Raw genomic sequence first — 406,743 nt, forward strand, 5'->3', positions numbered from 1 at the left:
GCGTGGGCAAGGACTTCACGTCTAAAACACCAAAAGCAATGGCAACAAAAGCCAAAATTGACAAATTGGGATCTAATTAAACTAAAGAGCTTCTGCACAGCAAAAGAAACTACCATCAGAGTGAACAGGCAACCTACAAAATGGGAGAAAATTTTTGCAACCTACTTATCTGACAAAGGGCTAATATCCAGAATCTACAATGAACTCAAACAAATCTACAAGAAAGAAACAAACAACCCCATCAAAAAGTGGAAGAAGGACATGAACAGACACTTCTCAAAAGAAGACATTTATGCAGCCAAAAAACACATGAAGAAATGTTCATCATCCCTGGCCATCAGAGAAATGCAAATCAAAACCACAGTGAGGTACCATCTCACACCAGTTAGAATGGCCATTATTAAAAAGTCAGGAAACAACAGGTGCTGGAGAGGATGTGGAGAAATAGGAACACTTTTACACTGTTGGTGGGACTGTAAACTAGTTCAACCATTGTGGAAGTCAGTGTGGCGATTCCTCAGGGATCTAGAACTAGAAATACCATTTGACCCAGCCATCCCATTACTGGGTATATACCCAAAGGACTATAAATCATGCTGCTATAAAGACACATGCACACGTATGTTTATTGCGGCACTATTCACAATAGCAAAGACTTGGAACCAACCCAAATGTCCAACAACAATAGACTGTATTAAGAAAATGTGGCACATATACACCATGGAATACTATGCAACCATAAAAAATGATGAGCACATGTCCTTTGTAGGGTCATGGATGAAACTGGAAACCATCATTCTCAGTAAACTATCGCAAGGACAAAAACCAAACACTGCATGTTCTCACTCATAGGTGGGAATTGAACAATGAGAACACATGGACACAAGAAGGGGAACATCACACTCCAGGGACTGTTGTGGGGTGGGGGTAGGGGGGAGGGACAGCATGAGGAGATATACCTAATGCTAAATGACGAGTTAATGGGTGCAGCACACCAACATGGCACATGGATACATATGTAACAAACCTGCACATTGTGCACATGTAACCTAAAACTTAAAGTATAATAATAATAATTTTTAAAAAACTCCATTATGGCATAGTTAATTGTAAAATAAATGTATATGACCAAAAAAATTAAAAAGACTTCCCTCTTTTAAACCTTTCCAAGCAATTCCCATCTTCAAAGGTAATTTTGAGGAACATGTACATCTCTGACTGGGAAAGGAGTGGTGATCTGGAATTAATCAGTGAGGATTTATTGAGTTTCCTAAGTGTATGACGTACGCATGGGTTTCCCTGCTCGTTGGCAACCCTCAAAGCCTTAACCCTGAGGATGCTCCCTCAAGAAAACATAGCGCCTGTTTTCTGGGCACTGGTTCCAAAACATGGCCTGAAACACTATGCCAAGAGCTCAAATCTCTTGTATTTCCCACTACACACTACACAGAGGGTCTGAGGCCTTCACTCCTCATGCTTCCTGGATGTGGTTGTGCCGGAGGTGAGTAGGAGAAAGAATGCTTTTGAGAAAGGTACCTTGAGAATTTATTTTGACAACTCTTCCTCATCCTAGGCTTTGCACTTTCTCTGTCCCTGAAACTTCAAGGTGTTGTTCCTCTTAATATTTCAAGTCTAAACCCTGAATCCAAGATTTGAAAGGAAACAAAGTTTTGCCCACAAAGCAGCTCCCACAGCAAATGATGAGTGCTCTAAGTGCTTTCTGGGGAAAAAAACAACAACGCTGAAACAGTTTAGTCACTAGAGTAAATCCCCATAGAAAAAGAAATAAATCTCTGTGACATCTGCTAATGTCTGCCATTTCCTTAAACACCTCTACCTGTCCAGTTTCCATACCTCTTTTCCCCTTTCCCCAATGCTTCTTTTGTTCTGTTTTTGGCCTTCAGGGGATGATTTAGTGAGCAGATGGTACCAGGAAAACCAAGGGTATTGCATCCAGCTGTGTGTACACAGATTGGTGAATTCAAGCCTCTGATCTAGGATCTGAAATAAAAATCAGAATAAGCGCAAAAGATGGTTGCTTTTTTTCATGCCTTATTTATTCATTTGCTCAAGAAGCATTTGCTATTTGCCTATGGTGTTAGTATTGTTTAAGACAATAGAGAAATACAGATAAAAAGACACCACCTCTGTTTTTCAGGTGCAAGTTATGTGCTTAAGGACCCCAAAACTATAAAACCAAACCATGAAGAATGAGAGATTTAACACTAATAAAATGGAAAACATTCACATGTTGGAACACATGATACATTTGAGTCAGGGAAAGTGTGCTCTTGTTTTATTTATTTGCCTATTTGTGGGAGGATTTTCCTGGGATGAATTATGAGAAATATGACATTGGCATAAAACAGCTGGCAAAAGATCCTTGGGCTGCAGGTATTTTGAGTCAGACTCTAAGTATAACCCAGGGTTCAGATTTGTTCCTCTCAGTTTAAGAGGTGAATGAGGAATATAGGAGAATGCAGTGGAGATTCACAAAGGTGACCAGGCCTGGAAAAGAAGGCTCTGACGGAGCCGATGGAAGCAATAAGAGGTCCCGTTGTAGCTGAATTTATAATCAGCTCTACCATGGATCAAACCACAAATAGTCCCAAAGGGACTGTGCAGACTAAACTCCACATAGAACTTCCACTCTTTGGTGGCTATTTTGATGTCAGAATGGGCCTATCCAGAGCTGCCACATGAGTCACCTTGAACTCTGCCTGCTTCGCATTATTGCCTCTGGATTCTCTTCCCTGGAGGTTCTTCAGGCAGCTGGACTGCATTGTGCCATGACATGCTCCTCATTTTCCCCACAAACATCCCTGATTGAAGGCAGATGACACACGACCTTTAGCTCACCCTTAGGAATCTGTGCTAAGCCTGGTTTAGCACAGCTAGGTTGTAGCATGGATGTTATTCCTATCTTCCAACCTTATGGGTCATGGGTTATATAGAACTCCATCTGTTGTGCATTGCCAGGAAGACCAGAACCAGACTGAAATGGTGTTTAAGTTAAACATCCAGATAATTAGACCCTGAACCAAACTATTGAGAAAAACTACACCTTTAGAAGTCTTTAAGAACACTATAGACACTCACCTGTCTTAGATGCTCAAATACAATTCCCCATAAAAGAGGATTTCTTGATACTCCCTCCAACACTGTAACTGAATAGCCCAAAAACACAGGTGCTGGCTTTTCTCCTAGTTTTACTTTCTACTTCGTCCATATGTTTGGAGAGTGTAGGAATAGATGGAATGTAATTAATCTGCAAATAAACCGTAGCTATCATATAGCTCTTTCATGGGCCTGGAAAATGTCCCAGTAATTTTTAAATCTGGTTATCTCTTGCTCCATTTAAATTCATTTAATCAGCTTGATTCTTGTGGCATCCTCTTCAGTGTCTTCCATCATCTTCATCACCATTCCCATAATCATCACTAAACTATATTGAGTTCTCACTCTATGACAGATTCCATGCCAAAGGCTTTACATATATCATCTCTTATAAACCTCTCAATAACCCTATTAAGTACATACTACTCTTGTCCCTGTTTCGCATGTGAGGAAATAGACTGGAGGAGGTTATGTGACTTATGCACTGGTAATGCTTACATCTATTTTGGGGACTACCCTAAGGCATCCAATAAGTAACTATTCTTTTGACCTGGGGCCTCATATTTATGGAGTGATTTCTGCATTTCTTAAATTAATTTCAAGTGAATGAAATATGCTGAGCTCTTTACTCTCAAAGTCTCTATGCTACTCATTCCTCTCCGCTGTTGGTCTACTAGTTTAAATATTTCAGTATCTTAACGCAGATATAATTTATGTTATTGCCACCTACTCTTCTCCTCCTTGTCCTTGCTCTCATCAGTCTCACTTCTATTCTCACCACCCTCATGTATGAGACTTCTGGGCACCTCTCCTTCCACCTTTCTGCTCCCTCCTACTTACACAAGGTACAAAGCACATGACAAGGGTGCAGAGGAGCCCTGTCTCATACAGGCCTGTATTACAGGGGCTTTATTTGCAAGAAGTCTCTTTATGACAAAGACAGAAACTTTCCTGCTCTCAAAAACTACTGGGCAAGTTTCCAAACTCCCAATGAAGTAATTTATTCCACCCACACAAAAAAGAAAAGAAACACAACTAACTATCTCAAGCATTTTATGCACCTGACACCATCACATTAGTGGCATCAGATTACATATTCAGTAAGGACTTCTACCACATGCTGTTGTAATTAACCACATGGAAATGTGTAGGCCAGGACCCCTCAGTTACATAGTACAACACACAGAGCAGTGAGAACTAAAAAATGCCCTTGGAGCAGAATGTTATATCTCATTAGGAAATGAAATTGTGACTTTCCTGGGAGTGACAGCTCTGGCAGGAAGGAATGGAGGTCTGGATTTCTAGTTATCACCAGTATCACTACTCTTTAATCCTCCAGATCTCTGTCAGGTCTTTGATAAAGAATCTCTAAGAAAACGTTGAGATGGTTTCACTGAGGCATGGCCTAGGGCAGTACCTATAGATTTTTAATGCCTGTTCAACCATGAGCACCCACTTGGGAGCCCAGTATAGGGAATTCACTAGCTCTTAACCCATACATTGCATTGAGACCAAGGGAGGTCAGTCCAGTTATGCCTGTGGTACTTGACCCAAGGCAGCTAAAATAACACCTAGGAATTCTGCTGAAACTATTCTCCCTGCTTTCAACTTTTCTGAGGACCCTGGCACCCTCAAGCTCTCTGCATGCTGCCAAGGGCTCCCATCCCTGTTTTCCTTCCCTGCCCAGAGTTAGAGATCTGGACCTACTTCCCTCTCTCTGCTCCTACCACCTCCACCTGTTGAGAGCCTCATTCCTAACAAGTGCTTCTGATTTAGCTTTGGAATTGTTAACCTCCTACTTTCCTAGTCAGATAGTAAGAGGCATTATTTTCTGACAAATCTTTGCTGTCTTCAAGTTTAATTACAATGGGATATATTAACCAATAACTCTGCTGATTGATATAATATAAGAAAGTGAAGGAACAAAACAACAATTGAGAAGCCTTGTCATGGAATCTTGTGTTCTGACTCCCAATCAGCTGAAGGCTGCAGAGCCCTCAAAATATGTATAATTTTAGTACTGCAGCAAATACCTGTTCTGTGGGAGCATGTATACAATCAATGCCAATTGTTAAATTATGAGTTGAGGAATAGGCATTGGTCATGAAGGTGGTATAGAGATGAATGGACCACTGTCTACAAGTAACACACCCAGAAGCAGAACCAACACCACTTGGGAAGATTAGCATGGAACATACTCTTTTTCCCACTTGTCAGTAAATATTTAAGTATCTGAATATAGATAGAATTTATGTTATTGCCACCTACTATTATATACTGTGGCAGAGACAGTGCTATGTGCTCATGAATCCTTATTTCTTTTTCTTCTAGGCAAAACTAGACCACATTTTGCAGCTTCCCCTGAAGTTAGTTGAAGCCATATCAATGAGTTCTGGCCAACAGAATGTAGGCAGAAGTGATGCTAAGGCACTTCTTGACCTAGTCCCTAAACCAACCTCCTGTGTGGTCCTCCATGAGCTCTCTCTTTCTCCATTTACCAGCCTAATACAGCAAAGGACAAACACTAAACGATAGCAGTCATGCTATAAATGGCACCCAAGGCCCTGAATAACTGTGTAGAGAAGAACACACACAACTGCCATTCCTTCCCCTCCTTACCCTTATTGGACTGTACTGTGAGCAAGAAAGCAACTCTCCTTGTCTCAAACATACCCCAAATATCAGTGGCTTGTTACAACCATTTTCCTGATTAACAAAATGGACTTTCCTTGTGTTCAGGAAGATTCACTGGGTACCAGTGGGATAATTAGTGCAGTGAGTGCCAGGGCACACATTAAAAAATAAATTACCATAGCGTATGGCTTCTAGGTAGATGCCGATTATATCTTCCTTCTGAAGTAGGAAAATTTGAGCTTATTGTTGTTGAGAAATATTTGTTTTTCTTCCCATCTTCCTGTGTTCCTTCCCAAATAATAACACCAACATTCCTTGTGAGGCAGGGCTCTTTCTACCCACCTTTGTGGCCTGATGAGACCCCCTGGCTGTGTGCAGGGCATTCTACAACCACTCAGTGGTTTTCAGCTGAATGAATTCAAACAAAAGGAATGTGGTGATGCAGGCAGTAATCTCAGCCCCTTGGGTTCCTTGGCCTTTCACAGAGAACTTATGTCCACAGCCAAAGCACTTAGGATTCAAAACCCCTATGAGTGTACAGTGTACGGGAGGGAGGAAATGACTTAAAACAGATGAGGGTTTTAAGTTCAGCGTGTGCTCAACAGTTAAATTCAATTTAAAGACTTCCCAAAACCTTTCTGAAATTACAAAAGGGCCATGAGAAATCAGTTTCTTTCTTTTGTGGTTGCAGATTTAATTCTGCAGTTCATGAAGTTATGTCAAAGTGCTTGCATAACACTGCAAGCTGTCACTGATGGAAATGAGGATGATTTCTTCTTTTTGTTAAATAACTAGAGTTATCCCACATTCAGTCCCCACTATTGTGTTAGATGTATGACCATGATTCCTGCCCTCAGAGAATTCTAAATGTGGTGAAACATTCATTGAAAATGACTTAGAAAGGAAAATGCTAATGGTAGAACTGGTGCCTCAGAGGTTAAACTTGAAAAGCCCATCCCTGGAAGGAAAGGCTTGAAAGTCTGAAGAAAATACTTGGGTAAAGTTACAGAACTGAGAGGGCTGCTGGTGACTGGAGACACCTTCTCCGATCACATTCCCTGCCTCTGCATGGTCAGCACCACAGAAAATCTGCCTGCTCCTAAATTGCTCCTCACAACCCAAATGAAGGTTTAGGATTACAAACTGGGAGACAGCCAGCTCTAGCATCCTGAACCCCTTTATCCCTACTTGGTGTGCTGTACTATTTTTTCTTTAATACCAAAGGGTCTAAGCTTAGATGTTAGAAATATGGTTCCCATCCCATAAGTCATTAGTAATATGACCTTGAGCAAGTCCCTTCTCTAATTTGTCTTCTATGAACTGAAGGGTCTATTACATGAAGGCACATAAATGTGTTAATTTGAAATCCCCTAACTGCTCCATAATTTGTAACATCATTTAAAATGGAAAAGCTCTGTTAGAATACTGCTCCCTAACCTGGAAGTACAAGAAAATCGCTGAAAAAGAGTTTTTCTTAGTTGTGATAGGGACAGGAGGCAGGGGAATTCTGGGAAGAAGAGGGTGGGTCCCCAGTGAGGGCCCCACTCTCAAGCCTGGAACTGCAGCTCAAAGTGAGAACATGCATTCCTGTTTTCCCGCTCAAATGTTGCCTTTTCCAAAACCACCCATGGGCCACCTGGCCCCAGATCCTGTGCCCATAAAAACGCCAGGCTCCACCAACAGAGAGCAGAGAAGAGAAGCAGCAGCTGGACGTCTGTGACTACAGTTGGATGTCAGAGAGAGGCAGCTTAATTTCAGAGGGTTGGCTTGATGGTATTGCTTCAGAGAGGAGTCTGGTGAGGGACAGCCGGACTCTGAGGGAAGATCACTTTCCCACTCCATCCCCTTTTCAGCTCCCGTTCCTGCTGACAGCCACTTTCATTGGCAATAAAATCCTCCCTATTCACCACTCTTCAATTAGTTTGTGCAAGCTGATTCTTCCTGGATGCCAAATAAGAGCTCAGGTGCCACAGGCATGGATGCTAAAGGCTGTCACACAGAACCTCTGCCCATGCTGGTGGAAAGCAACTGCCTCACACAAAAAGGCAGAGGGCCCACTAAGCTGTTTAACATTTAAGCCATTTGTGGACAGCAAAGTTAAAAGAGCACAGTAACATACACCCTCTGGGGCTTCAGGGTTGCAGGCACCCACTAGATGCTGCCATGGGGCCCCACATGGAGTTTGCCCCAGCAGGCACCCAAAACTGCTCACTGCAGCTCCTGCACCCACTCACCTGGGCACTCCCTCCCACAAGGGGTGAAGCACAATGGGTCCAAGTGAGTGGAGTTTGCCCCTGCCAACACCAAAGCAGCCAGTTAGATCCAGCACCAGTCCACTCCAGTTCCCGTGAAGGGGTCAGGGAAATTTCTTGCTTCAGTTGCCTTTTTGTTTGTTTGTTAAGATATAACTAACACATAATAAAATGCACAATTTTTTTTGTTTTTTTTTTTTTTTTTTTTTTTTTTTTTTTTTTTTTTTTTGTTTGCTGGAGAGCAGTGGCATGATCTTGGCTCACTGCAAGCTCTGCCTCCCGAGTTCAAGCCATTCTCCTGCCTCAGCCTCCCGAGTAGCTGGGACTACAGGCACCTGCCACCATGCCCAGCTAATTGTTTGTACTTTTAGTAGAGATGGGGTTTCACCGTGTTAGCCAGAATGGTCTTGATCTCCTGACCTCATGATCCACCCATCTCAGCCTCCCGAAGTGCTGGGATTACAGGCATCAGCCACCATGCCCAGCCTAAAATGCACAATTCTTAAGTGGAGTCAATGTGTTTTGACAAATGTATACACCTGTGGAACTATCACCTCACTCCAAAGCATTGCTAAAGAAGTTTCCCTTGTGCACCTTCCTAGTTAATCCCTTCTGACCCACAGTCAAACACCCTTTGACTTCTGTCACTATTTAAGTGGAATTAAAAGTCTGTATTCCCTAGTATCTTGCTTCTTTCACTCATAGTATCTATGAAATTCAGTCACTCATTTCTTTTTATTGTTTAGTAATATTCCGTTGGATGAATATCTTGCTATAGACAGAATGGTGCCCCCCAAATTTCATATGTTGAAGTCCTATTCCCAATGTGATTGAATTTGGAGATAGGGATTTTAGAAGTTAATTAAGATTTGATGAGGTCACAAAGGTAGGGTCTTAATCCAATAGAATTTGTGGCCTTGTAAGAAAAGGAAGATTTTCTCTCTCTCTCCTCTCCCAACATGTATGCACCAAGGAAAGGCCATGTGAGGACATAACAAGAAAGTGGCCATCTACAAGCCAAGAAGGAAGCCCTCCCCAAGAACTGAATTAACCAACACCTTGATCTTGGACTTCACAGCCTCCAGAATTGTGAGAAATAAATTTTTGTTGTTTAGGCCACTCAGTCTATGGTATTTTATTATGCCCAAGCTGACTAAGACGATACCACGATCTGTTTATCCATTCATTTGTTGATGGACATTTCAATTTTTTCTAGTTTTGCCTATGATTAATACAGCTATTAAGAATATTTGCATATAGGGTATTGCATAATCATGTTTTCATTTCTTAGATAAATACCTAAGAGTAGAATTGTTGTGTCATGTAGTAAGTGTATATGTAACCTTATTTTAAAAGCTGCTAATTCATGAACAGACACTTCTCAAAAGAAGACATTTATGCAGCCAAAAAACACATGAAGAAATGCTCATCATCACTGGCCATCAGAGAAATGCAAATCAAAACCACAATGACATACCATCTCACACCAGTTAGAATGGCCATCATTAAAAAAATCAGGAAACAACAGGTGCTGGAGAGGATGTGGAGAAATAGGAACACTTTTACACTGTTGGTGGGACTGTAAACTAGTTCAACCATTGTGGAAGTCAGTGTGGCGATTCCTCAGGGATCTAGAACTAGAAATACCATTTGACCCAGCCATCCCATTACTGGGTATATACCCAAAGGACTATAAATCATGCTGCTATAAAGACACATGCACACATATGTTTATTGCGGCACTATTCACAATAGCAAAGAGTTGGAACCAACCCAAATGTCCAACAACGATAGACTGGATTAAGAAAATGTGGCACATATACACCGTGGAATACTATGCAGCCATAAAAAATGATGAGCTCGTGTCCTTTGTAGGGACATGGATGAAACTGGAAAACATCATTCTCAGTAAACTATCGCAAGGACAAAAAACCAAACACCGCATGTTCTCACTCATAGGTGGGAATTGAACAATGAGAACTCATGGACACAGGAAGGGGAACATCACATTCCGGGGACTGTTGTGGGGTGGGGGGAGGGGGGAGGGACAACATTGGGAGATATACCTAATGCTAAATGACGAGTTAATGGGTACAGGAAATCAACATGGCACATGGATACATATGTAACAAACCTACACATTGTGCACATGTACCCTAAAACCTAAAGTATAATAAAAAAAAAAAGCTGCTACTTTTTTAAAGTAGCTGTACCATTTTACATTCCAACCAGAAATGTTTGAGAGTCCTAGTTACTCCACATCCTCATCAACATGTAGCATATTACAATATTTTGTTTCAGCTATTCTTATGGGTGTGAAGCATTATTGCATGATGGTTTTAATTTGCATTTTTCTCTGAGGACCTATTGGTGATGAGCAATTTTTCATATGCATATTGGTCATCTGTATATCATTTCTTGTGAATTGTCTGTTCAAGTCTTTTGCCTATTTCTCTATTGGGTTGTCTTTTTACTGTAGAATGACATGCATTCTGTATATATTCTGAATACAAGTGCTTTTTTAGGTATACGTATTACAAATATTTCCTTCCAGCCAATGGCCTGTATATTCATTCCCTTGACTGTGTCTTCTGATAAGCAGTAATTTTGATGAATTTTGATGAAATTTTGATATAAGTCCAATCTATCAGTGTTTTCATTCATGGTTATTCTTTCAGCATACAGTCTAAGAAATCTTTACCAACCTCATAGTCACCAAGATATTCTCTTTTTTTCTAATAACTTCATAGTTTAGCTTCTCTTCTTAAGTCTATGATTCATCTCTAATTTTATGATGATGGGATGCAGAAGATCCATTTTTCCCATGTAATTATCAGAAATTACCATGTAAGGGTCAATTTTTTCATATAATTATCCAGTTGTTCTAGCACCTTTTATTGAAAAGGCTTTGCTTTCCCCCATTAAATTGCCTTACTTTGTTAAAAATCTATTAAATGTGTAAGTGTAGGTTGATTATTGTACTCTCTATTCTGCCCATTCATCTATTTGTTTGTCCTTATACCAATAACACACTATCCTAATAATAGTAGCTTTATATAAATCTTAAAATTTGATTCTGTAAGTCCTCCAACTTTGTTCTTTTATAAAAGTTATTTTGGCTATTGCAAGCCCTTTGAATTATCTCATAAATTTTAAAATTAGCTTGTCAATTTCTACAAAAAAGCCCACTGTGATTTCAAAATGACATCCTAATAATGATGCATCTTTCAACTCAATATATCGTTCTTTTTATTTGGAGAGCCTTGTTAAGTCCTCTCAACACTGTTTATTTTGATTACATATATCTTGTATATAATTTTTATTAAATCAATCCTAAATATTTTCTGCTATGATGTTATTATAATTGGCACAGTTTTTAATTTTATTTTCCAGTTGTTCATTGCCAATTCATAGAAATAAAATTCACTTTTATACATTGACTGCAATCTTGCTAAATCACGTATTAGCTCTAGTAGGTTTTTTGTTTTTTCTTGTTTTTAATAGACTTTATTTTTAGAGCAGTTTTAGGTTCACAGCAAAACTGATGGAAGATACAGAGATGTACCATATACTGCCTGCCCCAAAACATGCATAGTCTCCCCCATTATCAGCATCTCCCTCCAGAGTGGTACATTTGTTACAATATCAATGAACCTACATTCATACATTATCACTCAGAACCCATAGATTATATTAGGGCTCACTCCTGGTGATGTATCCATTCTTGGTAGGTTTGAAACTAATCTATAATGGCATGTATCTACCATTATAGTATCATACAGAGTAGTTTTATGTCCCTAAGATTCCTCTGTGCACCACAACATCCTTCTCTCCCTATGTCCTACCACCTAGCAATCACTGTTATTTTTACGGTCTCTATAGTTTTGCCTTTTCCAGAATGTCATATAGTTAGATTCACACAGCATGTAGCCTTTTCAAATTGGCTTTTTTCATTTGGTAATATGCATTTAAGTTTCTTTCACATCTTTTCATGGTTTTATTGCTTATTTCTTTTTAGCACTGAATAATATTCCATTGTCTGTATTTATCCATTCATCTACTTAAGGATTCAACTCAAAATGAATTAAAGACTTAAATCTAGACCTGAAACCATAAAACTCTTAGAAAAAAATAGGAAAAAGTCTTCTTAACCTTGGCTTTGGCAATAATTTTTTAATATGACATCATAAGCACAGGCATCAAAGGCAAGTTAAACAAGTGGGACTACATCAAGCTAAACAGCTTCTGCACAACAAAGGAAACAATCAGCAAATGAAAAGGCAACCTATGGAATGCTAGAAAATATTTGTAAGCCATATATCTAGTAAAGGTTAATATCCAAAATATATAAGGAATTCACACAACTCAATAGCAAAAATACAAATAACCCAATTTAAAAATGGGCAAAGGACCCGAATAGGCATTTTTCCAAATAAGACATCCAAATGGCCAACAGGTGTATGAAAAGATGTTCAATATCACTAATCATCAGAGAAATGCAAATCAAAAGCACAGTGAGCTATCACCTCATGCCTGTTAGAATGGCTATTATAAAAAAGACAGGCGATAACAAGTGTTAGAGATGATGTGACACAAAGGCAATCCTTGTATAATATTGGCTGGAATGTAAATTGGTACAGGTATTATGTAAGACAGTATGGTCGTTCCTCAAAAAATCCAAAATAAAACTGCCATATGATACAGCAATCCCACTTTTGGGTATATATCCAAAGGAAATTACAAGAGTATCTAAAAGAGATAACTGCATCCCACATTCATTGCAGCACTGTTCACAATATCCAAGGTATGGAAACAACCTAAGTGTTCATCAATAGATAAATGGACAAAAAAATTATGGTATATGTATATATACATATATACACATACACATAATGAAATACCATTCAGCAATAAAAAAGAAGAAAATCTTGCCATTTGTGACAACATGAATGAACCTGGAGGACATTATGCTAAGTGAAATAAGCCAGACATAGAAAGACAAGTACTGCATGATCTCAGTTATATGTGGAATCTAAAAAAGTCAAACTCTGAGAAGCAGAGAGTAGAATGGTGATTACCATGTGCTAGGATGTGGGGGAAATGTTGGTCAAAGGGTACAAAGTTTCAGTTACTCAAGATGAATATTTTCTGGAGATCAAATGTATAGGATAATGACTATGGTTAAGAATACTGTATTGTATCTGCATCTCAATTTTCCAATTGTGAAACAAACATCATATGCCAAAGTTATTTTACACTCATTTTACACGTGGCTATAACAGCCAGAGGAGCAACGTTTATGAAATAGAAAGCATTATTATTGTTTTGGTTAAAAAGGGAATTTCTTCAAGGACTGTAACAAGGGCTCTAAATTGACTTTATTTTTATACTTCACTAGCTTTGTATTCCTAATGGGCAAATATTTCCAAATTACACTTACTATTTTACATTTAAAAAAAAAGAATACTGTATTGTATACTAGACATTTGCTGGAAGAACAGATCTTGATTGTTCTTACCAAAAAAAAAAAAAAAAGGTAACTTTGTAAAGTGATTGATATGTTAATTAGTTTGGTTGTCATCATCATTTCACAATATATATGTATAAAAAAACACCATGTTGTATACCTTAAATATATATAATTTTTATCTGTCAATTATACCTCAATGAAGCAATGGTAGGGGAAAGAATTTACACTTGGTTCTTTTGTAGCAGTTTTCATTTCTTTCCTAAAATACCCCACCTGTCAACTTTGATATCTATACTCTATAAATTCTTTTATACATTTATAATATTTGTTTAAAGTCCTTGTTGATTAATTCTTAAAAACCAGTCATCTGTCTGCTTTCATTTATTATATTCTCTCTTGATTATAGGCCACACTTTCCTGCTTCTTCACATCTTATAACTACTATTATATTCTGAATATTGTGTAAAATAAAACTTTGGAGACCAAGTATATTGTTTTATTTTGTTTATTTTCCTTTCCTCTGTATGGTGGTCATAGTAAGCTATTAATGATTCAAATATCTTCTAGAGTTAACTTTAGATGAGATTGGGTCATAGCTTTAATTAGATTGATTTCATCTTTGATTAGCATAACCCCTCAAATTAATTTAACACTATAAGTTCCATACGACTATTTGTGTATTACAATTTCATTGAGAGACACATGATAACTTGCTCTACAGTCTTGAAAAGCAACTAGTTCCAAGAATTCTTCTGATCACAGCTTTTGGTCAGAACAAGAGCATCAACCACGATGTGAACATGTTGAACATCTACTATGTTATGGCATGAAATTATGTGGTGGGGATATGGACATTCCCTGCCCTCAGGGGCCATTAAAATCTAGCTAGGGAGACAGGGAAGATACCTAAAAATGTAAATAATGTGGTAAAGAAGAATTTTAAAAATATGCCAAATAGGTGGGACCAGCAATAAATGTAGCTCTCTAAAAAAGCAGTCACAGAAGGCTCTGGTGAGTAGAAAAGATTTCATGTGGGAGATGAGACTTAAGAAAATGTGAGGTAAATTAGACAGGTTCAGGGAGGCCTTTTTGAAAAAGGGAATGTCATGAACATAACATGGTGCATGTTTGAGAGGAGAAGGCTAGAAGATTACAAAGATTAGGAGATGTTATATTTTGGAGGGTCTAGGAATTTGGCTTTGCATGGGCATTAATGCAAATCCAAAGTCCTAGTATCAATGTAGTAGTCATGGAATCAGAGTCAGACTATGAAAACCTTGATTTTACAGTAATCTGTGAACAGTGACCATGCTTATTTGCCCTCAGACCCATTTTTTTTTTGCCCTCCCCCTGTTCTGTGTCATAGTGGGGCTAATCCCACTGGATCTACCTTTTTGCCCTCCCCTTGTTCTGTATCATGGTGGGGCTAACTCCACTGGATCTACATAGCTACTGGATTTATTTGATCTGTAAAACTGAGGAGTGGGAATGAAGATTAAGATGGCAGACAGCAGGCAGGACTAGCTTGCAGCTCCCACTTGGATGGACAAAGCAGTGTGTGGAGACTCGCATCGTGAATTTTTGCTCCAAGAACTACCACAGGAACATACCAGGAAACCCAAGAGAACCCAGAGACCTTTTGAAAGAACTGTAATAACCACTGCAGGCTCCCTGAGATGCCGAAAAACTGTGAATCTGCTTGCTTTCTCAATGAAGAGGCTTGTGGTTTGGGGCAAGTTTTCAGCCCTGGTCACCAGCTGCCTGGAAATAGACTCGGTGTTATTGGGGGGGACAGTGGGAGTGAGGCTGGCCTTTAGGACTGTGGGCTACATGGGAGTGGGGTGAGCCTATGACTGCCAGCTTTCCCTCACTTCTTTGGTGACCTGTGTGACTCAGCAGAGACAGCCATAATCTCCCTGGGACTATCACTCCATTGGACTGGGAACCACACCACCATCCCCCACAGCAGCTGCAGCAAGCCCCGCCCAAGAAGAGGCTGAGCTCAGACATGCCTATCCCTGCCCCAACCTGGTGGTCTTTCTCTACCCACCCTGGTAGCCAAAGGAAAAGGTCATAATCTCTTCGGAGCTCTGTGGCCCTGCCCACTGCCTGCGAAACCCGAATACTTAACCAAGTGTCCCTAGGGCAAGTTTGAATCCTCCTTATAGGACTGGAGCTGATGCAGTCTTGAAAGTGCCACCTCCTGGCTGGAGGGCAATCAACCTTAAAAACAGTGCACTAAACAAAAACACAACCAAGGACCCTCAGCAGAGTCCACTTCACTCCCCTGCTATCTCCACTGGAGCAGGTGCTGGTATCCATGGCTGTAAGACCTGAAGACAGATTTACATCACAGAACTCTTTGCGGACACTCCCCAGTACCAGCTCAGAGCCCAGTAGCTCCTCTGGGTAGCTAAACCCAGAAGAAAAAAAACAATCACTACAACATGGCTCACAGGAAGCCCTATTTATAAGTGAAAAGGGAGAACACCACATCAAGGGAGCACCCTGTGTGACAAAAGAATCTGATCAGCAGCCCTTGAATCCCAGATTGCCCCTCTGACATAGTCTACCTAAATGAGAAGGAACCAGGAAAACAATTCTGGTAATATGATAAAACAAGGTTCTTTAACACCCCCAAAAGATCATACCAGCTAACCAGCAATGGATCCAAACCTAGAAGAAATCTCCGAATTGCCAGAAAAAGAATTCAGAAGGATGATTGTTAAGCTAATCAAGGAGGCACCAGAGAAATATGAAGTCCAACTTAAAGAAATCAAAAACATGCTACAGGATATGAAAGGAAAATTCTTCAGTGAAATAGATAGCATAAATAAAAAACAATCACAGCTTCTGGAAATCAAGGACACACTTAGAGAAATGCAAAATGCACTGGAAACCCTCATCAACAGAATTGGACAAGCAGAAGAAATAACTTCAGAGCTCGAATGCAAGGCTTTTGAATTAACCCAGTCTGCCCAAGACAAAGAAAAAAGAATTTTGAAAAATGAACATTGGAGGCCGAGGTGGATGGATCACGAGGTCAGGAGATCAAGACCATCCTGGCTAACATGGTGAAAACCCGTCTCTACTAAAAATACAAAAAATTAGCCGGGCATGGTGGCGGGCACCTGTAGTCCCAGCTACTCGGGAGGCTGAGGCAGGAGAATGGTGTGAACCCAGGAGGCGGAGCTTGCAGTGAGCCGAGATCTTGCCACTGCACTCCAGCCTGGGTGACAGAGAGAGACTCTGTCTCAAAAAAAAAAAAAAAAAAAAAAAAATTAACAAAGCCTCCCAGAAGTTTGGGACTATGTTATACATGCAAACCCGAAGAAGAGAAATCTAAAAGTTTGGAAAACATATTTGAAGAAATGGTCTAGGAAAACTTCCCAGCCTTGCTAGATATCTAGACATCCAAATACAAGAACCTGAAAGAACACCTGGGAAATTCATCACAAAAGGATCATCACCTAGGCAAATAGTAATCACGTTATCTAAAGCCAAGACAAATGGAAGAATCTTAAGAGCTGTGAGGCAAAAGCATCAGGTAACCTATAAAGGAAAACCTATCAGATTAACAGCAGTTTCTAAGCAGAAACCCTACAAGCGAGAAGGGACTGGGGTCCTATTTTTAGCCTCCTTAAACAAAACACTTATCAGCTGAGAATTTTGTATCCAGTGAAACTAAGTCTCATAAATGAGGAAAGATACAGTCTTTTCCAGACAAACAAATGCTGACAGAATTCACCATTACCAAACTAGGAATACAAGAACTGCTAAAAGGAGCTCTAAATCTTGAAACAAATCCTCAAAATACAACAAAATAGAACCTCCTTAAAACACAAATCTTACAGGACCTATATAACAATAACACAATGAAAACAACACACAAGATATTCAGGCAACAAATAGCATGATGGATAGAATAATATCTCACATCTCAATACTAATATTGAATGTAAATGGCCTAAATGCTCCACTTAAAAGATTCAAAATGGCAGAATGGATAAGAATTTACCTACCAGGTTTCTGCTATTTTCAGGAGACTTACCTAGCACATAAGGACTCATATAAATTTAAGGTAAAGTGGTGGAAAAAGATATTCCATGGAAATGGACACCAAAAGTGAGCGGGAGTAGCTATGCTTATATAAGACAAAACAAACTTTAAAGCAACAGCAGTTAAAAAAGACAAAGAGAGACATTATATAATGATAAAAGGACTAGTCCAACAGGAAAACACCACAATTCTAAATATATATGCACCTAACACTGGAGCTTCCAAATTTATAAAACAATTACTACTAGACTTAAGAAATGAGAGAGACAGCAACACAATAATAGTGGGGGACTTCAATACGCCACTGACAGCACTAGATGGGTCATCAAGACAGAAAGTCAACAAAGAAACAATGGATTTAAACTATACCCTACAAAAAATAGGCTTAACAGGTATTTACAGAACATTCTACCCATCATCTGCAGAATATACATTCTATTCATCAGCACATGGAACATTCTCCAAGATAGACCATATGAGAGGCCACAAAATAAGTCTCAGTAAGTTTAAGAAAATCAAAATTATATCAAGTCCTCTCTCAGACCACAGTGGAATAAAATTGGAAATCAACTCCAAAAGGAACCCTCAAAACCATGCAAATACATGGAAATTAAATAACCTGCTCCAGAATGATCATTGGGTCAACAATGAAATCAAGATGGAAATTTAAAAATTCTTTGAACTGAACAATAATAGTGACACAACCTGTCAAGACCTCTGGGATACAGCAAAAGTGGTGCTAAGAGGAAAGTTAAATATAATTAAACACCTACATCAAAAAGTTTGAAAGAGAACAAATAGACAGTCTGAGGTCACACCTCATGGAACTGGTGAAACAAGAACAATCCAAACCCAAACCCAGCAGAAAAAAGAAACAATGAAGATCAAAGCAGAACAAAATGAAATTTAAACAAAAAAATACAAAAGACAAATGAAACAAAAAGTTGGTTCTTTGAAAAGATAAATAAAATTGATAGACCATCAACGAGATTAACCAAGCAAAGAGAGAAGATCCAATAAACTCAATTACAAATGGTACAGGAGATACTACAACAAATCCCACAGAAATGCAAAAGGTCATTCAAAGCTACTATGAACACCTTCATGTGCATAAACTAGAAAACCTAGAGGAGATGGATAAATTCCTGGAAATATACTACTCTCCTAGATTAAACCAAGAAGTTTAGAATCTCCAAACAGACCAATAACAAGCAGCAATATTGAAATGGTAATTTAAAAATTGCCAAGAAAAAAGTCCAGAACCAGACAGATTCAGAGCTGAATTCTTTCAGACATTCAAAGAATTTGTATCAATCTTATTGACACTATTCCAAAAGATAGAGAAAGAGGGAATCCTCCCTAAATCATTCTATGAAGCCAGCATCACCCTAATACCAGCGAAGGACATAACAAGAACAACAATGAAACTACAGACCAATATCCCTGATGAACATACATGCAAAAATCTTCAAAAAAAAATACTAGCAAATAGTGTATCAAAAAGATAATCCACCATGATCAAGTGGGTTTCATACCAGGGATGCAGGGAGGGTTTAGCATCTGCAAATCAATAAATGTGATATACCACATAAACAGAATTAAAAACAAAATCACACAATCATCTCAATAGATGCAGAAAAGACATCTGACAAAATCCAGCATTCCTTTTTTGTTAAAATCCTCAGCTAAACTGGCATAGAAGGGACATATCTTAAGGTAATAAAAGCCATCTATGACAAACACAGAGCCAACATTTTACTGAATGAGAAAAAGTTGAAAGCGTTCCCCCTGAGAACTGGAACAAGACAAGGATGTCCACTTTGACCACTTCTATTTAATATCGTTCCAGAAGTCCTAGCCAGAGTAATCAAGCAAGAGAAAGAAATAAAGGGCATCCAAATCGGTAAAGAGGAAGTCAAACTGTTGCTGTTCGCTGAGGGTTTGATTGTATACCTAGAAAACCCTAAAGACTCATCCAAAAAGCTGCTAGAACTGGTAAATGAATTCAGCAAAGTTTCAAGATACAAAATTGGTGTATACCAAACAGTAGCACTGCTATACACAAACAGTGACCAAGCTGAGAATCAAATCCAGAACTCAACCCATTTCACAGTAGTTCCAAGAAAATAAAATACTTAGAAATATACCTAACCAAGGACGTGAAAGACCTCTCTAAGGAAAACTATAAAACTCTGCTGAAAGAAATCACAGACAACACAAACAAATGGAAAAACATCTCATGCCCATGGATGGGTAGAATCAATATTGTGAAAATGACCATAACTTCAAAAGCAACCTTGCAATTTTCATCAAAGTAGCACCATCATTCTTCGCAGAACTAGAAAGAACAATCCTAAAATTCATATGGAGCCAAAAAAGAACCCACATAGCCACAGCAAGACTAAGTATAAAGAACAAATCTGGAGGCATCACATTATCCAACTTCAAGCTATATTCTAAGGCCCTAGTCACCAAAACAGCATGGCACTGGCATAAAAACAGGCACACAGGCTGGGCGCAGTGGCTCACGCTTGTAATCCCAGCACTTTGGGAGGCCGAGGTGGGCGGATCACGAGATCAGGAGATCGAGACCACGGTGAAACCCCGTCTCTACTAAAAATACAAAAAATTAGCCGGGCGTGGTGGCGGGCGCCTGTAGTCCCAGCTACTTGGAGAGGTTGAGGCAGGAGAATGGCATGAACCCGGGAGGCGGAGCTTGCAGCGAGCCGAGATCGTGCCACTGCACTCCAGCCTGGGTGAGAGCATGAGACTACGTCTCCAAAAAAAAAAAAAAAAAAACAACAACAACAACAAAAAAAAACATGCACACAGACCAATGGAACAAAATAGAGACCCAGAAATAAAGCCAAAGACTTACAGCCAACTGATCTTTGACAAAGCCAACAAAAACATAAAGTGGGGAAAGGACACCCTACTTAACAAACGATGCTGGGGTAATTGACAAACCATATGTAGAAGAATGAAACTGGATCCTCATCTCTTGCCTTATATAAAAATCAACTCAAGATGGATCAAAGACTTAAATCTAAGACCTGAAGCCATAAAGATTCTAGAAGATAACAACGGAGAAACCCTTCTAGACACTGGCTTAGACAAAGACTTCATGACCAAGAACTCAAAAGCAAATGCAACAAAAACAAAGATAAATAAATGGGACTTAATTAAACTAAAAACTTCTGTACAACAAAAGAAATAATCAGCAGAGTACACAGAAAATTCATAGAGTTGGAGAAAATCTTTATAATCTATGCATCTGACAAAAGATTAATATCCAGAATCTACAAAGAACTCAAACAAATCAGAAAGAAAAAAACAATCCTAATCAAAAAGTGGGCTAAGGACATGAATAGACAATTCTCAAAAGAAGATATACAAATGGCCAACAAATATATGGAAAAATGTTCAACATCACTATGATCAGGGAAATGCAAATCAAAACCAAATGCAAAACCACCTTGCTTCTGCGAGAATGGCCATAATTAAAACATCAAAAAATAATAGATACTGGTGGGGAACACCTTTACACTGTTGGTGGGAATGTAATCTAGTACAACACTATGGAAAACAGTGTAGAGATTCCTTAAAGAACTAAAAGTAGATCTACCATTTGATCAAGCAATCCCTCTACCCAGAGGAAAAGAAGTTATTATACGAAAAAGATACTTGCACTCACATGTTTATAGCAGCACAATTCACAATTGCAAAAATATGGAACCAGCCCAAATGCCCATCCATCAATGAGTGGAGAAAGAAAGAAGAAAGAAAAGAAAAGAGAAAAAAAAGGAAAGAAAAGGAAAGGAAAAGAGGGAGGGAGGGAGGAAGGGAGGAAGGAAAGAAGGAAGGAAGGAAGGAAGGAAGGAAGGAAGGAAGGAAGGAAGGAAGGAAGGAAAAGAAAGAAAATGTGGTGCATAAAAAGCCATAAAAAGGAATGAAGTAATGGCATTTGCAGCAACCTGGATGGAATTGGAGACTATTATTCTTTTTCTTTTTTTGAGACAGCATCTCGCTTTGTTACCCAGGCTGGAGTGCAATGGCGTGATTGATCTCATCTCACTGCAACCTCCACCTCCCGCATTCCAGAGATTCTCCTGCCTCAGCCTCCTGAGTAGCTGGGATTACAGGTGTGTGTCATCACGCCCAGCTAATTTTTGTATTTTTAGTAGAGACGGGGTTTCACCATGTTGGTCAGGCTGGTCTCGAATTCTTGATCTTGAGATCTGCCCGCCTCGGCCTCCCAAAGTGCTGGGATTACAGGCATGAGCCACCACGCCCGGCCTGGAGACTATTATTCTAAGTAAAGTAATTCAGGAATGGAAAACCAAACATCGTATGTTCTCACTGGTATGTGGGAGCTAAGCTATGAGGATGCACAGGCATAAGAATGATACATTGGACTTTGGGGACTTGGGGGAAAGGGTGGGGACTGGCAAGGTATAAAAGACTACACATTGGGTACAGTGTACACTGCTTAGGTGATGAGTGCACCAAAATCTTAGAAATCAGCACTAAAGAACTTATTCATGTGACCAAACACCACCTGTTCCTCAAAAACCTGTTAAAATAAACAAATTAAAAAAAAAAAAAAAAAGATTGAGGAGTGAGTGGAAAGAAGCCAGGGTATATCTCCCCCTCCTTGTTTGCCTTGGATTTCTCCAGCAACAGCTAAATCGCTTTCTTGGCATGTCTTCCTGGCTACTCTTTGGTGGCCCTGGCCCCTGAGTTTGGGTAACACTGCCCTTCCCTTCGTCCCTCGGTTAAGGAGCTTAGCAGCTTCTTGGTATTACTAATCACTGGGTTACCTCATCAAGCCCTGGTAAACTCCTCATCCTCTTCCATGGCTGCTGTAATGAAGCACCTGCATTAAGTTCCTTCTGCTTTAAATAGCCACAATGGTTTCTAGCATTCTAATTGGATCAGGTTATATCTGGGGATATAAGTGATTTCCACTTTTATGTATCAACATTTTAGTTTTGTGTTTTGAAAATTTTATGACAGATATTAATTTTGCAATCATAATAAACCAATTTTTAAATAAAAATTAACATGAATGAGGTGTATTGGGTGGATTAAATTTAGGAGATATTTGATACAAATTATGTAAGGCCTGAGTATGGGTAGTTCTGTGAATTGCAGTAATAGAAATCGAAGGGAAAGAAAATACTGACTCAATAAACCAAGAATAGAGGCAGCCTCTAAAGCAGTGATTCCAAATCAAGGGAGAATATCAAAATCACATGGGGAGCTTTATAAAAATATATATGTTTGGGTCTCACCCCAGGCCAACTGAATCAAAATATTAGATGATGGGTTCAGGCATGACTATTTGGAAATGACTTCCTGAGTTGTTTGCATAAACTCCATCCTTATCCCTCACCCTCCCATCACCACTGAGAAACTTTAGCCATGAGGGAGCCACAAGGGAAAAGAACAGGCTCACCAGAAGAGAGGCAGTGGAAGAAACAGAAGTAAAAGGATGAGGAGTGAGAGAAAAAAAAAAAAACTTTACAAAGGAAAATAACATCCTATAAATTTATGTCTAGAAATTAACATTGAATAGAAAGATTTTATTAAAATGTTTCACGTTTGTCTAACATATTAGCTCTAAAAAGCACATTTCTCAAATATATTCAGATAGGGGAGGCTTTGGTGGAAGATAGTTTTAAAGACAAATATTTTGCTGCTTAAAAATACCAAATAAAAGAAAGGGACCCCATTTGGAGCAATGCAATTTTTCTTTCCCTTTTTTTTTGTTTTTTAATTTTACTTTAAGTTCTGGGATACATGCGCTGAACATGCAGGTTTGTCACATAGGTATACATGTGCCATGGGGGTTGGAGCAATGTGATTTTTCTAAAGCCCGAAACTATAAAGAAGATGCAATAAACAACAGCATTTTAAATGCCAAATTTGAATAAATAAATAAATGACCTTCCCACGGGAAAGCAGGCTCCCTTGATATTTTAGCAAATAGAGTTGTAACTAACAGATTCCCTTATTCATGGAAAATGAAGCTTCATTAATACTGAACTTGCCAGTTATCCATGAGTAATGTAGATTTTTGTGAAAGGGGAGATGCACTTATTAGTATTTACCTCTTTGTATGGTACCCGTACCTGATAAATTAGCATAACCATACCCTGAGAATGACCCTGTATGGCAGATACACCTGAATGTGTGTTCGGAGTGCCAAACTAAGGAATCTGGGAGTAGCCAACCTGGAGATTCATTCCTTACCTATGAGAAACACCTGAACACCCAGTTCACCCATGGAATGCGGGCCTACAGGAGATTGAGGCCCTCTTGTTTGGGTTAAATGAAGGTTGCCAGGTGGAGGTTTCTAGGGGGAGGGTGCTAAGTGAAATGCTATATAAACTGCATGCTTTTCACAAGCGGTTGTTGTGCTCCTGCCCAGCCTGCTGCCACTGGTCCATACAGTTCTCCTATCCAGCCCACTGCCACTGGACCATCCCTATATGTAAGTTTCCCTCAATAAACCCCATGTCTTGTTTACTGGCTCTGGGTCTCTTCTTTGGCCTCTTGAACCTGGCACCTTCCCTAGTGAAGTTAATAGGGGTCTGGCATGACGCTCTTCATTAAAACATATGAATAGCAAGAAAAAAATCAACTTAGTCTTGAATTCTACAAACCTAAAAATTATCTTCTGTTATCAGAACACCTGAGAAGTTTAATAAGCATGTTATGAAAAGCATTTAACAAGCATGCCCAAGGTTTAATTGATGGGAAAATGTTATTATATTTAATAATATACTCCCATCTCCATCCACAGACCTAACTTAAAAAACATGAGAATCTCTAAGCCAGACAAAGAACCAATCTAATGATTAGGTATTCTCCACAGGGACTGATGCAAGGTTGAGCAAACTTTTAAGAAATACATACTATGGCTCTCAAGATCTGGCCTTCCACTCCACCAGGGTCATTGAGAGGAATGGCTCCTCTCCCCAGTTAAACATGCATGCAGATTCTGGCCCTCTAGTCTCTATATACAACAGATACCCTATGCACGTACCATGCCAGTGTGGGTTATGAGGACACTCCTATTGTGAAAGGCTAGAAATTGAGCTGGCAGGTGACAAAACAGTAGTGGGAGAGACAGACTGGGGCCCATATGGCTCTGCAGCGCCTGGGAAAGGTAAGAACGAAAAAAAACAAAGGATACTTAAGTTAATCTAAGGCAGTGGCTCCCAAACTTTTTCAGGTGCCAAAAATGCCTATTGGTCTGTTATATTCTATCGCACAATTAGCATCTGTTTTAGTAGCAGAAAATATGACTTACATAGATATATATTTTGTGTACATATAAATATACCCGTGTATAAGTACATATACACAACGCAAAATTACTGCCACATGTCTACCAAAACAAGCTGCAAGCTAAACGCAAGGAGCTGCTCCTCAGTTTTCCTATTAACATTTTTCAGCTTGTTCATTTTGTCATCTGCTAGTATTCACAACCAGGCAAGTGGTTACAATTTCCAATGGCTTGAGAAATAACTTATGGGAGAAAAACATAAAATCAAGGAGATCATTCATTACCTTACATTTTCCTGAAAGTTGGAAAAAGACTATAATTGTATTTTAGAGGAAATTAACTTGGTCCATCCTAAGAAACACTCATAATTGTTAAGACTCTTAGACTGTAAATAACTAAACTGGAGAGATTTTTGCTGTTTAAAAATACCAAATAAAAGAGAGGCTTCATTTGGAGCAATATGATTTTCTAAATCACAAAAACTATGAGGAATTTGCAATAAACAACAGCAAACAGTTTTAGCTAACACATAGCTAAAACAAAAAGGAAGAAATTTTAACATAAGAGTATCTCTTAGCATACGAAGGCAGAGATTAAATAAAGATTCACAAAGTATTTGGAACAAAAAACTGTAAGGCCAGAAGTACTCTTTCTCTTATCTGTTTTCCTCTGCATGTCTGATACCTGCCCCCACTTCTTCCCCCTCTCCCTCCCCTTGGCTAAACTAGTTATTTCTGCTTCTCCATCTATAAAGCAGTTATATGTGGTTAAATTTACATTTCTCAGGGTTACCAGACAGATTCTATTTTTTGCTACAAGGGAAATATATGCCTAGTTCACTACATTCAAACTGTAATCACTTCTGAACTCTTTACTTTGGGACTGCTTTCCACTGTATCCTTAAGAAACAATAGAGAGTGAACATTATCTACTTAATGATGATCAAATCCTTAATCCTTTGTGCAAAGGACTTTTACTTAAAAATGCTTCAGCTATGCGTGTTTTAGCTTATGAAAGTGGCAGCAGGAACAGGCTGAGGTCCTGTTCATATGCATCTGTTAGAAAATTACTCTCAGATGCAGAATTCAGATCTGCAAGCAACTAGAATTACAGATTGCCTTACAGGATACCTGAGGGAAACTGCTGCCTTCGCCACGGTGATGGTAAATACACAGAACAGCAGCTCATAGCCCCCAGCATGCCCTAATACAGGGCTCCACACACTTGGACTTTCCTATCAACAGGCAAAGAGCTATTATGTCCTTAGGACAACACTAAGAAGTGAGGGTGAGTGATGTCTCATGCCTGGAGAAGGAAACCAGGCAGCCTCAGAGCTGGCTCAGCCTGTGCAGCCCAGCACGGAGGATTACACTGCTTCTGGGGCTTCAGAATTGTCCCTATTTACAAAGAATTTGAAGTGAAAGAGTGACCTGATGTTGAACACTATAATCCATGCAGTTGGCACTGTTACATCTAACTTACCTGTGCGTGCTGAGCTGCCTAAGCAGATTAGGCAGCCATCATGTACCGCAGATGAGGAAGTCTAGCCATCTGTGAGACATATGATTTTTAGTGCTTCTAAAGGGGATCACCATGATTTGCTGGAGGTTTATTTTGGCTGGAGGAGAAGGTGGTAAAAAGATGATTGTGGTGTGACAATTAACAAATGGCAATTTTGAGCAGAGGAGAAATAACTCAATTTATACTTAAAACATATGTCAGGTGACTCCTGACTAGATTAGGTGGTCAACAGAGCAGATACCTTCAGGTAGAAGTGAAAAATTCTAGATGTTCTTGCTCCCGTGTCTACATGCCCCATGATACAGATGTGTTAAACACAGATACTTCACTGGTGTCACAAAGCCCCATAGCTCTTGTCATGCACCTTGAATGCCCCATGTTACATGGACCATTTTGAGTTTTCCCTCTTGGATGCCAGTGAGTTAGGATCCAGATTCCATTTCTAACTGAAGAACCTCTGCACATCAGCCTTATGCCCATGCACAGAGAGGTATGATGTAACAGGCAAGAGAATACCACCTGTCTAAGAACATTTTCACATTAGCATGCCGTATGCCTGGAGTTCCTGCATACCTCTCTTCCTTTGCAGTAATGCCTCTTAAACTACCTTTTTCATTCCCACCGCCATCAACCCCATCCCCATTTGCCTTGGCTTTTGCAACCGCTTCTCAACTAAAGTCTCTGCTTCCAGTCTTCCCTGCATAAGGAATCCATCCCATGACATGCTCCCAGAAGTGCCTCTCCAAACACATTTCTGACATGTAACACCCCTACTCAAGAACCACCACCTCCCTGTGGCCTGTGAAGTGCCAGGCTGAGCTCAAAATCCTCTGCCTAGCATTTGAGGCCACTGTCAATGTGAAAATAATTTAAACTTACAATATTTTCTCTCATTGATCCCCTGTGCTTACATGTACATTCCAAACAAAGTGTACTATTCTGTTTCTGGGATACATTCTACACCATTTATTCTGCATATCTTTGTTTCTGTTCTTTCTGAGGCCTGGAATTCTATTCTTCCAAACTTCTCCTCACCCCTTCTTACCCTCAAACTTTTCTGCCTGTTAAACACCCCTTTATTCTTTAAGGCCAATCTCAAATGCCACTTCCCGAGGGCCAGTAATATGATAACATATGTTGTGTCCTTTGTAAACTATTAAAAATGTGACAGATACAAGGATGCAAAAAGTTATTTGCAAACACTTTAGTCTGGGAAGTTGTATTAGTTTGCTCAGGCTGACTTAACAAAGTACTAAAAGTGAGGGGCTAAAGTAACAAATACGTATTGTCTCACAGTTCTGGAGGCTAGAAGTGTGAAATCAAGGTATTGGCAGGGCCTCACTGCTTCTGAAGGAGCTAAGGAAGATCTGTTCTAGGCCTATTGCCTGGCTTCTGGTAAGTCCCTGACTTGTGACAGCATAACTCCAATCTTCACATGGCATTCTCTCTGTGTGTATGTCTGTCTATGTCCAAATTTTCTCATTTTTTAAAAGACACCAGTCATATTGGATTAGGGCCCCCCCTAACTGACCCCATATTTTAAATACTGCAGCTTTTACAATAGGACCTATCTATGGCTATGAGTGAAAAATGGGATTTGTACTCTAAGTCTGTTTGATTACCTCTCTAATGATGCTATCCCCAAATAAGGTCACATTTGGAGTTACTTGGGGCTAGAATTCCAATATATTTTTGTGGGGAGACACAATTAAACACATAAGAAAACTTAATGAATGATGCAACTTTATTATTTTGGCTGAAAGAAAGATCCTTGGTAGTAGAAGACCATCCTTTCACCACCAAAACCAAAGAGCTATAAAATACAGGTAGAAGTCTCTATTGACCCAACAGTCAGAAGTAATAGGAACTTCCTGCTTCATAGCACCTGCAGCTCAATCCATATGCTTGCCATGTCTAGAGATACAAAGGATTACTTTTCTTGTCCACTTGCAGATTCAAGAAGACAAATTCAGTATTCTGTGATAGAAGAGAACACTATAAGAGAATAAACCATTGAAAAGCTATTATAAGGAAGACCAAGAAAGTCTATAGCATTGGGGGGTGGAGCCAAGATGGCCAAATAGGAACAGCTCTGGTCTACAGCTCCCAGCCTGAGCGACACAGAAGACAGGTGATTTCTGCATATCTGTTTGAGATACCAGGTTAAGCTCACTAGGGAGTGCCAAACAGTGGGTGCAGGACAGTCGGTGCAGTGCACTGTGCATGAGCTGAAGCAGGGCGAGGCATTGCCTCACTTGGGAAGCTCAAGGGGTCAGGGAGTTCCCTTTCCAAGTCAAAGAAAGGGGTAACAGACAACACCTGGAAAATCGGGTCAGTACCACCCTAATACTGTGCGTTTCCAACGGGCCTGGAAAATGGCACACCAGGAGATTGTGTCCCGCACCTGGCTCCGAGGGTCCTATGCCCACTGATTGCTAGCACAGCAGTCTGAGGTCAAACTGCAAGGCGGCAGCTAGGCTGGGGGAGGGGCGCCCACCATTGCCCAGGCTTGCTTAGGTAAACAAAGCAGCCAGGAAGCTAGAACTGGGTGGAGCCCACCACAGCTCAAGGAGGCCTGCCTGCCTCTGTAGGCTCCACCTCTGGGGGCAGGACACAGACAAACAAAAATTCAGCAGGAACCTCTGCAGACTTAAATGTCCCTGTCTGACTGACAGCTTTGAAGAGAGTAGTGGTTCTCCCAGCACGCAGCTGGAGATCTGAGAACAGACAGATGGCCTCCTAAAGTAGGTCCCTGACCCCCGAGCAGCCTAACTGGGAGGCACCCCCCAGTAGGCACAGACTGACACCTCACTGAGCCAGGTACTCCTCTGAGACAAAACTTCCAGAGGAACTATCAGACAGCTGAATTTGTGGTCTCATGAAACTCCACTGTTCTGCAGCCACCGCTGCTGACACCCAGCCAAAAAGGGTCTGGAGTGGACCTCTAGCAAACCCCAACAGACCTGCAGCTGAGGGTCCTGTCTGGTAGAAGGAAAACTAACAAACAGAAAGGACATCCACACCAAAAAACCCATCTGTACATCACCATCATCAAAGACCAAAAGTAGATAAAACCACAAAGATGGTGAAAAAGCAGAGCAGAAAAACTGGAAACTCTAAAAAGCAGAGCACCTCTCCTCCTCCAAAGGAACGCAGTTCCTCACCAGCAACAGAACAAAGCTGGACGGAGAATGACTTTGACGAGTTGAAAGAAGAAGGCTTCAGATGATCAAACTACTCCGAGCTACGGGAGGAAATTCAAAACAATAGCAAAGAAGTTAAAAACTTTGAAAAAAAATTAGAAGAATGGATAACTAGAATAACCAATGGAGAGAAGGGCTTAAAGGAGCTGATGGAGCTGAAAGCCAAGTATCGAGAACTAGGCAAAGATTGCAGAAGCCTAGGTAGCCGATGCGATCAACTGGAAGAAAGGGTATCAGTGATGGAAGATGAAATGAATGAAATGAAGTGAGAAGGGAAGTTTACAGAAAAAACAATAAAAAGAAACGAACAAAGCCTCCAAGAAATTTTGGGACTATGTGAAAAGACCAAACCTACGTCTGATTGGTGTACCTGAAAATGACGGGGAGAATGGAACCAAGTTGGAAAACACTCTGCAAGATATTATCCAGGAGAACTTCCCCAATCTAGCAAGGCAGGCCAACATTCAGATTCAGGAAATACAGAGAATGCCACAAAGATATTCCTCCAGAAGAGCAACTCCAAGACACATAATTGTCAGATTCACCAAACTTGAAATGAAGGAAAAAATGTTAAGGGCAGCCAGAGAGAAAGGTCGGGTTACCCACAAAGGGAAGCCCATCAGACTAACAGCTGATCTCTCAGCAGAAACTCTACAAGCCAGAAGAGAGTGGGGGCCGATATTCAACATTCTTAAAGAAAAGAATTTTCAACCCAGAATTTCATATCCAGCCAAACTAAGCTTCATAAGTGAAGGAGAAATAAAATACTTTACAGACAAGCAAATGCTGAATGACTTTGTCACCACCAGGCCTGCCCTAAAAGAGCTCCTGAAGGAAGCACTAAACATGGAAAGGAACAACAGGTACCAGCCACTGCAAAAACATGCCGAATTGTAAAGACCATTGAGGCTAGGAAGAAACTGCATCAACTAACGAGCAAAATAACCAACTAACATCACAATGACAGGAGCAAATTCACACATAACAATATTAACTTTAAATGTAAATGGGCTAAATGCTCCAATTAAAAGACACAGACTGGCAAATTGGAGAAGGAGTTAAGACCCATCAGTGTGCTGTATTCAGGAAACCCATCTCACGTGCAGAGACACACATAGACTCAAAATAAAGGGATGCAGGAAGATCTATCAAGCAAATGGAAAACAAAAAAAGGCAGGGGTTGCAATCCTAGTCTCTGATAAAATAGACTTTAAACCAACAAAGATCAAAAGAGACAAAGAAGGCCAATACATAATGGTAAAGGGATCAATTCGACAAGAAGAGCTAACTATCCTAAATATATATGCACCCAACACAGGAGCACACAGATTCATAAAGCAAGTCCTGAGTGACCTACAAAGGGACTTAAACTCCCACACAATAATAATGGGAGATTTGAACACCCCACTGTCAACACTAGACAGATCAACGAGACAGAAAGTTAACAAGGATACCCAGGAATTCAACTCAGCTCTGCACAAAGTGGACCTAATAGACATCTACAGAACTCTCCACCCCAAATCAACAGAATATACATTTTTTTCAGCACCACACCACACCTATTCAAAAATTGACCACATAGTTGGAAGTAAAGCTCTCCTCAGCAGATGGAAAAGAACAGAAATTATATGAAACTGTCTCTCAGACCAGAGTGCAATCAAACTAGAACTCAGGATTAAGAAACTCACTCAAAACCGCTCAACTACATGGAAACTGAACAACCTGCTCCTGAATGACTATTGGGTACATAACTAAATGAAGGCAGAAATAAAGATGTTCTTTGAAACCAACGAGAACAAAGACACAACATACCAGAATCTCTGGGACACATTCAAAGCAGTGTGTAGAGGGAAATTTATAGCACTGAATGCCCACAAGAGAAAGGAGGAAAGATCCAAAATTGACACCCTAACATCACAATTAAAAGAACTAGAAAAGCAAGAGCAAACACATTCAAAAGCTAGCAGAAGGCTAGAAATAACTAAAATCAGAGCAGAACTGAAGGAAATAGAGACACAAAAAACCCTTCAAAATATTAATGAATCCAGGAGCTGGTTTTTTGAAAAGATCAACAAAATTGATAGACCGCTAGCAAGACTAATAAAGAAGAAAAGAGAGAAGAATCAAATAGAAGCAATAAAAAATGAAAAAGGGGATATCACCACTGATCCCACAGAAATACAATCTACCATCAGAGAATACTACAAATGCCTCTGTGCAAATAAACTAGAAAATCTAGAAGAAATGGATAAATTCTTCGACAGATACACCCTCCCAAGACTAAACCAGAAAGAAGTTGAATCTCTGAATAGACCAATAACAGGCTCTGAAATTGTGGCAATAATCAATAGCTTACCAACCAAAAAGAGTCCAGGTCCTCATGGATTCACAGCCGAATTCTACCAGAGGTACAAGGAGGAACTGGTACCATTCCTTCTGAAACTATTCGAATCAATAGAAAAAGAGGGAATCCTCCCTAACACATTTTATGAGGCCAGCATCATCCTGATACCAAAGCCTGGCACAGACATAACCAAAAAAGAGAATTTCAGACCAATATCCTTGATGAATATTGATGCAAAAATCCTCAATAAAATACTGGCAAACCAAATCCAGCAGCACATCAAAAAGCTTATCCACCATGATCAAGTGGGCTTCATCCCTGGGATGCAAGGCTGGTTCAACATACGCAAATCAATAAATGTAATCCAGCATATAAACAGAACCAAAGACAAAAACCACATGATTATCTCAATAGATGCAGAAAAGGCCTTTGACAAAATTCAACAATGCTTCATGCTAAAAACTCTCAATAAATTAGGTATTGATGGGACGTATCTCAAAATAATAAGAGCTATCTATGACAAACCCACAGCCAATATCATACTGAATGGGCAAAAACTGGAAGGATTCCCTTTGAAAACTGGCACAAGACAGAGATGCCCTCTCTCACCACTCCTATTCAACACAGTGCTGGACGTTCTGGCCAGGGCAATGAGGCAGGAGAAGGAAATAAAGGGTATTCAATTAGGAAAAGAGGAAGTCAAATTGCCCCTGTTTGCAGATGACATGATTGTATATCTAGAAAACCCCATTGTCTCAGCCCAAAATCTCCTTAAGCTGATTAGCAACTTCAGCAAAGTCTCAGGATACAAAATCAGTGTACAAAAATCACACGCATTCTTGTACACCAATCACAGACAAACAGAGAGCCAAATCATGAGTGAACTCCCATTCACAACTGCTTCAAAGAGAATAAAATACCTAGGAATCCAACTTACAAGGGATGTGAAGGACCTCTTCAAGGAGAACTACAAACCACTGCTCAATGAAATAAAAGAGGATACAAACAAATGGAAGAACATTCCATGCTCATGGGTTGGAAGAATCAGTATCATGAAAATGGCCATACTGCCCAAGGTAATTTACAGATTCAATGCCATCCCCATCAAGCTACCAAGGACTTTCTTCACAGAATTGGAAAAAACTACTTTAAGGTTCATATGGAACCAAAAAAGAGCCCACATCGCCAAGTCAATCCTAAGCCAAAAGAACAAAGCTGGAGGCATCACGCTACCTGACTTCAAACTACACTACAAGGCTACAGTAACCAAAACAGCATGGTACTGGTACCACAACAGAGACATAGATCAATGGAACAGAACAGAGCCCTCAGAAATAATGCCGCATATCTACAACTATCTGATCTTTGACAAACCTGACAAAAACAAGCAATGGGGAAAGGATTCCCTATTTAATAAATGGTGCTGGGGAAACTGGCTAGCTATATGTAGAAAGCTGAAACTGGATCCCTTCCTTACACCTTATACAAAAATTAATTCAAGATGGATTAAAGACTTACATGTTAGACCTAAAACCATAAAAACCCTAGAAGAAAGCCTAGGCAATACCATTCACGACATAGGTGTGGGCAAGGACTTCATGTCTAAAACACCAAAAGCAATGGCAACAAAAGCCAAAATTGACAAATGGGATCTAATTAAACTAAAGAGCTTCTGCACAGCAAAAGAAACTACCATCAGAGTGAACAGGCAACATACAGAATGGGAGACAATTTTTGCAACCTACTCATCTGACAAAGGGCTAATATTCAGAATCTACAATGAACTCAAACAAATTTACAAGAAAACATCAAACAACCCCATCAAAGAGTGGGCGAAGGACATGAACAGACACTTCTCAAAAGAAGACATTTATGCAGCCAAAAAACACATGAAAAAATGCTCATCATCACTGGCCATCAGAGAAATGCAAATCAAAACCACAATGAGATACCATCTCACACAAGTTAGAATGGCCAACATTAAAAAGTCAGGAAACAACAGGTGCTGGAGAGGATGTGGAGAAATAGGAACACTTTTACACTGTTGGTGGGACTGTAAACTAGTTCAACCATTGTGGAAGTCAGTGTGGCGATTCCTCAGGGATCTAGAACTAGAAATACCATTTGACCCAGCCATCCCATTACTGGGTATATACCCAAAGGACTATAAATCATGCTGCTATAAAGACACATGCACACGTATGTTTATTGTGGCACTATTCACAATAGCAAAGACTTGGAACCAACCCAAATGTCCAACAACGATAGACTGGATTAAGAAAATGTGGCACATATACACCATGGAATACTATGCAGCCATGAAAAATGATGAGTTCATGTCCTTTGTAAGGACATGGATGAAACTGGAAAACATCATTCTCAGTAAACTATCACAAGGACAAAAAACCAAACACCGCATGTTCTCACTCATAGGTGGGAATTGAACAATGAGAACTCATGGACACAGGAAGGGGAACATCACACTCTGGGGACTGTTGTGGGGTGGGGGTACGGGGGAGGGACAGCATTAGGAGATATACCTAATGCTAAATGACGAGTTAATGGGTGCAGCAAAACAACATGGCACATGGATACATATGTAACAAACCTGCACATTGTGCACAGGTACCCTAAAACCTAAAGTATAATAATAAAAAATAAATAAATAAATAAATAAGAAAAAAAGTCTATAGCATCTTCTAACACCGGACTTTGATTAAACTTAATGAAACTCAAAAAATAGTATCACATTCAGGTGGCCCAGGGTGCTAGGTCTCAACCTGGTTGAACATTAGAATCAAATACAGGTGGTTTTCCCTCTACCTGCCCCAAATGTTGATTTAATTAGCCTGGGATGGAGCCAAATTTTGGATGAAGTCATAGAAGAGAACCACTGATCTAAGCCCAAGATGCTATAGTAAGACAGTTCTGAATACCACAGTATTTACAACAGTACCTATCTATGACTCTGAGTGGAAAATGGAATTTGTACTCTAAGTCTGTGTTATTATACAGAATGCCTGAGACTGGATAATTTACAATAAACATAAATTTATTTCTCAAAGTTCTGGAGGCTGGGTACATCATGATGAAGGTGCCAACAGGTTTATTATATGGTGAGGTTCTAGTCTCTGCTTCCAAGATTGTACCTTGATCATTCATCCTCCAGAGGGGAGGAATGCTGTGTCTTCATGTGGCAGAAAGTAGTAGGGCAAAAAGGGATAAACTCCCTCCATCAAGTCTTTTTATAAGAGCATCTAATCCCATTCATGAAGGCAGAGCCCTCATGAGTCAGTCACCTCGAAAAGGTAATCCCTCCCAACACTGTTGCATTAGGGATTAAGTTTCAACATGAATTTTGGAGAGGATAAGAACATTTAATTCATATCACTGTATCACTCACTGCCTAAAATTTATGTCCTCACATACAAAATACATTCATTCCATCCCACTAGCCTCCAAAAGTCTTATCCCAGCGTCAACTTTAAAGTCTAAATCCAAAGTCTTATTCAAATACATGGGTGAGACTCAAGATACAATTCATCCTGGGGCAAATTCCCCTCCAGCTGTGAGTCTGTGAAATCAAACAAGTTGTGTGCTTCCAAAATACAGTAGTGAGACAGACATTAGATAGACATTCCCATTCCAAAAAGGAGAAAGAAGAAAGAAGTAACGGGTCTCAATTCTAAAACTGAACAGGACAAACAACATTATGTCTTAGGTCTGGAGAACAATCTTCTTTGATTTCATATCCTGCCTTCTGGACACACCAGATTGGGTTGGGCCTCCAAGGCTCCAAGTGACCCTGTGCCCATGGCTTTGTGGAACACAGGCCATGATACAGCTCTCATGAGTTAGAGTCAAGTGTCTATTTCAGTCAAGAGTCAAGCTAGTGTTGACTCTTTCCCAAGCTAGTGTGGCATGCTATGGCTCTACAGGTCTGGAGTCTTGAGCACAGCCCTATCTCCATAGCTCCACTAAGCATTGACCTAATGGGGGCTCTCAGTAGTGGCTCCACCTCTGTGGCAAGTCTCTGCTTGGACCACAAAGCTATCCAATACATCCTTTAAAATATAGGTGGAGGTAGCCATGTTTCCACTACTCTTGCACTCTGCATGTCTGCAGGGTCAGCTCCACGTGGATCCTACCAAGGCTCATCCCTTATGTTCTCTGGAGTGGCGGTCTGAGTTGAACCTGGGCCCACCTGAGCCTGGTTTGTTGAAGAGTGCATTGGCAGAATGTGGGGCACAGAGACTTGAGGCGGCCCTGGGCAGTGAGCCCTGAGCTCCCGAAGGCTCCCTGAGTCCCTCCATTGAAACTGTTCTGCCCTCAATTCCCTGGCACTATGGACCTGTTATGAACATGGCAACCTTGAAGATCTCTGAGGTGCCTTCAGGGTCATTCTCCCATTGTCTTGATGAATAGCATCTGGTTTCTTTCTATCCATACTTTTACCTCATTATCAAATGATTGCTTGGCCACACTCTTGGTTTTCTCTACTAAACACATTTTTTATTCTTTACATAGCCAAGCTGAGAATTTTCTAAATATTTACATTCTGCTTCCCTTTTGATTACAAATTCAGTCTTTAAATTGATTCTATCTTCTCATATTCTACTACAAGCAGTTAAGAGAAGCCACACAGCCCCCTCAATACTTTGTCCTGAGAGATTTATTCTGCCAAATATCCTAGTCCACAGCTCTTAAATTCTGTCTTCTACAAAGTCCTAGGACACAGACACAATTAAGCCAAGTTCTAGCCCCAAGTTCAGCCAGGATCAGCTCTCCCCTCATGACTCAGTCATCTCCCAAAAGCCACACATCCCAATACTGTTGCACTGGGGATTAAGTTTCAACATGAATTTTAGCAGGAACAAAAACATTCAAACCATAGCATACTCATTTTGTGATATTTGGATAATGCAGTCAAGAGGAAGCATCTATATCAATTTTTCTCAGAGCATTTTGTCCAAGTTTTTGAGGCTGTGCTATATTTTTTAGGATTTCTGAGATAATAATGAAGTCCTGTTTCTGAGAAAATAGTGAAGATAGTAGTGAAACACTCACAATCAATTATGAGAATAAACTCCTTACTGGTCAAGCTTTTTGTTCAGCATGCTACAATGTCTCTTTTGCTTCTTGGGAACAAACTGAGTGAAACAAATAGAAATCAGGGCTCCAAGCATTCTTGTCTTAGTAAAATCCCCAGATTGTCCATTGTATACAATGAGGAATTAAATGCTTACAAGTGGGAAATATATCAAATCACTTTAAAACGGAAAGGGTTTATTTTGCACTATGAAAGGGAATGAAAGAATTCTAAAATATCTAACAAAATAAATGATCTCAAAATGAGTAACCTATACCAGAGAAGTTATTGGTAAGATAAAACATTGTAAAGTTTATAAACTCAATCTAAAGTCATGATGATTAACCACATTCAATTGAACCACATTCAATTCTGGAATTCATCTAAAGTACAAATGAACCACATTCAATTCAGGAACTCATCTAAAATACAAATGAGCAGGCCCTATCTTTCTTGTTCCCAACGTTTAGGTATTGATCCCAGTCGATAGACTGCAAGCTCCTTGAGATCAAGGACCATGCTTTATGCTTGTCTTACCCAAAGTAAACAAGAAAATGCTGAGGATATAAAAGGCGCTCAGAAAGTGTTTTATGAATGGAGGCAGTCACTCTAATCCTTTGTGCTCTTGCTAGAATGAGGAAGGGTTGTGGGGAAAGGGAGTGAGTAAGCATTTGACACTCCAGGCCTGTGTCCTCAAAACTGAAAATGTAGAGAATCAAGAGTGGTGTTGCCAGTTCAATCAATCACAGGTATCTGGACAGTGAAAAAACAGAGAAACAATAGTACGACCACTATGGAGAACAGTTTGGAGGTTCCTCAAAAAACTAAAAATAGAACTACTATATGATCCAGCAATCCCATACCTAGGTATATACCCAAAGGAACTGAAATCAAGATATTGAAGAGATGTTTGCACTCCCATATTTATTGAAGCACTATTCACAAAAGCCAAGATTTGGAAGTAATCTAAGTGGCCATCAACAGATGAATGGATAAAGAAAATGTGGTACATATATACAAAAAAGTACTATTCAGCCATAAAAAAGAATGAAATTCTGTCATTTGCAACAACATGGACGGAACTGGAAGTCATTATGTTAAGTGAAATAAGCCAGGCACAAAAAGACAAACTTTGCATGTTCTCACTTACTTATGAGAGCTAAAAATCAAAACAATTGAACTTATGGAGACAGAGAATAGAAGGATTGTTACCAGAGGCTAGGAAGGGTAGTTGGGGGGTAGTGGAGGACTAGGGATGGGTTAATGGGTACATAAAAATAGAAAGAATGAATAAGACATAATATTTGACAGCACAACAGGGTGATTATAGTCAATAATAATTTAATTGTACACTTAAAAATAACTAAAAGAGTATAATTGGATTGTTTGTAACACAAAGGATAAATGCTTAAGGGGGTGGATACGGATACCCCATTCTGATGTGATTATTACACATTGCATGCCTGTATCAAAGTATCTAATATACCCCATAAATATACACACTACTATGTACCCACAAAAACTGAAAGTAAAATAATAAACTTGAAAAAACAGAGAAACACCTCCTCTAGAGAAATCTAGCAAGCTAGCACAATTTTAATTATTTTATGTATGTATATATGTCTTGGTGTTCTTGTTATAAGAAGATTTGGATTACTCACAAGGGACAAAAACTGAAAAAGCCAATACTCTTTTCTGGCCATAGCAACTGATGACCTAGCCTGTTCCCATAAACATAACATTGGAATCTCACAAAGGAATGCTCCTTGCACATTCAAATATTAGGTTACTAAGGGTGTAGACAGCTGAGCAAGTATTTTATATGCCTGGAGTACTATGCAGAAATCCCAGTATTTTGGGTCCTTTCAGTTCCTCTAGAGACATTTTGAAGTGACTATAAGATAGAGATAGGTTTTACAACAATTAAATGCTGTCTTATTGACAACTCAACAACAATCTATGATTTTAAAAAATTATAAATTGAATTCATGAGATAACTGATATTTTTCTAGAATATTATACAAACTATAAAGAATGTCTACATTATATAAACTGTGAAGAAAGCTTTTAAGGATTTTTGAACCTATTAATTGCTTACAAATAGCTGTCACTACTTACAAATTAAAAGTAAGAAATAATTTAAAAAGCAAAACACCAAGATTCCCTTCAATGGTTTCTACCCAGAAACTATTTTGGAGGAGTTAAGATACTGTATATGCTTAAAAATTATTTCAAAAGAATTTAAGGTTCAAATTGTTTACTAAATTTAATTGCCCCTTTCCTTTTCCTACACCCATACCTATTCATCTGAATCTGTAAATTTCTGCTATAATTTAATTTTTCATGGTAATTTTTGAAGTTGTTAGTATGTAACAATCTGCCATTCTGCTTGCATACAGAATAAATGGAATCATTGAGAAATTCTCCACTATTTTCAAGTACTAAATGCATTTTAAAATTGAAAAATATTTTATTGATATCTGAGTTTAAAGATAGTTCACTCAGTAAGAGCCTAAGAGCTCTTCAATAAGTTGTAATCATGTGGTATAAAAGCTTCATTCTGATTACTCAATCATGACTAAAATAACACTTAAGACACCTGATTCCTGCATTTCAGCAGCAACTTGCTGAATTATCTTTTCATAATTAATAATATGCTAAAGAGATATTATTGAGCCAAGAATTGATGCTGTTGCCTGATAAAAACAGTGTAAATAGTTTCAGAAAAAGGTAATACCAAAACATAAATACTGTTTTATATTAAAATTTTTAAAATATAATGTTGCTTTGGTAGCCATGAAACTTGTCAATTTTTTATCACCACAAACATAACCATCACCGAAATTAGATTTGGCTATTTCAGGTTACTTCCTGAAATATATAGATATTTATTTAGGGATTAGCAGAAACCCATACCCAACTTCATTTCTTCATGCTTCTCCTGAGAGAACAGAGTGCTGCAATCCATGGACAAGAGAGACCTCAGGCTTTGTGGGAATCTTGATGGAGAGAATTTTCACTGTGGGTGGCATGAATGACTGAAGATAAGCAGACGCTCTCTTGATTTCCACAAAGTAGTGGATTCTGGGAAGAGCTTGGCTCAGAAACATACCTGCAGCCCAGAGAGGAAGATGAAACATGGTCTCCTGTAAATGTGTGGATCTTCCTCTCTCTAAGACACCAAGAAGAGCTGACTAGGTAGGCTGTGGCTTTTCTAAGCCAAGCTAGGAGTAAAAAGAGACTAGGCTGCCAGGAGGCTTTAACCTAGTTGGGGGAAACGAAGTCATCTTCCCCTGCTTAAGGAACTAATGTGCTTAAGATACTGGATCTGAGTCTGAATTAAAAAAAAAAATTTAAAGAGAAACCTACTTAAGAGAAAGATCAATTGGAACAAAAAGAACATGTTACTAGAAAAGAGAGATGGAAGTAAAGAGATTTAAAAAAGAGCATGTGTGCAGAGAAATAGGGCTGCTGGATGACAGACAACTGAATTTTTAAAAAAGAGGAAAACAAAAAAATGAAGGAAGAAGAAATTTTCAACAAGGGTGTCAAGGCAATTTAATGGTGGAAAGAATGGTCTTTTTAACAAATGGTGCTGAACAAGACAGCCACATGGAAAATAATGAATTTGGACCTCTACTTTACACCACACACCAAAATTACCTCCAAGTAAAGTAGATTATGGACATAAATGTGAAAGCTAAATATATAAAAATCTTAGAAGAAAACATAGAAGCAAATATTTATAACTTTGGGTTAGACAATGGTTTCTTATATACAACACCAAAAGCACAGCAAAAAAAGGAAAAAAGGATAAATTGGACTTCATTAAAATTTAAAACTTTTGTGCTTCAAAGGACACCATAATGAAAGTGAAAAGACAATCAACAGAATGGAAGAAAATATTTGCAAATTATATATCTAACAAGGGACTTGTATCTAGAATATATACAGCACTCTTACAACTCAACAATAAAAACAAAGCCCAATTTAAAAATGAACAAAGTACTTGCATGGACAGAACACCAAAGAAGATATGCAAATGGGTAATAAAGACATGAAAAGATGTTCAATGTCATTAGTCATTAGGGAAATGTAAATTGAAATAATAATTAGATACCACTTCACACTCACTAGGATATTTATAATGAAAAGGACAGAAAATAATGAATATAAATCACACAGGATATAAAATAAAACAAGCAAACGAAAGCTTCTGAATGGAATAAGGTGTCTGAGATTCCAAATGAGGAACAAACCCAGTAAGTTGGGTTTGTTCAAATTGGACAAAATGTTAAGGGAAAGAAGACTATGAGTGTGGCTCTACCTTTGAATCCTGATAAATCCAAGGAACCCACAATCAAGTACGGAAACAATGAGAGGATATGGAGGGGAGAAAACAAAGAAATACAGCACAAGTAGGAACCATTTCTAAAAAAAGTTGTGAATGAGCTCTTGGAATATGAGGCTGACTAGAATCAAATACCTAAGAAGCTGGCCAAGTTTTGGAGAAAGTTGTACTGCCAATAGAACTACCAGCCTAATTAAAACAGGTTGCAATTGTGGTTTAAAAGGACCCTTGTGCTAGTGACATGAGAGGCACGAAGCAGGCTGAGGAAGTTGTTAATGCTCAAATAAGACATAATCTCCAAGGCTCACTTCAGATGTGACCAAGGAGATAATGGAGAAGGGCAAGCCTCTCAGAGGGAGGAGCAAAGGGCAGAATCAGGTCTAATGAAGGAACATTCTTTGCTCCTCAGGGGTGGAGGCTCCTGCCACCTCTGCCCAGAGGGATTTTAGAATTCCTAAGTGTATCCCATTCTTCCTCTTTCTGAATGTTAATATTTATTGAGTTTTTTCTATTCCTGTTCCACCATTATATATCAGGTGTATAGAGGGAACAAAACACATCTTTTAATGCACAGATCTCTGGCTTAAGAAGAACTACATCCAGACCTGATATAGCGACTACTGAAGGTCCCTCAGAGATCCTGAGCTCTGAGCTTGATGCTCTCAATAGGTGGGACTTTTGGGTTGTTCTCCCTTGGGCATAAGGAGTGAACAAAATATATAGTAACCAGAGGGTGCACTGTGGTAGTCATAAGACCTTTCACAAACATTCCCAGCTCTTCTCCTTCCAGGCACATGGTAGACTTGCACTTCCCCCACCTTTTGAAGTTTGATGTGGCCATGCTACTTTCCTTAGACAGTAAAATATGAGAGAAGGTATGTGTGATGCTATGAGCTGGTTCATGCTTTCCACATTCTCTTACCCCTAGTATAATGATCGTGAAAGTGTGTGTCAGGATGGAGCCTCCATCAGCCTCAATCTCCAAGTATCTACAATGAGCAGAAGCCTCTATATTGAACCACAAGAAAAATGTATGAGATAGACTTTTCTTGGGTTAAGATAAAGAGATTTAGGGGTTGTTTGTTACCATGACAAAATGTACTATATACTGACTGATGCACATGTCAAATTAAATTAGAACCAGCCCTTGCTGGTATAGGCATTGAAAACACTTGAAAAATAAGACCCTCATATCAAAAATAACTATACTTCACAATTTTTGAAAATTTTTAAAGTTATATTCATGTTTCTAAATTCTTAATGATACCTTAGAAGAATCAAGAGAAAGTGTGTGTGAGGATCATAGTTTATCCTGCGGTCATAGTGGAAAGTAAATTCTTAAACACTTCTTTGAAGTCCTTATTGAAATGGATGCACTCACTCACACAGCCTCATCTTCCAGTTTGAGGAGTATCACAGATGGTTTTCCACATACCCTCTGAGGTGCACTAAATGCTCTCCCAGTGAGCTGAAGGGGGGCAATCTACCCCGAATTCTTGTTTCTCTTTTGGGACCCTCCTTTGCAGGATGATGTTTTTCTGGTCAAGAGTGAGAATAAAGAATGAGATCTGTAATGCCCAACCCTTTACATATTTCCAAACTAGTGGTGAAAGTGAATCTCTTCCCCTGTGAAATTTAGTAAAAGCTACAAAGACAGAAATAAAGGAATTATTATAAAACATAATGTTGGAGAGATAAGTGCATCACATCATAGCCACTGAAATATTTATTTCATTATTTACTGAAAAAGGGAAAACTCATAATGGACTGATTCTCTTCCCATGCAAAAGGAAGATGTGATGTGCGAATGTCTTATAGAAGAGAGCTGTCTGAAGTCCTAACTCTTCTCTGCATATGTTAAGGATCTTGACCCACCTGAGCTAAATAGTTTATCCCTGTAACAGCATATGTTCCATAAATGTTTGTTTTCTCACTCATCGAATCACAGAACCAGAATTGTAACAACAATATGTGTGGAGTCACCAGGTCAGGCTATTTTCCTCAGCAGTACTTAATTAAAGAGTCCTTTAGCTCAGTACTCTATGAGGGCAAAAACATTTTATTTAAATAAGAACTAAGCCACCTTTTTTGGATAAACTATATACTGTTTTCTAATGGCTAGCATACATATATTTATGGTGCGTGTGCGTGTGTGTGTGTGTGTCTGTGTGTAATACATGACTGTGTATGCATGTGTGTGTGTATATATATATATATACACACCAGGTAATTACAGACAAGATTTAGGCATAACTGCTGATAGCCCTAACATTAATCCTTAACTCCACCATATATGAGGAATTGTGAAGCCCTTAGCTCCAGGAGTTCTTAACAGTCCCCTTAAGAATTGTGTAGGGAGAATTTAGGGGGTCCATATACTTAGATGAGGAAAAAAATTACACCTTTGTTTTCATTAACCTCTAATGAAATTTAGCATTTCCTTCAAGTATTGCAATAGACAACAAGCTACTGTTACCAATAGAAATCACACGTATTTTCTCATCACAGTATAGCTGTTGCAAAATCTCAAAATATAATTTACTCTCATTACCTTAAAATAATGTTAGTTATTAGATCAGTCTAGATCTTGTTATTGTCTACCTTAAGAGGCACATATATTGCTGTATCATAAATTTTTAAATATCTTGATAACTGTGTTTCTATAAATTGATATAAGTTGAAAATTGAATCAAAACCATATTTTCATACATATAAAAATACTATTAGAAGGAGTCCACAGGCTTCACCAGACTGCCAGAGGGTCCGCTGCACATAAAAAATGTTCAGAACCTCTGCCAGAAGTGGCCATGATTTGTTGTTTGTATTTGGCAAAGTGAGCTATTTTATTTCCAACATATTTTGTTCTTTCTGTGTCCCAAACATTTATTCAACAAACATTTATTGACCCTCTATGTGTGCCAGGTACTAGATGCTGGACATTCAGAAGTTAGTAATATAAATAACATCTTTAACCTCAAGGAGTATAATTCTAGTAGTAAGACGTGGGCAACAGACAAGTAAATAAACAGTAGTTTTAAATTTAAAAAAAGGTGTTGCGAAGGAAATAAACAGAATGCTAAGTAAATGGGTAAAGTGAGGGAGTCAGGAAACTCCCTCTGGAGAGTTGAGGTCTGAAGGATGGGCATGTGCCAAGCATGGGAAATGCTGGGAAATACATATTCCAGACAGAGGAAAAAGGAAATGCAAATACAGCAATAATACAAAAATCCTATGTTGGCCCATGGTCGACTGGCTACATTCTGGTTTGAGTGTTGATCAACTAAGTTCAGATGGTTTTCTCCCTTGGTTTACAAGTGCTCAACTTCAGCTTCTGTGCTCAGAGTTCATCAACTACATTTATGTTGCTCTTACTACTTTTCCATTGCGCTTGCACACATCCACATAAGACAGGAAACATGGGATTTGTAGCTCACTTATACAACTCTCAAATGCCTTTTAAAGGCTGACCTCATCATCTTCCAGCCTAAGTCCTACCTGAAGAATCCTGCTATGGTTTGAACGTTTGCCCCCTTAAACATCAGGTTGGAATTTGATCCCCAATGTTGGAGGTATGGCCTCATGGGAAGTGTTGGGTCATGTGGTGGATCCCTCATGAATAGATTAATGCCTCCCTTGGGATGGGAGTAGATGGGGAGTGAGTGAGTTCTCACTCTATTAGGTTCTAAGAGAGCTGACTGGTAAAAGGGGCCTGGCACTACCTCCCCCTAGCCCCTGCTTCTTCCTCTCTCTCACCATGGGATCTCTGCCCAACCTGATTCCCCTTCATCTCCCATTATAAGTAGAAGGAGGCTAAGGCCTCACCCATTCAGATGACCAATTGCTTTTTTTTCTTTATAAATTCTTGCCCAGCCTCAGGTATTCCTTCACAGCAATACAAAATGGACTAAGGCAAATCCCCTAATCTAGCTCTCATTATTTTTCTCAGTACAAATATTTCAGCTCAAGACAGAAAAGGTAAGAGCTGATAAAGAAGCACATTGCTACACTTTCAGTGTAATAGACCTCTGCACCCAGTTGAAAACTTCTCGAAACACTTTAGGTCTTTCATTACAATTAAATGTCATGGTCTTTGGCTAATACTTCTTTGAAGTATGTACAAGTACAAAATGATACATGGATGTCTCTAAAACAGAAGATTAATAATCATCCTTTGGGCTACTGTTTATTATTAATGCTATTTAGAATTTTTGTATTAGCATATTTTTTCCTTTATTGCTCCTATTAATGACTATGCTATGTATAGTAACAACTAGGTTTTGGCCTCTGGCATCCATTCACCCTACTTCCTTTACTAATTCTCCTTTCTATTTTGAGTATCCTCTTTCCCGATGCTCCATTTACAGCAGGAATGGCAAAAAATGACTCCACACTCAACTCCATAGATGTCATGTGACCTAAGCCCAACCGAACAGAACTTCAGGATCTTCTGGCCACAGTGATTTGTTTGGAGAAAGACATCAGAGATGATGTGATGCCATTAAACTCAATGAAACTTTTGGATCTTAATTTAAACATAATGAGAGTAAATAATTGCCTAAGAATTAACCCAACATATAACAGAGAGCAGAGCCAAACCAACAGGGTCCCAGTATCCCTGCTAAGTAAAGCCTTTCCTGAAACCAGATATGCTTGGAATGTTTAGTTCCATTAGTGAATAAATTTCCTTTTGACTTAAACCAACTTGGGCTAGGTTTTCTGTCACAACAGAAATTGTCCTGATACCTGATAATTATTGAAGACAAATTCATTCACCAACTTGTCCAGTGGTTCTGCCACACTATATTGTTATCTGCTGCTCAGCCTTTAGCCATATTGTTTTCATCCTTAAATTGACTTATCATTGCCTTACATTAGAGTAGAATTATTCTCCCTTCCCATTTTTACTCCTCATTCTATTTGTTCACAGTATTCTTCTCAAGATCAAATAACCAAGCTTACTCTACATTAACTTGCTGTTTTGCATGTTTGAAAATAATTCTTAAACACAATCTCTACAACCCCTTACTATGATTCACAGCATTAAACCACTAAACTAAAAGACCAATACAGATTTATAAATGCCAGGCAGGAAATAACTAGTAGCTGACTTCATGAGTCCAGTGCAGAGAAACAAGTTTCAAATAATACCTTGTATTTAAACTGTGTGGTGTTTATATTCCAAAGGGCAATCAGCAAAAGTCTGATATTATTACCTCACACACAAATGTACATGAAACAGTTTATATGAAAGTTTAATGAACTTCACTCCATTCCAAAATCTTGCAGCTCAGCAGCCCACTTTGGGCTACATAATTTATCCATCTAGCTGATAACATCTCTAAATTGAAAATGTGTTTCTCTCTTTTACTAAAAATATTTGGGTTGCCTTTGTGCAAAGTGAATTTGCCATTTTCCACTTAATCAGAGTTAGACTACTGTCAGACTATGAGGAAAACTCCAGATCAGGCAGCTGGGACTGCCTTCAAAATCTGTCTCCATTTGCTCATCAGGAGACCTGTAGAAACCTATTTATCTTGAGATTTGACTTCTCTACTGGGAGCTCAGAGACGATAGGAACCCAAACTACCAACCTCCTAGGGTCAGTGTAAGAATTAAAGGTGACGTTGGTCAACTAATGAAGCAATTTTAAATAATTATGAAAAGAGGAAAAGGTGTACTCTTCAACTTCTGATTTATTTTTATAGATTTTTAAATCCTCCAGTTGTTTCAAATCAGTAATTTGGCTTAAGAAACAGCATTTTGTCATCAGTGAGATAGCTACATGATTGTCTTTTCTTCCTCTCTGCTCCTGACAGAGTTTGGAGACCCCAGAGCTAGAGTTTCTGGCAGAAATGAGACATTCCAAGCCTTCTGGGGACACAGTATACGTACCCTCATCTTGTGCAGAGAGTACATTACTGAAAAGTGCATGCTATGGGTGGGAAACAAAAACAACAGGCCCCAAATAGCCTCAAGCTGAATTCATTACCTGTGGATTCTGTGCTAATGATTTGGGGAATGCACTGATGCTTAATATTTTATCTGTTTAGCACCACTGTAAGAGCTGGGCTCTGAAGTAAGCCCCGCAGAGAATCTAATGTCTGAAATTTGTTCTGGAAGACACTGAACTGGGCAAGAGTGAGGCACATTGGAAAAGAATCATTTTTCTCTTTGGCTCCTGCTGCTTCAAAACAAAGCCCAAGCCTTCAGGAACTGGGGCTGTCTCCCAGGGCATAGCTAGTCTGTGGTCTGGGAGGGGGCCTCCGAGGAGGGAGTTCAGGCTGCCATTCAGAGACAGGTTCCCTGTCTGATGCCCATGTCCTTTGTTCACCTGCTGCTGGGAGAGTGGCAGAATAGCAAGAATTTGAGGTTTAAACTATGGGTGTGACTTTTGTCATGGATCCCACTGACATCTTGAAGTCAGGAGAGGCATTCAGGTAAGCTCTGTACACAATAGGCTGGGATAGGAAGGGCTCCAGGAGTGGCAACTGAGTATTGGGTTATTATTGATATTCCTAATATTCACTTAAGCCCCAGTTGGCTTCAGTGGCCTTACCACTGAGCTTAATGTTTAAGAAAGAAATAGGGAGACTCTCTGCTCACAGGGAGTAAAGCAGAGAAACTGCCGTGATCATCCAAAACAATTCAGGCAAAACAGCATTTTTACATAAAAAATCCAGATAATTAAAGTAAAAAATAACATGTTGGTTGGGCTTAAACACAGATAGTCACCTTGATTCTCCATTTAAATTTTCACATTTTAGAATTGTGTGTTTCCCATCTCTTCCCAAGATAATTTGAGGTAACTGACTAAAACCTGCAGAGTAAAATACGATTTTTAAAGAAACCAATCAGGCTAATAAGAATAGTAGCTAACATTTATATAGAGCTTACTCTGTTTCAGGCATCATCTTAAACACTTTACATTTTTAAACCCCTCACCAGGACTCTAAGAAACAGTTACAATTATTCTCTCTATTTTAGAGATGAGAAAACTGAAGCACAGAGGAGTTAAGAAACTTGCTGAAAGTCATACACCCTAGAGAAAGCGATGGAGCAGAATTCAAACTCAGGCTGTCTGGCTCCAGAGCCTGTGTTCTTAACAGCGATGCTGTACTTCCTGTGAGAAAAGCAAGATGAAACTAGATGGAGGAAACACCAGAGACAGCCACAGGCAGCTACCAGAGATGGGCCACAGGGGTGTCTGTGAGTCTTCAGGACCAAAACCAAAAGGGACCCTGGATAAGCTACAGTACTGATAAAAGGAGAACATATCAGATGCTCAGGAAACACACACACACACACACACACTCACACTCACACACACACACACACACTCACACTCACACTCAGCCCAGCTGGGATGACTGAGTTCTCCTTCTTCTAAAGTAGATGTTTGGGTGGGACAGAGGAGAGGGGTAGGCGACAATGCCTTTCACCACAGCCAGGCTGAGAGCAGCAAATTACATAGGGCTATTTGTTTAACATGCCTTCAAAGCAGACCAAAGGTATAACATCAAAGCACCAAATTTGATTTTACAAATTCAGTAAAACCGATTCTTCAAGAGGAGGGAAAACCAGTAAGATGCAAATAGTCATTTCTCTGATGGTCTGGTTTGATACAGAGATAAAAATCTAGCATATCCAGTGGAATAAAATAACAGCATATCCTCCAGGCAATCCTCCATTAATATTATTTCTCATAAGAAAGCTTTAGGCAAATGTTGAACACAGACAAAAGAGGGAGAAACATATTGCTAATTAAATCTATATGCTTTTGAAAAATCAGCTAAGGAGAAAGTAAAAAGGAAGTTCCCCTTAAGACACTAGGGGGATATGTCCCAGAGACTTACTGGTAAGGTCACTCAACTGCCCTTATGGGTCAGCATATCTGCATCGCATCCTATATTTTATTTTTTTAAATGGAATCAATCTAAAAAAACAAGTTCTTATTTTAGAAGCCAACTAAAGTCATTTTTTAGAGTGTGAGATAGTATATTTGTATTTTTTAAAAACGAAATGTAAAAGCTGGTACTGAGGTTATGCATGAGTGCAAAACATAACAGACAAGGAATATAAAATGTGGGCCACTGCTTTACTGCTGTTTGTTTTTAACTTTAATATTGCCTGTACTGCAACTTCTCCCATGGTGCTAATAACCCAAACTAAGGCCCTGGAGTTGTATAAAATGGGTGATTTCACTTTTTTTAAAACCCAGGATAATCCCATGTCTGGCACCTTATAATTCAGTGTGAGATTTTTCTGAAAAATGAGATTTACAGATTAATAACTTTTCTGTCTCAGTTATCCGCCCCCCCCCACCCCGCCGCCCCCCACCACCACTTCCTCACCCTCCCTCCACATCAATGAAATTGTGACTTACTGGCCAAATATTAGTACAGTATCCCAATCACCTTACATGCTAGGGTGCTCACCAACTCTGTTTTCTTAAGATTCCATAGGCTTTCCCCAGGCAACAGATTGCATGATTTTGCTGAATGCCTCATGCTGTTCTTAAGGAGACCATGTTTTTGCTCTCACTGCAAATGGCTGTAAATCCCGCCCAGCCTCATCCCGTCTTCAGGTGTACCTCATCAGTTGTAGGCATCTTATCAGCACAAAACAGCCTCTCCTAATGGCTTGATAAATATTCCTGCCTCCCCAGAATCAGTTATCGAGAGATTCAAATCATGGTCAGTACTTATAGCAGCTATTACTACAGACTTAATGCCAGTTACCCTTTGTACTTATCTCTGTAACCAGAGAGGCTGAAAAGCCCTTTTTATATCTCCACTCCTAGTCACTAAAAGCAGAGTTCGTTCAAATTTTCCTCCTGCCTAGGAAGCTCGCAGTCCTGTTACAAAAATTGAAGAAGACATTTGTATGAATATAAAACAAAATGTACGTTTCCCTGGCATCCACTTTCTCCCCACAACCCTGCCCTAAATTTGGCACCAGGGCAAAGGAATGTTGAGTCTTAAATGGTGCGGCAGAATGAAGGTAGAAACAAACCTCATTGCCTTTGGGTTAGTTCCACGTAAGAGAAAACGCCTTCAGGTGCATATGGTTTTTTCCCCTTCTGTCTCTTTGTTTCAATTAAATTGACCTACAGAGTCTGAAATCCAAAGAATGTAGGATTCTGGATTTATGAAATTTTACCAGCTGTCTATGGAAAACAAGTACTTTCTCCCAAATGGACCTAACAACATACATTTTACGAAAGTAATTATAAAATCTTAATTGTCAGGAAGATTAAGAAGAGCCATAAGGTAAAACCTTCACTCCTTTTCATGGGAAATGGACACCATGTAATACATAAAGAGGGTCTGGGAACTCTTTTTTTTTTTTTTTTTTTGAGATGGAGTTTTGCTCGTCACCCAGGCTGGAGTGCAATGTCGCGATCTCAGCTCACAGCAACTTCCACCTCCCAGGTACAAGCGATTCTCCTGCCTCAGCCTCCTGAGTAGCTGGTATTACAGGTGCATGCCACCATGCCCGGCTAATTTTTGTACTTTTTTTTTTTTTTTTTTAGTAGAGACAGGGTTTCACCACATTGGCCAGACTGGTCTCGAACTCTGACCTCAGGTCATCTACCCGCCTTGGCCTCCCAAAGTGCTGGGGTTACAGGTGTGAGCCACTGCACCCAGAACTCTTTTATAAGGAAAAATGGCAGTATATAGGCACAAGCGGTACCTCCTCAAGAAAGCTAAAAGGAATCTAAGGCTTATGAGGCCACCCTTCAAAAAAGTAAAACTGCAAACACTTTCAACAGTTCTTTAAAGTGTTATCACTTATCGCTCTACATTTTACAGAGAAACAATGTTCTACAGAACACCAGGCTTACAGCTTGATTTTTCTAGAATTCACACTTGCATACAGCAGTTTTTGTGGTCAAAATTTTTCTTTTTGTGTCCTCTTGTTGACTCTCACAACAGCCCTTGGCACAAGGAAAATAGAAACATCCCCATTTCATTGATAATATCATTGAGGCTCAGGCAAAGTTGAGCAGTTTGTCCAAGGCCACACAATCACGTAGTAATAGAGCATATATTTTGGTTAAATGCACAACTTACAGGGCTCTGCCACGCTGCTACCAAGGGTAACAGAGCTGGGAGCTGATGGATGTGAGAAGAGGACTAGCCACGAACCAGAGTGTAGATTGACCTGCCAGTGGCCATGTCTGAGGCACATACTTCTAATCCAGCCCAAACTTTGATTCATATCCCTAGTTGTCATTTTTGCACAAAAAGAAATGAACCCAAAAAGTATCTCCTTTTATATTGCTTATAAAAATGTCCCTTTTACAGGCCTTCATTTCCTTTCTTCATAGGGTCATGCTCTTTCCATAGTAAGCAGCTGCAGTCCCTTGGTGTCTTGTCAGTATCTGAGGCTGACCTTCCCCAGGAAAGTTTCAGGATCTGTCAGCCTTTGTCTAAACTCCAACAGCGTGTCAAGGTGAGAGGAGGGGGCAAGGACTGAAGTAGAGATCTGTGTTCTGCTCTGGGTTGTGGAACTCCAGGCTCCTTGTCCTCTCCCAGGCCCAGAGACAAGCCCCTCTGACTCAGTTTATCTGCTGTGAAGCAGTGCAAAGAACTACATCCTACCTGAGATTACCTGTGAGAACAGTCGGCAGAGATTGTTCTGCCACCTGTGGACAGCAAGTGAGCTCAAGATTGGAAACTGGCCCCAGAATGCCTAAGGCTATGAAAACGTCTTTGCTTAAGCTCTCGAAGAAAAAAGGTTAAATTCCTCTGACCACTTTTTTTCCTGTAAGTGGAAAAACTTGCTAAATCTGTGAGCCCGTGGTTGACAATTGTATAATTGTGGAACTGAATAGATGGCAGTAGATGTTCCTCTGGTTTTCAACACCTTTCAATGCCATACTCAGGAGAGGAAAATGCCATTCACTATTATCTTTCAACCCCTCCTGCCTCTTGCCCAGAATGGGGGAAGAAAATTCATGCTGGATTCTTCTTTCACACAGAGATGAAATGGTCTGATAGTATCGACAGGGCTGCATTCCAAGTCCTTCTGAGGCCATTTAGGCGCGTTTCATCATTGTGACTGTTGTTTTTGGTCTCATTTGCTCACATCTCAGCCCCACCAACAAGCCTAGGCCTGCCCCATTTCTTTCCCTCTGAAGGTTTTTCCTCACAACAAGCCAGGGAACTCCTCACCTCCCCTTACACACTAGGGAACTAACGAAAGAACATGTCCTAACTCAGTAAGCAGCAGGCTTGGTGTTTCTCTTTTTTCCTTGGCATTCATGCTGTCATCCCCAAATAAGATTTATCCATAAATATTTTATTTCTTCCTAACTCCACTGGAATATTTAGTTCATTTTTATTATTATATCTCATTTCCTATCTGGCACAAATTTTTTCTTATTGGTACATATCCCTTTTATGTGGTCCTTGCATCTATTTTTCAAAGTTGCCCTCCCCCCACCCCCCCCAAAAAGAAACAATGTTTCTGTTAAACATTGTTTAACAGAAATTTCTGGGGCAGTATGTCAACTGGCTTTTAGTTTTTGTTGTTTACTGTCTTCTCTAGATCATCCCAAGTGCACCTTCACAATGACTCTGACTCTCAGAAGGCCTGGTTGAAACGTCAACTTCTAAATGAAATTAGTTCTTCTAAATGGTAATACATTCTCCAGCTCACCCCGTGAGAGGCTTCCTTGGCAGGATCCCACATGGGAGAGAACACCAATGAAGACAAGTCAGCATCATGACCACCTCCACAAAGACAATGGCTCTCTGAATCACGCCTGAAATATTTGTTGTTGATGGTGCAAATAAATGGTAAGGCTTCTGAAAATGACTTTTCAGAAAATTGACTCATAAGTAGCTGAGTCAATCACCTGGGTAACTGGGCAAACAGACAGTCAAGGAAAAAAAGAAATTTAAACGTAAACCAGTGCCGCCCTCATGCCAATGGGTGGCAAAGAGCCTGAAGCAGTCGTAAAACAAAAATGTTGAATGGCTTTAAGAGAAAAAAAACAACATGCAAGGAGGGAACCATAACCTTAGGGCTTGGAGAAGAAGTTCCTTTAGCCTGTCCTGCTCTGATCCCGAATGTCTGGAAGTGATTCCTGAGCTTTTATTCAGATTATTTGTAATGTACCAGTTCAAACAAGGTGGGAACCAACCCAATCCATCTCACAAACCCACATCAGCCTCAGTCTTTCATGAGGTGTGGATTGTGCTAGTTCACTGTCCCAGAGGAAGAGAGCTGGAGGCGAATGAGTCCAGGATACTCTTCTTTTGGTCTTAAAGTCTCTCAAGCTTCAAGACAATTAAAATCCGACCTGGTGAAGCTTATTAAGGAGATGATGTTCTTGTACATTTCTAATCCCTACCACCCTACCATATATTCTGCTTGTGGCTAAATATTTTGTGATATTAATTACTTTTTTTTCCTCCACTTTTTTTCTGACTACCCTCTACCCCATTTAAGTAGACTCTGCGCTGCTTTGCCCCAGGGGAAGTTCATTTTATAATCAGAAAGTAGAAAGTCTCAGGGCTTCCTGGCTTTGCTTTCCAAAGGCCTAAACTTTTAGAACACAGTGAGTTCACTGGAGAGGTAGAAGGAAGAGAAGGAAGTTTATAGGCAGAAGCAGAGTAGCTTTGGAGAAGCCTAGGAAGATACCACAATAAAACTGACTTTTCCATGTCTAGAGGTAAGAAATCAGGGAACAGAGCAGTTGTCTGATTCCAGGGGGACAAAAACTTGGATCAGCTCTCAGGCAGCACCACAGGGACGGGTGCAGAGAGGCATGATCATGAGATCGATCTAAGAGTAGGCACGGTCTCTGATGTTCCCTACCCATCTCTGCTCATGGACTGAATTTCAAATCTTCTCTTCCTGTGGTGACCTCATTAGACTTGCTAAGAATTTTCACACAGCGCAGGTGCTATGTGGATAGATTTCAATGGCAAAATTGAGATCAGCAAAGAAAAAAACCCTTTGAGGTTGACTTTTTGTTTTTTGTTTTTTTTCCTAGGTGGTGGGCTAGTTCTATTGGTTTCAACCTTTTGTTGACCCACACAAATGGCAATTTCATAAGGTTCACAAATTAATGAAAAGGTAGTCTATCCACCTGGCAGGTGCTGACCTTGCTGGATCAGCAGGAGAACTCTGCCCGTTCAAGGGTTTCCCTGAGCAAAGGTCCTCCACATAAACTCTTGCTGTTCTCCTGACATACATGGAACACCCACTGATGAGGCATTGCTGTGAGTCCTGGCAGAGGAAAAGTGAGATCGGGTGTGAAGGAGAGTTAGGTGGCTACCAGCTGGGAGCAAGAAGGATCACAAGTTAAAACACAAATCTACTTGGCAGCCTTTTGTTTTCTCTTGGGGAGGCTTGGCTTTCCTAAATAGGGGCATTTTTCCATCTTTTTGTTTCCCATCTTCAAATGTATGCTTGTGTTTGTAAGTATATCTCTGAGCAACAATGAAGAATAAACTAACAATAGTCCCTTAGCTGCAGTGAAAGCAGTAAAATAAAACCCTTTCATTGATGTCAAGAGAATAAAAGGCTCAGACTTGGGATGTTTTCAGAGTAAACCACTTTTAAAATATTAAGAAGTTAGAGTTGAATATATACCCATGAGATTCCAAGGAATAGTGGAAGAAAAGACATATCTCCAAACCTGATCTCAGCTCTCTGCTGACAAGCAAAGCAGAGTTGCACAGAGCCCATTTTATTTGGGCGTATTTTACTTTGTAACTGTCAGTCCGCTCCAAAGCCACCTCTCCCAGGAAGCCTTCCCTTATTTCTCCAGCTGCAATGGATTTCTGCCTTCTCTGCTTTTCCATGAAACTTTATGTTATATAATGAGATTCTTCCTTGGGTTATTCAAACACCACTCATCTATGAGCACCCATTATATTCAAGGCATGCCATATAAAGATGTAGAAAACACAGCCCTGCCCTTAACATGCATAAAGTCTAGACGGTAGTTGTTCCGTGGGCATTTATTTTGGCCTGTGCCAAAGGTCTTGGCATATCTTAGGTCTTCTGTTAGACTGCAAGTTTCTTAAGGACAGGATTTGTGTCCATTTCTCTCTCTCATGAAGTAGTGCCTAGCACTGTGCTCAGCATATATCAGTACAGGGTTCCATAATGTTTGAATGGAATCCCCAGATTTGGGGGTGAACTTTAAAACTGGATGGATGGATTAAAAAGTACCTGCTCCACACTATGTCTCCCCCCACACCCATTTGCTTCTCTTTTTGGCCAGCCTCCAGCAAGCTTCTGCAGTGAGGTTCAAAGCATTGAGCCCTTGCTCCTTCACTCAGTCCTAACCTCACAACCTAACCTTACACTAAACCTGAAGGCCATTCTCTATTGCATAGATGTTACTAAGCACAGTCATTCCCTTTTCTCCTCTCTCCCCCTACCCTGCCTACTGCCAGGACATATTGTTTGCTTTGCCTTGAAGTGCATTTTCTTTAAGACAGTTGTAGAAAACTTTTCTCATTGTAAATTCTCTGGGTAACCATTTTGCTTCTTCCCTCCTTATGGTGTGATTTTTTTTTTCTTTTTGTTAATGTTACCTGACTAGTGAAATACTACCTTCATTCATGAAGAATTTTATGTGCTGAAAATTCTATTTAATGCTCTAAATCTTAGGGGGGTATATCAAGCCAAGAGTTAGAATCATAGTGAGGAAGCCCAGTGTCTTAATTTGGATTCCTCAAATGCAGACTCTGAGACAAGGAATAGAATGCCAGGATTTGGAAGTTGATCCTAGGAGGCATAATGAAGGAATGGGGAAGTGACTTCATTTGTTCATTCTGCTATAACAAAATACCATAGACTGGGTTGCTTATAAACAACAGAAATTTATTTCTCACAGTTCTGAAGGCTGGAAGTCTTTGATCAGGGTGTCAGCATGGTCATGTGCTGATGCGGGTGCCCCTCCAGGTTGCAGACTTCTCACGTGGTTAAAAAAAAAAGTGCAGGCCGGGCACGGTGGCTCACGCTTGTAATCCCAGCACTTTGGGAGGCCGAGGCGGGCGGATCACGAGGTCAGGAGATCGAGACCACGGTGAAACCCCGTCTCTACTAAAAACACAAAAAATTAGCCGGGCGTGGTGGCGGGTGCCTGTAGTCCCAGCTACTCGGAGAGGCTGAGGCAGGAGAATGGCGTGAACCCGGGAGGCGGAGCTAGCAGTGAGCCGAGATGGCGCCACTGCACTCCAGCCTGGGTGACAGAGCGAGACTCCGTCTCAAAAAAAAAAAAAAAGTGCAAGAGAACCCTCTGTGGTCCCTTTTTATAAGGACACTAATCTCATTCATTAGGGCTCTGTCCTCATGACCTAATTGCCTTCCAAAGGCCCACTTCCTAATACCATCCCACTGGGGGTTAGAATTTCAACATAAATATTTGGGGGGATACAAACATTTGGTTCATAACAGAAAGTGAAACAAGGAAGGTAAGGAAATCAGCAAAGGATGTGTGAATGCTGAGGACCCTATAGGATACTGTGCAGACACACCTCAGAATTGACTCACCTAGGGGCATGGAGGCCAGAGGATTTATCCACCAACTCCACTCCACCACTCTGGTTGAGGACTGCTTATGGGCATTAATACCCCTGCCTTGTCCGGCATGCTCCTGAAGCCAGGAAAAGCCCCAGGCAGAGAGAAACAGGAGCTTGAGGTAAGAAATATTGATATATACAGAAAGCTGAATACTGCAGTTTCAGGTAACCTCTGGAACGGCTGAAGGGATATGGCCAGGCACCAACAGCATCTGCTACCCTCGCTGATATAAAATGGAACTCAGCAGGTCCCACCATCTAGTGATGGAGATAATATTGCACCTGGGACTGCACATCCAGCTGAGGGTGAGAGTGAGACTGAAATCCAGCCCATATTCTGTTTACCAAACTGTTTGCCCTGGCATGGGCCTGTGATCCACCTGGAGAAAGGAAAGCTGTTTTTCAAATTTGCACAAGAATAGCAAATAGGTTAGCAGTGGCCCTGATTACACTACCCCAATATTACAACAGATGCCAAAAAAAATACAAGCGTTATAGGATCTGAGTTTACACACCACAGTTATTTTTTGATGTGGAAAAGAAAGCACACCAGAAAAATAAGGCAATATAGAGCTGCCAGATTTTGCAGTAGGTAATAATCCATTTTGGGAGAGGGAGGTGATTCTTAATGCAAATATAGTTTTGCCAATCTATTCAAAGCAATTTCCCAAGATCTTCTGCAGCAATAATGAGTGTGTGCTTTATGATGAGTTTTTCTTCTATTTTCAGAGGAGAGTTCATCTTTTTGCCTAACAGAGATGTGGCCTTGTCTAATTGTGCCTTTTGCCATCTTTGCTTATTGCTGGTGTTATCACTGGCTAATTGCTTTGCTTATCACTGGCTGTGCCTGACTCAGAGAGCATTTTTACTTGACCAGAATCTTCTGTTTCAAACCCAGCTCTGCGTGAGTGAATCTCATAGACTCCTCAGTGCTCCCCACTGGAAGGATTGACCTGGGTGTGATGTATCCGGTTATTGCAGTTTGGAATTTCAATTGGTGTTGAAGCTCCTGCTTCCCACATTTACAACGGACACGTTGACTTTGCTGAATATGTTTCCTGCGCTTGCTTGTGCTTCTGGGCAAGGGTTTTTATATTCTTTTCTCTTCCACAAACTGTGGTTTGCATGTTTTCCATCTGACTGCTTAATAGCAGGATGCCTTTCTCCACCTCATGAACAAATTGAATTTTCTGATCGTAGGTTATTTACTAAGTCTTTGAAATCCTATAACTTGTCCTATAACTTGCAGCATGAAAGAGCTGTAGTCTTGCATAACTGAACTTCAATCAAGAACTCTTTTAGTTCTAACAGCTACAAGGCATTATGAAAACACCTTTAGAGGTTTTTCTTTCTTAACAATTGTTAACCTCCCAAAAATCACAGAAAGTTAAGGCTGGACAAGGCCTTAAAGGTCATCCTAAAGTAGCACCTCATGTCTGTAGCTTGCAGACTACAATATCTTGCCATGATGTGATGGGGCAAAATTATTTTAAGGAGGACCTCAAACATGTCCACTCTCTCATCACAGCTTTCCTTGAAATGGGAGGAGGCATATGGATGGTGAAGAGCAGTGATGCCTTGATGAATATTCTGGCATGTCTTTGAGATTTTCTTTTGTTACCTTTTTCCTAATTTTTAATAGCTATTTTCCTGGCCTTAACTCTAACCTTGGATGCCCTGCAGATACAGTTGGTAAGAGATGGCAATTCGTGCAAAAACACACTTTGAACTCAACAAAATGTGGTGAGAATCTCATGCACCAGATGGATTCTCCTATTTTCTACAGACAAGGAATGGGGATGACAGTTTCACATTCTGACAGTAGATACAGTACACTACTGTGTGGGCAAATGAGTAGATCATCAAGGAGCCCTTCAGTTCCAGGTGGCTGCTTTTATATTTATTTAAGTTGAGGATTAAAATAGATGGGCAAGCCCATTTGGCTTTCTGCAGGTGAGAAACAATTTTGTTTGCTATTATAAAGTTTCTCTTGACAACATGTAACCTGTTACCACATTGCCATTCATGTCCCTAACTTCAAATTTAATCCTTCAACATATGTAATGACTTCTTGAATTTTAATGATTTAGTCACAGAGATTTTTATAATTGGAACCATTTGAAATAACTGAATAGTGGTTTTGGGGGTCAGACAAACCTAGGTTTAAATCCCACTGACTAGCGCTGTGACCTCAATCAAGTTATTTCATGATCTAAACTTCAATGTGCCCCCATCCGAAAGAGTTGGGCTGATAATACCTCATAGAAGTGTTGAAAGGGATAAATAAGATAGATAAATGTACAAAAAAAACTAATACGGTGTCTGGTACATAATGAATCTAGATCCTTCCAAACATTTCTCTCTTTCTCTCTTTCTCTTGATTTTCTTATATAGCAAGAACTCTAGTATAACATTCAATATTTTTTTCAAGTTAAAAAAATTGTCCATGAAGATTGCTACTATTTTGCATATTTTATCCAGGGCAATACTTTTGTCCCTTGTGAGCCAAATACTGAGGTTCATATTTTGGAGTGTTGTGAGTAGGCCTGTTTCTCTCAGCACCCCTCCCAGTGCTAGATTCTGCACTGGTACAAGGAGAGTTCAGCAGGATTTCAGGTTCTAATCAATCAAAGGAATCATTGCTTCCAAATCTGAACTCCTCCTACTCTCTATCATGAGGACAACTGGAAATACAGGAACTTTCTAACTCACCACTCTGACATTTGTGGGTGTCAGTTCTTTTAGTTGATGCCTTGATTTCAGAGATGTCATCCCATGTTGTCTTGTATTATTTGATTCTCTCCCCACCCCTTTTACAACTGTTCTCTGTCCTTCCACTTGGTGTAGAAACTGGCAAAACAGTTCATCATCAGCCTTTTTCCACCTTACTGATTGTGATTCAATGGCAAACACTCTTGGCCAGTATCTGGAGACATGGGAGGTGTTGGAGGGATTTATTTTATTTTATTTTTAATGTGATCATTTTGGAGCTCTGCTGAAAATTGTTGAAGAGAAAATGCAAATGTTCATCTTGGCAAATGCTAATATTTGTTGAGCATATCTAAGGAGTAGATAAGTAAAATTTCTTCGTTAAATCCTCAGTGTTGTGTCCGGAGACATATGTTTGCCTTTCCCTTCTCTCCCCCATGTGTGGAGACCTCTATGTGGAGGGTCCAGCATGTCACAACTGCTTCTGAGTCTGGATTCTCTTTTCTGTCTGGAGAATGCTGTGTGTGCCATGGACCTTCTGGTAATGTAGCCATGTGCTCTATGGACCCCTTCTCAGAATCATCTTTTTTAACAAGAATAAAATACAGTACATAATATGATGTCAAGGGAAACCAATTACATGAAAATACAGTTATCAAAGTATTTTATTATGATAATTGCCTCTTCATTAATGCACAAAATAATAAGATCTTATAGCAGGTCTAATAATTACTATAATTCCAAAACTCTGAGGAATAGGAATAATAATTTGAAAACATCTGAAACAACAACAAAATAGCATTAAAATATCTGTAATTTTTACTAGTGACAAAGTCATAAGTATTACTAACATGACTATAGTTTGTTTCCTACATTTGTGATAGAAGGAATGCTAAATTTCGGAGATTATCAAAAATAAAGATTAAAGATGTCTCTTTTTTTCATCCACCTTCATGGAGCTCCCTGAATTCTATCTCCATGCTTCCTTAGATGTTCATGGCCGGCAGCTTAAGAATCCTAAGACCTCAACTCTCAGCATGTGAACCAAACTATCCAGTTAGAGATTCCCACCCTCTGACCTCTCTCGTTGCCAAAGATGCAAGGATTCCAGAGTCAACTGCCTGCCAATGGCAAGAGGCAAAATCTGAACACTCAAAACCAAAGCTGTACTTAAGAGAAGGGCCTTTGTCTTTGCTGACAATGGAAGGGATTCATTGAAAAGATCATTATGTACCTTTAATGTTTGGTTAATGTGCCTTTGAAGGTTCTGGAGCACACCGCTAGAGGAATTCATCCCCCACTGCACAGCAAATATTGAAAGAAAAAAGGCAGATCAATGTATTTAGTTCATGGAGATAAACACTTTCCCAGTCTATGTCTCGGCAGCAGTGAAGGCCCTCATGCTAGATCATGCTGTAGGCGGCCTGGAGGGAGAGAGAGAGGACTTGGGATTTTCATGCAGGACACAGGCTGGCTGTTCCCAGCACTACCTTCTGTCTGTTTGTTCTCTGGTGTTTGTTTTTCTATCCCCATCCCTCCTCCTTCTCAGTCTGGCTCCGCTTCAGCTCTGAACTGGAGCACCAAACGGCTGAGACTGACTTCTTCTATGAAACCCTCCTGAAGCCACCCTAGGCTCTGCCAGGAGGAGACAGGAGTCACACCGCTGGGCATAGTCACCGCCACTTTCCTCCTTCCACTTTCCTCATACACGTTCCCACCTCAGCTCCTGCCAAGCCCTGACAGCTCTGGAAAAGCAAAGAGGCTTCCTTTGACTCCCTCGCAGGTCTCCATGCTGTGCACGGCTGCCAAGCCACAGGGCCAGCTCTAGGAATGTTTTTAATATTCATTGTTCACTCTGTCTGTTCCTGATGTGTGCACTGCAATTATTGTAATTCTTTGCACATGTGTTGTTATGAAATGGGTACCTTTTAAGCTATGCCAGGTTTTTTTTTTCTTTTTCTGAAACCCAAATATATTATTTCTACCTATGTTTCAGTTAGTTTGCCACGCTTCTGTATTTTATTTCAAAGATCAGTCTGGGCGGCAAAGAAAGAGTGCAGTGTGCACAAAGCAAGGTCCGCCTGCTTTCCTCATGGTAGAACAGTTGCTTTTGATTTAGGTTTGTGTTGTTTCCACCTCACTCTCTTATTTTCTTCTTTCCATGTGCACAACCGAGCTGACTTTCAGACATACACAGCCCACATATGCTGCTTCCCGGAGTAGCCATCTGCACCCAGGAGAAAGGCACACATGCAGCGTGCAGAACACAGACATGCACACATGCGCATGCAGACAGCACTTGGGTGGAAGATTTCTTAACATTCATCTTGTATCCCTCTTAGTGGTGAGGAGGGAAAAGAAGTCTAGAAAAACTCCTTTCTTTTCTTTCTTCTTTTTTCTTTCTTTCTTGCTTTCTTTCTTCTAATTGAGACTTTTTTGACACAATGTAGAAACTTCAGTCACCAGGGCACAAAAAGCATTATGTTTCTTCATTAATTAAGATTGAGGTGTTTTTTTTGTCTTTTTTTTTTATCAAAGAAAAATAACAGATGTAAATCTGAAAGGCCAGATTTTAACATCCACTAACACATTTTAAGTTTCTTAGGAGAAGACAAAAACTTAGTAAATTAAGAATGACTATTGTATCACCTTTGAGAAGTTAGTCTTGAGATTCACAGAAGCTAAATTAAGAATAAAACGGCAGAGTAGCCCACCTGGCAAACACCACCAACTATCCCCACATACAGATTCCTTTCTTTAGAGATTCTTGGGCCACTGTCTGTTTTTGCCAGCAGAGAAATCTGACACAGTCACACCCCTGCCTGCTAAGCATTTTACTTTCATTGTTAACCATATCCATTTGTCACCATGAAACATTATTATTTTAAGGTAGCAGGGAGGCAGGACTGCTTGTTGCATGATGGTGCTCCAGCTCTCATTGCCAAGAAGGAATCAAAGAAATGGACGGTGGTTAATGTGGGAAATCACACCAGAGAGAAAGAAACATGCAGAGAGAGACAGAGACAGGGTGTTGGAGGGAGGGAGGAAAGGGTAAAGAGAAATAGATAGACACAGACAGGCAGGGAGGAAGATACTGAGAGACAAAAAACAGAGAAGAGACCTGCACAGAAAGGCGAGAATTTCCATGAAAAGATTTATAAAAGGATGATCTAGGGATTTATAAAAGATTTATAAAAGGATGTTGCTAGGGAGCTGGGAGAAGAGCAGACACACCCTCCACCTGATTTTCTGTATCGACCTGCATGTCTCTGTTTGCATCGTCTCTCCAGTGAGGGGGCTGGAGAAAGAGGAAAAGACATTTGACAAAACGGCCTTCTTAGAAACAGACTGCTCTACAGCACACTTTGTGCAGAGTGAATTTGAGCTGCTGTGTTGGGAGCATGTCTGAGGTCAAAGGGCACAGTCCCACACCCCAGTGTTGCAAGGCCAAGGCTGTACTCATCAAGCTATGGGGAACAACCCACTCTCCTATATGACAGCTCTTGGATGTGTGACCCAGACCAGGTGGGTCCTACCTTCCCCTGACTAAAGGACTGTATTGTGGTGACCTATTTGTGTAACCGGGGAGCTTGGTCTTATTGTTGCACAGGACTGGAGTTGGGAAGAGGAATCTACGCTGCCAGAAACGAGCAATGGCTCCGGATGAGATTGGTGGGAAGTGGGATGGAAGTCATTGCCACTCCGGGATCACCTGTGTGGCAGCCTGTATGAGTCAGGGTTCTCTAGAGAAACAAAACAGAGACAGCAAGAGGGAAAGCAAGAGAAAGAGATTTTAAGTAATTGACTAACAATTTAAGGAGCTGGCTAGCAGGGCAGGTTAGCAGCCTGGAAAACTTTAGGAGGGGCTGATGTTGCAGTCTTGAATTCAAGGGCAGCTGAGAGGCAGAATTCCTTCCCCTTCCAGCAAACTGTCTTTTCTCTTAAGGCTTTCAACTGATTGGGTAAGGCCCACCCACACTGCGCAAAGTGATCAGCTTTATCTAAAGTCTACTGACTTTAATTTTAATCACCTCTAAGAAAATACTTTCACAGCAATATCTAGACTGGTGTTAAACCAAACAACAAAATACCATAGTCTACCCAAATTGACACAAAAAATTAACTACCACATAGCTCCATGACTGTGGGTGGATAATGTTCATCTATTTACTGAGTTAACATGTCAAAGTTCCAAAGGTCTGAAGTAGGCAGATCTGTACATTGGAGCCAGTGTGATAGAAGCTGGAACCTTCATCTAGCATAGCTGTTGCTTTGTTCTGTCACAAGAAAATTCCTTCCAGAATTAGGTCTTTGAAAGGCGGCTCCTCTAAGGAATTTATCTCCACCCTGAATTCACTTTTCCTGTTTAGTTCAGACCTCTTTAAAGTCTCAGCTAGATGATCAGACCACCACCATTGGAAACTTCACCCTATCACACCCCTGGGTCCATCCTTTGTCCACACTCCAGAAAAGTGCCTCATACCTAGGCCTGATGTTCACTGAACTATCCTCCACTCAGCTGTGGTCTCAGAAACCCTGGCCGTGTCAACTCTACTCCTACATGGTAAAGCAAATACAGGTGTCCTACTTTGTGCTCAGTCTCCCCAAAAGTGAGAGCTATGGCTGCTTACCCCAGCACAGTAAGGTTGTCAGATTTAGAGAAAAATAAAAAGCCCAACTAAACTTGAACAACAGATAATTTTTATTATAAATATATTCCATACTTGGGAAATACTTGCACTAAAAAATTATTCACTGTTGATCTAAAATTTATTCCATTAAATTTGAATTCCAGATCAACCACAAATAATTTTTAGTATAAATATCTCTCATTCAATATTTGGGACATACTTATAAAAAATTCCTTGTTAATTTGAAATTCAAACTTAACTGGGCATTTTGTATTTCATCTGGCAATCTTCCGAGGTGACCCAAATTACAAGGACACTCCTCCAACTCAGGCAATATTTTTGTCTCAGAGATAACATAGCCTGATTTTCTGTCTAGTAACAGATATTTTTCCTTAGGCAAGGCTTTGGGTCTTGCTCCCTCTATAACAAAAGCTTCTGACCACCTCCCCTCCCAACACTAGCTGCCCTGGAGGGATGGAGCCACTCCAGCTTTATCCCTTCTCCTAATTGGGGTAGGGTGGGAGGAGTACCCAATTCATCCTGTTCAGATGGGTGGATGTTCAGAGAAGGGGTCATTGACATCCCCAGTCATTCGGGCTCAAGACTCCAGAGCCATCCTCAATTCTCTCTTTCCTTTGGTCTTCCCTTACAGTGCTTTATTCACAATGTCTTTTGTGTCTTCTCTCTTTCATCACAGCTATGCTTCTAATCCAGATTCATTATTTTTCACTTAGGTGACAACATGAACTTCTGAATTTTTTCTTCCTGCCTGTAGCATCTCTCTTCCACAGTCCATCTACCACACTCACTGTCCTGAAGTTCAGAACCATCATATCATCCAAACACTCCCAGCACTCAGAGGCACTTTGTCTCCAGAATGCCTGCCAAATGAAGTCATATATTTTGGCCTACATCAAGTCCAAACAGCAAGGCCATATATCATTCCCTTAAGCAACTGACTTTAAACAGGGGTCACAAACTTTTTCTCTAAAGAGCCAGATAGTAAATTTTTTAGACTTTGAGGGCCATACAAGCCTCTGTCACAATTACTCAACTCTGTTGTTGTGTGAAAGCAGTTACAGACAATACATTAATGAATGGGCATGGCTGTGTTCCAAATCAATTTTATTTATCAAAGCAAGTGGAAGGGACAGTTGGCCCACTATAGTTTACAATTCCCTTCTCTAGCTGCCAAATCAAACCTGTTCTCCAAGTGTCAGCTCCAGTACCTCTCTCTCTGTAAAGCTCCCTCTGATTCATCCAGTTCGAAGTGACTCCTTCCTCACTCCATGCACTTTATGCCTCTTTTATGGCAGTGCGCATATTCTGCCTTGCACAGAGTCCTTGCCTCCTCTCTGTGTTGACAAGTTAGGCATTCCTTGCAGAGGCTGCCACAATCCTTTACTCAAGGTAGATATTTAATAATAAAGTATTGGTAGGAAGAATGATTGAAAGTCACTGGAGAGTAGGTCCACAGAAAGGGCAGAGGCTTGATCAACTACAGCTTCCTGCATCTCCTCCGGGAAAAGCGTGAGTTCCCTTGAAAGCCATAGAGCAACACCCAATGCCTTCTAGAGGAGTCCAAATTCCAGGCCAGTCAGCCATCATTTAAAACACACAGAAGCCTGCCCATCAAAAATAAATTAGCTAAACATTCAATTCCCCAACCAGGAAGGTTGGTATTGCAAATGGATTTGTGCTGAAACCATTTTCCTTTTTGAAATGCACCCAAGTTTTAAAATAAATAGCTTCATCTGATCTGAACTGCCAACACATTCCTCCAAATCCATCCCTTGAGAGAACCTTGTTAGCTGCTTCAGCTCAAATCCACATGACTCCAGAACATCTTAGCTTCTCATAGCAAGGCTGGAACAGCCAGGCCCTGTGTGCCTCAGAGAAAGGTTTTCAGAGCTGGGAAGAATGAACTGAGGGACAGAGCAATCACACAAATATTTCTCTAGCAAAATAACTAGGAAAGTCTAAAAAAAGGGGTTTTAGGTTAGTTATTATTGAAAATTGCAAGCAAACGTATTTCTGTAGTTCTTTTGCATTATTTTCTTTCTTTCTTTTTTCTCTCTTTTTTTTTCTTTGTCTTAGGGATGGTTTGATTACATTACCACATGCTTGATTTTGGCTCTCTAATCATTTTAAGTGCACGTCATGTCTCCTGTATTAATCTATAGGCTTCTCAAGAGAAGGATACACATTTTCTGTTTCTTACATACCTCCTGCCATTACAATACCAGGGCCACAGTAAATAGTAAACACACAATAAATATGTGAATAAATGGGGTATATTAACCTGCTAGAGTCCTTGATGGGGAAATTAAGTTACTCAAGTTAATTTTTTAAAAAAGAATTCTCTCTTTAAAATCGTGATTCCACCTCCTCTTCACCACCGACTAGTATCTCTAAATCCTTTGCAATTTCCATAACAATGAAGGGAAAAACCAAAATTTTGCTGCCTGCAGCTAAATTTTATAAGAAAGTTATTTTGATGGTGAGGCACAATGCACCAACACTCTCAAATAGATGAATAACAAAACTTTTTTCTGCTTCCAGCTCCAAATAAAAGAACAGAATGATGCCACCCATGGCCACACAGGGACTGCACCTGAGGCACAAGGCAACAGCAAGCTTGAGCTATAGCAGGGAGTTTGTGCATGACAAGTTGGGTGGGGTTAGCTAGGTTTCCTGAGCTCCCTGTGAACTGGCTTATTTGAATAATTTCTCTGGCTCACAGGGGCTGTTCTTAGTTGTCTGGTACCTGGCCGTGAGGCATTTAGAGATGCTGCATAGAGTTCCAGAATGTGACAGCCTGATAAGGGAAGTCCTTGGGGGTATGGACTTAATCAGCAGCTCAGAGGGGGAAGCTGACCAGCCTCTAGCCAGTGCCTCGAAACTGGGTGAAGACAGCATTCCTTTTTAAAAAACTATATTTTAAACTATAACAGCAGTCACTGACAAAACTCTCAGCTAGTAGAATATTTGTTTCATAAAAACAGGTTCCTGCCTAGATTGTTCTCCTTGTCACTCTATCCCAATGCTAGTATGTTGAAGGCACCCCCCACATTCCCTTGAATAAATTGAATCAATCCATTCTTTCAACCCTACAGCAGGGCAGAAAGGTGGCCCTGTTGGGCCAAACCACTGGCCCTGGCCAGGGCAGAAACCACAGGCCTGAGTTCTACAACACTTTCAGTAGATATTGAGGGCTCCACTGCAGGGGGAAAGACTGTAGTAAATCTATCAAGAAAAAAAAAAAAAAATGCAAGTCAGGTCAATATTGGTCTGTCAAGAGATTATATCCATAATCTGGAATGTTTTCATTTTATTGAAATGACAGATATCATACTGATCGAATCTTGAGAGCAAAGTAACAACTGGGAGTAAAAGAAATGGGAATGAGAAAAACAGAACCTGGCCAAATGCCAGCTACGTTGCAATGGTTCTACTGTAGAGTAGAAGACAATGAAGCTTCAAAAATCAAAAATAAAGGGAAAGAAAAACATGAGACTGGTTAACAGAAGCTCAAGGGCTTTGGGAAGAGTGAGAGTCACTGATTTTAAAAGATCATGTGGCAGTAAGCATTTGGAGGGACTATCATAGCTTGTTAGCAGAAAACAACTGAAAGAAAATATATCTAGATTAAATAAATAGGATAGATAAAAAAAGGAAATAATGTCTTGGACTGTAGGAAGAAAATCATTAGTCTAATTAATGCAAGAAAACAGACTTTAAAAATTATATTCTAACCATTATAGTGTTTCTATGGGAAGTACCACACGATGAGAGTTTCATGATAAATAGCTTTAGAAAATTCCAGGTTAAGCAATTCTAAACGATTTATTCATCACAGGACCAATCAGATTCTTTACCATGTTAACGTGTGTTGGAAACCACCAAGAGGAAGGTGTGATGTGAAGGTCTTGGCCAGAGAACCCTTCTTTCTTGGAGCAGCTTATATAATTCATTTTCCATGGCACACTCTTTAATAAAGCCTATGATAACATAATTTTTTTCTCCACCCCTGTTATTTTTGTAGCAACAAAAGTTATTTTATTCTGTCAGAGAATCTAGACAACTATGTTCCAAAATATATAACACCTATCTCTTAGGAAATACCTAGAAAATTCTTAAGTATACTACAGGCATCTATGTCTTTTGAGAGAATGCATCTATCTGGCCTCTCTATGACATTCTTGGGGCAGACCAAATATATATGATGTTAACAGCTTTCCTCAGTGCTGAAAAAATAAACTCAAAAATAAAAATAAAACAGATTTGAAGCAGGCTGTGGTGAATGATGAGAAAACAATACTCTGAACTTAATGTTGACCCCTGTCCCATCCCACTCTCATCATCTACTTAATTAAAAGCCTAGAAAAGAATTAACTTACAGTCTGGAACCAAAGCAGCAAGTGAAGGATAACATTAACTAGAATTTCAATTTCTGCAAGTCTTTGCAAAATTTGGCAGTGACTTTTATTGAATGAGCATCTGATTATGACATCAAATAAGATCACATATCAGCATTTAGTTACTTAGCTTGGTATGTCAAGCAGAAGCAAAATCTGCAGTCAACATTTCAGGAACAGAAAACTGTGATAGGCAGGTCTTCACCTAGCGATTCACTCAGTGATTCTGTGACAAGTAATCAGGCTCTCTTTTTTTTTTTTTTTTTTGCTGTAAACCTTCTTGCAAGGATCTTGTGACTCTGATGCCCTAATGCAGAAGTTATTCACTGATATTTTGAATGTTGTAAGGTCATTTATAGGACCTTCAAGGAACTACTGACATTACTTTTTGATTATTTAAACTTCCTTTAAATATCTATTGAGTCACAAACACATAGCCATGAAAGCTGCTATGAAATCACTGATGTTACAAGGAAAACAGCCTAGAAGTTGGTGACTTTCAGTAACAGTTCCAACAATGGCTTTTTTTATTGAAGTATTTATTGAGCACATACCATGTGCCAGCTCTTTAGTCCCCTGGCCTACTTAGCTCTACTTTATAACTAAATGACCAAGATGGCCTAGTCAACCAGGTAGTCTTTAAACTACTTTCAATGGCAAAAGGAATAGACTGAAGGTCACACAGTCACAAACATCAAGCAGACATCCTGGGCTCATGTATTGCCATTGGCTAAAATGAACTCAAATCTAGGAAACTGTGCCTTTGGAAAACTCAGGTGCACTTGTATATCAGGTAGCAAAATTATGAATACCATTTCCAAAAGAGCAAAGAAAGTGAAGCTTCTTTATTGTTCTATAACTATGGTGACCAAAAGGGGGGTCATCCTAGCTTATACCTATTGTCCCAGTATCCCAACTGATCTAGCATTTGTCCCAGATTTTAAAATTTTAATGAATAATAATTACTAATAGTTGCATTGGTAGATCTCTACTTTGTGTATTCAGCTTCTGACATGATCTTGTATAACGGGAGATCAATGTGCAATCAACAAATTTTTTACTTTAATGTGTGATTGAAACTAAAAGATCATCAAATAACGCATCTCCCTTTCCACTGTTTTGTCCAGGCTCACCATAACAAGCACTTCCCTTTCTTTTTTTTCCCATAAGTTATTGGGGTATAGGTGGTATGTGGTTACATAAGTAAGTTCTTTAGTGGTGATTTGTGAGATTTTGTTGCACCCATCACCCAAGCAGTGTACGCTGTACCCTATTTGTAGTCTTTTATCCCTCATCCCTCTCCCACCCTTCCCCAAGTCCCCATAGTCCATTGTATCATTCTTATGCCTTTGCTTCCTCATAGCTTAGCTCCCACATATCAGTGAGAACATACGATGTTTGGTTTTCTATTCCTGAGTTGCTTCATTTAGAATGATAGTCTCCAATCTCATCTAGGTCGCTGCAAATGCCATTAATTCATTCCTTTTTATGGCCGAGTAGTATTCTATCATATATTTATATGATATATCATATATTTATATGATTTTTAAGAATATATCTATCTGTATATATATCCCTCTCTCACAGTTTTTTTATCCACTCATTGACTGATGGGCATTTGGTTGGTTCCATGATTTTGCAATTGCGAATTGTGCTGCTATAAATATGCATGTTCAAGTGTCTTTTTCGTGTAATGACTTCTTTTCCTCTGGGTAGATACCCAGTAGTGGGATTGCTGGATCAGATGGTAGTTCTACTTTCAGTTCTTTAAGGAATCGCCACACTGTTTTCCATAGTGTGCTAGTTTACCTTCCCACCAACAGTGTAGAAGTGTTCCCTGATCACCACATCCATGCCAGCATCTACTGTTTTTTTTTAATTTTTTTGATTATGGCCATTCTTGCAGGAACAAGGTGGTATTGCATTGTGGTTTTGATTTGCATTTCTCTGATCATTAGTGATGTTGAGCATTTTTTCATATGTTTGTTTTCCATTTGTACATCTTCTTTTGAGAATTGTCTATTCATGTCCTTAGCCCACTTTTTGATGGGATTGTTTTTTTCTTACCGATTTGTTTGAGTTTGTGGTAGGTTCTGGATAATAATCCTTTGTCAGATGTATAGATTGTGAAGATTTTCTCCCACTCTGTGAGTTGTCTGTTTACTCTGCCGACTGTTCCTTTCACCATGCAAAAGCTCTTTAGTTTAATTGACCCAGTTATTTATCTTTGTTTTTATTGCATTTGCTTTTGGGTTCTTGGTCACGAAATCCTTGCCTAAGCCAATGTCTAGAAGGTTTATTTCCAATGTTACCTTCTAGAACTTTTATAGTTTCAGGTCTTAGATTTAAGTCCTTAATTCATCTTGAGTTGATTTTTGTATAAGAAATGAGGATCCAGTTTGATTCTCCTATATGTGGCTAGCCAATCATCCCAGCACCACTTGTTGAAAAGGGTGTCCTTTCCCCACTTTATGTTTGTGTTTGCTTTATCAAAAATCAGTTGGCTGTAAGTATTTGGGTTCATTTCTGGGTTATCTATTCTGTTCCATTGGTCTATGTGCCTATTTTTATACCAATACCATGCTGTTTTGGTGACTATGGCCTTATGGTATTTTTTGAAATCAGGTAGTATGATGCCTCCAGACATGTTTTTTTTGCTTAGTCTTGCTTTGGCTATGCAGGCTCTTTTTTAGTTCCATATAAATTTTGGAATTGTTTTTTCTAATTCTGTGAAGAATGATGGTGGTATTTTGATGGGGATTGCATTGAATTGGTAGATTGCTTTTGGCAGTATGGTCATTTTCACAATATTGATTCTACCCATCCATGAACATGGGATGCATTTCCATTTGTTTGTGTCATTTATGATTTATTTCAGCAGTGTTTTGTAGTTTTCCTTGTAGAGGTTTTTCACCTCCTTGGTTAGATATATTCCTAATTGTTTTATTTATTTATTTATTTATTTATTTATTTATTTTTGCCCCTATTGTAAAAGGGGTTGAGTTCTTGATTTGATTCTCTGTTTGGTTGCTGTTGGTGTATAGAAGAGCTACTGATTTTTGTGCATGAATCTTGTATCCAGAAATTTTGCTGAATTCGTTCATCAGTTCTAGGAGCTTTCCAGGGGAGTCTTTGGGGCTTTTGAGGCAAACGATCATATCATCAGCAAACAGTGACAATTTGACTTCGTCTTTACTGATGATGCCCTTTATTTCTTTTTCTTGTCTGATTGCTCTGACTAGGACTTCCAGTACTATGTTGAAGAGGAGTGGTGAGAGTGGGCATCCTTGTCTTGTTCCAGTTATCAGAGGGAATGCTTTCAACTTTTCCCCCTTCAGTATTATGTTGGCTGTGGGTTTGTCATAGATGACTTTTATTACATTGAGGTATGTCCCTTGTATGCCAATTTTGCTGAGAGTTTTAATCATAAAAGGATGCTGGATTTTGTCAAATGCTCTTTCTGCATCTGTTGAGATGATCATGTGATTTTTGTTTTAAATTTTGTTTATGTAGTGTATTGCATTTATTGACTTGCATATATTAAACTATCCCTGCATCCCTAAGCACTTCTCTTTCAAAGACAGCATGCATGGCACTTTCTGATAAATGCAGTCAGACAAGAGAGAGCTCATGAAGCTAATTTACCAAAGTTTGAGTGGTCTTGAGAGGACTCAAAACCATTGCCTCTGCTGGCCATTGTTGGGCCAGTCAATTGTGCTGTGGCCTATGCCACACCCTTCAAAATGCATGAAACCACTGAGCCATCAGTTGGCAGAGTCAGAGAAATGTGGGACTTCATCAGTTAGTTGGGAAATATGAATGAGAACTAGAGGCTGAGCTATCTTGCCATAGAACTTAGAGAAAGTAGCCTTAATATCCTCATTACATCTGTAATTTACTGTATGGTTTAATATGCATATCTCTAACTATTAGTATTAAGTTATGCTGTTTTGTTTTGCAAAAAAATCTTTCAGCAGCAATCAAAAAAGCAAAAGTACGTATTTAGTGAAAAATCAAGCTCGAAATTTTGATTTCACAATGAAGTTGATGAATGTGGAACTTATAAAGAATATTTATAAACACAGTTTAACATCAACCATAAAGGTTGAATGACACACCAACCATATGAAAACCAGAAGACACAAATCTTCTGAAAAAGCACCAGCATCTATTGAAAAGTTAGAAGTTACTTTAAGACTGTGTCCAATAACTAGACTGTTGAACATGTGTGTGTACAGAAGGTGTATTTATATCACTCAGTGGAGCACAACTTCCCATTTACCTAAAATGATTGTTCTTCTACATTACTGTCATCCACTTTGAATTCCAAGTTTCCTTTTGGATCTATAAAAAGTAAAGTGATTACTGTTCACATGTTGGCTTCATTAGCAGAAGAAGAACGGCACAAACAGTTAAATAAGGCCAGTTTTTACCAGTGCCCTAGATACTTCAAAGAGAAAATCAGTTGCAATAAAGGTTTGTTTTTATTTATTAAATTCATGAAATCGAAATACATCTTTTGAATATTCATTCTGTTAAAATAAAATATTTGACATTATTGTGAATGTGATTAGAGGCTCATGTAAAAAGTTCAACATTAAAGATAAAATTATTTGTTGTGTGGTATATCAACACAAATTTTGGCAGAGTGGAGTGTTGTGGTAGAAACTGAATATTCTTAGTAAATTAAGAAATTTTTGGAGCAGAAAGGTATTTGAAATTGGCTATAGTACATATATAATTAATAATTACATCTTTAAAAGCTGTTGTTTTCCACTGATCAAAATAGAAATTGTACTTGTCAAAATGTATATAAATATTATACACATACGAGCTCATGTACATGCAAAATCAGAGTAACTGAACTACAAAACTTTCTATGGGGAAGATGGCACACAACATCATGATGAAATATACACTTTCTTTGCTGCCCACCATCCAGGTCAGCCCCTAATGTTTGCAGAACCCATCGCAAGAATATAAAAGAAAGCCCACATATTGTGAGTCAAAGGATTTATAAGTTATAAATCAAGCCAGCAAGCTGTTTAATAAAATATATTTGATTCTACCATAACAAATATACTTTCCTAATGACCTGAAAAGCCAGGTTATAATTTAGACTTTTCAGAGTTCATCGAATCCCTGTGTGGGGAAAACACCCCCTTCCAGCCCCTCCCTAGCTCATCCTCCCTCCAGCTTCATCTGGCACAGCAGGGGGCCTCCTCCAAACACATAAGGATATCCCAGACAAGCCCACATGTCCAAGCTCTGTCATGATGACTGCTCTCTCCACTCCCAAACAGCTGTTTCTTGGCCTACTCTTAGGCCCCAGGGTGGCCATGCTAGCAGTGAGACCTACCCTTGGAAGACAGAATCCAGGAAAGATATCTGCCTATCCCTGGAGCACATCAGGGCAATCTGGGCAAGGAATTCTGGGGTCTAGGCCACCTGAGCATATGTCTGGGTAGGCATGTCTCCTTGCCTGCTCAGATTCAAGTTGAGCTGGAAAGAAGCCAAAGCAAAGCCCTCTAAAGTACAGGGCCTTGGGCAGCGGTCTCTCTTGCTCAGATTTATACCTAAAGGTGACAATGACAGGATCAATTGGATTTTAGAAATGTTTGAGTTTTTAAAGAGCCATTTTGAAAATCAACTTAAGTGCTTAAAAATAGTGCACACACACACAATTACCACATCCCTGAAGCTTTGAAAATGGAAGAAGAAACATTATTAAGCCAGAAAATGAGAATAGTATGAAACTTCAGAGACTCCTAAGCAGGGCCAGCTTCATGGGTGTGTGATCTATGCAGTCACACAGGGTCCCCAGGCTCAGAAGGGCCCTACATTGGGTTTCATGCTTGCCTGTCTCCTTGACCCTTTTAATAATTTGAACAAGAAACTCCATGTTTTCATTTTGCACTGGCCTCTGCAAATCACGTAGCCAACCCTGTTCTTAAGGGCTTTTACTTAGCAAGAGGATTTCCCATGAAATTTGTAACTCGCATCCCTTTGAGAAAAAGTCAATAGAGCCAGCATCTCACCCTCGATTATTTCATTTTCACCTCTAAGCCTGGACAAAAACATAAGGGCAGAGGAGAAAATGACTTTTAAAGGGCACTTGAGTATTTGAAAACCTTGACAAAGGTTCCATTAGATGGTTCGAGTTGGTTCTTGTCATCTGGAATTGCCTCACCCACTTCATGCCTAATCCCCGATTAAATGCCACCATTTCCAGCCTGATGTCTTCTTGCCGTTTCTTCTGCCCCTAACCCTATCTCTTTCGATTGTGGAGGTTTGCTTTTTCCTTTGTGAATTATTTTTAATTCCCCTCTACTTTTTAGATTAAAGGTTAAGGATAATATTATTATGAAAGCATAATTCCAGGCAGAGATAAGAAGCTCTCCAGCACATCGTTATTAATCCAAGGCAAGTCCATTTTTAAAGAAAGAAAGAGAAAGGAGATTTGTAAAGGGCAAGGGCTAGCCTTGCAGATCCTCACAGCAGGGACAGAGCCTGATGCTCTGCAGAGGTGTCTGCAAGGAAACACAGAGCAAAACTGCCCTCAGCATAAAATCCCCCAATGACTAAGTTTCCCTTAGCTGCCTCCTCCCACTAGACCCAGCTCTTTGGCCCATGAACTCAAGTTTTGAGTTTTTTTTGTTTTTTGTTTATTTTTTTTGAGACGGAGTCTCACTCTGTCACCCAGGCTGGAATGCAGTGGTGCGATCTTGGCTCACTCCACCTCCCGGGTTCATGCCATTCTCCTGCCTCAGCCTCCCGAGTAGCTGGGACTACAGGTGCCCACCACCACACCCGGCTATTTTTTTGTATTTTCAGTAGAGACAGGGTTTCACCGTGTTAGCCAGGATGGTCTCGATCTCCTGACCTCATGATCCACCCACCTTGGCCTCCCAAAGTGCTGGGATTACAGGCATAAGCCACCACGCCCGGCGTTTTGAGTTTCTTAATTCACTGTTGTCTTAGTCTGTTCAGGCTGCTAAAACAAAATATCATTGACTGGGTAGCTTATGTTCATAAGCTGCCAGGCTACCTCTTTCAGGTAAACATGAAGGTCCAGGCTGATGGACTTGAAACCTGGAAGCCTAGGAAGAAGTTGGACTTCCGTCTCACCACCTAAAACAGAGTTCATATACATCTTCTCTCTGCTGAGTTGTTTTAAAAGAACCACAGATATTTGGGGTTCAGGTTTGAGGTACAATAAAAGTTGAAATGAAGATGGCTCAGAAACAAGGCTAGGCTTTCTGGACTATGGGGACAGGAAATCCCACCCCTCCATATATTCACTCTAAAGCTCCCTCTGAAGCTCATTCTTCCAAGAAAGTCAGCCACAGGACAGAGACACAGAAATAATGAAAATGTTCTGCAATGCTCAAAATGCCCCAGTCACCCTCCTTCTTGGAGGATGTAAGTTTGCACATAGCTTATTCTGTACTTTTCTGAGACGTAATTCTCCAGTTCCTCTACTGAGCTTGTATGTAGGAGTGATATTGTGAAAATTAATAACTGATAAGTTATGGGCACAGACCCAACAGAACAGGCCCTCTCTTTGGAGCTGGGAGGAAGGGAGTGGGTGGACAAGACATATACAAAAGACATGAGGCAGCAGCCATTTACTAATGGAAAAGACTAATATTTTAACAGTGGGACATATCATCTGAGCTCTATTAATAAACTTCTTTGACTCGATAAATATGGAATCAAACATATCCAGGTTGGAATCTTCAATCTTTCACTACCAGATATGGTAGTCACCTTAGATAAGTTATTTAACTTCTAAACCCTCAGCTTCCTCATCTGTAAAACTGGAATGAGTTACGTTAGTTCTCTTGTAACATTTACATGAAATAGCATATGTAAAGCACCCCTCACCACCCCCCAACTCCTTCTCAATTCAAAATTCTGCTCATAAAGATTTCAAGAGCACATTCCTGGAGAGTGTGGATTTGGAAAAGAACAATAGGCATGATTACAGTTTAATTGAGCAGCCAGTGTGTGGGGAGCCTTGTGCTGGTGCTGTAGGCCTCTTAGCTGAGGAATTCCACAGTAACCCTATAAAGTAGGAATTTCCATCTCATTAATGTCCTTTTTTGTGGCAAATAATAACAAAAGCTAATATTTATTAAGAGCTAACCAAAATCCTATAAGGAGTTGTATTAGTCAGTGATCTTCAGAGTAACAGAACTCATAGGAATATATATAGAAAGAGATCTGTTAGGAGGTATTGGCTCATGTGATTATGGAGGCTGAAAATCTCATGATCTGCATCTGCAAGCTGCAGATCCAGCAAAGCTGGTGGGATCGTTCAAAGGCTTGAGAGCTGGAGAGCAATGGTGTATATCCCTAGCTGAGTTTGAAGGCCTAAGAACCAGGAGCACAGAAAAGGTCTGTGTCCCAGATCAAGCAATCAGGCAGAGAGAAACCAAATCTAATCATCCTCCTTCTTTTTGTTCTTTTCAGGCCCTCGACTGATTGGATGATGCCCACCTTCCCTGAGGTAAGCTATGGGCTTTACTCAGTCCACCAATTCAAATGCTAATAAATACCTCAGAGACACACCCAGAAATAATGTTTAATCAAATAGTTGGGCATTCTATGGCCCAGTTAGATTAACACATGAAATTAACCATCACAGAAATTTTTGTGCTGACTCCATTTACAAATCGGGAAACTAATTCAGAAAGACTAAACAATGATATATAGTGCACAAGCTGTGAATATTGCCATGGGAATCAGAGACCTTGGCTTAAATCCCAGCTGTGGAGAAGTTACCAAACCTCTCTAGGCCTCGGTTTCCTCATGCATAAATGAGAATTAAAAGGGTATTGAACTACAGTAGGCCCTCTGCATCCACAGGTTCTGCATTCATGTATTTGACCAATCACAGATTGAAAATATTCCTAAAAATAATTTCAGAAAGTTGCATCTGTACTGAACATGTACAGACTTTCTCCTTGGCATTATTCCCTAACAATAAAGTATAACAAATATTTACATAGCATTTACATTGTATTAGGTATTATAAGTAATCTAGAGATTATTTAAAGTATATAGAAGGATGATGTGCATGTTATATATAAATACTATACCATTTTATATAAGGAACTTGAGCATCCATGGATTTGGGTATCTGCAGGGCTCCTGGAACCAGTCCCCAATAGAAACTGAGGGTCCTGGCAGGAAACAGATGGCACACTCCAACAGAAAAATCGAAGATGATTTACAGAGCTACGGGCAGGATTAAGAGAAAACTACGTAGAATGGTAAAGTAGAAGGAGGCAGGGATGAGAAGGCAAGGACTAGCAGCAGAGGAGAGCCCCTCCCATCTTAGGCCTGAAGACCAAAGGAGGGGAGTGGCCACAGGAATTCAATGAGTACTGAGACTTTAGCTGCTGCTGTAGGAGAGGCCACTGAGCTGGAGCTCCAGCCTCAGGTAAATGAACACAGCCACTGCCATCCTGCAGCCTGATCAGCAGAGAGCCAAGAGAACCAACATCCTAATCTCACTCTCCTCCTGACTTCTGATCTCCTGCCACTAACTCTCTTTGGCCTAACCCACCCAGAAGCAGAGAGCAATGAAGCAGATGAAGCAAACTGATGCACGTTTTAACAGTCACAGATGGGGCAGAAGGAAGTAGAGGATAGATCTGGAGGGGCAAACAATACTCAGCATCGGTCATGGGTGTTATATTAGTCAGGTTCTTCAGAGAAACAGAATCACTACTGAAATATATATACATGCACAAATAGAGAGACAGAGAGACTTACTTTAAGAAATTGTCATGTGATCTTGAGGCTGTCAAGTCCCAAACTTGCAGGGTAGGCTGAGCTACTGGGCTGGGAATTCAGGAAAGAGTTGATTTTGCAGTCTTGAGTCCAAATTCCAGAGCATCAGGCTGGAAACTCAGGCAGGGTTTTTACATTGCAGTCTTCAGGAGAATTCCTTCTTCTTTAGGAAATTTCAGTTTTGCTTTTAGGGCCTTCAACTGATTGGATGAGGCCCACCCACATTATGGAGGGTAATATGCTTTATTCAAAGTCTACTGATTTAAAAGTTAATTTCATCTTTAAAAAAATACTTTGTAAATGACGAGTTAATGGGTGCAGCAAACCAACATGGCACATGGATACATATGTAACAAACCTGCACATTGTGCACATGTACCCTAAAACCTAAAGTATAATAATAAAAAAAAATCCAAATCAACATTTGGATAAGGTAATTTGAGAAGGAAAAAAAAAAGTTACTTATCACAAGTGGGTTGCATTCTGTTTGGTTATGTAAAGATGAGATTTTTATTTCTGTCTCTGCCTTCTCTTAGTGGATTGCCTATGATGTACATCACATTATAGTTTAATGGATAATTAATATTAAAATTATGTTCTTTCTTTAAAAAAAAAAATACTTTGTTAGCTGGGTGTGGTGATGCACACCTGTAGTCCTAGCTACTTGGGAGTCCCAGGTGGGAGAACAGGTTGTACCCTGGAGGTCAAGGCCACAGTGAGCTGTGATTGCACCACTGCATTCCAGCCTGTGTGACAGAGCAAGACCCTGTCTAGAAATGAGAATACTTTCATAACAACCTCTAGACTGGTGCTTAACCAAATAACTGGGCACCATAACTTAACCAAGTTGTCACACAATATGAGCCACCACAGGTGTTTACTTCATATATCTGCATTGGTATCTACTCTACAGTTTTGTGTGAAGGTAAAATAATATAACACACCCCTGGAAAAGTAAATATTCAGTAAATGTTAACTGTTATCATTATTGCTTGTACTTAACTCTTGACTGGGCTGCTTCAAGCTCCTGTTACTTTGTAACAATGATTTAATCTTAAAGGACCCCTCTTTTCTTGTTTACATCTGAAATAGGCTGTGTGAGCTCTCTTTTAGTTCCTAAATACCATGGCAACCTAATGATTCATTGCCCATCACTTCCAAAAGTAGTGTAGGAAGGATGTCAGTGCCAGGCTGTTAGATCCCTATACACCCAAGAACGGGGAGGTGTGGCCAATTCTCAAGTTTCTGGGGCACCACTTCTCAAATGAGTGTTAAGGGAAATTGTTTCAGGATGTTTACACATGGGTCAGAAAAAAAAAATCTGCACAAATGCAGTTGTTTATTCAAGCAATAAGCACAATTAAATAGGTATCTTATTTACTGAGACTTCCCAGGATATACAGCCTTTAAATCTGCAGACGGGGTTTTAGGATACCGTTTCCTGAGTTTTTGCGTCTGCTTATCCCTTTGCTCTTCAAGAATGCATAAATGTCTTGGGGAGCTAGGATAGTAGGGAATGAGGTTTGGAAATGCAGACCCAGGGCCACCCTGACAGTTGTTCTAAAGATACTGTTGGCCTGCTCTCTTCTTTCCTGCCCTGCTCTTCTAGTGAGGGAGAATCCTAAGGGAATGAGGATAAGCTAGTTTTGGGGAGACCCAGGTCTAGGACCAGCTACCTAATTTGCAGGGCCCTGTGCAAAATGAAAATTAAAATGTAGCCTCTCTCTTTTTTTCCATTAGATGCCTGCTGTCCTGGAAAATCTTCTGGATCTATACAGTTAAACCCTCTGCAGCATCCCCATTAGGACCCCAAGATCATCAAATCCTGACCCCAGCCCTTTAGCCCTTTCGTGTTCTTACAGCCACACAGAAACTGAAAAGCAAAGGGAAGGGTGGCACCTTTTGAGGCCTCAGGAAGACTCTGGGCTATAGGCAGCACTCTATCTGCTCATGGATAGCCGTGGCTATCCTGGCTCTCTCATTCTACCTGTGTGCCAAGATGAGCATAAGCAAGACTGCCTACTCCCGGAGTTATTGGTAGGGCTAACAGGACACAGTGCCTCTTCCTCTTAGAGGAAACATTAATATCATTAGTGCCCTGTCACTGGGCAGGACAAGTTTCTTCTACTTTAGCATCTCCAACTTTCATCATGTCTTTAAACCCTGCCCTCCCAGGCTCACCCTGACCTGCTCTTAAAGAATATCACTTCTCTCTAAACATTTCCCTCTTCTCTCTCTCCAGCTTAAAGTTTCTTTGTCTGTTTGTTCTGGTTTGCGTTTTGTTTGTTTGTTTGTTTTATGTCTTGGGATGGGGTGTGCAGTTAGTTCAGCCTCATTGTATCTGTTGTCAAATCTTTTCTGTCTTGTACCTGGATCAGACTTGCTGAACTTGAAGCTAAGAACTCTAACAATTTGTATCATTGATCCATTGGTGTGGTAGAGCCAGGTCATATTAGCTCACGAGAGACAATTGTTAGCATCTCTTCCTAACTCCAAATTCACTGGTGCCTCATTGATAGCTCGAAGAGGCATTTACCCTGCAGAAACCAGCAAAGACCACAAACCAGGGCTCTTTTTTCTGGAAATTCATTTGTCAAACATTTACCAATGCACCATCACTTTGATTCCAGGATATGAACTGACACATTTCTCCTGGTTTCAATGGCAGACTCACCTCATGGTCATAAGGATATAGTATTGAGAGAAGTGAGGAAGAAGAAAAAAACACAGGACCAGTTCATACTTCAAGTTATTATTATTCAAAGGGCACCCCACACAGGTGCAATTGTCCTGTGTTCCCTGACTCTGCTCCATTCCAGTCCCCTAGCTCCCTGTAATTGCAGTCTAAGGCACATTTTCCTTTTTAAGAGAAAATTTAATACGAAAAATATCATTAACGACTCTAGCACCTGAGAATTCTTGTCTGAGGCAATGTGAATTTTTTTCTTTTTAAAATCAGGAATACTGATGAGTTTCCTTATTGGAGTATCACAGGGGATTCTGATTCTGTTGGAATCCTGGCCAAGAGCTTCATGTGCAGAGGGTGGTTAATTGATGGAGCAGACACTGTAGGAAAGTTAAATAGATAAGTTCCAGGACTACCCAGTGCAATTAGGATATAAATCATTTAGTGGTGTACAAATTAAACGAATAATGTACACAATGTTTTAAAAATCGATCTTGATTATATTCCATTACAACAAATAGCATACAATTAGTTCTTGTCCCTAAAGAAGTTTTGAGCCCCAGATTATAACTCATTTATTTGAACAGTATTCAATACCAAAAAATCCAGTCAAGCAGAATAATTATGACGGTCTTTTTATCACAGCATCAGGCTTGATTCTGAAATTTCCATTTGTTCATTCAATAAGCACTTATTGAGCATCTCTAGGAACCAGGCATGGTTCTCCATGATGGAGATACAGAGGTGAATAACACAGGCACAATATTTGCTGTCATGGGGCTTATATCCTGGCTACGGTGAAATGACACACACATCTAAACATGTGTAATACAGACAATTAAAATGGGCAGATACAGTAGAGCATGACAAGCTGGATCCAAGTTAGAATGTGTAATTTACATTTAGGCTGAGTTCTGAATCACAAGAAACAGGCAGCTGTTATAAGATCCAGGCAAGAGCTTTGTGGCCAGAATAGCCAGCCAGACAGCTGGTGCAGAGGCCCCAAGGCGAGAATGAGTTTGGCATTTTCAAGGACCAAAAAGTTGGCTACCATGGCCAAAACATAGCAGGCAGAATGGAGGTTGTTTGAAATGAGGTCAAAGAAATAATCAGGAGCCAGACCACGGAGACTTCACAGCTAGGATAAGGAATCTGGAATTCATTCCAAGTATGATTGGAAGTCATTGGATGGTTTCAATAAAGGAAGTGATGTAACCTAATTTACATGTTTACATGATGCTTCTGGCTGCTTTTCTGAGAGTGGAGTCAGGTGGGAGGAAGGGATGGTGGAGAAAAAGCCAGAATACCTGTGAGGAGGCTAAGTCAGATATTCAGAAAAAAAGGTAAGAGTGTGGCCACAGGAGCTGGCATAGGCTTCTTGTGCATCACTTCATGTTTTTTTTTTTTAACAGATGTAAATCTGGTGATTTGGACTAAGGTGGTGATAGTGGAGAAAACAAGGAGAAGGCTTTAGGATATGAGTTAGATGCATAATCAAAAGGGCTTTCTACTGGATTGATTACAGAAGGTGAGAATCAAGAAATCAAGGCTGACACCTAGATTTTCAGCTTAGGCACATGCCTGGATGGTGATGTTGATGGCATAATTTAATGGGATGGAAATTCCTGAGGAGAACATCTTTAAGAAGGAAATAGGAGTTCTGTTTCAGCCACACCAAGTAAAGAATGCCTATTCGACATTGTTATAATGTCTGTAACGACATTGTTATAATGTCTGTAACATTGCTATAATGTCTGTAAAATATTTCTGCATTGAGAGTATAAGGGGCATGTGTGTGTGTGTGCATGTGTGTTTTCTGTTAATTTAGGCAATACCCTAGGGACAGCTAATTGTCCTAATTCAGAATTCAACCTTCAAAGGTGGTTGGATAACATTATATCAGAAAATCTACCCTCCACGTGTCACTACTACAGGTGCTTTGGCTATTGTTATTTTTAACCAACCCCAAATCTCTGCTAATTAGCATAATGAATGTTACAAATGGATTTTCATTGGTGAAACTAGTGGAAGTAGATTAAATTGATGAAAATAAAGATATATATATTGGTTCAAATACTTTAGAGACACTACCCTTTCATGAACAGTATATAATAATTTAGCATCTATTGTAGCCTATGCTTTGTGACTAGGGCCTGAGTCTTAATCCCTTAATGGTGCTGTGTCCAACCATTGGTTCTGAGCATTCTGGTCATCAATGCCAGCTATAAGAGTAAGGATCCTTTGTCTAGAATATTGTTGCATCTGACTGAAATGAGCACTTCATCAAGGTGTGGTTGGGTCACCTGAGGGGACACAGAGCTGGGACTTCATCAAGCTTAAAGAATGCCTTAGATCCAGAACAAGATAAGAATGTCTGTTCTCACTTTTTTTCAACATCGTACCAAAGGTTCTAGCTAGGGCATTTGGGCAAGTAAATGAAATAAAGGGCAACCAGATTGAAAAGCAAGAAGTAAAAGTATCTCTATTTGCAGATGACATGATCTTATATAGAGAGAAAATCCTAAGGAATCCACTAAAAATACTATTAGAACTAATAAGTGAGTTCATCAAGGTTTCAGAATACAAGATTAACATATGAAAATCAGGTCCATTTTTGTTTACTTGCAATGAAAAATCTAAAAATAAAATTGAGAAAGTAATTTAATTTATAGTAACATCACAAAGAATAAAATATTTAGGAATAAATTCAACAAAAGAAGTACAAAATTTACACTCTGAGAACTCTAAAACACTGCTAAAAGGAATGAAGGAAACCTAAATAAATGGAAAAACATCACATGTTCACAGAATAGAAGACTTAATATTGTTAAAATGGCAATACTCCCCAAACTAATCTCCAGATTTAATGTAATCTCTATCAAAATTTCATTATTTGACATTTGATCCTAAAATTGTTATTGAAATGTAAAGGTTCCAGAAGAGAATGAATATGACTACAGTAGCTGATTAGCAGATAGGCCACAGGCAAATAGTCATCTTTCCCTTATGTACTAAAATCTACTAAATCTTGTCCCTACTTTTTTTTTTTTTTTTTTTTTGTCTATGTCAGGAAAAAAAACTATCCATGTCACTCACCAGTCGGTCTGTATGCAATGGTGTCACTAAACAGAATTCTTCTCTCTCCCTTACCTTTCATTCTGTACCTTGTTCCACTCTCAGGTAGGATTGCTATGGATGTAATACCTTCTGATCCCCACATACAGCATCTTGCCCAGTGCTGCTATTAGATCTGGTTCTTTTTAACAGAGCATACCCTTTCACTGCCATATGTCAAATATGAGTCTTGTCCAAGCCTTACTGACCCCTCCAAGAAGCCATCTCAATCTCTGTGTTTAAAACATTGCAAACAAATGGACAGGCCCTAAAATTTAGATAATAAAAGAAAACCGAGAATTCCATTAAATCTACAGCTACATTCAAACTCAACCACACCCATGCTTCACTTAGAGTTTGGGAAATTCTCTGGCTTATTTCTTTCAACTTTGCTTTGGCTTCTTTGCCTCCTTCTTTTCTTTCTCTTTTTTCTTTTTTTTTTTTTTTCTTTAGAAGGAGTCTCGCTCTGTCGCCCAGCCTGAAGTGCAGTGGCACAATCTAGGCTCACTGAAACCTCCGCCTCTGGGGTTCAAGTGATTCTCCTGCCTCAGCCTCCTGAGTAACTGAGATTACAGGTGCACTCCACCACCCCCAGCTGCTAGTTTTTGTATTTTTAGTAGAGACAGGGTTTCACCATGTTGGTCAGCCTGGTCTCGAACTCCTGACCAATCTGCCTGCCTCGGCTTTCCAAAGTGCTGGGATTACAGGCATGAGCCACTGCACGCAGCCTTCTTTGTCTTTTTCTAATGTTCAGAAGCTTTTAAAAAATACCAGTTCCTTCACTAAGCACTGAATTTGTGGTGGGTCATCCTGCATTTTAATATCAATTTCCTCATCAGTTTAACTGTGGTGAGCATTACTGCTCTGTTTACTTCATCAGTTTTTGAGGATCAAAAGAAATACTATGTGAATGTGGGGTTTTTTCATTGTAAAACTCTACATAAACATAAAATCTTATTTCATACTCAAATAAGGCATACATTTTCATTCATAAGTTTTTTTAAAAGATGATTTGCAGTACAGCATGTTCACACTTACACATAGGTAGATTAATATTTATTTAGGGACTTTACATCAGACCTGTTCAATAAATAACTATAGAATTGCAGCTATTCTTCAACGACCAACATTTCTTTAAGAGGGTACAGTGTTTAGGGACAAAGCTTAAAATCTAAGTAGCCCCTGAAGATATAAAACATTGAGTTAAATTCATACCAAGGGTTAGTGATCCTTTGCTAAACCAGATATCGTTAGGCAGAACAATTATTAGATTTCAGGCTTGGAGTGATGCAGTGTAGGATGGGAGGGCATCATTCTTACCAAGATGGTAATCTTTCCAAAGCTGACTCTTCTACAGTGACATAATTGAATTATAAATTCTTCTCAAAAATAGTTATCAACTTGTATACATCCCAAAACATCATAAGAAAAAATTTTAAGTAAATAAAGTAGGAAAAAATATATTCTACACTTCTGAAACACAGACAGTTTACACTATAAGGAAAAGACAAATACCCTAACTGAAAAACAAATGTAGAACATGATCAGGCAGTTCTCTCAAGAAATGTAAGTGACCAGTAACAATGAACGAAATATTAAATATCTTTGGAAGTTATTTCAAAGAGATGCAAATTAACTTAAGACATATTGTCACCTATCAGATTAGCAACAATTATAACATATTCAATATTGGTAAGAATTTATGGACTGGAAACTGTGGTCAAAAAAATGTAAAATTGATATATCCTTCCCAAAGGATAGTTGAACAATATGTATGAAATGCCTTGTAAACATTTATTTTTTAATCCAACGACCCCAACTCTAGCACTCCTAAGGAGGTACAGATGGTCCCCACCTTATGGTTCAACTTGTTTCAACTTTATCATGATGTGAAAGCAATATACATTCAGTAGAAACTGTACCTAGAGAGTACCCATATAATCATTCTGTTTTTCACTTTCAGCACAATATTCAATAAAGTTCTTGAGATATCCAACACTTTTTTATAAAATAGGCTTTGCATTAGATGATTTTGCCCAACTGTTAATGTAAGTGTTCTGAGCATGTTTAAGGTGGGCAAGGCTAAGCTAGGATGCTCAGTAGGTTAGGTCTATTAAATGCATTTTTGACTTACAATATTTTCAACCTGCAATGGGTTTATTGGGATGTAAACCCATCGTAAGTCAAAGAGGATCTGTATTCAAAAGATGCATGTGGAGTCTTGGTCAAGGAGGATCACTGAAGGATTATTTTGGTCATAAATTGAAAAGCTAAAATAGAAAAACAATAAAGCTAATTATGGAATGAAATGTTCTGTAGCCCTTGAACATCATTTTATTGAAGAATATTAACGAGGGAAAGTGCTCGTGGTACACTGCTAATTTTAAAAAGCATATTACAAAATCGAATATACAATATATTTCCATTTATATAAAAAGTCTGAAAGGATATAAACAGTGTTGTGGTAATATCTGGCTGATGGAATTACAGGTAATTTTTAAATCTCCCTTGTGCTCTTGTATAGTTTATTTTCAAAATTTCAATAGCAAACATGTATTGCTTTTGTAAGAAGTAGCAAGAAATTTTCCAGAAAACAAAAACACATTTTTTTCACATATACACAAAAAATGACTAGCCTCAACCTTGGAGTTTTTTTGAGCAGTTTGTTCCGAGTGTTATTTGGTTCCAAACCCAATACTATTTTCAGCTGCTTATTAGTTTACAAGTCCTGCAATGGAGGGCTCACCTTTTATTTGCCAAGGACACCAAGTGAGGCCAGATGGCTTGCCTGCTGGGACAACGGTTCTCAACCTGGCTGCCCATCAGAATTGCCTTGGTGCTTTAAAAATACGCATGCTCAGGCTTTACCACCTGGAGATCCTTTTTCTGCAGCTTTAGAGTAAATAGAACTTGATAATCTGGTGTGTGTGGGTGTGTGTGGGTGTGATATTTTTCTAAAATTCATTGTCATTTGAGATTTTCCTAAAATTTGTGTTGAACCATAGGCCTTAGATTTTAATTTTTTTAAGTTTTATTTTGTTTTAATTGAGTTACTCTGTTTGTACAGAATTGGCCCAACCAGATTGTAACTCCAGCTACAAAGACCAGGTAAAACTGCTTTAAAAATGCAAACAACATATTTTACTATCTTAAATTAGGAATGGGTTTAGCAGATTACTGACTTCTGTAGGTAAGTATCACCAGAAAATAGGATTGCAGACATATTCATTATTCTAAAATATAATTATTCTTCTTTGAAGATTTTTTCTTCTGTTTCATAAATAACTATACCATACAACCCATCTATACATTTAGTTATCTAGCCATACAATGTATTTGGGAGGATAAATACAGAATTGGCATTGCTCATTGTGAACCTTTCATTTTATATGTATACTTAACTAAGAGTTTACAGTGGTTTGGCCAAGGTGAGCATGTTTATAACTGCCTTCGAACATTTTAAACCAAAGCTATTTTTATGATGTTACATGATTGAAACAGTAGTACCTTGACTGTAAATTTATTAATACCCTGAATAAGATCCAGAACTCTTTTCTGCAGAAAAGCTCAGCCTTGCTAAGGAGTCCTTATTTAAGAGAGGAGGTAGGATGGCCTTCTACCTAGCCATGTTCTCCTGACAGTAATAGTCCTTAGCTTCAACAAAAGAATATTAATCCTATCCTTAGGATTGATAACTAAGACATAAGGCTTCATAGACAACCAACTATATAAAGCGACTTCAAAGAGTTCATGGAAAAATTGAATTAAAAGACAAAGATAAAAATATAAATTTTATTTCTCAAAATAAGCTCCATGAAGGTCAAGATATTTTTGTAAGCAATGATACCAGCCAGTTAGTCCACACTTAGAGAACTGAGGATCCTTGGAATTTAAACACATCAATGCAGTCTTTTTTATATTATTAGCTGAAACAAGAATGGGTGCCCTTTAAAGATTTTTTAAGATGAGAAAACAAAAAGAAGTAAGAAGGAGCCAAATTAGTACCATAAGGTGGATGCCTATTAATCTCCCACAGAAATGCTCACAGAATTGCCTTTGTTTGATGAGGGGAATGAGTAGGAGCATTTTTGTGGTAGAGAAGCACTCCGGTGAAGCTTTCCTGGGTGTTTTTCTGCTAAAGCTTTGGTTAACTTTCTCCAAACACTCTCATAATAAGCAGATGTTATCATTATTTGACCCTCCAGAAAGTAAACTAGAAAATGCCTTGAGCATCTCAAAAAACTTTACATGACCTTTGTTCTTGACCAGTCTGCTTTTACTTTGGACCATTTCCCTCTCTTGGTAGCCATTGCTTTGACCATACTTTGTCTTCAAGATCATCCTGGTAAAGCCATGCTTCATCTTCTGTTGCAGTCCTTTAAATAAATACTTCAGGATCTTGATTCCACTTGTTTAAAATTTCCATTGAAAGTTCCGCTCTTGTCTTCAGGTTATCTAGGCACAATAGTTTTGACACCTATCAAATTGAAAGTTTGCTCAATTTTAATTTTTAGTCAGAATTGTGGAAACAGAACCAATTGAGATGTCTGTGGTGTTGGCTATTGTTTCTGCCGTTAACCATTGTTTTCAATTAGGGTACGGAAAAGATTAACTTTTTCCTCACAAATTGATATGTTTTGCCACTGCAGACTTCATCTTCAACGTTGTCTCATCCCTTCTTAAAATGAGTTATTCATTTGTAAACTACTGATTTCTCTGGGATATCGTACACATAAACTTTTTGTTAAGCATCAGTGATTTACTATTCTTCCACCCAAGCTTCACCATAAATTTGATGTTTGTTCTTGCTTCAATTTTAGCAGAATTCATGTTGTTCTGATGGGGTTCTTTTCAAACTGATGTCTTATATGTCTTAATCCTCCAAACTAGATCCTGTTCAGACATGTTATAACAAGTTAGGACACATTTATTTTGGTGCAAAAAAGTTTGAAATCCACACATAGTTTTTTTTAATAATATGCATTTTCCATAAACTTTTAAAGATCCCTCCTATATAGACTGAGATGCACTGCAGGGAGCTGTCATGAAATATAATCTCAAGTTCACTGCAATTCGATATTTTATCCAAAAGTTCAGTTAGAGAAACAATATTGGATGAAATGGCTTAAATGTTCACACATCTAGACAGCCAAAAATAGATCCCTGGATCAAGACAGACATCTAGAGACATAAATCTTCTCAGAATTCTTTGTGTTAAATCATGACTTAAGGGAATACCAATAGTTTGTTGAGGATTTCTAGAAGGAACAACCTTGAAAATGTGTTTCTGTGCCTATTATATGGACATTGCTTATCAAATCAGCAAGACAGTTTTCCTCAAAATACTTTTGTTTTAATAGCATAATCTAGTAATAAAGACAACACATGCTCATTGAGTAAAATTCAAACAATATAAACTATAAAAATAAAATAAAAACACATCTAAATCCCCCCTTCAAAAAAAAAAAGACTACTAGTACTGCTGCTACAATTACCACTTAGAGATAATTATTGTTAATATTTGGACAAAAATCCTGAGACGTAAACATGATCTTTATTTCACATGTTATTTTCAGTCTGATTTTTTTCACTTAAAATATCTTAATGAATATTTTGCACATTAACCTTCTCAGTGACTATGCATTACTCTATTGTATGAATGTGCCAACATTTATTTTTAACTTTATTGAGGTATAATTGACAAATAAAAATTGTACATAGGGTACAATATGGTGTTTTGATATATGTATACACTGTCAAATGATTACGACAGTCAAGCTAATGAATATATCCATCACCCCATATAGTCATGAGCTCTACTATGTGCTCTACTATTTGTACCAAAATTTATTAAGCAAATATCCTATCAATGTACTACTAGTTGGTTATAATGTTTCACATTAATATAAATGCTGCTATGTTAAACACATTTGCACAAACATCTTTGTACAATTATATAATTATATCCTTATCACAAATTTCTAAAAGTAGTATTCCTGAACCAAAGAATATATACGTATCGATACATATGGCTAAACTGACTCAAAAACATTATCCCAATGTACCCTTTTCTACTAAAAGTCCTGAGAGTGACCATTCTCTCTACCTACTCCCACCAGTTAGCGAAGTTTTTTTCACCTCTTTCATACTAATGAGTGAATAAATTTTCAAATGCAGACTGGCCTTTCACATTTCTTCTTATATTAATTGCCTTTTCATGTCCTTAGTCCATTTTTCTACAGAGAAATTCATCCTTCTCTTAATTATTTATAAAACTATCTACATAGTAGAGCTCATAACACTCTGAGTGCCACAAAAATTGCAAGGGTTTTTGTTATCCTTGTTGTTGTTGCTGTTGTTTGTTGTATTTAATAGCTTGTTATTTGCTGACTGGAAAAGAAGATGGAAAGCATAATGTGCCACTTACTCTGTAAATTTCCACCTTATCTCTCAAGACCCAACTTCAATCCCACATATTTTCCTAAAGCCTTACCTCCTTTGCCATCCTAATGTGATTTCTCCCTCTACCTACCTTTCAACTCATTGTACAATTTATTTGGCAATTTACCCCATAGTGCCTGATGACATACCTAAGAATTGTCAATTACACGCCAAGTCCCATCTGTCCACACCAGCAACCAACTCCTTAACAGGAGTGTACCTTTAACTTTTGTATTCACTCCATTCCTTCAAATAGGTGTTCAATAAACAATAAATAAAGGCTTATTTTTAAAATGAATAGAAGGGAAGGTAAGTGACAAAGGTCACCTCAGATCTTCCAGGCTGGAAATACGCTTGGCAGAAGCATTCGGCCAGGCAGGTTCTGGAACTCCATTTTACTGCTTGCCTCAGCATTCTGATCCTAGATAAAACTTATTCCAATGATGTCAAGTCTATTTTATTTATCAAAAGGGCATCCACATATTCCAGTTTACTCAAAGCAGGCTCAGTTTAAGCTTGCCATAATAATTACCATAACTGTATAATTATTAAAAGTGCCCCCTTTCACTCCCAAAAGTTTCAGATGATAAATTATATTCTCATCCTATTTATTGCTGGCTCTGGTTCCTTATTTATTTCCTAGACCTAAAATTTACCACAGAATTTAACAGACTTGGTAGATGAAGGTCAAACTTTCTAAGTATGATATGAGTTTGGGGTTGTTAATTATGCTTTGTTAATTAAACCTCTTTTCTTGGTTTAATTAATTAAATTTTTATGATAGCCTAACCTCAAAGAATTAAGGGAAACATTCAATACACAGATAAAGACGTTTGCCATTTACGTTATTTTTTAGAATTAGGTCATGAAGTTTATTGTTATTGTACTCATTTTCTTCAACTAGATGGAGAACTTTTTGCAGTACCATTAGTCTTACTTTTGTATCCCTTCCTCGTCTCACTTAAAACAGTACTCTGTACTCAGTGAGCATGCAACAAATTCTGCTGTGAAACCACTGGGGGCATGGAGATTTTAATTTGCTTTTTGATTAAGGGTGTCCTTCCCCTTGACTCCTACCATGTCGTCACAGACATGTGAGGGGATAATATCAATTAGAGTGCTAAATGGGAAGTGGTATCATGAAAACCCAGTTGAATTTCAAGATTCGCTTTTATGTCTTTGGCTCAATTGTCCATGGATACAGCTCATCTGAATCAGATGTGTCTGAAAATTCAATTACCCCAATGGAAACATCTGGATCCTTTTTTCTTCCTTTAATCCTTTGTCCTAGTGACTCTTCCAGACAGTCCATATCCCTTGTTGGTTTGGCAGAAAACATATAAGGGCATAGTTAGAAGTGGGAGTTGCTGGTGGAAATGTTGCCTTGTCTATTTTTTCAGTAGATTTGGTCACTTTCCTTCTCTATATATTAGAATCACAGATTTTTATCAAAATATAGACCTTAGAAGAAAAGTTACTGTAACTTCATATTTTATAGAGGGAGTAATTTGGAGCCCAGCAAAATGAAATGAGCTGTTCACAGATACATATGTGATGATAGCAGGGCTGCACTACAATCCTTTTCTCCTGATCCCCAATCTGGAGCATTTTTCAGTATAACAGATTCTAGATACCGTTCGAATATTAGCTATTGCCCCATTTCAATTTGTAATACTGGTGCTTAGCTGATTTTATCGATAAAAATCTGTTCATTTAAAATAAATTTCAATGTTATGAGAAACAAGGAAGTTTTTTTTGTAAAGTATGATATTTTTAGTAGATACCAAAGGATAAAATTACCTTCCTTTTTGAGTAAAATATTCCAGCCAAACTCAGACAGACATGTTTATGTGTGTTTATAAACCAGGAGAGGATCAGAGAAAATATCATCTGATAGGGGAGATCAGAGCCTAAATCACAAACCATCATGTGCATCTCATCTCTGCCCCAGAATCCTTTTCACAGAAAAAGAAAAGTTCTGGGAACAAAGAATAAAGGAGAAATAACATATATTTGACCTGTGATTTTAGTTTTAACTTAGGAAAAGCAGAGAATGAAATCTTATTATAATTATATCTGTAGGGGACAGAGACAGTCCATTTAGATAAGGCTGAATACCTAGTTTTCTAAACGGAAAAGAAAGGTTTTGATTCTTTGGGCAAGCTGTGACCTCATGTGGTGGAGAGGCTACAAAATACTACTGACCAAGAGGAGCAATTTTTATATAAGCTACCACATGTCTGCGAATACTGAAGAGATATTTAAAAGTCTGTTTAATCCTATTTTGGACATAATTCTTATCTTTTCTTCTCTCAAAAAATGTTCAAAATGGCCCTTTCTGTTTCTAGAACACTTTAGAAAATTATATGAAAATACATCTGGTTCATGTACAATATTTTTAAGTCTTTATTGATATAACTACTCTTAGGAGTAAGTTGATCTTCTTCCCATCTGCATCTGCCTTAAGGCTCAGATACCATCTTCAGATTGTGAAGGAGGAACATATGATATAAAGAACATAAAACTAGAGTGAAAAGATGCATGAAACAAAAGCCCCATCCATCCAGTCAGAGGGAGAGGGCAGGGAGAGTGATTGGCGGCAGGGGCAGTTAGGAGGAGAAAGTCAGGAGAGGAAAAAGGAGGCGGGACACATGAGTCCTAGTGTCCTTTCTCCAGCATTTGATCTAGAGGATGGTAGAGAGGGAATATTAGATGAGTGGGCGGGAAGGCTGAAGGCAGAGGTGCACCTGCTCTGCTTCCTGCTTGGTTCCCTGGGAGGAATCCACTGAGCAGGGTGCTCTATGACAACATGGGGCAGGCCTAGCCATGTAAAGAGGCCACACAAGTCTGGCCAAAGGAGAGAGCCATCTCTCTAGCTCTCAGGTGGGCAACTCAGAGAAGATTCCACATTCTCCTATGGAGGGAGGGGTGAGGAGGAGGGCAAATGGATGAGCTGAGATCCAGAAAGGCTGCCATAGGGCCTTACCATGGTAAGAGGTGAGGGGACCCTGCAAAGAGCTTGCAGGGCAAACTACCAAGGCCCAGGAACTAGACGGAGGATATGGACACTCAGTAGTCTTCACAAAGAACAAAAGTGAGGACAAGGCAGCAGAGAACAGTCACTTGACCCTGCCCAAGCTGGGAAATAACAAGAAAGGAGCATGTGTGTGTTCATAAGACACAGATTTCCTAGTGGACACATGAAAAACACTCATGATATTTGCATCTGAGAGCACAGTAAGTTTAATTTTATAATCACTCAACATATAGTTATTCAGTATTTGGCAACATAAAATTTACCATCTTAAAAAAATGAAGCTAGTCTAAAAGTCCTACCTGTGGAAAAGTTGAAGGCCATCATCTACTGGTAATTTGCTCAAATTTCAATGAATATGATTCTTAAAGTCTGCTGGCAATTTAAGAAGAAGGCATCAAACACAATTCATACACTGTGACAAATACCATTACAACTTCTCAATGTTTACTTGAAATTCCTGTTGGTGTTCAGCTGTAAATTGAGAGTTTCCTAGGAAGTATACAGAAGTATAAAACAAAGATTTTACTTCTAATTTTTTTTGTGTTGTACAAATTTCTTCATCTTGGAGATCAGTGAGGTCAGTGGTTGTGAAAACACATGTATAGGGAAGGTTATGCAAATATTTTGAGATTAAAAACTGCAAAGACTTTTTAACATCTATGAATTTTAAGGAAAAATATAACTATAGTCCAACCTAACATATCCAATAGAAATATAATACAAGTTACATATGTAATTTAAAATTTTCTAGTGTCTACATGTAAAAAGTAAAACAGGTGAAATTTATTTTAATAATATATTTTATTTAACACCATATATTCAAAATATTTATATTCCAACATGTAATCAGTATAAAAAATATTTTCTCATACCAAGTCTTCAAAATCCACGTGTGTTTTATATTTATAGTATATCTCAATGTGGATGCTAAATTTTCAATGCTCATAGTAAAATGTAGTCCTACCAAAATGATAAATTTGTCTTAATAGAAAAATGTTACACTACTTCTGTTTCTAAATTTAAAACAATTAGAATTTCAGTTCCTTAGTCATATTAGCCACATTTGAAGTCCACAGTTGCCATATGTGGCCAGTGGCTAGACAGCACAGGTCCCACCTGATACGTAGCAAGGTGCCCAATTAATGTTTATTGAAATGAATGATTGCATAATCTGCCCGAATTCCACAGATTACTCGCAGCCACTTTCATACTTTTCCTTAAATAATTACTTGAGAGGAATTGAATATGGGAGAGGAAAATGAAAAGAGGAGCCAAAGGGTTTGGGAGAATTAAGGCACCCTTGATAGAATCAGTGACACTGAAAAAAAAAAAAATACTTGGTTCAGGAGGAAGATAAAGAACATCAGAGCTCTGAAGGTTCCCTCCCTTGAGGAACAAAGCTCCCTGTGATAATTAATAGCACCTACAGAATTTTCCATCAGAACAGCTTGTATCTTTTGGCCCACACCATTCAATGGCTGCCCATAAACCTGTCCTATCTATTCAAAAATCAGAGTCAAACCTCAGCTGTGCTGTGCTGTGCTGTGGTTCTGTTTGCCTGAGCTGTGAATCTTAAGATGTTAGTCTGAACTTTACACACACCTGTTCTCTCATAGCTTTTCTGAACCCTAAGTTTTAACTTGTGTGCACTCTACTTTTACTAGTGCCCTCTTGCCACCCTTGGCCATGAGCTCTGTCTCTGACCCTGCTCCGGTGTATGCCACAGAGCCTTGTAATATCCAGAGCAGTCCATCTACTTGGACTTCAGATCACACCTCTATCACTAGTTCTCCTGGATACCTTAGCATCTGAGGTAGGCAGCCTCTAAGATGGCCCCAATGAACTGGCTCCTAGGATCTATACCCTGTGTAATCCTTCCCCTTGAGTGTCAGCTGGAACCTAGCAGCTCACTTCTAACCAACTGAATACAGCAAACATGATAGGACTTAATTTCTGATGTTAGATTACTAAGTGCTGTGGCTTTTATCTTGGGCACCTTTTCTCACTCTCTCACTCACTCATTCTGAGGGAGGCTAGCTGAAATGTTGCTGTCCACCCTATGGAGATGCTCACATGGCAAAAAACTGAGGGAAGTCTCAGCCCAACAATCCCTGAGGATCTGAGTTCTGCCAACAACCACATGAGTGAATACGGAAGCAATCATGTGCTCTCCTCCAGTCAAGCCTTCAGATGAGACTTCAGCTCTGCTCAACACATTGATTGCAGCCTTGTGAGTGAACTCCCTTGAGGAAGAGGCATCTACATAAGCTGCATCCAGATTCCAAACTGACAGGAGCTGAATGTTTTAAGCTACTAAGTTTAGGGGGTAAATTTTTCAGCTGCAATAAATAAAACTAATACATCATGAGGCATTAATTTTCTTATAGAAAACTCATGTAAATGATCCTATGAATGCTGAATTGAATTTTGGACATTTAAAAATGATTACAAGATATTCACAATGGTATTTGGTAATAACAGACCTGGAACCTAGGGAAGAGAGAGTGCTAAATCCTCAGCATCAAGGTTATAAAGAAAGTCATGACAAGATGTCAACCGTCTTGGAAGATTTTGAATGTAAATAAGAAGCATTTGTCAAGTAGATGAAGGGAATAATTTATTTCTTCCCTCTTAAGTCTCACTTGGTGAAGAGCAGGGAGCTCACATGAAACACTTGACCTGTGGCTTAACCTTCCCCCCTTTACCGCACACTGTGATTTGCCTGTGTAATACTTTGCTCTTTTTTCTATTGGAATCTTTTTTCTTTTTCGTTGTTGTTTTCTGCTTTAATCTCTTTGCTATATTATGTGTATTAACCCCTTTCATAAATACACATAAATATATTTTCTGGCTTATCTCTTGACTTTCATCTTTATTTATGGCCTCTTTTTCCATTCATATGTTTTTAATAAGTCATTCCTTTTATATATTCAGGCCTTGGCAACATGCTAAGGAAAATGATCCTTGCTTCAAGATTGTAAAAATGTTCTCTCTTTTTCCTCCTGTAATTTACATAATATGTATGTCTAAATCCTTAAACTACTTAGAATTTATTTTTTACTACAGTGGTAGTTACCTAACCTATTTTTCCCTAAACTGTTATCCAATTGTAACAGTGATATTTGTTATTTAAATTTCTCGTTAATTCCATATGCCATCTGTTATATTATATGCCCCTATATATGTGTAGTTTCCAGGTCTTTTATTCCACTCATTGATCTATTTGTCTATTTCTAGGCAATACTACAATTTTAATTACAGTATATTTAGGGTATGTGCTTATGATTTGCAATGCAATTCTCTTATTATTCTTTTTTCCTCTATAGTTTTTGGGCATTCTTTTACATTTATTTTTCAAGATAAACAATTTGATCAGATTTTCAAGATAAAAAACAACTGGTTGGGAACATTGTTAAAATGTTATTAAACTTACGGTTTTACTTGGAGAGAATCTTTATAACTCTGCATCTTCCTATTCAGGAACATATCATTAGAAAATAAGATGAGATATTGGTGGAAAAGAATTGAATTCTGCCTTGGCAGAATCAACCCTTTTTTCCCAAAGAAGGCAAAGTAAGGAAAAATAATACTTTATTATAAGCTGACACTTTGGCCCTGCACCATATTCAGACTTCTGGTAAGCTCATCTGGACAAAGTAGGGATATCCTCTTTAAAGCTACATCAGTGTGAATGGCCTAGCATCAAAGAAGAATCTGCTCTGCTCATGCCACATGTCACCAGTCCTCTTGCTCTTTGTTGCACCACCCTTCCCAGATCCTACCACCAACTGATAATAAACCCCAAATATTAATACCAAACCTTGCTATGCCAGTGGGATGATATGTCACTCCCATCAGCACTACAGAAAGAGGATCTGGAGAGATACATGGAAAGAGAAAACACATTTTCCAGTCGTTAAAAGTAATATCTGAAGTAAAACCAGTTAAGATAGAAGAGAGAGACCCAGTGAAAGAAAGAGAAGCGGCTAAGCTTGATGGAAAAAAAAGAGAATTGGGGCCACTTTATGTTCTCAGTGCACGTGCAGACAAATGTAAAATTTCCAGTTCTTTCAAAGCTCCACCCTCAGAAAAAGTGACCTAATCAGTTATGTGAGTCGCACCAACTGGATCAGCATTCCTCTCCATTAGGTTTGAGGCACAGATGTAATGAAGGGGTTCAGAGAGGACTCCTATTAGAAGTTGACAAGTATTTTTTTACGTACATTCAGAACTTTAAACCCTTTAGTGAACCCTTACAGTGTTTTTCATATAAATGTCACACATCCTTTGTCAGGTTTATTCCTTGGAAAATTAATGATTTCATTGTTATCAGGGATTAAATTTTTTAAAGGTATTTTCTAAACAGGCTATTTATTAGTAAATAAAAGTAATTATGTTTTGCGTGTTTATTTTTATCCAACCCCATTGAACTCTCAGTATTTTAATTCTCTGGAATCTTCTAAGAATACAATCACTCTCTAGAAAATAAAATAGTAACTTGATCACTTTCTTTCTTTTCGTTTATACCAAAATACATTATACCCACACAAAAGCACATTATAACACACCTGTACATTTTAAATAATAATAATTTAAAAATAAAATAAATTCCTATGTACTCCCCAAGCAAATAGCACACCACTAATTTGTTTGTAGCTCTTGTGTGTCCCTTCCAGAAGTAACTACTGCCTTGAATTTTGTAGTAATACTAATGCCCTTGCATTTTAATGCATGTGTGTGTGTAATTTTGTTTTGTCTGATTTTCAACCTTATGTAAATTGAATCATACTGTATATATTGTATGTCTTGCTTTTTAAAACATTTTTAAATAAATAATTGTGTATGTTTATAGGGTACAATGTAATGTTTTAATCTATATATTCATTATGGAAAGATTCAATCAGGCTAATTAACATATCTACCACCTCACCAATGTATCATTTTTTGTGATGAGAACATGAAAAATCTATTGTAGCAATTTTGAAATATACATTATTATTAACTGTAGTCACCATGCAGTTCAATAGATCACTAAAACTTATTCCTCCAGTCTAACTGGAACTCTGTACCCTTTAATCAACATCTTCCCATTCCTTATCCTTTCCCCTCCCCCCAGCTTCTGGTAACCACCTTTCTACTCTCTGTTTCTATGAGATTGACTTTAGATTCCACATGTAAGTGAAATAAAGCATTTGTCTTTCTGTGCCTGGCTTATTTCAGTTAACATAATGCCCTCCAGTTCCATCCATGTTGTTGTAAATGACAGATTGTCCTTCTTTTTTAAGGCTGTATCATAATCCATTGTGTGTATATACCACATTTTCTTTATACATTCATGAATTGATAGGCACTTAGGTTGCTTCCATATCTTGGCTACTGTGAATTATGCTGAAATAAACATGGGAATGCAGATACCTGTTTGGCAATGAGCAAAAGATATGAACAGATATTTCTCAAAAGAAAATATATCAATGGCCAACAGATATATGAAAAAAAGGTCAACATCTCTAATCATCAGAGAAATGCAAATTAAAACCACAATGAGATATCACCTTGTGCCTGTTAGAATGGTTATTATCAAAAAGACAAATGACAAATATTAGTGAGGATGTGGAGAAAAGGCAACCCTTGTACACTGTTGGTGGGAATGTAAATTAGTACAACCATTTTGGAAAATAGTATGGAAGTTACTCAAAAAACTAAAAATAGAACTACTATATGTCAGGAATCTTACTTCTGCGTATATATCCAAAGGAATGGAAATCAGTATGTGATGTGCTTATTTATTCCCATCACTATACTTTTGAGATTTACCCATTTTGTAGGAAGTAGTTGTATTTTGGCCATTTTCTCCACTGTACTATATTCTTTTGTAATAATACATTACAATTTATGTATTCAATATACTCTTTGTAGATATCTAGATTTATTTGTTTTTGTTTTTGTTTTCCTGTTACAAATAAGGCTACCTTGAACATTCTTGTGTACATATGCAGATAAACATGTTCAGGAGTTCCTCTGGAATACATACACATGAGAGTGGAATTGCTATAAGTAGGGCATATGCACTTATTCAACTTGTCCAGGTAGAATCAAATGTTTTCCAAAGTGATTTTGCTAAAGTACACAACCACCAGAAATGTGTTTATGTTCCCATTGCTGCACATTCTTGCCAAAATGTAATATTGTCCAATGTTTTCCTTTCTTAAATTTTAAAATATTTAATTAACAAATAAAGATTATATACATTGAAGATCTAGAACATGAAAATTTAAATATGTATACATTGTGTAATAATATCACAATCAGATTAATAATTTTTTAATGTTTGCCATCTGATGCTGTAAAATGATGTCTCTAATTGGCATTTTCCTGATTATTAATGATGTTTAGCATATCTTCACAATTATTGGCCTTGTGTGCTTCCTCTTTTAAAAAATTGCCTCTGTCTTTTGCATTTTTCTTTTTTGTTGTCTTTTATCATTGAAATCTTTGATTTGTAGACATTTTTCATATATTCTGAAGAGTAATGCTTTTTGATTATGTCTTACAAAAAAACTCTCAGTTTATAGCTGTCTTTTCATTTTTTTGGGAGTATTTTTTGAGAAAAAAGAAGTATGTCATTTTAAGGTGGTCAAATTTATATATCTTCTCCAAAAAATGGGTTACATTCTGAGTCTTATTTAGGAAATTCTTCCCTATTCTGAGGTCATGAAATTTTTTCCTTGTATTTTAAGGTTTTCCCTTTTCCATTTAAGACCTTGATTCATTTAAAATTTATTTATGTATAGAAAATGAGGTAGGAGTCCATTTTTACTTTGAACCATGTGAATAACATATTGGCTTGGTACTAGAGTTGCCAGACTTAGCAAATAAAAACACAGGACACCCAGTTTAATTTGAATTTCAGATAAAAATGAATATTTTAGTATAAGTACTTCCTTTGCAATTTTTTTTTCTTTTTTTTTTTTGAGACGGCGTTTTGCTCTGTCGCCCAGGCTGGAGTGCAGTGGCACGATCTCGGCTCACTGCAAGCTCCGCCTTCTGGGTTCACGCCATTCTCCTGCCTCAGCCTCCCGAGTAGCTGGGACTACAGGGCCCGCCACAACGCCCGGCTAATTTTTTTTTATTTTTAGTAGTGACGGGGTTTCACCGTGTTAGCCAGGATGGTCTCCATCTCCTGACCTCGTGATCCGCCCATCTCGGCCTCCCAAAGTGCTGGGATTACAGGTGTGAGCCACCGCACCCAGCCACCTTTGCAATATTTTGAACACACTTATGCCAAAAAATTATTTGTTGTTTATCTGCAAATCAAATTTAACTGACATCCTGCATTTTGTCTGGCAACCAGACCAGGTACCATTTATTAGATAATCCATTCTTTGTTGATCCGTAATGTGACTTTTGTCATTTTTCAGATTTCCATATATCTGTGGATGCTTCTGTATTCTCTATTCTGTTCCAATGTCTATATCTTTCTTAATTATAATAGCTTTATATAGGACTTGCCATCGGGCTTCTCAAGTCCCCCAACCTGATTTTTCATATTTGTTTATTGATACCTCCAGTCCTATGTTAGATACTAATAGTAAAACTGGACATTTTCAACTTGTTCATCACTTTATTGCGACTGCTTCTAGTTCTCCTTCATTAGTCATATGGCAGGTTTGTTGGTTGAGATATATAAATATATATCATAATAGGGAAATACCCATCTATCTAGTCCTATTTAAGAGGTTTTTAAAGTAAAAAAAGGAATATTAAAATTATTGCATTCACTTTCAGCATCTTTGGAGATTATTACAAGAGTACAAAAAATTATACTATATTAATAAATTATAATTAGGTAATTTTTTAATTTTTATATTTAAATTGATCATAGTATATTAGTCTTTAAATATGCTCCTGGGTTTTGTTTGTTAATTTATTTAGGATTTTTTAAAAATGCTATTTATAACAGTTTGGTTTTAATTTTTCCTTTTGAGTGTATATGTATGTGTATGTGAACTCAAGTGAAAGAGTGGAAAGGGGGGAATAATGAATACAAAAGGATAATTTAGCATGTATAACTTTGAAAAAATTAAGTATTGCATACAAATACAGTACAGCAGAAATCAGCCTTCTCTCTCTCTCTCTCTTTGTCTCATACACACACACACACACACACACACACACACACACACACACATATGCCATGCCTCCTCCCAGAAACCCCTAAGAAAGAGCTTCAGAGCAGATGGAAAACATTTGATTTTATTCCAAATCCTCGTTTTGCAAACAAAGAAGCTGAGTCTTAGAAAGATTAAGTGTTTGTCCAAGTTCACTTACCTGGTCTTTCCGAACAGCATCTAAAAATTGAAAGGGAATAGGTCCTTGAGGGAAAGCTAGAGGAACTTTTAAGTTAGAGAAAAGGGGTTGACTGGACATTTCATTACTGTCTTCAAAATGATGAAGGGAGTTTAAACAAGTAATGACAAGCTGTCCTTTTCAATGCTTGTTCTGGACAAGAGAAGTAAAATGGCTTTAATTAATTCAAGAGGGATTTAGGTGAATACTAAGAACTCCCTGAATGAATGAATTCCAAGACAATAGAAGGGGCTGCCAAAGGAAGTTGGGGAAGAGCTTTTCCTGAAGCTGGTAAGAAAAGTATAGACTTTTGCTTTTCTGCAATTATTTCAGTACTGTTAGGTTGAACCAGATGAAATTCTTGTTTTTACCCAGTTCAAATAGGTTATCTCTCTCCCTTATTTTTGGGTCAGACCCCATCAGAAGAGTAGTTATACAGCAACTTTTCCCATGGTCAGTGGCTTTGGGCCAGCATTTATATAAATTATTGCTAAGCTTTGACATCACTATATGAACTTTTCTAGCCCAGGGAACTGCATTGCTCAACTCTATGGGGATTTTTCTATGTAACCATCCTCTTATCACTTTCCATTTCCAAGAAATGTTCGATTCCTGAAAACAATGGAAACCGCTAAAACAATCAGGCTAGCCATACTAAAGAAATGGGATTTTCTTTCTAACGAAATGGCACAATTAAGTATTTGCCAAGAACATGTGCAAGTAAAAAGAACCAAGAATAAATCCTCTGGTTTTGCTTACTCATCTTGACAGGATATAACACATTCTAAAGGGGTTAAACACTATATATCCCTGACACGTAATCCAGAGACTCCATCTTTGCCTTTTGCAATATCCCTGAGGTTCTCAGCATGGTACCATACATCCTATCAGACTTCCCAAATACTGCCATCCACTCTGTTTTTACCCTTCTAGGAGTCTTCACCATCTATTGTTATAACCATATAGCTTAGCATTTAATCCTATTAGGACATATGTTTGTGTGTGCATCTTAACCTCTCCCACACCATAAACTCCTTCTAAGTTCAGTGACCTTCACTTCTACAACTTTACGATTATAGGGATCTTCGTCACAGAGTCTAAGTCTCTGTGCACCTCATTGCTTCATCTGTAAATGAGATTTGAAATTCCTATTCATATTGTTGCTGGGAGAACTAAATAAGTAAGGTGTTTGAAAGAGTATCATGAATAGATTAGATTCTTAATGATTGGTTGCTTTCCTGACCTTTTATATCAAATACGGTTTCTAGCACTGTGCTGGGCACATCAATGCTAAAGTCATCATCCTCCCCCACACCCCCCCACACACTCCTGTCCGGTGTTCTCCATCCGGGCACTCAAGCTAGAAACCTCACTTCAACCTTGGTTTCTTTTTCTTCCTCGCCTGTCACATATGGCAGTCACTGAAGTCTGCCAATTTTACCTTTTACTTTTACATTTCTTGAGTGTATCTGCTCCAGGCCACCTTTAGTATCATTACCCCAGTTAAAGGTGGGTATACTGCAATCTCCTTCAAGATGGCTACAATTTGCTCTGTTAATTACAAATTGGACAAGGTCACTCTCCTGCTTAAAACCATGCAGTGCCTTCCCACAGCATGCAAGCTCCTGATGTGTCCCACCAAGACCCACTGAGACCTGTCTGTGGCCCACCCTCCAACTCATTTCCCACCACTCCCTGTGTCACAGGCTATAATTCAACAAAACCCCTCTCTCTCTCTCTCACACACACACACACACACACAGAGAGAGAGAGAAAGAGAGAGAGAGAGAGAGAGAGAGAGAGAGAGCCCTTCCCAGGTGTCCCCTCTTCCTGGATATTTTCAAAGTCATATTTCTAGATCATGTGAGTCCTCTGTAGAAACTGCTTCAATGACTTCCCCATATGGAAGGTATGTGGTCTCCCAGGCCCTCCATGCTCTGGCCACTCCCACCTCTCCAGCCTCAGCTTCTTATATCTCACCTTCACTCACCAAGCTCCAGCCACACTTACCCTCTTTAGGATTCTCAATCTAGACAAGCTCACTCCTGGCCCAGGGCCTTCAAGACAAACAAGCTACTCCCTCTGCCCAGATTATTGGTTCCTTTACTCTGTCTAACACCCGTTCATCAGACCTCAGCTGAAATATTTTCTCAGAGAAGCTTTTGTTGTCCCTAATCTCACTTACATCCTCCTAAACTCACTCATAGTACCCACCATGTTCATTCATAAAAATGATCAGTTCTTAATTACGTTTATTTACAAATATACACCCTAAACTACATGAGAAGCAGAATCAGGCCAGGGTTTTGTTTGATTTCTAGCCTCTGTATAACTAGCACCTACAATAGGCAACATATAACAAATGAGTGAATAAATTAATTGCATTTACCATATTATTTTTAAATTATCTGTATCAGTGCCTATTTCTTCCACTAGTTGGTATTCCTTAATTACAGCATTGAATGTCACATAAAGATGTTCAATATATTTTGTTGAATAAATGCCCAACAAACAGGTGTTGAATAATTGATTAAGAGCTGATTTTTGCGACTTATATTTATTCAAGATATTTTAATATTTAAAAAATAACATTATTTATAATTTTAAGTAACTTCATATTTTTCAAGTTAGCCTTTAATAATAACTTTATTCAGAGTTATAAGAGGGATGAAGACATACATATTTCCAGGAAAGTCATCCCAATATATTTGGGAAATTTCTAATTTCGTTGCATAAGGATTTGCTATATAGTCAATTCATCGAAGCTATTAGTCCATTCATCTAAAGCTTCTAAAAGGGCTTTATTAATATTAAGTGAATTGCCATTCTGGTATTCTCAAAGCCTTCTGCCAAAAAATTTTAGTATTAAATAAATTTTTCTACCGGTGGTCTCTTCTGAACTACTAGTGTCATAAGTTTACAAAATTGTTTATTGTACATTTTCAACTTTATAGATAAGATTATTTATAATATCTTTTTGAAGTTCCAAAGTGGTATATTTAGATTTAGATACTATTCCAGGGATTAAAGTTCAAATATTGGGGAAAAGTTATTCTCTCTAGAGCTTTTTATTTTGAAAAAGGAAGAAAAATGATATATGCTCTATCAACAAGAGATTCTTGAAGCAATACACGCAATTAAAACCTTTAAATTAAATATGCAAACAAAATAAAAAGTTACCAGGATGAAATGAAGAGTCTTTATCTAGTTAAGTGTCTTCCAGCAACTGGAGTCATAGTTCCCAATGGATACACTTGTCTGGAGCTGTATTGTAACCTGCTTTCCAATGAAGCATCTGATTAATTCCTATTTCCCTTCCAGTTCCACAATTATTCTCCTTGGCCTCCATTTGGGAAAATATCTAACGGTTGTGTGAACCCTTGAACATTTCATTGCCTTTGAAAAATCTGATTCCACCCTAAAAATGCTTCTTTGTTTATTTGCAGTGCACACATCTTTAAAAAAAATTTTTTTCAGTAGAAATTGGCAGTTCCAAAGGCTCAGGAACAAAGGATTTTATGCTTTTTTTCCCTCTTTCTTTAGACCTCTTGCTTCAATTGAAAATACAATCATTTTGAAAACCAATAATATTTAAGATTTCAGAATTACTGCCTGAGTGGGATTTTCTAATTTCTAATTCCAATTTTCCATTTCTAATTTTCCCTAAATATTCACCTTAGCAAAAGAAATTGGTATTAGCTAAGAAGGGTGATTGTAATAGATAATAGGGGCAGATCTAGAGAAAAATTTTCTAAAACAGTGAAGTTGTGATATCCAACATTATCAACTACTTGGTGTTTTAAGTTTAAAAATCAGTGCATTTACTAATAGGGTGTATCCTACACATATAAAGCAGAAATAATTTGTCATTGAGATAACCAAAGGATTGGATTTATTGTAACATAATTGCCATTTTGGTTCAGAATACAAGTATATCTATAATTAAGTAAGCACAAATAATAAAAATCTGTTTTGTTATCTTAAAGTGTTTACATCTTTATTATATAAATTACTAAGGAAAAAACTAGGGCCCTCAAGAGATAAATGGATAAAAGGATAAAGTACATGGAATGAACAATTTACAAATAACCGAGAATGGACCCAATTATCATGTGCAAAGATGCTCTCCAATGTGTTGATTATAAGTTTACATTAACCTACTATATATTTCAACATAGCTAGAAGAGAATAATTTGAATGCTTCTAGCATAAAGAAAAGACAAAGATCCCAATTACACTGATTTGATCTTTGCAAATACATGAATGTATTAAATTATCACATGTACCCCACAAATGTGTAGATCTATTATGTCTCAGAAAATAATAAAAATGATAAATGATATAAATAAAAATTATAAATGTGAGAAATGGCTAAGATATTTCCATATTTTATAGGTATAGAAATATACATGATATTCTATGGAGTATTATATGGACATTTAAAATCACACATAGGATAAATTATTAATAATCTGGGGAAAGGATTTTGTTATGTAAAAAAAGAAGAATAAAATGTATATAATATGTAATTATATACAATGAGATCACAACTCTGTCACAAATAGACATAAAACAAATGCATATTTTAAAAGATTATTAAACCTTTTTGTCTATCGTGTTAGTTTAGTAACAGTACATGTAATTCAGCCAATCCAGTTTACTACATCCAGATTAGTTTATGGACTATAATGTTTTATATAAAATATTATTTCATTAATAAATTCATATTATACGCAAACTGATTCTATGTGAAATAAATGTGAGATGTTATTGTAAATGCAATTTGTAAATCTAAAGAAAGGACTTGAAGGAAATATATCTAAATGTCATCAAAACTGAATGTTGGGATTGTGAGTAAGATTATATTTAATTCTTTATGCTTTTCCATATTTTTCTCTTTGTTTGTTTGTTTGTTTTTTGATACAAGGTCTTGCTCTGTTGCCCAGGCTGGAGTGCAGCAGCAAGATCATGGCTCACTGCTGCCTCTACCCTCCAGGTTCAAGCGATCTTCCCTCAGCCTCCTGGGTAGCTGACACTACGGGCGCATGCCACCACACCTGGCTAATTTTTGCATTTTTTGTAGAGATGGGGTTTTGCCATATCTCCCAGGCTGGTCTCAAACTACTGAGCTCAAGCGATCCGCCCACCTCAGCCTCCCAAAGTGCTGGGATTACAGGCGTGAGCCACCATGCCTAGCCCACTTTTCTGTATTTTCTAATTTTTCTGTAACTAACATGTATTATTATTTTACCAGTCAGGAAAAAAACATTTCTAAGAATATTGTAACAAATGCAGAAATTCTGAGTAGTATAAAATGACGCTAAATGAGACAGATAAAAAAAATTTAGGTCATTTCCATAACTTGTCTATATAAATTATATCTCACCAGCTGAACATTTGGCATCCTGTTAGTAAATCATCAGCTAATTTTTATACGATGTATTAGTTTCCTGCGGCTTCTGTAACAAATCATCGCAAACTTGGCAGCTTTAAACAACAGAAATATATTCCCTCACAGTTCCAAAGGCCAGAAGTCTGAAATCAGTATCTCTGGGCCAAAATCAAGGTGCTACACTCCCTTAGCATGCTCTAAGGGAGAATCCACTCCTTGTCTCTTCCAATCTCTGATGGCTCTGGGCATTCCTTGGTTTCGGTCTGCATCACTGTCACTCTACTCTCTGTCTCCCTGCTCACATTGTCTTCTCCTCTTCTGCTGAAATCTCCCTCTGCCTCCCTCTTCTACGGATTCATGTGAATGCATTTAGGCCCCACCCAGATAATCCAGGAAAATCTCCCCATCTCAAGATCTCCAGAATCCTTCTTTGCCATCGTAAGGTAACATTCATACGTTCTGGGGACTAGGATGTGAATATCTTTTGGAAACTACTATCAATCAAATGTTTTTGTCCCTCAAAATTTGTATCAACAGATGAATGAACAAACAAAATGTAGTATATATATACAACAGTATTATTCAGTCTTGAATAGAAAATTTCAACACAGGCCGGGCTTGGTGGCTCACGCCTGTAATCCCAGCACTTTGGGAGGCCGAGGGGGGCGGATCTCGAGGTCAGGAGATCCAGACCATTCTGGCTAACACGGTGAAACCCCGTCTCTACTAAAAATACAAAAAAATTAGCCGGTCGTGGTAGCAGGCGCCTGTAGTCCCCTACTCGGGAGGCTGAGGCAGGAGAATGGCGTGAACCCGGGAGGCGGAGCTTGTAGTGAGCTGAGATCGCGCCACTGCACTCCAGCCTGGGCGACAGAACAAGACTCCGTCTCAAAAAAAAAAAAAAAAAAGAAAGGAAAATTCCAACACAGGCTACAACATAGATGACTCTTACAGACATTATACTAACTGAAATAAGCTGGTAACAAAAGGACAAATAGTGTATAATTCCACTTCTATGAGGCACCTACAGTACTCAAATTTATAGATACAGAAATTGAGTGGTGGTTGCCAAAGGCTGGGGGAAGGGTTGAAACGGGGATTTAGTGTTTGATGGGCACAGAGTTTCGGTTTAGGAAGATGAAAAAGTTCTGGGAATGGATAGTGGTGATGGTTACAGAACAATATGAATGTACTTAATGCCACTGAAATGTACATTTAAATTTGTTTACATGGTAAATTGTATTATGAATATTTTACCATAATTTTTTAAAAAGTACTGAGTTGAATTTCCACATAACCTGTGACTATTAGGTTTGGAGCAAAATAATTGCGTTTTTTCCCATCACTTTCAAATGGCAAAAACTGCAATTACTTTTGAACCAACCGGATAGTTTATTCTAACATTACCATCTTACATAACCATTGTGCAACTATCAAAACTAGAAAAGAACATTAGTACAACACTGTTAACCAGACTACAGACTTTATTTAGGTCTCATCAATAGTTCCACTAATGTCTTTTTTTTTCCCCCATTCCAGGATTTGGCACTTAAAACATTTTTGTAATAAAAAAATGTAAATCCTTTATAAAAGAATTTGCTATATTGTTTCTTTAAAGTGTAACCCTTATTATTATGTTTGAAATATCTTCAAACTTACCAAAAAATGTTCAGGAACTTCTCTGTTGTATAAAAAAAGATGTTTTATACAACAGAATTGCGGTTGATAACAGAATACAGATTATTGGCTCAGGGGACCATATTAGTTCAAATTAGATTCTAACTAGAATTAAAAGCCAAAAGAAAACTTAATTAAACAATACAGTTGTTTATTCCTCCCTCAGATGGAATTCAAGAGGTGAGCAGTCCAGAGGTTGGTTATATGGAAGCTCCATGGTATCAAAATGTAAAGCTTCTTCTATCTTGTTCTGTATGCACAGCTTTCATTCCCAAGAACATGGTCCTTGATAGACCTGGGAGCTCCGGCCATTACATCCACACTCCAGGCAGCAGGGTGGAAGAAAGCAGAGAAGAACGGCTTTCCCCTTTCCATAAAGGACAGTATCCTATATGCAAAAGTTGCACTTCCACATACACTCCATTGCCCAGAACTGAGTTGTGTAGCTACATCTAACTGTAAGGGAGGCTGGGGAGTATAATACGTATTCTACGTTGGCATGAGCCCTGGGGAAAAAAATCGGGGGGAGCTGAATTACTAAGGAAGGCAGATGTAAAAAATAGATATTGGAGGTCAAGTAGTAGTCTCTGCAACAAGAGGCATCTTTGATTCTGAACTCACACAAAAACTAGAGTCTGGAGAAAACAAGGAACAAAAAAATTTTCTCTGCCTTGATCATCAGCAAATACACATTTTCATTACAGAGAATTAAAGCAAAATATTATACTGTCCTTAATCCAGTGTGTAGGTGCCTCACTGGTGCCCAGAGGAACTGCTGAATTAGAGCCAGTGAGTCTCTATCTTTAGATAATACAGCAGTCAATTTAAAATACATATATTGAGACACCTACAATGTTACTGAGCACATACTCAGAGCTAGGCTGGGTACTCTGAGGAGTAGAACAAGAAGTCATTTTTTAATAAAAGGAAACAGATTCTATGCTCTCTGGAGACTTACAGTTCTATTAAGGAGTTGAGATTTTCAAATGAATGACAAATGATAAATTTACAAAGGTAAACTCAGGGTTGGATTTGCCCAAGTCCCTTCCAATATCCATCACCTTCAAAATCAGGATGCAGTTTTTGTGACTATTTAATAGCAATCCAATAGGTTGAAACCTATTGATAAGTTCAAATGCCTTATCCGATCAATCTTTAATAATTTTCATTCCCCTCTTGGCTTCTCTCATTAGGGAGAAAGTCCAGCTTGCACCCAGCTTTTGGTTCTTTATTTCAGAAATCTTCCCCCACCCACCCATATCCAACCTGACCTCACCATCTTGGCCCCCCTCACCACACAGGTCTTTTGAGAAATGAAAAATAGTCCCTCCTCACACACAAAACAAGCTGGGGCAGGTCTGGTTTCAAGAAATCAGATTTTCTAAAATAATTTGAGCTCTTCAAGAAAACAAAATACAAAAGGACCATAAATGTGTTTTAACTATTAAAAGAGGTAGGCGGATGTTCATTCTCTTTATCTGAATGAAAAACTTCCCTTCCTGACATTGAGTCATGTTCACTTTTCCCAAGAGGGAATAAAATGTTCCCTGTAAAAGCACAATCTTTTCTTTCCCATTGCTCTGGACGCATGCCAACATAACAGAAACAGCCAAATAAAGGGCTGTGATAAGCTCCTCAGGTACCAGGGGAATGTTATCAGAGGAAATCATCTTCCTCCCTGTGACAAGACGCATGGATCCTCAGCATACTCACACAAAAAATGGGGCCCCCAAGGAGTAGAAATTCATCAAATACTCAGTGGGGAATTGTGCACAAAACAGCAATGGAAAACAGTGGGAACACAATTTTATTAACTCCAAAAAGTTGTACCAATTGGGTTCTTAGGAACAGTACCCAGATTGATGTCCTGGAGACAAAGGACTTTTAGTGACAAATACGATAACATGTGTGAGAAAGACTGTTTCTTTGCTTAAGATTCCAGTATTAAATTTGGGGTCTATAAAATACAGTGTTTATATTATCTGCTGGGCCACAGCAGGGAATCACATATAACAAGGATACAAACTTAATACATACTACAACTTAGACATGCAAAATTTTATAAATACAACCTCTTTTATTTTGTTTATAACTAAATGGGTCTTTGCCACATGCTGAATGGCAGAAAAGAAAAATAAATACATATCCAATCTGGTTGATATGGTACGAGTCTCTCCAGGAAGGAACGCTCAGTCTCAGATTTTTCAATCTTTCAGTTCTTTGCTTTCACTCAAGATGGTCAAGGATAGGGAAAAGGGCCTTTGCTGGAGTTGCCAGCTAAAGGCATTCTAGCTAGGTGTAGCATATTTTGGTGCCTCTGGTCTCTGGGGCAATGTCTTTTGTCCTCCAACTAGTATGTATGGATACTGTGATTCCAGGTCTGTTTTTTGACTTAAGAACTGCTCCCAGATTTCCAAATGCAAGTTTTCACACTATGACCTAGAAATGATTAGATAGATATACATTCTATCTTGGGTTTCCTAAGCCAGTCTCCTATAAAACAAAAATTTCATCCCAGGAACTCTTCCATCTAAGGGAACATACATGTTTTGAAAATAATTCATCCATTTCTTTGTTCCCATAAATACCTTTTGCCCAGGATTTATTCAAGAAAAAAAAAGATTGCTACTTAATGTTTCTATTCCAATGGAGTGAGTGATTTATTCATTGGAGGTCTAAGTGATGATCATAGAAAGAAGCCTGGAGTACTAGAACTGGAAGGAACTAATCTCTATTTTATAGGACTGAAGAAACCAAGGCCAGATTACCTTAAATGACTTAACTCAAGGCCACCTAGTTAGTTATTGGCAGAGCTAGAATTTGAATCTGAGACCCCTTACTCTTAATTATACTACAAAAGTTTAAAAGGTAATTTTTAATTTATCTAAATTGTTACTGATTTGCCACAAACTAAATTGAAGTCTTTATTTTACTTAGGAGTAATTAAAATGTTAATGTGCATATTGTTATTCCCCTCTTTAGGTAGCTAAATTGGGATATGACCGGCCTTCATTAATATTAATTAACTAAAAAGTCTTTAGCGTTCATACAAATACCTGGTTTAAAATCCAAACAGTTCTGAATCAATGTGAGAGACAGACACTGGTATTTTCTCCTAGGTCTTGGTATTATGTCTTTGGAATGCTTTATTCCAAGCAAGAGTTTTCAATGATACTAAATAAACTATTTTTACTCTTATAAATTAGAGGAAAGAGAAAAAAATGCCCAAAGAAAGTATTTGGACCAATTGGTAATTGACAAATTCCAAAGAACATTTACACTTTATTTTATGCTTTCATATCGGTCCAAGAACAGAACTACCTGTCTTCAACATTAAAATCCTCTTGAGAAACTCTCCAGCAGAGCTTGTCTCCAAGCCATGCCATACAATTGGCTCTGTGTATAGTACATTTTTACCACTCACAATAGAAGGTATTGTTCTTTATAGCTACTGAAATTAATTATTTGAGCACCCCAGGATGTACAACATGAAAGAACAGCTTTATAGATATTCAGGGTACTATATAATATGCCATGGTGAATTATTGACTCTAATGAGAACATCTTTAAAAGGCTGAACTCTCAAGGGTGCTGGCTGAAGGATTGGGAGGAGGGGCTCATACATCAAATCAATAATTAAGAAGACAGAAGGAAGAGAGACAGATTGGGCAAGAGATTTCTGAAAATTGAACACTTGTCATCTGTGTAGCTCCCTTGCTGATGATTCATTAAATGAAGATTAACTTCAATAACTTATTGACCAACATGCCAATAATTCCTGACCTCTATTGCTTGCAATGCATGAAATAGGCAGGTCTAGATATATTGCCAAAGGAGTTGACTAAGTGTGAGATGATTTAGAGAAATTCATGAGCATATTTACATAGTGTGTTAGTTATGTGGGTTTCTCATTTATATTTACCAGTTGTAACTGAATGTGAACATTTACCACGTTGAATATTGTGTTACATTGATAGGAGATATAAAAGAAGCAAATAGCATTCTTAAAGGAGTTTATAGTTTATCTAGAGATGCTAAATATGCAAATATGTTGTTACACAAGATAATTTACTCAAAATTTCCAAAAAGACCACTGTGATTATTTACAACACGGAGTTATGTCTTTTACTTCATCTCTGGCTCTGACTCATGATCACATCTTACCTAAGTAAACTTTCTTAAAAAACAGATTGTTTCAGCTCTTGCCATACATTCTGGCAAAGATCAAAGAGATAGTATAAGTTTCATGAAACATGACTAAAATAAAGAAAAGTGTAATTATGGACTGCAATGAAATTGTCAGAAGTACTCCTGGTCTCCTGGGATCACTTATGTATATTATATTAAAGGCTCTTCTGACTGCATGAGCCAAATGTGGTAGAATGTTTCAGGACACCTCCCAAAGAGATCCATTCATTTAAGGTCCTGGAACATAGGAACTTATAATATTCAGCTCCTAATACTATGAGAGAAATAAACCTATATATGTTTTGCACTACTCAGAACACTTTTAAGGATAACTAGCATTTTCAAATCTTAGGGAAATAAGAAGATGTTATGAAGTCGTTCATTCTTCAGTTTTTACAACAGTGCTGTGAGGGTTGGGGATGGGTCTCCAAATGTTCAGGACTTGCTGGTTTCCCTCCCACTGCAACCTCCCTTTCATCTGCCCATGAAGGAGCTTGGTTCAGCTCTATCCAGCCTACCCACAGCTCTCACTAAGGACAGGAAGCATATAAAGAATCCACTCCCATTAACACTTCCTCAGAAGAGATTAGCATCAGTATCAAGGTCTGTGTTGCTCCTAGGCCTGTGTTGCTTCTATCCATTGCCAAGCCTTCTAGAACCAGAGTTGTGCTTCCTTTGACCCACTTTCTAGTACCTTCGTGACTGGGTCTTCTAGCCCAATCACTGAATCCCTGTTGCCCAGACTCTTGGTCTCTCACTGCTAATGCCCACCTAGACAACCCATTCACTTATTCTGAGCTTAAGTTGCTATTGCAGATGAAGCCCAAATACACATTCACATACACACACAGATGCGTACATACACACACACACACACACACACACACACACACCCCACGGTTTTCTCGTTCTGGGATTTTATGAGAGAACAATAGTAACTGTGGCAACCCTTGTTATTTCCCTGGGAAGTTTTCTGAGAGATCAATGTTTTGTATTGTTTTTTCATCTAAGAAAACACTGGCCTCAAAAGGCAAAAGTCACCAGCAAGAGAAATGATCCTAGAAGGCCCTAACATACTATCTTTTTTATGACAGTTAGCAAAATATCTTCTGTCACTTCTGGGGCTCTTATTCCCCTTCTGTGCAGCATTCATAGTGTTCAAGTATATTAAGCATTCGCATCATTTGTATGTGGCCCAGCCTCTGTTCTAATCCTATGTATTAGTACAGCTAACTGCAGCTCACTCGGTGCTGCTGTTTGCACAGCTGGACATGTCGGATAGAATGAGTTCATCCCTTCAAAGATGAGCTTAAAGCCGCCATCTAGTAGTGTCTTTCTTTTTAACACCTACCACCAGTCCTCATTGTTCTCACAAGCACAGTGAGTTTTAATGAAGTCATGTCTTTTAGTGTAACGCTGCAGGTGCACAAATGCTGATAAACCTCCTTAACTCACTGTCAGATCAGCATGTTTATCTGCAAGCTGCAGAATGTATTTAATTATAAGATATGAAAAGGTCCTTCAGATTTGTTCTCTAGGCCCAAAAGCTAATGACTCACTGGTGAAGTGCTGTATCTCCCCAAAGGTTATAATGACTAGTTGCTGATGGTCTGAAGAAATTCATGGTAGCATCTGGACTGCAAAGTATAGAAATTTCTTTTAAAAACATAAAAAAAGAAATAGTTTCTAAAGGCCCAGGAAATTTTACCAAATATGGAGTAAACACAAATGTGTGTGTGCACACTTGTGTGTTTGTGTGTGTGTGAGACACAGAGAGAGGGAGAGAGAAATGCCAATATGGTAACACGTAGCCAACTTTCAGAACATTGCTATAAGGAATTCACTCTTAAAATCTTAATATGCAAATACCCTGGGGATGTTATTAGCATCTTAGTGTAAATTAAATTTAATCGCATTGCTTTCTTCACAAGACTAAATGTCTCAGGGAATCAGAGTTTGACCTGGAAATTAGAAGAGAAATGCATGAGGAGAAAATGGGTGCTCAAAGAGGGAAGAGCAGGATTTTCAAGTGCAGAATCCTCCCCAGTAAGACAGGGCTGAGAAGGAAGGTCCTTTTAAAGAGAGAACGCCAAGCACTCAGAGAGCTCCAGGCTCCTAAGGAGGAGGAAAGAGGAAAATTAAAGATGTGGGAGAAAGGCTTAAGCCGTAGGTATCAACCCACAAGGCAAGAACAGGGAGAACTCACGGGAGAGAGATCCAATTCTCAAGATAAGCAGGTTTGGTGGAAAGTGCCTTTAATTGATTGACAAATCACTTAACCTCTAAGTATGTTGTCATCTGATGCTGGTGCCTACCTGCCTATCTCACCTCATAGCTATTAGTGCAATGTAAGATCTTGTCTTATGAGCAACTTACTGGAAAGTGTATTAAAACATAAAGCAAAAACAAAAACAAATATATATAAACCCCCACCGTAATGTGAATTACCATAATGATAACTTCTATTAAGCAGTTAGTAGTTATTGAACACTGACCACTTGCATTGTATACAGTAAACACAGTTAAATCCCTTCACTTAAGTTTCTCTGAGTTCAGTGGAGAAGACAGGTGAGTAAATAAATAACCAAAACACAGGATGCCAAATACATACTTAGCATAAAGTACCACAGGGGTAAGGAAGAGAGACCTCCTCTGTCGGGAGAAATGAAGAAAGGCTTCTCCGAGGTGGAGATGGTTGAGCTGAGTCCTGCTTGCTGAGTTTGCCAGAGAAGGCAATGGCAAGTCAGGGAGAGTAGCAGAGGCAGAGGCAGAGGCAGCCAGCACGTGCTGCCAGTCTATGCTGCTCAGCACTGCTTGGCCCAAAGAATAAAAAGCACGGGAATGCCAAATCTCATCCCTAACTCCCCTGGCCTGATTCCATGCTCACCAAGCCACCTTCTGATGATAATTTGGCTTCTCACTTACATTTGCCTGCAGGGAAAGCACATGCTGGACAAGAAACTGGAGTACTCAGTCCACTCAATGATTACATTTCTCATTGTAAATTAATAAATCAGCATTCTGGCTGATGCCATTTTTAAAGTTCAGACATGAAACTATCACTTATAAGGCAGATGCAAAGGAAATTAGGTGAAAATTCACCAGGAAATCAGCCTTCAGGCTGCCAAGGAGTACAATGACAGAACAGCTGTGCAAACACCACAGGTAACGTCCGGAAATGGGCTCCTGACAAAGCCATATTACACAGCATGGCTCTCCCCACATGAAGTGCTCCCTCTCACATTTTTCTCCATTGTTAAATTCCCCTCAAATAGCCCAGAAAAAAGTCAGCATCAAATGTCAGTCATCCCAGTCTCCTGGAAACCCAGGTCTGGAGAGAAGGAAATATCTATTTTACTGAATCCTTTACCCTTCCTGTTATGGACTGAATTGTGTCCCCCAAAATTTGTGTGTGGAAGCCCTAATCTCCACTACCTCAGAATGTGACTGTATTTGGAGACAGTGTCTTTAAAAATGTAATTAATATATCAAAGAGAGATCTGCACTCCCATGTTTATTGCAGCACTATTCACAATAGCCAAGGTTTGGAAGCAACCTAAGTGTCCATCAACAGATGAATATAAAGAAAATGTGGTACAAAGGAATACTATTCATCCATAAAAACATGAGATCCTGTCATTAGCAACAACGTGGATGGAACTGGAGATGATTATGTTAAGTGAAATAAGCCAGGCACAGAAAGACAAACTTCACATGTTCTCACTTATTTATGGGAGCAAAAATCAAAACAGTTGTACTCATGGGGATAGAGAGTAGAAGGATGGTTACGACAGGCTGGGAAGGGTAGTTGGGGAGGAAAGTGGAGACGGTTAATAGGTACAAAAAAATGGTTAATAGTTAAAATAAATGAGGTCTAGTATTTGATAGCACAACAGAGTGACTACAGTCAACAATAATTTATGGTACATTTAAAAATAACTAAAAGAGTATAATTGTGTCATTTGCAACACAAAGAAAGGATGGATGCTTGAGGTGATGGATACCCCATTTTCCCTGATGTGATTATTACACATTGCATGAGATATCAAAATATCTCACATACCCCCAAAATATGTATACCTACTATGTACCCACAACAATTAAAATTAAAAAAAATTAAAGCCCATAAGGTAAACACAGTACTCAATAAATATTTGTGGAATAGTAAGTATTGAACCTAAAAAAACAACAAAAACAAAGAGAACAACACAATTAAGGTTACAAGAGGTCATTAGTGTGGGCCCTAGTTGAATATAACTGGTGTCCCTGTGAGAACAGGTGATTAGGACACAGACACACACAGAGGAAAGAAATGTGAGGGCACACTGAAAACATGGCCATCTACCAGCCAAAGAGAGAGGCCTCAGACGAAATCAACCCTGCCAACACCTTGATCTCAGACTTCTAGCCTCCAGGTCTGTGAGGAAATAAATTGCTGTTGCTTAAGCGCCCCCAGTCTGTGGTGCTTTGTTATGGTAGCCCTAGCAAATACACTTCCATTGAGATTCTTTCCTACAACCATTCCAAACAGAAGATGTCTACCTGGGACCTTTAACAACTTGGAAAACTGTCTACCACTGTCATCAAGAATGCATTTTAGTCCACCATGCTTATCTCCACTCCAGTTTCTCAGGTAGGTGGCTTTGGAGCCCTATACGTGATAAACGTTGTCTACTCTTGCCAAAGTAACCACAGCCATGGTGTCTGACGCATGAGTGCTTGAAAGTATAATGCTTTTACAACCTGCATAAAGTCTTTGACACAGACAAGATGAGGGACTCATATAATGAAAGCACAAAAATTTATGATTATCCTAATTTTGTCTTGATATTTTACAAAATTTCTGTAAAAATCAATACCCTGTTGGATAGGTGAGCCAAGGAGAGTCAGACTACTGTCCAGCTAATTCCTGAAGATAAAAACCATGGAACAATAACAATTCATTTGAAAAACTCCTAAACCTCTCTTATTTAACAACTATTTCTGAATGGGTGGAGTCTCTCAGTTACAGACTTACAGTTTCAAGATTTGCTTGCACACATGGGTGAGTTTTTCTTGCAAGCTGTCTCAATGAAAACCGGTTTGAGAAACTGGAAGACTTTCAGTTGGCAACCGGAACTGGAGTCAAATAAGTTTTTTATCTTTATTATACTTTAAGGTTTAGGGTACATGTGCACAATGTGCAGGTTTGTTACATATGTATCCATGTGCCACGTTGGTGTGCTGCACCCATTAACTCGTCATTTAGCATTAGGTATATCTCCTCATGCTGTCCCTCCCCCCTCCCTCCACCCCACAACAGCGCCCGGAGTGTGATGTTCCCCTTCCTGTGTCCATGTGTTCTCATTGTTCAATTCCTACCTATGAGTGAGAACATGCGGTGTCTGGCTTTTTGTCCTTGTGATAGTTTGCTGAGAATGATGGTTTCCAGTTTCATCCATGTCCCTACAAAGGACATGAACTCATCATTTTTTATGGCTGCATAGTATTCCATGGTGTATATGTGCCACATTTTCTTAATCCAGTCTATCGTTGTTGGACATTTGGGTTGGTTCCAAGTCTTTGCTATTGTGAATAGTGCCGCAATAAACATACGTGTGCATGTGTCTTTACAGCAGCATGATTTATAGTCCTTTGGGTATATACCCAGTAATGGGATGGCTGGGTCAAATGGTATTTCTAGTTCTAGATCCCTGAGGAATCACCACACTGACTTCCACAATGGTTGAACTAGTTTACAGTGTAAAAAGTGTTCCTATTTCTCCACACACTCTCCAGCACCTGTTGTTTCCTGACTTTTTAATGATTGCCATTCTAACTGGTGTGAGATGGTATCTCATTGTGGTTTTGATTTGCATTTCTCTGATGGCCAGTGATGATGAGCATTTTTTCATGTGTTTTTTGGCTGCATAAATGTCTTCTTTTGAGAAGTGTCTGTTCATGTCCTTTGCCCACTTTTTGATGGGTACAACTATCTGATCTTTGACAAACCTGACAAAAACAAGCAATGGGGAAAGGATTCCCTATTTAATAAATGGTGCTGGGAAAACTGGCTAGCCATATGTAGAAAGCTGAAACTGGATCCCTTCCTTACACCTTATACAAAAATTAATTCAAGATGGATTAAAGACTTACATGTTAGATCTGAAACCATAAAAACCCTAGAAGAAAACCCAGGCAATACCATTCAGGACATAGGCATGGGCAAGGACTTCATGTCTAAAACATCAAAAGCAATGGCAACAAAAGCCAGAATTGACAAATGGGATCTAATTAAACTAAAGAGCTTCTGCACAGCAAAAGAAACTACCATCAGAGTGAACAGGCAACCTACAAAATGGGAGAAAATTTTCGCAACCTACTCATCTGACAAACGGCTAGTATCCAGAATCTACAATGAACTCCAACAAATTTACAAGAAAAAAACAAATAAGTTATACCACTGCTTCACTTGTTTTGTTTTGACCATTTCTTATTTTGTGAGAAGCAACACTAACTGAAATATACCACATTTGAGGAGTAAAATGTTCTGGTTTTTTTTTGTTTTTTTTTTTTGAGATGGAGTCTCGCTCTTTCACCCAGGCAGGAGTGCAGTGGAGCTATCTCAGCTCACTGCAAGCTCCGCCTCCTGGGTTCATGCCATTCTCCTGCCTCAGCCTCCCGAGTAGCTGGGACTACAGGCGCCCGCCACCATGCCCAGCTAATTTGTTGTATTTTTAGTAGAGACAGGGTTTCACCATGTTAGCCAGGATGGTCTCGATCCGTAATGTTCTTAATTCCCAACACTCAACATCTGTTGCAATTCAGTCTCCCATTAAAAATGTTCCTGTTCCATCAATAGTTATAAGTCATGTGGATAATATGGACACTTGAAATGACATGATGGAAATGGCGCTTTACCTATATGGTCTTCCTCAGAAAAACACGTAACTGCAGTCTAATAATTAGAAAAGTGTGAGACAAATCCTGTGTCACCACGTGAGGGAAATTTTAGTAAATGCCTGACCAATACTTCTCAAAGTTGTGAAGGTCATCAAAAACAAGGAGGGTTTGGAAAACTGTCACAGACCGGAGGATACTAAGGAGATAATGGAATATGAATCAAATCCTGGAATGGAAAAAGAACATCAGATAAAAATGAAGGAAATCTGAATAACATATGAACTTTAGTTCATAATAATTTGTCAATACTGATTTACTAATTGTAACAAATATACATGGTCTATTAATTGTAACAAATAATCATTATGATGTTACCAATAAGGGAAACTGGATGTGGGATGTATGGGAAGTCCATGTACTATCTTCACTATTTTTCTGTAAATCTAAAACTGTTCTAAAATAAAAGTTTTATTTTTAAAGCATACCCTGTTTAACTCTCCCCAACGGCCATGGTTGTCTGTAAGCGGCTCTAATACGTAGCCAGACAGTCTTCTCCAAGATTCTAATATGTGACTCCCCTCCTCTTCTGATCCCTCTCCCAGTGCAACTTCTGCACATATTTCATGTAAGTACTTTATTTTTCAGTAATAGGAGCTTCTTTTAACTCTCAACAGTCATTTGAAGGTTGCTGCTCCCTCTTCTCTTTAAAACATCCTTTAGTGGCGGCTTCATATCATCATCTCATCCACTGCACAGCACATGACTCTTGTCTTGATGTTTTCTCCATTGGGATGTCTACAACTTCAATTCCTGGGGCATCTTTCTCACAGTATAAGCCCCAAGTTTTCATTAAATAAAGCCCTTTGGGGCCAAAACTCAGCTGCTAGAAGCAGTAGAGAGACGCCAAGAGGCCCCACACTAAATCAGTGTGAGGGAAATCAATACCAGGAAGAGCTGGGTATAAATGTTTTCAGCCCTTAGCATTCAAGTCCCGTAACACTAAAAGCATCCAGATGCATGCCACCTGGGATCCACAGTCCCTAAAGAGAGTATTCTTTCCCTGTTGAATCACTTGGGGTTCAGGTTATTTTTTGTTGCTTTTATGTGGTTGGTTTTTAATCAAAAAGCAGTGTGTGTTTGCAGAAAAAGCCTCTTGGCCTCGATATTCCACTCACAGTCCAGTTGACTTGCTGTATTCAGAGTCGAACAGACCTTGATCTTCATTTATTATTCAATAAGAAGAATACAATTAGCCTGGAGTTGGTTTTTAGACCCAAACACAAAGAAAGGCCCACATATCTGAGGATGAATAATTCTACTTCCCCTATAACTGATGTGATGATGGAGCAAATAGCAGGCAGCAAATCGATATTCCACCATCCTCCTCAACACCAGGATTAGAGGGAGTCTTTGCCTCTGCTCGGAAAGCAGGGGAAGACAGACCTGCCTTGCAAATATTTACTGAAGGGAGTCCTTTTTACTTTGCAAATAATTGATTTACAAAGTGTATGAGTGCTAAGAGAAAGAAAGCTTATGAAATTCCAATGATTTATGTTTAGCACAGAAGCAAAGCTAATGCTGGGAAGAACTGAGTTTCCAGTCCTGGAAAGAAGAAAGCTTAAGCCTCCAGCAAGCCAGGTAGAATCTACGGAAGCCCCCTAAGAAAAGAAAAAAAGTAAAATAAGCTAGGCAGAGAAAGACAAAATCGCTTTGCTCACTCATATGTGGGAGCTTAAAAAGTACATCTCATGGAGGTTGAGAGTAGAATGATCCATTCCAAAGGCTGGGAAGAGAAGGGGGGAGGAATGATGAAGATAAGTTGATTAATGTTTACAAAATAGTTTGACAGAAGGGGTATGTTCTTGTATTTGACAGTATAGCAGGAAAATTATGGTTAACAATAATTTATTGTGTATTTCAAAATAGCTGGAAGAGAAAAATTTGTAATGTTCTCAACACAAAGAAAAGATCAATGTTTGAGGTGATAGGTATCTCAATTACCCTGATTTGATCGTGGCACATTGTATACATGTATCAAAATATTATATATATATTCCAAAATATCTACAACCATGATATATCTATTAAAAATATGAAAAAAGAAAAGAAAAATGATCCCATAAGAGAATTGTTCAGATTCACATTTGTATGTGTGTGTATGTGTATATATGTATATATATATATATACATATATACACAAACACATATATATTCCAGTGACCTTTATGGAAATAAGATGTTTCAATTTATATCAAATAATCATTATTACCAATAAAATTCATAGATACATAAGTGCATCATATGATTAGATCAGTGCACAATAATTTTATGCCCTGAATAACAGCTTCCATTTGTTGTGCCAGCAGTATGATAAGGACTTTCACTCATGAGCTCAGTCAAACCTCACAAGAACCCCACGAAGTAGATATCACCATTATTATCTCCATTTTATGGCTGAAGATACTGTTCCCAGTGGGATCAGAAAAAAGTAAATAATTTCCTTAAGGTCTCACCACTGGTTAGAAAGAGAACTAGGATTTCTTTGTGTTGGGTGTCTTGGAGCCCAAAGCCACCATGCTAAGGGTTCTCTGTCTCTCTAACCCATACCTGAATTTCCTTTAATATGTAAGCCCTCCCACCATCTCCAAGCAACTATTAGGAACACTTCAACTCAAGTGTCCCATGCAGCAGGTGCTGCAACAAATTTTTTTCCCACTGGAAGAAAACTGGCAAGAGTAGGGAATACCTATGTGGCCCACAAACTGATGCTACTGTCACCTCCAAATATTGTTGGGAATTCTGCAGAAATAATTTGTGATTTTATAAAAGCAAAAACAAACAACAAACTCTCAAACTTTGGCATGCTTCAGAATCATCAGGAGGGTTTGTCAAAGCCACAGGTTATTAGACTCCATCCCCTAGAGATTCTGTTTCCATACTTTGAGATAGAGCCCCCAAATCTGCATTTCTAATAAGTTTTCCAGGGATGCTTATGCTGCTAGTCCAGGCCCAGGGTTGGAGGATCGCTGCATTAGACTATCAGATTAGCATAAACATTATTTAGCTTTTCATATAGACTGAGCAAAAGCAAGAGTGAATAAATTCTGAAAACACAAAGATAGCAGGCAATGTCCAGAGTCAGTGCCCGCTTCATGAGCATGACCACTGCAGTTACACAGGGCCCTGCGCTCAGAAGAGCCCTGCCCTGAGGGTTTAATACTCTGATTTCATCTTTGAATTTGTGTTTTGTAAGTGAAATTCAACAGGACAATGGAGCATGGTTTGTGGGCTTGAAGCCTTGGTGTAGCCCTGCCTCCTGCTACCTCTCCACCCTACAAGGATGGTTCTCAGTCCCCACTGTTCCTTGTCTCCTGGTGCCCCCAGAAAACCTGGCTTTACTCTCCGCAAACTTGCCCCACAGCCACTTCCACTGCATTCCACTCACCCCCAAAGGGGCCTGGGCACTGATGCAGGAAGGGTCAGGGTTGGGTGCAAGTCCCAATGGCTTCTCTGGGTGGGGTAAGGTATCTATGATCATCCCTAGTCTGGGCTGACAGTGCCACAGTCCATTCTGCTGGCAACTCAAACTTAGGACTATGCCATTCAGAGACAGATGTTGGTGGGAAAGACCTGTCCTTCTTCTAAATTTTAAAATATTCAAGTGGTTGAGTTATAGACCCCTAAAGGAGAAACAATTTGAGTTGAATAACACCTCTAAAATGAAAAGATTCTCCAGACTTTTGCAAATAAGCTTTGAATGAGGTATTTCAGGGACTTTTTCAGCTATTCAAGTGATCACAAAGAAAAGAGACATTTGAAAGTCTTGAATAAAACTTTTAATGGGAACTTTATACTCTCTCCATCTTCTCTCCCACCATAGCCAATTCATCTACAAGTGTGTCTAATTGGTTATGTGCATCTTCATGGTTTGAAGACTACTCTAGACTCGTGTTTCTTAAACAATTAAAGTGCATATAAACCACTTGGAAATGTAGATTCTGATTCAATGGGCCTGGAGTAGAACCCAGGAATCTGCATTTCTAATGAGCTTCCAGGTGACTGTGATGATACTGGTCTATTCTAGATCCTTGTCCCCCAAATATGGTCTATGGGCCAGTAGCATCAGCAATCCCTAGAAGTTTGTTAGAAATTTAGAATTTCTGGCCCCAACCCAGACCTACAAAAAAGAATCTGCATTTTAATAAGATATCTGGGAGATTCAAAAGCACACTAAAGTGTGAGAAGCATTACCCTAAGCCTTCTGAATCATCTTTCTCCTCCCATTTCTTCTGCTTTCCAAAGCCACAAGATGGAGATCTGTCACTGAGACTACTGGTGACTGTCCCAAATTTATAATCTGGTAGGTTTTAGGAAAGACACATTCAATGTTGTTTTATTCTTTATCCTGACTCTCCCACCATGTCCCAGGATAGTAGAACTTCTGGCAATGACCTAAGACTCATCTGTAGCTTCAATTTTTATAAAATATTAGCAGGACCAACATTCTCATTATATAGAGGAGGCTCAATCTGGACAGGAGGTATCTATAGGGAATCATAGAGTGCACTTACCCATTGGACTGTGAATAGTTGCAAATTATTCATAGGCTGAGAGAATAAGGAAATTCAACATAAGAGGTCTACAGTTTCTGCAATACAGTATTAAGTGGATATATTTATGCTACTTGCTCTGAGAAGTTGTATGGCAGAGTGGTTAGGAAAACACAGAGGCTCCAGAGACAGACTGCCTGGATTCAAATTGTACTCATGCCCCCTATGAGCTGTGTGACCCTGGACCAACTACTGAAACTCCCTGTGCCTCTGTTTCCTCCTTTAAAACAGATGTGATAACAGTACCTACTTCATAAGGTATTATGAGTATCAAAGCCATAAGATCCTTGGAATCATGGCTTGCATAAAGTAGTAAGCTTTGCAAAGATGTCTTAATGAAAACTTGGAAAGACAGCTAAATCTTAAACTTTCATTTGCAGGGCTTCAACATTTCTATAACTTTGCTTAATTGAATCTGTTGCATTATAATTGGGGACACATTTTACATTCCGTAAGAGAGAAGAGATCCTATCTCAAGTATCAGGAACATCCCTGTAGTTATTATAGCAATTAACACATCTAACAAGACACTTGAAAGAGGATCTGCTGGCCCCAAGGACCCTTGAAAGGGAGACCCTTGGCCCAAAGACCCTGAAGGTGTGGCCCTGAGTCTTTCTCTGTATTTCATTGTCACCCACCTGGCAGATGAGGAAAATTCAAAGTACACCTCCAAATTCCCACATAAGCAGAAAGGCTCACCAGTTTAAAAACCAATTTATTTTACTTTAATATTCAGAGATTGTTATTTTCTGAACAAACATCTATCAAAAGCTGCCAAGGCACTGCAGAAAATGAACTTTAAAATTGGGTGTTTAGCAATTAAATCTCACTCCGTAAATTGGATAGGATCCATGTAATAAATTAGAATGTACAAACACTGCTTTTCAACTTAAATAAAAACCTAAGGGGAAACCCCATGTAACAGAGACCGTCAGATTTCAACACCCCTTCTCCACCCAACGTATTGAAGATAGGATCAAATATATTGCAAGATGTCTGCCACACTCACAGGCTGTTCCGATGCCTGCCCAACACGGCTGCCAGTTTTTCCTGTGCTCCATCAATTATTTCTTTGTTTTGCCTGGATGGTGCTTGTAAACTCCTCAAGGTGTGCTCCTGGGCAGTTATGCGCATTTGAGATTTTTCCCTTCTGATCCCTACTTGGCTGTCTGTGGACCAAACCTGATTTGCAGGCAAGGGAAGACTGCTGAAAATTTCATGACATTTAGATTTTTATAAAGCATATGGTGATGGCTCAGTAGGTTTGCTTACCTTAGATTAAAACCTATTAACTTTCCAGCGTTTTCCTCTCCATGAGATTCATTTCTGACTCGCTTGTGGTGACTTGCAGAGCCCTTCATTACAGCTCAGGGGCACAACTGATGCCGCACAAGCCATTAAAAATGAGTTTGCGAGAGTACAAAGAAGAAACCTTTGTAGACGAGGGCCAATTTGTTTCGAAGGCGATGCACTGTAAGAGCATTCACAAAGTGGCAAGCATTATCTCAGATTCAAGCTATGCCGTTTTCTCTCCTATTTTTAAATACCAAATAGAGAACTGGGAGAGTCCTTTCTTTGTGACAGCAGCTTTGGTTCCTGCCCTTATTTTCTGCCATTATAGCTCCAGTTAAGCTGTGAGAACAGCCCTGTGGGTTTTTTTTTTTCCGTTGGATAAAATCGGTGTTTGTCTGGGGTCCTTATGAGAGTCATCTTATTCTCCATGCCTCAGTTTCTTTATATGCAAGGTATCTCCAATACCAAACTCACAGGTTGTTGGGAAGGGCGGGAGATCTAATGGATATAATTTTTATAAGTGAAAATGAGTATTCAATAAAGCACAAATAATTATTTTTGTTGTTATTAAAGCAGGCACATTTTACTATGTGCCATCTCAAGATTCTCTCATTGTTTTTCCTAAGTGATTGCAATTTAATTTGTTTTTAATTAGCCTTCATTATTTACATATTCACCCTAGTTGCAAGCTCCAAGACAAACACCTTTGGATCAGGGCTTCTCAACCTCAGCAATATTGACATCTTGAGCTGGACAATTCTTTCAGGGTGGGGACTGTCCTGTGCATTATAGGACTTTTCATGAAATCCTTGACCTCTACCTATAGGTGTCAGCATCCCTCCCCACTCCCCACAGATGTAACAACCAAAAGTGTCCAGCCTTTGCCAAATGTCCCCTGGGGGACAAAATAACCCAGTAGAGTACCACTGCTTCAGAGTTTATCTAGCTGGTGTTTTCTTTGGTTGCATTTACTGTACATGTAGAACAGCAAGAGCACTTGAACTGGTGAAAGCTATGGAAACCAGTGACACACCCTAAGAACATATTACAATTTGTATGACAGAGATATTAACCAGGCCTGAAAGCTAATAGTGGCCACTAAAATCAAGAATGAGACAGGCCATCAACAGGAATTTTTTGAGTAAGATTAGGGGAGAAAGGAAAGTAGCTCAGAATGAGTCCGTAGAACTGCACGGGTACATCCACCTAATAGTGAAGAATACTTCCAAACTCCAGAGGCCAGAAGAGAAGAGAGAAAAGTACCCAGGATAGAGCTGGCCAAAGGGAAGAGGTGACAGGGAAGGGAGATGGCTTTCATGTCAAGCAGAGGGCAGGTGAAGAGGAAAGAGCACAGGGAAATATACTGCAAACAAAACAGCAAGAAAAATGGAGAAAAGACAAGAGAAGGAAGGACAGAAAAGAAGCAAAATTCACAGTGAACATAGAGGAAAGAAATGAGGGCAAAGCCTAAAGGTGTAAAGATAGGCCTGACTTCTGAGCTTATCTGGGTCAAGTGTCAGCCCACAGAAAGTTCCATACTGGCCTCCCAACCCCATAACTGCCTTCTTTCTACCACTGGTGTGGCCTCGATGAACTGGATCTGCCTTCTCACAGGCTGCTCTGCCCATCGAGTCGTGCAGCCAGGGGCCAACTGGTCAAGAGAGACAGCATCTATTGCTCTGCCCATGTCTCGACCCAGATTCTATCCTTTCCCCAGTCAAATCTAGTAAACTCAATGGCTCCTGGTTCCCAATGATAGCCATGTAGCAAAACCATATTAGGCTCATTTGAAGCACAGAATGGATGTGCTGATGGTGTCCAGTCCTTAGTCTGACCTTCAAACACCTCCAGACTCTGCCTTTGCCTTGTTCTCCAAACTTGTCCATTCTCATTCTGATGTTTTCCAACCGTACTTTTTAGAAACTTAGAGTGCATATTTCTTTTTTTTTTACAAGCATGAAAAGTTTGATTCTCATAAGTTAATCGGAAAGTGATTTTTTTTTATTATACTTTAAGTTCTGGGATACATGTGCAGAATATGCAGAATGTTACATAGGTATACATGTGCCACGGTGGTTTGCTGCACCCATCAACCCGTCTTCTACATTAGATATTTCTTCTAATGCTATCCCTCCACTAGCCCCCTACCCCCCGACAGGCCCCAGTGTGTGATGTTCCCCTCCCTGGGTCCATGTGTTCTCCTTGTTCAATTCCCACTTATGAGTGAAAACATGGAGTGTTTGGTTTTCTGTTCCTGTGATAGTTTGCTGAGAATGATGGTTTCCAGCTTCACCCATGTCCCTGCAAAAGACATGAACTCATCCTTTTTTATGGCTGCATAGTATTCCATGGTGTATATGTGCCACATTTTCTTTATCCAGTCTATCATTGATGGGCATTTGGGTTGGTTCCAAGTCTTTGCTATTGTGAATAGTGCTGCAATAAACATACACGTGCATCTGTCTTTATAGTAGAATGATTTATAATCCTTTGGGTATATACCCAGTAATGGGATTGCTGGGTCAAACGGTATTTCTGGTTCTAGATCCTTGAGGAATCACCACATTATCTTCCACAATGGTTGAACTAATTTACACTCCCACCAACAGTGTAAAATCATTCCTATTTCTCCACATCCTCTCTAGCATCTGTTGTTTCCTGACTTTTTAATGATTGCCATTTTAACTGGCATGACATGGCATCTCATTGTGGTTTTGATTTGCATTTCTCTAATGACCAGTGATGACGAGCTTTTTTTCATATGTTTGTTGGCCGCATAAATGTCTTCTTTTGAGAAGTGTCTTTTCATATCCTTCGCCCACTTTTTGATGGGGAAAACTGGGTAGCCATATGCAGAAAACTGAAACTGGACCCCTTCCTTACACCTTATACAAAAATTAACTCAAGACGAATTAGAGACCAATGTAAAATTGAAAACCATAAAAACCCTAGAAGAAAACCTAGGCAATACCATTCAGGACATAGGCATGGGCAAGGACTTCATGACTAACACACCAAAAGCAATGGCAACAAAAGCCAAAATTGACAAATGGGATCTAATTAAACTAAAGACCTTCTGCATAGTAAAAGAAACTATCATCAGAATGAACAGGCAACCTACAGAATGGGAGAAAACTTTTGCAATGTATCCATCTGACAAAGGGCTAATATCCAGAATCTACAAAAACTTAAACAAATTTACATAGAGCGCACATTTCTAAAAACTTGTTCTCTGCTAATTAATCACCGTTATGATCACTCAATCAAGAATCATCTCTCCTTAATGAAGAATCTCTCCTAACACATTTTATAACTCTTACAGCATTTAAGCACATGCTCTGTTTTATTATGGAATTTCTGTGCATTGCCTTCCCTTCTAGAGTATAAGTTCCTACCATGAGCACCTAGAATATAGTAAGTGTTAACTAAATACCAGATAAAGAACAGAACGGAAGGAGGTAGCTGAGTCTAATGAGTCCAAGTACTAATAGAGAGGAAATGGAAAGAGAAGGATTAAGAAAAAAGAAAGAGGAAGAGGAGTTTAAACGGCACATTTTACTAAGAAAAATATTATTTATCTACATTCTCTGGTGAGCTACATTTCAGAGCGTTTAATATAACTATTTTAGTGCCACTAATCACTGTTTTTTTAAAAACTCCTACAGAAGTGAAATGGAAAATGAAGTTGCTGATAGTGTTAAATAACATTTATCGTTAGAAAACAAAGAAAATGTCTTTAAAATGAAAGCATAAAAACTTGACATATATTCCTAGAAAAATACTGCCAAAAATCACTTTAATAACAGTTTCAGAGACTGTAATAACTCATTTGATAATATCAACTATCCCCACAAATAGTCAAGAACCTAGCAATACAGAAGGATAAAGAGACACTATAAAGTCAATAGACTAAATTTCATGTAGTTTACAAACAGACAGATATAGTTTGGACATTTATCCCCTCCAAATCTCATGTTGAAATGTAATCCCAAGTATTGGAGTTGGGGCCTAGTGGGGGGTGTTTGGGTCATGGGGGTGGATCCCTCATGGCTTGATGCTGTCCTCGTGATAGTGAGTTCCCACAAGAGCTGGTTATTTAAAGGTATGTGGTAGCTCCCACCTCTCTTTCTTGCTCCTGCTTTCACCATGTGACAGGCAAGCTCCTGCTTTACCCTCTGCCATGAGTGAAAGCTACTTGAGGCCTCCCCAAAGCTGAGTAGATGCCGGCACCATGCTTCCTGTACAGCCTGCAGAATCGTGGACAATTAAGCCTCTTTTCTTTATAAATCATGCAGTCTCAGGTATTTCTTTATAGCAATGCAAGAACGGCCTAATACATAGACCAAAGGTTAGAACCTACCTACCCTCTCTTCACACATATTTCGATCAAGAACAGATAGAAAATATTTTCTAACCTATAGGTAATTATGTCAGCATTAGAAAGTGGAAAGAGGAGTTTCTGGAAGAATGCCAGGAGTATCAGGAAATGATTTCTGACACAGGCCTCTTATCATGGCCTTGGCTCCACCTTCAGAGGCTGATCTCCAGAAAAGCTCCTTTCCATGAAAAAGAAGGTCCCTTAAATCCAGAGGAGCTAGGCACAGCTGGACAGATCATCTGAGTTGCTCAACTTAACAAGCTTTATATACCTTTCTGCTGGTCTCAGTGTGTTCTCATGCTCTTCAAAGACTGTTGCATGTAGACCTCAGCTTCGGTTTCCCCTGATGTTTGGTGGTCTTCCTGAGACCCTTAGAGGGAAAGCTTGTGCCTCCATGCTCGTGTTCATGTGGCCACACAATCAAAGATCTGGATAGAGACTTGAGACCACAATTCTCAGCTGGCACAACTTGGTGGCTGACACAGCACAACAGAAGAGGAGAAGCTGGAAAAATTCCAAAAAAGTGTATCTAAAAATCTAAAAGGGTAGAGCAGTCAAGAGATATTAGTGCAGAGACAAACAGTCCTATATAGCTCAACATCTCCCAGAGTCACTCCCACAATAATAAAAGCACTGCATAGCAGGTGGAACTCAAATCTTTAGGTTTGGGTCCCCAGCATTTAGTATGTGGTACAGTACTAAATAAAAGCTTATTTAATTAAGTTGTACATTAATAAATTATCAATAAAAGGTAATCTTATGTTGGAGATACTATGCTTACGAAAGCAAAAAAAAGGAGTCATTATTTTAAATAATTTCTAATCAATGTAATTAAAATGAAAATCATTTGGGCATCTGAATTATAAACTTTGGTTACCTGGACCTCTTATATGGAACCACCTATAAAAAAGACATGTCCCCGTGTGGGAAGAAGTGAGGAGCACCTCTGCCTGGCCACCCCATCTGGGAAGAAGTGAGGAGCGTCTCTGCCCAGCCGCCCCGTCTGGGAAGTGAGGAGCGTCTCTGCCTGGCCGCCCATCATCTGGGAAGTGAGGAGTGCCTCTGCCCGGCCGCCCCGTCTGGGAAGTGAGGAGCGCCTCTGCCCGGCCGCCCCGTCTGGAAAGAAGTGAGGAGCGTCTCTGCCCGGCCACCCCGTCTGGGAAGAAGTGAGGAGCACCTCTGCCCGGCCGCCCATCGTCTGGGAAGTGACGCGCACCTCTGCCCAGCCGCCCCATCTGGGATGTGAGGAGCGCCTCTGCCCGGCCGCCCCGTCTAGGAAGTGAGGAGCGCCTCTGGCTGGCAGCCCCGTCGGAGAAGTGAGGAGCGCCTCTGCCCGGCTGCCCATCGTCTGAGATGTGAGGAGCGCCTCTGCCTGGCCGCCCGTCGTCTGGGAAGTGAGGAGCGCCTCTGCCCAGCCGCCCGTCTGGGAAGTGAGGAGCGCCTCTGCCCGGCCACCCCGTGTGGGAAGAAGTGAGGAGCGTCTCTGCCCGGCCGCCCCGTCTGGGAAGTGAGGAGCGCCTCTGCCCAGCCGCCCCGTCTGGGAAGTGAGGAGTGCCTCTGCCCGGCCGCCCATTGTCTGGGATGTGAGGAGCGCCTCTGCCCGGCCACCCCTTCTGGGAAGTGAGGAACGCCTCTGCCCGGCCGCCCTGTCTGGGATGTGGGAAGCGCCTCTGCCCGGCCGCCCCGTCTGGGAGATCTACCACGGAGGCCAGATGCAATGCGGGGGCTGGACGTGGTGGCTCAAGCCTGTAGTCCCAGCACTCTGGGAGGCCGAGGCGGGTTGATCACTTGAGGCTAGGAGTTCGAGACCAGCCTGGCCAACATGGCGAAACATATGAAAAATACAACAGACAAACCAACCAACCAACCAACCCCGCAACAACAAAACAGGTCTACCCTGGAGTCATACTCTAATTTTTTCTATTTTCCTCCCTTTCTGATCCTTTATCCCACTTTCTTTTTCTTCCTCTTCCTTCTCCTTTGTCTTTGTCAAATAGAGGATTGAGTTATCATTGATCCATAAAAAAAATAAAATAAAATAAATAAAAAAGACATGCCATGACTAGACTTAGATGACAATGGGTTTTATTTGCTATGGACTAGCCTTACTACAAATAAGACTTTAACTAAGACATGCTTTCATTAAATTGGGAAAATATGGCCTAGAATTATTAGACCATACGATTACTGTGTAGGTGGACAACTGGATAGTAAGTCACTTTCTTAGCTTAGTATCAGTGAAGTAGATAGAAAAACTAGGAAATTATGAATTCTGAGAAAATAGATACAGATATTCTTTGGAAAATCGCAAATAGTCCTCAGTTTTCACCATTCCTGGAAACCAAGTAATAAAGAAGGCCAGGTTTCCCACTTGAAAAATGAAATAATCAGAGGTTACTTTCCTGCCCAAGTATTCAGTATCAAGGAAACCATAAATATGAATGACAACGTATCTGAACCATTAACTATACCTCTTAAATTATTTAAAACACTGGGCTGATTCTTCAAGCCTGAGGGGAAAAAAATAAGTTGAAATGTATTGTTTGCCATAAACAAGAAAACTCTGTAGCCCAAAACAACAGTATAGAAGAGCTCAGTGGATCAATAAATATTTGTGTGTAAGGCATTATGCTTGGTACTGAAAGAAATTCAGAAGATGATTCCTACCCTCAAGGAGTAGACAGTCTGGTCAGGGACACAGACACTCACATAATTAACTACTATAATACAATATAGGAAGGGTTTAGTACCAGAAGGGAGGATGACAATAACAGCCAGCATTACTGCGCTTTCTATGTGCTTGGTACTGTTCGAATTGCCTTACCCAAGTGAATTTATTTAATAAATAAGCTTGCGAGGTGGATACTAATACTAGCCCCTTTTTACAGATGACAAAATGGAAAGAGAGGGTGGTTAGGTCACGCAACTGGTACATGACAGTGAGCCACTGAGCAAATTACTTTTGACTGCTGCAGGATGCGAGAGGGCCTCCTGGGAAAGTTGGCATTTGTGCTGGATCTAGAAGAATAGGTAGCTCTTGAATTTGTAGAAGGTTGAGGGACAGCATTCCAAGTAGAGGAAAAAAACACAAAGTCTGGGAGATGGGGAATTGTGAAGCACATGGCAAGTGTATTACCCAAAATCCTTAAACTGATTTTAATTCAGAGAATGGAGTGTATTTTAAAGAAAGCCCTTCACAAGAGAAAGCAGGAAAGATCTACAATTGACACCCTACCATCACAATTAAAAGAACTAGAAAAGCAAAAGCAAACACAATCAAAAGCTAGCAGAAGGCTAGAAATAACTAAGATCAGAGCAGAACTGAAGGAAATAGAGACACAAAAAACCCTTCAAAAAATCAATGAATCCAGGAGCTGGTTTTTTGAAAAGATCAACAAAATTGATAGACCACTAGCAAGACTAATAAAGAAGAAAAGAGAGAAGAATCAAATAGAAGCAATAAAAAATGATAAAGGGGATATCACCGCTGATCCCACAGAAATACAAACTACCATCAGAGAATACTATAAACACCTCTATGCAAATAAACTAGAAAATCTGGAAGAAATGGATAAATTCCTCGACACATACACTCTCCCAAGAATAAACCAGGAAGAACAGAATCTCTGAACAGACCAATAACAGGCTCTGAAATTGAGGCAACAATTAATAGCCTACCAACCAAAAAAAGTCCAGGACCAGAAGGATTCACAGCCAAATTCTACCAGAGGCACAAGGAGGGGCTGGTACCATTCCTTCTGAAACTATTCCAATCAATAGAAAAAGAGGGAATCCTCCCTAACTCATTTTATGAGGCCAGCATCATCCTGATACCAAAGCCTGGCAGAGACACAACAAAAAAAGAGAATTTTAGACCAATATCCCTGATGAACATCGATGCAAAAATCCTCAATAAAATACTGGCAAACCGAATCCAGCAGCACATCAAAAAGCTTATCCACCATGATCAAGTGGGCTTCATCCCTGGGATGCAAGGCTGGTTCAACATATGCAAATCAATAAATGTAATCCAGCATATAAACAGAACCAAAGACAAAAACCACATGATTATCTCAATAGATGGAGGAAAGGCCTTTGACAAAATTTAACAGCACTTCATGTTAAAAACTCTCGATAAATTAGGTATTGATGAGACATATCTCAAAATCATAAGAGACATTTATGACAAACCCACAGCCAATATCATACTGAATGGGCAAAAACTGGAAGCATTCCCTTTGAAAACTGGGACAAGACAGGGATGCCCTCTCTCACCACTCCTATTCAACATAGTGTTGGAAGTTCTGGCCAGGGCAATCAGGCAGGAGAAGGAGATAAAGGGTATTCAGTTAGGAAAAAAGGAAGTCCAATTGTCCCTGTTTGCAGATGACATGGTTGTATATCTAGAAAACCCCACTGTCTCAGCCCAAAATCTCCTTAAGCTGATTAGCAACTTCGGCAAAGTCTCAGGATACAAAATCAATGTGCAAAAATCACAAGCATTCGTATACACCAATAACAGACAAACAGAGAGCCAAATCATGAGTGAACTCCCATCACAATTGCTTCAAAGAAAATAAAATACCTAGGAATCTAACTTACAAGGGATGTGAAGGACCTCTTCAAGGAGAACTACAAACCACTGCTCAATGAAATAAAAGAGGATACAAACAAATGGAAGAACATTCCATGCTCATGGGTAGGAAGAATCAATATCATGAAAATGGCCATACTGCCCAAGGTCATTTATAGATTCAATGCCATTCCCATCAAGCTACCAATGACTTTCTTCACAGAATTGGAAAAAACTACTTTCAAGTTCATGTGGAACCAAAAAAGAGCCTGCATCGCCAAGTCAATCCTAAGCCAAAAGAACAAAGCTGGAGGCATCACGCTACCTGACTTCAAACTATACTATAAGGCTACAGTAACCAAAACAGCATGGTACTGGTACCAAAACAGAGATATAGATCAATGGAACAGAACAGAGCCCTCAGAAATAATGCTGCATATCTACAACTATCTGATCTTTGACAAACCTGACAAAAACAAGAAATGGGGAAAGGATTCCCTATTTAATAAATGGTGCTGGGAAAACTGGCTAGCCATATGTGGAAGGCTGAAACTGGACCCCTTTCTTATATCTTACACAAAAATTAATTCAAGATGGATTAAAGATTTAAATGTTAGACCTAAAACCACAAAAACCCTAGAAAAAAACCTAGGCAGTATCATTCAGGACACAGACATGGGCAAGGACTTCATGTCTAAAACACCAAAAGCAATGGCAACAAAAGCCAAAATTGACAAATGGGATCTAATTAAACTAAAGAGCTTCTGCACAGCAAAAGAAACTACCATCAGAGTGAACAGGCAACCTACAGAATGGGAGAAAATTTTTGCAACCTACCCATCTGACAAAGGGCTAATATCCAGAATCTACAATGAACTCAAACAAATTTACAAGAAAAAAACAAACAACCCCATCAAAAAGTGGGTGAAGGACATGAACAGACACTTCTCAAAAGAAGACATTTATGCAGCCAAAAGACACATGAAAAAATGCTCGTCATCACTGGCCATCAGAGAAATGCAAATCAAAACCACAATGAGATACCATCTCATGCCAGTTAGAATGGCCATCATTAAAAAGTTGGGAAACAACAGGTGCTAGAGAGGATATGGAGAAATAGGAACACTTTTACACTGTTGGTGGGACCGTAAACTAGTTCAACCATTGTGGAAGTCAGTGTGGCGATTCCTCAGGAATCTAGAACTAGAAATACCATTTGACCTAGCAATCCCATTACTGGGTATATACCCAAAGGATTATAAATCAGGCTGCTATAAAGACACATGCACACGTATGTTTATTGCAGCACTATTCACAATAGCAAAGACTTGGAACCAATCCAAATGTCCAACAATGATAGACTCGATTAAGAAAATGTGGCACATATACACCATGGAATACTATGCAGCCATAAAAAATGATGAGTTCATGTCCTTTGTAGGGACATGGATGAAGCTGGAAACCATTCTCAGCAAACTATCGCAAGGAGAAAAAACCAAATGCCGCATTTTCTCACTTATAGGTGGGAACTGAACAATGAGAACACATGGACACAGGAAGGGGAACATCACACAACAGGGCCTGTTGTGGAGTGGGGGGAGCGGGGAGGGATAGCATTAGGAGATATACCTAATGTTAAATGACGAGTTAATGGGTGCAGCACACCAACATGGCACACGTATCTATATGTAACAAATCTGCACGTTGTGCACATGTACCCTAAAACTTAAAGTATAATAAATAAATAAATAAATAAATAAAAGCCCTTCAAACCTTAACTTGTCTTTTATCCTTTACATTGGTGATTGGCATCTTCATCTACCTAGCTCCTAAGGGAGAATTCAGAATATAATCCAACACCCCATCTTCATTCCTAACCCACACCATCACCACTCCCCACATACCCAGATCATCACCCTCCTCCTCTCCATTCTCACAACCACTGCCTCAGTTTAACCACTGCCCTTGTGATGTCCCACCTATGCCATGTGGTAGTCTCCAGCCTTGAGTCTCTAAACAATTGAATCTAGTCTCCACATCAATGCTGAGTATCTTTCTAAAATGCCATCTGGTCAAAGTGCTCACCCACCTATAGGATTAATTCAAATTTGTCATTGAGGCATAAAAATCCACTTGTGATCTATCCCCTGCCTACCTTTCCAATCACATCTTCTGACATTTTCCCAGAGGTATCCTTTATTCCAGTCACAGTGAAATACTTGTTCTCTGAAAGTAACACGTTCTCTATAGACAGCTTTCTACCCTGAAAACCTGTCCCCACCTTACCCCCTACCCTTTCAGTCCTTAATTCTACTCTGAAAATTCCTGTTCAGTTGATTTAGGCTGCATTATTTTTGTGGAAGTCTTTGATGACAACCCAATGCAAGTTAGGGGATTTTTTTTCCCCTGGGCTCCCATAGCATATTATTTTAGTCCCTATTTTACGATTTCCCACATTACATTGTATTGTTTCTTCATGTCTCATTACTCTCCAGATTGTAAACTCTTTACAGGGAGGTGCCTTGAGACTGTCTTTACCTGTATTTCCCACTGCTCACTCCATGTTTGATAAATGCATTAGTCATTGGATTCTGAATGCTGGGACTATGGACATAGCCAGCTCTAGCCTATCTTACCTACTCTCTCCTTTAAAGGAAACCTTATTACTTTCTCTGCTGGACCTGTTTCTAAATCAAATTAAGATAGCAAGATAATTACATATGATTGTCAATACTACACATAACTTTGTATTATCATTTTTAAAGCTGCAAGACAGAGAAGCTAGCTTAAAATGTTCAAAATCTGGTTATTCCTGACTGAAGAAAGAGATTTATACATTTAATTTAAATCCAAAGTGTGCTGAACCCTCAAGGACTGGCAATGATCCCTTCATTCCAAAGGGAAGGTTATAGTTAGACCATAAAATTGTTTGATATTTGGATTCTGTTCATAATCCTGCCATATAAATTTACAGACTGATTTGTTTTTACATATCTTTGTCATCCTAGTTATTTTTATTTTTCCAATGGCATCTGCTCTTTGTTTGCTTCTCTCCATCCCTTACTTAAATCCAATTTACTGACACCGTTGGCTGAACAGCTGCAGGAATCCTTTGCCCTCTCTGCTTGTGTCCTTAGGATTGCTCTTTCTTCTCTGCTGCAATCCCCAGACCTTACTGGGATGACTCAAACCTTCCAGCACTCAGGTCCTACTTCTTATATTGCCCCAAAGCTGATTAATGGTGGTTTCTGCTTCTGGATTGGCAACGGTGGTTTAGTATGAATGGAACTACTTAATAATAACAGTGGTGGTAGTAGTAATATTTATTGAACACTTGCTATGTGCCAGATACTCTGCTAAACAACTATCATATAGATTGTCATAATTCACTTTCATAGCACTCCTATGAGAGCTAGTGAGTGAAAGATCTCAAATTCAAACCATACCCATCTGTTTACAGGATAAAGCAGCAGCTCCTTAGCAGGGCTTGTGAAGAAAAAAGGTGAGAAATTCTATCTCTGTTCCTCTACCTGATTACAGGTTCCCCTCCCCGTCTTCTCACCTCACCACCTGCCTCCCTGATGGACCACTGATTGAAAGGACTGTTAATAAGATTGTTGCTCTCTCTCCTCTGCATCTCTACCTTTTCACAGCCAAGCAGGCAGTGGTTCTTCCCTGCATTTTTATGGCTGGACTGCCCAGTACACAGTAGTGTCATAAAAACACACGCATACACACATAGAGAGAGAGTGCAAATATGCACCACCAAGATTTTAAAAACAGCTCTGAAGAGATACTTTTCCTGCACAATCAACATCTCACTTCTGCTTAACTCCTGTGGTCTTTTCTGTTGACCCCCCTTGGTTCCTGATCCCGGGTACATCTCTGCCAAATAAATGCATTAAAACAACAATAATCTCTCATTGCTATCATTTTGCAAAAGAAACAATATTTTAAACACCAAACTAGACATAGTCTCAGAGATATTTCTTAAGCAAAATAAATTTACCTTTATGAAAAAATATATGCTAGACTCATCTCCCAATACTAAAGCCATGTAGCCTACCATGATCTCAATCCTTAGGTTGAGAAACAAACCTGGAACAACTCACAGGCTCTCAAGTGCCAACCATTCTGCGAGAGTGATGTCTGCACTTCCATGCTCCAGATTCAGGAGAGATTTGAAGTAGCTCCTCTTTACAAAAAGGTAGGCATCCTTGGCTTGCATCACCTCCCTATTCTTTTTACTCATTCATTGTTCAGAGAGTTAACCGACCCTTTTCTGAGCTACTCCAGGACATTGTACAGACTTCTGTTCTATTGTAGTATTTTTGGGTTATGGTTTGTTCGTCTCCTCCACTGGATTTTGAGCTCCTAAGGGCAAGGGTTTTGTCTATCTCATTTTGGCTTCCTCAGTGCCTAGCACACAGTAGGCACTCAATCTGTTGAACAGAACTGACCCCTCACAGAAAAAAACCAAGCTCGCTAAATTAATGGGAGGAACAGAGCTCAATGAAGTGTTTGGCAGAATAATTTTGTTAATGATTTTTAAATTTTTGTCAGTAATTTAAGATGGCAATCATTTTCAAACAGTTATTTAATTTTTGAGTCTTATTTTCAGTGAACGTAGGTTATATAAATTCCATTTCTAGATCTTTCCTTTTCCCACTGATGTCCCAAAGCAAAGGAATAAAGCTAGAGACCAGAGGATCCTAATACGGTCATTATTCTCATTTGAGAACAATAACCTTGGAATCTCACCAATCACAATACCAGCTAGAGATCTGTTAGTCATTAATGATAAAGTTCATGCAAAGTTAAAACTATGTCTTAGTCTCTTTGGGAGGCCCCATTACTTAGTATGTAATCAAATAATGTATACTAAGTGAGGGAATAGATTAATTATTTTGGCAGAAAACTTAGTGTCCTAGTTTCTAAGAATAGAATAGTAATCCTCAGTATTTTTGTTTAGGGAAGTTGGGGGCAGGAGAGAGGAAGAGATGGGATAAGAATGAGCTGACAGATATATTTGATGCTCAGTGGTCTCACTTGAAATAAAGACATCATTTCCATGTTGTCTTGTTCTTTGATGCAAGTTTCTCAAAGACATCCAGTGACTTATAAGAGATGTTCTATAAGTGGCCATTACCTGATTAATCTTCCTTGCATATTCACTTAGAATCCTATTAACTGGAAAAATCATTGGGTTGCTCCAATGAGCCTCTGACAGTTACACAAGAAACTTACTCCTCATCAAAGATTTACCCAAACTACCAGAGACCACCTGACGATGTGTTTTACTTTCTTTCACCCTAAATGCTCTTCACCCACTGGGATATTATCTGTTGACATGCAACATCTGTTGTTCATTTTCGAACACTAATCCCTGCGGTGTGTCCTTTGGGTGATCAAGCTTGCTCTAAAGCTTGCTATAAAATATTCAAGAAGATTTGGACTCTCCTATTTTTCCATTGACATTTTTACCCCTCCTTTGATTTCAACTTGATTTTATTTTTCCTTTGCTTCCCTTCCCACTATTTTACTTCTTTCTTTAAGTAGGGCTTTTCTGTTCTTCTATGTGTACACACTGCTTTGACCACATGCTCTTAAACTTACAAAGCTCACACAATTCAAGCAAGTTATACTTTTAGAAAAAGATCCCTTACACTAGCATTATTTTATTAGAAAATAAAACTTTTTAAAAGGTCAAACCTATTCTTCTGGGAAAGACATGTTTTTCATATTTAGGGTCAATCAAAATTTATACTTCAGAGACCTGTCATAAACTCCTAGGTGTTAGGAACCCCTCCTTCACCACTGACTTTGAAGTTAGGAGTTTAAACCAAAGATAATAAAAATAATCACATTTATATTTATACTTGTCCAATACCTTCATTCCAAGACATAATAACAACCTTCAAGTAAATTAAACTCTCAATCACTTTTTTTCACAGATAAATATTATGATGAATAAGTAGTAGTATGTTAATCTGCCAGACACACAATAAAAACTGTGCTAAAACTAAAATAACAGGTCTCCATGAATTATTTCTATTATATTTTCTCCTCCTTCTGCTTCCAAGAGTCCTCCCTTGCCCTATCTTTCAATTTGCTCTGAAGTGGCTAATTTTGATATGAAAGCCTTCTCTCTTCCAATCATTTCAATGACAATGCACTGAGACTGTTAAACAGTATGTTACTCGATATTAAAACTGCAACAAAACGGGTTCATTAAGAAGTATAATTTGTTTGACATTTTCATCTTTCCAGATGTTACAGAAGTTTCCTTTATTCACCAAGCCAAAGAACTGGGATACATAAATAGCTTTGAAATTGACAAGTAATTTCAAAGTAGTTTACAAAAATCAAATTTTTTCCCTGATTCCTTCTCCATGCCTTCTCTGAAAATTTCAAGAGCAACATTTCCTATGAGCAAAGTGCTCAAAAGGTAACATGTTCTTCACTTCTGGTACATTTTTAAAATTCCATAAAGTATATCATAAGACTCTTCCTAAATCTTCAAAATTCCTGGTCCTATGACCAATAAATTAATCACAGGCCATATGTTATCTAGTGAGTCTCCCCAGGACATGATAGATGTCCATGTGGCCTACAATCTAAATACTGGGCAGCTCAGGAATTCTGTGGAGGGAGAGAGGATGGAATGAGAAGCAGAGACCTATTCACATCCCAGCTCCATTTATATCCATCCTGGTAACTCTGGGCAAGGCAAGGCTCCTCTACAGGCCTCAGGTTCAGGCAGAGATGGAGTAAAATAAGGACTTTTGACTCTAATTTCCTTCTTGCTTTAAAAGTATAATTTATTCATTTGTTGAAAGTCACCACTGGAAAGCAACAGGCAAAGTAATCGAGAATAAATAAGCCACACTGTGTGCTCTCTAGCCCCATTTTCACTTTAAACTGGCCCACCAGTACTCCTCACACAAAGCAAGACAGCTGGGTTAACTCGAACCTTGCGGGGAAAGCATTTATATCACCACAGGAAGGGGATTCAGAGTACTCAGCCTTTACTAGATTCATTAAAATGGGTACATAGACCAGAGAGCACATCAAGTTAGGATTTTTCTAACACAGAGATCCAGCTCTTTAGATCATTAGGGAATGCTTGCAGTTGGAGGAAGATTTAGGTGGCATTTCTCCCCTAGTAGAGGAGCTGTTCTAGAAGCACTTTGATATGCCAAGAGAATTAATTCAGGTGACCAGAGCAAGGGGTTTCCACATGTGCAGGTGGCGAAGCCCATTCATGAAACACTTCCCAGCAGCCCACCCCATAAGGAAGTGCTGCCTCCAGATCCGTTTGAGCACTGCTGCAGTCTGGTTTCCTCCTTAATGTGGAAAACCTATGTTTCTTATTATTTTCCCAAAATTGGCATGAACTAGCAGTGAGTAACACATTGCAAAAGAGCTCTGTGCTGGGCAGCCACACAAGCTGCGGCCCTCCAGATACAGTGTGGCAACACTAGGAAAGGGTCGGGCCTTCTGGCTCCCACCACAGCCCCTCTGCCAAACAGCACCGTGGGGCCACCTCACACAGGCCTTTCCACCTGCCCACCCGACACTGGCTTTTCTAAGCTTCCTCTTGCTTTGCAGGGTCTCCCAGCTTCATTCACACTGCAAATTTCATTCCATTACCATGTCGAAGCCTCCTCCCAGATTATTAATCAAGATGTGAAATAAGATAAAACCTAATCCGCAGTCCCTCAGCTACGAATGCTCAAAGCCAGGCTCATTAAACATATCTGTCAACGATGGATTACACCAGCCTTAGGCCCCAAATTGATTGGAAGTCAGGAGGAAGCAGTGGGGTGGGGTTGGGGGGAAGCATTTGGTTGCACAATATATTCAAAAGAAGGAATTCCTTTTAAGGTGTGGCCAACTAAATCTGTTCAGAGATAAGTATAGGCTATACAGTTTTATAGATTCTTTTCTCCAGTTGTTAATGGCAGCCGAAGTGATGGGAACACAGAACCGGTAATTCATGTACCATGTGTGTGAAAAGCTGAAAATCATTATGAATGGAAGTAAAGCAGTATGCCATCTTGGAAGCAAACCCAGTGAATTCCTGCATGGATTCAAATGCTATTTCCTTATGTCAAAAAAAAAAAAGGGGGAGAAAAAATATTGAATTCTCTTTCAGTGTTTAAAGTCATATTTCACTAAAGTTCTTATCTATCATCCTGTCATTAGCATCCTCACCACCATCCCCATCCTGAGATACTTTGTATTTATATTGGGCTTTTCAAGTTCAAAGCACAAAGCAGACACACCAGGCAATTAATCACCTTGAGGGATGAGAGTTGGGTGGAATGCCTTCCCAGCAAATGCATTCCTAACATGTCACTGGAGGATCCACTCAATCAGAGTGTTCCTGGCCCACAATTTGATGTCATAAGTTGGCATTTTGTCAGATTTCAAATATACTTTTTCACCTACCAAACTGACAGCCCTATTTACTGAATCAAAGGAAAAGTGATTTTACCAATCTTTTAACGTTAAGAATTACTCTTCTCCATTTGGGTGTTTCTGAGTAGTAGCCACATTTTATACACATCAGAAGGAACAAAAAGCATGGGAGAAGTAAAATTAAATAAATATATTAGTTGTTTTACAATGAGAAAGTGAGCAATAGGGAACAAAATCAAATCTGAAGAGATTTATAATGGGAAACAGATGTGGACGTGAAAGTGATTTGAAGTAACTGACAGGCTCCAGACATCTTCCAAGAATATGTTTCATATACATAAACATTTAACAGCACAATAACTAGGCCAAAATTGCCCAGTTTCAAAACTTCACCTGTGTTCCTAAGTTTGCTTTTTATTCCTTGAGATTAAATAGGACAAGGAGAGTTTCCCATATTTGAGCTGTTTATTAACAATTATTTATGATGGACAATGAAATGAGGCATATCTGTTTTGCTTTTCTGTCCTGGTAGGTTTTATATTCTGCTTCCAATTCCCATGCCCCCGTGCTGTTCTATTTGAATTTCCAATGCGGCAGAGGAAATGGCTTCTAAAATATTAAAATCCTGTTTTCATTGACTTTCTTTACGCTTTGTGACCACATTTCTATTCAGATCAGGTTGCACAGCCTTTAACTTCTCCAAATCTAAACTTAAAGTTAGAGCAACTTCATGGTACCCCTTAAGTGGATATCTCTTATAACAAGGGAGAACGCAGACTGGAAACTTCAGAGCATCCAGGCCGATGGGATGACTCTTAAAAAAAAAAAAAAAAAAAAAAAAGAGATTTTTATTACGGTTTTCTGATTTTTTGAAATGGTCTTGAACTACAACCGCATTTTGAAACAGGGGCTCATTTGGAGCAAGACACCAACCTGGTAAAGTTTCCAAGAGAACAAACTTGCCTGGGTTCACATGGCTGAAAAAGAAAGTCTCAGCCATGTCCCCAGTACTCACCCTATGATTTCTCTCCTGACCTCCAATCTTGCTTTCTCTAAATCTCAATTTTCTACACAGGAATTCTTCTTATTGTTCTCATATTATCCCTTTTGCATATTGCTTGGCCTCCCTGAAGGCCAAGAAATGCGGTCAAGGAAAATGAAGTTGGCCATTCTCTATGAGAGAATCAGGTTCTGAAGCCTCAGCTCAGTCTCCAAAGAAAAATTATCTGTGAAGTTGAACTTGGGGTCTCCAGAGTCTGCCCCCAGGAATCCTGCTTGCCCTGTAATATTACAGTTCTAATAATTAATGCCTCTATGCTGTTTTATACTTCACAAAGCATTTTCATAACTTCACAAGAGTTCTGTGACAGAACGTGGCAGGTTTTGTGTTAGCTGTAGTTTACAGATGAGGAAACTTTCATTCAGAGAGGTTCCATGAATTGTCTAAGATCACAAAGGTAATTAGTAGAGAAGCTAGTGCTCTACCTCAGGACTTCTAATTTCCAATCCTATTTTCCTTCCCACATACTACTTGTGTTCCTATCATTTCATTTCCTGAAAGCAGGGTCATTCTCAGAAGTTTTTGTTTTCCTGGTGCCTCTCTTTCCTCTCAAGTACAAGTAGTTGACAGAAGGTTTGGGAAATCCATTCAGACTATGGTCAAACACCCTGTGGGCAGATGTGGTCTGTCTAAACTCCATCCCAATTCATTTCACTTGGGTCTAAAGTAAGTCTTGGTCATGTTACAGATGGTTTTTAATTTAACAATTACTTATGAAGCACCTCCTTTTCAGGCACTAAGCTCTGAGGAGACAACAATCGATAAGACTGACCCCTCACCAGCCATTGAGGAGCTCACAGTCTAAATTAGACATATAATTACAGTCAAATAGAACAAGTCATACAAAAGAGGGCACTCAGGGCACTGAACAGAAATGATCATGGAAGGCTTCCTGGAAAAGGTGGCATCTAAATTAAGGCCTGAAAGATGAGGTAGCCAAGTGACGAGATGGGGAAAAATATGTCAGTTAAAATATATACATGTATTTCACAGGAGAGTTGTTGTTTTATGGATATAGAGTTGCAGTCTGGCAAGATGAAAAAGTTCTTGAGATCAGTTGCACAACAATGTGAAGACATATAACATTACGGAACTATATGTATTTTAACTCAATTAGAATTAAAATATATCCATTTTTTTGGCATATACAATGAGGCTAAGACCAGTCCCACTTAATGTAAATCCCAGGCCACCATTCCTGAACCTTTTACTGATTTTACATCATTCCCTGGTGAGAAATTTCAGTCTCGTTATTGATTAACTCTGATAAGAGACAATCCTAAGTAAAAGGAGTATTAATTCTGGTTTTTCCGAACTTCAGCCTCCTGGAGAGCTTACCTCCTTTACAGAACTCCAGAGCTCCTCCAGACCTGCCCAGATCAACCATGTTAAAGCACGAGCAAGGGAACTTTTCTTTCAGCTGAGGCCAAGCTAAGGGAAGGGAGAGAGGATCCAGGCATGATGATTTAAAATGGTGCCAATCAAACAAACTCATGTAAATAAATTATCTTGTGATAAGAAATCCATGCCTTGTAGGCTCATCTATTCCTAGGATTTTGTGGGTTTCAAAAAATTGGTTTAAATAATGTTCCTTCTGAGCATCCCCAGTTTGAATTGGCAAGGGGAATAGGATATTCCATTTGTAGTGGTGGCAGCTACTGAATCTCTGGAGGGCTGGGAAACCCTGACAGAGTAGAAGCAGTGAGGAAGGGGGCCCTGGGCCTAGTGTGATTGCTGGTGCTTCCCACACAGGGTCAAATAATACTAGTCCAGCACACCAGGCATATTTCCATTTTCTCAGAACACTGGGAAGAACTGCCAGCAACCATGTTTCCAACACATGAACTTTTGGGGGACACATTCAAACTACAGCAGTAATCATATGGGTTCTGAGGTATACCAAGCCTGAAACTGCAAGGTAAGCAATACTAAAAACCTACCTGAGATTCTTTTGTTTTTTCAACCCATTACTTCAAATACTTATCATGTACTCCTTTTGTCTACCTGAAACACTGTACCCTCTGACCAACATCTCCTCATTCCCTCTACCCAGTCTCTGGTAAGCACCAATCCGCTCTCTGCTTCTGTCAGTTCTATTGTTTTAGATTCAAAATGTAAGTTAGAACATGTGGCATTTGTCTTTCTGTATATGGCTTATTGTACTTAACATAATGTCCTCTAAGTTCATTTATGTTGTTGTGAATGACAGAAGTTCCCACTTTTTTAAAAGGCTAAAGAGCACTCCCTTGTGTTATATGCCACATTTTCTTTATCCATTCATCTGATGATGGACATTTAGGTTGATTTCACAACTTAGCTATCGTGAATAATGTTACAGTGAACACAGGCATATAGATACCTCTTTGACATACTGCTTTCAAATCCTGTGAATATATACAAAGTGAAATTGCTGAATAATATGGTAATTCTATTTTTAGTTTTTTGAGAAACCTCCATACAGTTTTTCCATGTCTAACTTATATTCACACCCACAATGTACAAGGGTTCTCTTTTTTCCATATCCTTGCCAACACTTGTTATATTTCACTTCTTGATAATAGCGACCCTGAAAGGTGTGAGGTGATATCTTATTGTGGTTTTAATTTGTGTTTCTCCAATGATTAATGATGTTGAGAATTTTTTCAAATATCTGTCAGCCATTTGTATGACATCTTTTAAGAAATGCCTATTCAGCACTTTTGTTTTTTTTTAAATCAGGTTATTTGTTTTATTGTTATTGAGTTGTTTGAGCTCCTTATATATTTTGGATATTAACCCCTTATCAGATGTATGGTTTGCAAATATTTTCTCCAAATCCGTAAGTTGCCTTTTCACTCTATTAATTGTTTCCTTTGCTGTGCAGAAGCTTTTTAGTTTGATGTAATTCTATTTGTCTATTTTTGTTTTTCCTTCCTGAGCTTTTGTGGTCAAACCCAAAAAATCATTGCCTAGACCAACGTTGTATATATTTTCCCTTATGCTTTCTTCCAAAACTTTTACAGTTTCAAGTCTGATGTTTAACTCTTTAATATATTTTGAGTTGATTTTTGTATATGGTATGAGATAACGGTCTAATTTCACTTCTCTGCCTGTAGATATCCAGTTTTCCCAGCACCCTTTATTGAAGTGACTGTCCTTTTCTCATAATTTATTCTTGATACCATTGGCAAAAATAAGTTAACCATAAATGCGTGGGTTCATTTTGGGCTCTCTCTTCTGTTACATTGGTCGGTGTGTCTATTTTCATGCCTATATCTTGCCTTTTAAATTACTATACCTTTGTAATACAGTTTGAAGTCAGGTAGTCTCATGCCTCCAGCTTTGTTCTTTTTGGTCAAGATGGCCTTAGCTCTTTGGGGGCTTTTATAGTTCCATATGAATTTTAGGATTGTTCTTTCTATATCTGTGAAAAGTAGCATTGGAATTTTGATAGGGATTTCATTGAATCTGTAGATCACTTTGGCTAGTATGGACATTTTTAAACAATAATTCTTTCAATCCGTGGACACAAAATATCTTTCCATTTGTTTGTGTCATCTTCAATTTTTTAATCAAAGTTTGATATTTTTCAGTTTACAGATCTTTCATCTCCTTGGTTGAATTTATTCCTAAGTATCTTTTGCAGCTATTGCTTTCTTGATTTCTTTTTTGGATCATTTGTTGTTAGTGCATAGAAATGCTACTGATTTTTGCTTTATTTTATATGCTGCAACTTAACTCTATTCATCTATTAGTTCTAACTTTTTTGCGGAGTTGTTAGGATTTCCTATATATAAGATCATGTTATCAGCAAATTGCAATTATTTCAATTATTCCTTTCCAATTTGGATGCCTTTTTTTCCTTGCCTAATTGTTCTGGCAAGGACTTCCAATATTATGTTGAATAGATGTGATGAGAATGGGTATCGTCTTGTTCCTGATCTTAGAAGAAAAACTTTAAACTTTTCACCATTAAGTATGATGTTAGTCGTGTACTTGTCACATGTGACCTTTATTATATTGAGATATATTCCTTCAATACCTAATTGTTGAGAGTTTTTATCATGAAAGAATGTTGAATTTGTCAAATGCGTTTTTTCCACCTAATGAGATGATCATATGACTGGTTTTTGTCCTTCATTCTATTATTGTGGTGTATCACATTTCTAGATGTGTATATGGTGAACCATCCTTGCATCTCTGGGGAAAATCATGGTGAATGATCCTTTTAATATGTGGTCAAATTTGGTTTGCTAGTATTTTGTTGAGGACTATCTGAGATTCTTAAGTTCTATAAAATACTTACCTCGGAAAAAAGTCATAGTCAGCTGTGAACTCCAGCAAACACATCAGAATCTTTCAAAGGGTCCCCAAAGGTTTCAGGATGATGATCCAACCATCCTAGCATGGCACTGTTAAATATGCTGCTATAACAAAAAAGCCAAAATACTGTGATTCATAGCAGACAGATGTTTTTCACCTAACATTCCAGAAGGAAATTGGCAGCCCACATCACTTTTGCTCATATCTCATAAGCCATAACTAATCTTAAAACTAGACTGGAAACTGTAATCTCTAGCTGGATATCCCTACGTTCAGCTAAAACTTGGAGAGTTTAGTTCCAAAATGGAAGAGGGGAAAACAGGTGTTGAAAGACAATTCAGGGTCTATGTTTTCTCCCACCTCTGTCTGCACATGCCATACTCAGAATGCCTCTGGCTTGGATAATTCCCTATATCCTTAGGACATAGTTCCAGCATCACCTTCTCTGGGACATAAGCCCCTACTCTGCACTCTCAGAGGATCTGTGCTTCTTTGTCTACCCCACCACTTATCTCACTCTTATTGTAATTGTCTATCTGTCAGCTTTCCTATCAGACCAGGATTCACAAGAATGGGCACCATATATGTTCTTTATTTTTATATTCACAGAGCCTAGGCTAGCTCATGGTTTCTAATGGGTGTATAATAATGCCCGTAGAATGAAGAAAAAAAATACAAGAGCAGAAATTATCTGAAAATCCTTTTTTTGGAAATATATATCAAACATTTATTTTTTTATTATTATACTTTAGGTTTTAGGGTACATGTGCACAATGTGCAGGTTTGTTACATATGTATCCATGTGCCATGTTGGTTTGCTGCACGCATTAACTCATCATTTAGCATTAGGTATATCTCCTAATGCTGTCCCTCCCCCCTCCCCCCACCCCACAACAGTCCCCGGAGTGTGATGTTCCCCTTCCTGTGTCCATGACTTCTCATTGTTCAATTCCCACCTATGAGTGAGAACATGTGGTGTTTGGTTTTTTGTCCTTGCGATAGTTTACTGAGAATGATGTTTTCCACTTTCATCCATGTCCCTACAAAGGACATGAACTCATCATTTTTTATGGCTGCATAGTATTCCATGGTGTATATGTGCCACATTTTCTTAATCCAGTCTAGCGTTGTTGGACATTTGGGTTGGTTCCAACTCTTTGCTATTGCGAATAGTGCCTCAACAAACATACGTGTGCATGTGTCTTTATAGCAGCATGATTTATAGTCCTTTGGGTATATACCCAGTAATGGGATGGCTGGGTCAAATGGTATTTCTAGTTCTAGATCCCTGAGGAATCGCCACACTGACTTCCACAATGGTTGAACTAGTTTACAGTCCCACCAACAGTGTCAAAGTGTTCCTATTTCTCCACATCCTCTCCAGCACCTGTTGTTTCCTGACTTTTTAATGATGGCCATTCTAACTGGTGTGAGATGGTATCTCACTGTGGTTTTGATTTGCATTTCTCTGATGGCCAGTGATGATGAGCATTTTTTCATGTGTATTTTGGCTGCATAAATGTCTTCTTTTGAGAAGTGTCTGTTTATGTCCTTTGCCCACTTTTTGATGGGGTTGTTTGTTTTTTCTTGTAAATTTGTTTGAGTTCATTGTGGATTCTGGATATTAGCCCTTTGTCAGATGAGTAGGTTGCGAAAATTTTCTCCCATTCTGTAGGTTGCCTGTTCACTCTGATGGTAGTTTCTTTTGCTGTGCAGAAGCTCTTTAGTTTAATTAGATCCCATTTGTCAATTTTGGCTTTTGTTGCCATTGCTTTTGGTGTTTTAGACATGAAGTCTTTGCCCACGCCTACGTCCTGAATGGTATTTATTGCCTAGGCTTTCTTCTAGGGTTTTTATGGTTTTAGGTATAACATGTAAGTCTTTAATCCATCTTGAATTAATTTTTGTATAAGGTGTAAGGAAGGGATCCAGTTTCAGCTTTCTACATATGGCTAGCCAGTTTTCCCAGCACCATTTATTAAATAGGGAATCCTTTCCCCATTTCTTGTTTTTGTCAGGTTTGTCAAAGATCAGATAGTTGTAGATATGTGGCATCATTTCTGAGGGCTCTGTTCTGTTCCATTGATCTATGTCTCTGTTGTGGTACCAGTACCATGCTGTTTTGGTTACTATAGCCTTGTAGTATAGTTTGAAGTCAGGTAGCGTGATGCCTCCAGCTTTGTTCTTTTGGCTTAGGATTGACTTGGCGATGCGGGCTCTTTTTTGGTTCCATATGAACTTGCAAGTAGTTTTTTTCCAATTCTGTGAAGAAAGTCATTGGTAGCTTGATGGGGATGGCATTGAAAATCCTAATTAGGCTTCTGTTTCAGATAATCTGAGAATTGTCTATATTATTTCTTAAAAGTAAGAATTTTAATTTTTTACCAGCCTAAATATGACTGGTTTCTAGTCTTGTCCATATTTCATATTAATTCTAATGCTTCTGGAAAGGCAGAGATTTTTTCTCAAAAACATTATTAAAATAACGCAGGCAGCAAAGTGTGGCCATTAAATTAAGGAGAAAGTGGGTTACTTAGAATTTGGAAAAGCATATTCGCTATAAAAATATCTTATGCATGCGAGTTGACCACCAAAAAAAACCCTATTTTATATATATAATAAAATAAAATCAATCTCTGCTATTCAAATTGGAATCTCCTATTACACTGCAGTGTAGCATTCAATGCAACAGTGGGGAAAACACCAATGTTTGTAGAGCCGATGAAATCCTCTAGTTGGGCATTATAGTAACAGGAAGACATGAGTAGATGGAGAGCTCCACCTTGGGTAACTCAAATCCCCCACAGAGCCATGGAGAAAGAACACCTGGTCTGCTTTTTCTCATCCCATCTGCCCTGCACCTGAGCACTCAGCTATTGTTACTTCTCTGTTTCACCAACAGAAGCAAGGACAACTTGTCCCATCAATAAACAAGCTAACAACTCAATAGGCTTTTTTCTAAACTACTAACTTCACTGTAAATTAAACTAAAGAACTACTGAACACGAAGAGTTGTTAGACTTCAGGAAAACCAATTCCCAGGGGTGAATTTTCATTGAAAGAGTCACGTGGCCTGAAAACTGTTGGTAAATTCAATCCTGATCAAACGAAGCTCCTTCCCCAAATCTAAACCCAGGAATGTCTCAACTAGAAGAGGAAACTTACAACAGGAGTGATATTAAATACTGAAATTTCTGTCACATGGGTAGCAATGCAGGAATTTCACATTAAATGAAACCTAACATCCAAATACACAAAATCTCATTTACAATAGCATCGAAAAGACTAAAATACTTAGGATCACATTTAACCAATAAGATTTGCACACTGAAAGCTATAAAACATTGATGAAAGAAATTGAACACACAAACAAAGGAAAGATATCCTATTTTCATTGATTGGAAAAATTAAAATTGATAAAATGTCCATACTACCCAAAGTGATCTACAGATTCATGCAATCTCTACCAAAATTCCAATGGCATTTTTCATAGATGTAGAAAAAAGTCACAAAATTTTCATGGAACTACAAAAGACCTCAAATAGCCAAAACAATCTTGAATTTAAAAACAAAGCTGGTGGCATCACATTTCCTGATTTCAAATTGTATTACAAAGCTATAGTAATCAAAACAGATAAACAGATCAATGTGTCTCTTTTCAATAGAATAGAGAGCCCAAAAATAAATCCATGCATTTATGGTCAACTAATCTTTGACAAGGGCACTAAGGATATATAATGGAGAAAGGATAGTTTTTTAAATAGATGGTATTGGGGAAACTGTATATCCAAATGCAAAAAAAATGAAACTGGACTCTTATTTTATACCATACACAAAAATTAAATCGAAATGGATTTTGATTAAAAGACTTAAATGTAAGACCTGAAACCATAAAATTCCTAGAAAAAAACATGGAGAAAAGCTCTTTGACGTTGGTCTGGGCAATGATCTTTTGAATATGACCCAAAAAGCACAGGCAACAAAAGCAAAAACAACAAGTGAGACTACACCAAACTAAAAAGCTTCTGCACAGAAAAGGGGAAAAAAATCAACAAAATGAAAAGGCAACCTATAAAATGTGATAAAATATTTGCAAACCATATATCTAATCACGAGTTAATATCCAAAATATATAAGGAACTCATGAAATTCATTAGCAAAAAATATAACCCAATTAAAAAGTGGGAAAATAACCTGAATAAACATTTTTCCAAAGAAGACACAGAAATGGCCAATAAGCATATGAAAAGGTACTCAACATCACTCACTATCAGGGAAATACAAATCAAAACCACAATGAGATAACCACCAATGAGATATCATTTCATACCTAATAGGATAGTTATTATCAAAGAGACAAAATATAACAAGCATTGGTGAGGGTTTGGAGGAAAGGGAACTCTAGTACACTGCTGGTGGGAATATAAATTGGTATAGCCATTATGGGAAATACTATGGAGGTTCCTTAAAAAATTAAAAACTGAGCTACCATATGATCCAGCAATCCCAGTTCTGGGAATATATCCAAAGGAAATGAAATCAGTATCTCAAAGAGATCTCTGCATTCCCATGTTCCCTGCAGCATTATTCACAAAGCTAAGATACTGAAACAATCTAAGTGTCTGTCAACCGATGAATGGATAAAGAAAATGTGTTGTGTGTGTGTGTGTGTGTGTGTGTGTGTGTGTAAATACACAGTAGAATATTATTCAGCCATTAAAAAGGAAATCTTGCCATTTTCAACAACATAGATAAACCTGCAGAACATTATGTTAAGTAAAATAAGCCAGACACAGACAAACACTGTATGATCTGACTTACATGTGGAATCTAAAAAAGTTGAACTCACAGAAGCAGAATAGAATGGTAGTTGCCAGAGAGTAGGGGTTGGGGTAGAATGGAGGGATGTTCATCAAAGGGTACAAATTTTTAGCTGTAAGATGAATAAGTTCTGGGGATCTAATGTACAGTATGTTGGCTATTGTTAATAATATTTACTGTATACTTTAAATTTGTTAAGACAGTAGATCTTAAGTGTTCTCACCACCTACACACACACACACACACACACACACACACACACATACTATGTAAGGTGATAGATATATTAATTAGTTTGATTATGATAACATTTCCATGATTTATATGGATATCAAATCATCATGTACCCCATAAATATGTATAATTCTTATCTGTCAATTATACCTCAGTGAAGCATGAGGGAAAAAAAAGAAATATTGCCAAGTAGCTTCTCAAAAGGTCATGCAAATTTGCATTTCTATTGGCAGTGTGTGACAGTAGCCATCTCATCATTTCTTTGTCAATGCTGCATTTTTAACAAAGCTTCCAGGTACTTCAAAACATTTTTGGAAATGAGCAAGAATATTTCCATATTAATAAAAATCAACTCTCCTATCTCCCACTTTCAAATTTCTAGTCACACAGCAAAGTTGTGTTCATACCCTAAAGCTGATAATGCAGCTATAGAAAATTTTGATAACTAACAAATCTTATATAATAATAGATGTTTTCCCAAACTCCTGTTCTTAATAAAGATCTTTTCCCTTTGGTGATACCACTTATATTTGATACCTCTAGCATGTTAAATAATTTAATAGAATTTTTAAAATGTGCTGGTAGTTGGAATTGGAATATTTGGGGGATGATTTTTCTCTAAGATTGAATTTTGGAGGCAAGCTCTAAACAATTATGTAAGCAACTGGAGAGCATTCTCAATGATTCTATAAGCTATCATATTGGTTCAGATATGATAATTTACAAAGCGGCCTGAGACCATTTTTTTCTTTAGCTACATAGGGGTTTCTCTAATATCCTGATTGAGCTTTCCTTTGATACTTCAGAATTGTCTATAGCTTCACTCCACTGCCCCAACAGACCTCCAGAACTCTTTATCAAAACAATAACCTACCTATGGGGGGCAGAGAGAGAAATTATTAATGATATTTTAAGTTGGACTCACATCAAACAAATTTACCAGCAGAAGAAACAAATACAAGATAATGACTCATCCTACCTCAACCTTTTTATTTTTGAGTTTTTACTTATTTATTTTGTGCAGCCTTCCCATTTTTCCAGTAAGAATGAAATATATATGCAAGTACACACTATGAAATATAGTATACTGCACTCCATTGAATGGTTATAGAATCAAAGATTCAAGTTAAAAGAAGCCTCACAAATTTCTAGCCCAATCTTCTTATTTTGCAAATAAAATCCATAAAAAGGAAATGATATGACCTGTCTGTGGTCCCACAGTAACACATGGAAGAGAAAAAATATCAACCAAGGGCTTTTATTCCACAGTCAGATTTAGTCACCATGCATCAATTTTGACATCTCAGCAAGCTCTTAAAATGATAGTCTACCTATAAAGACAAATAGTAAATAATAGTTGGTATCATTTACTTTATTAAACACTTTCAATGTGCCAGGCTCTTTGCATAGGTTTTCCCACTTTATCTTTACAGCTTCCTCATAGCATGTGGCAACAGAGGAAAGCAATCATTAAATGATTTGCTCAAGGTCACACAGTTAGGAAGCAATATACACAAGGACTGGGACCTAGACTGTGCTACTCAAAGTGTGGTCCATAGACTATCTGATTAGAAATCCCAAATTTCAGGCCCCATCCCAGACCTAATGTTCATAGTCTTCCCTTTAAAAAGATCCCCCAGTGATTTACACACACATTCAAATTTGAGCAGCACTGGAAAATCCAAAGCCTGTTTTTTTTAACCATTTCACAGTACTGCCTCTAACCTCTGGAAAAGTCAAAGATACTATTAAAAACTACCGCGCTGACATCATATAAGTAAGAATTAAATACAGCCCACTGCCTTAAGAACTTTTAAAGACCAACATTCAACTCTAGGAGGAAAACTGCAAACAACCAATATCCCAAAACTGCAGAATAGTCCATGTTTAGTACTACCAAAGGTCATCAATTCCAACAAGAGCAAAATTTTAATCCACAAACACATAAAGATTCTGATATTGTTATTAATGGGAATCTCACAAATATGTGAAAACCAGGAAAACTAGCAAGTTCTTGTGAGATACTTCCATTCTCAATTCTCTATCTCAATTTCGTCTCTCCAGATTGGAGGAAGGCAAGGAGTCACACATATTTGAAAAAGAATTTTAAAACCATAATGTTACTTCCAAGAAAAATTATTACAAATATAATATATTGAGATAGTGTTCTCATTAGGTAATAAAGACTAAAAAAAAAAATAAAACTGACACCAAGTTGGATACAGAAGTCCCAACCACTGCCCATAGGAACACACCCCAGTTAGTCTTCTTGCCATAATTTCTCCAAAAAACAACTTGACATTTTTGAATCCATAAACAACACATGGAATCTGTAAAGTACAACATAAATAATAGGCCAAAATTATTTACCAGAACTTACAGTGAAAACACTACAGAGAGGGAAAGAAAAGGCACTAAACTGCGCAATTAATGTTACAAAGTTACATTAGCACGTAAATAATTTCAGTGGCAAGTCATAGGATTCACATGCATATTTTATTACACTGTAAGAAATAATTTTTCAATCTGACCCTGATCCTTCTGTGTACTTTGAAGTCTGCAAATCAGCAGTATAGCCTATAAGTTTAAAGAAATTTAGAAAGAATTGTGAAGTTAAAAGGTACTTTTGATGTTTGTTCTTTTTCTCCCATCACAAGGGCATTTGATACAACCAAAGAAAAGTGGAAAATGTTAATGCCCAAGAAATTTCCACTGCAGGCATATTCATTTAACCCTTTATGACCATGGCCTGTCATAGGTCAAAGGTTAACACAAGTTCTCAGTGTTCTTAGTTCCCAGGCCCTGTCACCTTCCCCCTCTTTTTAATAACTCTCAATACTATCACTGAACCTCCTTCCTGCATACTGTTGCAATCAGCTCCCAACTTCTCTTCCTGTCTTGTCCCCTCTCATTTTACACAGTGTTTCAGGCTGAATCTTCTGAAGCACAGCTCAGATCACAGTACTCCCCTGCTCAAAAACCTTCAGTGGCTCCCCTTTATCTGCCAAAGGAAATACATGCAACCTAACTCTCAGGGCCTTTTATAATATGGTCCCAACTACCTTTCCAATTTATTTCCCATGGTTCCTACATGCAAACCTTAATTGCAGGTCATACTGAATCTTTGCTATTTGCCACCTCACAACTTTTTCCTTTCTTGACTTTGCTTATAGCAAGGTTGATATCGAGCACAGACCTGAGAGCTAGACTGGCATGTTTGAATCCCAGATTGACCTCTTGGTAGCTGTGTGGCTTTGGGCAAGTCATTTAAACTCTCTGGGCATCAATTTTCTCATATGCAAAATGGAGGAACACTTGAGTTAATAAAGCATAGGCTGAGTATAAACATATGAGGTTTGCTGTCATTGCTACTATTACTATTTTCCTCCTAAATTCTCAAATGCTTACCCTCACTCCCCCTTCACTCTCAAATGTGAATGTTTTTCTCCTCCTATCTCTGTGTTCAAATCCACCCTTCAAAATCCAGCTCAGATGAGACCTTTTCCATGAATTCATCTCAATTGCTCTTAAGGAATGTCTGGCATTTTAATAGGCAATGAAAATGATTTGTTAAAGGATATGGTTTAGCACTGACCATTCTGTATGGTAAATGCCAGTTTACAGGTCTTTCTCCTTGACTGAACTTTAAGCTCTGTGAGGTCAGCCACGGCTGTACCTCCAGCACTGGCCCAATAAGCATCAGTCCCTAGCATCCGTAAACAAACGCCCATTCATGAATACATAAATAAAGGTGAATTCCTCTAGCATCATATTTGCACTTGCTTCACATCCATTTTCTCTTATTATATTAATTAGGGTATATATATATATATATAGAGAGAGAGAGAGAGAGAGAAATTACTAACATATTATATTAATCGGTAAGATCCATATCTGACTTACTTTTATATTTCTGGTGACCAGCACTAACTCATATACAGTAGGTGCTTAATTTAAAAGAAAGGTGGCAAGGCTGGGCACGGTGGCTCACGTCTATAATCCCAGCACTTTGGGAGGCTGAGGCAGGTGGATCACGAGGTCAGGAGATGGAGACCATCCTGGCTAACACAGTGAAACCTCGCCTCTATTAAAAAATACAAAAAATTAGCCAAGTGTGGTGGCAGCCACCTGTAGTCCCAGCTACTAGGGAGGCTGAGGCAGGAGAATGGCGTGAACCCAGGAGTGGAGCTTGCAGTGAGCCGAGATCATGCCACTGCACTCCAGCCTGAGCGACAGAGCAAGACTCTGTCTCAAAAAAAAAAAAAAAAAAAAGAAAAGAAAAAGAAAAGAAAAGAAAAGAAAAGAAAAAACGAAAAAAGAAAGGTGGCAGAGAGAAATGAAGGAGAGAAAGGAAGGGAGGAGGGTCTATGTCAAACAGTATTGCTAATGTATTGCATGAAGAATTTCCCTTTTGCTGATTCCTACTGTCAGAATGCCTCTATCCAGACCAATAGAAAATTCATTATGCCATAAAAATTAACTGTATTATGCAAGATTTCTCCAGATTCCAAAGCATATGCCAGCCACATTGCCAAGCATTTTTTTTTACAAGCCTCTATCCCAACTTAATATCTCCTTATAAAAAGAAACAAGGGGTAGAGAGTATGTCTCCACAAAATGGAAAAACCCTCAAAGGTTTTGTTTTTTTTTTTCTGTCCCTTTACCTTGTGGGCAATTCTTATGGTGTGTAACTGTACCATGGCTCAAGGTTAGAGCAGGGATTTCTCTCTTTCTCCCATCCCTACTATGTAATTCAAACATCCTGCATACTCCTTCATCTGGAATGCTTCTGGGAGCCAGCTAAACAAGATTGTTCCAGGATTTCCAAGGCTCAGAGAAAACTATGCCAGCCAGCAAGGTGAAGAAGGATGTGGGAGAGAAGCCTCTTCAATTCTACTCCGTTCAGAATACCTCTTTCCAGCAGGGATGACCCTGAGATGTTGCTACCCCTTCCAGACACTATTACAAAGTCAGAAGGCAGAGGCTGAGAGTATACCCAAGACCTTTCAACAGAGTTCTCAGATCACAGCCTTCTCAGAGACTCCACGAACAAACAGTTGGTACCGCCAAACACAGAACAACCAAGAGGACTTTCAAGGAAGACAAGAAGAAAACGTGCTGCTTGTTTCAGCATTAGCACCTGACATGTAGCCAAAGCATCATAAAGAAAAGTAGTAGAAGATTTCAAGAATATGTCTACAATGAAAATTGGTAGACAGAGAGTACTATAGTGATAATGAACATAGAATATGCTGCCAGGCCTACCTGGTCCCAATCCAATCTGCCTCTTACTTACAATATAACTGTAGCATTTACCTAAACTCTGTGAGCCTCTGTGAGTTACTATGATTTCATAAAATAATGTGTATAGTATGCTATGCATAGAGCAAACACCAAATAAGTGATAGCTACCAATAAGAAGACCAATATAAAACAATGATTCTTAGAAGACAGCTGTCTTGTTCACAGCCATAAAATGTTATCCTTGCGAAATCAAGATTTGTTATCACTTATTCTGCCCAATCTGCCAAAATAGGATATTTTGATTCACTGATCAAGCATTTATTCAAGCAAATTAGTCAAACATAAAAAAATTTTGAATAATAAAACATAATATGTAGATTCAAAATAAAATCTGATACTTAAATGAGTATTTCTAAAGACTATGCAGGAGAATCTTTTTAAATTTTTCATAAAGTTATCTCTAAAATTATTTTCTTACTAATTTACCATTGCTTTTTATCATAAATGTCAGGGGATAGGAGAAACAATATGCCAGTCTGGGCCAGGCGTGGTAGCTCATGCTTGTAATCCCAGCACTTTGGGAGGCTAAGGCAGGAGAACTGCTTGAGGCCAGGAGTTGAAGACCAGCCTGGGCAAGAGAATAAGACCCATCTCTACAAAAAACTTAAAGATTAGCTGGGTGTGGTGGTGAATGCCTGTAGTCCTAAGCTACTTGGGCAGCTGGGGCTGGAGGATCTAAGAGTTTGAGGCTACAGTGAGTTATGATTGTGCCACTGCACTCCAGCCTGGGTGACAGAGCAAGACCTTGTCTCTAAAGAATGAACAAATGAATGAATATTTTTAAATGCTAGTCTGAACATTTTTTATCTAAGTCAATTAAAATTCCAGTCATTAAAATCAAACAATTGAACACTAACTGATGATATAGCATCTCTTAACAGTTCACATTTTCTGTGTAGCAGCAACCAAGCAACTTTTCTCTGCTATTGGCTACCCTAGTTTTCTTCTACCCTTCTTGAGCCATGGAATTTTTCCCATAGTCCCCAACTTTACCCTCACTGCTTCTATCTTTGTGGCTTTGCTCTCTTTCATTGCCTAATAAGGCTGGATAGCACTTTGATTCCTCACCATCTAACACACGGCACTTTAATTTTGAGGACAGAGAATGGCTAACATAAAGTATTCCTGTAATTTATTAGGCTTACAGTATTGTATGCTGTGGTCACTTAAAAAGAGGACTATATATAACACTCAAAAATGTAGTATAAAGACCCTTTTTGAATTCATAAATCTTTTCTTATACAGCTAGATTATCATAAAATGTATTTGTGGGCCGGGTGCAGTGGCTTACGCCTGTAATCCCAGCACTTTGGGAGGCCAAGGCGGGTCGATCACCAGGTCAGGAGATGGAGACCATCCTCGCTAACACGGTGAAACCCCGTCTCTACTAAAAAATACAAAAAAATTTGCCGGGCGTGGTGGCAGGCGCCTGTAATCCCAGCTACTGAGGAGGCTGAGGCAGGAGAATGGCATGAACCCGGGAGGCGGAGCTTGCATTGAGCCGAGATCGCACCACTGCGCTCCAGCCTGAGGGACAGAGCAAGACTCCATCTCAAAAAAAAAAAAAAAAAAAGTATTTGTGATGTGCAAATGAAAGAGCATTTCCTGTGTCTAGTCAGTGGTATTCCCAATCTCTGCCAGCCCTTAAAAAAAGTCTGCACTGAAAACAATCAACAAAAATAAATGTTCCTCATTAGCAAATAATTCTTTGTTTTTCAGTGAGCAATGCTACCAAAATGACAAGTTAAGATTCGTGAATTTTTCAGTCCTTACATTTTAGTAAATGCATCAAATAGGTGGTTTAACTTAGAGGGCTATTCCAGCAATTAGCCTGAGTTCCTCAAAATAGTAAAAAATTATGAAAATTCAATTATTTTTATATACTTGCTAAAATAGAGGGAAAGGGCCATGCTCACCCTAAAACTAAGTTCTCCCTTTTAAGGGGAGGATGATAACATTAGTCACCAGCTTACAAAACTTATTAGAAGATCTGAAATGATCTAAAGGGGTCCTCCAAGACCATCCAGAAAAGGGACACTATTTATTTGAACAATTACTCAGTCACATTTTACTTTAAAAGTTACATCACAGGCTCTATATATTGGCCTGCACAGGATTCCCTTACATGCTCAATGAAACAAAAACAACCCAGCTTCTGCTGCTGCTATTATAATTGGCTCTTTAGTCTTTCCATCCAGTTAGCATATCTTCCCATGGAAGATATTGAACCTACTTGAAGAATACAGGTTTTGGTGGAAGCAACCTGCCAGTAATATTGAGCAAGCTAAATAAAGAAAAAGAGCTAAGCAAGGTTGGCCCATATCCAAGCACTGAACGCACTGCCAATGTGGCAAGGCATCATGAGTTCAAAAGATCATCTCCTCAGTCGCAGAAAAGCTAGGTTCAAAGTGAATGTTCCAAGGAAGCTAATTTCATGTTTGCGTTTAATCTCCATATTAAAGAAACATCAGACAAGTGGTATTTAGAGGAACTCTACAGCTAAATCCAAGTTCTGGGACTCAAACTATGTTTACCTTTTGGGAGAATAGCCATTTGGGAGAATGAACAATAAATACAGAAATATTTTTAAAAAGGATATTACATTTCTCTACACTTTGCACTCCCAGAAGAAGAAAATAAGAGGATTCTGTTTCCTGACATACCATACTAGCCAAATTCATCAGTCATTGGAGATTATTCTATTCGATACATATTTCTTTAGGGACTGCCTGGCTCTCTTTCCCTTCTGGAATTCCAAATGTGCCAGGCTGCAGCATCTTCTTCTCATCAAAGTATAAAACATTCCCGGACAGGTAAAATAGTCTCTGTCATATGCCTTTTACCTTAGATATTTGTATTTCCTATGTAATTTTAATGTATCTATAAATCAAAAGTACCTACTAGAAGCAAAAAGTGGACCTGGGGTTTGCTGATATTTTGTGGTGCTGGATTTGGGGACTGTTACTGCATGTCTAAAAATTTTACATCTTGATGGTGGCTTGTACATCATCTGAATCTTACTAAGCTGCCAATGGCCACCATAGGACTAGATTTTTATGCAGAAAATTTTGACACTAACAACGAAATGACTTTCATTGAAACAGGCATTCACACTAAAAAATGGGGATTGTACCAGGAAAAATTATTGAGCAAATCTTTCTAATACATACAGTTACTTGAGTCAATTAAGCCTACCCAATATTCTGCTTTCCAGTCTCTAGGTTTATCCACCTACCAGGTCTAGCCAACTTCAAAAGCCTGGTCCGATGGCCTTCCCAGGGTGTAAGCCAAGAGTAGGCCTTGCTGGGTATGACTCAGTAGGAAGCCATTACTATAGCAGCATATAATATTTTTACATACAAGTAGAAGAAAAGAGAACAGATTTTGTTTAATGATTTTCCCCAAGTTTTTAGGAAGAGGGCAAAAAGTAAATATAATTTTTATTCAGCCATACAGGAGAGGGAAAATTTACCCTAAAACCAAAGAAAGAAAAACAAAAGATGGAACCTAGCCTTTATACCTTATCCTTTTCCACAAAGAATTGAGACATTTTACAGATAAGAGTAGAGAAAACTGTAGAGGAAAATTTTAATGAAGTCACAAGTTGTACCAGGAATAAAGAATATAATTCAACCCACATAGACACTGTGGCTAAGCACCATGCTTCTTCCCAACTGAATTAAGAGGTGTAGGATAGTCAAGTAATTCTCAATATCAGTGAATAGGAAATACACTAGTACTTCAGTGGAAGCAAATATTTCCCTGCCACTAATCTTTAAGAAAATTGTATGTGAGACTTCTTGTGAGTACTCTAACTGAGGTGATAGAGAAGGTTTCTGATGACATCCTCAAGGCAAATGTGATGACAGCTAGATTTTATAGGTATATCAATCATGGTTCTCCAAAGAAATAAATCCAATGGGAGATATACTTCAAGGAATTGGTCCATGCCATTGTGGAGTCAAAATTTGCAAGGCAGTACTGCAGACTGGAAACTCGAGTAAGAGTTCATGATGTAGCTGTGAGTCTGAAATTTGTCAGGCAGACCAGAAGTTTGGAAACTCAGGCAGAATTTCTGTGTTATAGTCTTGGGGAAGATTTCGTTTTTCTCCAGGAAACTTCAGTTTTTCGCTTTTAAGGCCTTCAACTGATTGAAAGAGGCCCACCCACGTTATCCAGAGTAATCTCCTTTACTTACATTCAACTGATTGTAAATGTTAATCACATCTACAAAATACCTTCACAGAAACATCTACACTAGTATTTGACCAAACAACTGGGCACCAGAATCTAGCTAGCCAAGCTGACACATAAAATTAACTATCACAATAGGCCTATATAGCTTCTAACAACATCTCATAAAATTTGAGGGCACACCAGCAGAAAGCAGTTGCATGAGAAGTCAAGGTAATTTGAGCTGCCACCATAAAGGATTGCTTAAATAAATTATAATATATCTATGCAATGAAATACTATGTAATCTGTAAATGGCATAATCTCAAGTAATGTTTAATAACAACAGAAAACATTTCTGATTTAGTAATAAGTAAAAGAAACAGAATTTTAAGTATATATAACATGAGCATAATCTCTATCATTATAAAATAAATAAGTTACTAATACATAGAATTAAGAAAGAGAATCTCTGAATCCCAGAACTGAGTGTTTTTTGTGTGTGTTTTAAATAATTGGTGTAAATTACTTTTATAATTTAAAAATTTCTTTTTAAAAAATCACCAGTTTGAGATTATAAAATTTAAGATCCTAATACTGACTCATGCTGAACAGCACATTTAACTCAGCCATTCAGAGCCTAGGTTTTCTACAAGTGTTCTTAGATCTAGATTAGACATGAATAAATAGTAGCCTTAAACAATAGCCTTAATGTTCTTTACCATATATGATCTCCAAAATTATCTATTTTCAATTGTTTTCAAAGCTGGAGTTACCCATCACAGTAAAAGAAATTGCCAATATTGTTCTGAGGAACTGTCTGGTCTTGAGTAGGCCTCCAAGAAGCACTTTGATCCTTCAGCTACTGACTGGGATTCAGCAAGGCCACTTAGCCAAGTTGCAGCATATCCAGGGCTAGGATAAATGAGTACTCTTTCCTATGCTCTGCAGGCTCTTCCTGGGGAGGAGGGTGAGTAGATGGCCTTCTCCCTTTCCACAGATCTGCTATCCTCCCTCCCATGTGGTACTTTATGGTGTGACGGTCTTTTTAGGCCTACGCTCCTCCCTTACAGAAGGCCAGCCTCCCAGGAAGGAATGGCACCCACGGATCAGGGTTTACATTTACTCCCTGTCATCCAGACCCTGGCACAGGTGGAGGTAGGCAACCTCCACTGGAGCTAAGGCCTTTTGCTGATTTTTTCTGATTCACAGGACTCTATGGACTCCACAGCAGAGAGACTCCCAGAAGTAACTTTGGCAAGTGTATAATTTATACACTATAAATTATAATTACCCATCCATTTGGATTGATTTGAGCCTGTCCACAAAGCACATTCACCCTCAAAATGTCTGCCCCTCTGATCTGCCCCATTAGCTGAAATTCTCATCAGGATTCACTTGTTTGGGTGAAGATACTATCTCCAGGATAACCATGTTAAAATGCAAACATATGACTCACAAGAGGCAACATGTTAATTTATCAGAATCTTCTGTAATTTGGAGAGGCAAAAGTAGGAAGTGGAGTGGTCTCCAAAACTGACCAAGACTTTAGAACTCCATTTATGTGCATCCCTAGCAGATCCATTTTAAAAAGCCCCATGCCAATGATAGATTTCCCATTGGTTCTCCTGTGATAGAGAGTGACTTTGAAAGGATAAATATTATTTTCCTCCCCCAAAAGATCCAGCAACTCTGGAAAGATATCACCAGGGTTCACAATTTTATCCTTGCAAGAAGTAAGTTTCACCTAGATTTGACACCTTGGAAATCCTCCACCCCATCTGTTTTTTTAGACAGTCAACTAGTGTTAGGTCCTTTTCAAGGAGTAAGAGGCATGCCTCCTGCCATTTTACAATGTTCCCCTGTACTGGATTCCAGGAATCCCAGAGAGCACAGAAAGGGCACCATTGAGCAGTGCAGCTCCATTGTCTCCAAAGACTCACAAAGAAGCAACTCAGTGAGTTTTCTGGACTCTGTGACTGCTCACTGCATTTCAAAATGTTCTGGGTGAAGGCAGGTTCCACCACATGCCCTTCAAGTTTGATTGTTTTTACATTGTGGAACAGACCTAATTTTGCCATGGATAGAAACAATCTTCAGAAAATACCAAGTGAACTGGGTTTCTTAACATGAGATCATGCCAGGAATGGAAGCAGTTATTTCCTGTCTAAAAGGAGCCCAAGGCCTTCAAGACTTCAAGGGCACCATCTCAATCTTCTTAAAAACTGAGCTGCTCGAGGCCAAAGGAAAACCAAAGTACATTTCCAGTGGTACAAGATGATCATGATACCTACAAGGATAACTATAGGTAAAGAAGGACATCCTAGCCATGCCTTTTATCAAATGAGGTAGTATATGCATAAAAAGTACTTAAGAAATGAGTGCGGTAATTGTCTAAGAGCCTTAGCCTTAGTCAAAAGTCACACTGTCTGAACATTAGATATGGCTAATGTGAGGGAAGAATTTTGCTGCCATTATCTTTAAGAGAATTACTTTGAGACAATCCTTGGGCTTTTCTCCCAGCTCCTTTTTTTGCAGGGGGTGGGTAATGAAGTGTGCTATAGTTTGGGTGCTTGTCTCCTCCAAATCTCATGTTGAAATCTGATCCCCAATGTTGGAGGTGGGGCTTAATGAGAGATGTTTGTGTCAGGGGGCAGATCCCTCATGAATAGCTCAGTGCCATCCTCAAAGTAATGAGTGAGTTCTTGCTTTATTAGTTCCCAAAACAGCCGATTGTTAAAAAGAGCCTGACACCTGCTTCCTTTCTGGCTTCCTCTCTCGCCATGTGATCTCTGCACACACAGGTTCACACTCCCCTTCCACCATTAGTGGAAGCAGCCTGAGGCTGTCACCAGAAGCAGATGTTGCCATGTTTCTTGTGCAGCCTGCAGAACTGTGAGCCAAATAAACCTCTTCTTTAGAAATTATCCAGCCTTAGGTATTCCTTTATAGCAACATGTGTTAGTCTGTTTTGCATGGCTATAAAGCAATACCTGAGACTAGGTAATTTATTTTAAAAAGAGGTTTATTTGGCTTATGGTTCTGCAGGCTGTACAAGCATGGCACTGGCATCTGCTCAGCTTCTGGTGATGCCTCAGGAAGCTTTTATTCATGGCAGAAATTGAAGGGAGAGCCAGTATGCCACATAGTGACAGAGGAAGCAAGCGAGATGCCAGGCTCTTTTAAACAACTAGCTCTTGTGTTAACTACTGTGGGGAGGACACCAAGCCATTCATGAGGGATCTGCCCCATGACCCAAATACCTCCCCCAGGCCCCACCTCCAACATTGAGGATGACACTTCAACATGAGATTCAGAGGGAACAAATATCCAAATCATATCACAACACAAAACAGACTAAGACAAAGCATTACTACTCAATTGTGTCATCATTGGAGATACTCAAAATATGGAAAAGGGTAAATAGGGAGGATTCAATCAAAAGGCTTGTATTAGTCTGTTCTCACACTACTATGACAAAATACCTGAGACTGGCTAATTTATAAAGGAAAGAGGTTTAGGTGACTCACAGTGCTGCATGGCTGGGCAGGCCTCAGGAAACCTACAATCATGGTGGAATGCAAAGGAGAAGTAGGTACCTTCTTCACAGGGTGGAAGGATGGAGTGAGTACAAGCAGGAGAAGTGCCAGACACTTATAAAAGCATCAGATCTCATGAGACTCACTCATTGTCATGAGAACAACATGGGGGAAACTGCCCCCATGATCCAATTCCCTCTACCTGGTCCCACTCTTGACATGTGGGGATTATGGGGATTATAATTCAAGGTTAGATTAGGTGGAGACAGAGTCAAACCATATCATTCTGCCCCTGGTCCCTCCAAGATCTCATGTCCTCACATTTCAAAACATAATCATGCCCTACCCAATAGTCCCCCAAAGTCCTAACTCATTTCAATATTAACTCAGAAGTCTACAGTCCAAAGTCTCATCTGACACAAGGCAAGTCCCTTCCACCTATGTGCCCGTAAAATCAAAAACAAGTTAGTTACTTCCAAGACACAATGAAAATACAGGCATTGGATAAATGTTCCTTTTCCAAATGAGAGAAATTGGCCAAAACAAAGGGGCTACAGGCCCCATGCAAGTCTGAAACCAGGTGGCGCAGTCATTAAATCTTAAAAGCTCCAAAATGATCTCCTTTGACTCTATGCCTTACATCCAGGTAACACTGATGCAAGAGGTGGGTTCCCATGGTCTTGGACATCACTGCCCCTGTTGCTTTGCAGGGTACAGCCCCACTCCAGGCTGTTTTCACAGGGTGGTATTGAGTGTCTGCAGCTTTTCCAGGTGCACGGTGCAAGCTGTTGGTGGATCTACCATTCTGGCATCTGGGGGACGGTAGCCCTCTTCTCACAGCTCTATTAGGCAGTATCCCAGTGGGGACCTCATGTGGAGGCTCCAACCCCACATTTCCCTTCTGTATTGCCCTACCAGAGGTTCTCCATGAGTGCTCCACCCCTGAAGCAAACTTCTACCTGGACATCCAGGCATTTCCATACATCCTCTGAAATCTATGCAGAGGTTCTCAAACCTCAATTCTTGACTTCTATGCACCTGCTTGCACAACACCACGTGTAAGCTGCCAAGGCTTGGGACTTGTACCCTCTGAAGCAACAGCCTGAGTTGTACGTTGGCCACTTGTAGCCATGGCTGGGATGCAGGGCGCCAAGTTCTGAGACTACACAAAGCAGAAAGGCCCTGGGCCTGGGCCTGGCCCACAAAACCATTTTTTCCTTCCTAGGCCTCCAGGCCTGTGATGGGAGGGGCTGCAATGAAGACCTCTGACATGCCCTAGAGACATTTTCTCCATTATCTTGGTGATCAACATTTGACTCCTTATTATGCAAATTTCTGCAGCTGGCTTGAATTTCTTCTCAGAAAATTGATTTTCCTTTTCTATTCCATTGTCAGCCTGCAAATTTTCTAAACTTTTATGTTCTGCATCCCTTTTAAATATAGGTTCCAATTCTAAACCATCTCTTTGTTAATGCATAAAACTGAATGCTTTTAAAGGCACCCATGTCACTTCTTGAATGCTTTGCTGCTTAGATTTCTTCCACCAGATACGCTAAATCATCTCTCTCAAGTTCAAAGTTCCACAGATCTCTAGGACAGAGGCAAAATGCTACCAGTCTCTTTGTTAAAACACAGCAAGAGTCACCTTCACTCCCATTCCCAAAAAGTTCCTCATCTCCATCTGAGACCACCTCAGGTTGGACTTCGTTGTCCATATCACTATCAGCATTTTGGTCAAAGCCATTCAGCAACTCTCTAGGAAGTTCCAAACTTTCCCACATTTTCCTGCCTTCTTTTGAGCCCTCCAAACTGTTTCAACCTCTGCCTGTTACCCAGTTGCAAATTTGCTTCCACATTTTTTGGTATCTATATAGCAGCACGCCACTCCTGGTACAAATTTACTGTATTAGTCCATTCTCACATTGCTATGAAGAAATGCCAGAGACTGGGTAATTTATAAATGAAAGAGGTTTAATTGACTCACAGTTCTGCATGACTAGGGAGGGCTCAGGAAACTTAGAATCATGGTGGAAAGCAAAAGAGAAGCAGGCACCTTCTTCACAGGTGGCAGGATGAAGTGAGTGCAAGCAGGGAAAATGCCAGACACTTATGAAACCATCAGCTCTCATAAGACTCACTCATTATCATGAGTACAGTATGGGGGAAACTGCCCCATGATCCAATTACCCCCACCTGGTCTCTCCCTTGATATATGGGAATTATGGGGATTATAATTCAGGGTGGGATTTGGGTGGGGACACAGAGCCCAACTATATCAAGGCTGAACAAGATATCCTTTCAGAACACAAAGTTTTATGATTCCAGCCAAAGGGAAGTGCACAGCTGGAATGTGGTAAAGATGAGAAACATCACCTTCTTAATCAGTAAGCTGAAGAAGTCCTGGGTTACAGTCTGTGAAACTGTGATATATATATATAATATATATATCTTCTTCCAGTTTCCTGGCACATAGTTCCTAAAACCCTTGGAATCTCTTATGTCAAAAGCATCGTTTGGTATGCTAATGAGAAGACTAGTGAGTGGGGCTCTGGGATAGCCTCAGGATGGAAGCTGGTTACCAGAGGAACCAACCTTGTGATTAGAGAATTGGAATTTTCAGTTCTACCTCAGGGGCTGCAGGATAAATTTATCACTAATGGCCAATGATTTAATCATTGGCCTACATAATGAAGTCTCCATAAAAAAAAAAGAGAGAATTTGCAGTTGACTGAACACATGGAGAGTGGCAAGCCTGGGGAGGGCATGGAAGCTTCATGCCTCTTCCTCCATATGTTGCTCTATGCATCTCTTCCATCAGGCTGTTCCTGAGTTGTAGCCTTTTATAATAAATTAGAGATAGTAAGTAAAACACTTTCCTGAGTTCTGTGAGCCACTCTAGCAAATTATTGAACCCAAGAAGGGAGTTGCGAGACTTTCAATAGAAGCACAGGTTAACAACCTAGCCTTTCAGTTGACGTCTGAAGTAGGAGGCAGTCTTGTGAGACCGAGCCCTTAACCTGTGAGATCTGTGCTAACTTCAGTTAGTGATAGAATTAAATTGAACTGTAGGACAACCAGCTGGTGTTGGAAAATTGCTTGGTGTGGGAAAAAGCCACACATCTGGTATAAAAGTGAAGTATTGAGATTAGTGAGAAAAGAGAAAGTAGGAGTAAACGGTTTCTTTCTTCCTATTTTTAACATAGTCCAATAACGTGATTGTGAGAAAATAATGCAAACACTGCATATCCTAGCTTTCTCACTTCTAAACAGAAGTGTTGCTTTCCTAGCCAATTTGACTTTTGTAAAGACTAATCTTAATTCTTAATAAACTCATAGGGTTGCTTAGAAATAAGCACTATATAAATAAAAGACATTGCACACCTGACATTTTAAAGTATACCTAGGACCTTGAGTATTTCACCACATCGATTAGAGACATTCTATGAATTTGTGCCCATTGTGAACTTGTTATGATCTTGTTACCTCCTCTACACAGACACTTCTATCAACTTTTCTTTTTGTCCTATTAATTGTCCATTGTCTCATTTTTCCTAAAACTGCCTGTGCAGCCTCCTTCCAGAGGCATATTCTATCAAGGTTTTTCTTGTAGCCATGCTGAACACTCAGTTATTTTAAATAATTTAGATACATAATTTTAAATATATTATAGTTTTGCTCGAGAATAAATGAGATTTAAATCTCTTTTTGTTCCCCAAATAAGAGTTCAAAAGCTAGATGGTCTTTTTGAGGCTCACCAACACATAATGGTACTTATTTCTGTCTCACAAAATAAAACTTTGGCATCAGTCTTCTGGACATGCACACAAAGCCACATTTGGTGGATAACCCCTGCATGACAGATAGTGAAAAGGGCATGTTCCTCCCAGCCCAAGGGAGCCCAGGATTATCCTGCCTAATTAGCTACAATGTGTGGATCTCATTAGAAGAACTTGCCAGTGCTATACATAGTAAAGAATGTATTTCTGATAATATTTCAGTTAGGTTTGGACCAAGGCCAGGAGTCTCTCTGGCAGACTAAAACCACTTTACCAACACTTCACTTTTAGCAAGAAGACTCATGATAAGGAAACATAAACAAGACATCTGGGTCACATCCCCCCACTTCCTCTCCCACTCTTCTACTTCTTTTCAAGGGTTTAGAAATGTTCCCCAACAATTAGTCATGCCTTTTCTTCTACCTCAGTCTCTCTCCTGATACTTTTCACTAAGAAAGTTTGCTTCAAGGGCTTTAGAAATTCAGGGTCAATTTTTAGAATTCGTTTTTAAAGATTTGAATACCAGCAAAACTTCATCTGGTTTAACCCTACAAATCCTCCCCTAACATAAAACAGTGTCTTTTTAAAAGAAAATTTTATTTAGAAAATACTTTATTAATGAAATTAAAGCCTGCATAATATAAATAATAGCAATGCTTGATTTTAAAGTTTCCAGAAAAATGAATAAAAATCAAGTTTTCTATGTATTATTTTGTTTTGTTCCTTAATATGCTCAAGATTTGGGATTTACCAAAGCTAACAAGAGACAAAGGCACCAAATTTTGAGCCTGGTTTGCAATTCTACTTCAGCCATTATTAAGTGGAGAGCCATGACTCATATGAATAATAGACTCATAAAGAATTAGAACTAGACATTACATAACAAGACATCCTAACAACGCTCTTGCTTTAGGGATGGAGATGTTAAGCATCTTAGAAGCAATCCCGCAAGGGAGAAGCAGGCTCTGGTGCCAGACGCTGCTCCTTTGGGTGTTCACTAGACTTATATGACCATGAGCAAAATGCAGAACCTCCGTAAGCCTCAGCCTCCTCATCAGCAGGATGGACTGATCGTCATGCACATCTCATGTGGGTCAGAAGGAATGAACAAGTTAACAAACATAGAACACTCAGCCTGGTACAGAATACAAGCCAAATAAATATTAGATACCACTATTACTATAAGAGGCAGTGTTGAAGGAAGACCCAGAATAAGGGGAAAAAGTCAATAGGTTTTTTTCTGATTATCTTCCTCCAAGAATTGGCTATGAGTGGAGTAATGAGAACATTATTCAAAACATACAGTCCAGAAAAATATGTAGTGTAATATTAAAATTTTGATGCAAAACTGAGCTTCACCACATATGAGAGAGATAATAGGCCTAGTGGTTAAAAGCAAGGACTCTTGAGTTAGACAGCCTGGATTCAAATCCCATTTCTCCCAGTTTCTGGCAATGTATCCTTAAGCAAGTTGCCTAACATCTCCATTCTTCATTTATCTCCTCTGTAAAAGGGGATAATCATAGTACCTATTTCATGAGGTGGTTGTGAAAATGAATCAAGTTAATATTTGGAAAGCATCTAGCACAGTGTCTGTACCAGTGTTGTAAATTATTAGCTATTATCATTATATTACAGGGCCATCTTGCACACCATCCAAGATATTTTTGTACTGGAAGCACCCAAAGAAACTTGTGCTACTAATTTTACTTCTAATGCTACCCAGAATCATTGACTCTGATGATGGGATTATACTGAGGCACCAGCATCAGATCCATTGCTCAAATTCTATCCTTAAAAATAATTAGAAGTAGATATTTTTGTACACTGGAATTTTTAAAAAATGCCTAATTCTGACAAGCACTAGATTACTCAAATATAACAGTGTGGAAATAGAATTTGACTCACCCACATCTTTGAAGTCAGTACTAGTCAACTTCTCTCCTGTCTCTGAGACAATCTTGATAGACTGTACAGCAGAGAGGACTTTCTATTTACTGGAACATGATCACCCTTTTTGGTTTTGTTACTGCAAGATCGTATCATTTTTAGAGCTTGAAGGGAGTGATAACCTAACCCAATCATTTTGTAGATGAGGAAACCCAGTTTAGAAAGGTAAAGTAGCTGGTCAACAGGCAGCTGGTGAATAATGAAGACCATGGAGGGTAGTATTTTAAGAACATTTGCCTTCCATCTCTTGTCATCAGAGAGAGTTCCAACTTCACACTATCAATATGATTAACAGGATCCATATTTTATAAATAAGTAGCTTAAATAGTGGCAATATTTCACCCAGTTGAACTTCAAATTACTTCAGATCAAAGTAATGTATCTTTTTGGATATCAGACTCTTGCTTAAAAATTTATATACTTTAAAATTCCTGTTACAGAGAACATAAACAGTACATTGAATTTGATCGGCCAGTGAAAAGTTAATCTCAAGGGGTAAATGTTTTATCTTTCAGGGCATTGGAGAACTAAATAAAGAGCAATTTACTAAATTCCATCCTGGTCCTGAAATCATCTGTCTATGTCATACGGATTAGTAGCTTACTCTTACTCCTGAAGGGTCACCCTTATAAGGCAGAGGATCTCCTGAAGATAGTCATCACAATACAACACCTATGCATTCACCATGATTCGGATATACCAACCATTGCTTTCTTTTTTTTTTTAACCTAAGGTTCAGAGTTGAGTGGATTACATCTCTTAGTTCATGATACATCACCATCCAATTTCATAAGATATATGTCATGTTTTATTAACTTTATTGCTTTCCCCTCTTCTCTTCCTAACTCCCACTTCCCACTCACATCTCCCCTCCCTCTGCTCACATCTCCCCTCCACTTAACCACTGCCAGGCATCCACTCTAATGTTTATAAACATAAGTGTATTTAGGTATAGTGATTGTTCATTTTCGGTATCAGCTTGACTGGATTAAGGGATATTCAGACAGGTAGTAAAGCATTATTTCTAGATATGTCTTTGAGGGTTTTCCATAAGAGATTGATATTTGAATCAGTGGACTAAGGAAGATCTATCCATGTCGCTTTAGGCACATGTAGATAATTAATTCTGAATAGTATAAAGATTTTATATATATTTATATATTATATATATATGCTATGTAGATATATAGAAATCTATGCACCATTCATAGATTTCTTTCATCTCAAGTGCCTGCAAGATGAAACATTTATTATATATATGTATATATACCTATGTACCATTCTGAATTAATTATCCAGATGTACATAAAGCAACATGGCTAGATCTTGGAGAATATATCTATAGATAGATAGATAGATAGATAGATAGATAGATAGATAGACAGACAGACAGACAGACAGAGTATGCATCTGCGTGTGTCACACAATTAACTATTCCTTTCCACCAGTGATGGACAATGTCTTCCAACTTTCTGCCTTCCCAAATAGAGACCCAATAAATATACTAATACATGTTCCTTATAGTCTTGTGTCAGAGTGGCTCTAGGGTGTACACCCAGCAGTGGGAATACTGGGTGTCCATGTATATGACCTGGTTTCTCTAAGGGCTGCCAGATTACTCCCCACAATTGCTGTTCTAGGTCAGACTTCCACTAACAGTACGAGAGAGTTTTCCAACTTCCTCACCAATAGTTGGTATTATCTGACTTTCTGATGTTCATCTAATGGGTGTTAGAGTATTATTGGTCCTATTCTAGTTCACCAGTTCTCTGAAATGTTTGAGCCTCCTCCCTTTTATTCAGGAAGATTTCTAGATTCTATGCATGCTTTGCCCAGGCCCCGGGCAACTAGAAATGTTATCTTAGAACCATCTACGTAGATTCTTCCCTCAAAAACTGCTCTAATGTTTCCATTTAGAGTAGAGTCATGTGGCCTTATAGGCTTTCATTCTCCATTTCAGAAGACAGGGAATTCCAAGTTCTCCTAAAACCTTTCTGGATGTTTCTACTTACCCTATGGGAATTTTCATCACAATGCATGGAGTCAGTACACTAGTCCTGAGTTCTTGCCCTTCTCCCTCCCTCCCTCTCTTCTTTCCTTCCTCTCATTTTCTCCTTCCCCTTTGCCACCTAAAATTTGAAGTTTTTTCAACTTCTCCCTTTTGATTGACAAGACCTATCTCCCGTCTTTATCCTTCCCCTCTGTTAGGTGGCATTCTTCCGTTTTTCCCTAGGGCAACAAAGGAAAAGGTGGGAGGTTAGGGGCAGACTGAATTACAAGGGGAAAATATACTGGAAAATACTGTTTGCATGTACTTAACATTCAATATTGTATTAGTTTGTTCTCACACTGCTATAAAGAAATACCTGCGACTAGGTAATTTATAAAGAAAAGAAGTTTAATTGGCTCACAGTTCTGTAGACTATAAAGGAAGCATAGCACCTTCTGCTTCTGGGGAGACCTCAGGAAACTTACAATCATGGTAGAAAGTGAAGAGGAAGCAGGCACATCTTACACGGCCCAAGCAAGAGCAAGAGAGAGCAAAAGGGGAGGTGCTGCACACTTTTAAACAACCAGATCTCATGAGAACTCACTATCATGAGGACAGCACCAGGAGATGGTGCTAAACCATTCATGAGGGACCACCCCATGATCCAATCACCTTCCACATGCCCCATCTCCAACACTGGGGATTACATGTCAACATGAGATTTGGTGGGGACATAGATTGAAATCATATCATATATGAATAACACTTTAACCTTTCCAAAGCACGTTTACGTACCATTTGACTCTTTCAAAAACCTATATAGAGAAGTTATTACCATTTCTAGACAAAAGAAAAATGAAAGACTTTTGTGCAATATTAAGATAGCCCACAGATAACCTATTTTAGAAGAATTTATATGTCTTTTACAAGTTTCCTCACAAGGATATCAGGAAGCCTTTTTAGAACAGCAAAATCTCCCCATTTTCTCCTTTGTAGATTTGGTCATCTGAGCTTAAAGGAGATTCTGGCAGAAAAATGAAGACTATTTTGTCTCTGCTTTGAAGCAGCAACTTGAGGTTGCTCTTAAGCATTTGCAAAAACCTGAGTTCTTATTCCATCACGGGCAATACTCTTTAAACTATAATTATTACACTAATATTAGCAACCAAACAGTTAGCTATTCATTTTTCAGTCTACATTGTGCTTATTAAATTATACCTTACTTTGATACAGATTGTGGATTTGATTAGTTATGTAGGGCAATCATTTTAAATGTTTAATTCTCTGGATGTAGACATATACACACAGTTTAATCAAGTAACTGTGCCTATTTCTCAGTAATTCAAACTTCACATTTTTGCTTTCTTAAAATCTGAAAAGTAGCATACTTTTTCTACCTATTTCTATAACCAAAAAAAAAAAAAAAAAAAAGTTAAATTCACTTAGAAAACACTTTTCTCTTTCCCAAGTGAGCATTTTCTGCTAGGTGGTCAACAAAGATCATCTCTGATTGAAGGGAGGTGATTTGGGTTAGTGAAAAGAGACAGATCTTGTTATGAACCCTGTCTCTGTACAACCTACCAGCTGTGTGGCCTTTAGGCAAGCTATTTGATATAGTTTGGCTGTGTCCCCACCCAAATCTCATCTTAAATTGTAGCCCCCATAATTCCCACATGTTGTGGGAGGGACCAGGTGGGAGGTAACCTCATGGGGGCAGATCTTTCCTGTGCTGTTCTCATGAGAGTGAATAAGTCTCATGAGATCTGATGGTTTTATAAAGAGAAGTTACCCTACACAAGCTCTCTTGCCTACCATCACATAAGACGTGGCTTTGTTCCTCCTTTACTTTCCACCATGATTGTGAGGCCTCCCCAGCCATGTGAAACTGAGTCCATTAAAACTCTTTTTCTTTATAAATTACTCAGTCTTGGGTATGTCTTTATTAGCAGCATGAGAACGAACTAATACACTATTTTATTCCCAACCTCAGTTTTCACTCTATAATATGGGAATAATACCTATGCTCAAGGCCTAATGTGAGGAATAAATAAAGTTATGTATACATACAATGCCTGGCATCCAGAAAGCACTAAAAATGCTAGTTTTCTTTTTCATTTTTCTCTTAGAAAAATAAACAGATTTATGATAGGCATTACTAGTTGTACACCAGAAAATCTACAGTAAAAACTGCAGAGATAGAAATACTTCACCTTTGGACTGAATGACAGAATCAGGCATTTGCATGCCTTGTTGTCCAAGCATGTGGCTTAGTTTTGCCCTTTGCACACAATGGGAATCTCACATGCTGGATAAAAATACATTACTAAACAAATGTACACTCTACGTAAGCCTAAACATAAGTGATTAATACACAGCAAATGTCGTTCAGATGAATTGTTTCAATCAAATAAAAATATATCTGGAGCAAAGCCCCATTCCTCTTTATGCTCTGGGTGTTTCTTGCCTACACAAAACACCTTTTGAAGTCAAACAGGGTGCCTCATATGGATGTCTTATAGGATGGGATACCTAAGGAGTGAAGAATTATGAGATTAAATACTAGACCTGTGTGTGTTTTGTTTTGTTTTAAGGAATTAGCAGGTATTCCATGCAAACATTGTTTCTTACAGGGCTGAGAACTGGGTTTTATAGTTACCCCAAAGAGCAAAACCCAAAGACTTCACGTAAGTATTATGCAATGCCCCTTTATCTGCAGGTGGTCTTCCTCAATGTGACCTTACTTTATTCAAGCATATTAAACTGTTTTAGAATTGCTTTTGTCCATAATTTATATATCCTCTCAGAAAAAAAAATCCTACATTGAGTAGACAAAAAATAGCATCTCACTTTCATTCCAAGAAAATAGGAGTAGACAAATCCAGGTTAGTAATTAACAAAAATAAAAGCTTCCCTCAATAGCTGTTCACACCCCTGCCCTGTTCTAGAGAGCACAGGCAGAACAGGCCCAAGAGGAAAGATAAAACAGCTTAAGCTGGATTTAAAATAGTGTGCAGCAATGTTTAAGGCTTTTTCTCTCTCCAGCCAGAGAGCAGTTGGCAGGAAAGGGAAACAAACCCAACATACATAGTCAAGCACAAACGTATTTATTGAAGGTCCTCAGAACATTCCACTATGCCCCTGGGAAGCCCTACTAAAGCATGATGAGCCATAAAGCCTATGCTCAGAACACTACTAGTTTTCCCAACTGGGCTCCATCTTTTCAGCTTCTCAGCTCTGGGTAGGTGGGTGAGCAGCTTACTACAAATCTGCCTTGAATTACCTATAGATTTGTAACCAAATCCAGCCTGGGCTATACCATAGCTACATGACAACATATTAGGTTACACCTAATGAACGGGGCTTCCCTTTTATATACGATCCAAGTGTTTGTCAATTTAGGTCCAGGAGATTGCTGAGTGTAAAACAAAATGTAGTGAATGGGCAGAAAACAACGGTCAGAATCCAAAATGAATATTAGGACAGGGTGGCTGAGGTGACTGGAAGATATACACCAGTAGAATAAAGGAGTGATATGGATGAGAAGGAAGAGATGAAAGGATATTGTCCTAGTGATTATATCTGAAAGAAAATCTTTTAAATAAGAGTTTTCAAATGTTACTTTCAAGGCCAAAAAGAATGAAAATTATCCCAATAGCTATCATTTATCAGTGCCATGTGCCAGGTGCTTTTCTAAGATGTATTACATATATTAATGTACTTTGTCCCCACAACAACCCTGTGAAAGGAAAATCATTATTATCATACCACTTCTACAGATGAGGAAACTGAGGCACAGAGAAGTGAAGGTCACACAGCTAGTAAATAGCAGAACCAGCCAAAGACACAGTTAGTTGTGCCCAGAGCCCACTTTCTTGAAGACTTCACACACTGCCTTTCAATAAGCAAAGCTAGGGACCTACAATTCTTGGCTTAGCCCATGTATTAATAACACATGCCTGTGTCTGGGTCTCTTAGTTACACAAGGAAGCAAGGACCCCAAGGTCGCATGGTGGTCCTCCCTAAACTCCCAGCTTCTGAACTTCACCCCGTCACCACACACAGGAGGAAACAAGCTCTCTTTCAGGCCAAGGTGGGTATAAGGTATGGCTGATGAAAAGGTCCTATTTGTTCCTTTCTGTTTGACCTATTATTAACCTTCCATAAAGCTTCCTAGTAAAAGAAAAGCTTCCTTAATGAGAAATTCCCCATGAGGGCAAACCTGTCATTCTCTCAGGCCAGATTGTCATGGAAACTTTTATGAAGAGGAGCCCAACACTCAGGTCTTCAGGCAGCAAAAGAATCCACGCAGTTGTCCCATTGTAAAATTATACCAATTTATTCATTGCAACAAGTGAGGCAATGGCATGAGTTTCTTTTACTGATGAACAGAATTAAAACATAATGAGAGGAACACAGTCAGAGTTTAATTTGTCCAACCTCACACCACTCAGCTAGCCCACATCCTGCAGTCTTCCAACAGCCCAAACAATGCATTTGAAAAATAGGAATCATTGGACCAGAATTATAAAATAATTTTGAGTTGGAAAAAAATGCATCTTTAAAATAATACTCAGGCATCTTAGTAAAAATAATAATAGTCTTATATTCTAAAACAGAGTCAGCAAACTATAGCACTTGCACCAAATCTGGCTCACAACTCAAAGCTAAACATGATTTTTGCATTTTCATATGGTTTTAAAAAACAATCAAAGGAAGAATGGGGTATTAAGACATGTTAAAATTCTACGAAATGTAATACATAATGCATGTAATACATAATGTTTTATTCAAACATAGACACACTCATTCATTTACTTATTGTCTCTGGCTGCTTGCACGCTACAAAGGCCCACGGTCTAAAATATTTGCTATCTGGCTCTTTATAGAAAAAGTTTGTGGACCCCTTTCTAAAGTGATAAATGATAAATATATTGCCCTGACAAATTTCTCACTGACAAATTGTGGAACTGTAGTTTTTAATTATTAGAAAACAGTGAAGCATTTTGCGACATCTCAGTAATTAATTTCTAAAAAACCAATTCTAAATAGACACTGCAGCTTATTACTCATTCTAATGATAAGTTGCAAGTCCTTAATTGTTCCAAGTGGTGTGTTTTCTCTTACACTAAAATGATGTACAACTGATACAAACCAGGAAATTTCTTCAAACACCTGAGTGAAACAAAGCAGAAAACATCCCATGCACATGCATATTCACTTGGCAGGAACATTTTGCTGCTTAGCTTGAAACCAAAACAATGAAAGCCAGTAAAGACAGAGCACGTGGACTTCTGTTCCTGCCTCTTGCTTATTCCAGAATCCTTAATCCACAGAAATTTTTTGTGTAGCTTTTCATTAAGCATTTCAAAAGGAAAACAGGAGAATGGACTTCTTTTGAAAATGTATGGTTTGTTGTTGTTTATGACTACCCTTTGACAGTGGCTAAGTCGTGTATTTATATTTCTCTTTTAAAAAAGGAATATGTCACAGGATTTTACTGTCTTTCTGACCTTTTATATTCTTGTGCTCAATACATACTTGTAATGTCCTGCAGTCTGCAGATCCACTCTGATTCTCATCCATGCTGCTCCCAAAACACATGCCTCTAGAATTCTTCCAAATCTGGCATCATCATTTACTTCGAAAGTTGCTCCCTAAGCAAAGGCTGGAAAAACACAAAATGGACTCACCAATTATTATTATTCAGGCAACTCCTAGGACTTTATAAATGTGCTGTAATAAATTAACTTTGTTATCTCCCTGAGTTACATAGAAGTTTTAGTTGTATTTAAATGCTAAACTAAGCCCCACATTCTTCATGGGAGGTACTGGCAAGAAAGAAGTCCTCCACTGAGGGCCTGGGAATATGTGGTGCAGTCTCAGGTCCTCTGTGTACGCACTCTATAAACTGTGGAAAAATATGGAAACGTTGCCATAGTTTGAACATGTATGAACAAAATATGAATTAGGGACCTTGGATAATATGTTCTACTCTTATGTCAAATTCACATTGTTCAAGTATGCTCTACAGTTTTGCAGAATTCTATGGAGACATCTTTCTTGTGATCTTAATCCGAAAATTATTTATGACTCATAGATCCCAAAGACTCCTTTAGACAAGTTTGGGAAGCTGCTGAATCTCAATCAACAGCTTTAAAAGCTGTTCTAAAACATAGTTATGAGGAAATGCAATATATTTTTCCCAAACAAAATAAAAAATTTTTGTCTCTCCCATTCAACCACTTCAAGAGATATTTACTTTGGTCCAGAAATATATTAGTTAATTTTTATAAGCAGTTTTTAAAAGACATAGGCCTGTAAGAAAATTTATTTAGCCAACAAAAATTTTTCCTGGTTCTACTTGAGGTACTAATGCCACTGTTTGCCTTTGCTAGTCGTTACCAGCTCTATCTGAGTCAAAGAAGAGAAATATCTCTCTACCATAAATCCCAAAAGGAATAAAAAGTGGGGAGAGGCAGAATATATTTAATTAGGCCTAGGCCTGTTGCCTGATTTTCATTAGGCCCCTGCCTGACTCTGATTTGGCCCACTATAAGTCCTTTTAGGCCACTGGGCATGAAGGCCAGTGCTTATTTTCATGGCTGTTTTAATTCATCAAGAAAATCCTTTGAAAGATGAAAGACACTCCACATTTTTTCACCTGTTGTTCTTTCTTATGTGCCTGTCACTTCACTCGCCAAACTCGCTTCAAGCCAAACCAAATGCTTTCCAAACCTCTACAGTATGCCTTTGAAGATCTTAAGTATTTTCTTATGCTGACCAGTATAGCTTCCAAATAAGGAATAAAAAAATAACGTAGTTCTTAAGTTATTTTTTTAAAAAATACCAGAAATGTAAAAACACATTCCAGTATGTGGATAAAAGCAAAATTCCACTTCCCCAAGTTTAGAAGTCTTGAGCCAAATACACCTGATGTTCATTACCACACCCACAGCACATTGCTAATGTATGACAAAGTTCCAGCAAAGACCATATGCTGTTTTTATTATTGCCACTTCACAAGTTTTCCCAGGCTAACTAGAAAAAGTATTCTACAAGACCAGCCCACTGAGTGGGCTCATCTTACTACACTGATGAAATTTAGTCTGTTATTTACCTGATTAGCAATAAATATCTCTATTTCCAACAACACAGCAATTAGGGCCCTAATCTGTCACCACTACCTTCAAGTTTTGGCTTTCATCAAAAGAAAAGGAATTTGCCAAGAAGGAATAACACAGCTCTACCTTCAAGCTAAAAATAGTTCTGTTTCTAGACAATATACACTTTCACACGGCTCCAGCAAACCTTGCTTCAAGCAGCCTACAAAGGATATATCAGGAGAAGTACACAATAGTCCCTAGTTTTAGGTACTGGTTTAGCCAAAAGATGCAAACAGGCAAAAGCTGATACAGAAAAGCCAACCCAGGTGATACAAGAGGAAATGAAATCTCTAATCCATTGATACTTTTTGAGGGGATCAAAAATAGATAAAACAAAACCACTGGACATAGTCAATATATCTAAATTTCCAGAAACTTTTTATAAGCCTCTCTACCAAAGGCTTTATTAAAAAGTTGTTATGAAGGTTACATTACATATTTATTCTTAGGCAGAAAATCAACTAAAAAACAAAGAACAAAGTAGAGGCAATTCCCTAGGTGGATCTTAATTAGCATCGCCATAGACTATCTAAAAGATGACAATGATGATTGTCATTACCATTATAATTACTTATTAAAATTATTTCATGTCCTATATGCTATACCAAGAACTTTATGTACATAATCATTCGGTAGGTAATATTATCTCTAGTTTACAGAAGAATCTGAGGTTCTGAGATGTTAGGTAACTTGTCCAAAGACACACTGTTAGCAAGTGATGCCAAACTGAGGGTAATCAATTAAACTAATTCACCAGTAAATTCATTTTTCTGAAGTTTTCACAATGACGAAGTCATTTATTTATTTATTTATGAGACAGGGTCTCACTCTGTCATCCAGGCTGGAGTGCATTGGCACAATCACGGCTCATTGCAGCCTCGACCTCCCAGGCTCAAGCAATCCTCCCACCTCAGCGTCCTAGTAGCTGGGACAACAGGTGCACACCACCATGCCTGGCAAATTTTTTATTTATTTTTTTGTAGAAATGATGTCTCCCTGTATTGCCCAAGCTGGTCACAAACTCCTGGACTCAAGCAATCCTCTCTCCTCAGCCTCCCAAAGTGCTTGGATTACAGGAGTAAGCCACCATACCTGGCTGACACAGTCATTTAGATATCTGTTAATGTTTTTTTTTTTTAAATCACATGAATTTATTTCTGTAAGGCATAGCAAATAATAAAGAAGTAATGGTTCCCTTACCTCAAGGGGACTAGAAATTTGTCAGGGATCAGTTCAATTCTTGCTCACTCTTGATGTGTATCAAATGTGAGAAAAGTTAATTCATTCAATGGGTATCTAGTATAAGTACCTACTATGGACCAGGCAGTATATGTCTATCCTAAACTTGATTGTGGAAAAGAAATGAAAGGATTTGTCCATATCTACCAGAATGTTCCATCTGCAGCTCGAGTTTACCCAGTTCTCATCAGCCTATGGGAACAAATAAGGTTGCATTAATCAGCTAACCCAGATTTCATGGCTTTCCCTTGGATGCAGCCATCGATCAAGTACTGTCCAAGTAGCTCTGGTAAATCCCTGGGTGCATCTCACCTGTGATAATGAACAAGCCTTGTCAGATACCATGTGGCTTCCAATTCCTCTTGCCCTTTTCCAGCCCTCTCCATGGTCATTGTTGGAACTGGAAGATAAGCCCTTTCTCTTTAGATTGTATTACATTCTGTTAGAGAGATCTCCAAGTAATCTTACTGGTACTTCCAGTGTCCAACAGTTTTAGCAAAACAACTCATTTAGTATTCATTTACAGCTTTACCCTCAACTCTCTGAAAGACTGAGACATGATCTAAACGGAGGCCAGAAATGGAGACAAATCTGAGTCATAGACATCACACCATTCTCAGAATAGCCCCCCTCCTCTGATTAACAAGGCTTGTTACTGGATCAAGCTGTCACCCCTAACTTCCTCACCCCTTATAATAATTATCTCCCAGGATGATCTCAAATCCTTTTACAAACAGACTTCTGACAGGCTCTGCCCACCAGTAATTATAACATGTTCAGAACATGGCTGAACGTCAGTGGGAGCCACTGTGTAGGTTTATTGCCATGTTCAAACACCCACACCCCAACACATACACCCTTTACTAAGAAACAAACACTTTGAGGGTAAAAGGGGGTGCTAAAGATGAAATTAAATTATCCTTGCATTCTGATATGGCTTATTTGGGAGCTTTGATGGGCAGTCAGGATAGAGCATACTTTCTGGGTAGGTAGACCACCAAGAGACAATGATCAGGGTCAATACAAGAACAGCCTGTGTAGAATTACAAGGATAAATTAAGTTCAGGCAGATTGGCTCTAAATGGAGTTTTAGTGGATGAACAGGAATTATCCACAAAAAGCACAAAGCATTACAGATCTATTTTTATGGCCACTAACAGAGTATAACTTTAGGGAGTGCAAGTCCAACTTCCTCATATCTGAAAACAACAGTCTTCTGACACAGACAGTTGGTGCCTCACCCATATTCCCTGACCCACTCCTATAGCTTTGGTTGCCTATTGCTTTGGCAGACAGTTCACTTCACAAACCAATGAGTTCCTACCTCAGATTTGTGTCTCTTTGACTCTGGACTTCCTCTGCCTGAAGAGCATGTGCTGCCCATATCCAGGTAGGCCATAAATAGTGCAGAGTTAATTTCTGCAGACACAAACTTCAACCCATAAAAGATGGAAAATGGCAAATAAATGTCCCAGCTTCCTTACCACTTGTAGCAACTACAGTTTCTTAGAGGGTCTCCAGCAGGATTGAGTCCCAGGTACCCATGGTGGTAACCACTACTGAATGCACTCTCTGTTGACTTTTCACATGTCTCCATCCCATAATCCTACTCCTTCATGGTGCTTCCAGGGACCCCTTCAAAAATAAACTACTTGCACCCAAATCCTTATTTCAGGATCTGATTCAGAGAGAATCCAAACTAAGACATCTTTTTTTCTATAAGAATTCTCTCAAATATGAATTAACCCACTGTGCTTCTCCACAATAAAACAAAGAGTTTTAAAGAAAGGAAAACTAATTTCAGAAGCTTGAGAACCTTACCTGTACCCAACTTCATCATCTAAAAAGTGACTTAAGTTCAACGCTCAAAGAAACACAAAAGCTTCCAGGAAGGGTCCCATTGCAGAGAAGAAAGCTTGAGTTTGTCAGGACAGGTAAAGGGAGAGAAAGAGGAACCTCTTTTTCTCAATTTTATCCTCACTTTCAATGCAATGCAAACAAAAGACACAAAATAAAGGTCACCTCTGAGAAGAGCATTACAAACAAATCTGAGAAAATAATTTGACTTTTCAAAATCAAACTATAGGGCAGGGCCAAGATGGCCAACTAGAAGCTGTGGCGATCCAAGTTTCCCATCAAAAAGAACCAAACAGCATGTGAATCCTGTATAGCAATTGAGGTATCCAGGTTCTGTCATCAGGACTGACTAGGCAGCTGGCATGACCCACGGAGAGGAAGGAAGAGCAGTGTGGTGCAGTAGCCCCCCTTAGAGCCACACGGGGAAGGGGAACCCCCATACCCAGCCAAAGAAGGCGGTGAGTGAGTATGCTACCCAGCCTGGGAAACTATGCTTTTTCCATGGAACCGGGCAACCCACATGTTGGAAGATCCCACTCGTAAGCCCATCATCAGGGCCTTGGATCCCAATCATGGAGTCATGCAGATTCTCAACACCCACTTGGCTGGAATCTGGCTAAGCCTGGCAAGTTCCTGGAGGGAGAGGCAGCCATCACCACAGCTGCAGCTGCCTGTTGTCTAAGCTGCCTGAGCTCCTTGGGGGAAGCATGGCAGCCATCACTGCAGCTGCTAGCCACCTAACACACTAAGCTCCAGAGGGGGTAAGGGCAGCACCCATCACTATAGCTCCAGGCTGTGTTTTCCCCTGCTGGAGCCAGGGAGGCTGGATAGCTTGGTCCCAAGAGGTATTACCCCAAGCCCAGCACACCAGCTGTGGCAGTCCACAGCCAGACTTCCTCTTCAGTATGGACCCTGACCCATCCCTCCTGACTGGGTGGGGCCTCCATGCAGGAACTCCAGCCAGGGGCTCAGGGGTAGAACTCTGATCTCCCTGGGCCTGAGCCCCTATGGGGAGGGTGGCCATAGTCTCCATGGACCAACAGACTTAGTCTTTCCTCCTACTAGCTGTGGAGAATCTGGGCATCCAGATGCATGGGTTTCCCCCCAGAGCAGCACACCCCCTCCACCAAAGGACAGCCAAAGTACTTCATTAAATGGGTCCTGCTTCCCATGCCAACTGGGTGAGACCCCCCCAAAAGAAGTTGTCAGACGCCCTATGCAGAAGCATTTCTACTGGCATCAGGTGGGTGCCACTCAAGGTCAGAGATCCCAGAGGAAACAGCAGACATCCATCTTTGCTGTTCTCCAATCTCCTCCAGTGACATTTCTAGGCATGGGAGCAGATTAATAGGGCCTGAAGTAACCCCCAGCAAACCACAATAGCCCTACAGAAGAGGGACCTAACTATAGAAAGAAAAACAAAAAAGCAGAAAGCAAGAAAATAGCATCAACAAAAAAAGTCCCTATAAAAACCTCATCCAAGGGTCAGCAGCCTCAAAGATTGAAACTAGAAAAACTCATGATGATGAGAAAGAATAAAAAAAAAAAAAACCCCACCACTGAAAAACCCAAAGGCCAGAGTGACTCTTCTCCTCCAAATGATTATGACACCTTTCCAGTAAGGGCAAAAAACTGGACAGAGGATGAGATGGACAAATTGACAGAAGTAGGCTACAGAAGGTGGGAAATAACAAACTTCACTGAGCTAAAGGAGCATGTTCTAAGCCAATGCAAAGAAGCTAAGAACCATGATAAAAGGTTACAGGAGCTACTAACTAGAAAAACCAGTTTAGAAAGGAATATAAATGACTTAATGGAACTAAAAAACACAGCATGAGAACTTCATGAAGCACACACAAGATAGCTGAATCAATCAAGAAGACGACAGAATATCAGACATTGAAGATTATCTTGCTAAAATAAGGCAGGCAGACAAGATTAGATAAAAAAGAATGAAAAGGAATGAACAAAACCTCCGAGAACTATGGGACTATGTAAAAAGACTGAACCTATGACTGATTGGAGTACCTGAAAGAGATGGGGAGAATGGAAGCAAGTTGGAAAACATACTTAAGAATATTATCCAGGAGAACTTCTCCAACATAGCAAGACAGGCCAACATTCAAATTTAGGAAATACAGAGAACCCTACTAAGATACTCTATGAGAAGATCAACCCTAAGACACATAATCATCAGATTCTCCAAGTTGAGGTGAAGGAAAAAATGTTAAGAGCAGCTAGAGAAAAAGGCCAGGTCACCTGCCAAGGGAAGCCCATCAGACTAACAGAAGATCTCTCAGCAGAAACCCTACAAGCTACAAGAGATTTGGGGCCAATATACAAGATTCCTAAAGAAAAGAATTTTCAACCCAGAATATCATATCCAGCCAAACTAAGCTTCATAAGTGAAGGAGAAATAAAATCCTTTTCAGACAAGCAAATGCTGAGGGAATTTGTCACCACCAGGCCTGCCTTGCAAGGGCTCCTGAAGGAAGCGCTAAATATGGAAAGCAAAAACCAGTACCAATCACTGCAAAAACACACCAAAATCTAAAGGCCAATGACACTATGAAGAAACTGCATCAACTAGTGTGCAAAATAACCAGCTAGCATTATGATGACAGGATCAAATTCACAAGTAACAATATTAACTTTAAATCTAAATGGGCTAATTGCCCCAATTAAAAGACACAGAATGGGGGTGGAGCCAAGATGGCCGAATAGGAACAGCTCCGGTCTACAGCTCCCAGCCTGAGTGACACAGAAGACGGGTGATTTCTGCATTTCTGTTTGAGGTACCAGTTTCATCTCACTAGGGAGTGGCAAACAGTGGGTGCAGGACAGTAGGTGAAGCGCACTGTGCGCGAGCCGAAGAAGGGCAAGGCATTGCCTCACTCGGGAAGCGCAAGGGGTCAGGGAGTTCCCTTTCCTAGTCAAAGAAAGGGGTAACAGACGGCACCTGGAAAATCGGGTCAGTCCCACCCTCATACTGCGCTTTTCCAACGGGCCTGGAAAACGGCACACTAGGGGATTGTGTCCTGCACCTGGCTCAGAGGGTCCTATGCCCATGGAGTCTCACTGATTGCTAGCACAGCAGTCTGAGATCAAGCTGCAAGGGGGCAGTGAGGCTGGGGGAGAGGCATCCGCCATTGCCCAGGCTTGCTTAGGTAAACCAGGCAGCCAGGAAGGTCGAACTGGGTGGAGCCCACCACAGCTCAAGGAGGCCTGCCTGCCTCTGTAGGCTCCACCTCTGGGGGCAGGGCACAGACAAACAAAAAGTCAGCAGGAACCTCTGCAGACTTAAATGTCCCTGTCTGACTGACAGCTTTGAAGAGAGTAGTGGTTCTCCCAGCACGCAGCGGAGATCTGAGAGCGGACAGACTGCCTCCTAAACTGGGTCCCTCACCCCTGAGCAGCCTAACTGGGAGGCATCCCCCAGTAGGGACAGACTGACACCTAACTCGGCCAGGTACTCCTCTGAGACAAAACTTCCAGAGGAACTATCAGACAGCTGAATTTGTGGTCTCACGAAAATCCACTGTTCTGCAGCCACCGCTGCTGACACCCAGCCAAACAGGGTCTGGAGTGGACCTCTAGTAAACCCCAACAGACCTGCAGCTGAGGGGCCTGTCTGGTAGAAGGAAAACTAACAAACAGAAAGGACATCCACACCAAAAACCCATCTGTACATCACCATCATCAAAGACCAAAAGTAGATAAAACCACAAAGATGGGGAAAAAACAGAGCAGAAAAACTGGAAACTCTAAAAAGCAGAGCACCTCTCCTCCTCCAAAGGAACGCAGTTCCTCACCAGCAACTGAACAAAGCTGGACGGAGAATGACTTTGACGAGTTGAGAGAAGAAGGCTTCAGACGATCAAACTACTCCGAGCTATGGGAGGAAATTCAAAACAATAGCAAAGAAGTTAAAAACTTTGAAAAAAAATTAGAAGAATGGATAACTAGAATAACCAATGGAGAAAAGGGCTTAAAGGAGCTGATGGAGCTGAAAGCCAAGTTTGAGAACTACGCGAAGACGGCAGAAGCCTCGGTAGCAGATGCGATCAACTGGAAGAAAGGGTATCGCTGATGGAAGATGAAATGAAAGAAATGAAGCGAGAAGGGAAGTTTAGAGAAAAAAGAATAAAAAGAAATGAAAAAAGCCTCCAAGAAATTTGGGACTATGTGAAAAGACCAAACCTACGTCTGATTGGTGTACCTGAAAATGATGGGGAGAATGGAACCAAGTTGGAAAACACTCTGCAAGATATTATCCAGGAAAACTTCCCCAATCTAGCAAGGCAGGCCAACATTCAGATTCAGGAAATACAGAGAACGCCACAAAGATACTCCTCGAGAAGAGCAACTCCAAGACACATAATTGTCAGATTCACCAAACTTGAAATGAAGGAAAAAATGTTAAGGGCAGCCAGAGAGAAAGGTCGGGTTACCCACAAAGAGAAGCCCATCAGACTAACAGCTGATCTCTCGGCAGAAACTCTACAAGCCAGAAGAGAGTGGGGGCCGATACTCAACATTCCTAAAAAAAAAGAATTTTCAACCCAGAATTTCATATCCAGCCAAACAAAGCTTCGTAAGTGAAGGAGAAATAAAATACTTTACAGACAAGCAAACGCTGAGTCATTTTGTCACCACCAGGCCTGCCCTAAAAGAGCTCCTCAAGGAAGCACTAAACATGGAAAGGAACAACTGATACCAGCCCCTGCAAAAACATGCCAAATTGTAAAGACCATCGAGGCTAGGAAGAAACTGCATCAACTAACGAGCAAAATAACCAACTAACATCATAATGACAGGATCAGATTCACACATAACAATATTAACTTTAAATGTAAATGGGCTAAATGCTCCGATGAAAAGACACAGACTGGCAAACTGGATAAGGAGTCAGGACCCATCAGTGTGCTGTATTCAGGAAACACATCTCACGTGCAGAGACACACATAGACTCAAAATAAAGGGATGGAGGAAGATCTATCAAGCAAATGGAAAACAAAAAAAGGCAGGGGTTGCAATCCTAGTCTCTGATAAAATAGACTTTAAACCAACAAAGATCAAAAGAGACAAAGAAGGCCATTACATAATGGTAAAGGGATCAAGTCAACAAGAAGAGCTAACTATCCTAAATATATATGCACCCAATACAGGAGCACCCAGATTCATAAAGCAAGTCTTGAGTGACCTACAAAGGGACTTAAACTCCCACACAATAATAATGGGAGATTTTAACACCCCACTGTCAACATTAGACAGATCAACGAGACAGAAAGTTCACAAGGATATCCAGGAATTGAACTCAGCTCTGCACAAAGTGGACCTAATAGACATCTACAGAACTCTCCACCCCAAATCAACAGAATATACATTTTTTTCAGCACCACACCACACCTATTCCAAAATTGACCACATAGTTGGAACTAAAGCTCTCCTCAGCAAATGGAAAAGAACAGAAATTATAACAAACTGTCTCTCAGACCACAGTGCAATCAAACTAGAACTCAGGATTAAGAAACTCACTCAAAACCACTCAACTACATGGAAACTGAACAACCTGCTCCTGAATGACTATTGGGTACATAATGAAATGAAGGCAGAAATAAAGATGTTCTTTGAAACCAACGAGAACAAAGATACAACATACCAGAATCTCTGGGACACATTCAAACCAGTGTGTAGAGGGAAATTTATAGCACTAAATGCCCACAAGAGAAAGCAGGAAAGATCCAAAATTGACACCCTAACATCACAATTAAAAGAACTAGAAAAGCAAGAGCAAACACATTCAAAAGCTAGCAGAAGGCAAGAAATAACTAAAATCAGAGCAGAACTGAAGAAAATAGAGACACAAAAAACCCTTCAAAAAATTAATGAATCCAGGAGCTGGTTTTTTGAAAAGATCAACAAAATTGATAGACCGCTAGCAAGACTAATAAAGAAGAAAAGAGAGAAGAATCAAATAGATGCAACAAAAAATGAAAAAGGGGCTATCACCACCGATCCCACAGAAATACAATCTACCATCAGAGAAGACTACAAACACCTCTATGCAAATAAACTAGAAAATCTAGAAGAAATGGATAAATTCCTCAACAATTACACTCTTCCAAGACTAAACCAGGAAGAAGTTGAATCTCTGAATAGACCAATAACAGGCTCTGAAATTGTGGCAATTATCAATAGCTTACCAACCAAAAAGAGTCCAGGACCAGATGGATTCACAGCCAAATTATACCAGAGGTACAAGGCTGAACTGGTACCATTCCTTCTGAAACTATTCCAATCGATGGAAAAAAAGGGAATCCTCCCTAACACATTTTATGAAGCCAGTATCGTCCTGATACCAAAGCCTGGCAGAGACATAACCAAAAAAGAGAATTTCAGACCAATATCCTTGATGAATATTGATGCAAAAATCCTCAATAAAATACTGGCAAACCGAATCCAGCAGCACATCAAAAAGCTTATCCACCATGATCAAGTGGGCTTCATCCCTGGGATGCAAGGCTGGCTCAACATATGCAAATCAATAAATGTAATCCAGCATATAAACAGAACCAAAGACAAAAACCACATGATTATCTCCATAGATGCAGAAAAGGCCTTTGACAAAATTCAACAACCTTCATGCTAAAAACTCTCAATAAATTAGGTATTGATGGGACGTATCTCAAAATCATAAGAGCTATCTATGACAAACCCACAGCCAATATCATACTGAATGGGCAAAAACTGGAAGCATTCCCTTTGAAAACTGGCACAAGACAGGGATGCCCTCTCGCACCACTCCTATTCAACATAGTGCTGGAAGTTATGGCCAGAGCAATCAGGCAGGAGAAGGAAATAAAGGGTATTCAATTAGGAAAAGAAGAAGTCAAATTGTCCCTGTTTGCAGATGACATGGTTGTATATCTAGAAAACCCCATTGTCTCAGCCCAAAATCTCCTTAAGCTGATTAGCAACTTCAGCAAAGTCTCAGGATACAAAATCAATGTACAAAAATCACAAGCATTCTTGTACACCAATCACAGACAAACAGAGAGCCAAATCATGAGTGAACTCCCATTCACAATTGCTTCAAAGAGAATAAAATACCTAGGAATCCAACTTACAAGGGATGTGAAGGACCTCTTCAAGGAGAACTACAAACCACTGCTCAATGAAATAAAAGAGGATACAAACAAATGGAAGAAGATTCCATGCTCATGGGTTGGAAGAATCAATATCGTGAAAATGGCCATACTGCCCAAGGTAATTTATAGATTCAATGCCATCCCCATCAAGCTACCAAGGACTTTCTTCACAGAATTGGAGAAAACTACTTTAAAGTTCATATGGAACCAAAAAAGAGCCCGCATCGCCAAGTCAATCCTAAGCTAAAAGAACAAAGCTAGAGGCATCATGCTACCGGACTTCAAACTATACTACAAGGCTACAGTAACCAAAACAGCATGGTACTGGTACCACAACAGAGACATAGATCAATGGAACAGAACAGAGCCCTCAGAAATAATGCCGCATATCTACAACTATCTGATCTTTGACAAACCAGACAAAAACAAGAAATGGGGAAAGGATTCCCTATTTAATAAATGGTGCTGGGAAAACTGGCTAGCCATATGTAGAAAGCTGAAACTGGATCCCTTCCTTACACCTTATACAAAAATTAATTCAACATGGATTAAAGACTTAAATGTTAGACCTAAAACCATTAAAATCCTACAAGAAAACCTAGGCAATATCATTCAGGACATAGGCATGGGCAAGGACTTCATGTCTAAAACACCAAAAGCAATGGCAACAAAAGCCAAAATTGACAAATGGGATCTAATTAAACTAAAGAGCTTCTGCACAGCAAAAGAAACTACCATCAGAGTGAACAGGCAACCTACAGAATGGGAGAAAATTTTTGCAACCTACTCATCTGACAAAGGGCTAATATCCAGAATCTACAATGAACTCAAACAAATTTACAAGAAAAAAAAAAACAACCCCATCAAAAAGTGGGCGAAGGACATGAAAAGACACTTCTCAAAAGAAGACATTTATGCAGCCAACAGACACATGAAAAAATGCTCATCATCACTGGCCATCAGAGAAATGCAAATCAAAACCACAGTGAGATACCATCTCACATCAGTTAGAATGGCCATCATTAAAAAATCAGGAAACAACAGGTGCTGGAGAGGATGTGGAGAAATAGGAACACTTTTACACTGTTGGTGGGACTGTAAACTAGTTCAACCATTGTGGAAGTCGGTGTGGCAATTCCTCAGAGATCTAGAACTAGAAATACCATTTGATCCAGCCATCCCATTACTGGGTATATACCCAAAGGACTATAAATCATGCTGCTATAAAGACACATGCACACGTATGTTTATTGCAGCACTATTCACAATAGCAAAGACTTGGAACCAACCTGAATGTCCAACAGCGATAGACTGGATTAAGAAAATGTGGCACATGTACACCATGGAATACTATGCAGCCATAAAAAATGATGAGTTCATGTCCTTTGTAGGGACATGGATGAAACTGGAAAACATCATTCTCAGTAAACTATCGCAAGGACAAAAAACCAAACACCGCATGTTCTCACTCATAGGTGGGAATTGAACAATGAGAAGTCATGGACACAGGACGGGGAACATCACACTCCGGGGACTGTTGTGGGGTGGGGGGAGAGGGGAGGGAGAGCATTAGGAGATATACCTAATGCTAAATGACGAGTTAATGGGTGCAGGAAATCAACATGGCACACGGATACATATGTAACAAGCCTGCACATTGTGCACATGTACCCTAAAACCTAAAGTATAATTTAAAAAAAAAAGAAAAAAATAAATAAATAAAAGACACAGAATGGCAAATTGCATAAAGAGTCAAGACCCATCGGTGTGCTGTATTCAAGAGACCCATAACCCATACAAAGACAGAAATAGGCTCAAAATAAAGGGATGGAGGAAAATTTACTAAGCAAATGGAAAGCAAAAGAAAGCAGGGGTTGCAATCCTAGTTTCTGACAAAACAGACTTTAAACCAACAAATATCAAAAAAGACAAAAGCATTACGTAATAGTAAAGGGATCAATTCAACAAGAGGAGCTAACTGTCCTAAGTATATATGCACCCAATACAGGAGCACCCAGATTAATAAAACAAGTTCATAGATACCTACAAAGAGACTTAGACTCCCACACAGTAATAGTGGGAGACTTTAACACCCCACTCTCAATATTAGACAAATCAATGAGGCAGAAAATTAACAAGAATATTCAGAAATTGAACTCAATTCTGGATCAAGTGGACCTAATAAATATCTACAGAACTCTCCACCCCAAAACAAAAGACTATACATTCTTCTCAGTGCCACATGGCACTTACTCTAAAATCGACCACATAATTGGAAGTAAAACACTCCTCAGCAAATGAAAAAAGAATGGAAATCATAACAAACAGTCTCTCAGACCACAGTGCAATCCAATTAGAACTCAAGATTAAGAAACTCACTCAAAACCACAAAATTACATGGAAATTGAACAACCTGCTCCTCAATGACTCCTGTGTAAATAATGAAATTAAGGCAGAAATCAAGAATTTCTTTGAAACCAAAAAGAACAAAGAGACAACAAACCAGAATCTCTGGGATACAGCTAAAGCAGTGTTAAGAGGGAAATTTAGGTCAGGCGTGGTGGCTCATGCCTATAATCCCAGCACTTTGGGAGGATGAGGTGGGTGGATCAGGAGGTCAGGAGTTCAAGACTGGCCTGGCCAAGATGGTGAAACCCTGTCTCTACTAAAAATACAAAAATTAGCTGGGCATGGTGGCACATGTCTGTAATCCTAACTACTCAGGAGGCTGAGGCAGGAGAATCCCTTGAACCTGGGTGACAGAGGTTGCAGTGAGCTGAGATTGTGCCACTGCATTCCAGCCTGGGTGACAGAGTGAGACTCTGTCTCAAAAAAAAAAAAAAAAAAAAAAAAGAGGCAAATTTATAGCACTAAATGCCCACATCAGAAAGGTAGAAAGATGACAAATTGACACCCTGACATCACAATTAAAAGAACTAGAGAAGCAAGAGCAAGCAAATCCAAATGGTGGCAGAAGACAAGAGATAACTAAGATCAGAGCAGAACTGAAGGAGATAGAGACACGAAAAATGCTTCGAAAAATCAATAAATCCAGGAGCTGGTTTCTTGAAAAAATTAATAGGCCACTCGCTAGACTAATAGAGAAGAAAAGAGAAGAATCAAATAGACACAATAAAATATGATAAATGGGATATCACCATTGACCCCAGAGAAATACAAACTACCATCAGAGAATACTGTAAACACCTCTATGCAAATAAACTAGAAAACCTAGAAGAAATGGATAAATTCCTGGACACATACACCCTCCCAAGACTAAACCAGGAAGAAGTCAAAGCCCTGAGTAGACCACTAACAAGTTTTGAAATTGAGGCAGTAATAAACAACCTACCAACCAAAAAAAGCCCATGACCAGATGGATTCACAGCTGAATTCTACCAGAGATACAAAGAAGAGCTGGTACCATTTCTTCTGAAACGATTCCAAACAATTGCAAAGGAGCAACTGTTTTATGAGTCGCTCATTTTATGAGGTCAGCATCATCCTGACACCAAAACCTGGCAGAGACACAACAACAAAAAAGAAAACTTCAGGCCAATATCCCTGATAAATATCGATGCTAAAATCCTCAATAAAATACCGGCAAACTGAATCCAGCAGCACATCAAAAAGTTTATCCACCAAGATCAACTCAGCTTCATCCCTGGGATGCAAGGCTGGTTCAACATATGCAAATCAGTAAACGTAATCCATCACATAAACAGAACCAATGACAAAAAACCACATGATTATCTCAATAGAGGCAGAAAAGGCCTTCAATAAAATTTAACATCCCTTCAGGTTAAAAACTCTCAATAAACTAGGTATTAATGGGACATAGCTCAAAATAATAAGACAAACAAAATATTTATGAGAAACCCACAGCCAATGTCATATGGAATGGGAAAAAGCTGGAAGCATTCCCTTTGAAAACCAGCACGAGACAAGGATGCCCTCTCTCACCACTCCTATTCAACATAGTATTGAAAGTTCTGGCCAGGGCAATCAGGCAAGAGAAAGAAATAAAGCATATTCAGATCAGAAGAGAGGAAGTCAAACTGTCTCTGTCTGCAGACAAATGATCCTATGTTTAGAAAACCCCATCAGCTCAACTCTAAAGCTCCTTAAGCTGATAAGCAGCATCGGCAAAGTCTCAGGATACAAAATCAATGTGCAAAAGTCACAATCATTTCTACACCCCAACAATAGACAAGCAGAGAGCCAAATCATGTATGAACTCCCATTCACAATTGCTACAAAGAATAAAATACCTAGGAATTCAGCTAACAAGGAACATGAAGGACCTCTTCAAGAACTACAAACCATTGCTCAAGGAAGTAAGAGAGGACATAAACAAATGGAAAAGCAATCCATGCTCTTGGATAGGAAGAATCAATATCATGAAAATGGCCCTACTGCCCAAGGTAATTTATAGATTCGGTGCTATTCCCATCAAACTACCATTGACATTCTTCAGAATATTAGAAAAAATTACTTAAAATTCATATGAAACCAAAAAACAGCCCATGTAGCCAAGAAAATCCTAAGCAAAAAGAATAAAGCTGGAGGCATCACACTACCTGACTTCAAACTATACTACAAGGCTCCAGTAACCAAAACAGCATGGGACTGATACCAAAACAGACATATAGATCAATGGAACAGAATAGAGTCCTCAGAAATAAGACCACACACCTACAATTATCTGGTCTTTGACAAACCTGACAAAAACAAGCAATGGGGAAAGGATTCCCTATTTAATAAATGGTGCTAGGAAAACTAGCTAGCTATATGCAGAAAACTGAAGCTGGACCCCTTCCTTACACTTTATACAAAAATTAACTCAAGATGAATTAAAGACTTAAATATGAAACCTAAATCCATAAAAACCCTACAAGAAAACCTAGGCAATACCATTCAGGACATAGGTATGGGCAAAGACCTCATGACAAAAACACCAAAAGCAATTGCAACGGAAGCTAAAATTGACAAATGGGATCTAATTAAACTAAAGGGCTTCTGCACAGCAAAATAAACTATCATTAGAATGAACATGCAACCTACAGAATGGGAGAAAATTTTTGCAATCTACCCATCTGACAAAGGGCTAATATCCAGAATTTACAAGGAACTTAAACAAATTTACAAGAAATAAACAAACAACCTCATCAAAAAGTGGGCAAATGACATGAACAGACACTTCTCAGAAAAAGACACTAATGTGGCCAACAAACATGTGAAAAAAAGCTCAACATCACTGATCATTAGAAAAATGCAAATCAAAACTACAATGAGATACCATTTCATGCCAGTCAGAATGGCAATTACTAAAAAGTCAAGAAACAACAGATGCTGTCAAGGCTGTGGAGAAATAGGAATGCTTTTACCTTGTGGGTGGGAATGTAAATTAGTTCAACCATTGTGGAAGACAGTGTGGTGATTCCTCAAGGATCTAGACCCAGAAATACCATTTGACCCAGCAATCCCATTACTAGGTATATGCCCAAAGGAATATAAATCATTATCTTATAAAGATACATGCACACATATGTTTATTGTGGCACTATTCACAATAGCAAAGACATGGAACCAACCCAAATGCCTATCAATGATAGACTAAATAAAGAAAATGTGGTACATATACACAACGGAATACTGTGCAGCCATAAAAGGGAATGCGATCATGTCCTTTGCAGAGACATGCATGAAGCTGAAAGCCATCGTCCTCAGCAAACTAACACAGAAACAGAAAACCAAACACCACATATTCTCACTCATAAGTGGGAGTTGAACAATGAAAACATATGGACACAGGGAGGGTAACAGCACACACCAGGACCTGTCAGCCTGAGGCAAGGGGAGGGAGACCATCAGGACAAATAGCTAATGCATGCAGGGCTCAAAACCTAGGCAACGGGTTGTTAGATGCAGCAAACCACCATGGCACATGTATACCTATGTAACAAACCTGCATGTTCTGTACATGTACTCTGGAACTTAAAAAGTAAAAATTTAAAAAAAAATCAAACTATAGCAATGTTTCATTCATTGAATGTAGTAACTATATCTTTTTAAAAAGTCATTTTTGCAGACCCTGCTACCTGTCAGCCCATCATATGTCCTGTTCCTTACTCCAGCCACTACCAATCTGAGGTTCTCACCATGGACACTCCAATTCCTAGGGAGAGATGCAGATCCCTAGCCAGCTTCTGAAGGAGGCAAGGACCCAGTTGTCCAGCTGATACAAGAAGAGGACAGGAGTGAGCAGGCAGCTTGGGCAGCCCCTTACCTCAGAGGAGTTTGGGGGAATGAGGCACAGGGCTGGGAGTAGGACTCAGGTTTTTGGCCTATCCAGGGAAGACCTAAGTTTTATGGTGCCTGAAGTTTGTACAATTTGGTAGACTTTAAGAAAAATAATAGTTCTGTAAATAGAAGTCCTACATGGATCTCACCGGGCTAAAATCAAGAGGCCACAAGATGGCTAACTAGAGACATCTGACACCTGCCCTCTTCAGAAAGAATAAAAATTGTGAATAGATAATCATACATGAAACAGGACATCTAAGAGAGAACACAAGAATCCAACATAGAGCTCAAAGAAAATACCTGAGTCACAGAAGGGGAAGGAAGCAAGCAGCTGGCTCAACCAAGATCAACCAATAGCAAGGGGATTGGTATTGTGGGGAAAAGATAAGTGAGAAAGCTTCAGTTGTCCACATTCTTGCCACGGACTGTTGTTATCTGAACCACAGGAGAGTTTCTCTACCCACATGAACCCTGACACTAGCATGAGCAGTGATCTGGAGACCCCTGCAAGAGCATTGCACCCGACAGGGAACTCGCACTGTATCATTCAAACCCTGCTGAGACATGATCAGCTGTGGCAGGGACCCATTTGGGGAGCAGCTATCATGGACAGCATCTTGCTCTAGGAAAACAGCCCCTATCTCTCCACATCCTGGGAACTCCCACCAACATTCCCCAGGATCCACTCAGAAGGCTGCAGCAGCACAGCACTGGCTGGACCCAAAGATACTGCAAGGTCTCTAGTACTCTAGCTCACAAGGATTACTGTTCCCCAGGGAAAAAGACAGTGTCATGTAGCAAAAGGCAGCCCCTGAGACAAAGGAAACCAGAGAATACACTTTCCAGAGCCTGAGAACTCCCCACCTTGGGCTGTGTGAACAGACCCTGCCCCTAGCAGTGGCACAAACTCTGTGCTCAGCTTTGCAGGCAAAGAGTGACATCCTCTTTACCAGTGGAGCAGCCTCTGGGCTCAGGCTCTTGCACAGAGAACACGAATGCTCCTCTCCCTCCACACACCCACTTCTACTGCTGCTGGAGGCTTGGCCAAGGGAGAGCTGGAAGGTTACCTGACTAGGATGGTGAGTGGTGACTCTGACCCCAACCTCCCATGGCAGCTTGGCTCACATGCCTGGGCTTGTGCATGAAGGCAGGGTCCCTCCCTCCCTCTGCGTGGCACTACACAACTGCTGCAACAAAGAGAAGAAGAGCTTGAGAGTGGCATGTCTGGGGATGTTGGGAGCAGCCCTGCACTGCAGCCAGCACCAACATCAGCTTGCACTGCTCAGGACACAGAGGGTCAGCCCACCACTACCACCATCATAGCCCATACCACTCTGGTTTCCCAGGGACCCAAGAATCTGTTAACCCACCCAGCCCACCACTGCCACTACTGGCTTCCAACCAAGCCACCTGAAGGCCCACCATAGGCCCACTGGGAACTGCCAACACAGGTGCCAGCATACACCACCCTGGGCAAAAAGACAGGCATGTTCAGCCTACTACTACCATTACTGAAGCCTAAAGCCTGGCCCACATGGCTTACCAGTCTCCAGCACAACTTCATCAAAGCCTCCACTAATAAATGCACCCTAACTCTCCATGTAAATGCAAGAAAGCACTAACATTGTTGATAGTCAAGGAAATCATACAGAGAATACAGTATTACACATACCCAGAATCAAAGCCAATGCGCCTTGCCTAACCAACACCACAGATTCATCTTCAAGGAAAAGTCTTCCGCTATGAAAGCAAATAGAAAAACAGAAAAGTGACTTACAGCAGATGTGCAAATATCAATGTAAGGATACAGGACACATGAAAAAGCAAGGAAATATGATACTTGAAAAGGAACATAACAATTGTCCAGAAATTGATCTTAATTAAAAATAAAACGTCAAAATTCTAGATAAAGAATTCAAAATATTAATTTTCAAGAAGTCAGTAAAATGAAAGAGAATTTTGAAAAGCAATGCAAAGAAATCAGGAAAACAATTCAGGATTAAATGAGAAAATTATCAAAAAGATAGGTATCGACTTTTTTTAAACAGAACTAAATAGAAATTCAAGAAGAGATATAAAATACATTTGAAAGCTTGAACAACAGACTAGATTAGGCAGAAGAAAGAATCTTAGAACTTGAGCAAAGGTTTTTTTTAAATAACCCAGTCGGACAAAAATAAAGAAACAAATATTTAAAAAATGAGCAAGGCCTTTATGACATTTGGTACAACATAAAGTGACGAAATATATGATTAGTATCCCAAGAATAAACAGGAACAATGAAAGGATTAGAAAATATATTTACCAAAAGAATAGATGAAAACTTTCCAAGTCTAGCAAGAAATTTAGACATTCAGATAAAGGAGGCTAAATGATCTCAAGGAAGATATAATGCTAAAAGGCCTTCTCCAAAGCACATTATAATCAGACTGTCAAAATAAAGAGCAAATCTTAAAACAGGAAGAGAAAACACCTAGACAGCTATAAGGGAATCCCTATGAGACTAACAGCAAATTTCTCAGCAGAAACCTTACAGACCAGAAGAGAATGGGATAGTATATTCAAAGTGCTGAAAGAAAAGAAAAACTGGCAGCCAAAAATACTATATCCACCAAGTAATCCTTCATAAGTGAAGGAGAAATACAATTTTTTATTGTTTGATAGAGTTTTATTACATTATCAGTAATACTATAAAATGTACATTTGATACAAATTAATGTTCAGTATCTGTAAGTTTTTGGTGCATTTTATTATACAGAGACACCTATTTACTTTGGGTAACTTAAATTATTCATGCAGGGTTGGGATTCTGGTAATTCTGTTCATGAATAAGGATATAAAATGTGGTATATTCGAAATATTATATTTTCAAGAACTTTTTTTTCTATTTAAAAATATTTCTTTCTTTTTAAATTTTACTTTAAGTTCTAGGGTACATGTGCACAATGTGCAGATTTGTTATATATGTATACATGTGCCTTGTTGGTGTGCTGCACCCGTTAACTCATCATTTACATTAGGTATATCTCCTAATGCTATCCCTCCCCCCTCCCCCAACCCCACGACAGGCCCCGGTGTGTGACGTTCTCCTTCCCGTGTCCATGTGTTCTCATTGTTCAGTTCCCACCTATGAGTGAGAACATGCGGTGTTTGGGTTTTTGTCCTTGCAATAGTTTGCTGAGAATGATGGTTTCCAGCTTCATCCATGTCCCTACAAAGGACATGAACTCATCATTTTTTATGGCTGCATAGTATTCCATGGTGTATATGTGCCACATTTTCTTAATCCAGTCTATCATTGATGGACATTTGGGTTGGTTCCAAGACTTTGCTATTGTGAATAGTGCCGCAATAAACATACATGTGCATGTGTCTTTATAGCAGCATGATTTATAACCCTTTGGGTATATACCCAGTAATGGGATTGCTGGATGAAATGGTATTTCTAGCCCTAGATCCTTTATTTATCAGACAAGCAAATGCTGAGGGAATTCATTATCACTCAGTTGGTTCTATGAGAAATGCTCAAGGGAATACTAAACCTGGAAGTGAAAAGATGACATTTCCCATCATTAAAACACACAAAATTATAAAACTCACTAGTAAAGCAATCACACAAAGAAGGAAAAGAAAAAGGACTCAAATGGTATCACTATAGAAATTCGCCAGACCAGGAGCCAAGATGGCCGAATAGGAACAGCTCTGGTCTACAGCTCCCAGCATGAGCGACACAGAAGACAGGTGATTTCTGCATTTCTGTTTGAGGTACCAGGTTCATCTCACTAGGGAGTGTCAAACAGTGGGTGCAGGACAGTCGGTGCAGCGCACTGTGTGCGAGCCAAAGCAGGGCGAGGCATTGCCTCACTCGGGAACTGCAAGGGGTCAGGGAGTTCCCTTTCCTAGTCAAAGAAAGGGATAACAGATGGCAACTGGAAAATCAGGTCAGCCCCACCCTAATACTGTGCCAGTTAAATGAAACAACCAGTGCAAAGACTCTGTAAGAATAAGTGTTTATAGCAAAGTGAGAAAAGGGAAAGAGGTGAAGTTGAGGAACTGAGCAGAGGTTAGACAATGCATCCCTGTTGACCATGAGAGAAAGTTTGGACTATATATTAAATACAATAGGAAAACTTTAAACAGGGTAATGGCAGGATGTGATTTATACTGAAAAGAGAGCTCCACCATATATCATCCCTTCTGGCATAGGAATGCCCCTATGTAAACTGGCAAGCTAGGTACCAGTTGCTTTAGAACATCCAGACTCCTTCATAGCCCAGGTGATTACCATATTTAAAGTAAGAATATGTGCATATAGTTCATCCTGTAATAGTAGTATTAATAGTAGTAGTGGTGGTGATGATGGTGGTGGTAGTAGTAGCAGCAGCAACAGCAGCTAATAGCTGTTGAGTGCTTACTATATGATTGGTACCATTTTAAATATTTTTATGTATTAGCTCATCTAATCCTCACAAGCATGCAAGGAAGCAGGCTCAGTTATTATCCCTCTTTTACAAATGAGCAAACTGAAACTACATGCCCATTAAGTAAATATTTTCTTTTTCAATGATTTCTGTTCTTATTTTGTTGCTATAATTCAGCTCAACATGTTTTCTAGTATTTGTTGTGATTTCTTCTTTGACCCAAAATTTATTTAGAAGTGTATTGCTTAATGTATAAACTTCTGAGGATTTCTAGTTCTTTTTCTATTATTGAATTCTAGTTGAATTCCACTTCAGTGAAAGAACATTATATAGTATTTCAATTCTTTGAAATTTGTTGAGATTTGTTTTATGTTCCAGTATAGTCTATTTTTATAAATACTCCATGGTTGCCTGAAAAGAATGAGCATGCTGCAGTTGTGTATAGTGTTCTATAAATGTCAATTAGGTCAAGCTGTTTAACGGTTTTGCTCAAATCTTCAATATTCTTTTTAGCTTTTATGGAGTGTGTTTATCAGTTACTGAGAGAGAGTATTAAAATCTATTTGTCTATTTAATCTTGTCAATCTTTATGTATTTTAAAGTTATCTTTGGTATCATTGGTTTTGCCTTCTTACTGAATTGCATCTTTCAACATTAATAAATGTTCCCCTGTATTTTCATTAATATTTTTTGCCTTAAAGTCTACTTGGATATTTTAGACTCACTGACTAGCTTTTGGTGAGTATTTACATAGCATATCTCTTCCATAATTTTACTTTCAGTCTATTTGTGACCTTTTATGTAGCAAATTGCTCCCATAAACAGGACATACTTGGGCCAATCTAACATTTGCCTCTTAGAGTGTTTAGTTTATTTGTATTTCATATAATTGCTGATATACTGGGTTTAAGCTTTCTTTTGATTTTTTTTTCTATTTATCTCATCTGCTTTTTGTCCTTTGATCCTGTCTTTTCTATCTTCCTTTGGATTAACTGAGTATTTTTTATTATTCCATTTTTAGCTCCTCTACTAGCTTTATGTATTTTTTGGTGGTTGTCCTAGAGATTGCAATATGCATTCTTGAATTATTTCTAATCATTTTAAATGTATACTTTTCCTATTTCCTTATTGCATCAATCTTAGAACAGTTTAACTCCTTTCCTCCCTCCTGCCCTTTATGCTACTGTTGTCATATGTTTTACTTCTACATGTTATAAAACCTGAGGCATTTTTATTATTGTTACTTTAAATGGTCAGTATTCTTTTTATTTACTCTTTCTAGCTATGTTCATTCCTTCCTTTAATTTTGTGCTTGTAACATGGTTTGTATTATTTCTTGTATTTCTTTTAATACAGATACAAATTACAAAATCTGAGTTAATTTTTTTCATTTTTTGAAAAATCTTTGCATCACTTTCTTTTTATTTTTTCACTATTATTTCTGAAGAATATTTTTACTGAGTATAGAATTCTAAGGTGGCAGGGTTTTTTTCCCTGTTAGCACTTTAAAGATGTCATTCCACTGTTTTCTGGCATTCAGGGTTTCTGTTGAATGTCAGCCATCAGTGATACTGTTGTTCTTTTGAAGATAATATATCCTTTTTTCTCTGGTTTCTTTTAAGATTTTTTTTCTTTATCTTGATTTTAAGTGGCTTTACTGAGGCTGATGTGCATTGGTGGTTTTCTTTATGCCTTTTCTGTGTGGGGTTCACTGAGCATCTGGATCTGTAAACTTATTTTTCATCAGTTTGGGGAAATTCTTGATCATTATCTTTTTTCAAATATTGCTTCTATCCATTCTCTATTTCCTCCATCAGGAACTCCACTACATACATGTTAATCAACTTGACTGGGTCCTATATAGCCCTTTGCCCCCTGTTCTGTTCTTTCTATTCCATTTTCTCTCTATGCTTCAGTTTGAATGATTTATTTAAATATTTTTAGGGTGCTTGATGTCATTGATTCTATCTTTAGCTGTATAGAATCTGGTGTTAAACTTATCCAATGACTTCTAAATTTCAGATACTGCATTTTTATTTTTCTGCTCTACAATAGCCATTTTATTTTGTATATGTGATAATTCTCTGTTTAAATCTTACTCTGTTAAATCCATTTGGGGCTACAAATCAAAATGGCTGACTAGAGGTGCCCAACACCCACCTTCCCCACAAAGAAGGACCAAAACAATAAATAGATCACTGTACTTTGAGCAGAGAATCTAAAGGAGAACACTGGAATTCAACAAGGAAGTGAAAAAGACCCTCTGAGGCACAGAAACTAAGGATGGCAGCATACAGAAAGAAGCAAAGTCCATGCCTAGGATCAGCTCAGAGCCATGAGAGATTCCTACTGTGAAGAAAGGGTCGTGGGAAGTCTTCGGCAGTGCCCATTATCACCATGGACACCTGCAATCCCAGCTATATAAGAGTCCCAGAGTCCTCACAGACCCTAAGCCCAATATAGCAAGCTGCTTGGAGTCCATATAGCTGCATTGCTCCAGAGAGGAAACTCATGCTGGATCTCCCCAAATCCCCAGGACCCAAGCTGCTGCAGCCTGTCACCACTTTGCAAACAGAGCCACTGCTAAAGCGCATCCTGCCCTGGAACCCAGTAGCCCCTGCATCTTCACATCCCTGGATCCCCGTTTCACCCCACCATGCCCAAACAAAGGGCTGCAGTGTCATGACTCCAGATAGACCCAGTGTTACAGTCATGATCTCAACAACCAAGCCTACTCAGCTCCCCACACCCCATGGAACCAGGCAGTCAGTGCAGTGGGGGACCACACCCAGGACTGGGAAAACCAATGCATGCACTCTCCAGGGCCTGAAAGCCAGCCACGTAGAATCTGCAGCCACCAGCAACCTCACACCTTCAACCAATGGGGCCACCATGTGTGCCATACATGCATGCCCCAGGGCTCAAAGACAGGCCTATCTGGCACCCACTACAATCAGCAACCCCACACCCTTGACTGGTGGAGCTACCATGCACAACACTTGTGCCCCCCAGGGCCAAAGGATGGGCTGACCTGATGCCTGCCACTGCCAGTTGCCCCTCCCCCTCAACCAAAAAAGCTGCAGAATCCCACACACACATAACCCAGGGCCCAAGGATAGGTCTGGCCAGTATCAGCTAGCAATTCAGATCCCTTAATTGGCAGAGCTACCACACACTGTGCACATGCCCCTCAGGGACCAAGGACTGACCTGCCCAAGGCAAACCACCATCAGAAACTCCATCCTCAGCAAAGCTGCTCCAATGCCTCCACAAACCCTGCAATTTAGGCCACTGAGGCATCTGGAGAAATCACTGACATTAATTACAGCCAAAGAAATCACAGAGACTTTACTACTGCATGCATCCAGAACCAATACCAAAGCACCCTACCCAGCCAACACTATAGGTCACAGCTACAGAAAAAATCTTTTTCTAAGAAAGCCACTCCATAAAATTGGAAGAGGTGAGAATTCCACCAGGTGCACAGATATCAATGCAGGAATACAAAAACATGAAAAAGCAAGAAAATATGACATCCGCAAGGGAACACGATAATATTCCTGTACACACTTCAAAGAAAATAAAATATATAAAAAGCTTGAAAAGGAATTTGAAATAGTGATCTTAAGAAAACTTACTGTAATACAAGATGATGATGAATAATACTAATAAATCAGTAAAATAATACATGATGTGAATGAGAAATTCAACAAAGAGATCAATATTATTTAAAAAGAAAGAAACAGAAATCTTGAAGCTGAAGATTTAAATGAATAAAATTAAGAATATAACCAAGACCTTGAACAATAGACTAGATCAAGTAGAAATAATTTCCAAACTTATAGACAGGTCTTTTGAAATAAGTCAGATCAAAGAAAAAAAATAAAAGGTGAAATAAGCCCACAGGATCTATGGGACACCATTAAGAGAACAATTTTTTGTATTATGTGATTTCCAAAAGGATAAGAGATGGGGAAAGGAATAGAAAACCTACTTAATGAAATAAAAGCTGAAAACTTCCCAAGTCTTGGGAAAAATATGGACATCCAGATCCAGGAAGCTCAAAAGTTCCCAAACAGATTCAAGCCAAATTGGTCCTCTCCAAGGGACGTTATAGTAAAACTGCCACAAGAAAAAAGCAGAGAGAGAATTCTTAAAATAGCAAAAGAAAAGCATCGAGTCACATATAAGAAAATCCCAAATAGAAAAAAAACAAACAGATTTCCCCAAGTCACATATAAGGGAATACACATATAAGGTTTCAGCAGAAATCTTAAAGGCCAGAAGAGAATGGGATGATGTATTCGAAGTGCTGAAAGAACAAAACTGCCAGCCAAAAGTACTGTATTCAGTAAAGCTATTCTTCAAAAATGAAGGAGAAATAGCCCTTTCCAGACAAGCAAGAACTGAGGGAATGTGTGATAACTTGATGGGCCTTATGAGAAATCCTTAAAGGAGTTCTATATCCAGAAATAAAAACACACTAACTACAATTATAAAAAACACCAAACCACAATGATAAAAATTGAGAGAGGAAAAAAATAACAAACAATATCAAAACGGCCAGAAAATAATTAACAAAAACATAAGTCTTCACCTATCAATAATGAATTTGAATGTAAATGGATTAAATTCCACAATTTAAATGAATAATAAAACAAGACCCGAGTTTGAGACCAGCCTAGGCAACATGGTGAAGCCTATCTCCACAAAAAATACAAAAACTAGCCAAGTGTGGTGGTACATGCCTGTGGTCCCATCTACTCAGGAGGCTGAGGCTTGAGAATTGCTTGGACCAGGGAGGTGAAGGTTACAATGAGCTGAGATCATGCCGCTGCTCTCCAGCCTGGGCAACAGAGTGAGACCCTGTCTCAAAAAAAACATAATAATAACCTCTTATATAAAGGTACACATATACACATAGACTGCAACGGAAGGATGGAAAAAGATATTCCATACAAACAGAAACCAAAAATGAGTAAAAGTAGCTATACTTATATAAGATGAAATACATTTTAAGTCAAAAACTGTAAAAAGAGACAAGGTTATTATATAATGATAAGGGAATTAATTCACCAAGAAGACATAACAATTCTAAATATATATATATACTCAACACTTTAGCACCCAGATGTATCAAGCAAATATTATTAGATGTAAAAGGAGAGATAGACCCCAATACAATAATAGCTGGGGACTTGAACATCTCACTCTGAGTATTAAATAGATTATCTAGAAAGAAAATCAACAAACAATAGATTTAAACTGCACTACAGACCAAATGGACCTAAAAGACTACAGAACATTTTGTCCAACAGATGCAGAATACATATTCTTCTTGGCAGCACATAAAACATTCTCCAGGATAGACCATATGTTAAGCCACAAAACAAGTCTCAAAGAATTTTTTTTAAATTGAACTCATATCAAGCATCTTTTCAGACCACAACAAAATAAAACTAGAAATCAGTAAAAAGAAGAACTTCGGGAGAAGGGGTGGAGCCAAGATGGTGGAATAGGAACAGCTCCGGTCTACAGCTCCCAGCCTGAGCGACACAGAAGACAGGTGATTTCTGCATATCTGTTTGAGGTACCGGTTTCATCTCACTAGGGAGTGCCAAACAGTGGGTGCAGGACAGTCGGGGAAGGACACTGTGTGCGAGCCGAAGAAGGGCGAGGCATTGCCTCACTCGGGAAGCGCAAGGGGTCAGGGACTTCCCTTTCCTAGTCAAAGAAAGGGGTAACAGACGGCACCTGCAAAATTGGGTCAGTCCCACCCTAATACTGTGCTTTCCAACAGGCCTGGAAAACGGCACACTAGGAGATTGTGTCCCACACCTGGCTCGGAGGGTCTTATGCCCACGGAGTCTCGCTGATTACTAGCACAGCAGTCTGAGATCAAACTGCAAGGCAGCAGCGAGGCTGGGGGAGGGGCGCCCGCCATTGACCAGGCTTGCTTAGGTAAACAAAGCAGCCAGGAAGCTCGAACTGGGTGGAGCCCACCACAGCTCAAGGAGGCCTGCCTGCCTCTGTAGGCTCCACCTCTGGGGGCAGGGCACAGACAAACAAAAATTCAGCAGGAACCTCTGCAGACTTAAATGTCCCTGTCTGACGGACAGTGTTGAAGAGAGCAGTGGTTCTCCCAGCATGCAACTGGAGATCTGAGAGCGGACAGATTGCCTCCTAAAGTGGGTCCCTGACCCCCGAGCAGCCTAACTGGGAGGCACCCCACAGTAGGGACAGACTGACACCTCACTCAGCCGGTTACTCCTCTAAGACAAAACTTCCAGAGGAACTATCAGACAGCTGAATTTGTGGTCTCACGAAAATGGGCTGTTCTGCAGCCACCGCTGCTGACACCCAGCCAAACAGGGTCTGGAGTGGACCTCTAGTAAACTCCAACAGACCTGCAGCTGAGGGTCCTGTCTGGTAGAAGGAAAACTAACAAACAGAAAGGACATCCACACCAAAAAACCCATCTGTACATCACTATCATCAAAGACCAAAAGTAGATAAAACCACAAAGATGGGGAAAAAACAGAGCAGAAAAACTGGAAACTCTAAAAAGCAGAGCACCTCTCCTCCTCCAAAGGAACACAGTTCCTCACCAGCAACTGAACAAAGCTGGATGGAGAATGATTTTGACGAGTTAAGAGAAGAAGGCTTAAGACGATCAAACTACTCCGAGCTACGGGAGGAAATTCAAAACAATAGCAAAAAAGTTAAAAACTTTGAAAAACAAATTAGAAGAATGCATCACTAGAATAACCAATGCAGAGAAGGGCTTAAAGGAGCTGATGGAGCTGAAAGCCAAGTATCAAGAACTACGCGAAGATTGCAGAAGCCTTGGTAGCCAATGCAATCAACTGGAAGAAAGGGTATCGCTGATGGAAGATGAAATGAATGAAATGAAGCGAGAAGGGAAGTTTACAGAAAAAAAGAATAAAAAGAAATGAAAAAAGCCTCCAAGAAATTTGGGACTATGTGAAAAGACCAAACCTACATCTGATTGGTGTACCTGAAAATGATGGGGAAAATGGAACCAAGTTGGAAAACACTCTGCAACATATTATCCAGGAGAACTTCCCCAATCTAGCAAGGCAGGCCAACATTCAGATTCAGGAAATACAGAGAATGCCACAAAGATATTCCTCGAGAAGAGCAACTCCAAGACACATAATTATCAGATTCACCAAAGTTGAAATGAAGGAAAACATGTTAAGGGCAGACAGAGAGAAAGCTTGGGTTACCCACAAAGGGAAGCCAATCAGACTAACAGCTGATCTCTTGGCAGAAACTCTACAAGCCAGAAGAGAGTGGGGGCCGATATTCAACATTCTTAAAGAAAAGAATATTCAACCCAGAATTTCATATCCAGACAAACTAAGCTTCATAAGTGAAGGAGAAATAAAATACTTTACAGACAAGCAAATGCTGAGTGATTTTGTCACCACCAGGCCTGCCCTAAAAGAGCTCCTCAAGGAAGCACTAAACATGGAAAGGAACAACCGGTACCAGCCCCTGCAAAAACATGCCAAATTGTAAAGACCATCGAGGCTAGGAAGAAACTGCATCAACTAACGAGCAAAATAACCAACTAACATCATAATGACAGGATCAGATTCACACATAACAATATTAACTTTAAATGTAAATGGGCCAAATGCTCCGATGAAAAGACACAGACTGGCAAACTGGATAAGGAGTCAGGACCCATCAGTGTGCTGTATTCAGGAAACACATCTCACATGCAGAGACACAAATAGACTCAAAATAAAGGGATGGAGGAAGATCTATCAAGCAAATGGAAAACAAAAAAAGGCAGGGGTTGCAATCCTAGTCTCTGATAAAATAGACTTTAAACCAACAAAGATCAAAAGAGACAAAGAAGGCCATTACATAATGGTAAAGGGATCAAGTCAACAAGAAGAGCTAACTATCCTAAATATATATGCACCCAACACAGGAGCACCCAGATTCATAAAGCAAGTCCTGAGTGACCTACAAAGGGACTTAATCTCCCACACAATAATAATGGGAGATTTTAACACCCCACTGTCAACATTAGACAGATCAACGAGACAGAAAGTTCACAAGGATATCCAGGAATTGAACTCAGCTCTGCACAAAGTGGACCTAATAGACATCTACAGAACTCTCCACCCCAAATCAACAGAATATACATTTTTTTCAGCACCACACCACACCTATTCCAAAATTGACCACATAGTTGGAAGTAAAGCTCTCCTCAGCAAATGTAAAAGAACAGAAATTATAACAAACTGTCTCTCAGACCACAGTGCAATCAAACTAGAACTGAGGATTAAGAAACTCACTCAAAACCGCTCAACTACATGGAAACTGAACAACTTGCTCCTGAATGACTATGGGGTACATAATGAAATGAAGGCAGAAATAAAGATGTTCTTTGAAACCAACAAGAACAAAGACACAACATACCAGAATCTCTGGGACACATTCAAAGCAGTGTGTAGAGGGAAATTTATAGCACTAAATGCCCACAAGAGAAAGCAGAAAAGATCCAAAATTGACACCCTAACATCACAATTAAAAGAACTAGAAAAGCAAGAGCAAACACATGCAAAAGCTAGCAGAAGGCAAGAAATAACTAAAATCAGAGCAGAAGAGAAGGAAATAGAGACACAAAAAACCCTTCAAAAAATTAATGAATCCAGGAGCTGGTTTTCTTTTGAAAAGATCAACAAAATTGATAGACCACTAGCAAGACTAATAAAGAAGAAAAGAGAGAAGAATCAAATAGATGCAATAAAAAATGACAAAGGGGATATCACCACCGATCCCACAGAAATACAATCTACCATCAGAGAAGACTACAAACACCTCTATGCAACTAAACTAGAAAATCTAGAAGAAATGGATAAATTCCTCGACAAATACACCCTCCCAAGACTAAACCAGGAAGAAGTTGAATCGCTGAATAGACCAATAAAGGGTCTGAAATTGTGGCAATAATCAATAGCTTACCAACTAAAAAGAGTCCAGGACCAGATGGATTCACAGCCGAATTCTACCGGAGGTACAAGGAGGAACTGGTACCATTCCTTCTGAAACTATTCCAATCGATAGGAAAAGAAGGAATCCTCCCTAACACATTTTATGAAGCCAGCATTGCCCTGATACCAAAGCCTGGCAGAGACATAACCAAAAAAGAGAATTTCAGACCAATATCCTTGATGAATATTGATGCAAAAATCCTCAACAAAATACTGGCAAACCGAATCCAGCAGCACATCAAAAAGCTTATACACCATGATCAAGTGGGCTTCATCCCTGGGATGCAAGGCTGGTTCAACATATGCAAATCAATAAATGTAATCCAGCATATAAACAGAACCAAAGACAAAAACCACATGATTATCTCAATAGATGCAGAAAAGGCCTTTGACAAAATTCAAGATCCCTTCATGCTAAAAACTCTCAATAAATTAGGTATTGATGGGACGTATCTCAAAATCATAAGAGCTATCTATGACAAACCCACAGCCAATCTCATACTGAATGGGCAAAAATTGGAAGCATTCCCTTTGAAAACTGGCACAAGACAGGGATGCCCTCTCTCACCACTCCTATTCAACATAGAGTTGGAAGTTCTGGCCAGAGCAATCAGGCAGGAGAAGGAAATAAAGGGTATTCAATTCGGAAAAGAGGAAGTCAAATTGTCCCTGTTTGCAGATGACATGATTGTATATCTAGAAAACCCCATCATCTCAGCCCAAAATCTCCTTAAGCTGATTAGCAACTTCAGCAAAGTCTCAGGATACAAAATCAATGTACAAAAATCACAAGCATTCTTGTACACCAATCACAGACAAACAGAGAGCCAAATCATGAGTGAACTCCATTCACAATTGCCTCAAAGAGAATAAAATACCTAGGAATCCAACTTACAAGGGATGTGAAGGACCTCTTCAAGGAGAACTACAAACCACTGCTCAATGAAATAAAAGAGGATACAAACAAATGGAAGAACATTCCATGCTCACGGGTTGGAAGAGTCAATATTGTGAAAATGGCCATACTGCCCAAGGTAATTTATAGATTCAATGCCATCCCCATCAAGCTACCAATGACTTTCTTCACAGAATTGGAAAAAACTACTTTAAAATTCATATGGAACCAAAAAAGAGCCCAAATTGCCAAGTCTATCCCAACCCAAAAGAACAAAGCGGGAGGCATCACGCTACCTGACTTCAAACTATACTACAAGGCTACAGTAACCAAAACAGCATGGTACTGGTACCACAACAGAGACATAGATCAATGGAACAGAACAGAGCCCTCAGAAATGATGCCACATATCTACAACTATCTGATCTTTGACAAACCTGACAAAAACAAGAAATGGGGAAAGGATTCCCTATTTAATAAATGGTGCTGGGAAAACTGGCTAGCCATATGTAGAAAGCTAAAACTGCATCCCTTCCTTACACCTTATACAAAAATTAATTCAAATGGATTAAAGATTTAAATGTTAGACCTAAAACCATTAAAATCCTACAAGAAAACTTAGGCAATACCATTCAGGACATAGGCATGGGCAAGGACTTCATGTCTAAAACACCAAAAGCAATGGCAACAAAAGCCAAAATTGACAAATGGGATCTAATTAAACTAAAGAGCTTCTGCACAAGAAAAGAAACTACCATCAGAGTGAACAGGCAACCTGCAGAATGGGAGAAAATTTTTGCAACCTACTCATCTGACAAAGGGCTAATATCCAGAATCTACAATGAACTCAAACAAATTTACAAGAAAAAAACAAACAACCCCATCAAAAAGTGGAAGAAGGACATGAACAGACACTTCTCAAAAGAAGACATTTATGCAGCCAAAATACACATGAAAAAATGCTCATCATCACTGGCCATCAGAGAAATGCAAATCAAAACCACAGTGAGATACCATCTCACACCAGTTAGAATGGCCATCATTAAAAAGTCAGGAAACAACAGGTGCTAGAGAGGATGTGGAGAAATAGGAACACTTTTACACTGTTGGTGGGACTGTAAAGTAGTTCAACCATTGTGGAAGTCAGTGTGGCGATTCCTCAGGGATCTACAACTAGAAATACCATTTGACCCAGCCATCCCATTACTGGGTATATACCCAAAGGACTATAAATCATGCTGCTATAAAGACACATGCACACGTATATTTATTGCGGCACTATTCACAATAGCAAAGACTTGGAACCAAACCAAATGTCCAACAACAATAGACTGGATTAAGAAAATGTGGCACATATACACCATGGAATACTATGCAGCCATAAAAAGTGATGAGTTCATGTCCTTTGTAGGGACATGGATGAAACTGGAAAACATCATTCTCAGTAAACTATTGCAAGGACAAAAAACCAAACACCGCATGTTCTCACTCATAGGTGGGAATTGAACAATGAGAAGTCATGGACACAGGAAGGGGAACATCACACTCCGGAGACTGTTGTGGGGTGGGGGGAGGGGGGAGGGACAGCATTAGGAGATATACCTAATGCTAAATGACGAGTTAATGGGTGCAGCAAAACAACATGGCACATGGATACATATGTAACAAACCTGCACATTGTGCACATGTACCCTAAAACCTAAAGTATAATAATAAAAAATAAAAATAAGAAAATAAAAAAAGAACTTCGAAAACTGTATAAATATATATAAATTGTACAACTTATTCATGAACAACCAATCGTCCAATGAAGAAATTGAGAAGAAAGTCAAACATTTTTTGAAACAAACGTAAACGAAAACACAACATACCACATCTATGGTATATAACAAAAGCAGTGCTAAGAGGGAATTTTATAACAATAAACACCTACATCAAAAAAAATAAAGATTTCAAGTAAACAACCTAACAATGCAACTCAAGAAAATAGAAAGGCAAGAACAAACTGAACCCAAAATTAGTAAAACAAAAGAAATAATAAAGAATAGAGCAAAACCAAACAAAATAGAGATGAAAAAATACAAAGGCTCAACAAAATAAAAAGTTGTTTTCTTGAAAACTGACAAAACTTTAGCTACACTAAGAAAAAGAGGAAAAAAAACCAAATAAATAAAATCAGAATGGAAAAAAGAAACATTACAACTGACATTGCTGCAATAGAAAGGATAATTAGAAACTATCATGAACAACTGCACATCAACAAATTGAAAAACCTAGAAAAAATGGATAAACTCTTGGAAACATACAACCTTGGTTCAACCAGGATTGAACAAAAAAAAACAGACCAATAGTGAAAACCAAGATAGACTCAGTAATTTAAAAGCCTCCCAACAAAAAGAAAAGCCCAGAACCAGATGGCTTCACTGCTGAATTCTACCAAACTTTTAAAGAATAATAAACACCAATTTATCTAAAACTATTCCAAAAAATTGATTGCAAGAAAAAAATTCCAAATTCATTCTATAACACCAGATATCTAAAACCAAAAACAAATAAGAATACAACAAAAAAAGCAAGCTACAGGCCCATATCCTGATGAACATAGATGCAAAACCCTCAACAAAATACTAGCAAACCAAATCCAATGGCACATCAAAACTATACTCCAAAACCAAGTGAAATTTATCCAGGGATGGATATCCCAGGGATCCCAGGGATGGTTCAACATACACAAATCAATAAACACCATAAATCACATCAACAGAATAGACAAAAACCATATGATCATCTCAATAGATGCAAAAAGCATTTGATAAAGTTCAGCATCCCATCACGGTTAAAAAAAAAACTGTCAACAAATTAGGCATACAAGGAACACACCTCAACACGATAAAGATCATATATGACAAACCCACAGTTCACTTCTATTGGATGGGGGAAAGTTGAAAGCTTTTCCTCTAAGAACTGGAACAAGGTAAGAAGGCCAACTTTCACCACTCTTATTCAACATAGTGCTGGAAGTCCTAGCCAGAGCAATCAGGCATGAGAAAGAAATACAGGGCATTCAAATTTGAAAGGAGGAAGCCAAATTATCTCTATTTGCAAATAACATGATCTTATATAATAGAAAAACTAAAGGATTCACCAAAAAAACTCTAAGAAATGATAAACAAATTCAGTAAAGTTGCAGGATACAAAATCAACAAGCAAAAATCAGTAGTGTTTCCATACATTAATAATGAACTAGCTGATAGAGAAATCAATAAAGCAATCCCATCTACAACACCTACTGAAAGATAAAATACCTAGGAATAAATTGAATCAAGGAGGGGATAGATCTCTACAATGAAAGCTGCAAAACACTGATGAAATTGAAGAGGACACACAAAAAAATGGAAAGACATATATCTCATGTTCGTGGATTGGAATATATTATTTAAAATGATCATAACATCCAAAGCAATTTACAGATTCAATGCAATCTCTATCAAATTACCAATGTCATTCCTCACAGAAATAGAAAAAGCAGGAAGGGAGGATCCAAGATGGCTAAACAAAAACAGCTGCAACTGGAGTCTCCCACTGAGAAGAATCAAAACAGTGAGTGAATCCTGCACCAGCAACTGAGGTATCCAGGTTCTCTCATTGGAATTAGGTGGTTTGTGACTCGTGGAGAGCGAGCAAAATCAGAGTGGTACAACAGCCTACCTAAGACCCACATGGGGCAAGGCGAGCTCCCACCCCTAGCCAAAGGAAGCAGTAGGAAGCCACACTTTTTCCAAGGATCTGTGCAACCCACAGATCAGGGAATCCCACTCATGAGCCCATGCCACCAGGGCCTTGGGTCCCAAGCACAGAGTTGTGCAGATTCTCAGCAGCCACTCAGCTGGAGAGTGCCTAAGACTACTGAGTTCCTTGAGGGAAGGGAAGCCATTATCACTGTGGCTGTCTGGTGCCTAAGATGACTGAATGCCAGGAAGGATGGGCAGCAGCCATCACTGCAGCTCCAGCCTGCCATTTTTCCCCTGCTGGGGCTTGGGAGACAGAATGGTTTGCACCCAGGAGGAATTCCCCACAGCACAGCACAATGGCTGTGGCAGATCATGGCCAGGCTGCCTTTTTAGGCTGGACTCTGACCTATTCCCTCCTCTCTGGGCTGGGCCTCCCTGCAGGAATTTCAGCAACTCCAGTCAGGGGTTTAGGGACAGAACTCTGATCTCCCTGGGACTGAGCCCCTGGGAAGAGGGGGAACCATGGTCTCTGTGGATCAACAGACTTAGTCTTTCCTTCTGCTGGCTCTGAGAAATGCAGGCAGCCCAGACGAGTGGGATTCCCCACAGTTCAGCACAGCCCCTCTGTCAAGGGGCAGCCAGAATGCTTCATGAAGCAGATCCCAGAACCCATGCCCTCTAACTGGGTGAGACACCCCCAACAGAGGTTGCCAGACACCTTATACAAGAGCATTCCTGCTGGCATCAGATCAGTGCCCCTTGGGGACAGAGATCCTGGGGGAAGGAGCAGGAAGCCATCTTTGCTGTTCTGCAGCATCCTCAGGTGACACCTCCAGGTGTGGGAGGGACAGAGGAAAATAGGGTTTGGAGTGAAACCCCAGCAAATGGCAGCAGCCCTACAGAAGAGAGGCCTGACTGTTAAAAGAAAAACAAACAGAAAGCAACAACAACAGCATCAATGAAAAAGTCTCCACAAAAACCCCATCCAAAGGTCAGCAGCCTCCAAGATTGAAGCTAGACAAATTTATGAAGATGAGAAAGAATCAACAAAAAAAGTGATGAAAACTCAGAAAGCCAGAGTGCCTCCTCTTCACAAGACTTCACCTCTCCAACAAGGGCACAGAACTGAGCAGAGGCTGAGATGGACAAATTGACAGAAGTAGGCTTCATAAGGGGCTAATAACAAACCTCACTGAGCTAAAGGAGCATGTTCTAACTCAAGGCAAAGAAGCCAAGAGCCATGATACAATATTACAGGAGATGTTAATGAGAATAACCAGTTCAGAGAGGAACATAAATTACCTGATGAAGCTGAAAAACACAACACAAGAACTTCACAATGCAACCAAAAGTATCAATAACCAAATAGACCAAACAAAAAAGAATTTCAGAGCTTGAAGACTATGTTGCTGAAATAAGACAGGCAGAAAAGATTAAAGAAAAAAGAAGGAAAAGGAACAAACAAAACCTCTGAGAAATAGGACTATGTAAAAAATGGGACCTATGATGGATTGGGGTACCTGAAAGAGGCGGGGAGAACAAAACCAAGATGGAAAACATACTTCAGGATATCATCTGGAAGAACTTTCCCAACCTAATGAGACTGGCCAACATTCAAATTCAGGAAATACAGAGAATCCCAGTAAGATACTCCACAAGAAGATAAACCCCAAGACATATAATCATCAAATTCTCCAAGGTTAAAATGAAGGGAAAAGTGTTAAGGGCAGCAAGAGAGAAAGGCAAGATCACCGACAAAGGGAAGCCTATCAGACTAACCGTGGATTTCTCTGCAGAAACCCTACAAGCCAGAAGAGATTGAGGGCCAATATTCAACATTCTTAAAGAAAAGAATTTTCAGCCCAGAATTTCATACCTGGCCAAACTAAGCTTCATAAGCAAAGGAGAAATAAAATCCTTTTCAGATAAGCAAATGCTGAGGGAATTCATCACCACCAGGCCGGCCCTGCAAGAGCTCCTGAAGGAAGCACTAAATATGGAAAGGAAAAACTGGTACCAGGCACTGCAAAACACACTGAAATACAAAGTCCAATGACACAATGAAGCAGCTACATAAACAAGTCTGCAAAATAAGCAGCAAGCATCATGATGGCAGGATCAAATTCACACATAACAATATTAACCTTAAATGTAAATGGGCTAAATGCCCCAATTAAAAGGCACACAATGGCAAATGGGATAAAGAATGAAGACCCATTAGTGTACTGTATTCAGGAGACCCATCTCACATGCAAAGACACAAATAGGCTCAAAATAAAGGGATGGAGGAAAATTTACCAAGCAAATGGAAAGCAGAAGGAAGCAGAGTTGCAATCCTAGTTTCTGACAAAACAGACTTTAAACCAACAAAAATCAAAAAAGACAAAAAAGGCATTACATAATGGTAAAGGGATGAATTCAACAAGAAGAGATAATTATCCTAAATATATATGCACCCAATACAGGAGCACCCAGATTCATAAAACAAGTTCTTAGAGATCTACAAAGAGACTTAGACTCCCACACAATAATAGTGAGATACTTTAGCATCCCACTGTCAATATTAGACAGATCATTGAAACAGAAAATTAACAAAGATATTCAGGAACTGAACTCAGCCCTGGATCTAGTGAACCTGATAGCTATCTACAGAACTCTCCACCCCAAAACAATAGAATATACATTCTTCTCAGTGCCACATGGCACTTACTCTAGTCAATCACATAATTGGAAGTAAAATACTCCTCAGCAAATGCAGAATAAGTGAAATTATAATAATCTCTGAAACCACAGTGCAATCAAATTGGAACTCAAGATTAAGAAATTCACTCAAAACCACAAAACTACATGGAAATTGAACAACCTGCTCCTGAGTGACTCCTCGGTAAATGATGAAATTCAGGCAGAAATCAAGAAGTTCTTTGAAACTACTGAGAACAAAGAGACAGTATACCAGAGTCTCTGGGATGCAGCTAAAACAGTGTTAACAGGGAAATTTATAGCACTAAATGGCCACATCAAGAAGCTTGAAAGATCTCAAATCAACCCCCTAACATCACAACTAAAAGAGCTAGAGAACCAGGAGCAAACAAACCCCAAAGCTAGCAGAAGACAAGAAATAACCAAGATCAGAGTGGAACTGAAGGAGATAGAGACACAATAAACCCTTCAAAACATCAATGAATCCAGGAGCTGTTTTTTTGAAAAAATTAATAGACTACTACCTAGACTAATAAAGAAGAAAAGAGAGAAGAATCAAATGGACACAATAAAAATTGACAAAGGGGCTATCACCACTGACCCCACAGAAATACAAACAACCATCAGAGAATATTATAAACACTTCTATTCAAATAAACTAGAAAATCTAGAAGAAATGCACCAATTCCTAGACACATACACCCTTTCAAGACTGAATCAAAAAGAAGTGAAGTCCCTGAATAGACCAATAACAAGTTCTGAAATTGAGGCAGTAAATAAATAGCCTACCAACAAACAAAAGCCCAGGACCAGACAAATTTACAGGTGAATTCTACCACAGGTACAAAAAGGAGCTGGTACCATTTCTTCTGAAACTATTCCAAGCAACTGAAAAGGAGGGACTTCTCCCTAATTCATTTTATGAGGCCAGCATCATTCTGATACCAAAACTTGGCAGATACACACACACACACACACACACACACACACGCAAAATCAGGCCAATATCCCTGATGATCATCGACGCAAAAATCCTCAATAAAATACTGGCAAACCGAATCCAGCAGCACATGAACACCATGACAAAGTCAGATTCATCCCTGGGATGCAAGGCTGGTTCAACATACGCAAATCAATAAATGTAATTCATCACATAAACAGACTAAAGAAAAAAACACATGATTATCTCAATAGACACAGAAAAGGTCTTCAATAAAATTCAACATCCCTTTATGTTAAAAACTTTCAATAAACTAGGTGTTGATAGAATATATCTCAAAATAGCTGAGCACAGTGGCTCACACCTGTAATCCCAGCACTTTGGGAGGCCAAGGTGGATGGATCACCTGTGTTCAGGAGTTCAAGACCAGCCTGGCCAACATGGCAAAACCCTGCCTCTACTAAAAATAAAAAAATTAGCCAGACATGGTGGTACATGCCTGTAGTCTCAGCTACTCAGGAAGCTGGGGTGGGAGAATCACTTGACCCCTGGAGGCAGAGGTTGCAGTGAACCAAGATAGCATGACTGGACTCCAGCCTGGGTGACAGAGCAAAACTCTATCTAAAATATATACATATTTATTATATATATATTTATATTATATATTTATTTTATATAATATATATTATATTTATTATATATAATATTATATATTACACATATATTTATTATATATAATATATATTCTATATTACACATTATACATATTATATATGTATAAAATATATACATATATTTGATATGGAGATATATATATACAAAAAATAAGAGCCATTTATGACAAACCCACAGCCAATATCATACTGAATGGGCAAAAGCTGGAAGCATTCCCTTTGACAACCAGGACAAGACAAGGATGCCCTCTCTCACCACCCCTATTCAACACAGTATTGGAAATTCTGGCCAGGGCAATCAGGCAAGAGAAAGAAATTGACAGTATTCAAATAGGAAGTGAGAAAGTCAAATTGTCTCTGTTTGCAAATGATATGATTCTATATCTAGAAAACTCCATCATCTCAGCCCAAAAGCTCCTTAAGCTGATAAGCAACTTTGGCAAAGTTTCAGGATACAAAATCAATGTGCAAAAATCACAAGCATTACTATACACCAACCATACACAAGGAGAGAGCCAAATCATGAATGAAATCCCAGTCACAATTACCACAAAGAGAATAAAATATCTAGGAATACAGCTAACAAGTGACATGAAGGACTTTTTAAGGAGAACTACAAACAACTGCTCAAGGAAATAAGAGAAGACACAAACAAATGGAAAAACATTCCATGCTCATGGATAGGAAGAATCAATATCATGAAAATGGCCATACTGCCCCAAGTAATTTATAGATTCAATGCTATTCCCATTAACTACCATTGATATTCTTCACAGATTTAGAAAAAACTACTTTGAAATTCATATGGAACCAAAAAATAGCCCATACAGCCAAGACAATCCTAAGAAAAAAGAAAAAAGCTGGAGGCATCATGCTACCCAACTTCAAACTATACTACAAGGTTACAGTAACCAAAACAGCATGGTACTGGTACCAAAACAGACACACAGACCAATGGAACAGAATAGAGATATTAGAAATAACATTACACATCTACAACCATCAGATCTTCAACAAACCTGACAAAAGCAAGCAATGGGGAAATGGTTCCCAATATAACAAATGGTGCTGGGAAAACTGGCCAGCCATATGCAGAAAATTGAAACTGGATCCCTTCCTTACACCTTATACAAAAATTAACTCAAGAAGGTTAAAGACTTAAATGTAAACCCCAAAACTATAAAAACCCTAGAAGAAAATGTAGGCAATACCTACATTTAGGACATAGGCACAGGCAAAGGTTTCATGACAGAAACATCAAATTTCAACAAAAACAAAAATTGACAAATTGGATCAATTAAACTAAAGAGCTTCTGCACAGCAAAATAAACTATCATCAGAGTGAACAGACAACCTACAAATGCCCATTAAAAAGTGGGCAAAGAAAATAAACACTTCTCAAAAGAAGACATTTATGTGGCCAAGAAACATATGAAAAAAGCTCAACATCACCGACCATTAGAGAAATACAAATCAAAACCACATTGAGATACCATCTCACACCAGTCAGAATGGTGATTATTAAAAAGTCAAGAAACAACAGATGCTAGCAAGGCTGTGGAGAAATCGGAACACTTTTACACTGTTGGTGGGAATGTAAATATAGTTCAACCATTGTGGAGGAGGGTCTGGTGATTCCTCAAAGACCTAGAACCAGAAATAAAATTTGACCTGGCAATCCCATTACTGGGCGTATACCCAAATGAATATAAATCATTATCTTATAAAGAGAACATACATGCACATATATGTTTACTGCAGCACTGTTTACAATAGCAAAGACTTGGAATCAACCCAAATGCCCATCAGTGATAGACTGGATAAAGAAAATGTGGTGATTGCTAGCAAGAACAGCACCGATCTGCAGCTCCCAGTGAGATCAACACAGAAGGCGGGTGATTTCTGCGTTTCCAACTGAGGTACCCAGTTCATCTCATTGGGACTGGATGGACAGTGGGTGCAGCCCATGGAGGGTGAGCCAAAGCAGGGTGGGGCATTGCCTCACACAGGAAGCACAAGGGGTCAGGAAATTTTCTCCCCTACCCAAAGGAAGCCATGAGGGACTGAGCTGGAGGAACCATGCACACTCTGGCCCAGATACTGTGCTTGAACCACTGTCTTCGCGACCTGCGGACCAGGAGATTCCCTCTGGTGCCTACCCCACCAGGGCCCTGGGTTTCAAGCACAAAACTGGGCAGCCATTTGGGCAGACATCAAACTAGCTGCAGGAGTTGTTTGTTTGTTTGTTTGTTTTCCATACCCCAGTAGCACCTGGAACGCCAGCAAGACAGAACCACTCACTCCCCTGGAAATGCGGCTGAAGCCAGGGAGCCAAGTGGTCTGGCTTGGCAGGTCCCACACCCATGGAACCCAGCAAACTAAGATCAACTGGCTTGAAATTCTTGCTGCCAGCACAGTAGCAGTCAGATTGACCTGGGATGCTCAGGCTTGATGGGGGGAGGGGCTTCCACCATTGCTGAGGCTTGAGTAGGCAGTTTTACAGTCACAGTGTAAACAAAGCAACCAGGAAGTTTGAACTGGGCAGAGCCCACTGCCGCTCAGCAAGGCTACTGTGGCCAGACTGCCAGATTTCCCTTCTCTGGGCAGGGCATCTCTGAAAAAAAGGCAGCAGCCCCAGTCAGGGACTTATAGATGAAACCCCCATCTGCCTGGGACAGAGCACCTGGGGGAAGGAGAGGCTGTGGGCACAGCTTCAGCAGACGTAAACATCCCTGCCTGATGGCTCTGAATACAGCAGCAGACCTTCCAGCACAGTGTTCAAGCTCTGCTAAGGGTCAGACTGCCTCCTCAAGTGGGTCCCTGACCCCTGTGTATCCTGACTGGGAGATACTTCCCAGTAGGGGCCGAGAGACACCTCATACAGGAGAGCTATGGCTGGCATCTGGTGGGTGCCCCTCTGGGATGAAGCTTCCAGAGGAAAGAACAGGCAGCAATCTTTGCTGTTCTGCAGCCTCCGCTGGTGATACCCAGGCAAACAGGGTCAGGAGTGGACCTCCAACAAACTCCAGCAGACCTGCAGCAGAGGGGCCTGACTGTTAGAAGGACAACTAACAAACAGAAAGGAATAGCACGTCCACTCAAAGACCCCATCTGAAGGTCACCAAAATCAAAGACCAAAGGTAGATAAATCCACAAAGATGGGGAGAAACCAGCACAAAAAGGCTGAAAATTCCAAAAACCAGAATGCCTCTTCTCCAAAGGATCACAACTCCTCACCAGTAAGGGAACAAAACTGGAAGGAGGATGAGTTTGACGAATTTGACAGAAGTAGGCTTTAGAAGGTGGGTAATAACAAACTCCTCCGAGCTAAAGGAGCATGTTCTAACCCAATGCAAGGAAGCTAGGAACCTTGAAAAAAGGTTAGAGGAATTGCTAACTAGAATAACCAGTTTAGAGAAGAACATAAATGACCCGATGGAGCTGAAAAACACAGCACGAGAACTTCGTGAGCCATACACAAGTATCAATAGCCAAATCGATCAAGCAGAAGAGAGGATATCAGTGATTGAAGATCAAATTAATGAAATAAAGCATGAAGACAAGATTAGAGAAAAAAGAATAAAAAGGAATGAACAACACTTCCAAGAAATATGGGACTATGAGAAAAGACCAAACCTACGTTTCATTGGTATGCCTGAAAGTGACAGGGAGAATGGAACCAAGTTGGAAAACACTCTTCAGGATATTATCCAGGAGACCTTCCCCAACCTAGCAAGACAGGCCAACATTCAAATTCAGGAAATACAGACAACACCACAAAGATACTCCTTGAGAAGAGCAACCCCAAGAGTCCTAATCATCAGATTCACCAAGGCTGAAATGAAGGAAAAATGTTAAGGGCAGCCAGAGAGAAAGGTCGGGTTACCTGAAAAGGGAAGCCCATCAGACTAACAGCAGATCTCTCTGCAGAAATCCTACAAGCCAGAAGAGAAAAGAATTCTTAAAGAAAAGAATTTCAACCCAGAATTTCATATCCAGCTAAACTAAGCTTTATAAGTGGAGGAGAAATGAAATCCTTTACAGACAAGCAAATGTTGATTTTGTCACCACTAGGCCTGCCTTAGAAGAGCTCCTGAAGAAAGCACTAAACATGGAAAGGAACAACTGGTACCAGCCACTGCAAAATCATATCAAATTGTAAAAAATATCAACATTATGAAGAAACTGCATGAACTAACAGGCAAAACAACCAGCTAGCATCAAAATGACAGGATCAAATTCACACATAACAATATTAACCATAAACATAAATGGGCTAAATGTCCCAATTAAAAGACACAGACTGGCAAATTGGATAAAGAGTCAAGACCCATCAGTGTGCTGTATTCAGGAGACCCATCTCACATGCAGAGACACAAATAGGTTCAAAATAAAGAGATGGAGGAAAGTTTACCAAGCAAATGGAAAGCAAAAAAAGTAGGAATTGCAATCCTAGTTTCTGATAAAACAGACTTTAAACCAACAAAGATCAAAAAGAGACAAAGAAGGCCATTACATAATGGTAAAGGGACCAATGCAGCAAGAAGAGCTAACTATCCTAAATATATATGCACCTAATACAGAAGCACCCAGATACATGAAGCAAGTTCTTGGAGACCTACAAAGAGACTTAGACTCCCACACGATAATAGTGGGAGACTTTAACACTCCACTGTCAGTATTAGACAGATCAACAAGACAGAAAATTAACAAGGATATTCAGGACTTGAACTCAGCTCTAGACCAAGCAGACCTAATAGACATCTACAGAACTTTCCACCCCAAGTCAACAGAATATACATTCTTCTCAGCACCACATCAAACTTATTCTAAAATTGACCACATGATTGGAAGTAAAACACTCCCCAGCAAATGCAACAGAATGGAAATCCTAACAAAGAGTCTCTCAGACCACAGTGCAATCAAACTAGAACTCAGGATTAAGAAACTCATTCAAAACCGCACAACTACATGGAAACTGAACAACCTGCTCCTGAATGACTACTGGGTAAATAACAAAATGAAGGCAGAAATAAAGATGTTCTTTGAAACCAATGAGAACAAAGACCAGAATCTCTGGGACACATTTAAAGCAGTGCATAGAGGGAAATTTATAGCACTAAATGCCCACAAGAGAAAGCAGGAAAGATCTAAAAGTGACACCATAACATCAAAATTAAAAGAACTAGAGAAGCAAAAGCAAACAAATTCAAAATCTAGCAGAAAACAAGAAATAACTAAGATCAGAGCAGAACTGAAGGGGATAGAGACACGAAAAACCTTTCAAAAAGTCAATGAATCCAGGAGCTGGTTTTCTGAAAAGATCAACAAAATAGATAGCCAGACTAATAAAGAAGACAAAAGAGAAGAATCAAATAGATGCAATAAAAAATAATATAGGGGATATCACCACTGATCCCACAGAAATGCAAACTACCATCAGAGAATACTATAAACACCTCTATGCAAATAAACTAGAAATTCTAGAAGAAATTGATAAATTCCTGGACACATACACACTCCTGAGTCTAAACCAGGAAGAAGTCGAGTTCCTGAATAGACAACAAGTTCTGAAATTCAGGCAGTAATTAATAGCCTACCAACCAAAAAAAGTCCAGGACCAGATGGATTCACAGCAGAATTCTACCAGAGTACAAAGAAGAGCTGGTACCACTCCTTCTGAAACTATTTCAATCAATAGAAAAAGAGGGAATCCTCCCTAACTCATTTTATGAGGCCAGCATCATCCTGATACCAAAACATGGCAAAGATACAACAAAAAAGGAAAATTTTAGGCCAATATCTCTGATGAACATCAATGCGAAAATCCTCAATAAAATACTCGTAAACTGAATCCAGCAGCACATCAAAAATCCAGAAGCACAATCAAGTCATCTTCACCCCTAGGATGCAAGACGGGTTCAACATATACAAATCAATAAACATAATCCATCACATGAACAGAACCAATGACAAAAACCACATGATTACCTCAATAGATGCAGAAAAGGCCTTTGATAAAATTCAACACCCCTTCATGCTAAAAACTCTCAACAAACTAGGTATTAATGGAACGTATCTCAAAATAATAAGAGCTATTTATGACAAATCCACAGCCAATATCATACTGAATGGGCAAAAACTGGAAGCATTCCCTTTGAAAACTGGCACAAGACAGGGATGCCCACTCTCACCACTCCTATTCAACACAGTGTTGGAAGTTCTGGCCAGGGAAATCAGGCAAGAGAAAGAAATAAAGGGTACTCAAATAGAAAGAGAGAAAGTCAAATTGTCTCTGTTTGTAGATGACATGATTGTATATTTAGAAAACCCCTTGTCTCAGCCCAAAATCTCCTTAGGCTGATAAGCAACTTCAGCAAAGTCTCGGGATACAAAATCAATGTGCAAAAATCACAAGTATTCCTATACACCAATAACAAACAGAGAGCCAAATGATGAGTGAACTCCCATTCACAATTGCTACTAAGAGAACAAAATACCCAGGAATCCAACTTACAACGGATGTGAAGGACCTCTTCAAGGAGACCTACAAAACACTGCTCAAGGAAATAACAGAGGACACAAACAAATGGAAAAACATTATGCTCATGGATAGGAAGAATCAATGTCATGAAAATGGCCATACTGCCCAAAGTAATTTATAGATTCAATGCTATCCCCATCAAGCTACCAATGACTTTCTTCACAGAATTGAAAAAACTACTTTAAACTTCATATGGAACCCAAACAGAGCCTGCAATGCCAAGACAATCCTAAGCAAAAATAGCAAAGCTGGAGGCATCATGCTACCTGACTTCAAACTATACTACAAGGCTACAGTAACCAAAACAGCATGGTACTGGTACCAAAACAGAGATATAGACCAATGGAACAGAACAGAGCCCTCAGAAATAACACCACACATCTACAACCATCTGGTCTTTGACAAACCTGACACAAACAAGCAATGGGGAAAAGATTCCCTATTTAATAAATACTGTTGGGAAAACTGGCTAGCCACATGCAGAAAACTGAAACTGGAACCCTTCCTTACATCTTATACAAAAATCAACTCGAGATGGATTAAAGACTTAAACGTAAGACCTAAAACCATAAGAATCCTAGAAGAAAACCTGGACAATATCATTCAAGACATAGGCATGGCAAAGACCTCATCACCAAAAGCAATGGCAACAAAAGCAAAAATTGACAAATGGGTTCTAATTAAACTAAAGAGCTTCTGCACAGCAAAAGAAACTATTATCAGAGTGAACAAGCCACCTACAGAATGGGAGAAAATTTTTGCAATCTATCCATCTGACAAAGGCTGATATCCAGAATCTACAAAGAACTTAAACAAATTTACAAGAAGAAAACAAACAACCCCATCAAAAAGTGGGCAAAGTATATGAACAGACACTTCTCAAAAGAAGACATTTATGCAGCCAACAAACATAGGAAAAAAAGCTCATTATCACTGGTCATTAGAGAAATGCAAATCAACACCACAATGAGATACCATCTCACACCAGTTAGAATGGTGATCATTAAAAAGTCAGGAAACAACAGATGCTGAAGAGGATGTGGAGAAATAGGAATGCTTTTACACTGTTGGTGGGAGTGTAAATTAGTTCAACCATTGTGGAAGACAGTGTGGCATTTCCTCAAGAATCTAGAACTAGAAATACCATTTGACCCAGCAATCCCATTACTGGGTATATACCCAAAGGATTATAAATTATTCTACTATGAAGACACATGCACATGTATGTTTATTGTGACATTATTCACAATAGCAAAAACTTGGAACCAACTCAAATGCCCATCAATGACAGACTGGATAAAGAAAATGTGGCACATATACACCATGGAATACTATGCAGCCATAAAAAAGTATGAGTTCATGTCCTTTGCAGGGACATGGCTGAAGCTGGAAACCATCATTCTGAGCAAACCATCACAAGAACAGAAAACCAAACACCACATGTTCTGACTCATAAGTGGGAGTTGAACAAGGAGAACACATGGACCCAGGGAGAGGAACATCACACACTGGGGCCTGTTGGTGGGTGGGGGGGCTAGGGAAAGGACAGCATTAGGAGAAATACCTAATGTAGGTAACGGGTTGATGGGTGCAGCAAACCACCATGGCACATGTATACCTACGTAACAAAACTGCACGTTCTGCACATGTACCCCAGAACTTAAAGTATACTTTAAAAAAAAAAGAAAATGTGGTACATATACAACATGGAATACTATGCAGACATAAAAAGGAATGAGACCATGTCCTTTGCAGGGACATGGATGGAGCTGGAAGCCACTATCCTCAGCAAACTAACACAGGAACAGAAAACCAAAGATCGCATAGTTGTCACTTATAAGTGAGAGCTGAACAATGAGAACACATGGACTCAGGGAGGGGAACAACACATATTGGGGCCTGTCAGGGGGTGAGCAGAGGAAGAGCAACAGGATAAGTAGTTAATGTATGCTGGGATTAATACCTAGGTGATGGGTTGATAGGTGCAGCAAACCACCATGGCACACATTTACCTATGTAACAAACCTGCATCTCCTGCACATGTATCCCAGAACTTAAAATAAAATAAAAATCTTATAATGAATGTAGAGCCACAAAAGACCCTGGATACACAATGAAATCCTGAGCCAAAAGAACAAAGCTGGAGGTTATCACCCTACCTGACTTCAAAATACACTACAAAGCTATAGTAACCAAAGCAGCATGGTATTCGTATTAAAACAGACACATAGACCAATGAAACAGAATAGAGAACCCAGAAATAAATCCACATGTTTACAGCCAATTGATTTTTGACAAAGGCAGCAAGACCATACATTGGGAAAAGGACATTATCTTCAATAAATGGTGCTGAAAAAACTATATATCCATATTAGGAAAATAAACTAGAACCCCCCCCATCTCTCATCAAATACAAAAATTGACTCAAAATGAATTAAAGACTTAAATGTAAGATCACAAACTATGAAATTACTGGAAGAAAACGTAGAGAAAACACTTCAGAAAATTGGTCTGAGCAAAGATTTTATGGAAAAGACCTCAAAATCACAGTCAATGAAAGCAAAAATATACATACAGTATTATATCAAATTAAAAAGCTTCTGCACAGCAAAAGAAATAACTGACAGAGTGAAGCAACAACCTGCAGAATAGAAGAAAATATCTGCAAACTATTCATTCAAGGGAATGATATCCAGCATATGCAAGGAACTCAAACAACTCAACAGAAAAAATAGTAATCCAATTCTAAAATAAGCAATTGATCTGAACAGACAATTCTTAAAAGAAGACATAAAAATGGCAAGAGCTATATAAAAAATGCTCAACATCACTAATCATTAGGTAAATGCAAATCAAAACCACAATGAGGTATCATCTCCCTCAGGTAGAATGGCTATTATCAAAAAGACAAAAAAATAATAAATTCTGGTGAGGATGCAAAGAGAAAGAAACTCATATACACTGTTTGGCGAGTGTAATTAGTAGAGCAATTATGGAAAACAGTATGGAGGTTCCTCAAAAAGCTAAAAACAGAACTCCCATATGATCTTGCAATTCAACTACTGGGCATATATCCAAAGGAAAGGAAATCATTATGTGAGGATATATCTGCACTCCCATGATTACTGCAGCAGTAATCACAATAGCTAAGATGTGTGATTAACCTAAGCGTCCATCAACAGATGAATGAAGAAAACGTGGTATATATACACAATGGAATACAATTCAGCCATAAAAAATGAATACAATCCTGTCATTGGCAGTAATATAGATGAGCCTAGAGGACATTATGTTAATTTAAACAAGCCAGGCACAGAAAGACAAAACAGCATGATCTCACTCATGTGAAGAAGCTAAAAAAGTTGATATCAGAGAAGTAGAAAGTAAAATTGCTGAGAAGGGTGGGGAGGAGGAAGCAGAGGGAAAAGTCAGCAAATAAAAAAATTCAGCTGGGAAGGAGGAATACATTCTAGTGGTCTATAGTACTGTAGGGTTACTACAGTTACAATAATTTATTGTATTTTTCAAACAGCTAGAAGAGAGAATTTTAATGTGCCCAATACAAAGAAATGATAAATGTTTGAGGTGGTAAATATGCTCCTTACCTTGATTTGATCATTCAGATTTTATATATATGTGTGTGTGCATGTGTGTATGTGTGTGTATATATGTATGTGTATATATATGTGTATATATATAAATATCACTCTTTACCCCATAAATATGCACAGTTATGATGTCAATTAAGAATAATTTTAAAAACTCACTTTGTCCTTGTTCATCTTTTCTATAATAGTTATTTTAAAGTCTATGTTTTATACAGACAAACTCCACAGTCCCCAGTGCTCAGTAAATGTCTCATGTGGAAAGCTGTTTTGTGTTTTTGGCTCCTTTGGATTCAAATCCATCGTGTCAGCACTTGTCACCAAAAGCTCCATGGAATTCTCTTTCTTCCACCACAGGCCCTCCACCTAGGCTAAACTGATCCTCAGCCTATAATCTCTAATATAAGACTGAGAAAACACTCTTATGGAAGAAAACTGCCAGTGATCTCAGCTACCCTCAGAAGGACTCTTCCCTGCATGGAGTTTTAGTTTATCTAGTCCTCTTTGCTTTCACAGATCTCTGATGTTTTCAAAAACATGATTGTTTTGTAATTTATCCACTATTTTCTAGTTGTTGCAGCAGGAGGAACCCACCATATTCCATCTAGAAATGAAAGTTTTATACTCAAATCCCCACAAGTTATTATAATAGGGTCAAATAGTGTTGCAGGACTTTTCCTTAGATCAGCTAAAGACTGGGTTCTTATCCGTCCCACGGCCACAAAAATTTAGGCTCGCAGACGATTTAAAGGGTGAGTAGAGCAGCGGTTTTTTGGGTGAAAAGGGGAAAAAAAAGGGAGACAGAGATCCTCCGGAAGGCCAGAATCCCCTGCTAGAGCGCTTCCCGCCAGCAGTTGGAATCCCAGGTTCCACACAGGAAGAGCAGGGACCAGGCTTCTCCCTGCTGCAAACATCGTCAACTTCCGGAGGCTCCACCTCAACACACAGGCTGGTTGGAGTTTTTCCAGGGACCCCCTCCCACCTGGCTGTCTCAATAGCACACGCTAGAAAAGCCTCTTTGGAGGAGGTTCTGAACATATCATAGGGCAAGTCAAGGCCTCAAATTCATCTTACAAAACTCAACATACAGTAAATTGCAAACTGTTGTCTCAAACTATAATATGTACAATAGCTCAATGTTGTAGAAAATTCATTCAGAAGATATTTATTCAAGGCCTATTATGTACAAAGCACCATACTAACAACTAGAAGAAGAGAAGAAACAAAAAATATCATAATATACTTTCTAATCTCTCAAGACTCTCACTAGAAAATATAAAACAAGAATACTAATAACAAATACAATAAGTAATGGATGCTACGCTCACTTGGATGAATTTCATTTAACTTATTTATGTGCTTGGAATGGAGTGCTAAATAGACTTGTGGATGCAGGATTAGGTAGACTTCATGGGAGAGGTGTTATTTGAATTAGAACCAGAAGAAACAGCAGCATTTTGATGGGAAAGACGTTCCAGGTCTCTTGGGAAAAATATTTACAAAGGCTCAAAGACTAAAAAAGAAAAAGCATTTCAAGCAGAGTTAGGATTTCATGATTTATCCTGGTTTCACTTTAAAAACATCAGGACCATCTGGGAAGCTTGAAAATATACCAATACATGCCCCTCCACCCCCTCGTCATGACCAATTAGAATCTCTGGAAATGGGGCCCACATATTTTTATTTTTTTAATCTCCCCCAAAAATTATGATGCACAGTAAGAGTTGAAAACTACTAGTCTCCAGTATAAGAAAAATAGAAAAATTACACTGATATTATAGGGTTTTTGTCAAAAAGTAGACAATCTTGAGTGCTAGGTTGAAGTGTAAGTGCTTTATTGAGTTAGTAAAGGAAAGCCACTAAATTAAGCCATACAATAAACCTAGTGGCAGAGTACCAGACCATTGGTGGGTGGGGGGACTAGAAGTAGGGAGACCAATTAGCTATTAAAAGACATTGTAAGGACTTAAACTTTAGAGGACAGGGTGGTTTACAGTAGGAATAAAAAGAAGGGAACATATTAAATAGATAAGAAATTGATAAGGAAGAAGAGATAGGATTAAGAACTAACTGAATGTAAGCAAAGCAAGAGAAAATAGCCAGTGAACGACAGCCTCCAGATTTCAAGGCCAGTTACTAATTTACCTATGCTACTATTAACACAACTGGGAAGTTGAGAGGAAAACCTACCGTTACCATGCAGAGGAAATATGGCATATTATGTTTTAGGAACTTGGGTATTTGGGTGGAAATGTCCAGAAGACATCTAGAAATTTCAAAGAAATTAAAGATAAAAATACAAGTATGAGAGATATTTACTAGAGGTATTCATTGAAAATATGGTTAAAATTGGATATAGGAATGGAAGGGAATGGAAAAGCAAATCCAGAGAGGTTGTGCTCCTCTCTTCTCATGCTACTTGCTTTTTTACCCCATCAATTCTTCTTCCACACTCTGCTGTAGTGTACTAGCTAATAGTCCCTACCTGCCCTTTCAACCAGGAGCAGGCTTGGGAAGGAGTAAATATAAAGGCAGCAATCAAGTCTGTAACTTCAAGAAAAAAGTGAAGAATGAAGATAAGGGATAGAAGGGCATATCAAGTAACAAAAAATGAAAGAATATGTTTTATGCCCCCAGGGTCACCCAACTGAGGTGGTCATATCTAAGTTAAAATGTATATGTAATGAAACATTCATAATTTGAGCTAGATGAGAGATTGTCCATATATTTCAAATAATTTTGTCTAAGAGAAGTCTAGTATCTTAGAAGTGAGACATGAGTCTTAGAAGTGGGCATTTTTTTATTTATACTTTTTTATCTAAGTTTTATATAATCAATATACTTTTTTGAAACAGGGCCTTGCTCTGTCACATAGGCTGGCATGCAATGGCACAATCATAGCCCACTGCAGCCTCAAACTCTGGGTTCAAGCAATCCTCCCACCCCAGCCTCCCAAGTAGCTAGGACTACAGGTGAGTGCCACCACAACCAAGCTAAATTTTTTTAATTTTATATACAGATGGGGTCTTGCTATGTTGCCTAGGCTGTTCTCAAACTCCTGGTCTCAAGCAATCCTCCCACCTCAACCTCCCAAAGCACTGGGCTTACAGGTGTGAGCCACCACGCCTGACTCATTTTTTTTTTTTCAGCTAGAAATATCTACACCGTTTTGCATTCACTTCCCTTCCCATTCTGAACCACCCTTCCAAAAAACTTTTTTACAATATTAGATAGAATGCTCTGCTGTATGTCATTGCCTAAAATCAGCGTACCAGCAGGGAATTCAGCAATGAGAATAACAATTCTGCTTAACATAATCCAGACGGACACATGATCAGGAAAACAGATAAAACATTTCAGGGCTGGGGAGAACTTAAGTGTTATTGAGTCATAAAATAATATTTCTAGCTAATTATCTTAGCTTTTCTTATCTCTGAAGAATAGCTTCATGTATAATGGTAACATTTAACACAAGAAAGAATCTCCAAACGTCACCTACTTTTAGGCAATTAAACATCTAAGCCATCCAGGACAAAATGTAGTCTGAGCTCTACATCTTCCCTTGACGACCCATCCATTGTTCTGGAGTTATGATAGTGATAAATTTCTTACTATATATTTGATTGCAAAATTGATACTACACGGACAAGGAAAGGAGAGACATTTCAAGCTAAGTCAAATCTATGTCTCAGTCACTATCTTGCTGAGAAGACAAAATCATATCCAAACCATATCATGTACTCCTAAATTCTGAGAAAGCTTGATTTAGAAGCATGGTATGAAAAATTTCTTACTACAGGATCATACCTGGAAGACACCTAGAGGTGTCCAAATTCTCAAAAAGAAGTAAAATGTAAAGTTAAACAGTCCTTTGGGGTATCCAATTATTGCCAGTTATCCAGTATTGCCAATTGGAGAGGCAGCCATTTTCTTTTTACATCTAAACTGAACTTACTCTCCTATGAATAGACCTACCTTCAAAATGCAAACACACATCATCAAATGAAATACACAAGCTACTTATCCATTTCTTTCTCTTGTGGAACAAAATTATAAATTGTAAGGATACCCTTGATTATCAAATTCCCATTCTTGTGGAGTAAAGCCAAATCTTTACTATGAGCATGGGCAGATCAGACATCACTTAAAAACGTAGTCAAATTTTGCAAAAGCCTGCATTCAAAGTGACACTGCATAATGGATATGTTTGTTCTTCTTTGGAAATTCAAAGTTGAGCTCTGTTGCTGGCAAAGAGTAACAGAGACCAAGCATTAAATAATAAAGCCACATATCAACATCATTCATAATTTAAGGCTAGAAAATTTACCTCATTTGTAAGTTGCAATTAACTGGCTATATCTTAATAGTTGAATAAGAGCAAAGCCACATAACTATTACCCTTTCATTACTAATTAGGGATTAAGGTTACTTATGACACATCATTCTGTGTTCCCCAACAGTTCAGATGAAATCACCATTGCTTTAATGCAAGATATTAAATAGATGACTGGTCCTTGGAAAACTTTCTAAGTTTAGTTTGTAACTGACCTGTGGCTCTTTGGGAGATTTGCCCTCTAAAAGTCCAATAATGAATCATGTCCTCACAAGCATTTGCTTTTTTAATAAGCATTAATTAAATGTTTATCAATGCTAATAATTAATCATTTTTTTCTCCTTTCATAATATTGCCATTGATTGCAGACTAGGAATGTCACAGATTCCATAGTGGTTTACAGAGTATACATAAATACATCAAATCAAAGCAGTTATGATTTCATTATTTAGGTATCCATGTGGGAAAAGGCAAAAAGATCTCAGCTATTAAAAGTGCTGATGTAGTTCACATTTGTATTTTCCTAACAAACATCTAGTCCCTTCATATTTCTTGCATTAGCAACTTGGAGGATACAGAGGTGCCCTTCAGAGTGTCTCCACATATCATTATCATTTCTCATGATATTCAAAGGACCAGTTCTAAGGCTTTCTCTCCAAAGTGTTGAGAGATTGGCTTATTTTCAATCCAAGAATGCATAATGATAGGAGTTACATGGAACTGCCTTATCTAACATTCCTAATAATATACCACAAACTATTTAGCTAAGATTTGTTGACTTGTCTTCTTGACAAGTCAACACAGCTCAAAGTTCAAGTCACCAAAACAGTACCAGCCATTCAATTCAGAGCAGTATTCAACACTCCCAGGTGTAATGTATGATCAGATCATTCTACCATATTTAATACAATATGATTAACTTCATTTGTGCCTGCCAATCTAGAAGAGGCAGGCAGGAGCCTGTGAAGGATCTTAAGTGAACTCTCAGCCACACTCCCCATAAGTCTGCTCATATTTAGATAGCTGTGCAGATGGACATATCATAAAATGTGCTCATGATCTGAAAATTTGCCAAAAGGAACAAGCAAGTCCTAACTTCAGTTTCAAGACAAAGGTAGGAATGTGGATATGATCCAGGGCAATGCAGTGCTGAGCAGAGAGAGTGGAGAGACATTTATTGATTCATCTAACCAGTTGGCTTTCAGGAGGGTTGTAAAGGCACCAGCCCCTGGCACACTTGAATAGTTGTTTTCCACCCCGCCAGCACTGCAGGCATTGAGACACGAAAGCATGAAGCACAGAGTGGGCAAGTAAGACAAGAGGATAATTGTGATGTTATTTGGCCTCTACCTTATTCTGTTCCCCTGAGGTTAGAGAAATTGTTTCCTTGAACTACATAAGCTCATCTCCTTAAAGTATATCAAGAATATAATATTGCATTTTTTTGGAGTCAAGTGAAACTCTTTTCAACAAATTTTCATGCCAGAATTTTCTAAAGTTCCATCCCAGTGCTTCATCCTAAAAATTGATAAAAGGCTCTTCGTACGAAAATACTTTTTAATGAATTACCACCCAGTAAAAACATTTGCTGGTTTTTTCTGGGCACTTTATCAGCAGTGTAAGCACCAAGGAGTGACTTGAGAACTTCCCGCATATACACACATTGTCTAGTAGCCCCTTCCAGTCCACCCCAAATAATGCTAAGTAATCACTGAACTGGTTACTGAAATATGGCTACAAGAAATCCCTGGTTCCCTCTTCCTGTCTGACCACCCATCCCAATTATGTCCTATATGGAAATCCTGGAATCCAGAAAAAATAATGCCTTCTTTTTCTTCTTTCTCTCCTCTTACCAACTCCATCTTTCTTAAAAGTTTCTCATTCCAAATAGAAAACCCTGGCCAGGTGCAGTGGCTCATGCCTGTAATCCTAGCACTTTGGGAGGCCGAGGTGGGCGGATCACAAGGTCAGGAGGTCAAGACCAGCCTGACCAATATGGTGAAACCCCATCTCTACTAACAAATTTTTAAAAATTAGCCAGGCATGGTGGTGAACGTCTGTAGTCCCAGCTACTCGGGAGGCTGAGGCAGGAGAATTGCTTGAACCCAGGAGGCAGAGGTTGCAGTGAGCCGAGATCACACCACTGCACTCCAGCCTGGGTGACAGAGTGAGACTCCATCTCAAAAAAAAGAAAGAAAGAAAAAGAAAACCCTAATTAATGTCTCTCTAAGTCTCTGCTATAAAGAGGTAGGCATTAGTATAGAAAGAAAAAATTAGTTTAGTTTTTTTAGTGGCCATATCCCTAAACCTCAATTAACATCTTCTTCCTTTTTCTTAGTATCTGTCCCTGAAGAGCAAGATGCAATACAAAATTTCCATTACTGTTACTAATGCATCACATAGTGACTCTAAGGTTGTAATTAGTTGATAGAAAATAAAAGTATACTTAGCAGGATGGGTCACCATGATCATACTAATGCCCAATATTTCAAAACTGAGACCATAGTTCTAAGTATTTTTCAGATGTTGTCTCCTGTTTGTAGCCTTACCTGGTCCCAGTGCCCTGGCAGAATGAATCACCTCGGTGTCCTGACAGCACTTTATTTGTACCATTAATATATCATTTTATACATTCTATTGGAGTTCATTATCAATATGTTATGGCTTTTCCTAGATCATGACCTACTTGAAAGCAAAATCCATCATATATTTATCTTTTTATGTTCACCTTGTCACACAAAGTTTATCAACACAGAAGTTAGCAAAAATGTGTTGTGTGAATGAATAAAATAAATGAAAACAATCGCTTATAAAAGGACCTCTATACTAAATTTGACAATCTTGGCAACTAGTTGTCTTTTGAAAGGAGGGGTTGGGTGAGATTTAATTTAACAAAAAAAGCTGAGATAATTAAAATCAAAAATGGAGAAAATAAATACAAATTTTTTTCAAAATCACTAAGCAATATCAGCATTATGCATGAATTAAACTCATGTATGGTGACACATTGTCTATTTAAAGGTATTCATCATGACTGTGATAACTCTGAAAGTCTGGGTCTGGGAGCATGTGGCCTAAGCCTTGAGCATGGAAAAGTGAACTAACTTGAGCCAACAGGTACAATGAACTAGAAGAACCCATAATAGTCCATCTGCCATCTGGGTTTCATATGTCAATGAGCCCCTTGGACATGGTGAGGACCCACTGAGAAGAAATGAGAACCTAGTGGACTTCTCAAGTTAAGTCAGTCTCCTAGGTAAGAAGTACCTATTCCCATTTTGGGTTCTTTCTCCAGCCTCCAGCATTTGAATCCAAATGACCATTCACAAAGCCAAGAGTGATTTCCTGGCAGGGAAGAAAGAAGGTGGCCCTACCATGGGAGCCACAAAGCATGAGAATCACCTCAATTGGGTAAGTGTGGGAAACGGACCTGATCTGGACAAAGGGGTATTCTGAAAAGCCACCTGAATCCAAGAAATGGCACTAACTAAAACAACCAGATCTGGATTTCAAAACATGTATTGTGCAGATAACTCATAACCTTCTTTTTATTTATAAACTTTGATTTGCTCTTGCTTTTGTTATTTGAGGATTGATTTGTGTGTGATTAAATTAAAGCATTTTCTATAGTTTATCATCAAAAAAGAACTTTAGGAAAATCTCTATTAGTCAAAATTGGTCCTTCAGGATCTGAAAACCAATTCCTCAGAAGAGAAGACCTAAGGCCTACTCTTGAAGCCAAGGGTGTAGAACTTACCTCTTGGTTTGCTTGGCGCCATCCCAGTTACTTTAATGAGCTGATGCTCTCATGTTGGCCCCTCTTGCCATCCTCCAATATTTGAATTCAAATGAAGGATCAGCTGGGCATGGTAGCTCATGCCTGTAACTTCGGCACTTTGGGAGACCAAGGCAGGAGGGTTGCCTGAGCCCAGGAGTTCAAGACCAGCCTGGGCAACATAGCAAGACTTCATATTCACAGATAATTTTTTTAAAATTAGCCTGGTGTGGTGGCACACACCTGTGGCCTCAGCTAATTGGGAGGTTGAGGTAAGAGAATTGCTTGATCCTGGGAGATCAAGACTGTAGTGAGCTGTGATTGCACCATGCACTCCAGCCTGGGTGACACAGCCTGTCTCAAAAACCAAACGAACCACAACAACAACAAAATACTACAGACTCATAGGCAATTTACCCACTCTGAACACAGTGTCTTATCAAACACAAGTCTCACCTCCCCAGAACATGGCAGGACATATATAGATTTCAAAGGCTTCAATATTTTGCTCCCACACATTCAATGAATTCTCAAGAGGAACTAATCCAATGAGTGTAGTTTCAAGTCACCAGCTAGATATATAACCCTGGTAGAGAAGTCAAGGATAATAGCCATGTTTCAGGCAGAATAAAACTTTAAGCTTCTAAGACAGTATTAACAAATAAGAAATACTTTTCTAAGAAACTCTAGAAGAAAAGATGCAAAGTACATGCAAGCTGGAACATGTTTTCCTTTAGCCCTTTCCAGAAATAAGTTTATTTTAACAATAACTTTCATGTGTTTTTCTAGAGTCACCAATAACTAAACTCTCCTCATGAGAATCATCCTTAGTGGCAATATCACTGTAGGGATTTAGGAATCAAACAAGTTTGTTCTGCATCTTTTAATGCCAGCAAACTAAACACAAATACTAAATGTGAAAGAAAACTCTTAAGCTGATTTCAAATCACAGGCACATGTTTGGCTGGAAAAACATACTGAGGAACAAACACTTCAAAGGAAAATCCTTTAGAAATGGAATCACTGGCACCAAACCCACTGCCTCTTAAATTCTTTGACCAAAAAGACTGCTTCAAGACTCCTCAGCTCTTTATCCCTATAACCAAAGCAGGAATATTTGGAAGCAGTCCTGAAACCATAACTTCATTTGTGACACAATCCCTTTTCTGTAACTCCAGCCAAACAGTCTAACTCTCTAAAGAACCAAGAGCCAAGCAACCTCTTCCTCTTCATGTAAAAATAACTTCCCAAAGGTGATTAATTCTGATACAAACAAAAAACTACATCACAGATGTAACACTGTTTTTGATCATCATAATTCTATCACTTTTTAGTTATTATTTTCTTATAGGCTCATTTCCACTTTATCTTTAGGATTAATGTATATATTTGTGCGTGTGTGTGTGTACATATACTCACATACGTATACCAAAAAAGCTTAAACTGAGGAGTTAAAATCAATGGTAATTTTTAAACCACATGACAACAGGTTTGGGAGAACTTTCGTCTTGGATTCCCTTTCTATAAGTCAAGTATATTTAATTCTGTGTGTTCATGAAATAAGCTTGGATGGAAAAAGACAAACAGTAGAAGATGAAATAAATTCTCTTTCAAAATTTTTAAAGATTTTTCACACATTTAAAATCAAAAATCAACCATTCAGACAAAAACATTCTCAGTTGGAATATAAATTATACACACAAACATGAATTATACATAGAAAAGCTGTTATATACATATATGCACATTTCTGGGTATTTATGTTCCTAATAAGAAGACCATAAGAGGATACAATTCCCATATCTCTAGGTGCCAGCAGCATTGAAATCATTTAGTAACAGATAATTTTCAGAAGTTTTTCAGAACTAATCCTTTTGCATATATTTTATGTGCATTAAGTTCACCTTTTATTCAGTGTTATAAATTAGAAAACTTGTACTCACAGACTAAGAAAAGTTCTCTGTGTGCTAAATGGTATCACTATTATTTTCTGCACAAGAGCACATGGCATTCTGTTTAACTCTTGACCAGTCTGAGAGAGGCACCTTTCTTCTTACATTTTTCTCTCACATGTGTATTCGTTCATTTAGACAGCTTCGTTTTTTGCCCTGGTCTCTGGCAAGTCTCAGGCGTGAAGAATTTCAAAGGCATCAAAAAACTTAGCAACAAACCTCTAGGAGCCAAATAGCCAACTCTAGTGTTCAAGAGCTACAAATGCCTTGGGTACCAAAAGCTGCAAGGAAAAGGGTATCCAAGCAGCAGCTGCATTACATGCTAAAATAGAAGAGTCACTTTGATAAAAGACAAATACTTTCACGAAGCACAGGAAGAGTCCCCTACTACCACCACTACCTTCCAAAACTCTCTTGATATTCACTTATTGCTTAAAAATGCAATCACTGTCCTGGAATTCATCATCCTTTTCCCCGCTTAGATAACTCCTAAAGGGACATCATGACAGGAGTTCTTTGTGAACCCAGTCAGATAATGTGGAGTGTTGGTTCTACTTTTGCCAAGTGAAATGAAAAGCGAAGAAGGAAAGTGTATGATGTAAGACATTCCCAATCCAGGCTTGCTCTGATTCTCCATCTCAAGACTGAACAACAGGACAGTGCGAAGTGATAAAAACTTAACCCATTCTTGTTACACTTGTAGGTTATCACCTCTAGGTCACCATTAGTTTCCATGTCTCAGCAATTCGTTATAAAAATGGAAACCTCTCTGACCTTTGGTTTTCAGAATTTTTGCAACTAAAAAGAAACAGTCTTGAAATAATCAAGACGAAGACCAAATGGCAAAAGAAATGAGTTGTTTGGCAAACATTTTTGTCAAATTAACATTCATATTTTTGTCCTTGTTTGGTAAACCCCAGAGAAAATCTTACGTGCACCTCTCCTCCCTGCCCTGTCCTTTTACATCACCTTAACCTCACCCCTAAGTTAGAATGAAAGTCGTTCTTCCGATGTCCCCACAACATTTTGTTCAAATACTTATCACATCCTGCTATAACTACACTATAATTACATAGATGTCTCATCTGCCCCACTGGACAGCAAATTGGTCAAGATCATAGAATAGATTGCATTCCACATTTTTCTCTCCAATGTAACTGGCAATAAATATTTGTTGAATTAAATCAAATTGAAGTAACTAAAAGTGCTAGAAATAGTTGAATTCCTACTGCATGTATAGGATACTTATCATGAATAGTCTTTGAAGCTGAAAAATACCTGTATGTAAAGTGTAGCAAAAAGTGTGAGAGAGAGGAAAATGAACCTAGGGTATGACAGATTAGGAATTGCTTCTTTTAGAGAAGAACAAAGGATTATATTCAGAAGCCAAGATAAGCCTCTTATTTATCTATGTGACTGAAAGCCTATTAAAAGCAAGATTGTGTTGGGGCCTTTCTGAAGTAAATAGGCACAATTATAGGGGAGGAGTTTAGAGTAGTCTTTAAGAATGTGAGCTCTAAACTAAAAGAGTCTCCTAATGGCCAAATTTGGGTATATGAGTATTTGAGCTACAGAGTAATTATATTAATGGACCATAACCCACAGAATAAAGTAAGAATCCACGCAGTTTCTGCTGATAAAAATAAAATGATGACTCCTCCTTACAGTAAAATTGCAACTAATAAATGTTGAAGGAATGATGGAAATAAAAAATCACAAAATGGCAACCACCACCACTGTAACTGTTCCAGGCAAGTATCATCAATAAATGTTAAAAGCTGGGGCAAATGTATGATGAGAAACAGGAAATTTATTTTGGCTCAAAATGTTATTTGACAGCAAATGAATGTAACTTCTTTAAAAATAAAACTACATCCAGTGAATGCTCCTGAAATAATGAATAAAGAAACTATATATACTTACTCTTGTTCAATACATAAGCTTTAAACTAAATTTTCAAATGACAAAGGTAAAATAGTACATTTGCAGTGGAGAAAGCTGACAGCCTCCAGCTTAACCAAGTGATCAAAGTTACCACCACCAGTGTTGGATACATCAAAATCATGTGCCTCTCACATGATGCACTGAGAAGAATACAACATCACTTCTATAATACTTTTGCCAGAAGTTTCCAAGCTGAATTGAATCATGAGGAAACATCAGACAAATACAAACTAAAGGACATTCAATGAAATAATTGGCCAATATTCTTCAAAAGTGCCATGGTCATAAAAGACCAAAAAAGAATGAGGAACTTCCTAGATTGGATGGAACTAAGGAGACATGATAACTGAATGCAGCATGTGATATCCTAGATTTGATCTTGGTCCAGAAAAATTCCTAGTGGGGTAACTGTCAAAATTTGAATAAGGTCTGTAGTTTACATAACACTATTGCAGCCATGTTAATTTCCTGATTTTGATAATTTATATATTGTATTTATATAAGTTATTAACATTCGGAGTAACTAAGTGAAGAGTTTATGCACATTCTTTGAACTCTTTTTACAAAAAAAAAAAAAAAAGAAAAGGTGTGGACTCTCATGCTATCTAATATGGTGGCCACTAGTCACATGTGGCTGTAAATTGAAATGCAGCTTGTCCAATTTGAGATGTGCTATAAGCATAAAATACACACCAATTTTAAAGAGTTAAGTTTTAAGGAGTTCGGTACATTTTTTTAACTTATTTTTCCGTTTTGCCCTCAGGGCAACCACACAAGTAAATAAGTCCCATTATTTTATAATACGTGAAGTTTTATTGTTGTTTTGGTTTGTTTTTTATTTTTATATTTTTAATTATAAATTCACAAATTATAGTTGTATACATTTATGGGGTACAAAGTGATGTTATGATTTATGAATACAATGTGATTTGTGTCGTGTTTTTTCTAAAAGTCAATAGTACTCACATTGACCATATATCCTACTTTCTAGACTTGGTTCTTAATGGCTTAGGATTTTTCAAAAGCTTCAGCCTCTCCCAACTAAAAGATATTCAAAGGAATGTGCCACAGACTCAGAGGGGAAAAAAATATGTTTTCATGATGGTCTAAAAATACTTTGATTAATAAATGCATTGTTGAAATCAGTAATAGCTTCCCCTAAAAAAAAACATTTTAAGAGACCATATTTTAGATATATAGATTCTGAATTAAGTTTCTTTATAGTCAGATTACATTTTAGACACATTTTTGTCTTTGTTATAACCTGCAAAGCTTACAAACCAGATGAATAGTGGTTTCTGCCTTTTTGTATTTGCAACATATAATTGCTACTCTTTTTTGATTTAAAGACACATGCATAAAACCTACTCCTAAACATTTTTAAAGCAAATATTTCATTTTATGTTTAAATACATTTAAATTGGGTTTTTGGTCTCTAAAGCATAAAGAGTACCTCTTGGGTTCACTGGACGACTCCGGGATTTCACAAAACCTGAGCTGGAAATTACAGTCCTGAACTAAGACTCAAGCAACACAGGATTATGGAAAGTTCTGGTATTATTTCAAGTCAGGATTTTCTTCCATATCCAATTTCACCCAAAGTCGAGCATTAGTCAGCCTGAACCTTTCATATAGCAGAAAGGAGATTTGATTAATGTGATTTCTTTGTAGAAAAATCTAAGAAGATTAAGGCACAATGATATAGGAAAAGCATGCCCTTTATCGACATGACATTCTTCAGCACTATATAGAGGTCTGAAGATCTTTCTCATCATTAGATTGTTCACACTAGCTGCATCTGAAAAAGGGGAAAAATCTATCATCAGGAAAAACTTTTAACTTTTCACATTTTAGTTTCCATCTCACGAACAGGTCAACAAATCTAGAGGTTGGTATCGATTTCACTCTATACACAGGAAAGGGCATTTTTCAAGGAAACATTTGCAGATTACTTCCCCCACCAACCCACCCCACCCCTCTTCTAGGGACTGAGTTTTGTGATGGTCCTTGGCGAAAAAAATTAGAACCTTCTAGATGATTTCTGTACTCAGTGAAGCACAATGCAAAATAAATCCAGTTGGTGTGATTTCCATTAACTATTCTCCATCTGTGCATTCTGAAAATCTAATACTAACCAGGAGGTATGCTTCTCTGATATGAGAAAATGAATTCAAAGCTGAATTAAAACATATATATGTATGTATGTATATATATATATGCACACACACATATATATCAAATGTCATCTGCCTCTTCCACTTTTATATACATTTGTATGAAAAAATATATGTTGAGCAAAAAAGAATAAAATTAAAATACCTGTCCCTAGATCCTCTCAACTTTCAGAATATGGATATTATACTCCCACTGCTTTGCTCAAATGTAGACCATTTGAGAATGCGATAGATGAGGAAGTAAATTACTTTCAATAGACCATTTCCAAGGTTGTTTTCTCCTTGGACTATCACATGTCAATTTGATGGATATGAATCTGAAGATCCTGTTACAATAGAATGGGCTGCAGGGTCAGAATTTACTGAGCAGCCTTCTTTGTACATCTCAGCTGCCCAGCTAAGACACCTCAGTGCTCACAGCTTAAAGAACCCCTACTGTAGCAGTCAGGGGCCTCTTGATCCTGCACTTTTCTTCAGAAATCTGACAACCCACAGAAGCGTACCTAAATGGATGAAAAAAACTACCTTAGCTCTGGGGCAGAGGGGTAAAAACTGATAAACCTGGTATTTAATATCCATATCCTCAAATACAATTTATATTGTTACATGATGGCATAAACACTCAAATCCTGACTTTGAAAACGATAAAAGTTTTTTGTTTTTTGGGTTTTTTTAAGAGTTGGGGTCTTGCTATGTTGCCCAGGCTGGAGTGCAGCAGCTATTCATAAGCACAATCATAGCACACTGTGGCCTCTAACTCCTGGCCTCAACCAATCAATACCCCTGCCTCAGGCTGCTGAGTAACTGGGACTGCAGGCACGTACCACCACACCCAGCTAAAATACAAATTTTTGACAGTCACTGTTACCATAATCTTCACAACCAAGTATAAGAAGACACAGTACTAGTATGTTAATTAGTCAGTTACATTAAAAACTACTCTCATTTTGATAAATTAATCCTAGTATAGGTAAAGTAGAAAAAAACTACAACATAACTCATCATAGAGAAAGTAATACAGTTATGTGAATAGACAGGAATAACTAAAACTCAGTATCTGTTCTCAAGTAAAACCATAAGCTTTTATTCTTAATATCACAAAGAAAAGATATATAAAACCAAAAGTTGTCACACTTAACAGAGAAACAATAACTAGAATGAGTCAAGAATGTCCTTACAATCCATTTCCACTAGGTTGAGCCATATGAAATTGTCATTTTTGAAGGCCAAAAGTGGCTGAACACCAGGTATTTCATATGTTTCCATCTAATAATAAATACTGTACTATAATTCAAATTAGATCTAGAATCCATTCACTTCTCCCCATTTCCACCACCACCATCTTCCACCTGGAAAATTTCAATAGCCTCCTAACTGGTCCTCCTGTTTCCACTCTCCTCTACAATTTATTCTCTCTTCTGTAACAAGAGTAATCCTTTTATAACCTTTTATTTAAGCTTAACACATATTAAAAGTGCACAAATCATGAATGTACAACTTGATGAATTTTCACAGACTCAGCACATCCGCGTGACCAGTGCCCAGATCAAAGAATAGAATATTCACAAAAATGGACTCATGCACTGTGTCCTTTTTTGCATTTGGCTGTTTTCACTCAACATTATATTTAAGTTGACACATTATTTCATGCTATTAGGTACCACAGAGCAACAAATTAGTCATTTTCCTGCTGTATTACATCTTCTTGTAGGAATAGGTCACAATTTATCTATCCATTCCACTGCTGATGAACCAGACTAAGCTTTTTAAAATGTAAATAAGATCAGGTAATTTCCCAACTTCAAACTCTTCACTTGATTCACCTTGCAGTGGCGCTAGCCCACCTGTCCTATTTACCCTGCCACACCCGCAGCCCCTTCTCCCCACCCCCATGCTCCATCCACACTGCTCTCCTTTCTATTCTCCCTCTCTGTTACATGCTAAGCTCTTTTCCGTTCCTGAGATGTTCTCCCTAGCCACTATCAGTCCGTCTCCTACCCACCTAATTCAAAACCAAATGTATAGGGCTGGCTCTGCCTCATCCTTCAACCTCAACAGGGATCGTCTTCTTAGGGATGGCTTCCTTAACCTTCTTCCTTGGAATACTCCCTTATTCTATTTCACACCAATCCGCTTGTTTCACCTTGACTTTTCACTTTATTTCACCTTGACTTTCCTCTGAGAAGGAAACATTAAGGATAAAATGCCTATATTATCAATAGCAGAGAGAAATATAATTCAGTTCTTTTTAAAGCAGAGCTCCACCCAAGCGGAAAAAAGATTTACTATCTAAGGTATAGCCAAGCCTCAATTCATGAAATCAATTCAATTTAATAGAAACATCAGTCTAGCTGGTTTTCCAACATAGTGTCATTAAGGGTTTTTTTAATGATTGACAATTTTTCATTTTTCAATATGTTACTTTGGCATCATAGCCAGTCAGAATGAGAATTAAGTGCTCCAAGAGGTTTGGGATCAGAGAAATGTTGAGACCAAAGTCCTATTATTCCATTTCCAAATTCCAAACTAGATTTCTAAGATGCTCTGCAATATGCCTTGTGGGGCTGTTTCCTGCAGGCAAACTGGCACTGACTTCTCACAAAACTATAGCGTTCCAATAACAAAATCCTTTCATCTGAAAAAAAGGCTGATTTTATAAGGAAAGTGTTTACAATGTTTTCTACAACATACAAATGTTTGTACAAAGAAAAATGAAGCAAAGTTTTAACTCATCTTTTCAAAACTAAACCAGAGTTTAAAATCAAGCTACTAGAAGTAAACTGGTGCATTTATGCAATTCGTGAATCCTAGACATTTCTAATTAAGCAAAGAAAAGCGGTGTGTAAAAAAACAGTAATGTATTTTTAAAGGGTAGTAGGGAAATTAAATGTGTTCAGTTGAGTTTAACTTCTTCATGAAACAAGCTTCTTATGCTGGTAAGAAATGGGTCATAGCAATAAAAGTATGCTGTAAATTCAACTTGACAAATGAGAAAATGAATTCTTGAGGGTAAGGCCTATTAAAAGAATATATTAATTTAATCATGCAATGAATATTTCTGAGCAGCTTGTATATATGCAAGAAACTGCCTTACATATTTTAATGAGGAAAAACATAGTATTAGTTAATATAGCAATAATTTGTTCTATTACTAACTTCTCAGCCATAACATAGAAATATCAAATATAAGGAAAAAAATGTTAAGCCTCTATATAGAGATGCTAGCTTCTAATACTTGCTTATGAACTTCAAAATTCAATAATGTGTCACACCCACAACTTAAAGACATGTGCAGAGCATTAGTCATTTCAGTGAACAGAAAAGCGACCTGCTTCTTCTGCATAAAATGTGATATGATGCCACCTTATGGTTGAAAATTAAACCTTATGTTTTAGGACGATAAACAATCATTTTCAGATGTACTTTCTTAGATGCCTGAAGGAAAAGATGCTGAGTACTATTAAACCTGTAAAATTTACAAATTGAAGTGCACAGAATCAACTTATCCCTGTGAAGAAAACATAAAACAGTTATGATGCAAGTGTGCAATGTCTGGCACATAGGAAGAGTGCCTATTTGGGTTGCATTTAGGTGGCTGCTCATCTGTCTGCTCATTCTAGTTATTTTTATAACAAATCTCAGTTGGATTTTTCTAGCTTAAATCACTGTTCTTTACTTCCAAGTTCATAAAAACAAAAAAAGTATAAAGTGAAACTAAGCAAAAGTTTTTCAAATTCACCACATAGTTTACTATTAGGATGAAACATATAAAAGTTCCATTTTTGTGAATCAAAAATTGTCAAGTATGGGAAATTCCGTAAGATTCCTTCTATAATTACCTTAAGCATAAATGTGAATTTAAAAATCTCAGATAATAAATAACCATGGTACGGTATTAGTCCATTATCAAGTGTCAGTCCCTCTTCACTAAACTACTGGTGAAACTCTTATACAGGAGAAACCTGGCTTGGTCCTTTTCCAAGTACCCTTCATCAATGGCACTCCTCTATGACACACCAATCCTCTGCTTGGGCTCCACTGTACCTTCATATCCTCCACTGATCCACCATTCAATTCTGTTCCAACTTTAATGTGGAGCACTGTTATCAACCAAATTTTTGTAATCTTGGTTAATTCTATTTTTATTTACTATTGAACAAATCCAGAAACTTTGGGAAACACAGATCTTCTTTAATGCATATCCTATAAAATGCTGCTTCCAAAATTATTTGTCATCTCGCATTGCTATAAAGCCTCAACTGTTCCTGAGAGGATAAACTAACTTCCCGCCTGAGAGCAACCTAAAAAGTTCTCTCTTATTCTAAAGTTTTTTCTTTTGTCACAATATTATTCTTCCTTCCCCCTTCTCCAGTAATGATAACTGCAGTTAAAACAGTGACTTTTTAACCAAAATGTTTAGTGCTCAACTGTTGAACCCTTATTATATGTGTAGGTTATTCTATCTTAGCAATAAACTTGAGGGGAACGTTATAGGAACGTTATAGAAACAAATTAACTTGTAAACATGAATATAAAATTATTGCAGAACTCAGGAAATCAAATGTAAAATGCTAATATCAGAAGAAACTGGGTGAGGGGCATATGGGAACTCTGTAGTATCTTGGCAACTTTTCTATATATATAAAATTATTTCAAAGCAAAAGCTTGATTAAAAAAAAAAGTTCAGGGAATCAGAACCAGAGTCACAGGTATTAATTTGTCTTCTCTCCAACAGCTTTGCCAGATTGAGGTTTCTTTTCCTCTTTTGCACATTTATTTATGTATTCTATACACTCGGGCCCCCTTACATCAGTAAAGAATTGGAGCTGTCATCTTACTCCATAGGAGAAAGGCCAGCCTTGTGGCTCCTTGTTTGAAGTTCCCTGCTCAAATGCCAATGTAGATAGGGGCATGACTGCTCTGTGAGCTTAGCCAGGTCACTTCCCTCTCTGCGCTTTGTTTTCATCTTATGCCTAAAGGGACAGATAACACTTACCTCCCACCTCTACTTGAAAAGGAAGGAAGGCTAAAAAGTTGATCTGAACATATTTTTATAAAGGAAAAACATTTTTAAGTTCCAGTTTTGTACATAATACAGAATATTAATATCTACTGTTTTTGTCAGCCTTAGATAGTAGGCTTCTCAGGGCAGATCCTGCTCTTTGATTCACAATAGGTACTCTTGAGTCCCTTCACAAATAATGATGCCAATTCTTAACTCTTAAGTTTTCATCCTGAAATTTCAGATTCATTTAGAGTAGCTTTTGCAGCCACCCATGAGTACATTGGTATTAACGATGCACCCGTTTTCCTTTCCTTGATGTTTGCTTTACTTCTAATAGAGCACAAGAGCCTAAAAATCTACCTTTAGAACATTATTTACATCCTGAGAAAGGACTTGTGCCCAGAATCACATGATAACACATAGACCTTGACTCAAGGGCCAACTTGTACTCTCCCATTTGGCTGCCATTTCACTCCTGCCACTGTCTCTGTTTAACCTTTTGGCCCCTCAAGAGAAGTAGCAGAAGCCACTGAATGAGGAATGGGGGTTTTAGAAGTCACTGAGATCAAAGGGGTCCACCCTGCAGGAACAGCATTTCTCTCTTCCTAGGCAGTTTTTGCTGCTCCTATCTGGTGGTAAGAAGAGGAGAGAGATTTTTATTATTATTATTATTAATCCCAAACTGTCAACTTCAAAGGAGGAATTTAGAAGTTTCACAATTAGAAAAAATACATAATGTAATGGTTGCTGGTGATGTACACAGCCTATGTTAAGGAGAGAGACAGGGCCTAAAGATTCTTACCCCAGTGGAGCGCCACTCGGACTTATGCATGAGGAAATCTATTTAACATATGTTAGCTTCATGCTTTCCTCTTTCTTCTAATGAAAAATTTGCTTTTCTTAGGAAATGATGGACCTTTTCTTTCCTACAGGCCTAGATAATATATTACTTAGCCTTGAGAAACTGAGAAATCCCCCACTGCGTCACCTTCTAGAGCCCCTGTCAACCCTTTGCAACTCCAAGAGACAAGTCACTCCTACTTTCCAGAAAACATTCAGGAACAAGCACCAGCCCTTCCCCAGAGGTCAAGCAGCAGAAAGGGCCTTCCACTGCAGGTGTAAGAGAAAATCTGAGCTCACTCCTTTATCACCTTGCTTAGGGCTGGCTGTACAATCTCCTCATCAAAAAACATAGTGAGAACAATCAGCGTATGGAAGGACCCAAATATAATCAGGACGTGAGGATCTGACAAAGTTCAAATACATTACAATTTAGAGCTGCTATGTCTAATACGTTAACCACCAGCCACATGCAGCTACTTAAATTTAAATTTAAATAAATTAGAAACTTAGTTCCTCAGTCACACTAGCCAATAGTAGCTATTGTATTGCACAGCCCAGATATAGAGCATTTCCACCATTGCAGAAAGCTGTACTGGAAAGACTGATATAGCTAACACAGGAAAACACATTTGAATTCTTCAAATCCTGCTGTCATCTTTCATTCCTTTTAGTAAACATTTGTTGAACATCTACTTCCTGCAAGTCACTGGACAAGGTGCAGTAGAGCATAGAAAGATGAATATGACTATAAGTGGCCCTCAGGACATTTGAGATTTAGAAATCTAAGGTAAGTAACTACCTATAAGATAGAAAAACATACTGTAGAGAAAGAACAACCAAATTGTTGTGCTTAAACAAGTAGAAATGTATGCAACCATTTCACACTGAGCTTCAGCAGTCCCCGAATTCCAAGATAACAAGCACTGTCCTGATTGAGAAGCTGCACATTTCCATGCTGTCGGTTCCATGGAAACAGCATTTGGATGGGTTCCATCAAAATTGCTTTGAAAAATTGTCCAAAGCAGAATTTACTTTTGTCAGAAAAAAATACAAAAAACATAAGAGGCACCACATGCTAATGGAAGTAGCACAAGATTTGGAGTCAGAAGACCTGTTTGAGAGCCAGCCTTATCCTTACTAGCTGTGTGATGCTGGGTAAGCCACTTAACTTCTCTGGGCCTCAGGATTCTCATTTTCAAAGTGGGAAAAATAATCCCTACCCCATATGCCCCATAAGGGAATGCTGTAAAAATAATTAAGATACTGAAAGCACCTCAGAAGCAGTAGGATGCTATATTATTATTACCATAGAAAGTGACATGAAACTTTGGAGGACATATAAATCCATAATTGCAAGCAAGTAAATTTTAAAGGCAATTTTAAAAATCCAATCTGTGGATTTTTCTTAGATTTAAGAGCACAAACATATACTTCCTGAGCACCTTTATCTCTTCTACAGGGACCACAGCCAGCCCAAGTTCACTCCATCTTCATCCCAGAATATAATTTGCCTCATGCCAGCATGAAGGAGGCCCATAGCATGAAGGATGAACTTACTTTGAATGACAAATAATTAAAACTTCCTGGCTAGAACAAGTCAACCACTGAATGGGAAAATTGTATATTTTTGTTGTTGTTTGTTTGTTTTGTTTTGTTTGGATATGGAGAATAGAATGGATCAGTAGGATCATTGCTATCCTGTACAAATGGGAAGAAAGAAGGTCTTGGAACAATTGCTAGATATGTGTTCTGTTGATTTCATGAATAATTATAATAAGAATTTCACACTTTGTAACCACAAGCTTTTGAGTCTGTCCGTGAAAATGCTAAATGCTTCTGTAAACGTAAAATGATACCACTTTTACTTTCCTGCAACTCCCAGCAATAACATGGGATGATTTCTGTTTCAGCAGAGTATGTGACCAGAATTGGGGTTTTTTCCAGATGTGCAGAGAATGGTTTCAATTACCTAGTGCCATGCCTTAATTTTTGAGCATCCCCTTGAACCTATTGGGTTTGGCAGTTCCAGCAAAAGCATGGAGCTGTGGAAGGGGCTGTCTAGCCATTCAAGCTATGGTTTCACCATACTCACCATGTACTGGCAAGAACTAGTGTGTAATAGAATAGAAATGCTTATGTTGGGATGCAAGGCACCGAATAGCATAAATTTTAAACAAGGAGGTCTAAGGTTAAAATAATAAACTTTAAATGATGTAAGCCACATGTGACATTTTGGTTCCAGACGTAACAAACCCAAACCAAAGTCTTTTGCTAGACAATTCTAAAACAATATTACTCTCCTAGGTTTATGATTCTGATTTTGCCCAGTTGCTCACAGATTACACTCTGGCAAACTTGGAGACAACACAATACTGTTTAAAATACACATGCTGGGAAGCCTGCATGATGATCTGCACTAAATCATCCCTGGATTCTTTGTTACTGTGGTCACTTAACCATTTCCACAAGTGTGGCATGGACTTTTTCTTCTGGAGAAAAATTTTAAATAATCACTATAAGTAAGTAGTACAGTGAACTCTCTCCCTCCTTGAATAAAACAATAGTCATTTGTTCTAAAATAATTGCCATTTATCCCAGATCTCAGCAATTTATAGCTCAACTGTCTAAAACTGAAATTGCAACATTTTAATAGCAAATTACAGACTTATCAGTCACAGAAGAGTCCGGAAGTGAGTTCCAAAAAGTCCAAACTTTGTTATACATTTCATAACCCAGTTGAAAGATCCAATAGTCTTTTCTTCACTATTTCAAAATTCTATTTTTAAATTATTTTGAAAACTCTGAAGTACGTATTTTATCTTGAAATACTTCAACATTTATGTCCTTAAGCTCTGGAGTATAAAACAATCATGGGAATAACTATTATTTAGTTTGGTGTTCTATCACCATGTCTTTGCGAGGAAGGTAAGTTATTGATAACCTTACTTCATTGTATTATAATACGGCTAATATGGTAGCCAGGAATGGTGGCATGTACCAGTAGCCCCAGCAACTCAGGAGGCTGAGGTGGGAGGATCACATGACCCCAGGAGTTCCAGATCAGTGTAGGCAACATAGAGAGACCCTGTCTCAAAAAAAAAAAAAGAAAAAGAAAAAGAAAGGCCAGAGGGGTGGAGCCAAGATGGCCGAATAGGAACAGCTCCGGTCTCCAGCTCACAGCCCCAGCGACACAGAAGACGGGTGATTTCTGCATTTCTGCTTGAGGTACTGGTTTCATCTCACTAGGGAGTGCCTAACAGTGGGTGCAGGACAGTCGGTGAAGCGCACTGTGCGCGAGCCGAAGCAGGGCGAGGCATTGACTCACTCGGGAAGCGCAAGGGGTCAGGGAGTTCCCTTTCCTAGTCAAAGAAAGGGGAAGCAGACCGCACCTGGAATATCGGGTCAGTCCCATCCTAACTGCGCTTTTCCAACGGGCCTGGAAAACAGCACACTAGGAGATTGTGTCCCGCACCTGGCTCAGAGGGTCCTATGCCCACGGAGTCTCGCTAATTGCTAGCACAGCAGTCTGAGATCAAGCTGCGAGGCGGCAGCGAGGCTGGGGGAGGGGCGCCCGCCATTGCCCAGGCTTGCTTAGGTAAACAAAGCAGCCAGGAAGCTCGAACTGGGTGGAGCCCACTACAGCTCAAGGAGGCCTGCCTGCCTCTGTAGGCTCCACCTCTGGGGGCAGGGCACAGACAAACAAAAACTCTGCAAGAACTTCCACAGATTTAAATGTCCCTGTCTGACTGACAGCTTTGAAGAGAGTAGTGGTTCTCCCAGCACGCAGCTGGAGATCTGAGAACGGTCAGACTGCCTCCTAAAGTGGGTCCCTCACCCCTGAGCAGCCTAACTGGGAGGCACCACCCCAGTAGGGACAGACTGACACGTCATTCAACCCGGTACTTCTCTGAGACAAAACTTTGAGAGGAACTATCAGACAGCTGAATTTGTGGTCTCACGAAAATCCGCTGTTCTGCAGCCACCGCTGCTGACACCCAGCCAAACAGGGTCTGGAGTGCACCTCTAGTAAACTCCAACAGACCTGCAGCTGAGGGTCCTGTCTGGTAGAAGGAAAACTAACAAACAGAAAGGACATCCACACCAAAAACCCATCTGTACATCACCATCATCAAAGACAAAAAGTAGATAAAACCACAAAGATGGGGAAAAAACAGACCAAAAAAACTGGAAACTCTAAAAAACAGAGCACCTCTCCTCCTCCAAAGGAACGCAGTTCCTCACCAGCAACGGAACAAAGCTGGATGGAGGATGACTTTGATGAGTTGAGAGAAGAAGGCATCAGACGATCAAACTACTCTGAGCTACGAGAGGAAATTCAAAACAACAGCAAAGAAGTTAAAAACTTTGAAAAAAAATTAGAAGAATGGATAACTAGAATAACCAATGGAGAGAAGGGCTTCAAGGAGCCGATGGAGCTGAAAGCCAAGTTTCGAGAACTACGCGAAGATTGCAGAAGCCTCAGTAGCAGATGCGATCAACTGGAAGAAAGGGTATCACTGATGGAAGATGAAATGAAAAGAGAAGGGAAGTTTAGAGAAAAAAGGATAAAAAGAAATGAACAAAGCCTCCAAGAAATTTGGGACTATGTGAAAAGACCAAACCTACGTCTGATTGGTGTACCTGAAAATGATGGGGAGAATGGAACCAAGTTGGAAAACACTCTGCAAGATATTATCCAGGAGAACTTCCCCAATCTAGCAAGGCAGGCCAGCATTCAGATTCAGGAAATACAGAGAACGCCACAAAGATACTCCTCGAGAAGGGCAACTCCAAGACACATTATTGTCAGATTCACCAAAGTTGAAATGAAAGAAAAAATGTTAAGGGCAGCCAGAGAGAAAGGTCGGGTTACCCACAAAGGGAAGCCCATCAGACTAACAGCTGATCTCTCAGCAGAAACTCTACAAGCCAGAAGAGAGTGGGGGCCGATATTCAACATTCTTAAAGAAAAGAATTTTCAACCCAGAATCTCCTATGCCGCCAAACTAAGCTTCATAAGTGAAGGAGAAATAAAACACTTTACAGACAAGCAAACGCTGAGTGATTTTGTCACCACCAGGCCTGCCCTAAAAGAGCTCCTGAAGGAAGCACTAAACATGGAAAGGAACAACCGGTACCAGCCACTGCAAAAACATGCCAAATTGTAAAGACCATCGAGACTAGGAAGAAACTATAGCAACTAACGAGCAAAATAACCAACTAACATCATAATGACAGGATCAGATTCACACATAACAATATTAACGTTAAATGTAAATGGGCTAAATGCTCCAATCAAAAGACACAGACTGGCAAACTGGATAAGGAGTCAGGACCCATCAGTGTGCTGTATTCAGGAAACCCATCTCACGTGCAGAGACACACATAGACTCAAAATAAAGGGATGGAGGAAGATCTATCAAGCAACTGGAAAACAAAAAAAGGCAGAGGTTGCAATCCTAGTCTCTGATAAAATAGACTTTAAACCAACAAAGATCAAAAGAGACAAAGAAGGCCATTACATAATGGTAAAGGGATCAATTCATCAAGAAGAGCTAACTATCCTAAATATATATGCACCCAACACAGGAGCACCCAGATTCATAAAGCAAGTCCTGAGTGACCTACAAAGGGACTTAAACTCCCATACAATAATAATGGGAGATTTTAACACCCCAATGTCAGCATTAGACAGATCAACGAGACAGAAAGTTAACAAGGATATCCAGGAATTGAACTCAGCTCTACATAAAGTGGACCTAATAGACATCTACAGAACTCTCCACCCCAAGTCAACAGAATATACATTTTTTTCAGCACCACACCACACCTATTCCAAAATTGACCACATAGTTGGAAGTAAAGCTCTCCTCAGCAAATGTAAAAGAACAGAAATTATAACAAACTGTCTCTCAGACCACAGTGCAATCAAACTAGAACTCAGGATTAAGAAACTCACTCAAAACCGCTCTACTACATGGAAACTGAACAACCTGCTCCTGAATGACTATTGGGTACATAATGAAATGAAGGCAGAAATAAAGATGTTCTTTGAAACCAACGAGAACAAAGACACAACATACCAGAATCTCTGGGACACATTCAAAGCAGTGTGTAGAGGGAAATTTATAGCACTAAATGCCCACAAGAGAAAGCAGGAAAGATCCAAAATTGACTCCCTAACATCACAATTAAAAGAACTAGAAAAGCAAGAGCAAACACATTCAAAAGCTAGCAGAAGGCTAGAAATAACTAAAATCAGAGCAGAACTGAAGGAAATAGAGACACAAAAAACCCTTCAAAAAATTAATGAATCCAGGAGCTGGTTTTTTGAAAAGATCAACAAAATTGATGGACCGCTAGCAAGACTAATAAAGAAGAAAAGAGAGAAGAATCAAATAGATGCAATAAAAAACGAAAAAGGGGATATCACCACCGATCCCACAGAAATACAATCTACCATCAGAGAATACTACAAACACCTCTATGCAAATAAACTAGAAAATCTAGAAGAAATGGATAAATTCCTCAACAAATACACCCTCCCAAGACTAAACCAGGAAGAAGTTGAATCTCTGAATAGACCAATAACAGGTTCTGAAATTGTGGCAATAATCAATAGCTTACCAACCAAAAAGAGTCCAGGCCTGATGGATTCACAGCCGAATTCTACCAGAGGTACAAGGAGGAACTGGTACCATTCCTTCTGAAACTATTCCAATCGATAGAAAAAGAGGGAATCCTCCCTAACACATTTTATGAAGCCAGCATCGTCCTGATACCAAAACCTGGCAGAGACATAACCAAAAAAGAGAATTTCAGACCAATATCCTTGATGAACATTGATGCAAAAATCCTCAATAAAATACTGGCAAACCGAATCCAGCAGCACATCAAAAAGCTTATCCACCATGATCAAGTGGGCTTCATCCCTGGGATGCAAGGCTGGTTCAACATACGCAAATCAATAAATGTAATCCAACATATAAACAGAACCAAAGACAAAAACCACATGATTATCTCAATAGATGCAGAAAAGGCCTTTGACAAAATTCAACAACCCTTCATGCTAAAACTCTCAATAAATTAGGTATTGATGGGACGTATCTCAAAATAATAAGAGCTATCTATGACAAACCCACAGCCAATATCATACTGAATGGGCAAAAACTGGAAGCATTCCCTCTGAAAACTGGCACAAGACAGGGATGCCCTCTCTCACCGCTCCTGTTCAACATAGTGCTGGAAGTTCTGGCCAGAGCAATCAGGCAGGAGAAGGAAATAAAAGGTATTCAATTAGGAAAAGAGGAAGTCAAATTGTCCCTGTTTGCAGATGACATGATTGTATATCTAGAAAACCCCATTGTCTCAGCCCAAAATCTCCTTAAGCTGATTAGCAACTTCAGCGAAGTCTCAGGATACAAAATTAATGTACAAAAATCACAAGCATTCTTGTACACCAATAACAGACAAACAGAGAGCCAAATCATGAGTGAACTCCCATTCACAATTGCTTCAAAGAGAATAAAATACCTAGGAATCCAACTTACAAGGGATGTGAAGGACCTCTTCAAGGAGAACTACAAACCACTGCTCAATGAAATAAAAGAGGATACAAACAAATGGAAGAACATTCCATGCTCATGGGTTGGAAGAATCAATATCGTGAAAATGGCCATACTGCCCAAGGTAATTTATAGATTCAATGCCATCCCCATCAAGCTACCAATGACTTTCTTCACAGAATTGGAAAAAACTACTTTAAAGTTCATATGGAACCAAAAAAGAGCCCGCATCGCCAAGTCAATCCTAAGCCAAAAGAACAAAGCTGGAGGCATCACGCTACCTGACTTTAAACTATACTACAAGGCTACAGTAACCAAAACAGCATGGTACTGGTACCACAACAGAGACATAGATCAATGGAACAGAACAGAGCCCTCAGAAATGATGCCGCATAGCTACAACTATCTGATCTTTGACAAACCTGACAAAAACAAGAAATGGGGAAAGGATTCCCTATTTAATAAATGGTGCTGGGAAAACTGGCTAGCCATATGTAGAAAGCTGCAACTGGATCCCTTCCTTACACCTTATACAAAAATTAATTCAAGATGGATTAAAGACTTATATGTTAGACCTAAAACCATTAAAATCCTACAAGAAAACCTAGGCAATACCATTCAGGACATAGGCGTGGGCAAGGACTTCATGTCTAAAACACCAAAAGCAATGGCAACAAAAGCCAAAATCGACAAATGGGATCTCATTAAACTAAAGAGCTTCTGCACAGCAAAAGAAACTATCATCAGAATGAACAGGCAACCTACAGAATGGGAGAAAATTTTTGCAACCTACTCATCTGACAAAGGGCTAATATCCAGAATCTATAATGAACTCAAACAAATTTACAAGAAAAAAACAAACAACCCCATCAAAAAGTGGGCAGAGGACATGAACAGACACTTCTCAAAAGAAGACATTTATGCAGCCAGAAAACACATGAAGAAATGCTCATCATCACTGGCCATCAGAGAAATGCAAATCAAAACCACAGTGAGATACCATCTCACACCAGTTAGAATGGCCATCATTAAAAAATCAGGAAACAACAGGTGCTGGAGAGGATGTGGAGAAATAGGAACACTTTTACACTGTTGGTGGGACTGTAAACTAGTTCAACCATTGTGGAAGTCAGTGTGGCGATTCCTCAGGGATCTAGAACTAGAAATACCATTTGACCCAGCCATCCCGTTACTGGGTATATACCCAAAGGACTATAAATCATGCTGCTATAAAGACACATGCACACGTATGTTTATTGCGGCACTATTCACAATAGCAAAGAGTTGGAACCAACCCAAATGTCCAACAACGATAGACTGGATTAAGAAAATGTGGCACATATACACCATGGAATACTATGCAGCCATAAAAAATGATGAGTTCGTGTCCTTTGTAGGGACATGGATGAAACTGGAAAACATCATTCTCAGTAAACTATCGCAAGGACAAAAAACCAAACATCGCATGTTCTCACTCATAGGTGGGAATTGAACAATGAGAACTCATGGACACAGGAAGGGGAACATCACACTCCGGGGACTGTTGTGGGGTGGGGGGAGGGGGGAGGGACAGCATTAGGAGATACACCTAATGCTAAATGACGAGTTAATGGGTGCAGGAAATCAACATGGCACATGGATACATATGTAACAAACCTGCACATTGTGCACATGTACCCTAAAACCCTAAAGTATAATTAAAAAAAAAAAAAAAAAAAAAAAAAAAAAAAAAAAAAAGAAAGGCCAGTATGAGACCCAAGACCACACATGGGATTATCAATGAAATCAAACAATGGTGAGTATCTTGGGACCCAAAGTCCACCTTATTTAAAAATATAGTGATGGCTAATTACTTTAGTTAAACTACATAATAGGTAAATTTGTTATGAAAGTACTATATGAGATTGCCGTTCCAAGGTGGCTGAATAGGAACAGCTCCGGTCTGCAGATCCCAGCATGATAGATGCAGAAGATGGGTGATATCTGCATTTCCAACTGAGGTACCTGGTTCATCTCATTGGGACTGGTTGGACAGTGGGTGCAGCCCATGAAGGGCCAGCCAAAGCAGGGTGGGGCATCATCTAACCCGGGAAGAGCAAGGGATTGGGGGATTTCCCTTTCCTAGCCAAGGGAAGCCATGACAGACTGTACCTGAAAAAATGAGAAACTCCCACCTAAATACTGCACTTTTCCAATGGTCTTAGCAAACGGCACACCAGGAGATTATATCCCGTGCCTGGCTCGACAGGTCCCACGCCCATGGCGCCTTGCTCACTGCTAGTGCAGCAGTCTGAGATTGACCTGTGAAGCAGCACCCTGGCAGGGAGAGGGATGTCTGCCATTGCTGAGGCTTGAGTAGGTAAACAAAGCAGCCGGGGAAGCTCAAACTGGGCAGAGCCCACCGCAGCTCAGCAAGGCCTGCTGCCCATGTTGACTCCACTTCTGGGGGCAATGCATAGCTGAACAAAAGGTAGCAGAAACTTCTGCAGACTTAAATGTCCCTGTCTGACAGCTCTGAAGAGAGCAGGGGTTCTCCCAGCACCTCGTTTGAGCTCTGAGAACAGACAGACTGCCTCCTCAAGTGGGTCCCTGACCCCCCTGTAGCCTAACTGGGAGACACCTCCCAGTAGGGGCCGACTGACAACTCATACAGGTGGATGCCCCTCTGGGACAAAGCTTCCAGAGAAAGGATCAGGCAGCAATGTTTGCTGTTCTGCAGCCTCCGCTGGTGATACCCAGGCAAACAGAGTTTGAAGGAGACCTCCAGCAAACTCCAACAGACCTGCAGCTGAGAGACATGACTCTTAGAAGGAAAACTAACAAACAGAAAGGAATAGCATCAACATCAACAAAAAGGGCATCCACATCAAAACCTCATCTGTAGGTCACCAATAACAGGCTCTGAAATTGAGGCAATAATCAGTAGCCTACCAACCAAAAAAAGGCCAGGACCAGATGGATTCACAGCCAAATTCTACCAGAGGTACAAAGAAGACTTGGTACCTTTCCTTCTGAAACTATTCCAATCAATAGAAAAAGAAGGAATCCTCCCTAACTCATTTTATGAGGCCAGCATCATCCTGATAACAATGCCTGTCAGAGACACAACAAAAAAAGGGAATTTCAGACCAATATCCCTGATGAACATAGATGCAAACATCCTCAATAAAATACTGACAAACTGAATCCAGCAGCACATTAAAAAGCTTATCCACCACAATCAAGTTGGCTTCATCCCTGGGATGCAAGGCTGGTTCAACATATGCAAATCAACAAACGTAATCCATCACATAGCAGAACCAACGGCAAAAACCACATGATTCTCTCAATAGATGCAGAAAAGGCCTCTGACAAAATTCAACAGCCTTTCATGCTAAAAACTCAATAAACTGGGTATTGATGGAACGTATCTCAAAATAATAAGAGCTATTTCTGACAAACCCACAGCCAATATCATACTGAATGGGAAAAAACTGGAAGCATTCCCTTTGAAACTGGCACAAGACAGGGATGGCCTCTCTCACTACTCCTATTCAACATAGTGTTGGAAGTTCTGGCCAGGGCAATCAGGCAGGAGAAGGTAATAAAGGGTATTCAATTCGGAAAAGAGGAAGTCAAATTGTCCCTGCTTGCAGATGACATGATTGTATATTTAGAAAACCCCATCATCTCAGCCCAACTGAGCTAATAAGCAACTTCAGCAAAGTCTCAGGATACAAAATCAATGTGCAAAAATCACAAGCATCCTTATACACCAATAACAGATAAACAGAGAGCCAAATCATGAGTGAATTCCCATTCACAATTGCTTCAAAGAGAATAAAATACCTAGGAATCCAACTTACAAGGGATGTGAAGGACCTCTTCAAGGAGAACTACAAACCACTGCTCAATGAAATAAAAGAGGATACAAACAAATGGAAGAACATTCCATGCTCATGGGTTGGAAGAATCAATATCGTGAAAATGGCCATACTGCCCAAGGTAATTTATAGATTCAATGCCATCCCCATCAAGCTACCAATGACTTTCTTCACAGAATTGGAAAAAACTACTTTAAAGTTCATATGGAACCAAAAAAGAGCCCGCATCGCCAAGTCAATCCTAAGCCAAAAGAACAAAGCTGGAGGCATCACGCTACCTGACTTTAAACTATACTACAAGGCTACAGTAACCAAAACAGCATGGTACTGGTACCACAACAGAGACATAGATCAATGGAACAGAACAGAGCCCTCAGAAATGATGCCGCATAGCTACAACTATCTGATCTTTGACAAACCTGACAAAAACAAGAAATGGGGAAAGGATTCCCTATTTAATAAATGGTGCTGGGAAAACTGGCTAGCCATATGTAGAAAGCTGCAACTGGATCCCTTCCTTACACCTTATACAAAATTAATTCAAGATGGATTAAAGACTTATATGTTAGACCTAAAACCATTAAAATCCTACAAGAAAACCTAGGCAATACCATTCAGGACATAGGCGTGGGCAAGGACTTCATGTCTAAAACACCAAAAGCAATGGCAACAAAAGCCAAAATCGACAAATGGGATCTCATTAAACTAAAGAGCTTCTGCACAGCAAAAGAAACTATCATCAGAATGAACAGGCAACCTACAGAATGGGAGAAAATTTTTGCAACCTACTCATCTGACAAAGGGCTAATATCCAGAATCTATAATGAACTCAAACAAATTTACAAGAAAAAAACAAACAACCCCATCAAAAAGTGGGCAGAGGACATGAACAGACACTTCTCAAAAGAAGACATTTATGCAGCCAGAAAACACATGAAGAAATGCTCATCATCACTGGCCATCAGAGAAATGCAAATCAAAACCACAGTGAGATACCATCTCACACCAGTTAGAATGGCCATCATTAAAAATCAGGAAACAACAGGTGCTGGAGAGGATGTGGAGAAATAGGAACACTTTTACACTGTTGGTGGGACTGTAAACTAGTTCAACCATTGTGGAAGTCAGTGTGGCGATTCCTCAGGGATCTAGAACTAGAAATACCATTTGACCCAGCCATCCCGTTACTGGGTATATACCCAAAGGACTATAAATCATGCTGCTATAAAGACACATGCACACGTATGTTTATTGCGGCACTATTCACAATAGCAAAGAGTTGGAACCAACCCAAATGTCCAACAACGATAGACTGGATTAAGAAAATGTGGCACATATACACCATGGAATACTATGCAGCCATAAAAAATGATGAGTTCGTGTCCTTTGTAGGGACATGGATGAAACTGGAAAACATCATTCTCAGTAAACTATCGCAAGGACAAAAAACCAAACATCGCATGTTCTCACTCATAGGTGGGAATTGAACAATGAGAACTCATGGACACAGGAAGGGGAACATCACACTCCGGGGACTGTTGTGGGGTGGGGGGAGGGGGAGGGACAGCATTAGGAGATACACCTAATGCTAAATGACGAGTTAATGGGTGCAGGAAATCAACATGGCACATGGATACATATGTAACAAACCTGCACATTGTGCACATGTACCCTAAAACCCTAAAGTATAATTAAAAAAAAAAAAAAAAAAAAAAAAAAAAAAAAAAAAAAAAAAAGAAAGGCCAGTATGAGACCCAAGACCACACATGGGATTATCAATGAAATCAAACAATGGTGAGTATCTTGGGACCCAAAGTCCACCTTATTTAAAAATATAGTGATGGCTAATTACTTTAGTTAAACTACATAATAGGTAAATTTGTTATGAAAGTACTATATGAGATTGCCGTTCCAAGGTGGCTGAATAGGAACAGCTCCGGTCTGCAGATCCCAGCATGATAGATGCAGAAGATGGGTGATATCTGCATTTCCAACTGAGGTACCTGGTTCATCTCATTGGGACTGGTTGGACAGTGGGTGCAGCCCATGAAGGGCCAGCCAAAGCAGGGTGGGGCATCATCTAACCCGGGAAGAGCAAGGGATTGGGGGATTTCCCTTTCCTAGCCAAGGGAAGCCATGACAGACTGTACCTGAAAAAATGAGAAACTCCCACCTAAATACTGCACTTTTCCAATGGTCTTAGCAAACGGCACACCAGGAGATTATATCCCGTGCCTGGCTCGACAGGTCCCACGCCCATGGCGCCTTGCTCACTGCTAGTGCAGCAGTCTGAGATTGACCTGTGAAGCAGCACCCTGGCAGGGAGAGGGATGTCTGCCATTGCTGAGGCTTGAGTAGGTAAACAAAGCAGCCGGGGAAGCTCAAACTGGGCAGAGCCCACCGCAGCTCAGCAAGGCCTGCTGCCCATGTTGACTCCACTTCTGGGGGCAATGCATAGCTGAACAAAAGGTAGCAGAAACTTCTGCAGACTTAAATGTCCCTGTCTGACAGCTCTGAAGAGAGCAGGGGTTCTCCCAGCACCTCGTTTGAGCTCTGAGAACAGACAGACTGCCTCCTCAAGTGGGTCCCTGACCCCCTGTAGCCTAACTGGGAGACACCTCCCAGTAGGGGCCGACTGACAACTCATACAGGTGGATGCCCCTCTGGGACAAAGCTTCCAGAGAAAGGATCAGGCAGCAATGTTTGCTGTTCTGCAGCCTCCGCTGGTGATACCCAGGCAAACAGAGTTTGAAGGAGACCTCCAGCAAACTCCAACAGACCTGCAGCTGAGAGACATGACTCTTAGAAGGAAAACTAACAAACAGAAAGGAATAGCATCAACATCAACAAAAAGGGCATCCACATCAAAACCTCATCTGTAGGTCACCAATAACAGGCTCTGAAATTGAGGCAATAATCAGTAGCCTACCAACCAAAAAAAGGCCAGGACCAGATGGATTCACAGCCAAATTCTACCAGAGGTACAAAGAAGACTTGGTACCTTTCCTTCTGAAACTATTCCAATCAATAGAAAAAGAAGGAATCCTCCCTAACTCATTTTATGAGGCCAGCATCATCCTGATAACAATGCCTGTCAGAGACACAACAAAAAAAGGGAATTTCAGACCAATATCCCTGATGAACATAGATGCAAACATCCTCAATAAAATACTGACAAACTGAATCCAGCAGCACATTAAAAAGCTTATCCACCACAATCAAGTTGGCTTCATCCCTGGGATGCAAGGCTGGTTCAACATATGCAAATCAACAAACGTAATCCATCACATAGCAGAACCAACGGCAAAAACCACATGATTCTCTCAATAGATGCAGAAAAGGCCTCTGACAAAATTCAACAGCCTTTCATGCTAAAAACTCAATAAACTGGGTATTGATGGAACGTATCTCAAAATAATAAGAGCTATTTCTGACAAACCCACAGCCAATATCATACTGAATGGGAAAAAACTGGAAGCATTCCCTTTGAAAACTGGCACAAGACAGGGATGGCCTCTCTCACTACTCCTATTCAACATAGTGTTGGAAGTTCTGGCCAGGGCAATCAGGCAGGAGAAGGTAATAAAGGGTATTCAATTCGGAAAAGAGGAAGTCAAATTGTCCCTGCTTGCAGATGACATGATTGTATATTTAGAAAACCCCATCATCTCAGCCCAACTGAGCTAATAAGCAACTTCAGCAAAGTCTCAGGATACAAAATCAATGTGCAAAAATCACAAGCATCCTTATACACCAATAACAGATAAACAGAGAGCCAAATCATGAGTGAATTCCCATTCACAATTGCTTCAAAGAGAATAAAATACCTAGGAATCCAACTTACAAGGGATGTGAAGGACCTCTTCAAGGAGAACTACAAACCACTGCTCAATGAAATAAAAGAGGATACAAACAAATGGAAGAACATTCCATGCTCATGGGTTGGAAGAATCAATATCGTGAAAATGGCCATACTGCCCAAGGTAATTTATAGATTCAATGCCATCCCCATCAAGCTACCAATGACTTTCTTCACAGAATTGGAAAAAACTACTTTAAAGTTCATATGGAACCAAAAAAGAGCCCGCATCGCCAAGTCAATCCTAAGCCAAAAGAACAAAGCTGGAGGCATCACGCTACCTGACTTTAAACTATACTACAAGGCTACAGTAACCAAAACAGCATGGTACTGGTACCACAACAGAGACATAGATCAATGGAACAGAACAGAGCCCTCAGAAATGATGCCGCATAGCTACAACTATCTGATCTTTGACAAACCTGACAAAAACAAGAAATGGGGAAAGGATTCCCTATTTAATAAATGGTGCTGGGAAAACTGGCTAGCCATATGTAGAAAGCTGCAACTGGATCCCTTCCTTACACCTTATACAAAAATTAATTCAAGATGGATTAAAGACTTATATGTTAGACCTAAAACCATTAAAATCCTACAAGAAAACCTAGGCAATACCATTCAGGACATAGGCGTGGGCAAGGACTTCATGTCTAAAACACCAAAAGCAATGGCAACAAAAGCCAAAATCGACAAATGGGATCTCATTAAACTAAAGAGCTTCTGCACAGCAAAAGAAACTATCATCAGAATGAACAGGCAACCTACAGAATGGGAGAAAATTTTTGCAACCTACTCATCTGACAAAGGGCTAATATCCAGAATCTATAATGAACTCAAACAAATTTACAAGAAAAAAACAAACAACCCCATCAAAAAGTGGGCAGAGGACATGAACAGACACTTCTCAAAAGAAGACATTTATGCAGCCAGAAAACACATGAAGAAATGCTCATCATCACTGGCCATCAGAGAAATGCAAATCAAAACCACAGTGAGATACCATCTCACACCAGTTAGAATGGCCATCATTAAAAAATCAGGAAACAACAGGTGCTGGAGAGGATGTGGAGAAATAGGAACACTTTTACACTGTTGGTGGGACTGTAAACTAGTTCAACCATTGTGGAAGTCAGTGTGGCGATTCCTCAGGGATCTAGAACTAGAAATACCATTTGACCCAGCCATCCCGTTACTGGGTATATACCCAAAGGACTATAAATCATGCTGCTATAAAGACACATGCACACGTATGTTTATTGCGGCACTATTCACAATAGCAAAGAGTTGGAACCAACCCAAATGTCCAACAACGATAGACTGGATTAAGAAAATGTGGCACATATACACCATGGAATACTATGCAGCCATAAAAAATGATGAGTTCGTGTCCTTTGTAGGGACATGGATGAAACTGGAAAACATCATTCTCAGTAAACTATCGCAAGGACAAAAAACCAAACATCGCATGTTCTCACTCATAGGTGGGAATTGAACAATGAGAACTCATGGACACAGGAAGGGGAACATCACACTCCGGGGACTGTTGTGGGGTGGGGGGAGGGGGGAGGGACAGCATTAGGAGATACACCTAATGCTAAATGACGAGTTAATGGGTGCAGGAAATCAACATGGCACATGGATACATATGTAACAAACCTGCACATTGTGCACATGTACCCTAAAACCCTAAAGTATAATTAAAAAAAAAAAAAAAAAAAAAAAAAAAAAAAAAAAAAAGAAAGGCCAGTATGAGACCCAAGACCACACATGGGATTATCAATGAAATCAAACAATGGTGAGTATCTTGGGACCCAAAGTCCACCTTATTTAAAAATATAGTGATGGCTAATTACTTTAGTTAAACTACATAATAGGTAAATTTGTTATGAAAGTACTATATGAGATTGCCGTTCCAAGGTGGCTGAATAGGAACAGCTCCGGTCTGCAGATCCCAGCATGATAGATGCAGAAGATGGGTGATATCTGCATTTCCAACTGAGGTACCTGGTTCATCTCATTGGGACTGGTTGGACAGTGGGTGCAGCCCATGAAGGGCCAGCCAAAGCAGGGTGGGGCATCATCTAACCCGGGAAGAGCAAGGGATTGGGGGATTTCCCTTTCCTAGCCAAGGGAAGCCATGACAGACTGTACCTGAAAAAATGAGAAACTCCCACCTAAATACTGCACTTTTCCAATGGTCTTAGCAAACGGCACACCAGGAGATTATATCCCGTGCCTGGCTCGACAGGTCCCACGCCCATGGCGCCTTGCTCACTGCTAGTGCAGCAGTCTGAGATTGACCTGTGAAGCAGCACCCTGGCAGGGAGAGGGATGTCTGCCATTGCTGAGGCTTGAGTAGGTAAACAAAGCAGCCGGGGAAGCTCAAACTGGGCAGAGCCCACCGCAGCTCAGCAAGGCCTGCTGCCCATGTTGACTCCACTTCTGGGGGCAATGCATAGCTGAACAAAAGGTAGCAGAAACTTCTGCAGACTTAAATGTCCCTGTCTGACAGCTCTGAAGAGAGCAGGGGTTCTCCCAGCACCTCGTTTGAGCTCTGAGAACAGACAGACTGCCTCCTCAAGTGGGTCCCTGACCCCCCTGTAGCCTAACTGGGAGACACCTCCCAGTAGGGGCCGACTGACAACTCATACAGGTGGATGCCCCTCTGGGACAAAGCTTCCAGAGAAAGGATCAGGCAGCAATGTTTGCTGTTCTGCAGCCTCCGCTGGTGATACCCAGGCAAACAGAGTTTGAAGGAGACCTCCAGCAAACTCCAACAGACCTGCAGCTGAGAGACATGACTCTTAGAAGGAAAACTAACAAACAGAAAGGAATAGCATCAACATCAACAAAAAGGGCATCCACATCAAAACCTCATCTGTAGGTCACCAATAACAGGCTCTGAAATTGAGGCAATAATCAGTAGCCTACCAACCAAAAAAAGGCCAGGACCAGATGGATTCACAGCCAAATTCTACCAGAGGTACAAAGAAGACTTGGTACCTTTCCTTCTGAAACTATTCCAATCAATAGAAAAAGAAGGAATCCTCCCTAACTCATTTTATGAGGCCAGCATCATCCTGATAACAATGCCTGTCAGAGACACAACAAAAAAAGGGAATTTCAGACCAATATCCCTGATGAACATAGATGCAAACATCCTCAATAAAATACTGACAAACTGAATCCAGCAGCACATTAAAAAGCTTATCCACCACAATCAAGTTGGCTTCATCCCTGGGATGCAAGGCTGGTTCAACATATGCAAATCAACAAACGTAATCCATCACATAGCAGAACCAACGGCAAAAACCACATGATTCTCTCAATAGATGCAGAAAAGGCCTCTGACAAAATTCAACAGCCTTTCATGCTAAAAACTCAATAAACTGGGTATTGATGGAACGTATCTCAAAATAATAAGAGCTATTTCTGACAAACCCACAGCCAATATCATACTGAATGGGAAAAAACTGGAAGCATTCCCTTTGAAAACTGGCACAAGACAGGGATGGCCTCTCTCACTACTCCTATTCAACATAGTGTTGGAAGTTCTGGCCAGGGCAATCAGGCAGGAGAAGGTAATAAAGGGTATTCAATTCGGAAAAGAGGAAGTCAAATTGTCCCTGCTTGCAGATGACATGATTGTATATTTAGAAAACCCCATCATCTCAGCCCAACTGAGCTAATAAGCAACTTCAGCAAAGTCTCAGGATACAAAATCAATGTGCAAAAATCACAAGCATCCTTATACACCAATAACAGATAAACAGAGAGCCAAATCATGAGTGAATTCCCATTCACAATTGCTTCAAAGAGAATAAAATACCTAGGAATCCAACTTACAAGGGATGTGAAGGACCTCTTCAAGGAGAACTACAAACCACTGCTCAATGAAATAAAAGAGGATACAAACAAATGGAAGAACATTCCATGCTCATGGGTTGGAAGAATCAATATCGTGAAAATGGCCATACTGCCCAAGGTAATTTATAGATTCAATGCCATCCCCATCAAGCTACCAATGACTTTCTTCACAGAATTGGAAAAAACTACTTTAAAGTTCATATGGAACCAAAAAAGAGCCCGCATCGCCAAGTCAATCCTAAGCCAAAAGAACAAAGCTGGAGGCATCACGCTACCTGACTTTAAACTATACTACAAGGCTACAGTAACCAAAACAGCATGGTACTGGTACCACAACAGAGACATAGATCAATGGAACAGAACAGAGCCCTCAGAAATGATGCCGCATAGCTACAACTATCTGATCTTTGACAAACCTGACAAAAACAAGAAATGGGGAAAGGATTCCCTATTTAATAAATGGTGCTGGGAAAACTGGCTAGCCATATGTAGAAAGCTGCAACTGGATCCCTTCCTTACACCTTATACAAAAATTAATTCAAGATGGATTAAAGACTTATATGTTAGACCTAAAACCATTAAAATCCTACAAGAAAACCTAGGCAATACCATTCAGGACATAGGCGTGGGCAAGGACTTCATGTCTAAAACACCAAAAGCAATGGCAACAAAAGCCAAAATCGACAAATGGGATCTCATTAAACTAAAGAGCTTCTGCACAGCAAAAGAAACTATCATCAGAATGAACAGGCAACCTACAGAATGGGAGAAAATTTTTGCAACCTACTCATCTGACAAAGGGCTAATATCCAGAATCTATAATGAACTCAAACAAATTTACAAGAAAAAAACAAACAACCCCATCAAAAAGTGGGCAGAGGACATGAACAGACACTTCTCAAAAGAAGACATTTATGCAGCCAGAAAACACATGAAGAAATGCTCATCATCACTGGCCATCAGAGAAATGCAAATCAAAACCACAGTGAGATACCATCTCACACCAGTTAGAATGGCCATCATTAAAAAATCAGGAAACAACAGGTGCTGGAGAGGATGTGGAGAAATAGGAACACTTTTACACTGTTGGTGGGACTGTAAACTAGTTCAACCATTGTGGAAGTCAGTGTGGCGATTCCTCAGGGATCTAGAACTAGAAATACCATTTGACCCAGCCATCCCGTTACTGGGTATATACCCAAAGGACTATAAATCATGCTGCTATAAAGACACATGCACACGTATGTTTATTGCGGCACTATTCACAATAGCAAAGAGTTGGAACCAACCCAAATGTCCAACAACGATAGACTGGATTAAGAAAATGTGGCACATATACACCATGGAATACTATGCAGCCATAAAAAATGATGAGTTCGTGTCCTTTGTAGGGACATGGATGAAACTGGAAAACATCATTCTCAGTAAACTATCGCAAGGACAAAAAACCAAACATCGCATGTTCTCACTCATAGGTGGGAATTGAACAATGAGAACTCATGGACACAGGAAGGGGAACATCACACTCCGGGGACTGTTGTGGGGTGGGGGGAGGGGGAGGGACAGCATTAGGAGATACACCTAATGCTAAATGACGAGTTAATGGGTGCAGGAAATCAACATGGCACATGGATACATATGTAACAAACCTGCACATTGTGCACATGTACCCTAAAACCCTAAAGTATAATTAAAAAAAAAAAAAAAAAAAAAAAAAAAAAAAAAAAAAAAAAAAGAAAGGCCAGTATGAGACCCAAGACCACACATGGGATTATCAATGAAATCAAACAATGGTGAGTATCTTGGGACCCAAAGTCCACCTTATTTAAAAATATAGTGATGGCTAATTACTTTAGTTAAACTACATAATAGGTAAATTTGTTATGAAAGTACTATATGAGATTGCCGTTCCAAGGTGGCTGAATAGGAACAGCTCCGGTCTGCAGATCCCAGCATGATAGATGCAGAAGATGGGTGATATCTGCATTTCCAACTGAGGTACCTGGTTCATCTCATTGGGACTGGTTGGACAGTGGGTGCAGCCCATGAAGGGCCAGCCAAAGCAGGGTGGGGCATCATCTAACCCGGGAAGAGCAAGGGATTGGGGGATTTCCCTTTCCTAGCCAAGGGAAGCCATGACAGACTGTACCTGAAAAAATGAGAAACTCCCACCTAAATACTGCACTTTTCCAATGGTCTTAGCAAACGGCACACCAGGAGATTATATCCCGTGCCTGGCTCGACAGGTCCCACGCCCATGGCGCCTTGCTCACTGCTAGTGCAGCAGTCTGAGATTGACCTGTGAAGCAGCACCCTGGCAGGGAGAGGGATGTCTGCCATTGCTGAGGCTTGAGTAGGTAAACAAAGCAGCCGGGGAAGCTCAAACTGGGCAGAGCCCACCGCAGCTCAGCAAGGCCTGCTGCCCATGTTGACTCCACTTCTGGGGGCAATGCATAGCTGAACAAAAGGTAGCAGAAACTTCTGCAGACTTAAATGTCCCTGTCTGACAGCTCTGAAGAGAGCAGGGGTTCTCCCAGCACCTCGTTTGAGCTCTGAGAACAGACAGACTGCCTCCTCAAGTGGGTCCCTGACCCCCCTGTAGCCTAACTGGGAGACACCTCCCAGTAGGTGCCGACTGACAACTCATACAGGTGGATGCCCCTCTGGGACAAAGCTTCCAGAGAAAGGATCAGGCAGCAATGTTTGCTGTTCTGCAGCCTCCGCTGGTGATACCCAGGCAAACAGAGTTTGAAGGAGACCTCCAGCAAACTCCAACAGACCTGCAGCTGAGAGACATGACTCTTAGAAGGAAAACTAACAAACAGAAAGGAATAGCATCAACATCAACAAAAAGGGCATCCACATCAAAACCTCATCTGTAGGTCACCAATAACAGGCTCTGAAATTGAGGCAATAATCAGTAGCCTACCAACCAAAAAAAGGCCAGGACCAGATGGATTCACAGCCAAATTCTACCAGAGGTACAAAGAAGACTTGGTACCTTTCCTTCTGAAACTATTCCAATCAATAGAAAAAGAAGGAATCCTCCCTAACTCATTTTATGAGGCCAGCATCATCCTGATAACAATGCCTGTCAGAGACACAACAAAAAAAGGGAATTTCAGACCAATATCCCTGATGAACATAGATGCAAACATCCTCAATAAAATACTGACAAACTGAATCCAGCAGCACATTAAAAAGCTTATCCACCACAATCAAGTTGGCTTCATCCCTGGGATGCAAGGCTGGTTCAACATATGCAAATCAACAAACGTAATCCATCACATAGCAGAACCAATGGCAAAAACCACATGATTCTCTCAATAGATGCAGAAAAGGCCTCTGACAAAATTCAACAGCCTTTCATGCTAAAAACTCAATAAACTGGGTATTGATGGAACGTATCTCAAAATAATAAGAGCTATTTCTGACAAACCCACAGCCAATATCATACTGAATGGGAAAAAACTGGAAGCATTCCCTTTGAAAACTGGCACAAGACAGGGATGGCCTCTCTCACTACTCCTATTCAACATAGTGTTGGAAGTTCTGGCCAGGGCAATCAGGCAGGAGAAGGTAATAAAGGGTATTCAATTCGGAAAAGAGGAAGTCAAATTGTCCCTGCTTGCAGATGACATGATTGTATATTTAGAAAACCCCATCATCTCAGCCCAACTGAGCTAATAAGCAACTTCAGCAAAGTCTCAGGATACAAAATCAATGTGCAAAAATCACAAGCATCCTTATACACCAATAACAGATAAACAGAGAGCCAAATCATGAGTGAATTCCCATTCACAATTGCTTCAAAGAGAATAAAATACCTAGGAATCCAACTTACAAGGGATGTGAAGGACCTCTTCAAGGAGAACTACAAATCATTGCTCAATGAAATAAAAGAGGACACAAACAAATGGAAAAACATTCCATGCTCATGGATAGGAAGAACCAGTATCATGAAAATGGCCATACTGCCCAAGGTAATTTATAGATTCAATGCCATCCCCATTAAGCTACCAATGACTTTCTTCACAGAATTGGAAAAAACTACTTTAGACTTCATATGGAACCAAAAAAGAGCCTGCATCACCAAGTCAATACTAAGCCAAAAGAACAAAGCTGGAGGCATCACGCTACCTGATTTCAAACTATACTACAAGGCTACAGTAACCAAAACAGCATGTTACTGGTACCAAAACAGAGATATAGATCGATGGAACAGAACAGAGCCCTCAGAAATAGCGCCACATATCTACAACTATCTGATCTTTGACAAACCTGACAAAAACAAGCAATGGAGAAAGGATTCCCTATTTAATAAATGGTTCTGGGAAAACTGGCTAGCCATATGTAGAAAGCTAAAACTGGATCCCTTCCTTACACCTTACACAAAAATTAATTCAAGATGGATTGAAGACGTACATGTTAGACCTAAAACCGTAAAAACCCTGGAAGAAAACCTAGGCATTACCATTCAGGACATAGGCATGGGCAAGGACTTCATGACTAAAACACCAAAAGCAATGGCAACAAAAGCCAAAATAGATAAATGGGATCTCATTAAACTAAAGAGCTTCTGCACAGCGAAAGAAACTACCATTAGAGTGAACAGGCAACCTACAAAATGGGAGAAAATTTTTGCAATCTACACATCTGACAAGGGGCTAATATCCAGAATCTACAAAGAACTTAAATTTATAAGAAAAACAAACAAACAACCCCATCGAAAAGCGGGCAAAGCATATGAACAAACACTTCTCAAAAGAAGACATTTATGCAGCCAAAACACACATGAAAAAATGCTCATCATCACTAGCCATCAGAGAAATGCAGATCAAAACCACAATGAGACACCATCTCATGCCAGTTAGAATGGCGATCATTAAAAAGACAGGAAACAACAGATGCTGGAGAGGATGTGGAGAAATAGGAACACTTTTACACTATTGGTGGGAGTGTAAACTAGTTCAACCACTGTGAAAGACAGTGTGGTGATTCCTCAAGGATCTAGAACTAGAAATACCATTTGACCCAGCCATCCCATTACTGGGTATATATCCAAAGGATTATAAATCATGCTACTATAAACACACATGCACACGTATGTTTATTGAGGCACTATTCACAATAGCAAAAACTTGGAACCAACCCAAATGTTCATCAATGATAGACTGGATAAAGAAAATGTGCCACATATACACCATGGAATACTATGCAGCCATAAAAACTGATGAGTTCATGTCCTTTGCAGGGACATGGATGAAGCTGGAAACCATCATTCTGAGCAAACTGTCACAAGGACAGAAAATCAAACACCATATGTTCTCACTCATAGGTGGGAATTGAACAATGAGAACACTTGGACACAGGGTGAGGAACATCACACACTGGGGCCTGTCATGGGGTGGAGGGCTGGGGGAGGGACAGCATTAGGAGAAATACCTAATGTAAATGACGAGTTAATGGGTGTGCGGCAAACCAACTTGGCACATGTATACCTATGTAACAAACCTGCGTGTTGTGCACATGTACCCTAGAACTTAAAGTATAATAAAAATAAATAAAAGTACTATATAATACAATAATAAAATATTAAAATACCCATGAGAAAGTCAGCAAGACTGTTCCTAAATCACAGGGTTATTGTATGCTAGGTGGCTAAATGCCTTTTTACTTCTTCAGTAAAACTACTTAAAGGCAAAATAATATACCATTAAAGCACAAGCAGAAGTGGAGAAATAAAAATCAGATGCAATCCAGGTATATCCAGATGAAAGCTAAAGAAAGCAATGCACTGTGAGAGAAAAGCCAAAGGGAGCCAAATGACCACAGAATTTCAGAGCTGAAAGGATCTGAGAGCTCACCTATTCTACCCCAACATTTTACTTAATACAAATAAGAAAAATGAGGCCCACGTAAGGAACCGGCTTAAATTGAGAACAGAGTTGGAACCACAATCAACTTCCCTCCTCCTCTTTAAACAATGCTTTTTCCACTAGACCCAAGTCCCAAGTCTTCAGTTCCAGTTCTGGCCATAACACTGAATTGTCTACGGAAAACACTAGGCAAATCACAGAATCCTTCCATACCTCTGATTTCTCCTCTGTAAAAGCAGAGTAATATCAACCACTTATCGTCTTCATAAGATGATTGTGCAATATTATGTTGACAATTAGCATAATAAAGTTATACACTCGAAAGAATAAAAAGAAAACATCAAAGCAATTTGTTTTTTAAGATTATTTTGAAGTTACACGTGGATATGAAATTCTCAAAGTTCAGGGCCTTAAATAAGGCTGGAGTCAGTAAATCCACAATCCAGTCATAAAACAAAGATGTATTATCCTCCTGCAAATGCTTTTCCAAAGTTATCCAAGTTAAAATAATCATGGAGAAGAAAAGAAAATCATGGCACCTAAATTAATAGGCAGTAGACATTTGAAACAAGGAATTGAAATAAGTGTGCAAATTTAAATTGTGTAATTTTCCTTTGTGTTCTTCTCATAGTTATTCATGATATAGGCAATATCATTTGCAAGCAAAGATAAACATTCTTTACTGATGCCAGGAAACATTCTTTGCAGCAAAAACTTACTAATGAATATCTTCTCACCAGTGGGCTCCTATCTCCTACCAAGAAGAAAAACTAATTATTTTTCTTAAATTTGTTTCAATTTTTAGATTATATTTTCTACATTAAGCAAAAAAAAAACTGAAAGTCTATGAGCCCTTTAAATCATGTTTTATCGCAATTTTCTTCACTTAGTCATATTATAGGAGGAGAGAGACCATTCTTGATACGTCTTTATGAAAGATGCCAATATGTTGTCACTTTTTCCTTCAAATTATATTGAAGATATTGGCATAGAAATAGATCATTAGCTTATTCTAATTAATGTGTTTATGATGACTAAAGAAAATAAGGGTTCTCTGTGATCCTGTGATTTCAGTTATAACCAATATACACAGCCAGTAAGTTGTTTAAAATCAGGGTTGATCAGAAATGAGCCCATCACATAGGCCTCTACAGTATAGGTAGGGGGAGGGGGGCTTATCTTAGATTTATCTTTTATTTTATTTTTAATTGTTATGGATACATAATAGTCGTATGGGTGGAGGTAGGGTTTGTTTTGTTTTGTTTTTTTGAGAGGGAGTCTCACTCTGTCCCCAGCCTGGAGTGCAGGGGCACAATCTTGGCTCACTGCAAGCTCCGCCTCCCGGGTTCAAGCAATTCTCCTGCCTCAGCCTCCCGAGTAGCTGAGACTACAGGTGCCCGCCACCATGCCCGGCTAATTTTTGTTTTTTTAGTAGAGACGGGGTTTCACCATGTTGGCCAGGATGGTGTGGATATCTTGACCTCGTGATCCGCCCGCCTTGGCCTCCCAAAGTGCTGGGATTATAGGCGTGAGCCACCGCGCCCGGCCAGGGTGGACTCTTGAAGGTAGAGACCCTATGGTAAAGTAATAGAGACTAAAGGTGGGAAAGGACTTCTGCTTCTGGCCACAACAGAGAAACTTTTCCTCTTAAACAACCATAGAACTTGACAAGACATATGAAATAACTGTTTTCAGATGTCAGACAATGGGCAAAATCTGATTCCTGAGAGAAGGAAGACAAACAAGGTGAGACTAGAAGCACTTTACAAACCTCTGTATCGGGTGCTGATGAAACAGAGATCAGAATTCAGGGCCACTGAGACAGCTGGAATGCAGAGGACATGGTACAGGAGAGGAAAGGATTGTGTAATCTGTTTGTACAAATACATAATTCCAAGTTGAGAAAAGTGATATAAATGAAAGGATAAGAAATCCAGGAATCTGCATAGGAGACCCCTTGAATCTTTGGCTCAATACTATGCAATAGACGTGTTAAACAACACTCCACAAAGCCAAGGAAAGGACTACAGGGGAGCTGTGGGCTGAACGACTATCAGAGGTCCCCCAGCCCTTGAAAATGTTCAAATTTCAACCTAAGTGGCAGCCTCAGTAAACACTCTCTGAGCATTCAACAGACCCTAGAAAGACCATGCCTCAGGAGGAAGACCACTATAGCCCTAGTAAAGGTACTCTACAACACCTGCCCTAACAAAGCTTGAAAGATAAGCCTCAAAACGATCATACTAATGGCTGTTTGCCAAGCATACTATGTAAACCCATAAGTAATACAGGGTGTTGACTACACTGTTTGTCATTAAGTGATGGCCAGCGTGTATTTACACTACACTAGGTCAAACTATCTTATTCCAGATCTGCAAGCAAAATCCTAAGTAACCAAGAAATGAACTGGATGAAAAATACATGTGAACTCTGTGTTTTCTCTTATGTGGTATTTTTCAAAACCAAGTCAGAAGGCCTGGTTTGCAAATTCTGCACAGTCCTACAAGGAAATGTGAAATTAATTAGTGGAGTTCATTAAGCAAGCTTGAAACCTATCCCAGTATTTTCACAAATCCCTCAAACACTCATTGGCATACCTAAACTCCTTTCTCCTAATAATACTCTCTTTTACAGTGTGCATTGGTGTAAGGCAATGTGCTGAGTTCTTTACATGCATCATCTCATCTCAACAACTCTATGAGGTGGGATTAATATTACTCATATTTACAGATGAGAAAACAGAGGCTTGAGGAGGTTTGGTGTAATGTGCTAAATGTCATACCGGATGGAGGAGTGTTCCTAACCCACAGATGCAGGATTCCAAATCCAACCACTTACTCACATTCAACTAATACTGAGGTTGAACATATGGAATCTACTCTCACACACTCTCAGAATCCATTCCCACACAAAAATTCCCACAAAACAGCAATCAGGTAAGTAAATAAATGCCAGACTTTCCTTTATGCCTCATGCCTGGTTCCTTCCTATTCCAGACAGCTGGAGCAAACTAAATTGTATAAATTCTTGTTTTGATCTGGGCATGAGTGAGGGGGTATGGTAGCATTTTTAAATTATGGGGTCTGAATAACTTTGTTGTGGTATTTTTATCAGAAATGGCAATTTCCAAAGGAGGCCAAGTTCTTTGATACACTCTGCTCTAACCTCTCATCTATAATTTTACTCTAAACATAACTTGCCCTATTGGTTTGGCTAATCATTCAAAGATGCTATAGACATTCCTAAATGTTTAGACCTTCATGAAATACCTGACTCCTATAAAGGCTCACAATGTAATTTTAAACAAGTCAGTGATTCTTCCTGGGCCTCAGTTTCTTTGACTATAAAATAAGAACTTTGAACTACATTGGCATTCCCTGAATTTCATACCACAAAATACCAGTGCTAAGAGATACTCCTCTCAAAAAAAAGGGGTTCCAGGTCAAATAAGTAGGAGAAAAGCCACCAACAACAACCCCATTTAAAGATTCATAATCCATTAACAAGGGAAAACCTGTTAGCATATTAAAATCCCAGAAAAGTCCTACAGTAAAGAAACCTTAACTTCATTTAATCTCAACATTTCCAAATTTATTGGATCTGAAACCATTTCCCTAGGGGAAAAAAGTCTATAAGCATCTCATTGGAAGTAACCATGTATTGATTACCTACCATGTATTGATTACCTACCATGTATTGATTACCTACCATGTGCCAGGCACTGCACTGGGTATTGTGGTGTCTCTAATATCATATTACATCAGGATATCACAGCATCTTAAGTGATACTTATATAATTTATGAGATACTCATATAATTAGTATCACTTAAGATGATATTTGAAGAATGAGAAGAGGTCTGCTATAAAGGGCAGGGGAAGGTATTCCAGGCAAAATACCAGCATCTGTGAAAACCTCAGGGTATGAAACTGCTTAACAAGTTAAGAGAATTGAAAGGCCAGTGAGACAGATGAGGAGGTGACTACAGGAGGGACTGGAGAAATTGGCAGGGGCCAGACATGCAGGGGTTTTGGGCCATATAAAAGAGGTTGGTTTTACTCTAAGTACAATGGAAAGTTTAAACTGGGAAGTCACCTGATAGAATGTTTTTCCGTTTTTTTAACCAATTTTATTGTGTGTATATTAAGTTTACAATATAATGTTATGGAATACACACAGATAGCAAATGGTTACTATAATGAAGCAAATTAACATATCTATCATCTTACATGTTTACTTTTTGTGACAAAAGCAGCAAAAATCTACCTAACAAAAATCTCTAATACTGTCACAGGATTCTTCGGGTGTCACTTCACCAGCCAGAAACATCTGTGGCCAGTGACGCCTTTGCCCAAGTTTTGCTCAGGCCTGCTGGGCTCATTCCACCCACTCGACCTAGCAGACTGCACTCAGCTCATGCTTCTGGCCTGGATCCCATGCCTGCCAAGGGCAAGCCAGGCACAAAGCAGTGAGGGGTGTGTGAGTGAGAATGGGGTCTAGCCACTGCACACAGCCAGGCACACTGGCTACAGCGGGACATGCAGCTCCAGGCACTGGCACAGGTGCTGGCTCCCTGCAAGGCTGCAGCTGGACCAGGTGTACTGCAAGCAGCTTCCACAGCTGGCACTGGGGAACACGGTGGCACCTGGAAGCTTGGAGACACCAGAAACTGCAGAGCCCTAAAGAGGGTGTCACAGTCATGATGCAGATAGCTCCTAGGTCTGGGCTCCCTGAAGGGCTGCAGCTCTTCATTCTTCTTTCCTTCCTCTTACCCACAACATGGCAAGCAAGGGGTGTACTTCAGTCCTATTTGTGTTACAGCTCTTTTAGCCCCACCATTCAGTGAGTCCCAAGTTCTTGTCCTGCATCTAGGAAGAATGAGGTACACAGACAAGTGGAGGGTGAGCAAGGTGAAGAGGAGTTTTACTGGGTGACAGAACAGCTCAGAGGAGACCCACAGAGGGTAGCTCCTCTCCACAGCCAGGGTGTCCCAGTGAGTGTTCAGCTCTGAGCAGAGAGGAGACCCTGGAGTGAGGAGCTCCTCTCTGCACACAGGTTGGCTCGTCATCTGCTCAGCTCTCAGCAAAGGGGAGACCCTTGAGCAGGTAGCTTCTCTCCACAGCTGGCTGTCCCATTGTATCCTCAAGTCTGGCTGAGTCCAGGGCTTTTATGGGCCTCGGAGGGGAGAAAGTGCACACTGATTGGTCCATGGACAGCCATGGGCAGGCCCAGAAAAAGCACCACAAGTTCCCACTTCAGTACATGGGACTGGCAGCCCAGCCCCTAGGCTTCAGACCCTCCCCAGCTTGAACGTGGGGCTTGACAGGGGACCCATCCCCTTCCACACAGGAGCCTGATGCCTCCTACCACTGTTCATGGTGTCCAGGCTGCTCATGCCAAGGTTCACCTGCAGGCCAGCACCAAACTGCCCTCAGCCCCTCCTTGGCCTCCCTCCCAGGCTCATCAGTGCCCAAAGTCTGGGAGGGGTGAGGCGGCAGGGGGCTGGTGTATCAGTGCTACCCCGAGCGTGCACATACCCAGCTGGGCTGTGACAGTACCAAGGCTCAGCCCCAACCTTGCTGTGAAATCAGAGCAGGCACCAGGAGCAGTGAGAGTCCAGACATTGGAAGCAGACACCCCGAGCCTGCTTCCCAGGCCCCCAAGAGTGCAGAGATGCCCAGGTCTGCAGCCGCAACTTGGGTGGCTGCAGCTGTGCCCAGAAGAGTGGGGCTCCTGCCTGCTTCCAGCCCTTGCTGGCTCCATGGAGCATGCAGCCCCAGCAGAGCCTCCCACACTGCAACCAGCATCATGGCAGCAGCCACTCCAGATGGGCCACTGCTGCCATCAATACAGTATAATTTTATTAACTTTAGTACTCATATTGTACCTTAGATCTCTAAACTTGTTCATCCTACGGAAATGCTATTTTATAGCCTTTAAATATCTCCCCGTTTCCCCGCCTCCTCCCCTCCACTCATGGTAACCACTGTTTCATTTTCTAACTCTGTGTATTTGAGCCTATAAATATGTGTGTGTATGTATGTGTGTGTGTGTATATATATGTATATACATGTATATTCCACACATAAAAGTGAGATCATGCAATATTTCTCTCTCTGCATGTGGCTTATTTCACTCAGTGTAATGTCCTCCAGGTCCATCCATGTTGTGGCAAATAGCAGGATTTCATTCTTTTTAAGGCTGAATAATATTCCATCAAATAGGCCGGGCGCACTGGCTCACGCCTGTAATCCCAGCACTTTGGGAGCCCGAAGTGGGCAGATCACAAGGTCAGGAGTTCGAGACCAGCCTGACCAACATGGTGAAACCCCGTCTCTACTAAAAATACAAAAATTAGCCAGGTGTGGTGGCGAACACCTGTAATCCCAGCTACTCAGGAGGCTGAGGCAGGAAACTCGCTTGAACCCAGGAGGTGGAGGTTGCAGTGAGCCGAGATCACATCATTGCACTCCAGCCTGGGTGACAGAGCGAGACTCTGCCTCAAAAAAAAAAAATCCCATTGAATATATATATATCACATTTTCTTTATCCATTTGTCTGTAAATGGATATTTAGGTTGTTCCATATCTTGGCTATTTTGAATAATGCTTCAGTGATGTGGGAGTGCAGATATCTTTACAAGGTGGTCATGTAGTCCCATTTATTTATTTCTGTTTTCATTGCATGAGCTTTTGGTAGAATTTGTTTTTTAAAAGGTCACCCTGGCTATCCTGTGAAGAACAGCTTGAAGGGGCAGAATACTTAGGAAGAACAAAAAGCTGTATTCATTTTTATTGCTACTGTAATAAATGGCCAAAAATTTAGTGGCTTCGACAATAGCAATTTATTAATATACAGTTCTGTAGGTTTGATGTCTAATATGGGTCTCACTGGGCTAAAATCAAGGTATTGGCAGAGCTGCATTCCTTTCTGGGGGCTCTAGAGGTGAATCAATTTCTTGCTTATTCAGATTGTTGGCAGAATTCAGTTCCTTGTGTTTTTTAGAACTGAGGTCCCTGTTTTCTTGCTGGCTATAAATTGAGGGCCATTCTCAGCTTCTATAGGTCACTGATACTCCTTGGCTTGTGGCTGCCTTCCTCTGTCTTCAAAGTCAGTAACAGTGTGTTGACTTTCTCATGCTTCCAATGTTGTCTTCTTCCATTTCATTTGTCTGATTCAGCCAAGAAATGTTTTTTGCTTTTAAGGATGTATGTGATTAAATCAGACCCACCAAGATAATTTTGTATAATCTCATTATCTGAAGGTCTGTATCCTTAAATCACATTGACAAATCCCTTTTGCCATATAGGATAACATATTCTTAGAATCTGAGAATTAAAGTGTGGACATCTTTGAGGGGGTAGGGGAAACAGCATTATTCTGCCTACCACAAAAGCTGTGTTAGCAGTTCTAAGTGAGAGATGAGGCCAATTCGACCAGTGTGGTGGCAATGAGAAAAGGTAGACAGATTTCAGGTATGTTTGGAAGACAGAACCAGTTGGCTGGTTGGTGATCCTATAGGTGGACGAGTGGGTACAAGAGGAGGGAATCAAGGCTGGCTCCTAAATTCCTGGCCTTTCAGGCTCATCAGCTGAGTGTCAGGGAATGCCTTTCAAAAAATAAAGAATTCTGGGAGTGAAACCAATTTTAGAGAAAAATTCAGGAGTTCTGTTTTCTATGGGACACACCTAGAGAAACATTAACCAGATTATCTCTGGGATCTCTTACCACTTTAACATTCTAAGAAGTCACTAAAAATATTTTCTCCATTCAGAAGCCATTGTGCCACAATTTTTATAATTAATATCTATTCCTATTATCTTAGGCAATATAATATATATCCAAGAGTAACTTGTTACTGACTCAACACATCCTTTGAAATGGAAGGAAGCTCGGTATGTTATCTATTACTATGTAAAAAATATCCCAGGCCAGGCACAGTGGCTCATGCCTATAATCCCAGCACTTTAGGAGGCCAAGGCGGGTGGATCACCTGAGGTCAGAGTTCGAGACCAGCCTGACCAATACGGTGAAACCCCATATCTACTAAAATTACAAAAATTAGCCAGGAGTAGTGGTGTGCATCTGTAGTCCCAGCTACTTGGGAGACTGAGGCAGAAGAATCACTTGAACCTGGGAGGTGGAGGTTGCAGTAAGCCAAGATCACGCCAATGCGCTCCAGCCTGGGCGACAGAGTGAAACTCCATCTCAAAAAAAAAAATTATCCCAAAATTTAACAGCTTAAAACAACAGTTTCTCTGGGTCAGGAATCTGAACATGATCCTCTGCTTCATGGTCTCTCATGAGGCTGTAATCAAACTATTAGCCAGTGCTGAGGTCTCAGCTGAAAGTTCAACTGGGGAAGAATCCAATCTCAAACTCGATTAAGGGGTTACTGGCAGGATTCAGTCGCCTGAGTGTTGTACCGAGGGCCTCAATTACTTTCAGGCTGCTGACCAGAGGCCATCCTAGCTTCTTGCCATGTGGACCTCTACAACATGGCAGTTTATTTCATCAAAGTTAGCAAGAAAGAGAAAGTCTACAAAGAAGTCACCATATTTTATAACCTAATTACGGAAATGAAATGCCCCCAACATTCTCATATTCTATGAGTTAGAAGCAGGTTACTTAGAAGGAGGGAATTAAATAAGACTATGAATACCAGGAGACAGGAATCATTGGGAGCCATCGTAGAGGCTGTGGACCACACTTGGGGTTTGAAGAACTCAAAGAAGAGACAAAGGAAAATGAAAATGGAAAGGGAAAGTGAGAAAGGTAACCTTCATCTTCTCAATTTTTTAGGGCTGCAATCTTAAAACAGTATCCTCAGCCAGTAGAGTGCTCCCTGGAGAGGTGATTAGGAAACTAGTTAAGAGGTAGAAAAGCATAGCCCGAGAAAGATTGCAAGTCAGTTTGGTAGTAACTTCTAAAGATTATAGCTGGAAAAAAAGATTAGGACAAGTTATTTTTAAATATTTTCAATTCAAAATTAATTTACTATAAAAGAAGACTTTTAGCAGAATTGGAACAAAAGAACAAGATGTAAAAAAAAAAAAAAAAACAGTAATATTTTGGAAAACACACTAATCAGTTCCCAGCAATAATAATAAAAATATAGTAAGTAATTGCTAATGGAAATCTCTTAAAAACACAATGCTTCATCCCATTATTGGGTATATACCCGAAGAAAAATAAATCATTCTATGAAAAAGACTTATGCACTCATATGTTTATCATAGCACTATTTTTTTTTTTTTTTTTGAGACGGAGTCTCGCTCTGTCGCCCAGGCTGGAGTGCAGTGGCGCAGTCTCGGCTCACTGCAAGCTCCGCCTCACGGGTTCACGCCATTGTCCTGCCTCAGCCTCTCTGAGTAGCTGGGACTACAGAAGCTCACCACCACACCCGGCTAATTTTTTGTATTTTTAGTAGAGACGGGGTTTCACCGTGGTCTCGATCTCCTGACCTTGTGATCCACCCGCCTCGGCCTCCCAAAGTGCTGGGATTACAAGCGTGAGCCACCGCGCCCGGCCCACAGCACTATTTACAATAGCAAAGACATGGAACCCTAGGTGCCCATCAACAGTGGATTGGATAAAGAAAATGTGGTATATACACACCATGAAAAACTACTCAGCCATAGAAAAAGAACGAAATCATATCCTTTGCAGCAACATGATGCATCTGGAGGCCATTATCCTAAGCAAATTAATACAGAAACAGAAAACCAAATACCTCATGTTCTTTCTCACTTACAGGTTGGAGCTAAGCATTGGGTAGGCATGGACATAAAAATGGGAACAATACAAGCTGGGGAGTACTAGAGGGGAGCAAGGGTTGAAAAACTATCTGTGGGGTACTATGCTCAGTACCTGGGGGACAGTATCATTCATATCTCAAACCTCAGCATCACACAATACACCCATGTAACAAACCTCCATGTGTACCCCCAAATCTAAAATAAAAGTTAAAATTATTTTTCTAAAAAATAGAATGCTTCCAAATCCTGCCATTTTGTACATTATCTCACACATTGCCTTTTTTAAAAAAGTAGAAATAAGAGGAAGAACCACTTCCCTGATCTTCTTAAGAAGCATCTGTGCCTATTACCATGGTTTTCCTTTTTCCCTTTCTCTTTTCATTTCTTTGACTTTAAGATTACTTGAGTATTACTTTATTGAACTAACAGTCTTATAATCTCAATTGTAAAAAAATCAATAAAAGTAGACAAATATAATAATAATATAACAATATAGGTTTCATTAGTTATAATCAATGTACCATATTAATATATTAATAATAGGGTAAACTGGGTGCAGGGTATATGGGAATTTTCTGTACTGTCTTTGTATTTTTTGTAAATCTAAACTGTTTTTAAAATAATGTTTACACTTCTATGAAAATTTCAAAATAAATACTATTCATAGAAGTGGAGAAAAAGTAGACAACTCAAGTGTTCTAATTTCCTTTCCATATATTGGCAACAACTCTTCATTGCATTGGAATAGGTGCCCAGGCTGGGGCTTGATATTATGAGGACTGTTCTGGGACCTCACCTGCAACAGGACCCTCAGTGGACAGAATACAGACTAAGGTCCAGAGATCTGAAAGCACATCCCATGTTTAGAAAACTCATTTAACTCCTCATTCCCTAAGCTAGCAGTCTGAAATAATACCCTAGGGAAGCCTTTCTAGAAAAATATCTAAGAAATGATAAAAGCTCTATGCACAGATCTGTTGCATTATTTACAACATTGGAAAAATTAGAAGCAACTAAGTATTCAATAATAGGAGTATAGTCAATTGCCTTATGGACAGTCTACTCACTGAGATGTTATATAGCCATTAAATGATTATGAAGAGAGTGTTTTAAATCAAAACACAAAATGCACACAGTATGTAAATGTAACTTTTTTCTATGACCATCCAAAAGATCCAGATTATTAATCTTATAAATAACTCCCTTCCTTTAGGGTGTCAAATACATATTACACACCAGGCAGTGTTCTTTTTCTACATGTACCATATCTTGAAAGCGGATTCTTGACACAGAGTTATAGTAAGTACTTTAAATAACAGGTAATACAATCTGACCCACATCGGATTGGAGAGTCACCTGGATGGGCAAACTGACTGGTAAGGTAAGCAGACCCTCTTCCCAAATAGCAGCATGTACTTCTTTTCCCTAAGTTATGCTTTAGTACTAAGAGAAAAATTATTATTCAATCATCCATTTGGCAAACATTTTTTGAGCATCTACTAGATGCTAGATACTCTGTGAAATGCTGGTAATTAAACGGTTAGTAAAATTTATATGGTTCTTGATCTCATAGAATTTATAGTCTAGTGGAAGATATAAATAACCCCACACAAGAGTTGTGTTCCTACTATGAAAGCAAATACAGAGCGCTATGAAAGAATATTATCAAAGGACATGGTTTAGATGGAGAAGCATTTTTGCTCGAAGATACAGCACACATCAAGCACTGTCTTTGTGGGCTACAATGCTGAAGACAAGGCAAGTCTTTTATTTTAATTATATTTTAAGTTCTAGGGTACATGTGCACAACATGCAGGTTACATAGGTATGCATGTGCCATGTTGGTGTGCTACACCCATTAATTTGTCATTTACATTAGGTATATCTCCTAATGCTATCCCTCCCCCCTCCCCCCACCCCACCAGAGGCCCTGGTGTGTGATGTTCCCCTTCCTGTGTCCAAGTGCTCTCATTGTTCAATTCCCACCTATGAGTGAGAACATGCAGTGTTTGGTTTTTTGTCCTCGCGATAGTTTGCTCAGAATGATGATTTCCAGCTTCATCCATGTCCCTACAAAGGATATGAACTCATCCTTTTTATGGCTGCATAGTATTCCATGGTGTATATGTGCCACATTTTCTTAACCCAGTCTATCATTGTTGGACATTTGGGTTGGTTCCAAGTCTTTGCTATTGTGAATAGTGCCTCAATAAACATATGTGTGCATGTGTCTTTATAGCAGCATGATTTATAACCCTTTGGGTATATACCCAGTAATGGGATGGCTGGGTCAAATGGTATTTCTGGTTCTAGATCCTTGAGGAATCACCACACTGTCTTCCACGATGGCTGAACTAGTTTACAGTCCCACCAACAGTGTAAAAGTGTTCCTATTTCTCCATATCCTCTCCAGCACCTGTTGTTTCCTGACTTTTTAATGATCATCATTCTAACTGGTGTGAGATGGTATCTCATTGTGGTTTTGATTTGCATTTCTCTGATGGCCAGTGATGATGAGCATTTTTTCATGTGTCTGTTTGCTGCATAAATGTCTTCTTTTGAGAAGTGTCTGTTCATATCCTTTGCCCACTTTTTGATGGGTTTTTTTTTCTTGTAAATTTGTTTGAGTTCTTTGTAGATTCTGGATATTAGCCCTTTGTCAGATGAGTAGATTGCAAAAATTTTCTCCCATTCTGTAGGTTGCCTGTTCACTCTGATGGTAGTTTCTTTTGCTGTGCAGAAGCTCTTTAGTTTAATTAGATACAATTTGTCAATTTTGGCTTTTGTTGCCATTGCTTTTGGTGTTTTAGACATGAAGTCCTTGCCCATGCCTAAGGACAAGGCAAGTCTTAAATGTCTATTTACCTCACTCACAAAGATTTACAATAAAGTCCTGCTGTAGGTCTTCCAAGCAAAGATCCATGAACCTCTTAACTTCTCAACTTGCCCATAACTTCACTAAATGCTCCAGCTTCTTAGAAACATTCTTATCTCATGTTTCCTAGAGTTGGCCTCACATTTAATTTTGGAAAAGATTTTTCTGGCCACTACAGGCCCAAATTCCTTATTTTTTCCCTCTTCTAATGAGAGGTAGTGGGGGGAGAGAGGAAAAACAGCTACAGAAATGCTAGGTATATAGAACATTTATAGCCAGTCTACCTGGCATCCTACCCCCTTCCTCTGGCATGAACCTGATAATTGTTTGGGGACCTACTCCTTCCCCACTCTCAGCCTGATGGACTGGATAAGGCAACCTTCCCAGAACCATGGGTGAAGTACACAACTCAGCCCAAAGTCAGCCCAGGCATCATTCAGGGGCAAGCACTGGCCAATCCAATGGGAAGCATATCTCAGACCTTGTGCTCAGAATAGTGAGATATGGAATCTTGCTCTATTTCATTGGTTTTAAACCTAGCAGGATTAGCTCTAGGAACTGCTGACAGCCATCTGGTAATTCTAAAAAGAGGGCCTGCCTGAGAATAGACTGAACACACAAAAAGCTATGCTGAGAGATGGAAAAAAGAGAAATAGACCCTGATAACAGTTTGAGCTCCAGACTCCAGGCCAGTTTTTCCTTGCACATCCTACATCTGGTCCATGGAAAATACTCTTGGTATTTGCCCAACAAACACTGGAAAAAGAGGCCACCCAACAAAGACACATCTCCTTCACTCCTGGTGTCAGAACAGCTAACAGACTGGTCTCCATCTCTTAGATTTTCCTTGTAATCATCAGACACTAGTCCACTACGTTCCTTTAACCACAGAGGACACATATCAACGTTCTCCATGTCACCTATTAAATCTCCTTTTCTCTTGACTTGAGATGAAGAAATAAGCACCCTCCCAACTCACCTCCTTGGAGATGATAGGACTTAGCACAACTCTTTCCAAAAAAAAAAAATCCTTACAAATCTTGAGATCATCTCTACTCTCTCAACCCTTTCATGACCTTTAAGTGGGTGAGGGATTCAAGAGTCATGTAGCCAGTTCTTCGTTTACTCCTTTGGAAATTCTACATACAAACTGCCTCCTGCTTTAGAATGCAACATTAACTGTATCCTTGGATCTTGGCAGAAACTTCCATTTTAACATTCTGTTACACATGTGAACATCACCTATCACATATTTCACAGGGAAAAAACTGAAAACTGCTTCAATGTTTTCACATTTCATACAGATTCCAAAATGAGAAGCTTGACCCTGAAATAATCGTAGATGAGAACCAAGTTCATATTTTCAGTATGTGGGGAATTTTGAAGGGTTTAGAGGAAAGCAATCAAGGTGATTAAGGATATGAAAATTAAGGATAAAGGAATTATAGTCTCTTAAAATCAAATGTTTAATTATAGTCCTCCTATATAAGAATTAGTACACCCCAGTGTAGGTTACCAAGCTAGTACATCTAAACTTATAACAAGTTTGACTTGGCTATAAGAGAAATTGCCTAAATCTTGGCAGAAAGAATTATTAACTATTTTAATGAGTTACCAATGGAGGCCATGCATCTTCCTTTGGGTTTTTTTTTTTTTAAAGAAGGGCTCTCTTTAGGGTAGTTTAGCAGAATTATTAAAAAGTCAAAAAATAACAGGTGCTAGCAAAGTTGCAGAGAAAAAGGAAGGCTTATACACTGTTGGTGAGAGTGTAAATTAGTTCAATCATTGTGGAAAACAGTGCGGTGATTCCTCAAATACCTAAAAATAGAACTACCATTCAACCCAGTAATCCCCTTGCTGGGTATATATACCCAAAGGAATATAAACCGTTCTATCATAAAGACACATGCACGTGTTATGTTCATTGTAGCACTATTCACAATAGCAAAGACATAAAATCAACCTAAATGTCCATCAATGGTAGACTGGATAAAGAAAATGTAGTACATATAAACTGTGGAATACTCTGCAGCCATTTAAAAAAATGAGATCATGTCCTTTGCAGTAACATGGATGCAGCTGGCAGCCATTATCCTTAGCAAACTAATGCAGTAACAGAAAACCAAATACCACATGTTCTCACTTATAAGTGGGAGCTAAATGATGGGAACAAACAGACACATAGAGGGGAACAACAGACACAGGTGCCTATTGGAGAGTGGAGGGTGGAAAGAGGAAGAGGATCAGGGAAAATAATTAATGAGTACTAGGCTTAGTACCTGGGTGACAAAACAATCTGTACGATACACCCCCATGATACAAGTTTACCTATGTAACATATCTGCACAGGCACCCCTGAACTTAAAGGTTAAAAAATAATAAAAATAAAGTAATTTAGCAGAAATCTTGCTCTAAAACAGGGGTGTGATCACTTTAATACATCGTGAACCTTCTGAATGTATGGCTGTCGTTGATTCTCCCACTCAAGTTTCTTCCGGTCCCTTATTGGTGTCCTTTGCTCTGATCTCCTTTCGTTTATTCTGTGTACCTCCTTTTTCCCAACATCCTGTACAAGGTATTTCTCGGAGGCAGTATTCCTGGGAGTGAGCTTCTGACAACTGTTTAGAACAGTTTAGAACAAGAAGTGAAGACAAATTCTCCATCCATGACTGAAACACAACACTATGCCTCGATGTATGGTTTTGAAAGGCTTTGAGATGTTTTCTCATTTGTGCCACCTATGGAATTTCCTTCTAAAGTCTGAGCTTGGTTTTCATATCCTATAGCATTCTGCAGTCGGAGAGAAAACCTTCAAAAGTTGTAAGAGTCTGCCAATTTCTGGAAGGTTTTTACTGGCTGCAAGTTATGATTGAAATTATCTACATGCTGTTCAGTTTAGTATGCCAAGAGATATTTCTAAAATGAGCTGCCTCTGGTTTTGCAGTGCTATCTAGAATAATAATGTAAAAACTGTACAACAGTGTGGGAGACAAAAGATAAGGCCAGAGGAAAATAGGTCAAGTATCCTAAAAAAATGTGAATAAAGACTTCTATTTTTTTGTCACACATATTCTCCCCCTACTCTTCAACTATGGTATGTATTATCCTTGCATATTGGCGTTCCAAGTGTGGTTAAGGAGTTCTGATGTGTGTGTGTGTGTGTGTGTGTGTGTGTGTGTGTGTGTGTGTGTGTGAGAGAGAGAGAGATCTCACATATATAAATAAATGGCACATGAGACATGTCTCCAAACCTCAATGAAGGAAAAAAAATATTTTGGAGGAAAGAAACTGATATTTGCATATATAGCTAGATACCTATACATCAAACTCTCAGCTTACTATTTCTTTCATTATCCTGAGTCCCTGCAGCAAAGGTATGCCCAGCACCACAGACCATTTTTTTCTCTATCTCAGGAATTCTGGTTTATTCCACACATGGAAAGTGAACCATATCATGAGTTTGCAATGTAAAAACTTCATGTGTAGGGAAATGCAATGTTCACCATTGTCTTCAGCAGAACCAAACAGGTCACATGGGAGAGTACATTTAAGAAAACTTACATGATAATGTATTGACTGAGAAGATTAAATGATCCAACCTGATATTTCTGCAAGACCTAATTTAAAGGGCCAAGGTGTCATTCCAGAAAATCAAGTTAAAAAGAAAAGAGGCTTATTTTTATAATCCATCTTTCCTCAGTAAGGTTGATTTTTATAGCCACAGGTTTCTCAGCCAGCTGGTGTGTCTAATGATGACCCTGAGGAGTCAACATGTTGAGGAGACAACAACATGGGTCTACATTTCTCCATCTCTATTTGCAAAATGCAGCCAAATTAGTTCTAAAAGCTGTCTGGGAAGGGGACTCTTCCCAAAGAGGCTGATACTCAACTCTCTGGTCAGCAACATCCTCCAGAAAGGGGCAGACAGCCTACAACCCAATACCCCCCGAGGAGCAAAAATGGTGCCATGAAATTCCCCCTCATTCTAGGAAGAAGGAAAACAAATCCACCACCCTATTAAACAGCTCAGATGTTTTTTCATTAATGCTCAGAAGCCCCAGGGTTCCTTTCTGAACCTCAGCTGCCTCATCTATAAATAGAAAGGTTTGCTCAATTTGTCCCTTCCTGTTCTAACATGCTGCGATTCTGCTCCCTGACCTAACAATTTCTGTTCCACCATACACACTTTTATGATCCCTTCCCCTGCATTTCTCTTTTCTACTGCCAGCCACAGAGCCAGGCTCTCACACCCAGTAGGACACCTCTCTGATTTATTAAGCCAAAAGCCATATAATCTCTCTGCCTTTCTAATACACTGTTTTAGCTTTAGCCTGAATTGAAAACCAAACACTCAAGCTATAGAACACAAAATTCACCAAAAATGTATCTCATATCAAAAGCACAGCAGTAAGTCTTTGTTGATCCTGCTGATCTTCCAAGTTTCTATTCAATTTCTCTCCTTTTTGCCAAATTTAATTATATGGTCTACATGGCATCATCTCTCTTACTGTCACTAAACTATCACCAAATCCCTTCATAAACACCTGATGAGACTTCCTCTGCCAACACTCCACTGAAATATTTCTCTTGAAGGTCACTAATTACTAAATCTAAATCCAAAACTGATTAACTTTTCTCAGTCCTCATTATTCTCTATCCTTTTCCAATATTTGGCACAATGATCTATTTTTGAAAAATTATTTCCTCCCTTAGATTCTGTGACACCGTATTATCCAGGTGTTCCCTTCTGTGGCTGCTACTTCTCCGTCTCCTTCACTGGTTCAACTTTTGTCTGCTAGATTTTTCCATTTTTAACTCTATATCTAATTCCTCTAAAAGAAATACATCTACTTCCATGTCTTCAATTATCATCTCTATATTGATAATTTACAAATAGACATCTGCGACTTTCAAGTCTGTAGCTCTGAGCTCCATAGGTTTGGTGACTGAGATTACTTCCTTAAATATTCTGTCCTAATTTTCAAATCAGCATATCCAAAGGGGAAGGCTTTACTTTCCCAGCCTTCAAACCAGTTGCTCTCTACAACTTCTCTATTTGGTCAGTACAAACACGATTCTAGAGACCTGGAAACGTTCACTTTACACTTTATTTAGTAAATATGAACTGATTAACTCTTTTATTCCAAGCACAATACTAAGTACTAGGAACACAAAAATAAGACAAAGTCCTTGTCCTTCAAGGGTTTCCTCCTCTGCTTGCTGTACTGCATATTATTCCATGATCCCTTTTATTTGGGCTCATATTTTCCCCCAAATCATTACTCCTCCGAATTACACTCTTTCTGCCCATTGTACTTCTCTTCGCCTCCTTACTTATACTCAAAATTCAAAGCAATACTTCATTTCTTCTTCTTGCTTCATATACTATTGGTCTCTAGGTTCTATCAAATTCCCTTCATAATATTATTCTTACTCAATAATAATCATTTACTGAGTGTCTGCCAAATCTGATCACTGTGCTCAGCAAGGAGAACACAATGATAAACAAGACACAAAGTCTTTGCCTTCAATGACTTCAGAGTCTTATATAAGAAAGATAAACCAGCTAGTCATGGTGGCTCATGCCTGTAATCCCAACATTTTGGGAGGCTGAGGCAGGTGGATCACCTGAGGTCAGGAGTTTGAGACCATGCTTGCCAACATGGTGAGACCTCGTCTCTACTAAAAATACAAAAAAAATAGCCAGGAAAAAAAATAGGAAGGAAAGGAAAGGAACCAATCATTACAATGTGGCAGGGTAAGTGTTACGACGTCCCTAAGAAGGAGGCCCCTAACCTGACTTGGCAGACTCAGAGTAGGCTTCTCAAAGAAAATGATACTTGAGCTGAGCTGTAAGTATCACGTGGTATGAGCCTGAGGTCTTCTTGACAGGACAACAGCAGCTGATTCAGTAGAACTGAAGTATGAGCACATGGAATGAGAAGTGAGAGATGAGACTAGGAAAGTAGAAATGAGTCACCTCAACATAAAGGTCATTGTGTGCTATGGGTTGAACTGTGTCCCCCAAAAGATATGCTAAGGTCATAATCCCTAATACCTGTGAATGTGACCTTATTTGGAAAAGTTAAGATGAGGTCATTAGGTGGAGCCCTAATCTAATATGACTGTTATTTTTATAAGAAGAGGAAAATGTCATGTGAAGACAGAGACACAGAGATAACCCCACATGATAACGGAATCAAAGACAGAAGTATTGAAGCTGCAAGCCAAGGAACACCTGGATTACCAAAACCTAGAAGAGGCCAGAAAGGATACTCTGTTAGCAGCTTCAGAGGAAGCATGGCCCTGTCAAATACTTGATTTTGGACTTCTGGCCTCCAGATCTGAGACAGAATAGATTTAGGTCATTTTAAGACACCAAGTTTTTGGTACTTGGTTATAGAAAGCTAAGCTAATACAGTGTGCAATACCAAGAAATGTACATTCACATTCATTTTTATGCCCCATTCCAGCACTTGGCATAAAAATTCACCTCACATATTGATCAATAATTGCCTGGTCAATAAAAAATTACTTAGTTTTCACCTCCATATCCTCCTATCTAAATTGCTCTATTTTGACTATTCTAAGATAAAAAAATTGTACAGATTTTAATATCTCTAAAATAGGCATATACCTTGCAGTCTATACCACCTAACCCTCAGTGATGTCCTACAATTGCTGCTGGTCCAGAATGAAACTGAGTTCTCCAAGTTCTTCCAAATCTTCTAGAGAGGATTTGCCTTTGTATCTGTCAGGTTCAATAGCACTGCCACCCTGAAACTTGTTTAAATTAAATTATCTGCTTGAGGCTTGTGTTGTTCTTGGTGGTGGTGGTCCTGTATTGGTGCTAGTTTGTGTCTTGTGTGTATGTGTGTATGTATTTCATTCTACTCTGGTAGAATAGATTCAGATCACAAATCTGAGTAAAAATTGATTAATAGTTCAAATTCTCAGAGTATTTTATTCCCTTCACATAATACCAAGGTTATAATTATAAATATAATTATATAAATAATTCTATAGAATTAGGTTATTTATATAATAATTAAGCATAACATTTTGTTGCTGCCCCTCTATGCACGTTAAGTTTGTTTCTCATTTTCTCTTAAATGGAAATCTAAGCCCTCTGGTGTCTCAGGTCTTGGACTAAAAATCCTATCTTGGGCACATTTTCTTACTTAGCAATACATAAAATAATACCATCTTCCAAATGATAGTGTCTTCTGTTTGCTAAAATATGGTACCATGAGTACACCATGTCCTTTCCAATCTGCTCTGAGTTCTCTGTTGGACTAATGTTCCTAAAGCAGGGCTGCCATAATATCACCCCTATCAAATTCCTATAATAGTTCCTTATTCTCCTGAAACAAGTCTAAATTCTCAAGAATCAAAAATATGGAGGAGTAAAAAGTTATATAAACTTGAACAAATGATTTCGCCTTTAAAGCCTGTTTCCCATCTGTAAGGTGGACATAAGAATGCCGAGATCACAGAACATTAGTTATCTGTTGCTTTGTTTTACTAACCACTCTAAACTTAGAGGCTGAAAACAACAATCATTTATTTTGCTCAGAAATCTGCAATTTGGACAGTGGGAAAAACTTGTCTCCACACTATGTGGCATCTGTTGGGAAGACTCAAAGGCTAGGGGCTAGAACCATCTGAAAGCTCACCCACTCACATGTCTTACAGGTGATGCTGGCTGTTGGCTTGGTCTCAGCTGGAGTCTCCCATCGCGACTACTTGGCTTACTCACAGCATGGTGGCTGAGTTCCAAGATCAAGTGTCCCCATGTAGAGGCTGTATCACCTTTTATGACTTAGCCTTGGAAGTCACACTGTATCACTTCTACCATAGTCTCTTGGTCAATTCATGGCTAAGATTAGAATAGATTCAAGGGGGAGACATAGACTCCATCTCTCAATGGGAAGAGTGTCAAGGAAGCTGTAGATATGTTTTAAAACATATAAGGTTTTACAAATACCACATGTTCTAACTTATAAGTGAGAGCTAAACGTTGAGTACACATGGATGTAAAGGAGGGAAAAATAAATACTGGGGCATATTTGAGGGTGGACAGTAGGAAGAGAGTGATGATTGAAAAACTACCTATCAGGCCAGGCGTGGTGGCTCACTCCTGTAATCCCAGCAATTTGGGAGGCCAAGGCAAGTGGATCACTTGAGATCAGGAGTTGGAGACCAGGCTGGCAAGCATTAGTGAAACTCCATCTCTACTAAAAAATACAAAAATTAGCTGGGCATAGTGGCGGGCACCTGTAATTCCAGATACTCAGGAAGCTGAAGCAGGAGAATCGCTTGAGCCCAGGAGGTGGAGGTTGCAGTGAGCCAAGATCATGCCACTGCACTCCAGCCTGAGTGACAGAGCGAGACTCCATCTCCAAAAAAAAAAAGTATCGGGTATTATGCTCATTACCTGGATAACAAAACTATCTGTATACCAAAGCCCTGTGACATGCAACATGCAACAAATCTGCACATGTACCCCTTGAACCTAAAAGTTGGAAAGAAAAATAATAACAATTTTTAAATATGTAAGATTTTAATAACGTTAAATAAGGTTATTGGGAAAACTAGGCAAGAAAACATACATGAAGTTCCTAGCATTTTACAATGCCCACCCTGACTCCCCACCCATTCTTCATAAAATGGCCAAGTTTAGACTGTAGACTCAAAATGCATGGTGAATCTTGGTTCCCCCATTCACTGTGTTGTTGATCTTAGACAAGTTATTTAATCTCTCCATTCCTCACTCAATCTGAAAAATGCAGATCATAATATTACTTTCCTTGTGGGGCTATGAGGATTAAATGAGATAATTAATGTAAAGCACTTAGCACAGTGTCTGTCACTATTGTTATAGTTTTTTGTTGTTGTTGTGTTGTTGTTGTTGTTACTGTTACTGTTATTGATGCTGCTATCATCTATCAAAACATTGTACAAAAAAGCCCAAGGGCAGGGCAAGTAGATGAGGAAGCTGAGTAATTAAGAGAAGGGTCAGGTAGCTACCAGTCGGTCTATGACACAGGTACCAGGACTACCAAGCAGGGTCTGGGGCAAGTAGGGCAGAACAAGAGCACAGGTGAGAAAGCTGCATTAAATCAGGCTGTCAGGGAAGGAAGGGGCTGGCAATGACATCGGAATGACATTGGATGATCTATTCTAAAGTGGCTAATCATGGGACCAAAGTCTGAATAGAAGAAAGAGAAGGTAAGCAAGGTACCATTTATTGGTGCCAGAGACAACAAACAGTGAGAACAATTGTCCAAGGAGTTATGTGGAAGAGACCCCCTTCCTTCCTGTCCCCTTTTAAAGCAGTTACAGACTTTCATTGTGGAGTCAGCCAATTATAGGGAGGGGAAGGTGAACGTCAAATCCCACAGGGCTGGATTCTGTCTTCTTCAAACTGGGAGTTCTTCAATTCTATTTCTGAAAGGAGCAGAGCTGTTTCTGGGGAATATGATTCCTATAATATCCATTCTGTGACCCAGTGTGTCCTCTTAAATGTCATCCCACACACCATGACATTGCCCATGTTGGTTCCCTCACTTGAAATGCTTTCCTTTCTAGAATTATAGAATGAGAGGTACCTTTAGAGGGCATCCGCTTCAACCTCTCAGTCAAGACTGACTTCTCTCCTAAGATGTTCCTAAACATCTGTGATCAGCCCAGCCTTTTGGGGGAGGGAGAGCAGTGAGATGCGGTCTTACTATTTTGGCCAGGGTGGTCACAAACTCCTGGGCTCAAGCAATTCTCCCACCTAAGCCTCCCAAGTGCCTGGGAATACAGGTGCATGCCACACCCAGTTTCCAGGCTCTATTTAACTACAGCCCATAAAGTAACTCATCCCTCAGTTAAGCAGCCTGTTCCATTAATAGCTCTAACTGCAATGTGATGAGGAGGGAGCATGAGCCTTGTACTTGGGTTCAAATTCTACCTTCACCATTGATGAAATTTGTAAGTTATCCTCTCTAAATTTTAGGCTTCTGTTCTACAAAATAAAGATGACAATTCTATCTCCTTAATTCCACAAATGGCGAGAACTTTATTTATGTTTTTCACTGTTCTATTACTAGACTTAGAACGGTACTTGCACCATAATCAGTCTTTCATAAATAGTTCCTAAATATAATGACAGTTATGATAATGAAACAAAATGAGGTATAGAAAGCTGCTAGCATGGTGCTAGCTCATGGTAGGCACTCAATAAACAGTTCTCATCTCACTGTGAATGAAAATTTGCTTTCTAATTACTTCTACCACTTAAACTCAGTTCTAACCCCTTGATGCAACATTCAAGAAATGTAATTCCATTTCTACTAGGAACCCATCAAATATTTGAAGACAATTACAAAGCCCTATGAAATTTTGTCTTTTCTAAACAAAAGTTTTGTTTTGTCATAGGCAGAAATTTAGATAGAAACACAAATATATGTGTGTGTGTTTTATATATATTTATGAAAAAATGAAACTTTTTTATAATTTCAATAGTCTTTTGGGGAAAAGGTGGTGTTTGGTTACATGAACGAGTCCTTTAGTGATGATTTCTGAGATTTTGGTGCACCTCTCACCCAAGAAGTGTACACTGTACCCAATGTGTAATCTTTTCTCCCTCACCTCCCTCCCACCTTTCCACCAGAGTCCCCAAAGTCCCTTGTATCATTCTTATGCCTTTGAGTTCTCATAGCTCAGCCCCCACATATGAATGAGAATATACAATGTTTGGTTTTCCATTCCTGAGTTACTTCACTTAGAATAATTGTCTCCAATTCAAACCAGGTTGCTGGGAATGCCATTAATTTGTTCCTTTTTATGGCTGAATAGTATTCCACGGTATATATATAGATATATAGATATCACATTTTCTTTATCTACTTGGGCTGGTTCCATATTTTTGCAGTTGGGAATTGTGCTGCTATAAACATGTGTGCGCGTGTATCTTTTTCATATAATGACTTCTTTTCCTCTGGGTAGAGGAGTAGAATTGCTGGATCAAATGGTAGATCTACTTTTAGTTCTTTAAGGAATCTCCATACTGTTTTCCATAGTGGTTGTACTAGTTTACATTCCCACCAGCAGTGTAAAAGTGTTCCCTTTGCACCATATCCACACCAACATCTATTATTTTTAGATTCTGTGATTATGCCATTCTTGCAGGAGGAAAGTGGTATCACATTGCTGTTTTGATTTGCATTTCCCTGATCATTAGTGATGTTGAGCAATTTCCCATATGTTTGTTGTCCATTTGTATATCTTCTTTTGAGAATTGTTTATTCAAGTCCTTAGCTTACTTTTTGATGGGAAATTTTGGGTTTTTTTCTTGCTGATTTGTTTGAGTTCCTTATAGATTCGGGATGTTAGTCCTTTGTCAGATGTATAGATTAGGAAGATTTTCTCCCACTCTGCGGGTTGTCTGTTTACTCTGCTGATTGTTTCTTTTGCTGTGCAGAAGCTTTTTGGTTTAATTAACTCTCACCTATTTATCTTTGGTGTTGTTGCATTTGCTTTTGGATTTTTGGTCATGAAGTCTTTGCCTAAGCCAATGTCTAGGAAAGTTTTTCCAATGTTATCTTTTAGAAGTTTTATTATTTCAGGTCTTACATTTAAGTCTTTGATCCATCTGGAGTTGACTTTTATATAAGTTGAGAGATGAGGATCCAGTTTCATTATTCTACATGTGGCTTGCCAGTTACCCCAGCACCATTTGTTGAATAGGCTGTTCTTTCCCCACTTTATGTTTTTGTTTGGCTTGTCTAACATCAGTTGGCTGCAAGCAGTTGAGTGTATTTCTGGATTCTCTATTCTGTCCCATTGGTCTATGTGCCTATTTTTATACTGGTACCATGCTGTTTTGGTGACTATAGCCTTATAATATAGTTTAAAGTTGGGTAGGGTAATGCCTCTATATTTGTTCTTTCTACTTAGTGTTGCTTTGGCTATGAGGGCTCCCTTTTGGTTTCATATGAATTTTAGGATTCTTTTCTAGTTCTGTGAAGAATGATGGTGGTACTTTTATGGGAATTGCATTGAATTTGTAGATTGCTTTTGGAAGTATGGTCATTTCCACAATATTGATTCTACCTATGCATGAGCATGGGATGTGTTTCCATTTGTTTATGTTGTCTATTATTTCTTTCAGCAGTGTTTCATACTTTTCCTTGTAGAGGTCTTTCACATCCTGGTTAGGTATATTCCTAAGTATTGTATTTACTTATTTACTTATTTATGCAGCTATTGTGAGAGGGGTTAAGTTCTGGATTTGATTTTCAGGATGGTCACTGTTGGTGTGCATTAATTTTATATCCTGAAACTTTGCTGAATTGATTTACCAGTTCTAGAAGCTTTCTGAAGGAGTCTTTAGGGTTTTCTAGGTATACAATCATATCATCAGCAAACAGTGACAATTTGACATCCTCTTTACTGATTTGGATGCTCTTTATTTCTTTCTCTTATCTGATTGTTCTGGCTAGGACTTCCATTACTATGTTGAATAGAAGTGGTGAGAGTGGGCATCCTTGTCTTGTTCCAGCTCTGAGGGGGAATGCTTTCAACTTTTCCCCATTCAGTATAATGTTGGCTTTTAATAGGTGGCTTATAATAGATGGCTTTTATTACATTAAGGTATGTCCCTTCTATGCCGATTTTCTGAGAGTTTTAATAATGAAGGGATGCTGGATTTTGTCAATGCTTTTTCTGCAACTATTGAGATGATCTGTGATTTTTGTTTTTAATTCTGTTTATGCAGTATATCACATTTATTGAAACCCACTTGATCACAATGGATTATCTTTTTGACATGCTGTTGGATTCAGTTAGCTAGTATTTTGTTGAGGGGTTTTGCATCTATGTTCATCAGGGATATTGGTCCGTACTTTTCTTTATTAGTTATTTCTTTTCCTGGTTTTGGTATTGGGTGATATTGGCTTCATAGAATGAGTTAGGGAGGATTCCCTATTTCTCTACCTTGTGGAATAGTGTCAACAGGATTAGTACCAATTCTTCTTTGAATGTCTGATAGAATTCAGCTGTGAATCCATCTGGTCATGGGCTTTTTATTGTGGGCAATTGTTTAATTATCATTTCAATGTCACTGCTTGTTATTGGTCTGTTCAGAGTTTCTATTTCTTCCTGGTTTAACCAAGGAGAGTTGTATATTTCCAGGAATATATCCATCTCCTCTATGTTTTCTAGTTTATGTGTGTAAAGGTATTCATAGTGGCCTTGAATGATCTGTATTTCTGTGGTATTGGTTGTAATACTTCCCATTTCATTTCTAATTGAGCTTATTTTTATCTTCTTTCTTTTTTTCTTGGTTAATCTCATTATGGCCTATCAATTTATTTATCTTTTCAAAGAACAAGCTTTTTGTTTCATTTACCTTTTGTAGTTTTTTTGTTTCAATTTCATTTAGTTCTGCTCTGATCTTTGCTATTCTTTTCTTGTTGGGTTTGAGTTTGGTTTGTTCTTCTTTCTCTAGTTTCATGAAGTGTGAGCTTAGATTGTCTATTTGTGCTGTTTCAGACTTTTTCATGTAGGCATTTAAGGGTATGAACTTTCTTCTTAGCACTGCCTTTGCTGTATCCCAGAGGTTTTGATAGGTTGTGTCACTATTATTGTTCAGCTCAAAAAACATTTAATTTCCATCTTGATGTCATTGCTAAGCCAACAGTCACTCAGGAGCAGATTATTTAATGTTCATGTATTTGCATGGTTTTAGGGTTCCTTTTAGAGTTGATTTCCAATTTTCTTCCACTGCGGTCTGAGAGAGTACTTGATATAATTTATATTTTCTTAAATTTATTGAGACTTGTTTTGTGGCCTATCATATGGTCTATCTCGGAAAATGTTTCATGTGCTGATGAATAGAATATATATTTTGCAGTTGCTGGCTAAAATGTTCTGTAAATATCTTTTAAGTCCATCTGTTGTAGAGTTTAAGTCCATTGTTTCTTTGTTGACTTTCTGTCTTTATGACTTGTCTAGTGCTGTCAGTGAAGTACTGAAGTCCCCCACTATTATTGTGCTGTTGTCTATCTCATTCCTTAGGCCTAGTAGTAATTGTTTTATATATTTGGGAGCTGCAGGTTAGGTGCATACATATTTAGGATTGTGATATTTTCCTGTTGGACAAGCCCTTTTATCATTATATAATGTTCCACTTTGTCTTTTTTAACCGCTGTTGCTTTAAAGTTTGTTTTGTCTGATATAAGAATAACTACTCCTGCTCACTTTTGGGTGTCTATTTGCATGGAATATCTTTTTCCACCCCTTTACCTTAGGTTTATGTAAGTCCTTATGTGTTAGGTGAGTCTCTTAAAGACAGCAAATGGTTGGTGAATTCTTATCCATTCAGCCATTCTGTATCTTCTAAATGGAGCATTTACGTCATTTACACTCAACATTAGTATTGAGATGTGAGGTACTATTCCACTCATCATGCTATTTGTTGCCTGAATACCTTGGGGGGGTGTGGGTGTGTGTGGGTGTTAATGTTTTACAGGTCCTGTAAGATTTATGCTTTAAGGAGGTTCTATTTTGGTGTATTGTGAGGATTTGTTTCAAGATTTAGAGCTGCTTTTAGCAGTTCTTGTAGTGCTGGCTTGGTAGTGGCAAATTCTCTCAGCATTTGCTTGTCTAGAAAAGACTGTATCTTTCCTTCATTTATGAAGCTTAGTTTCACTGGGTACAAAATTCTTGGCTGATAATTGTTTTGTTTAGAAAGCTAAAGATAGGACCCCAAACCTTTCTAGCTCGTAGGTTTTCTGCTGAGAAATCTGCTGTTAATCTGGTAAGTTTTCCTTTATAGGTTACTGATGCTTTTGCCTCACAGCTCTTCAGATTCTTTCCTTAGTCTTGACTTTAGATAACCTGATGATTATGTGCCTAGGTGATTATCTTTTTGTGATGAATTTCCCAGGTGTTCTTTCAGCTTCTTATATTTGAATGTCTAGATCTTTAGCAAGGCAGGGGAAGTTTTCCTCAATTATTCCCTCAAATATGTTTTCCAAACTTTTAGATTTCTCTTCTTCCCCAGGATCACTAATTATTCTTAGATTTTTGTTATTTAACATAATCCCAAACTTCCTGGAGGCTTTGTTCATTTTTTAACTTTTTTCTTCATCTTTGATGGATTGGGTTAATTGAAAGGCCTTGTTTTTGAGCTCTGAAGTTATTTCTTCTACTTGTTCTATTCTGTTGCTGAGAATTTTCTGTGTATTTTGCATTTTTGTAAGTGTGTCCTTCATTTCCAGAAGTTGTGATTGCTTTTTATTTATGCTATCTATTTCTCTGGAAATTTTTCCATCTATGCCCTATAACATTTTTAAAATTTCTTTCAGTTGGTATTTACCTTTCTCCAAGGCCTCCTTGAGTAGCTTAATAATTGACCTTCTAAATCCTTTTTCTGGCAATTCAGAGATTTCTTCTTGATTTGGATCCATTGCTAATGAGCTAGTGTGATCTTTTGGGGGTGTTAAAGAACCTTGTTTTGCCATATTACCAAAATTGTTTTTCTGGTTCCTTCTCATTTGGGTAGACTACATCAGAGATCCAGGGTTCAAGGGCTATTGTTCAGATTCTTTTGTCCCATAGGGTATTCCCTGGATGTGGGTGCTCAGGGATGGGGCTTCATGAGAGCCAAACTGCAGAGGTTGTTACTTCTCTTCTGGATCTAGCTGCCCAGCAGAGCTACCAGGCTCCAGGCTGCTACTGGGGAGTGTCTGCAAAGAGTCCTGTGATGTGATCCATCTTCCATTCTCTCAGCCCTGGATACCAGCACCTGCTCTGGTAGAGATAGCAAGTGAGTAAAGTAGACTCTGTGAGGGTCCTTGGTTGCAGTTTTGTTTACTGTGCTAGTTTTGGGTTTGTTGGCCTCCAGCCAAGAGGTGGCACTTTCAAAAGAGCATCAACTGTGGTAGTATAGAGAGGATACAGGCTTGCCCTAGGGTCACCTGCAAAAGTTTCTCAGGTAGTTGGTGTGGCCATACAGCTCCCAAGAGATTATGTCGTTTGTCTTCAGCTACCAAGGTGGGTAGAGAAAGACCATAAGTTTGGGGCAGGGTAAGGCATGTCTGATCTCAGACTCTCCTCAGGCAGCGCTTGCTGAGGCTACTGTGGGGAATGGGGGTGTCATTTTCAGGCCAATGGAGTTATATTCCCAGGGGGATTATGGCTGCCTCTGCTGCATCATGCAGGTTGCCAGGGAAGTGGAGGAAAGCCAGCAGTTACAGGCCCCACCTAGCTCTCACCCAGCTCCCACAAGCCCAAAAGGCCAGTCTCACTTTCACCGTGCCAACCCCCCAACAGCACCAAGTTTATTTCCAGGCAGTGGCTAAGCAGGGCTGAGGATTTGTCCCAGGCTCCAGGCCTTCCCGCTGGGAAAGCAAGTAGGGCTTTCAGGTTTCATGCCTTCCTGCCTGCCACAACTTCTGTGCTGTTTCTGCACTGCCAGTTCACACTCTCACCCAGATTCTGTCCAGGAAACTTCACATTTGGTTGAAATTGTTACAAAGTTCAGCTGGAGGTTTCCTTCTCCCTGTGGTCTTTCCCCAATTCCACTGGTATCCCTTCCCAAGGACCCCTGTGAGACAAAGTCAGAAATGGCTTCCCTGGGAACAAAGAGTGCCCACACGCTCTTCCCACTGCTTCGTCTACCCCTGTATTTCACTCAGCTCTCTCTGTTTATCTCAGCTCCAGGTAAGGTCAAATCCTTCTCCCATGATCTGGACCTTCAGGTTCCCCAGTGAGGATGTGAGTTCAGGGGCAGATGATCCTCCTTTCACACCTTCACACTTTGGGTACTCTCAGTTTTTCAGATGTCTCCCAGAGCCTGCACTTCCTTCAAAGGGTCTGTGGATTCTCTCGAGTTTCCTGGTGTATTCCTGCACTAGTTCTTGGAGCAAAAGTTCACAGTGTGAGTCTCCACACACTGCTCTGTCCATCCAAGTGCGAGGTATAAGTTAGTCCTGCCACCTATCCATCATTTTCCTCACAAAACTTTGGAAACTACTGAACAATAAAATCTATATTTGTTGTGGGCTTGCCCTAATAAAAGTTTGTAAGTCACTTTTAATTCCTTTCTTAAAAATAATTGCATAGCTAATAATCCTTGATGTTTAACCACCTGCAGAACTTGAATTCCCAATATTTTTATAGTATCTATACCTAGAAAGGCTTATGGAAAACAATAACAAAACGGCTGTTTTCAAGTCCTCATTAGAACTTAATTTTAGGAATCCTTACACATTTTGATGCAATTTTTACTCAAGCAGCCTAACTACCACGTTTATTGTATGAAACTCCAAATGTTGGCATTTTATCCTGTATTTGAGAAAAAGCATTAAATAGTTTACTTTACACTTCTTTCAAGTTTTACCTGCTTAGCGTCTAATAGTCTTTCTTTAAAGGCAACAGAGAAACACTATTATTTTTTAAATGAGATAAATGTTCCAATGGCAAATATACTATAACCTTTATTCTGCTACTATTCATAAGTGTTTCCCTACTATACAGCCAGTGTCTGGTACAACAGGAAACTGTTAATGTGATTTTCATTTGTTCCTTGAATATTTCCAGCTGAATATGTGAGATTTCTTTCCTTAATCTTGGTCCTATTTAGTTTGGGGGGTTTTATTTCTTTGATTTTTAGTTGTGGTGGGGTATTTTTTAGCTAAGATATAGCAAATAATGTTAAAAGATGGATTTTGATGGGTATAATTTTTTCTTAATGAAATCTACAAACCAAGTAACTGAATTTTTAAATCAGCCATTCTGGATATCTTCTACTAGTGTTTTAAAGTCCCAAATATTTAGGTAGAAAAGTCTAGAAAGAATAACATTATATAAAAGGATTCAATTATGATCAACATTTTTCTTGTCCCCCATATACTCACTTCTTCCCTTGCCCAGCCTAAATTCCACAGTCAATCACTAAAGCATTGTCCTGCATGACACTCAATTCCCTTACTCCACTCTCTCCTCTTAGTCACTTGGCAAAACTTCAACCCTCATTAAATTCTACTCTGTCTGCTCTATCTGGCTGACTGATCTCACTTTAAATTCATGACCACTAAACCCCAGTGGGCCCACTATGCTGCTTTGTAATTATAGTATATTTCCTATTCAAGTAATTGTCCCACTCTCCTAGGCAACTGCCTCATAATCTCTCCTCAATCTTCTAGCACCTTCTCCTTTATCCTCACTCTTAGCTGATAACCTTGGTTCCTATTTCAATTAAAGAGCCAAAGAGATTATTTTAAAACATCAATCAGATGCTTACAACCTTCCAGTAGCTCCTTCCCTCTCATAGTAAATGCCAAAGTCTTTACAATGACCTGCATGACCTGACACCATTACATCTTTGATCTCATCTTCTGTACTTACCCCTGTTATTGCTCCTTCCTTATTGACCCCTTTGTTTTTCAGTTAATACATTAAGTCCTCTCCTACCTCTGGGCCTTTGCACCTGCCATTTCCTCTGCCTAGAACGCTCTTCCCCTGGATATATTTTTATGGCTCACTCCTTTGCTTCCTTTGTCTTTGTTCAAATATCACCTTCTCAATGAGGTCTCCTCTGACACTTTTATTTAAATTTGAATCCCTTCATTCACCCTGGAACTCCCTCTACCCTTTTCCTGCTTTATTTTTTGCCATAGCACTTATCACCATCTGCATACTGTATGCTTTACTCATTTGTTTTGTTTTTTTGCCTATATCCATCTACTAGAACATAAGTTTTGGCCTACGGGCCAGGATTATAGCCTATTTTGTCCACTGTTGAAACTCTAGCACTTGAAACTACTTTATACCTATTGGGTGCTTAAGAAATATTTGTTGAATGAATGAATAAATAAAATACCTTTATTAAAGAAGGTGTGTCAAAACTTCACCTATTGGCTTGCTAGTTTATGTCAGGTTGTTCTCTCTGCAATCATTAACAACAAGCACTTAAATCCACATTTGTATTTGGTCAGTAAAATTACAAAAATAATCTTACTTTTAAGATTAAGCTGTGAACAACGCTGTGTCCAGCAGGAACATCTGTGAGCAGTTTCTTTTGCCCAGAAAAAGAGAGTTGCTGTTGATCCACTCTCAGTGATATCTCAGAAATAATGGCTTGTAGCTCAAAGATGCTTTCTCTCTTTTTACAAAACCATAAGACCCACAAAAATTACATTAGAGCCATGATTTGCTGAAGTCCCATTCACATTAACCATTATTACTCACCTCCCTACAAGAGTAAAAAAGTAACCAAATGTTCCCTTCATGTTAGTCAAAGCTTTTTGTTTTTTGCTTTTTGTTTTTTTCAGACAGGGTCTCTGTCACCCGGGCTGGAGTGCAGTGGTATGATCACGGCTCACCACAGCCTTGACCTCCAGGGCTCAAGTAATACTCCCACCTCAGCCTCCCAAGTAGCTGGGACTACAGGGGCCTTCGTGTTAGTCAAGGTTTTTTATTTTTGTTTTTTGAGACAGGGTCTCTGTCACCTGGGCTGGAGAGCAGTGGTGTGATCTTGGCTCACAGTAGTCTCGACCTCCTGGGCTCAAGCAATTCTCCCAACTCAGCCTCCCAAATACCTAGAACTACAGGCACACACCACTGCACCCAGCTAATTTTTGTATTTTTTGTGGAGATGGGGTTTCACCATGTTGGCCAGGCTGGTCTCAAACTCCTGGCCTCAAGCTATCCACCCATCTCGGCCTCCCAAAGGGCTGGGATTACAGGCATGAGCCACAGTGCCTGGCCCATGTTAGTCAAAATGACATCTCTAGGCAATGTATGTGTGTGTGTGTGTGTGTGTGTGTGTGTATCTTATCTCCAAAATTTATTATACCATAAATCACTCAAAGTGTTTTCTTACAACTATTTTTAAAGATAGCATTACATCGTATAGATCTATATTATTAATACATACAATCTGGGGTGTTGGGTTAGAGATTTTAATTGAATAGTGATTTAGGGAATTTTGTGAAGGAAAAAAAAGTGAGATCAATTTTCCCCTTGCAGACTTTAGTAGGTAATACTAATGTCACATATCTTACTTGCTTTATAAATCATGTTTTAAGTTCCCTATTACATCTAAGTATTTAGAACAACAATCCACCAAAGCACTGGGGAAATAAACCCTCAAATTCAAATCATTAAAATGAAATCTGTCTCTGAATGTTTGAAAGAATTTACAGTAAAAATATCAGTTTGATGTTAAGTCAATAAAATGTATCATTCATGACCCTGAAGGAGGAAAATGGCACACAGAGTTGAGAAACTTTACAAAATTTAAAGCTGCTATAAGGGCAAGGGACTTGGGAGATTATTAATTTGCTGTAGCTAAATTCAAATACAAGCTTTTCTTTGTTATTCAACTTCTGGTGCCATTTTTTTATCATCAAAAATAACCGAGTAATAGCCACTAGAACTTTTTATTTACATTTATTAGCTGCATAAGCTAGCTAAAAATAAGAAAGTTTTAAGACAAATTAGTTGATTTGAATGTCAACTACAATGACAGGGCCTGCTTGTTTTTCATTACGCTGCTATGTTGCATTTGATAACCATATGAAAAGTAGCTAATTTGTTGTGCCTTCTACACAAAACATTGTCTGTTGATTCCAGAATATACAGAGCTACGTGGGGAAGGCAGTGTGTTGAGCTGAGAGAGGCAGCTTCTGCCTTCTTGTAGCACTTACAGATGGGGCCATCCGATTCAGCCACCATCTTCCATTACTCATAGTTTTGTGAGCACACGTCTTATCTCCCCAGGACTGTACCTAGAGCGGTTCTGGGAGTTTCCTATTTCTTCTAATAGGCTATAACTTCCTTAAGATTAGGACCATGACTGAGTCACCTTTATAAATCTCACAAAACTAGTTACATTAAAGGCACGGATGCCTATGTTCCCAATTAAACAATAAGCCCTTGAAAGGACAGAACATCTAGTCTGATTCATCTTAAGTACAGTGTCTTAAACCTAGTTGGCAATAAATATGGACTCTATTTTGAATAAATTCCTGAAGAATGAATGAATGAATGAATGGCAAATACTCTGCAACCTCTTGATAAGTGATAACAAGGAATACTTTATGTATAGCAAAGCAACTTTGTAGTCCAGGCCCTCCTATCCCTACTACCTCCTCCAAAGATGGAAAAATCAGAACTACCTGTGCTTCAGTAACTTCAACATAACTAGTACCGTTATTTTCAGAATTTAATAAAGTATAACATTCATGTCCTAGAGCTACTGCCTCAAGCTGGTATGATGGAAAAAATCAAATTCTCTAGCACTTTAATGATTTTTTTTTTTTAGATGGAGTTTTGCTCTTATTGCCCAGGCTAGAGTGCAATGGCGGGATCTTGGCTCACTGCAACCTCCGCCTCTAAGGTTCAAGCGATTCTCCTGCCTCAGCCTACCGAGTAGCTGGGATTAAAGGCGCCCATCACCACACCCAGCTAATTTTTTGTATTTTTAGTAGAGATAGGGGTTCATCATGTTGGCCAGGTTGGTCTTGAACTCCTAACCTCAGGTGATCCGCCTGCCTCGGCCTCCCAAAGTGCTGGGATTACAGAGGTGAGCCACCGTGCTCAGCCAGGCATTTTAATGTCTTTTTAAGCAAAAACCCTATTGGCCACTAGATGGCACTTGTATTAGCCATATCTCTAATTTGAGTAGAGACTCTAAAAGTCCTTTGGTAAATATGTAGCTTGAAACATTGAAAGCATTCATTTAAAAATAAATAAAAATAAAAGACCCTTTCCAGCAAACTTATAAAGGCTAATTAAATTTATAGTATGTATATAGTATTGTAATTTTCTAATATGATGTAATCTTACACAATACTAAACTACACTAGATTAAAATGTACTATACTATACCATGCTATACTTTGTTGCAGTATTTTTCAAACTGTGGTTCTGGAGGCCTACACAAAATAAATGTGGGATTCAGGGCCTCATCCTAGACCTACAAAATCCAAACCTTTACATGAAGCCCAGAAAACTGCATTTTAGTAAGCTCCCAAGGGATTTCTTGCAGAATATTTTCTACGGAATATAACACCACTTAAGACCACTTTCCTATGAGAAAGTCATTTACAATTTCTACTATTTACTAATATTTACTACTAACAAATTTCTACTAAATATTTAAAGAATACATCCCCCCATCAAAGCACCTTCTTATTACATAAGAGATTCCCTATCCTTACCAATACTCCACATTCCCAGTAATGGTTTGTCACAGCCTCCAACAGAGCTCAGGTGAAAATAAGAGAAGTTGAGGAAGAGGACTGAGATTTCCAGAGGAATGGATGGGAAGATAATAGGCATTGGTGTGCCAGAACCTCCTGTCACTGTAAGACTACAGGGACACTCCTTGTGTATACCCACTTCCCTGCCTTCCTTCTCTTTCTCAGGCCAGTACCACCCCACTCCCAGCTACCTATTTCTCTGCTACCTCCCAGTGACTTGAGTACAATTTCTCTCCTCTCCCCACATGACTACAAAATAGGCCCTAGCTCACAGCCTCTCCCCTCTGTCCCTGAAGATCATATCTAAAGCTAGTCTGATTTCCTTTTTATCGGCAGCCAAGAGAAATAAATAGCAGTAAAAAAAAAAAAAACTCCCCTCTGCATTGCCTAATTCACTGTAGGTAGGATTAGCCAAATAAAATTTGGGACATCCAGTTAAAGTTGAATTTCAACAAATAATTTTTTTAGTATAAGTATGTCCCAAATAATTGCATCAGACATAGTTATACCAAAACATTATACATTTTTGCCTGAAATGCAAATTTAACTGGATATCTTATATTTTTATTTTTAAAATCTGACAACCCTAGCTTTGGAGAGAAGGAAAGAATACAGAGGTGGTTAGGTGATAATGGCAAGGTTTTGGGTACTTAAAGGACTGCAATGAGAATAATCTACATGTCAGGAAATCCAGATTCAAACTCCTCTGAGCATCTCACTTCAGAAGCAGAGGCTCTGCTCAAGATGAAATGGAGCCTCCCAAAACTACAGATGGTATCAATGTTGAGACAGGCAATACTATCATATATAACAATATAGGAAACAGTGGAGAAAATACTGAAATGGGAGAGTTCCCTCACAGGACGTGCAACAAGGGTGTGGCTCATCTGTTCAGCACTCAAACCACTTACAGGAGGGCGAGTGCGCAGACGGCAGGTGCAGGAGCACAGGCTCCCACTCCTGGGATCTGGCCCCACAACAGCATCCAGGAGTGGGAGTCTGCGACTCCTGAAGCCCATGTGGGTGTGTGCTACAGTGTGCTCTTTTAGCCTTGCCATCCGCAGATGGCTTAAGTGTTAAAAAGCTCGGTGCCCTCTTGGTACCCACGTCCTTGTCTGGCGTCCAGGAAGAATCAGGTCACACACCGACTTGAGGATGGTGAATGCAGGGGTTTTATTGAGCAGGGGAAGTGGCTGTCAGTGATCCGGATGGATGGGGAGCTGAAAGGGATGATGGAGTGAAAAGATGATCTTCTCCTGGAGTTTGGCCATCCAGGGGCCAATCTCCTCTCTGCCTGTCCCCAGCCAATCTCTCGACGTTCAAAACGCTCTTTCTCTTATCTTCTTCTCTGCCATACCATTCTGTGATTCTTCTGCTCTTCTGTTTGTCTCCTCATATGCTTGTCTGCTCATGGATCGTGGGGTTTGGGATTTATATGGGTACAGGATAGGCAGGCATGGCAGGCCAAAAGGCAACATTTGGGTGCAAAAACAAAAATGCCTGTTCTCATTTAGGGTCATGGGTTTCCAGGCTTGAGGGTGGGGCCTTTGCCAGTGAACTGCCCTCTTCTACCCAGTATTTCCCTTTCTCCTGTTCATATCAATACCAAGGTACACCACATATAGTAAGAATAATTATTGTTTCCTCAACAACAGGTATGAAATTTTTGTATTTGTGTGTATGTATGGTATTGAGTCACTGTGTAAAATATATTTCTTTTGGGAGTACAGTCCAAAAAGTTTTATAAAGACTGCTCTGAGCCTCTTGGCAAAGGCAGCTATCCTCAGTGACTGCCTGACTGTAAGAACATACATAAATTGGGAAATATCTATAGTATGTTAGCTTATTTTTTTGAGCAGTTTCTACTCCCTAGCACATATCTTTGATGTGAGCAATCCTGAAGAATAGTCTACTGTGACAGAGACTGGCTCTGTTCTTCCTTTAAAAAGTATCACAGTAGGCCGGGCGCGGTGGCTCAAGCCTGTAATCCCAGCACTTTGGGAGGCCGAGGCGGGCGGATCACGAGGTCAGGAGATCGAGACCATCCTGGCTAACACGGTGAAACCACGTCTCTACTAAAAATACAAAAAATTAGCCGGGCGTGTTGGCAGGCGCCTGTAGTCCCAGCTACTCGGGAGGCTGAGGCAGGAGAATGGCGTGAACCCGGGAGGCGGAGCTTGCAGTGAGCCGAGATCGCGCCACTGCACTCCAGCATGGGCGACAGAGAAAGACTCCGTCTCAAAAAAAAAAAAAAAAAAAAGAAAGTATCACAGCTCCCAGATGCCTTGCAATTTGGTGGGATCGTGTGACTGGCTGTCACCAGCAGTGTGGAGGAGAGGGTGATATGTGTCACCTCCAGGTGGTTAAGAGCTTGTGTAACTTCTCCCCGTCGTGTCTGAAGGCTGGATGCAGGCAAAATTTCAACGCTTTAGAAGGTAGCAGAATGATTCATTGGATTTGGGAGGCCGAGGCGGGCAGATCACCTGAGGTCGGGAGTTCGAGACCAGCTGGACCAACATGGAGTAACTCCATCTCTACTAAAAATACAAAATTAGCCAGGCGTGGTGGCACATGCCTGTAGTCCCAGCTACTTGGGAGGCTGAGGCACGAGAATCGCTTGAACCTGGAAGGCGGAGGTTGTGGTGAGCTGAGATCAAGCCATTGCACTCCAGCCTGGGCAACAAGAGTGAAATTCCATCTCCACACAGAGTAAAGCTCCAATCTGTCCCTGACAACCTGCATCAGGAATGTTTTCCATTTCATTAACACAATTATGGCATTTATAGTTACGGCTTTGTATTTGTGCATGTATATTAATAATATTACCAATTTGTTCTTGAGTTTCTTTCTCCATACTTCAATTTTTATATGGATCATAACAGGAAATAATGGTTGTTTATATGAGTTATCATTTACACGCAAAACAAATTGGAACTGCTAAGGCCAGGATAGTGAAGAATAAATTATACACATCTAATACCCTTCAAAATAATCTTAAATAAGAATGCAATCTTATGTGCAGTTAGTTTAACCTATCTTTCTTGATAGTGGGATTAACTCTTCTTTAAATAAGTGATTTATAAAAGTAACTCAAAAGCCAGGCTCAGTGATATTCACCTGTAATTCCAACTACTTGGGAGGCTGAGGTGGTACTTGAGAGGCTGAGGTGGGAGGATCACTTGAGCCCAGGAATTCAAGCCTATAGTGCACAATTGTTGAGCTTGTGAATAGCCACTGCACTCCAGCCTGGGCAATGTAGCGAGACCCTGTGTCTAAAAAATTGTTAAGTAAAAAGTAAATGTAACTCTAAGTGAAACCAGTTAATTGATGTTACTGCCTATCTTAAATCCTCACTACATCCAGGATAAGATCCAAACACCTCAGCATATCATGCTTTCCCTTGCTTATCTCCCTTGCCTCTGTCTCTACTTCCCCAACCTCTCACACTGAAGCAATTCGGAATTACTCGCAGTTTGTACTTGTAACCTAAAAAGCTTATTTAAAATACAGATGTCTAGGGTCTGGTGCTAAGAGTCTTGTTCAGTAGAGTTGGGTGGGAAACTAACCTCCACATTTTAATAAATATCTCAGGTGACTCTGTTGCAGGTGAATTACAGATCACCTTTTGAGAAATGCTGATTACAACAAATGATAAAAATAATACTAGGAGATGTTTTACATGACAATTTTAACAAGAAAAAAAGCTAAAAATTGCATTTATTTTTATTATTTTTAAATACATAGAATGGTTACTTATTTTATTTATGCAAAAAGTTATAAAAGTAAGTAGGTACTTCATTTCTAAAATATCTACTGAATTTATTTCTAAGATAGAGTAAAGCAATTTTCCACTTTGATTAAGAAAAGTACTAATCATTGTAACTTCCACTGCTGTGCTTTTAAAAATTATGAATCTGTATATTCAAAAGTAAAATATTGACTGGATGTGGTGGCTCATGCCTATAATCCCAGCACTTTGGGAGGCTGAGGTGGGAGGTTCACTTGAGGCCAGGAGTTTGACATTAGCCTGGGCAACACAGCGAGATCCCCTCTCTAAAACAAACAAAAAAGATCAATTTCTATATTTATTAGGCTGATTTGAAAAAAAAATGGTAGTAATATAAATACATAATATTACCATTTGAATCATCAGGACTAAACAATCACAGGTTATATTTAATAGGGAAAAAACAGTCTCTAGCTGCCACACCTCACAGATAGAGTCAAAGAAAAATTCATTTTTCAAAATTAATTTTAATCAGGATAGTTCCACATATGTGAGTTATTCAATGCCCCATTGTAACTTCTTGACCATTGGTTTAGTTCCCAGAGCTAGACTCGTTTTAGTGAAATTTGGAACCATAGATCTAAACTTTCATATCTTACTTTACTTCAATCCACAGTGAGACTTTTCACAAATCACTCCCCTTCTCCTTTTACACTCCTCATCTATTAAACAGGACTAACAATTGCCAATAACCTTAAGGCTGAAAAAATATATATACTATAATCATATCTCTAACAAAATTTGAGATCTAAGGAATAAATCACTGGATATAAATACAAAATGTAATTATCCTGAAAGTTTTCCCTATTGCAGTATTGGTAGACTACATTTTTCAAACACAAATATTTAAAAAGGTTATTCTCATCATTAACATTAATAAATATTTACTGAGGTGCCTATTGGGTATTTGGCAATGCACTAGTGAGCAATCTTACATCAAGTTTGAAATAGATTCACATTGCAGAGAAATACATAACCTAAATTAGAGTCTCAGAAATTGGAGACTGGCCAGGTTCTCTCCTCTAGGAAAGAAAGAATTCAACACATGAAGAGCTGACTGAGCACTGGACACAAATATCAACAGCTGAGCTGAACCACTTCCTTGGCTACTAGTCCTAAAAGCATCACTCTCAGATTTCTTCTATAAAGAGATACAACCATAATCCTCAAAGAACTGAAAGAACACCTCCTCTGAAGTCTGGGCTTCTTTCTCTGAAGTTTCTGAACTACATCAGCTCTTTACCACAGCCCTCTATGCCTGGTGGCCCAAAGAAATCTGTTCTAATAAAACCTCAAGCCTCCCCACTGAGTATCCTCTATTTAGAATTCTAGAGTTGGCTTCTTAGATTAAGAACTCTTTTAACCCATTTGTAAAAATTTAGTCAAGACAAGATATAACATGTTGCACAGTAATTACACCAAGAACTCTGTGTCAAAGGCTCAAAATCTCATTTTACTTTTTATACATCTTGGGACCTGCAAAAGTGACTTCACTTCTCTGGAACTCTTTTCTCTCATCTAGAAAATGTAAAGATGAATACTAACCTGCTTTGATCAAAAGCTTGTTACATGGGGGAAAAAATACATTTGTAAAGGTCTTTGGAAAATACAAAGAGCTATAGAAATGTTAGATAATAAAGGTTTTGTCCAAGCAAGACTGGAATGGCTACTTCTCCTAATTTTCACCTTCTGTTGAACTCACCTTCCTCTTCAGGCTACAAAAGTAGGAACCCTATATTTCCTCTCTAAGGAAGTTTTTAAAATACATTTTAAAATGCCTCTTATATTCATGTTTCAAGTTCTGCTGGAACTGGCTTTTTCCCCCCGCATTATATATACAAGATAATGAGGAATTCAGAAGAACCACCTGCTGATGAAAACATTCACAAGCTGGCCTGATGCCCAGCAAGGATGAGTCCAATCCATAAGCAACTGGAGAAATCTGCCTCCTTTAACACAATCAGTCAGGTCCCTCATCTTGCATCGCAGACTTTAGGCTCTCAGCTCTTAAACAAATTCTCACAGAATGAAAATACCTCTCCCAAGAAATTTGAGTCTCGAATTGGTTGAATTCCTTACCAGCTTGGGAGCTTTTCCTTCTCTGATTTGTGTTCTAAAAATAATTCATTTATTTCTATTACAAAGCACTTCTGCATATTTTGGTACATGTACAACCAATACCGATGGAGAAGAGTACCACTTTAATGAATTCACACATATGTATGAAATTATCTGTCTACTGAAGTAGACAGATGCCCTCAAGACAAGATGATCAAAGACAAACGCTCTTCCTTATTCCCAAATTTTACAGTCATTCTGTTTTGTTTATGATGGCAATGAGGAGAAATTGTCCGGCCAAAAGACTTTCAACATCTTATTTCACCCATCCTGAAACAAAGTAAAAGCATAAAATATAAAAATAAAATACAATTCTGAGTTCTAAAGAAAGGTATTGCCTTAATCCCTTTTACCAATCCAGAAGTGCTAGATGAATGCTTGACAATACTTGTCATTGTTTTGTGTGAATACTTTGAAAAAAAGTAAAAAAGAAAAACACTATACAAATCCTATGGCAATATATTATAGCAACACAAATTTAAAATTCATAGAGTTTTCACATACACTATTTAATTTAACCTCACAACAACCCCAAGAGGTAGGCAGAGCAGCTATTAGTATCCCCATTTTTGAGATGAGGAAACTGCAACACAGAGGGGCCTAAAGACATGCCCTTGTCTGCTTAGTAATAAATAGTAGAGCTACAAGACAAACCCAGGACTGGACTTTCTGTATTCACAGTGCTGCTTGCCTTAGTTACTTTAAGAAGAGTAGAAAAGAAGATTGGAAAGGCAGGTAGGGGCCAGATCACAGAGGATCTTGAATTCCAGGCAATGAAGAATCACTCAAGAAGTATTGGGGGGTTTTTTGTTTGTTTTGGTGGAGTTTTTTGATTGGTGTTTTAAATCAGAGTTCATCAGAATAAGTAGAGCAAAGGTATGTATAATAGATTAAGGAAAAGATAGTGTATCAGTTTAGGTATAGTCAGGATACAGAAGCCACCACAGTAATTTCAGTAGGAAACATTTAGTATAAAAAATTATTTAAGTATAATAGGTGAGTAACTATAAAGATGTAAGAAAACTCAAAAAAGGACACGATGTTTGATGGAGAATCCAAAAGGAAAAGACAGAATACAAAAAGTAGAAGAAACTTGGAAGGAGGGCTGCCTCCCCAAGGCTGGAGTAAAGACCATATTGGAGAAGGTATGTTTGCAGCCCACTGGATAGTGAAGATGTTTGCTGAGTTGCCCAGGTCAGCATTGGTCTTTAGTTACCAGAGAGCAGGAGACAACCCTCTAGGGAGCAGGCAAGCTGAGGATGGTGGGTGGACACACAGAGAGAATCACTGCTGCTGGTGTGGGAGGTGTGGAGCACCTGCTATCCATGATGGGACAGTTACAAAAACAACCTTCTGAAGAGCAGGTAAGCAAAACAGGTGGGCAGACACACAGAAGAAATCAGGATGCCACTGCTAGCACAAGGCCTGGAACACACCACTGCCCACATTGGGAGAGTCACAGCAAGGCAGACACTGGGTCCAGGCCAGGCCTTTGAGGTCACCAAGAGACTACAAGTTCTGGGGCACATCTGGAGCAGACTGCCAGTAAATGACTGCCACACACACACACTACTAATAGACCCTGCCACAACATCAAGGAAAAGCAAAATGTAGCACACAGGAACCAGGAAGAGAAGACTGTGTCTTCCTGCAATGTCCTTCCATCAACCTCTGCTGACATAGCTCAATATCTTTCTCACTGTGAGAGAGAAATGCCTGAAGAGTCCAATCTCTTATCCTGGAGCAGGTATTAACAGGTAAATTTGGAGCTGAGAGACTATTGGTAACTGGCACAGATAGCACCAAGTTCCTCCTTCTCTCTCACCTGAACCACAGTATTGACAACATAAATTGTCATTGATTGGAACCATAATTTGGTAAAGGTCCCTATAGCCAGTTCCCAGGCTATTCTGATCTCCAATGGGCCCCTTAAAAATATTCTCCTATTGTATGTTTAATGACAATTCTAATATAAAATTCTAACTCTTCAAAAGCTACCTGTATCTTCCTTTTTTCAAGGGAAGGCAATTAGGAAAAGGAAATAGTAAAAAGGGAACGGAAAGATGGCATCTGGAAAAATGAAGACATTTGTTCCAACATACTGTCATGGACCGCTAAAGCTGACCTTGGTAGTAAGATCACTTTGAAAACAACTGGGACTTCAGTCAGTTAAAAAAAACTTTCCTACCTATCAGTGACTGACCCTCTTACCTGCTTGACAAACACTTCTTGCTTAAAGTACGGGGATCAAAAACCTTTTCAACTGATCTCTTTAAGCTTAGTCACATGCATTCAGGGAATGAAAGAGACTAAAAAGAAAGGGGGAATTAAGATGAATAATACTTATGAAGCAAGTATTGCAAAAAGTATATTCCTGATCATAGGTGTGCAAGCTTCTCCACACAGAATGTATATGAATGGATTTTTAGAAGCTTTTTAATGTTTACCACTTTAAAAGTTTCTAATGGAGGAGGAAAGTCCAAAGAAGGAAGAACAAAACAAAACAATAGAAAACTGTGAGGTTTACCATCTATGTAGGAAATGCACTGCCTTTTCCACAAGCCATCAAACCACTAACCTTCTTTTCCTTTTAAAGTGATTCATTTTTTACTGTAAAATCATCTCCCAAAATTCCATAATACATATTAATCAAGAACCTTAAAAATTATCATATTCTTCAGTAAAGCAATTCCATTTGATACTATTGACCACTCACTCATTCTAGTGGATTCCATTATACAATGCCCTCCTGATTTTCCCCCTACCTCACCCTTAAACATTGGCATTTCTGAGTTCTGTTGTAGGCCTTTTCTCTCATCATGCTACTCATCCATCTCCTCAGTCACCAATTGCATGGTTTCAATTTCTACCTACACGCCAATGACATAAATCTGTTTCTGCATCCTAGACTTGCCTTCTAAGCAACAGACCTATATATCCAACTAACTCTAAACATATTACAAATGTCTCTCAGGCACCTCAGAACATGTACAAAACTAAAGTCATCACCTTGACCACAAACCTTCTCTTGCTGCTTTCTTCTTTATCTCAGTGAATGGCACCATGATATTCTCAGTTACCCAAGTTAGAAACCTAGAAGCCATTCTTTTTTCCTTCTTTCCCTTCAACTCTTTATTATTATTATACTTTAAGTTTTAGGGTACATGTGCACAACATGCAGGTTTGTTACATATGTATACATGTGCCATGTTGGTGTGCTGCACCCATTAACTCGTCATTTAGCATTAGGTATATCTCCTCATGCTATCCCTCCCGCCTCCCCCCACCCCACAACAGGCCCCAGTGTGTGATGTTCCCCTTCCTGTGTCCATATGTTCTCTTTGTTCAATTCCCACCTATGAGTGAGAACATGCAATGTTTGTTTTTTTGTCCTTGCGATAGTTTGCTGAGAATGATGGTTTCCAGCATCATCCATGTCCCTACAAAGGACATGAACTCATCATTTTTTATGGCTGCATAGTATTCCATGGTGTATATGTGCCACATTTTCTTAATCCAGTCTATCATTGTGGGACATTTGGCTTGGTTCCAAGTCTTTGCTATTGTGAATAGTGCCGCAATAAACATACGTGTGCATGTGTCTTTATAGCAGCATGATTTATAATCCTTTGGATATATACCCAGTAATGGGATGGCTGGGTCAAATGGTATTTCTAGTTCTAGATCCCTGAGGAATCGCCACACTGACTTCCACAATGGTTGAACTAGTTTACAGTCCCACCAACAGTGTAAAAGTGTTCCTATTTCTCCACATCCTCTCCAGCACCTGTTGTTTCCTGATTTTTTAATGATGGCCATTCTAACTGGTGTGAGATGGTATCTCACTGTGGTTTTGATTTGCATTTCTCTGATGGCCAGTGATGATGAGCATTTTTTCATGTGTCTTTTGGCTACATAAATGTCTTCTTTTGAGAAGTGTCTGTTCATATCTTTTGCCCACTTTTTGATGGGGTTGTTTTTTTCTTGTAAATTTGTTTTAGTTCATTGTGGATTCTGCGTATTAGCCCTTTGTCAGATGAGTAGATTGCAAAAATTTTCTCCCATTCTGTAGGCTGCCAAATCATGACTGAACTCCTATTCACAATTGCCTCAAAGAGAATAAAATACCTAGGAATCCAACTTACAAGGGACATGAAGGACCTCTTCAAGGAGAACTACAAACCACTGCTCAATGAAATAAAAGAGGATACAAACAAATGGAAGAATATTCCATGCTCATGGGTAGGAAGAATCAATGTCATGAAAATGGCCATACTGCCCAAGGTAATTTATAGATTCAATGCCATCCCCATCAAGCTACCAATGACTTTCTCCACAGAATTGGAAAAAACTACCTTAAAGTTCATATGCAACCGAAAAAGAGCCCGCATTGCCAAGTCAATCCTAAGCCAAAAGAACAAAGCTGGATGCATCACGCTACCTGACTTCAAACTATACTACAAGCCTACGGTAACCAAAACAGCATGGTACTGGTACCAAAACAGAGATAGAGACCAATGGAACAGAACAGAGCCCTCAGAAATAATGCCACATATCTACAACTATCTGATCTTTGACAAACCTGACAAAAACAAGAAATGGGGAAAGGATTCCCTATTTAACAAATGGTGCTGGGAAAACTGGCTAACCATATGTAGAAAGCTGAAACTGGATCCCTTCCTTACAAAAATTAATTGAAGATGGATTAAAGACTTACATGTTAGACCTAAAACCATAAAAACCCTAGAAGAAAACCTAGGCAATACCATTCAGGACATAGGCATGGGCCTAATGTCTAAAACACCAAAAGCAATGGCAACAAAAGCCAAAATTGACAAATGGGATCTAATTAAACTAAAGAGCTTCTGCACAGCAAAAGAAACTAGCATCAGAGTGAACAGGCAATCCCTTCAACTCTTGCAGGAAATTCTACTTCCTAAATATTTTTGAAATCCACCCACCTCCCTCCATCCCCAGCAACTCCCCTAAATTATGGCACTATCATCTAATGCCCTCTCAGGGAATGTCTTTCCACACAACCCGTTCTCCACCACAGACAGTCATTCTTAGAAATGTGTCATTCTTAGAATGACACAGGTACCAGTACCAGTACCATTCTTAGAATGACACATTTGGACAGAGTCATTCTTAGAAATCAGAAATCACATTACTCCATAATGAGAAGGGCTTAAAACCCTTCTAGTTACTATTAGGATACAGTTCAATATTAACATAAAAAGTCCTTTAATTTGCCCAGCCTACATCACTGTGTTCATTTTCCTCAACTTCCTTCGCCAGCACCTTCTCTCTTGCCTCCAAGCCTCTGTATATGCTGCTAACTCTGTAGAACCCTCTTCCTCTCCACCTAGTCCTGTGCACTTAATCTATTGCTACTCATGTCAAGATTAAGATTTTCATTCCGTGAAAAACTTCCTCAGATCCCTTGGTTTGAGATGACCATATACTGTGGTCCCAGGGTACCCTATACTTCTCCCAATATAAGCATGTATCACCTTTACTTCTTAAAATCAGCTTTAAGTTATAATTTATGTACAATAAAACTCACCAATGTAAGGGTATAATTTAATACAATTTGATAGATGTGTCAGTTGTGTAACAACCACAATCAAAACATAGAACATTTCTATCAGACCAAAAAGTTTGGTTGCAACTTTCTTCAAATCAAACCTCTCTCCACACTTCTGGCTTCAGCATTAACCACTGATATGCTCTCTTTCACTATAGTTTTGATAGGGACAGGAGGCAGAGAAATTCTAGGCAGAAAAGGGTGGTGTCCCTGGTGAAGCCCCACCCTCAAGCCTAGAACCATGGCCCAAAGTGAGAACATCTCCATTTTTCTGCTCGAATGTTGCCTTTTCCAAAACCCTCCTGGCCCGCCCTGCCCCCCATTCTGTACCCATAAAAACCCCAGGCTCCACTGGCAGAGGAACAGCAGAAAAGAAGAGAAGCAGCAGCGAGATGTCAGAGAAGCAGTTTGACTTCAGAGGGACAGCTTGACAGTGGGACTTGAGAGAAGAGCCTGGCCAGGGACAGCCAGACTCCAGGGGAAGACCACTTTCCCACTCCATCCCCTTTCCAGATCCCCTTCCCACTGAAAGCCACTTTCATCAACAATAAAATCCTCTGTATTCACCACCCTCCAATTCATTTGTGCATCCTGATTCTTCCTGGACACCAGAGCTTAGTAGCCACAGGGGCAGATGCTTGAGCTGATCAACACTTAGGCCGTCTGAGGACGGCAAAGCTAAAAATGCACTGTAACACATGCCCTCTGGGGCTCCAGGGGTCGTGGGTACCCCCCTAGATGCTGCCATAGGGCTGCACAGAGTTCTGCTCCTGCCTGTGCCCAGAAGCACTAGTCCTGGCTCCTGCACCGCTCACCTGTGTGCTCCCCCTCCCACAAGGGGTTAAGAGCTTTGGGATAGGAGAGGCACTGCTGTCACAAGGCCCATGAAGGGGTCAAGGAAAATGCCTTTCAGTTTTAGCTTTTCCGGAATATTACATAAATAGAATCATACAATACATAGGTCAGTCATTTGTTCCTGGCTTCTATGTTACTGCACATACTGTAATTCATTCCTTATTTTTTAATTGCTGGGCAGTATTTCACTGTATGGATGTACCCATTTGTTTATCCATTCACTTGTTGTTTCCAAACTGCTTGTTTCCTGTTTGGGGCTATTAGGAACAAAATTGCTATGAATATTTGCTTACAAGTCTTTGTGAGGGCATATATTTTCATTTTTCTTGGGTTAAGACCTCCAAGGGGATTGCTGGACCATATATTAAGTGTATACTTTATTTTTTAAACTGCCAAATTGCTTTCCAACGTGGCTGTTTCATTTTGCATTCCCACCAATATATGCAAGCTCTAGTTGCTCTATCTTCTTGACAACCCTTGCTATAGTCATTTTAAATGTAGCCATTCAGGTGAGTGTACGGTGATATCACATTGTAACTTTGATTTGCATTTCCCTAATGACTAATGGTGTTGCACATCTTTTCATATACTTATTTGCCATTTATATATCCTGATTTGAAGTATCTGTTCAAATCTTTTTCCCATTTTATATAGGATTATTTGACTTTTTATTATTGAGTTAAAAGTTTCTCTATATAATCAGATACAAGTCCTTTATTAAATATATATTTTAGAAATATTTTACCCCAGTTCAAGGCTTACTTTTCATTTTCTTAGAAGTAACTTTTAAAGAGCAAAATATTTTATTTTTATTGGGGCTCAATTTATCCATTTTTTAACATCATACTTCAATATTTTATTGTAATGGCTTTAGTAATTGGCTATCTTTCCTACTACAGAATAAGCTCAATGAGGAAAGACTACATGTTTCCCTTGCTTACTACTTTATTTCCTGTGCCTGACATGTAAGGCACTCTAAACCTGGCACATAAGGTACTCAACAATATTTAATTAATTGATTGTAATTGGTAAAAACATGGAGATACAATTAAGTTTTCTGTACTTGACAAACCAATCTTATTACCTGCCACACTCACAGCCTGCTAAGCTGCCATATTTTGTGTCATATGGTTCTATTCTTTGTACTTCCTTCCTTTGTGGCTACGTATCATTGGGCTAGAGAGAAGCAAGGGCACCTAATCCCGAGGCTGACCATCTAACTACACCCAGTCCTGATGTGGGAAAATTCTATTCAAACAGAGGCAAGCTAGACCAATCAGAGTCTTTTTATTAAAGATTCAATTTGCAAAATACTATAGGGAATAGGCAGATAATAGATATGAAACTGAAGCAAAGGCCATGAAGCAGAACAGAGGCTATGAAAATGTTTGTTTTCTTATATTTTTAGAGACAAGGTGTCACTCTGTTGCTCAGGCAGGAGTATAATAGCGTGGTCATAGCTCACTGCAGCCTGGAACTCCTGGGCTCAAGTAATCCTAAGCTTCCCAAGTAGCTAGGACTACAGGTATGCACCACCACGCCCAGCTCTTTTGCTAGAGATGAGGTCTTGGTACATTACCCAGGCTGGTCTCAAACTGCTGGTCTCAAGTGATCCTCTGACCTCAGCCTCCCAAAGCACTAGGACTGCAGGTGTGACCCACTGCACCCAGCCAAGATAATATTCAGAAGATGAATCTGTGAGGAAGCTAAAAGAAAAGAAGTATACTATGGTGGTCATCAACTTGATCACACATCTGAAACTTGAAAAGCTTCTTAAAAATTCATTCGCCAGGTCTCACAGAATTTAATTCAACAAATATTTATTGAGTCCCTAATTTGTGCCAGACGCTGTGATAGTCAGCTATCCTATACTCATGGAGCTCACAGTTTAGAGAAACAAAAAGAAAAAAAAAGTAAACAAAATAATTATCAATCGTAATAACATATTTTTTAAAAAGAATTGAAAATAGAAAAAAGAAAATAAAAACAGTAAAACCAACTCTAGATGATATGTTCAGGGATGGCATGACTGAAGAGAGAACATTTAGCAAGTTCTCCTGTCAGTGGGAATAGAGAATGGGAAGACCACAGACGCTTTCAAGACTGGAGTGCCAAAACCTTGTGGCTTTACCTACTTTTTTATTGGCCAAAACAAGTTATGAGACAAGCCCAGATTCAAGGAGTGGGAAAATAGACTCCACCACAAATGGAAAAAGCTGCAAAGTCTGAAATGGCTGTGAGTACAGACAGGCTGTTAATTGTGCCATCAACACACTCAATCCACCTCAGCTACCACCACTGTGTGTAGACTCCTGACTTGCTCTGCCTCCTCACTGGAAGCTGCCACTCTGGAGTTAGTCTCCAGCTGGATCCTTCCTCTCAAGATCTGTCCTGCCTTCTATACCACCTCTTATATTCCATCTACTTCCTTCACTCCATTTCCTATTGCCTTGAATGAACCACTGGGGCTCCCACTACCATTCAGATGAGTTCCAAGAGGCTTATAACTTCTAAGCACTGTCTCTGCCATGACAACAAATCTAAGCTGTCTTTCTGAGGATGAAATACCAACCTACAGCCAGCAGATATTCAAACACGTGAACAAGTCCAGCCAAGATCAGCAGGGCAAACTTCCAGACCCATAGCTAACCATAGATGCATAAGTGAGCCCAGTTAAGACCAGAATAACTATAAATTCTTATAAATTCCAGAATAACTATACCATGGTCCATAGACTTCCACTGATCTCGATCCAATTATAAACAGCAACCATAGCAGAAATGCGGTCTTGTAGACTAGACCATGATGGTGGGAGGTGGGGGAAAGCAGAACTACAACTTAGTGCTAACATGATAAGTCAGTAGTGGTAATCCTAAGAGTGGAACTGGCAAGGAGATTTAGGGGAGTAATCCAGATCATAATTTAGGATCCTGAATATGGGCAGGGGAAAACCATGAGTCTGATTTTGGACAATTTTGATGGAGATGGTAGAGATGTTTGACAACAGTTGGCAATGTGGACCCAGGGTTTGGAAAACAGTTGCCGGTAGATGAGCTAGCAATGAGATTAGAGGAGAGAAAAGGAGAGAAAAGGCTGCTGCTGTAGCCTTGGTTAAGGCTAAATTAGAGAAAACAAACAGGAAGAAGAGTCAATTAAAAAAAAAAAGGACAAACTAAACAGAAAGAAATCCGGGACATTGCAGTGTCTTAAAAGGCATGAGAGGCCGGGCGCGGTGGCTCAAGCCTGTAATCCCAGCACTTTGGGAGGCCGAGGCGGGCGAATCACGAGGTCAGGAGATAGAGATCATCCTGGCTAACACGGTGAAACCCCATCTCTACTAAAAATACAAAAAATTAGCCAGGCGTGGTGGTGGGCACCTGTAGTCCCAGCTACTTGGGAGGCTGAGGCAGGAGAATGGCGTGAACCCTGGAGGCGGAGCTTGCAGTGAGCTGCGATTGCACCACTGCACTCCAGCCTGGGCGACAGAGCGAGACTCGGTCTCAAAAAAAAAAAAAAAAAGACATGAGAGCAGATAATTTCAAGAAATGGGGCATTAAACACTGTCAAGAGCTGTAGCAACATGAAGGCAAATAAGAACTCAAAGTTCCTATTATCAGGGGACCAGTGAATGAAAATGAACAAATATTTTAAGACTGACTCATAGTGAGAATTATAGTAAAATAAGGACTTTAATTTATAATTTTGAAGTATTTAACAAAGTTTTTGTAAATGTCGTGCAGGCCTAGTATCCATAGAACAACGGAGATGGGGAAAAAAGTGACCAGGAAGATAGCCAGTGTAGGAGTCTCGAGAAGAAAGGTATTTATCAGGAAAATATAACTACTATTTTTATAAAATTCCTGCCATTGCTTATAAAAACCACAATACTCCTTGAAGTCTGAAAACATTTTGAATATGCTTCACTTTGCAGATTTAGAAATAGTTCCCTGGTGAGGGTTCAGTTTTGAAGAAAGAGGAGCCAACAACAAAAAAAAAATCAGATTGCATAAGAAGCCAAGTATAATCTTTCTTTGATGGCACTCACTGGGCATCCTATGAATTTATAATCAAGAGCTTCTAATTGATAAAGCTTTGATAGCACAAAAGGTCACCACGGATTACTTGGTCCTGCTATGCAACATACTGTGCTCTTCACAAACATTCGCAATTAACCGCAATAAATAATGGCATGAGTCACCCCTTCAAACATAGGGCAGCATCCTGAAGCCCCTTACCTGCAGTAAACAGCAGTCGGAACTGGCCTTTGTTGCAAACACTTTTCAGGTGCTTTCCACACCGCTGTTAAATTCTCCTCTGAAGTTCATGATTTTTTTTCCATTGAACATATACATTTATATGGGGTATAATTCTATTCTCTCACATAAGACAACCATATTTTCAAACAACGTCTCCATATCATAAGTGATACATGTATGAACCTGTCATTTTTGTAAATCTATTTAATTATTCTTTCTTTTAACCGAGAACTTTTTACTGTCCTCATGATTTATTATGTTAATTCAGGCCAACTGGCAAGAAGGAATTAGGTGCCATTCTGTTGTAACATGTCTCATTTCCATTCCAATTTTGTTCACAATAAATGTGTTACAGTTCTTCCATTGGCAGTCAAGGAAACCTCATACAAAAGCAGCTTTTACTTGCAGTTATAACAGAGCCAAGCAATACATATGCTATTTGACAGTTTGGAATATCTGTTTTCCAGCATTCATCTGGAGCTGTTATTGGAACCATTAAAATTATTTTCTTTACAGTTTTTAAAGGCCCACAACATATTAATTTATCCTGATGGTATAACGTGTTCATGTAAAAGCAAAACAAGTGTTACATAAAACATGACTAAGCTGTCAACCACCTCCTCTTTACCTTTCTTTTGACTCTGTTTAATTTATTCTCCATTGAAAATGGCAACCAATAAAAAATAAAACCCCCATTTTGATTTACTTTTTACTTTTCACACCCCTTATCACACTGAGCAATTTTTTGATCCAAAATAAGACTGAAACTTTTGCTTTCACACAAAAGTAAACACAGATGGTCCGATAATAGTAGCGAGCTTTACACAAACTGCCCCAACTGAAGCAGGCCTATTTAATGCCACATTTCATTAAATATGACCTGTCTTAAATCAGACAGGCTCTCCTGCAAGGAGCCAATCTTTATCTTTATTTAAACTCAGTGTGGCCTGTCACTATAAAAGACTTTGCCTTCTTTGAACAAGGGTAGACATTAAAGCTAAAGAACAGGGTGGGCCTCCTTACCCCAGCCAGGCCAATCCAATTTAAAAACAGATTGTATTCAAAGGCTCTTTTGTCAGTCTATTGTAGGATTTTAAAAGCATTTTACCACAGAAACAATGTTATACCCACTGGTTAGGTTCTTAAGAAAGGCCATTTAAAAGGTTAAAAGCCTATTTAACCCAACATATAGTTTAATAGAAATAAAACGCACCTGTGTTAACTAATACCATGGAATGATGTATAATAATGTCTCTGAGGAAATTCATTAAGAATTCCGACCTTTTATGCCTGTGACACAAATTCCAGTAACATCATCCCCACTTCCCTCTTGCAGACCTCCCCTGCTACTGGGCAACAGGAGTTCAACTTCCTTGCCCTAAATATAAGCCACCAGTATTGGCCACTATCATCTGGAGCCAGGGCTCCAGCATAGTGGAATATTTATGTAAGGGCTTATGAAGACAGAGACTGGGTCTGAGGGGTGAAAGTGTGGGATGGGGTCTAGGAAGTTAGGAATCAACAAAAGTCTCCTGCCAGGGTACACCTCAGGCCTCACTCCTTGGTCTAGCCTGTACACCATCATTCTTTTCTTCCAACAGCCCTGGCATTGTTCTGACTCCCCTCCAACTGCTACCACCTGTTGCTTCCACCAAGGTTTCACTCTTCCTCCTGGTCTACTGCATCACAGAACAGCAGCCTTGGCTTTTCTCCTTTGTTCCCATGTATCCTTTTGAAGTTTCCTAAAGATTGTTACAGCTGCTAACAAAGGAGGTCAAGAGATAAAAGTGCTTTTCCAAATTTACCTTCTACATCTTTTCTTTTTTTAATTTAGACTAAGTTGAGAAAAAAGCACACTTGGATAACAATCTGTTTGGTGGAGGTGGGGGACAAAAAAAGGTGTAAATTTGTTTTACAACATTTAAGAGCAAGACAGCTCACATTAAATGGATATGTTCTACTCAGAAAAAAAAAAAAAAATCTGGCTCTGCCCTCACCAGCCAGAAGTATCAAGATATTCCAGTTCACTTTTGGGTGACTGCCTTCTCTTCAATGCCCCCCACCAGCATGGGGAAGCAGGATGGTGCCCTGAAAACAAAGTAAATCTCTTATGATCCTTAGGCCATCATGATCACACATGAGATGTTAATTGCCTCAGTCCACCAGTCCATTCAAAGAAGGACCACACCATTCTTCTGTGCCAGGGATCTTTTAAGCCAGCTTCCATGACAGTTATAAATGTTTACTGTCTAGAGTATCAACATGAACCACCTCAACTCTCCATCCAAAGACTTATTAAAAGGCAAGGGGACAGGTTCCAACCATTCATAAAGCTATCACCTAGATTAGTACTCCCCCCAAATCTCTGAAAGCTATTTCCATTCCTGCCAGTTCTGTTTCCTCTGCCCTCCCCAGAAAACCCCTCACCTTCATGCTCCCATTGCCTCCCTCCCCCAACATCTCTAATCCCCAAACAATAACATGGGTGATGGGGTTTTATTCCAGAGACCAAGAAACTTCCATTTTCATCCATGTTATTTTTCAGGCCTGCCATATAAAGACAGTTTATAATACCTTGAAGCTGGGAATCCCAGAATCAGAACATAACAGCTCCTGGGGATAATGGAAACAACAACAACAAAATGTCAATAAATTATCCTGACAAATACATTTTAGAGGAACGCTCAGTCTCAAGTTTATCCAGTTATTTCATGATAGGTCTGCTGTGAAGACCAAGCCAGGACCTTAGATATCGGTACTGAGTAAATGGCATGGAGGATGAAGATGCTACCAAAGAGACCTATACACTGGGCCTGAGAGAACCCCACCAATAGCAGGGGATGTTTACTCTCCCCTTCCCTTTTCAGTATTCTTTTCTCTCTGCTTTATGATCTTGTGACTCATTTATTTGCAACATATAATCTCTAAAGCCAACATTTGTAACAGGCTTACCATATACCAGGCAGTATGACAAATAAATGATTAGTGTGATTATTTTAATTCTCACAACTCAGTAAAATAGGTTATTATTACAACTTACAGATAAGGAAACTGACAATCCTTAAAAAATTATTATATACATTCATAGCTACAAAGAACTTATAGCTAAAAAGAGAATATAAGACTTCCTGATTATCAGAACAAAAGAACAAAACACAACAAAAATCAAAGAAAATATACCATATGGTGAAATTTTTAAAAATCAATAAATACAGAAAATATAACCTAAAATATGATGTTAATACAGAGGCAAAAAATATCTGTCATATAACTAAATGTATATGGGATAAACTCTATTTAAATAAAAGAGTTCCAGTTTTCAATAAAGGTGGTCTAGGATTTGGTGGCCTCACTCAGAAAGTTGAGCTTTGCTTATTTTGAGGGTGCTCATCCCCATGGAGCATTTAATGATTCTGAAAGGGGCAGCTGAGAGGCTAAGCAAGGCTTTTGATAGCGCTAGGCGAGGGACAGACTAAATACAGATCCTGAAGGAAAAGGAGGACTCATAAATACTCTTCATTTTGGCTTCAGACCAAGAAGGAGATAACCTAGAAGGAAAGGTAAAACAGAAGTAGACAGAACTACACAGTTTTAAATTGTTTCAGTCCCTGAAATTGGAATGAGGTGAGTCACAGATTGCTAAGGCCCACAGGTATTTGGCAGAAAACATAAATCTTCTATGGAAGAAGTTAATATCATTGCATGTCTCAAATGTTTTCTAAACCTTGGCAAATATGATGTCACGTACACAATAAAAAATAACCAGGCACATGAAGAAACAAGACAGTTTGAATGCAAGCCAAAACAACAGAAAATACAAATTTAAAAAAGGCTCCAGATATTGAAGTTATCATGTATGGACTTTAAAATAAGTATTTTTGATAGATATATAGATACATGGAAAGATATATGATATAGGAGGTATAATAAAATGTAAGGGGTGGAATATAGATGACAGGTGGATGTTAACTGTAAAATTCTTTCAACTTTTATATGTTTAAAATTTTTCAGAATAAAATTTTGGAAAAATAATATATTGAAAGGCTTAGCTTCCTGGTAGCTACAGGGGGGAAATAACAGAAGCACAACCGCCTACACATGGTCAGGATGACTGTGATTCTACAAGATAGAAAATAGCCCACCTGCTCAGAAGTAAGCCTTTCCTGTCTTACTGGTCTAAGGAGAATTTAAGCATGGATTCTCATAAACGGAGCATCAGTTTTTTGTTGCTTTTTTTTTTTCCAGATGGCTAACTAGGGATATCGGATGCCAGTTCTCCTCAGAAATAAGATCAAAATTATAGGTGAATGGTCAAAATCTGAATGAAAAAATGAGGGAAGAGAACCAGGATCTGTCAGAGAGTCCAGAGAATGAAGCTGTAGTGCAGAAAAGGAAAGCAGCAGGAGTGCAGCAGAGATCAACCCCTGAGAAACCCACAGCCCTATGGAAAGGGTAGGGCTTCTCTGCTCCTCTTACCCCTGTAACAATTTGCTGACCACCAAATTTTTGAGGAGTCCCTGTGCTCTCATGACCCCAGAAAATGCTGTTGGTGGCAATGTGGGAACTTCCTGGGGATAGAGAACCAGGTAGCAACTCACACAGAAGTTCCTGCATACCCCTTAGGCCTGAACTGAGGCAGTAGGTGCCATATTGGTTGTGGCCCACTGCCCTCCCCAGGACACCTCAGCCTTTGAATTGCCACATCACCAGATCCCCTGCAAACGTACCCCACAACCTGCTTTGACTTTCACAACCACAGGGGCCAGCAGTTCTCTAGGGAACTGCAGAATCTCTGGAGATCCAGCAGTCAGTATGGGCTGCCCCTAGGGAAGGGAAGAATTCAGCCCACCAAAGCCCCACTTAGGACAACGAAAACATGGGCATGGCACCAACTGCTAAAGGGGAAGGTACCAGTGGTCAGAAATGGACATGGACAGGGGGTCATCTCCTGCTCCCCCATCTACTCTTGCAGACACAGGAGAGGCTCTTCCAGCTGGGGGCTGATGTGTGTGTACTTGCTGACTGCCACTCTCATTAGGGTAACTTTCCAGTGCTTTTCATGGTAGCTGCATCCCTGATGAAAGTGATCCCCCACAGCAAGGGCTTCCACAAAGGATAGGGCCCATCTCTGCACAGGATGGCAGCATCCCAGCAACACAAGGCACATATGTGCAAAATTATCTGCTTTGGACTGGGATAAGAGGCTCTGCACTGAGCCCATTTTGGTGGTAGCTGTCAAAGGGGCATTCCTGCAGTCCACAGCCACACTGTAGCAGGCAGTCAAAGGGCAATGTCTGTAAGAACTGAAGGTCATGAGCAATGCAACTAGGGTGTGATAGGGAAGTGGATTACATTCTTGCTGGCCCAGTTGAGAAGCTAGTGCAACTTCCCCCTCACCACCCCTTCCCCAAGAGAGCTCAGTGCAGTCCAAAAGGATCTCCCCAGTCAGGAAAGTTGCCTCTATTCATTATCAGACTACTCAAGGGTGAGATGGTTCTTATTCTTAAGTGCCACCTACTGGACTGGCAACCAAATAGCACCACCAAATAAAAAACCTGCTGTCAAAAGGGCATAGCACTAGAGTACAAGATAAGCCTCCTGAGACCTCAGCACTCTCAGCCCTGCAGGAGACAGTGTGTTGACCCATACATCCAATACATTGTTACAACAAGCAGCATTTGAGAAAGCCACCACACAAAAGCTATCCACAACCAAGGAACTCATACAGAGTCTTGGCCCCCTGAAAACACCTGGAAATGAGGCCAAATGATCATACGCAACATACACCACAGTCATACCCTCAAGTAAAAAAAAGATGAAAAAATCAAAAAGTCCCATCCAAATGATGGAAAATTAAAAAATAAGCAGCAACACCTCCTTCAGATGAGAAAGAATCAGTGCAAGAACTCCAGCAATACAAAAAGACAGTGTTTTAACTCCTCCACAGGATCACATCAGCTCCCTAGCAATAGATTCTAACCAAGATGAAAATTCCAAAATGACAAAAAAGAACTAAAAATATGAATTTCAAGGATGCTCAATGACATCTAAGAGAAAGTTGAAAAAAAAAACAAAAAGAAACCAGAAAATCAATTCAAGATATGAAACATGAGATCACTATATTAAAAAACAACAACAAATAGAACTTGAATTTGAAAATTCACTAATGGAATTTCAAAATGCAATTGAAAGCTTTGAAAATTGACTACAGTAAGCAGAAGAAAGAATTTTAGAGGTTGAAGCCTAATTAACTGAGACAAAAATAAAGAAGAAATAATTTTTTAAGAAATATGGGATTATGTAAATCAACCAAGCCTATGACTTACAGGCATTCCTGAGAGAAGAAGAAGAAAAAGTAAGCAACTTAAAAAACATGTCTGAGGGAATAATTCAGGAAAACTTCCCTAATCTTGCCAGAGAGGTGGACATCCAGATACAAGAAATTCGGAGAACAGCTACAAGACACTATACCAGATGAACATCACCAAAGGATATAGTCATTAGACTATCTAAGATCAATGCTAAAGAAAAAAATCTTAAAGGCAGCTAGAGAAAAGGATCAAATCACCTGTAAAGGAAATTTCATCAGACTAACAGCAGACTTCTCAACCGAAACCTTACAAGCAATAAGAGATTGGTGGTATATTTTTACCCTTTCTAAAGAAAAAAAAAATCTAGCCAAGAATGTTACATCCTGCCAAACATAGCTTCATAAACAAAAAAGAAATAAAGTATTTTTCCCAGACAAGCAGACAATAAGGGAATTTGACACCACTAGGCCGACCCAGTAAGAAGTGCTCAAAGGAGTTCTAAACATGGAAACAAAAGGACAATAGTTGCTACCATAAAAGCACAAGTAAGTATAAAGTTCAAAGATCATATAAAGCAATCACACAATTGGGAATACAAAGGAACTAGCTAACAACACTATGATAGGAACAAAACCTCACATATAAATATTAACCTTGAATGTAAATGGTCTAAATGTTCCACTTAAAAGAGACAGATTTGCAAATAGGATTAAAAAAATGAGACTCAACCATCTGCTGCCTTCAAGAGACTTACCTAACGTGCAATGACACAGGCTCAAAGTAAAGGGGTAAAAACAGATATGCAAATGGAAAACAAAAAGAGCAGGGGCTGCTATTCTAATATAAGTCTGTTTTATCTAAAACAGACTTCAATTACAGTGAAAAAAAAAGACAAAGAAGGACATTATATAAAGGGTTCAATTCAACAAAAAGATTTAACAATTCTAAATGTATACACATTCAACACTAGAGTACACAGATTTATAAAACAAATACTACTAAACCTAAGTAAAGAGATAGTCATACAATAATAGTAGGAGACTTCAACACCCCACTGACAGTACTAGACAGATTATCAAGGCAAAAAATTAACAAAGAAACTTTGGTTTGTTTGGGGTATTTTTTTTTGAGACAGGGTTTCACTCTGTTGCCCAGCTTGGAGTGCAGTTACATGATCCTGGCTGACTGCGACCTCTGCCTCCTTGACTCAAGCCATCCTCCCACCTCAGCCTCCAGAGTAGCTGGGACTACAGGTGCACACCACCACTCCCAGTTAATTTTTGTATTTTTTGTAGAGTCAGGGTTTCCCCATGTTGCCCAGGCTGGTCTCGAACTAGTGGACTCAAGTGACCTGCCTGCCTTGACCTCCAAAAGTGCTGGGATTACAGGTGAGAGCCACCCTAGCTGGCCAGAAAATTAACAAAGAAACTCTGGACCTAAATTGGAATATTCTGGACCTAATATATATCTAAAGAACACTTCACCCAACAATCACAGAATATACATTTTTCTCATCTGCACAGGGTCATTCTCTAAAATTGACCATATGCTTGGTCATAAAGCAAGTCTCAATACATTCAAAAAAAACTGAAATCATATCAAGCATATTGTCAGCCACAGTGGAATACAACTAGAAATCAATACCAAGAGGAACTCTTGAAATCACACAAGTACATGGACACTAAACAATTTGCTCCTGGGTGACTTTTGGGTAAACAACTAAATTAAGGCAGAAATCTACAAAATTTTTGAAACAAATGAAAACAGAAACATAACATATCAGAACCTCTGGGATACAGCAAAAGCAGTATTGAGGAAAGTTTACAGCCTAAAAGCCAACATCAAAAAAAAAAAAAAAAAAAGACTAGGCACAGTGGCTCATGCCTGTAATCCCAACATTTTGGGAGGCCAAGGCCAGGAGTTTGAGGCCATCCTGGGCAACAAAGCAAGACCCCCTCTCCACAAAAGAAAAAAAAAAAGAAAGAAAGAAAAGAAAAGATCTCAAACTAACAACCTCCTATCACACCGTAAAGAACTACAAAAACAAGAACAAACCAAACCCAAAGCTATCAAAAGAAAAGAAATAGGTGGGTGGAGCCAAGATGGCTGAATAGGAACAGCTCCGGTCTACAGCTCCCAGCGTGAGCGATGCAGAAGATGGGTGATTTCTGCATTTCCATCTGAGGTACCGGGTTCATCTAACTAGGGAGTGCCAGACAGTGGGCGCAGGACAGTGGGTGCAGCGCACCATGTGCGAGCCGAAGCAGGGCGAGGCATTGCCTCACTCGGGAAGCACAAGGGGTCAGGGAGTTCCCTTTCCTAGTCAAAGATGGGGTGACAGACGGCACCTGGAAAATCAGGTCACTCCCACCTTAATACTGTGCTTTTCCAACGGGTTTAAGAAACAGCACACCAGGAGATTATATCCCACACTTGGCTCAGAGGGTCCTACGCCCACTGACTCTTGCTGATTGCTAGCACAGCGTCTGAGATCAAACTGCAAGGCAGCAGCGAGGCTGGGGGAGGGGCGCCTGCCATTGCCCAGGCTTGCTTAGGTAAACAAAGCAGCCAGGAAGCTCAAACTGGGGGAGCCCACCACAGCTCAAGGAGGCCTGCCTGCCTCTGTAGGCTTCACCTCTGGGGGCAGGGCACAGACAAACAAAAAGACAGCAGTAACCTCTGCAGACTTAAATGTCCCTGTCTGACTGACAGCTTTGAAGAGAGTAGTGGTTCTCCCAGCACACAGCTGGAGAGCTGAGAACGAACAGACTGCCTCCTCAAGTGGGTCCCTGACCCCTGAGCAGCCTAACTGGGAGGCAACCCCCAGGAGGGGCAGAGTGACACCTCACACGGCCGGGTACTCCTCTGAGACAAAACTTCCAGAGGAACGATCAGGCAGCAGCATTCACGGTTCATGAAAATCTGCTGTTCTGCAGCCACCACTGCTGACACCCAGGAAAATAGGGTCTCGAGTGGACCTCTAGCAAACTCCAACAGACCTGCAGCTGAGGGTCCTGTCTGTTAGAAGGAAAACTAACAAACGGCAAGGACATCCACACCAGAAACCCATCTGTACATCACCATCATCAAAGACCAAAAGGAGATAAAACCACAAAGATGGGGAAAAAACAGAGCAGAAAAACTGGAAACTCTAAAAAGTAGAGCGCCTCTCCTCCTCCAAAGGAACGCAGTTCCTCACCAGCAACGGAACAAAGCTGGATGGAGAATGACTTTGACGAGTTGAGAGAAGAAGGCTTCAGACGATCAAACTACTCCAAGCTACAGGAGGAAATTCAAGCCAAAGGCAAAGAAGTTAAAAACTTTGAAAAAGAATTAGAGGAATGTATAACTAGAATAACCAATACAGAAAAGTGCTTAAAGGAGCTGATGCAGCTGAAAGCCAAGGCTCGAAAACTATGTGAAGACTGCAGAAGCCTCAGGAGCTGATGAGATCAACTGGAAGAAAGGGTATCAGTGATGGAAGATGAAATGAATGAAATGAAGTGAGAAGGGAAGTTTAGAGAAAAAAGAATAAAAAGAAATGAACAAAGCCTTCAAGAAATATGGGACTATGTGAAAAGACCAAATCTACGTCTGAATGGTGTACCTGAAAGTGATGGGGAGAATGGAACCAAGTTGGAAAACACTCTGCTGGATATCATCCAGGAGAACTTCCCCAATCTAGCAAGACAGGCCAACATTCAGATTCAGGAATTACAGAGAACGCCACAAAGATACTCCTCGAGAAGAGCAACTCCAAGACACATTATTGTCAGATTCACCAAAGTTGAAATGAAGGAAAAAATGTTAAGAGCAGCCAGAGAGAAAGGTCGGGTTACCCACAAAGGGAAGCCCATCAGACTAACAGCTGATCTCTCAGCAGAAACTCTACAAGCCAGAAGAGAGTGGGGGCCAATATTCAACATTCTTAAAGAAAAGAATTTTCAACTCAGAATTTCATATCCAGCCAAACTAAGCTTCATAAGTGAAGGAGAAATAAAATACTTTACAGACAAGCAAATGCTGAGAGATTTTGTCACCAACAGGCCTGCCCTAAAAGAGCTTCTGAAGGAAGCACTAAACATGGAAAGGAACAACCAGTACCACCCACTGCAAAATCATGCCAAACTGTAAAGACCATCAAGGCTAGGAAAAACTGCATCAACTAACAAGCAAAATAAGCAAATAACATCATAATGACAGAATCAAATTCACACATAACAATATTAACTTTAAATGTAAATGGACTAAATGCTCCAATTAAAAGACACAGACTGGCAAATTGGATAAAGAGTCAAGACCCATCAGTGTGCTGTATTCAGGAAACCCATCTCACGTGCAGAGACACAGATATACTCAAAATGAAAGGATGGAGGAAGATCTACCAAGCAAATGGAAAACAAAAAAAGGCAGGGGTTGCAATCCCAGTCTCTGATAAAACAGACTTTAAACCAACAAAGATCAAAAGAGACAAAGAAGGCCATCACATAATGATAAAGGAATCAATTCAACAAGAAGAGCTAACTATCCTAAATATATACATACCCAATACAGGAGGACCCAGATTCATAAAGTAAGTCCTGAGTGACCTACAAAGAGACTTAGACTCCCACACAATAATAATGGGAGACTTTAACACCCTACTGTCAACATTAGACAGATCAACAAGACAGAAAGTTAAAAAGGATACCCAGGAATTGAACTCAGCTTTGCACCAAGCAGACCTAATAGACATCTACAGAACTCTCCACCTCAAATCAACAGAATATACATTTTTTCAGCACCAGACCACACCTATTCCAAAATTGACCACATAGTTGGAAGTAAAGCTCTCCTCAGCAAATGGAAAAGAACAGAAACTATAACAAACTGTCTCTCAGACCACAGTGCAATCAAACTAGAACTCAGCATTAAGAAACTCACTCAAAACCGCTCAACTACATGGAAACTGAACAACCCGCTCCTGAATGACTACTGGGTACGTAACGAAATGAAGGCAGAAATAAAGATGTTCTTTGAAACCAACGAGAACAAAGACACAACATACCAGAATCTGTGGGACACGTTCAAAGCAGTGTGTAGAGGGAAATTTATAGCACTAAATGCCCACAAGAGAAAGCAGGAAAGATCCAAAATTGACACCCTAACATCACAATTAAAAGAACTAGAAAAGCAAGAGCAAACACATTCAAAAGCTAGCAGAAGGCAAGAAATAACTAAAATCAGAGCAGAACTGAAGGAAATAGAGACACAAAAAACCTTTCAAAAAATTAATGAATTCAGGAGCCAGTTTTTTGAAAAGATCAACAAAATTGATAGACCGCTAGCAAGACTAATAAAGAAGAAAAGAGAGAAGAATCAAATAGATGCAATAAAAAATGACAAAGGGGATATCACCACCGATCCCACAGAAATACAATCTACCATCAGAGAAGACTACAAACACCTCTATGCAAATAAACTAGAAAATCTAGAAGAAATGGAAAAATTCCTCGACACATACACCCTCCCAAGACTAAACCAGGAAGAAGTTGAATCTCTAAATAGACCAATAACAGGCTCTGAAATTGTGGCAATAATCAATAGCTTACCAACTAAAAAGAGTCCAGGACCAGATGGATTCACAGCCGAATTCTACCAGAGGTACAAGGAACAACTGGTACCATTCCTTCTGAAACTATTCCAATCAATAGAAAAAGAGGGAATCCTCCCTAACTCATTTTATGAGGCCAGCATCATCCTGATACCAAAGCCGGGCAGAGACACAACCAAAAAAGAGAATTTTAGACCAATATCCTTGATGAACATTGATGCAAAAATCCTCAATAAAACATTGGCAAACCGAATCCAGCAACACATCAAAAAGCTTATACACCATGATCAAGTGGGCTTCAGCCCCGGGATGCAAGGCTGGTTCAACATATGCAAATCAATAAATGTAATCCAGCATATAAACAGAACCAAAGACAAAAACCACATGATTATCTCCATAGATGCAGAAAAGGCCTTTGACAAAATTCAACAACCCTTCATGCTAAAAACTCTCAATGAATTAGGTATTGATGGGACATATCTCAAAATAATAAGAGCTATCTATGACAAACCCACAGCCAATATCGTACTGAATGGGCAAAAACTGGAAGCATTCCCTTTGAAAACAGGCACGAGACAGGGATGCCCTCTCTCACCATTCCTATTCAACACAGTGTTGGAAGTTCTGGCCAGGGCAATTAGACAGGAAAAGGAAATAAAGGGTATTCAATTAGGAAAAGAGGAAGTCAAATTGTCCCTGTTTGCAGATGACATGATTGTATATCCAGAAAACCCCATTGTCTCAGCCCAAAATCTCCTTAAGCTGATAAGCAACTTCAGCAAAGTCTCAGGATACAAAGTCAATGTACAAAAATCACAAGCATTCTTGTACACCAATCACAGACAAACAGAGAGCCAAATCATGAGTGAACTCCCATTCACAATTGCTACAAAGAGAATAAAATACCTAGGAATCCAACTTACAAGGGACGTGAAGGACCTCTTCAAGGAGAACTACAAACCACTGCTCAATGAAATAAAAGAGGATACAAACAAATGGAAGAACATTCCATGCTCATGGGTAAGAAGAATCAGTATCGTGAAAATGGCCTTACTGCCCAAGGTAATTTATAGATTCAATGCCATCTCCATCAAGCTACCAATGACTTTCTTCACAGAATTGGAAAAAACTACTTTAAAGTTCATATGGAACCAAAAAAGAGCCCGCATCGCCAAGTCAATCCTAAGCCAAAAGAACAAAGCTGGAGGCATCACGCTACCTGACTTCAAACTATACTATAAGCCCACAGTAACCAAAACAGCATGGTACTGGTACCAAAACAGAGATATAGATCAATGGAACAGAACAGAGCCCTCAGAAATGATGCCGCATATCTACAACTATCTGATCTTTGTCAAACCTGACAAAAACAAGAAATGGGGAAAGGATTCCCCATTTAATAAATGGTGCTGGGAAAACTGGCTAGCCATATGTAGAAAGCTGAAACTGGATCCCTTCCTTACACCTTATACAAAAATTAATTCAAGATGGATTAAAGACTTACATGTTAGACCTAAAACCATAAAAACTCTAGAAGAAAACCTAGGCATTACCATTCAGGACATAGGCATGGGCAAGGACTTCATGTCTAAAACACCAAAAGCAATGGCAACAAAAGCCAAAATTGACAAATGGGATCTAATTAAACTAAAGAGCTTCTGCACAGCAAAAGAAACTACCATCAGAGTGAACAGGCAACCTACAAAATGGGAGAAAATTTTCACAACCTACTCATCTGACAAAGGACTAATATCCAGAATCTACAATGAACTCAAACAAATTTCCAAGAAAAAAACAAACAACCCCATCAAAAAGTGGAAGAAGGACATGAACAGACACTTCTCAAAAGAAGACATGTATGCAGCCAAAAAACATATGAAGAAATGCTCATCATCACTGGCCATCAGAGAAATGCAAATCAAAACCACAAGGAGATACCATCTCACACCAGTTAGAATGGCCATCATTAAAAAGTCAGGAAACAACAGGTGCTGGAGAGGATGTGGAGAAATAGGAACACTTTTACACTGTTGGTGGGACTGTAAACTAGTTCAACCATTGTGGAAGTCAGTGTGGCGATTCCTCAGGGATCTAGAACTAGAAATACCATTTGATGCAGCCATCCCATTACTGGGTATATATCCAAAGGATTATAAATCATGCTGCTATAAAGACACATGCACACGTATGTTTATTGCAGCACTATTCACAATAGCAAAGACTTGGAACCAAGCCAAATGTCCAACAATGATAGACTGGATTAAGAAAATGTGGCACATATACACCATGGAATACTATGCAGCCATAAAAAATGATGAGTTCATGTCCTTTGTAGGGACATGGATGAAACGAAAATCATCATTCTCAGTAAACTATCGCAAGGACAAAAAACCAAACACCGCATGTTCTCACTCATAGGTGGGAATTGAACAATGAGAACACATGGACACAAGAAGGGGAACATCACACTCCAGGGATTGTTGTGGGGTGGGGGTAGGGGGGAGGGATAGCATGAGGAGATATACCTAATGCTAAATGACGAGTTAATGGGTGCAGCACACCAACATGGCACATGTATACATATGTAACAAACCTGCGTATTGTGCACATGTACCCTAAAACTTAAATAATAAAATAAAAGAAAAAGAAAAAAAAATAAAGAAAAGAAATAACAAAATCAGAGCAGAACTAAATGAAATTGAGACCAAAAAGAAAAAAAAAAAAAAACATACAAAAGACCGACAAAACAAAAGCTTGGTTCTTTGAAAAGATAAACAAAATTAATAGGCCACTCGCTAAATTAACCAAGAAAAAAAGAGAGAACATTCAAATAAGCACAATCAGAAATGATAAAGGTGACATTACAACTGATCCTCAGAGACGTCTAGGAACATATCTATGCACACAAACTAGAAAACCTAAAAGAAATGAATAAATTCCTAGAAACACATAATTTCCCAAGATTAAGCCAGAAAGGAATTGAAATCCTGAACAGACAAGTTACAAGTTATGAAATCAAATCAGTAATAAAAAATCTACCAAACCAAAAAAGCCCCAAACCAGACAGATTCATGGCCAAATTCTACCAGACATACAAAGAAGAGCTTACTGAAACTATTCCAAAAAATCAAGGAGGAAGAATTCCTCCCTAACTTGTTCTATTAAATCAGTATCATCCTGATACCAAAACCGGACAAGGACACAACAATAACAACAAACTATACGCTGGTAGTCCTGATGAACACAGATGCAAAAATCCTCAACAAAATACTAGCAAACCAAATTCAGCAGCACATCAAAAAGATAATTAATCATGATCAAGTGGGTTTTATCCCAGAAATGCAAGAATGGTTCATCATACACAAATCAATCAATGTATTTCAACACATAAACAGAATTAAAAACAAAAACCATATGATCATCTCAATAGACACAGAAAAAGCATTTGATAAAATCCAACATCTCCCTTCCTTCCTTCCTCCTTGCTTTCTTCTTCTTTCTTTTCTTCCCTCTGTGGCCCAGGCTGGAGTACACTCGGCTCGCTGCAGGCTCCCGTGATTCTCCTGCCCTGGCCTGCGGGCTGCCTGCGATTGCCGGCACGCGCCACCACCCCTCCCTGGTTTTTATCCTTTGGCTGCAGGCGCGGTTTCGCCATGTCGGCCAGGCCTGTCTCCAGCTCCTGACCTCGAATGGTCTGCCCGCCTCGGCCTCCTGAGGTGCTGGGACTGCAGACGGAGCCTCGCTCACTGGGTGCTCGGTGTTGCCCGGGCTGGAGTGCGGTGGCATGGTCTTGTCTCGCTGCAGCCTTCACCTCCCAGCCACCTGCCTTGCCCTTCCAGGGTGCTGGGATTGCAGCCTCTGCCTGGCCGCCGCCCCATCTGGGAGGTGGGGAGCATCTCTGCCTGGCCGCCCATCGTCTGGGTTATGAGGAGCTCCTCTTCCCAGCCGCCCCGTCTGGGAGGTGAGGAGCGCCTCTGCCCAGCCTCCACCCCGTCTAGGAAGTGAGGAACGTCTCTGCCTGGCTGCCCATCGTCTGGGATGTGAGGAGCGACTCTGTCTGGCCGCCACCCCATCTGGGAAGTGAGGAGCGCCTCTGCCCGGCCGCCCCATCTGGGAAGAAGTGAGGAGCGCCTCTGCCCGGCCGCCCTGTCTGGGAAGTGAGGAGCGCCTCTGCCCGGCCGCCCCGTCTGGGAACTGAGGAGCGCCTCTGCCCGGCCGCCCCGTCTGGGAAGTGAGGAGCGCCTCTGCCTGGCCGCCCTGTCTGGGAAGTGAGGAGCGCCTCTGCCTGGCCACCCATCATCTGGGATGTGAGGAGCCCCTCTGCCCAGCCGCCACCCCGTCTAGGAAGTGAGGAGCATCTCTACCCGGCCACCCCATCTGGGAAGAAGTGAGGAGCGACTCTGCCCGGCCGCCCCGTCTGGGAAGTGAGGAGCGCCTCTGCCCGGCCGCCCCGTCTGGGAAGTGAGGAGCGCCTCTGCCCGGCTGCCCCGTCTGGGAAGTGAGGAGCGCCTCTGCCCAGCCATCCATCGTCTGGGATGTGAGGAGCGCCTCTGCCCGGCCGCCCCGTCCGGGAAGTGAGGAGCGCCTCTGCCCGGCCACCCCGTCTGGGAAGAAGTGAGGAGCGCCTCTGGGCGCCTCCTCTGCCCGCCGCCCTTCTGGGATGTGAGGAGCGCCTCTGCATGGCCGCCCCGTCTGGGAAGTGAGGAGAGCCTCTGCCCAGCCACCCCGTCTGGGAAGTGAGGAGCGCCTCTGCGCGGCCACCCCGTCTGGGAAGTGAGGAGCGCCTCTGCGCGGCCGCCCCGTCTGGGAAGTGAGGAGCGCCTCTGTGTAGCCGCCCCGTCTGCGAAGTGAGGAGCACCTCTGCCTGGCCGCCCCGTCTGGGATGTGGGGAGCGCCTCTGCCTGGCCGCCTCGTCTGGGAGGTCTACCACAGAGGCCAGAAGCAATGTGGGGGCTAGACGTGGTGGCTCACGCCTGTAGTCCCAGTACTCTGGGAGGCCGAGGCGGGTGGATCACTTGAGGCTAGGAGTTTGAGACCAGCCTGGCCAACATGGCGAAACATATGAAAAATACAACTGACAAACCAACCAACCAATCAAGCGACAACAAAACAGGTCTACCCTGGAGTCGTACTCTAACTTTTTCTATTTTCCTCCCTTTATGATCCTTTATCCCACTTTCTTTTTCTTCCTCTTCCTTCTCCTTCTTCTTTGTCAAATAGAGGATTGAGTTATTATCATTGATCCATACAAAGTCCCTCTCTCATTTATTTTCTTTAATTCCCACCCCCCATTTCTATTCCCTGTCTTCCCATGGGCAACCTTCCTAATATGTTTGATATGCATCTTTTTGTTTGTATGTACTTTTAGAAAATGTTTATTGTTTTGTGTGCAAAAAAAAGAATTAAAAAAAAATCCAACATCTCTTCATGATAAAAACCCTCAACAAACTATGCATTGAAGGAACATACCTTAAAATAATAAGATATATGAAAAACCCACAGCCAACATTATACTGAATGAGGAAAAACTGAAAGCATTTCCCCTAAGAACTGGAACAGAACAAGGATATCCATTCTCATCACTCCTACTAAACAGAGTACTAGAACTCCTGGCCACAGCAATCAAGCAAGAGAAAGAAATAAAAGATATCCAAATTGGAAAAGAGGCAGTCAAACTATTTTTGTTGGCTGATGACATGATCTCATACCCAGAAAATCTTAAAGATTTCTTCAAAAGACTCCTAGACCTGATAACTTCAGTAAAGTTTCAGGATGTAAGATTAATGCATAAAAATCCGTTGCATTCCTATACACTATAACTCTCAAGCTTAGATCCAAATCACGAACTCAATCCCATTTCTAATAGCACCCAAAAAAAAAAAACCCTAGGAATATATTTACCAAAGGAGGTGAAACACCTCTACAATGAGAATTATAAAACACTGATGAAAGAAATCATAGGTGAAACAAACAAATGGAAAAACATCCCAATTCTTATGGATTGGAATCATCAGTATCAATAAAATGACTTCCCAAAGCAATCTACAGATTCAATGCAATTCCTATCAAATTACCAGCATTATTTTTCACGGAGTTAGAAGAAATAATTCTAAAATTTATGTGACCCCAAAAGAGATACCAAGCCAAAGCAATCTTAAGCAAAAAGAACAAAGCTGTAGGCATTACATTACCTGACTTCAAACTATACTACCAGCTATAGTAACCAAAACAGCATGGTACTGGTACAAAAACAGACACATAGACCAATGGAACAGACTAGAGAACACAGAAATAAACCTACAACCAACTGATCTTCAAAAAAGTTGACAAAAATAAACAATGTGGAAAGGACACCTTATTCAATAAATGGTGCTGGGAAAACTAGCTTCTCATAGGCAGAAGAATCAAACTGAACCCCCATCTCTCACCATATACAAAAATTAACTCGATATATTAAAGACTTAAATGTAAGATGTGAAACTATAAAAATCTAGAAGAAAATCTAGGAAAAACTCTTCTAAACATTGGCCTAGGCAAAGAATCTATGACTAAGGTCTTAAACGCAAATGCAACAGAAATAAATATAGACAAATGAGACCTAATTGAACTAAAGAGATTCTGCACAGCAAAAGAAACTATCAACAGAGAAAACAAGTAACCTACAGAATGGGAGAAAATATTCACAAACTATGCATCTGACAAAGGAAAAGTACCCATAATCTGTAAGGAGCAAATCAACAAGAAAAAAACAATCCCATTAAAAGAGGGGTTAAAAGGACATGAACAGACACTTCTCAAAGAGGATATATAAGTAACCAATAAATATATGAAAAAAAAGGCTCACCATCACTAATCATCAGAGAAACACAAATTAAAACCACAATCAGATATCATCTCACATCTGTCAGAATGGCAATTATTAAAAAATCAAAAAAAAAGCAGATATTGGCAAGGACGCACAGAAAAGGGAACACATACACACCACTGGTGGGAATGTCAATTAGTTCAACTCCTATGAAAACAGTATGGAGATTTCTCAAAGAACTAAAAACAGAACTACCATATTGGAGCTGGAAGCCATTACCCTAACTCTGTGGTCTATCAATTTTGCTTACCCAACACAAAGAACAAAATTTTTGTTTTCTTGATCCTTTGTATGGTTTTTTTTTTGTCTCAATTTCATTTATACACATTTCTGTTAAAGTTAGGAAAAGAATGTCTATTAATAATATAATTACATTGTTAATGCTATTGTTATAGAAGTATCAGCTGACATAATAATTAGATTAGAAAAAGGAATGGGTAAAAAACTGTAACATAAAATGAACAGCCTTCTTGTATACAAACAGCCAGTTACAAAATACAGTGGGATAAAATACCTTATTTACAATAGCAACAATAAGATAAAAATACCTAGTAATAAATTTAGCAAGAAATATGCCAGAGCTATGTAAAGAAAAGCTTTAAAATGCTACTACTGCAGGTCACACTCACACACACATACACTTGAATAAATGGAAACAATGTGGTACCACAGATAGAGTCCAGAAATAAAACAAATAGGCCAGGCATGGTGGCTTACACCTGTAATCCCAGCACTTTGGGAGGCTGAGGCAGGTGGATCACGAGGTCAGGAGTTCAAGACCAGCCTGGCCAACATGGTGAAACCCCGTCTCTACTAAAAATACAAAAATTAGCCAGGCATAGTGGTGGGCGCCTGTAATCCCAGCTACTCAGGAGGCTGAGGCAGGAGAATCACTTGAACCCGGGAGGTGGAGGTTACAGGGAGCTGAGATCGTGCCACTGCACTCCAGCCTGGGCAACAGTGCAAGACTTTGTCCCAAAAAAAAAAAAAAGAAAAGAAAAGAAATAAAACAAGTATTTCTCAGTGGACAGAAAAAGATTATTTAATGTTGAGATATATCACATTTGAATTTTTTCATCATAAAACTACTAGAAGAAAATACGGGTACATTATTTTATAACATCAGAATGGAAAAGTCTTTCTAAACCAGGAAAGAAAAGATAAATAAGTCCAAACATATGCAAATTAAAATATTCTGCATGGCCAAAAAATGCCATTAAACAAGTTAAAAGTTAAAATTTAGGTGGAAAAGTTACAGCATTATTACAGTCAATGGGCTAATTTCCTCAAAATATAAAGAGCTCCTGCAAAAAGACAAATAGCTCAATTAGGGGTAAAATGGGCAATAGGCATAAAAAGACAATTTAGAGATAAAAAAAATATGAGGCTTTAAACATATTTTTTAAATACTCAATCTCATTCACAGTAAATTAAATGCAAATTGAAGTTAGGAGATACTAACTTTACCTATCAGGTTGGCAAGTATCAAAAAATTTAAAATCTGCCATTGGTGAAGGAGAAAAAAGCATCTTCATACATTATTAGTAGATGTACAATTGGTATAGTATCAATGGAAGATAGTTTGGCAGTATATATCAAAACTTCAATGTACATATCTTTTGACCTATTATATTTCTAAGACTATGTCCTATAGCTATTTTGTACATGTGAAAAATGATATGAAAATAAATATATTCTTGCAGGGATTATTTTAACAGCAATTTTATAATGTGTTATTTAACAATATATAATAGTAATTTAATAACAGATTAAATGCTCATCAATTAGGCCTAGTTAAATAAATTTTGGTACACTCATACAAGAGTACTATGCAGCCATTAAAAAGAATGAAGCAGCTCCTTGTGTACTGACAAAGAATGATCCCTAAACTATAAAAAAGCAAGTGAAAACAACAGTATATATTTTATGCTACAATGTAGGTTTAACAATACAGGAACATATATGTACATATGTCTTATATAAACAGAATATCTCTGCGAGGAAAATATATTAATTTATTGTGGGGCCTCTCAGAGATAGTCTATGGAAAGATAAATTAGGTGAGTACAGGAGTGGGGGAGATTTACTTTGCATTCTAAATTTGTTTGTACCTTCAGAACTATATTCCATAAGCAGTAATTTCCTATTTTAACAGTATCAAATGCAGCAGAAAGTGCCTCAAAAAAAGGACTGAAATTTGTCCAATGGAAAGAAAAAATTTATCAATGTTGGTTTCCGTTTCAGCCACATGGCCTTCAAGGACCAGAATACCTCTAAGGAAAAGACTGCCCCTTATTTGTGAAGACACTTTACTGAGCATTTTTGGCTATTTTGGGCTATTGTGGAGATCCTCTAGGCATAATTTAGATGGGAAGTTGTTTAGGCAATGATGATTTTAAATGTTCGAGATCGACTAACAACAGGAATTTTGGCATTGTCCTCTGGTGTCTTGAAGAGTGGTGAAAGACGGAAGAAAAGAAACGAAATCAGAGTCTAAGAGTCTAGATGGGCCACATGACAGCAAGCTAAAGCCTATGAAGAGGCAGACAGTGAAAAATTCCCTGTAACAGGGAAATAACTAGGCGACAGCTCACTAGGTGATTGTAATGATCTGACTGATCAGATTTTAGAACCACTGCTTCAAATAGTTCCTGAGCAGACTTTCAGATGTAAAGGACATATGTAAACTGAGCACAAAAATTTCAGGGCTGCTTTATTAATAGAATATAGAAATCTCAGGGCTACCAAGGACCTAAAAAAAAAAAAAAAAAGTCTGTCATCTGCATGTGGTTATCAAGCATCAGCATGGTCCTATTATGCCCAAACTCAAGCAACAGAGAAGCTATATTAACAGATCATGTTGTCCAAAGCTGTGCTTTCCAATACAGTAGTCACTAGCCACATGTGGTTATTTAAATTTTAATTCTAACTAATTTAGTTTTTTTTTTTTTCATTAAAATTCAGTTCCTCATTAACCACATTTCAAGTACTCAATAACTACATGAGGCTAATGGCTATCTACTGGATAGAACAGAGAGAAATTTTCACCACTGCAGAAAGTTCTGTTGGGCAACACTAGTCTAAAACATAGCATTGCCACCAAGCTGTTAATCTAATTTTGCCAATCTTTATTATTAATTTATTGTTAATTATTATTGATAAACCCCTTTAGAATTTAGATTAATAATTAGGATCCAGCAGTGAATAAATGCATTATGCTAACCACTTAGTACATGTAGCATAGATATAAGCCTTATATTCAAAATTCTTATCCTTGGACATCAAAAACATGATCAACATAGGTATCCAAATAAGTACAGCAGATGGGTGCTATACAGCAAACCAAACAGTGGTTATTCCATATACACTACATGAAACAATTTGAGAGAAGGTTTGAAGATTAAAAAACACACACACACACACACAAAAGCACTATGTTAGAATTGGAGGTGGGGAAAAGCACAAGAAAATAGCTCAAGTTGGGGGTGGAAGCAAGAAAAACAGGTTTCGGTTTAGGGAAACAGAAACAAAAATCATAAAAAGTTTAAGGAAGGTGGTAGACGGGAGGCAGATGGTGGAGAGCTTGCATTTCATCACAAGGGAACAGTGAAACTTCCATAGAACGCCTATTCATCTTTTCACCACAGTATCACCACAGTTGACCACTGCTTCCTTCCTGAAATACTATCCTCTCCTAGCTTCCACAACTCCATCCATTCCCAGCTTTTTTTTTCCACTCAACCTCCAAATGTTGGAGAACTTAAGGCTGGGTCCTAGACTCTCTTGTCTGTTCCTCCTCTAAAGCATTCTCAAAATTTTAATTATCATTCTTATGCCATTAATCCCAGAAGTTAATAGTTCTACCTCAAAGTCTCCTCTAAACTCTACTCATATATCTAAATGGCTTCTTTGACATGTCTACTTGAATGTCCCACCTGCATCTTGTCCAGAAAAGGGATTCTGACAGATACCAGCAAGCATCACTTAGAACACAATAGAGCTAACTCACAGGCAGAAAGTCTGCAGGTTGCACGGGTCTCTTGTCCTCTAGCCATCCTGTGGAGAGGTATGGTTGGGCCGGCATGCAACTGGACACACCACTGGTATATCCTCAAACAGAATGACCCTTCCTACTATTGCTGTTGGTCTTCACAGAACTTTGTGAGCAAAGAGAAACTATATTTGGGTCACCTGGTTCTCATAAAAGGTTGCTGCCAGTGGTGGGAACAGCGCTGATGACACCTGAAAATCTTTTTGAGAAGGGTAATGACGTGCAGGCCCTCACACCAAAGGAAAAAAGGCCATCAGTGATGTCTCATTGCCAGACAATCCACAGGAGGTGTCAGGGTCATCCATCATCCTTCTTGTCTCTTCATACATCCCAAGTTTAACATGTCCAAAGCTATATGCTTTATTACCTGTATCCTAAACCTTTTCCCTCCAATTTATTACATCTCCAAAGGTACTGCCACATACTTCTTGCTTAAGCTGAAAACCAAGGAGTTATCCTTAATTCCTCCCTCTCCCAAATTCCTCACATCCAATCCATCACCAAATTCTATAACGATGTACGGTCCAATATGGCTGTCATTAGCCATATATGGCAACTGAGCGCTTGAAAGGTGGCTGGCCCAAATTGAGGTGTGCTTTAAGCATAAAATATGCATCAGATTTGAAGATGTAGTACAAAAACAGAATGTCAAATAGCTCAATAAATTTTATATTGATTATGCGTTTGTGAAAACATTTTTATATACCGGGTTAAATTATTAAGTTACTTTCACCTATTTCCTTTTTACTTTTTTAATGTGGTTACAAGAAAAATTAAAATATACATATGGCTTGTATTCCTGGCTCAAAATAAATCTATTGGATGCTGCTGTTGTCAAGTGTATCTATCAACTTCTTCCCAAATCTACTGTCACCACCCTAATCCAAGTCACCATCATTTCTGGCCTGAACTACTACAATGGCTTCCTTATTGATCTACATGTTTCCTCACTTGTCCCATTCCAAATGATTCTTCTCACAAGTTACTGGACTCTGTTTTAAATGCAAATTCCATTATATTTTCCTATTTGCTTAACAAGTCTCAATGATTTTCTCATTGTCCTTAAAATCCAATCTTCCTTTCATGGACTTTGATGCCCTACATGTAATATAATATGATTCCAGCCCCCTACATCCCCACTCATCTTTATGACTTCATCTAAATTCTGCTTTGCCCCACCACTTACTATTCTCCAGAAGCACTGGGCATTCTTCCATTTCTAAGACATACCACACTTATACCCAGTAGGGCCTTCACACTAACCATTTCCTATGTCTGTAATGCTCTGCCTCACTCATTGGCCATCTCCTTCTTATCCTTCAAGTCTCAGCTTACATTTTAGCTTGCTAAGAGGCCATTCCTGATTGGCCAGTCTGTTTCCGCCCTTCATTCTCCAATGCAGAACTGTTTCCTTGTAACACTTTTCTCAATTTATAGTTACTTATTTGTATATTTAGCTGATAATTGCTCTATCCTCCGCTAAACTGTAAGCTCCATGATAGGAGGGACCAGGTCTGCTCAGCCTAGCAATATAGACCCACTGTTGGTCAGAAAATTATTTTAGGGGCACTGTATAGAATATTTAGGAGTAGGGGCTGGGCGCAGTGGCTCACACCTGTAATCCCAACACTTTGGGAGGCCAAGGCAGGTGGATCACCTGAGGTCAGGAGTTCAAGACCAGCCTGGCCAACATGGTGAAACCCCATCTCTACTAAAAATACAAAGGTTAGCTGGGTGTGGTGGCAAGCACCTGTAGTCCCAGCTACTTGGAAGGCTGAGGCAGGAGAATCACTTGAACCTGGGAGGCAGAAGTTGCAGTGAGCCAATATCACACCACTGTACTCCAGCCTGGGCAATAAAGCAAGACTCCATCTCAAAAAAAAAAAAAAAAAGGAATATTTAGGAGTAGGAATTAGAAGTGAAAAGGTTAGAGGCAAAAGAAAAGAACCCAAGAAGAGCAATTAAAGTCCATTCTGATGATCTAGCAATCCCACTACTGGCTATTTCCAAAGGAAATGAAATCAGTATATCAAAAAGAAGATATCAGTATGTCTTCACTCTTGTGCTCATGCAGCATTATTTACAATAGCCAAGATATGGACTCAATCTAAGTGTCCATCAACAGCTGAACAGATAAAAAAAAAAAATGTGGTATATATACACAAGCAACTACTATTCAGCCTTAAAAAGAAGGAAATTCTGTCATTTGCAACCACATGGATGAACCTGGAGGACACTATATTAAGTGAAATAAGCCAGGCATTGAAAGACAAATATATTAACTCACTTACATGTGCAATCTAAAAAATACAAACTCACAGAAGCAGAGAGTAGAATCGGGGAGGGATTGGGCAAATGTTGGCCAAAGGATACAAAATTTCAATTAGACAGAAGGAATAAGTCCAAGAGATCCACTGTACAACATGGTGACTCTAGTTAATAATAATGTGTTATATACTTGAAAATTGCTGACCAGGCACAGCGGCTCATGCCTGTAATCCCAGCACCTTGGGAGGCCAAAGCAGGCAGATCACTGGAGCCCAGAAGTTCGAGACCAGCCTGGGCAACATGGCGAAACCCTGTCTCTACAAAAAACTACAAAGAATTAGCTGGGCGTGGTGGCGCATACTTGTAGTCGCAGCTACTCGGGAGGCTGAGGTGGGAGGATCACCTGAGACAGGAAGGTCGAGCCTGCAGTGAGCTGTGATCACACCACTGCACTCCAGCTAGGCAACAGAGTAAGACCCTGTCTCAAAAAAAAAAAAAAAAAAATGAAAGAAAAATAAAATTGCTAAGAAAGTAGATTTTAAGTGCTCTCACCACAAAAAAAGATAAGTATGTGAGACAAGGCATATTTTAATAAGCTTGATTTGGCCATTCCACAATGTATACATATATCAAAACATGTTGTACACCATAAAAAAATATAATTTTTGTCACTTAAAATAGTTATACCATGGAATGCTATGCAGCCATAAAAAGGAACGAGATCATGTCCTTTGCAGGGACATAGATGCAGCTGGAAGCCATTATCCTCAGCGAACTGACACAGGAACAGAAAATCAAACACCACATGTTCTCACTTATAAGTGGGAGCTGAACAATGGGAACACATGGACACAGGGAGTGGAACAACACACACTGGAGCGTGCTGCGGCAGGGGTAGGGGAAGGAAGAGCATCAGGACAAATAGCTAATACATGTGGGGCTTAATACCTAGGTGATGGGTTGATAGGCACACATTTGCCTATGTAACAAACCTGCACGTCCTATCAGTCTTTGATAACCTTTCCAGGAAGTTCCATTATGCTACATGGAAAGAAAATGGGATTCTCTGGACAAGCTCTGAGCTCTATTAATTCTATATGGTAACCTCCTGAGCCCAAAGAGTCCTGGAATGCCAGTCTTTCCCCTATAGGTCTCAAATGGCACATCCCTTAACCACGGTAGACCAGGCTTGCCAAGTCTCCAATTTACGTAAAGACCAGTCATAAATGATATGTGATGTGGAAGAATGCTGATCATATATTTATAAAAACAGGTTTAAAATAGTTATTACATAAGAATCCAGTGTCAAGTGCAATAGTGCATAGTCAGTGCTCAACAAATGTGTTCAATAATTTAATTAATTTTAGTCAGAAAATGGGTATTTATTTTCTACACAAAACATACATGCATGGGGGAAAAAAACCTAGAAAGTTATATTAAATAATGTTAACAAGTACTATCTCAGGGGTATCGGAATTATAAGTACTTTTTGTGTGTGCACTCTTCTGTGTTTTCCAATGTTGGGTAATTATATGACTATTTTGCAATCAGGAAAAAAAATACTATTTTTATAAACAAACCAACAAACTATCAAAGCTACTACTGAGCTCTTCCATGCTCCTAACAGCATCAATGTTGGCAGTAACTCAGAATGTGGTCTTTATATAAATAGCAGTTTGACTGGGAGAGGAGGAGAGGGTGTACTTAGGTTCTCTGAAGGTCCTAGTTGACCAAGCCATTGCCAAGGTGTCACCCTTGCTCACTGACTCTAGGGAAGAAAATAAAGGAGCACAAGGCAAAACTTACCTAAAGAAGTACTAACTTCACCCTGGGGGACAGGGAGAGGAAGAGGAAGAGAATTTCTCTATCTGATGACAAATCTGTTCCAGAATCTGTTATCAAATCTTCAGATGTCAGGTAGAATTTGAACCAGAATTCAACTTGATTAGGGCATGATGCAGACAATAAAGACATAACATCATTTAACTGCAGAGATTTCAACCTCTTTTGTAGCCACCATAACATCTAGGGCATGCTTTGTACATATGGTGCTTTATACCGCATTTATTTTACTTTTTTCGAATTCTACCATTTTCCCTCACATATCAATCCTCAGATATAGAACTGTTTACCAAATCATAGTTAAGTGGGCAAGGTCATTAAAGCAGCTATTAGATGCCATGAGAGACCCAAGAGCACATGCATTTGTTTGCAACTTTTTCTAAATGATGGAGAAATCAAGGACAGTTTATAATGTGCATATAACATTTAGTCTCGCAACAAAATCTGATTCCCTCACTTCAGATGTCACAATTAGGATCTCTATTTAAAAAAACTCCTAAACCCCCAAAAAGATGAAAATTTAAGATCAGTTGCTATCATGTGGAGAACATACCACTTTGTTGGGTTTTGTGTACAAATACACAACAAATACCACCACAGAAGTTGAAAGGTGAAAATTAAATAAGAATAGAAGATTTGGCAGTAGTAACTGAATAAGTATAAAGACATTGCTATATATTTTTAAGCATTAACATTGTGTAACAAACAAGAAGAGAGTGTTAAACTTAGATGAAAATGAAAAAAGCACCCTAATGTAATTTCAGAACTAAGACAATGAAAAATGAAAAAGTGGTACTTGAAAAAGAAAGAGACAAAGAGAGGGAGAGAAAGGAAGGAAGGAAGGAAGGAAGGAAGGAAGGAAGGAAGGAAGGAAGGAAGGAAGGAAGGAAAAAGAATAACCATTAAAAGAAAACAGTTTCAGACATTAACAGGGAAATATATATATGCAAAAGTATCTGTTTATTTTCTTACAGCTTAAGGCTGACAGAACCTACAGAAAAAATGGCACAGTGCCAACCTCTTTTGGCATTTAAAGGACGCTTTATTCAGCCTGGATTATCAGCCAGATTTAGAGCTAATTGGCTTTAGAAAACTGTACAGCAAAACCTCTATCTACAGTTCCCCCTACAGTTCATGAAGTTCTACACACAAGTAAACACAGATGAAGACCTAATTTTAATCTTTTTAATCAGTTATATATAATTTATATATTTGTTTTTATCATACACTAAGTTAAATTTTAATTCTGTGAATAATTTATCACATTCAGCTAAAACAGTAAGCTATAGCCAGCTGTATTGTACTTATATGAATTGCAAACATAAAGCTACATTCAGGAGAAAGGCTTCTGAAGTAGCTGTGCAGGTCACAGAGAGAAATTCAAACATACAGAGAGGGATAATGCTGACCTAACTGCACTAATTTTGTCATAGACACTTTAGTTGATATTTAGGGTATAACATGACAATCAGTTCTCCGTAACTGCAGGAAAGCAAAAAAAAAAAAGGATTGCCTCTAACTTGGGTGGTTGCAGCCTACTTTCCGGAGGCTATATGTAGCTATGTGAGAGCATAAATCCAATCCATTAACTAATTAAATAAACCAGTGCTCAACAGGGCATGGGATTTCATAAGAGCCTTTGTTTTCTTGTGACAAAAAGGTCAAAATCTACTTTTTTTTTTTTTCTTTAAGAGATAGTGGCTTCCTATGTTGCCCAGGCTGGACTCAAACTCCTGGGCTCAAGGAATCCTCTCATCTCAGCCTCCCGAGTAGCTAGGAATACAGACACGAGCCACCATGCCTAGCTGGAAGTTAGACTGTATCTGCATTCCTGGAATAGTAAAAGCAAAGCATGGGTCAGCTGCTTTCGGTAAATTCTAGCCCATAGCTCCCAGTCAAGTTCCAGGAAGCCCCCTATAAAAAAGATTCTGATATTAGTACCAGTGTTTAATTCATGTCATGGCCTGACTTAAGTATAGGTCGTTAAGTGTAAGGCCAAGGCAGGGGCTTGAGTGGTTTGGAGCTCATGACTGTTCCACTTGGAATTTATCCTGGTGTATGAATACGAATCTATCAATATTTTTTTTCAGGTGGCTTCCCAGGTCTCCCAACACTTTTACGGAAAAGATACTGTTTAATTATTTATATCAATGTAGAAACATAAAGTCAAATATATTTGTTTAGTAGAGTTGAAGAGAGCCTAGAAACACACTCAAGAGACATGGAAACTTAGCATCAGATGAAGATGGCATTTCAAATCAGTTGAATGGATTTCTCAGCTTTGCTGAGGTATAACTGAAGTGTACTAAACTGCACATATTTAAAACATATAATTTGATACATTTTGACTCACAAAACCATCACCACAATCAAGATGATGAATATATACATCACTCCCAAAAGTTCCCCTGTAGTCTTTTGCAGTCCTTTCTTCATGGCCTTCTTCATCCACCCACCCCATCTCAGTAACCAATGATCGGCTTTCTGTCACCACAAATTAGTGAGTACTGTCTAGAATTTTATGTAAATTGAATAATAAAGATTTTACTCTTTAGCTTCTTTCATTCAGCATATTTTGAGATTTGCTCATGTAATTGCATGTATCAATATTTCATTATTTTGTATTGGTGAGTAATATTCCACTGTCTAAATATATCACAATGTACTTTTCCATTCCATGTTGTTCCAATGACCATTGGGTTACTTCCAGTTTTTGGTTACTCCAAGTAAAGCTGTTTGAACAAGTACAATTATTTGAATAGACATAAAGCATGGCAATGTTAATTTCAATGTAGAATTCAAACCAAAATGTATTAACTACAATAAGAGAGAGCTTTATATTGCTGTCAGCCAAAAGGATACAGGTCAAAAGCTTTCACATAAGCCTTTACAACAACTTTCCATTGTTGTAAAAGATCTATCCTGAACAAAACACCAGGCCCACATAATTTCAAAGTTCTGCCAAACTTTAAAGAAATGATCATTTCCACAGTTTTCAAACAGTTCCAAAACATAGGGAAAAAATAGTAAGCTTTCAAATTATCTTGAGGCTAGCACAGCCCTGATCCAAAAACCTGACAAAGTGGCAATCTCCCTCCCCTATTAAAAAAAAACAATGCACCAAAACTTTCATAATAAAAGGTAGGATCTGTAGACCAATCTCCCTTATGAATACTAATGAAAATCTAAGTAAAATATTAGTAAATTGAATAGGGCATAGGTTTTCAGTAAAAACAAAAAGTGGCATGCAGAAATCCACTGTCATTTATTAAAGGATTAAGAGATTATTTTTAAATGATTTTTTTTCAAAAACCATCTTTCATCCGATTTAAATAAATAAACCTCTTTGTGAACTAAGAATAAAAAGATATCTCTTCAACCTCATGATAAATAGGTTAGCTGAGACTTTGTTTCTTTGTATTGTTCAAAGACTTTTACAATGATTATTACCACAGAATAAATTCATTTCCACGGTAAACTTTTAAAAGAAAGAAAATTATGGTGGACAGAATTTGAAGGTACCTTGACAGCTGGTAAAAGTGGCACTGGGATATTCAAAATGGAAATGAAAGAATTAGCATATCATCATACTAAAATTGTTCATAATTAACAAATTCATGTACAAAAGTTCATTAATCTTCAGACAATATTTCTATTAAGGACAAATAAATCCCAAATACTGATCAGAAAAATAGTGAAACTGAGACAGAAAATGAAATTCCATCAGTGTATCTTCTGTTTCTTCTCAAAATCTAATAACAATACAATCCTGCTATTCTACCTCGCTTGTGCCAAACTTTTCCTGAACTGTATAACAATGGACTATTACCAAAGTTTGTGACTAGGGTTCTGCATTCTCTACTGGATCTCCACGAGATGGTAGCAAGTAAGGAGGCATTACAGACTAACAAGGAGCCAGTAGTCAGGGTTTTGTTTTTTTATAGGAAAGCTATATTGTTGGATCTTTAGCCATTGACCATGTACCTACCCAGCCTTAGAAATTATTTAAGGGGAGAAATTACTAGTTTAATAACCCAATAAACCCATCTATAAATATTCACTTTTAAAATTCCTTCCTGCTAAGTTCATCTGGAAGAAACTCATTTTTTTTCTTTTTAATCTGTGATATTATCCAAATTCTTGCAGTTATTTGAAAGTGCTCAAATTTATGGCAATAATTTAGAATGGTTTCCATTAAAAAATGAAGTTTTACAGATCCATCTGACATCTGGAGAATGGCAAAATGCAGCACTCTTTATATTTTCTACACCAAAATTTTAAGTTATAAAATATACCAATGATTAAAAAATGGTAGTATGCATTAACACTACGGAATACTGAAATAATCTAGGTAGGATTTTCAAAAAATTGCTAATGTACTAAAATTTACTCACTCTGACCAATGGTGACAAATTATGGTTTATCCAAAGAACAGAATTTCATGCAGCCATTAAAAAATCATGTTATAGGTGAATACTTGATTCTGTAATTAGTTACTAAAGAATACTTAGTATGTTCAGGATCTATTACACTAAAAAAATTATAAAATAGTTTGTTTCAAATATATATGCCACTCATCTACTCATATTACATGCATGTATGGATGTTTCTACCAACAAAAACAATAGGAAGAGTCACCAAAATGTTAATGACCTCTGAGATAAGATTATAGTTATTTTCTTTTGGGGGGTTTATTTTCTATCTTTTCCCATCATAAACATGGATTTTTTCACTCATGACAAAATATTACTGAAGATTTCTATAATTTATTTTTTGAGACAGGGTCTCATCCTTGCCCATGCTGGAGTTCAGTGGCACACTGCAATCTCAAACTTCTGAGCTCAAGTGATCCTTCCACCTCAGCCTCTGAATAGCTAGGACTAGAGGTGCGCACCACTATGGCCGGTCTTTTTTTTTTTTTCTAGTAGCAATGATGTCTTGCTAGTATTACCCAGGCTGGTCTTGAACTCCTGGGCTCAAGCAATCGTCCCACTTCAGCCTCCCAAATTGCTGGGATTACAGGCGTGAGCTGAGCTGGGATTACACACCTGGCCAATATTTCTATAATTCTATTTTTAAAAAAAAGAATTGACTCTCCCTTGATCAGACTCAAACCTTAAAGTACGACATGTTAATTGTGCCTGACAGGCATTATCTGTTTGTTTCTCCAAAGTTTTCCTTCCCCCATCCCCTACTGCCCAGTGATCAAGTGCTGTACTATACTTCAGTGCAACCCACATTCTCTCTGGCCACTTGCAACTATCGTTGCTATACCATTTCTCATCAGCACAGCTACAATCCTATGATCTGCTGATGTCAATAAACTATTATCTCTTCTACCCACCTCCTTCAAGTCCCTTATGAGCTTGTTAGATTCCAAAGCAATACCTCAGAAAACACTCGCATACAATTCAGAAGACTTAAGAAATCAATACTTTAAGCCATAACAATAAAATGTATTCCCAATAATACTATTGTACCCATACAATGGAATATTACTTGCCAATAAAAATGAAATACTAATGTGTGCTACATGGATGAACCTTGAAAATATGCTAAGTGAAAGAAGCCAGTCACAAAAGACCATACTGTATGATTCCATTTATATGAAATGCTCAGAATAAACAAATTTATAGACACAGAAAACATTCATTTTTGCTTAGGGCTGGGGGAACAAATGGAGGGAAATAATGGGGATTCACTAACAGGTACAAGGTTTCTGTTAGGATTGCAAACATATTCTAAAATTAGATTGTGGTGATGGTTGCTGCTATGGTTTGACTATCCATCCCCTCCAAAACTCATGTTGAAATTTAATCCCCAATGTGGCAGTATTGAGGTGGGGCCTTTAAGAGGTGACTGGATCATAAGGGCTATGTCATCAGAAATTGATTAATCTATTAATGGATTAATGAATAGGTTATCACGGGAGTGGACTGGTGGCTTTATAAGCGGAAAAGAGACCTAAGTACATTAGCACTCGCCATGTGATACACTGTGCCGCCTCAGGACTCTGTTCAGTCCCCACCAGCAAGAAGGCTCTCACCAGATGTGGCCCCTCAACCTAGGATTTCTCAGCTTCCATAACTTTAAGAAATTCATCTTCTTTATAAATTTTCCAATAAATTATAAATGTATTATAAGCAATGGAAAATAAAGTTGCACAACTCTCTCTATATATATATAAATTGAACTGTGTCAGACTTTAAATAGGTAAATTGAATATGTGAATTATGTATAAAGCTGCTTTTTAAAATACTATCTTTTTATTATAGCTATCACTGATTGCATCATTACTGTGTGCAAGAAACCTTAGAGGTGCATTTTCATTTGATTCCTACCAACTCTGGAAGGTCAATTTCTAGTGTTACAGATGAGAAAAACAGGTTCAGTAAATTTAAAACATTAACCCAAGTTACTCAGGAATGGTGCCCAGATACACCACTCTAAAGCTCTTGCTTTCTACATTATGCCATGCTTGCCATCAAATAGTTAACCAAAGATAATTATAATAAGAGTATTGTTGAATATATAAATGGCCTTAGAAAAGCAGACATACTGTTTTTATCAATAGTAGGAATAAGGTTTTTTGAGGCATCACTGATAGCAAATGAGGTTTAAGAGGTTGAGCACCATTATGTTATTTAATTCAAAAACCACATCTAGAAAACAAATGCCTCTGGAAAATAATTAAAATTAAGGTCATATAATTTGTCTCATGTCTTTCAGTTTATGTCACAGCTAGACTGTATCTTGAAAATACCGACATTATCTGATTTGTCATTTTTAAGTCAATGCCTCTGAAAATTACTCTTTAATATTAGCTGAAATGCCAACAAAATGCACAGAAATGATTACCATTTCCTTAAACTATATTAGGCAAACATATTCCTTTATTTAGATTTTATTATTCACATTTAGTTTTTTATGCACACATTTAAGACTTTATAAACACTAATATTAGCGATTCCAGAAGGGTAGGTAGATTTTTTAAATATAATTACTCTTAGGAAGAAATACAGACTTAATACTAAAGGACTGTATTTTGTGACTTCACCTATAATGCAACTAATCATCTACTTAGTTGCTATGTTAATCTATTTGCTTCTTCAGCAAATTATCACTGACTCAGTGGTTTAAAACAACACAAATTTACTATCTTATGGTTCTGTGGATCAGAAGTTTGACATTGATCTCAATGGGCTAAAAAGGTGCCAGCAAGGCTGCATTCCTTTCTGGGGACTCTAAGGGAGAATCTGTTTCCTTGCCTTTTCCATTTTTTTTTACAGGCCCCTTCAATCCTTGGCTCAAGGTGTCTTCCTCCTTCAAAGCCACCTTTTAACTTCCTTCAAAAGTAGTCATCTTTCTTATACAGGATCACTCTGACCTCTTTTGCCTCCCTCTTCAACTTTTAAAGACCCCTACGATTGTATTAGGCCCTCCCAAGTAATTCAGGATAATCTCCCCATCTCAAGGCCCTTAATCACTTCTGCAAAATTCTTTTGCAATGTGGCATAACATATTCACAGTTCCTAAGAATTAAAAACATTGGCATCCTTAGGCCAATCTGCTTAACTTTTTCAATTTAGCTTCATATCTTTTTTTACTCCAAGATAGAAGAGTGATGTTTAAAGTACTCAAGTTACAGCCAGCATTTACCAATTCTTTGATTCGACTTTTTAAAGTACTTATGCTTGAATCCAAAACCCGAGGATTTTCCATTATTTGTGAAATGCTAATGTTTTCTTCCATGAGGCAGTCTATTTTATCATTAAACTTTTTTTCTGCCAAGAAGATCACATCTGGATAGCTTAAGACAAACTTCTGTACCTCTTCTTCAGTACATCCAAGAGAAAACAGCTTCTCTTTGATGTTTGCATAGCTTCTTCTGGCATAGTCATTGGAAAGGTCTAGGATTTCAGCTCCTGGACCACATATCAGAACGAGCAGTTCCTCACTGTTCAAATTGAAAGTTGACTGTAAGAATTCAATGTTAGCTTTGACCCGCTTGGTGCTCTGAATTAAGATAAAAGGGTTTTTAAAAATTATCTTCCTGACAAAATCTGTGGGATCATTGTGACCCAATGACAAACCGGCTGCCTGCAAAAATTCAACCATCTGTTTATTCAGATCAAGACTATTGGAGAAGGTACGAGGGGCATTGGTCAACAATCGACAAAGGCATTTACGGGTCAATCCAACTGAGTAGAGGAACTTTATATTATTCTCTAAGTTTAGGTTGTTACTGGACCGAAAAAAGGATTCAGGAGAACGTTCCAAAATATTTACAATTTCAAGATCTGATGTCACAATCTTTCTCCACAGATCCCACCGTTCTGAAAGATTCTCGGGAGTACGTGTTATTGCTCGTGGATATCTTGATATGATGCTAGCAATCACTTCTTTGCTAGCTCCTTTGGAAAGAAGGAACATCTTCAGGTCCTGCTCATTGGTAGTCATCCTATGAAAAACTCCAGGCTGTCGTTTCCTTGCCATGTCAATATCTACTCCCATAGTAAGTAAGTTGTTCAGTAGGTCCTCATTTTTCAAAGGCTCACTGTCTGCATTATGACACTTCACACCAAAAAGCCTAAATGAAACTGATTTGAAGATGATTTCTGCTGAAAATCGGGTCATCCAACATCTTGAACCAAAGAGAAAGTTATTTCTCATATGCCAGAGGTTTCCTGATGCCATTATGGTTAGGTAGTTCAAACCTTTTGAAATGCTGTGTAAAACAATACATAAAATATTACACAAATGCATGTGTTAAACAACTAAATGACCATATTATGATCCTATGAGCATCATGGTCATTTCTATGAGAATATACCTTCAGCTCCAGCTCTCCAAAACTATGTCATTAAATAAATAGTAAAACTACAATTTATATTTGTCTTAGCCTTTGAAAAATTCTTTCTACATGTTTTATAATATAAACAATATGATTGTACTGTAAGACATACATAATCAATAAACAAATGTACATGTATCACTGTCTCTCCCTAGCTCACTGCTTCTGTTACCTGTAAGCACAGGGCTGCTTCCATTGTTAACATAAAGAAAAGCAGGATGGGGCACCATTAGTGCCCCAGAATTGTTCTTGCTTTTTTCTTGCTCTTTTTGTTTACCCTTGCCTGCCTTGGCTATCTAAAATCAGTTGACCCTCTCCATCTCTGCTTTGTCCTTCTGATTTCCAAACTTTTTTTTTTTTTTTTTTGACACAGAGTCTCACTCTGTCATCCAGGCTTGGAGTGCAGCAGCACAATCATGGCTCGTTGCAGCCTCACCTCCCTGGGCTCAGGTGATGCTTCCACCTCAGCCTCCCGAGTAGTTGGGACCACAGGAATGCCCCACACGCCCAGCTAATTTTTCATTTTTATTTTTTGTAGAGACAGCATTTCACTATGTCACCCAGACTGGTCTCGAACTGCTGGGCTCAAGTGATCTGCCTGCCTTGGCCCTCCAAAGTGCTGGGATTACAGGTGTGAGCCACCATGCCAGGCGTGGCTTATTTCTTATAATGACACTTTCACTTCTGCCTTATATTTCAATTTTCCAGGTCTTTGACCTTGCCCTGCCCATAGATACTAGATTTCTTTGCCTCTGGCCTCCTGGTTTTCAAACTGTAAATCTAGCCCTGAAAACCAACACCTCAGATTAATTTCCATCTTGAACATCTTTTTCTAAATTCCTGCTACCCTTTATATCCATGCTACCATTAAAGCCTTAATTTTTCTTAGCGTATATAGACCTCTAGTCAACAGCTCTTGATCACAATCTCCATCTCATTTGGTTTACCCTACCATTCCCTACGTTGTAACCCAATAATTCCAAACCAATTTTCATCTTCAAAATGATCTAGTTGTGATATTAAATCCACATGGCCCGCCACATGTGAAACTGTGCTGAAAGATGGCACGTAAACATTAAAACGCTACTTTTACCATTCTCCCCTTCTCCATCACCATATTACGCAAGACTAATTCTGGGCTGTTTGCATCTGTTGCACCACACTTTCAACTTGCAGCTTCTAGCATGTGACTAAAACCTCAATAACTCATTTTCCTGATCATTTAGAAATGGGGCTCAAAACACACAAACTTATTTATAATCATAATCATAGGTCCCTACTAAAATGAGCATCTCCATTTATTAGAAATATTTTATGAGGAAAGCAACAGAAAAAGTGTTCTGTTATTCAACCTTGAGGAAAGCAACAGAAAAAGCGTTCTGTTATTCAACCTATCTAATGATTTGTTTCTAAGCTACTTGTGCCTGAGTCATATAACAGTACATATATATTTTTTAAACTGTACTTTTGCCTTTTTAGAATATATAGCTGTAACAAGTTCGTGCTTGATTTCTAATTACTTACAATGGGCTCTTACTTAGAAAAGGCATTTCTTTTTTCTCCTTCTCCTAATTAAGCATAAAACAGAAAATAGAGATAGATGATTCCAACCCACTATTAACCTCTTTGGGCTAAAGATACTGCTTTCAAGATCAATTTCAAAGAAAGCCTCTTTGTGTCTGTCCTTTCAATTACTCCAATTTTTAACTAGAACTTGATTATGCCTACAGGCAGGGAACATTCCTGTGGCTCACATAATCTACAGATTCTCACAGAATTGGGAAAAGATTCCAAAACTATAGAATCAAGTAATGTTCAAAGCCAAATGCAAGGCACTCACAACATAAACATCAAACAACAAAAGCACATTTCAGATTGATCCATACTCTACTGAGCTCACTATTCTTCACTTCTCCATAATACCACATACTACTCTGTAATTACATACTTTTCCAAAAATGCATGAATTTAGAAACTTTAAAATATAATTATCCTTCTAACTGAAGAAGGAAGGCTCTACCTTGCATAGTTCAACAGCCTGTTCTCTCTTCCAGATGCTCGAGTGACCTCTACTGGAACAAAGGGGCAGAATGCATCAGCTGGAAATCAGACCAGTATTTTCTAGAGAGGTCCAAGACAATACAATGGGATGGAGGAAGAAAACAGTAAAACTACGACTTATATTTGTCTTAGCCTTTGAAAAATTCTTTCTACATATGTTTTATAATATAAACAATCTGATTGTTTATATTATCTAATGAATAAACAAATGTACATATATTATAGGCATATTTTTATTGACAATGTATACAATCAAAAAAGTGTGAAGACTACTACTCTAGACAGTGCACTTTCTTGAGACTATTAGCATCATGATAAACAGGCTGAACAAGCCACAGAATGTTCAACAGAAATTCTATTAATAACAAACTAAAAATAAGTGAAAATGTATGCCAAAATTCCTAACAAAAAGTAACAAATCTATAAACGTTTCTTCTAAATCTGTCACAAGTAAATTTCATGTCTTGTGTATAACTCATCCTCCATGGAATTATCTTCCACACAAACTAACATGCCCCAAACTTGAGTATCTTTCCCAGTCCCCAAATTTGCCCTCTTCTGACTAAAGATATCATTATCACAATCACTATCCTAAGAGTCATTTGTGATAAAAATCTAAAAGTGAGCTTTGCTTTCTTCCTCTTCCTCAACTCCAGTGATCAAATCATGTAGACTCAACTCCTTTGGCATCTCTCTGACATCCAACCTCGCTACTCTTTGTAATTCTCATTCTGTTACAAGTCTTCATTCTCTTTTACCCAGCCTGTAACAGCCACCTGATGTGCTTCTCTGACATCCATCACTCAAAACTGCCACCATACTGATATTTGTACAATGATGTGATTATGTCCCTCATTATCTGATTAAAGACCATCTATAGCTCTCCCCGAAAAAACAAAATCTTCAAAGTGGTCTTTTTCTAGCTACCTTTTCAGTTAGTTCTAATTACCTTACCATCTACTTCTAACTACCTTTCCAGCTATCTCTTCTATTCTACCACCTCAATACCTAGCACTATCACCTCTCAAACCTCTGATCCCAAACATCCTTGCCCATTCCTGTCTCCCTGTCTTTGCTTAAGTTGCTCTTTCTTTTAGAAAGGCCCATTCTCCTGATGCCTATCCATAGGACAAGGTCCCATTCAAATATAATCTTCCCTCAAATCCTTAACTTACCTTAAAATACTAACCACTGAAATCAACCATTTGTTTTAAGACAATTTATTACTAAGGAATCTAAAACTAAGCTTTCTACTTATAGAAAACAAGAGCTGAAATGGACTTACAACTGGCAACTGAAATTTGGTCTTGATTACAATACTAAAATGCATAAATTTACTCTAAAAACGACGTGTAGTCTCAGCTAAATCTAGAAATGTGGTCTTGATAACAATACTAAAATGCAATAAATTTACTCTAAAAATGACATGTGCGGTCTCAGCTAAACCTAGAAACAGTAATTAATAATATTGACTGTTAATGAACATATGAGGCAACAGAGGAAATTCTCAAATATTGTTAATGGACCAGAATTTGGCACCAGCTGCCATAATTTTAAATGTTCATAGCCTTTAACTCAGCATTTCCACTTCTTGGAGATTATCCAAAGGGGAAAAAAAGGGCCAGGGGCAGTGGCTCACACCTATAATCCCAGCATTTTGGAAAGCCAAGGTGGGAGGATTGCTTAAACCCAGGAGTTTGAGACCAGCCTGGACAACAAAGTGAGACCTTTATTCTACAAAAAATCAAAACATTAGCCAACTGTAACAGCACACACCTATAGTCCCAGCTGCTCAGGAGGCTGAGGCAGGAGGACTGCTTGAGCCCAGGAGATCGAGGCTGCAGTGAGCCATAATCTAGCCACTGCACCCCAGCCTGGATGACAGAGTGAGCCCATCTCAAGAAGAAAAAAAGACAAGAATATGTGTTTGTTATGAAAAAGGATGACCAGGCCAAGCACAGTGGCTTCACCCCTATAATCTCACCACTTTGGGAGGCCAGGAGTTTGAGATCAGCCTGGCCAACATGACGAAACCCATCTCTACTAAAAATACTAAAATTAGGCATGGTGATACATGCCTCTAAGCTCAGCTACTCAGGTGGCTAAGGCACAATAACTGCTTAAACCCGGCAGGCGGAGGTTGTAATGAGCTGAGATTGCACCACTGCACTCCAGTCTGGGTGACAGAGCAAGACTCTGTCTCATAAAAAAAAGAAAAGAAAAGAAAAAGAAAGAAAAAGGATAACCATCATAACATTATTTGCTATAACAAAGAAGAAGAAACCCAAATGGCCACCAATAGAATAATTAATAAATTGTGGTACATCTATGCAATATACTATAAAGGTGTCAAAAATAAAGGCCGATCTACTGCAATCAAAAGATGTCAGATATTCTACATGACAAACTGCCTAACAGTATGGATAATGCCATGTATATTAAAGGCGGGGAGGCGGATGTTAATATATACAGAGGGGAGAAGTGGAATGACAGTTATTCCTGAAAGATTATTAGAGGCTTCTTCTGAAGTATTACTTCTGAAATACTGGGACTTTAATGAACATGTGTTACTTTGCAGTCAGACGAAAAAATTTAAACCAGTAAAACTGGCCTTTGGTGTGAAAAACAATGGAAAATACAAATTATCTTTATCTATTTTTCGGTTTCTAGCACCAAAGAAGTCACACTTCAAAATTCTCCATGATGCTTTCTTTACTCTTAGCAACGGATCTCCACTCAAAATACTCATAATATATCTAGTAGGGTAAATGAACATCTAAATAGCCTAATACAAGAAAGTTAGCAACCTTCCTCATGTACAAATTTCAAAAATGGTACCTATTCAAAAATTGACTTTGATCTATTTCTCAAATAGACTTTTTAATTAACCAAAACCATTATCCAAAGGGCTAATGTTCAAACTTAACAAACACACTGAAAATCTCTATGCTTGTAGTATGAGCGGTCTGAAAAAAGATTTACGTTCGCCTCTGCCCCACAACTGGCCTGTTAAAAAGGCTGTTAATGGAAATAACTAATCACTGGCCCTAAAATACCACATTCCAGCTGGTCTTCTTTTGATACAGCAAGCTAAGTTTGGAGATCTTTACATGCATTTCTCACCTTGTTTGTCTTAAGGAAAGGCTCTGCATCCCTCCAGAAAGGCTGGAGAACAGCTGTCTCTAGAAATGACACACACACAAAAAAAGGCAAAATATTTCAGGCCTTCCTAATACAAAGTAAGAGTTCTATCCCAGCTAACGTTCTCGTTGCATTATGTTCTCGTGAGACGCATTACTTCTTGCAAACAACATTTCTCAGACATACAGAAAAGAAAACGGCAAGTACATGCCTACATATGATGGGAAAAGGTAGCGGAATCACGAATATGTTTTGTAGCAAAGCTAAGTGCTTCATATACATTGTCACGCTTTACTCCCCACAACAATTTAAAAGGTAGGCATAAGCCTTAAAATTACAAAATCTGAAACAGCGCCGAGCTCCCATACTAGCCTGCCTTCGCTAGCTGAAGCATTAGGGTTCGAACCCAGGTGGGTCTTTCTTAACTCAAAACCAAGGTAATTCCACACCGAAGGCTCTTTCCATCCCTCTTCCTCCTCCAAGGACAACTCTGCAAGGGGCTGCACTGTACAGCAGTCACCCACACCCACTTCTTAACAAAAAGAAAGGAAAGCACAGGCTCACCACCTTCCCAATCTCACCCTGAACTTCACCCATCCGCTGTAGATGGCTTTTACTTCCGCCCCTGGGGTCCGGAGCGGCTAGGAGGAGCGGAAGTGGAAAAGACTAACTTCCGGCCTCGGGTCGCGCACAGAGGTGACGTCGTTGGTCCTGCGCGCCCTCGTGGCGGTACTTCAGCCCTTCGTAGCCGGACGCTAGGGGCCTGGCAGGGGGCAGCAAGAGACCGCGGTGAGCGCGGGGTATTGAACGCCCAAGACGGGTTTTGGAGGGCGGGGTGGGGCCTGGGACTCCCAGTCGCCTGGGCAGATGTCCGTGGGGAACTGTAAGGCATCCTATAGGGATCCTACAGGGGGCATCCACTGCCAGCCGACGACACGTAGTGGGAAAGTAGCTATTATTTACATGCATGTTGCAGTTTTTGATAATGCAGTTGCTGCTCCTAATGTGACTAACGCGATGCCGATGAACATCTCGGCGTTTTTTGGTGCAGGAAAAGCGGGTGTAGACTCTGTCTGTTTAGTCCCAGATTCTCTTCCTTTCATGAACTACCGTGGTAATCCTGGAGTGTCACTGGATGGTCTGAATTCAGCATCCGCCTTCAGGCTGGGAATCAATTCTAGTATACTTCGATTTACTTACTTGCAGCTCGAATTCAAATATGGTTCTTTTGACATTGTGACAGGTTTGCGCTATTTAAAGAATGGAGGCAACCGAAACCTCATCTCCACAGTGGATGCGTTTTTCGCTCCCTCCCGAGGCGTTGCCTTAAGCCACGCGGTCCTGTCAGCCTAACCTGCCTAGTGATGGTGACAGTGGAGAAGATAAAGCTTCAATTCAAGGCACTTCTCCTGTGACCATCAAAAGAAAGATAATATCTACATTAATGAATTAATTGTATCTGTTGAGTTATCCTCAGGAGACGATGGTGATTTGGTCCTTAAAAAAACACAGGATCAATAGGGTTGACCCTGAATTCTACAAAGAGGAAAAATTTCAGGCATTACTAACTCCTCCATTTACGAGCCTAATGATATAATTTTCTGGCCGGGTGCGATGGCTCATGCCTGTAATCCCAGCACTTTGGGAGGCCAAGGCGGGAGGATGGCTTGAGGCCAGGAGTTCGAGACCAGCCTAGCCAACATGGTGAGACCCCATCTCTACAAAAAGTACAAAAATTAGCCAGGCGTGGTCACAGGTGTCTGTAGTCCCAGCTACTCGGGAGGCTAAGGTGGGAGAATCACCTGAGCCTGGGAGGTTGAGGCTGCAGTGAGCCGTGATTGTGCCACTACACTCTAGCCTGGGTGACACAGTGAGACCCTGTCTCGAAAAAGAAAAAGAATTTTCTTTATCCCTTTTTTTTTTTTTTTTTTTTTTTAGACGGAGTCTTACTCTGTTGCCAGGCTGGAGTGCAATGGCGCGATCTCGACTCACTACAACCTCTGCCTCCCGGGTTCAAGCGATTCCCCTGCTTCAGCCTCCCGAGTAGCTGGGAGTACAGGGGCATACCACCATGCCCAGCAATTATTATTTTTTTTTATTTTAGTAGAGACGGGGTTTCTCCATGTTGGCCAGGATGGGTCTCGATTTCCTGACCTCATGATCCACCCACCTCGGCCTCCCAAAGTGTTGGGATTACAGGCGTGAGCTACTGCAGCCGGCCTGTTTATCCCATTTCTATGCCAATGAACCAATTACGTTTTACCATCACTCTTCCCCTTTGACTACTCCTAGTTGGGTTGTTGTTGTGACTTTGTTTTTAATTAACTCTGTTTTGTTGGGTTAGAAGGATAAAGATTTATCTTTGGGAATTTAAAATACTAATAATCTGTCTATCTATTAAGTGAAACTACTTACTGCAATTCCTTCAGGTAAAAAGTAGTCCCAAAAGGCTGGGCGCGGTGGCTCAAGCCTGTAATCCCAGCAGTTTGGGAGGCCGAGGTGGGCGGATCACGAGGTCAGGAGATTGAGACCATCCTGCCTAACATGGTGAAATCCCGTCTCTACTAAAAATACAAAAAAAAAAAAAAAAAAAAAAAAAAAAAAATTAGCCGGGCATGGTAGCGGGCGACTGTAGTCCCAGCTACTTGGGAGGCTGAGGCAGAAACATGGTGTGAACTCAGGAGGCGGAGCTTGCAGTGAGCCGAGATCGCGCCACTGCACTCCAGCCTGGGCGAGAGCGAGACTCCACCTCAAAAAAAAAAAAAAAAAAAAAAAAAAAATTAGTCCCAAAAAATTGGAGATGGCTTTTAAAATGTGAATTTCTAAAATCTGTATTCCTTCTGCATGGAAGGAGCTCCTATATCTGAATTAATATTATTATATATTATGTATATACACACACACAAACTGCTTTACAATCGGCATGTAAAATAAAATTTAGAGATTAAATTAAATAAAATAACCTTTGAGATTATTGAGCCCCAGCCCTCTCATTTTACAAATGAGAACACTGAAACCCATAGAGTAGGACTAGCAAGAGAATGCATGTCTTACACTGGTAAAGAACAGTAACTCTAAGATTTATACCACATACTTTGTTGTATTGACTTAGCTATCAATAATTATTTCAGACTTACTTGGGTAACATCACCTATGTTGGTTTTTAGTGATATTTTGTCGGTAAAGGCAGATTGGTTCTTTTGAAAATAAGTTCCATATTTCCCATCAGAAATTTTCTGACTACAAATCTATTTTAAATGCATATTATAAAATACTGAAAGTATAACAATAGAAGTGTAATAATGGTTGGGTTAGGATGTTGTATAATTAATTAGGTTTCTTTCTTATTGTATTTCTTCAGTGATTTTTGAAATGTCATTACCTCCAGTAAGAGAAATGACTACTGCTTCGTCAACCTTTATGATGTTTTACAATAGGACCTGTATATACTTTGCCTGTATTTCATTTGTTTATTCAATGAACATTTTTTCAGCACCTGCACATTCCAGGTCCTGTTTTCAGGTTAGGGGATATAGTGGAAACCAAGACAAAGCCCCTGCCTTCCTGGATCTTATATGTAGTGGTGGGTCTTACTCTCAGCCTGAATGTCTTCTCCTCTACATGCCTCTTCCAACTCCTTCCCCAGGACCATAGCAGACCCATGTCCCTACCAAGTTGATGTAATTAAGAAAAATAAAGTGGCTGAGTGTAGTGATTCACACCTGTAAACCCAACACGTTGGACTTAGATACTCAGAAGCTGGGCTGAAAGTCAAGTCTGAAGACAGAATCTGTGCTGTATTCAGAAGTGCCTCTGCCTTTTATAATTAAGAATTTTTTGACTGTGCCAAATGTGCCTGTTCCTCTGCCCTGGAAGTGTCCTTCTTGCTTCATGCAAATAGATTGCTGGCAAACCACAGCCACTCAATTGACCATTCATTCATGTTTGAATCTCAGCAAGCCCAATTAAGGTCAAAAATAAAGTGTCCCTTCATTCCTCCCACCCTTACCTTCAGTTAATACAACACCCGCAGACTCCTGGATTCAGTAGACAAATGCCTGCCCCACCCCCACATCAACTTCACAGACAGAGCTGCTAGCTTCCTATGTGACTTACTTGAGGGCCCTCAGAGGAACATCAGGTCTCTACCCAGGACTCCCTTATTCCATTCTCTTGCCTGCAGCTATTTTGTTTGCATAAAGCATAAAATGTCTCCCAATTGTTCAAGGCTAATTAAAGTAGTAGATAAAGTTACCCAGAGAGTCTCGGGTTAACACTTTGTTGGCAAAAAATAAAAAACATTGCTTAATTTCCCCTCTTTTCACAATTGCTTTTTAACAATTTAAGATTTCTAAAGATTTTACTTCAGGCAACTTTATTTCTCTGAAGTATGCTTAAAGACTTCCTGAGTCAGCTTTCATGCTCCCACACTCATTACCACAAGGGTCTGTGGCAAAGAACTGGATACTTAGCCTAGCAAATTTGCTGATTCCAGACCTGGTATGAGAGCAATTCCCATGGTAGTTGGATCAGCCTGACAGAGTTGGCCAAGAGCAACACAATAATCATTTGAGATCCCATTTAGCCTCGTGAGTTTAAGTACCTTTTGGATTGTTTGCTCCTACTGTACCAAACCTTCAATTAATTACCATGAAGTGATTATTAGTCATTGGTAGAAAAATTATTCTCAACAGAGAGGAGGGGAACAAACATTCACAAGATGAAATACTATTTTCACTGTCCGAAACTATTTTCCTTTCTATTTAAGGTGTTTCTTGAAATTCCTCCTTTAGAGATTTATTCCTTGGTATAAACTGTGCTGATTTAAAATTGCAAATGTATTTGAAAGGGAAAGCATATTAAGCCAAAGGTCAGCAACCTTTTCCTGTAAAGGACCAAATAGTATTTCAGGCTTTGTGGGTCACGTACTGTCTCTGTTGCAAATTCTTTTTTTTCTTTCCATCTTTCACAACCCATTAAAAGTATGAAAACCATACTTAGCTTGGGGGCTGCTGGGCCACGGGCCATAGTGTGCTAAGACCTGTGTTAAAAACTATAGTGAACTACTCACATATAACTAACTTCGTTTGTTGATTACTATATTAAAGACATCCAAAAACTAGGAATTTTAAGAGAAAGTACATGGAAAGAAAAATAATATTTGAAAACATTTATGTAATGCTATCTGCCATGCACAATTCTAATCATTTCACCTCTATTAACTCATTTTGTTGTATAACGGAAGTAATATTATCTCCATTTTACAAATGGGGAAACTGAAATAGAGACTATGTGACTTCCCCAAGCTCACGCAGGTAGTAAGGGAGCCAGCATTGCAAGCAGGCTCCAGCGTCTATGACTGTATTCACAATGCTATGCTGACACTCAGGGAGACATAATACTTTAATTTACGTTAGAAAATACAAATAAGAAAGGCGCAATAAAATAATAATTTCACTTATAATTCCATCACCTAGAAATAACCACTATTTATATTTTATTTATATTATTTTGGTTTATATCCTTCCAGAACATATGAAAGAATATTAACCAAAAGAATACAAATAAAATATATAAACTAAGTATTTTAGGCGTTGTGGGTGACATATTGTGTAACTGTAACTGAAGCTAAGTTACAGTTATATGTGAGTAGCTCATTATAGTTTAATGCAGGTCTTAGCAGACTATGGCCTATATACATATACCTATAGAGTATATCGAATATCTTTATTCAACCCTATGAGGCAGGTATCATAGCTTTGCAGATGAAACTGAGGCTCAGATGAATTAAATGACTGTGTGTCTTAGTCCATTTTTGTGTTGCTATAAAGGATTACCTGAAGCTGAGTAATTTATAAAGAAAATTGGCTCACAGTTCTGCAGGCTATACAGGAAGCATGGCACTGACATCTTCTCAGCTTCTGGTGAGGGCCTCAGGAAGTTTACAATCATGGTGGAAGGCAAAGGGGGAACAAGCGTCTCGCGTGGCAAGAGGGAACAAGCGGGGGCAGGAGGTGCCATACACTTTTAAACAACAGGATCTCACAAGAGCTTACTCACTCTTACAAGGACAGCACCAAGAATATGAGGAATCTGCCCCCATGACCCAAACACTTCCCTCCAGGCCCCACCTCCAACACTGGGGATTACATCTCAACATTGGATTTGGAGGGGACATCCAAACTATATCAAGGCTGTACAAGAAGCTTGGTGCCAGCATTTGCTTCTAGGGAGAGCCTCAGGCTGCTTCTACTCACAGTAAAAGGCAAAAGGGCATGCAAAGATCATGTGGCAGGAGAAGAAGTGAAGGATGGGGGATGCCATGCTCTTTTTAACAACCAGCTCTCATGGGAACCAAGAGGGACAACTCACTCATTATAGCACCAAGCCTGTATCCCTCCCATTATGCCCTACCTCCAACATTGAGGATCAAATTTCGACATGAGGTTTGGAGGCTCAAATAGCCAAACAATAGCATTATGTCAGGATCATAAAGCTAATGTTTGTGAAACCAGGATCTGAACCCAAGCTATTGCTTCTAGAACCTGTACTCTTAACCCCTTGCTTATACTGCATTTGAGATTATACTTTGTTGTATAAAAAGTCCTTTTCACCTCAAGCTTATAGAGAAGTGACCTTGTTCTTAAAAGTCCTTTACACTTCAAGTCCATAAAGCTCAGGCACATATATTTTCTTCCAGTACTTTCATTATTATTTTTCTTGTTTTTCCTTTAAATCTTTGAATCATCTGGATTTTATTTTGGAATGAGCAATGAAGTAGAAATTTATTTTTGTTTCTTTTCAAAATGGCTAGTCGATTGTCCTAACATCATTTAATGAATAGTACTTTATTTCTCCTTTGCTTTGAAATACTACTTTATCATATACTAAATTATAAAGTAATCTTTTATTATCATTTTTGGATGACTGCATTCCAGTTGTGGAAGATATTACTCAAAGTCTGTTGTGATTATCTAACTTAAGTGTTGATATGAAGAAAGGAAAGTAGGTTTCAGCCTGATTTAAGAATTTTCCTTTCTAGATTATTTTTCTTTTTAAAAAAATTAAAAGGATTTGGTTAACCATATTTTGGTTCAAACTTTCTAGTTGTTATAGAAGTGTGAAAAATGCAAACTGAGCTTGAAGGAATATTGAATATCTTGTCCAACCCCCATTATTTATAGATAAGGAAACTGAGGTCCAAAATGGTAAAAATTATTATTTAACAAATAATGTTGCTAGTTAGTGGCTATTACACAGGATTCTTTCAATTGCAGGTGACAGAAATGCACCTCAAGCTAACTCAACCCAAAAGGGGAAAGAGCACAATTATTTTCTCCTATGGGAAAAAGGCAGAGATGTCCTCAGGCACGACTGAATCCAGGAATTAAATTAGATCCACCGCTCTCTCTGCATCTCATCTCAGCTTCTCTCTGTACGTAGTCCTAATTTTCTCAGGCTCTCCCGTGCAACAAGGTATGTATGGCTACCAGTATCTCTAAGGTTGCAACCTTTTAACTGGAAACGTAAAAGAAAGAGAGAAATTCTAACTATTGGTCTTTGAACATCAAATCCAAAATGAATATTCTGATTAGCTTCTTTGAGTCATATGACCATCCCGTTATTTTGGAGGTGGGGTGGAGGTGGCAGGATATAATGTAGTTGACAGTTCCAGAAAAACCATCTGGAGTTGGAGAAAGGAAGTTAAGGGAAATAGGAGCTCACTATTACTAGCATGAAGGAAGGGAGGTTGGACAGACAAAAGCATCTACTGTCCACCAGGGCAGCTGGAGACCCTGAATTGGAGTTGGGGGTCTTTGATCTTTCATTCAATCATCTTTGCATTTCTCTATTTATTCGTTCAACACATAGTTACTGAGCAGTCTATGAGGATTGTATTTAGCTGCAAGCAACAGAATCTCCAGTCAGTGATGGCTTGCATAGCAAAAAGTCTAGAGATAGGAGTTAATTGTTCACATTGTTTTCTAACACCATGTAGTCTCACCATTTCTCAAGCACACCATTGCGCTTCCTTGCCTCTGGTCCTTTGTTTGCTCCTCTTCTCTCATCTCTACTTGTTAGTCACTTAACCCACAGGGCAATATCGTCTCTCCCTGAAGCCTTCCCAAATCCACTTCTTTCCCACTTTTGTATAAATCAGAATAAATATTTCCCACTTCCGTATGTATATAACACTTTCTTCAATCATTATAACACTGAATTCATTCTACCATGTGTTAAAATTAATTTGTTGCATACGTATCGATCTCCACAGTTAGAAATTCCTTGAGGACACAGACTTTTATCCATTTTTGTGGAATACAGGTGTCAACATCCTCCATCCTCTGTCTCTGCCAGCTATACATGCTCCCTGCTGGAGCTAGAACCTAGGACCACTTTGAGTTCTGCTAAAGTAAACCACATCACCTATAAACATTAGTGAGCATTAGTGAGTAATATAGACTTCATTGCACGTTTGTCAAGGGGTTACATATCATACCAAACAGAAACACAACATTGAGATCTCCTGTTAAACTCACTGGCCCACATTTTCTTCTTACTGACTGATTGGTCCTCAGGCCTCCAGACTCCCCATTATTTTGTCCCAATTCAGCTGTGCCCTGACCCCATCTTCACAGTGGCACCCCCAAACCCAGTATGAGGCTCAGCAAAATAAAGTTTCATGTAGGTAACAGGCCTTACCCTTGTTAGTGGATAGTGGGGATTTAAAATAGCAGATAATATTGTATTTAGTAATAGTTAATATTTTTTAAGGATTTATTATGTGTAAAGTACTACTTTCCCTGAAAGGCAGGTTTTATTTCCCTGCAAGGCAGGTTTTATAATTCAGAAAAGGGAGTCACAAAGAGGTTAAATAAATAGCCCCATATCACACAGCTAGGAAATAGGAACCAGAAATTGAACCCAGGCTATCTAAATCCAGAGCTTGGGCCCTAATAACTATACTCTACTAACCTTTATAGAACATAATGCAGTGCCTTCCCTAATAGGGTATCAATATGTTAGTTGGATTAAATTTACTTGCATAAGAGCATCAGAAACACTCTAACCTCTTATAACTCTAATTAACTTATGTCATTATGTCATTTTATGTCATTCATGAATATCTAAAGCTTTCTGTTTTTACTAGTATTATAATGAATGAATGAATGAACCTACTAATTTGTTGACTCTGGAACTCAGATTCCTCATCTGAAATTTTTTTTTTTTTTGAGACGGAGTCTCGCTCTGTCGCCCAGGCTGGAGTGCAGTGGCGCAATCTCGGCTCACTGCAAGCTCCGCCTCCCAGGTTCAAGCCATTCTCCTGCCTCAGCCTCCCGAGTACCTGGGACTACAGGTGCCCACTACCATGCCCGGCTAATTTTTTTTTTGGTATTTTTAGTAGAGACAGGGTTTCACTGTGTTGGCCAGGATGGTCTCGATCTCCTGGCCTTGTGATCCGCCCGCCTCGGCCTCCCAAAGTGCTGGGATTACAGGCGTGAGCCACCGCGCCCGGCCATCTGAAAATTATTTTATTGGTCATATAATATCCATCATTATATCGTTGGTTATATAATATCCTCCATGTGGGTGCCAGAGAAACCATGAAATATAAGAAATACCTCCTGCTTTTGACAAGTCTAGTGGAGATATTTACATTCTGAAAGAAAAAGGTGAACCAAATGATATCAAAGGCCCCTTCCAGCTCTAAAATTCTAAGATTCTATTTAGTGAGAGATTTCCTCACATTGTACCCAAGTGGTAGATTTTTTATTACAAGAAGATGGCTTATACTTCCTCCCCTCCTAAGTGCACAAATCAATGCTAAAAGAGTAAATTCTGATACATTTTAAATGACTACTGCCCTTGCTAGGCACTTGAAGAGACAAGTACTGCTTGTCATATAACCACTGAGGAGTGAATAATACAGGGCTGCCTCAAAACAAAATAATGAAGAATAGGAAGCCTTACCTTACTGCACCGCCCCCTGCCAGCCTTCCTCATTGCACTACTAACTCCAATACGTACTAACCAGTTCCCTCCAGATCCCACTTTACACTAGCCACACCAGCCAAACGTGAAGTGCCCCCTTCTCCAGGACTGCCTGTACAGCTTCCTTCTTCACTTTTACCCATGAGGTGGATGCTTGACTCTTTCACCTCTGTATACTTCATATCCTGTGGTTCTCAATCCTAGCTTCTATTAACATCACCTAGGGAGCTTTGTAAACATACAGAAGCCCAGCTGTTCACCCCCAGGGATTCTGATTTAATGGGTTTGACATGAGGCCCAGATATTGGTCTGATTTTCATTGTTTTTCTTTTTAATTTCCAGCAGATTATTCTAATATATAGCCAGAATTGAGAACTACTGCACCTTTGAAACCAGAGTTGCTTAATTTTTACCTGCTGATTAAGCCCTTACTCTGGATTCTGGGGTCAGTTATGATCTCAGCCAGGGAGTATTCAAGGATTCTTAGGCCAGCAGCTCAGCGGCTCAACCCTCAGAGCTTAATCCCACAGTGGCCTGGACTCCCAGTTGCAGTTAATTACAGGCTGTCGTTGTTCACTGTGACTAAGCCTCTCGCCCAAAGGAACATGAGTGGTAAAAGGAGAAAGAGTTGTTGGGCAGACAAAACGGCAGGTGTTTAATGCCCTCCCACTTATTTCTGCCCCCATCCCCTACTCTCAACATTTTAACAAACTTGTACTGAGTAAATAGTGTCACTTAGTGACAAGCATGCATAGGAAATCATCTGACCAAACGTCTCTTCAGCCATGCTTTATGTCAAGCTGCCAGATATTTCTCTTTATTTCACTACATACCTCTTTAGTGATACCTTCATAATCTCTTTCCCACAGATGACTCATCTTTAATCCCCTTCCCTTTCTTCTCCCTCTTTTAACTTGTACCTAGTTAATTCCAGAATCCTCTCCTCTCCTTTGATTCATGTTTACAAATCTCTCCCCCAATGCTGACTGTATTCATGTCTAAGCATAAGACTGGTATAAATGGTATTTTTTTCTTTTTTTTTTTTTGAACCCCATATACGCTGGAATATCAGTGGTTTATTTAAACCAAAGAAAAAGAAAACTAAATTTTTTAAACGTGGAATTTTGATATGAAAATAACATCTAGTGTCCATAAAAGTACTACTATTTGATATTTGTTTGGCAATCTTTTTTTTTCCACTATTTTTTCTGCTTTTTTTTTTTTAACAACACTTCATTGGTGTGGGTTATTCTCAGAACATTAGCACCATCTATAACATTGTTTAAATTGGAAATTCTACTCTAAGTACCAAAGTTTTGGAACCCAGCTCATCTGTAAATTGAGGACTGCATGAATATGCCTAACAGCGTGCTGGGCGCCACATTAACTAAAAAATCCACTTTGCCAGTGTCAGAGGGAATTGTTTTTAAGGTTTGCCAAAGGAGAGGAATGCATATGAAGGCAGACTTTAATAGCATATGTTTCTGTGGATAAGACTGATGACTGGCTGGGCGCAGTGGCTCATTCCTGTAATCCAAGCACTTTAGGAGGCTGAGGCGGGTGGATCATTTGAGGTCAGGAGTTCAAAACCAGCCTAGCAAATATGGTGAAACCCCATCTCTACTAAAAATGCAAAAATTAGCTGGAGAGTAATGGCACACGCCTGTAATCCCAGCTACTCGGAAGGCTGAGGCAGGAGAATCACTTGAGCCTGGGAGATGGAGGTTGTGATAAGCCAAGATCACACCACTGCACTCCAGTCTGGGCAACAGAATGAGATTCTGTCTCAAAAAAAAAAAAGACTGATGACTTCCCAGCCATCAGTGAGGTATAGGGAGTTATTCTCTTCTTTGCCCTAGCAGAATCTGCCATATATGATGTTCTTAGTGCCAAGCACTAAGACACAGCACCAGTGAACCCATTAATTACTATGAGAATTTGTCGAAGCAATTCCTATTATCATGCCTGGAACTATTCTCAGAAAGGTGCTTTTAAATTTTAAATATTTGTCTAATTAAAGTAAGTACTCCAAAGTATGTTCATTTTTCCTGACATTAAATATAAACCTAACCTTGATTCTGTTCTCTATTTTGACCAGGCAGTGTGATCCTCTGTGAACATTAGCAGAAGACCACAAAAAAAAAAAATCAAATGTTGAAAGCACATAAACAATTTTTTTCTATTATGCAGTGAAGTGTATGTTCTATATTGCCCTTGAAAATAATGCAATCATGATTTGTGATCTGTATGTATTTTTAGTACATATTCAAATTAGCCATTGTGAATCAAGTATCCTAAAATCATTTAATTAATTGCCTGCATTATTTAAACCGCTACTTAAATTTCTTCCCTAGACATATTATTCCTACAGACTAAATTATTCATCTCACCAAACTTTCTAGACTGACAAAGCCACTTGCTTTCTAGCTAAAATGATACTGTGAAAGTGTATCTGCTCAACAAATACTTTTTCTTTTATTAAAAGATAAGGGTAAAGAGCCATCATGTCTAAAAATAGATACTTGGAGCTTAAAATCTGTCAGACCATATGTTGTAGGACTCCAAGATCCAGGAAACAAAGACATTCTTCTCCTGGGGGTATGTATTATTACAATCATTCTGGAAGATTAAGTGCCAGTTCATCTGTATAACTGTCCAGTCATGTAAACATCCTCAGAAGAGAAACAGATATGAATTCCTGGGGATGGTGAAGGAAAAACATTAGTGAATTGGCACTGGACTGATCTGCATGCTTTTGTGCCTGTGTTGTGAGAATCCATATGAGCATGTGATTTTTTTTCTAGTATCCTTAAGATTTATTTTCAGGAAAAAAGTTTTACTTTTCTTGTTTCTCATTGAGTGTCAATGGGATGGCCACAAAATATAGGATTTGAGATAGTCTTTGCCTATAAGCAAGATAGCATTTTACAAAGCATTATAGTGTCTTTGTAATTCTTTTTTCCACATTGAAATTTTAACATTTTTTTCTTCGTTTTTTTGTTCGCTTTTGTTTTTTGAGACAGAATCTTGCTCTGTCACCCAGGCTGGATTGCAGTGACATGATCATATCTCATTGCAACTTCAAATTCCTGAGCTCAAGAGATCCTCCTACCTCAGTCTCCTGAGTAGCTGGGACTACAGATGTACTCCATCATGCCATGATATTCCATCATGGCTACTTTTTAAAATTTTTTGTAGAGACAGGGTCTCACTTTCTTGCCCAGGCTGGTCTCAAACTCCGGGGCTCAAGCAATCCTGCTGCCTCAGCCTACCAAAGTGCTAGGATTACAGATGTGAGCCACTGCCCCAGCCCACTTGTAAAGTTTAAAAACTTATTTTAAAGCTTTGACATAGGTTCTCAAACCTATTGCCATTAATCTTTAAATATGTCTTACATATATAGTGCACATTTTATAATGTTTTACATATTTTATGTGGTGTTCACTTAATCATCTTCAGAAATTTAATTACAATATGCTATTAGATAATCATTCCGAGACTGTGTACATAGTACATTGAAGCAGTGTGGCAGTTACTCAGTTTGGACCACAAACAATTGCAACCTCCAAATGGGATTTTTTTCTACATTAGTAACTGTCAAATCTCCACTTTTCTTTAGATCAGAGAGACCCAACTATATTGGCATATTTACAAAGCCAAACATTTTTTATTTTTTTATTTTTTTTATTTTATTATTATACTTTAGGTTTTAGGGTACATGTTCACAATGTGCAGGTTTGTTACATATGTATCCATGTGCCATGTTGGTTTGCTGCACCCATTAACTCATCATTTAGCATTAGGTATATCTCCTAATGCTGTCCCTCCCTGCTCCCCCCACCCCACAACAGTCCCCGGAGTGTGATGTTCCCCTTCCTGTGTCCATGAGTTCTCATTGTTCAATTCCCACCTATGAGTGAGAACATGCGGTGTTTGGTTTTTTGTCCTTGTGATAGTTTACTGAGAATGATGTTTTCCAGTTTCATCCATGTCCCTACAAAGGACATGAACTCATCATTTTTTATGGCTGCATAGTATTCCATGGTATATATGTGCCACATTTTCTTAATCCAGTCTATCGTTGTTGGACATTTGGGTTGGTTCCAAGTCTTTGCTATTGTGAATAGTGCTGCAATAAACATACGTGTGCATGTGTCTTTATAGCAGCATGATTTATAGTCCTTTGGGTATATACCCAGTAATGGGATGGCTGGGTCAAATGGTATTTCTAGTTCTAGATCCCTGAGGAATCGCCACACTGACTTCCACAATGGTTGAACTAGTTTACAGTCCCACCAACAGTGTAAAAGTGTTCCTATTTCTCCACATCCTCTCCAGCACCTGTTGTTTCCTGTTTTTTTAATGATGGCCATTCTAACTGGTGTGAGATGGTATCTCCTTGTGGTTTTGATTTGCATTTCTCTGATGGCCAGTGATGATGAGCATTTTTCCCCGTTGTCTCAGCCCAAAATCTCCTTAAGCTGATTAGCAACTTCAGCAAAGTCTCAGTATACAAAATCAATGTACAAAAATCACAAGCATTCTTGTACACCAATCACAGACAAACAGAGAGCCAAATCATGAGTGAACTCCCATTCACAATTGCTTCAAAGAGAATAAAATACCTAGGAATCCAACTTACAAGGGATGTGAAGGACCTCTTCAAGGAGAACTACAAACCACTGCTCAATGAAATAAAAGAGGATACAAACAAATGGAAGAACATTCCATGCTCATGGGTTGGAAGAATCAATATCGTGAAAATGGCCTTACTGCCCAAGGTAATTTATAGATTCAATGCCATCCCCATCAAGCTACCAATGACTTTCTTCACAGAATTGGAAAAAGCTACTTTAAACTTCATATGGAACCAAAAAGAGCCCGCATTGCCAAGTCAATCCTAAGCCAAAAGAGCAAAGCTGGATGCATCACGCTACCTGACTTCAAACTATACTACAAGGCTACAGTAACCAAAACAGCATGGTACTGGTTCCACAACAGAGACATAGATCAATGGAACAGAACAGAGCCCTCAGAAATAATGCCGCATATCTACAACTATCTGATCTTTGACAGACCTGACAAAAACAAGCAATGGGGAAAGGATTCCCTATTTAATAAATGGTGCTGGGAAAACTGGCTAGCCATATGTAGAAAGCTGAAACTGGATCCCTTCCTTACACCTTATACAAAAATTAATTCAAGATGGATTAAAGACTTACATGTTAGACCTGAAACCATAAAACCCTAGAAGAAAACCTAGGCAATACCATTCAGGACATAGGCGTGAGCAAGGACTTCATGTCTAAAACACCAAAAGCAATGGCAACAAAAGCCAAAATTGACAAATGGGATCTAATTAAACTAAAGAGCTTCTGCACAGCAGAAGAAACTACCATCAGAGTGAACAGGCAACCTACAGATTGGGAGAAAATTTTTGCAACCTACTCATCTGACAAAGGGCTAATATCCAGAATCTACAAGGAACTCAAACAAATTTACAAGAAAAAAACAAACAACCCCATCAAAAAGTGGGCAAAGGACATGAACAGACACTTCTCAAAAGAAGACATTTATGCAGCCAAACACTTTTTAAATGTTGAGGTTGAGAGGTCCAAGTCTTCTCTAATTACTTGGGAATGATTGTGCAGACTAGTTGTAAAGGTAGAAATGTCTATTCTTTGTCTACTAATAAAAGAACTTAAGTCCTTTTCAAGTGATGGAGAAGGTAGGAGGAAATGAATTTCATTTCAGAGTGTTACTTCTAGGTCATGAGGCCATACTTGTTTTAGTTTTTAAAATTATATGTGTGTGTATATATATTTACATACACATGATACCACAATACAAAAGCATGTATAATAAAAACTAAGTCTCTCTACCTTTCCTCTACTTTTTCCTCTTTTCCCAAAAAGGGAAAAAGTTACTCATTTTCCCTCTTTGGAAGCAAACACTATACCTGGTTTCTTGAAGATTCTTCCAGTGACAACCTATTCATTTGCCAACATACCTGCATAAATTTTCCCTCTTTTTCTCTTTTTCTTTCCCTCTCCCTCACCCCCGACTCTGTCCTTTCACACACAAGATAGTATATCATATATTTTGCTCTGTTCCTTGATTTTTCACTCTTGGCAATTGTTCCATATCAGTATATATTAAAGTCATTATTCAAGCTAGTAGCTGCATAGTGATCCATTGTATCAATATATTATAATTCATCTAAACAGTCTCTATGATGAGTGTTTAGATGTTTTTTCATTTTTTACTATTGCAAATACTCTGCAACAAATATTTTATTTGCATATAGTTTGGGTTGCACATATGCAAGATTATCTATACAATAAATACCTAAGAGTTGACATTATTAGATCAAAGAGTATGAGCATTTTTAATTTTGACAAATAGAACCAAATTGCCCTCCAAAAAAGTTGTACCAATTTTCATTTCCAACAGTAATGTATGAGAAGGAAGTCATATTTTTGACTCATTTTATATTTGTGTTCAAAAGAAATAAAAGAACAAAATATTCTTTTTGCATGTTATAAATGTTAGCAAAATGCAGCATTTGAAAGATAGAAAATATAAAGTAAGAGATAGCAACTTGACTGCACTGTATATAGCAACCATTTCAGTTTGTTGACAAGCAAGAAAATAATCGTCCATATTATAATATGAGAAAGGGTTTTGAATTATAATTTTCAAAACCAGGAAAATTGTTATATCTATTCTATTATTATTAAAAGTAATAGTTATTACCAATAATAATGATAATAATACAGAAAATATTGTATGGGATACACAAAACTTTGACACATAAAACAAGTATATAATTAGACTGTGACTTTTTAAAAATCTGTGCTAAAATAATAGACATCATAATATTACAAGACTCTAAATTAGGCCACAAGTTGATAAATAGATATTCTGGAAGTATATCTTAAAATTTTTTTAGAAAAAAAAAAACACTTAAAGATTGAAAAACTTCAGTAGAGTATACAAATTTGACCAAGAGGCCAAATACTATGTTACTTCATAATATGAAAAAAGTTTTACAAAATTATAGAAATGGTAAAGAAAAATCTAAGCACATAGTTTTGGAGGTAAGAGTCTTAAGGAATATTAATGTCAAAAAAAAAAAAGGATTCCTCTCTTAATAAAATTTCTAAGAGCACCAGGTGACTATTTCACTAAGGAAAATTAAAGTATGCCTTAGCTAAGCTCATATTGTCACTTCTGGATATTTGGGATGTTAACAGATAACAATGTGTTTTTTATGAAGAATTGACAAAGTAAGATAATAGTGACCTGTTCTATAAAATTTCTGAAAGATATGAATTATAATTACAAAATTAAAAACAGAAATCATCTCCTTTATTAAGAAAATAATTCTCAACCATCTTTTTGTCATTCACAATTCATTTTGTCAGTCAAAATTAAGGCCGAACTAAAACTCAATACCACTGTGTGGATTTTTCTTTTTACCTTACAGGGATTGGACTAGATATTCAGTGGAAAACCTCATTACTGAAACTCTGTTATTAAAAGTGGGTGAATGAATCATTTTTATTTATCCATAATATTTGTACATAGTTATGGGATATGTGTGATATTTTGCTACATGAATAGAATGTGTAATGATCAAGTCAGGATATCGTTTTTATGTGTTAAGAACATTGTAAGTCTCCTCTTCTAGCTATTTGAAATGTGCACTGTGTTCTTGTTAACTATAGTTACCCTACTCTGCTATCAAATATTAAAACTTACTCCTTCTATCTAACTCAGTGTTTGTACTGATAAAAGAAAAACTTCAGCCAAATTAAATTTAAAGGAATTTAATTGAGCTATAAACGATTCGCAAATTGAGCACCCTGCCATGCCAGAGTAGGCTCAGAGACTCCAGCGTAGTCACGTGGTGGGAGAAGATTTATGGACAGAAAAAGGAAAGTAACATACAGAAAACTGAAATGAGGTAAAGAAACAGCTGGATTGGTTACAGATTGGCACTTGCCTTATTTGAACATGGTTCCAACAGTTGGCTACATTTGATTGGCCAAAACTCAGTAATTGGCACAAGTGTAGGCTTCGGTCTGTTTACAGCTCCACTAGTTATAGTTCACGATGTACATAAAAACCCTTAAGCTGAACTTAAAATATGTAAGGAGGTAGCTTTAGGCTAATCTTGTTTTAACAGTGCCCCTTAACCAACCTCTCTCATTCCCTCCTTCTGCCAGAACAAATAGTTTAAAGACAGTCCCACACAGCTAGTTATTAAATTTATTATAAATTATGTCTACAAGATAACAAAGGAAACAATTTGGTCAAATAACTACTGGTCAAGTCAGTTAAACATCGTCAGTTAACATAGGTTTGGGCATAGCCTTAGCCTCCTATGCCTGAAGATTAAATGTGAAGTGGTGCATGTGAAGTCATTAAATGTGAACTCAGCATGGTGACCAGGGCATATTGAGCAGTCGATAAAATCCTTACTATAAAAACAAAAACATAAAACCAGTCAAACCAGTCTTTTGACATCATATAAAAGATAAACTGTCATTTGGCTGAATTTTTCATATTTCACACAAATATTTTTCATGCTATAATCTCAGCCCTAATCTCAGATGACAGAGAAAAAGGTAGCAAAAACTCTACTTTATAGTAGGTCTTTAAAATTAATCTAATTATGTAACTCTGTGGCATGTTTCACCACAACAGATGAGTCAAAAAACATGACTCCTATAACGTAGGATGCATCTCACATGAAAATTAAATAGCACTGTTCTTTAAGAATGAACAAGAAATGCACTGAAATGATTGAACACTTGTGTTTAACACTAATATTAAGTATTCTATCCTTATTGACTCATAATAGCATGGTCATTATCATCATCATCATTATCATCGTCATCATTTCTAGCATCAGCATCATATGTGATACCAAAGCATTAAGTAATTTTTAAGCTTAAATGATCGATTCTCCATCCTATTGTCTTTTCAACACTGATTTTATTTCTGCAGCTACTTGATGTTGGGCATTTTTAGGTTATTCTGGAATTTTACACACTAGTATCTTCTCTCTGAAGAAGTTAACATTACATACAATTCGAGAGTACAAAGAGAATTGATTATACATTTCTTCAGATAAACAAGTCTTCTTATATAAATGTAGAAGTCAACCTCTGGATTTCTGAAATAATACATCTTGAATGTTCTCCAGATGCTGCTACCATGGTGACAGACTAACTGGTAACATTCTGGGGTGCTTTACTGTAATGGCTGGTTCTGTTATTTCTTAAAGCAGAAAAATGGTTTTAAAAAGTAAGACTAAAATGAAATATTTCCCAAGTTGTTACCCCTTTTTTCTGTTTATCTACAATGCTGTCTCAGCAAAACACAAAATCTAGATCAAATTAATATCCCACAGAAATTTCTCATGTGTAATTTCTATAATTTTCTTCCTTCTTATATTAGTCTTTTAAAAGTCATTGAATTCATTAATGAACAGGATATTTAGCTACCCTGACAACTAATATCTGTACAATCAATTAAAAATCATCCATGCTGGTGACTACATTCAGTTGTTAATATACCCACTAAAAAAACAGGGTGAAGTATTTGTTTTCCAGATTGATTTGTTTTCCAGATTGTTTTGTTTTGTTTTGTTTGTTTGTTTTTTGTTTTTGTTTTTGTTTTTGTTTTTTGAGACGGAGTCTCGCTCTGTCACCCAGGCTGGAGTGCAGTAGCACAATCTCAGCTCACTGCAACCTCCACCTCCCGAGTTCAAGCTATTCTCCTGCCTCAGCCTCCCCAGTAGCTGGGATTACAGGCACCCGCCACCACGCCCAACTAATTTTTGTATTTTTAGTAGAGACGGTGTTTCACCATGTCGGCCAAGCTGGTCCTAACCTCAAGTGATCACTCCTGACCTCAAGTGATCCACCCGCGTCAGCCTCACAAAGTGCTGGGATTACAGGTGTGAGTCACCGTGCTCAGCCATGTTTATTTTTTATTTATTTATTTATTTATATATTTTTGAGACAGAGTTTTGCTCTTGTTGCCCAGGCTGGAGTGCAATGGTGGGATCTTGGCTCGCTGCAACCTCCGCCTCCCAGGTTCAAGCAATTCTCCAGCCTCAGCCTCCCCTGTAGCTGGAATTACAGGCGCCCACCACCACGCCAGGCTAATTTTTTTTTTTTTCTGAGACAGAGTCTTGCTGTGTCGTCCAGGCTGGAGTGCAGAGGGCCGATCTCAGCTCACTGCAACCTCCATCTGCCAGGTTCAAGTGATTCTCCTGCCTCAGCCTCCCAAAGTGCTGGGATTACAGGTGTATGCCACAGCACCCAGCCTAATTATTTTTGAAGCAAACATTATCAAAGAAAGAAATTAGCCAGACATCTAATTAAATTTCCTTTATACTTTGCAAAAAGATTCTCACATAAGATTACAATGATTAACTTTCTATAAAAATAACTGCAGGTAATGAGTACTTTATATACATTAACTCACTTAAGCCTTATAATAACCCTGAAAATTAGAAATTATAATCTTTTCTTTACAAATGAGAAAATTACAGGTTAGAAGAATTAAATAACTTGTCTACAGTTATATAGTTAGTAGAGGCAGAGCCGGACTTGCAACTAGATCTACTCCAAATACCATGATCACTTATTTGTGAGTGAAAGCAAAGATATTTTGTAGATATTCATCTCCAGAGAAAAGAAAAAAGCCAGAAGAAATTATGTGAAGCTGGGCGCGGTGGCTCACGCCTGTAATCCCAGCACTTTGGGAGGCCAAGGTGGGTGGATCACCTGAGGTCAGGAGTTCAAGATCAGCCTGACCAACATGGAGAAACCCCGTCTCTACTGAAAATACAAAATTAGCCGGGCGTGGTGGCACATGCCTGTAGTCCCAGCTACTCGGGAGACTGAGACCCAACAATCAATGGAACCAGGAGGCAGAGGTTGTGGTGAGCCGAGATCGCGCCATTGCACTCCAGCCTGGGCAACAAAAGCAAAACTCCGTCTCAAAAAAAAAAAAATAGATTTGAATGATGATGGGGAGCACTGAAGTTAGCTTATAGAGAGTGCTGTTATCAATGAGGATAAGATGTGGAAAGGAAGCACTCAGGGAGATACAAAGGTACTGGTAATGCTCCCGTTATTAAATTGGGTGGTGGTTTCACTGGTGCTCCTTATGTCACCACACTTTATCCCTTATGTATGGGTTACAGTCTCAGTGCATATTAAAATATTATGTAACAAAAATGTTTTTAAAAATTTGTCAGAGAAATGAGTTATTGAGGAATGTTGTGAAGTCTTTGTCTAAGTATCTTAAAAAATAAAAACCAATATTCTTTTCCTCTGAGTACCTCATAATCCATGAGAGGGTTGGATGCTACCAGGCACACACAGAACTCCTGACTGTACGCTTAACTGTCATTACTGTTTCTTTGCTATTTCTGTGTTAGAACTCAAATGACTCTACTGGGTATTAGAGAAAATCTGCCCTTACAATAGGATTAGAACAAAAATCTCAAGAGGATCAGTGCTTCCAGGAAGGTCATTTTGATTCAAGTGGACAACTTGAATTTGGATTATAGCCTTTGAGTAATTCCTATTACACCAACAGCTACCTTTCCTTGATATTAAGGTACTGCAAGCCATTGCGACATCACGTTAAAGCACAAACATGGGGCTGGGCGCGGTGGCTCACGCCTGTAATCCCAGCACTTTGGGAGGCCGAGGTGGGTGGATCACGAGGTCAGGAGATCGAGACCATCTTGCCTAACACGGTGAAACCCCGTCTCTACTAAAAATACAAAAAAATTAGCCGGGCGAGGTGGCGGGTGCCTGTAGTCCCAGCTACGCGGGAGGCTGAGGCAGGAGAATGGCGGGAACCCCCGGGGGCAGAGCCTGCAGTGAGCCGAAATCGCGTCACTGCACTCCAGCCTGGGCGACAGCGAGACTCCGTCTCAAAAAAAAAAAAAAAAAGTGCAAACATGGGCCGGGCGTGGTGGCTCACGCCTGTAATCCCAGCACTTTGGGAGGCGGAGGCGGGTGGATCACGAGGTCAGGAGATCGAGACCATCCTGGCTAATACGGTGAAACCTGTCTCTACTAAACAAAATACAAAAAATTAGCTGGGCGTGGTGGCGAGCGCCTTTAGTCCCAGCTACTCGGGAGGCTGAGGCAGGAGAATGGCTTGAACCTGGGAGGCGAAGCTTGCAGTGAGCCTAGATCGCACCACTGCACTCCAGCCTGGGCGACAGAATGAGACTCCGTCTCAAAAAATAAAAATAAAGCGCAAACATGTCCATGTTCTCAAAAATAGTAGTTTCTCTCTGTTAGCTGATGTGTTCTCTCAAAGTGACCCCGATAAGAACTGATTAATTAATGATTTTGTTTTAGTTCTATCGTGTTCTCACAGATATCTGATAGGCCAATTGATTTTATTCATTTATTTTTATTGTAAAAGCAGTCATGCCTATGGTCATAAAAAGTCCACCCCAAATCCCACTTTTCAAAGGTAACCATTATCTCTTACCATCCATGTTTAGTTCCTTTATTATTTCCATAACTCTAAGTGACATTTCTCTAATATTATTATTATTTGAGACAGAGTCTTGCTCTGTCACCCAGTCTGTAGTGCAGTGGCATGATCTGAGGTCACTGCAAACTCCACCTCCCAGGTTCAAGCGATTCTCCTGCCTCAGACTCCTGAGTAGCTGGGATGACAGGCATGCACCACCATAGCCAGCTAATTTTTGTATTTTTAGTAGGGGTGGGGTTTCACCATGTTGGCCAGGCTGGTCTTGAACTCCTGGCCTCAAGTGATCCCCCGCCTCGGCTTCCCAAAGTGCTGGGATTACAGGTGTGAGCCACCACACCCAGCCTATTTCTTGATTTTAGATTAACTTTTACATTTTAAGTTTTATGTTTATCAAAATTCATTTATATAACTTAAGAAGTCAAATAGTACTATTAAATTGATAATGGACAGGAGCCTGTGAGGGTCCTATTCCTCTCAATCTCTCATGCCCAGCCTCCAGATTTAACTTATTTCAACTCTTTTATCTCTTTCTTTAGCTATTTACACTTACATTTGTAGCTAATATGCATATAGTGCTCTTTTAATTATTCCATGTTAGATAGATATTTATCAATTTCTTATGATGAAAAATTTCGATTGGCTCCTGTACATCATTTCCTCACATTCTTATCTAACCCAACCTTACAATTTTTGGTCAACTCAGCATTCATTTTACATATGCAAATATTGTTCATAACTAAGCCACAAAGTGTTATTTATGTATTTATTTATTTTAGAGACAGGGTCTTGCTCTGTTGCCCAACCTGGAGTGCAGTGATATGATCATAGCTCACTGCAGCCTCAAACCCATGGAATCAAGGGATCCTCCCACTCAGCCTCCTGCATAGCTAAGAAGAGTACAGGTGCACAACACCAAGCCCTGCTAATTTTTTTTTTTTTTCTAATAAAGACAGGATCTCACTCTGTTGCCCAGGCTGGCCTCAAACTCCTGGCCTCAAGCAATCCTCCCGCCTTGTCCTCTCAGAGTGTTGGGATTATAGGTGTGAGCTACCATGCCAGGCCCATCTATTACTACCTTTTTCACAAAATCTCCAGTAGAACTGCAGAAGTTCTCTCATTAAGAACAAATATATTAGGGGAGCTCTCAGTTCTGGTTCTGTTTTTTTTCCCCCCCTTGGAGACATCTTTTTTGGAGTCCAGATCCTCCTGCTCCTGTCTGGACTGGTTGCTCTCTAGACCTTCTGCATAGCAACAGCCTAAAGTTTTCCCTAATTATCATCTTGGGTTTTCCCTTTGGCTTTCCTCTGTGTTGAAATCCTTGTTTCCTGGAACCTATGTCTTCCTATTTCTTGGTTTTTCTTCCTCATTTTAGTGGATATATATCATCTGATAGCTTCCTAAGTTCATGAGAACAAAATGTTTGAAATCTTGCAAATCTGAAAGTGTCTTCAATTTACCTTCATGCCCTATTAAGTTTGACTGGATATATAATCCAGGGATGCTGCAAATCATTTTTCCTTATATTTTTAAGGCCTTGATCTTTTTCTTTCACCTTCCAATGTTGAGAAGCATGGTGCCATTCTGATCCCTGAGTCTGGTTTTTTGTTTCTCTATAGGAGCTTTTATAAAATATTCATTTATTTACAAATATTTATTGAACAGCCATTACTGTGCCAGGGTCTGTTTTAGATGCTGGGGATTACAGCATTGAAAAAAGAAAGGCACACCTACATTCCTACCTTTGTGGAGCTTACATTCTAGTGGGGGAGACACATAATAAATAAGATAAATAAGTAGAACATATAGTATATTAGGTAGTGATAAATACTCAAGAAGAAAAGGAGAATATGTAGTGTCAGGGGTAGAAATTTGGATAACGACCTTTTTTAAAAGAAAACTTTTAAGTAAAGACCTGAAGGTAGTAAGGTGCCAAGCCATGCTTATATCCAGGGATTTCCTTTCTGGGCAGAGAGAACACTAAGTGCACAGGCTGTGAGACAGAAGTGCGACTGGTTTGTTTGAAGAACAAGAAGCACTTGTTTGGGAAGCCATTGTGGCTGGAGCAAAGTGAACAAGATGAAAGGTAGAAGACAATGAGGTCAGAGCAATAAGATGGGCCGGATCATGTGAGAAAATGGGTTTATACTCTACAAGAGATGAGAGGCTATTAGAGAATTTTTAGCAGAAATGGGACTAATCTGACTTTGGCATCAAGCAAAAGAATTGCCTGAGGGAAGAGGTAAGGGTGAGCACTTAGAACGCTATTGCAGTAATTCAGGTGAGTGGCAATGGTGGCTTGCACCAGAATGATGGTAGTGGAGATGTGAGAAATGGTCAAATTCTGGACATATTCCAAATGTAGAGCTAACAGTATTTGTTGACTTAATGCATGTAGAAAGTGAGAGAAAGGAGTCAAGCATGAAAAAGTTTTGGCCTGCAAAAAGGAAGAAAGGAGTTGCCCTTGACTAAGGGTAACTAAGGATGGAGAAGCCTATGAGAAGAACAGGTTGGCAGAGGTATCTGTAGCTCAGTTCTGTTCATATTAAATCTGAGATGTCAACTGGAGATATCAAATAGACAGTTTGGGAGAAGTCCAAGCTAAGATATAAAGGTAAGACTTCTCAAAGTATCAATGGTATTTAAAGTCTTGTGATTGGATAAGATCACCCAGAGAGTGTGAGTAGGTACAAAAGTCCAAGGCACTCCAACATTTAGAGGTTGAAAAGATTAAAAGGAATCGGGAAAAAAAAAGACAGAGAAGGAGCAGCCAGAAAATTAAGACAAAAACTAAGTGTAATGAGTCCTGGAAGTCAAGTGAAGATGTGTCTCAAGGAGGAGAGAGTGATTATCTGTGTCAAAAGCTGTTGATAAATCAAGGAAGAGGAGGCCTGAGAGATAGCCATCGATTTAACATCATGGAGGTCATCAGAGACTTTAGGTAGAGCAGTTTTGATGGCATGATGGTGATGAAAACATGATTACAGTGGGTTTAAGAGAGAATGGGTGGATGGGTGGAGAGAAATTGGCAATGGCTAGAGTGTTGCTGAAAAGGGAAACAAAAATGGAGCAGAAACTGGAAACGTGAGTTTAAGAAAAGGCTGGCTTTATACACACACAGAGAGAGAAGAAAAGAAGAGAATTGCTGGAGCAACCTCCTTGAGTAGGCAAGAGGGGATGAAATCTAATGCAAAAGTAGAGAAATTGGCCTTTGCTAGAAGAGTTCATCAAAAGTAACAGGCAAGAAGGCAGAACATGGGCCCCCGTGATGCAGGTAGAAGGATATTGTGGTGGTGGAAGTTTGTATAAGATCTCTTTTAGTTGTTTCAAAACCTTTCTTAGCAAAAGACAGCAACATTGTTAGCTTAAAGGGAGGAAGCTGGCAGAGTTGGAGTTTGATGAGAGAGGAGATGGTATAAGGTGGTCACTAGAAGCAAGAATGAACCTTGGAAATATGGCATGAGTAAAACAGCATTAGACCAGAATCTCTCATTCTAATTCTTGGGATTAGTGTCATTAATTTAAAATTATGCTAGTCAGTGTGGTTTTTCCGCAGTTTTATTCAGCCGTGGCAGGGAGTACAGACAAAAAGTAAGCTTTGAGTTGGATTTAATCCAAGTTGTGGTTTTCTCAAACAAGGACAAAGAAGGAAAAAAGGCAAGGGAGATGAAGGCACAAGATCTCTTTATACTCAGAGTTCTGTAATTTTTCAGTGATTGCCTTGGTATAGGACATTTTTCATTCATTGTGCTAGATAATCTGTGGGCGCTTTCAAAGTGGAATTTCATCCTCTTTAGTTCTGGAAAATTCTCTTGCATTATTTCTTTCATAGTTTATCCCCTCCACCTTCTCTGTTGTCACTTTCTAAAACTTCTACTAGCTAGGCCTCTAATTTTCTTATTATTTCTTATCTATTTCCTTCTCTGCCTTGTTTTGTTTACTTCCTGGGTAATTTCCTAAAGGTTATCTTCCAACTCTTCTATTGAGTTTTTTTTATTTTTATTTTCACTGCTCTGTTTTATTTTCCAAGAGCTTGTTCTTGGTCATTGAATATTACTTTTTTATAGCCTATTGTTTTTGCCTCAAATGTGCAATCAATATCCTCTCTTTATCTCTAAAGTCATACGTTTTATGTACTTAAAAATGTTTTTCTTCACTCTGCACTGTCTCTGTTTTCTCTAAGTTTTGGTTTCAGTTTATTTTGGTGTCTTTTTTTATATTAAAAGTTTCCTTCAAATGTCTGGTGATTCTTTTTTTAAAATCTGTGTGTGTGTGTGTGTGTGTGTGTGTGTGTGTGTGTGTGTGTGTTTGTGTGTGTGTGTCTCTCACAGGGTCTTGCTCTGTCACCCAGGCTAGAGTGCAATTCCATAATCATATCTCACTGCAAATTCCTCTGCCTCCTGAGCTCAAACAAGTCTCCCACCTCAGCCTCCCAAGTAGCTGGGACCACAGGTGCATGCCACCACACCCAGCTAATTTTGTAGAGTTGAGGTTTCACCATGTTTCCCAGGCTGGTCTCAAACTACTGGGCTCAAGCTGTCTTCCTGCCTAGGCCCCACAAAGTACTGAGATTACAGGCATAAGCCATCACGGCCAGCCTCTCTGGTGGTTCTTGATTATCTGTTTGCTTGTGTGTATATTGGCACTGTTTAATAATAAGTGGGTTCCTCTAAGAGTGATGTGCCAGGACTATTGAGTCAGACGGCCTCCAAAAAGGACCTTCTCGTCTTGTCTGAGGCTGATCCATTTCCTCAGAGAGGATTTCTGGCAACATCGCATCTGGGAGTATATGTCTAGCCTAAAAAGTTCTGGAAGCCAAGAAGGAAAACAGAGGCAGGGAGGTTTACTGACTCTTATATCAGTTTGACACCCCACCCCAATCTCAGCTGTACCTGATGTCTCCAAGACCAGAGCCTCTCTAATTCAAAATTTCTAGATACACTCCCAGAAGACTTATGTCTTCTGCCAAAATGATTTTGCTCTTCTGCAGACAATAGGGATTTCAGGTTTATTTTTATCTACTAAATCTTTTACTGAGATCAACTTTCTATCTTCTAAAATTTTTATATCTCTGGCTTGATGTCATCTCCTCTCACATTCCTTTTATCCTTTAAGGTTTATATCTTTTTAAAGGCCAAAGCTTCTATTTATGCTTTTTGGTGAAGCAGATTCCATGCTTTTCCCTGACTCCATAGTAGAGAAGACAATATTTGAGATAATAAAAGTTAGAAGTCCCAAGAAAATGGCCATCTATATTAATCATAGACTGGCACTGTGGATTTGTGTCCCCTCAAAAGATGTTGAAGTCCTAATACCTAGTACCTGTGAATGTGACCTAACTTAGAAATATGGACTTTACAGACAATCAAGTTAAAATGAGGTCATTAGGGTAAGCCCTAATCCATTATGACTGTGTCCTTATATAAAGGGGAAATTTGGATACAGAGACAGAGACAGACATGAATGGAAGACAGATTATGTGAAGACACACAGGGAGAATGCCATGTGTCAATAATAGCAGAGACTGAAGTATTGCATCTGTAAGCCAAGGAATGCCAAAGACTGCCAGCAAATCATGAGAAGCTAGGAGAGAGGCATGAAACAAATTCTCACAGCCCTGAAAAGGGACCAACCCTGCTGACACCTTGATCTCACACTTCTACCCTCCTTAACTGTAAGACAATACTATTGACTAGGCCACTTGGTTTGTGGTTCTTTGTTACAGCAGCCCTAGCTGACAAATTTACTAGATGTTGGGAATGCATGAGCTCAACTCTTCCTACTCTTCTACTTTGCCTTATTTTTCCAGCAGAGAGGATAGGAAATGAATGGCAAATGATCTGGGTGAACTACCAAGGCAAGATGGAGCTAGACTGAACAGAGGATACTGAAGTGAGATAATTATAGTGAAACAGATTTGTGGCCTCTGAAATTCATTCTGATACCTTTGAACACTGGCTGGCACCAGAGTCCTGGTAAAAATATTAGTCTGATTAGCTGGAGTGTGGAGACACATGCCTGTGGTCCCAGCTGCTCAGGAGGCTGAGGTGGGAGAATCGCTTGAACCTGGGAGGCAGAGGTTGCAGTGAGCTGAGATCGCACTGCTGCACAGCCTGGATGACAGAGCAAGACTCTGTCTCAAAAAAAAAAAAAATTAGTCTGTTGTTCTCCTGTTCTTTCTGAATATTTTTCCTACCCACCTCTCTTTTCTGACCCTAGGCCCTCATTCAGTCGATGTCCAAAATTTATCCTTTTCAACCATAGACCTCTCCTCTCATGCTCAAAATTTCAATCTTTTTTCCATCAAATAACTCATCCCCTACTTCTTCAATAACACTACTACTTCCTTGAAGATAGCTGTTTTTATGGGTGGTGATCTGATTTAAAGTGAATGACTGATGGAATTTAAAAGAGAGATAGGTTTGGGCTTCAGGACCTTTCAGTGTTCTTTGCTGATTACCTTTCTTGTTTTTTTCTGAAGTAGTTGTAGTAAAGTGCTGTAGTGACTCAGAGCTTGATTTGAATTCTAGCTCTGTCAGTTATTATCCATGTGGTAAAATAGAAAACATTTCAACTCTCTCAGTTTCCATTTCTTTATTTGTAAGAATTATTGGCCAATAAAGTTTTTATCACAGGGTTTTAGTGAGGATTAAATGAATAATATAAATAAAACCCCTAGACAGTGACCTGTGCTGTACAAGCATAAAAATGAAAGCTAGCTCTCATACCTAAGCATTTATCTTATGCAGTTTGACCCAGAAGAAGGAGCATGAAATCAGTCCTGCCCTAACAAACTACCCTCCTCCATTCATCACTGCTTTCCATGTCTTTATAAGAAAAATTCCACAGGAAGTCTGTAAAACTAAAGAAAATGACTGAGGCTCATCTCAAACAATTTAGAGGTTTATTTTGCCAATGTTGAGGATATGCCTGGGAAAAAGAGACACAAACCATAATAGGACGTGTGGCCTATATGTTTTCCAAAGAGGATTTGAGAGCTTCAGTATTTAAAGTGGGAAAAATGGGCAAGATGGGAAAGGGGAAAGAAAATAAAAGAGGGAGGATGTGGTCAAATGCTTGTGAGGCTTTAGTTAGAACTCACTGAATCCACATGTTGCATGTGAAAAGGGGAAAGTAGATGGAAGAGTCCATTATGAATTCCTCTAGTGCTCAGTGAACCTGCATTTTTACATGAGATAATCATAAAGTAGGGGAAGCAGTCAAATATGCATTTGTCTTAGATGAACAGAGGGATAACTTCTAGCCCTGTCTTTGTCTCCTGCTTGTGAATATAAGCTGTTATTTACATTGTCAGGGAGAAATTCAACAGAACTCAGTTTTAGGGAATTGTGAGGGAGGCCTCCTGAGGAGATAGGTGGCCTTCTATTCAATGTCTTTGCAGTGGCCAGGCGCGGTGGCTCACACTTGTAATCCCAGCACTTTGGGAGGCCAAGGCGGGCGGATCACAAGGTCAGGAGATCGAAACCATCCTGGCTAACACGGTGAAACCCTGTCTCTACTAAAAAAAATACAAAAAACTAGCTGGGCGTGGTGGTGGGCACCTGTAGTCCCAGCTACTCAGGAGGCTGAGGCAGGAGAATGGCGTGAACCCAGGAGGCGGAGCTTGCAGTGAGCCGAGATCGAGCCACTGCACTCTAGCCTGGGCAACAGAGCGAGACTCTGTCTCAAAACAACGACAACAACAACAAAAAATGTCTTTGCAGCTATCTGTTTAGGAGCAAAAAGACAGCCTAACTTTTCTCCTTGGCATAGTGAGTTTGAGGTCCTGAGATTTAATTTTCCTTTCACATGTCATAACTTCAAGAAAGATCATGGGTGGGTCCAGGGCATTGTGGATATTCCTAAACTCCAGTTGGAATCTTTGTGAGTAGACAGCATCCTGCCTAAGCAATATTCCAATCTTGATGAATGTAGATCTTCCTTACAACCATTTAGTGTCCTGTGTTATAGACATAGATAATATGAGACCCTTTGGGTTATTCTGTATCTCCCCAAGATGTATCTCAGCACTGAATCTCTTGAATAAATGCGGGATATCAGTTTCATGTATTTTTCCTTACCTGTGTCTCATAAGGCAGAGAATGTTCATTTAGCTATGTGACTTGCTGAGCAACAAGTATATTAAGATTTTAAAATAAAATGAAGTTTGCTCCCAAGCCATTTTCTTTTCAATAATTCCTTTATGTATTTAATCCCCCTCCTTTTCTTTACATTTTAGAACTATTCAAAAGATTCAAATGCTTCAGTATCTGTGGCCACAACTTCCTTGTTATTTTAACCCACTATCTAGCTTATTTGTTCATGGAGAAGAATCATTACTATATTTTACACTTTGGGAATCATTGAAGAAATAATAGTTTTTCAGTAATCAAGCAACTTACTACATTATAAAGCTTTTTGTTGATCATTACTGTCTAGTTTTGCTGCATTCTTGAATGTTTATATGGTCTAAATAATTGAGGCATGGCCACTAAACATGTATCTACGTAAGATTTATGTAAGAAATTAAGAAGAATTCAATAGAGCAACAATTCTTTACTCCTATCTCTTCCCATTCCCTGACCTGCAGAAAAGGAATGGCAAACTGTAAATGCTAATTCTATTTTTTGAGAATGAAAGAAGGACCTTACTATAATAGTGAAACTTCATGAACTGACCAAGAACTATATTCAGTTAAAATATTTTGGGGGAGTTTTCCTGAAACTTCTTCAGGCAACTGGGTGAGGAGGAGAGGATAAGGCTAGTCTCTATTTCTATGGCTTTACTAAATGTTTTCTCAAAGCCTCTGAATTTTTTCTTATTTGGAAGAAAGGTTATTTAATCTTTTGAAACCACTTTCTCATGGAATAGTTTTAATTAATGTTTTGGCAATTATGCTATCACTGTCTTTCAAAGAGTAAAAGGATAAAATTGCAAAACTGAAAATATTCTAGTTATCCTTAGAAAGTTTCAATGTAGATATTATACATCATCTTCTGAATTATCTGAGACTCTATAATTATCTTATAAACATTATAACTGATCATTATTCTGAGATCTTTTTTCCAGATTTATTGAGGTATAATAGACAAATATTATTCTAATATCTTATACAAGGTTTTACCACCATTTAAATACTAAGATGAGGACAGATTATGGAATGTGTTAAGCTACAGAATTGCAGTGTAGTCCATGCAAACTGTGATTATTAGCCACAATATCTTCCTTCAGTTCAAAGTAAGATTGTCTTTTAATTTTTATGAGGAAATCTAGTATGTGACTTACAGTTTATAAGAACACCCCATGAGGTCAGAAATTGTCAAGATTCTTTTCATATATTTGTTAGGAAAAAAAATCCCTACTTTAAACCCAATAAAATTCTCATGCATTGTCCTGTGGTGACAGGGGGAAAGTAAACATGGCCATGGTAAGGGCACTAATCTTAGCTGTCTGACAGACCCAGGATCAAGGTCTGCCTCTACAAAAGTTGCTTAACCTCTCTGAAACTCAGTCTCCTCATACCAAAATGGAAATAATACATTCCTCATAGAGTTGTTAGGATTATGTATAAAAAGTTTAGCACATGACTGATAGATACTTGGAAGGCACTCAATGAGTATTCTCACAATTGTTTTTATGGCATGCAATTTGAACTTTTTCAGCATGTATAATTTCTTCTTATTTTAGCAAATACTATTTTATTTTCCTTTAGAGACCAAATTTCCAGAAGCTATATAACATCTTGTTCTTTACTCATATTTGTCCTCTTGTTTACCTTTAGAACCAACACTTAACTTTTATAAGTGTACATTCTAGTTTATCTTTACAAATATTTAATCAATAACAAGGTACATTTCCTTAATATGCCTATTTTCTCATGTCGATGCTTCCATGACAAACTATTTTGGGTCATTGTAGAATCCCATTGGGTGAGATGTGGGATGTAACAAATCACATAATATGAAATTATTATATCACTAGTGTCATTCAAAACTCTAAATAAAATGTATTTTTCATTTTCTTGATTAACCCAACTAGGGTAGCTAAAACAAATAGTTTATTTTTCTGACATAATGAGAAATTGAGGTGGACAATTACTGTAGTGGTTCTATGACTTAGCAAAGTTACAGTGAGTATCTCTGCATTTCTCTTGGTCTTTCTGCATAGACACAAATGAAAGTGGCAACTCCAGGAATATTGCCTAGTAAGAAAGGGGGATGGCTGAAGGGTATATGAGCTACCACTCTTCCTTTTTTTAAAATCGTGATATAATTTATATGTAATAAGATTAACATATCTTAAATATACCAATCAATGAATGTCGACAAATGTATATACACTAATGTGGTCATTACACAAATAAACATGTAGAACATTTTAATCACTCCTGAAATTCCCTTGTGCTCCTTTACAGACAGTACCTTTACCTGTTCCAGAAGCAACTATAGTTCTAATTTCTATAAGTAAAGGCGTGTTTTTTGTTGTTGTGTTTTTTTTTTTTTTTTTTTTGAGACGGAGTCTTGCTCTGTCGCCCAGGCTGGAGTGCAGTGGCATGATCTCAGCTCACTGCAAGCTCCGCCTCCCAGGTTCACGCCATTCTCCTGCCTCAGCCTCCCGAGTAGCTGGGACTACAGGCGCCTGCCACCATGCCCGGCTAATTTTTTCTATTTTTAGTAGAGACGGGTTTTCACCGTGTTAGCTAGGATGGTCTCAATCTCCTGACCTCATGATCCGCCCACCTCGGCCTCCCAAAGTGCTGGGATTACAGGCGTGAGCCACCGCGCCCAGCCAAAGGCGTGTTTTACCTATTTTTAAATTTCATAACAATTAAATCATACAGTATGTATACTTGTCTGGATTTTTTCACTCAACATAATGCTTTTGAGATTTTCATATGTGTATCCATAGCATATTAGTCTGTTTTCACACTGCTATAAAGAAATACCCGAGACTGGGTAATTTATTTAAAAAAGAGGTTTAATTGATTCACAGTTATGCATGGCTAAGGAGGCCTCAGGAAACTTATAATCATGGCCAAAGGCAAAGAATAAGCAAGTACCTTCTTCACTAGATGGTAGGAGAGAGAGTGCATGAAGGAGGAACTACCAAACACTTGTAAAACCATCAGATCCCTGCACTTTGGGAGGTCGAGGTGGACGGATTGCTTATGGCCCAGAGTTCGAGATCAGCCTGGCCAACATGGTGAAACCCCATCTCTATTAAAAATACAGAAATTAGCTAGGCGTGGTGGCACACACTTGTAATCCCAGCTATTCGGGAGGCTGAGGCAGGAGAATCACTTGAAACCTGGAGGTGGAGGTTGCAGTGAGCTGAGATCGCCCCACTGTACTCCAGCCAGGACAACAGAGTAAGACTCCATCTCAAAAAAAAAAAGAAAAAAAGAAAAGAAAAGAAAAGAAAAAAACCATCAGATCTCATGAGAACTCACTCATTATCATGAGAACAGCATGGGGGAAACCATCCCCATGATCCCATCACCTCCCACCAGGTCCCTCCCTCAACATGTGGGGAATATAGGATTACAATTTGAGATGAGATTTGGGTGGGGACACAGAGTCAAACCATATCAAATAGATTGTGCCTTTTTATTGTGAGTATATTCCATTGTCTGTTCCTTTCTTATCAGGATACCAAAAGCTTTCCTAGAAACTTTCCTAGTAAATGTATTCTTGGATCTCTTGAGATGGGTCATATCTGGTCACACAGTCACTCCTTGCTGCAAAGGAGGCTAGGAAAGCATTTGTGTTTCTAGCTCCTATCATGGGAGACTACAAAGGAGAATCAGACTGGGAATGGCTTTTGAGTAGCCAAACAACATCCACCAAAATTAATTTCACAGTTTTCAATTATATGATGAAACTTAGGTTTTATTCTTTCTATTAAAAAGTGCTCCTTATCTTATTTATATACTACTATTATTATTTGATATATGCATATGTGGTCAGGCACGGTGGCTCACGCCTGTAATCCCAGCACTTTGGGAGGCCGAGGCAGACAGATCACCTGAGGTCAGAAGTTCAAGACCACCTTGGCCAACGTGGTGAAACCCCATCTTTACTAAAAATACAAAATTAGCCTGGCATGGTGGTACATGCCTGTAGTCCCAGCTACTCAGGAGGCTGAAGCAGGAGAATCACTTGAACTTGGGAAGCAAAGGTTGCAGTGAGCTGAGATTGTGCCATTGCACTCCAGCTTGGGCAACAAGAACAAAACTCCGTCTAAAAAACAAAAAGAAAGAAATATGAATATGTATATTTTAAGGTAAATGTAAGTTTAACTTGGAAGAAACCTACTAAAAAGCAGGTTAGACAGAAAAAAACGAGGAAAATTTAAAAATGGGAATTATGAAGCTATTTTCTCCACAATTTAAGAAAACAATCATAAATACAATAAAGAAATTTAAAATAGAAGTATAAAATTATGAAATGTGGCTGGGCACGGTGGCTTACACCTGTAATCCCAGCACTTTGAGAGGCTGAGGGGGGGCAGATCACGAGGTCAGGAGATCGAGACCATCCTGGCTAACACAGTGAAACCCTGTCTCTTCTAAAAATACAAAAATTAGCTGGGTGTGGTGGCGCACACCTGTAATCCCAGTGACCCGGGATGCTGAGACAGGAGAATTGCCTGAACCCTGGAAGTGGAGATTGCAGTGAGCCAAGATCGTGCCACTGCACTCCAGCCTGGCAACAGAGCAAGACTCCATCTCAAAATTAATTAATTAATTAAAATAAAATAAAATTACGAAATGTGTAATTGGAATTCTAAACCATCACATTCTATAAGACTATACTGTCCAGTATGGTAGCCATTAGCCACGTGTCTATTTAAGTTAAAATTAGATGAAATTAGGCCAGGTGCAGTGGCTCACGCCTGTAATCCCAGCACTTTGGGAGGGCGAGGCAGGCGGATCACAAGGTCAGGAGATCGAGACCATCCTGGCTAACACAGTGAAACCCCGGCTCTAATAAAAATACAAAAAAAATTAGCCGGGCACGGTGGTGGGCGCCTGTAGTCCCAGCTACTCGGGAAGCTGAAGCAGGAGAATGGCATGAACCTGGGAGGCAGAGCTTGCAGTGAGCCGAGATTGTGCCACTGCACTCCAGCCTGGGCGACAGTGCGAGACTCTGTCTCAAAAAAAAAAAAAATTAGATGAAATTGCTGAGTAGAGTGGCTCAAGCCTATAATCTCAGTACTTTGGGAGGTCAAGGAAGGAGGATTGCTTGAGGCCAGGATTTTGAGACCAGCCTGGGTGACATAGCAAGACTGTCTCTACAAAAAAAATGTTTTTTAAAAAATTAGCCAGGCATGGTGTGTACACCTGTAGTCCTAGCTACTCAGGAGGCTGAGGTGGGAGGATTGCTTAAATTCAGCAGGTTGAGGCTGCAGTGAGCTATGACTGTGCCACTGCACTCCAGCCTGGGTGACAGAGTGAGACCTTGTATCTGGAAAAAAAACAAAAAAAAAAACAAAAAAAAAAAAACAAAAAAACTAGGCTAGAGGTGTGGTAGCTCATGCCTGTAATTCTAACACTTTGGGAGGCCAAAGTGGGAGGATGGCTTGAGCTTAGGAATTCAAGACCCGCCTGGGCAACACAGTGAGGCCTCATCTCTACAAAGAAATTTAAAAATTAGCCAGGCTCAGGAGTTTGAGACCAGCTGGGGCCACACAGTTAGACCTTGTTTCTACGAAAAATTTTAAAAGTTAGCCAAGTGTGGTGGTACACACCTGTAGTCTCATCTATTCAAGTGGCTGAGGTGGGAGGATTGCTTAAGCCCAGCAGGTCAAAGCTACATTGAGCCATGATCATGCCACTGTACCCCAGCCTGGGTGACAGAATGAAACTCTGTCTCAGAAAAAAAAGAAAAGGTAAATGAATTAAAAATTTAGTTCCTTCATTTGTGCTAGCCAAATTTGAAATGTTCAATGGCCACATGTGACTAGTGACTACCATATTAGTGAGTGCAGATATAGAATATTTCTTTAATCATTGTGGAAAGCTGTATATAATAACACTTGGCTAATAAAGAGAAAGAAAAGAACAAATAAAGATCATTTCCAATCATTAGAATACCATCTTAATTGATTTGGGGAACTATCAAAGAATGCTGAGTAGTTTTACTACAAAAAGATTTAGTATATATTTAAGTGACTATCAAAAAGCAAAAGACGGTGAGAGAGAGAACTAAAAGACTATTCATTCTTTCAGTAAATATTTACTGAGCACAGACCATGTGCCAAACCGGGATACAGCAATGAACAAAATAAAAAAAGTCACTGTTTCGGTGGAACTTCTGGTATGAGTTGACAGAGAAACATAAAATAAACAAATGATGTGATAAAAGAAAAACTTCAGCCGAATTAAATTTAAAGGAGTTTAATTGAGCAATGAATGATTCACGAATTGGGCAGCCCCCAGAATTACAGCAGATTCACAGAGACTCCAGTGCAGCCACATGGTGAAAGAAAATTTATAAACACAAAAAAGGGAAATAATGTACAGAAATCAGAAGTGAGGTACAGAATGGCTGGATTGGTTACAAGTTGCCATTTGCCTTATTTGAACACAGTGTGAACACTTAGCAGTGTATGAATGGTTGAAATACAGTTGCTGGGATTAGCGAAGACTCAGCTATTGTTAAAAGCACACACTCCTAAATTAGGTTTTTAACCTTGTCTACCTATTAAGCTAGGTTTCAGTTTGTCCACAAGCACTCAAATATAGAAGTACGGAGTCCTTCTCAGGCTATATTTAGTTAGCTTTAACAGATGTCAGGTAAGTTTTTTGTGGCAAGTGCCACACAAAATAATAATAATAATAATAATAATAATAATAATAATAATAGAGCTGGAGCTGGGTGCACTTGGAATCCCAGCTACTCTGGAAGTTGAGGAGGGGGGATCACTTGAGCCTGGGAGTTCAAGGCCAACCTGGGCAACATAGTGAGACCCCATCTCTAAATAAATAAATAAACAAATAAATAACACTGGGCAAGGAACAGGAGAGAACATGTTTATAGGGTGTGTAGGAAAGGCGTTCTCTGATAAGATGATAATTACACAGAGGCCAGAAGGGATAAGGAAATGAGCCATTTGGCTATATGGAGAAAGAACATTCCAGGCAGTAGGAATAGCCAAGTGCAAAGAACCTGAAGTAGATCATATGCTTGGCTTTTTGGAGAAAAAATAAGAAAGTCAGTGTGACTGGGTCAGAGTAGGACTAGAGGATACAGTAAGACTAAACATTTTTAGTAAGACTAAAAATACAAAATATTAGTCAGGTGTGATGGCATGTGCCTGTAGTCTCAGCTACAGATGAGGTCAGAGACCAAATCCAGAAGGCCTTATAAGGATTTTAGGTTTTACTCTGAATGATATGGAATGCCATTAAAAGATGTTTTGTTTTGTTTTGTTTTTTGTTTTGTTTTTGAGACGAAGTCTTGCTCACTCTGTCACCCAGGCTGGACTGCAGCAGCATGATCTTGGCTCACTGCGACCTCTGCTTCTGCTTCCTGGCTTGAAGCAATTCTCCTGCCTCAGCCTCCTGAGTAGCTGGTGCCCACCACCACACCCAGCTATTTTTTGTATTTTTAGTAGAGACAGGGTTTCGCCATGTTGGCCAGGCTAGTCTTGAACTCCTGACCTCAAATGCTCCACCCATATCAACCTTCTAAAGTGCTGGGATTACAGGTGTAAGCCACCGCACCTGGCCCATTAAAGGGTTTTGAGTGGAGGAATGACATGATGTG

General features: G+C 39.2%; 1 protein-coding gene across 13 annotated transcripts; it reads right to left on the reverse strand.

Annotated features, from left to right (window-relative positions):
• Positions 1 to 1,108: 1,108 nt before the first annotated feature.
• MTERF1 (mitochondrial transcription termination factor 1) lies at positions 1,109 to 369,093 on the reverse strand. Of its 13 annotated transcripts, XR_004032235.1 has the most exons (6): positions 369,019 to 369,042; positions 368,420 to 368,478; positions 365,256 to 365,356; positions 180,173 to 180,299; positions 130,760 to 130,992; positions 1,109 to 2,001 (listed from the first exon to the last, which is right to left on the reverse strand). XR_004032235.1 is itself a non-coding variant. In XM_012510243.2 (4 exons), exon 4 carries the CDS (start codon positions 363,076 to 363,078, stop codon positions 361,939 to 361,941), a length of 1,140 nt encoding a protein of 379 aa, XP_012365697.1. In that variant the 5' UTR covers positions 363,079 to 363,109; positions 365,256 to 365,356; positions 368,420 to 368,478; positions 369,019 to 369,064; the 3' UTR covers positions 361,242 to 361,938. The 13 variants fall into 13 exon arrangements, 8 of the variants coding, with proteins under 8 accessions (XP_012365697.1, XP_003252454.1, XP_030677919.1 ...); XR_004032237.1 differs by lacking the exon at positions 130,760 to 130,992; XR_004032239.1 differs by lacking the exon at positions 365,256 to 365,356 and having other exon boundaries at positions 369,019 to 369,030.
• Positions 369,094 to 406,743: the final 37,650 nt, after the last annotated feature.

This window comes from Nomascus leucogenys, chromosome 11, assembly GCF_006542625.1.
Source record: "Nomascus leucogenys isolate Asia chromosome 11, Asia_NLE_v1, whole genome shotgun sequence".
In the NCBI taxonomy this organism is placed as follows: Eukaryota; Metazoa; Chordata; class Mammalia; order Primates; family Hylobatidae; genus Nomascus; species Nomascus leucogenys.

Coding starts and splice junctions, on each gene's coding strand:
- MTERF1 (XM_003252407.4), bottom strand. CDS start 369,034: ATGGGTGAAGTTCAGGGTGAGATTGGGAAGGTG. Junction 368,479..369,001: donor AGGGTGAGATTGGGAAGGTG/GTGAGCCTGTGC, acceptor TGTCATTTCTAG/AGACAGCTGTTCTCCAGCCT. Junction 363,110..368,419: donor CTTTCCTTAAGACAAACAAG/GTGAGAAATGCA, acceptor TGTTTTACACAG/CATTTCAAAAGGTTTGAACT.